This window comes from Manis javanica, chromosome 12, assembly GCF_040802235.1.
Source record: "Manis javanica isolate MJ-LG chromosome 12, MJ_LKY, whole genome shotgun sequence".
In the NCBI taxonomy this organism is placed as follows: Eukaryota; Metazoa; Chordata; class Mammalia; order Pholidota; family Manidae; genus Manis; species Manis javanica.
The window spans coordinates 84,775,084-85,347,709 of record NC_133167.1 but is presented as its reverse complement, the minus strand read 5'-3'; the positions used below and the strand labels follow the sequence as shown (position 1 = coordinate 85,347,709).

The window sequence follows — 572,626 nt, the reverse complement described above, 5'->3', positions numbered from 1 at the left end:
CACCGGGCCCCGGGCGGCTTGCTTCCTCTGTGGCAGAGAGGGGCATTTTCAGTGAGAATGCCCTAGGGTTGGGCGCCCCAAACCGCCAACGCCCTGCCCGCTCTGCCAAGGGGACCACTGGGAGCTGGACTGCCCTCAGAGGCATGGGCAACTGGGATCGGATTTGCAACAAGGTGGTCGGGACTGAAGGGGCCCGGGGCTGCCCACGCCGGCTCCTGTCACCGTCATAGCCCCACAGGAGCCCCGGGTGAGTCTCTCCATAGGAGGCCACACCATCGATTTCCTGCTCGATTCAGGAGCCGCCTATTCGGTCCTCCTCCATAATCCTGGCCCTCCCTCCTCCCAGTCAGCTACTGTCAGAGGCAGATCTGGGAAGCCCAGGACCAAATATCTTACTCAGCCTCTAAGTTGTGCGTGGGACTCGGTGCTGTTCTCCCATGCCTTCCTAGTGGTCCCAGAAAGTCCGACGCCACTTCTAGGCCGTGATATACTTTCTAAAATACAAGCCTCTGTACATATGAACAAAGAGAGAAGTGATGTCTCCTCTTAGTGGAAGTGGACATTAATTCTGAGGTCTGGGCAACTAATGGAATCATTGAAAGAGCAAAATCAGCCCAGCCAGTACAAGTTCATCTTAAAGACCCTAATCACTTTCCTCATAAGAGGCAGTATCCCTTAAAACCAGAAGTTTGTGAAGGTTTAAGGCTAGTTATTAATAACCTAGAGACTCAAAGCCTCTTGACAGCCTGTAACAGTCCTTGCAACACTCCCATATTAGGAATACAAAAGCCAGACAGAAGCTGGCACCTTGTACAAGATCTACGAGCCCTTAATGAGGCAGTTGTGCCCCTACATCCTGTAGTACCTGATCCCTAGACCCTGTTACCCAGGATTCATGAGGGAGCAGCAGGGTTCACTGTGCTAGACCTGAAGGATGCTCTCTTTTGTATCCCGCTTGCACCTGAATCCCAGTTTCTCTTTGCTTTTGAAGATCCTGTAAATCCCTCAGTTCAATTAACCTGGACAGTTTTGCCCCAAGGATTCAGAGGTGGCCCACATCTATTTGGGCAGGTCTTAGCCAAGGACCTGGCCTCCTTTGAATCAAGGGAGGCAGAAGAAATCATCCCATATATGGATGATATACTTCTCTGCACCACCACAGAGACAGGGTGTCAGGAAAGTACTGAGATTACTGAGCTTTCTAGCTGATTGTTGCTATAAGGTCTTTCGTCAAAAGCACAGATCTGTCAGCAGCAGGTGAAATATCTAGACCTTAACCTCTCCCAGGGAACCAGAGCCCTGGGGGAAGAGAGAATTCAGCCCATTCTCTGCCACCCATTGCCCTCTACTATCAGGCACCTGAGGGGATTCTTAGGCATCACTGGATATTGCAGAATTTGGGTCCCCAGAAATGAAAAATTAGCCAGACCCCTCTACCAACTCCTTAAAGAAGCCCAAAGGGAAGACACCATAAAACTCCAGTGGGACCCTAACGCTGTTAAAGCTTATGACACTTTAAAGAAAGCCCTGCTCCAGGCCCCCACCTTCAGCCTGTCCACTGGAAACTGGGTTAACCTATTCGTTACTGAGCAATCAGGAGTGGCGCTGGGAGTACTGACTCAACCTTGGGGAGAAATGCAGCAGCCCGTAGCCTACCTAAGCAAGGAACTAGACCCCATGGCTAAGGGCTGGCCACACTGTCTGAGGTCTGTGGCAGCCGTAGCCCTGCCAGTACCTGAAGCCACAAAACTGACCCTGGGAGGAGACTTAATAGTGCATGCACCCCATAATGTCACCAGCTTCCTGAACACCCGGGGGTCCTGTGGCCGTCACACAGCAGGCTACTAAAATATCAGTCACTCCTTGAGGGCGCTGGAACCCAGCTGTGTACATGCTCCACCCTAAACCCAGCCACCTTCCTACCTGAGTCCATGAGCAAAGGACCTGAGCACAACTGCCAGCAGGTCCTTGCCCTAAACTATTCTGCCAGAGAAGATCTAAAAGACACCCCCTTAGAGAACCCAGAGCTTGTCCTCTTACTAATATTTGGTCACATTTACTTAACCTAATAACACGATTGGTTCTATCTCGCCTAGAAACCATAAAACTGCAAATGGTAATGGAAATGGAACCCATGATATTAGTGCCCAGCATCCAGGGTCTCTCGACCCACCACTGATGGAGACCTAGCTGCACCCCTTACTGCACCCCCTCTCAGCATGAATCAGCCAGATTGGTAGTTGCCCCCTTTCCCTAGCAGCAGCTAGGGCCTCCATCTTAGAGGGGGAATGAGACAGGGACCATAGATTTAGGCGAGTAGGGTGAGGGCCTCCAGAAAAAGCAAAACAATACAATTACAGTCAGAACAATGTAACAATGTGCAAAGAAGTCCCTATCGAAACTCTGTGTTAAGCATTACGCAAAGTCAGAGTCACATTTACAGCAGGGCCTTGAACATTATCTGTGCCTGTCCCATAATAACCCCTGTCCACTCCCCACTACCTCCATGCAGGCACACGTGCCTGCCAGCGCACGTGCACGGAGGGAGGGGAGGCAGCTGACATCCAGCCTTCCCAGCACAGCCTGTGCTTCCCCTTCCCATGTCTCCCAGAGGAAAAGGGCCCCAGGCTGGCTGGAGACTAGAGGCCAAGCTCTCTCCCTTCCCTGCTTCTTCCCTGGGACTCTGTGAAGGCCAGGAACAAGGCCTGCAGACACCTGCTCCCCTAGTAGCTCCCCAGTTGGCCACCCAGCAGAGGAGCAAGACCCCTTCTTGTGTTGCCTGGAGCCGGACGCTGGGATGAGGCTGAGAAGGGACATGCACATGGTGCCTACCTCGGGGAGAAACAGTCTCACAGAAGAGACAGCAAACACACACACTGTTCCCCACATCAGGACCAAAGATGTGCTGTCTGTTGGTACTGACAGCAAGGGTGTGAATCAGAGGGGTCAGGAATGGCCAAGGAATGGCCAAGGAAAGCTTCACGGTGGAGGAGGCCTAGGTAGGCCTCGAGGAAGCCGGGCCTCCAGGGGAGAGGAGCCCAGGAAGAAAGACTCTCTGGGTTGCTAGCCCTTCTCACTGCTTCACCAGGGATTGAAACATGGGATGTGTGCTCTGTTCTGCATGGGCTCCATGCACCTGGCCTGGCTCTGAGTGGGGCCTGTCCCTTTGGTCCATTGTGGAGTAAGGGAGACAGCAAGAGAGGCGGGGACCTGCTACTGCTCCCCACTTTTCAGGCCTTCCTTTGCCTCCAGGCAGTGGTGACAGGTCTCACACAGGAGGCAGGCCCCCGCCCAGGGGCAATCTAGTGTGATTCTCTTGGCCCCTGGTGTTCTTGCTAGGTGAATCTGACTTAAAAACAACTCAGGGTCAACCTTACAGGGAAAAGATTTCATCAGAGGCTAGTACACAGGCTGGGAGATCTCCCACTGGACCTAGGCGACAGCATGTGGGAAGTGCAGAGGGGTCTCTGTGTCGCTGCTCTACCCTCTGCTTTGTGAGCCACAGGACTGGCTGTGGGTGTCATCCCCATTCCAGCACACACCCCTACGAAAGGAACTGACTTTGAACAGGGCTTTGATAAAGGTTGTTTACATACATGGATGAGTAAATTGAACAGTGTATAGACCAAGTGCCTGGGGGCTGCAGGAAGAACCTTGTAAAGGTGGACTCAAGGTCAGAAGACTTGTGCTCCCAGCCCTGCCAATGTCCAGCTGTTTGGCCTTGAACAAGGCATTTCCACCCTCTGGACTTGGGCCCCTTACCCAGGCCTCTACCAGTCTTGACCCCCTAGGCTCTGTTAGCAGACCCCTGCCATGCTCTCCGAGGGCTGTGTCTGTTGAAGTGCAGTATATACCTCACAGAATCCCTGCATGAATATCCCCTGGGAGTTTTTTTAATGCAGGTTTCAGAGCCTTAGTTCTAGACCTGCTAAATCTAGAGCTTGAGGATGAAGGCTAACGATCTGCATTTTAACTAGTACCCCACATGATGTTTGCAAACAGCTGTCAACGGGACATGCTTTCTCCTATGCTGCCTTGGCCTCCTTTCTCCCCACCACCCACCCAAGTCTGCCAGTAACCTAACTCCTTTCTATGCAACCCACCCCCAACCACGACACTCCCCACAAGGGCCAACACCACAGTGTTAGGCAATCCTTCTACCCTTGACCCTTTCCTTTGCATGGTAAGTGATGGCTTTTTTTTTTATCTCCTGATGATGAAGTACAGCCTTCAGCCAGGGGCATTTAAGACGCAGAACACACGTCCTAGCTGCAGCTGTGCGGCCGAGGCAGACCTTGACAGGCTCTAGAAGGAAGAAGCCACCCAAGGGAAAAGCAGAATCCAGCCCCAGCCCCACTTGCACCTCTGCCACCGGAACAATGCTCTTAGCAACATTTAAACTGTGTGCCGGGAGCTCCTACAGATATGTGCGCAACATGAAGGGTGAGTTCATGGAGAGGGCCCCTCAGGCAGTGTGGTTTATTGGGGAAAGTGCTGGCTGGGGGGCAGACCATGCAGGTTCTGATCCAGGCATGCCCCCCACTAGGTGAGCCTGCGCAAGTTTCTTGCCTTGGGAGCTCAATTCCCCCCCTCCACTACCATGAGTCAGGCTGGATCCTAAGTGGCCTGTGTCTCTGTCCCAGGTTCTGTGATTCCTTGTCTCCCCCTGAGGGCTCCCATCTTTCCTTGACCTTTTCCCAAAGATGCCAGGGAAGTCCTAGCTACTGCGGCAGAGATAGGAGTAAGTCTTGACTCTAATAAGCAGTGTTGGCAAGCCTGAGACATGGGCAGGGCAGAAAGGAGAGGAGCAAGACACCAGGAGAGTGAGCTAGAGAAAGTGTGTGTGTGTGTGTGTGTGTGTGTGTGTGTGTGTGTGTGTGTGTGTGTGTGTGTGTGTGTGTGTGTGTGTCTTGTTATTGTGCAATCACAAATGGGTCCTGAAAGCCACTTTTTTGTAGAAAGTTAGGTCCTGGGGTCACATAAGTCGATCCCTTGCTGTTGTTGAAGGGCACACAAACCAATCTAAACTAGTCCTTTCCAATTACCTTGGGTTGAATGAGCTACCATTTAGACAGAAGCCAAGCTTGGAAGCCCTGTACCCGGGCCTGGGGCTGTTCTCACTAGGTGAGCAGCTAGCCGGCTCTGCCCCCAGGGGCACCCTCCTGAGCAGTTTCTCATGCAAAGGACCCTAGTTGCCAGCACTACACAGACCTCAGGGGACTGGTGTCTAATTCTCTTTCTGTAGAAGGGTTTTTCTGGCTGGTTAAACAAATCTCTCCCTTCAAGAAGTAAATGTCCTTCTTGGCCTGCAGGCTGGACCCTGATGGCTTTGGTCTTGGCCTTTCAGAGGAAAGATCAGATCTAGAGGTCAAAGGACCAGGTGTGGCCAGCCCAGGTGGAAGGCAGACGTCGGGGCCCTGGAGGCAGCCTGGTGCGCTGTCACCAGCACTGGACTGGGAGCTGACCTGGCTCTACTTTGGGTCACAACTAAGAATCTGTGCTCCTGAGCAAATCACTTCCCTCTCCAAGCCAGTTTCCCCATCTGTGACAAGATGAAGAGCTGGAGTGGCCCCTAAGGGGGTTCCTGCCCCTAAGCAGCATTCCCTCCCTTCCTGCAGGGCTGAGGCAGCAAGCTGTGCTGGCCATAGGCCAGGAGCTGAACCGGAGGGCACTGGGGGGCCCGGCCCCAGGGATGTGGATGAACCAGGTTCAGCGGCGCAGCTCTCTGCTCGGTAAGTGCTCGGGCTCCCTAGGCAGCAGGCTCTGGGGGTCGCTCTGGTTCCCTCCCCAACCGCAGCCCCTCCCCTGGCTTTGAGAGGATGGGAATGGAGTTCCTTGAGGCCAGATCGCCACCCCACCATCACTTGCAGCTGCTATTTGTCTAACTTGGCCTGCAGGCTGGACCCTGATGGCTTTGGTCTTGGCCTTTCAGAGGAAAGATCAGATCTAGAGGTCAAAGGGATGGAAGCTGGTGGGACCAGAAGGGAAGCTGGGTTTCTCCTTGACTGTATATCCAGGTTCTCAGCTCGAAGACACTTTCTACAGTGACCAGGAGCTGGCCTATATCCAGCAGGGAGAGGGGGCCATGCAGAAAGCCCTGGGCATCCTCAGCAACCAGGAGGGCTGGAAGAAGGAGAGCCAGCAGGTAAGGGCGGACGTGGAAGCAGCACGGCTCATTTTCCACTGCTGTCCTCCAGGCCAGCTGGGGCTGCTGCTTTTCTGAGTTCCTGCCTCATGCAGCAGTCACTGGGCAGCAAATAGTTTTAACTTGAAACTTCTTTGTCAAGAATATATCCTCGGATACTCGATTCCCATCAAAGCCATCCCAGAGACTCGCGCTTGAGAAACAGTGTCCTTGCAGTGGGGCCTGTGTGCATTAGGGGTCCTGCCCTGGTCAGAAGGTCCAGTGCTGAGGTGCAGTTCATGCTGCTCAGCCCACCTAGGGCTCAGCTTGCAGGGGTGGGTCACCCGGGCTCACCTGAACAGGGCTGCACCCAAGGCCTTCTGGGGTTCTCTGCTCCTGAATGCTGCCTCTTCACTGGGAGCCGGTAACAAGGCACATGATCAAGCTCAGCAGCTCTGTTGACACTTTGGGGGCTTTATCTGCACAAGCTTACATGCTGTCCATTGACCAAAGTTCAGGTAAAACCTCTCCTCCAAATTCTGAGTTAACAGACTTCTAGTTTGGAAGTCAAGGAATCTGGGAGTGCCAGCAATACTCTTAGGCTAAGGGTCTCTGGGCGAATCACTGAAACCTCTGGTCCTACATCCTTCTGGTTGGAATAAAAAAGTCTTTTAAGATCCCATCTAACATTCTCTGTATGTCATCAGCTGGTTATAGACCAGAATTTCTCCACTCCTAGGTTTGTCTCTCAGATTCTTTGAGCTTTCTGAACTTTAGGGCCTTTTCAGCTGTACCTACCCACACCCATCAACATTAGCCACCGTGAAAAAGGGTCTAGGAGGCAGGCGGGTCACCTCCCAAGTCTCCAGCAGATGCAGGAGGCATGTGGCAGAAAAGATCACCTACTCACAGAAATGGTTCCAGGCCTCCTCACTCAGCTTAGTGCTTCTTCCTGCCTGGCCTGGCGCCATCTATGCCCCAGGCTAGGAATGCTTTTCTCTAACCTTTATCCTGGGCTCTCTTTTCTCCCTGACAGGCAAATGGGGACAAAGTGCTGAGTAAAGTGGTTCCAGACGTGGGCAAGGTGTTCCGCTTGGAGGTGGTGGTGGACCAGCCCATGGAGAGGCTTTATGAAGAGCTGGTGGAGCGCATGGAGGCAATGGGAGAGTGGAACCCGAACGTCAAGGATATCAAGGTGAGGAGTCCAGGGCTGGGTGGCAGGGACCCGTGAGAGCCCAGTCTGAAAGGTGGGCAAACGGAGGGTCTGCAAGTTGTTGAGTGGTGCTTCAGCCCAGCACTGTCTGGACAGTGATTCTGGTTCCTGTGGCCTGACAGGTTCTGCAGAGGATCGGAAAAGATACAGTCATCACCCATGAACTGGCTTCGGAATCAGCAGGAAACCTGGTGGGGCCCCGTGACTTCGTGAGCGTGCGTTGTGCCAAGCGCCGAGGCTCCACCTGTGTGCTGGCTGGCATAGCCACACACTTTGGGGAGATGCCTGAGCAGAAAGGTGTCATCAGGTAATAATGACAGCGGGCTCAAAAGCTCCCTTTCCTAACATGGGCCTGTGGACATGCACGTGCCAAGTGTGCGATCAACTCCTGGCTCCAAGAAACAAATCCTTGGTCCCTACCCTTAGCTTCCTTTTCCAAAGAAGATTCTTATTTATTTTCCATAGCAGCAGAGGGGAAAAAAATTGGTCCTACTTATAACCAGTTTGTCCTGACCCTCCCACAAAGTTTCAGAACCTTAGTTATTTTCTAAAATAAAGGTAGGGCTGAGGTTTAGCTGGTCTGCTCAGGTACAACTGTTGATTAAAATCCATGCCACTTAGAACACAGCTGCTACCTGAGTTTCCCAGGGCCCCAGCCACCCACCTGGACCCTCTCCCTGACCTCCCTGTCAACCAACTAAAAGGCACCACAGGCCTCCAGGTTCCAGATCCAGCTCCAACCAGCATTTGTTCTAATGAGCTGATAACCATGCCAACTCTTCTTAAATATCACTCTTGGCAAAGGATACCTCTCTGATGAAGTCTGGAAAAGACAAGATACTCAAGACTGTGGCTAGTGTACTAGTTAGCATAAAAGAGACCGTGCATTATCTCCCTGACTTGACATCTCTTCGTTTGCCAGAGCCGAGCACGGGCCCACCTGCATGGTGCTCCGTCCCCAGGCTGGAAGTCCCTCCCAGACCAAACTCACTTGGCTGCTCAGCATTGACCTCAAGGTGAGAGGCACCAGAGGGGGCTCAGTGGGTAAGCAGTGGTGAGAAAAGGAGGCTCTTCCCCTCCCACGTTATCCCTTATGAAACAGGAAAAACCCTCTTCCATTTTGAAAAGAATCATGGTTGGAGAGAATTGAGTGATGGTCTACTTGCTAATTCATCATCTCAAATGCCTGCAATCATTCTTACCTCTCTCTCCTATCAAATTGTAACTCTATAGCTATCATTTTAGAAAGGACACTTAAGCCCAAAAAGGTATGATAAAGAGCTCAGGGCCACACAGCTGGGAAGACAGGGCTGAAATTTGCTTTGACCGAAAACCCTGTGCTTCTGACAGTTAAGACAGCAGGGATGCAGTTCTCCAGCCCTTGACCCTGATCAACTGCAAGGTTGCACCTATGCACTGGGTTGGAACACCAAGCCCTGGAACTGTTATGTTTGGGATAGGGTACAGAGGTATCCAGGTGAAAACACCACCCACAAGATGGCCAAATTCTTGTGTCTTCTATGCTAGGGATGGCTGCCAAAGACTCTCATCAATCAGGTCCTGTCACAGACTCAGGTGGACTTTGCCAACCATCTGAGGAAGCGCCTGGAGTGCAGCCCCGCCCCTGACCAGGTGCTGCAGACCAGCCTGCTGTTCTCGACTGTTCCTGGCTGCACTGGCTTGCATGCTCACCAGGAAAGTCCCTGCTAGAAGCCTGCACATCTGTTTGATCCTCGTCTGGGAGCTGTAGGATGGAGGTGGGAGTGTATTTAGAGTATAATCCTAGGACTCAGATCGGAAAAGTTTTAGGACCAAGAAAAAGGGACAAGGCTCTCAAAGAGAACGGTCTTCTAATGTCACCCACTGATGAACTGTGTGAGGAAGGTTAAGGGTTCCAAAATATTTGTAAAACTTCTTCTGGGCCACTACATGTCTAAGTAAAAACATCTGTAGAATGCTACTAGATGGTAAAGGGTATAGGAGGTGGTAAATACAAGGACTGGGACTGGGCTCAAGAGCTCCAATCCCTGCAGGCAGAGTGCACAGCAGGGCTAACAGAGGGCTCCACACCCTCCTGCCCCTCCACCCAAGCAGGGAGAGCTGCACCAGAGAACAAGCAGCTCCCTGCAGCAGGCGCCTTCCAGAGATCTAGCCAAGTTTTCCTGATGAAAAAATACAACAGCAATTATTAGATTGGCTCCCCAAATTATAACTAGTCCAGGAACACGAGTCAGAATAAAGAACTGTAACTGACACAAAAACTTCACTCTGTACCTGTTTTAAAATTCAACTCTTAAAAAATCTACCCTAGTAAGCTGCAACTTCATAGTAAAGGGGTTCTCTGGACAAAGATTTTAATTCAACTAAATCCCCTACCTCGTTAAAAGGAAAAACTACTGGGAACTTAATATCATCCTATTTAGATTCTGTTACCAGAATCTTGCATAAAACTTTAATTTCCACAATAAGCACAAGCCTAAAGCAGTTCTTAAACGAACTTACAACTGGTAGCTGATTAATGGGCGCTGGAAGATAAACGTTATGACTGAAGATTTTTGCCTCATTAAAAGAATAGTACCAAACGTGAGCAAATGAACTGTATTACTAAGATAAATTAAACAAAACCAAATGTTATTTCTTTTCCCTTTGGTGACTGTGCGGATGTACAAAGGAAACTCAGGGCTGCCGATTTCTCTAATGGGCCCACGGTTTACTCTTTTGAGAGGAAATGGCTAAAAGAAGGGGTAATATAGTGACAGCAAATTCCAGTATTAAACTGGGATGGGATTACTTTGCTAAAATGCGTGAGGAAGATGAAAAAACAACCATTGCCACTTGAAGCTTTTCCATTCTAGTTCTAATAGCACTGATGGTTTCCACCATTTGGAAATAGAGCTCTAGCTTATTTATTAAACAAATCAGCAGTAGCAGGAATGCTGGTATTTATTGAGGTATTGGAATTTTACAACTGATAGCAGTATTTATTATTATTTATTCTGATTGTTTCTTAGTATACTTTTGGCATAGATGGAATTGCTGTTTATCTATCCAGGAGCTTCAGAGAAGAGATAGTTCTGGAAGTATTTCTAGAGCAGAATTATCCTCTACCCGCAGCTAAGAGAAAATGGTTACTTGTTCAAAGATGTGTAAAGCAATACATGGCTCTGGCTTCAGAAGAGAACAGGCTGACAGTAAAGAAATAAAACCAAACCATGGTTCTGAGTTCAATTATAACTTGCCTTCTTCATACTATGCAACTGCGTCTTCGAGGGGCCTGGGGAGATATTTTCCCACTTGTTTAACTTTACATTGGAATAAAATAAGTTGTCAGCGATGATCTGCTTACAGAAATCATTATATATAGGACTATATGAAGAGTGGGTGTTCTTTGAGCCCTTCAGATGAACCTTATCCACACACACACACACTGCATATGAAGTACAGAGATGAAATAATTTTTGTAATCTGATTCATGAAAGTCAAACTGCAAAAACCTAATTTTACCACGTAAATGGGGAGTGGGTGCACAACTTATATATGTGGTAATTTATACTGCCAAGAATTCACCTCGTTTCCTCTAAATTATACCACACTCATTTTCTTAAGAGTTCTTCACATTCTGATGCTCCAGCAGCTTCGTAACCAAGTCTGTGCTTTAAGACAGCCACGACTAAGTAGGTGTCCAGGGATGAAGGCTGAGACTTCAGCCTATGATCACAGACTGCTAGGTTTCCTGTTAAGAGATGTGGGAGGGCCAAAACAGGTCTGGGAGATTCATTAGACAAATATATTAGTCAGAGGTACTGTATTAAGATACCAAGTCACTCGAAATTTGGAAAATATCTTAAACAGGCATAATATATAGTGATTCTTGGTAATATACCACCTACCTTATGGTGAACCACTCTACCTATTATCTTAGGTAGAAATTTATATGCAGGGAAGTCTTTGGGGGAATCCTGGGAGGGCCGCACTGCCGCTGTTGTATAGTAAGAAAGCAGGCAAGCCACAAAGGCAACACAAGGGAAGGCTCATTCTTACACTCCAGTTTTTGGTATTCTGAAAATTGCCCTAATAATCAGCTATTCCAAAGGAAACTAAGCGGCGTGGCGAGGAACCACCTGCATGTGTCAACACCCATGTTCAGAGGAAAGAGCTGGAGGGAGACCATTAGCCTTTTCAAACTCTTGAATTTGAGAATCCTGCTTTCACAGGCTAATGGGGGTGGCTAAGCTGCTAGAGAGGCTTTTCTTCCAGGGCTGGCTCCCCTTCCTCAGACTGCCCGTTTCTGACACTGCTGCCAAGAGGAACCCAACCTGAAAGGACAGTAAAATGCCACACACATGTGAAGACAAGTTTTATTTGGGAAGTTTTATTTGAAGTTTCTAACTGTTAAAGCTGCAAGCAAGTTCCTTCCACAGTGACAGTTCTAGAGACCTAGTATAGCTTTGGAGATCCCAGTGTTCAAAAGTATATTTCAAAATGATCAACAGAAACAAACCCACAGCAAAAGGAAAAGGCTTTTCGACTGGTTCGGAATGTACAGCCATTGATTTCAGCTGTTCTCAGCAACAGGTCCAGCACTTCCTCGGGTACGAGGTGGTAAAGGAATCAATGCCCACAGAAGGAAATAAGTTAGCTACCTGGACAAGATTATTCACTCCTTAAAAAATACAGTAAGGTACAAGTCCAGGTGGTGGGGTATGTGCTACAGCACCAGTTTCACAGGGAGCTTATGGGATCAGAGGGTCAGCAGTTGCTGGCATGTGGCACACAATAAAAGCAGTCACCAGAAGTGGGGAGAGTGTGGAATGGCAGGGAGTCTCTCCCAGTGGCCCCCAGCCCTTTAACTTGCTAACAGCAGAGGCTGTGTTCTGCAGCATCTTCCAGAGAACATCTGCAACACTTAAAAATCAAAGACAAGCCCCTCCGCATTACTCCCCAGCAAATCCATGTCTGCGAAGAAAGAGGAACCGGTCAGGGTTCCCACGGGGGACTCCGCCTCCCATCCACTTCTGTTTCCACATGATACAAGACATCAGCCAGAGTGTGTTCTACCACAGCGCCCCAGCCCATGTCACTCATCTGTGGGACAAACAGAAGCAGACAAAGCAGGTGGTTAGAATCTAAACTACATGGAGAAATAACAGAGATACCGAGGATGCATGTGGACACTTGTAATGCTACTCACAGGGTGGTAAGTGAGATCCTTTGGAGGACACTTGAAGCATGGTCCAAAGTTAATGGAAACCTGGGACAAATTCAATTCAAGCAGACATGAAAAAACTGAAGAAAACAGTAAAAAAGTTTAATGTGACACGGGAAACTTTCCTCTTTAAATGTAGCTATGATATTCATGGTATAGCTGGAAGAGATGACAGGTATTAAACCGCTCAACATGGTCAGTACCCTGATGTCCATCAAAAATTAGGCAAATAAAATATTCTTGTGTTGATTTCTGTTTATAACCTAAGCATTTTCTTATTTACTTCAAAGGTGGCTACTGACAGACCAAAAACACATGGAAACTTCCAGGAATCACCTTTCCAAATCACTTTTAATTTCCCCAGCCCCCACCAACTAACAGGGTCTAATGATAGTGCTCTTCATAGTGGATCATGTAAAAATAAAATCACTGTAAGCTACAGATTTAATGATGGCAGGTTATCACGACATGTAACACCAAGCATGTACCTGGATTTAAGCATGTGCATACTCTACACCGTTTCCACTGAACAGTATCAGTACACTCAGGAAAAGTACAGGGCTAACTGCATGATGTTTATCCACCCAAGCAAATAGTTCCTAACACACCCAGCTGTGAGAGAACAAGGAGCAACAGCAGGAACATATTTCTAACTCTTGGGCTATTCAGACCTCTTTCCAGAACTCAACCAGTCAATGGCTCTTCCACCACAACCACTCACAGGATGGACGGGAGATACATACCGTGCAGCTCTTGTACAGTGAGATGGCTGGAAAGTAAACGCCCTCAAAAATATCTTTGTAAGCCACACCTTGATTGACACCGTTTTTATAAAATATTATCTAAAACAAAAACCATGGTTTTACTTCAGAATGTAACAACAGAACACACAGACTAAAAGGAACTTGCCCGGAGAGCCCTTTAAGAGCTGCCACGGTACTGGTGATCATGTAGCCCGAGAACGCATGTAGCCCGTGTAGTAACAGTTTCTTACACTTATGTAATACTGTAGATTTTTCAGAGCACATTTACATGCACTGTTCTGGCCAGTCTTCAGGTTTATTTGCTTTCTGAATCCCTATGCCACCTATACCAAACAGCTCTGCTTTCTATTATTCATTATATATGTGTATTCAAACAAACTAATTTGGTTTTCCACTGATTCCTTGAACTATATACTCTTTCAAGCTTATTTATGTCCCTTTCTCTTGCATCAGGTTCACTTCTGCATTTCTATTTTGAAAATCTTAGCCTCTTCTGTCAAAGTCTCTGAATCTTCATTTTGTCATTTCTCTCTCAAAACTGTCCTGAATATTCTCTTCACCACTATATATGGACTTCAGAAAATGCTCCTCGTTCTGAAGTAACTTTCTCTGCCTCTTCCCAGCATGAGTTGCCATTGCCCTAGCTGTATCATACTTACCTCTAATAATTGTTTCCTTATTTTTTTCCTAAAAACTGGAACCCTAGTTTATTTCTCCCACATTTGTTTCTATTACTGTCCCAAGTGGCTACAGAATTTTTGTGGAATGATGTTTCCAGCTCAGAACTTTCTTCTGTTCCTCCCTCTTCTACTTTTGGCCTTTGTGGCTGGTCCACCTGGACCAGCCGTCCTTGGGCTATGACCTTGGGCACACGTTCCCAGCAAGCCCAGAAGAGGGAATAGGGAAAGTTCCAGAGGACACTGAACGAGCGATGGCAGCTCTTCTGCCTCCAGGTCACAGAGCAAGGCCCCTTCCTCTCCTGCTCCAGAGTCCCTCTGCCTGTGCTCGGTGCCTCCTCTGATCAAGAATGATTCTCTCTCTTGCTTCCTCCATTGTTTATGGACTTCCAAACTAGGCCAATGATTTTTACCATTTTCTCCATGCAGTGTAGCCCAGAAGCACAGAGCAAGCACAGACCCAGCAGGGGCGACAGGGGACCTGCCCTGCTACTGGCTAGCTGTCTTAGCCAAGAATCCCTTCATTCATCTTTGGGCCTCATTTTCTTCACTTTTATAAGTAGGGAGTTGGGCCCAATCTTCAAGGTCTTCCACTTCTGATGTTTTTGTTACCATGACTCACCTCACTATGCGGAGTCTGCTTTAGGCTTTTCTCTGCTTTATCGACAAAATCTTTTTCCTCAAAATATAAATAACTCTTGAACTTTATCAAAGCCTTGAAAACAAAGAGAGAAAGCAAGAAAAATAAGCATCAGCCACATCACTAAAAAAAAAAAAATTTTTTTTAAAGCCAGATTCACATACACAGAACTAAGCCCAGGTGTTGTACAACATAGATTAAAAATACCTGCGGGATCGCTAAGATCTGTGAGGAAACAATATACACATAAATATATACACACATACACATACACACACACACACACACACACACACTCACCACAGCAAAATACCCATAAACATGACTAAAATGAATTCAGACTCCTCTCAACCCCAGCCCACCAATAACCTCAGTGAAAGAAATGAAACATGTACTGAACCAAAACCCCCCTGTTCTATAAAAACATGTTGAGGGACACTTCTTCCTCCTCATCCCATCTCTCCTACAGGGGGTCTCTGGGTCACCGTTTCTTGCTGGGTACCAATAGTCTAACTATACATTCCCAGATAAATATGACATTAATTTTTAAAAATTTGAATTCAAAAAAAATTTTTTAATCAAAAAATGCACAAGAACATAAAATGAAGAGAATCACTTCCCCTGCAGTAAAGGGTCTACAGACATGCAACAGCAGGGATGGGCCTCAGGGGGGCTGTGCCAAAGGATGAAAGACACCAAAGCGACACACTGCATGGTCCCATTTACAGATGTTCTAGAACAAGCAAAACTAATGGAATAGTGGAATAGAATTTCAATGGAGAGAAACAATCCGAGAGTGTTTGCCTCCATGGAGGTAAAGGTTTGGACTATCTGGGAGGAGAATGAGGGAACTTCCTGGGGTGACAGGGCTACATCTTATAAGGGCTTGGGTCAAACTCAAAGCTCAGTGAATGGGCACTTAACATTGGTACGTTTCATTTTATGTAAATTTTATATTAAAAGAAAAAGCTAAACAAAGATTGAATTCTAGCTAGTGGTTAAGTATCCTAAAATAGTGCAAGGGAGTATACTGATGGCTGCAGTATTCTCTGAGGTACATTAAAAAAAAGACGATGGAGGACTGGTGGGTGGAGGAACAAACAGATAACATGCAAACTGTAGCATCTGGTGATAGGCCTTCAGACACTGACTTTTAAATTCTTTCAACTTTGTTATAGCTGATAGATTTCATGATGAAATGTTAGAAAAAAATGAGAATGGTGGATCAGCATCACAGGAGAACACACAGGCCACAGCTACAAGAAGTGGCTACGACAGTCTCCAAATCCAGGAACCTTCCGGGAGGACAAACTCACCTTATCTTTGTAAGTGTCAGGCAGTGACTTGGCTGTCTCTGTGTCTTCAGGGAGACTGATATAAAATCCCAGGACATCTCCCTGTCCATAGCCAGAAGAGTAGTGTTTGCCAATGGACTGGTGGAACTTGGTTCCCTTTTTGCTCCGCCAAGAATAGCTAAATTTATCATAACCTAAGGGAGCTTGAAGGTTACCTGTCTCAATAAAATGATATAGAAAGGGCCATTACGATTGGCACACATAATGTAGGGGGGAGCACATGGAAGGCAGTATAGCACAGAGAAGACAAGCAGTGACTCTATAGCACCTTAACTACGCTGATGGACAGTGACTGCAATGGGGTATGTGGGGGGGACTGGATAATGGGGGGAGTCTAGTAACCACAACGTTGCTCATGTAAGTGTGTATTAATGATACCAGAAAAAAAAAAGATATAGAGGAAGTCAGAGGACTGCAAGTCAACTCTACTGTTTGCTAAAGGAAAATATTTTACTCCTTCCTATTTTTTTAAATCAATTCTGTAAAATTGCTAACAAACTATTACTCACAAGCAAAGAATTAAAAAATATACCTAGAAACTGAAACCCACCAAAACCCTCAGGAACTGAATTGTATGGCCACCATCTGACAAGCCCAGAGTTGTGAATCTGAGCCAGATGGTCTGTTTCTGTCTACCTGCTGCCACGCCCACACCAGGGCCCAGCTTACCTAATGGCTGGGACCAACCCAGCCTGGCAGCGGTGTCTGGCGGCATCTCATCCACCGTGATTTCAAAGTACCAGGCTCCTTTCCGTACCCCATGGGAAGCCCGAACCATAGAGTAGCCTTTCTCTCCAACCACAGTGAGCCGGTCATCAGATATCTTTAACTGGGGAGCTAGGGTGAGGGAGGCGAACGAACATGAGTCTCTCACTCTCCAGTAAAACCAACTACAAAAAGTAGAACTATCAGGTCAGGTATCTGAAATTTTAGCTCAGGAGTTTAACAATCTCAACATAAGATACAGATGAAGAAAGAGAGAAACAGGAAGAAAGTTGTTAGGTGATCTAGTTTTTATTAAATGTGACTATATTTAAGAGAGGAGGTTAAAATGAATTATACTGTCCATTTCCTAAAATATAACAAACGAATTGTAATGTGCTTGGACCCTGATTTGAATAAACCACCCTCTGAAAGACAACTTTTTATTTTGAAATAATTATAGGCTTTCAAAAATAGTACAGTCCTCCTGTACCCTTCACTAAGAGTCCCCAGACGTTAGCACCTGGACAGCCGTACGGCATCAGCACAGCACTCTTCGCTGCACATTAAGCCTACTGTCCAAACGATGCCCTTGCTCCCGCTCCAGGACTGGGTCCGAGGCCCCACATGTCATTTAGGTGTGTATCATGACTCCTTAGTCTTTTCTGATCTGGGGAAGGGCTTCCAGTTATTCTTGACCTTGACATTTTGAAGAGTGACAGTCATGTTCATCTGCAGAGTGTCCCTCAGTTAGGTGTGTCTGGTGTTTGCTCCTGCTCAAGTCCGGGTCATGCTTTTGACAGGAGCACCACGGACACAAACTGCCTCTCATGCCTCACACCGTGAAGCGCTTGAAGCCAAACTGGTGATGTCAGACTCTGAGTGCTTGGTTCAGGAAGGCGGTGCCTGCAAGCTTTCGCCACTATAAAATTACCATATTCCTTTGTAATTGATAAGTATGTTGTGAGCAGATAAGGGATATCTGAGATAATTAAGGATATCTGACTATGGACAGAATTCAGATGACAGGAAGAAATTATCTATTTTGTTAAGTGTGATAATAGCATTATGATTATAAAAGAAAATATCCATACTTTATAGATAGATGCTTATCTTTTAGGGTTTTTAAGGGTGAGATTTACTTCTTAAAAATTCAGAAAAAAAGAGAAACAAAGAAATAAAGGAACAGGTAAAGTAAAGGTAGCAAAATCTTGACAACGGTTACATCTGGGTGAAAAGTGCACAGAAGGAAGTTCATCACGTGCATCGCTCTACCTCTGCATGTGGTTTGGATCTTGCTCTACTACAAGGCCATCGTGTAAGAAAAGGGGACAGTCTAAACCAGGTGGAGGGTCTACGGTGACTTGGAAGTGAAGAAAAAAATTAACAAAAGGTGGGAGAGTATTTCCAGGCTGTGTAGGTTGATTTTATCATTGTAGAAACATCTCAAATCCAATTAAGACTTAACTGAAGAAAAAGCATTTGAAACACTGTTGGTAATACTTTGTAAGTTACCTAAATTCTACTGGAAGAAGCACAAAATTTAGATTAATTAGCTTTTATAAAGGCCTTTACATTTTACAAATTATTTCACAGGCAGACACTACCTCCGCAGTGTAGACGGAGAAGCAGGTGTGTGGCTGCTCAGGATCACCCCGCAGGTCAGAGGCAGAGCCCTGAAGCCCCAGCCCCTGCACCTTCCCTCCCAATCTGTATCGCAATGGCTCTTGTCAGGCAGATGCGACGATGACCTCCTGAAGTCAGACGCATAGCCTTTAACAGAGCTTCTTGGTATCTGGCAAATTCTACCTTTTCAAATACAAATGCTTCTGCCTTTACTCCCTCCTGAGCAACTCAGCCCCAAAGCCTTAGGTGGGGCTGAGCAAGGCCGAGCAAGTGCCCACAACAGAATAGACATTAGAGTTTACCTCCTCACAAAGCACTAATTACAAAGAGAAAAAGAGTAACTTTACAGTGGATAAACCTGGCAGATACCACCTTAACCAAATATGAAGAACACAGCCTGTGTGTGATATTCCTGTCAAAGATGTGTAACTTGAATCAAAGCATGAGGAACTAAACAAACCCAAACTGAGGGATATTCTATAAAGCAACTGCCCTCTAATTTTCAGAAGCCTCAGGGTCGTCTAGGGAAGGCAGGGAAACTGTTCCATACTGAAGATTTAAGAGATATGACAATGAAATGCAGCAAATGATTCTCAATTGGAATCCTCTGCTATAATTGATGTTACTGCTTCTATAGAAGAAACTTGAATAGGCTCTGAGGATCACACACAGGAATCAGATATTAATTTCCTGATTTTGATGGCATACTGGTTCTGTAAGAACGTCCATTAACCAACCAACCTCTTTGAATCTCTTCCTTTCAGGAGGTGGAGCCTAACAGCCTCTTTTGAGTTGGGCTGAACTTAATGACTCATTTCTAACAAAGTTGAAGTGACTGTCCAACTTCAAAAATAGATCATAAAAAAAAGGGGCAAAAATAGATCATAAAAAAAAGGGGCATTACGATTAGCACACATAATGTAGTGGGGGGGCACAGGGAAGGCAGTATAGCGTGAGAAGAGAAGTAGTGATTCTATAGCATCTTACTACGCTGGTGGTCAGTGACTGTAATGGGGTATGTGGTGGTGACTTCATAATGGGGGGGAGTCTAGTAACCATAATGTTGCTCATGTAAGTGTAAATTAATGATACCCAAAAAAAAGGTCATAAAAGGTACTCAAACTTTTTATTGTCCTCTCTTGGTCACCTGCTCTGGGCAGTTGGTTTCCATGGGTAAGGAGCAAATAAGGAGTCTGTGGAGGCCCACAAGACGAGGCCGCAGTATCCTGTCAAAGCCCCATGCATGGGCCATCCTGGGAATGGATCCTCCAGCCCTGTCAAGTCTTCAGAGACCGTAGCCCCAGCTAAGAGCTTGACTGCAGCCTCCTAAGTTTTCCTGAGCTGCTCAGAAAATGTTGGCAATAATAAATGTTTGTAGTTTTAGACCCCGAAGTTTTACAGTAATTTGTTAAGCAGCACTAGATAACAAAAGAACTGTCCTTGTCTGTGAGAAATATGCACTGAAGATCTCAAAGGTAAGAGGGCATCACGACAACTTACTCTCAAATAGCTCAGAACCGTTTTGTACTGTTCCTACAACTTTTTTTAAGTCTGAGATTATTTCAAAATAAAAAGTTCAGTGAAAGATACAATACAGATTTATCGTTAACTTTTATAAGGCTCAGCTTAACATGAACAGCAGGCAGCCACTGCTATCCTGTGCATTAAGTCCTAACAAATTACTGTTAAGGGCCAGTGTTCTCACTTTGTTTCTCCGCCCAGAAGTACAGCTAATTAGGTTTAGAGAAACAAGGTCAAGTCTCACTTCTTAAACCCTGAAGTCATTTATTTGGCCCTTTCCTCCTATGAAGTATGCTTGCCACGAATGGGAGTCAAATAAATCCACATATAATGGATATTCCACCACAGGACTACCTTACAAATGACTAGCATCAATACAAGTCTTTCAATTTTTAGTATTAAATCAAGAAATAATGGGTTCCAAATGTAATACATACATGGACCTATTTAGATCCAATCTAAAGAAAACTGAAAGAGGCATATTTTAAGCAACCATGGAAATATAATATGCACTGGGTATCATAATTAAGGAATTATTACTTAAATTAGCTATGATAATAGCATAGTGGTTATGTTTTTAAAATTCCTTGTTGGAGATAAATACTCAGGTATTTATGGGTGGAAGACTATGCTATTTGGAATTTGCATTAATACTCTGGATAAACAAAAAAAAAACCCCCATGAGCTATTCTTGTTTTAAAGTAGTTAATAATCAAATCACTTTCACATTCTAAAGGATAATGAATGCTCTTCTTCTGAATAAATTATGTCATTAAAAGAATGACTACACAGTAAAAGCTTTGCATGACAAACAAAAGGTCGTAAGGTGAACATACCAACGACAAACTGGGAGAAGATGTTCATCAGACATACACCACAGACAAAGGGCTAGGACCCTGGCATGTAAAGAGACAAAGGACCAAAGTCCCAATAGAAAAATGGAAATAAGAAACACACACATAATTCACAAGATAATGACTCTTAAACATGGAAAACATTCAAACTCAAACACAAATTTTAAAAAACCAACACTGAGATACCATTTCTTACCTATCAGACTACCCACAATTAAAGTACAGGAATCTGTTTGAGGCTCTGGGGAAACAAACACTCTCCACACTGCTGGTGGGAATGCAAATTGGAACAACCTTCTGAAGGGAAATCTGGCAAAATCTACGTATACACTTATCTTTTGGTCCAGTAATTCTACTTTTAGAATTCTACCTTGAAAATAGAACTACCAACAATATAAAAATACACATGCCTATGGTTGTTCACTGCCTCTTGTGACTGAAAAATACTTGGAACAGTATCTAAATGCCCAACATAGAATGGCTGGTTTGTACATCCACATAGTGGAGTATCCTGAAGCTAAAGAAAGAAAAGTAAGTGAGGACAATCTCTCCGAACCGGTGTGGAGTAACTGCATGGAGCAAAATGCAGGAGTGTCAACAGTATGCTGCTCTTTGTGCATGAAAAAAGGAGGTGAAAGGAAAAACACAGTATCTGCTCATTTGCGTAGAAGAAATACAGCAACTAAAGAGACTGGTGACCTACAAGGTGAGCGGGAAAACGGTGGGAAAAAAGCAGGAATGAGGAGGGGCAGCAGGGATGAGGAGGGGGTGCCACTGAGTAAACCTTCTTGTATAACTCCAACTCTTGGAGCCACCCTGCACACACTCCCCCGCTCCCACAACCAAAATATGGGAGGACCCAAAAAGGGGTCCACAAACACTGACAAATGAAGCAAACTGTGTAACAAATGAAATGCAGTCACACTGAAGGAGGTGGAGAAAGAAAAGAACTACTCTAACAGCATCCTGACGGGACATTGCTGGGCCAGAGACACAGCTGTCCCTAAGTGCTGTAATCTAGTTGGTTGAGTGTTTCTCAGAGGGGTTAGCAATTTTCAAACTACTTTACATGTGCATTGGAAATGAACAAGTAAGTAAACATACCACAGAGGGTCAGGCTTCTCACTGGTGACGTTACACACAAAGGTAGAAGTCTGGAACAACTCTGTGGAGTCTGACTGGCATCACAGGTGTTGGTGTAAACTCAGGATAGCTGTGCATAGACGGGTCAGTCAGTGCACAGACATCTCCTACCTCTGTCCACTGAAGGCGTCTAGAAGTGACACCCACCAACAGTGAGTCTCCCTGACACTTAGATCTTGATTTCTTACACTATTCCAATCAAACAAACTAGGGCTTCTTGGAGAAGTAGCTGATACTTGACCTGGGCAGTGGAAAGCACAAGGTAAGCCAGAACATCTTATGATGCCAGAGTGTAAGGAAGTACTTTAAAGAAAGGATAGGCTTATCAAAAGAACGTAGGAACCAACCTAAAGCAGCTCCTGATGGGCAAAGCTGGGATAATTTGGGCAACAGAGGTATACCCCAAAGAATAAGATAAATGAGGACAAGTTGATATAAATAATAAACTGAGAAGGGAAGGAAGAAACAGAAAGTTATCAGGCAAATACCAACAATAAATGTTGCAGATAAAATCCACAGATGGATGCCAAAACTAGTGGGTAAAACTTTACAGAGAAATAGCCTTGAAGTATCTTTCCTCAAGATATTTAGCTATAAAAGGAAAGAGTAGAAAAAGCCAGCAGAAACCACCTTAACTATATGCTCATAACCAATAAGATATACTGACATCACAAAACCATGAGATGACACGAGGACTCATTTCTGAGGTGTCGTTCCAAAAAATTCATTACCTCAGACTGACCATGAGAAAAAGTCAGACAAATAGTCAAAAAACTGATTAACAGACCTGAAAAGTGTTAATGAAAGATAAGCAATGTGTGAGGAAAGGCTAAGGAATGTGAAAAACTAGGGAGAAATGACTAAATCCACTGGGAGAGCCTTGGAAAGAGTATCGGTGTAAAAACTGGGGAAATCCAAATGTCTTTAGTTTCATTAATAGCATTTACCAATGTCAATTTCCTGGTTTTGATAATTATATGCTGGTTGTGTAAGATGTCACCATTAGAAGCTTGATGAAGGATATATGGAACTACTGTTTTTGTAACTTTCAGTTTAAAATCAGTTCACAATACAAAGATTTAATGAAAGAAAACATCTAGAGCTTATAGAAAGAGACAAAGAAGGAAATTATTTCTTACACATTCTGAGTGAGTCTCATTAGAGACAGGGACGGGGGAGTGGCAGTGTAGTTCTAGGCTGGGCAAAGCTGATGGCAGTGGTGCGAAGTAACACTGGGTCCAATGCAAACACTGACAGCTAACATACCTCGGTCATGCAGGGCTAACAGAACCCGCTCATATAAGCAGGCTCTGTAGAGGTCCCCAGGAATAGGTTTTCCTGCCCAACAGTCAAGTTCCAGCTTCTCAGGGTCAGGGGCGTGGGGATCAGGCTCAGCCAGAATGTACCGGTAACCATCTTTGTTAAATGGGTGTTCCAAAGGGTAGCCATGAGGCGGGAGGCGCTGGGCAGAAAACAAGGGGTCACTGCAAAAAGGAAAATACAAAATCAGGAAACTAAAATCCCCTCTAGCTCCACTGCCTTCAATTCTGTAAGAAAGGACTAATTTATTAGACTTCAGGTAGAACACATGCAACTTCACAAATGCTTTTCATTTATTCAAATAGATAATCCTGTCCTCTGCAGGCAAAAGTGAGAAATTAAAATGACTCACTTTATTTACAAAGTTTTGGTTAAACAACCTTAGTCTATAGGGATAGCTATAGAACTAAGCCAGTATATTACAGGGGAGGCAGGAAGGAGAGGGATAGGGGTAACCTCCTTTAGTGTATTATTATTGCAAACAAATGAACAGAAACTCACAGATAGGAGCGTGGATTCCACTCCAGTGATGAGAAGAGGCAGGAGAAGGGAGAGGCACAAAGTTTACCTGAAAGAGCCGCTGTTCGGCACTGGCTTCACGCCCTCTTCCCCACTGTCCTCTTCCCCACTGGCTTCACACCCTCTTCCCCACCATCGTGAACTTCACTCCCCAGGTAAATCACCATAAGGGTCCTGCCCCAGGGCTCTTTAACGCAGTAACAAGTTTGTAAAATAGGGTAATTAGCTTGGGGTTATTTTACTCTTCAAAGTTCTCAAGATCTGAGAAAATGGACAGGCCTTTTAACCTCAGACACCTAACCTACTTAAGAGTGTGGCCCTTTTCCCTCGGACAGACTTGGCCAGCACCAGAGAACACCCTAACAGTACAGTGGTGGGTGGGGTGGGTGCTGTGCCCACCTCCGGGCCTTCTTGGTGGTCCCTGTGGTCCCTCCATCCTGCTGTTTGCGCTTGGCTCCTCTTCCTTTTCCACTGCTTCCTGCTGCAATTCCCCCTTTGGAGAGACGATAGATCACTTACAATGAGCTGTGACGGAAGCGCCTAGTGGATTACTGAAATTCCGTGGGGACTTAACACTCCCAAACTGCATTTGTGTAACACCACACATAGGGGCATATTGGATTTCAGCCTGGTTCTGAATGAGCACGCTGAGTGTCTCACGGCCCAGAACACTGGGTTCTGGTGGGAAGTTCAAATGAACCTATCAATGGTGGGACCTGTGTTACATTTTCGACCTTCCTTTCTTAATGACCCACAACCACCAGTACACTTTCTGAGGATGTGACACAAATGCAGATTCCAAACACCCACAGCTAAAAACAACTGCACAGATAAAAGTTTTTTCCCACCCAAATCAACACAAACACTCATAAAGGGAAAGTATCTTGACTGCAAAAGTATATGTTCACTTGCTTGAACTACACATGGTCTAGTCCATAAATATAATAAACACACAGTATCTGCTAAAGCATTTAACTTGAATACCCAACAAGACAAAAGTACATCAGACATAAAAAACAAAAACAAATACTAGAAAGGTGTTTCTCTCCAGTGCTGCTAAGCATCCACTGTGCTCTTGCATGACACAAGTCATAAAGGAGGCTTTACGTTTAGTAGGCGATTCTTGCAATTATTAAGATTGTGCCAATGCATACAATTCAGGTTAGACTAACTTGGTTTGTGGAATTAAGAGCAAATATCAATAGACAATTTACGTATTTTATTTTAAAACCTTTAGCTACATACTAAGGCCACAAGGAATACAACTTAGTGAGATGGGTTCTTTGGAATTTTTCTCCAGTTCTGTCATTCCTCTCAGTTTTCCAGCTTCAGAAACTGTCCCTGAACTGCAGGAAAACACCTTTATGTAAACAACTGCATAGAGTACTGTATTTAGTTTAGGGCAAGCTTAGAAATCATCAGCAGTTCTGCTGCAATAAAAAGGATCAAGACGTTGAGGCCAAGTCATATTCTGCATATACAGGACCAGCTTTTTGCAGAACTTCCTTTTAGGAACATACCAGGTGGTATTCCTATTTGTTATAAAAGGTTTAATGTTAATCTGTTGCAACATCAATCTCTCTAGTTTGAGTTACCTTAATCAAAAAAAATTAAGTGTTTACTGTCATTTGCATTTTGATTATTTTAAGTTTTAGATCCATCTTGAGCAAAACAAGTCATACTAAGAGAACTGCTGACCATGTTAGGCAGAATATGACAACGTACAAGCTTTTAATTACTAATGTTAAACTGGAACTACTGTTGCATATTAAGTGCAACTGCCACCATTTTCACAATGCTTTAAAATTTTAATTTAGTGCTAGCTTCTACCACAACTCAGCAAAAAGCATTTTCCAAGCCACAAGATACTTAAGTCTGAGAGGCTGAAAGAAGACAGAGGAGGAATTCACCTCCAAAAGAGGCTCCACCTGTAAGAACAGAAGTGGCACCATGTATTTGTTAAATTTTAACAATTAAAAAAGGAAAAAAATGGTGTAAAAAGATAAACAACACACTTAGCTATTTCCAACCCATCTTAGAATATTAGTAACAGTGATAATGACTACATAATCAAGATGCTACCACTCCAAAAGACAAGTTAATTATGCCATTTGTCAGATGAACAGCTATTTCCCTCCCAGAAGCCTCAACTATTAGATTGCCATTAGAAATAAAGGCATGTCCATATTAGAAGGGTTACCTATAGAAAAACATGCTACAGCAGGTGATCAATACAGAAATGCTGTCATGTGAACAAGCTGAAGTTTCAGGGCAGGAAAAATTAGAAGACAGGCATAAGTTTGTTAAAATAGGAGCTAAAGTAAGGAAAAAGAATGGAGAGCAACTGACTCTAAATTCTTAGTGATGAGGACATGGATGGGGAGTCTAATATAAACATAGTAAATCTGACCTTAAAATTGTATCTTGTTTTATGTTAAATGTTTCACTTAAGACTGAACTGTGGTGTAAAGCCACAAAAAGTTCTCCCCTATTACCATCTGTTCAATCCTTGGCTAGCTCCTAAAAATTGGATTTTGGACTTTAAAGCATGTTATCTTAGTATAGCCAATTAAGAGTCAACCCAAAGAATACCCCATTCTAGGCACCTCTGGAGTCAACAGCTTACAAACAGTTCATCAATGAGACATTTAAACAGTTACCATTCAGATTCCCACCGGTGGACACAGCACTGCTTTGTTTTTGGTTGTCATAAGCAGGACCAATGTTACTAAGATCCTAGGAGGAAAATATGCAATTATAAAAAGAGGCTATTATACAATCAAATCAAACTGGCAAAGTTCAAAGGAAACAGGAGAATCTCTAACAGCATGGGAATTGAAACTGACAATCCTAACAATTCTGAAACTTGCAGGGCTCCCAAACGTGGGTGCTCCAGGGATCAGCATGTAACGTGTGAGGCCCAGCAAGTATAAGGATCACAGTGTTCTGAGAATGCCCACAGGGGCAGTGGAGGGGGCAACTGGAGGGCTGAAGCCTTGTTTAGCAGCTCCCTGGGGGCATTCAGGCCCAGTGTAGTCAGATCTTCTCATTTTACAGAAAAAGACAGAAATCTGAATTTCTATGTGAAACACTGAATTTTCATGCTGTCAAATTAAACATTTTTAAGGCATAGCTGAAAGATCTGACTTCCTGGGAGGTCTTAAAGTGTGACCCCTGGCCCTGAACGGGGTGGAAATTTTCTCTTTACTCATGTTATCCTGAACATACAACACAGATTCTTCTTCACAGTAATAAACGTTTTTAAGAGCAAAATCTGAAATGGAAAGAAATTAGAAATAATTTGGAATGGCTATGTTACAAGCAAGGTAACTAAAATTAAAGAAGATAAAAATGGTTATGTGTGAAGTCAACATTTTGGGGAAGGGGGAGAACTGAAACGCTAGTCTCTTGGTTTAAGGTGAGTCTCCTTTCCACATGGAGCCATAGCCGTTTATCTGGAGCCCACAACATTAGAGGCACATCATGGCAGTGTTACATGCAGCAAATATATACATGTAAGCACACCTTGATTCTCTATCCCCAAGTAGCTTAAAATCAAAAGGGAAGTTTAAAGCATAATGATGTACCTGATCCAAAAGTCCAAATTTGGGGTAATCTTCCTCTGGATCCTTACTCCCGGGATCAGGGTGTTCCTTCACTAAGAATACATCTCTTTCTTTACTCTAAAAGGAAAGAGTATTTTAGTACTACTGGAAATTTTACATGTGAAACAAGTATTGAATGAATGATCAATCCCAACTCCAATTCTTAGGTGTAATCTCCAAACATGATAATATTGTTTTTCTGATTAGAAAATTATACACGCTTATCAGAAAATCGAAGAGAAACCTAAAAAGAGAATGTCAAAGTCCTTCATAATCCTCACATATTCTTCCACCTCAGACATGCATGTTGATAGTCTGCTGTTGACTTCTCCCCAGCTACTCTCTTTATTTCTAAAGATCATGTTTAGAACAGTTTGTTTATTACATCAAAGAAAAAAATCATCTCCAATTTCTATAAAATTATAATGGTAGATATGCAGTGGACAAGGTTTCAGTGTCATATATGAACTACGAGGGGTGATGTTCGATTCAACACATGTGCAACTTAACTGATTTTGTGTTGAAGACTATCGAAATTTACAACTAGCTATATCTCACTCACCAAGACTTATTTTCCCCCACTGGTTTATTTATTTAAGTTGAGGTACACACAATAAAATGCACCAATCTTAATGCACAGCCCAATGACTTCTCACATGTATATACCCTCATGGAACCAACAAGCTCATCAAGATAATCAAACATTCTAAATGTTTTCCCCCTTCACCTATTTTTCCCATCCTTCCACTTCCCTCCCCTATAAGCAACCACCAGTTTGTTCTCTGTGGTTATCAGTCTATTTGTTTTGTTTGTTCATTTGTTTTGTTTTTTGGATTCCACATATAAATGAAATCTTGAGGTATTTTTCTGTCTTATTTCACTTAGTATGATACTGTCTAGGTCCATCCATGTTGTCACAAAATGGCAAGATTTCATTCATTTATTTTATGGCTGGGTAATATTCCATTGTGCGTGTGTATATATAATACACACATATATATACACACACACACAGCACATCATCTTCATCCATTCATCTGTATCGATGGACACCTAGGTTGTTTCTGTATTTTGGCTACTGTAAATAATGCTGCAATAAACACAGAAGTGCACTTACCTTTTTGAATTAGTGATTTTGTTTTCTTTGGGCAACTTCCCAGAAGTGGAATTACTGGGTTGTATGGCATTCCTATTTTGGTTTTTGAGAATCCTCCACACTGTTTCCCACAGTGGATGCACCAGTTTACATCCCCACCGACAGTGCACAAGAGCTCCCTTTTCCCCACGTCCTCATCCACACTTGCTATTTCTTGTCTTGGTGACATCAGCCACTCTGAGGTGAGGTGGTATCTCATCATGGTTCTGATTTACATTTCCTTAATGATTAGGGACGTTGAGCATCTCATCATGTGCTTGTTGGCCATCTTTATTATGTCTTCTTTGGAAAAATGTCTGTTCAGGTCCTCTGCCCATTTTTTAATTGGGTTATTTGTTTTTTTGGTGTTGAGTTGTGTGAGTTCTTTACACATTTCCACTCTCCAAGATTTAGTTCTAAGTTGTTCTCATTTTCTTAGTCATCACATTATTTCCGTGAGACTAAAAAGAATTCAATTCTTATGAAGAACACTCGTTTTCTAAATGCTGAGTCTAATCAACTTTAGTCTACTTACCATTGTTTTAACAATGTTATTTGGCCAAGTCATTTTCCCAGGTCTCTGTCTGGTCGTCATGCACTCCCAGTATTTATCAATAAATGGTATAATATCCTAATTATTAAAACAAAATATATTAAGACTTACGGTTGCTTCACAAAAAAGAAAATCGTATCATTTTCAAAGATGTCAAAACAAAGAGAAAAATCCATGTTCAGTCTTTCAATGATTGAACAATACATAATTGCATGCAAACTACACATAGGTTGTAGAGAAATTCAAACGAGTATCTACCATCTTAGCCACAAAGTGCTTACAATCCAGTTGGAGGGAAAAGAGTTACCCCATTCTCTTGGTTGCCATGTGGAAGATGATTCCCAAGTTCTTCTTTTCTGAGCTCCTGTGTCTACCTGCTTGAGATATCTGCATCTGGACATTCCACAGGCACCTCAACTTCTTGTGACTAAAACTGAAAACTCTGTACTTTACCTCACAGATCTGCTCTTAATACTTAGAATCACTTACCACCCAGAATTACAAGTCAAACACCACGGATGGTGTCCATCCTTCTTGTACAACCTTCAACCTTCACATCTGAACAGTCATCATATGAACTTTAAAATTTCAGGAATGTCTCACCAATCAGGCCTCCTTTCCATCCCCACTGATTGATTGTGATCCTCACCAGTTATTGCCTGCATGACTAAAACAAAGTCTGAGCTTGATCTTCTGGCATCAACTCCCCCATTCTAGACCATTCTTCCACAGTCCACTAGAATCAGAGTCCACCACTAACATCTTCCACCAGTTAGTTCCATGAAAACCATGTCTTTACTAAAAGGAACCAGGGCTGAAGCCTGAAATGTGTTGTTCCAGAAAATAAGAAGAGTTCAAAAACGGACAGGAACAAGCCAACACGTCTGAGGGGTCGGCCTGCACTACCCTGGACAAATCTTGAGTATCAGAAATCCAAAAATCAGAAATCCAATAGTGGACTATAAAAATCCACAAACCAACAGTGATACTTAAAAAATAAAAAAAGGAAGGATGAGGGGGAAGGGAAAACTCATCTTTACAAAAGAGTTGCAATCAATAAATGTATTGTTTCACAATGACCACATGGTTAAGTGATCAGGAGAGGATAATCAATGGTTGCTAACATCACTGCTTGGAAGGGTGAGGAGAATGATACATTCACATGTTCTCTATGTATCACACCACGGATTACTTAATAATTACAAAGAAAACATCTCTTTACAATGGGGAGATCTGATAGATACTCAAGTAAATCTTCTTTACCCAAGTAGTCAAATTTAGCATTATTACTAATAAAACCAATGTCTTATGCCTCCTAATTTGATACAAGGTAAAACACACATTACTTACATAATACTCTTGCCAAACACATTTAACCTGAATCTAATCATGAGGAAACCATCAGATAAATGCAAATTGAGGGACATCATCACAAACAACTAGGCTCCTCAAGATTTTAAGGGTCATAGTAGACCAAAAAAACAAAATACAATAAAGGAATTATTTTAGAGACAAAAGAGACACTACAATTAAATGTAATATGTGATCCTTGACTGGATCCTGGATGGAGGAAAACTATGAAGGATGTTAAGATGATAATACTATTTAGAATATAATATATACTGTATATAAAAAAATATACTATATATATTACAAAGTTATATTGTATCAACATTAAATTTTTTAGTCTTATCACTGTACTGTGGTTATGAGAATTCTGGGTAAAGTAAATGGCCTGCATTTAGTCTCATATAGCTTAGAAGAATACAGATCTGGGGAGATAAAGCAAAGGCAGCAAAATATTAACAAATGGCAAATTTAGGTAAAGAATACATGGATGTTCATGTACTATTTGAATTTTTCTGTATGACTGAAAAATACAGAATAATTTTGGGAAAAAACTGAGAAAAAAGCAAATCTGATCATATCACATCTCTACTTAAAGTACTTTTACTACAAGAAAAAAAAAAGTGTGTGATAGGGACCCTCTGCTGACTCCTCCAACGTAAAGGATCAAGCCCTAACTTCATTTGGTAGAAAAGGTCCTCTCCAGTCTGATCCCAACTACACTGGTCTAACTATACACCTTATACCAGTATCCTCCAAACTGTACATGGTTAATAATTAAAAGGCTATAAAATCAATTTTATAGGTCAAAATCAGCACGGATTACAATAGAAAATATCAGAATGCAAAGGGAAAAGAACAGAGGGTAAGCAGTATTTGGCGAAACTTTTATTTTAAATGTTAGTGGGTAGGTATGATGTAAATTCCATCATTTAAAAATTTACTTAATTTTCATATTTCTTACCACAAACCGCAGTAGGAATGACTCGTGGATGGGTTAATCATCTAATTTTGAGCCCTGGCTCTATTCATGTGATTTTTCGGTTTATAATAAAGGTTAGTTTTTTAAAAATAAAAGGCAAGTATAAACTGATTCCCTTTCCCCCTGACAAAATCTCTGACAGGCCATATATAAAACAGCTCAGCTAGGCTGAGAAGGCTCCCCTCGGGATCTGCTGATTAACTGTGGGATAGACAGTTTTGCTTCCAGAAAGCCAATCAAAACTAAGGATTCATCCTACTGAGAGCGAAGTCAAGTGACATAATGTGCACACTCTAGGAAGTAAATCACATGAAATAAGAACAAGGTATCCAATGAATCTCTATAGCCATAAAAATTGGGGGTGAAGTACTTATTGTTAAAGAGTGCATTTGTAAGTTTCACCTGATTTTTTTGTAATTACATAATCATTGTAATTGCATCAATTCCATCTCTACCTTATCTTTGGAGAACATGGTTTTCGGATGTTCATCCTGTGTTCGGGACTGCCATGTTAGGTTGGCCAGCGCACTAAGGCACATTTCTTTTAGGTCTACCAAAAAAAAACAAAAGGGAAGAAAAAGTCACCTCTAGTACTATATCACTATTACCAAAAGAATTAACAGATGCATCAGCAAAAGTAGAGCCACCGTTTGATCTGAAATAGACAACTGCAATTATTCAGAGCAAAACCCCAACACGACTTCTACCAGCTCCCAGGCAAAGGCTCTGACTCCACTGTGCCCAAATCCCTTTCGTTCTCCAGCTAATGGAGGGCATCACTTTGCTGTACTCCAGAGTTTGTTCTTACTTGCTTGCTTCCGGAGGAAATAGGTATTCCCACTATGATGGCACACATTACAGTGAAAGCTGTAGTTGGTCATGAAAGGTAGACAGGATCTGCAGAACAGCCAAAGTGTACAAATTAGTGAATGTCTGAACACTTACTTCTTTAAAGTAAATCACCAGGGATCCTTTCCCCGTGGTTAAAGTTAGATAATAATATCAATATCCTCTTAAAAAGGTCACCAAAACCAAAATAGGGCTTGTATTTTCACAACCACCTGGATTTTCTGCCACAAAATTTAGTAAGACATTATCCACCATAGTAGTAATTCAGTACCTGGAAGGTTCTCACTGCACCTTGTGCCAGTTAGTTTATTACAGGTTTTTCACACCCTAAAAAGAGTACGCCAGTCCAGTTGTGGAAGAAAAGCAGTCTCTTTAAATATATTTATATTTAAAAGTCTGTATTTAAATTATATTTAACTTAAATATTTGTATTTAAATTATACTTAATTTAAATATTTGTATACTATTTGTATTTAAAGTGCCAAAAACATTGCTGCAAAGTGCAGAGGGAAGCTATGAAGAGTAACTTAAAATGTAAATTACTATTCAAGAAGACAACACAGAAGTCACAAAAATTACCTGCCTCATTACCAAATGAATCCTACAGATGGTAATTACTCTCTAAGAGTTCAAAGGACCCAAGTAGTGACTTCAGATTTAAAAGCCCGGGAAGGTTTTTTGAGGACAGAAGTTATGACCAGGATTTGGGAAGATGAGTTGGTTTTCTTTTCTACAGGTGAACTCTGTGTGAAGATGAGAAAGTACAAACTGGGGGCAGACGGGCAAACTGGAGTAAACAAAGTGGGATTCGTCAGCAACAGAGTAAAAAACTAAGGCTTGAAAGGTGGTAAGTAGAAGGCCTTACATGCCAGGTTACATTGGATTTTGCGGGGGCCAGGGGAACTCCTTGAACTGGAGGAACATGGCTACAATGTTTCAAGGCCTTAGCCTTGAAGAGGAGAAAGTAACAGAAAAACAAAAGACTGATTTAAGCTGGAAGAGAAAAAAATAAAAATAAAGGCAGGTTTATCTTGGATTCTGCTGAAACCAGCTTAATGTCTCCTCAAAGAGAAGGTTCCCAAGTGTGTGTCTATTGCCAGCACTCAAGGAATTGGAAAACATTCTTAGGCATGTTAACATTGAGTTCCCTTGCTTTTATCTTTCTCTAGAAGCTTTTCTGTTAAAACAGCCCATTGTGACAAACTCACTATCTAAGGCAAAGCCTCCTATCAGAGACAGGTAAGTATACAGTTATCATTTAATTAAAATACAATTAGGAGTTAGAGAGCAGCCTTTTCATACCGTGGTAGCTCACTTCAATCATCTCAGCCATAAAAGAAACTGTCCCAGCTAGCTGGGCTTTAGGTGATAACATCTCAAATTCAGGTACAAACTGGTCTCTACCAGAACTCTGAACTGTGCTTTGATTGTTCCCTGCATTGCTCCAAGTTCTCCAGTATATTTCCCTTCCTAGGCCCTGTCTATTCTAGCAAATTCTCCTTGGCCAAAACGGCCCAACTTTAGGTCTTTTATAAGTAACCAGCTTTGCTTAGCTTGTATACTTTCTGTACAGATCTTTCTACCAAGAACAATTCTTTCTTACTGAAACCTTCAGTAAATTTGTTTAAAAAAACACTAACATTCTATCCTTTGGTCACCATTCACATGTTAATTAGAACACTTTAACTTTTTAACTAGAAAGCATACCACTAATTATAAAGGAATGCAGCCTTATGGCAGGTTTATCTACATTTATCTGTATAATATGGACCGTAAAGAAGACCACAGGGAGACAGAAGTATAATATTTCCATAGACAGTCTGTAATGCTCACTTATTAGATGTTGACCGAACTTAAGACTAAGGAGTTAAAAAGCTTTCATTCTCAACCATGATTTTAATTCATTGGAAGAGGCAAAAGATTGGAAATAGGTTTTGCTGAGGTAAGAACTCAGGATACCTTAATGGAGTGAGTTAGAAGCCAAAAGGAAAAAAAAAAAAAAGTTCTGGCATAAAGAGGCACTAAGCACCTCAAATTTTGAAAGACAGGCTTTGTCCCCATATCCACGAACCCATTCCCCAAAATCCACAACACCCAACAAGGTTAAACGATCTTGTCTCAATTTGTTTATACAATGCTTTGTAATTGCAGGCTTTTCTCTCCCAACCAGTTGCAAGTTCAAAAGCTGCGAAAATACCTGTTCTTTTACCTATTAGGGTTGTGCCCTCCATAGGCAAAAAACATGCTCAGAGTATTAAAACAGTTCCTGATTCAAATCCTGCTACTCACTGCACAGAGGTTAGGAGACACAGGATATACCGTGCACTGTATTTGCCAACAAACTATTCAACTGTTGAACACAGTGAGATCTACTTTTCGAGGACTACAAAGACACTCACGAAGTGTCTATGCCGAAGGTGTCTGCCGTGAACCATTTTGTGCATATCCCGCACTGCAGCTCTACCTCTCCCAGCTGTCGGCCATTCTCTTCATCCACGGAGCCCGCCTGAGTGTCCATCACCTCTGAGGTATCCCCAGTACCTTCCTGTCCAGAGTAATTACAGAATCACGTTAGTTGACCTGCCTGTATTTCCGACTCACTTAAACACTTAAAAAAATTTCTACTTTTCCTTGTAAGCATTCCCCCCAAATTACTTACTAGTGTATCTTTCCCGTTAGAGGATTCAGTCTCCAAAGCCCCACTTACGTCAACGGAATTTGCATCCCTGTAAGATAGAAAGCACTCCAGTAAGAATTTTCAAGAGGAAACAGACATCAAAACGCCTATTCCCAAAGACGATAGTCAAAGCACAGCTGAACTTCACAGTTTCAGTTTTTCTCTGCTAAGCCTGTTCTCAGCCTGGATGCCGACGGTTGGGAATTACTTTGTCCAGACAGACGCAGGCCCACAGGGCACCGGGAAGCCAGTCGGCGCTGAACGATAAGGCTGCGCGGGCTGGAACTGGTCCTGGGGGAGGTTCGCTGGGACGAGCTCCCCCACTGTTTTCGGCGGAACCGTTACTTCCCCCGGTCTGCTGTGCGGAATAGTGTCTTTCTTCTCTGGGGTAGCTGAGGGTTTCCCGGGAGAAGAATGCGCAGCCAGCGCCCCCCCCCCCCCCCCCCCGGGACGGGGCAAGGAGCCTCGGCTCTCGCAGACTTTCTCACCCAAGGTGCGCAAAGGGGCGTGGCTTCAGAGACACTTAAGAGGGACGGGCCCGGCGGCGGGCGGGACTACAGCCCAAAGCGGGCAGGGCCAGCGGTTGGCTGCAGGGCCCAGGCTCGGGATGGGCGGCAGCTCCCGGGAGCCGTGCGGTCCCAGGAAGGGCGGGTGTCCCTCTTCGCGCGCTCCTTCAGGTGCCAGGACGACTCACCCCCCTTCGGCCTCTCCGGGACCGGGCTCTGCTGCTGGAGCAACAGACGTCCCCTCTCCGGCCGGAGCGGCCGCTACCGCTACCACCGGTTTCGTCTCCCCTTCTTCCGCTGCTATTGCATTTGCGGCAGCCGCGGGGCCAGGTCCCGCATCCACTGCTGGGCCAGGGCCGGTTCCCGCCGCCGCCATCACTGCAGCCTCTCAGACTTCTCGCGAGAATACTATCTCTGCCCCGCGTGATTTGCTGACAAGCTCTGATCTTCAAATAGTAAAGGGAATTAGTGGGCCCCCCGCCTGCCCGGGGACCGCGCACACCGGGTCCGCTTTAAGGACAGGCGGGCGGACAGAAGTGGGCGGGGCCTTGGGTCCGTATTGCCGCAGGCAGATCCTGGTGAGGGCTGAGGAGGAGCGATTACCACTTGGATTTCCTCTGGGATTCTCTTATTTTCAAGGTGTCAGTTGCGCGTTTTTGTAGCTAAAATTGGAAATTCCCGTACAGAGGAGGCGCCTCGAGCCTTTGAACACTGTGGTTGGTATTGCAAACGTCCCTCACCTTTAAGTGTGGGAAACGTCTTCCAGAAGGAGGAGCACTAAGTGTTCCGCCCACCTTCCAGTTTGAGCACATTTCCAAGTAACCTGTAGAGGTGGGAGCCTGGACTGAATTCAGAGCCGCAGCTGCGCAGTGAGGGCCGGGGTGGGGACAGGGATGGAATAGACAGGCGCAAGAGGTAGGAAGCAATGTGTCTACTAGAAGCTGTATTTTTTTTAATGGATGATGACAGGTATCAAGTTACCACAGTGAAAATATATTTTAGGTTTACTTAGCAATGATAATTTTACGGTCTACCTGAAATTCTCTGCAGCTAATTAAACTTGCCACTATAAACTCATGCAAACAAAACTTTGAAGATCTCTAATTTAGAACGTCTTTCAAATGTTTACACCACAACTCACATAAGAAGTACATTTTGCAATGTGACCCAGTATACCCATTAAAATAAAAGATTCATGAAACAACCTGCATATTGTATTTTATCTTTTGTGACAACCTCAGCAGTTTGAAAAGCACTGATAGCATTGTTTTCAAAAGGCAGTGGTCTGGAGATTGAACACTGGCAGAGCCCTGCTTTTTAAGTGAAAGTCATGAGTGATTTCAGTACAGTGGTGGAGGCAGAATCCACATTACAGTGGATTGAGAAGTGAGTGGAGGGGTGGAAGTAGAAATAGCTGTGCAGACAAATCTTTCCAGTTTTTTTCCTGAGGCATTTTATATCGATAAAGAAAAAACCTGAGTCACTATGGCAAAAGGTTGACATTTGTTAAATCTTCTGTTATGTGATTCTCTGCACTGTTTCAGTGTGTATGAAGTAGTCCCTAAACAAATGTTTGGCTCTGAAGGAGAGGACAACTGGATGATAACTGGGAGGGAATACAGGATTAGGAATAAGCTGATGAAATAGTTGTATTCGTCAGTAGGGAGTGAAGTTGAAAATATAGAAAGATGGTGGTTAATGGAGCAGTTTTTTAAAGACAGTGGGTTGAGGGGCTGAGTCACCTGGCAGAAGTGGGGAAGTTAGACTTGATGACAAGGAGGGAATCCATTCATCTCCTGAGACTGGAGGAAAAAGGATGGAATAAGGGTAAGGATGTCATTTGTCATTATTAATGGAGGCAGGAGCCCAAGGAAAAACACTGGTGGCTGGCAGTGAAGGCCTTGCCGAACATCTGTTGTGGCTCCAGTTTGTATCCTCCACCTTGTCTTCCAACAGTGCCAGTCCACATAAGTGTAACAGGGAGGATGAAGAGAAACAGTCATCTGAGTTTTCAGTTTTGCCAGGTAGGTAAAAGGAAGAGTTAGGATAAAAGGCAGTCAGAGCATAATAGTAAGAGATGATGACCCACCTTGGCACCCAAGAAAGCAGAGGGACAGGAAAAACTGGAGGAATTTAGCATCCAGAAGTCCAGATGAGAAGGCTGGAATGGTAAGAGGTTGAACTAAGAGAAGAAAATATGTGAGTTTCAAGATTTTAGGAGAATGCCACAGCCAGCTCACCTGTAGGGAAAAAATTCCACAGCTATGGTGGAGCCAGCCCTAATATCTGGGATTGGAAAGTAAAGCATCCATTAAACTGGACACCTTCTCAAGATAAGGTTAATTAAAATCACTAGCAGAGCACCAGGTTGTAAGTTTAGTAGAAACATATTTAGAAGCTCTGTCCACAGCAGAGGACTCACTCAGTTTGCTAGGAAGCTGACTGGATATAACTGTCAGCTGGAGGATAAATTATTTGCCTCATCCAGTTAAAAATGTGGAGCCCATTTTCCTCTCATCCTCAAACAGTATTCAGAATGCTCACAATTGTTATTCCTTTTTTTTTAACCATTCACTGATTTATTCTTAACCAGTTTATCATGTTACTTCCATTTCAAAAGTGTGCATAACTATTTGACATTGATGTAAAACTTTCATATTTAACATATAAGCTTGAATAACATGTATTACAAGTAGTTTACTTATATATGGTTCATTTGTAATGCCAACACAATGAAAAGGTGAAAACAAAATTCAACAAAACAATCTTTAAGAAATACAGGAAGACATCTGAGAAGCTGTTCTGGTAGATACTGTTCCTCACCCAAATGGCAAAAGCAAAGATCACTTTAGTTTTCTTATTAAAGTAGCTCAAATGATTTTTGTGGAATCCAAAATATTTCCTTGATGATATTACTATCTCTTACTTTTATTAAATTAATCCTTTATTTTCTGATTGCTTTTATTCCTACCAATATATGCAACAAATACTTTACTATGCAGTAAATACATATAAAAATATTTGCCTAAGCAATCTGAGTTTGAATCCTGTGTATTGGCAAAATTTGAAAATTTATTGAGTCACTAATTAAATGGTTACTTAAAGTTTTTTGTTTTCATTCAGTATCTAAACACCTTTCTTATGGGGGGGAGGTGTCTTAAAAGAAAACCTGACAAAGTGGTTGAAAAATGCATTGTGGCATATTTTTACCAGCTAACCTATCAGGAGGTAGCCTGTTCAATAGGATGTCTTCCAGAATCCTGGCTCCTTCCATCTTCCCACCCCCACTAGCTCAGATTTCAGGCATGAAGCAAGAATGAGGGTGAAAGCTTTCTCCTCTCAGTTTTCTCTTTTCTCCCCCTTTTTAAAAAAAGATGACATACATCTCACTGATCACCAGAGTCATCTCTCATCTGGCCACCCTGGCTGAGAGGCTGAACCAGTGAGTAATTTAGCATTCTAGTCTCTTTAGGAGAAGGCAGCAAGGCAGAAGGGGTTGTAAATGGCTTATGAGTAGCAAGTCTGCAATATCTGCAGCCATGTGTTTACCTGTAAGGCCAAGTTCAAAGTACTGTGAATAAATTGATACTGAGGTAGAGCAGGGACATGGGACAGACATCATGATGAATTGTATTTTCTATATCGGTAGGTCCTCATTTTGTGTACACATATATGTATCCATTTTGGAATTAGGGTCCCTCATTTCTCCCTTTCCAGTCCCATCCTCCTCACTACCACTCCCAAAGGCTACATGTGAACTAAGTGGGATGAAGTTATTTTAACTATTGTTTCTAGAAAGTCATCACAGATTCCCATGGAATTTCCCTGTTAGGTCTTGGTTAGTAAATTAGATATCCTGGCTGTATCTGTTGAATCTCATTGACAAATAGGGACAGCTCATCACTTTTGGGTGGAAAATTACTTGTAGAAGCTGGAGAAACAGTTAAAGGTGCAAAAATAGGCTATTTTAGTTTTTCTTAATGACCGATTCACCTGAATGGAATGAATAGCCTGAAAGCACAATGACTGACATAAATAGATTGGCACTCTGGATTTAGGTGTAACTGCTTTGGCTGGCAAAGCTAAATTTCAAAACTCAAATATTTCTCTTAAAATGCAGGTTCATTGTAATTTCTCAAGGCTGACAACTGTTTTGCCAAGTGAACAGCTGAAGCTCTTTTCTGTTTCTGTCCTTCTGGAGAACAATATTTCAGAGTGGTATTCATTTGGGCCTTGTTGAGTCAGAGCAGTTTGAATGAACTGTTGATATATTGGTTATCTGAGGAGCTCTGGAATTATACCACCGTTGGGAGTTCAGTTCAAAACTCATCTCAGTGGTATTCTAAGGGTCAACCAATTTGGCTTCCATCACTCAAGTTCTTCTACAGTGCTCTGGCACATTATGACTGTTAACTACTTTTTATTTAAATCTATGGCCTTTTAGACAAAATGCTAGTGATCTATCCTTAGAAATAAGAAATTGCAATTCAGTCACTCAATTTTTGACTCTAACAAACCATATGGATTATAGAATTCCTCTAACAAGTAGATTTTAGCAATAAACAGAACAAATCACCTAGCTCACTTAAAATTCAATATTCCCTGCTTGCTTTCTTTTTTTCCCCCTAAAGACAAAGTAGGAGGTTGGCTTTATCTACCAACTGCTCAAAAATACAGGCTGCAGAGAAGAGGGATTTATATTACCAAACTTGTAATCTGTGGAACTCTTTTTCTTTACTGGCTACCCTGGCACAATTTGGGTGGGAGAAGAAACTCTGATAACCTCAAGGGTAGTACTCACCCCTCACCTCCTCCCATCCCATTGCACCCCATCCTGCCAGTTAGAAGCAGAAGTCCTTTTAAGAGGTTTTGAGGAAGACATTCTGCCCTGGTTTATTCTGTTCCAGTGGGTTAGCTGAACACACCCTCGACTTGGGACACACAGGCAAAGTTCAAACCAAGTCTATACTGTCAGGCCACTTGTCTCTCTTTTCTGAAAGACTCCTGACTGTGAAGTCTCTGATTAAACATTGTAGATGCGGTAAGTGTTCCCAGGCAAGGTGGTCAAAGTGTGGGAGACTGACTGACCTTTGACTCTGGCAATCTCGTGAACTGTATACAGGGCCAGGCCTGGGTGGGAACATTGGATAAGCCTTTTGGGAACCCCGTGAGGGAGGAAGTAGGGAGCACTAGTTTCCACGAGGATTCTCTCCAAAGGGATCTCTTTCAGAGCTTCTCAGAGCTCCTCAGCAGAAACATAAGTCAGGACTCCTGCGAAGCCCACAAACAAGTTGGGAAAATACTTCAGAAAGGGCTCGATGGTTGCATAACTGCCAATGAAACAATGCCAATGGATCTTGTAGTCAGGGGGCACATACTTTTTCAGGAAGTACAGCACATCTTTGTCAGCTTCTCGGCAGTAAATCAACAAGGGCTTCTTTAGACATACAGCCCCCTGCAGCTGTCTCGCAAATACCCTGTGCTGCTGTGGGGCAGATGTGGTGCACCTGTGAGAATAATCCAAGCTCATTTTTCAAAACGCTACAGCCTTGGGGTGACGTAAGGTTTCCAAAATATGTCTTTCTAGGATGTGGTTGTAGTGACGTGCAGAATTGGGGCAGCAGCCAAAGGTCCCCCAAACCATATCTTCTTTCAAGAGCTCTTCCCATAGGCCACTGCTTAGCAAGTGAGGATCACAGAAAATAGAGATGCAGCCCTGAAATTCTTCAGGGAAGGAGCTGCTATAAATTTCTCTGAACTTGCTAAAGGATCCTTTGAAGACAACTTGGAATAGAGCATGTCCAAGTGACAGTGGCTGTCAATGAAACCCTCCTGGGAGCTTTGTGCCCGGGGAACCTGTGGCAGGGAAAGCGATGCATGTTGTCTCCAAGGATATGATGGTATCTCTTGGAACGGCATTCTCTTCTCCTCCATCTCTGGTCCCAAACTTCTGAAGTAAAGTGAACAAGAACTCTTGGATTGGCCTTCCTGTGGTGTCTCCAGAGGTCTGGGCCAGCTGTGGGAGTACAGGGTAGAATCGGAGCTATGATAACTTAGGCAGCTCTGGTCACTATTCCTAGCCAGGAATGCGTTGCTGCCCATGGAGGGACAGAGAGAAGGCATGGGATCGCTGGTCCAGGAGCAGGCATAGCCATGCCAAAGACCACTGTAAAACTGAGACTGGTAGGTGACCTGGGTAGTGGTGAAAGATGGAGGCTCTGAAACTGACAAGAGACTCTGTGAGACTGGCTTTGCCTGAGAGAATCTGACTGTGGCACTCTCATCCACAGCAGACCAGCCCCTTCCTGAACAGGGGTACTCAGTCACCAGGTTCCTTTCTTTACGCTTTTGAATTTCCGCAGGAGAGTCATGTTCCTCTAAAAATTTTTGGACTGGAGAGGGTTCAAAAAAGACATCTCTTTGATTACTTTGTGGCTGTTCACAATGAAGTCCCATCACTTCTTGGTGACCAAGCTTCCTGAGCTCTACCACTAGCTTTTCTGTCTCTGCTCCGACAATTGTTATTCCTGAATGGTGGATTTATAAAGATTGCTTCTTACTCTTCTCTATATTTTCCAAACGTTTGACAGTGCTCATGTGTTGTTCAAGTCAGAAGTAAATAAAGGCTTAAAAAAAAGGGTTCTTTGTCTCCCTGCTCACTTTTCTCCACCATGTCTCAGATTTGTCCCTTCTCAGTTCTGCCTCCCACCAGCCTACACTGGTCTATTTGTAGTTTTATCGCTTCACGGGGATTCCTGCAATGGAATCTTCCTGTTTCCAGGCTTTCTGCTCCAGTCCATGCTGGCCAGTCCTTCAGTACCTTTGCATCACGTCATCTTTCCTTAAGAAGCTGCTCACTGCCTCTTAAGAGGAACTCAGACCCAGCTCAGTGCTCAAGGGAGCCCGGCCAATGGCCTTTCAGCCCTGTTGGAACCCGCCCTCCTCAGCAACCCGCCCCGTCCTCAGCTCTCTAAGGCTGGGTCCTGCTGCCCTGCCTGGCTCTGCATTGTTGCATCCAGACCGCCCCTGCTTCTCCTGGCATCCACGTGTATTATTACATCAAGACCCACATCAAAGTTACTTCCTCTGCAAACCTTGCTTCAGGCAGTTTTTATGTGAGTGTGTATGATCCAGCAATCCTGTTATAAACTAGAACATTCCGTTGTGGACCACGGGCCCCATAGTTCTTGGCTCACCCGGGTGAAGTCAGATGCAGGAATCATTTCACTCATGACCATGATGTCTTGTTCATGACAGACTTCTCTGACATGTTCGAAAGCAGTCAGCACCCACCTCCACACTAAGTGCGTTTGTGCCTCCTTTTCTTTGCTCTGGCTGTTCCTTTTGGCTTTCATGGCAAATGTTTAAAAACCAAATTTCAGAACAGTGTCATGACCATTGTTTCACCCCAGAGGATTTAAATATTTTGGCTGAAGTTAATATATTTAAGAAGCAATTATTTTAACTGATGGATCTTCCAGACTTGAGGATGAAAAAGGAATGTAAAAAAGAAAAAACCAAGCCAGTATTATGTTGTGACCCTACTTTTGTGTATTTGTTAGTATACACAAAGAAAAAATGTGGAGTCCCTGAAAACTAGACTTTTATCGGCAGTTTTCTCTGAGGGAATGGAGGTGATGACAGACTTCCTCCTTTTTCCATAATATACTTCTGTAGTAATTTAGGTTTTGCAATGACTTGGGTTTATAATCAGAAAAAGTGGGCATATTTTTTAAAGCTTTATACATAAATGGATGAAAACACACAAGGTAATTTCCCTAGGATAGGCGTTGAAGTGAACTAATCTACTTCTTTACATCTTTTGAGCAGAAAAAAAGATGTTTCAGATGCTTAAGGAGCTGAACATTTTCATTTAAAAAGAAAACAGAGACATGGATGGGTGGCTAACATGAGCTGGGTTCTAATTGTTGCTTGATCTCACTCCAGAAACTTCCCCAAAGCTGTGTCCATTTTGTCTCTCTGCCAGCAGCCACACTTACTCCTTGAATGAATATTTCCTTGCTGTTCCTTTAGGGATGAAGATTTCCAGAAAGCTCTACAACCTAAAAATCCACTTTCAGACTGTCTTCCTCCCAGGAGCCTGATTTAGCAAAATAGCAGTATAGAGCAGGACTTCAAAGATGCCCAACATCTGGGGGTGACATGGGAGATTTTTGCATTGCTAACAAGCTTCCAGGTGATGGTAAGGATGTTAGTCTGAGGATCACACTTTGAGTAGCAGGGAATAGACTATTTCTTTTTTAAAAAATTATTATTATTTTTATTTTGGTACCATTAATCTACAATTATATAAGGAACATTATGTTTACTAGATGCCCCCCATCACCAAGTCCCCCCTACATACCCCATTACAGTCTCTGTCCATCAGCGTAGTAAGATGCTATAGAGTCACTACTTGTCTTCTCTGTGTTGCACAGCCCTCCCCCTGACCCCCCCACATTATACATGCTAATCATAATGCCCCCTTTCTTTCCCCCCCTTATCCCTCCCTTCCCATCCATCCTCCCCAGTCCCTTTCCCTTTGGTAACTGTTGGTCCGTTCTTGGATTCTGTGTGTCTGCTGCTGTTTTTCTCCTTCAGTTTTTTCTTTGTTCTTATAATCCACAGATGAGTGAAATCATTTGGTACTTGTCTTTCTCAACCTGGCTTATTTCACTAAGCATAATACCCTCTAGCTCCATCCATGTTGCTGCAAATGGTAGGATTTGTTTTCTTCTTATGGCTGAGTAATATTCCATTGTGTATATGGGAATAGACTATTTCTAACTTTATCCTCCCCACTAGTTTCTCTTACCAGGTCCCTTTCCACAGGTCTTTGTGTAGAGCGTGCAATAACTAACACTGCTCAGCTATCAGCTAACATTGCAGAATAATTCTGAACATTATTGTATTTCCCCTATTCCCTTTTCTCTAGCCTTATCACACTCTTTCCTCTCCCTTCCTACAACCCTGGATACACATTAAAACCACCTGGGGATCTTTGCCAAAAAACAAAAAACAATGCCCCTTGCCCAATACAATCAGATTCTGTACAGAACGGATCCAGGTATTGATCTCTTAAAAAAAGTTTCCCATGTGGTTCTAATGTGCACCCAGGGCTGCACTGGGCTTCATTGACTGAAGGAGAGATAGGGCAGGGTGAAAAAGGTATCTATGTATCTTAGAGGAACAGAAAGGACACTAAACACAACTATAATATTTGAGACAAATGCTTTGACCACCCCTGCCCCCCACATACACTCACAAAGAGATTATCCAGGAGATGAGAAAGGGTTGGGCCAGGACTGTGTAGTAAGTCCAGATAGACTGGGACTTAGCCTTGCAGAGATTTTGGTACCCTGGTGTGACACAGGTGAGGTAGGATGACCCCCGTGTCCTTTAGCCTGGCCCGGAAGGAGCAGAGAGGGTTGCCAGAACTGAAGGGCCAAGGCTTCAACCACCCAAGTGGGCCCACAACTGAATACCAGATGGAGTAGGGCAGGTTCAGAGATGCCTAAGCGGATAGACAGCATCAAGGACCCACTGCCCCCACCCTGACATCTGAATCCCTGTTCCCAAAGAGTTAAACACCCTCCCAGGAAGAGAGAGGAGCCTCAAATTAAGCTTATGGATAAACAAGCCTCCATTAGAACAAAATTCAAGAGAACTTCATGTTGGAATTCAAGAAGAAATGTAGTGATATAAAGAAAAATTATGTTGGATCATAAAAAAAAATCATATGCCTTGCCAACTTGAGTTGTGAACTGAGATTCGCATGCATTACATGGGCAAAAAATGTTAGCCTTGCAGAAATACTGTGTTTGTACTTTAAATGGAGGATGCTTGACTACCAGAAGGCCTTCAGTACCCAAGGGGGACAATGCCTATGGAAACAAAGGTGTCCCCTCACTGTGCCAGCCTTTGCAAAGGTTTCTGGGCCTTTTCCTAAAATAGGAGCCGTGAGTCAGATGCCCAGGACTCTACATTCCTGGGGCTTCCCTGCTCCCCCATGCTGACACCCTGGTGTCGACATCTATGAAGAAAAAAAAAAAGGACTTTGTGTTTGTTACAACTGCCAAAAAGATAAAGACAATTACTGTGGTGGTTCATCTCAAAGGGGCATCATTTAGTCTCTGCCTGAGCTCTTGGTCCTTAATCTCTAGCCTTATAAACAAGCCTTCCTGGTCACCCCCCCATCGAAAGAGTTACTTCCATGGGAAGTGCTGGCCCGGATGTGGTTGTCCCAGTGGAACTGCAGATAGGGAGGCATAGTGAGGAGCTCAGGGCATAAGGAAGCTGTGCCATACAAGAAACCCAAATATCTGGGCAAGGTCAAGAGGACAGCAGTTACCGGAGAAGATGTGGAAGTGGGGGAAATCAGGGTGGGCACGCCTCATTCCCGGGCAGATGGGCTCCTGGGAGAGACAGTGTTAGGACCTCCTTTCTTTCCCTTCCTTGACAAAAGGAAGGATCTGACTGAACCACAAATGTGAATGTAGTTACTCACTCAGGGATTTCAGTTTCCATGCGGCAGGCCCAAGGGCCAGAGCGCTCTGCTACCCACCCCACACTGGATGCAAACACCCACTGGGTCATGCACACTCTGGGTATATGAGGGTCATACAGAGCGCAGGCCAGCTGTCTGGCAGGTCAGGGTCCACGGCTCTCCCCTGGGACGATGACATAGAGCTGATGAGGGCACGGCCTCAACCCTGCAGGAACCTGAAGGAAGCTGTCGCATCGGGGTGAGGAAGAAAGAACTGGAGAATCTAGGAGGGAGAGGACACAATGGTTGAAGGTTCTGGCTAGAGGTGCTACAACAAGACCATCCCGTCAACAGAGGGACTTTCCACCCATGATCGCGCTACATTTCCAATTACATCTTGATTACAGCAAAGATTGGTGGTGCCATCTCGTTCCTCTGTGGTTTGAGATGTCCCAGACTCAGGGCTGCAGAGGTGGAGGTAATGAACCACAGGGTACAAGCACAGTCTTTTTTGCCTTTGGGCAGTCAGGCAGCCCTTTGCACTCCAAAAGGCTGATCTAGTTAAGATTTCATCTATGGAGGAAAGTAGACTGGAAGTCATGCTACTTTTCTCCCTGGATCAGACCAGCACCACCAGCAATTTGTAGGTGAATCGAGGAGGAGTGTGGCAAAGTTCACCAGGCTCAGCGTATCTGGGTGTAAATGCTGCTCGGTAAGGCACGGGAGCTTCCTAGGACTCTGTAAATGTCCGTCATCTGCCTGAGGCTCAGCTCAGGAGCTAGGAAGCACAGCTATGGATGGGCTTCTTGGTGGTTCTGCTTCTTAGTGGTTCTTGGAGGGCTCAGAAGCTGAATCTGTCCCAGGCGTTGGGGGATTGACTACCTAAGTGACAACTACATTTATACTCATGATTCCAAAGCAAATCTGAACCTGTCCTGTAGAGGTCCAGGAAGGAGTTCAGAGTCCTGTCTTCCTGGGAGGCAGGCTTGCCTCTCCCAAAGGTGGAGTGACTAGGAAAAGGTTTAAATGATGGAAGCTGGAGTTCAGAAGCCATGCAAGAGTACGCTTTGTTCTAGGTGGATAGAGCCACCTGCCTACTGCTGGCACGTGGCGTGGTGACTTGAGGGTGAGGCAGCGTATTGCCTCGTGCACGTCTGTTTAGCTGGAGGGAGAAGGCGGGGTCGGGTGTCGGAGCCAGCCGGTCCCAGCCAGGCTGTGTTTCTGAGATTTAGGCTCCCCGCCTTGTTTAACGAACTTTTCCAGTAGGGGGCAGCACTACCCCCCGACTATTGTAACTGGAAATTCAAAAGCCTTTATTCCCCGAGGGAACAAGTGAGGGCTCAAAGGTTTTCCGTCAAACACCGGCTTCCAGTGCTGTGTTCTCTGTGAACAGTTGGGCCGAGGAAGAATTCGCCTCCACTTTGGCCACGGGACCGCCTCTCAACCACGGTCCCTGTAGAATACATTCAAGTCATACTCTTTGGAATGTGTACACTCAAGAAAATCTCATCTGTAGGAACTGCACTTTCCCCCAATTAATCTGTAGGTCTCTAGCCTTCTTGTGCTCATATAACCTGTTGTTGGGGAGGACGGAGGCTTTGTTCTATGAGGTGCCTACTGCCTGTCCCTGGGAGGAGAGGGGTGGCTCTTCCATGCATAATTAATTGTCCCACAGCCAGGGGCATTTGTCCTCTGCATGGCAGTGGGGCAGGGAGGGTTGGCCACACTAAACTGTAAACCTTAACTTTGAGGCCAGGTCTGTGATTTCAGCAATGAAAACTGAAGGCACAAAACAAGAACTGCATGTGGCCTCAACCTCTGGAGGTATGTCACACCCCCTAGGTCAGCTCTTGCAAGGCAGGGCTTTGTTTTGCCCACTGCTCTATCTCCAGTGCCCCAAACAGTGCCTGCACAGAGGCACACCACAGGCGCTCAACAAAGAGTCCTGCATGAATGAGAAAACACTACTCATCTTCTCTCACTCCTTTGTGCTCACCCTGGCCTCCCCTCCACCCCCCACCCTCCGTTCACCAAACGTCTGAATGACTTGCTGGCTCCAGGTCCCTTCACCTGATTCACCTTAACATCAGTCTGTCCTTGCCTCATTCTGGGTACCTCCAAACAACATCCCGGTTGCCTACAGTTCAGGATCTAAACCAACGTGGTGTAGAGCAGGGGCTTTTAGCTAGAAACCTAACCCTAACACGCACCCACCCTGATGTATGTAAAATGGCAATAAAAACACTTACCTTATAAACTATTGGGACCATAAGACTGTAGTAAAGCTCCAGACATACAGAAGGGATTCAATCAATGTTTTTCCCCCCAGTAATCTAATCCTGTGCTATCTAAATTCACCCTGTGCTACCCACCCCACACACTGCAGCCTCACATTATATCCACACACACACCACATTCGGTCCAGACCCCATGCCGCCGCGCCTGAGGCTTCCCCTATACCCACATGTCTGCACGCTTCAGGGGCTCCTATCCTCCTGCCAGTTCTCCCTGGACTATCTTTTTTCTCAGGTGTCTGTCTTAAAATTCCCTTGCATTGCCTCAGGATCTAGCATCCTGTTCAGGCTTAGCAAGGGCTTGTTAAATCAGAAGGGACTTGGAGTTCACTGGAAAAGTCCCCTTTCTGGCTCTATGGATGAATCCCGCCCTTCCTGAAGTACTGGTTTTCAGACCCTGGGCCTTTGCTTGGCTCATTTCACCAGTGAATGTCACACCACAGGCTGCCAGTCGAAAGATGGCCTCCACGGGCCCTCAGTCTGGCTACCTGGGAGTTGGAGGGATGCCTGCAGCTGTGCCAACAGTGGCGTGGTGATTGGAAAATCACTGGCAGTTCAGGTCCCTACATGCTGACTGTGCTGTGAATCTTCTCTAAGGTTCTGTTTTTGGCCATCTCACTGTTTACTGTGGAGCTCCTAAACCAGCATTCCTTTCTGACCTCTTTTCTGGGTCACCCAGACCAGAAACCTCCTTTCCCAGTCTAGACTATTCCCAAGTCCCCTGCCCAGGTTCGGCCCCTTCATCCGCATATGGAAAACCTGACAGCTCTGCCATTCCTCCAGCCAAACTGCTCTCCCGCCTCATCCCTCAGGCCATGTATGGCCCAGGGCCTTCCCTAAGTCACAGTCCCACTGGTCCTATCAAGTCCCTCCTCCTCTGGGCAGGCGTCTCACATCCCCTGGACTCCTGGCCATGCATGCAGCCTCCACACATCAATCATCTAACTATCGCTTTAGGACATTTCTGAGTGTCCTATTCACAGTACCTCTCATCTCCAGGCCATAGCTTAAAACACTTCCATTTCCTGGTTCACAGCAGTGTGGCACCTGTCCTGGGGCCAGCACCAGATCCTCTAGCTGCAAAAAGAGCACCAGAGGGTGGGCAGGCCAAACTGTGGTTTCCTAGAGCAGCTCTTGAGAAGCCTGAAGACTCAGTGCACTGGGATTTTTAGACCGGACCATGGGGCCTCTTCTCCCTGAGATTTTAGTTTCCTTGGGGACAAGGACTGTCATAGATCTTTGCCATTCCACAGCTCCCAGCCGGGACGATGCTCACAAAATCCTGGAGTTTTCTGGGGGTGCTTTTGTTCAGACAGAAAGGCGCATAGGTCGTGAACAGTTTTCTCACTGTCAGTGAAGCCTCCACGTTGTTTGCCCTGCCCCTCAGACCCTGAGACGGAAAACCGAGAAAAGGAGTGGATCCAATCATGTGGATTGGTAAGCAAGACCTCTAGCTGAACGTCGGGAGAGAATATGAGGTTTTACCAGAAGCCGAGGGACTGGGAAAGCCGATCAACCTCTAATTTGATCCTAGTTGGAGCATGAGTTGTTGTTCTAGTGGTGACCCCTCCAAAGTCAACAGGCCACCACAGCTGGGCCCTTCCACACATCGTCACTGGGCTTCAGTCATTGGCAGGGGAGGGGACTCCAACTCAGCTGTAGAAAAGGCCAAGAAGGGGACTTGGCCACTAAGGCCTGCCGCTGCCCGCACAGCAGATTGCCAAGTGCTGAGTCCGGAGCTTGTAAGGGGCAGGCCAGCCACCGACTTTGGGCAAAGGCCATCCATCCCCCCACATACTCTGTGATGAGAAACACCTATTGCCTCTCAGTAATGACCTCTGCCTGGTATGCAAGGCCCTGGAAAATCTGGGCCTTTTAAGAAGTCATTTCTACCCACACAAATTACCTGCTCTGGCCAAAGCAGGAGGCTGTCCGTGTCCTGGTTCCCCAAGACCACCTGAACTGGGCCACACTGGGCCCTGACTCTCTGCAGCCCACACAGGACCCAGCTGCACTGTCACACCTAGGAAGCCTCCACATGCATGGACCACTCGCTGCCTTTTCTTACGGCAAATCTTGCGTTTCAGTGAAATCCTCAAGGCAGAGGCTGTCTCGTGTTTGTGTCCCCCATGACAGCTCACACAAGACACAAGGGATCATGGGAGAAACGCCGGGCACACGGATCAGACAGACAACAGCCAGGGCTCAGGTTCTTCCCTCTGACTCTTGCAAGGGACGGTGACCAGGCCACTTCCCAGGCTCAGGGGAACAAAGCCCAGAAGAGAGGTAAACACCCACTCATGAAAGACAGAGGATGTAGAGCACGCAGCTGGGAGCCCGCCTCGCCTGTCCCCTGTAGCATGCGGATTACCTGCTCTGGGCCCCTCTTACAGCTGTACAATGAGGTAACACTTGCACTACTTACCACCTAGGTTCAGTTTGAGAATCAAATGAGATCATGTACAAGAAAGTGCTTATAAGCACCGTACAAATGGTAGCTGGTGTTAGTTATCCATATGGAGTTGGAAAGAGCTTGGACAGAGGCCAACTCTTGGCCCTAGGGCGAAGGTGGCTTTTATTTCCTCTGTTAGGGAGGGAGGGGGAGGGCAGCTTTCCCACCACACCGGCCTAAGGAAGGGGTGGGTGCATCCCCAGAGGATGGGGCTGGAAGAGCTGGATGATCACTGGCGGGCTCCTCCATATCCCCTCTCTGGCCCTGGGCTGTGCAGTGCGCTCCGAGTCATCCCCTTGGGGTGGCAGCTTCTGCATGAATGGAGGCACGTGGAGGTATCTGCTGGTGTTCACGAACAGGAAGGGGAAGCAGGTGCCCTGAGTGAGGGAGCAGAGGGCCAGGGCGGCGACCCCACACCCAAAGCCTGCCCAGGACAGTAACTTTCGTAAGGCCTGGCTGGTGTGACTCTTCTCCTGAGAAGGGCCAGAGGGGCCCAAAAGGCATTTCCCGATTCAGTGGCTGGTCCTTTAAATGTCCATCTCAAACTGGGACTCTTCACCTGGGGAGAGAAAGGACAGAGGGCCAGGTGAACAATGGGCAAACGGTAGGGTGGATACTATAGAGGCCAGGGAGACACAGTGTTTTTTCACTGTTGTTCCTACAAGAAGAGCAAGGGCCAAGGAGAAGGGGGGAGGGCAGGGCTGCATCAGGATTCCCAGACTCAGGCCCGAAGCTTCCCTGCCCAGCTGTGCTCTTCCCCAACCCCAAAGGAAGGGCAGAGCCCTTGTCTTCCTGCAGAGAGGTGACAGTCCACACTTCAGTGTAATTTTTATTATTTTTAGTAAGAGGCAATAGTTACTTGGATTTGATATCAATACAACCTCATAGAAAAAAATATTCCTTAAAGGTAAGATTTTGTGAGCATGTGTCCCAACTTTTGATTTAACAAATGGTAGCATCACCTACAAGTCATGCACCCAACTGCCCAAGAGACAGCCTGACCCTGTGGGAATTCAGCCACTCACTGCCCTCGCCAAACTCTTTCCAATAAAATTACCAAGTACTTCATGCTGCCACAGATGTTTTTTCTTTTTAATGGAACTGCCTCATTCACAATCTCCTGGGGAAGGCTGCTCCAAGGGTCTATACAGCAAGATGCCTGTTCTGGTCCCCACAGGGAAATAACGGGCCTCTTTTGGTTCCAGATGCACAAACATGTGGGCCCAAGGCCAAGAGCCTTGGCTTCTCATGTCCATTTAAGCAAAATGAAAAATTATGTCCATTCCTCACCACCACCTGTGCGGAACTGCTAGGCCATTATTGTGGCTTAAGAGTTGTTTGCCTGGGGTAGCTCCGGGGCAACCCCGTATTTGTTATGAGTGAGAGCAGCTCAGAACCTGGGAGGGAAGAAGGTATGTAAGCAAGGGCGAGGGACGGCCTGTGGATAGTGGTGACGCAACAACATAACTGCCTCCACGCTCGACTTCCAGGCCTTGATTTTAGGCAGAAAGTGGTTGTGGGAGTCACCGTGCAGCTGATCTTGTGACTATCCACCCTTAAATAAACAGCAGGTAACCAAGCTGCCTGGTGCGGTCTTTCATATATGGCTCTCTGTATGCCTGAATCCACCTCCCACCTGCCCTCCTGCTGCTCTCTACTTTGGGAAGGCAAGGCAACTGGCTGTGGGGTTCCCAGGCCAATTATGAATCACATCCTGTAGGCTCTGAGTAAATGGAATCTGCTGCTGTCAGCAGAGCAGCCAGCCTGAGGTCCCAGCTGCTTCCTGTCTGGGCTTGGTGCAAGCCTTCAGGGTGAAGGGTCAGCGGGTTCCAGCGTGACTCAGGTTGTTGTCAAATGATTCCACTGCACGCCCCTGCAGGGAGCGAGCAACAAGGCTCTGGCAAGCCAGCCACAGCGCCACAAAGAGCACATTCACACATACCTCTGCTGGGGTGGCTCTCGAGTTACACAGGGGCGAAGGCGGGGGGGAACACACCAGAAGGGACCTAGCCACCCCATGTCAAACCTACAGAAACAACAGATTGCATTGTTCCTACTTGTCTTCATCAAGATTCCACTAATGGACCGACACCCTGACAGAAACATCCTGGATGCCTTTCTGATCCTGTGGAGAAGTAATTTCCTAGAGGGCAAGGACACCATGTCTTTGATAAATCATCTTCCCCGCATGAACAGCATGGGTGTCTTCCAGGTGTTGCAGATACTAGTAATGCTCCAGGGGCGATTATATAAGGGGCACGCTTTAGGTAGGTTGCTGTGTGGAGCCCCCTTCACTGCAAACAAGTGTGGCAGGTGCAAATGGCCTCTCCTGGGGTTCTGGGACCCCCTTCATGGGGAAAATTGGTACCAATGAAAGTTCTGCCACGCCCCCATCCCTACCCCGCCCTCTGGACTCTGAGCTGCTCCACAGAGGGTGGGGCAGTCACCATCACGGCCCTCCCTGGGATCTCCCAGTGGACAGGACCCAAGGGAGAGCCCAGCCAGGCCCCGCCACTCACCCCCCGCCGGCTTATCTTCTGGGCTGCTGTGCTGGTGGTTCTGGCTGGCTTCCGTGGGGGGCTCATCAGTGGCAGGGCTGGTGACCCCGGGAATGGTGGGCAGGTCCCGCGGGGGTGTTTTGGTCACAGGTGAGTTCCGACACTCCATCAGGAATTTCCGGTCGTAGATGATCCTGGTACCTGGAAGGAGGCAGAACATTGGTAAAGCCATCCCGAACCGCCTGCCTGTTCACTGTCTGCTTCTCTGTGGTGTGGCTGAGGCAAAAGCAGCAGGTTTTCCTGCAAAAGTGGGATCAAGGAGGAGTGAGGCATATTCAGGTGCCTGGCTGCAGCCGAGGACTCTGCTGCCTCCGAAGTACCCGGCCTCCCGTCACATGGGGCACTTGGGCGATGGGGCCTGCAGGCCACCAGACGGCAGTCTTCCCTCAGAGCTCTGTGCACACTCCGCCCTCTCCTCAAAGCCACCAGCTCATTACTGATCAGTGCTCAGCATGACTGGTAGTACCTGGCAGTGAAGGAAGTGCATTTTTATTCATTTTCCAACCCCGTCCTTACAGTGCCCTCTGGGATATCCAGAATCCTTAATTCCATTTTGCAAAGGAGCAAACAGAAAATTGATGGCTCCAAACCAGTAAAAATGGGAACTCTGTGGAGAGGAGGAATGCACGGCTCTGCTCACAAAAGGCACTCCTGCTACAAGCCCACCACCCCTGTGACACCCGCTCCGCCCAGGCACTGCTTGCTTGTCAGCTCGGATGTGTCACTGCACTTAGAGTTTGCACACAGTCTGCCTTCCATTATTTTTGATTCCCTCTCCTTTCTCAAGTGTCGCCCTAAGGTCTTAAGGAAACATTCACTGACCTGAACCCATCCTGTGAGGGCAGCTGCCTGAGTGATACCTCAAAAATGAGTGTTTTCTGCAGTGCAGGACCCAGGGGCTCGTGAGAGACGCAGCTGATTATCAAATGACAGTGGACATCAGAAGTCATCCGTATTCAGTCCTTGTTTAACCCCAATCGCCATTAAAGCCCAGGATGGTACTATTAATAACCTTTAACACATCACTAACATTTCCAGATTGCTCCCTTGTCAATAAAAGGCAGGCCTCAGGCGCAAAGCCTCCAACAGGCAGTGGATTGAAAACCGTCTGCTTGTCATTGTACTTCTTTTTATAGTTACCTTCTATTTATGGAAAATGAATCTGGTTTTCCATCTATAGTCATGATATCAAGTTTCTTTTAATATGGAATAGGATATAACTTAATATGCTAATATGTTACATATTAAATGCATATAAAATACAATAGTAAAAACTAAATTAAAAAGGTAAGGTGATACAAAGAGAAATATTAAATATATATATACACAAGTAAAAACTGCAGGTGGAACATAAATGACCCTGGCTTACAAACCATGATTTAAAGAGCTTCAGGAATGCCCTTCAGGATCAATAACCCTAAACTAGCTCCCTCTTTTCAGGGCTATGATGAGCACCTGCTGCTTCATTTCTCCACATGAGGCCCTGGGGTCCCCTGCTGAGGAGGCCCTGGGCACTGAAGAGCACAGGATGGGGAGACACCCAAAGCGGAACCTGGTGACTTGTGCAAGTCGGTTGCCTGACCCTGGCCCCACCCCAGCGGCACCCCCACCCCTGGTCCTGTTCTCGTCTGTGGCAGTGGTGCTGGGATGGATGGCCTGCTCATCAGCACCGGGTGGGCTAAGGCCCCCCAAGCTCCCGTGTCTTCAGGGAAGGGTGTAAAGCAAAGAAAGCAGAACTGGGGCTACTACCAGCTGTGTGACCACCTGCACACCGCCCTGTTTTCCTCCCCAGCTCAGGCCCTGGTTTCCTCCTCTGTGACATGAAGGGAGGCGTGCCTTCCACAGCTGAGCCCCACTGAGCCAGGTGGGTGACAAGTGGATATCAACAGTGCTATCTTCTTAGAGGGATGTCCGGTCTGCAGAGACGGGGCCAACTTTTTCTGTTTCTCAAGGCTCGGCAGGAGATCCCCCCTCCTCACCTCTCTCCAACTTTTTAATTTTGTTGATTTACCTGCCACAGAGTAGGGAACTGACCCTATCAGAGTGGAGCTGAAGGGTGTGAGATTCAAGAATCTCAAAAAAGAACTGGGGGATCAGCGGCCTCTGGAGAGCCTCTTTAAGGTCACTAGCCCCCAGGGATGTTTTTTTTTTTAATCATGGCAAAATAAAAATAACATAAAATTTCCCATCTGAAGGGTTTCTGAGTGTACAGTTCAGCAGGGTTCAGTACATTCACAGTGTTGGGCAACCAGTTTCCAGAGGTCTTCATCCTGCAAAATTGAAAGTTATATGTGATCAATAACTCCCCATCTCTCCTCCTCAGCCCGGGGCACCCACCATTCTACTTCCTGACTCTAAAAACCAGACTGCTCTATGTACCTCACATAAGTGGCATCACACAGGGTCGGTCTTCCTGTGATGCCGTATTTCAGTGTGCACAATGTCCACAAGGTTCATTTACATGGTACCACGTATGAGAATTTCCTTACTTTTTAAGGATGAATAATATCGTGTGGACAGACCACATATAATACAATAACACTGTATGGACAGGCCACATTTAATTCATCCATAGACATCTGGATTGCTCCCACCTGTCGGCTATTGAATTGTGACTAACGCTATGAACATGGGTGAGCAACTACCTTCCTGAGACCTGGTTTTCAATTCTTTGTGGTATATACCCAGAAGGGCCCCAGGCAATTTAAAAATCATTAATTATTACACTTAAAAGAGAAAAATGGCCTTTGTGCCCATTGTCCTAAAGCTAGGGCCTGAATTGAAAAATAAAAATCCTCATATGAGCTAATAAAATCTGTATTTTAAATGCCCACAAATGCATCACCAGACAGCCTCCATCAGGGTATTTCAACGAGGAAGGGAGGCTATGAGGTTATCACGGGCGTCTGAATGTCAGTTGACAAGACCCCAAGGAGGGGAGGGGGCCTCAAAGCTGCCCCTGATGCATCTGGGGCCAGTGAGGACTAGGAGATGGCCATCAATGTGGTGGAAATGTTTCCCATGGAAGCTGCTGTGGGTTTTAATCCCTTCTCCCATCCTTCATGGGCTCCTCCGCAACACAGGCTGCATGAATAGGGGCCTTCTGGCAACTCCCTAGGCTTCTTGCAGATATGACAAACTTAACACACATGCAGTCCCAGACTGGCCCAAACAGGAGCTCTTGGCTGAAAACGCAGCTCTCCTGGAGTTAGGGACCTGGCCTGCACGCAGGGACAGGCAGCGGAAGTCAAAGGGGTGCCAAGATCCCTGCGAGGTGCTGAGCAGCAGCAGCTGGACGGTGCTGGTCAGGTGTGGTCTTCTGGGGCTTGTGGGTTGATACCAGGGGGCCTCCACACCCTTTAGCAGAGGGCTTGCTTCCTTTCTCTGGTGTTAGGGAAAAAGACCCACCTTCCCTAGGTTTCTACAAACCAGAGCATGTAGAGCTTTTGAGGATCTAGGTGGCTTCAAGAGGGCAGAGCCAAGATATTTTTTCCTGCTGCTTCCCTCAAAAGTCATGCAAAACACCAAGAACAGGAAATAGAAGCACATGTGCCAACCTGGACATAAGTGGGGTTCTAACTGTTCCCCCAGATTGCAATATGTGAAGACAGAGAGTGAACAGAGGGATGGTCCTAACAAAGAGGGCGTGGAAGGCACCAAAATGCAGGGAGGTGGGGGCGAGCATTACTACAGGAAGCAAGTGAGACTGCCACAGGGAACCCCAGGAAGGTTCAAGAATTGGAGGCATCACAGGAAATGGGGATAGGGGCTCCCAGCAGAGAGAGGTGCCATCATCACTCGCCCCAGGTGGCAGACAGATGGAAGTTAAAGTTGACCTCCTGAATGGTGGGCCCCAAACCCTCTTCTCCTCCTGCTTCTGAATAAAGGCCTACAGAAATTGATTGGGGGGATCCCTAAAAAAAACCCCCCAACTAGCCACCAGATTGAGTCCGCCAGTCTCTGGACATCACAAGGGGCTTCCAGTCAGTTTATGAGTACCTCCCTCTTAAGTAAAAACAGCTAAATCACACATTTATAGAAAAGCTGACAACATGTAAGGACAGATACACATGAACCACGAAGAGAAAAAGATAAAGGGAGCAGAAGACTTTAAAGAACAGAAAGACAAAAAGATAACAGTGATCCAGTATCAGATGATAGGAAGCCAAGAAAGGAGAAACAGGTCAAAGGAATTTATTTAAATAGAAAAAAAAATAAACAAAATGAGTCTTGAAATGCCCCCTTCGAGGATCCAGTACAATGAACTAGAAACACCAACTGAACATTCCTTGTGAAATTTCATAATACTGAGGACAACGAGAAAATCTTAAGAGCTTCTGGAAAGGAGGAAAACCACAGGTGCATGCAGGGACTGGGAATAAGAATGGTATAAAATTTTTCAATGGCAACATTGGAAGTTTGAAGACAGTGGCTCATCACCTTTGCAATCGTGAGGGAAAATCTGTTTCAACCTAGTTTTATACCCAACTAAATACCATGATACATTGTATGAGGAAATTAAGCCAAAGTAGAACAGAGACATTTTCAGGAAGCTACAGGATGTACTCTGTCAAAATTAGAGAGAGATGAGGGGCTTCAGGGAATCCCAGGTCAGCAGCTGTGCGGTAAGTGCCCAGCAGTCAAACTGTGTTAGCTTGGAAAAAGACAAAGTGGCCTGATAAAGCCAGAATGCTGACTGACTTTGTGTGTGAAACCCTATTTTCTTAGTGTCTCAGACATGCTGGAAAGCGTGCTTGAATGAAACAAATTCATTACCAAAATGGAAATGCTATTATTGCCAACTACTTGGCTCATCAAGTCACAGTAATAAAAATAATGAATACGGGCTTTTAAAATTTGAGGTATAATTATATTGGAGAATAGGAGGGAGAGGAGGTATAGGCACTAATAAATCCTCATCTATCAAAAAAGCCAAGTCAATGAAGTCAAGAAAAATTTAGAAATATGGAGACAAATCCTCAAAGGAAGAGCTGAAGAAGTTAGTTGCCTCAGAAGGGTCAGACCGAGTGGGAGAGGCAAAGAGTACCTGTGTCGTTAAAACCCTTTTAGTACTTCTGAGTTTTAACTATTCACACATACATGTAATAACTTTAAAATACTTTTATTTTGGGTTAAATAAATGCAATGCCAGGCAGTTGCTATTTGGAATAAGTGTACATTGTCCATGATACATTGTATGAGGAAGTCACAGAACTGTATGTATTTTGTGTTTGGTTACCTCTAGGGGTGAGGACCGAGGCAAAGAAAACATCTTTTACACTGAAAATGTTTTGTTTTTTAATACAAAACTCTGCTAAGGATATAGGGCATTGCCAAATAAGGATATAGGGTCAGCATTTCCTTTTCTAGTAAGATGCCTTGGCTGGACCTGGGTTGACTCCCCGCACCCCCAAAGCCCAGGGGACGTGGAGCAGTGAGCAGGCCCCTCCAGCGCGTCTCTGGGCTACTGTGTACTAGCCCTGTCCACACTGGACTCCACCTCCCATCAACTGGCTCAAGGATAGGGTCTGCTATAGTCCAGGGGCAAGTGGTAACCCTCGCCTACACATTAATCAATCTTTGCTCAATCCTATGCTCCCAAAACAGGTGTGCCTGGTCGTAAGTGTTCACTCACTGAACCTCTGTACCAGCACCATGCTAGATGCTAGGACATAAGGAACAGTTACATACAGGAACAGCTCCCTGCTCCCCGACACTCACACTTCAGTCAGAGGAGAAAGACCTGTAACAAACGATTACAGCCACGTGTGCGAAACCTAAAAACTGAGGCAGATGTAGGGGCCACAGAGGGATGTGGGAGAAATCTGTGTGTGCAGTGGGGACAGAGACATCACACCCTCCATCAGCCCTGTCTTCTGGCTTCCAGGCAGCCTGAGTCTAAACCCTGAACCAGAGAAGCACCCTGTCTCCCAGGTCCTGTGCCACCCAGGCAGGGGTACATGAGGGAGGGGGACTGAGGGTGACCAGACAGGGGAAACTGGAGCCCTCCAGTAGGGCAATCCAGATCCTTGTCTCCCAGTAGGGCAAGGAGACAGATGGGGATCTCCACACTTCAAACCACTTGTATAACTGGGATCCTGTTGCATGCTGGGATTTAAGGGTTTGGTCCTGTAGAGAACGGAGGCTTCTTTCTGAAAGCCTTTCTAAATGCACCACCATATAAACACATGTGGGGGAAATGCAAGTTCAGTGGGCTGCAGGAGAACTGCAGAGAGAGGGTGGGAGCAACAGGCCCGGAGGAACACCTGCTGCTCTTCCTACAGTCAACTGGTTAGAGACCCAAAGACTCAGGGCAACCTATTACTCGATCTCTGTGCTCAATTTCTTCTTCTCTAGAATAGGGATGATGTCAATGATGACGGTATGAACCACATAGGGTTGGTGTGGATTAGAACAGCAACGGACACTAAGTAAGCATTGTACAGACAAATCTCAGCTATTGGGAGCAGTACGGCTTTGGATGACATTATTTCACCATTTGTTTGGTACCACACACAGGGGGACAAACTGTATGGTCAAAGCTGGGACAAATCGGAGGGGAGATGTAAGCAATTCTGAAAAGAGACTTGGGCATGGGGGAAGGTAAGGGCACCCCCCTACCCCACCCTCCCCCATTCCGGTTCCAGAAACAGGCTTCAAGAACCATTGTGAGCTTTGGCATGTTCAGTAACCAGGGTCATTTGAAACTTTAAACTGCAGAAGTGCACTGAATCAAGAACGGAATTTCTTCTCAGGGTCCGCTGTGTGATGACAACAGTCTGTTGCAGGTATAAAGCCTAGGATCTGGCTTCCTCACTTGTCAACAAGGGTGGTGTGTGCAGCTCATTCAAACTATTTTTAAAGCATCAGCCACACACCAGGCTTATTGGTAATCTCTAGGGTCTGTTCCAGCTCAAATACGCTACCATTTATTTTTAGGATCTCCCTGTTGGCAGGTGCTTAACATAGTACAAACAGCATGGGGCTTGGAGGCAGTTCTGGGCTCAAACCTGGGCACACTGTATACCAGCCCCTTGACTCCACAGTACAGCCTCCTTCCTCAGCTCTTAGAGGAGGTTATGCACAAAATCTGCACTCACGGGAACAGCGTAAAGATGAACTCCCCACCTGTCATCACTGTCTGCTGTGGGCCAGACACTGAGCCTGCTGCCCAGTGTGCTGGGTCTCAGTACCCTCCACAGTCCCCCAAGAGGAAAATACTTTATCCTCACCTTACAGACAGGAACTGAGGCCCAGAAAGGCTGTCCCCTCACAGCCCTGCAGAGTCAGCCCTACCCTGTCCTGCCTCCAATCCTAAACACCAACCTCTGTTTAAAATTAGCAAGGAAAAAAAAAAAAGAAAGAAATTAGTAAGGCAGATGGGGCTACTGCACCTCAGCCAGCAAGGCCAGCTAGAAGAATCCCAGGGGCTTCAGGCTTTTACCTATTCTCCTGAGTGTCTGGCCAAGACACAATGTTCCCTGGGAGAGGCCTGCCTTGGTTTCTTTTCCATTTCCCCACAGAACCCACATGCAGGTTCAAAAAGCTGCTGGACGGGCCTTCTGTAAACTGAGCCGCACTCACCCCTCACTTCTTTCCCCTGGGCCTCCCCTGGCAGAAGCCCGCTTCCCTGAGCGTGAGACCTGAGGCCCAGCAAGAGGACAAGAACAGAATTCCTAGAACGGCTGCTCCCATTCCAGGGAAAGAGAGAGCATTTCACAATGGGTAATGGGGGAGGGGGGCTGGACTTGGGCTTAGATGCAAGCCAGCGGCCTGTGCACAAAATACTCTGGGTTATTTTAAATCCAGCTCTCACCAGCAGCTCTGTATTGACCTGGGGGGCAGACCCACAGGGCCTGGCAGGGGTCTCTCAGGCCACCCACACACCAGGCAGGCACTGCTGGGATCTGATGGCTTTTCTTGACAGGCAGTCTGTCCAGCAGCCAGAGCCAAGTTCTCATGGAGGAAATCTTGGGGAGAGAAACAGAGTGTGCTCGGTTAGAGACTTTTCTTCTCCTCTGGCCCCCTTCGGCTCTGCAAAGAGAACCGATATCTGGATATTTCTCAGCAACCAGGAATCTCAGGAAGCTCTTGGAATATCAAACGGGAGTGATCAGCAAGTGGCAGAGGGTCCATCTGGATAGTCTCTCCCTTCAAGGCCCTGATATGTGGGGGAACAGGCCAGTGTATTTCAAAATTAAGCAGGAGGGCCAAGGCTTTCACAGAGACATTTGGTTGGGAAGTGGGGGGCCTGTCTTTTCTGTGAACTCTATTCCCCCAAATGTGTGTTGAAGGCCCAACTCCCTGTACCTCAATGTAACCATATTTGGCAATAAGGTCTCTCTCAAGAGGCCATGAAGTCAGAAGGAGGCTGTTGGGGTGGGACCTGCTCTCATACGCTGGTGTCCTTCTAAGACAGGATACAACAGATAGCAGCAGAGGCAGCAAGAGGGTGGCCGTGTGCAAACCACGGAGACGGGCCTCAGATGGGGCCTCAACCCTGCTCACTCCCATGATCTTGGATTTTCAGCTTCCAGAAATGAGAGAAAATAAGTTTCTCTTGTTGAAGCTACCCAAAGTCTGGGGTGGTTTTTTATGCTAAACCTAGCAAATTAGTATAGGCCCACTTTTATTCTTGAGAGCATCAGAGAGAAATCCATTTACACACACACACTCTAAGGCAAGAGCACACTGTATGCGTCACCAGGAAGCCAAAGGGAGTTCTGGGTCTGCCTGTACCCCCTGGTATTCTCCCTCCTACCCACTTTTGCACCACTGGGCTCAGAAAACGTGACTGCATCCACTGCCAGCACTCCAGAAAATCGGGGGTGTTCAAACGGGAGTGCTGGGCAGAGCAGGGCAAGGGTGCACTCCTCGGAAAGGTGTTCCCAAAGCTCAGCTGCTTGAAGCAGAATGAGGAGATGGGTTGGATGGCATTCAGCAAAGGGAGGCACGTCACAAGCAGAATGTGTGGCCCAGTGGCCTGGCAACATGGCCATGTGCATGGCTTGCTCTGTGGAGCTGGACCTAAGGCCTCAAAATGGGGCATGGGATCTATGATTCAGTGGTTTCAGTAAGGTGTCCTCTGATCTTAAACCAACAGTCCGGTCACAGGCTTATGATTCCAGTCTGCTTTTACCCCTGGTCTTGGCTCTGCTGGCCACACAGCCGGGTGGGCAGTTACACTCCCCCAAAGGACCGTCCTTTGAGGCTTGGCCCTTGTGGAGGATTGTCCGAAAACATGGCCCCATAATTCCTCCTGTCCCTGTTCCCACACGCAGCTTCTCCCTTTCAAAGGCAGTTATGTCCTCTCTCTTTGAATCTAGCTAGCCTCCATAGATTGTTTTGACCACAGAATACTGCATAAGTGACCCTATGTGTCTTCTGGGCCAAGCCCTTCAGAGGCCTTGAATACTGCCTAAAAATAACTCAGGTTAGACTCTTGAACGGCATGAGACCAAGAGGGCAGAAAGAGTCCCCAGCCTTCCAGGTGCCCCCAGCAATACCCCAGACATGGGGGTAAAGTTGTCTTGGACCTTCTAGCCCAGGGCAATCCAGCTGCCAACTGCATGCAGCCAGATGAGTGAGCTCAGTACCAGATCATCAAAGAATGTCCAACAGGTCCAAAGAATGGAGAAAAATAACAGATGATTGTGGTTGCAGTCAGCAAGTTTTGTGCTACCTTGTCACACAGCAATAGCTAACCAATACAGCCATTCTCATCAAGCCAAGTATTTCTGAGCAGCTGGTAAGCTCTGATACACGGTCTCACACCTGAGCTCTCTCAGTGAACTTTCACAGGCAAAGACATTGGATTACAAGGCACTTTCTGCTGCCCATGCTCCTGAGCATGCAAACACCATGGGCAGATGTCACCTACTCCTGACTCGGTAGTGGTGCTGGTACAAAAGTCAATGAGGAGCAGCAATCCCACTGTCTGAGACCCCAGTCCCAATACAAATTTGTTCTGTATAAAAAAGCCACTTCCTTCTACTTTCTGCTCAATAATAATTGGGAAAGTCAGTAATGCTATTATCTGTAATCCTGGGATAAGTAGGAAAGTTCAGAGAAAGTTAATTCCTGCCCATGGGACTTTCCAAGGTAAACAATTATACCCTGTAACTGAAAGGACAGAAAATAAAATTTAACATTATCATTAAGCCAACTCAGACCCAGGCCTGGTGGTGAAGAAACTAGGTTACCCTGAGAATGCTGCCATTTCTAAATTCTTTTCAACTCCTCACCTTTGAACACAGAACAGGCATTCAATGGTGGCAATACAAAGATGAGCAACCCAGCTCTGAGAGAAGGTCCTGCCTAACCCAGGGGCAAATATGTCAACAAATACACGTGACTCATTTGCTATGAATCATAACGGAGGAAGAACACTAGCTGGGACCTGGCAAGCCCAGCAAGTAACACGTGTTTCATTTGTTTGAAAATGCAAAATCCAAGTGTACCACTGAACATTTTCTGTTAAAACTGGCCCCTTGGGAAGCAACCCTTTTTTCAATACTGCTCTTTCTGGAATGACATCAAATAAAACCCCATACAAGAAAACACTTCACTACATGATACCAACAGATAAATATGGTGCTACCTTGCCTGTCCTCTCACCAAATTTGGTAATGAAGGACTTTTTGCTCTTTCAGGAGAATAAAAAAATCAAATGTCTCTTTCTAATAAGGCCTTGCCACCTTTGAGGATATTGAGATAAAGAAAAAAAAAAGCAAGCCCCTGAAGGCAATTAAAATCTAACAGCTACTCCTGCGTTATTAGAATGCAGGCCTTACCAGGCTGACTACTCGGAGCAGGCAATGCCCACCTGAGTATCCTGCGAGTCTAGTGGATACGGGATGGGAGGGGGCTGGCTGTCCAACCGCTTCATTCTACAGATATGACTTTGATGTTTACAATTCGATTTCTAGTATGTCTTCATGGTTTGTGAGCATTAGAGAAGAGTTTGGGGTGCTCTATACCTGGGCCCCCACCCCTCAAAGTCTTTAATGAGGAACAGTGTGGAATTTTCTAAGTGCTTTAAAAGGAAGATGAGATCAGTGTGAAAAGAGGACTAATTATATTCCCTTCATTGCCTTAATGTCCAAGTTCTGGGTGCTTTTCCTCTATTAACATTTTTATTTTCCCCCCACCTTTATAAGTTATTTTGGCCTGCCTTTAATCATGAGACTGCTGGTCTTATCATAGTCGCTATAGACACAACTCCATGAGGCGTAGCCTCCCTGCCCCACGTGACCCGGGTCTTGAGGCCCTGCTGTGCTCTGGCTTCAGGGCCCAGCTCACCTCCCCCCTCTTCCCAGCATTGTCTGTTCTACAGCCCAAGACTTGGGAGTTGCTCCAAGGTAAGCTTCCTGGGCACAGACTTTGTTTGTCTAACTAAACAAAGTACCACGAACACCTGTAGCCCTACCTGCCTACCTCTGTTTAACCTTATCCAGGTACAGGGCTTAGGCAGGACTTACCATCCACACGACCCCGGTAGGTGCTGGGGTCAAACATCCACCATGCAACAGGGAATGTGGAGGTTGATGGGGCCAGCGGCCAGGGCAGAGAAATGTTTCTGACTCATTCAGGGGTTCTTCTTATTTATGGTGTCCCTGGGGACTCTACAGACTCAACTGTTCCTACACAACACTCCCTCCAGCAAGTTTCTCTAAGGTTCTCCAGACGTCTAAGATCAGGTCGGGGCTCAGCCTACAGAGGGTTAATGGCTTTGATGAGTAAACTGGAATCGTAGGAATGGAGATGGCTCAAATCAACTGCTGCTCCTTTTCCTCCAGGGACAAACACTGCAGGGCCATTCCCAGCAAGAGTGACCACTGGACACACTCCACTAGCTTTGACACCTCCTGCCAATAAACAAGCACAGGTCTCCCCTTCCAACACTGTCCAGACCCTGGTTTAAAGGCTGATGCAAAACTACCCTCAAGAGTTTACCTGGATAGAAACATCACTTTTGCTGGTCCCCAGAGGTCTGAAAAGGGAAGGGACGTCACATTCCACTAATTCCTGAGTACTCAGAGTGTGGCACTTAGACCAGTTGCTGGGAGCTAGTTAGAAATGCAGACTCAGTCTCTACCCAGAACCTAGAGAACTGGAACTTGCATTTAAATGAGGTGCCCGGTAATCTGCAGGCACACTGCAGGTGGACGAACCGCAGTCTAGACTGGAGCAAAAGGGGTGCACAGGATGACCTTTTCTCATGTCAAGCTTCTTTGCCCTGGCAGAGGAGGGCTCAGGAGGAAGACTCCAGGCCTTGGCTAACTGAGGCAGGCCGGACTGGCTGACTTTGGCAGAAGCCAGCCAGGATTCTCTGGGTTAGGATTGGGAGCTGTGCCCGCCCCCCAGGACACCCCAGACAAGGGCTGGCTTTAGGTTCCTGGAGCTGCTCAGTCAGTTCCTCCCAGCTGGCCTGAGAAACCAAGGTACACTCTGACGCAGAGGCCTGTTCCCCTCTCTCAGAACTTAAAGAACTGCAAAGAGAGGGAGACGCTGTGGTCTGGGAAAAAAACACACTTTCCAGTCCAAAGCGAGAAGTGGGTAAGAGTTCCCTATAAACACTGCCCCTGGCTGCCGATTCCAATCTGATGGGTCCCCAGGGATCTAGCAACAGAGGGCACCAGAAAGGGCCTTCAGGCCTGCCTCAGTGCCCACCCTGAACACATCAGGCAGAGATTCACACCCTCACCTGAAGGAACCCTAACATTGTCAGGGAAGGTCGTAGTAGACACATCATGACACAGAGAAAGCAAAAGGCCAGCAGGGAAAGAGAATTTGAGTCAAGGGTGGTAGGAAGAGTCGCTGGGAATTTTTCCTTGGATTATTTTAAGAGATCATTTCTCCCCTCAACGCTTGGCTGCTATTTCTTGTTCAATCTGGGAAAACGGTGTGTCACTGGACAATAGATACGTGTTTTTAAGTTTGGGAACTCAGCCATTTTCTGTAGAATGAGGTGGCACGGCTGGACAAGAACATCTAAGATTCCCTAACAGTGCTAACGTTGTACGTTTTGGATGAGACCGCCCAAGACCTCAGATCTGGCTGTCCACGCTGGCGGTGGGTCAGCAGCCTGAGAAAACAAGCATGTGGCCCCTCATGCTCGCAGGAGAGGCAGCGGCCCCGCCCGCCCCCGCTCTGCGCCGTTGAGCGCCAGGATCTGCGGCCAGGCCTTTGGGAAGTTTGAGAAGGAGCCGTGGAGGAAGGTGGAGGGGAGGGAAGAAGGGCAGAATGGGTGAGGGCAGCGCGAGGAAGGGAGGGAAGTGGTGAGCCACGAGGATTTCATCATGCAAACGCGCTGGCAGGTTTCATCAGCCCCTGTGCGCTGGGGCTCCCGGGCTGGGGCGGAATGCCTGACTCCCGAGAGCTGCCCAAGGCTGGCCCCGACCCGTGCCGGCGCAGCTTCCTCTTCTCATCCACTTTCAGGGAGGTCACAGGGTCCCCGCTGTCCCGGGAAAGAAGAACGTGTTTTTCTGCACAGCCCTGACGCGCGGGCCCAGGTCCCTCTGCCGAGATCCTACACGCGCAGAAGGGCAATCCGCTCAGGTGCTGAAGCAGGCGAGCACCCCCAGCCCGGAACCTTTGTCAGAGGGTGCTGGCCCAACGCAAAACTGAAGGTGCCTCGGGAAAGAAAACGGCCTCTGCGAGAGTAATTTACCCAAGAGAGAACGCCCATCCTTTCCCCTAAGATCCCCAGGCCAGGCGCCCCCTTGATCGGTGGGCGACCCCAACCCCACCCTATTCCAACTAGAACTGCCCCCGACACCCATAAGGGCAGCACACTCAGCGTCCGTATCCGTTGCGTGGGGGCACTCAGCAGTACCTCTCCCAGAAGAGAGGGGCCAGTTTGCAGCCCGGGCCCTGGAGGACGCACCCAGAGGGCAGGCAATGGGAAGCGGCCACACACTCCCTCTCTGTGGCCACCTTCGTGGCCCGCTGCCTCCCAGATGACCCTTATCCGTCCTTCCCAGCCACCGCAGCCTGAGCCGGGTCGCCCCGTCCCACTGGCGGTTTCCGATCCCCCGTCCCGCAATCTGCCAGGCGGTGCCCCCGCACCTAACGCGCCCGGAGTCCGCACGCGGCCCGCCCGAGCCCGCGCCTACCTCCCGGCGTGGTGCTGAAGAGCGTGCCGCCGGGGGTGGTGCTGTAGTCCCCGGGAGGCAGCTGCACGCCGTCGCCGAGGACCACCCGGCGAGTGGCGGGGATGGCCCGGCTTGGGGTCTGGCTGCAGCTACTGCCCTCGGACATGGTCTCCCGCGCAGCGCCCGCGGCCGGAGCGTGGCCCTCCCGCCCCTCCAGCCCCGCGGCGGCCCGCCCCGCCCAAGACCGCCCCTTCCGCCTCTGGGGCTCCACGGCCCCTGGGATTTGTAGTTCCCGCCGCGCACACCCCGCCTGCCCCGCGCGTATACCCGCACGGGCGTTCCTCGGCCACAGGATCGGAGGTGTCAGCACCGCAGCGCCGGAGCCAGCGGCGACCCTTTCTCCTGCCGCTCGCGCCGGGTCCTCCGGGCCCCTCCTGCAGGATGGGGTGGGGGCGGGCGGCTGCCAGGGCAGCGCCCCGCTGGGGGATCCTAGCGGGCCCGGCTCAGTCTGGAAAGGCCTGGTTTCTACATGAGATCATCAGACCGGACGGTCCCCTCAACCCTGCCTGCCCCGTGCCTTAGCTCCTCAGATGAGAGAGTGGGGCTTGGTCGGTCATTCACTCCACGGTCATTGAGCTTCCACAATGGTGAAGAATGCAGGTCCCGTGGCTCTGAGAGGGCGTTGGGAGCCCACTGAGCAAACCAGCCCTCTGGGCCAGCAGGGCTAAACCTCGAGCCTAGGTGGGGTTGGAGAGGGACTCTGGGAAGGATCTACTTAGAACCGTTACCCCTTGAAACTATGGAATCATCACATTTTAGCTCTGGCCGGGTACATTATAGTTCATCCAAGAAAATATTCACCTCCATCTTATTTAAAACAAAAACAAACAGGCTCAGAGACATGCTGGGGTTTGCCAAGAATCACACAGCTCTGAAACACCTGGGGCAAGGCTAGAAGCTAGTCTCAGCTCCCTTACAGGCCAGCCCTTTTCTCACCACACCAGACGAAGTGGCCTGCTGCCTCCCTGGGAGGAACTGTTTTCAAAGAGGGGTCACTCTGTTGCCTAATAAGGATGTGCATGCTCGGTTAGAGCTGAGATTCTAGGGAAGAGGCCTGCTTAGAGAGCTGAACACTCACTGGCCTCTGCATGCATGGTGGAGAGCCGCTTCCATCCCATCTTGTTCTAACTGACCATAGGCAGGGAGGGACAAAGGACAGATTTTACCATATTTAGTCAGTGGAATATCTCTAGGTCACCAACAAGGAACACAGGCCTGCTCCTTCCTGTCTGAAATGCTTTGTGAGGTTAACAAAGAACATCAGTAGAAATTAAGAACAGTCCCAAGCAGGCACTAGCCCTCCTGGCACTGCTGGGCTGCACCAGAGTGGGAAGGTGTACAGAGAGCAGGTCCCCAGGAGCGGCTGGTCGGAAAGAAAGTAGCCACAGCCATAGGAGGAGAGACATCCTGGCTGATCACCGAGTCACCCATGGCAGAGGCTGACTTCTGAAGCCCCTCAGGCTGGGCGGAGGGAGGAGGCAGTGGGAGAGACTGACCTGGTGTTCGTTTTAATCCTGATGTCATTTGATGCTGGACGCGGTCCTCCTTTGCCATTGGGAGTTGATTAGCTAGCACGTCCTGTCACCATGGATACTAAGGGAGTCTGGGCTCCTCTTCAGTATTTCCTGCCCAGATGGACACTTAGCCTTTCTCCAGGGAGCACTGACTTCCACCCCAACCAGACTCACAGTATCCCTGCGTGCACCCCCTGCACATAGGTCTGGCTTCCTGGTAGGACATGCTTTGTGAGGTTAATTAAAGCAAAGCCCTGAGCAGGCCTGGAGGGACCTGGTGGGTTTGGGGAGAGACTCCCTGGTCCCTATCCATCCTGATCCTGGTTAGTGGGTTTGTTGCCTTTCACCCTCTCTCTCCTCTTTTGTCTTTTTGGATAGTCCTGCTTGCAAACCCAAGCTGCTGGCCAATGAATACTCCGTGCCTTCAGGCTTCTGCCCTTTGAGGCCCTTCATGCTCTTCAGTGACAACCTGACTCACAGCTCTGCGTTGCCTCCAGTAAACTCAATGGCAGGGCTATTTCTCACAGTAAGAGCTGTTTCTTTTCAGCGAGTCTGTTATCCTCTAAGTCAGTGGAGAATCTGCCTGTTTTCTTTAACGTTTTTTTTTAACCTTTTGATCCCCTTCCCCATTTCTACCCGCTCCACACACCCCTCTGGCAACCATCAACCTGTTCTCTGTATCTGTGAGCTTTTTTTCTTTTTTAACATGTCATTTTTAAATGGTTGGCTCTCAATTTGAAGCAGGAAGTATAAGACCCTTATCTATAAGGAAGCACAGGAGTCATTAAAGGCCACCAGGGTCATAAACAACAGGACCCATGAGCTAACACGAAGGTGGTTCCCAATGGTGAATTTAATGTTTAATATGGTTTCTGGGCTCAAGAGTTTACAAAACATTTTAGTGGCTCAAAGCAGGTCTGCAATCTTTACCAGGAGGACCTCAAGAGCAGGTTCTTAAGCTTAAATCCTCATGCATGACTTCCTACTGTGGGAACAACGGAATGCTGTAGAGCAGTGATCAGCCCGGCTGCCCTCCTGCAGACCGCCCCTGGTGTGTCCACCTGAGATGTGCAGCTCAGAAAGAGGTTTTGTGTGTTGGCCAGGAGACTAGAAAAGGAAGGAAAGCGTTTGGTGGCAACTGAAAAACAGTGGCATTGCAGTCACCAGGGCCCAGCAGAAGATCAGCTACTTGGACCTAACCAGCCTTCAGGGATCAATCAGTCAAGGCCACTCAAACTGGGTAATTTGAGGAGCATTTAATAAAGGGATGCTTCACAAGGGCATGAGCAGGAAGTAGGGAAAGTGGAAAAACAGAGGAGAGAGTGCCTGCTGTGTGGAGAGGCCACACAGGAGCGGTCCCCTTCATGAGACACCTGGCTGGGCACAAGGAGGGAGTGAGGAAATAGAATCTGGCCTCCAGCCCTTGGCTTTCCGGCCTGGCTCCCTGATGGCCTAATCCAGCTGGAAGACAAAGGACAAGGGAGCCCATTGATGCTGCCCTATAGGCTGACCTCCTGGGACAAGGAGCAGGGTGGGAAAGGGGAAAGAGGGGATCTAAAGGGGTAACAGAAGATTCCAGCACAGTGGGGTAGAGGAAGAATCAGGAGACATGTGGAGCAGTCCAGAGCAAATCCTGGTCCTGAGCAGATGTGTGTGCAGGAAGTGTGTTGAGCCTGACAACATATTCTTCTTGCTTTGGGGTGACCGCAGAGACCTGTGTCCACTTATATACAAGGTGAGATGTCAAGGTCTTCAGCCCCCCAAATGTTCATCCCCACCCCTAAAATCTCCACACATAGGCTGATGCTGGAAATTCTCCCACTTTAGCTTTTTTCTTTGCTCTGAAGTTTCTGTTAACTAAACTGTCCTTGGCATCTGTGACACATCAAGTAAAGAAGAAAGGAAAGGAACATTTTCTGAGCTCCTGTTGACACTGGCAAAAATCAGTAGATCACACCACAGCCTTCTAAGACAAGTATCAGCATCACATTTCATCCAGGAGGAAAGCGAGGTCGGGGGCCAGGTGGCTCATGCTCACAGCCCACGTTTAAGTATTTTTATAACCTGCTTAGTCCAAAGCTCAAACTCTTAACCACCACTCCAGTGATTCCCAAACTTCAGAGCACTTCAAATCATCTGACAAGCTCGTGAAATAAGGCGGCATCTTTATCTGAGAATAGATTTCAATGTGAAGAGGGGAAAGCCACCCCCAAGAAAGGGGAAGGAGACAGGGGAGGCAAGGATGGTGTCTTAGCTGAGGCTGCTGTAACAGAATACTACAGACGGGGCAGCTTAAACAACGGACATCGGTTTCTCACAGTCCTGGAGGCTGGAAGTCCAAGATCAAGGTGTGGGCAGACTGGGTTCCGGTGAGGGCCTGCTCCGCGGCTGGGAGAGGCCAGCCTCCTCGCTGTGTGCTCGCATGGTGGAGAGAGAGTAGCTCTGGTCTCCACTCTCCCTCTCATAAGGGCACCAATCCCTGTATGCAGGCTCACTCTCATGACCTCACCTAGCCATGACTCCCTCCTAAAAGCCCCACCTCCAAACACCACATATAAATTTGGGGGCAGACACAGCTATTCAGACCTTCACATCAGGAAACTTGAGTATTTTGCCTCGGGTGGGCGCACCTGCACCTCTGCGTGGTGACAGTGTACTCCCTCAGGCCCCAGGAAGGGCTGTCCCTGTCCCTTCCCCTGACTCCCATGGGACCCCAATATTCAGTTTCCAACACTGAGTCACAGGATTTCACAGCACTGCTCTCAGGTGTGACAGATTTGACCTCGAATCTGATGGTACAGTGTTACCTCCATGGGTTTTGTAGATGAAACGTCCTGGGTTGAAAATCCACTTATAATTCACCTTTGCCAATCGCTCTGACATTCAATTTTCTCTGCTGTCAGAGGGGGTAACCCCATCTGCAGTGCTTGGGACCATGGTGGGCCTCCAGTGGATATAAAGAGCTGTCTACAAGCCCACCTCCTGATCCCCAGGCCTGGGCTTCTGCCTGTGACTTTCCATTTCCTTTAGTTGAGGTAAAAATGTGATATTTATTAAGTCCCTGCGTGTTAGAGGGGGTTGGTAGCTCGCACGGCTCATAGAGAGTAGCTTCTACACATGACAGAACACGCGGCCAAATATAAAAGAAAGACGCGAAGATTTGATAGTAAGGGAGTGGCCGGGTTTTACTTTTCTGAAGTCACCCTAGAGCGTGGGAAGTGCTAGGGGAACCTGCAGATTCTCCCACGCGGGTGAGGTTAATCCGATGGATCCCCAGCCCGTTTGCTGCTAGGCTGGAGCGCCCTCTGGTGGTCCTTCCTCGGAGCGCCTAGGTTTTGTTCTGGAAATTTTTCTTCATTTTTTTAAGACCGTTGGTCACTGTCTGTACTTCGTTTACTCAACAAAGTTTTACTGAGAATGTTCCTTGCCAGGGGACATTCTGGGCACTGGGGATATAGCAGTGAGCAAAACAAAGCAAATTCCTGACAAGTTCTTTCTCTAAACTATCTCGATAGTAATTAATAACTTCCATTTGAATCCCTGAAGCCTATTTTTTGCTCCTTCTGTATTGCTGAAAATGAATTTTTAAAAACCAGTATGCACAGAGTCCAAATAAAATGGAACCAGAGCACTGTGAAAAACTGGTGCAAATTTGAGAGCTTTGTAGCTCAATTTTAAAGTGACTTGCCATTGTATCTTATTATTATAGATTATAGATTCGTTATAGATTACACTTCTGATTTTCATATGCTTTTCAGTTTTGTTTATGAGTGCATTTACAGAGTTTCTTTAGTTTTGCACTGTCTATTGTGGTAGCTACTATTCGCATGTGACTATTTAAATTTAAATTTATTAAAATTAGATAAGATAAAAACATTTAGTTGTTTAGTTGCATTACTTGCGTGTCCAATGCTACATACCCACGTAGGAGTTGAGGCTATCTCATTGGACAGTGCAGATATATAATACTTTCATCATAGAAGGCCCTACTAGGCAACACTGTGACAGGGATACAGCTGTGGGAGTGTCACATTATGTCAATGTGGAGGTGTAACCCACTCACTCCTTTCTTCTACCTTCTTACCTGCAGTTTGGAGAATTGGCCTCTGGCAGGTACCATAGGGAAAACAGAGGGTGTGCAAACCAGAAGACCAAACTTCCTGCTGTTTGCCGACCCTGTTGAGAGAGGTGTCCACCTTCTCTGTTCCCCTTTGGCACAGTCTCTTATCCCAGTGCACATCTGACCGGCAGAGGGAGCAGGCTCCCAGGCTGATCAACCTGTGGCTGCTTTGTCCTTGGGAGATTTTAATAGCCAAAGCTGTGCCTCTCTGACCCTTTGGTCCTGGGTTGCCAACTCCGTTCTTGACCTCTGCTTTTCTGGTTCTAACTTTGAGCTAGAAGGCACTTGGGGAATCTTTTCATACATGAGGAAGTACTTGATCTCCTCCTCCTATGAGAAAGCATGTGGACAGTGAATGTGAGGGTATCTGAAAAATTGAAAGTCTCCACTTCCTGAGCCACAACCATTTACTTAGCGGCCAAGAAAACTGAGTTGAGCATTCTGAACCGCAGGCTCTTCCCATTTCTGCTGCTAACTAGCTCTGTGACTTTGGGCAGGTCATTTCTTACTCCCAACCCTCTGTTTATTTCTTTATATGTGGCGAAGGATGTGGGACTTGATGATTGCCAAGGTCTTCTGCGATTCTAGATTCTGTAACTTGGCTAAAGCCTCTGTGGCTTTGTTGGACATGTAAGTCAGGTTGAAGATAAACAGATTCCCTCCCCAAAGAGAAATCTCCAGGCTCAGATGGATTCACTGGAGAATTCTTTCCAATACCTAAAGAAGAATAAACACCAATTTTACAAAATCTATTCCAGAAAATGGAGGAGGAAGGAACACTTCCCAGCTTATTTTATCTGGCCAGTATTATCAGGATACCCAAACCAGACAAATACAGCACTCTAAAAAAGGAAAAAAAAAAAAAAGAAAACTATAAACCAGTATCACTCATGAATTTAGACCAATATCTCTATCAAAATCGAAAAGATATTAGCATTATAAAACAATTACAACAAATATAAAAAGAATACTTACATGACCAAGTAGTATTATTCCAGATATATGGTCTGGTTCAATATTCAAAACCCCACCATCTCAAGTGGACCATAAAGTTTAGATTTTAAACAATGTCCACCATACTAACAGGCTAATGAAGAAAAATCATATAATCTTATCAACTAGTATAGAAAAAGCATTTGATACAATCCAACACATATTCACAATAAAAATTCTCAACATACTAGGAATGGAGGGGGATTTCCTCAGTGTGATAAGAACATTTACAAATAGACTACAGCTACCAACATAGTGAGTGAAAATCTAAATGCTTTCCCCCTAAGATGGGAACAAGTCTGCTCTCACACTCTTATTCAACATAGTACTGGCAGTTCTAGCCACAGCAATAAGGTAAGAAAAAGAAGTAAAAGGCATGTGGGGAGGAAAGAAAGAATGAAACTGTCCCTTTTTGTAAATAACATGATTGTCTGTAAGAAAAATCCCAAAGAATCTACAAAAAACCCCTATAACTGCTGTGTGAGGTCTGCAAGGTAACAGGATGAGATCAACATACAAAAATCGATGCATTTCTATATACTAACAACAGAGAGGTGGAATCTGTGATTTAAAACACTATACCATTTATAACTGTCCCAAAGAAAATGAAATAAAGTTGACTTTTGAACAACTTGGTGTTAGGGGCGTCAACCTCCCTGCATAGTCGAAAATGTACATATAAATTTTGACTCCCCAAAAAGTTAACTAGTAATAGCCTACTGCTGATCAGAAGCCTTACCAATAACATAAACAGTCAATTCACACATATATACTTTGGTATAAACCTAAAACAAGCACAGGATCTGTGTGGTGAAAATTACAAAATGCTAATGAATTAAATCAAAGAAGACCTAAATAAATAGATTATACTGTGGTCATGGACTGGAAGACTGAATGTAGTAAAGATGTCAGTTCTTCCCACATTCATTTATAGGTTTAATGTAATTCCTATCAAATCCCAGCAAGGTATTTTGTAGACACAGATAAACTTATTCTGATACTAAGACAGAAAAGCACACACCCTAGAATAACTAAAACGATTTTGAAAAAAAAAAATAAAGAAGAAACCAGGAAGGATTATCCCCTATAAAACAGATAACTGTAGGAGACCAGGATGAAAGAAAAGGAGGGTCTAAGCCTGGCCAGCCCTTCCCTGAGAGAGTAGAGATGGAAGTTCTGGAGGCTTCCCTTCATCTGCTAGCTGTGCATGGATGATCACGGGGGCAACCGGAAGGCCACAGGGATAGAGGAAGTCCTACTTCCCACACAAGACTCCCATCCTCTTTGAGCTCCTCCATAAATGACAGGGACCTCAGAGAGGAGAACATGGTGTTTGGGAGGTAGAATCTGAGATGCTGGGTTCTTGGGGGTGTCTAATGTTCTACCTTTTTCCCACCGTGCTCCCATAATTTGAATGCAGACTAGTGTCTTCTTGCTCCTGGTTAGTAGTGTGCTAGGCCCAGTCCTGAGCACAACATGTATTCTGCCTCCTGTGAACTCTCATCTTAGTAGGAGAAAGGAGAGGTGCTGCATCTGCTTCAAATTTAGGGTAAGAGGCAGGATTGAAATTGGGGCTACCTAGAACAAGTCACCCACAAGCGTGAAATTAGGAATCTCAGTGCTTGCTAATTTCTAGATACTCTGTTTGGCTCTTTTCTAAATCTGTCTGTCCTTTTTTTTTAAAAAAAGGAAGGCTTTTTTTTTTCATTACAGGCTCTATTCTGTTCTCTTTTCAATAACTTTAAATGTGCTTGTTGCACAGTGCACATTTATTTTATTCCATCATTTCAGATTATTCCATCATTTCTAGTTTGTGATATGCGTATTCTTCTGTTTCCTGTGTCTGCTTAGCCTTCTTCAGGTGGTTCATTTCTTCTTGTGGTTTCTAAGTTTTTATCTCCTCATTTTCAGTGAGAATGTTCTGGAAGTAGAGTATTATGCATTTCCTTTTGCCAGGGCCCTGAGGTTGAGCAGATCCTGGATGAACTCTTACGTTAGTTCCTAAGTCTGGAATTCTCATATCGTGAGACTTGAACTGGTCTTCTAGAAAGAGTTTTTTGTGTCTTTGTTTTTTTTCCCACCTCGATCCCTGAGACCTAGCAATCTCGCTTTCTGCTTCTTTGGACTGGTGGGAGGAGTGTTTTGCGCTCCTTTGGGCAGCTTTGCACAAGGGTTTCAGTTCTTCCCAGCCCCAGACCTTCCCTGACTGCCACGTCAGGAGCGTGTGCTGTCCCATAGCTGTGAGTTCCCTCTAGGTTCTGGAATGTGGGGATTTTTCTTCACATTTTTGACCCTGGTTATGTATATACAGTGTGTGTGTGTGTGTGTGTGTGTGTGTGTGTGTGTGTGTGTGTGTTATGGTTTATCCAGCACGTTTGCGTGTTTGTAGGATCAGAAGAACTGTTTCCACTAGCCTAGTCCTAACTGTTGAAGGAACTTTCCCTCCTCTGAGGAATTTATTTAAGAAAATAACTTTCAGGATATCCACAATATGTCTTGGGGTAAATATAAAACCATCCCAGGAGTCTTAATAAGCATGATCTTGTACTTACTGGAGTAGAGTTTTTAAACATGCATTGTTATGAAAAGAACTGTTTTGATTGACTAGAATATCCTGTTGCACCAATATGATGACTAACTGTGATCAGTCTTCCCGCCCCTCAAATGGATATTTCTTGTTGCCAAGGGGTATCTTCAGTTTGAATATTTCTCACTTGTGTTCCTTCTCCAGGTAAAATCCTTTCTTTCTCCAAGGATGTAATTCTACACTTTGAATCATAAATTTCATATGTACACATCTTTGCTCCCTCATCCACAAAAAACGGTTTAAAATTCAAAACTCACCTCCCCCCAAATCCCTCCCCCGATTAGCTCCTATACTTAATTCACCCCTGCATATACCCTGTTTAAGTCATGTCGAATTATTTTGACTTCGTTGGCAGGAGAGTTAGTGAGTGTACCTATTTTTCAGACGAGTATTCAAGAATCTACAATAACTTGGGAGTTGGTGAGGGCATTATTGAATCTTTTATTTTTTTTGCTTATCTCACCAGGTCCAGGAAGGTGTTCTGTACCCAGTAGGCATTCAGTTATTTTACAGAGAACATTCTTCTCATGGCCTCCTGGTACCCACCAGGCATCTCGCCTCCAGAAGGTATCAGCAACCCAGGGTCCCAGCTTGAAACCTCAGACACTTCATCTCTTCCCAGCACCAGCTGCTAAGCCCATTACCCAGGGCAGGAGGAGCCTCCTGATGGCGGTGACTTCAGGGCAGCCCTCCGTTCTCCAGCCAAGCTCTGCTTTGGAGCCAGTGAGGGGACCAGGCCCCCTTCCTGCTGGCATTTCCTCTACTAGTATTCAGTGGCTCGTTAAAGGGTGGAGGGCTTGGGTGGGGGCCAGGACAAATGGGAGCAGTGACTGGGGTGAAAGGCAGGCACCAGTGACCCTTTGGTCTCCAGGCTGGAAGCATTTGTGGGGAGGCAGCATTTTATTTCTATCTTGAGGCAGTGGAAGAGGTCGTGGCAGGATTGCATTGTAGGGACTTCCTTCCTGCAGCCTTTAGAGAGAACTCCAGACACTAGACGTGACTAAAATGACAATCCCCTAGCCTATGGGATGCGGGGTGCCCCATTCTGAAGGCCCCAGATGGTGTCTGAGTGCTCCTGCCCCCTGCAAGCCCTGGACTCCTCCCTCCCACCACACTGCCCTGGAGCGCCTTTCTGGTGACTGGGGATGCTGCCTTTGGTCTCAGATGGCATCATGACACTGGGATCACTTTCCAGTCTGGGTCAAATGTGAGTCCAGGATGAATCAAGCAAAGAAGGCCAAGTAAGAAATGAGCCCTTAAATGTGCCTGGCCGGTCAGGTGGATATGGTGGCTGCCCCCAGGACCGAGTGGGCCCCTCAGCGCAGGGCTTCTCTCTGCCCTGTTTTCCACAGCTCTCACTCCCCATTGCCCTGTGAGGCCCCTGGTCTGTGCTCTGTGGTGCCACCACACACACACCCCTACACAAGTTGGGAGCCTAGCCAGAGGTGCCATTGATGACTTCCGGTCAATGACCGAGCAGCTGCTGGCATTGAAAGCCACTGTCCCTCTGCCCTCTGACCTGCCAGCCTTCTCCCAGCCCTCACAGAGCTCCAGAATGGGACGGGGCCAGCTCACACCTCAATCCGCCACTCCCTTTCCACTCCCAGGACTCCTTCATGCTCGGGACGCTGAGGGAACAGACAGAAGGGATGGTGCCTGGAGAAGCCCTGCCCGGTAGGAAAGAGGTTAAACATTGATGTCTGTTGGCATGAAATCTGGGGACAGGCAGCAGGGCTGTTAAGGGGAAAAATTCTATTTCTTGCCCTCTTTTTAAAGAATGTCCTTAGGACACTGGGGAAAATAGGGGGGAAGGGTGCAGATAAGAAAGACAGGTTTTGAAAGCAAGCCCCAAACCAGCCATTATCCATGTACCTTGCTACATTCCTAAGGTTGGACTTCTAGTCTGTTGCTAATAGCACACAACAGGCGCAGGGCGTCACTGGCTGCCTCAAAGACTGTGGATAGGCCGTTCAGACCTGGGCATCCTGGAGGTCCTGGATGCCAAAGCTCTAGAGAACTTAGGCAAACGTTTTTACATAGATACACACACATGCACAGAGAGAGGATCCATACACAATTTTTTTTTTTGAGACAACATTAAAAAACATTTTTGATGTTTGGATTGTAAGCTCCTGGAGGGGTAGAAAGCACATCTTAACTGTTTTACTTTCCTAAGCCTATAGCAAAGCATCTGGCATTTAGAAGGCTTTGAAAACACTGAACTGAAGCTACCCTGAGCTTTCTACCTGTGGAAGCCCACCCCACAAGTATCCATGGAAGTGGGTGTAGGTCACCAGGAGCAGAGGACAGCTTTTGAAGTGAAAAAGAGTAAACTACCCAGACTGGCACAGTCTGTCCTGTGGGAGAAGAGGAGAGGAGCTACGGGGGCGTGCTTTTTCTGTTTCTGCAGACAGCCTGCCTGGGTCTGGCCAGCATGCAGGAGCCGGGCGCCTCTCCTTGCCCCACCCTGACATTCCTATGTAAAATGTTTGGGTTGTAAATAGAAATATTTTATTTCTAGCTCAGTTGTAACAATATACTGCCTGGGAGTTTTGTTTTCACTCTTTATTATGGAACATTTTAAACACACACAAGAGCAGAGAGAATACTATTTCCCCTGCCCGGTGCTCACCATCCAGCTTCCAGAACTGCCAACACATGGCCAGTCTTGCTTTGTCTATACACCCACTGGATCGTTTTGAAGTGAATGCCAGTAATCCTATCATTTCATCTGTAATTTTACCATCCATATTGCTAAGAGACAAGGGCCTTTTATTAAAACACCATAGTCACAATAACATCATCACACCTTAAAAAGTCAACAGTAACTCAGCATCAAATATCCTGCTAGTGTTCAAATTTCTTAAGTTGTCTCATATTTTTTTATTCAGATTTTATGATTCTTTAAATTGTGTTCAAACACATACAATATAAAATTTGCCATTTAACCACTTTTGAATGTTTGACTCGGGAACATGAAGTACATTTACATTGTTGTATAATTATTACCATCTATTTCAAAAATTTTTCATCACTCCAAGAAGAAATTCTGCACCCATTAAGCCCTAACTCTCCCTTTCCACTCCTCTCAGCCCTTGGTACTTTCTAATCTATTTTCTGTTTCTCTGAATTGACCTATTCTAGATATTTCATGTAAGTGGAATCATACCATATTTGTTCGTTAGTGTCTGGCTTATTTTGCTGAGCGTGATGTTTTCAGGTCTCATCCATGTTTTAGCATGCATCAGAACTTCATTCCTTTTAAAAACTGACAATATTCTACAGTATGTGTATACCATATTTTGTTTATCTATTCATTTGTTGATGAACACCTGAGTTGTTTATACATTTTGGCTACTGTCAGTAATGCAGCAATGGACATTGGTGTACAAGTAGCTATTGCAGTCCCTGTTTTCAATTCTCTGGGATGCCTGCCTGGAGTACAATTGCTAGTAATTCTATGTTTAACTTTCTGAGGAATGGCTAAACTATTTTTCACAGTGGCCCTACCATTTTACATTCCCAGAAGGGTTCTGATTTCTCTGTATTCTCTCCAACCCTTGTTTTTTCCATTTAAAAAAATTATAGCTTTCTGGTAGATGTGAAGTCATATCTCATTTAGATTTGTATTTCCCTTATGACTTATGATGTTGAGCATCTTTTCATGTGCTTATTGGCTGTTCATGTATCTTCTCTGAAGAAATATTTATTCAAGTCCTTTGCCCATTATTAGATGGGGCTGGGGGCCTTTCCCTCGTTCAGTTGCAGGAGTTCTTTACATAGTCCGGATATTAAACCCTTATTATATATATGCTTTACGAATATTTTCTTTCACACTGAGGCCTGTCATTTCACTCTCTTGATAGTGTTCTTTGATGCACAGAAGATTTTAGTTTGAAGGAATCCAATTTTTGATGCCAGGACTTTCGGTGTCATATTTAAGAAACTGTTGCCAAATCTAAGCTTTAAATAAAGATATACCCCTGTGTTTTCCTTTAAGAGTTTTGTCATTTTCACTTCTTGAATTTAGGTCTTTAGCTCATTTTTAATTTTTGTGTACAGTGTGTCAACAGCTTGGAAATAGCAGGAGTAAAACCAGGGGTCACTGGAGTCGTAATTAGTAGAAGTTTATGGTGCGCACAACAGCAAGACATTTTGTGATCCAGGAGCACCAGGAGCACCGGGGACACGCAAACCCAGCCCAGGATGTGGCTTAGAGGTGCATTGGATGAAAGCAGCTTCTACATAGAGGGGTCGCCAACCTGATCCACACATTGAAAAACTGTTCTTTGTACAGCGAGGGGGCAGTGACTGTTCTTCACAGTGATTGGTTATAATGTCAGAATTTTTTTTTTTTAGTAATAGGACATTGGTAAGTGGTTATACATCATATCAGTTTTGGGGGACAGTTTAAAGTTTGCTCATGATTTTTTCAGAGACATAAGCAATAAATAACCCAGGTCAAGTCTTAGTAAAATAAGCTAAATTAAGTCACTTGTCTTGCAAGATAAGCTAAGTTAAGCTTTGCTTCTATGACTAAACTGGTTTAGTCTACTTAGGGAATTTTCAAGTCTGGTCTCTGTGTTTGATTTTTAACAAGGTGTACAGTAAAGCTCCAACTTCATGCTTTTGCATGCAGCTAGCTATCCAGGTTTCGTAGCACCAAGTGTTGAAGGGACGGTTCTTCCCCTATTGAATGGTTGTCCTCCTTTTTGATAACCAACTGACCATGTGAAGGTTTATTTCTGTGCTCTCAATTTTATTCCATTGGTGTTTATATCTATCGTTATCCCAGTGCCACATTGTTTTGATTACTGTTGCTTTGTAGTAAGTTTTGAAATTGTGAAGTATGAGTCCCCCAACTCTGTTCTTTTTCAAGATTGTTTTGATTGTTTTGGCTATTTGCAGTCCCTTGAGATTTCATATGAATTTTAAAAAGGGTTTTCCCATCCCTGAAAAAAAAATCAATGGGATTTTTTTTTTCTTTTTTTCGCCATTGGGATTTTGATACGGATTGCATTGAATCTGTGTATTTGGGTGGTATTGTCATCTTAACAATATTAAGTCTTCCAATCTGGCATATGGGATATTTTTCCATTTATTCAGGGCTCTCCTACTTTCTTTCAGGAAGGTCTTAGAGTTTCCAGTGTACAAGTCTTTTGCCTCCTTGGTTAAGTTTATTCCTAAATATTTTATTCTTTGGGATATTACTGTAATTGGAATTATTTCTAATTTTCTTTTTGGATTGTTCAGTGGTAGTGTATAGAAATACAACTGATGTTTGTGTGTTGACTTGGCATCTGACTACTTTGCTGAATGTGTTTATTAGCTCTATTAATTTTTTTGTGGATCCTTTAGGGTTTTCTACATATACAATCATGCTGTCTGTGAATAGAGGCAGTTTTACCTTTGCACTTCGGATGCTTTTTATTTCTTTTCTTGCTGAATTGCTCTGGCTAAGACTTCTAGCAATATGTTGAATAGAAGTGGCAAAAGTGGGTATCCTTGCCTTGTTTCTGATTTTAGGAGAAAAGCTTTCAGTTTTTCACCATAGAGTATGATGTTTTTCATATATGGCCTTTGTCATGTTGAGGAAATTCCCTACTATTTCTAGTTTATTATGAAAAGATGTTGGATTTTGTCAACATCAACCTTTTTCTGCAAGGTTGAATCCATCATGTAGTTTTTTTCTCCTTCATTCTAGTAATGTCATATATTACATTAATTTCATCTGGGATAAATCTTACTGGCCATGATGTATAATCCTTTTAATATGCTGCCACATTCAGTTTGTTTGTATTTTGTTGAGGATTTTTGCATCTATATTCCAAAGGGACATTGGTTTGTAGTTTTCTTTTCTTGTAATATCTTTGTCTCATAGGGTAAGGTAGGAAGTGTTCCTTCATCTAAGGTTTTTTGGAAGAGTTTGAGAAGAATTGGAATTGATTCTTCTTTAGATGTTTGATAGAATTCACCAGTGAAGCCATGTGGAGTTTCCCTTTGTTGGGAGATTTTGGTTACTGATTCAATCTTCTTATGTGTTATAGTCTATTCAGATTTTCTGTTTTTTCTTGAGGGAGCTTGGGAAGAAATTTGTGCTTCTAGGAATTTGCCTCTATCATCTAGACTGCCCATTTTATTGGTCTGCAGTTTTTCATATTATAATTCTTTTTGTTTCTATAAAGTTGGTAGTAATGTATGTCTTTCATTTCTGATTTAGGTAATGTGAGTCTTCTCTTTTTCTTAGACAAGCTACCATGCATTGGGAGGCATGGACAATCTCACTTTGTCTCTTTTGGTGATACTGAAATTGACCAGTGGGGCTTGAATGTCATCAACATGATTCATTCATTATAAAACTGTCTTTCTGCTTTTTCACCGAATGGTTTTAGTGATGCTTGATGATCATTGCCTTTATCCAGTATTTCCTAGAGGGATGCTGAAGTTTTAAAGAACACATTTAAATGAGCTGAATATGCCAAGACAGAATAAAAGACCTATTTTCAACATCTAGCCTTCTGGTTCTGAAGTTCAGTGTGGTAGAAAGGAAACACATCCAAGAGTCTTGAGCCTGGGGACCAGCCACATGCTGTACAGTTTTAGATCAGTCACTTGCCTTTTTTAAGCTTCAATCTGCAAAAACAGGGCACTTAACCCACGGCCTGTCAAAGCATAGTTCTGACTCTCCAGAGATAGAGATCTATTATTATTATATATATAAATTTTTTGAAGTATCATTTTTAAAAATTTTGGTATCATTAATCTACAATTACATGAAGAACATTATGTTTACTAGGCTCCCCCTTCACCAAGTCCCCCCCACATACCCCTTCACAGTCACTGTCCATCTGCATAGTAAGATGCTGTAAAATCACTACTTGTCTTCTCTGTGTTGCACAGCCCTCCCCGTGCCCCCCCCCACATTATACATGCTAATCATAATGTCCCCTTTCTTTTTCCCTGCCCTTATCCCTCCTTCCCACCCATCCTCCCCAGGTCCTTTCCCTTTGGTAACTATTAGTCCATTCTTGGGTTCTGTGCTTCTGCTGCTGTTTTGTTCCTTCAGTTTTCCTTTGTTCTTATACTCCACAGATGAGTGAAATCATTTGGTACTTGTCTTTCTCAGCCTGGCTTATTTCACTGAGCATAATACCCTCTAGCTCCATCCATGTTGTTGCAAATGGTAGGATTTGTTTTCTTCTTATGGCTGAGAAATATTCCATTGTGTATATGTACCACATCTTCTTTATCCATTCACAGAGATCTATTATTTTAATTGTATGTGCAAGCACTGGTCAGCCTGGCTTTCAGAATACTCAGTCCTTAGTTTCTTCCCATTGCTTTGTCAAGAATATTACTTGTTTCAAAGTTTCATGCAGGAATCCTGGTCCAATGCACTGCGACTTCAGTGGTTATGCTTATCACCTGGAACTTCACCCAGACAGGCTGCTCAAAGGGACCATCCCTCCCCTTTATGAAAGGGCTCATTCCCTGTATACACAGGTCAAAACGCATTGAACCAATAGTAAGATTTTGCTTTTTATGGTATATACTTCAATTAAAAAACAAACAAAAATACGAAGTGTTCATTCACCCAAACACTGCCCATACTTGGGCTGTGTAGAAAGAAGTTTCTCCCATTCTCCCCAAGAGCATCTACTGCTTCACATGCTCTTCCTTTGGGGCAAACTTTTTCTCAGGAAAGGATCTTGGAAAGTCATTCACTCTAAGGTATAACTGACCAAGAGACATTTCCTTTCAGGGGTTCTTTTATTAAAGCATATATTTATAAAGATGGAATTTTAAGGAGCATTTTTTTTTCTTAGAGGAATGCATCTTTCTATCTTCCTTCCATCACACATGATACCATCCTGAAAACAGCAGATCTGACAATAATTCTTTTGCTTGTCTGGGAATTGTTTAATCCCTCCTTCAGATTTAAATGATAATTGTGCTGGATACAGTATTCTTGGTTCAAGGCCCTTCTGTTTCATTGCATTAAATATATCATGCCGTTCTCTTCTGGCCTGTAGGGTTTCTGTCGAGAAGTCTGATGATAGCCTGATGGGTTTTCCTTTGTAGGTGACCTATTTTCTCTCTCTGGCTGCCTTTAGTAGTCTGTCCTTGTCTTTTATCTTTGCCATTTTAATTATATGTCTTGGTGTTGCCCTCCTTGGGTTCCTTGTGTTGGGAGATCTGTGGGCTTCCATGGTCTGAGAGACTATTTCCTGAAGATAGTTCTAATGACATTTTCTGATCCATTGTTCCTCCTGGTGCGCCACGGCCTCTTGAAAGCTGAGCCAGGGAAAGACCCCCTTGGGAACGGCTCCATAGGGGGGTCCTCACAGTCATCTTAGGCTGGTGAATCAGCAAGGAAGCTGCCCTTGGACAAGGGGATAGTGGATAAGCATCCTTTGGGCAAGTCATTTGGGGAAAGAGAGTGTTCAAGGAAGACTGTGGTGGAATATCTGGCCTTGGGAATGTGAAATCTTTGCAGTAGGAAGGTATTTCCTTGTGTCGAGTTAAAAATGAGAGGTGGGAACCAAAATGCAATGAGCCTCAAGTCTGTACATTTGACTGAGACTAGGAAAAATGGGAGTTGGAATGGATGAAAGCAGGGCACCTGGGATGGAGGCTGAAAATGGTGAGTAAAGGCCACAGGGCCCCTTTTCCAAGGTGCCTGCCAGGTGGAACAAAGACAGACAATTCAGCTGAAAGAGGCCATCCCAGTCCAGGACCTCTACACTCTGGTTCATGCCAGCCTGGCCATTAATGATGCCACTTTCCCTTTCTATGCCTTTCCAAGTCCTCATCACTTAACACTCAACTCCGATTCCTGTCTTGGTGAAGTTTTTTTCTGATCACCCTCATCTGGAAATGATTTCTTTGTTCCCCCAAATCCGGCTGTCACTGATGCTCCCTTCCCTCCTTGTGCCCCTGTCATTTGGCAGTTCTTTTCGCCTGGGTAAGTCTTGCCTTTTACAGTGGAATCAGCTTTAAAGGGGCTGTCATGTCTGATAGCTCTCGGCATCTCCCAGCACCTAGCCTGGTGCCCAGCAGCCACCCTCTTCCAAAAAAGGGACTGGCCAGAGGAGTTTCCCTGGGATGCAGGAGAAGGAAACGCGGAGAGCTGACTAGCCAGTGATTTGTTCCCTCTGAGCGAGCAGGGCTGGTGCTGGGTTTAATTTAGGCTGAGCTGCCTCTCATGTTTTAGAAGGACTTTCCCACGGCAGATGTGGGACCTGCGGTTCTGTGCCATTAGCACCACTGCGAGAGATGAGTGGCCAGCGATGCAGCCAAGTGTGCTGGCCTCTGACCTGGTTCCGCTGCTGTGCTGGGCTTGGAGATTTTTGCAGCCATGCGGTTTGGCCTTTCATTCCCAGCTCAACAGATGGGAGTGTGCCCATGTGGAGAACAAAGTCTGGGGACTTTGATGTGGGGGCATGGGCTTGCATCTCTGAGTGGGTGGACTCTGGTTGGGTGCACGTGGCTGGGCATATGAATGGGATGGCTCTCTTGAGTGAGGGAGGGCGTACATCTGAGTTTCTGAGTTTCTGTTGATCATGCATACACATCCCTGAGGGTGGGGTGTACTGACCTGCATGTGTGTGTTACTCTTGTGCTCACCTGTGCATGTGCCTCTATGTGAGAGCTCCCCATCTGGAGCTCTGCCAGGCTGGGTGTGTGCCTGCCTCAGTGTGTCTCAGCTTCGAGGATGACTATCCAGAGTGAAGGTAAGCAACTCACCAACAGGTTCCCCAAAACAGTGGTTCCTTCTTGACCCCAGACCCTCACCTTGGTCTCACGTGAAACAGATTCCAATGGCTCATCCGCTCCTCCTTCTCCTTCTGAGAAGGGGTAAGGGAACAGAGGAGGCCCACACTGCCCACAGCGAGGACTCATTTCTTCTTGGTACTCTGTGGTCCCGACAGAGCGCTGTGAGCCACAGGAGCCCTGGGCCTTCATTTGGAAGATTTTAATGCTGAAAAGGGAAGACCCTTCTTAGAAATCCAGGGCTGTCCTCCACTGTTCCCACTTCCCAGGAGAAAGCTGACATTCCCAGCACTGTTTACATTCTTTTCCTCTTTGTCCTCTATTCCCCACCCTTTCCAGGACCTTCTGGATTTGGGCTTGCAGATAAACTGTGCCCCTACAGACAAAGCCATCCTTCCTGCCCAGCCCCACCCTGACTTGCCACTGCTCAGAACTCCACCCTTCCTTCACCCATTCTCTTCTATACCCTCCTTTGCTCCTGGATAACCTTTTCATCTCCTTCAGAGGGTGGGAGGGCAATCCAAATTCCAGGAAGCAGAGGTCAATGTCAGTGACTTGCTTCCAGTCTCCAGCACCTCCTGCAGCCCCACGGCTCTCCCCTGCACCCCCAAACCCCTCTCTCCAAGTATGGTAGAACAAGCTACCACCCAGGCTGGAGACCCAGGACAAGGGGCCTCTCTTCCCAGCCTCATCATCCCATTTCCTGTGTGACCCTGAGCAGCCTCCTCATTAGATCCTGACAGCATGATCTGTAAGAGGCATGGTTACCCCAGCCTCCTCCTGCTGCCAATATTCTTGCACAGCGTTCCTGAAGCCACATCTTTCCAGGAGCCCAGGACTGCTCGGGACAAACTCAGGCAAGAGAGAGGCAGGATGTGTGACCTGGGATTGAGGACAGAGGGTTAAATTTTGACGATCTTATAGTGGTGGGAAAGGACCTGTCTGCTCATGGGGGGCTGGGTAAAAGGTACAGCAGGCTCTCCTCAAAGATGTCGCCTTGGTGTCCCCAGGAGATGCTCTTCTTTGTTTGCTTGCTTTCCTTCATCATGGGATAAAGCTGCCTACCACAGGACGGCTGGACAGCTTTGGGGGAAAAAACTAAAACTAACTCCCTCTATGGAGCTGGGAGCCCCCTAGCCAGGAGGCAGGGGCCAGGTCCTGGTCACCTCTCCATCAGCATGCAGAACGTGGGGACAGACACAGGGGAAAGTGTGCCCTGCAGTGACTGGGCGGCTGGACCCCCAGGCCGCTGACCCCCACTAGCAAGGTCCCTTGTGATGACCTGGGCTGAATGGCTGGCCTGAGGGTGTCTCCTCGTCCTCCTCCTGTTTCCAGTTTATTACCAAGGGAAGGCAGTCGCCTCCTGACTAGAAGCAAAATGCTTTGCCTCCTCTTGGAATTAAAACGAAAAGCATTTTCTTTTTAATAATCATAAAAAGTGGCATTTTCCCCATCCATGACTTCTTCAAAAACAGGAAACACTTCTCCTCTCCCCTTGCTGCAGCCTCTCTGCTGGCATCTGGACCTCAGCAACCCCGAGATGGGCTTCTTTCCTGAAGTGCTGTGGCTGTCCAGAAGGGCTTTGGGGGCTTGGCTGCCTCCCTCTTTCCAGCCAGGAAAGCCCCTCTTTCCATCTTGACTGGAGAGGATCTAATCATACCTGGCACTGGTTTCTCTGTTGGAGGAGAAACCACCCTTCTCGTTTTGCTCTTTTTTCTCAAGCGCCAGCTACCCTTTCCTTGACACCTGCTCGCCCCCGGGACGGCGGGGTTGAGGTGAGGCCAGGGGCAGGAGTATGTTCAGCGTGAACCAGGAAGCACCCAGGCTCATCTGGGATTTGCCTCCTGGGGGAGAGGGGAGAAGAGACCACAGATCCGAGGGGCGTGGTGGATCTGCCCTCCGCCCTACTGCCTCCTTCTCCTTGGCAGAGAAAGAGGCTCCAGAGAAATCCATCAAAGCAGTACCCAGGGGTGACTTGGAGGGTGATGAGAGAAACTTATCTGTGGGTGGGTGGGTGGCTGGGCACCCTCTCCTGCTGTCTCCCTCCCCCACTGGTTTGATCTCTCCCTTTCCTCCCTGGGAGAAAATGCCTTACTGAACACCAAGAAACATTTCCTGGTCCCTTCTTCCACTGATGACAGAACTAAGAGAAAAGTCACTGCTAGAAAAACCCTTCTCTGCCCCTATAAGGCTCTTGTCCCAGGCTAGCCCTTAAGCACCAGAGAACCTTTTCTTTTCCAAGAATGGAGACCCTTTCTCTGCCTCCCCTTCAAGCTCCTTTCCTTGGGAAACATCAGATGTGTGCACAGTTGGCCATCTCATGTTAGAGAAGACAAGGAAAGTCTTCTGTTGGGGGCTTCTTTCCAGTTCTGGGGGGGTGCTGGTGGTACATTTTGGGGAATCCATAGAGGGCAGACTGGAAGGTGGTACCTGCTGGGAGTGAGAGGACGTGCCTCGGGAAAGGAGCCAGCTCCTTGGGCACCCACATGCCTGTTAGGAAGGAACCTTTACTGTGTGATCATGGCCAAACCTCAGTTACCCCTGCGAGTATCAGCTTTTTAGTTCTGTAAAATGGTGACATTGCATTTGATTTTTAAGACTCCTTCAAGTTCTTATTCCACACCACCACTATCCTGTCCCCCTGGACTGATTGTGAGAAAAGGAGAATCAGCCTATATCAAACCCACTATGCAGAAGACACACACACACACAGTATTTAAAAGATGGAACGGATGGTCACAGAATGCTGTGGAGAAGAAAGAGGGGGAGAAAACTTCCACCTAGCTTTTTTATTTTTTTATTTTTATTTATTTATTTTTTTGAGAGGGCATCTCTCATATTTATTGATCAAATGGTTGTTAACAATAAAATTCTGTATAGAGGGGTCAATGCTCAATGCACAATCATTAATCCATCTCAAGCCTAATTCTCGTCAGTCTCCAATCTTCTGAAGCATAATGAACAAGTTCTTACATGGTGAACGAATTCTTACAGAGTGAATAAGTTCTTACATGGTGATCAGTACACGGGCATTCATCACAGAAACCTTCGGTTTTGATCACGTACTATGAATTATAAACAATCAGGTCAAATATGAATATTCGTTTGATTTTTATACTTGATTTATATGTGGATCCCACATTTCTCCCTTTATTATTATTATTATTATTTTTAATAAAATGCTGAAGTGGTAGGTAGATGCAAGATAAAGGTAGAAAACATAGTTTAGTGTTGTACTAGCTTTTTTATTTGTTTTCATTTTTTAGCTCCCTTCCAAGAACTTTAAGGCAAAGGGGAGGATTTTGAATCCTAGAACATAACCCCTCTAACACATGTGGTCGTGAATGCTGTACAAGGCTCAGTCACCTGAACTCCCCCGGGGCTCATCCCACCCTGTCACATAAGCACACACACAGACATGCACATACAGGCACCCCATTGCAATGTGCATAGGATCAACCACAAGCCCTGGTCAGCACAGGAGGGCATGTCCTCGCCTGCTCTTAGAACTTCTGCCCGTCTCACAGCTGCTGCCTCTTCTGGTTCCACGGACCGCATATCCTAGGTGCCAGACCATCACACACCTGCTGCCTGACACAACAGGGTAACTTGCATTGTGAGAGCTCTCAACAAATAAATAGCAGCCTGGGGGCCTGAAAGGCTATTGGAGACCCACTTTCACTGTGTGCTTCCAAGGCCACAGAACAAAGGGCATCCACGGCCCAGGGCCAGGGTAAAGCCATCTCTGGACAACATGTGCTTCTGTCCAGAGTTGGATGACCTCCACAGACCAGGCAGCACTAAAGCCCCTGGGGCCAGTCCTTAGGACAACTTCCAGAGCAGAAGGGCACTTGCCTCCCGTTCCCAGACGGCCATCCAAAGTGATGGCTACGGTGTGCCTGGGTGCACTGCCTGGAGAGAGTGACCTGGCAATATCTTTTACATTTGCAGGTGTGTATATCCTATGATACATAGTGATTCTATCTGTAGAAATGTATTCTAACAAATGTACTTACACACATGTGAAATGACATGTGGACAAGTTATTCACTGCAATGTCATCGACCAGTAAAGACTGAAAGTAAATTCAATGTCCACTAGTAGCTGATGGTTTTCATAGATTATGGTATATCCATACAATGGAATACTCAAAGTGGGAAGCTTTTGTATATTAGTATGGAAGGATCACAGATGTATATTAAATTAAAATAAGCAAGGTGCCCAAGGGTGGGTGTATTTTACTATGTGTGCAGAAAAGAAAGGACAAAAGCATATGCATTTGTATTGACTTGTTTATATAGAAAACATTACTGGAAAGATAAACAAGAGCTTAATGGGGGTTACTTGTTAGGAAAACCAGGATAAAGGCAACTTTCCCTTACAAGCATTTTGTATATTTTGATGTTTGAATATGTGAATGTATTACCTATTCAAAAGATTAAATTGAGAAACACAAAAGCAGGAAGAAAAAGAATAACCCCACAGACCAGAGTGGCAAAGAGAGAGCCCTTCTTCCCCTTCAGTCAGCCGCCAGGCAGGGGAGGCTGGACCGGGGGAGGGGGAGAGGGGGTGCTGGAGCAGGGGAAAGCGGGCCAGGCAGCAAGCCAGGTGCTCAAAAGGCCTCATGCCAGGACTGGGACGCCTTGGCTCACAGGCTCCTTTGGCTGTTGACACGACCATTCCCCAAACTCAGGCACACTCATGTGGTTTGGGGAATCTTGTCTTTGAGAAAATGTAAACATTTTCACACACTTCCTCAGAATGACAAGATCGCCCCCTAACGCAACGACATCCTTTGAAGTTGCTTGACTTCCTGGCACCCTTTTCCCTTCCCCCACCAACTCTGATGTCCTGGAAAAAAACTGCCAAATGACATGTATTCATTTAGAGACTACTCTTTGAGAATCTTAGGACACCCCCCTGAGATAACTGGCTACAATCTGAGGGTGTTGCAAAACCCGGTTTGGGAGCGACACAGACACGGCTGGAGGCCAAGTGGGGCTTGCACCACTCTGGCATGGCTGGGGCCAGGGGCCAGGGGCTGGGCCTCTCTGCCTCTACCCACCAGGCATTTCTGCACGTCCAAAGGCCTGCTTGGTGTACATGCGCCTGGAAGACATTTGCTGGGAGCCACTGACACCCAGCTTGTGGGGAAGCTTCTGGGTCCCTGGCAGATGAAGCTGGTTCTTTTTCCTCAAGGATAATTTTAGGTCCTTATTTGCCCTCCTGTCTTTGTAACTCCCAACCCCTGGCTCAGCCTCCCACAGGGATTGCTTAGACCAGAGACTATACAGTGCTCTTTTGAAATACAGAGTTGTTCAAAAGTGACATGCTAGGGCATGGCCCTGCAGGCATTTTCCATGTTCATTTTTTCCCCTTTGTCCCATTGTTTCAGAGGAGGAAGCGAGACAGCTCAAGGATCCGGTTCTGATAGGTTTTAATAAAGCTATCATATCTTCCTGCCTGTCCATGTGAACCCAAGGACTTCTTTTCCAGGCTCACCCCCCTACACCTGACTTGATTGAGAGAACCTAGTGTAGAGACTGGGACAGCAGCATGGGCCTTAAGGCTGGGGGAGCAAAGGGAAGGTGGGAGGCTCTGGACCACATGGGGGCTTTTAAGATGCATTCAAATACTAGATGTATCTTTCCACACACTTGAACAGGAAACATGTGAATGCTTCACCTCAGTATCTTCTAATTCTTAAAAGCTCATGAATTAAATCTTCAAAGTGGTAGAGTGAACACTTTACCATCAGGAGGAGCTGACAGAAGACCTGTGGATAGTTGGTGATGGTGGACAAGCCTCAGCCTCAGTGCCATTCACTAATTTTTAACATGTCTTTACCACAGAAGAGCTTTAGAGAAGGGGACCATCTAGGAACTTGCTGGGTGGAAAGGAAGGGACAAAGTGGGATGGGGAAGATGGAGAAATGGACCCCCCTCAGCACCCCAGCTGCATGAAGCCATCGAGATTCAAATGAGCAGGCAATGATTAAAACTCCTGGAAAATGGCAGGTTTCCCCAGTATCTGGAAGGAAAAAAAAAAAAGCAGAGAACTTGAGGGGCAGGAGGGTAAGTTGAATGGAAGGAGGGAAAGGAGACAAATGTTTTGGAATGAGGTCTGGGAGAAGAGAGAAGATGCTGCCAGCCCTCTATTACTTACCGCTCTTAGAGGAGGGTGCACCGGTAGGCGAGGGGCCACCGCGGGGGGGCTCTGCTCGCCTGGGGGCTGGGAGTTAGTTGCCTCCTCCCCTGGCACGCCCAGGCGGGTAGCGGTCTCCATTGCCCGCCCTCCAGCGTTGCACCTGTGTGCTGAGAGAGCCGGGCTGCCCACGACAGGAACGGGCACCTCGCGGAGAGAAAGCAGGGGGTCCGTACTTCAGATCTGGCGAAAGGAGAAGCGGGCACCCCTCTCGCTTCCCTCCCACCTCTGCAATTCCCATCCCGACGCCGAGCGCGGAGACTATCGGCCTCTGCCCCTTTAAGGGCCGCCACTCCTTCCCCCCAGCGTTGGCACTAAGGGGGTGGAGGAGGCTGAGCGGTCTGCCTGGTCAATGAGGGAAGATGGCCCCGGCCCGGGGCATCGCTCCCACGCCCCGCCGTCCCCTCCCCCGAGCCGGGTGAGCTGGGAGCCCCCTTCCTTTTCCTTGGTGCCCCACGCGCGACGCAGGAATGGCTCCGTGGCCTCTCGGGAACAGCTCTCTAGCCTCGTGGCCAGACGCCTCCACCCTGGCGCCCGACACCGCCAACACGAGCGGGCTGCCGGGGGTGCCGTGGGCGGCCGCACTGGCGGGGGCGCTGTTGGCGCTGGCGGTGCTGGCCACCGTGGGAGGCAACCTGCTGGTCATCGTGGCCATCGCCCGGACGCCGAGACTCCAGACCATAACCAACGTGTTCGTGACTTCTCTGGCCACAGCCGACCTGGTGGTGGGGCTCTTGGTAGTGCCGCTGGGGGCCACCTTGGCGCTGAGTGGCCACTGGCCTCTGGGCGCCACTGGTTGCGAGCTGTGGACCTCGGTGGACGTGCTCTGCGTGACGGCCAGCATCGAAACCCTGTGCGCCCTGGCCGTGGACCGCTACGTGGCGGTGACCACGCCGCTGCGCTATGGCACACTGGTCACCAAGCGCCGCGCCCGGGCGGCCGTGGTCCTGGTGTGGGTCGTGTCCGCTGCGGTGTCGTTTGCGCCCATCATGAGCAAATGGTGGCGCGTGGGGGCCGACGCCGAAGCGCAGCGGTGCCTCTCCAACCCACGCTGCTGTGTCTTCGCCTCCAATCTGACCTACGCGCTGCTCTCCTCCACCATCTCCTTCTACCTTCCTCTTTTGGTGATGCTCTTCGTCTACGCGCGCGTTTTCGTGGTGGCTACGCGCCAGCTGCGCCTGCTGCGCCGCGAGCTGGGCCGCTTCCCGCCCGAGGAGCCTCCGCCGGCTGCGTCCTGCCCTCGGTCCCCCGCCGGGGTCGGGCCATGCGCTTCGCCCGCGGGGCTGCCCTGCTACGGTCGGAGGCCGGCGCGCCTTCTGCCACACCGGGAGCACCGGGCGCTGCGCACCCTGGGACTCATCGTGGGCACCTTCACTCTCTGCTGGCTGCCCTTCTTTGTGACCAACGTGGTGCGCGCCCTCGGGGGCCCCTCCCTGGTTCCAGGCCCGGCTTTCCTTGCCCTTAACTGGTTAGGCTATGCCAACTCCGCCTTCAACCCGCTCATCTACTGCCGCAGTCCTGACTTTCGCAGCGCCTTCCGCCGTCTGCTGCGTCGCGGCCGGACGGAGGAGCACCGCGCCGCCGCCTCCCTCCCGGGCGCCTGGCCGGGCCCCCCTGCTGCCTTGACCAGCCCGGCGCAGGCCAGGCAGTGCCCGCCGCTCGAGGGGTAGGTAACGCAGAACGCAGGTGAAAGGGCTGGCGGCTCGGAATCAGGGAGCAATCGGTATCTCCTTGGTCAGTTTCTTAAGTCTGGGGTTCGGTAGGAGAAGGTGGGGCCGGGGAGGGTCTCTGCATTGAGAGAAGGGGGAGCAAGGCGTTGGGAACCCAGGTGGAACACAGGGCCTTTCTCCTCCGTACCCGGCCTGCCCTGCCCTCCGGTGGGAGCGCGAGGGCTGCGTGTTGTTTTGACCCCAGGGAAGTGCCGCCCTGCCCCGAGGCCTCCGCGCAGCTCTAGATTTGGTTTTCTGGCTCAGTTCTTGGCGCCATACTTCTCGCCACCACCGGGCTGACTTTGACTTGTACAGAAGACTAGAGGCTCTCCCAAGCCCTCCGCCTCCCTGCTGGTCTCTGAAAGGTTTGATCTTGCCTGTGAAGGTGAGCCCCCACTCAGGTATGAAGGACGCACGGAGTGAGGAGCCGGTGAGTGGGCGTTCTTTCCCTGGTAGGAGCAGGGCCGGGTGGAGGTGGAGGTGCGGCTGGGTTTCGGTGGCTGGGTGGAGTGGGGATGCTTTTGTGTAAGCACAGTGTGTTTTCCAGGTCCACCACCTCCATCCACCCTTCCCTCCAGAGCCCGGGTCCCCACCCTCTGCGCCTCACCCCAAGATATGTTTATTTTTTATTTTTTATTAAAGTATCATTGGTATACACTCTATTTATGAAGGTCTCACATGAAAAACACTGTGGTTACTATATTCACCCATATTATCGAGTCCCCCCACACCTCATTGCCAGTCACTGTCCATCAGCGTAGTAAGATGCCACAGAGTCACTACTTGTCTTCTCTGTGCTACACTGTCTTCCCTGTGACACCCCCACACCATGTGTACCAAACTTAATGCCCCTCAATCCCCTTCTCCTTCCCTCCCACACACCCTTTCCTACCCCTTCCCTTTGGTAACCACTAGTCTCTCACCCCAAGATGTGCTATCTCCATTTTCCAGGGCTTCCTGGAGACTTTCTTAGGCCTTGAAGGACAAGAAACAAGAACTATGTTGATCCAGAACCTTTGGAAACCTCTGGTCTGTGTTTAGAACGAGCCCTGTGGAGTTTCCCAGCTGGACTCTGCCCTTCAGAACCTGAGGACTGGGCCATGGGTTGGAGAGGGGGAATCCGTACCAAATGGGGTTTCACCATCCTCTCTGTACCTTTCTGAGAGTTTTTTAGACCACTACCTCAACAGCGGAAGTGTCTGGCTGCCTGTGTTCAGCTGCCCTTGGAGCAGCAGGGGTGGCTTTGCTTTGTGGGGTCACTGATCACCTTGTCACTTGTGTGCTGTGTGCTTAGCACAAAGAGAGCCCCCACTTGGCCTATTCCCCCTGCCACCCAGACCTGGTGAGCCATTCAGTGTCCTCTAGGCTTGATGACTCAGGCTGAGAGCGGAAAGCTAGGAAAGGTCAAGTTTTGGGTTCTTGACCCTTGCACCTTCCCTCGGGTTCTCTAAGCACCAGCCTCCTTCACTTTGGAGACCGGGCAGCTCTGATCTACCTCACAGCAGTGTCACAGGGGCTTCTTCAGGGTTCTGTGGGCCTCCGGGGCTCATAGGAGGGTGAGCCATTAGAACAGATCTTTACTTTTCCATTTAAAATCAAATTAATAAATATGGCAACAGAGTTCATCTGTTGTTCTCTTTTCTCTCCATTTGTTTTCCTTGTATAATCCGTTTACTCCCTTTCTTAGAACTGGCTTTTGACAGAGGCAATAAATTAAGACAAATCCTCATGAAACAAAACATGGAAAATCTGTTTGGTTAAAGAGCAGCGAGCTCAAGCCCTTGACCCTTTTGCAAGTGAAGAGCAGACCCGTGGCCCCCACAGAACTTGAGCAGAGTGTTCATGGGAGGGCGGGGCTTGCTGTGCCCAGAATCAGGGCAGCTGGAGAATGTGGGTCAGCCCCCACGCTGGAAGCCAGTGGTGGATTCCTAAGCTCCCATGGCCATTGGGACTTGTATTGAGCAAACATCTTCGGTTATAAATATATCCTGAGGTTTCCCATCTTCTCCATAACCCCTACCTTCCCACACCCTTTCCTGAGCTGCAAAGTCTCTATGATCCTCTTGAAGTTAAAACTGGAGTCCTAAATCTGAGCCAGTTGATAATTTTTTTCCCTTAAGCCAATGTTTATGAACCTTATCAGGCAGTTTCCTACCGCAAGGAGATTTCTGTGGAAATCACTGGGCCATTTTGTGAGTTCTTATTTAAGCCCTATGAGCAGAGACCATTGTCTGGGCTGATTTTCAGGATGGCCAGTAAATCACCAAAGGTTGAATGTGCCATATGACAATGGTATTCCGTGTATTCATTGGCTAGGTCCAGGGGCTCCAGAGTTCTAAAATTTCCATCTGCCCTGAGCATAAGCTTAGTGGATTTCCACATGTGGGTGTTCACAGTGAAGGGGACCTGGCCTGTTTTCCTCCAGTTCTCCCTGCTCCCTTTTCTCTAGGAGCCCAGGTTGTATTTCTTAGCCTGTTTGCATACCAAAGATGACTTTCTCCCTTTCAAGCCAGAGCATGAGATATCTAGTGTCTGAGGTGTGGGAGGTTTCTTGGCAAGAATTCAACTTTTGAGTACCCAGTGGGGAAGTCTTGCTATAGCCTGGTGATATGTAAAAGGACCTCCTCTCCCCACCTCTGGCTATTTTCCAGCATCACTGAAGGAAGTTGCCCAGTCAGTCCTAGGCAGGAGAAAAGGATGATTGTGGAGACAGTGGGGCTCTGGTTTGTAGAATTGTCCTTGAACGTTATCCAGGAGCTCATATTGCTTGAGTCCTGCTTGACATGTACCCTGTGCCAGCTGTCAGATGCCTTGGGAGTGTTTAGACTTGTGCTGGCAATAGACTCCATCTGCAAATTGTCACCAGTGCATCTGACAGATGGAGAGCCAGTCATCCTGGTCCTTTTCCAGTGGCTTGTGGCCAGGTGTCAGGCTGAGGGAGATGGGCATCTTGGATGCTGAGCAGGCTGCTTTCTCTAGCACGAGGCCCGAGCACTTCAACTGGGAAGACAAACAGCCACTGTGAACCTAGATAAGTGAAGACGAACAGACCAGCGGGAACAAGAGTGTGTGGAAACCCCAGCCTGGCCTGTTAGCAGGACTGCGCGTGGGCAGAAAGGACTGCGAGGAGGGGACTGAGTTGGAGGAGAGCTGCAAGTGGATCTTCTAGAGCTGACCTCCCCTCCGCGTCAGGTGGTACAGCTAAGGAGCAGGCAGAATTAGGCTAAGGAGAAGGTGGATAATAGACTGTCCCAGCACTCTCCATGGCAGATTCTTCTGGGGGACGGTGGTAAGTGTGGTCCTCACGGGCAACCACAGGGCTGTATTTCCACACTGGCTTCATTCCTGCATCATTATGGAGGAGGAGCAACTTCTCCCCTCTTGCCCTGGGGACTCTAATGGAGGCCATGGAAATAATGTCCTTTATGTCTTCCTCCTTAAAACCAAACATCCGGGCTCCCTCTCAGACCTCTCGATGGAGTATGTCTGTGTGTCTGTCCAGAGGAGCAGCACAGGAGCTTGCCATGGGGAACGTGACTAACGCTTCCCCACTGTCGTACAAAACACCCTGCATGTATATAGTCTGCCTTAGGCCAATAGAGGCACAATAGGTGACTCAGTTTACTTAGCAGCAGAAGGCCATCTAAGTTTTCATAGCTCTCCCTGTGAGGTTAAGGATAGTCAAAGTGCATCCCTCAGTTTCCTCACCTACGGAGTAAACGGAGAATAAACCTTTCTCTCCTCTCTCCCTTCAGAAGGGGAAAGAGAGTGGCTGCGATGGCGGGCGCTCTTAAAGCTCTGCAAGTCCCGCGCAGAGCTTCGCAGCTTCAGCACTTGCTTCGCAGGATATTTAAATGGTGCTGGGCGCCCCCTGGTGGTCCTGTAGGGCACAACAGGTGCGGGCTTTGCAGTGGGCTGTTGGGCAGGCTTGCCCCCGAGGGCCGCAGCTTTCCCAGTGCCCTGGACTGTCAGAGCCGGGAGAGACCATAGAAATGATTTACAACAATCCTTTGACTAAATGGATGAAGAAACTGACTTCTGGAGAGGTGGATTGTGAGTAGCCGAGATTTCTTTCGTTAGTGAAAAGCAACGCTGATCGTGTAGAGAGCAGAAGTTGGAGCTGGAAAAACAAGCAAGAAAAGGAGGAAGGAAGGAAATGGCCATTTATTGGGCACCAATAAATAAGAGGTGCTCCGCAAACGTTAGGTTGTAGTGACAACGAATGCAGAGTAGAGCCTCACAAAGATGGAAGAGCTTGCTTACGCTGACTCCAACTGGGTCTCCCAGACTCTGAAGCTGGTTTTCTTTTCTCTCTGCCCAGTGCTAATAAGCAGTTACGTGATACTGAGCAGATGCCTGAGCATCTCCTATGTTTTGTCCGTCTGTCAATCAAATGCAGACTCTATTATTGCTCTACTCAGCTCATGCAGGCTGGTTTTGAAAACCAAATGGAGACTGTAAGAAACATCGGTTTGGAAATTCAAGGGCTCCTTCAGTGTCATGGTGGCAAGAGAGGATGGAGCTCAGACTAGTCCCAGGTCTCCTGCTTTTGCCCCTGGTGTGCTTCTAGAGACAGCCTGGGCCTGGGACCCGACTTTGGTCCCAGCGGACATGTGCCTAGTCTTCGGCAGGTTCATCCCCACCTCAGACGGACTCCCTGCTGTCACATCCACGTCACTGTACGTTCCCCCCCTCTGGCTCTTTTCATGTTCAGACTCTGGTCTGGTCTGGGCCTGGCATTTTGGTCCTGCTTGGCTCCCCCAACCATTGCCCATGCAGCATTTATGATGAGCTCAATGTTGGGAACAGACGGACGGTTTAGAACAGAGGGCACATCTAGATGGCAGGGCTTCCTGGTGCATGATAGCAGGGGTGCATTAGGAAGGGCCCCAGAGAACCAGAAAAGGGAGATGGTGTTTTAGTTGGCTGGAGCTTCTGTAACAAATGACCATAAAGAGAAACGTGTTACCTTACACATCTAGAGGCTAGAAGTAAAAAATTAAGGTGTTGGCAGGATCATGCTCTCTCTGAAGGCTCCAGGGGAGGAATCCCCTGTTGCCTCTTGTGGTTTCTGGTGGTTGGCACATTCCTTAGCTTGGAGCCGCATCCACCCGTGTCTGCCTCCTGCTCCCCCTGGCCGCCTTCCCGTCTGTGTCTGCATCCACATTTCCCTCTTTTTATAAGGGCCCCAGTTATTGGATTAGGGTTCAACCTAATTAAGCGCAACTTCATTTTAACTCAATTACATCCCATAGACCCTACTTCAAATAAGGTCACATTCTCAGGTTCTGGAGGTTAGGACTTTTGTGTATCCTTTACAGAGACATGACTCACCCCACAACAGCAGGTATGATGGAGAAGGAGGGATGCTATTATTCCAAGCCTTTCCATGCTCCTGTGCTCCTGCTGTTTTGCATTTTCAAGGCTCACTATCATCCTGTAGCTGGTCAGAATGGTGGTAGAGTTGCTGGCTATTCATGGATTTCCATTTCTGGACCTTTTCTCCCATCTCCCTGAGCCCCAGATTTGAGAGCCCACTGATCAAGTCAAGCCTGGCTTGGCTGTCTCCTCAGGGCATAAGTTGCTATCCATCCTGCATTCTCCCTTTCTTCCTTTAGTAACAGAACCCTAGTTTTAGCTGAGCACCTACCCTCACTAAAGACAGATGGCAGTCTCATCTGAGGCTAGGTGTGACTACATGGCCAAGTTCTAGCCAGTTGCAGTGTGCAGCTTCCAGGTCTGCCACTAAGAGGTAAAGGCATATCCTCCCCATCTACTTCTCCCCTTCCCACCAGCTGGAATGCAGGTGTGATGGAAAGAACTGAAGCAGCTGTCATGAGTGGGCAACCATGTATTGCAGATGGCAGGAAAACCAGACAGGAGAAGCCGGGGTGTCCAACACTGTGAAGGCATCATTCAGCCCTGAACTACTTATGTTTAAGATTCTTAAATGAAGAAAAATAAACTCCTATCTTGTTTAAGCCACAGTTATTTTAGCCTCCCTCCCACCCAAAAAGAAAACAGCAGCTGAATCAAACAAATTTGTCAGTGAAAGTATAGTAGGGGACATGGGACAAACATCATGATTAACTTTTCCTGCCTATGATAAGAAATGCTGAAATATAAATAGTATAGCAAAAACAAAAGGGACTCCATGTTAAAGCTAAGAGTCCATTTTAAAAACCAGGGAGTTAGAAGGTAAGATTCCTACCACATTCTTCGGTAGTCAGCCGACATCTTATCTTAAGGCAGGGCAAGCATTCTTAACTGGTATGTCCCCACTGCTTGAGGGTAAACACTCTCTTGGAGAAGAACAAGATCAATAAACTCCTCTGTGCTAAGTTTATCTTACAGAATTATCAGGGGACTGACTGTAGATGGTGCCATCATGCCTCTCACCAGAGAGACAGCACAAGACCACATATCAAGCCTAAGCACCCTTCCCACCCCGCTGCCTTTTGCCCCATTCTTGAAAGCCTTAAAAGACAGAATACAAAGCCCTGAAGGGTGCCTCCTTTCTGAGGCTGCCAGCACTCCCCTTCCTTTGAGTGTGTACCTTTTAAATAAAGCCTTCTCACTGTCCAACTTAGTACATTCTGTCTCTGCGCTCTTCCAATAGAAGCGTCCTTGTCACTTTGCTATTTTATTCTATTTTCCAGACTTAAACACAAGTCTTCACTCTCTCTGTCCTACTTCAGACAAGTAGAGAGGAACTACTGAGAGCTCTGTCTGATTTAAGTTGGCAAGTTGCTGTTGCCAGAGTAACCTGAGCAGGACTGCAGTTGCATAATCATGCTCTTTAGTAGCCTGCCTGAAAATCTCCTTTCCTTGCCTTTGGGAAGTTCTCAGAATATAATCTCACTGCCTCCAGTGCTCTGCAGCTCCCCCAAATTCTGGGGTGGTAGGGCCTTAGTTCTCACACTGTGCAAATCCAAGCAGACCCTAGATGCCAGGTGACTCTGGCCTTAGGAGTTGGCAAGAGATCTGCCCTATGCTGAGCAAGAGTTCAATGAACTTCCCTTCCTTCCCTCCATTCTTCCTCGCTCTCTGTGGCTGCACAGCTGCCATTTGCTGCTACAACTGCCTTAATGAGTTCCTTCCTTACCTACACTCCTCTGACTCCAAGAATTCTCATTCAGAGTCAAGACCCCTACCCTACTCTGGTAGGCAGAATTCTGAGAATCCCCTTGAATGTAGGTGGCACCTCTAATTTGCTTCTAACAATAGAATATGGCAAAGGAGATGGGATGTTACTCCTGAGATTTTATTATGTTATATGGCAGAGGTGAAGGATTTCAAGGATGCGATTAAGATCCCTAATCAGTTGATTTGCGTTAGTAAAAAGACAAATGGTCCTGGGTGGGCCTGACCTAATCAGACAAGCCCTTTAAGAAGGTCAGAGGTCAGAGACAGAAGAGGTCAGAGAGAGACTCCTGCTCTTCTTGAGGAAGTTGGCCACCATGAGGTCTACAACTGCAAGGAAATGGGTTCTGCCGACAACCACTGGAGTTGGAGAGGACCCTGAGCCTCAGGCGAGACTGTGACCCTGGCCGACCTCTTCATCGCAGCCTGGTGAGACCCCCGGCAGAGGACCCAGTTAGCCCACATCCAGACTCCTGATGCATGGAAACTGTGAGGTAATAAAATGTGTTGCTTAAAGCTGCTAAGTTTGTGGTAATGTTACACAATAGAAATGAATACAGTCCCACCACACAATTCTGCCTGAGGCTGCTCTAAAAGTCCTTCCCTGGTGGTGTTTTCAAAGGTTTCCCATCAGAAACCAAAATAAGATGGGACCCCGAGCTCAGGAAGAGCCCACGTCTGCTATGATCCACTCTTCTCTCTGAAGGACCAATGGAAACTCTTGCTTGGGTGTGCCACAGTCTCTCAATCTCCTAAACGCCTGAGGGAATGACCAGTCATTCCATGATTTCTACATAGACCTTTTAAGACAGTTAGCTGCTAAAGGTTCAGAACCCATTTAACAAGTTTTCGTTTCTGGGATGCAAATGAGGAGCCACCCTTTGTAACACAAAAACCCAGCACATGTAGTTCCCCAAATCCCTGTAGCAAGAAACACGATGAAACATGACTGCATCAGCTGTTGGTATTCCCAGAAGGGAGAAGGGATGGGTTGCTTCCTCCCGGAGAAGAGAGAGATGGGAGCGGGAGAGCTTGGCATCAGCTCAGCGCCACCCTCAGTGTCTCTGCTTTTCCTCCTTGTCACTAGATTGCGTGTGTGAGCCCTTCCCCTAAGGCCTCCCCTCGGTCCAGGTCTGAATGTAATCGATGTTGGAATACTCTCCTAGAATCACAGAAAGGAGCTGGGGAGTGAGGGAGGCTGCTGCTTTCCATGGAGAAATTCCTTCCATTTTGGGGGAAAGAGAAACATGTGGGGCTGATGGCAGACTTTACTGCTCCAGCAACCTCAAGACCCAGAGCCTAACTGTATGATGGCTTCGTCTCATTTTCTGAGCCAAGAACTAGTTTGTTTGGGTTTTTTTTGCTAGCATTACTCTACAGTTATATGAAGAACATTATGTTTACTAGACTTCCCATCACCCAGTCCCCCTGACATCCCCATTGCAGTCTCTGTCCATCAGCATAGTAAGATGCTGTAGAATCACTACTTGTCTTCTCTGTGTTGTACAGCCCTCCCCATGCCCCCCCCCACATTATACATGCTAATCATAATGCCCCCTTTCTTTTTTCCCCCCAAGAACTAGTTGTAAGAGCAAACAAGTTCTCTCCCCTTACCCACCCTCTTGCCTGTCCCCTTGGTGGGGTTGCTGGCCAGCTGGTATTGACCTGGGTGGTCTGGTACCGGACTTCTGACCCTGTAGAATTAAAAATGTTTAACTTTGCCTTTACTCTCCTCTAACACTTCTCAAAAGTTGTTGTAATGAAAACTAGGTTTTAAAAAAAATAATGAGGTAGCCTGTTGTACAAAAATGAGTGGAAATTGTTATTGATAAGTAAGATACTGTTTAAATCAAGCAGATATTTTTCAGAACCTCCCCTGCCTGCTATATCTGCCCCCAAGCTTGGTCTGGTGCCCTGTATTTGTACGAGGGACATCTGGGAAGTCCACCGTTGCCATTATTCAGGCTTTCTTCACGTCTTAACCCAATTAACTGAAATAGTCTTTGCTTGGCCTTCCTGCTTCCTTCTGGCTCCCCTCCAAGTCATCCCCCACAAGCCCCCAGAGGGAATTTACTAAAATATAAATCTGACCATGTCATTCCCTTCTTAAAATCTTCCAGTGCTTTCCTAAAGCATTTGGAGTAAGAGTCAGACCCGGTCACAGAAAGGTCTGGCATCGGATGGGTAGTGCATCCCTTCCTGATTTCCCTCCTCTCTCTTCCCCCATACACTCTTATTTCGACCATACTTAAAGCCACTAAAGAACACATTTTTTCCCTTTTTCTCTATACTGTCACTCAGACTGTACCCTCTGTCATCCATCCAAACAGATTGTGCCCTGTATTCATCCACCCACCCATCCATCCCAGTTTTTATCCAGTGAATGGCCTCTAGATACATTACAAGGTAAAACTGACAGTTGGCAATGGCTTGGATATAGGGTGTGAGAGAAAAAGGGAGAAGTCAGGGATTAGACCAAGATTTTTGGCCTGAGCACCTGTGTAACTCCAGGGGGACAATAAGTTCCCAGCTTGGGGCCAGTTACCTTTGAAGCTGAAATCAGTCAAAGGGAGAAATAAAGTGGGAGAAACCCATTTATTGTTTACAAGCAGTCATTCACTTCTGCTTGCCTGGGTCTCTCACAACCCAGCTGTAAAAAGGGACCCCCCAAACCTCTCTGGTACAGATACACTCTCTCTCTCCCCACCCTTGTAATCACCTATTGATATGGAGATAGGCCAGGTGAGGGATTCTGGAAATATTGCAATTTTACCCACAACCTGGCAGAATGGACTAAAATAGTGGGTAGTGGGAGGGGGCATGTGGAACCCTCAGTTCATTTACGGACATAGTAAACTTGAAAAGTCTATTAATCATTTATTGGCATATCAAATAGATATTTGGATTTCCAGGCCTGTAGGTAAGAGAGATGTCGTTGCTGAATATATAAATTTGATGGATGGGAATGTAAGCTCATGGGAGTGGTTGGACTCAACTGCATGGTGGCTACAGACAGAGGAAATAAGAGTGTATCAAGTCTACATGGTGTACACCTTAAATTTACGCTATGTAATAGGTCAATTGCATCTCAGTAAAGCTGGAAAAAATAAAATCACTGCAGAAATGAAAATTAAAAATGAATTCAGCAAACAAGTCCTGGCGATTCTAACATGTGGAGGTCAGAGACAACCAGCAAAGCCACAGGGAAGCAGGTTTGAGATGAAGACAGATACAAAAGGGAAGAATGTGGTCTAAGGAGGAAGTGGTCAGTTGTGTCACGTGCTGTTGAAACATCAGTAAGCGGGAGACTGGGAATACACCACTGTATTGGACGGGGCCAGGGTCTGTCATTTGCAACCTTGATAAGAGTAGCTTTGATGGTGAGGAGGTGAATAAATCTTGATCAGAGCCCGGGCACGACGGAACTTGGGAGGTGAAGAGGTGGAGGCAAAAATGTAAAACGTCTTCTCCATAAATTCAGGGGGTAGAGTTGACCGAAGAGGTGGAAGCGAGGCTGCGTGCATTGACCCCGAAAGGACTGCAGGGGGAGATACAGGAGCGGAGGTGGTGGGCGGGCCCTGGCTTGTCGGCTGACTCTCGTCCACTCCCAGCCAGCTCTGCTTCCAGACTGTTGGGCCGCGGACTGTCGGAGCGTGTGGACCCACCACCAGACCCCTGGTGCAGACCCACAGACACGGTCATTGCACAAAAGCCGTATCGTCCAGGAGACCTCTCCACACAGTCCCCTTTAATGGCCCCATTTCTGCAGCTGGATGTGTCCAGCTTCTCAGATTTCCCTGCCAGCTCCGACCGTCCATCCACTGCGCTCCTGCAGCCCGGTGGATGAGCTCTCTCTGTTTTCCCAGCTCTCGCCTCCGGACCTTCCCTTCCCCAGGCGCTCCTCCAATTGTGTGAGGTCTGATTCCTAGAAAACCCGTTATCACTCACGGCAGTTGTCTACTTGGCTGAACTCTGACGGCCACATCAGAGTGGATGGGGTTTGTTACCAGGAGCAGCAAAAGGGGTTCTGGGTGGACTTAATGAAAACTCCCTGCTGTCCGCCTTTTGGCTGCTCATCAGCCCCTGTTCTTTTCCACAAACACGTAATTCCAAGGATGGTCCCACCGAATATAATGCAATTTTCCCACCGGCAAGTGAAAACTCACTTTTTCCTTCCCAAAGGGAAAAATCCAAAATCACATCCAGCACCAGCCCAGAGTCCGGGATCTCTGGGTGAGGTGCATTTTCTTCACCTGAAACGGTTCCTCGCGGCACTGCAGCTTATGGACTAAAAATGACTTTGACTACTCCCCAGTACACCATCGTGTTCAACGCTGGGAGGAAAATTGCCATAAAGGCCCCATTTAGAAGAGTGGGGAAGGGAACAACAAGCAGCAGTCGCTGGTGCAGGGTGCAGACCGCATCAGTGTCTCTCTGATTCATGCTCCTGACGACAGAATGAGCTCTTTGGACCAGCTAGTAAAGCTGCCCTTCCCCAACCTCCCTTTAGGAAACCCCTTTACCCTTTGTCCTCCTTGGCTGAGTCTGAGAGGGGCTGAGGGAGGGGCCCCTGTGCCCCAGCAGCCACCTTTGGTGAGTATTATTTGTTACCAGTGCCCAGACATTGTTTGCAGACTGGCAATTTTTGGGGAAAACGCTTTAAAGCCCTAGTTTGTTCAAATGTCGGTTTTATTTCAGAAGCCCTCCTGAGAACTCTGTACTATCACTCTATGTTCAAAACTTTTTGTGTTGGGACTTTAGTTTGGAGTTTCTCTTTGTAACAGCCAGAGGGACATGCCATTTCCATAAAAACCTCCCATAGTTCTGTAACGTTTGTTATCTCCATTTAAAAATGCATACACGGAGGTGGAGAGATTTTAAATGACTTACCTAAGGCCATACAGGTACTAAGGGAAAGAGCTGAGATGGAAAGCCAGGTCGGCCTGGCACCAAACACCCTCTGTTCACTACACCCTGAGGCTCTCGGCAGGGGTGGTGTCTCATGTCTGAGAGCTGTGGCCGAAAAGGGAGGCAGGTAAGAGGGAACCATTTCCAGGGGCCTCTGAGAGTCCCACGCATGTGCAGGTTGCTTCGGTAGATGGGAGTTTGTGACATTTGAGGTTTCAGGAAATGTACCCTGGGCATCCGCACTGATGTTGCCAGTATCTGGGGCAGGAGAAATGCTGAACGCAAGTGGCACCCTGAAAAACATATGTCATTGCAAGGCTAGGACTGGACAACCGTGAGAGTATTACCCCCGAAGTCACACGAACACGCCCTGGGAATCTCCAGGAACAACTGGGAAGTCTAACTCAGGCTAGTGGTCCTGCACTCTGTAAGAAAAGACAGGTTATCCTAGTTAATATAACCCTGTTTGTATCTGGGTTAGTGAGGGATGGGAATCTGGGGCCACAAACACTCCATCCCCAATCATTGGCTGACAGCCCCCAGGCAGAGCCTCCCGTACAGGCCAAGTCCTATTCCTCCCCACCTGCTGTCACTCTACATAGGCTGGGGTAGTCCAGAGAAAAGCCTGCCATGCTTCCCTCTGCTGTGGAGACAGCCCAGGGGCCCCTGGGTGTTTGACAGGGTTGGAAGTACAAGGCCAACATACACAAAAGCAGCCATTAAAAATGGTAGTTCTAGACTTGTTCGTTGTGTTTCAGAAGATTGGAGACTGATGAGAATTAGGCTTGGGGTGGATTAATGATTGTGCATTGAGTCCCCTGTACAGAATTTTATTGTTGTTAACTGTTAACAACCATTTGATCAATAAATATGAGAGATGCCCTCTCAAAAAAAAAAAAAGGTAGTTCTAGGACTTTGGATGAACGATGCAGTGAACACTTGCTGACTGTCTCCCCAGCATCCCCTCACCCCTCTCCTCTTTCTAAGAACACTTGTCTTGACTGAAACCAGCATGGCCGTGCATTTAAGAAAAAGTTTATTCAGCATCTGCCCCAGAGCAGCCCACCAGCATGCTCTGATAAACTGCTTCAAAGCCCCTTGATTTGGGAACAGCTTAAATCCTTTTTTACAACCGGGCGTGGGTGAGGGGAGGAGGCCATGTCAATCATACAGCAGACACTATCTCGAAGCCAGATGTTTGAGAGGAAGCATCGATTGGGATTGCTAATTATTTTCCTAAAGGATCCTACTAGGGGCAAGAATCAGACTGGGCTATCTTCCTTTGGGAATTCCAGGCTGGTTTTTTTCTGGTCCCCGGTGAAGGGTGAAGGACTGTGGGTCTGCTGACACAGGCATGAAAGGCTGCAGGGCATCTTCACAGCAGAGCGCGCTTGGAGCCTCTGCAGCTTGCGCTGTATATTTGGCCTGCAGGACCGCAGTGAGAGAACCACAAAATATTTTATTTCACACCTGGAATAGCTTTTAGGGAAACTTTCTTTCCATTCTTAACTGTGCAGTGTGGGAGGCACTGACAACCCGCTCAGCTTGGGTGGTTGGTTTAAATGCACCAGTGTATCCCCTCCTGGGTCAGGGATGGGCCTGTGACTCATTGCAGCCAAGAGAAAGGAGAAAGGAGGCTGGGGGCTTCAGGAAAGGAAGCCTCCTCATTCTTGCAGGGAGCTAAGAGAAGAGACCTCACTGCCTCTTCCTCTGGATAGTAAGGATACAATGTCTGGAAAACATAAACACTGCTTTTGAACAGGAAATCTATGCGTGTGAATTAACATTTCCAAGGCACAAAGTGGTAGAGATTGAAAAGCAGGTCAGCCAGCCTTCTTCCCTGTCTTTATCCACCAGCCACCCGGCTCCACTGTCCGGAGGCCATCACAGTTCCCTGTATCCTTTCAGAGATGTTCTATGCATATACCTGCAAATGTATCTTTTATTTTTCCTGAGATGGCCCTCAGTTTGATCTCTATTCTGTACTTCCCTTGTTTTTTCTTAAAGATGTACCTCGCAGATTTTTCCACATCTGTACACACAGGGGCTGCCTTTAACAGTCGCATAGAATGCTATGATATGGATGTCCCATTATTCATTTAAACATTCCTTCAGTAAACGGCATTTTGTTTATTTGCAAATAGAGCCACAGGGTGAATTCCTCAAATACATATGGTCTTGCACATAGGCCTTTGCTCCCATGCCCAGAGTCAGCTGGGGAACAAAGTTGATGCATCCAGAAGAGCAGGGCCAAAGACACACAGAGAATCAAGCTGGAAGCCAGGCGACATGCTGATGCTCTGGACTGAATCACGACTGAAGTCTTATGTACCCTGCCCTGCCCCATGATAGAGCCAATAAATCATTTTTCATGCTTAAGTCTAGTCTGGTTTGGGTTTTGTGTTCCTTGCAGCATAAAATGTTCTCATGTGCACACATGTGAAAATTCCCACAACGGAAATGAGAAGTGAAAAAAATGTGATAAAGATTGCATGTAAAACTGGATATCAATTATCTTAAAGTATAAACACAGAGGAGAAACTGGAAGGAGGCCCACCAAAGCATCAGCTATGGTTTTGGCCTGATTGTAGGACACCTGAGCTCTTTGTTTTTTGACCTGTTCAAATTTTCTGTGATAACAGGGATAACTTTCCTAATCATTTGCATAATCGTGGATGCTCATTTGCATAATCATTGGTCAAGGCAGGCTCCCTGGAAGCGTAGCCTGGGACAGGGATATGGGCATGGGAGACATGATTTTAGCAGGAGTGCCCATTAGGAGAGGGTGAAGAGGGAGCAGCTATTCAGGGTCTGGCTCCTTCCACCCTTGACCTCTGCCTCTCTGCCACCATTAAAGCAGTCAGCAAATGTCAGAGTGCTGGCCTTAGGTAACTGAGAGAAATAGGGCTGGATTACTGAGTTGCAAATGACACAGCTTCCAAACATAAGGCTCTTTATTAAAATAACTATGGAAGGAAACAGTGCTTTCTTTCTATTTCTTTACAAATCTGGAGCCCTTAGCAAAATGAACGAAGCTTTGCAAGTGGATCCCTTCCCTCGAGTTACTGCTGGGTGTGAGGTTTCTGCTTCTGCTGGAGAAGCCCTCACCCAGCCCACTGGCTGCCTCTCTTGCTCTGTCTCCTCAGGGGCTGACTTGTTATTTTGGACTGGGGGACTTGGGGCCAGAGAAGAGAAGGCAGTGAGAAGTGCCTGGGGATTCCAGGTCCCCCCTACTCCCTGCTCCCCTCCACCCACTTGGGCTTCTCCCCAAGTGCCTCAGAATATTCCCAAAGCCCTTGAGGCTCGCTGCCCTGGAGACTGGGAGCTGGGGTTCTGTTGCTCTGGTAACCAGCTGTGCAGCGCCTCTGCACTGCAGCTGCCAGGGTTCTGGGGAGAGGTGGCCTGCGTGGCCCAGGCATGGAGGACCTGGCTTCCCGGCAAAAGCAGGGAAGACCCCAGGAAGCAGTCTTGGCGATGCCCACCCTTTCAGGGTTTAGGGATGTGCCCCCAGCCCAGAAGCTAGAAGGCAGCCTGTTAAAGACCTACAAGCAAGACGATTACCCCAACAAGGCATTCCTGGCCTACAGAGGTAGCTGCCTAATAGTTGGGGAATGTAAGACTAGTACATCCTAACTGCCTTGAAGAGGGCGGTACCCACCACCCCGGAGGAATCGGGAGATCACCCAGCCTCCGCAGGTGGAGAGGCCTGCTCCCGTTCACAGAGCTGTCCCCAAAGAGGCCAAAGTGCCCTGGTCACGTTGGGTCCCCTGCCCTGCTCTGCGGGCTTCCTGGCATTTGGTAAGAGCTCTGTGCTCTCCCCCAGCTCTATGCTCCAGGACCTGCATGGACCCTGACCTTTCTTCAGCTTCTTTCCTCTCCCCTCTCTCTCTCTCGGACCAAGAATGTTTCCTGAGGTGGACTCTCCTGATAGGCGGCCAGCCCTTGACACTGCGAGAGTTGGTGTCCCTTTGCTTAGTCACATGTGTCTGTAACTCCCACATTGTATATCATTTTTGCCCTTTCAAATGGCATAGGTTTCAGTTGCCTTTGGAAAAGACAAAAATTACACACATTCGCTAACAGCACATTCTTTTTGTCAAGGGGCTGGGGTAAGGGAAATTGTCTTCTCTTAGGCAATTTTCCAAAGCCCTGAGAAAGCCAGGGCAGAGCAGCTGTCTGCGGGCGGTCTGCAGAGCGCAGACCTGGAGGCCCCGGCTATCCGGAACGCCCCCTGTGGTTTCCCACACAGTCTGCATGACCCATGAAGGCCAGCCCTGGGTTTCCTCTGTGGTCCCCAAGATCCGACTGCAGATGGCACAGGATCCCTCCCTCAACCATGAGTACCAGCCGGTGATGGGCATGAAATCATTCATCGAGGCCTCGTTGCAACTCCTCTTTGGAAAGTACAACGAAGTTATTGTGGAGAACAGGGTAAGAAGGTGGGTCCTCTCCTTACTCCCCAGACATGCGGAGGGGAGATGGAGGGCTGTGTAATCCTAAAGCAGAAAGGGACCTTGGTGAGCCCCCTGCATTGACAAAGGACACAGCTGAGACTCAGAGAGTCCAAAGTCTTAGCCCCCAGACGGCAGAGCCAGGATCAGAACCCTAAGCCACGCTCTCTGCCCCAGCTCACACTGCCGATGTGCGAGCTCTTCCAGAAAAGAATGACGGGACTCTCAGGTGGTACTAGGGTCACCTTTACTCTATTAAAGTGTTATTTCTGCTTATTATTTGGCTGGCAGGCAGGGGGCGTGCACACAGTTGGTGACAGTGGTGCCTTCCAGCTTGGGGCCCAGTTCCTCAAAACTTGGCATCGAGATTCCCAAATAGTTTACATCATTTCTTCTAAAAAAGGTGGGTGTTCTGCAAGGGGAGTGTGATGGAAGATCTCTGTCCCCCGTCCCTGATTCCCACCCCATGTACGATCTTCGTGGTCTTGCATCTCACTGTCAGTCATGAGATAAATGGTGGAGGCACCTTTTTTTGTCCGTTTGCTTGTCCTTTTCCTGTTATCGTCCTACCTCCAGGCAGCGACCCTCAGCCCCGTTCTCTGTATGTCTGCCTCCATCTCTCCATTTCCTGTGTACCAGCTGGTCGGGGGCTGTGTTTCCACAGAGCTGCATGGACTCATCTTCCAGGACATGGGCTTTACAGTTTACGAATACTCCTTCTGGGACCCCCAGCAGCTGTGCATGGACCCCAGTATGCTCCTTGATGTGGTGGAGGTAGAGAGACCCTCTCTGACACTCTCCTCATACCCAACTGATCGTTCTATGGTCCTTTCCCTCCCGTCCACCCTGTGAGACATGCAAGGCCATTTTTAGGCTTGGAGTTGCCAAGCCTGTGAGTAGGAACCAACACGGGATCATGTCCCCTGAGAATGTTCTAGTGTCACAGCACTTGGTGGGGGACATGCCTGATAGGACAGTCTCTACCTGCAGGAGGCCCCCCATGGCTGTATCTTTGTGATTGGGAACATTAGCAGCTGCAAGATGACACCGAGTCAGTGGGCAAAGTTTATGGCCTCCATGAAGGTGAGCCTGACATCCTGCCTGACCTTCCTCTCTCTTGCCTTCCACCACCTCCTCACCTGTCACCATTTTCATCCTTCTTTTTTCCAACAGAGGAAGCAGATATTCCCATTTTTTGACATTCCCTGTCAAGGTTTAACCACCGGTGACCTGGAAGAAGATACTAGGTTCTTGCAATACTTTGTGTCCCAAGGCTTTGAGTTCTTCTGCAGCCAGTCTCTGTCCAGGAATTTTGGCATTTATGGTATGGTATGGGCAGAAGGGGAAGGGAGGGCCTGGTGCCTAAGGGTGCCACTCTCATGGCACAGTGTGGAAGCCAAGGCTTCCAGAAAGAGCACCACGCAGGCAGAAGGGAAGAGCACTGAGATAGAAGTCAGGTTCTGTGTTCTGTCTCAGCTCAGCCACTAAAACTGACTGTGGTTGAATCATTTATCCCCCTTAGGCCTCTTGTTTGCTCCACTATAGGATGAAAGGGTAGGAGTTTCAAGTCCCTGCCACCTTTAAGAGTCTTACTTCTGGCTACTTTTTCTGGAAGAAGAGTTTCTGGCAACTTCCTGGGGCCTGGATACCAGCTTGGCTGGGCTGGGCTGAGGCCGGGTAGTTCAAGCCTCTCTTCCACAAGGCTGGAGGCAGAGTCGTAGGGGAGGCCCTGGGAATGGAAGTGAGATGGAGAGTGAGGCTGTTGGTCCTGATGCTACAGATGAAGAAGTTGGGATCCTTGCCGTGGTGGCGCTCAACAACCAGCTCCTGCTATGCGTCCTCTCGCAGCTGATGAACTTGGCCCAGGCCCTGTGGCTAAACCCTCCTACCACTGGTGCTCGCATTATCACCTCCATCCTCTGTAACCCTGCTCTGCAGGAAGAATGGTAAGGGTGAAGGGCAGGGGCAGGAAGGGATGCTGAGCCTCCAGACACCTACAGAGTTGCTGATGCACGGGAAGCTGCTAGGTGCTTCTCCTCGTGGATAGCTGCCTCTTTATTACAAACATTCATCAATATTTCCTGAGGCCCCACTGTGTACCAATAGCAGGAGCTATGCCCAGGGCTGCCCTATCTTGGGGGAATGGGTAACAGAACGTTTTCTTTGGACACAGGCTTTTGAATTATTTGAACTCTTCCAGGTTGCAGGAGGAGGTTAGGAAGCATCAAGGCCTTGCTACTCTGGCAAAATCTGCTAAGAGTCTGCTTGGTTTTCATAAATGAGTAGGGATTGAACCCCGCCTCCCATCCATAACTATCCCAGATCCCCAGCTCCATGACCTCTGGACCTCTGGTTGGGGGCTTTTGAAGGGAAAAAAAGTGGAATGTCAATGAGGAGGTTGATCTGTGAGCAGGAGACCTAATGTTCTAATTTCTTACTGTCTTTTCTTTGGCAGGAAGCAGAGTCTGATAGGGATTGTGGGGAACATCATGCTCATCAAGGAAAAGGTGAAGGGGAAGCTCCGGCTCCTGGGCATCCCCGGCTCCTGGGATCACATCACTGAGCAGAACGGGATCCATAGCTATCTTGGACTTGACTGTAAGTGTCTGGAAGGGGTAGCTCCCTTCTTTCAAGTCTTGGGCTTATATTTAAACATTAAACTTCACTGACCGGGTCACCAGTCCCTAGCTTCACTCCAGATTTTGATTATTTCCTGAGGAAAGTGCAGCTGCTTTAACGACCCTTCTGAATCCCCAGAAATGCTGCCACTCCTTGTCCCCCATGATTCACCCTGGGCTGGGGATGGTTAGAGGTGGTTGTCTCAGGATCTGAAATAGTGATTATCACCAGCCCAACAGGTGGAGTACCTGGTCAAGAAAAAGCACATCTACATCCCCAAGAATGGTCAGGTCAACGTCACCTGTATCAATGCCTCCAACATAGATTACATAACTCAGAGCATCAGTGAAGCTGTCCTCGTCACGAAGGGCTCAGGGAAATGTCTCCAGAATGTAACTGATTCTTGATTGGAATGAAAGCTTTAGTTGCAAAATCCTGTGCCGATTATTCATGGCTACAATTCATTTATCTGCAAAGTGCTCTCTCTCTCTCCATCTATTTATGAAGCATTGGTCTGGTCTCAGCCAAAAGCGAAACAAAAGGCCCAGAGGAGAAGGGAATGTCTACCTTCACTGGCCATCTCATATGTATTGAGCATCTACTATGTTAAGGTCCTACTATGTTATGTCCTGGTCTCTTCGTCCTTCTGGGCTACTGTAACAAAATGCCATAGACTGAGTGGCTTTTAAACAACAGGAATGTCTTCCTTGTAGTTCTGAAGGGTGGGAAGTCCAAGATCAAGGTGTCAACAGACTCCATGTCTGATGGAGGCCCTCCTCCTGGTTCATAAACAGCACCTTCTAGTTGTAACCTCTCATGGTGGAAGGAGTGAGGAATCTCTCTGGGGCTTCTTTTATAAGGGAACTAAAATTCCATTCATGAGGGCTCCACCTTTATGACCTTAGCATGTCCAAACACCATCACATGGGAGATTAGGTTTCAACATATGCATTTTGAGGGGACACATGCATTCAGCCCATCACATCTGGGCATCAAAGAGAATGCAAAAAACAGGTACAACCTAGTCCTTGTTCTCCAGAAGCTTCCAGGCTAGTTGGGAGATGAGCCTTGCTCACATGACACAGTGAAGTAACATTTCAAGGCTGAGTATAGTAAGTCACAATAGATTATGTAGATAGTAAATATGTCAGGAATTTAGAAAAGAAATACCTTAACATGGGCAAATAAATCATATGGAAAGGTGCTCAACATCAATAGTCAATAAGGAAATACAAATGAGAAGGCTGACCATACTAAGTGTTGGCGAGGATGTGGAGCAACTGAAACTCTCACACTGCTAGTGGAAATGTATGATATAATCACTTTGGAAAACATTTTTGCAATTTTTTGAAGAGTTAAACATATACTTTTTATATGATCCAGCTATTTCACTAAAGGCATTTAGTGAAATAGATAAAAGGGAAATATATGTCCATATAGAATCATACGCAAATGTTCATAGCAGTTTTATTTGTAATAACCAGTAATCACAAACAACCCAAAAGTCCATCAACAGGTGAATGGATTTAAATAGATTAACAAATAGTGGTATATCTATGCAGTGGAGCAGTACTCAGCCATAAAAATGAATGAACTCTGGATATATACAATGTGAATGAACCTCAAGATAATTGTGCTGAGTAAAAGAAACTGGACAAAAAAGAGAGCATGCTTATGATTCCATTGGTATAACATTCTAGAAAATGCAAACTAATCTGTGGCAACAAAAAGATAGGTGGTTGCCTGAGAGGGAGGGATTACCAGTAGACATAAGGAAACTTCTGGAAGGGGTGGGTGTGGTCCCTATCTTGACCCTAGTAATGATATACAGGTGCATACATATGTCAAATTGTGCACTTTAAGTATGTGCAGGTTATTGTGTCAAACTAGACCTGACTTTTTAAAAAAGGGTAGGAGTGATAAAAAGTGAAAAAGTTATGGGGGCTAGTATTATAGGTCTTGAAATCAGAGAAGTACAGAAGGTGACAGTCCGCAGGCATATAGTGTGAAATCAGTATTTCAGCAAAGGTGTGTTTTCTGGAAATGCTAATGACTCAGGTATGACCATGTGAGCGGGTGGCCAGGTGGATGGAGTGGATGAAGAGATTATTGGTGTAAAGGAAGGACAATTGGCTCATAAAAAAAAAATTGAAGTATAGTTGATGTATAATATTATATTGGTTTCCAGTTTTACAACATAGTGATTTGTATTGGCTTACCTCTTAAGCAGAGATTCTCCTTTATGTACACTCTCTGAAAGAGGGATGTATTTCCTTGCCACCTGCCTCAGTAGGTTATGCTTAGATCCAGCAATTCCATTTCCCAGGGTTTATCCTAAGGGAATAAACAAGGGCGCAAGAATGTGTGTGCAAGTATGTTTATTATCAAACGTTTATATTATTAAAAAACTGGACTCTGAATGTTAACAAGAGAGAATTAGCTAAATAAATTAGACTATATCTATCCTTCTGAATACATATCACTTTAATGACCTATAAAGTGAAGCAGAAACATATAGTGGGGTTGAGTATGTGGACCGTTCCTCCTTTTACTTGTGTGACCTTTGGCAAGCCACTTAACTTTTCTAGTATTTAACTTCCTCATCTTTTAAATGGGAATATCAATCAGGTGCTATCTCATCGAGATACTGAGGATTAAATGAGTGACTATATCTAAAACACTTTAGAACAGGACCTGGTACATAGTAAGGACCCTAGTAAGAGTTAGCTATTGTACTCATGATGCCGTAAGTGAAAAATAAATGACAAAACTGTACCATAGGACTCCTTTTTGTAAGCAAATTATATTAAAAATTAATATATGTTTATATTTAGAAAAGTCTGGAAGGATATGCTTCCAAGGCATCTCTGGGTGATGGGATTATGAATAATATTCATTTTTTATTGTAACATCTATTTAGATTTTATTACTTTCATATAAGAAAGCTACTTTTATTTGAAAAATATGTTATCAGGTGATTCTTAGTGACTGGATTTGCATAGCTTTTGGAGAAATAAACCATAAAGAAAAAAAGTAAACTAATTTTAACTTTTAATAGTTTCATTAACAAAGATTATATGGTATTATCTAATGAAAAATTGTAAACATGTTAAAGAGTCTAAGAACAAGAGTAGTTAAGTGATCGTTTCAATTTAGTGGACTATTATGCATCCATTAAAATGATAGTTATTAAAGCCAGGTAGATAAAAGCGATAAAAGAAGACAAAATTTCAGGCAATAAGCCAGAGGTAATTGAAAGATTGCACGTAGTGACTTGTTAGGAATAGAGGCAGGCAATTTTCCCATTTGTATTTCTTCAACCTGGGGTGGAGTTATCAGCGTGGGAACGCATTATCAGATTTTGTTCTTGGGGCCTGTCTTCCTTTGCAATCCAGCCTAAGTCACTGTAAACATAGGTCTTAAACAGTAAATTTTCAGCAAATACATCTGGCTTTTCCAAGGAGTCCAGACGGTAACAATGGCCATTACTATCATAGCTAATGGTTGTTGAATGCTGAACTGAATCTGCCCTGTTCTACGCACTTAACTTGCACCAGCTCATTTAATTCTAGTAACAATTCAAAAAGGTACGTTATTATTTTCCTCGTTTGCAGTCACGCGAGGTCAGCAAACTGCCCAACCCAGGTCACACAGCTGGTAAGAGTCCGTGGGCTTGGTTTGACCGAGCTACGGGTGCTGCCGTCCCCCTCCAGGCCGCTCCGTTACCCCATCATTCCCGTCACCCCAGGGCTCTTGCATCTAACTCCAAGGAGCAGATAAACCCTCAGAGCAGGGCCCGGAGGGAGGCTGCTGGGGCCGAGCGGAGCCTCCCAGGTGAACACGCCGGGAGCTGACTGGACCGCCCGCGCCCTGCGCAGAAGGGGCTGCGAAACTGCGTCCCCTCGGCGCAGACACTGCCCTCCGTGAGGGAGGAGCACCCGCCCACAGCGGAACTGCCACGGGCAAGGAGAAAGGGAACCGACAGGAGGGAAAGCCGAGTGGAAGGACGGGCAGGGTCACCAGCCGCTCAAGGGAACGGCCGGGTTCCGCCGCCCGGGTTCGGCGCGGCTTTGGCACCGACGCTGCGGCCGCGCGCTTTCGGGCGGCGGTCGGGCTCCTCTCCGCCACCTGCGGACTGCCCAGCGCACCCGGCGGGCCCGGGTGCCTGCAGGTACCTGGAGAGGGGCGTGGGGCGGAGGCACCGAGGAGGAAGCGTTGCAGAGTGCCCTGACCTGAGACCTGCCGCCCCCTGCCGTCAAGGATCTCGTCTCCCAGTGAATCCTCCTCTGAAGGTGCCTGGCAACCCCGAAGTTCTCCCCGCGGGGCCACGCCGGAATTCCAGAGGTTCCAGCGGATCCCAGAACCTTGCGCCCCCGTGTCTGCTCATGGGTGCGGGCGCCCGTGCCGGCAGCTTGTGGGTGAGCGCGCTGAGCTTTATCCAGCGTTTCTGGGCTGCCTTGTTTCTTATTCCATCGGCTCTGCGTCCAAGCAAGACCTAGTAAAAGAAAAAAGGCGTGTAGGGGGCGAGTAGGCTGGTCGGCCAGTGGGGGCGGACGCTGCCCGAGGAAGCCCCGGGACCGGAGCGCTTCTTCCAGTCTGGGAAACAGCTCTCCGCGAGCAGAGGCGGCTCGGCCCCAAATCCGGGGTGTGTGCGCGCCCCCAGAAGGCCTCTGCTTTTGTTCCCGGTTTCCACCCTGTCCTGGCTCTGGGGTCTTCCTAGGCAGCCCTATCTGTGTGCTTGCCTACTCCTCTCATGGACCTGTAACGGGCACTTCACCCTACTCTACGATGTGAGGTTTAAGCACCATTCTCTCACTTGTTCCCCATACTCCAGCCACACCAGTTTTCTTCCAGTTTCTCAAATATGAACGGTCTTCCTGTCTCAGGACGTTTGCACACACTATCTGTTCCGACAGTAACACTTTCCTTTTTGCAAGATCAGCTTCTTTCCTATAGGGTGGATTCAGCTCTCGACTTAAATGTCTCCCCTCAGAAAGGCTTTTATTTAACTCTCCTACAAGGTAAGGCCTCCCCCGACCAAAAGTGTTTTTTCTTTCTTGCCACATTTTGTATTCATTTTATTTTATTCTCTGACAAGTTAATGCAGCACTGGGCAGGGAAAATATTTGCCTTGTCAAGCCTGTAACTGGCACATAGCAGGTCCTCAAATTTTTGTAATAGTAGTTTCATTAATTAATTAACTTCTTGCACCATAGAACGTGAGAGCCAGAAAAGCCTGCTGCGATAGGGCATCCTACACAGTTCTGCAGAAATCGGGGCTATTTGCTGCTCTTCCGATCTGTTGGTGCAGAGGACTGGCACCTCAGTGGTTCCATTGACTGAATCCTCCCTAAGAGTCCTAAGTCACCTCCCTGTGTGGAGCCACATTCCTGGGCCCTCACATAATCTGGCACCCAGGAGCTCAAGAAATATGGCATATGTCCCACCAGGAGCCTTGGCTCTTCGTTCTCACCTTGAGGCAAACTCACCCCATCACCGTCTATCTTCAGAACTGATTGCATACTACAAAGCTGAAGCTGTCATAGGGACCCAGAGAGTGAATTTACCCCATGGGGCAAACAGCAAAATCCCCCATCAGACCTCCCTGTTCCCCCAAAGTCCTTGGCTGGCAAAAACCTGCCTCATTTTCCTCCCCCATTTACAACCCCTCAAGTCTCTTAACGACCTGCAGCAGTTCAGTTCACACTCCAAGACTATACCCTCCACACAGCACACACCTGTCTTCAGAAGGCAGTTTAGAAAGCGCCTCTTGTAGCTGGCACTCGTCCCCTGGAGACATACATTCCCCCACTCCCCTAACCCCCACATACCTGAACCACTTATTTAAGATTTCCTCAATGCAGTGGATTTACCTGAGGGGACTCACTCATGGTGTCAATGAAAACAATGTACGGCAATCAAGAACTTGAGTCACGAGAGAGGGGAATGGTGTTGAAAATATGGCTGGTGTTGCGATGGAGAGTTCTGGAGAGCTGCTGACTGGGCTTACCACTGCTGAACATTTGGAAGTGTAACTTTTATGTAATGCGTGTCTTCATTAAAAATTAATTTTTATAATTCAACAATTAAAACTGTTTAATAAAATAATTAAACTTTAATTCTTTAAAATTAATTAAAGAATAAAATTAATACAAAATAAAGCAAAAAAAGTTCCTGGGCAGCATGTCCTCCATGAAATCTTTTTTAGAGGTCTACCCTACATGGTCCTGTGCAGTCAACCACCCCTTCCTGGTGGGCAGTGCAGAAGATCAACAACAGGATTTGGGCCTAGGACCTATTTTATCAGGGGCAAGTTAGTGTTGGAGGGATCATTGCTGTGGTGCTAATGGGAATTAGCACAAAGCTGTGGGAAGTTGGTGGGTCTCGATGGAGGCGGGTGGGAGGGGAGTAGGCAGGGACTATGGAGAAGAAGACATAAAGCTGACCTTTGGGGATATCCTGCCCTCGGTCTGCCTTACATGGGTGTCTCTGTACAGGCAGAGTGGGAGGGAAGCTTGTTGCCCCTAAATGTCTCAATTTGCAAGGCTCTCACGCACACATTGGCTCTCCACAGTTTCCTGACTTTTGAGACAGTAGGTGGTGCTGTTGAGCAAACTTGGGAGCGAAGAAAGCACCCTAAACTTTGAACTTGAAAAGTCTGGCACCTGGACCCTGGTAACTCTCTCTTCCATCCACCAGAGCAGAGGGGGCTGGGGCAGAGGGGAATGAATTCCTCTCTGAGCTCTTTTGAGCTCCTCAGCAACCCCAGGGAGGAGGGAGGGCTGGGCTCTCTTCTCATGTGCATTTGTCACACGTTTTGGTATCCCAAATGTCTTTGCATTGTGGCTCAGGTGCAGTCCCGGGTGGTGGCCACCTGCAGCTTGTCTGGGAGAGGTGTGAAATTCGGAGGCATCCCTACACACCCCTTCATCAGCCAGGCTGACTCACCTTCTGCCCAGCATAGCCCAGCTTCCATTGCTCTGCCTGCTTCTGCTCCTTGGATCCCCCTTTCCTTAGAAAGCTTGGACTGCTCTGAGGAGTCTGGGACTCCACAGTAAAACAGATCTGTTTGTTAAAGAATATGTTAAGTTAACAATTATGTTGTGATGTTTCAATTATGTTTCAATATTCACTAATGTTGTGATCTACTTCTTGAGTCAGTAAATGTGCTCTTACAACCCAAAGGCTCACCTTAGTAGATGGGACCAAATAGATCATGGTACCTCAATACAATAATAAGCAGTCATGTAATAGAGATTAAGCTTAAAAGAAAAAATAACTGACCTAAGAAGATATTCAAGAAATATGGTTGAATTAGAATAACAAGCTGCAGAAATAGTGGGTGAATGGCTGTGTCCATGTGTGAACGTATATGTCAGAGGTGGGGAAAAAACTGGGGAAGCATATGCTTCCATATCACATTTCTGTATGAGCATATTTTGCCTTTGTAATTGCATCATCTAAGAAAATACACTTCCACAAACATCAATCAGTGTGGATGGCCAAACTGTATTACACTAGGCAGAAAGACCATACTGTGACTAATCCCTGACTGCTTGCTGGACTTGGAGATTGTCTTTAATTTATGCAGCAATTGCACTACAACAAATTACACACTACTACACTCCCACGGGAGCAGCTAAAGGGAAAAAAGACCCACAATACCAAACTCTCACAACCCCAGTTGGGAGTGTAAATATGTACAAATACTTTATTGAATGGTAATGTCTACTAAAGCTGCATTAATACACACCACCCAATGACCTAGCTAATTCTACCTCAAGATATTTAACCTGTAAAAATACACCCAATATGTGCACCAAAAGATGTACAAAATGTTCAACAACTCAAATGTCCCTTGATGGCAGATCCTGGATAAATAAATCGTGGTGAATTCATAAAAATAAATAAATAAATAAAGAATATGTTAAGAAAATTACTGTTTAACTAATTGGGTTTTAAAATGCAATCTTATTTTCAAGATGGAATCCTTCCTGTTTTTACTATGTTGTTTTGGGCCGAGGGAAATGATTTTGAACTCAGAATTCCAGGCCCAGCCAACCTATTCTGTGAAGGAAGAATAAATTACAACTTCAGAAATACAAGGATTCAGAAAGGTTACCACATTCAAGCTTTTCTAAAAGAATTACTTTGAGATGTGGTCCTCTGAAGTAATGAGCGGAAAACAGGATAAAAAACAGTGGTGAACCAAGAAATTAATAAGACAAGTTTTTTGTTTATAATGTGGTTGTGGATAAAATGCATTGTCAATAAATTATTCTGAAGAAAGAGACACATCACATAAAAAGTTAGTCATTTGGAACTGAAATTCTGGGTGATTTAGACTAAACATAAAAGGTGAGAGAGGAGGAGTGATTATTTCATTCAGAGAGTGGCTGCTGCAGGCATTAATACTTAACACAGATAAAAAAACATTAACTGTGTTTATTAATCAATTAATATGGATGGATGCATAACTTTCAAACCATTATAAGAAAAGAAGAACAGACAAACTCAGTCAAGGCTGAAATGAGGAAAAAGAGAAAGAACAAGAAAACATACAGAAAACACAAAATAAAATGGCATGAATAAGACTAAACAGTGTATGTGAAAAGGTTAAACCTTTATGTTGAGATTTTTAAAAGTCCAGCTACAAACTGTTTATAACACACATACCTCAAAATAATACAGAGAGAGATGTATTTATACCGGGGCACGAGAATGATTGCTTCACACTGAAACCTAGGATTTGCAGCAGCAATTCAGGAGGCAGAAAGCATCTGAAGGGGCTCCTGGTGAGTCTTAGAGGGTGTGGTGGGGGTGGGGGATGAAATGCATCCAGAAGGAATTGGACAGATGATTCTGGTGGTAAGAGAATGCTAATTTATTGGCAAAAACCAAAAACCCCTTTATGATGTTATGGATAATCCACGAAGAGGTTACCACATTGGGGCGAGACCAGATCATTTGTAAGGAATGTTGTGTTTGGGGTGATGCTCGTTACCAAGCATCATGGAACCTTCGTGAGTTCAGGTGTGTTGTCCCAGGTGCTGTTTTTCCTCCATGGCTGGTGAGATTTGTTCGTTCACATCCCCATGCAAGCAGAACACCCAGCACCAGTTTGCAACTCAGGATAAACCACACCAAGGACACTGGGAGAGGCAGGAGACCCCAGTCGGCCCAGACGAACAGCTTGGCTCAGAGACCTCCTTGGATTCCTGGCAGGCCTCCTTAGGTGGCCTCAGTCCGGCTTCCTGGGAGCCTCAGTCCGCCCACCGGCAACCGTCCTAGCGCGTCCTGGCCGTGACCTCAGGCCTGGACATATGACTCCTTCCGGAGCATTGTGGGAAGCCAGGGCGCAGCCTGCGAAGAGTCTGTTTACTTAAACCCTACTCACTCTAATGGTAAAACCACAACTATCAGGGCTCAGTTTCCCCGAGGATGACACAGGCCCTCCACCTGAGCACGTGCATGTGGGTGTTAGTATATACAGGCCAGCCGCTGCCAACTCTACGGGGGAGTTTCTCGTTATGGTACATTGCTCAGGACCCTCATTCCTAGTGGTGACTATGCAGCCACATCTTCAAAGCAGGAGTGAAAATCAGAACGTAGCCTGTGACCGACACTATCAGAAAGAGCCACAGGAAGATGTGGTCGAGAACTTGAGCTACAAATTTCCAGTCTTGCACTACCTGCAAAAGAGAAAAAGATGCCTTCCGTTCAAGATGCTGGGCTAGTCTTCTGAATCCTTTTCAAGTGATTTAAAAACAGTAATATTCAGATTCATAACCCTTCAGTTTTCAAAACGCACCTAACACATCGCGCACAATACAGGCTCCCATTCTTCCCTGTGACACTTCCCAGAAATGGCCTGGGAAGCCTGTTGTCAATGCTGAAGACGTGCGACAGAAACAACAGAATGGGAAAAGCCAGATCTGTACACAAATAAAAAATCAGTGTCTCTTACTGCTTCCTGATTGCATGTGAAATGAATCACAAGGTTATAAGTTAAGAATTCTCATGGCCAGAGGTCACAGCCTTCTTCCCACCCCACCCGCGGGGCTAGCTGCTGCAGCTCCAGATGATGGACACCGCGAGGGGGAGAAAGGACCACGGACAGGAGCTCCTAGCGAGAGAGGGGACCTAGTCCCCTCTTCCCTTTGGTGGAAGGGACCTGGGCCCAAATGCGCAGCAAGCCTGAGAGAGCAAGGTCAGAGCAGGAGTGACCAGCCGAGGGCTGAGAGGCCAGCAGCCAGTTCTCTTCCAAGGGAAAATAAACGTCCCATTTCTACTCTACGGCGATTTTGTGAAGATGGACTAGAACAGGACGCCTGCCATTCTAGAGGGGACACAGGTGCTTGTGTGTAAAACCTGAATGATATATTCTGTGCACAAAGAGGTTTGGAAATCAGGCCTTGGGAAAGAAACACAAAGAAGAGAGATTAAAATGTTTAAAATGTCAACCTCAAATGGCAGACTTATAGTGATTTTAATCTCGTTTACACATTCTGTTTTTCGAGTTCTCTACACTGATAATGTGTTCCTTTGATAATTTTTTTAAAAGCTATTTTAAATCCTTGTATTAGAGTTTTTAAAAGAAGTAAAGAAACAAAAAATAAAACCCTTAGGAAAAGCTGAAATGTTTGTTTGTAGCAGAAATCATGTTTAAAAAAATTTTTTTAAAATTTTTTACAGTGGATGGAAAACATGACAAATTATATGAGAGAGGACATGGTGGACAGTGTGTACATCAGATGTATAAGGCTATTTCTAAAAAACACTCTCTCAGGAATGTGTTTATGGGTCAGGCTCTTGACTCTCATTTTTGCTGATTTTAGAGTAAAATGATTGAACCCTATAAATTGGTCTAAAAGTTGTTTTAAGCAAGAGACCGGTTTTTATACTGAGTATTTATATGTCAAATAATATTTTCATTCCATTGCAGAAGGACCAATGGACTTAGAGAAACTTAGAGGGACTTAGAGGAACTACAGAGGTGAAGAGAAAGATTAAAATGAGTATCTATTGACTGTTCACATAATCAGGGGCTGGGGCTGCAGGTGCTGGGCACATGGGGCGCTTTACACTTAGTGTCATTTATTCTTCACGATAACTCATCAAGGTGGGTTTCAGAAAACTTAAGGTCAGGTTGAATACCTTGTCTCAAGTCACATAGGAAATGAGTAGGATCTGAGTCCAAGACTGTTTTGAGTCGGAAATCCACACTCTTGCCACACTTAAAAAAAAATCTGTAAGCTAAATAGTTACATTCTCTTCCCTCCCCCAAATACCTGCTGTAATACTGTATTTTTATATTAATTTTCAAAATCTGATTCTTTCTGTTCTTCTATTTCCAAGTACTGTGGATAGAAATATCCAGCATCCCAAGAAAAATGAAAAAGAAATTAGCAGAGACCAGGATAATCAACTTAAAATGTAGCATTGAATTATTTTCAATAGAATTAAGTCCAGTTTTAAGGCATAGTGCTTAGTCTGTCCTTGCTTCATTGCTGCTCATTCTGTTTTTGTGAATCTCTTCCCCAAAATCCATACCCAGATGGCCCCTAATAAACCCTGATTTAATGGGCCAGTGTGAGGGAGGGCCTGGTAGAGAAGAGGGTCAGGTGACAGCAGTTATGTGGCTGGGGTTGGAGGGCTGAGGAACTTGACTTGGGAGATACAGATTTAATCCAATTTTTAAACATCTTGATAATATCTCGTGAATTCCCCACTGTGTGCCATTAGCCACTTTCAAACCCCCAGAGGTGCTCATAAAGGTAACAACTATAATCAAACAGCCCAGACCTAGAAGGCAGAACTCCATCCCTCCCCATGTCCCCTGTCTCAGGGGACCCCTCTCACCATATGGCTGTCTCCCTGCTGGACCACACACTCTGAGGAGCGGGCTGGGCTCTATAATCCCTGTCTCCAGTCTCTGTCACAGGAAACACTTAAAAATGCCACTTGAGAGAAAGGAGGAAGAAGACAATCAGGCACAATCAGCTTTCTTTTCCATCTGAGTAGTGTTTGGGGCCTGCTGTGAATTTACAACCATCTCAGGAATAAATTAGCCACCAATCCAGGGGTGCAGAAACTATCCCCTTTATTATCAATAAATCAAATAGAACGGAGCTTGCCATTCCATGCTGGCAGGAAATTCAGTCTCAGCCATTGCAGGAGCCCCATCCCCTTGCCTAGGAAGTGGGAAGGCTTTTGCAGCCTCTGAATACCAGGCAGGCCCCGTAGCCTCCAGCCCATCTTGATCACAGTGAATAGTTGGTGACCAGCCTCGTGCCCCTTGGAACTGGCAGTTTTGCTATCCTCTGCCTGGTCACATGCCCAAGAGTCTGTCAGGACTAGACGTCTTGGGGGCAGGACACCCCTCCTTAAGCCTCCACTCAGCCACTGCCCCCTGATGACGGCCACCTTAGGAGCCACCGCTGCTGGAGGCCCAGCCAGCCCCAGGGAGGTTCTCCCCTATCTCCCCTTAGAGATACCTTTCTCCGTGAAAAGGCACTCACGGCGTCTCCATCCGGCTCTAGAGGCTCTTGGGTGAGTTCAGATTTTCAGTGAAAACACACACACAACAAACAAGAAGAGAGGTTGTCCTTGAAGCCCCTTCTGTCTTTGGGCCTTATAAACATAAGAAGCCTAGCTCCTTTCTTGGAAAATACGGGAAAAAGCCATACAGAGAACAAAAACACAAATCCTCACCCCAAAAAATCATCCTTTTTGGAGCCCATGTGCGCTGGTCCCCTCACCTATTCTATGACCAACTGGCAACTCGCCAAGCAGCTGCCTGGAGTGTGGCATGTCTGCCAGAACAGAAATAACCAGAAGTGTGCATCCTAGGACCCTGAGCCAAACCTCTGCCCCGAGTGAAGAGTGAGCACACTCGTTCTGACGGCCCTGGGAGGCGGGCGGGACAGCTTCCACGCAAGATGTGCTCAGGATGGTGAAGCAACAGCTGACGAGGCAGATGCACTTCAAGCTGAGGAGTTTAAAAGTTATGATTAGTATCCTTTAAATTGAGAAAGTGACTTGACATTATAAAATAAATTAGTCATGAGGATGGAGGTGAGGAGGAAATACTCAGAAAGTTCTCAAGTCCCTCTCCCTCTTGGCAGGTTTGTGGGAAGCCAAGGAAGCCAAGGAAACAGGGTTTCTACTGAGGCTTCAGAAGTGTAGAGGATTCACAAGGGGCTTGGGTGCTTAGGATTGAAACAATGTAACAATGTATCCTCCCCCCCACCCCATCCGGACTCAGTGGTAGGGAACAGCTTGTTAATCATAGCATGGAACTTTATAATATGGTATCCAGTAACATTTACAAAAATAGATTAAAATAGAAGTAGCATCCTGAATTCACCTATAGTGACCTAATACTCCTACTGCAGTGGTTTCCTGCGTGCTGACTCCCCGCTAGCTTTGTGGTAAATGTATAAAAGGTGTGGCCCTGCTGTATTTGGGGCTCACACCTTTGGAGATCACTCTCCTCTGAGCCCGCAGGTGTGAAATAAACCTGCCCCCTCCAAGACCTCTGAGTGCCTCTTGGTTCTTCTGTCAGCAATGCAGTCCAGGTTTTCTGGTTTTCCGTAACACTTGCACAGTGAGTTTTATGTTACCATTCACTTTGGCGTCATAGGGTGCCCTCTGGTATAAGGGACCTTCCCCTGCTCATTCCCGTGTTTTTGCCGGGTGGTTGTGTGAGAAACACACTCACTGGTCCAAATTCAATAAGTGGACACGGAGACAAAGACAACAGCAGAGCGAGGCTTTAATGACCGTCTTGCAAGATCAGGAGTCCGGTAGGCAGGCACACCTGGGGAGTTTGGCGCTAGTAATTTATCTCCTAGTGCGCGAGTCCCTCCCCTGGTTCCTCATTGGCTGAGTACTACAGGGATCACATTCTTTTCTGCCGTAGCCTAAGCCAGTTATATCTTTCCATTTGTCTTAATCTTATTGGTAGGTTTAAAAAACTCAAATCAAACAGGTATAGCCAGGCCCTTACCAATTCCCTCACCCCAACCCCCACTCTCAGCCTGAGCATCTTCCACCATGTGGCCCTTTGTTAATACTTTACTGTTAAAATGTTTAAACATCCTGGTGGGAATAAATCACATCTAGATTTTATGCTCTTTCCTAACAGTCGTCAGCTGGGATGAGCTTTGCGTGTTTGGGAGCATCTGAGCCTTACAGTGCTTCTCCCCAGAGTAACTAGGTGAGGATGCCTGAGCATCTGGGGTCCCTGTGACTGGAGAGCTCCATACCCCACCCTAGCCTCTTGCATTCCTTTGCCTGGAGGAGTAAGCGAGGCTGCCAGGATTTTGGAACCTGAGCTGGGGCAGGGAAGGGAGGGTTTCTGTTTACAATCTTCAGTTAGGGCTCTTCTTTTTCAAAACCGAACATTTTCACCTGACATGAACCTTATGATTGAGGTTATTTGGGCTCAATATTAACATTGAAGTCTGCACATTTATTTTTCACACACCAGGCAGCCATCACCCTGAACTGGTAAGGATCTCAGTGGGCTCCATCCTCCCAGTGTATTTGTAGAAAATCTTTGCTATCAAGGATAATGACCCTGGTTGGGGTACGGGTGGGACACAACAGTCCCCATATTCACTTCTCAGAACTCCAATTCCAGGCACAGGGCCCTGAACCCTCCTAGGGGAAAATTGCATGGAGAATTAGTGGCTGGACTTCCCAGGGCATGTGCACTGCAGGGGGTTACACATCGTCCAGGCTTTGCCCCATGCTGCCCATGGGGAGAAGAGACAGGGCTCCCCCTCCATGGCGGACCAGGAGGAGCCAGACTTACAGCAGGCCCCCACTCCTCTGTCAAACACAAGGCAGGGCAAGAGCGGGGTCCCTGGGAACACAGCCGTAAGAGGAGGGCCTGGGTCCTGCTCCCGACGCCAGGACTCCGATGTGAGGCTTTCACACTGAGCGCCGGCCTCCACCACCATGGCCCCCTTCAGTCTGAGCTCCGGGGCTGCAGTAGGATGTGTGCTGGGAGCCCCTGCCCCACACTGTGCCTTAGCCATGAGGATAACTTGCGTGGCCTCACCCCTACTTCTGTACAGGGAGAGAGAGACAGGACCCCCAGGACAGCACCTGTCCTAAGTCCTGCCTGAGGCCAGCATGGAGGGAGCTGAGCAAGAGAGACAAGGCTCCAGGCTGTGACTTCCCGCTCAGTCAGGGTCTCGTGCAGGGGCAACCAGAACGCCTCACCACAGACGGGGATGCAGAGGCTCAGACTTGGTCCCTTCTGATGAGCCTCTGCCCACAGCGGCTGCCAGGGAAGCTCACGTGGGTGGTAGGTGTCCTTTACTCAGTTTTGTTTTTAGGTTTCTCCACTTTCTTAGTGCTTAAAACTCAATGGGTTTTAACTGAAATTCCCAGGGAGATCTTAAGGAAATTAATTTTACCGGGGAATGTCCTGCATCGCCAAAGAGGATGGGAACAAAAAACTCACTGTGTAAGGACCGAAAGGAAGAGAAAACGCGAAGGGGTCATAGGGGGACATGAAATAAATGACCTATTCCTGTCTTCCAAGTGGTAACAGATGATATAGTTATTCATTAAGATCTATGCTTCAGAAAATCTAAACAGACCAATTACCAGCAACAAAATTGAATCGGTAATCAAAAAACTATCCAAGAACAAAACCCCTGGGTCAGATGGATTTACGTTGGAATTTTATCAAATATACAGAGAAGACATAACACCCATTCTCCTTAACGTTTTCCAAAAAATAGAAGAGGAGGGAATACTCCCAAACTCATTCTATGAAGCCAACATCACCCTAATACCAAAACCAGGCAAAGACCCCACCAAAAAAGAAAACTACAGACCAATATCCCTGATGAACGTAGATGCAAAAATACTCAACAAAATATTAGCAAAGTGAATTCAAAAATACATCAAGAGGATCATACACTATGACCAAGTGGGATTCATCCCAGGGATGCAAGGATGGTACAACATTTGAAAATCCATCAACATCATCCACCACATCAACAAAAAGAAGGACAAAAACCACATGATCATCTCCATAGATGCTGAAAAAGCATTCAACAAAATTCAACATCCATTCATGATAAAAACTCTCAACAAAATGGGCATAGAGGGCAAGTACCTCAACATAATAAAGGCCATATATGAAGGAATCCAGATTGGTAAAGAAGAAGTCAAACTGTCACTATTTGCAGATGACATGATATTGTACATAAAAAACCCTAAAGACTCCACTGCAAAACTACTAGAACTAATATCGGAATTCAGCAAAGTTGCAGGATACAAAATTAACACACAGAAATCTGTAGCTTTCCTATACACTAACAATGAACTAATAGAAAGAGAAATCAGGAAAACAATTCCATTCACAATAGCATCAAAAAGAATAAAATACCTAGGAATAAACCTAACCAAGGAAGTGAAAGACCTATACCCTGAAAACTACAAGACACTCTTAAGAGAAATTAAAGAAGTCACTAACAAATGGAAACTCATCCCATGCTCCTGGCTGGGAAGAATTAATATCGTCAAAATGGCCATCCTGCCCAAAGCAATATACAGATTTGATGCAATCCCTATCAAATTACCAAGAGCAGTCTTCAATGAACTGGAACAAATAGTTCAAAAATTCATATGGAACCGTCAAAGACCCCGAATAGCCAATGCAATCCTGAGAAGGAAGAATAAAGTGGGGGGGATCTCAGTCCCCAACTTCAAGCTCTCCTACAAAGCCACAGTAATCAAGACAATTTGGTACTGGCACAAAAACAGAGCCACAGACCAGTGGAACAGAATAGAGACTCCAGACATTAACCCAAACATATATGGCCAATTAATATATGATAAAGGAGCCATGGACATACAATGAGGAAATGACAGTCCCTTCAACAGATGGTGCTGGCAATACTGGAGAGCTACATGTAAGAGAATGGAACTGGATCACTGTCTAACCCCATACACAAAAGTAAACTCCAAATGGATCAAAGACCTGAATGTAAGTCATGAAACCATAAAACTCTTAGAAAAAAACATAGGCAAAAATCTCACGGACATAAACATGAGTGACTTCTTCATGTACATATCTCCCCAGGCAAAGGAAACAAAGGCAAAAATGAACAACTGGGACTATATCAAGCTAAAAATCTTCTGTACAACAAAGGATACCATCAATAGAACAAAAAGGTACCCTACAGTATGGGAGAGCATATTCATAAATGACAGATCCGATAAAGGATTGACATCCAAAATGTATAAAGAGCTCACACGCCTCAACAAACACAAAGCAAATAATCTAATTAAAAAATGGGCAGAGGAGCTGAATAGACAGTTCTCTAAAGAAGAAATCCAGATGGCCAACAGGCACATGAAAAGATGCTCCACATCGCTAATCATCAGAGAAATGCAAATTAAAACTACAATGAGATATCACCTTACACCAGTAAGGATCACCATCATCGAAAAGACAAACAACAACAAATGTTGGCGAGGTTGTGGAGAAAGGGGAACCCTCCTAGACTGCTGGTGGGAATGTAAAGTAGTTCAACCATTGTGGAAAGCAGTATGGAGGTTCCTCAGAATGCTCAAAATAGAAATACCATTTGACCCAGGAATTCCACTTCCAGGAATTTACCCTAAGAATGCAGTAGCCAAGTTTGAAAAAGACAGATGCACCCCTATGTTTATCGAAGCACTATTTACAATAGCCAAGAAATGGAAGCAACCTAAGTGTCCATCAGTAGATGAATGGATAAATAAGATGTGGTACATATACACAATGGAATATTACGCAGCCATAAGAAAAAAACAGACTCTACCATTCGCAAAAACATGGATGGAGCTAGAGGGTATTATGCTCAGTGAAATAAGCCAAGCAGAAAAGGACAAGTACCAAATGATTTCACTCAAATGTGGAGTATAAGAACAAAGGAAAACTGAAGGAACAAAACAGCAGCAGAATCACAGAGCCCAAGAATGGACTAATAGTTACCAAAGGGAAAGGGACTGGGGACTATGGGTGGGAAGGAAAGGATAAGGGCGGGGAAAAAGAAAGAGGGCATTACAATTAGCATGTATAGTGCGTGGGGGACACGGGGAGGGCTGCGCAACACAGAGAAGACAAGTAGTGATTTTACAGCATCTTACTACGCAGATGGATAGTGACTGTGAAGGGATATGTGGGGGGGTCTTGGTGAAGGGGGAACCTAGTAAACATAATGTTCTTTCTGTAATTGTAGATTAATGATACCAAAATAAAAAAAATAATAATTGAGGGAACTCTTCTTTGCTTATATACAGTGTTTCTCAAAATTCAGTGAAGTATGTCACTTGAATCAAGGTCATTGTATTATTTGCTTTTATTGGACACATGCAAATATAGAAGATAACTTAAGACCTGTTAACCCTGAGGTGCATAATCACCACATCATTGATGTAAACATAAATCACTTAAAATACATCAAAGTAGGAATTTTAGGATAAGTTTTTGGGGAAAAATCATAGGTGTCTATATTTGGCTATATTCACTACCTATATGAAAAAAGCAACTGTCTATTCATATTCATAAATATGTAATCCAGCAGTATTTTAAATTCCAATTCTTACCTTTGAATGGAGCTTACACATTGCTCACTGACTAATTTAACTTACAAAAATTGTAGGCAAGTAGTCCACTTAAAGAGCATTTTACCCCAAAATTTAGTAAGTTTTCCAATTTTGTAAATGATGAACTGCACAGTATTGGACAGTATTTCCTTCGAAGCCTCATCTTTATTAGATGTACAGAGATTCACCAGGCTGAGAAGTTAGGAGATAAGGTTCTTGGGTATAGTGACCTGGATGCAAATCCTGACATGACTCAGTCAAGTTATTTAAGCTATGTAACCCTCAGAGCATCCATCTTTAAAATGGGATAATAACAGTACTCACCTCCTTGTGTGCTGTAGTCACTAAATAATGGGAGAGGCCCCTTATCCACACACCTTCTGACAGACTCAGACTCTGAGAACCCCGTGGATGATTGAAACCACAGATAGGACCAAACTCCTTATTTACACTATGCTTCTTCCCATATACACACAACCATGATAAAGTTTTATTTATAAATTAGGCACAGTATGAGGTTAACAATTAACTAATAGTAAAGCTGAACAATTTCAACAGCATATTGTAATAAAAGTTATGTGAATATGATCTTTCTCAAAATATCTTGTTGTACTATCCTCACCCTTCTTGTGAGGATGTGAGATAAGATGCCTACATGATGAGATGAAGTGAGGTGAATGACACTGGCATCACTGGAGAACATTAAGCTATTACTGACCTCATGGTATGTCAGAAAGTGGGCCGTCTGCTTCTGGACCACAGCTGGACACAGGTAACTGAAAGCACAGGAGGCAAAACTCTGGACAAGCAGGGACTACTGAGTCCATGTGAAGGGCTGAACAGTTTAAAGACTATAACTGTTCATCTACATTTAGAAAAAATTTTTTAACATGAGCCAACCATGTTTATTAGTGGTCCCCAAATAACACTTGGAAGATGTTCAACTGATCATTGTTGAATTGAATCAAAACTCAGAAGGGAAACTGGTTAGAGTCAACAACATAGCATGAGTTGTACTGAGTCTCTCCCCGACACATTCAAATACTGGTTGCATAGGACTCACCCTGAAAGCTTAAAAAAATTTAAGATTCTGGTACCCTGAAAATTCTGAGTCTGTCAGAAGGTCTGGTATTAAGCCACAAATATCAGTTTTAAGAGCTCCCACAGGGATTCTGATGGACAGCCAGGTTTGGGAACATGACCTCAAATGCACTTTCAATTCAGAAATAAAGTTCCCCAGTACTCCCATTGGCAGGATGAGCCCCTGGTGGATAGAAGCTGGGTCCCAACAGCTCCTTGGTTAAAAAATGTCCATATCTTGGTATCTGCAGTCACATTTCAACTCTCTAAGGGTTTGGTAAGTGTGAGGAAGTCCCAGAATGGCAGGAGAGATGCTACAGGGAAGGAGAATGGACCCTGAGCATCTTTCAGGAATCAGCTCCTGCAACCCGGGCATCAACAGCCCCTCCCAAGCAGAGCTGGAACGGGTAGCATGCAGTTTAAAGAAAACAAACCCTCTCCCATCCTCATTGGATTTCTGTTCTTTTGTATCTCTCTGTGTGTCTAGTACAAAGGTAGTCAGTAAATACTCACGGATTAACTATTATAAGCTTACAAAGAATCCGCTTCCCATTGTATCAGCCTTCAATCCATACCACCCATGGGATGTGAATTACCCTGTGAAGTTGATTCGATTAATATGCCTCCTCATTGAATCCTATGAAAACTGCCTGCATGTTATGTTCTCCCCACTTCATGTCTCCTCTTTTGCCAGCCGTGCGTCTTAGTCGCCTCTCACCTGTCCCACTCTCCTTTCCTGCTCTCTAAAGCCTTCAGGTGTGTGGTGTTGGTCACGTGCTGTGGGATATAAATAACTGAGAAATATTCGTGTCTGTGGTGGCAGAGAAGTTGCAGCCACTTCTTTTCCTGGAAACCTGCCTCTGGTGTGACAGTATACTACAGCAGTTTGAAACATTTTCACAAAACATTTTCGAGTGAAGCAGGGAGAGGAGATGGGGAAGCTAAGAGACCGCCATCTTATAACTTGCCTAATGAGATGAAGAGGACAATATGGTATTTGTCAAGGTAAGGAACTGGTCTCGTTTCCCTTTCCTTGCCCTTGATAACATATACATGCTTCAAATGGAAGTTTTGGAATGACTCTCCATTGCTCTAAGGTTAAAGTCTGAACTTAGCATGGCGTGTAAGGTCCCACATGGCCCAGCCCATGCGGACTCTCTAGCTCCAGTCTTACCTCTACCACTCCCTCCCAGGTGTCCTGTATTCCAGCCATTATTGTTCCAGCCTGTATTCCAGCATAAGTGTTGGCTTATGCTGCACCATCTGCCTGAAGCAGGTCCATCTCTTCGTTGGCCACATCCTTTAGATGCCTGCCTAAATGCCATCGGCTCCAGGAAGTCTCCCCAGGCCTTTGGGTTGGCTTTGCCTTCCATGTTACCCCATCCTTGCATGTCCTATATGTCCTAGTCATTGAGGGGTCGCGGGTGGAGCCAAGAGGGGCCGACCGGGTGGAAGCCCGCGCCGCCCCGGCCGCGCGCGGTCGGGCGAGGCGGAGCGGCGGGCTCCCCGGCTCCCCGAGCGCTCGACCCCGCGCCTCAGGAGTAAGTAAAGTGCCGCCGCCGCCTGCACGTGGGTCCGCCGACGGCAGTCACAGTGCCGCACGGTCGAGGGCCTCAGAGACGACAGGACACCCGGAAAGCAGAAGCACTGCCGAGGCGGTGAGCCGGTCTGTGAAGATCAAAAACACGGCCCTGCGGGGCCTCCGCCGCGGCCCCACCCAGCCGCGCTCCTATTGGCTGACTGCCTGGCGGCACCGCGGGATCATTGGCCGCAGAGGCCGTCAGTCAGAGACGAAAGCAACCACTGGGCGCTCGGGGACAGAAGTCCGGCGGCTGCGCAGTAGCTGCAGGCGGCGCCGCCGCCACATTCAAGATTAACAGCGTCGCGAGCGCCCGCGGGAGAGGGACCCCCGTGGTACCTTCCGTGCTTCGGTCCGCTGGTCGTGTCCGCAGGAGCGGTGCGGCGCCTCCGGCCCTCCGTCCCGTCTGCGCAGCGGAACCGGCGGAGACCAGATGTTGATGGACCCGCGAAGTTATGGGTCCTCGCCGTGCTCGGCTGCGCCTTCCTACAGGTGCGCGAGCGCTGGCGGCACCGACATCGGCCCCCAACCTCAGATCGCCTCATCGCGCCCAGTGGGCTCCCCGCGCAGCAGTCGCCCCTTCTCGGCTCTCCCGCGGCGGGCGGAGGGCGGCAGTCAACATGGCCGAGGCGTTTCTGGTGGTGGAGATGAACCTGGACTCTCGGGCCAGGTGGTGGAGATCGCCGCTTGGGCCAGTCGAGCTCTGCCACCTCCAGCCGGCGCCGTCGGGCGGCGCGACCGGGAACCCCGACGCCGCCGCGGGCCTGCCTTCGGCCTCGGCGGCCGCTGAGGGCAGCCGCGCAACGCGTGGGGCAACCTGTCCCACGCTGACCGCATCACCAAGGCCGTCGAGAGCTCGGCCGGGTAGCGGCTCCCGCTGTCGCAGATCGGTGGAGGGTCCAGAGCGGGACCCACTTCAGGGATGAGGTCGACAGCGACCGCCCTGCGGGCTGGAATGGAAGGTAGGTGACCGCGGGGTGCGGGAGGACCCGGGCGGTGCGCGGGCACCCCCTGCCTCCACCTGAAGTCGCGGTGGAGCTGGTGAGGGGGCGGCCGTGCAGGTGGCTCGGCGGGCAGTGCGTGGCCCGTGGGGCCGGGAAGCGGTCGACGCGGGGGGAGGGGCTCGCCGGAGCCGCATCTCCTCTGTCCGGGACCGGGTGGTGAGCGCGGCTGCTCTCGGCCCCGCGGCGCGCGTCCTCCCGGCCTGGGTCCGCGCCGCCGACCTGCTACCGCCGCTTGGGCCGGGGCCGCCGGCTGAGGGGCCGGGCCGAGTCGCGCAGACGGGGAGGCCGGCGGGCGTTTTGCGTTGTGTTGATTTATCCGGCGGGAGCCTCGAGGGCGAGGGCCGGGAGGGCTGAAGTTCAAGGGTGACCTGCGGCGGGGCGGCGGGGAAGAGGCCGCCCCGAGGAAGCGCCTTTAAAATTAAAAAATGTTTCATGGGGTATCTCTCGTGTTTTTTACTTGGGAATGAAGTTTCTTTACTTGGGTCTTGGAACTGACAGTGCATTTTCTTGTATTTAAAAGTTTGTATCTTTCTGTCATTTCGGTTTGTAATCTGCAGCTGAGTAATTTATAACTAGCCAGAGATTCTGAGACAGGGACCGTGGGTGTAGTCAGAGTAGCGTGAGGGCCTCTGGAAAAAGACCCCTACCAAAACTCCCTATTAAACAATTAAGCAAAATCAGAGTCACGTTAATTCTCCAAAGTAAAATATCAAACTAGGAGTATAAGCATTCTTCAGTGAAGATTAGTTAAAACTAAGAAGCCAGGAGTAACCTGGCCTGGAATGTTTGAACATCCCCCAGATAAGAAAATACCTCAGGATGGCCCACATCTTCATTGTGTCAATTAAATGAGGCTATTGTAAAATTTACTTTAGCCTGCTCAAAGGCCCAGTTTATCTTTAACTTTGCCCAGATGCTGCTTTTCCTCCTCCAGCCCCTAATGAAGTAATACGTAACCTGGGCGATTAATCTGGCAAGCAAAGCCAGTCACAGGCAACACAGTGAAAGGCAGGAAGGATCCCATCTTAAAGATAAGATTGCATTTTTTTTTTAGCAGATAACTATAATTTAATTTCAATTACAATGAATTTTACAAACAATTAATTACAAATACAGATTAATTTCAGCACCTAGCAAGTGCCTTGAACGAAGTAATTTCTCAAATATTTGTTGAATAAATGACTGCTTCTATTCTTAAAATTGGAAGTTATTTAGCTAGACATCTTACCAAAATAAGGTATTATGCATGTTCGGAGGTTTTCATGTTAACATTTCTGTTCCTTTCTTCCTCTCCCCAAAATTCTACACTGGTAATCTTTTAGAGCAGCAATTTAGTGGTTTTTATGATAGGTTTTAAATGATGGCTTTGCTTACAGAAGCCTTCACACTTCTTCAGAAAAGTGTTCTTGGTGTTGTCATTCATTCATTCATTTACTTATTTATTTTTAAGGTTGCATTTTAACACCCAGGAAGTTAAGAAGTAAGATGATGATGATGATGATGATGATTATTATTAAGGTTTTATTGATATACACCCCTATGAAGGTTTCACATGAAAAAGAATGTGGTTAATACATTCACCCATGCTATCGAGCCCCCCCATACCCCTTTGCAGTCACTGTCCATCAGTGAAGTAAGATGCCACAGATTCACTATTTGCCAAGAAGTAAGATTATTTATTTACTTATTTTATTAAGGTATTATTGATATACACTCCTATGAAGGTTTCACAGAAAAAACAATGTGGTTACTACATGCACCCTTGTTATGGTGTCTCCCCCATACCCCATTGCAGTCACTGCCCATCAGTGTAGTAAGATGCCAGAGTCACTATTTGCCTTCTCGTGCTGCACTTTCTGTCCCCCGGCACACCATGTGTGCCAATCATAATTCCCCTGAATCTCCTTCTCCCTCTCTCCCCACCGGCCCTCCTTCATCCCTCCCCTTTGGTAACCACCAGTCCGTTTTTGAAGTCTGTGAGTCTGTTGCTGTTTTGTTCCTTCAGTTTTCCTTCGTTGTTATACTCCGCAAATGAGTGAAATCATTTGGTACTTGTCTTTCTTCACCTGGCTTATTTCACTGAGCATAACATCCTCCAGTTCCATCCATGTTGTTGCAAATGGTAGAATTTGTTTCTTTCTTATGGCTGAGTTGTATTCGATTGTGTATATGTACCACATCTTCTTTAGCCATTCATCTACTGATGGACACTTAAGTTGCTTCCATATCCTAGCTGTGGTAAATAGTGCTGCAATAAACATAGGGATGGGTATGTCTTTTTGAGTCCGAGAAATTACGTTCTTGGGGTAAATTCCTAGGAGTGGAATACCCGGGTCAAATGGTATTTCTATTTTTAGTTTTTTGAGGAACCTCCATATTGCTTTCCACAATGGTCGAATTAACTTACATGCCAGCCAGCAGTGTAGGAGGGTTCCCTTTTCTCCACATCCTCATGAACATTCGTTGTTCCTAGTCTTTTCGATAGTGGCCATCCTAACTGATGTGAGGTGATATCTCATTGTGGTTTTTATTTGCATTTCCCTGATAATTAGTGATGTGGAGTATGTTTTCATGTGCCTGTTGGTCATCTGAATTACTTCTTTGGAAAATTATCTGTTCATATCCTCTGCCCATTTTTTCAATTGGGTTATTTGCTTTTTGGGTGTTGAGGCGTGTGAGTTCTTTATATATTTTGGATGTTTACCCCTTGTTGGATGTGTCGTTTACAAATATATACTCCAATACTGTAGGACGCCTTTTTGTTCTGTTGATGGTGTCCTTTGATGTTCAGAAGCTTTTAAGTTTTATGTAGTCCCATCGGTTCATTTTTGCTTTTGTTTCCCTTGCTCGAGGAGATGCATTCAGAAAAAAGTTCCTCATGCTGATATTCAGGGGATTTTTGCCTATGTTCTCTTCTAAGAGTTCTGTAGTTTCATGACTTACATTCAGGTCTTTGATACATTTCGAGTTTACTTTTGTGTATGGGGATAGACAATAATTCAGTTTCATTCTCTTGCACGTAGCTATCCAATATGCGGACACCAGCTGTTGAAGAGGCTGTCATTTCCCCATTGTATGTCCATGGCTCCTTTATCATATATTAATTTAATTGATCATATATATACTTGGATGTATATCTGGGCTCTCCAGTCTGTTCCATTGGCTGCAGCTACGTACGGGTCCCTGAGCCTGCAGCAGCAGCCTGGGAAGCTGCCCAAGTCTGCTGATGGAAGAGGTGCAAGAGCACCTGCCCCAGACGAGGCTCAGGATGAGCAGCGGGAGGAAGAGGAGCAGGAAGCAGACTAGGGTCCTGGGGCGCCGGGTGCCTCCTGTCCAAAGGGGAAGCTCTCCTCCGCACACAGCCAGGGTACCAGCTGGGTTGTGGGCCGATGACAGCAGCTACAGGGCTACACAGGTGAACAGAAGAGGCAGGTTATTCCAGGTTCCCCCCGTTATCCTGCTTCCACCCTGTCCTCACTACCCTCTGTGCTCCTGGCCCTGTGCAGAGGGTCCTGTCAATCACTGTCACCCATAGGGTCCCTGTCACGGGGAGGCTCATGAGCATCACCCACTTGCAGAGGAGGAAACTGGGTCTCAGAGAGGGAGGGGAATCACCCTTGAGCCTGACAGGACTGTTCGGCAGTGGAGCAGAATCCCAGCCCAACCTGTCTTTAGTACAACCCCCCACACCCAGCATGGCCCAAAGCTTCCCTGAGGCTGGGGAGCAGCCCACCCCTTGCGAATGGCCCCAGGCCAGAAACTTACCTGACTCTGGCCACTAAGTTTAAATGTTGCGGGACCTGAAGAACAAGAGTCCCTTTCTGCCGGCCCTCTGGCCTGGGGGCTCCAGCTGGCAGGACAGGGTGTATCTGCAGGACAGAGGGGCACCTGTGAGTCCCTGGAGCCACATGTCAGGGGCCCTTCTCCCAGAGCCTGCCAGCAGGTGGAACCCACACATGACTCCTGCCCAGCCTTGCCTCTTCCGCTCATCCAGGGGCTCCACGGCCTGGAAGAAGGACCTGAAGTGCTCCTCGGGTTGCAGGTGATATGTCATGGCCGCATACTTGTGTATGAGCATCTCACGTACGATGGAACTTTCCTGCGGCAGAGGAAGGACAGGATGCACACAAGGAGGGGTGTGAGGAGCGGAGCAGTGGGATGGTCCTTACCTTTGCTCACGTGGGAACCTGCCTTCCCTCCAATGCTATCCAGCCCTGCCTGTTCCCACTGTTGGGTCTCTAGCTGCTCCTCCAGGAAGGCCATCTTGATGCCACCCCCATCCCCCACCCGACAAAGACTTGAGTGTCCTCAGCCCTCGGTGTGTTCTCAAGACATGTCATACCCAGGGGTTGGGCCGGACAGGGTCCTGCCCAGGGTCTCTGCTTCCCCCCTCACTTTCTGTGGCCGGGTGTTACAGTAGCTCAACTCTGTCTCATCTTGTCACCCTGGAAGGCACCAAGGCAGCCAAAGTGCATCAGAAACAGCCCCCTGCACCCAGAACGAGGCCCAAGCCTCCCCACCCTTTCTCAAGTTGAAGGACCACTGGGGCCCTCCAAGCGGCAGGCCTGCCAGAAACAGCACCCAGACTTAGGCCAGGATCTGTGGTACCGAGGAGGAGGGACTGGACTGGGGAGCTGAGGCCAAGCTTCCCATGCAACTCTCTCTGATGACTCTCTGATGACATGGAGACTGAGGCCTCAGGCAGGAAGGCACAGGCAGCCCCTTCCTGTGCTTCCTGCCTTGAAGGAGCACCATCCCTCCCCCTGGGCAGTGCCTGAGGGAGAGGCCATCCTGCTCAGAGGGTGCAGCCTGTAGCCCTCAGCCCCACCTGCCCTGGGGCCAGGACTGGGGCTTAAGAGGGGGGTCCTTCTGGCTGCCCTCTCCAAGGAGCCCAGCCCCTGGGGTGGAGGGGAGACTCCCAAGCGGCGGGTGGCCTGGTGCTGAGAGCTCCTGCTCACTAGGGTCTCTCTCCTCTTCAAAGCTCACCATCCTGCACACCCTGTGCCCCTCTGGGCTCACTCACATCATTATGTTCCAGGGGTTTGTCTAGGACCAGGAGGCCAGCCATGAACAATCCGAAGAAGGGGACCATGCTGTGCCACTGGGGTGGGGAGGTGTCCCGTCTACCTCAGGGGCACCCATAGAGCCTCTCCTGAACCCCTCACTCGCAGCCCCTAGATCCCCTTGGACCACCCTGTGCTTCCTCCCACGACCTCCCTTCGCCCTGCTCTCCCCTCCTGTCCCTCCCAGGGCTGGCTTTTGGCCAATCCCAAGACCTGTGGTCCCTGCACCCGTCCTCCAACTTCTCTCTGTACCCAGCTGCTCTCTCCCTCCTGGTCACCCCAGTGCTGGTGGCACCAGCAGCAAGTGCAGGGTCGCCCCCACCGCCATGACCCCGGTCAGGCCACTCACCTCCTGCCTATCCTCGGATCCCCAGAGGAAACAATGCTGTTGCATCACCATGGAGGTCGCCCCCTGCAAGGTCCAGGACACTCAGGTGCTCATGCTCGCCTCCCGCATGGCCTCCCACAAACCAGAGCTTGGTGGATGCCTCGCCCAAGTGCCCTGGTGCTATGCTGTCCCCTCCTCCAGCAGGCTCTCAGCTGAGGGCAATCGCAGCTCCAGCACCCACTCATACTCATAGGTGTCCTTGGGCTGTGGCCGGCTGCCCTGTGAGGCTTCCTCACCTGCAGAGTTTCAGGGGAGTTCCCTCTGCCTCCCGGGGTGCCTTGAACACTGTCACCTGGCTATCACCACGGCTCCCCTCACACGACCAGGTGGGATGGGCACAAAGCTGAAGGCCATCTTGTGCTCCCTGGACCCTGCTCACCTGGAAGGCCCGCACCCCAGGGTGACAACCCTCCATGTCCAGATGAGGAGCCTGAGGCCTCAGAGGGGCAGTGACGGGCTCAGGGGACCCTGGGGAGGGGCCGAACTTGCTCAGCCATAGGCCCCACCCCTGCTGCCAACCCAACACCAGCCCCAGCCCTGAGCAGGGGCCTGTCCTCTGGGTCCTCCTTGGATGTCAGATCCCCAGTCAAGTGGAGGCATGGAAGGAGACAGACAGGACACCTTGGGGGCTAGTGGGAGCCTACTCCCATCAGCTGCCCCCTTTCACCATGCACACCTCGAGTCAGCATCGAAGGCTGGGCCACAGCATGGCAGACCTCTAGCCTCCATTTACCTTGAGGAGCCACTTCTGGTTAAGCCACTTCTCTTTGATAAGTCTTTTGTGCATCCTGGAGCTCTTCCTAAGGGGAGGAGAGAGGAGGGAGACATGTGGCCAACAGGTGGAGAGTTTGGGGGCATCAGACCGCCTTTCCACTAGCCTGCATGAGGCTTTCCACCATGGCCCTGAGGCCTGAGGAGGGGGCTGCATCTTTGCACCTGGGGCCTCTATTCCCACTGCTGGGGGCGGATGTGCTTTGGGACAGGTGGCTGTCCATGGGGCAGAGACCTCCTGCTGCAGAACACATGCTGAACATCTCCCATTGGCTTCAACCCACACCTGACGAAGAAACCCGATTCCTGAGGGGGAACCACTGGCCTAACCCACGGGGGCTCTGAGAGCCCGCCATTCTGTAAGCCCCTGTCCCCAGGGTCTGCTGCCTCCCAGGAGCCCCGGCCGACTGAGGGGACACTGCCAGACCTAGGGGTGGTGTCTCCGGTCCACTCAGGTGACCTGGTCCCAGTGACAGGACTACCTACCAGGAAACAGGTCCCCAGGTGCATTGCAGACGACTGATGGCAGGGCTCTGCAGGGCCAAGAGAATGGCGTGGAGGTGTGCAAAATTCTTGAGGTCTAGACACTCCTGGGAAGGAAGACAGAACTGAGACTGTGGCCTGCTTCTGTGCTTCTGTCCCCCTATGAACTCCTGTCCTTAAGGAGACAAACACCCAGGGAGCCCAGCACACCCAGGACCTGTTGAGCAGCCCTCCTGGGTGGAGGACTGTATCTCAACCTAAGGAAGGGGCCACTGATGGGATGGCTGTCCCACCCCCGGGGCCTGCGAGTCCAGGTCAGCATACCCCTGGCAGGAGGGGCCCAGGGACTGGGCAGGGTCAGACTGCAGGACTCCATCCTGAGAGTTGGCCAAGGAGGGGAGAAGGTCCCAAGATGGCAGGATGGACCCTGGGGGCTGTTCCATGACACACCTTTGCCATCTGGATCCAGAACTCCACCACTCGGGCCCTGTCCCGCGCCGTCATGCCTGGGGCCCCGAGGCAGGAGGAGATGACCAGGTTGCCTGCGTCATGAAACTGTGTGATGATCTTATCGACGGTGGGGGCCAGGGGCTGAAAGTCTGTGTTGGATGATTGACTCCCGCAGCAGGTCATGCAGTTGGCCACTGCCACCTTGGTGAACAGTTCCTGGGGATGGCAAGGGGGTGTCATTTAGCTGTGTCCACGGTGCCTCTGGGCCCAGGCAGTTACCAGTCAGAGCTGGAGCCCAGGCCACTGAGGATGTGGTGTGAGCCTTATGGCAGCCCAGGCTTCGGACCCCATCCACTGAGGCACCCAGGAATGGATGCACTGGATCCCACAGTGGTGGGGAACAGAGGGGCTCACTCAGAACGGGCATCCTCACTCACCTCCTCCCTGCAGCACAAGGCAGCTCATGCCTGCACGTCCTGGGACATCTGCCTCCCATTCTGTCACCCTGTGGATCCCGCTACCCACTCAGGTGCAGTTATCCCCAAAACAACTCCAACCAGGCCTTTGTTGTTGTCTGTGTCTCCCATGCAGTCAGGTACATGGCAGGGGCCTCTGAAGTGCGGAGGCTGTGGAGGCCTGCCAGGCCAATGGCCTGAGGACCTAAGGCCCTGGCAGCACCTCTCTGAGCACCCCTCTACTACACTGCCCCTCCCACCCCAGCCAGGCCCTGCCCACCTTCCCTCTGCTATTTCTCATTGGTCTGCAAGGATCCCTAAGTGCCAGCCCTACTGTCCGTGTGGTCAGTGAAGGCTTGGGGGTGAGGAGAGTTTCTCAGGGCACATGGTGGGAAGGTGGCATGTGGGCCCAGATCACAGGAGTGCACATCAGGACAGCAGGTCTGGGGCAGCCCATGGCACAGGGAAGGCTCACCCCAACTTCCATCCCGCTCCACTCACCGCATACATCAGGGTCAGCTGCTCGGCCACCAGGCGGGGCAGGAATGCCAGGATGGTGGACTCTGGAGCTGGCTCTGGCTCTGCCAGGCCCAGTGCCATTCTGGCAGGGGCCCTGGTCCCTGTGCCCGAGGGCTCATGGGGCTCAAGCTCAGGGCTCGGCAGTGGGGCTGAGGGCACTGCTGGGACATCCTCCGGCTTTGCGGGGGCTGACGCAGGTGACACTGGACGTAGCTCCAGCACAGGGGTCTCAGGGAGCTCCTGAACTGGCTCTAGCCATGAAGCCGGCCCTCCCTGTGTCTCTGGAGCCAGCTGCGTCTGCCGTGGTTCTGGAGCAAGCAGGACACAGAGAAAGAGTCACACTGGGTCTGTCTGATTCCCCACACCTTACAATGACAGAGAAGCCCTCATTGCCTTGAAGGCAACCCCGGTCCGGGAAGCCCACCCTAGGCGGTTCCCTGGCTGCAGCCCCTCACCTTCCAGCGCTGCCACAGTGGGCCTCAAGGGCTCCTCCTGGGCCAAGTGGTGGAGGACTTGGCCCTCTGGGATGGATGAAAGCTAGCTGCCATGGAGGACTCTGGTCACATCATCGGGCTCCCAGGCATGGCGCCTAGCCCGGCCTATCCAGGGGCTGGGGGAAGGCCTGGGGGTGGAAGAGTGAGAAGCCTGGTCTTCCCAGCCCCAGTGCCCTCCTAGCCCACCCTTGTGTGGGCCTGGCCACTCTGCATTCTCCTCCCTGTCCAGGCAACTGCTCCTCCCCCTTCCTGACCCTGTGTGTCCTGGGACCCCATCCTTTCCCATCCTCCCAAATAGGAAGTCCCCAGTCATCAGCCACCTGTGGGAATCCAAAGATTGGTCACCTGCTGGGTTCTGAAGGCTCATGGGGCTCCACCTTGGGGCCCAAGACCACTCCTGGGATGTCCCAGATGCTCGCCGCACAGGGGCTGGTGGGCTCTGGACCTGGTGCTACCTCTGCCAGGCCTGGTGCCATTCCGGCAGGTCCTCCAGGCCCCAGGGCTGAGGCCACTGGTGGGACATCCTCTGGCTCTGCAGGGGCTGAGGCAGGTGACACCGGCCGTAGCTCCAGCACAGGGGTCTGTCGTGCTGTCCTCATTCTCCATTTCTTCTTCACACCTGTCCAGGGAGCCCTCTGTCTGTGGACCTTATTCCCACATAGAGTTGTCTCCTCTTCATGCTGAAGGGGGCAGGGGGCATATCGTCAGCGGGAAACCCAGGAACCACCAGGACGAGGGAGGTTTGCAACTCACCCGAGAGTCCCGAGCCCTCTGGGGTGTTGTCAAGGAGAGGGAAGTGGTGCCCCCAGGGAATGAGATTCCAGGCCCTCTGGAGTGGGACTGTCGACCACTCTCCTGAGGAAGCCCTTGGAGGGCCCTGGCAGCTTGCCAGGTTTGGAACGGGGTCCTGGGTGTAGACAGCCTGCCCCAGGCCTGGAGAGATGGAGTAGGTGAATCCATCCACCAGCTCCTCCACGCTCCCCAGGGTGGAGCTCCGAAAAGCTAGTGCCTAGTAGCTTGGGAGGTGCCACCCGGGGCTGCCTGGACCTCCCCTCGGGGAAATGTGGGCCTCAAACCCTGCCCCTGACATCAGGCACACAGGGCCATCTGCATACGACTGGTCACTGAGGGAAGGAGAGGACACCACCTGGGCTCAGGACTAACACATTGGTGGAAGTACCTGGTCCCAACACTCACCTCCATGTCCTGAATGATGAGACCAGAGGTGTGACACTGACTGCCCCACCAGGGGGCCACCACCTCACAACATGCTGCCACCCAGGAATGGCCCCCCTCCTCCCCAGCCTCTAGTCCTGCCCATACCCCACACCCACTGCACACACACACACAGAAGGGGCCAGGGAGAAGGTCATCCCGGGATGGGTCACACCTGGGGCCTGGACCTGGAGTGTCCTGCTCTGGGCTGCCCTGTGTTACCTCAGGGTTCCTTGGACAACATGGACAGAGGCGTTGGAGGTGGTCTCTGAGCCAACGCCCACAGCAAGCAGGGAGATTGTCCCTCTTTGCTTCCCTGACTTCCATGCCTTCAGAAGGCTCCACACTAGACCGCATGTTGCTGTGTCGAGCATCTCTGGTCAAGTGAGCAGGACAGGGGTCTGAACCAGGAGCTGGCTTTCTGGTCACAATTCAGGTTCTGTGCATGTCATCAGTGACATCATTTCTGAAGGTTCCATTTCCTGGGCCCCTCCCTGCATTCAGACACATCCACATGCCCCTCTGGGCTGCTGACTGCCCATCCACCTGGTCCCCTTGCCATGCATGACTATCCAAATCTCCATCAGAGCCCTTCCCTTGCTGTTTGGGTCTCTGGGTCCCAGCTCTGAGGAGACAACAGCTGACCTCAGACCTCTTTTTCTCACCAGTTCCCTGTCCTGCTGAACCCACAGTGCTTCCCAGGAGCTGCCCAAGATCCCAGCCTACACAGGCAGGGCCATGCCAGACATTTCTCCCTAAGGACATCCTCAGGGATATATGGATGACAACTCCAACTCCTGGGGGCTGGTGTCACTTGTGTCTGATGCACAGGCTTAGAGATGGAACAGTGCCAACCAGGCTTGACATGCAGTTTGGAATACCACGCAAGTCAGGTCCAGGTTCGGGCCATGTGATCTTGAGCAAGTCATCCCACCTCTAGGCCATTTTCAGGTGTGCACCTTGAAGGGGTGGCAATGACAGGACACCCAGGTGTTGTTATCTACTTCCAAGGCATCCACCTTCCAGAGGTCTCCGTTCTCTGAGGACCATATGCCAGGGCCTCCTGTTGACGTATGTGGTGGGCAGCCTCGTATGCTGAACCCAGTAATCCCTCCTAGGAAGCACATATCCTGTCACCACTATGTGGTGTGAACAGCACAGCGAAGGGGATGTGCTGTCACAGCCACATTGCATGACAACCAGTCACTTCCCCACTTTTCATGCTTTCTGTACAAAAGGGTCCTGACACTGCCCAGGGCAGTGAGCTTGGTAGCCCATATCAGTGTGTATGTGTCACGGCTTCTACGCACATATTCTGTTTTTCAGACATAAGGGAGTGGGGTTTGGATGCAGCAAGAAAATGGATACGTTCATCCATTTTGTTCATGGTGTGACATATTTACAGAACGAATGTCATGGTTAAGATCACAGAATAAGGAGCTACTTGCTCATTTTCAACATCCAGCTTTAACCACTTAGTAGGAATTTGACTGCGGGTGAGTCACCGTCCTTGTTAGCATGGACCTCAGTTTCTCCACCTGTCCCTTGGCCATCATCGTAGGATCTTGATTTATGTGTTGTCACAGAGAGCATTAAGGGAGTTACCCTGGGAAGAAGGCTTGGCAGGCCTGGCACATCACAAGTACTTCATCTAGTTAGTATAAATCTATTGCTACATTCCTCTAACCTGTGTGTAAGTCCAGAGGGCACAGAGCTAAGGGGTCAATGCAGAATTTCCAGAACCTTCCACCTAGCCATAGTCCATTTACAGATCAATGGTTGTAACCAGTGCAGGGCCTTGCAACCTCCAGGACAAGGGGTGGAGAGGAAATGCCCATTCTCTCCTCCCCTCCATTCCTGGTATGCAATTGGTCTGGCATCTGGCAAAGTTCCTGCTAGAAAGGGTGGGTTGGGGAAGGAGAGCATCAGCTGTGGCTGGAGGAGTCAGATGGTGCTGAGCCTGGCTAGCGACCGTAAGAAATAAAAGCCTTTCTCCCTACCTGCCCTTTGCCTTGACTGATTTCGGTTTTGTATTCTCATAGGGTGACTTTCCCTGGCCTGGGAACATCTATCCCTCCAAGGCTGTATCTGGCATAGTTGGCAGGATCTGGTGAACCTGAAATCAGTCCTCATGGTTCCTTGTTGGTGCGGACTGTTTAGATGGTGTGGAGATACTTAGTCCCCTAGAGGTGGTGGGGATAACATCTGGTGACCCCCGTAGTCGTGACAGGGATTCCCAGGGGATTCCCCTGTGCATGGCGAGGCTTCACCTGGAGATCCCACAGTGGGGTTGGTGTCTGGTAAAGTGCCTCCTGGAGGAGTGGGCCTCTCCCCAGAATCTGGGAAAAATGGGGACCCTGGAGGCAGTGGGTCTGCCCTGTGTAAAATCAGGGACTCAGGAACTGAGTGGCCATGAGGTGGCAGGAAAAGTGGGGTGGTTGTTTCTTGCAGCATTAGAAAGCGTTACTAATGAGAGAAATGCCCTCCAGTGGCAAGTGTCCAGGAAGATGAGTTGTGGGGTGGTCTGAGAAGGGAAAGAAAACAGGTCATACTGCTGAGAGACACACTGGTGGCACAGGGTGGGACAGCACAGAAACAGGAGATAAGAGAACCAGTGGGGGTGGTGAAGGAAGGGGTAGTGCCTTCAGCCCTGGAGACAGCAGAGGAGACAGCAGTGTAGGAGGAGCTGGGGACAATGACGCGGTGGGACCCAGGACAGGGCTCTTGCTGAGGCTGCCTCCTGAGGCACCAACCCTCCCATATTGAAGGCCTGTCCAGTTTGTTAGGCAAATAAAGATGCAACAGCTGCGGGTTCATAAAGATGCAACAGCTGCGGGTTCCTCGCTGAGTGGAGCAGACCCTACCCAACTGTTGAGCATTCCACGCTCCGCGATTATACCCTGGCCGAGCTGGAGCCCCTGTGTACATGGCCTTTGCATCTTTGGGGTTTAGGAGTAGAGGGCATTGTTCCGTCTGGGTCAGAAATGAGTAAAGTGGCTTCCCTCATGACTCACCCATCTCTCTGGCAGAGGATACAAAATGCCAGTGAGCACCAGGGAATGATGTACTTTTGGATTGCCTGACTGCAGCCCTAAGGGCAGTTTGGCCTAATCAGGGTGAGTTGCCATATTTCCCTGCTAGTTGGAAAACATGTGCAGCACTCCAGCAGGTGCTGGGGAGCTGGGCATGAGAAGTATCAGCTGTAATGTGGACCGACAGGGCCCCTGTGAAGAGTTGTTCACCACGGGGATGAGGACTCTGGTGCTCTGTACAGCTCCTCCATCCTTCTCTGGGTCCCTAGTGACTATTCTTGCTCCTCCACGTAGGAAAACCCGTAAGTGAGGTCACTCCTGCTGCTCAGATCTGGGGGAGGCTGAAATCAGAAGAGCTCAGATAAATATGGTCTGTGGCTGAAAGAAGAGCTTTACAGGGCCCTGTGAAAGTCTCGAGGACCCAGATTATGAGTTGATTTGATAAAGGCGGGGGCAGTGAAAGAAATCTCCATGGAGACCCTAGTAGAGAATCTTCCTAGAACTGTGGCACCAATTAAAGCCAGAGCAGCAGTCCAAGCCGCTGACGTACAAGACACAGAAGCCAGAGGCAAAGCCCCTCCTCTGGCCCATGTGCCTGCAGGACTTCCAGGGTTCCTGACCCCACAGGAGGGTGATTGGGGATTGTGGTTTGACTGTGGGGGGGGTTTGTCAAGGCCTCCACCTTGTGGGCGTGGTGAGGACTGGAGGCCACATGACATGTACAATTAGCAATTCACTGGTCCCCAGTGAATGTCCAATGTGTTCTGGCACTGGTGGAGTCCGGAGCTGAATGTTCTCTGATTAATGGCAACCATGAGTGGTTTCCTGGGACCCCCACTGTGATAGATGCTACGGGGGTAAGACAGAGTGAAGAAAGCTCAAAATACATTGGGAATGGGGCATTTACCCCCAAAGCAGTACACAGTGTATATTTCTCCAATCCCTGAATATATTTTGGGGTTGGATACCCTGCAGGGCCTGTGGTTACATACCACTGTATGTGAGTTCAGACTGAGGATATGTAGGTAAAGGCAGCTGAGAGGGGCTTGCTAAGCACCCGCGACCATAGCTCTGTCTGTACCTCGGCAAGTGACAAATACTAAGCAGTATGTATTGCCAGGGGGCCCAAAGAAATTGGAGAAACTCTACAGGAGCTGGAGGAGGTGGGCATCCTAAAGTGCGCTCATAGTCCTTTTACTTCCCCAGTGTGACACATCATGTTGAGGGCCTTGCTAATGCTTTCTTCTCTATTGACATAACACAGGAGAGCCAGGAACAGTTTCCCGTCACGTGGGAAGGCTGGCAGAGGATGTTCGCTGTCTGTCTGCAGGGACACTGCTGCAGTTCCAACATATGTCACGGACTTGTAACCCAGGACTTGGCAGCATGGGAGAAACTGCCGGCAGTGCAGCCGTCATCATTATATTGATGACATTATATCACATCTGATTCTCATCCAGATCTACAAGGTGCAGCACCTAGAGTGCTGCAGCATCTACAGGAGAAAGGATGACAGGAGGGACAGAAGTTGGGGCCAGCTATCACTTTCTGCCTGGCCTCCTGGTTGGCTGCTGGTGGTAGAGGGATCTGTGATGTAAGTCCCGGGAGAGGAAATCCCAGGGCAAAATACCTTTAACAATGGAAATAAGTCAAAGGAAGAAATAAAGTTTAAAATTCATTTATTGCTTACAAACTGCAGTCTGTGGCCTTCTCTCTTTCCTTCTCCAACAGAGGCAAAACCAGCCCTCCCCGTCTCCTCTCAGGTTCAGAAAAGCCCTCCATTGCGCAGGTAATTACCCATTGGTATGGAGGTGAACTTCTCTCCACCCCTGAGAAATGATACAAATGCACTAAAGCCATACCTCTTTCCACCTCTGAACACCTATTGATATGCAGATGTGCTAAAGCCAGGCGAGATTATGATAATATAATTTTATCTACTCGTGAGCACTGGTAGAAGATTCTGTAAAGGTCCAGGTAGAGATGGCCTGTGAGCAGATGAAAATGTAGAGCCAAAGGAGGGCTGTCTGGAAATAAGTGGAAGAATCTAAGAAGGGAGAGACTTGGTTGGAAAAAGACCACACCAGGCAGTAGTCATACTGATATTTTGAGGCCTTAAGGGGAGGCCAGAAGAGGAGACCAGAGCTGCCCATTCTGGCCCCAGAGGGGAATTAGAGGCAAGGGGAGCTGTGGAGCTGGATTTCAGTCAACCTGAGTACCTTTTCCTACAGCTGGAACTGGGGGGAAAATGGAAAGGCCAGGGACAAGGGGCGTGCCCCATGGCGTCAGGGAGGGGAGTTCCCTTCCAGGCAAAACCCAACCCTCACTGCCCCAGCAAAGCTGCTTTCCTTTCCTGCCCCAACCCTCCCTTTACCAGAACCCCCACCCTCCAGGCAGCTGGCTAAGCAACCCATTAAGGACAGCTTCCTAACTCATAAATGAAGCCTTCTGTTCCATGGGTTCTTGTTCATGGAGTCAAAGAATGAACTTGGCAAACACTCAGAGTAGGAGAGCAAGGGAGAGGCTTTTATTTAGAGAGGAAGCGTGAGGACTGAGCTCCTGGCTCAGGCTGGGAGGGGACAAGAGAGTCCAGGGTGGTAAGTTTTGTAGGGAATTTATAGGCGGTTGAGAGACAAAGGGCTAGGGATGCAGACCTGCTAAGTGGTCCCAAAATGTTTATCTTTGAGGAGACATTTAGTTTTTATCAGTCTTCTGCAAAATTAGCTTAACACAGGAAATTTACTGCTCTGATTCTCTCAGGATAGCAGCTTCTTGGTCTTGCAGCATATCATCCAAGACTGCCTGCTCTACTTTCAAGGTGGGCTGAGTTACTGTCTGTTAGTTAACGAGTATGTCAAGAAACTTCCTTTTAACATCTTGGGTTTTAAAATGCAATCTTATCTTTAAGATGGAATCCTTCTTGTTTTAACTACATGAATGACTGGGCTTGTTTGCTGAAATCAGTTGCCCAGGTTGCAAATTATTTCATTAGGGCTGGAGGAGGAAAAGCAGCATCTGAGTAAACTTAAAAACATAAGTTGGGTCTTTCAGCAGGCTCAAGTAAATCTTACCGTAGTATGACATAACTGACACAATGAGGACTTGGGCTATACTGAGGTATTTTCTTATCTGGGGGATATTCAAACATTCTAGGCCAAGTTACTCCTGGCTTTTTAGTTTTAACTCATTTCACTGAAGAATGCCTATATTCTGTGAGATATTTTTACCTTAAAGAATTAATGTGACTGATTTTGCTTAATGTTTCACATGGAGTTTAGTAGGGGCTTCTTTGCACATTGTTACATTGTTCTGACTGTGATTAATGTGCTTTGTTTTTTTACCAGAGGCCCTCACCCTACTCTATCTAAAGCCAGGCCCTGTCTCACTTTCCACCCCAAGTATTTGCAGAGATGACCCTCCCTCCGTACCCCCCCCCTCCCCGTGACACGTGCACAGGGAAAATTTCCACTTTGCTCTGCATCCCACTCCCCACCCACCAGGTATGCTCTGGGGCATAATTTAGTAGGAAGAGGCCCTGGGCCACAGAAGCAAGCAGCTGTCACCCAGCACCCAGCACCCAGCAGGGCAAGTGCATGGGTTGGCCTCAAAAACGACATGGGGACTGTGCCAGTTGAATTGTTGAAGAAAATCCCTCTATATTTCCACCTCACACGGATCACTTACATTCCACCGGACTCCAGTGGAGACAGGGACCAGAGTAGGGTGAGGGCCTCCAGAAAAAAATAAAGCACGGTAATCACAGAAAAATGTAACAATATTCAATGAAACCCCTACCAAAACAATTTGCAACCTGCGCAATTTAGCAAGCAAGCCCAGTAATAAACAAGTAGTAAAAACAGGAAGGATTCCACCTTACAGATAAGATTGCATTTAAAACGAATTTAAAATTAGTAAAAAAAGGAAGTTTCTTAACATACTCTTTAACAAACGATAACTCAGCCCACCTTGGGAGCAAAGCAGGCAGTTTTGATTGATAGGCACCCACACCAGGTAATCTGCTCTCCTGGGAGGAAATCAGAGCAGTAAATGTCTTGTAAATAACGGGAAGACTGTTAGGAAACTTAATGTCTCTTCAACGATAAACATTTTGGGTCCACTTAGCAGGTCCTTTGTCTCCCAACTGCCTATAAATTCCCTGGACAAGCACCACCCTGGACTCTCTTGGCCCCTTCTGGTGTGAGCTGGGAGCTCTGCCTCCCGCTTAATCTCTACATCAACGCCTCTCCGTGGTTCTCCTACTGTGTTTTCGAAGCTCACTCTGACTCTGGAACAAGAAGCCCGGCATCACAGTCACCCGTGTGTGCTTGCTTCCTATATCCAGAGGCGCACTGGTCTAGTGAACAGGAAGGGGGAGAGTCAAGGAGGCCATGTGACCTGCCCGGGACGAGGGGAGGTTTTGGGACGCTGTGTCCTGTGTGCGTCACCCCCATCCTGCGTCACTAGAGCTTCAGGGTCACGGAGGGCGGCCAGACATCACGACCCCATCAAGAGGCGTCCCAGGCGTCCCTTGTAAGTGTCAGGGTCAGGAGCGGGCGTTTAGGTGTTAAGGCCCAGCCTCTGCCTCGCACTCCCCCGGACAGGCGACTCCAGAGAGGACACACTTCCCTAAGGCTGTGCCCCGGGAGCAGTCGCAGGGGACCCCTCCCAGGAGGGAGCCACAGAAGCTGTGCTCCTGGCGTAAGGCGGGGATGGAGGACGCACTGGGTGGAGTCTCACAGTAACTTGCAGGTCCGCCCCCCCGCGAGCTGGTATGGTCTCTCAGAGAGAGGGCGGGGCGGGAAGGCGAAGGCCCCGCCCGCTGAGCCTCCCGCAGGGCGGTGCCGAGGCCAAGGCACGGGTAGGAGCACGTCCCGGCTGTCGCACGGCCCCGGTCCCCGCCTCTCCCACAGCGCGCGCCGCCGGCCCACCGGCGGGACCCGGCGGCGTTCACAGCGGGGGTTACGGCGGAAGCTCCCGCTAGGCCGCGCGCCCCGTGACCACTCCGGACTCCGCCGGTAAAGCATTTTCCAGTCAGATAGGTCTAGGAGTAGAGATGCTGATTTTTTTACTTCAGAGTTCATGATGGTAGTCAGCGGTGGATAACTGTGAGAAAATAGCCTAGTTAGTTTTAAAATTTAAATATGTTTGAGGGGTTTTTGTGATAGAAATTGTCAGACTGGTTACACAATTACAGTGCTAGAGTAAAGCCTGAAAGTGTAATAGTCAAGGCAGTAAACTTTAGGTAGTAGTACAGTTATTTGAGAAATAGTTATTGGGGGAATATTGTTAGACAATAAGAATCTGGCAAAAATACATCCTAGTATTAGGCGTTTAATTGAGTTTGTTAGTGTTGAGTTGTTTTTGTTAATACTATTTTTGGAGCAGAATCCTGTAAGGAAGCGCATTCCTGTAAGGAAGCGCATTCCTGTTAGGGCTGCGCTTCCAGTGATGAGGGCGGAGGTGGGGAGGGGAAGAGCATGGAATAAGCCTCCAATTTTTCGGATGTCTTGTGCATCATTCAGACTGAATAGTTGACCGCGAGCACAGGAACAATACGGAACTAAATAAGGCATGGGTGCAGATATGTAGAAAGGCTCAATGTGGCTGGTTAATGCCAATGGTAACTATTGCTAGGTCGAGTTTGCTTGAAGTTGATAGAGCTATAATTTTTTGATGTCGTCTTGGGTAAAGGGCGCAAATAGCTGTAAAAGGAGTTGTCGTGGCTCCTAAACATAAAGTTATTGTTTGAATTATTTTACTGTTTTCTATTAGAGGGTAAAATCGGATTAAAAGAAATACCCCTGCAACAACTATTGTACTAGAGTGAAGCAGTGCTGATACTGGGGTTGGCCCTTCTATAGCAGAAGGAAGTCAGGAAATGTAGGCCAAATTGTGCAGATTTTCTGGCTGCAGCTAGTAATAGTCCTATTAGAGGAATGTTTGTTTGTGTTTTCAGAATTAAGAATAAAATTAGTTGAAATTCTCATGAGTTTAGGTTGGAAAGAAATCATGCTGATGCCGGGTTCTTGTTCACGAAGCCAAAGAATGAGCTTCACACTCAGGGTAGGAGAGCAAGGTATAGGCTTTTATTTAGAGATAAAGTGAGAGAATAGAGCTCCTGGCTCATGCCAGGGAGGGAACAAGACAGCCCGTAGTGGTGCGTTGTCTAGGGAGTTTTATAGGCAGTTGAGGATTTTTCGAGAACATAAGAAAAACTTAGGGGTGTGGACTTGTTAAGTGGTCCCTGAATATTTAGAATTAACTTAACTGAAGCAACTTCCTGTGATGATTTTTCCCTGAGATACCAGCGACTTGGTCTGGAGCATATGAAATAAGGCCACCTGCTCAGCCCCCAAGGTGGGCTGAGGTATTGTTTGCTAAAGAGTAAGTTAAGAATATTTAATGTCTTAATTTCTTGGGTATTAAAATGCAGTCTTATCTTTAAGGTGGAATCCTTCTTGCCTTTTACTGAGTTGTTTATGCCTGCGCTTCCTTGGTAAATTAGTTGCCCAGTTTGCAAAATCACTTCATCAGATCTGGAGGAAAGACAGCACGTAGGCCTAGGCCTTTTAGTATGCTAAAGTGAATCTTACGCATGATTATAAATGGTTAGCCATAATAAAACATTGCTACTCTTCTTTATCTGGGGAACATTAACTGATCTCACTGAAGAATGATCCTAAAGTTTAATGTTTAACATAGAGTTTTAGTAGGGGGGTGTCCTTTGCATGTAGTTACATTGCTCTGACTGCAGATATCCCGCCCTGCCTCCTCCGCAGGCCCTCACTGAAAGGAAAGGAGCGACACATAGCAGCAATTCACCGGAGAGTTCCGCTTTATTAGGGAAAGGTGCTGGGTTATATAGGAGGGGGCATGAATTGATTGAGGTGTCACTTCTACGGGGCTGGTGGCTGTTGGCTAGGTGCTGGGATTGGGAGGGGGGCGAGAGGTGATTGGGCTTCAGGTGGCGCCGGCGGGAACTGAGGACCCCGAAGAGAAGCCGGAAGTTTGCCATCTTACTGGTGGGGACCCTTCATTCCCCCCTTTCTCCTCTATGGGTTTGTGGACGTTGCTTTCTCTCTGGCTGCTTCCTGCTGAACAGGGGCGGAGAAGGGAGTGAGGGCTTGAGGATTGGGAGGAAAGGGTTGATAGGACTCCCCACAGTAAGGACGAGTAGATGTGGACTTCTTCAGGTTGGAAATCAATGAAGGTTCCCTGTAACCATAGGTTGGCCAAGAGGATATGGGTGTTAGGAGCCAGGCGTCTGCGGCTATTGTTTCCAGGAACAGTTTCCAGTGGAGAGAGGGGTCCATCTCAGCGTGTGGTGAGGAGGTCACGTGAGGGTGAGGGATCTTCTGTGGCCAGAAGCTGGTAGTTCCTGAGTAAAAGCTGGTTGAAAGCTTGATTAGAGATTTTTCCGACTTGGGATTTGATGAACTTTATTATACAGGGTAAGAAGAGACAGGCGAGAAGAATGATTATTATGGGGCCTGCAATGGGCCAGAGCCAGGTGAGGAGGGGGTTTGTTAGTATTGACGAGAATGGGTTGGAATTGGAAGCAGAGTGGAGACTGGAGGCAAGGTCGGTGAGTTTGGTAATGTCAGTTTCTACAATGCCAGATTCGTTCATGTAATAGCAGCACTCTTCCCAGAGGAAGACGCAGGTGCCGCCCTTCTCGGCTGTAAGCAGATCTAGGGCCCGCCGGTTTTGAAGGGTGACTTTAGCTAGCGAAGTGACCTGTCTTTGGAGAGAGGCTAGAGAATCGGCAGTGGATGTCAGGGCTCCCTCAAGTTTGGCGTTGAGATCTCTAACTGCCTATAGAGAGTGACCCAAGGCTCCTCCCGAAAACCCTGCCCCAATGGCTGAGGTGATCAAAGAGCTACTGACCATGATGGGAAGGAAAGCAGCTCTTTTTGTGCGTGAGGGCAAGGGAGGTTGGAGCTCAAGGAATTCTGCCATGCTGTAAAGTGTTAACTGTGGGATTAGGGTGACGAGAATGCAGGGTGTATCGGAGTTGAGAGGCAGTGAGTTGAAAAGACTGCCATTACACTAAAAGAAGTGTCCCGGTTGCATAAAAGTCTTAGAGCCGGAGGTAGGGGTGTAGATAGAGAGGCAGTGAAGTGCGCTGGAAGGGGGTGGAGTTGGGCCTACACAGTGGTGGATGGTGAGATTATCTGCGTATTCTGGTTCCCATAGGGGTATGTCTGCCAGGGGGCAGAGGGGTTGTCTTTCTGCATGGAAGGAGTAGTTGGAAATATTAAGGGGCACGGCGGCCAGCAGTGGGCGCTGTAGTGATGCGCACAAGAAACAATTGGCGGTGTTGAGGGTGTGGTTGAGAAAGATGGTGGTGTCCTGAATGAGCTGTAATGAAGAGTAGGAGAAATGGGAAGAGGGGTGGGGATAAGAAGATGAAGAGGCGCCGTCAAGAGTTTGGATAATGACTTTTTCGGAATGTCTGCTATCTGATGCAACTTGAGAGATCTGGGAATGAGAGAGAACATACTTTCGAGAGATATGAAGGGTACCGTGGGGGGTCGAGGACCCCTCGTAGTAAACTGAGGCTGTGACTCTGGCAGCCCATCGAGAGTCCCAGGGATCTGGGATTGATAAGGAGAATGAGCCGTTGGGATATTTCATGAAACGGTTGGAGGAGTAATACTGTGGGTACTGGAAGTTACCTATGTAGTGAATGGTGCAAGACTAGTAGGGACATCTCCCGTAGGTGTCTGGCCATCGCCTGCAATAGGCTTGTTTTTGGTCATAGAGGAAGCAGAGGTAGGGAGAATAAGGGTAGCTGCTAGTGAACACTTCAGTGGAGGGAGGAAAGTGGAGGTATAAAGGCTCAGAGCAGCTTTTCAGAGGGCAGTCTGGTGTGGCAATGAGGGCAGTAACTTTTGTTTGATGCTGTGTGTAAGTCTGTCTGACTTTGAATCGCCATACAAAGGAGGCTGGGGTGGCGGGGAAGGTAATAGGAATGAGGGAAAAAAGCGAGACAGCAGTAAAGGAGGAAAAAGTCATGATTCGGGTATGGATGGCAAAGGGGGTGAACGGGATTTTGGAGGACAGAGGACAGTAAGGTCAGGAGTCTGGAGGGAGGGAGAGTCTGTAAACTTTTGTAGGTTAAGAGATCTTTTAGGTGATGTGGGGACAGAATGGTAAGGGGCGCCCTGAATGTCAGTTTATGAGCTTCTTTCTGCAAGAGCTGTCTAGCGGCTAATGCTCGTAGGCAGGGGGCCCATCCCTGAACTGTGGGGTCTAATTGCTTGGAGAGATAAGCTACTGGGGCAAAGGATGGGCCATAATATTGGCTTAGGACTCTTAGAGCTTGATTGGACCTCTCATGAATGTATAATGAGAAGGGCTTCAACAAATCAGGAAGATGGAGAGCTGGGGCTTCTACAAGGGCTTGACAGAGCTTAATGAAGGAGTGTTGGGGTGAGGAGGATAATGGTTTTTTAGGGGGGGCTCTTGCTGAGGTCGTATAGGGGTTTTGCCAACAGGGAGCAGGGAGAAGTTACGGATTTACGGTCTAAAATATCTAGCCAGGCTTAGAAAGGAAAGGATTTCTGTCTTGGTTTTGGGAATGGGCAGGTCAGAGAGGAGCCATTTTCTGTCTAAGGTAATGGACTTTCTTTGTTGAGATAGAAGGAATCTGAGGTAAGTGACAGGAGGGGAAGAGATTTGAGCTTTGACGGGGGATACTCGGTAACTTCTGGACGCTAGAAGGTTTAGGGAGGCAGTGTCAAGTTGAGACTGTTCTCACGAGAGACTGCAGAGTAGAAGATTGTCCATGTATTATAATAAGGTGGACTTGGAGTGATCATGATGAAACTGTTTGAGGTCTTGAGCTAGGACCTGTCTAAAAATATGGGGACTATCTCGGAAGCTTTGTGGCAAAACTGTCCAGGTGAGTTGTTCAGAATGTCTTGTGTATGGGTCCGTCCAGGTGAAGATGAAAAAATCTTGGGAGCAGGGGTCTAGAGGGATAGAAAAATGGGTCCTTGAGATCTAGGACTGAGAAATGGGATGCTGAGACTGTATGGATTTGGAACTAAGGGATGGATAGGGACAATGGCTATGTTGATGAGGCGAAGGTCTTGGACAAGGCGGCAAGATCCGTTGGTTTTTTTAACAGCTAATATGGGGGTATTAAATGGGGAGTGAGTGGGTCTGCTTGAATGATGGGTTGGAGGCCTATGAGGGCTGAAGTGGTTAGGGGGTATTGGGCCTGACAGATATACTGAGAGGGGTCACATAATTTGATAGAGGCAGGGGGACATAGGGCCACGGAGGGGCTTGTAATGTCCCAAACTTTGGGATTTACAGAGTGTATGAGGGCAGAACCGGAGCTTTCATTGGGTAGAGGGGGGTCGTCGGCTATGAGGGCCATCAGAAAGGGAGTACTGGGGGCTGTGGGAGTGGATATAGTTATGGAAACGTGGAGGAGGGAAAGGATGTCTCGTCCTAGTAAAGGGATGGGACACTGGGGCATAACCAGGAAGGAGTGGGAGAAAGGTATGGGATAGTCTTGGATTGTGCATAAAAGGGTGGGTGGGGGGTTTAATGGGAAAATCTGTTTACCTCCTACTCTGACTATAGGAGTAATGGCTGGCGTGGTAGGGCCCCGGTATTCTCACAAGACTGAGAAGGTGGCTCCTGTATCTAGGAGGAAGGAGATGGGGTGACCGTCTACTGTTAAAGTAACCCTGGGCTCCTGTTTGGTGATGGAAATGGTCGGGCGAGAAGCCCCCGGGCCCCATCAATCTTCTTCTGCCAGCCCCACTACGGCGGGCTTAGGATGGGGGTTGTTCGTCCAGCCTCCCCTTCGGGTGGTTGGTCAATCAGACCCCCAGTGGCCCTTTTTGTGGCATCTGGGGCATGGGGTGGTAGGAGATCTGGGGGAGGGGCACGCCCTTGACCAATGTCGCTCTTTTCTGCACTTGAAACAAGCTCTTGGGGGGGCTTGTTTGTAGAGGGGCGCCCAGGTTGTGGTTTTATCAGCTGGGCCAACATCTGGAAATTGACCTGATCAGCCTTTTGTTTACGGCATTCTTTCTCCTCCTCCCGCTTATGGAAGACTTTAAAGGCCACTGTTAGGATCTCAGTCTGTGGGGTAGCGGGGCCCTGTTCTAACTTTTTGAGTTTAGCTTTAATGTCGGGGTAGCCTTGAGCTAGGAAGTATGTCATAAGGACATGTCTTCCTTCAGGTGTTTCTGGGTCCAGGCTGGTATACTGTAATAGGGCTTGAGTGAGTCAGAGGGGATTTCATCTTTCTTTTGAATTATGTCTTGGAGCTTTTGAAAATTGACTACTTTACAAGCTGCCCTTTTTCAGACCTGCTATTAAGCAGGAGGCAAAAATATCTCGAGAGCGGAGACTCATGGTGGTGTTATAATTTCAGTGTGGGTCTTGTTCGGGGACAGCAGTGGGGCCAGGGGAATAGGTGGGGTCAGTCCTGTGGGTTTCAGTAGCCTGCATTTGAGCGAAGTCCTAAACTCGTCTACGCTCTTCAGGGAGGAGAGTATTGGCCAGGAGCATGAAAATGTCATGATGTGTGAGGCTGTAAGACTGGAGGGTCCATTGAAACTCCCTGATGTATGTCATGGGATCAGTGGAAAAGGAACTTAGGCATTTCTCTAGTTAGGCTAAATCTCTTAAGGAGAAAGGGACGTGAACGCGCACGATGCCTTCGGATCCTGCTACTTCCCAGAAGGGGGCGATAATTTTGGGAGGCTCTCGGGACTGAGTCTGAGGGGGACTGAAGGGTTCTGGCTCAGTCTGTGGGGGAGTGACGCGGTCTAGCCGTGCCTAGTCGAGCAGGTCCTGAAGTGCAGAAGGGGGGCAAAGAAAATAAAGAAAGATAGAATCGGACCCACATGTCGCCAGCTAGCAGCCCAGCTGCTTGCCTCTGCTGCTTTAGTTGGGCTTGAACTCATGACTCTGAGGTTAAGAGTCCCATGCTCTACTGAGCTACAGCAGGGCTCCAGTTAATTGCTTTTGGAATGCATTGTTTTCTATTCCTGCCACATCCGCAAGTGGGGGAAGGGCATAGCTAGAAGCAGGGGCGGTGTTTCTACACATCTTCAAGGTCTCCCTATTTTCAGAGTGAGGAGTCTTGGCAAGATATGTTTTTGTGGACAGATAACTTCTAAGGACTGCACCGGTTGTTCTCTAGCTTGTGCTTTCCCATGCTGCATTCAGACATGGGGGGAGGTGCTTTCCCATTCTCTCTACAAACATGTGAGAAGACAAAGGCGGTCCCTAACAGGGGAGAAACAGGTGATGAGGGCAAAGACGGAGGAGGCCCCTGGGACCTAGTTAAAGGGGGGCTGAAAGGCTCAGGCTTAATCTGCAGGGAATGAAGGTGGAGGAGGTGAGATGGGGGAGATGGTTGGGGAGGAAGGGAGAAGGGCTGTTGTAGGAGAAGAAGGGGAAGGGAGTGAACGGGAGGCTTCTGCGGGGGCGGTGCCTTGCAGGCTAGGAGAACTTGGGAGGGGGCGGGGAGAGGAGGAGGCGGAAAGCTTCGATATAGGGAATCTCCTTCCATTTTTTCAGGCGCTGGCAGTAGTTAAAAAGATCGCGAGTGATGTTAGGATCAAGAGTTCCCCCTGCGGGCCATTGCTTGTTATTGTCTAGGGGGGTATGTCGGCCAATCTTGGGAGCAATATTTACGGAGAAGTTTTGGTTTTATATCAGGCGTCAGGGAGAGGGTAGCCAGATGCTTAAGCAGGCATTCAAGAGGTGAACTTTCAGGGAGGGATGAGGAGGCTCCCATGGCTAAAGGACAGAGAAGGAGACAAACGAGAAGACGGATGGAGATCCTCGGACTGGAAGCAGACCACAAGGAGACAAAGGGCGTCCCCGATGATCCTTGGTGGTCTGCGGAAACTCGTATACGAGTCGGAATTTCTTGGAAAGTGTGGGTCGTCACCCAGACTTCCCTAAGAAGGCAGAGTGCCGGAGTCTCGAGGTACCTAGCGCTAGGCGTTTTCGGCGGACGGAACAGAAGGAGGAGGGGGGGAAAAGGGAGCGTTCTCATCCACAAAGAAGTCACCTCGTTTATGGCTGTTGGAGGGGGGTGCCTGAGAGTCAGCTGTAGCCGTGAAGGCCTGAGGCAGGGATTTATGACTGTCAGAGGAGGGGCCTGAGCGTCCGCCGCAGCCGTGAAGGCCTGAGGCGGGGAGAGTTCCCTCCTCATCCCCGAGCGTCAGGGCCTTGCCGGACGATCACGGTCAATGGCACTGCGATAGCTCGGGGAAAAGTGGCCCACTCCGGGGGGAAAACTTACCTAAAGGCCAGAGAGGAGTGGTGAGTGTGATGAGCCAGCGCCGGAAAAAGAGGACGAGGGCAAGCTGCTGCTGGTGTCGGGGGAAGACGGGGCCCAGTTGGGGTGTCCTGTCTCCCGGGTTTCGGCACCAATGAAAGGAAAGGAGCGACACATAGCAGCAATTCACCGGAGAGTTCCGCTTTATTAGGGAAAGGTGCTGGGTTATATAGGAGGGGGCATGAATTGATTGAGGTGTCACTTCTACGGGGCTGGTGGCTGTTGGCTAGGTGCTGGGATTGGGAGGGGGGTGAGAGGTGATTGGGCTTCAGGTGGCGCCGGCGGGAACTGAGGACCCCGAAGAGAAGCCGGAAGTTTGCCATCTTACTGGTGGGGACCCTTCACTCACCCTACTCTGACTACATCCACGGTCCCTGTCTCAATGCTATAGATACAAGAAATCCAATGTCTCCAATACAATTGTGTAAGACTGCCTTTGTGGCAGCAGTATTTGCATCTGTCCACCCATATCACCAGCCAATGAGTAGGAAGGATATGATTCCAACTCCTTCTAAACCAATAAAAAGTTGAAATAGATTATTATGATTAAGAAACTTAATAGAGATTTAAAGAATCTGTTAATATAAGGGTCTGACTGTACCATCAGGAGATTTCTTTGAGGGATCATGTGACAAATAGTGCTACTGGGATAAGTGTTATAGAAAAATAATTAATTTAAAGCTTATTGATATTTTTATGTTTGAATTGTTATCCACTGTAGGTAAAATTGAAACATTTCCAGAATATCTCGCTTGGCTTTAGTACATCTGCATATCAACAGGCTTTCAGAGGTGGAAAGAAGTCTGGCTTTAGTGCCTTTGCAGCTTTTTTCTGGGGTGGAGAAGGCCATTTCCATATCAATGGGTAATTACCTGGGCAACGGAGGGTTTATCTGTACCTGAGAGGTGAAGGGGAGGTTTGCGGCTGCTTGAGCCAGGGAGAGAGATGGGCTGGATTGCAGTTTGTGAACAATAAATGGGTTTTAAACTTTATTTCTCCCTTTGACTGATTTCGGTTTTTAGAGGTATTTTGCCCTGGGATTTCTTTTCCCCAGACTGACACCCAGTGTCAGTTAGAAATAACTGTTTCTTTGTTTGAATGAATGAATGCTATTGTAGGGATTAAGCTAATAGCAAATGCAAATGCAACTGTACTTTTTACATATGAAGGGTAGTTTTTGTTTACGTACATATTGGTAGGACTCTTTAAGATTGGTACAACTAATTAATATTTTTAGTGTTATAAGTGTGAGAAACACACTCACTGGTCCAAATTCAGTAAGTGGACACGGAGACAAAGAGAACAGCAGAGCCAGGCTTCAATGACGGCCTTGCAAGATGGGGTGTCTGGTGAGCAGGCACACCTGGGGAGTTTGGTGGCAGTAATTTATCTCCTAGTGTGCAAGTCCCTCCCCTGGTTCCTCATTGGCTGAGTACTACAGGGATCACATTCTTTCCTGATGTTGTCTAAGCCAGCTATATCTTTCCCTTACATTTGTCTTAATTTTATTGGTAAGTTGAAAAAACTCAAAGAGGTAGAACCAGGCCCTTAGCAGTTCCCCCCACCCCACCCCCACCCCCATTCTCAGCCTGTGCATCTTCCACCATGTGGCTCTTTGTTAATACCTTACTGTTAAAATGTTTAAACATCCTGGTGGGAATAAATCACATTGAGGTTTTATACTCTTTCCTAACATAAGTGAAGAGCATACTAGGATATTAATTAGTTTTATTTGGAGTTGCACCAATTTATTTTTTCCTAAGACCAATAGATACCATCCTTTTAAAAGTTTGAAAAAGCCATATATTTACATATGGGAGCATGAATTAGCAGTTCTTGCATGCTTTATAGGTAAATAAGTCAGGATCTTCTATTATCAGATTCACAATCTGATGTTTTTGTTAAACTATATTTCCAGTAAAGTAAGCCTAGGATAATTTTGGGGTTAATAGTATTATGAGGGGCAGTATGTGTAGGGCTATTAAGAGTATTCTCTCGTGTAAAGGAGGGGTTAATGTTAATGTGATGTGTATATTTACTTCGTTGAGTAAATATTAATATATATAAAGAGTAGATGGCCATGATGATAATATTTGTTCCTATTAGAATAAAGATAGTGTTAGGTAGTGAAAATGTTGCTATTACTACAAATTGTTCTCCAGTTAATTGTAGGCAGCAGAGCTAAGTTGGTTACACTCGATAGAAGGCATCAAGCAGCTATCAGTGGTAGGAGTGTCTGTAATCCTCGTGCTGGTATATTAGTTTGACTGTGAATTCATTCATAGTTTGTGTTGGCCAAGCAAAATAATATAGATGACATGTGCAATTATGAGGGCTGTGGCCCCTGTGTAGCTTCATGGTGTTTGGATTAAAATTGCTGTGATTACAAGTGCTATGTAACTTACAGATGAGTAGGCAATTAGTGATTTTAGATCAGTTTGGCAGAAACAGATACAATTTGTTATAATCATTCCTCATAGAGAGAATATTAGAAATGGTTAGACTATGAAAGTTGTTATTGTCTCATGTATAATAGTAATGTGTAATATTCTGTATCCCCTAAGCTTCAGTAGGACTGCTGCAAGTAGTATGGATCCCACAATGGGGGCTTCAACATGGGCTTTGGGCAATCAAACGTATAGGCCATATAATGGTATTTTTTTTTTTTTTGAGAGGGCATCTCTCATATTTATTGATCAAATGGTTGTTAACAACAATAAAATTCTGTATAGGGGAGTCAATGCTCAATGCACAATCATTAATCCACCCCCAGCCTAAGTCAGTCTCCAATCTTCTGAAGCATAACGAACAAGTTCTTACATGGTGAACAAATTCTTACATAGTGAATAAGTTCTTACATGGTGAACAGTACAAGGGCAGTCATCACAAAAACTTTTGGTTTTGATCATGCATTATGAACTATAAACAATCAGGTCAAATATGAATATTTGTTTGATTTTTATACTTGATTTATATGTAAATCCCACATATCTCCCTTTATTATTATTATTATTATTATTATTATTATTATTATTATTATTATTATTATTTTTAAATAAAATGCTGAAGTGGTAGGTAGATGCAAGATAAAGGTAGAAAATGTAGTTTAGTGTTGTAAGAGAGCAAATGTAGATGATCAGGTGTGTGCCTGTAGACTATGTGATAATCCAAGCTAGACAAGGGCAACAAAACATCCATGGATGCAGAAGATTTCTCTCAAAAAGGGGGGTGAGGTTCTAAGCCTCACCTCTGTTGATCCCCAATTTCTCACCTGATGGCCCCCCTGCGACTGTGCCTGTCTTAGGTTGTTCCTCCCTTGAGGAATTTTATCCGTCTGTGGCTAACCAGTCATCTTCCGGGGCCATACAGGGAAATGTAAAGTTGGTAAGAGAGAGAAGCAATATCGTTTGAAAAGGTTAGCTTTTTACTTCTTTGCAGATTTATGCCCTGTGGGTTTTATGCCCAGCATTTGTCTTGAGGTATCTTTACCACTTGGAAGAACTGATACTTGGTTATTTCGATATGAGGCACAAATTCTATTTAAGGGTTGTAATTAGGAAGGAAGAAGAAAAGCTATAGAAGTAGCATATGGAAGAAAACATGGGAAGATTTATTATTTCTTTGACATATTTTCTTGTAGAGTAACTTAAGCATTTATAGGTTTTAAACTACTAATTAAATTGTGCACACACAATAACATAATAGGAATACAGTTACATAACCAAAGCAGATCTATAATTACCAGCCATCTCCAGTGAAGCCAAGAAAACCAGTTAGGCACCCTAGGCATTTGTGAAAATTTGTCTATGATATAATGGATATTGTCCAACTGTACTTGAACAGTCTGAGAGAAATCAGACAAATTAAAACAACCCATTCCTGGGAACTATTCACATCCCATATGTTCTTTTAACAGTAGATAGTCTGTAGTTGTAAGATTTTGGAGCGCTACAACTTGCACTTCTCCTAATTCTTGGTTGAGTTCCAACAGTATAGATTCAGTCAAATTTGTTGTTTTATTGTATGCACAGGCCAGCTTAGATATCTCCTTCTTTGTTCCAATGGCAAGTCCAGGAACCGGTGGGATGAATGCAGCTAAAATGGCAGCATCGCCTGGATCTTTGTTGAGGTTTTTTGATAATCATCTTCTGGTATGTCTCTTCCAGAGAGTGCTGATGTTGGAAGTTCTTCTTCATATCGTATCTTAGTTCATTTTCTGGGTAGCCAAATTAGGCTTTTATCCTCTGTATAAACACAAACAGACCCTTTGCCCACACTTTGATATGCCCTTTATACCATTGCGTAGAACTCATTGGAGGTCACCACACAGGAATTGCTTTTTTTTTTTTTTTAAGAGAAAGGAATATTATCAGAAAAGTGTACATCCATAGCCGATCATCTGACACCCTTTAAGTGATCAAAATTAAGGATATTTAAAGCATGCATTAATCATTGATTTACAGTTAGTTTTATCCTATCAGGGAGTAATCCCCCTTCTCTTTCTTTCTTTTTTTTTTTTTTTTTTTTGTTTAATCTACACTTACATGAAGAATATTATGTTTACTAGGCTCTCCCCTATACCAGGTCCCCCCTATAAAACCCTTTACAGTCACTGTCCATCAGCATAGCAAAATGTTGTAGAATCACTACTTGTCTTCTCTATCTTGTATAGCCCTCCCCTTTCTCCCCCCCATGCATGCTAATCTTACTACCCCTCTTCTTCTCCCCCCGCTTATCCCTCCCTACCCACCCATCCTCCCCAGTCCCTTTCCCTTTGGTACCTGTTAGTCCGTTCTTGGGTTCTGTGATTCCGCTGCTGTTTTGTTCCTTCAGTTTTTCCTTTGTTCTTATACTCCACAGATGAGTGAAATCATTTGGTATTTCTCTTTCTCCGCTTGGCTTATTTCACTGAGCATAATACCCTCCAGGGCCATCCATGTTGCTGCAAATGGTAGGATTTGCCCTCTTCTTAGGGCTGAGTAGTATTCCATTGTTTATATGTACCACATCTTCTTTATCCATTCATCTACCGATGGACATTTAGGTTGCTTCCAATTCTTGGCTATTGTAAATAGTGCTGCGATAAACATAGGGGTGCATCTGTCTTTCTCAAACTTGATTGCTGCATTCTTAGGGTAAATTCCTAGGAGTGGAATTCCTGGGTCAAATGGTAAGTCTGTTTTGAGCATTTTGATGAACCTCCATACTGCTTTCCACAATGGTTGAACTAATTTACATTCCCACCAGCAGTGTAGGACGGTTCCCCTTTCTCCGCAACCTCGCCAATATTTGTTGTTGTTTGTCTTTTGGATGGCAGCCATCCTTACTGGTGTGAGGTGATACCTCATTGTAGTTTTAATTTGCATTTCTCTGATAATTAGTGATGTGGAGCATCTTTTCATGTGTCTGTTGGCCATCTGTATTTCTTTTTTGGAGAACTGTCTGTTCAGTTCCTCTGCCCATTTTTTAATTGGATTATTTGATTTTTGTTTGTTGAGGCATGTGAGCTCTTTATATATTCTGGACGTCAAGCCTTTCTCAGATCTGTCATTTACAAATATATTCTCCCGTACTGTAGGGTTCCTTTTTGTTCTATTGATGGTGTCTTTTGCTGTACAGAAGCTTTTCAGCTTAATATAGTCCCACTTGTTCATTTTTGCTGTTGTTTTCCTTACCCGGGGAGATATGTTCAAGAAGAAGTCACTCATGTTTATGTCTAAGAGGTTTTTGCCTATGTTTTTTTCCATGAGTTTAATGGTTTCATGACTTACATTCAGGTCTTTGATCCATTTTGAATTTACTTTTGTATATGGGGTTAGACAATGGTCCAGTTTCATTCTCCTACATGTAGCTGTCCAGTTTTGCCAGCACCATCTGTTGAAGAGACTGTCATTTCGGCATTGTATGTCCATGGTTCCTTTATCAAATATTAATTGACCGTATATGTTTGGGTTCATGTCTGGAGTCTCTAGTCTGTTCCAATGGTGTGTGGCTCTGTTCTTGTGCCAGTACCAAATTGTCTTGATTACTATGGCTTTATAGTAGAGCTTGAAGTTGGGAAGCGAGATCCCCCCTACTTTATTCTTCTTTCTCAGGATTGCTTTGGCTATTCGGTGTCTTTGGTGTTTCCATATGAATTTTTGAATTATTTGTTCCAGTTCATTGAAGAATGTTGCTGGTAATTTGATAGGGATTGCATCAAATCTGTATGTTGCTTTGGGCAGGATGGCCATTTTGACTATATTGATTCTTCCTAGCCACGAGCATGGGATGAGTTTCCATTTGTTAGTGTCTTCTTTAATTTCTCTTAAGAGTGACTTGTAGTTTTCAGAGTATAGGTCATTCACTTCTGTGGTTAGATTTATTCCTAGGTATTTTATTCTTTTTGATACAATTGTGAATGGAATTGTTTTCCTGATTTCTCTTTCTATTAGTACATTGTTAGTGTATAGGAAAGCCACAGATTTCTATGTGTTAATTTTGTATACTGCAACTTTGCTGAATTCCGATATTAGTTCTAGTAGTTTTGCAGTGGAGTCTGTAGGGTTTTTTATGTACAGTATCATGTCATCTGCAAATAGTGACAGTTTGACTTCTTCCTTACCAATCTGGATTCCTTGTATTTCTTTGTTTTGTCTAATTGCCATGGCTAGGACCTCCAGTACCACGTTGAATAACAGTGGGGAGAGTGGGCATCCCTGTCTGGTTCCCGATCTCAGAGGAAAAGCTTTCAGCCTCTTGCTGTTCAGTATGATGTTAGCTGTGGGTTGATCATATATGGCCTTTATTTTGTTGAGGTCTTGCCCTCTATGCCCATTTTGTTGAGAGTTTTTATCATGAATGGATGTTGAATTTTGTTGAATGCTTTTTCAGCATCTATGGAGATGATCATGTGGTTTTTGTTCTTCTTTTTGTTGATGTGGTGGACAATGTTGATGGATTTTCGAATGTTGTACCATCTTTGCATCCCTGGGATGAATCCCACTTGGTCATGGTGTATGGTCCTCTTGATGTATTTTTGAACTCGGTTTGCTAATATTTTGTTGAGTATTTTTGCATCTACGTTCATCAGGGATATTGGTCTGTAGTTTTCTTTTTTGGTGGGGTCTTTGTCTGGTTTTGGTGTTAGGGTGATGTTGGCTTCATAGAATGAGTTTGGAAGTATTACCTCCTATTCTATTTTTTGGAAAACGTTAAGGAGCATGGGTGTTATATCTTCTCTGTATGTCTGATAAAATTCTGAGGTAAATCCATATGGCCCGGGGGTTTTGTTCTTGGATAGTTTTTTGATTACCCATTAAATTTCGTTGCTGGTAATTGGTCTGTTTAGATTTTCTGTTTCTTTCTGGGTCAGTCTTGGAAGGTTGTATTTTTCTAGGAAGTTGTCCATTTCTCCTAGGTTTTCCAGCTTGTTAGCATATAGGTTTTCATAGTATTCTCTAGTAATTCTTTGTATTTCTGTGGGGTCCGTCATGATTTTTCCTTTTTTCTGATTCTGTTGATGTGTGTTGACTCTCTTTTGCTCTTAATAAATCTGGCTAGAGGCTTATCTATTTTGTTTATTTTCTCGAAGAACCAGCTCTTGGTTTCATTGTTTTTTGCTATTGTTTTATTCTTCTCAATTTTATTTATTTCTTCTCTGATCTTCATTATGTCCCTCCGTCTGCTGACCTTAGGTCTCATTTGTTCTTCTTTATCCTATTTTGATAATTGTGACATTAGACTATTCATTTGGGATTGTTCTTCCTTCTTTAAATATGCCTGGATTGCTATATACTTTCCTCTTAAGACTGCTTTTGTTGGGGCTTTGTGTTGTTGTCATTTGTTTCCGTATATTGCTGGATCTCCATTTTAATTTGGTCATTGATCCATTGATTATTTAGGAGCATGTTGTTAAGCCTCCATGTGTTTGTGAGCCTTTTTGCTTTCGTTGTACAATTTATTTATAGTTTTATACCTTTGTGGTCTGATAAGTTGGCTGGTAGAATTTCAGTCTTTTGGAATTTACTGAGGTTCTTTTTGTGGCCTAGCATGTGGTCTATTCTGGAGAATGTTCCATGTGCACTTGAGAAGAATGTGTATCCTGTTGCTTTTGGATGTAGATTTCTATAGATGTCTATTAGGCCTGTCTGTTCTAGTGTGTTGTTCAGTGGCTCTGTGTCCTTCCTTATTTTCTGTCTGGTGCATCTGTCCTTTGGAGTGAGTGGTGTGTTAAAGTCTCCCAAAATGAATGCATTGCATTCTATATCCTCCTTTAATTCTGTTAGTATTTGTTTCACATATGTTGATGCTCCTGTATTGGGTGCATATATGTTTATAATGGTTATATCCTCTTGTTGGACGAGCTCTTTATCATTATGTAATGTCCTTCTTTATCTCTTGCTATTTTCTTTATTTTGAATTCTATTTTGTCTGATACTGGTATTGCAACACCTGCTTTTTTCTCTCTGTTGTTTGCATTAAATATCTTTCTCCAACCCTTGACTTTTAATCTGTGCATGTCTTTGGGTTTGAGATGAGTCTCTTGTAAACAGCATTTAGATGGGTCTTGGTTTTTTATCCATTCTATTACTCTGTGTCTTTTGATTGGTGCATTTAGTCCATTTACATTTAGGGTGATTATTGAAAGATATGCACTTATACCCATTGCAGGCTTTAGATTTGTGGTTACCAAAGGTTCAAGTTTAGCTTGTTTACTACCTTACTGCCTGATGTCACTCCCTTATTGAGCTGTTATAAACATAGGCTGATGATTATTTCTTCCCCTTCTTTTTCCTCCTCCTCCATTCTTTATATGTTGGGTATTTTTTTTCTGTGCTGTTTTAGGAGTGCTCCCATGTAGTGCAGTTCCTCTAAGATACCCTGTAGAGGTGTTTTGTGGGAGGCAAATTCCCTCAACTTTTGCTTGTCTGGGAATTGTTTAATCCCTTCTTCATATTTAAATGATAATCGTGCTGGATACAGTATCCTTGGTTCAAGGCCCTTCTGCTTCATTGCATTAAATATATCATGCCATTCTCTTCTGACCTGTAACGTTTCTGTTGAGAAGTCTGATGATAGCCTGATAGGTTTTCCTTTGTAGGTGACCTTTTTTCTCTCTGTGGCTGCCTTTAATACTCTGCCCTTGTCCTTGATCTTTGCCATTTTAATTATTATGTGTCTTGGAGTTGCTCCTCTTTGGATCCCATGTCTCGGGTGTTCTGTGTGCCTCCGTAGTCTGAGCAACTATTTCCTCCCCCAGTTTGGGGAAGTTCTCAGCAATTATTTCTTCAAAGACACTTTCTATCTCTTTTTCTCTCTCTTCTTCCTCTGGTACCCCTATAATGCAGAAATTGTTCCTTTTGGTTTGGTCACACAGTTTTCTTAATATTGTTTCATTCCTGGAGATCCTTTTTTCTCTCTCTGCATCAGCTTCTATGCATTCCTGTTCTCTGGTTTCTATTCCATCAATGGCCTCTTGCATCTTACCCATTTTGCTTATGATTCCTTCCAGAGTTTGTTTCACTTCTGTAATTTCCCTCTGGACGTCTGTAATCTCCTTCCAGACGTCTGTAATCTCCCTCCGGTCTTCATCCCTTAGCTCTTGCATATTTCTGTGCAGCTCTGTCAGCATGTTTATGATTTTTAGTTTGAATTCTTTTTCAGGGAGACTGGTTAGGTGTGCCTCTGCAGATCCTTCTCAGGTGTAACTATCTTGGACTGGACCAGATTTTTTTGCCTTTTCATGGTGATAGCGGTGGCTGTAGGCAGGTTGCGTGTGTTTCAGCTGGGAGAAGAAAGTCTTTTCATGCTTGCTGGATGCCTTGCCCTTTTCCGCTGCCTGTGACGGTTACCTGCACTGCTGGAGCAGCCACCGCGTTAGTCCCCTAAGCTGCTGTGGGCAGGGTGTCCGTCAGAGCAGCATGGAGCCCTGCAGGGAGTGGCAGGTATGCCAGGTGCGCTCCTCCGTGCTAGTGGCGACCCTGCCGGGCAGCTGTGTAATAGCAGCATCCTTTGGTTCTGGCCCAGGCGGCTGTGCGTTGGGCTGGGATTCTGGTTGGCTGCTGGGCGCGTGCCTGCTCCCTCTGGCTCCCCTGCAGGTGCACGCGGGGCTCTTCTGCGCAGGCTTCTACCAGTCTCTGGCTTCACTGCCGCCAGTGCGCGTGAGCCACTCCTGGGCTGTTCAGTTGTGCCGCTGTGGGCTAGCACAAGCCTCTCCTGCAGCACACGGATCTCCTCTTGGTTACTTCTGGCGCTGCTGTCCCTGGCGTGCCCTACCACTCTCCTGCTAGTGGGCCCGTGTGTCGGGGTCCGCGCCAGTTGGAGAAATGACTGGCAGGCTGCTTAATGCCGTGAGGGGCTTCAGAGCTGCACTGCCTCCGTTTAGGTCACCTATGTTTTCCCGGTATTCCCAGCTGCCGGGACAACTTGTCCAACTATGGGGTCCCTGTCTCTTTATGACTTGCAGAAAGCACTCACTTTTCTTTTGTCTCAGGGGTGCTGGTTGTGGGGACCTGCCCACAGGTTTTGCTTTTCCGTTTCTCTAATATCCAGCACCCCATGCACCTTGTGTCTGTGTTCCGGGTGCAGATTTCTAGAGCTGGTTGTTTAGCAGTCCTGGGCTTTCACTCCCTCCCCGCCGACTCCTTTCTTCCCACCGGGTTTTGGGATGGGGGAGCGTTCGGGTCCCACCTGGCTGCGGCTTGTATCTTATCCCCTTCTTGTGATGCTGAGTTCTTGCAGATGTAGATGTATCCTGGCTATTGTACTGTATCCACTGGTGTCTCTCTTAGGAATAGTTGTATTTATTATATTTTCATAAATATATATGTTTTGGGGAGATTTCCTCTCAACTTCTCATGCCGCCATCTTCCCATGATCCGTGTTTCTAGTTTTTATTACTTTTTCTTTTGGCTCATAGATTATTCATTGTGTCTATTAGTGTTTATATATGTGCCACTTTTCTAGTTATTATTTTTAATAGTTTTTTATCACAGGATATTCTCTGATTTCAATCCTTTAAAAGCTGTTGAGATTTATTTTGTAATGTAATGTATACTTGATTTTTGTAAATGTTCTATATGTACTAGAAAATATAATGTATTCTGCCATTACTTACCACAATGCTCTTTTTAAATCATATGCAATTCTTCCATATCCAAAATGATTTCTCTATTATTCTGTTATTTTAGCAATATGTATGTGTTGAAATCTTCCATGATGACTTTCACATTGACTAGTTTCCTTGTTTTTGTGTAACTATTTTCTAGTAATTAGTTTGAGTTTATCTGATGTATGTATAGTTACACTAACTTTCTTTTTGTAGTATTTGTAAACTATTTTTCCTCTCATCTCCTTTCAACTTTTTTTGTCCAGTGTGAATTTTTTTTGAGTGTGAAATTTTTTCCTTTAATGTACTGCAAATGATCATTTTTACTTTTCAGTTATTCCTTTCATATTTTAAAAGGAATCATTGGCTACATACCATCATGAGTCGAAACTGCTATTTTCCTCTAATGGTTTCTTTCATTTTCACTTCCATATCAGCTCTAGGATTTGCCCAGAATTGAAATTCATGTATTTTGTGAGCACAGGGGTCAGGATTCAGGAATTTTGTCATATTAATATCCAAAGGATCCAGCATAGGCTATTGAAAAGAAAATCCTTTTCTCACTGCATGACAGTGTAATCTTTGTTATAAATCAAAATGACTGTTTATGAGACAGTCTCTTTCTGGACTTTTCTTTCTTTAGTGTTAGTTTATGTGTTTATTCTTGAGCCCTGTTTATCTATACAATTACCACACATTTTAATTACTAAGACTTTACAAAAGGTATTTAAAACCAGCCCCATTCAACAGTTTTAAGATGTCCTTGTTTTTCTTGATCTTTTGATTTTTCTATATAGTTTTGGAAATAATTTTTTTTCTTTTTACCTTGTATCTTATACTCTTTTTTCTTTCATACTCTCCATTTTAATTAACCTGTTATTTTGCATTATACCATTTTCCCCTCAATTGTTTGTTATACATCCTCTTATTCTTTTAGTAGTCTCTAGATTTACATATTGATCCCTGAGTTATAGAAGCTGATTTACATTTACATTTTTAACAGTTACCCTATATTCTGATCATTTACTTGAATTCCACTTACCTTTTACTTTTTCATTATTTTTTCCATAAAGTATAATCCTGCATACTTTAAACCACAAATGAGGTATAATTATTACTTTTTGTAGTCTCTATATCGCTTCATATTAAACTAAAATTTTATCCATTCTGGCACTTTTCATTTCTTCTCACATTTCTGTTCCTAGCTACAGCTAACATCTGTCTGTCTCAGGATTTTTCTGTATTTTGATTGCAGCAAGGCTGTTTTTAATTATACTTTTTTATGTTCATTGTTAAATCTTTACCTAACTATTCTTAAAAACTATTCTTAAAAACATTTTTGTTGGAATAAGCCCTAGGATGACTCTTTAAAAATGTCAGCCCTATGAAATGATCATTCCTTTGTCTTCTGGCCTTTTTTGTTTATGTTGACAAAGTAGCTGTCAGTTTTATTGCTGTTTCTTTGACAGTAACACCCTCTTTTCTTTTTCCTCTTGATACTTTGCAGGTTTTATTTTGGTTTTCATCAGTTCTTTAAAAACATTTTGATGTGATTTTTCTTTGCTTTTATCATACTTGAATTGCATAGAACTTATTAATTTTGTATCATCAATACTGACAAAAGAATGCCCTTATTTTCAGAGATTTGAAGCTTAGTTCCTTGGCCACTCTGTACAACTTCAAAATTTGGCAATGAATTGGATGAGCCTACATTGTTCAATATTTTCATTATGGGCCTTCAGGGCCGCCTGAATTCCTGCTTGTTTCCAGGCTTCCTATAGTGGCTTTCTCTTTGGGCTGAATATGGATATTTGGCTTCTTTATTGCCAAGAAATAGATCCTGTGTTATCACCAGCTACATCTTCTGACAGGACTTTCAACTCAGAATCTGCACACTCCTTGGAGCCCCACCCCACTGTGGGTCATTTTCTTGTTTGTAAGTACAAGAATGAGCCTTTGGTCCTGCTTGTCTGAGATTTTGCTCTTTGAACATTTTTCTTCAACAAATCCAGATTGCTCCAGTCGCCACAAATCTTGGTGTCATACTTCCTGGGAACATGAAAATGAGATGTCTGCATTTACCCCTTCTCTTTATAGACACTTTTAAGCATATTCTTTATATATTTACAAACAATATAGTTTAATGTGAGATCTCCATCTAATTTGTTGACTTCATGTTATATTAGTTCAATATTTATTAACCATTTGCTATTTCCCAGATTTTCTTCTAAGGGCTTTGAGATGCACTGCTAAACAAAATGGATACAAATCTGAGTTTATATTGTTATCAGTTGAAACTATAACAATGTAATGAGTAAGTGAACCAAGAAGGTGATAAATGCCTAAACAAAAATATGGAGCAAAGTCAGAAGTATTGTTTGGAAATACTATGCTTTGATAATTTGCAGAGTTGTGATTTTTTATAACCTTATCAAGATAAGTGTCCCTGAGTAGTTGATATATGAGCAAAGATTTGAAGTAGATGACCTAATGAGCCATGGTGGAGAGCTTCTCAGGAAGGGGCAATACTAGTAGAGATGCTCTGAGGCAAAAGCTTATGCATTGTTTAAAAAACAGGTAGGAGGACAGTATGACAGTAAAGTGAGAAGAGGGCTGGAGGCTATAGATTTAGAACAAAATCTATGCATTCAAGGAATCTCTGTCTCTGTCCCCCCTCTTCACTCCTGCTGCCTACCTCCCTATCTATAATAAATACAATAAAATAAAAACCTTTTCAAAATAAAAGCTTACAGAGCAAATTTCCCATTAAAATACCTTTTATCTTTATTTTAGAGCATTTATACTGTATAATTTAAGAGTTTATGATTATAATGGCACAGAGAGTATGGCGCCTTTAAACCACAGGTTCAGGTATGATTCCTATTGTCTGTTTTACCTTTGTTATGTGAATTTCTGTGATCACCTTACTTGCGGGGCCCACAGGTTGCTGGAATACAAAGGATTAGTCACATTTTGTTTTCGCATGAATTTAACCATTTATTTCTGATGATGTGTCTTGAGTTAGCTCTATTACACAGATGATTAACAAAACCAAAAATAATTGTGATGTCTTTAAGCTGTTATCTCATGACGATACAGATATGTGCTGATATGCCGGTTGCAGTATAGTGTTGACTATGTCATTAAATACTTAACATGAAAGAAAATATGTTGAATCAGGAAAGCTAAATCTGAGAAGAAAAAGAGACTCCAAAGGCTTGTCTGAAGTATGTTTGGGGACCAAGTAAATACACATGGAATCTCATTCACATTTAGGAATATATTAAATTTTCATTAATTTGAATTACTTGGAGCTTTGTCTAGTAATATCTGTAATTCATTGTAAAATTAATAGAAGTGTGCATAGAAAAGCAGGGATTGTTCCTGCCTGAAATGTTCTTTTACTTTTTACCTTTTCTCTGCCCTACCAATTCCTGTTGTTTTTTCCATTTGCATTCCTGACTTCTATGTAGTGAATCAACCAGTACTTTGAAATTAAAGCATTTTTATAAAGACAGCTTTTGACAAAAGAAATAATATAGTGAGGTGCTTTAAATTTTGCCCAATAAAATAGGCAAATATATGCCATCTATGGAGTACTCTATACAAATTTATAAATAACACATACTGTCAGTGTTATGTATGTATATACAGATATATACACATATATTCATACAATATATAATATGTTTATAATATATGCACACACAAATGTGTGTGTGTGTGTGTGGTATGTCTGTGTTTGAAAGAGAGAGAGAGAGAAAGAGGTGGAATTAGATGCAGAGAAACAAAGAAATACACAAGGCCACAATATCCCAAACCTGAATTTTATATTATTCTGTCATACCAAACACCTAATTTTTCAGTCTGTCTCCTGGAAGTAACCATAAGAAATAAGTGTGTAATTAAAGAAGCAAAGCAAAGAATGTTTTATTAATAACCTGAATGTAAAAAGTTGTTAAACAGCCTCAAAAGTAATGAATCTATGGTGTTATGTAGATAACTTACATTAGCCAAAGCTGCAATCCTATCTCCAGTGTAGGAAAAATCAGGAAATTTTGTTAAATTAGGTTATTAGCAGATAAACCTGTTTTTCATGAAGTTAACAAACAATTATCATCCCTAAAAGACATACCTTGGTAAATAAACACTTGTCTACAGAAGAATAAATCAGCCAGCTAGACTCAGGAAGAATTTGTTCTCAGTATCCAGAGCTTACAGTGGAAGGCATTTGTCATTATCTTGGAGTTTAGGATTTCTTCAGGACAAACTCATCATGATTAAAAGGTAAAATTGGCAGGAGGGCATAACAATTGAAAGAGTGTATGCACATGGAAACAGACCTCAATACAGGAGACAGAAACTGACAAAAATGAAAGGAGAGATAAATTATTATTATACTTGAAGATTTAGCCATTCTTCTCTCAATAATCGATAGTAAGTACAAAGAAACTCAGCAAACATGTTGTTGACTTGAGCAATCAAAGAGATGAAACAAGGGGAGCAGTATCACATACTTTGAGGATAAATAGAACAGTGAACAAGATAATAATAAAAGAAAACAAAAAGCAAGAAATGACAGTGATAAAAATAAGAAAAAAACACTAGAGGAAGAAATTGTATAAATAATAGTAAACTTTTTGATTCCCCCATGAAATTTTTTATCCTGTGCTGACTAAAACTACTGATTTCCACCTTTTCCAATGGAAAGGTTGGCCATATGAGATTACCATAGCTTACTAACTGTTCCAAAGAATTAGAAATATTATCAATCTGGCTAATACCAACCACATGTGGAAGGAAGTGTACAAAATCTGTTGGAAAGGTAGAACTATTTTACCTTGATCTTATGAAATGTGATTCATACAGATGAAACTACATGGTCCCACAGTCAGAAAATATAAAATATCCATTATAGTGATATGTCCATAAAGTGTTTTTTTAAAAAGTAAGGTAAGACACTGAACATAAAGAAACCCCACAGTAATTTGAACAGGAAAAGTTTAGTGTAAAGATTAACTATCACAGGGAATAGAATAAAAAATAAGAAGGAAAGAGAACTGTAAAGAACATAGGATTCCCAGATGCAGGAAGCAGCCAGCCACCCTAGGACTGGAATGAAGAATATAGTCTCCTTACCCCAGAGTTGAGGTCCAAACCCTGTTAAAAGGAGCACAGCCATGTCTCTGAATAGCTGGAAGTCACTGTGGTCTGGCACCAACAGATTTTGATGTAAAATTTCTCTCTGAAACTTCCTGGAAATCTGCCCTTTAGGATAGCCAGGAAAGCTATTAAGGAGGTGTCTCACTGAAGCCACTCCTACAAAAATGGAGAGGGACCTGCATTATGGGAGGCAACCTCTGGTTGATGGGTGCTGGTGACCTCCAGGCACGGAAGGAAGGATCCCTGCGCCAGGGCATCTCCAAGCCCTGGGGGTCCTGGGGCTGCAGGACCCATCACGCTAGCACGCTGGACCCGGGAAGCAGCGCTCTCTTCTCATGCTCCCCAGCAGCCTTTACTGGCAAACCTTCAGTGCCACCTGGCAAAGGAAAAAATAATTAAAGCGCTGAGATTCATTTGCACAGAGCAAGCAAAAGGTTAATTTGAAGCTGAGTGGCAAAGCATCAATAATTAACCATCTACAACTCTGACTACTGAGCTTCTGTGCACACTCTTTTATAAACATTTGAGCTCTGGTAAAATAACAAAATCACCCGACATTTCTATTTAACAAGATGCAGCTACCATTTTCCCAAGTGAAGAAATTTTCACCCTTCCCCCCAAATGAGGAGACAATCACAAACGCTGTTGTGACCAGTCACAAACTCAGTCACAGTCCTACTGAATACTATGTTAATGAGAGATTAAATTAAATTGTCACGTTAACCTCCAACAATTTGTAAAAATAAACTAATAATTGAAGGAAGGAAGGAAGGAAGAAGAAAATGGTTAGCATATGCAAATAAACACACATGTCAAGCGAAAAGAAGATACACAAAGCTACTCTTGTCTTCCTTTCTGCAGTAATTCATGACTGCCATTTTATGACTTCTTTTTCCCACACTTACTCCCCGTTTCTGTTTTTCTCAACCAAAACCACAGCTTGTTAAGGGTATTTAGCAGAATTTTTGCAATAGTTTTTTAGCATATTTTACGTGCTCCTCTCTGTTACTGCCATTACACATATATTGGTGATCTTAATGGTGTCCTGCCCTTCCCTGAGTTGCTATTCATTTTTCTTCATTCTGTTTTCTCTCTATTCTTTGGACTGTATAACTGCCACCTGTCTATCCTCAAGTTTGTCAACTCCTTCCAGCAGTTCAAACCTACTCTAGTGATTTTTCATTTTAGTTGTGGTAGTTTTTAATTCCAGGACTTCTTTTAAAAATAATTTCTTCCTGTATTGGTATTCTCTTTTTGATGTGACATTGACATTACACCTTTATTTTTTAATTAATTCCTTCACTAATTCTTTTAATGTAATCATAGTGGCCACTTTGGAGCCCTTTGTTGGGTTGGAGCCCTTGGTTGATGGGTGCTGTAATTTGAATCCAGTATCTAGTCACTCTCGCTGGGGATTTCTGTTGCCTGCTTTTTTAAATGTAAAAGACAATGTATGTAGTGTTTTTCCTGCTTTTTTTTTGGTGCATGTTTTATAATTTTTTGTCAACATGGGACAGTGTAGATAACACATGATAGCCACTACGAGTGCTGCCCCTCCCCTCCTATGGCTTGTAATTGCCATTTGCTTGTTTGTTTAGTTACTGGGTGGATTATTTTAGTGGAGGATACCCTCATACACACATACACACACACACACACACATGCACATACACACTCTTAAACTTCCGATATTACTTCTCAGAGGTAAAGCCAAGGGTAGGTCACAGTCACTCTGGTACAACTTATCTGGAGGGCTCTCTTTGCCTCTTCCGCTGTTAAACTCCACTAATTTGTTAGCTGATTGTTCCATTGTGTCCAGCAGTGCAGCAGAGTACAAATTGTTCTGCATTCTAATACAATCACATGTGGACTCCTTTGAAGGAATGGTTCCCTAAGCCAGGGTTTGATATTTGTTGTACCTCAGGAGGGTATTCCCAGCCAGCCACTTCCCCAGCTCTTTCCTACAAACCATCCGGGCTAAAGTGGAGCCTGTACCTTCACTGAATACATGAATCTCCTACCAGTTGCTCTCAACACAACCTCCACCAATTTTTAATGTGTTCTTAGCTTTGAACTTCTCTACACTCTGCTGTAAATGAATTCAGTTACTCTGGGAGATTAGGTGCCATCTATTTTATGCCCTGCTTCTCTCAACAGGCAAAATCTCTTTGATCAGGGTTCTGGGCATGTATAGTACTGTGGATTGAATATTTGTGTCCCTCCAAAATCCATATGTTAAAGCTCTAATCCCCAGGGTGATGGCATCTGGAGGTTAAGTCCTTTGGGAGGGTAGTAGATCATGAGGGTGGAACCCCCATGTTAGCATTAGTGCCCTTATAATAAGACATCTGAGAGAGATGATCTCTTCCTCTGCCATGTGAGGCATGGGGCAACTGTCTGCAAACCAGAAAGAAGTTTCTCACCAGACGTCAAATCAGTCAGCGCCTTGATGTACTTCCAAGTCCTTACAACGGTGAGAAATAAATGCTGTTTAAGCCATCCAGGCTATAATTTGTTTTAGCAGCCCACATTAAGACAAGGCAGTAGGGGAATGGTGGGATACCTCTTCTTGAGGGATACCCTCACCTTAATAGCTGAGCACGCTGTAGGAAGGGGAGTAGTGGCTTGACAACTCAGCTTCCCTCTCCTGTCATGGAATCACTCTCTGACTTATGGACTGCGGGCAAGGGTGATCCGAGTCACAGGATGATCCACGGCGCCATGTCTGAGTCAGAGCCCCTGTTCTGTGACTGGTGCCTGGGCAGAAGGGACCCCCTAAATTGTGATTGCTCTGGTCTGGAACTGAGGCCAGCAGTCGGCATCTGGAGACAGAATAGACATGCTTGCACTGTGCTCTTTCCAGAGGAGCTCTTGGCTGCACCAGGCGGGAATGGGGTCCCTGGCTCACTGAACTTGGAGGGGCGAAGGAGGGGGTGGTCTTGGCTCAAATGCCATACACTGTCATTTTTCTTACTGAACCTTTCATACGTTTTCTTGAATAGCTTTTTATTCATTTTCTTATATGTCCTTATGACCATTTCCAGAGGTTTAGGTGGTTCTTTATAACTTGTATCATTTTCAGTAGGGAGCAGGTCTGTAGAGCAGCTCATGCTGTCAGAAGCCAATTATCCCCAGCTTCATTTATGAAGAACAATTTTATTTAATATCTAACTCTGGATGCCAGGGCTGCCTTCTCTCTCAGCATTTCATTTCATTCCATTGTGTCCTGGCATGTCTGCTTGCTCACTCTCAATCTCTCTTTCTGTGTATAATAATGTGTATATATGTATATATTTATAAATGATACAAGTATATGAAGTATCGTTATTTGTATCATGATTCCTCTGAATGTTATATATTATTTCTCTAGTTTATTTCAAGATATTCTCTTCATTTTTGGTTTTCAGCAGTTTATTATGATGTGATGAGTTCCTCAGCTCTTGAAGAACTCATAATAAACAAACAAACCAACAAACAAATGAGAATAAGCAGAGGCTATTTATTTGGAGCATGCCACAGCAAGGGAGTCGGCCACCATCACTCACATTTTGACAAATATTCAAAGGCAGGAAGAGCAGCGGGGAAGGTTTATGTAGTAGCAAAAGGGAAAGCTTTGGGAAATGCCCTGACTGGAAGTTGTTGGCATGGGTGCTAACTAGAAGTGACGCATTTGAAGTGATTGTTCAGGAATGCCTATTTGACTTTGTCTGGTTGGTCCTAAATTGGAAGCAGGGACAAAAATTAAGCAAGCTGTAGGCTTTTCATCCAGTGCTGATTGGGCTCATTGCCTTGGAGGTTACTGTTTAGCCTCCTGGATTGTTGCTGGAGATGCCAATGCGACTTCTGACAAAGTCTGGCTTGTGGCTTCCTGGCCTGTTCATTGTAAGTCACAGGGCTGGTTTCCTGGGGAGGTTGCTGCAGGTTGTAGGCTGGACTTCTGTTCTTATATATGGTCTGGTCACTGTCCATTGCGTTCAGTGTCTCAATCTATACATTGTGGTTTCTCACTGAATTTAGGGAAATTTTGGCCATTATTTGTGTGTGTGTGTGTGGTTTTATTTCCATAATCGAAAGGGCTAATTTATTTTTATTGAAGTATAGTTGATGTGCAATCTTCTATTGGTTTCAAGCATACAACACAATGGTTCATCAGTTACCCACATTATTAAATCCTTAACCCCCACTAGTGGTTACTATCTGTGAACAATAGGAAGATGTTACAGAATCATTGGCTATATTCTCTGTGCTGCACTACCATCCCCATGACCAACTTACATTATGACTGAGAATTTTTCTGCCCCTTTATCCCCCTCCCCCGTTCCCCCACCCTAACCCCTCCCCCATGGTAACCACCAGGCACTTCTCTGTGTCTGTCATATTCTACTGCTATTTTGTTCATTTTGTTTTATTTTTAGATTCTGCAGGTAAGTGAAGTCATTTGGTGTTTGTCTTTCTCTGCCTGGCTTATTTCACTCAGCATAATACCCTCTTGAACCATCCATGTTGTTGCAAATGGCAGGGTTTCTTTCTTTGTTATGACTGAATAATATTCCATTGTGTATTAGAACACAATACACATCTTTTTTTATCCACTTGTCTATTGATGGACACTTGGATTGCTTCCATATCTGTAAATTGGTGCAGCCACTGTGGAAAGCAGTATGGAGCTTCCTCAAAAACCTAAAAATAGAAATACTGTGCAATCCAGTAATTCCACTTCTAGGAATTTACCTGAAGAAAAAAATCCCTGACTCAAAAAGGTATATGCACTCCTTTGTTTACTGCTGCATTATTTACAGTAGCCACAATTTGGCCATAATTTTTTCAAATATTTTTATACCAAATTTTTCTCTCCATTTTTCTGGGACTTCAACTAAACCTATGTTTGATACATTGTCTCAGAGTTTGCTGCAGCTATGTTCAATTTTTAAGACTTCTTTTCTCTCTGCTTTCTTTCAGATTTGACCATTTCTGTAGGTCTATATTTTAGTGTTGCATTTTATTTCACCTTTTTTGTTTTTGCCATCTCCACTGTGCAGTAAAACCTATCCAGTGTTATTTCATTTTAAATATATATTTTTTTATTCTAGAATTTAGAGTTGACATTTTTATAACCTTTATTTCTCTGGTGAATTTCTTTTTTTTTTTGGTATCATTAATATAAAATTACATCAGCAACACTGTGATTACTAGATTCCCCCCATTATCAAGTCCCCCCCACATACCTCATTGCAGTCATTGTCCATCAGCGTAGTAAGATGCTGTAGAATCACTACTTGTCTTCTCTGTGCTTTCCTGCCTTCCCCGTGCCCCCACCCTCTACATTATGTGTGCTAATTGTAATGCTCCTTTTTTCCCTTGTTTCCCTTATTATGCCCAAATTTTCTTTTATACTCTTTTTCAGATTTTAAATAACTGTTTTGAAACCTTTTTCTTTTTTTTAAACGAGTTCTAAAATCCCAGATTATTTCAGGATGAATTCTCTTTCTTATTTTTCTTTTGATTATGGCTCACATGTTCCTCTGACTCATAAGTCTAATATGATTAAATCATATACTGGCCATATTCAATGTCACACTGCATAGTGTGTGACTTTTTTTCTCTAAAGACTTTTCGTTCTTGTTCTAGCAGACAATTAACGTGGTGGAACATTTCCAAACTCTACTCTCTTATGTTTGGAGAGAGCCAAAATCTTCCCTTAGTTCAGTTTCTGCTAAGCTAATTGAGATCTCTTCTACACTTCTCAGCTCAGATGCAAGTAAAGAAATCACAGCTTGTGTAATAACAGGGCCTCCACTCTTTGCCTCCTCCTTTTGTGCCTCAATTTCTAGGTACTTTTGAGACCTTGGTCAGTAAGATTGGTTTTTTTATTGGAACATTAGTTAGTTATGCTGCCCTGCCTTGGAGAGTGCCTTCCAGGGAAAACCAATATAAATGCAAATTTCAGTAAATGGCAGTTTTCTTCTTTCTGTGTTGGTTCCCTTCTGTGTTTTCTTGCCTGCCTTTTGCAGTTGTAGTGTAGAAATTATTTTTCCAGAGTTTATATTTGTTACTGGTGAGAGGGTTAATACAATGCAGCCTACTCTGCCATTACACCCCAGTTAATTTTGAAGAAGAAACTTTCCCTTTAGATGCATTTTGCTTTTTTTTTTTTACCTTTACCTTGCAAAATGAAGTCAAGAGAGCATGAAAAATGTTTCATCTCATCCTAATGAGAATGTCATGTTTATTTTATAATAGGAAAAAAATATGAAAATGTGCGTACTCTTTTTGAGCCAGTGGGGACATTTTTGGATAACTGAGCCAAATGCTCATCTAACAATCTTATACATTAATATTGCAAACAATAAGCATTTGACACATGCACACAAATAAAAATAAATACTTGAAATATTTGGAAGGGTTACCTTTAACATGAATTATTCTAATAGAGATATATGTGTTTGTCTTTATTTTTCAGCGTTTTTGCCACTACCAAGGGTATATTGAAGGTTATCCAAAGTCTGTGGTGACCATTAGCACATGTGCTGGACTCAGGTTGTAATATATAATATATATAAAATATAATTTTATGATTAAAAAATGGATATTTTTAGAAATAGTCAAATTTTAGGAGTTATATTCAAGGGTTCTAAAGTGTAGCGTGACTTCTTATGGAAAACTTATTGAAAAAGCATAGTATGGAAATTTTTGTAATGTCTCCTACACTTATACTGCATTAAGATTTTTGATGTATTTGGAGACCATGAAATGCTAAATGCTAGGCAAATGTCAAAGCATTGGGCCACATTCTGTGCCACTCAATAAGTTTGTGGATACTCAGTAACTTTTTCCTACCTTACCACCTAAGACTAAGACTGAGAATTATCTACATACTACTTTAAAAACTATTTAAGTGGCATCTTGTTGACTTTTAAAAAATCTATTTTATTTATTCACTTCCTTTTTGGAATTTGTAGGGGTTTAATACAGTTTGAAAATACAAGTTATAGAATTGAGCCCTTGGAGCCTTCAACTGGTTTTGAACATGTAATTTATCAAGTTAAACATAAGAGTGCAGGCATTTCTTTATATACGGAGAAGGATGCGGAGTCAAGAGAAGTGCCCTATATACAAAGCATAAAGTTAAGTGTTTAATTGATTAAAATTATATGGTTATTGCTATGCAGCAATATAAACAATGTATTTTTTTCTGATAAACAGATTATTTACATTAATATATATTATGGCTATTTAGCTACAGGTACTGGAAAGAAACTTCATAACTTACACTCTAAGGCTTAAAACTAGTCATTCAATTTTTCAGAATTCCAAGCTGGCATTTTCCAGTGTTAGTGGCATTTTTTGTGATCTAGACCTTTAGTGTCTGCAGGTGCATTCCTTTCTGCATATCCTTATGTCAGAATTTTTAATAATATATTGAGGATACATATCTAGGGTCCTGAGGAGAATTGCCAGTGTCACTTAAGGCAACTGCCTCAGGGGAGGCCAATACATTTTCCTCAATAAATGTAGGGATGGAGAGGCTGCTTCTACTTGCAAAGAAGACTCTTTGGAATTTAGGGATTCAATAATCCAGCTTCACCAATCTTCCCATATGTTCCCGTTCTAATTTTCAGGATTGCCAATTAATGTCCTCACTTGAACAGTAGACACTATGCAAAATTGAAATTTAGTTTGTGTTGTAATTTATCCACTCACAAGAATGAGATTTTGGTTTTCAGCAATCACACATATCTGTAGGTATAGTAGTTAAGGGTCTTTTTCAGGGCAAACATTTCTCCAGAGAAAGATATCTAACAGGATGTATGTGTACATATGTGTACACACACACACAAGCACACTGACAGAGAAACAGAGAGAGAGATAATCTTTAGGGTAGGCTGTCAGCTGGAGACTCAGGGAAGAGTTGCCTTCTAGACCAAAGGCAGTTTGCTTGCAGGATTCCTTCTTGCTCAAGAGGTAGTCTTTGTTCTAGTAAGACCTTCAACTAATTAGATGAGGTATGCCCATTATGAAGGATAATCTGCTTTACTCAAAGTCCACCAATTTAAATGTTTATCTTACCCAAAATCACCTTCACAGAAACATTCAGAATAATGCTTGACCCCAAATCTGGGCATGGTGGCCCAGTCACGTTAACAGATAAAATGAGCCATCATAACAGGGTTATAAAATTTATTCCCATGTTTCTTCTAGAAGTTTATTGTTTAATTTCTTACACTTTAAAATATGATCCATTTAAGTAAACTTTTATATGGAGTGAGGTAGTTATCAAAATTCATTTTTCATATGGGTATAATTTTCCCAATACCATTTGCTGAAAAGAGTATTCTTTAGTTCACTGAATTTTCATGGCCCTTTTTTTCAAAGATGAGTTGACCACAAATGTTTGGGATTATATTCCATTGCACTTGCAATTATAGTCCATTGATCTTTATGTCTAGTCTCATGCCAGAACCACACTTTTTTTCATTACTGTAATTTTGAAGTAAGTTTTGGAATTAATATGGGTACATCCTTCAATAATGTCTTGTTTTGAGGTTTTTTTTTTGGCTATTCTTGGTACTTTGCATTTTTAAATGGACTTTAAAATTATTTTCAGTTCCCTTTAAAAGTCAGCTAGGATTGCACTGATGCTGTAGATTAACCAGGGAAACATTGCTGTTGAAAAATATTAACTTTTCCTATCCATGAACATTGAATAGCTTTCATTTTAGGTTTTCTTTAATTTTTTTTTGCAATGTTTTGTATAGTTGTCTCTAAGGCATTGACACAAGTTCCTTTGTTAAATTTATTTCTATGAGTTTTATTATTTAAATGCTATTATGCATTTAATTTTTATTTCAAATTTGGGTTTTTCATTATTACTGTTTCGAAATTGTCAGTTTTTGTATGCTGATTTTGTACTTTGCAAACTTGGTGAAATTATTTACTAGATTTTTTATTGGCCCCTATTATTTTCTGTGTACAGGATCATGCCATCCTGACTAAAGATTATTTATGTTATAGCTTTTCAATTAAGATATCTTTATTTTTTAGAGCCTAACTGCCCTGGTTAACACTTCTAGGAAAATATTGAATAGGCAAGAAGAGATGTCCTCATCTTGTTCCATTCTTATGGGGAAAGGATTCAGCTCATCACCATTAAGTACAGTATTAATGGTGAAATAAAAGTTTAAACTCTGTGCAATTTCCAGCCACTTTACTTTCTGATAATACTCTTCTGCTTCTCATTCTACCTCACTTTTTCTGTCTTTTCCTTGTACATTCACATTCTAAGTATTATTTTCTATGTTATACCCCGTATTTTTTTTATCTCATGTTTTTCTTCTATCTACTTTTGTTTTAAATTTTTATTTATTAGTATAGAATGGGCTATGCATTTTTCTCCATGCAAGTTTATTGTTCAGTAAATGAATGAATGAATTATTATTAACTAAATATTACCAATCTCAAATTCAGAGATGAAAATGAACATGGATTACTTCAGAGAATGTTAGGCAATTAGCTCTTATGTTGGTTAAAACAAAGAAATAGTTTTGAATCCCTCAATCCATTAATATATTGTTTCTCTCAATTAATTTAAATGTTTGTTTTTATCCTCCAATAAAGTAGTATATTTTCATTATTTAGGGACTTTAATGAAATGCTGGAGTTTTATAAGTGAAACTATCATGAAACATTTGGTGCTTAATTTTGAATGGAAATGATAAGCCAGTTAGACCATTGAGAGATTTCATTTGCATTTTTTAAAAACAAAGCCTTTAATCTGCAAGTCTTGGACCAAGAAGGGAATTTGTAAGTGGGGTAAAAAAAATAGATGATCAATCAGCCCTAAATTTGATCAATTAGCCATACATGATCAGTTACCCCTAAGTCAGCCCCAAAAGTCTCACTGACCTTTCTCAACGTTTCTTTTTCCTTTAAATCACTAGACTATCACTTTTCTGGTTTCTACTAAATCTCAGATTTGTTCTTCTCTTTGTAAGTCTCCTTTTTATATGTTAAGGAAAATGGTTTAACTAAAATTCAATACTTTTGAACTTTCAAGGGGTTAAATGGCAGCACAAAAAAAGAAAAAGATGCAGATTCTTCAGATGAAATCCCACCCCTCTAACCACAGAGATGTGTCCTTACTTTTTCATGTTTGTAGATAAAACCATACCACATAGTAATATATAATAGAATCATTAAGCTAATAGAAATACACATATTTTGTGGTGGGGAGTCAATGGAAGGCTTTCTTTAGAGGAGAAAAAGAGTAACCCAGTACCAATAGTAATATGGAGAATGGAAGATAGAAGTTATTTTCTGAGTAAATTGAATGGTTGATCAGATGCAAATGATGGGAAAGACAATATTGTGTGATATATAGTCTTGCTTATACTAACTGGTTCAGTTTTTATATTTAAAATTGGATTTTTCAATACTAAATTCATGCAGTAGTGATGTACACTAAAATATTTAAGTAATTCTTCAATTTTGATGTCAAGTTTGTGGATTTTTTTCAGCAAGTATATTCTGACTTATTTGTGTTATATCAATTTATACTAGCAATGAACTGTTATGAAAATGTTGGATTACATTTTTAACACAGAACAATAGTTGATAATTTTACTTAATCTCTGCTTTGCTATATCTTAAATTACTGGTGTCAGTAGTAGTTTGGAAATCAAATCTCTATAAGTTTATTCTTAATTTTATATAAATAATGTAAATGAAAACAATTGCTACCTTTAAAATTGTTTCTTAGGATACTATTTTTATTCATCCTTCACATCGCCCTTGTGCTTGGCAATGACTAATCTTTTGACTTAGTTTTGCCTTTGTCAGAATGTCATGCAGTTGAAATATACAATATGTAGCCATTACAGATTGGCTTCTTTATCTTAGTAATATGCATTTACCTTTCCCCCACACCTTAATAGCTCATTGCATTTTAGCACTGAAAAAAAATTCCATCGTCTGGATACTTTATTTATCCATTCACCTACTGAAGGACATCTTGGTTGCTTCCACATTTTGACAGTCATGAATCAAGCTGCTATCAACATCCCTGCACAGGTTTTTTTGTGGACATAAGTTTCAGCTCCTTCGGGTAGCTACCGAGGAACATGATTGCTTGATCATATGTCAAGAGTATGTTTCATTTTGTAAGAAACTGCCAGGCTCTCTTAGAAAGTGGCTATACCATTTCACATTCATCACTTTAAATTTGTCATCCCTGCAATTGTCTTCTGGCCTCTGATGTATCTGTTGAGAAACTGGCTGGTCATCTCACTCCTGTTATGTGATTAGTTACTTCTTCTTGGATGCTTTCAATATTCTCTGTCTTTAGCCTTGATAATGTGATTTGGCGTAGGTCTCTGGGTTTATCATCCTCAGTGTTTCATGAGCTCCCAGGATTTGCAAATTCATGTGTTTCATCAAATAAAGGAAGTTTTTGGCCATTGTTTCTTCAAGTAATCTTTTCTCTTCTGGGACTCCCACAATTTATATATTGTTCTGCATAACGGTATCCCACAAGCCATTCTTGCTTGCTTCTCCTTCTCAGATGTAGTAATTTTGATGATCTTATCTTCATGTTTGCTGATTCTTCTGCCTCTTCAAATCTGCTGTTGGACCCTTCTTACGAATTTTCAATTCAGTTCATGCATTTTTGAGCTCCAGAATTTCTTTTTGATGCCCTTTTATAATTTCTATATCTTTGTTGGTATTCTAATTTTTTTCATATGTCATTTTCCTGAATTCCTTTAGTTCTTTGTTTTCCTTTAGCTCTTTGGGCATATTTTAAGCAGTTGTTTACAGACTTTGCCTGGTACGTCTGTACTTCCTCAGGGATGGTTTCTACAATTAACATTGTTCCTTTGGACCATGCTTTCTTTTGTTCTTTGTTTGCTTATGATCTAGAATGTCTGTGTCCCCCAAAATTCATCCTGAAACCTAATACAATGTGATGGTATTTCGAGGTGGGGCTTTTTGCGGTGGCTTCGGTCATGAAGGTAGAGCCTTCATGAAGGGATTAGGGTCTTTATAAGAGGTCCCAGAGAGTTCCCTCACCAGTCCTACCTTGCAAAGACACAGCCTGCAGATGGCAAGATAGTCATTATGAAACAGGAGAGGGTTCCAATTGACACTGAGTCTGCTGCAGACTTGATCTTAGACTTCCCAGCCTCCAGAACTGTGAGAAATTAGCTTGCTGTTTAAGCACCCAGGCCATGGCATTTTGTTATAGCAGTCCAGAATGACTAAGACACCTGTGGGTTTTGCTGAAAATGTAGCTTTTGAAAAAATACCGACCTCTCACACTTTTTGCAGATTGGCTCTATGCCAGGGCAGTCTTCCCTGACTAGCTGTGCTTGCTCTCAGTGCAGCGGTCAGCTGAGGTGAAAGATTAGGATGTCCTCAGGTCTTTCTGAGCATATGTCTTGCCTGGGCCTGTGTGTGGCTTTCTTAATTTTGGCATATAAACAGCTGATTTTGAGTGTCTCAGTTCCCCAAAGAGCCTCACCCCAGCTTCTCCTCAGGGCCTTAATGGCCTGTTGTATATTTCCACCTATGATCTCTTGTTCTTGGCATCTCCAAGTGCAGCATTCTCTTGAAGCTTCCACAAGCAGCAGCAACCCCTTTTTGCTGCCTGAAATCCGAGTTAAGTGAGATAGAAACCAGCCTTTCAGGCAGTCTCCAGACCGGTTAGAACATTGCAAAGAAGGTCTTCTCTGCTCTGTGCTGCTTTGAGGGAGGAAATGGGACTGGGCTGCCTCCTCCTCCGGATTAAACCATAATATACTGGAGAGGGAGTAGGGAAAGGGGGAGTAAAAACACCATATTTCGGCAATTTTCCTGACTTTTTCTTGATTACATTTGCTAGGTTGCTGCAGACCTTGGACTGTTTTTTCAGACTCCCTGTAAGGTTATTTCAGCCCATTTCTGGTTGTCTTTTGATCAAGTTTCAACAGAGGAGTGAAGTCTTAGCATTCTCTAGTCCTCTAGTTTGCAGGTGTCATTACTCCAGAAGGACATTTTTAAATACTTGTGGTCATATTTTTATGAAGGCTACTTTAAAATCCTTGCCAGATAATTCTGACAGATGACATACCTTGGTGTTGACAGGTATTGATTTTTCTCATTTGGGTTGTGATTTCCTGGTTTTGGTATGACAGATGATTTTGACTTTCATTTTCATATACGTGTTAGGATCAACTTGTCAATTCCTACAACAACATAAAAAGGACAGCTGGAATTTTGATAGGAATTATATTGTATCTATAGATCAATTTGGAAATTATTGCCATTTTACAATATTATGTCTTCCAGTCCACGAGCACAGGATGCCTGTTTGTCTTCTTTATCTTCTTTCAATAATGTCTTGTAGTTTTCAGTGTTTTGTACTTCTTTGTTCAATTTATTTCTTGACATTTTATCATTTTTTGATGCTATTGTAAGTGGACTTGTTATGCTTGGACTTAATGTTTGGATTGTTTATTGCTGATTTATGGAAATACAATTGGTTTTTGTATAGTGATCCTGTATTTTGTAACTTTGCTGAATTCTCTTATTAATGTTAATAAATTTTAGGGGACTTATTAGGATATTTCTATATACAAATCCTTTTGTCTGTCGATAGAGAGTTTAAATTCTCCTTCCTATTGTGCCTTTTCCTTGACTAAATGCCTTGGCTAGCACCTCCAGTGAATGGTGGAATAGAAGCAGTGAGTACAGGTATCCCTACCTTATTTGTGAGCTAATAACATTCATTTTTTTCAACATTAAGTATGATACTCTCAGTGGGTTTTTAAAATACATGTCCTTTATCTGGTTGAGTGAGTTCTCTTCTATCCCTGGTTTATTTAGTGCTTTTCTCATGATGGGTATATTTAGTCAAATGTTTCTTCTGTGTCTATTGCAAAGATCATGTGGACTTTGTGCTTTATGCTGCAATATGTTGAATTACATTGATTAGTTTCCAGATAGTAAACCAATATCGCATTCCTGGTATAAATCCCACTTGGTTGTGATGCATAATCCTTTTTATAGGTTGCATAATTTCGTTTGTTAGTATTTTGCTTAGAATTTTTACATTATTATTAAAAGTCGTGTACTTAAGTCTCCAAATGTTGTTGACATTTTTTTCTCCCTTCAATTCTGTATTTTGTATTTTGTGTAATTTTCAGGTCCTGTTCTTAGATGCATATTTATAATTTTATATCTTTCTGATAGACATCACAGCTCCCTTATCACTGTTGTTTGCATGGTATATCCTTTCAGTACTTTTACTTTCAAGCTGTACGAATTTTTGAAAATACAGTCTGTTTTCTGTAAACAGTATACATTTAATTATTTTTTTTCCATAATCATATCTGATAGTCTCTGATGTTTGCTTGGATTATCTAATCCACTCATTTTGTGTGTAAGTATGTGGGAAATTCTTCAAATCAACTGAATACTAAATCATTCTTTTAAGGACTGCATAGCATTTCATGGGCCATAATTTATTCATTTATTTCCTTATTGATAGACATTCACTTTGTTCCAGTTTTCTGTTTTTTGTTTTGCTTTGCCAGTATGAAAAATGCTACATGAATTATCCTTATATTTCAGTCTTTATGTTTTGGGAATTTAATCTCTGTAAGAATAGTCACGAGGAGTAGGGCTGATGGGTCCAAGGATATATGTTGTTTTATTTTAACAAATGCTCTCCATTGCTTTATAAAAGGCTATAACTTTTCACATCTCCAAGTTAAAACTGAAAATACTATTTTCTCTCATACCTGCTAACCACTGGTTTTATATTTCCCTTTAATTATTGCCAGTCAGTGGGTATAAAATTAAATCTCACTGTGATTTTAATTTCTGTTTTCTTAACTTAGAGTTAATTTAAACACCATTTAATGTTGACTGGACACTGGTATTAGCTTTTCTCTAAATTTACAGCTTATCCGTTTTCCTTATTTTTGTAATGTTTGTTTGCCTTGTTATTAACTTATAAGAAATCTGTAGATATTAAAAATATTCATGCTTTGATTATTATCTGAAATAAAATATCAACATATTACCTTTGGTAGTTGACTGTGGATTTTTTTGGAATACACAAAACTTTAATTTTTGTATATTCAGATACGCCTTCACATTTTTGCGTTGTCTTTAGGTTTGTAGTTTTAATTACGAGGGTATTTATTTATTTATTTTGTTATCATTAATCTACAATTACATGAAGAACATTATGTTTACTAGGCTCTCCCCTACCCCAAGTCCCCCCCACAAACCCCATTACAGTCACTGCCCATCAGCATAGTAAGATGTTGTAGAATCACTACTTGTCTTCTCTATGTTGCACAGCCCTCCCCTTTCCCTCACCCCCTACATTATACATGCTAATCGTAAGGCCCCCTTTCTTCTTCCCCGCCCTTATCCCTCCCTACCCTCCCATTCTCCCCAGTCTCTTTCCCTTTGTTAACTGTTAGTCCCTTCTTGGGTTCTGTGAGTCTGCTGCTGTTTTGTTCCATCAGAAAGATATCTAGAAAATCTCCAGTCACTTGAAAATTAAGTAACTTAATAACACATGAGTTATTTACAATAGCCAAGAAATGGAAGCAACCTAAGTGTCCATCAGTAGATGGATGGATAAAAAGATGTGGTGCATAGGCACGCACCTGATCATCTACATTTGCCCTCTTACAGCACTAAACTATGTTTTCTACCTTTATCTTGCATCTACCTACCACTTCAGCATTTTATTAAAAATAATAATAATAAAGGGAGAAATGTGGGATCAACATATAAATCAAGTATAAAAATCAAACGAATATTCATATTTGACCTGATTGTTTATAGTTCATAATGCGTGATCAAAACCGAAAGTTTCTGTGATGAATGCCCTTGTACTGTTCACCATGTAAGAATTTATTCACTATGTAAGAATTCGTTCACCATGTAAGAACTTGTTCGTTATGCTTCAGAAGATTGGAGACTGACGAGAATTAGGCTTGAGATGGATTAATGATTGTACATTGAGCATTGACCCCCCTATACTGAATTTTATTGTTGTTAACAACCATTTGATCAATAAATATGAGAGATGCCCTCTCAAAAAAAAAAAAAAAAAGATGTGGTGCATATACACAATGGAAAAAACAGCCATAAGAAAAAAACAGATCCTACCATTCGCAACAACATGGATGGAGCTAGAGGGTATTATGCTCAGTGAAATAAGCCAGGCGGAGAAAGACAAGTACCAAATGATTTCACTCATCTGTGGAGTTTAAGAACAAAGCAAAAACTGAATCACATTGTTGCTTACGTGATTGTGTATTAATAACACCAAAATAAAATAAATAAAATTAACACGTGGGTCATCGTGAAAAATTAGAAAGTACATTGAACAAAAAGACAGCCCTCGCGGCCAATGAGGATGCAGCGTCCCGCGCAGACCCGTCCCCGTATTGCAGCCGTGGCTGCAAATGAGCTTGTGGCGTCCCGTTCAGGTCCTCCCGACTGACGGCATTCTTGGCCAATGAGGGAGCCGCTCCGCGGAGCAGGCAGCCATTGGGCGCGCGCGAAGAAAACGTAACTCTGGCGGCTGCGTAGTAGCTGCAGGCGCCGCAGCCGCCATATTGAGGAGTTAGTAGCGTCGCGAGCGCCGCCAGGAGGAGTTGCTCCTGCTGCTCAGTCCGGCTCAGTCCGTTCTCCGGACAGCCATCCGTGTCCGGGCGCCTCCGGCCTGCCGTCCCGTCCGCGCAGCGAGCCCGGCGGAGCCCAGATGGTGGACCCGCGCTGTGCTCGACTGCGCCTTCCTTCCGGCGCATAGACGCCGGCCTCACCTACCTCGTCCCCCGGCCTCGGATCGCCTCCTCGCGCCGGCTGAGGTCCCGGCCCCGCACTCGCCCCTTCGCGGCTCTCCCGCAGCAGGCTGAGGCGGCGATCGGCCCGGACTTGGAGCCGCCCCCCCCGGCCTGACCTGCGCTCATCCAGCTCTGCCCCCTCCAGCCTAGCGCCGTCGGACCTGCGGCGGAGAGTCCAGAGCGGGCCCCCGCTTCAGGGGTGACAGCGACAGCGACGGCTCTGCGGGCCTGAAGGTACGTGGCCGCGGAGCCCGGAGGGGGCGCGGGACCCCTGCCTCCGCCTGCGGGCGCGGCGGACCGGTGAGAGGGCGGCCGTGCGAGGGGCTCGGCGGGCCGCGCGTGGCCCGAGGGGCCGGCCGATGCGGGTGGGGGGCTCGCGGGGCCCGGCCTGGGGCTGCGCCGCCGATCTGCCACCGCCGTGTGCGCAATTTTCGGGCTACGGCCTCTGGGGCGAGGGCCGGGCGAGCCGAGGGTCGGGTGGGATCCGCGGCGGGGCGGCGGGGCGGCGGGGGAGAGGCCACCGGAGGCAGCGCCTCCAGGATTAACAACTGTTTCCCGAGGCTCCTGTCGTCCTTGTCATTGGGGATTACCTATTCCGTTTCCTTGCTGGTCATTGGTCTGTTAAGATTTTCTGTTTCTTCCTGGGTCACCCTGGAAGGTTGCATTTTCCTAGAAAGTTGACCATTTCTTCTACGTTGTCCTGTTTGTTACTATGTAATTTTTCATAGTATTCTCTAATCTTCATATTTTAGTGGTGTCTGTAGTGATTTTTCCTTTCTCATTTCTGATTTTGTTTATGTGTGTAGACTCTTTTTTTCTTTATAAGTCTGGCTAGGGGTTTATCTATTTTGTTTATTTTCTCGAAGAACCAGCTCCTGCTTTCATTGGTTCTGTTGTTTTATTCTTCTCAATTTTATTTATTTCTGCTCTAATCTTTATTATGTCATTCCTTCTAGTGACTTTGGGCCTCAGTTCTTCTTTTTGTAGTTTAGTTAATTGTGAGTTTAGACTGTTCATACGGGATTGTTCTTTCCTGAGGTAGGTCTGTTTTGCAATATACTTCGCTCTTAGCACCGCATTCGCTGCGTCCCACAGATTTTGTCGTGATTTGTTTCCATATATTGCCCGATCTCTTTTTATTTGGTCATTGATCGATTGGTTATTTAGGGGCATGTTGTTAAGCCTCCATGTGATTGTAGGCTTTTTCGTCATCTTTGTTTAATTTATTTCTAGTTTCATACCCTTGTTATCTGAGATGTTGGTTGGTATAATTTCAATCTTTCTGAGTTTACTGAGGCTCTTTTTGTGCCCTAATATATGATCTATTTCTGAAAATGTTCCATGTGCACTTGAGAAGAATGTGTATCCTGCTGCTTTTGGGGGCAGAGTTCTGTAGATGTCTGTAAGGTCCATCTGTTCTAATGTGTTGTTCAATGCCTCTGTCTCCTTAACTTATTTTCTCTCTGGTTCATCTGTTCTTTGGAGTGAGTGGAGTGTTGAAGTCTCCTAAACGAATGCATTGCATTCTATTTCCCCTTTTAATTCTGTTAGTATTTGTTTCACATATGCAGGTGCTCCTGTGTTGGGGGAATAGATATTTATAATGGTTATATCCCGTTGTTGGATTGAACCTTTTATCATTCTGTAATGTCCTTCTTTATTATCTCTTATGATTTTATTTGTTTTAAAGTCTATTTTGTCCAATACAAGTACTGCAACACCTGCTTTTTTCTCCCTATTAGTTGCGTGAAGTATCTTTTTCCATCCCTTCACTTTTAGTCTGTGTATGTCTTTGGGTTTGAACTGAGTCTCTTGTAGGCAGCATATAGATGGATCTTGTTTTTTTATCCATTCAGTGACTCCATGTCTTTTGATTGGTGCATTCAGACCATTTACATTTAGGGTGATTAATAATAGGTATGTACTTATTGCCATTGCAGGCTTTAGATTCGTGGTTACCAAAGGTTAAAGGGTCCCTTCCTTACTATCTAAGAAGCTAACTTAACTCACTTAAGTATGCTATTACAAACACAATCTAAAGGTTGTTGGTTTTTTTTCCTCCTCATTATTTATATATTAGGTAATTCTGTACTCTTTCTCTATCCATTGTTGTTACCTCTGGTAATAGCTATTTTAACCTTAGGAACACTTCCATCTATAGCAATCCCTGCAAAATGCACTGTAGAGATGGTTGGTGAGAGCTAAATTCTCTCAGCTTTTGCTTATCTTGAAATTGTGTAATTCCTCCTTCAAATTTAAATGATAATCTTTAAAAACAAATTATTATTTTATTTTTTGTATGATTAATCTACAATTACATGAGCAACATTGTGTTTACTAGACTCCCCCCATCACCAAGACCTCCCGACATACCTCAATACAGTCAGTGTCCATCAGCGTAGTAAGATGCTATCAAATCACTACTTCTCTGTGTTGTACAGCCCTTCCCATATCCCCCCTATATTATGTCTGCTAATAGTAATGCCCCCTTTTTCCCCCTTATCCCTCCCTTCCCACCCATTCTCTCCAGTCCCTTTCCCTTTGGTAACTGTTAGTCCATTCTTGGCTTCTGTGACTGTGCTGCTGTTTTGTTCCTTCAGTTTTTGCTTTGTTCTTAAACTCCACAGATGAGTGAAATCATTTAGTACTCGTCTTTCTCCCCCTGGCTTATTTCACTGAGCATAATACCCTCTAGCTCCATCCATGTTGTTGCAAATGGTAGGATTTGTTTTCTTCTTATGGCTGAATAGTATTCCACTGTGTATATGTACCACATCTTCTTTTTCCATTCATCTGCTGATGGACACTTAGGTTGCTTCCACTTCTTGGCTATTGTAAATAGTGCTGCAATAAACATAGGGGGGCATCTGTCTTTTTCAAACTGGGCTGCTGTATTCTTAGGGTAAATTCCTAGAAGTGGAATGAATTGCTGGGTCAAATGGTATTTCTATTTTGAGCATTTTGCTTTCCACAATGGTTGAACTAATTTACATTCCCACCAGCAGTATATGAGGGTTCCCCTTTCTCCACAACCTCGCCAACATGTGTTGTTGTCTTTTGGATGGTGGCAGTCCTTACTTAGGTGATATCTCATTTTGATTTTAATTTGCATTTCTCTGATGACTAGCAATGTGGAGCATCTTTTCATGTGTCTGTTGGCCATCTGAATTTCTTCTTTGGAGAATTGTCTGTTCAGCTCCTCTTCCCATTTTTTAATTGGATTACATGCTTTTTGTTTGCTAAGGTGTGTGAGCTCTTTATATATTTTGGATGTCAACCCTTTATTGGATCTATCATTTATGAATATATTCTCACATACTGTAGGCTGCCTTTTTGTTCTTTTGGTAGTGTCCTTTGTTGCACAGAAGCTTTTCAGCTTGATATAGTCCCACTTGTTCATTTTAGGTTTTGTTTCCCTTGCCTGGGAAGATAGGTTCATAAAGAAGTCAGTCATATTTATGTCCAAGAGATTTTTGCCTATGTTTTTTTCTAAGAGTTTTATGGTTTCATGACTTATATTCAGGTGTTTGATCCATTTCAAATTTACTTTTGTGTATGGGGTTAGACAGTGATCCAGTTTCATTCTCTTACCTGTAGCTCTTCAGTTTTGCCAATACCAGCTGCTGAAGAGGCTGTCATTTCCCCATTGTATGTCCATGGCTCCTTTATTGTATATTAATTGACCACGTATGTTTGGGTTAATACCTGGACTCTATTTAGTGTTCCACTGTTCTGTGGGTCTGTTCTTGTGCCAGTACCAAATTGTCTTGATTACTGTGGCTTTGTAGGAGAGCTTGAAGTTGGGGAGCGAGATCCCCCTGCTTTGTTCTTCCTTCTCAGGATTGCTTTGGCTTTTCGGGGTCTTTTGTGGTTCCATATGAATTTTAAAACTATTTGTTCCTGTTCGTTGAAGAATGCTGTTGGTATTTTGATAGGGATTGCATAGAATCTGTAGATTGCTTTAGGCAGGATGGCCATTTTGACATTATTAATTCTTTCTAGCCAAGAGCATGGGATGATTTTCCATTTGTTAGTGTCCTCTTTAATTTCTCTTAAGAGTGTCTTGTAGTTTTCAGGGTATAGTAGGTCTTTCACTTCCTTGGTTAGGTTTATTCCTAGATATTTTATTCTTGTTGATGCAATTGTGAATGGAATTGTTTTCCTGATTTCTCTTTCTGCTAGGTCATCGTTAGTGTCTAGGAAAGCAACAGATTTCTGTGTATTAATTTTGTATCCTGCAACTTTGCTGAATTCAGATATTAGTTGTAGTAGTTTTGGAGTGGAGTCTTTAGGGTTTTTTATGTACAATATCATGTCATCTGCAGATAGTGACAGTTTGACTTGTTCTTTACCAATCTAGATGCCTTGTATTTCTTTGTTTTGTCTGATTGCCGTGGCTAGGACCTCCAGTACTATGTTGAATAGTAGGGAGAGTGGGTGCCAGGAGCCATGCTACTCAAGCTGTGTAGCGAAGCTCAGGCTGGAAGAAGACCCCCATAAGGCAGGGGCCTTCGCAGCTGGCTCCCTCTATTACCCACCTTGATTTTGTTATTCTCCATTATACTACTGGCTTTGTTTTTGCTTGCATTGTTGCCAAAGACTAAGCTAACCTTTGCTTAGCAGCACAGAAAAGATGAGAACATAAACTTCCCAGAAGCTTTTCAGGACAGTGCTCCTGAAGAATAGAACATGCAGGGCCAAATGGTGATCTTAGCATAAAGTACTGAAACCTGCTGTTAGTTAGTCAAACATTGACCACCCCATTTCCACTGAGAACGCCCCCCTTGTTTACAATGCTAATGAAACTAGTGATGGAAAGTTTTATAGAAATAAGAGTCATTAGAAAATATTGAATAGAATAACCCTGTTGACACTTAATTAATCATCTCATGTTTTCTTCCCTCTACTACTTCTATAGTTTGTTTTTCTTCTTTCCTAATTACGGCCCTTTACTAGAATTTGTGCCTCATATGTGAAATTACCAAGTACCATTATTTTCCAGGAAGTAAAGATACCTCAAAAGAAGTGCTGGGCATAGAAGCCACAGAGCATAAATCTGCAAAGAAGTAAAAAACTAACATTTTCAAAGAACATTACTTCTCTCTCACTTGCCAGCTTTACATGTCCCTGTATGGCCCCGTAAGATGGCTGGTTAGCCAGAGATGGGTAAGATTCCTCAAGGGAGGAACAACCTAAGACAGGCACAGTTGTAGGGGGGCTATCAGGTGAAAAAAGGGGGCCAGCAGAGGTGAGGCTTAGAACCTCACCCCCCCAGTTTTGAGAGAAATCTTCTACACCTGTGGATGTTATGTTGCCCTTGTTCAGCTTGGATTAAGACCTGGTCTGTAAGCACAAACCTGATCATCTACACCTGCCTTCTTACAGTTCTAAATCATGCTTTCTATCTATATCTTGCATTTACTACTACATTAACATTTTATTAGATTCACATATAAAGTATAAAAATCAAATGAATAATCATACATATTTGACGTGATTGTTTATAGTTTAAGGTTTGTAGTTAAAACAGAAACAGCTTCTATGATATGAATGCCCTTGCATTGTTCACCATGTAAGAACTTGTTTAGTCCCTGCAGTAGTGGAGTCATGGAGACCTGTGTAGCATATGTTAGGGAGATTTTGGTATCCACACAGAAGAAAGAGAAATGTAGATAAGAAGAAATTTAGTTTGCTGCCTACTGTGCCCTATAAAGGAGTATAAGCGGAAGATATGAGTTTATGATTTTAGATTGATTATAAATTTATTAAAGCCTCTAAGAATATTTTTGTGGGAAAGAATCCTAGCTAACTGTGGCACTAAGTGACCTGTATTTCACCCTGAGCTGATAGTCTCCATAGTCTCTGCTACATACTGCATGCTCCTATGGTCACATGCACTACTTAGAAACTGTGTTGCATAGAAACATAAAACACATTAGAGTACATGTTGATAAGAAAAATTTCGGTCAAGGGACAGAACAACAATCACCTGTCTAACGCTTGACCAACCATGAATAGAGTAGAAAGGAAAAGAAAGAAAAAAGCTTGCCTATACTTACTAACCAACTGCCTATACTAATGAATCATCAGAACAATAAAAAATAATCATATTCTTGTGCAAAATGGTATAAATAAAGCTGCCATCGATGCTTTGTCGAGAGACAACCTCCATCTGACTCCGTGTCCTGTCTCTCCATACGCTGACTCCGTCCTGCACCTTTGGGCATCCCACCCCTAGGCTGGAGCTGGACTCCTGCAAGTGGGTATCCCTGTCTTCTTCCCGATCTTGGAGGAAAAGCTTTCAGCTTCTTGCTGTTAAGTGTGATGTTGACTGTGGGCTTGTCATATATGACCTTCATTGTGTTGAGGTACTTGCCCTCTATACCCATTTTGTTGAGAGTTTTTATGATGAATGGATGTTGAATTTTGTCAAATGTTTTTTCAGCATCTGTGGACATGATCATGTGGTTTTTGTCCTCCTTTTTTGTTGATGTGGTGGATGATGTTGATGGATTCTCTAATACTGTACCATCCTTGCTTCCCTGGAATTAAATCCTACTTGTTCATGATGGATGATCTTTTTGATGTATTTTTGAATTTGGGGTACTAATATTTTGTTAAGTATTTCTTTTTCTTTTTTTTTTTTTTCTCAGAACCACGTTTATTTTTTGTCTTTTCAATATACAAAGTGTTTTTCCCACTGTACCTGCAGCACACACATACATATATATGCATAAAGATAGATTTTTCCTTTAGAGAACACACAAAATACAGAAAATTGCCATTGCAAATCTGAACTGTTAGCATCTGGAGCATTTAAATGTGTGTTCACCTGCTTTTTTTTTCACAAGGTCCCCTGATCAAATGAACTGGCCAATTGGAGTTTGTCTCCTCTTCTCTCTGGTCCATTGATTTCAGCCTGGAATACTGATTCTAGACTTCTAGGTGGTTCACAAACAGCTCTGGTTAAATTAACTTGAGGATAGTGTTTGAAAATGCAGAATTACTCAGACTTTTTCATGCCTGTTATTAAGCATTCTTTCCAGAAGATTACAGTGAGCTTCCCTACTGGTGTCTCTCAGTAACAAGAAGCGTATTGTGTGAGCTGACTGGAAAAATAAAGAGAAGAAGAAAAATTCTTTATAGCACATTGCCTTTGCAAAAGTAACATCTCCAGGGTATTGAATAGAGTCTGGTCTTCACCAGCCACTCTAAGGTTGGTCCTATAATCTCCATCAGAAATTTACCTTCATGAGTTCATGTTTGATAGGAAGAATTTATAATAGATACATGCTAATACTTACTGTGTATTTGCTGTGCAATGGGAATTGTGCTAATCATGTTAAATTGTATACTATGAGGTTAGCTCTGTTATCCTTCCCTATTTTAGAAGTGAAGAAACTAAGGCTATTCAACAGTTAATCTATGGCCTTATAACAATAAGTGGAGCACTATGTTAAATTTAGCTCTGTCTTACCACAAAGGGAGTGGTCTGAACTCTGATGCTCTTCTTTTATTTCTTTGTTTGTTTATTTTATTTTGTTATCATTAATCTACAGTTACATGAAGAACATTATGTTTACTAGGCTCCCCCCTTCACCAGCTCCCCCCTGCAAACCCCATTACAGTCACTGTCCATCAGTGTAGTAAGATGTTGTGGAATCACTACTTGTCTTCTCTATGTTACACAGCCCTTCCCATGCCCCCCCACCACATTATACATGCTAATCATAATGCCCCCTTTCTTTTTCCCCCTTATCCTTCCCTTCCCACCCATCCTCCCCAGTCCCTTTTCCTTTGGTAACTGTTAGTCCATTCTTGGGTTCTGTGATTCTGCTTCTGTTTTTTTCCTTCGGTTTTTCTTTGTTCTTGTACTCCACATATGAGTGAAATCATTTGGTACTTGTCTTTCTCCGCTGGCTTATTTCGCTGAGCATAATACCCTCTAGCTCCATCCATGTTGTTGCAAATGGTAGGATTTGTTTTCTTCTTATGGCTGAGTAATACTCCATTGTGTATATGTACCACATCTTCTTTATCCATTCATCTACTGATGGACACTTAGGTTGCTTCCATTTCTTGGCTATTGGAAATAGTGCTGCGATAAACATAGGGGTGCGTCTTTCTTTTTCAAACTGGGCTGCTGCATTTTTTAGGGTAAATTCCTAGAAGTGGATTGTTGAGTATTGCATGTATGTTTGTCAGCGATATTGGTCTTTAATTTTCTTTTCTTGTGGTGTCTTTGCCTGGTTTTAGTATTAAGATGATGCTGGCCTCGTAGAATGAGTTTGGAAGTATTCCTTCTTCTACTTTTTGAAAAAGTTTAAGGAGGATGACTATTAGATCTTCACTACATGTTTGATTAAAGTCAGCAGTGAAGCCATCTGGTTCAGGTAGTTTTTTTGATTACCAGTTCAATTTTGTTGCTGGTCATTGGTCTGTTCAGATTCTCTGTTCTTTCTCGGTTAGCCTTGGAGGGTTGCATTTTTCTAGAAAGTTGTCCAGTTTGTTAGCATATAATTTTTCATAGTATTCTCTAATAAGTGTTTGTATTTCTGTGGTTTCTGTAGGGATTTTTCCTTTCTCATTTCTGATTCTGTTTATGTGTGCAGGCTCTGTTTTTTTCTTTATTAGTCTGGCTAGGGGTTTATCTATTTTGTTTCTTTTCTCAAAGAATCAGTTCCTGCTTTCATTGATTCTTTGTATGGCTTTTTCTTCTCGATTTTCTTTATTTCTGCTCTAATCTTTATTGTGTTCCTCCTGTTGACTTTTGGCCTCATTTGTTCTTCTTTTTCTAGTTGTGATAATTATGAGTTTAGACTGTTCATATGGGATTGTTCTTTCCTGAGGTAGGCCTGTATTGCAATGTACTTCTGCTTAGCACCGCCTTGTCTGTGTCCCACAGATTTTGCGTTGTTGAATTATTGTTGTCATTTTTCTCCATATATTGCTTGATTTCTGTTTTTATTTGGTCATTGATGTGTTGGTTATTTCGCAGCATGTTGTTAAGCCTCCATGTGATGGTAGGCTTCTTCGTTTTATTTGCATAATTTATTTCTAGATTCATACCCTTGTGGTGTGAGAAGCTGCATCATTTCTGAGGGCTCATCCGGGATAACTTTGGAGGTGACTATCAGCATCCAAGCCTGCCTTTTCTTTCACTGTCCTTATAGAAGGAAGCCGTCTGTGGCACACAAGATCAGGTGCTCGTCAGCCACTTAAATGGGACTAGCCCGGCTGCTGACCTCATAGTCTCGAGTGACAAGTTCCCCTCCTGTCTCTCTCAGTGGATCCCCCGTCTCCCTTGGGAGCCGGGAAAGTCACCTGAGTGGAGGCCAGGATTCCCCTTCAGAGGCATCTCCTTGGATGCGAGGGACTGAGGAAGGCCGTGGGCAACTGCGAGAGTCTAGGCTGAGGCTACACTTCAGTGGCACCTCAAAGGCCCACGTGTCTGGAATCAGACCCCGACAGCCCGACTGGGTGTCCATGAGGAGTGTCTCTGTGTCTCTCTTTCACTCCCAGCCTGGTTCTTCAGGCCACCCTGGCCTCTGAGTGAGGTAGGGGGCGTCCCTAACTATCTTCTGACTTCATCAACGTCACAGAACCCAATGCTCACCACCGCAAGGTAGGAGATCTATGCTTCACGTTTATTCCTGACGTAATGCTGTACTTTTAAAAAAATTTTGATATCATTTATGTACAATTGCTTGAATAACATATGGTTACTAGACTCCCCATATTATCAAGTCCCCTCCATATACCCCATTTCAGCCACTGTCCGTCACCATACTAAGATGGTATAGAATCACTATTTCTCTTCTCTGTGTTGTACCGCCTTTCCTGGGCCGCCACTCAAATTATTTGTGCTAATCGTAATGCCCCTTTTCCCCCTTATCCCTTCCTTCCCACCCATCCTTGCCAGTCCCTTTTCCTTTGGTAACCGTTAGGTCATTCTTGGGTTCTGTGAGTCTGCTGTTGTTTTGTTCCCTCAGTTTTTTATTTGTTCTTATACTCCACAGATGAGTGAAATCATTTGATACTTGTCTTTCTCCACCTGGCTATTATTTCACTGAGCATAATACCCTGTAGCTCCAACCATGTTGTTGCAAACAGTAGGGTCTGTTTTCTACTTATGGCTGTAAAATATTCTATTGTGTGTATGTACCACATCTTCCTTATCCATTCATCTACTGATGGACACTTTGTTTGCTTCCATTAATTGGCTGTTGTAAATAGTGCTGTGATAAACATAGGGATACATATGTCTTTTTCAAACTGGGCTCCTGCATTCTTAGGGTAAATTCCGGGTGGAATTCCTGGGTCAAATGGTATTTCTATTTTTGTTTTTTGAGGAACCTTCCTAGTGCTTTCCACAATGGTTGAAACAATTTACATTCCTACCAGGAATGTAGGAGGGTTCCCCTTTCTCCACATCCTCATCAATATTTGTTGTTGTTTGTCTTTTGTATGGTGGCCATTCTAACTGGTGTAAGGTGATACCTCAATGTGGTTTTAATTGACAAAATTGCACTTCAAATTTCTTAAGCAAAAGAGACCACCTGCATGCATCTTAATAAACCTAGCAGTGTTTCCTTACATAATTGCCATAGAGCACTGTTTCCTCAGTACCAGATGAGGCAGCTGGTTTGCTCATCTTTGAACACCAAAATCACCCTTAGCTGGAGATGCCCAAAGAATGAAGAAACTAGACTAATGACATAACCGCAGAATTACATTTCCCGTTTCATAGATGCTCACTGCAGAACATATACTTGTCAGGAAACAACGCTTCATGAATATTGTCACATTTCTGTGTGGTCAGGACTTTCTGTGCAAACAACTTTGGTATCTGGGTTAAATATTACCCAAAAGACAGAGCCCACCAGACAGTTATAAAGTTTCCTCTCTCCCCAGAGCCATATGTTTACACTCCAGGGTATTTAAGAAATAGAGCTCTTTCCTTCTTTTCCAGAGAGGATCTGTTTATATTCCAGAGCAAACATCTCTATTTGCATCTGCAGAAAGGCAGATGGACCAAAGTGCCAGCTATCAATGCAAGCTGCAAGTTTCATGATTTCAGTATGAATTCCTTCCTTGTGGTGCAAACTGCACTGTACACATAGGGTATTTTTGGTTCTCACTGCATCACCTTATGGAGAACTGAGATACAGGGGACCAACACAACTCACTGTCTGAGTAAGTAAAAGGTATGATTTCAGATCCAAAAAACAAAAGAAAGAAAAGCTAGGACAGCCACTGACCATTCAGGGAGGTCTCTCCCCTACTCGAATATAGTTTCTGGGAATGAAATGTGCTTGTCCTAGAGACAGACCACCAGGGGTTCTAATCTAAACTCCTTCACCAGTTCCTGGAACCCACACAGGACTCCTGCCGGGCCTCACCTCTCCTCCTCATCCAGAGGCTCCACGGCCTGGAAAAACAACATGAAGTGCTTGTCGGGCTCCAGGTCATACAGCGCAGCCAAGTGCTTTTGCATCCGGACCTTGTGTAGGATGGAAGCAACTATCGTGCACTGTCATCTCCAAGATTCAACTGTTTTCTGAGTAGGTCAAATGAATGACTTGAATAAGGGTATGTGGAAATCACAATCCCTACATCTTTCAAATTCTTGGTGGTGACACCAGTCTGTAATTTCTTCTGGAATGCATTACTGCTTTCAATATATACTGTAGAGGGAGGGAGTCCTAGAGGCTTGTACTTGACCTGCCACATAGCATGAATGTGAACAGTCCCCTGTGGCTAGCAAGGAGGAAGGCGGGGAGCTCTGTGTCCCTGACAACTCAGCCCTGTGGGCTCTGACACTGAAGGAGCGGCACTTCCGGGCTCTTGGTCCGGGTGGGGGGTGCGGCTCCTGATACCAAGACCCGGTCCTCGTCCCTGAGGGTAAATCACAAAACGCAATGACAAGGTTTTGAGGAAAGGAAAGAATAGTTTATTGACTTGCTAAGCAAATGAGGGACTGGCAGCCTCCTGCCTTAAAAACCTGCCATCCTCCTGACACACAAGCGGTTAGGACTTTTAGAGGGGATATCGTGGGAGAGAGGCTGGGGTGCAGACACATGAAGTAGCAGCTTGCAGGGGTCCAAGCAGACATTCCTGCACTCATTCACTAGCTCTTTGTTTTTCATTTCTGCTCCTCCTCAGTCCCTGGGGACTGGATGCTTGAGGTTGAACAAAATCAGCTTTCAGCTTTATCTCTGACCCTCAGACTCGGAAAATCTGGAGAATAATTAGAAACTGCCCCCTCACCCCCAGCCCTGTTAGTGGTTACGAAGTTTCTGAAGCTACTTGAGTTCACTTTCCAGAGAATGTTAGTGTTCAGTTTTGAACAAAGATTTCATTTCTTACTGTTACATTCCCTTAACAGCAGTCCTAAAACAGATCATGAAATGCCTTGAAGGAGAGTTTCTGACTTTATTTCCTGAAGATAGCCACAAGTTGAAAAAAACAGCTGTAAGCATATTTGGAATATCAGTGCTGGCTGCCAAGACAGAAACTGCTGTCTGCAGTTCAGATTTCCAGTGGATTTGTCTTATGTGTTCAAATTCTGCAAATGTTGCCGTTAGAATCAGCAGGGGACTGTCTCCTTGCAACTGCCTGGAGCTGACAGCCTTGCGTTTAACAGTAGCATGCAGAATTTTTTCAAGAGCCCCTCCCCTACTTCTAGCATATGAACAAGTTGGGGAAATGAGACCAGGGGACCCAAAGATGCCTTTATGTCCAGACCTACTGCCCCGCTCCCTCCACAGAGGCCTCAGGAGCTGAGGGGGCAATGCTTGCCAGCCCAGGGCCTCCACTCTGCATTCCAGGCTGTTCCCCTGCTGCTGTTCCCCACACTTGTTACTGCTTTCAGAAATCTGCAAAGAAAAACACAAAGGCAACTTGGGCCTTACTGAGGTTTCGGTTTAGTGAACAGGTGAGGCTACAGATCCTAGGAGTCAGCCTTTCCTGGCCCTGGCCCTGCCAGTCCTTCAGTTCATTCTGTGTTGTGAGTACCAGAGCTGGCCCTTCCTGCTGAGAACCTTTTAGCCGATGCCGTTGCCCAGTGCCTATTGCCCTATGCAGCCGGCCGGGTACGCAGCTGGCTGTGTATGGATCCCACTATGCTGCCTGCTCTCCACACAATACCCTGGGACTCTGATACCACCTTCATGACTCCTCTCCCTGTCCCGCATGCCCTCTAGCTTAATTGAGGTACAGCTGACATGGAAACAATGGCACACACTCCAAGGGAAGGATTGATGATGTGATTATAACGTCCTCAACCATCACTGCAGTCAAGATGAGGAATGCCCATCACCCCAACAGTGTCCTTATGCCCTTTTGTAATTCCTCCTTCCCTGCCATCAGCAATCACAGCCCCATTCCCCGGCTATGCCTGGTCTCCTTCAGATCCCTATAGATGACTGTATTTTCTAGAGTTTTCTGTGCACTCATTTTATCTGGCTCCTTTTACTCAGCATCATCATTTTGAGATGCATGCCTGCCTTGACATGGATGAACAAGTCATACCTTTTTATTGCTGAAGAGTGTTCTTTCTCCTGGGGTACTAGACCATGGTTGGTTTATCCATTCCCCTAAGGACGAACTACAAATAAAGCTCTTATGCATTTGTGTGTGTTGTTGCATAAACATGTTTTTATTCCTCTTGGATAGCTGTGCTAGGTGTACGTAACTTTTAAACACATAGCCAAGCAGTTTTTTACCAACCCCATAAGAATACTCCAGTTGTTCCACGTGTTTGTCAACATGTTTACATTCAGGTCTTTAATTTTAGCCATTCTCATGTGAAGTATCTCATTATGTTTTCCACCTACATTTGTCCTTCCACTTCCATTTCCCACATGACTCATGTTCAGAAAAAGAAAAGTCAAGCCACACATGGAGTGGGAACAGATACTTGGAAATTATACCCTCAGCAAAGGACATGTGTTTACCATGTATAAAGACCTCCTACAGCCCGATGGCCAAAAGACAGGTAACCGTTCCTTGCTCCCCAGGAAACAGCAGAAAAGGCAAGTGATGTGTCCCAGGCATCCCGCCAAGTAGGTGAGGGTGATGGCCCCCATCACTATCCATTGCCAGTCTGACCCCATTGCTGCCCGGCCCTGGCCATCCTTCCCTGGGCCCCCCGTGTGATCCCAGCCCTGACCCCACATGGTGCCTCCAGCCTGCAGCACAAAGTGGTGGTGTCTTATTTTGATGTAAATCTTTGTGTGGCCTCGCCGCTTTCAGAGTAGGGGCCAAAGCTGCCTCCCCCTGAAAAACCGTGTGGTTTAACCCAGTCACTCTCCTCCTGGCCCCAACGGAGGAGACTCCAGGAGCTCAGCCCTTTTAGGTTCTGGGTGTGCATGCTTTGGGCCTGGTGCCCATGACAGCATATACAATGTGGTGGGTTTTGCTAAACTGGGTAAGTCAAACTGTTAGCTCTCCTGACTAAACTAGGACAGGCCAGTGGGGGCAGTTCAAGAGACTCAGGCAAGTTCCACATTAAGGACTATTAGCTACCCCTCATCGTGGCAGCCTGCTATACCCCTACACCACCCCCAGTCTGGAAGGGCCTGGGTCTCTGACACCCAGTGCCCAAAGAAATAACTCCAGGGGGCTGTCACCTGGGAAGATGCCCAAGGTGGCTCTGTGATGGGGTGAGGACCCAGGCTGGTGAGCCCACTGCCTCCACGTGTTGACTGACAGCCTGAGCCCAGAGGACCTATCCTTTCTGGGGCGCCACATGGGAAATTCCTGGGGAACAGCCACACACAACTTCCCAGAGCTGAACCTGGGCCAGCTGAGCGTAGAGGGCGGTCACTTTTCACCAGTGCTGAGCACACCCGGACAGGTGGAGGCAGAGCGTCTGACCATCCACTTCACTGTACACTCTGGACTGTCTTCCCAGGCTCAGCATCCTCCTGGTGACCCAGGTGTGCCTGCTTCCGGGAGCTCTTTCCTTATGCACTGGAGGGCAGGACCAGACCAAGGGGTGGGGGTGAGGCTCCAAGCGCCATGGTTTCTGTGTTGGGAAGGGGACAGAGGCTGGGCCAGGGCCTCCTGTCCTCCTGTGTCCAGCTGCCCCTCTGGCCAACAGGCCTCCCCTGAAGTGAGGGGCTGGGGCTGTGTCCATATACTTGGTACCCAGAGGAGCTCTGCACTGGAGTGGAGAATGGGATACCTGCTCCTGACATCCTTGCCCCTGGAGCAGCAGCTGGGGGCTTCCAAGCTGCTGGTAGCCTCGGCTACGTGGCTTCTCTGCAGATCCTGATGAGGGGCAGGCCCCAGAGCCCCTCTGCCTGGGCCCAGAGCAGTGCACCAGGTGCCAGAGGTCCCTGCCACCTCCCCAGCACAAGTTGGGTGAGGCAGGTGCGCTGCAGCCCACAGTCAGGGTGGCCAGGCAGCCGTGTGAGCCTGGTTTCCCAGCAGCATCCGTTCAGAGCCTGGCATGCTTGATGCACCTGCACACACCTGCCCCAGTGACCACCCAGCAGGCCCAGGGCTGCTGCTTTGTTTCTGGGCCCAGATGCTCTTCTGTCTCAGGTTCAGGCTGGTAGGCCATGCTGGATGACAGGTGTGACCTGCGCCACTGCCCTGGCAGAGGCCCGTCTGCCCTCCTTCTGCCCAAACCTACCTCCCTATTTGCCTGGGGAGCCTGAGGTCATCCCTGGGACCACCATGCAGGCAGATGGCTCTGAGGGTGCTGTGGGTAGGGCGAGGGGAAGGAGGGTGGCCTGGGTGTCCCAATTTTACCTCCTGTCACCTAGTCACCTGAGGGTCAGGAGGGCCCATGTCCACTTCCCCAGTCCCAGTCTGGGGCTCCACCTACAGCATAAGGCCTGGAGACTGTCTCCAGCCTAGAGTCCCCCAAGGGGGTGTTTGTGCTGATCCCGGAACTCCACTCCAGGCCAGCCCTCCCTTCCTGGGGTGGTGAACACATCCTGAGAGCCCTGTGGGAGCGTTATGGGGAGAATCAGAGCCACGTGCCTCCACTCAGCTTCCCCAGCCTTTTGTCACAGATGTCAGGCCACTCAGCCAGGAGCCATGAGCGGGACACCAGGGGCCTCACACCAGCCTGACGTGGGGCTGGACGGCTGAGGGGCACCATGGAGGAGGAGGACTGGGGGATCTAGGAGCTTTGGTGGGTGGTCTGAGGTGTGAAGTGTGGAGAAATAGGGCTCAGAGAAAGCCCCCCAATGGAAGGAGTGCACCTCTTGGATGTGTTTTGAGAGACCAAGTTCAGCGTTTTTTGAAAAGGAATTTTCTGGAATGTGTGTGGCAGCTGTGTTGCATTAAATGGGACAGTGCTAGACTGGTGCCTTGCAGCCCTGGGATCTGCTTGGGTTACATGTGCCGTGGTATTCCAGACGTGAAGAGACACCCCGGGGCTTCTGATCAATAGATTTTGGTGTCTGATCATAATCTATAGGTGACAGGAAGAAAGGTCCAGTTTCTGTTTGAGCAGCCCTCCCCAGTGTTGCCAAGGTGTGTCAGCCTGGTGCTTAGAGCACCCTGCTCTTCCTGAGCACCTTATGGAGGGAGGACAGAGGATGGAGAACCACCTGCATAGGTCAGGACCCCCCTGCGTCAGAGAGTTTGAGGGCTGGTGGGTTGGGAGGCACATGATGTCTGCATGTGCGGCAAAGCTCTGAGACGAAAGAGCATGTGCTGGCAATCCATTCACTTACTGCATCCCACCTGCACAGGGATGAGACCAATCCCCAGGAACCACAGACCTCAGGGGCAACATCCAGATCACACTGCCCTCAAGGAGTCTATTTCTTTTTTTTTTTATTAAGGTATTATTGATATATACTCTTATGAAGGTTTCACATGAGAAAACAATGTGGTTACTATATTCACCCCTGTTATCTTGCCCCCCCATACCCTATTGCAGTCACTGTCCATCAGTGTAGTAATATGCCACAGAGTCACTATTTGCCTTCTCTGTGCTATACTGTCTTCCCCATAATCCCCCCACACCATGTGGGCCAGTCTTAATACTACCCCTGAATCCCCTTCTCCCACCCTCCCCTTTGGTCACTGCTAGTCCCCTCTTGGAGCCTGTGAGTCTCTTGCTGTTTTGGTCCTTCAGTTTTCCTTTATTGTTATACTCCACAAATGAGGGAAATCATTTGGTACTTGTCTTTCTTTGCCTGGCTTATTTCACTGAGCATAATAATATCCTTGATCTCCATCCACGTGGTTGCAAATGGTAGAATTTCTTTCTTATGGGTGAATAGTATTCCATTGTGTTTATATACTACATCATCTTTATGCATTCATCTACTGAGGACACTTAGGTTGCTTCCATATCTTAGCTATTGTAAATAGTGCTGCAATAAACATAGGGGTGCATATATGTTCTTGAATCTGAGAAATTATATTTGGGTAAATTCCTAGAAGTGGAATTCCAGGTCAAATGGTATTTCTATTTTTAATTTTTTGTGGAGCCTCCATATTGCCTTCCACAATGGTTCAATTACCTTACATTCCCATCAGAAGTGTAGGACGGCTCCCCTTTCTCTGTATCCTTGCCAGCATTTGTTGTTCTTAGTCTTTTCGATGCTGGCCATCCTAACTGGTGTGAGGTAGTATCTCATTGTGGTTTTTATTTGCATTTCCCTAATCATCAGTGATGTGGAGTATGTTTTCATGTGCCTGTTGACCATATGAATTTCATCTTTGGAGAATTATCTGTTCACATCCCCTGCCCATTTTTAAATTGGGTTATTTGCTTTTTGGATGTTGAGTTGTGTGAGTTCTTTATATATTTTGGATGTTAACCCCTTGTTGGATATGTCATTTATAAATATATTCTCCCATATTGTAGGATGCCTTTTTGTTTGTTGATGGTGTCCTTTGCTGTACAGAAGCTTTTAAGTTTGATATAGTCCCATGTGCTCATTTTTGCTTTTGTTTCCCTTGCTCGAGGAAATGCATTCAGAAAAGAATTGCTCATGTTAATATTCAGGAGATTTTTTCCTGTTATCTTTTAAGAGTTTTGTGGTTTCATGACTTATATTCAGGTCTTTGATCCATTTCGAGTTTACTTTTGTGTATGGGGATAGACAATAATCCAGTTTCATTCTCTTGCATGTAGCTGTTCATTTTTGCCAACGCCAGTTGTTGAAGAGGCTGTCATTTCCCCATTGTCTGTCCATGGCTCCTTTATCGTATATTAATTGAGCATATATGCTTGGGTTTATATCTGAACTCTCTCATCTGTTCGATTGGTCTATGGGTCTCTTCTTGTGCCAGTACTAAATTATCTTGATTACTGTGGCTTTGTTATAGAGCTTGAAGTTGGGATCCAAGTCCTCCTGGCTTTATTCTTCCTTGTCAGGATTGCTTTGGCTATTTGGGGTCTTCTGTGGGTCCATATGAATTTTAGAATTATTTTCTTTAGTTCCTTGAAGAATGCTGTTGGTATTTTGATAGGGATTTCATTGAATCTGTTGATTGCTTTAGGCAGGATGGCCATTTTGACAATATTAATTCTTCCTATCCATGAGCTTGGGATGTATTTCCATTTGTTAGTGTCCTCTTTAATTTTTTTTAGGAGTGTCTTGTAATTTTCAGTGTATAGGTCTTTCACTTCCTTCATTAGGTTTATTCCTAGATATTTTATTCTTTTTGATGCAATTGTGAATGGAATTGGTTTTCTGATGTCTGTTTCTGTTCGTTCATCAATAGTGTATAGGAGTGCAACAGTTTTCTGTGTATTAATTTTGTATCCTGCAACTTTGCTGAATTCAGATATTAGATCTAATAGTTTTGGATTTGATTCTTTAGTTTTTTATGTACAATATCATGTCATCTGCAAAGAGTGACACTTTAACTTCTTCTTTACCAGTCTTGATGCCTTTTATTTCCCTGTGTTGTCTGATAGCAGTGGCGAGGACTCCAGAACTATGTTGAATAAAAGTGGAGAGAGTGGGCATCCCTGTCTTGTTCCTGATCTTAAAGGAAAGGCTTTCAGCTTCTTGCTGTTAAGTATGATGTTGGCTGTGTGTTTGTCATATATGGCCTTGATTATGTTGAGGTACTTGCCCTGTATACCCATTTTCTTGAGAGTTTTTATTATGAATGGATGTTGAATTTTGTTGAATGCTTGTTCAGTGTCTACGGAGATGATCATGTAGTTTTTGTCTTTTGTTGATGTGGTGGATGCTGTTGATGGATTTTCGAATGTTGTACCATCCTTGCATCCCTGAGATGAATCCCACTTCATCATGATGTATGATCCTCTTGATGTATTTTTGATTTCGGTTTGCTAATATTTTGTTGAGTATTTTTGCATCTATGTTCATCAGGGATGTTGGCCTGTAATTTTCCTTTTTGTGTGGTGTCTTTGCCTGGTTTTTGGTATTAGAGTGATGCTGGCCTCATAGAATGAGTTTGAAAGTATTCCTTCCTCTTCTACTTTTTTGGAAAAGTTTAAGGAGGATGGGTATTAGATCTTCACTAAATGTTTGATAAAAATCAGCAGTGAAGCCATATGTTCCAGGTGTTTTGTTCTTAGGTAGTTTTTTGATTACCAGTTCAATTTTGTTGCTGGTAATTTGTTCAGATCTTCTGTTTCTTTCTGGCTTAGGCTTGGAAGGTTGTATTTTTCTATAAAGTTGTCCATTTCTTCTGAGTTATCCAGTTTGTTACCATATAATTTTTTGTAGTATTCTATAATAATTATTTGTTCCTCTGTGGTGTCTGTAGTGATTTTTCCTTTCTCATTTTTTATTCTGTTTGTGTAAACTCTTTTTCTTGATATGTCTGACGTGAGGTTTATCTATTTCGTTTATTTTCTCGAGGAACCACCTCCTGCTTTCATTGATTTTGTCTGTTGTTTTATTCGTCTTGATTTTATTTTTGCTCCAATCTTTATTATGTCCCTCCTTCTACTGACTTTAGGCCTCATTTGTTCTTGTTTTTCTAGTTTCATTTATTGTGAGTTTTGACTGTTCATATGGGATTGTTCTTCATCCCTGAAGTGGGCCTGCAGTGCAGTATACTTCCCTGTTATCACTGTGTTCACTGCATCCCACAGATATTGTGGTGTTGAATGATTGTTGTCATTTGTCTCCAAATATTGATTGATCTCTGTTTTTATTTGCTCATTGATCCATTGGTTATTTAGAAACATGTTTTTAACTCTCCATGTGTCTGCAGGCCTTTCGTTTTCTTTGCGTATTGTATTTCTAGTTTCATACCCTTGTGGTCTGAGAAGCTGGTTGGTGCAATTTCAATCTTTTTGAATTTACTGAGGATCTTTTTGTGGCCTAGTATATGATCCATTCTTGAAAATGTTCCATGTGTACTTGAGAACAATGTGTATCCTGCTGCTTTTGGGTGTAGAGTTCTGTAGATGTCTGTTAGGTCCATCTGTTGTAATGTGTTGTTCAGTGCCTCTGTCTCCTTACTTATTTTCTGTGTGGTTGATCTGTCCTTTGGAGTGAGTGGAGTGTTGAAGTCTCCTAGAATGAATGCATTGCATTCTATTTCCCCTTTTAATTCTGTTAGTATTTGTTTCACATATGTAGGTGCTCCTGTGGTGGGTCCATAGATATTTATAATGGTTATATCCTCTTTTTGGATTGACCCCTTTATCATTGTGTAATGTCCTTCTTTGTCTCTTGTGATTTTCCTTGTTTTAAAATCTATTTTGTCTGATACAAGTACTGCAACACCTACTTTTTTCTCTCTTTTAGTTGCTTGAAATATCTTTTTCCATCCCTTCACTTTTAGTCTGTGTATGTCTTTGGATTTGAAGTGAGTCTCTTGTAGGGAGCTTATAGTTGGGTCTTGTTTTTTTTTATCCATTCAGTGACTCCATGAGGCTCACAGGTGTAAGCCTCTATGCTTTGTGTTTGTAGTTGCTGTAGGCGGGGCTTCCCTCTGGCTGGCCTGAAGCCAGGGCAGGGGCAGCCAGTTTTTGAGCCAGGTGCAGCCTATCAGCGGCCTAGCTGGGAGGAAGACACAGAAGGCTGCATGTCACAGTGGGGGGCCTTGGAGCTGCGTGGCCAGCCAGGGGGATGTAGCACCTGAAGATGAGTTAAGTTCCCAACCTGTTGGACAGGGCTTTTAGGAAGTCTTTCTGACTGCTGCCCAGGTCAGCTGGATATGAGTCCCTGTTTTCCAGATGTAGCTGGAATCTCCATCTCTCCATGTATTCTGCCTGTCTTAGCTTTCCAACCCCACTAATCGCCTGAGCACTGTGCAATGTAGGTTGTGCTCCCTGAACAGATCTCCAGGGCAAGGTGTTCATCAGTCCCAGGCCTCCACTCCCTCCCTGGTCTGTGTCTCTTCCTCCCGCCGATGGGCTGGGGTCGGGGAAGGGCTTGGGTCCCGCTGCATCACAGCTTTGGTACCTTACACTTTCCATGAGGTCTGCTCTTTTTCTCCAGATGTATGCAGTCTGGTGCAGCCATCTTTCTTATTACTCTTTCAGGATGAGTTGTATTAATTATATTTTTGTATTATATGTGGTTTTAGGAGGAGGTCTGTGTCTCACCTCTTCACACAGCCATCTTTAATCCCTAGGAAGGGTACTTCTCAGGGATGAGGGGAGGAAGTTGCACAGGGTCTCCCCTGGGAGTATGCCCTGGGAATCTGCGGTGGCTGGCCACCCCTGGATCCTCAGATGCCTCCGCTGGGCACCCAGGGGGTGGTGGTTCCATGCAGCACTGCACCATGTCCGTGTCCATCCCGGGAAAGGCCAGGCCTAGGGAGGATGTCCCCACCTCTTCCTGGAATCCTGTGGCTACAACTCGGTGGTTGATGGTACCCAGGCAGCAGCAGGTGGTGTCGACAACCCGGGAGGCCACATGCAGGAATGGTGACACCCTCTACGTGGTGGGGCAGCTTGCCTTTGCCCAGTGGACCACGATCAGAAGGGATGACTCAGCACAAAGGTGGCTACATTGGCCACAGCTACCTGAGGGTCCTTGAGGATGCAGCGGCAGCCTGGGGAGCTGCCCAAGTTGGCCAGTGGAGGAGGTGCCAGAGCATGTGCCCCAGCAGAGGCTCAGGATGAGCAGCAGGAGGAAGAGGAGCAGGAAACAGACTAGGGTCCTGGGGTGCCAGGTGCCGCCTTCTTGAAAGGAATGCTCTCCTGTGCACGCAGCCAGGGTAGCACAGGCTGCGGGCCTGATGTCAGCAGCTGCAGGGCCACGCAGGTGAACAGAAGAGTGAGGTTATCCTGGGCTCTGCCCATTACCCTGCTTCCTCCCTGTCTTCAGTGCCCTCTTGCTCCGGGCCCTGTGCAGAGGGTACTGCCAATCACCAGCACCCGTGGGGTCCCTGTCACGGGGAGGTTCCATGAGCACCACCTACTCAGAGGAGGCAACTGGGCCCCAGAGAGGGAGGGGAAGGACTGGTCGGCAGTGGAGCTGGAATCCCAGCCCCACCTGTCTGTCGGATGCCCCCACAGTCAACATGGCCCAAAGCTTCCCTGAGGCTGGGGAGCAGCCCACCCCTTGCGAATGGCTCCAGGCCAGAAACTTACCTGACTCTGGCCACTAAGTTTAAATGTTGCGGGACCTGAAGAACAAGAGTCCCTTTCTGCTGGCCCTCTGGCCTGGGGGCTCCAGCTGGCAGGACAGGGTGTATCTGCAGGACAGAGGGGGCACCTGTGAGCCCCTGGAGCCACATGTCAGGGGGCCCTTCTCCCGCAGCCCGCCCGCAGCTGGAGCCTATAGCTGACTCCTGCCCGGCCTCACCTCCTCCGTTCATCCAGGGGCTCCATGGCCCGGAAAAAAGACCTGAAGCGCTTCTCGGGCTTCAGGTCATACAGCGAGGCCGCGTACTTGTGTATGAGGATCTCACGTATGATGGAAGCTTCCTGGGGCAGAGGAAGGACAGGATGCAGACAAGGAGGGGCGTGAGAAGTGGGGCAGTGGGATGGTCCCGGATCTTTGCTCACGTGGGAACCCACCTTCCCTCCAATGCTATCCAGCCCTGCCTGTTCCCACTGTTGGGTCTCTAGCTGCTCCTCCAGTAAGGCCATCTTGATGCCACTCCCATCCCCCACCCAACAAAGCCTTGAGTGTCCTCAGCTCGGCTGTGTTAACTTTCTCAAGACATGTTAGAGCCAGGGGTTGGGCCAGACAGAGTCCTGCCCAGGGGCTCTGCACCACCCCTCACTTTCTGTGGCGGGGTGCTACAGTAGCTCAACTCTGCCTCTCTCATCCCATCAGCCTGGAAGGCAGCAAGGTAGTCCAAGTGCATCAGAAACAGCCCCCTGCACCCTGAACAAGGCCCAACCTCCCACCCTTTCTCAAGTTGGAGGTCCACTGGGGCCCTCCAAGGGGCAGGCCTGCCAGAAACAGCACCCAGTCCTAGGCCAGGATCTGGGATACCGAGGAGGAGGGACTAGACTGGGAGCTGAGGCCAAGCATCCCACTCAACTCTCTCTGATGACACAGGGAGACTGAGGCCTCAGGCAGGAAGGCATGGCCAGCACCCCCATGTGCTTCCTGCCTTGAAGGAGCAACATCCCTCCCCCTGGGCAGGGCCTGAGGGAGAGGCCAGTCCTTCTCAGAGGCTGCCCCTGTAGCCCTCAGCCCCACCTGCCCTGGGGCCAGGACCGGGGCTTAGGGAGATCCTTCTGGCTGCCCTCTCGAAACAGCCCAGCTCCTGGGGTGGAAGGGAGACTCCCAGGAGGCCGGCTCGCTAGGATCTCCTCTTCAGAGCTCACCATCCTGCCCCCCACCCTGTGCCCCTCTGGCCTCACTCACATGCTCAGTACGTTCCGGGTGTTTGTCTAGGACCAGCAGGTCAGCCAGGAACAATCTGAATAACGGGACCATGCCCTGTACCACCGGGATGGAGAGGTGATGAGTCCCCGCCTATCTCTGGGGTAGGCGCCCACAGAGCCTCCCTGAACCCCTAACTCACAGTCCTTAGCTCTGCTTGGACCACCCTGTGCTGCCTCCCACCCCTCCCTTTACCCTGCTCTCCCCTCCTGTCCCTCCCAGGGCTGGCTTTGGCCAGTCCCAAGACCTGTGGTCCCTGCACCTGTCCTCTAACTTCTCCCTGTACCCAGCTGCTCTCTCCCTCCTGGTCACCCCAGTCCTGGCAGTTCACGGCTGGTGGCACCAGGAGCAAGTGCAGGGTCGCCCCACCACCCACAACCCCGGCCAGGTCATTCTTACCTGCTCCTGCCTATGTCGGAGTCCCCAGGGGTCCCTCAGCCATTGCCTCAACACCAAGGTCGCCTCCTGCAAGGTCCAGGACACTCAGGTGTGCTCATGCTCGCCTCCCACATGGCCTCCCACAACCAGACCTTGGTTGGTAGATGCCTCGCCCGAGTCCCCTGGTACTATGCTGTCCCCACCTCCAGCAGGCTCTCAGCTGAGGGCGATCACAGCTCCAGCACACACTCACACTTATGGGTGTCCTTGGGCCACTGCCAGCCGCCCTGAGAGGCTTCCTCACCTGCAGAGTGTCAGGGGAGTTCCCTCTGCCTCCCAGGGTGCCCTGAGCACTCACTGTCACCTGGCTATCACCACGGCTCCCCTCACATGACCAGGTGGGATGGGCACAAAGCTGAAGGCCATCTTGTGCTCCCTGGACCTTGCTCACCTGGGAGGCCTGCACCCCAGGGTAACAACCCTCCATGTCCAGATGAGAGGCCTGAGGCCTCAGAGGGGCAGTGACGGGCTCAGGGGGCCCTAGGGAGGGGCCGACCTTGCTCAGCCATAGGCCCCACCCCTGCTGCCAGCCCAGCGCCAGCCCCAGCCCCAGCCCTGACCAGGGTCTGTCCTCTGCTTCTTCACTGGATGTCAGGCCCCCAGTCATATGGAGCCAGGGAGGGAGACAAACAGGACACTTAGGGGGCCAGGGGGAGCGTACTTTTCCCATCAGCTGCCCCCTCTCACCACGCACACCTCGAGTCAGCCCAAGTCTGGACCACAGCGCAGCAGAGGATTTGTCCCAAGGACCCCTTCCTTCTAGACCTCTAGCCTCCATTTACCTTGAGGAGCCACTTCCGGTTAAGCCACATCTCCTCCTCTGTAATAAGACTCTTATGCATCCTGGAGGTCTTCCTGAGGGGAGGAGAGAGGAGGGAGACATGTGGACAACAGGAGGAGAGTTTGGGGGCATCGGACCCCTTTTCCTGGAGAACCCAGAAGATCCACTAGCCTGCATGAGGCTTTCCACCATGGCCCTGAGTCCTGGGAAGGGGGCTGCATGTTTCTACCTGGGGCCTCTATTCCCAATTCTCCTGGGGGTGGATCTGCTTTGGGACAGGTGGCTGTCCATGGGGCAGAGACCTCCTGCTGCAGAACACATGCTGAACATCTCCCATTGGCTTCAACCCACACCTGACGAAGAAACCCGATTCCTGAGGGGGAACCGCTGGCCTAACCCATGGGGGCTCTGAGAGCCCGCCATTCTGTAAGCCCCTGTCCCCAGGGTCTGCTGCCTCCCAGGAGCCCCAGCCGACTGAGGGGACACTGCCAGACCTAGTGATGGTGTGTCTGGTCCACTCAGGTCCCCTGGTCCCAGGGACAGGACTACCTACCGGGAAACATGTCCCCAGGTGCATTTCAGTCGACCCACGGCAGGGTTGTGCAGGGCCAAGAGAATGGTGTGGAGGGACGCAAAATTTTTGAGGGCCTGGCACTCCTGGGAGAGAAGACAGAGCTGAGAGCGTGGCCTGCTTTTTTGCTTCTGTCCCCCCATGAACTCCTGTCCTTAAGGAAACAGACACCCAGGGAGCCCAGCACACCTGGTACCTGGTGAGGAGCCCTCCTGGGTGGAGGACTGTAGCTCAACCCAAGGAAGGGGCCAGGGATGACTGTCCCACCCACGGGGCCTGCGAGTCCAGGTTGGCATGTCCCTGGCAGGAGGGGCCCAGGGACCGGGCAGGGTCAGTCCGCAGGCATACATCCTGAGAGTTGGCCAAGGGGAGGAGAAGGTCCCAAGATGCCAGGATGGACCCCAGGGGATGTCCCATGACATACCATGGCCACATGGATCCAGAACTCCACCACTCGGGCCCTGTCCCGGGCCGTCATGCTCGGGGCCCCGAGGCAGGAGGAGATGACCAAGTTAGCCACGTCATCAGATTGTGTGCTGATCTTCTGTATGGTGGGGGGTAGGTACTGAAGGTGTCCGATATGTAACTGGCACCAGGAGTAGGTCTTGCAGATGTCAGCCGCCACCTTGGTGAACAGCTCCTAGGGATGGCAATGGGGGTCACATTCAGCTGTGCCCATGGTGCCCCTGGGCCCAGGCAGTCACCAGTCAGAGCTGGAGCCCAGGCCGCTGAGGATGTGCTGTGAGCCTTGCGGCAGTCCAGGCTTCAGACCCCATCCACTCAGGCACCCAGGACCGGATGCACAGGACCCTGCAGTCTTGGGGAACAGAGGGGCTTTGCTCACAGGCATCCTCACTCACTTACTCCCTGCAGCACAGGGCAGCTCACTCCTGCCCATCCTAGGGCATCTGCCTCCCATTCTGTCACCCTGTGGACCCCGCTCCCCATGCAGATGTAGTTTCCCCCAGAACAACTCCAACCAGGCCTTTGTTGGTGTCTGTGTCTCCCATGCAGTCAGGTCCATGGCAGCGTCCTCTGAAGTGTGGAGGCTGTGGATCCTGCCAGGCCAACAGCCCGAGGACCTAAGGCCCTGGCAGCACTTCCCTGAGCACCCCTCCACTACCCTGCCCTTCCCACCCCAGCCAGGCCCTGCCCACCTTCCCTCCGCTATTCCTCATTGGTCTGCAAGGATCTCTAAGTGCAAGCCCTGCTGTCCCTGTGGTCAGTGAAGGCTTGGGGGTGAGGAGAGTTTCTCAGGCACATGGTGGGAAACTGGGATGTAGGCCCAGATCAAAGGAGTGCACATCAGGGGACAGCAGGTCTGGGGCAGCCCATGGCACAGGGAAGGCCCACCCCAACTTCGGTCCTGCTCTGCTCACCGCATACATCAGGGTCAGCTGCTCGGCCACCAGGCGGGGGGGGAATGCCAGGATGGTGGGCTTCTCCTCCCCTGGCACGACATAGGTGCTCACAGCACAGGGGCTGATGGGCTCTGGAGCTGGCTCTGTCTCTGACAGGCCCGGTGCCATTCGAGCAGGTGCTCCGGGTCCCAGGGCTGAGGCCACTGCTGGGACATCCTCCAGCTCTGCAGGGGCTGAAGCAGGTGACACTGGCCGTAGCTTCAGCACAGGAGTCTCAGGGAGCTCCTGAACTGGCTGTAGCCTTGAAGCCGGCCCTCCCTGTGTCTCTGGAGCCAGCTGCATCTGCTGTGGTTCTGGAGCAGGGAGGACACAGAGAAAGGGTCACCCCGGTGCTGATACCCCGCACCTTACCATGACAGAAAAGCCCTCACTGCCTTGAAGGCAACCCCGGTCTGGGAAGCCCACCCTAGATGTTCCCCTGGCTGCAGTCCCTCACCTTCCAGCTCTGCCACAGTGGGCCCCAGGGGCTCCTGCTGGACCAAGTGATGGAGGACTTGGCCTTCTGGGATGGATGAAAGCTGGCTGCCATGGAGGACGCTGGGCACATGCTCGGGCTCCCAGGCATGGCGCCTAGCCTGGCCTATCCTGGGGCTGGGGGAAGGCCTGGGGGTGGAAAAGTGAGAAGCCTGGTCTTTCCAGCCACACTGCCCTCCCGGCCCACCCTTGTGTGGGCCTGGCCACTCTGCATTCCCCTGCCTGTCCAGGCATCTGCCCCTCCCCCTTCCTGACCCTGTGTGTCTGTCCTGGGACCCCATCCTTTCCCATCCTCCCAAGTAGGAAGTCCTCAGTCATTAGCCCGCCTGTGGAAATCCAAAGATCGGTGACCTGCTGGGTTCTGCTGTGCTCCCCCTGCCCCAAGCCCCAAACTCCTCGTCTCCCCATTCTGTGCAGATGGGCAGTGATGTCTCTGGACCCAGTGAATGGTCACATTTTCAGATCCTCCTCTGGCCCCTTGTGATGACCTCTGTTACATGAGGAGGCCGTGAGGGCATCACCCGTGATGCTCCCTGGCTGTGACCTGCAGTTGACGCCTGAAGTGACTGCCTGACTCCACCTGGGACAGGGTCCCAGTATTGTGTCTGCTTCCTTCACTCAGTTATGCCAAGTGTCCCCAAAGGGCCTGTGCAAAGCAAGTGCTTCATACCTATTGTTGCTGAAGGAAGTCCTACCAGAACCCTCCCAGGTACCCATCTGCTGCCCAATGAGGTCACTCATGTGGCCGCGGTGAAGACAGGGACCTGGCCCAGCCACAGGGAATTGCAAGCCTCCGTTCCAAAGGCTGCTTTCCGTGTGCTTTTCCAAATTGAGGCCCCTGACAGGTGAGGTCAAAGGCTTTTCATCGGGTACAGAGAAGTAATAGCCGCAAAGTGGCCCAGCTTGGCCAGCAGTCCTTTCTGCACCGCCAGGTAGGTTCCCCATGGGTACCCTAACAGGCTGATCACCAGCCACCCTGCCTGTCAGAGGAGCACCCTGAAGCTCAGACACATGTGGGAACACCCAAGAGACACAGCGGACTGTGGGCAGAGGCCCGACTGGGCCGAGGAGGGGGTGGATGATCACCTGGTGGCCTGCTGGCCTGTGGTGGACTGGTCAGTGTCTTCGGGAGGGAGTGAGGACTCAGGAGTGCTCCAGCTGATGTTTCTGCCTGGCTCCACTCGTGTCGTCCTCATTCTCCATTTCTTCCTCACACCTGTCCAGGGAGCCCTCCGCCTGTGGACCTTATTCCCACGGAGAGTTGACTCCTCTTCATGCTGAAGGGGGCAGGGGGCATATCGTCAGCGGGAAACCCGGGAACCACCAGGACGAGGGAGGTTTGCAACTCACCTGAGAATCCCCAGCCCTGTGGGGTGCGATCAAGGAGAGGGAAGGGGTGCCCCCAGGGAATGAGATTCCAGGCCCTCTGGAGTGGGACTGTCGACCACTCTCGTGGGGAAGCCCTGGGAGGGCCCTGGCAGCTTGCCAGGTTTGGAATGGTGTCCTGGGTGTAGACAGCCTGCCCCAGGCCTGGAGAGATGGAGTAGGTGAATCCATCCACCAGCTCCTCCACGCTCCCCAGGGTGGAGCTCCGAAAAGCTAGTGCCTAGTAGCTTGGGAGGTGCCACCCGGGGCTGCCTGGACCTCCCCTCGGGGAAATGTGGGCCTCAAACCCTGCCCCTGACATCAGGCACACAGGGCCATCTGCCTACGACTGGTCACTGAGGGAAGGAGAGGACACCACCTGGGCTCAGGACTAACACATTGGTGGAAGTACCTGGTCCCAACACTCACCTCCATGTCCTGAATGATGAGACCAGAGGTGTGACACTGACTGCCCCACCAGGGGGCCACCACCTCACAACATGCTGCCACCCAGGAATGGCCCCCCTCCTCCCCAGCCGCTAGTCCTGCCCATACCCCACACCCACCGCACACACACGCACACACACAGAAGGGGCCAGGGAGAAGGTCATCCCGGGATGGGTCACACCTGGGGCCTGGACCTGGAGTGTCCTGCTCTGGGCTGCCCTGTGTTACCTCAGGGTTCCTTGGACAACATGGACAGAGGCGTTGGAGGTGGTCTCTGAGCCAACGCCCACAGCGAGCAGGAAGACTGTTCCTCTTTGCTTCCCTGACTTCCATGCCTTCAGAAGGCTCCACACTAGACCGCATGTTGCTCTGTAGAGCGTCTCTGGTCAAGTGAGCAGGACTGGGGTCTGTGACCAGGAACTGGGCACTGGGTCACAATTCAGGTTCTGTGCATGTCATCAGTGACATCATTTCTGAAGGTTCCATTTCCTGGGCCCCTCCCTGCATTCAGACACATCCACATGCCCCTCTGGGCTGCTGACTGCCCATCCTCCTGGACCCCTTGCCATGCATGACTACCCAAATGTCCACCAGAGTCTTCCCCTCGTTCTTTGGGTCCCAGGTTCCCAGCTCTGAGGAGATAAGAGCTGAGTTCAGACCTCTTTTGCTCACCAGTTTCCTGTCCTGCTGAAGCCGCACTGCCTCCCAGGAGCTGCCCAAGATCCCAGCCCGCACATGGAGGGTCATGCCAGACATTCCTCCCTAGAGACATCTTCAGGGATATATGGATGACAACTCCAACTCCTGGGGACTGGTATCATGTGACTGATGCACAGACTCGGAAATGGAAAAATGCCAACAAGCCTTGGCATGGAGTGTGGACCATCTCGCAAGTCAGGCCCGGGTTCAGGCCATGTGATCTTGGGCAAGTCACCTCCCCTCTAGGCCATTTTCAGATGTGCACCTTGAAGGGTTGGCAATGAGAGGAGATGAAGGTGTTGTCATTGACTCCCAAGGCATCCACCTTCCAGAGGTCTCCGTTATCTGAGGACCATACCCCAGTGCCTTCTGTTGGCATATGTGGTGGGCAGCCTGTATGGTGAACCCAGTAATCCCTCCTCCTAGAAAGCACATACCCTGTGACCACTGCATGGCATGAACAGCACAGCCAAGGGGATGTGCTGTCACAGCCACATTTAACGACAACCAGCCTGTCACTTCCCTACTTTTGTGCTCTCCGTCCAAAAGGGTCCTGATGCGGCTCAGGGCAGTGATCTTGGGAGTCTGTATCAGCGTGTATGTGTCACGGCTTATATGCACGTATTCTGTTTCAGACACTAGGATTTGGGTCCACTGAGAAAATGGATACACTGATCCATTTTCATGGTGTGGCATATTTAGGGAACAAACGTTATGGTTAAGATCGCAGAATAGGGACGGAGCCACTAGCTCATGTTCAACATCCAGCTTTAACCACGTAGTAGGCATTTGACTGTGGGTGAGTCACTGACCTTGTTAGCATGGACCTCAGTTTCTCCACCCGTCCCTTGGCCATCATCATAGGATCTTGATTGCATGAGGTCACAGAGAGCATTGAATGAGTTACCCTGGGAAGAAGGCTTGAAAGGCCTGGCACATCACAAGTGCTTCATCTAGTTAGTATAAATCTATTGGTACATTCCTCTAACCTGTGTGTAAGCTCCAGAGGGCACAGAGCTAAGGGGTCAGTGCAGAATTTCCAGAACCTCCCACTTAGCCTTAGTCCTATTAGTAAAATTGGTGTCTCACCCCCACACTCTTCGATCTAAGATGGCTACCGTTAAGTTTTGGTTTCCCAGAATTAAGTTCAGCTTCCCACTCATGACAGCTGAACACCTGTGATGCAGACCAATAAAGTCCCACCAGCTAACCCTAATGACTCCATAGCCAATTAGCTGGTGCCAGTGCCTTAATAGGGTATATAAGCCAAAGCTCCCCAGCCCGCGCTACTGCTCTCACTCACGGGCAGGCACCTCTCCGCCGCTAAATCTCTTGGTTGGATATCTGCGTCTCGGTGTGGTTGTCTTTCCCTTAAGGAATCTGGCAGTCCTTTTAAGTTCATTTACAGATCAATGGTTGTAACCAATGCAGGGCCTTGCAACCTCCAGGACAAGGGGTGGAGAGGAAATGGCCATTCTCTCCTCCCCTCCATTCCTGGTGTGTAACTGGTCTGGCATCTGGAAAAGTTTCTGCTAGAAGGGGTGGGTAGGGGAAGGAGAGCATCAGCCGTGGCTGGAGAAGTTGGATGGTGCTGAGCCTGGCTAGCGACTAAGTGATAAGAGGCTTTCTCCCTACCTGCCCTTTGCCTTGACTGTTTTCGATTTTGCAGTCTCATAGGGTGACTTGCCCTGGCCTGGGAACATCTCTCCCTCCAAGGCTATATCCGTCATCGTTGGCAGGATCTGGTGAACCTGAAATCGGTCCTCATGGTTCCCTGTGTGTGTGGACTGCTCCTACAGATGGTGTAGAGATACTTAGTCCCCTAGAGGTGGTGGGGATACATCTGGGGATCCCTCTAGGGGTGGCAGGGATTCCCCAGGGGATTCCCGTGTGGATGGTGAGGCTTCACCTGGAGATCCCACAGTGGGGATGGTGTCTGTGGCAAAGTGCCTCCTGGAGGAGTGGGCCTCTCCCGAGAATCTGGGAAAAATGGGGACACTGGAGGCAGTGGAGTCAGCCCCGTGTAAAATCAGGGACTCGGGAACTGAGTGGCCATGACGTGGCAGGAAAAGTGGAGTGGTTGTTTCTCACAGCATTAGAAAGGGTTACTAATGAGAGAAATGCCCTCCAGTGGCAAGCGTCCAGGAAGATGAGTTGTGGGGTGGTCTGAGAAGGGAAAGAAAACAGATCACACTGTTGAGAGACACAGTGGTGGCACAGGATGGGACAGCACAAAAACAGGAGATAGAGAGCCCATGGGGGTGGTGAAGGAAGCCGTGGTGCCTTCAGCCCTGGAGACAGCAGAGGAGATGGCAGGGTAGGAGGAGCCGGGGACAATGACGGGGTTTGACCAAGGACAGGGCTCTTGCTGAGGCTGCTGCCTGAGGCACCAACCCTCCCATAGTGAAGGCCTGTCCAGTTTGTTAGGCAAATAAAGATGCAACAGCTGCGGGTTCCTCGCTGAGTGGAGCAGACCCTACCCAACTGTCGAGCACTCCACGCTCCGCGACTATACCCTGGCCGAGCTGGAGCTTCTGTGTACATGGCCTTTGCATCTTTGAGGTTTAGGAGTAGAGGGCATTGTTCCGTCTGGGTCAGAAATGAGTAAAAGTGGCTTCCCTCATGACTCACCCATCTCTCTGGCAGAGGATACAAAATGCCAGTGAGCACCAGGGAATGATGTACTTTTGGATTGCCTGACTGCAGCCCTAAGGGCAGTTTGGCCTAATCAGGGTGAGTTGCCATATTTCCCTGCTAGTTGGAAAACGTGTGCAGCACTCCAGCAGGTGCTGGGGAGCTGGGCATGAGAAGTATCAGCTGTAATGTGGACCGACAGGGCCCCTGTGAAGAGTTGTTCACCACGGGGATGAGGACTCTGGTGCTCTGTACAGCTCCTCCATCCTTCTCTGGGTCCCTAGTGACTATTCTTGCTCCTCCACGTAGGAAAACCTGTAAGTGAGGTCACTCCTGCTGCTCAGATCTGGGGGAGGCTGAAATCAGAAGAGCTCAGATAAATATGGTCTGCGGCTAAAAGAAGAGCTTTACAGGGCCCTGTGAAAGTCTCGAGGACCCAGATTATGAGTTGATTGATAAAGGCGGGGGCAGTGAAAGAAATCTCCATGGAGACCCTAGTAGAGAATCTTCCTAGAACTGTGGCACCAATTAAAGCCAGAGCAGCAGTCCAAGCTGCTGACGTACAAGACACAGAAGCCAGAGGCAAAGCCCTTCCTCTGGCCCATGTGCCTGCAGGACTTCCAGGGCCCCTGACCCCACAGGAGGGTGATTGGGGAGAGTCACCGCCCCCACCTTGGGGACATGGTGAGGACTGGAGGTCACATGTAACAATTAGCAATTCACTGGTCCCCAGTGACTGTGCAGAATGTACCAGTTCTGGCACTGGTGGAGTCCGGAGCTGAATGTTCTCTGATATATGGTAACGGTGACTGGTTTCCTGGGACCCCCACTGTGATAGATGCTATTGGGGTAAGGCAGTTAGAGTGAAGAAAGCGCAAAATACATTGGGGATGGGGCATTTACCCCCAAGGCAGTACACTGTGTATATTTCTCCAATCCCTGAATATATTTTGGGGTTGGATACCCTGCAGTGGTTACTGACCACTGCAGGTGAGTTCAGACTGAGGATATGTGTGGTAAAGGCAGCTCGGAGGGGACTTGCTAAGCACTTGCCCATAGCTCTGTCTGTACCTCGGCAAGTGACAAATACTAAGCAGTATGTATTGCCAGGGGGCACAAAGAAAATGGAGAAACCCTACAGGAGCTGGAGAATGTGGGCATCCTAAAGTGTGCTCATAGGCCTTTTACCTCCCCGGTGTGACACATCATGTTGAGGACCTTGCTAATGCTTTCTTCTCTATTGACATAACACAGGAGAGCCAGTTAGTTTGCCTTCATGTGGGAAGGCTGGCAGAGGATGTTCACTGTCTATCTGCAGGGATACCTCCGCAGTCCCACCATCTGTCACGGACTTGTAGCCCAGGACTTGGCAGCATGGGAGAAACTCCCGACAGTGCAGCTGTATCATTATATTGATGACATTATGCTCACATCTGATTCTCTTCCAGATCTACAAGGTGCAGCACCCGGAGTGCTGCAGCACCTACAGGAGAAAGGATGACAGGAGGGACAGAAGTTGGGGCCAGCTATCCCATTCTCCCTGGCCTCCTGGTTGGCTGCTGGTGGCAGAGGGATCTGTGATGTAGGTCCAGGGAGAGGAAATCCCAGGGAAAAATACCTTTAACAAAGGAAATCAGTCAAAGGAAGAAATAAAGTTTAAAATTCATTTATTGCTTACAAACTGCAGTCTGTGGGCTTCTCTCTTTCCTGCTCCAGCAGAAGCAAAACCAGCCCTCCCCATCTCCTCTCAGGTACAGCCGATAAGCCCTCCACTGTCCAGGTGATTACCCATTGGTATGGAGATGAACTTCTGTCCACCCCTGAGGAATGATACAAATGCACTGAAGCCATACTTCTTCTTTCCACCTCTGATCGCCTATTGATATGGAGATGTACTAAAGCCAGGTGAGATTCTAGAAGTATTACAGTTTTACCCACTCATGAGCACTGGTGGAAGATTCTGTAAAGGTCCAGACAGAGATGGCCTGTGAGCAGATGAAAATGTAGAGCCAAAGGAGGGCTGTCTGGAAATAAGTGGAAGACTCTAAATAGGGAGGGACTTGGTTGGAAAAAGACTACACCAGGCAGTAGTCATAGAGATATTCTGAGGCCTTAAGGGGAGGCCAGAAGAGGAGACCAGAGCTGCCTATTCTGGCCCCAGAGGGGAATTGGGGCTAAGTGGCAGCTGTGGAGCTGGATTTCAGTCAACCTGAGTACCTTTTCCTACAGCTGGAACTGGGGGGGAAATGGAAAGGTCTGGGACAAGGGGCATGCCCCATGCGTCAGGGAGGGGTGTTCCCTTCCATGGAAAACACACCCCCCATGGCCCCAGCAAAGCTGCTTTCCTTTCCTGCCCCAACCCTCCCTTTACCAGAACTCCCACCTTCCAGGCAGCTGGCTAAGCAACCCATTAAGGCCAGCTTCCTAACTCATAAATGAAGCCTTCTGTTCCATGGGTTCTTGTTCACGGAGTCAAAGGATGAACTTGGCAAACACTCAGAGTAGGAGAGCAACGGAGAGGCTTTTATTTAGAGATGAAGCATGAGGACAGAGCTCCTGGCTCCCGCTGGGAGGGAACAAGAGAGTCCAGGGTGGTGCGTTTTGTAGGGGATTTATAGGCGATTGAGAGACAAAGGGCCAGGGATGCAGACCTGCTACGTGATCCCAAAATGTTTATCTTTGAGAGACATTAAGTTTCTTATGGTCTTCTGCAAAGTTAGCTTAACACAAGAAATGTACTGCTCTGCTTCTCAGGATAGCAGCTTCTTGGTCTCAGAGCGTATCATCCAGGACTGCCTGCTCTACTTTCAAGGTGGGCTGAGTTATTGTCTGTCTGTTAACGAGTATGTTAAGAAACTTTTTAACATCTTGGGTTTTAAAATGCAATCTTATCTTTAAGATGGAATCCTTCTTGGTTTGTTTTTTTATTTATTTTATTTATTTATTTTATTTTGGTATCATTAATCTACAATTACAGAAAGAATATTATGTTTACCAGGTTCCCCCCTTCACCGAGTCCCCTCCACATACCCCTTCACAGTCACTGTCCATCTGTGTAGTAAGATGCTGTAAAATCACTACTTGTCTTCTCTGTGTTGCGCGGCCCTCCCTGTGCCCCCACGCACTATACATGCTAATCGTAATGCCCTCTTAATTTTTCCCCGCCCTTATCCTTCCCTTCCCACCCATGGTCCCCAGTCCCTTTCCCTTTGGTAACTATTAGTCCATTCTTGGGCTCTGTGAATCTGCTGCTGTTTTGTTCCGTCAGTTTTCCTTTGTTCTTATACTCCACATATGAGTGAAATCATTTGATACTTGTCCTTTTCTGCTTGGCTTATTTCACTGAGTATAATACCCTCTAGCTCCATCCATGTTGTTGTGAATGGTAGGATCTGTTTTTTTCTTATGGCTGCGTAATATTCCATTGTGTGTACGTACCACATCTTCTTTATCCATTCATCTACTGATGGACATTTAGCTTGCTTCCGTATCTTGGCTATTGTAAATAGTGCAGCGATAAACATTGGGGTGCATCTGTCTTTTTCAAACTGGAGTGCTGCATTCTTAGGGTAAATTCCTAGAAGTGGAATTCCTGGGTCAAATGGTATTTCTATTTTGAGCATTCTAAGAAATCTCCGTACTGCTTTCCACAATGGTTGAACTATACATTTTCACCAGCAGTGTAGGAGAGTTCCCCTTTCTCCACAACCTCACCAACATTTGTTGTTGTTCGTCTTTTCGATGATGGCGATCCTTACTGGTGTGAGGTGATATCTCATTGTGGTTTTAATTTGCATTTCTCTGATGATTAGTGATGTGGAGCATCTTTTCATGTGCCTGTTGGCCATCTGGATTTCTTCTTTAGAGAACTGTCTATTCAGCTCCTCTGCCCATTTTTTAATTGGATTATTTGCTTTTTGTTTGTTGAGTCGTGTGAGCTCTTTATATATTTTGGATGTCAATCCTTTAACAGATCTGTCATTTATGAATATGTTCTCCCATACTGTAGGATAACTTTTTGTTCTGTTGATGGTGTCCTTTGCTGTACAGAAGCTTTTTAGCTTGATATATCTCACTTCTTCATTTTTGCCTTTGTTTCCCTTGCCCGGGAAGATATGTTCATGAAGAAGTCACTCATGTTTATGTCCATGAGATTTTTGCCTATGTTTTTTTCCATGAGTTTTATGGTTTCATGACTTACATATAGGTCTTTGATCCATTTGGAGTTTACTTTTGTGTATGGGGTTAGACAGTGATCCAATTTCATTCTCTTACATGTAGCTGTGCAGTTTTGCCAGCACCGTCTGTTGAGGAGACTGTCATTTCCCCATTGTATGTCCATGGCTCCTTTATCGTATATTAATTGGCCATATATGTTTAGGTTAATGTCTGGAGTCTGTACTCTGTTCCACTGTTCTATGGCTCTGTTCTTGTGCCAGTACCAAATTGCCTGGATTACTGTGGCTTTGTAGTAGAGCTTGAAGTTGGGGAGCGAGATCCCCCCCCACCCCACTTTATTCTTCCTTCTAAGAATTGTGTTGGCTATTTGGGGTCTTTGACCGGTCCATATGAATTTTTGAAGTATTTGTTCCAGTTCATTGAAGAATGCTGTTGAATCCTTCTTGTTTTTGACTACATAAATGACTGTGCTTGTTTGCTGAAATCAATTGTCCAGGTTGCAAATTATTTTATTAGTGCTGGAGGAGGAAAATCAGCTTCGGTGTAAAGTTAAAAACATAAGCTGGGTCTTTCAAAGTTCTCAAGTAAATCTTACCATAGTATGACTTAATTGACACAATGAAGACTTGGGCTATGCTGAGGTATTTTCTTATCCTGGGGATATTCATACATTCCAGGCCAAGTTACTCCTGGCTTTTTAGTTCTAACTCATTTTCACTAAAGAATGACTATAATTCTCAGTTTGATATTTTTACCTTAGATAATTAATGTGACCCTGACTTTGCTTTATGTTTAATATGGAGTTTCATAGGGTTTTCTTTGCACATTGTTACATTGTTCTGACTGTGATTAACCTGCTTTTTTTCCAGAGGCCCTCACCCTACTGTGTCTAAAGCCACAGCCCCTGTCTCACTTCCAACCCAAGTATTTGCAGAGATGAGGAAGAATTTGTTCATTTGAACAAATCCCCTGGGTGACAGGTACACAGGGAAAATTTCCACTTTGCTCTGCACCCCACTCCCCATGCACCGGGCATGCTCTGGGGTGTAATTTAGTAGGAAGAGGCCCTGGCCCACAGAAGCAAGCAGCTGTCACCCAGCTCCCAGCAGGGCAAGTGCACGGGTTGGCTTCAAAAAGGATATGGGGACTGTGCCAGTTGAATTGTTGAAGAAAATCCCTCTAGATTTCCACTTCACACGGATCACTCACATTCTACCAGACGCCAGTTGAGACAGGGACCAGAGTAGGGTGAGGGCCTCCAGAAAAACATAAAAGCAAGATAATCACAGAAAAATGTTAACAATGTGCAGTGAAACCCCTACCAAAACAAATAATTTGCAACCTGGGCTATTTAGCAAGCAAGCCCAGTAATAAACAAGTAGTAAAAACAGGAAGGGTTCCATCTTCCACATAAGATTGCATTTAAAAGTAATTTAAAATTAGTAATAAAGTCTCTTCACATACTCTTTAACAAACAATAAATCTGCCCACCTTGGGAGCAAAGCAGGTAGTTTTGATTGATAGTCTCCCACACCAGGAATCTGTTCTCCTGGGAGGAAATCAGAGCCTTAAATGTCTTGTAAATAACGGGAAGACTGTTAAGAAATGTAATGTCTCTTAGACAAACAACATTTTGGGTCCACTTAGCAGGTGTGCATCCCTAGCCCTTTGTCTCTCAACCGCCTATAAATTCCCTGGACAAGCACCACCGTGAACTCTCTTGTCCCCTCCTGGTGTGAGCCGGGAGCTCTGCCTCCCGCTTTATCCCTAAATCAACGCCTCTCCCTGGTTCTCCTACTGTGTTTTCGAAGCTCACTCTGACTCCGGAACAAGAAGCCTGGCATCACAGGCACCCGTGTGTGCTTGCTTCCTGTATCCGGAGGCGCACAGAGCTAGAGAGCCAGGAAGGGGCTGATTCCAGGATTCCACGTGACCAGGCGGGGACCGAGGGCAGGTTTGGGGGCGCTGTGTGTCCTGTGTGCGTCACCCTTCCCCATCCTGCGCCCCCAGAGCTACAGGGTCACGGAGGGCGGCCAGATATCAAGACCCCATCAAGAGGCGTCCCAGGCGGCCCCTCTAAGTGTCAGGGTCAGGAGCGGGCGCTTAGGGGCCAAGGCCCAATCTCTGCCTCGCACTCCCCCGGACAGGTGCTTCCAGAGAGGACATACTCCCCTAAGGCTGTGCCCCCGGGGCAGATGCGGGGACCCCGGGTGCGTCCCAGGAGGGAGCCATAGAGGATGCGCGCCTGGCGTAAGGCGGGGATGGAGGACGGACGGGGTGGAGTCTCACAGTAACTTGCAGGTCCGGCTCCGGGCGAGCTGGTATGGTCTCTCAGAGAGAGAGCGGGGCGTGGCCGAGGCCGAGGCGCGGCTAGGAGCAGGTCACGGATGTCGCCCGGCTCCGGTCCCCGCCCCTCCCGCAGCGCGCGCCGCCGGCCCACCCGCGGGACCCGGCGGAGCCCACAGCGTGGGTTATGGCGGGAGCTCCCGCTAGGGCCGCGCGCCCTGTGACCACTCCGGACTCCGCTGGTAAAGCATTTTCCAGTCAGATAGGTCTAGGAGTAGAGATGCTGATTTTTTACTTGTTGAGAGTTCATGATGGTCATCAGCGGTGGATAATTGTGGGAAAATAGCCTAGTAAGTTTTAAAATTTAAATATGTTTGAGGGGTTTTTGTGATACAAATTTTCATGTATTTTCAATACACATGACTATGTATTACAGGTGCATATGTATGTTTCAGGTAGGAAGCTGACAGGTGAGTTGAGGGCCCTACAGCCACTGAAAATAAAGCAGCAGAGTGGTGGCAGGAGGTGTGGCAGAGAGGTGGGGACAGGCACACGAGGAGCACACCCAGTGTCTGGGTCTGTTTTCCTGTTTTGTTTTTCACTGTCTTTATTTATCGGTAAAAAAATAAACAAACATTAATTCCTTCAGGCCCCCTCCTGAGCTTACGATAAGAAAAAAAATCAGAAATTAACAATTATTTTAAAGTTGCTTAGGAAAAAAAATACACATATATGTATTATATACACATATAAAATCTAAGTTTGCCAACAACTTTCCTGGAAAATCTCACAACACAAATAAAAAAAACAACAATAGCTTAAAAAATTGCTAGTATTTATTGTGTGCTTACTGTATGGAGTTCCTTGCATGTGTATTAACCCACTTAACCCACAGCAAGACAGACATTATCCCCATTTCGAGAGGAGGAATCACGGCTTAGACAAGGTCTGAGACTTCACCGAAGGCCTGTAGCTGCCAGCTGGATCCTGTGGCCTGTTTGACCGCAAGTCCGTCTCATTCCTGAGCCCGTGTTCCTCCCCGCCTCTCTCCTGACTCATGGACGATGTTAACCTTTTTCTCTGGGAATTCTTTGAGGACAGATTTTAAAAATCTTGAGATCCCCAAACTGGAGATTCCACGTTTTATGATGTTCTGGAATTCAAGAATATTTGTGACGTATGGCACGGTATGATGCTGCGCCAGCTGCTTATCTGTCTGAATTTTATTAATTGTGGACATTTGCCTAGCAGGGGAACTAGAGCATAAACTGCCTTAAAGGAGAAGTAATTACTTAGAAGTAAGATTGGAGCTTCCTCTAAAATAATCACAGAATAACATGTGGGAATACATTGTGGTTATTCGGGCATGCAGTGTGGTACAAAATGAAATTATAAATTATTATGGCATGCAGTGAAGAGCCAGAACAAAATTGCGAGTTTTAGGGAGAAAAAAATAAAAAGAAGGAAAAAGGCAGTCGTATTTCTTCTTTACCCCACCGCACCCCATTCCCTAGCCAGTCAGCATTCATGACGACCTTTCTAACACCCTGAAGGTCTTTTTCCAACATTGTCAATTCACGGACCCCCATCACCGTGGCATGGTGACCCCTTAGAATTCCCCGTTGCTTGGCACTCAGAAATAATGCCCTGCTCTTCACCTTCCCCCACTGCAAGCCTGCCTATGTCTTTAATGCCTGTCTGTGACCTCTGGTTTTCCGTCCTTGTGGTCCCTAAGCTCTCTGTTCTTGCACTAGACACCACTCCTCTTAGCTGCCATTCTCTGGTCACTCGTGTACCCAGTTCGGTAAGCAGATGCTTTATGCCCTTCCTTGGCCCACCACTCTGATTGCCCTTCATCTTTGAGCTGATACTACTTTTTGGGTGATTTTCGTTTGTTGCTTGGTCCCCTGGCCTGAGATACTAAGATTTGCCAAAGGAATAATACCACCATGCTGATCAGACACATGGCATATTTATGCTGCCCAGCTTAGCTGGACAGTATGTGTTTTTTCCTGTTGCCTAAGAATTCCCTAGAAATCCGCCATAGCACCTATGTCTTAGTTACTGCACTGACATCTGTTTGATGAACTTGTCTTTTAGTCTAGTAGGAATATCAAGGCTGTGTGGTGTAAGGTCCGTCGGCTTTTCTTATGTCTTCACCTCAAATCTACCTACTCTGCTTCCCAGATTGGACATGTGTGGTATTGATTATAGGCCTAATCCCTCCATCACATGAAGGGCATCTGAGGACAAGAAAAACCAAATCCAGCCGTGCTGTGATCTGTATTTCTTTTAAAGCTCCACTTCTAGGGATGTGTCTCAATCGGTGCCTTGGGTTTAAGGCACCCTCTTTGGAGAGTGGATTCCTTTATCTTAATTTTGACCATTTGGGTGTGCAGTGGGGGGAGGGCAGGTAGCAGTGATGTTCTAAGCACCATACAGTCCAGCTGAACCCCAGATAATCCCTGCCTTCTCCCACCTCAGGCTTTTTTTTGCCCTTTGCTTGAATTCTTTCCTCTACCCTATCTAGTGACTTACTTACGTCTCCCTGCTCTTGAAAGGCCTCCACAAGCCCCACCCTCCCCAGCAGTCTTCCTCAGTTGCCCTTTATCTCTGAAGGGTCATATAACACTGTGGTCCAGCTGACTCATCTGAGTTCAAATCCCAGTTCCTCTGAGACCTCGTCCTGTGACGTTGAGCAGGTTATATAGTCTCTGCAAGTCTCGGTTTTCTCATCTATAAATGGGCTTAGTTACCTGCACCTGCCTCATAGGATTGTTCTGAGAAAAAATAACCTATAAAGTGTTTAGAAATAGTACTAGGCACATACTTAAGGCTTAAAAACATTAGTTATGTTGATGTCACCACCTCTCTTTAAGACCTTGTATAGCTGCAAGACAGGATAAAATGTGGTGGGGTAACTTGTGATACATCTTCTGTACCCGGCTCAGTGCTGTGCCCTAAGGATAGAGGCGTGTCTATCCTGCCTGGGCGCATGGCCTTCTCAGTGTCACAGGATAGCATTTCTTTGTTAATTCATTCAGCAAGTATTCCTCAGAGGCCACTGTGTTTTAGATGTTCTGATACAAAATTAAAAGACACATTCTCTTGTCTCTAAGAGCTCCTAGTTCAGTGGGAGATAAATATGATAACCAGGAAGGGTGACGTGCCATCGGTGCCGTTACTGGATGAGAGGGTGGCGGTCAGCGCCCCTGGGGGTGGGGGGCCGGGAAAAGCTTCATGAAGGAGCAACCCTTGAGCAGCATTCTGAAAGATGAGTCCTTTCATCAGGCCCTTGGGAGGGAGGGTTCAGGAGAACGTGGGAGAGGAGAGCAGGGACAGAGGCAGGGGGCAACAAATGAGTCGTATGTTTGGGGAAATTGCAAGGAATTCCGCAGGGCCAGAACACAGGTTCAGGATGGGTTGTGACAGGAGAATGCTTGAGAAGTCAGCTGTAGAAGATACAGAACCCCAGGCTAAGGAGTTTAGACTTTATACAAGAAGGAAATGATATGGTCTGTTTTTATTTTGGTTTATTTACTCTGTACAGATACATGCTGTACAGATGTACTGGATAAATATGGGAGTGTAGGCAGGAGTCTGGCTGAGGGAATCCAGCCGGGTCCTGGGGAAGAGCGTGAGGAGAGGAGCAGTGGGGATGAATTCTAACCGTGTTCCCAGGGTCTAATCTGAGCACACAATGCCTGACGGGAGTTGGGAGCTGAAGACGGGGACTGTGGTGTGCTTGGAAATGTCTAATGGCCAGCGGTGGGGCAGGCGGGAAGGGGGAGAGGAAGCCGTCATTTGCTGTCTCTGCCGATTTCTGTGGTGCGAGTTCTCCCATCAGGGCTGATTTGGGGCTACCAGTGCGACAGTACTGAAGCTGGAATAGACACCGACAGTCTCACACCCGCGAGCCAGAGCATCAGGCCACACCCCACTGGGCAGGGCGGGGTCCGGGTGCCTTCTGGGCTCTGCTTGAGGAAGCTGGTGGAAAGTGATGCCATGAACTCCAGGGAGAGGAGGATAATTGGGAAGGGATGGGGAGACAGAGATAATGTGTCTAGATTACTGTATTCTAAGCTTGAGGTTGCTGGAGAAGATTTCTAGTAAGCAGTGGATGATTAGGTCTGGAGCCCCAGAGGGAGGCCCGGGCTGCGCAGATAAACTTGGGGGGCATCAGCCTGGAGATGAGTTACAACCACAAGATTGTCAGGAAGAAGTTTAGTGCAAGAAGAGAGAGAGAGACAAGGTGGCCAGGACTGACAGCTGAGGGCCGGGAACGGCCCGGGTCAGCCCGGACAGGGGCAGCCGTCACCGAGGGCCAGAAGCAAGCGGGGTGGGGGCTTCTTCGAAGCGGATGACGAGGGCACTGGAGGGAGGCGTGCAGTTGTCACCGGGGGCTGTGGGCAGAGGCTGGCTGCCCTCGGCAGCGAAGTGGGCAGATGCCCCTTTCAGGCCCAGGGCGGCGTTTGCTCCAGCATCTCTCAGGCGGCTCGGCCTCTGCGCCCCTTCCGCGGGTCCCCACAGCCTCCCCTGCAGCCGGCTGCCCTGCTTCCTCTGCCTCTGGCCCCGGACAAGCCTGAAGGAGGCCGGAATGGCCCAAGTTGTCGCGAGAGCCCCCCGTGAGCCTGTCAGACCACTGGTGCTGGTGGGAGGGGTGCATCCCGCCCTGCCAAGCGGCACCCTCAGGGCCGGATTCTGGGGCATGGGCCTCCGGCGGGGTGATGGGAAGGCAGACAGGCCACCAGGCCTATTCGGAAGTGGCTTGAGTCAAGCGCTGGTGAGACCAAGTGTAAATGCCCGGCCCAGGTGGCGTGGGGCAAAGACCTGACACCAAGATGTAGCCGTGGCAGGGACATGACTGGAATAAGGACAGGACACAAGCAAGCAGGGAGCTGAGGCAATCGCCTTACATAGCCTTGAGCACCTAGAACTGGCATTTAGTGGGTACGGTGGGCTGGCCCAGAGGAACAGAAGGGGGACATCCAGAAAAAGATCTTGTTGTTTTCTAGAAGAGCCCGAAGATGTTGTGTTTCTCACATCCAGCGTGGAGGGCCAGGTGGAGGGTTGGGCTGGTAGCCCCGCATGGCCCCCAGCGCCTATAGGACGAGGCGCCTGACCACCCCACAGAGCACATGACAGCCCTGTCGTGTCAGGCTTGGCCAGCGTGGCACTAAGGGGCACGTCCAGCTGCAGGAGGAGGCCGTCGCCCAAGAACTGTGTCTGATGACACCATGCTGCAGGCGCTGCTCTGAAGGCACTCACTGGGGTCCCAAGAAAGGGACTGGCCCGGGCTGTGGAGCTGTGCAGCCTGGCAGGGCCTGAATCCCAGGCCATGCCCCAGGCACACCTGCTGTGAGCTGCTCTGTATTCTGCATGAGCAATTGCACTTAAAGTGGGGTGGAGATGCAGCCAGAGGAAGCGGCTGGCTTCTCATGGTGCACCCAGCCAGTTGGCAGGTTCTTCACTGCGGCTGAAGCCTGCCTGCCATCTGCATACTCCCCAGCTGCCTCAGGAGTCAGGGTGCCATCTCCGTGCTTGAGGCCTGGGCACCAGGCTTACAGCAGCCTCAGGTCACCCTCGGCCTGAGCCAGTCAGCCAGACAAGTGTCTTCATTCCCCACCTGGGCTTCTGCACCATCCCAGTAGGATCAGAAACACTCAGGCTATGACCTCATCCTTACCAGCCATGGCTACCGAAACAGTGTGTGTCCACACGTTCCTCAGCTTCATGGATTCAGAAGCCTGATCTCAACCCCATTTGTTTTCTGATTTTGAAGAATGAGTTTCAGAGCCATCCGCATGCACATTGATCTTCTCCATTGTCCACCATCGATGGGCCAGTGACCCCACAGCGTGTTCATCTGGAACCTTTTAAATCATAATAAGAGATCTCTATAGTAGATAATACACCTGTATGTGTAGATATTATGGGTAATGTATTTATGTATATTTTGAGAATTCTGGCGCCAGGCTGCACACACACACACACACACACACACATATATACATATACACATACCCTGCCTTACGACAACAGGCCACTTAGAAGTATGTATAAAATGTAACCATATAAGCAGATACTCTAAAATTCTAATTCTGAATTCTAAAATTAGAATCAGGTATGCAATAAAAAACGAGCCAGACAAGGCAAATGCATGATTATGTCTTGAATTTCACACTCATGTACATGTGGCACAAATCTGGCCCTAGACTAACCAACAGCAACAGCTGTCTTGGATAAGGCAGCCTGGCCAGTGTTCATTGGACAGGACATGAAGTAATCACTCGGAGCAGATCACAATGATTCCTGGTGCTGCCCAGAGAGAGAGCCTGCTGTGGTCTTACCGAAGACCCTGCGGTTGTAAAGACTGGCGGGTTTGCAGAGAAAACACTGCTTCTGTTTATGTTCCCTTCTGTCTGACCAGCCGCATCCCATCAAACTGTCTTTCAAGTAAAAGAAAGTGGGTCAGGAACACCTCTCTCTCTACTGTGGCTTAATTCAGTGGTAATTCGGGGGGCAGTGGTTCCCAAACCTTGCTGTGCATTTCAGCCACTGGGTGCTTTAAGAAATTCTGATGCCAGGCTGCACTCCATTAATCAGAATATTTGGGGATGGGATCCACAGCATTGAGATGAAAAAAATAGTAACATGCAGCAAAGTTTGGGAGCCTCTACCTGGAGCACCTGTGGTCGGCGGTGCTGTTGAACCTGTGCACACCAGTGTATCCAGACTGGCGGTTAAAATATGGAACTCCTTCCCAAAGGCTTGCTAGGTAGCTTCTGCCTCAACCCATGACTGTCTTGCAGCTGCTTGGGCCCCCTTCCTGGAGCTGCCTGACATCCCTGTAATCTAACAGCGACGGGGGGAACACTCAGAGAAGCAGTGTTTCAGCAAGACCCACTCCAGGGCCCCTTCAGCACCTGCTCTGGCTGATGGTGCCCTTTGCTGTGCGCATTGTTGATTATTTTGCACAGCATCTCTGCCTTTGTTAATGGATGAACTACAGATTTACCAGGGAGTCCTCCATCATTTTTTTCCCCTGGTTTTGGTCTCTGTTGAACAACTAAGTTCAAAATTCTATGCTATCAACTAAAAAGAAAATCTATATGCCTTAACTGGCTGGGGTGAGCTTGACATCCTTTGTGGAGACTCCACATCCAGTAGGGAAACATGTGCACGGTGGGAGATGTGTGCACAGCAGGAGACGTGTCACCAGCTCCACTTAGATGAGCCCAGGGAGCGTCCCCAGGCAGAACTCTGGATGAGAGGCCTGCCTACCAATCGCATGTCTATGGAATTTACATGTAAACTCAGTGCGCTTGTCCTTAACCAAGAACATTCTCTGCCATGGAAATTATGGGTGTGCCCTGCTGTCTTCCTGAACCTACTGGCACCACCACACCCTGGCAGGCAGCTGACCCTCTAGCGCTTGTGAGCCCCCCAGGAGTTGTTCTGGAAAACCTGAACACCCTTACACATGCTGTTTATAGCTAGGGCCTGTGTGCTCCAACCAGGAGGACCTGCAACTGGGGTTCCCCAAGGTAGCGAGGCCCCCAGGAGCTTGATTTTGTGAACCCAGCAATACCTTTGATGTGAGCCAGCGTCCCCTCTCCCTGGTGCTAGGAGGCCCTCTGGGCCTGTCCCTCAACTGCCCACAGACCTAAGCACATCGTCAAATAGGAACCAGACTTCCACTCCCGTCACTCCCAGCCCCTCACTGCAGAGCCATCCAGAGCACACTGAGGCCTTCCTGCAGGCGAGCCACGGGGGAGCAGGCTCTTCCTGCAGATGGGATCCGAGGAGGGTCCGCGTTGGCTCTAGCCCGTTACCTGGAGCAGATGCCCAGGAACAGTGGCAGCCAAGCTCACCTCTGAGTCCGCCTCTGGTTGCCCTGCTGCGTGTTGGCTGGGCCTGCCTGTCAGCTGTCAGGGGTCGCGGCCACCACATCTGAGCCTGTGAGGGACCTGCTACTGCGCCGTGCACTTAATGCAGATAATCACAACCCAGCTTCCTCTGACGGAGGGGCTAACATTACCCACAGTTCACAGGTGAGAAAACTGGGGCTCAGAGAGGTGGAATGACTGGTCCAAGCAGCAGAGCTGAGATGCACACTCAGATGTGTCTGGCTTCGGAGGGCCTGTGCTGCCTCTTCTGCGGTCCCTTACCTGCTGCTGGTCAGCCTTGTCCTCCTCTTCACGAACTCCAAATGCATTCGCCCCTTCCCTATGCTCGCTGCCTCCCTCTGACCTGGTGTAGCTGTGGCCAGGCCATGCCAGCTCGGTCCTCCCTGCTGGAGGGCAGAGACACCCATGCCAGGCAGCCCCCGCTGATGGAAGCACTTAACCTCAGGCCTCCAGGCTTTGTACAGCATTGTACATGTTTTCGTGCGGTTCAGTCAAATGTGCATTCTTGGCTGCTAAAGACTAGGTAGTTGAGGAATTTACCCATCCAAGGATGTAAACCATTATTCATGTTTTAGTACTCAAATGTTTTAAAAGAGGAAAAAAAGATACATTTGTTGACATAGATCAGCCCTGGAAGATTGCTGTCAAGAAGTTTTCATTATTGATATGTTTGCTTGTGTTTTCTTTTCTCCTCTTTTTCCTGTAGAAATGAAACCAGAGGTAAGGTCAAACTTGGTGAGCAGGGCCCTCAGATCCTGGGTGTCCAGAGAATCTATATTCAGATGAGGGAAGAGAAACGCATCAACCTGACTATTGGAGGCAGGGCGTATTTGCTGTCCAACACGTCTGTGATTATTAAATGCCCAGTGCAATGATTCCAGAAATCTCTGATCCAGTGGGACAAGGACGGCCACTGCCTGTGGAACTCCAGATGACTCGGCATCACCGAGTTACGCGTGCTGAAGATCCACAGCCTCGCCGTCCCTGACATCAGCGTTTACCGGTGCATTGCGGGCTCGGCACGAGATATGGTGGTTCTCAAGCTCATTGGCACCAACAACCAGCTCATTGCACCCCCAGCCCTCAGGGAGCTTGGGAGGGAGTATCCCGGGCTGGGCTACGAAGAAGTCAATGGTTTGGAAGCCACGTGGCATAAGATGAGGCAAATGTGGAGTAACAAAAACGAGCTTTACCTGGGCCACGGCCAGATCAACAAGCAGCCTTTCTTGAGTGCTCTGTTGGGCCACTGCAGCGATTCTGCAGGAAACACCGACTCCTGGGAGTCTTGGAAAAAGCAGCTTGGAGCAGCCGTTAAGCAGGGAGCATGCAGCATGGATGCTGCCCAGTTCGACAAGCTGATAAGAAACATGAGCCAGCTCCTGGACGCTGGAGAGGTCAGTAATGACTTGGCCTCGCAGCTGATCTACCAGCTGGTGGCCGACTTAGGGTGCAGCCAGACCCCACGCAGTGGAGGGGTACCCACGGGGAAGTGCCCCCCGCAGCCCAGCTGAGGGGGGAGACAGGAAGTGTGTCCCAGAGCTCCAGTGGGAGGCACTCCAGCAAGCTGACCTTCGAGCCACAAGGGCCGGCTCTCATGCGGCAGTCAGCCCTCCTTGGTCTCATTTAATAGAACGGTCACTTCAAGGATTGGCGGGATGGTGTACATTACAGAAAGGACGGAGGTCATCAATATACTGTGTGAGCTTGTTACCCCCGGGCGGGCCACGTATACATGGACCAAGGACGGAGAACCCATACAACCCTCAGAAAAGTGAGTGAAGTAAGAATTTTTGGGCTACCTTCTAGATGGTTCACTTTGTGATACTTTCTTAATGATGTTTGCAGCTTCCTTGAAAATATTTTCAAATTCTTTCTTCTAAGAACGTGTTTCCAACAGGATTATTTGGGAGAGAAACTCCAAAATGTTAGGATGTGCTTATCATATATGCACTGGAATTTGTGAAGTTAAACCACACTGTCCTAGTCACACTCTTCTAGGTATGACACAAGACTGGGTATGGGAAGCCTGAGTTTAAGCATGTGTAGACACTCTGCAGAGCATTCAGACAAAATCCGTACAAGGCCATTAGGAAGTAACACACCTGCAGTGATCCTATATCAGGTAGGAACTGCAAATTGGAATTCACAGCCCTTCCAGGTCTGGGACACAAGCCCCCTCATTTGAGCTCCCATCAGCTCCGTGAGTTGGGCAGGGCAGGGGTTAATTGTTTTCTGATGAGGTCATTGAGAAACAGAATCACATGACTAAATTCATGGCCAGTCAGACCCAGGCACCATATCTCTTGAACACCCCCAGCAATGTTTGAATATTACACAAGGCCTGAGTAGAAAGATCTGGCATCTGAAGGAGTTTTCTATATTGTGCAATTTTTTTTTTCATAAAATCCAAAAATAAGGTGATAAGGCTCTAAGTTTTTTGAGATGTTTGAAACACAGTATTAAGTCATTCATTTTATTGTGTTCTCTGTATCGGTGAAAGAATATCACATATCATTCATTTTACATAAAATAATGGAGGATAACAGAAATATGAATTCACATTTGCATTCTCTATTGCCTCTAAATCTTGCTGTTGTGCACATAGGACTGGAGATGTTTTGCTTTCTTTTAATTTGCATTTAAGCAGAAGCTGTACCTTCTCTGCCTCTAGGGACTGTTAAGAGACACAAACAGAACCGCAGATGTGAAATTGTTTGCAAACCATCAGGTACTTTAGAAATGCAAGTTTTATTTTTGTCACGCTTTTTGTACGACATTGAGCCCAACATGTGAAACATCAGAAGAAATCTAGGTAAAAGAAATCTAGGTAAAATTCAATTTTTTATAGTAAATTATTAGGCTATGTCTTAGAATAAAAATGTAAGACGAATCTCATTTAAAAATTTTTTGCCCTGGAATTTTGAACACAATATGTAATGAAGTTTTAGAAGTGGAATAAACCTTCCAGATCAACTAGCTTAGCAATTCTCAAATCTTTGGATCTTAGTACCTGTTTAAAGTTAAAAAGGGATTGAGAAGCCCAAAGAGCTTTTGTTAATGTGAGTTACATCTATTGATGCTTATCATACTGGTAGTTAAAACCAAGAAACATTTAAAATATCTGTTTATTAAACTATCTGGAAATAACAGTAAGTAGCTCATTACATGTTCACATAAATTACACAGTTTCTGAAAAGTGATATTTTTAAAGATTTACTGATAACAATGGCATTGTTTTACATCTTTGTAAATCTCTTTAATGCCTGACTTAATAAAATACAGCTGGGTTCCCATAAATGCTTCTACACTCCTCTTCCATGTATGTTGTTTCAGTTGAGATTCTAGAGAAAATTTGGCTTCATACAGATACGTTAGTTGGAAGAAGGAATATTTTAATAGCCCCTTCAGATAATTGGCTATTCTTTATAACTACACTAAAACTGGACAAATGGTAGTATCTTATGGGTTTATTGGAAAGTTCAATCTGAGACCATGTAATTTTTACACTCTGAAATCTATTGTTGTATCTTGAACTTTCAGTGGATCTTTTACCTATATAAATTTTATGACATTGTGCATTGGGCATTTGGAAAATATTGGCTGAGTTATATAGCTCTTCCAAATATTGACACATTTGATTATTCAATGTAAAAAGTATTCTTTAACATCTACCCATCTCATCTCATCAGAGAAGCCTCTGAGTTTTGGGAAGTTACCAGATCACACTGGAGGATATAAATTTCCCAAAATTTGATTTTTACTTGAAAGCTTGAATTTTATCACAGTCAACAAGTACTGTCAGATGTTTTCCTTGAATTGTCCAGCTCATTTTCATTCATCTAAAAAAAAACATCTGGCTTATATACCCAAGTCCTAGTAATCATAGTTTATCTGTCATTCTTTCAAGTCGAAAAAAAGCAACTAGTTCAGCTACCAGTTCACACTGTCACACGGACATACTTAGGCTTGCAGAAGGGCTGTGTGTGTTCACACAGAATCTTAGAAACATCTGCGCTCGAGGGCTCAGATCTGGTAAAATTAATCAGATTTACTGCCTCATTAAGAACATCCTTAGGGAAAACTGGTGTGTTTGTTTTTACTGTGAGCGTGTGGTGGTCAGGAATACAGGGACTTCTGGGGCCCCCAGGACCCACTGCTTTGGTTCCTTCTGTCATGCCAGCAGTTTCTACCTCTGCTACTCTTAGTATTGGTGAAAATGTCAGCACCACAAAAATGGCAAATGATGCCTTAGTATTGTTAGGAAAATAGCCTTGGCCTCATGGCCCCCCGTGGTCCATGCCCCACCCTAGGAGGGCTGCTCAACAATTTCACTTTATAAATTGTGAGGAAACAGAGGCTGAGAAAGGTAAGTGATCAGCTGGCCTATGGCCATAGTAGAACAGGGATGAGCTAGGGCATGGTCACTTTAGGTAAATGTTTGTTGAAGTCAGTTGATTTTAAAAAGTTTGACTTGATCAAATGGAATTAACACTAGTGTCCGAAGCTGAGACTCCTGGAGGTTTTATATAAAGAAGTTTTGACGTGGTACCACCTACTCAGATGTGGTTTCTGCCATACTTTAAGAATCAGCCACTTGATATCGGAAGCAATTCCACAGGGCCATTAAAACTTCTTGTTTTAATTTTTAAGAGGGGAAAAAAAAAGATCCATTTTCATTTCCATTTTTTTCAAGCTTACCTAAGTTGTTCAACTTATGCTTAATATCTTTTATGTAACAAAGGTCCTCACTTCTAGATATATTTTTCTGAAATAAGTAAGTGTATTTATTTTTCTGAATCTCACAAAGCTTTCCAACTGAAGTAATTCAGAAATGGAATTATGTTTCGAGAGCTTGTATCCAATAAGAGGAAACCGTATAGACAAGCATGTTTTGATGCCAGCTGAGTAAGAAATCTCAGGAAGGGAAGGTGGGTGGGCCCCGGGGCTGGTGCTGATGGAATGATCAGCTCTGTTGTTACTTCAAGATTAAGGTTGTGCAGCAGAGGCCAAGGTCAGATCCCTGTAAGAACTCCCCACACTGGTTTTCCAGCCCAGGGACCCATCCAGGCTACATACCTGCATGGTTTCCCCTGGCAACGAGGGTTGCTGTACTCACCTATTCCTAACCTCAGTGATTTCTCACTGGACTGTAAAATTGAAGCCTACAAAATAAAGGCATTTTCTGAGAATTGCCAAATGATACAACATATATACGAAATGATTTGAGAAAACATTTTAGTGTATTGTTTTTTTCTAGTTACTAGCTACACTTTTGTTCTTAATCAGCTATTCCTTTATAGGGATTTGACAGTGAAAGTCCAGTCCTACCAGCAGCTCCTCTGCCATACTCCTGGTTTTGTGCTGGGCAATTCAGCTGTTAGGATTTCTGCCCACTTCTGTAGATTCCATGTGTGAGTGGCAGGGGGGCTCGCATCCTTCTAGTACAGTCCTTCTATGCCCTTACTCTGTGCCATTCTGAGCATACATATAGTCATCAAAAGTTTTTGAGAATTTGCTGTATAAAAGTCACTGTACTAAATAAGCCCAGAAAACACACAGCTGTGAGTAAGATTTGGTCCCTGCCCTTGAAACGATCACAATCTAGTGGGAAGAAAGATTTCACCAAATAAGTACATGAACCGGAGCAGCAGGAGCCCAGAGGGGCAGAAGATAACTCGGAGTGTTGGGGAAAGGTTTACAGGAGAAAGTACATTTGATCGAGGAGTCAGGGAGTCCATTGGAGTTTGCCCGAAGGGCAACATATGCAAAAGCCCAGGGTGATGAGTGAGCGTGGAACGTTCTGGAACCCTTGAGAGGTCCATTATGGCTGGACCCTAGGATGAGCAACATGCAGTGACAAGAAATGTAGAGGTGGCCTAGCTCAATGGGCTCATGTTGTCCATGAAGAAACATAGTATTTTGTGGTCAGAACAGTCTGTATTGCTAAGATCAGTAAAGTGGGAGGGGGCGGGGAAAAAGTACTACATGGATCATTGATCCAGACTATTAAGAAGCAATTTCAAATCATTTAAAAAAAAACATTTAAATTGAAATAAAAGCAGACCATGCCCTCCTTTCCATCCCCTGAATAATCACTCCCCCGTCAGGATTCACCTGACCAACTCTTGAGTCTCAGGTGGCATCTGCATGCAGGTGCTTATGAGCCTCAGCAACTGGGAAACGAGGAGCCTGCAGAGGTCAGCCCTGCCTGTCAACCACATGGTCCAATCCAGTGCGATGCTGCTGTAGCGTTCTTACCTCCGCTGACTTCTTCCTACAGGAACAGTGCGACAGTGAGTGTGTAACTGTCACCCAGCAGCATTAACTCAAGACCCACTCCCAGTGTGAAAATCCGAATTAAATATCCACACCTTGTCAGGAAGGATTTGGGCAGAAAATGAGGGTTTAACATTCAGCAAACTAAGGTTTGCTAGTTTATCTCTTTTAAAACGTGGTGTGTGGAGCACTGAGTCCATCCAGAAATCTGTTGTTATGCCAAGTGTGATAGGAAGACTGGGTCTCCAAGCACCGTCCAGCCCTGCCACCTCCGTGAGTTTAACACAAGGAGAAAGACTTTCCCACTCTCTAGCTGGTATAGTTTCCTGCCAGTAGGCAGGAGACCCTACAGGATGATCCTCTGGGATCCTTACCAGCCCGAAGTCTGTAACCTGGCAGTCTTTTTTCTTGTGACCTGGTGTCGTCCTTGGGCAGTTAAACGTGCTCCATGAATGCATCCTCTTTCTAACTGACCTGCAGAGTGGTTTTGGATGGAACCGGAAACTTACAGATAAGGAGCCCTACGAGGAAAGGTCAAGGAAGATACAGGTGCTCTGTAGTTAGTCATCTTGGTTCAGACGCAGGAAGTTCTTCGGTGCTGTATGCAGGTAATGCCCACTGTTGAAACTTGGAATGCCTGGTTTGGGGGGGGGTTCGTTTTTAATATTAAACTCTAGAACAGCGGTTCTCAAACTTCAGCGTGTACCAGAACCACCTGGGGGGGTTGTTAAAACAGATCTCTTAACCCCATTCCTGGAGATTTGGAACCAGTAGATTTGGGATGCAGTCTGAGAATTTGCATTTCTTAACACGTTCTCAGGTCATGCGGACTCTGCCGTCCGGAGGACCGTACTTTGGAAGCGGCTGCGCAGGAGCTCGCTTTCTGAGAACTGGGCATTAATGAGACAGCGTGAAATCAGCAGCACTGATCATGTGGCTTTGCCCCTTTAAGTGCCATGAGCCACTGAGAGAGAATAATTACTCTTGCGGGGTCGCTGTATCCGCCCCTAGACATGCCCACCACTCCTTACAAACACTTTGAGGAGGTCAGAACTGTCAGAGTAATCTTCCCAGGAGGCAGGCAATGTCCTTTCAATATTAAAATGTGCTTTAATTACGAAGGAACATTTTAGGTGATATGGTTGTAAGCAGTGACTCCCTGTGGCAAACTCATATTCTGGGATTAAAAATAAAACAAGAGAGTGTACCTCCAAATCTCTTTGGTTTCTGGGGTCTGACGTTCAAATGGACTAACTGAGGAGAGGGGCAATATCAGGGGTTAGAATCCGGGATTCAGACAACTAAGCATTGAGCTTTGTAGCAAGTACTCTTGTCCAGAAACTGAGGAGGTGGACCCGTTGGTTTTAAAAGTTCCCTGAGTCTGTTGGCTGGAGTCTGAGTCCCTCCCCGGACTGCATTCCCGACGAAGGGCCTTGATTTCCTGGGCCTTAATCCTCCTGGGTTGTTCTTTCCTGTGCATATCAGCCCCTTTCCAGAAAACATCTGTTCCAAGGCTCTGAAACTGTGGAAGGAATGGCCATCCCCCTTGCAGCTCCGAGGCTCCCCTCCAGTCCATCCCAGAACAATCCAGCTTCCTAAGGGAGCTGGTGCAACGTCCTCGGGGCCCAGGGGACATGCTGAGACAGGCACAGCCCTCATCCCGCCCAAGGTCTCCTATCTTTTCAGCTCTCAGGATAGCTGTCCACTGTCCCCAGACCTCCAGGAGAGGATGGGACATTCGGTTACCCAAGCAGGATCGTTCCAAAGTTCTCTTCCCCAGAGTACATGGTTTCCAAACAGCTGGCTAAGATGTTATGCTTTCATGCACTACGCATGGGCCATGAGACACATTCAGCAAATGCGGCCCCCCACTCCAGCAGCTCCAGTGCCTACGGTGGAGTAGGGGGTTCAGCTACAGCGATAAGTCCGCCTCGAGGGAAGCTCTGGTAACACCCTCTCTGGGATGCTGCCTCGCTGGCCCCACATGCTACAGAGAGAACCCTGGGCAGCCAGCACCTCTTTCCCTCTCAAAGCCCACCACCTGAATGCTGCAGGTGTCTGCCGCCAGCCTGTGAGCTGCTTGCCGGCAAGAAGAGCTGTTTTCTGACTCTTAATTCCTGGTGTTCAGCTCAGGCACAGAGTGCATTTCTGAAATATCCTCCTGGTCTGTATATGGTCGTTGCAATGCACGCTTGTAGCCATTTTTTTGCCTGCACCCACCCATTGCCTGTCTGTCCGTCTGTCCCCTGAGCACCCTGAGGCTGTGTATGTGCAGGTGCCCAGGGAGCCAGGACTCTGTCTCTGTCCCCGAAGCCCACCAGAGGCAGCACTGTTTACCAAAGAGCAAAAACCGAGCCTAACCTCGTTTCCCTCTCCCTTTGACTTAAGAGGCACCTGTCATCTTGTCTGTTGAAAGAAATATCACCAGACTAGAGCCTGGCCATCTGTCCGTCATGGTTGGAGGCCTCGTGGAGGCAGCTCTGGGGGCAACTATGGCGATCTGGTGTCCTGTGAGAGGTGAGTGTGCGCGTCTCCTGGCTGGCCCACTGTTGCCAGGGGGACACCCGCTGGCATTTTGGCATCCAAGCCTCTAAGCGTCAGCCTGGGAGGCTCCAAGCTCTTGTTCTCCCGCACAGTGACAGAGAAGCCATCCCTCAAGGGTGAGTACTCAGTAAGGAGCTCAGAGACCAGTGTGGAAGCAGAGTGCCGCTTTGCTCAAGGCCCCTGAAGGCTGGGGACTGCTTTGCACGCTGGCACTGGCAGGACCAAGACGAGGGTCCCTGTGGCAGGTCTGCCCACGAGGCCAACTTCCAGCCAAGAACATGGAGTCCGAGCGAGGGCATTTGTAGGAAGCTGTTAGAGGATCTCCAGCGAGAAGGGGTCTGTGCTGGGCCCAGCCAGGGTGGGCAGGGGCTGGCCCGCACCCCCTCCGTGCCGTGGCTGGGTGGGCAGCACGTCTGTGCCCAGTGGCCTTTTCTGCTTGTTTATAAGGGCAGATAAATCTCTGTTCTAACCAATTCATTCTATCTTAGGAGAAATAATACTTTTAGTCTGACTTTGCCCTAACCCCACAACCATTCTTCCTCTGGAAACCACAGATTCTTAATCTTACCGTGGCCACATGCATCTCCAAACCGATAAAACATGCTTCACACATGTCCGTTTTCCAGCCAGGAGGCTGTGTGAATGGCTTGGTTGGTTTTTCAAGTTGATGGTGGGCTCCTCAGAACTAAGGTCTGTTATTTTAAGGTGACTTTGCGTGGGCCTGTGACTTACGTGCATTGATTTAACTCTCAGGCCAGCTGTGTCTTCCCGGTTTGCAGGTTCTAACGAGGTCCCCATAGTTGCAGCCACTTATGATGAATCCAGCTAAGGCTGTGATCCAAATAGCCCAGGGTGACTGGGGGAGGCCTGGCTGCAGTTCTCGGTGACACCGTGAGGGTGCACGGAAGGAAGGGGCCCTAGGACACCCCACCCGGGTCCCAGCTTCCCGGCCCGTGCAATGGCTGGTCCCCTGCCATGTTGCCAGGGCTGCACCTTTGCCTCCACAAACTGGAAATCTGCTAACCCCCAAGGTATTATTTTTCACCCCTTGGAAGTCCCTGCACATCTGGCCTACACAGGCTTAAAAAATCCATCCAGCTTCCCAACTGACTCCACCCACAAATACGTGAGTTTTCTGGCAAATGCGTAGACCGTTACGGATCAGGCCAGCATTGTCTGGCCACGGCAAGGAGGAGAGCAGAGTGGAACTTGGCAGTTGCCAAGCCACAAATGTCTAGAGTTTCTACAGCCTCACACCTGCAGAAGATTCTGCAAAATAGATCTGACTTCTATTAAGAGAAACCTCAACTTTTAACATTATTTCTAAATTTCTTACTTCCACAGTCGTTTAATTTCAGGCTTTCTGGGAGATGAACTCTTGAGAGGATTGCAGTGTGTAATTTGCTGTCCTAAGGCAGGGGCTGGATTCACTGGACACTCTTCTCAAGTGAAGCATCTAGGAAAGACCATTAAGCTCATCTCAGTTTTATTCCCGCGGGGGGCCCTTCTCTGACCACCCCGGGTTCCAGCAGTCCCTGCTGGCCTTGCCATTGCAGCCTTGGGGCCTGGGCGAAGCTCAGGGCTGGGCGGGCTCCTCTCCCTCCTCCCTCCCTCTGCTTCCAGCTCTTATTGGAACTGTCCCCTTGGTCTTGCCTTACCTGGCAGTCATGCCCGGGGGACTAGACCCCGGGAACTAATCAGGAGTCCTTTTCTCTTCAAAATAAACCTGTCTCATTTTGAGTCCTGTGCCATTTTAAATAAACCTGTAGTGAACTTCCTGTTTCTTATGGGCAGAAGCCATAGCTAACTTAGCCTATTATGGAGAGCCGACTTTTTAAAGACAGCTGGGGAAAAAGAGGGTTTTACAGACAGTTCGGTCACTAGCTCGTATATGACCGCAGGTGAGACATGCGTCTTCTGACCCTCTTCTCTGAAAGAGGAAATATACCCTATTAATGGAAGAAGGGACTTTGGTTACGATTGAATCCAACCCCTTATGTTACAGATGAGGGCATTATAATATTTACTTGAATGCTGCTGTACAAAATCACATTTGCATGTTGCAAATCGCTATTATTTCTGTAAATGGATGGCATGTATACATTTTTCTTTATTTTTCAGTTGCCCGTAAAAATGCCTTCCACTAATTATCATGAGCTCATCTAGTCATACCTTTTAGACCGATTCAGTTTTTGTCACAGCTAAATATGTTTTTCATTAATTCAGTTATTTAATTAAGTTCTTTAATTCAGTTATTGATAATGATTGATTCTAGTCACTGTTTAATGATATTTCTAATAACTGTATCAAATCTGTATTTCTAAAGGTTAAAAGTTCTAAGTTGCAAGAGTTGTCTTGCTCTTTTTTAATAAGAAAGTTTTTTCTAAAAATGGGAAGAAATTTAAACTGCACCTCTCTGCCACCTTCTGGTAGGAAAGGAAAACTCACCAGAGGAAAATGACCCATAAATACCAATAACTGTTTTGATTTTTTTTTCCTTCTGTTAATGCTTAGTTAGATAGAATCATTTATCGATGATTTTCTGTTATGTGTATATTCTGTGTTCCTTGTTTTCTTATTCCTTAAGCTCATAAGGAGGGCAGCCGATCTGAGTCTCTTCTCTGAAGTGTTCTGGGTGGGTGCTGAGCTCCTCTTGGTCTCTGAGAAGCTCTCTCGGCCCACAGACGGGGATGGGGTTGAGCCAGGAAGATGGTGATTCCCAAATGGATGGTGCTGGCAACACCTGCAGTGCCCCAGTCCCAGGAGTGGAAAGTCTCTTAAGCACAAAATGAGCTGGGCAGCTGCTCCTGAGAGCAGTGAAACTGCCAGGAGGAGCTGGGCGGCTGGAAAATTTAAACTAAGCTCGGAGCAAGCCTTGCAGTGCTAGTTATAGGACACAGGTGTCTGCCTGCTTGAGAGGAGAAGCTCTGCGGTGCCGACTGCACCTGCCTTCCCACCGGGTGGCTGGCGCATAGGGATATACAGACAAGCGGTGAGCAGAGAGGCAAATAAACACATAAAATGTTAAGATGCTAGCACACTGAATTCCGAATGTATAAGACTAAGGAGGGTTTTTCCCAAGAATACAAAGATCTTTTTTAACATTTAAAAACATCTGCTTTAAATACATTGTCGCAGGTTGGGTCCCCTGAAAGCCGATGCTGAGGTGAGCCGGGCATGCAGGGTATGTATTAGTTGTTAATCCTACGGAAGGGAGAAGGCAAAGCAGGATTAGGCAGAGGGCCCGGGAGAGTGGTGATTAGGCGCATGGAGCCTTGCCTGGCCCAGGGGAGCTTTGAAGCCTATGTGGCTCCTCAGGGCTGCCCAGCTGTGACCCACAGCGTCCAGGCCTTCATACTCCCGCCTCCGTCAGTCACCTACTTTAATGGTGAGACTGAAGCCTTCCCATTAAATTCCAAAAAAAGATAAGGCACCCTTTATCACTGCATCTGTTCAACACTGTTTTAAAGGCACCAGCCAATACAATATGATACAATTATTTTTAAAGGAAAATGAAGTATAGTAAGTTCTTATTTACAGACAATATAATTTAATTATCTGTATTGAAAATCCAATATATAGATGTTTTTTTCAGGCCTGTAAAGTCAGTGTAATTCCAATTAAAAAAAAAAAGCCCTACAGGATAGCTAGAACTTAACAAACTCATCGTATAATTAAGAGAAAGCCCTTTCCCCCAAGAGAACCAGCTCTATAGAAAAATGCGTTTTCCCACAAGATGTTGTGTATAATTTTCAAAATACTTAAAAAGAAAGCCAGAGGATAATCGGCTTACTACTGTTTTATGAACTGAACATTTTGGTGCCTTCGACCATATTCTAACTTAAAGGTAGTTTATTTTCCTCAATCTGTGGTGGTTGAAATGTATCCTCTCTTCTGTATATATTTATCCCTTTAAACCATATATAATCCTTGAAATATCTCAAATGATGTTTAAAGTATATTTAAAACTTCTTCCACTCAACAAAGGCTACTCCCCCCATCGTTTTTACCTCTTCTGCCTATGATACAGCAATCTTCCCACCATCCTCCTCTCTTAACCCTGTGTTCAGCCAATCAATCAATCAATCATGAATGGTTGGAAATTCCATCCATCTTCCCATCCATTCAGCAAGCAGACACTAAGCATCTACTAAACCCGATCTTGGTCCTTAGTGTACAGAGATGAATAAGATCTGGTTTCTGCAGCTATACAGACAAGGAAATTCTAATATACTAATACAAATATGTAAGTGTTTATGACATACATCAGATACAGATGGAGCAGTTAATACTTTTAAAGGATTAGAGAGGTTTACAGAAGAAATGACATTAGAGCCAGTCCACTTGGAATCGGAAGGAAGGCTGTCTGCAGCTAAAGAAACTGCATATATGCAAAAGCAGAGAGGCTGAGAGCTCCTGGCCTCTTCGCAGAACCACGGGCAGATCTGTGTGGCCTAAAGTAGGGTGGAGAGAAAGTGGGAAGAGGTGGGTCTGGAAGTCTTAAGTCAGAGCCAGATTTAATGTCGTCCTAACACCCTAGGCCTTCACTTTATTGGCAGTGGGAAGACAAGAAAAGTTTTAAGTAGAGTGATGCTGTGAGCCAATTAGTGTTCTAGAAAGAGCACTCTGCCTACAGTTTGGATGGAAAGCTAGAGGGCAGAGAAGCCGCAGACAGCCATGAATTGAACTTGGTGAAATTGTGTCCGTGGTCATTGATCAGCTTTTTGCGCCAGACACTCAAGATACTGATTAAGATTCCATGCCTCCGATCCCTCCAAGCGAGAGGAGGCTTGATTGGCATTGAGCAAGGGATGGATGTGTCATTAACTGAGGATCTGGAACATAGTTGTCCCCAGGCTAGGGCTCTGGGTGCTTGCGCATAGAGGCTGAATCAAACATGGAAAGCCGCCGCCTTGCAAAGAGCTAAGGAGCGTATGCTGACAGGCAGCGCCTAGGTCAGGAACGTCCTGGAAAGCTGACCAGACTCCTCATCAAAAATAACAATAGCCTGAGTACCTAATCGGTGTCAGTTTGAACAGCCTGTGACACAGATGTTATTTATATTTGTTTCAGTAATGAGCAAGTGGGCTCAGATACGTGCAGTTACTTGTCTGGGCCTGTGTGTCTCGTGAGTATGTGAGTTAAGATTTAGTCCCAGATCTGTGTGACTCCAAAGCACATGGATGGAGAAGGAGAATCCTGGGACCCACGAGTTCTAGCCAGAGAGGAGAGTGTCGAAGCAGAGGTGGGAGGCAGGACTGAGGAGCTGCTGTGGTCTGGGGACAAGGTGACAGAGGCTCAGGTACAGATAACAAAACCACCCATGCTGAGAGATCCAGGACCCAAGTGGAGGCCCCGGGGAGGCTGGCCTCTCACCAGCCTGCAGGATGCCAGCCAATGCTGGGCCAAAGGTGCGCCTGCATGTGCCCTTTCAGCCCCCAGCCCCCATGTGAGACTTGCAGCGGTCAGAAAGGAACTGGTCCCTCGTGCACCATCTGCTAGTGGCTGCCCACCCCCTCACCTCTTTGTATTCATAGGTGCACTGTTGACTTAGAGGATTAAAAAGGCTCCTTTGTAAAAAACTGTCTGTTCCTTGAAGATCGGGAAGCACTATTCTGAATGCTTCTTGAGAGATGATTTTCTTCTCACCTTTTCTCCATTTCCAGTTCCCATTTGGAGAAAGTGTGAGTCTCCACATACATGTAAACTGCCGCCTCCACCACAGAGCAGTCCTCAAACAGCAGTGCACGTGGGGACAGCGCGCAGGACCTGAGCAGAATTGCAGCATCTCTGTGTCTCCTTGTCTTTTCATTCCTTTATTCCCCCTCGTTACATATCTGATGACCCAAAACCCATGTGTTCATCTCCATGACCCACACATAGTATACAAAGTAATTTTACTGCCATGGATAGCGCTGGTTCAGGCTTGGGCAGCAGCCCGCCCCATCCCGGCCTGCCCCAGCAGCGTCCGGCTTCATCTGTCTGCAGTATGGCCTGAGAATCAGGGTTTTTTAAGGCCCCCAAGATGATTCGCAGGTGCAGCCGAGGTTAAGAACTGTGGCTCAGTCAGCAAATGGGGCCGGAGAGTCTCCTAGGGCTCATCTTCAGTGTTACTGCAGAAGGAGAGGCTTCCTTGGGAAACAGTGGATTACCCAGGTGGGAACCAGAGCCAAACGGGGTGGGGGACCAGGCCCTGCTCTGGGCTCAACTTGAAGGGGGAAGCAGGCATGTCAAGAGCCAATACCCAGTGTTCTCAAGGCCACAGAGGGGAATCGGTTCCAGAGTCTGACAGGGTCAGGGAAGGCAGCGCTGAAGCTGGATCTTGAATAAGTAGAATTCTTCCCAGTGGTCAAGGAGAAGAGTAAACAGTCCCCGTGGAGAGAACAGCGCACAGAAAGTCTTAGTGTTGCACACAGCAAGGTGTGTTTGGAGCACAGGGGTTCCCGGGGCTGGAGGAAGAGGGTTGTTAGCAGTGGTCCCCATACATTGCAAGGGCTTTTGTGTTTTTTTTCCTCCCAGAAGAGTAAAAGCTATGGAGTTAGGAAAATTGAACCTTGCTCACCACCATCCCAAGGAGAAAGGAACCCCTTAATAGAGGAATCAAGCACAGCTCAGAAAAACGAGAGTTGGTGCCTTGAGGGAGGAAGAAGGGAGTCTCGGGGAGTCGGCCAGCCTGAGATGCTGCCCGAGGAGCCCCCCTGACAGCCCACCTGTGGTTCTGCAGGGGCCGGTGGTGATGGCAACGGGCAGCCTTCCAAATAAGCGATACTTTTAATGCAGCCTTTAGGGACGTGTCACAGCTGTTCGTTCACCCACACCGGACGGCACATCGGTAGATCGCCTAAGTTGCTGTTCATTAGGGGGGGTCCTGGACAGCTGGGCTGCCCCTGTGTGTGCTGTTGCTCAGGGATTCTCTGTGCCAGAGGCCGCGACTCACGCATGTGATGCCCCAGTGTGTGTCCCTGTCCTCGGCTGGCACTGGCTTTGCCTCTGAGTTGTCTTCTTCAAGGAAGCACTGGAGGGTTTTGGTTTGCAGTCAGTACACGGGATGACTCTCCGGGGCTCTTTTCAGCTTAAAAATGAGACCCTGAGGGGCAATATCCAGCCATGAACTATAGTGTTCATGAGATAAGACTGGTGGAGTTCAAGGGAACTGCCCAGTCCCAAGCAGAGCAGGAGCCCAGGGTGCCTGAGAGGCTGGGGTCACCGCCCCAGGAAGGCAGCTTGCTGACCCCTTTCCTCCATGTCTGAAGAAGCATATTTTAAAAGCCTCCAGGGAAGGACCCTTGGTCACAAAATGGCCATAGATTCTGTGACCCACACTGTTTCTACATCATCCGATCAAATTGCCTGGGGACTGATGACGCCGATCACTTCATGTCATTTTACTAGAGAAGAGAAAGAACAGCAGCAGGTATGAATGGTGAGAATCACAGCTTTACTGTGGGGGAAGTCTGGGTGTGGCCTCAGTGGCGGGCAGTCCTTTTACCCAAAGTCCTTTATCCATAGATCATGGATTTGCCCAGATGACGAAAGAGAAGCATTCCTTACCAACTGGCCGTATTGTGGACTGACCGCAGCCGGGGAGCATGGGAATTCTCCCTGACACGGGCTGTGAACCCGTGGCCGCTTCATTCATTAGTGACTGCCTTTGTTCTCACCTACACTGCACTCAGTTCACCTCTTATAAACTGACATCATTTCTTCACATTCACAGGAAGTAACTAAGGGCAGCATAAACTTTCAGTTGTTGCATGTGAAAAAATACTGAGTATCCTATGAGTGTTGAGTAGCTGCAGGAAATAAAAACAAAACTTACAGGTATAATGTAGGAGATACATTGATATAAAAATCTAGCATCTTCAAGCCATCTGAATAGGCCAAAGATTTTATAATGTGGAATATTCCATAGGCCTTTCAAAGATGAGGAAAATTTATTTATTAAACAGTGACTATTTTAAAGACACCCCGGAAGGGCAAACGTTCTGCAACACATGTTTCCTGGCCCCTCCAGGTCTCAACTATTTTCCACAACATTTGCTTTCCAAAAACAATTTGAGCATTGTGGAAACAGAATGTTGAATATTTCAGAACTGTAAGACTGGGAGGAAATAGCCTGTCTTTGAGGTTAGATATTAAGTTTAAACTAGTTCTGACATTTTATAGCTGTATCAACAGAGCAAACATGTGGTTTTGAGAGACCATGGGGAGCCACGGTACAAAGATCCCCAGGGAATTCCTTTGGCCCCTTCAGCGCTTTGGAAGTACTCACACGTGACATGTGCTGGGTGCTGAGCTGTGCCTGTGCTCAGCACTGAAGACCCCTGCCTCTCCTTTTATATTGAAAAACTTAAGCAGTTCTGTTTCATTATCTGACCGCTATTCTGTACGTAAACTCTCACTATCAGTGTGAACTCAGTGTCCCACCCTTTTGCTGTTCTGGGTTGAGGTGTAAGTGTAATCGTCTCTGACCCCTGTCAGTTGTAGAGTTTGGAAATTCAAGAGCCTTCTGAACTGACTTCTGACAGTTCCGGGGACTGGCACTGGCCTGGGCGCCTCTGCCTGGGCTTCTTCTTGTACTGACCTGCCACCGTCTCTCTTCTGCCCTCTTGTCAGTCAGGACGCAAACCTGTTTCTTGACTGGTTCCTAGCCATAGCTAGACATTCATTAGTACCAAGCATCTGGCAAATATTTAAGGAAGGCCAGAGATTTGGGGATCGTGGCTGGGGCATCCCATCACCCCGCTCTTCTGCCTCCTCTCCCTCTCCCTCCTCCCAGCCTCCATGCATTGCAGTAGGATCTTCAGTTTCTTCTCTCCCTGTCAGCAGCTCTTGCCAAGCAATGCATGCAGGCAAACTTCTAGATGCTCTGATGGGAAAGCACCTGCCATCTTCAGAGGCGGCTGGAGTTACACAGAGTAAAGTGATTTCTCCGACCTGTATTTTGGTCCGTTCAGTTTCTTTCCACAAGCCCACTGTGTGTAGGCATTACCCTGGGCCTCCTGAGACAGATCTGCATGTCTCAGCCCTGAGGAAGCTCGCTGGCTGATTTGCACCTGAGGCCTCGTGCATGGTCAGAGGCCCTCAGAGTGAGTCTTACTCAATGGCTGGAAAAAGAAGCCAGCTCCTGAGAGGTGCTTTATCTTCCCTCACTCTTCTGAGAGCTGCAGGTGGGAGGGGCGGCTGATCAGCCACATTCCCAGGGGGCTGTGGTCCCGGCGCCTGGAGAGAGCTGGCCCAGCCACTGAATGCCTGACTCCTGAAGACCTCCAGGTGGAGGTGGCTGGTGGAGGGTGATCTGAGCAGTGTCTGCATTATCCCTGCACTAAGTGGTCTGAGCAAAGGCATGAGGGACCCAAGGTTACCAGGAAGTAACAGAGTAACTGGTGACCAGGTGGGCTCAACAACGAATCACATTGGGGAGTTTCCCTTCTGCACAACTTTCTGCCGAGCAGTGAGTTCTAGATTCCTGAGCGGTGCTCACCACCATCTCCACCAGCCCAGCTCTGCCTTTCAGCGCTACTGAGGTGGGGAGTGCCTTCAGGGAGCTCCTGATACAACTCTGCTTGTGGAATTCCCTGCGGCTTAGACTTCTGGTTGGCTGGGCTGCAGAGGGACTTTGGAGAACTGGCACGGGTGCCGGGCAGCCAGCAGAGCCAGGCCATTCTGGGAGAGCAATGCAGGAGTTGAGACCGGCCCACTCGCTGCCCTAAGATGACACCCTTCCCCTTAGGGCCTTGCTTCAGTGCATCGCCACACCTCAGCAAGCCAGGGCCATGAATGAATACACGTCCTGAGACCTTGACACAGGTGACAGGTACCATGACAGGCAAGACCCACGAAGTCAGACCCTCCCCAGAGCTGTCTTAGGAAGCTTGGGAGGTTCCCCAATACCACTGGGACTGGGAGACTTAAACAACAGGCGTTTACTCCTTGTCATTGTGGCAGCTGGGAAGCCCAAGGTCAAGGTGCCTACAGGCCAGGTGTCTGGTAAGAGCCTCTTCCTGGCTTATGGTGGCCGTGAGGGAGAGAAAGCATGCCCTGGTCTCCACCTCTTCTTACAAGGACACTAACCCCATCCTGCAGGCCCCACCCCCGTGACCTCTTCTAACCCCAGTCAGCTCACAAAGGCCCCATCTCCAAATGCCATCACACTGGGGGGTATGGCTTCAACATGTAAACTGGCTTGGAGGAGGGGAGGACATGAACATTCTGTCCATAACAAGAGCCATGAACACTTTCAATCCAACAACCCCTCACTGCCCAACTGGTACAAGGACCTCCCAGAGAGATACAACACTGAGCTGGCGTGATGTCGTAAGTGCGGTGTGTTGGTGTGAATGAAGCATTATGGGAATGGGGGGTTCTGTGAGGGCTTCCCCTGAGGTGCCGCCAGGGCCCAATGGGAAGTGGGAACATTCCAGACAGAGCAGAAAGCTCTAGGATGCTGAACTGACTGCAGCATGAGGCCTGTGGCGGGAGGGTCGGAGGTGAGGTAGGGGTGCCGCTAGAGCTGCGTGGTGTGGACGTGGTAGTGCCAGAGCTGCGGGCTCCTGGAGGGACTGGCGCTTCAGTCCCTCTGACTTTGCCTGGAGGATTGCTTGGAAATAGGGAAACCAGCTAAGAGGCTGTTTTGATAAGGAAGGGAAGAATGTGGCCCTAAGCTGCAGCCGTGACCATGAAGACAGGGTACAGGCGACCAGTCCAAGAGACTTCTAAGTCAGAAATGATTATTTTAAAAACTCGGTGGTGAACTGAATGTTAAGAACAAAAAGGCGAGAACCAGGAGTGGCTGTGAGGCTCCAGGGTGGGGTGACTGGGCAAGTGGGCACTGTGATGAGTGGAGGAGCTCACAGGGTGGTAAGAGGAGGGATGGAACTGGCCTCTGGACGGCCTCGGTCAGGGGGAACCTGGGGGAGGTGCTGCTTGGAGAGGGGCCGGGTCGGCGAGGCGGAGCTCAGCGCGGGGACTGCCTCTGCCCCCCTGAGACGTGGTCGCAGGGCCAGTGTGGGGACTGGGCAGGAGGAACCTGGTCCTGCTCACTTCCCTGCACACCTCCTGTTTCTGGCATTTCCCTTTGGAGCACAATTATGTCCGTTTGTTCCAAGAAGATGCTGGTGTGGCCACTTGGCCATCTCAGTTGTTTTCATACCTAAGTTTCTAGTCCAGACTCCCATGGTTACAAGGGTCAGAGAACCACCTCGAACTTGCTTAAGAAAAATGGAGAAATTACTGGCTCATGAAGCTGAAAAGTCCAGGCTGCGGCTATCTTCGGACACATCTGGGTCCAGGAACAGAAGTGATTTCGTTGAGAATATCTCTCTGGCTCTCAGCCCTTTTTTCCTGTATTTTTGAGGTGGCTGTGGGGGAGCAGGGGCAGATCTCCCAGGGCCAGATAAGCCTCCATGAGCACTTTGGTTTTTATTCTGAGTAGGATGGAAGTCGTGGGGGAATTCTGAGCAAGGCACGCTGTGATCTGACTTACATTTGAGCAGAAACACTCCGGCCAGGTGCTGAACATGGGCAGCAGCAGGTCAAAGAGGGTCAGGCAGGCAGGGGTGGAAGCAGGGAGACCAATCAGGAAGACTGCACATTCCAGGGGAGCAAAGCCGTCCTTCAACACCTGCCTTTGCCTCCACACCCGTCCTGCAACCACCTCGTTGCTCATTCCCAGTCACAGCTAAGCACCTCCCCACGGTTCATATTGTCTCCAACCTCATCTCCCTTGTTCTCTCTTGAACTCGCTCCAGCCAAGCTCTGTGCACATCAGTCCACCTTCACTGCCGTCGTCAAGGACACCAGCAGGCCCACTGTGAGGTCTGTGTGTCCCCACATCCAGTGGCCAGTTCCCAGACCTTTTACTCGGCCATTTGCCAATGACTGCGCTTGGCAGTCGCTTACTCCCCCTTCTTGAATGTTCCTCTCGCCTCTGGGAAACCACTCTCTGCTCTACTCCCTCCCGATCACTGGTGCCTTTCTGCCTCCCCTGCTGGTTTCACCTCCTTCCTCTGATCTCTAGGATGGCGTGCCCAGGGCCAGTCCGCAGACATCAGTGTGCTCACTCCCTCACGCTCAAGGAGCCAGATGCCATCTGTATGCTGACAACTCCTAAACGTATCTGTCCAGCCCAGAACTTTCCTGTCAGTGAACAGATCCGGGTACCTGCTCAGCATGTCCCAGTGAATATCAGGTGTTTCAAAGCAAACATATCAAAACTGAGCTCCTGAGGTTGGCTCCCAAATGTGCTTCTCTCCTAGTTTCTTATCTCAGAGAATTAGTGACGCCATTATTTCAGTTGCCTGTGCTAAAACCCTTGGTACCATTTCTGACCTGCTGTTCTCTCACCCCTCTATCCGGCAACAGCCCATTCCCAGATCTTCAAAATTTATCCACTTTCAACATATATCCAGAATCTGACCATTTCTCACCACTTTCATTGCTACCATCCTGGTCCAAGCCATCGCGATCTCTGGACTGGGTTGTTGTGACAGCCTCCTCACTCGTCTCCCCACCTCTGCCCTTGCCCCCCCGTGACCCGTTCTCAGCACAGCAGCCCTTTAAAAGCGTGAGTCAGATCATGTCACTCCCTAAAGCTCTGCAGTGAAAGCCAAGCCTCCCAGGGACCTGTAAGACTCCCCAGGATCTGAGCCCCCGCAGCTGCCAGCTCTCTGACCTTCAGCCACGCCCTCACTGCTCACATCTCTGCAGCCACAGTGTTCTTTTTTATCCCTCTAAAACTATTCAAAATACTGAAGTTCAGTAAGATAGCCATTTACAAGATAAATATGTAACTGTTCATAGCTTTCCTAATTTTCCACAATAAGCAACCATAAAAAATATTTTTAAAGAGAGCCTACTTACATATATGGCAATAAAAGCTAGAAGATGCCTTTGAATAAATTTATCAAGAAATATACAAGGCCTGCCTCCATTGTGGCTAAGAGATCAGTTTTGGAGTAAACTGCATGGGTGTGAATCTCAGTTCCAATGTTTACTAGCTGGTGACCTTAGGGAAGTTTAACCTCTCTGTGTGTATATATTTGTAGAGGAAACTACTGAAAAAGTATAGCACATGTTATTAGCCCTTCTCTGGGTATTTAAGTTGCAGCCTACTTTGACGGGGCCAGCTTCCTAAATTGTAAGATGGAGCTGACAACACCTGCTCCTCAGAGTGTGAGAATAACTGAGAAAATGTCACATGTTCATGGAGCACGTATTCTGCCCACTGGAAAGTGCATAGCAAGAGTCGTTATAGTGGTGACATCTTTTTGTCAGCAAGTCTTCCCATGTCTGCCACATTCTCTCATCTCAGCCAGAGCACTGTAGGAGGAAAGCGCATCCTCAAAACCAGGTACCTGGCTTTATCTCGGACGTCACCGGAAGCTGCGCCAGCTCTTAAGAATCAAATGAGGTTCCTCTGAGTTTCACATTCCGCAGCCCAGCAAAGTGCTGACTTCTCAGGATTTGGGGGAAGAAATTCTTTCAATTCCTCAGGTTCCCTCTGTGTCTAGAGATGTCACTTACAACTCTGCACCTCACTATGTTGACCCATATTTGAAACTTAACACTTCTATTTGTTGCCTGAAATAATCCTCTTTTGCAAAAGCATTAATGAACAAAATCTATTTCCCTGAAGATGTTATATTCCTCCTAAAGCAAGAACATTTTGTTGCATAGGCAGAGTGAGCAACTTCATTATCTATCTTAGATATTTTTGTTTTCTAAAGACTTCTTTGTGACAATGCAATGCTGAGGATGTCTTTCGCTATCTTCTCCACAGTCACGCAGCTGCACCAGCACCTCTTTCCAGCCACTCCCACAAGACCCCCACCCATCTTCAGATTTCTCTCCCTTCCCAACACAAAGCAACGCCACGCCCTTTGGCTCCAATGAGGTGTGCATGAGGCCAAAGCCTTCTGCTTTAACCCGATCCTGCACCTGCCCTGGAGGAGGTGTGGAGATAGAAACAGCCTGTCACATGTGCCTAAAGCTATTTACTGACTTGTGGTCAAAACGCTAAGTGGTCTTTGTCATGTAGTTCTGTGGCCCTGTTCTTAAAGGAATTTGCCTTTGTCATGTTTGTTTTTATTCCAAAGGTGTCGGTCAGCCTAATGTATCTTGGTGGAAGAGAGGAGGATCTCTGGGTGACAATGTTTCCTTGCTTTTCAATGGATCCCTGTTGCAGAACGTTTCCCTCAGAAGTGAAGGAACCTACGTCTGCAGAGCCAGCAATGCACTTGGAAAGCCAGTGGCTGCGTCAACGCTCCGCTTTCTGGGTGAGCGTCAGTCTTGTGGTCAAAGCGCTAAGTGGTCTTTGTCATGTAGTTCTATGGCCCTGTTCCCTTCCCGTGCACAAGGGGGTGCCCAGTTTGTTGATTCTAGAGTCAGGGAGTAAACAAGAGGAACATTAAATGGTTCTAACTACTGCTGCTATGCCCACTTTCAAACAAGCGCTCAGTCTAACACTCTGTCTTACCACTTCTTCTCTCAGAAGGTCGTGACATCCTTACCACCAAAGAACCTGCCCTGGGGTATATACGCTTTTCTGTCCGGAATCAAGACCCTTCATTTTCTGCCTCTGCATGGGCTTAACTCCCGACCTGACCGCCGTCAATAAGCAGGCTCTGAGTTCTGTTCAGTCAGTGTGGTTTCATGCCCTTATAATTCAACACGTGTGCGTGTGCCAGTGCCTCCCATCCCCTCCGGCCACCTGGACTCCTGTGTGGATCTTTCTCTGGTTCTCTCTGGCCTCCCTTTTCTCTTTCCCCACTGCTCGGTACCTGGATAAGTCCGGACACACCTTGCTCTCTGATTCTTTTCTTTTTTGTTCATAGTCCCTCAGCTGAACTGTGGGTCCCTTACTGGTAGAGACCGTGTCTGATGTGTCTTTTTCAGACCTGAAGACATAATATGAAGCACACAGTAGGTGCTCAATAAATATTCATCAATTGAGTCTTAAGATGCCTCAGTATTCTAATTTGGAGAAGGTCGTCTCCATGTGTCCCTGGCTCGGGCGACAGGCCAGCCCCCACTGTCTGCTGGGCTCTCTGGGGCTCACTGAACTCTTGTTGCCAAGATGGGCTTTAAGTTCTCTGGCTTTTAGGACTCCATAAATAATACTTCCCTTCCCCACCAGAGCTTCAAACCAGTTGAGAGTTAATCACAGAAGTCGCCAGATGGACCTTAAAGATCTTTTATTATTCCTCTTTGTTTCTCAAGCATCTCGCACAGGTGTGTTAAATAAGTGTTTCATAGGTGAATTAAATGAGCCATTGGCAAAACTGGTATGAGCTTATTGAACCCACTGACCCACAGGGATGATGGAAAAGAACTTTCTCCGTCACTTTTCTTGCTGGTGGTTCAAGGAGCCCAGAGATGTGAATGGATGGGAAGGAACAGCGTAGGGGCCTGGAATAGTCATCATGCGTGAAGCACGTTGGTGGTCATTAGCCTCTTTGGTATTTACAATAGCGCGGTGTTGTGGGTGGTAGTTTTTAATCCCGTTCCACAAATGAGGAAACCTGAGGCTCTTAGAAATTTGTTCTAGAGGCCAAACATGTGGTTTCTTTCAGTGTTCTGCATACTGCCCTTCGTGGGCTCTCAGTGTTCATCAGCGAGACACCAGTGACCCCCCTGGGACCCTTCCCAAGTAGCCTCTGTGGTCTTCTAGGATCTTGGGTCTATGGAACTATGGCAGATTTTCATCAGATGGCTCGGCCAACGTGCCTCATTCCTGAGCACCTTCCTCATACTCTCTGGCGAGTGCCAGCCTTTGCCCCGCGTCCCCAGGCCACGCAGGAGAGAGCACGGCTGTCCCAGTTCTGTCTGCACACCTCCTCTCAGAAGTCCCTCCAGCCCAGCAGCCCATGCCCTTGGTGGCTTGAGTGAGGAATCTAGAGTGTTGCACATCCACAGCGCCCAGCAGTCTTCCACCATCCTCCTGCTGTTCTGCATGAGCTTCCCGAAAACCTGCAGTCCTCACCACGGGGGCCCCCTTACACGGCCCATTCTCCTGCTCCATAGGGGCGGAGCTCTGCCGGACCCAGATGCTTCTTCTGGCCCCTTGTGGAATTGTGGTGAATATACGTTTTCCATCTTGTTAGTTAGGCTGTGAAGTCTGAAACCTTGTAGACATGCCCTGTGTTAGCACAGTTAATAACCAGAACAAAAACCCTATAGTGTTTTTGTTCCACCCCCGAGCCCACACAGAGCTCTCAGATCTGGGTGAGCCTGGGCACCCCGGGCACTCTGTTGGAAAGGTTTCTGTCCTAGTAGCTGTAGTCTTTTAAGAACACGCAAACTGGGGCAGAAATTAAGTAATTTCTAATTGGTAAACAAATGTTCTTTTTTCTTCCCCCTCAGGACAAAGATGGCCAGACAGTAAACTTGTATTTTCCAAGGACCATAAAAATCATACTCTGCAGGCATCCAGCCCTGGAAATGGTAGCAGCGATGCAATACGAAAACCCCTATCTCCAGGTCTGGGATTTTGTCTGTTGGGGGATTTGATGTTTGTAAGACATGTGCAAGGAGAAGTATTTACCTAAAAGACCCTCCATGTGTTGTACTTTGCAATAATTAAAATTCTTCCTAAGCCTTGGGCCAATGCTCTCCCATGCCCCTCAGCCTTCTGTGGTTCAATTTGTTCCTTCCATATTGAAATGTGTTTTAAACATTTTTACTCATGAGGAAGCCCGTGGAGCTCATACCCAAATATGCACCATCATTTGTGATGATACAGGTATTGATCTTCCCGTTTTGAGACCATTGCCAACTTGGTCATATCAATAGAGGAAGGATCTTCTGAGAATTCTGGAAACAATTCTTTCATTTTTTTCCTCCAACATAGTAACTTTGTTATATATCAGCACTTGATCAAGAAAACCTAATTTACATTTTTCAGGCTTGCAATACTGTTCGGGGGGCCAAGGGAAAGAAGTGGAGTTAAGAAAATCAGAAATGCTAGATTCACAAGAAACCAGTACTGATGGCCTCAGCTCCTTATAGCTCAAAAATGGGTAAATCATAGGACACACGGAAGCTACCAGTAGACCTCATGAGTTATTATGAATCTACTATACAGAAACAGTGGTGACTACGTCATTTCAAAATCTGAACAAGTGCTTCTCATTTGCAGAATATGTCCTACAGAATAAATCTCTGCCAATAGGAATTATAGGAACATAGTTCCTAGACTTCCACCTCCTGAGATGCAGGGGGAGCATAGAGGGGAATACAGTGTTGAGCCACCAGTCAACAATCCATGTAATTTATGACATCATTATCCAGGCATATTTGGAGGATATTTGGAGGATATACTTCTCTTTCAGGCATTATTATACTCACTATTACCCATTCATTCAACATTTGTCTAAGCCTGTTTGGGCTGCTATAGACTGGGTGGCTTAACATCCAGAGACATTTATTTCTCATAGATCTAGAAGCTGAGAAGCCCAAGGTCAAGGCACCAGGTATCTGTTGAGTGCATGCTGCCCAGTTCATAGACAGCCAACTCTTGGCTGTGTCCTCAGCTGGCAGAAGGCGTGAAGAGCTCCTGGGGGGTCTCTTTTATAAGGACACTAATCCCATTCACGGGGGCTCCACCCTCATGACCTAATCACCTGTCAAAGGCCCCACCTCTTGAGCTCATCACATTGGATGTTGGGCCTGACATATGAATCTTGGAGGGACACAGCATCTCTAGCAGCATTCAGCAAGTATGTGCCCAGTACTCGCTCTTGCCAGGACCGGGGATGCAGACGTGACCAACCCCGAGAGAAGCTCAGCCTACAGAGGGAGGCAGTCGTGTAAACAGGTGCTGGAAGCAGGACAGGTACTGTGATAGGATGATGGCAGCATCAAGGAAGAGGCCCTGACTGTATGGAGAGGTCAACCAGGTTTTCATATAGGTCACGATGTTTGTTCCAGGAAGGTGAAGAACATTCCAGGCAGAGGAACCAGGATGTGCAAAGGCAGAGAGAAGTTCCCTATGCCATGGACTGTGAAGATCAAAGGAACTCCTCCAAATCGATGAATAAAAATGTTGGATCATGAGACTGAAACTGATGGTTAAAGCTGAAGCTTTGAAATATTTAAAAATTGTGTTTATCAGCACTACCTGCATTGTTCTATCACCTCCTATACACATGCGCACATGCGTGCACACACGTGTGTACACACTGTGAAATATAGCCCTTCAGTGGATCCTTACCTTAGCATTTCAAAGAGACTCATTTATTAATTTAACAAATCCTTGTTGAGTCCTTAAGATAGAACATGCCTAGTAGTGAACAGGACGGAAGAGATCCCCACCCTCATGGACTTAGCATTCCGGCAGGAGAGATGGACAGTGAACATGTAGGCAAATAAATATATAAGATATTTCCCCATGAGAAGTGCAATGACAGAAACAAAACAGGGTGGTGACATGGTGACTGGGCCAGGCCACTTCAGGAAAGGTGGTCGGGACTGACGTGAGGAGGCCGTGTGAGCTTAGGCCCAAAGGGTGGGCTTGAAGCATCTGTGCAGAGACGTGAGCAGGGGACATTTTGGCAGAGGGAAAAGTAAGCTTACAGATCATACAGAGGGATCAAGCTTAATATGGTGGAGGAAAGAAGATTTAGGTGATGGGGGCCTGCAGAGGAGGAGGAAAGGGGGGTGGGATGAAGATGGAGAGTTGCTGAGGGTCCAGGTAAAGATTGGAGTTTATTCCTAAAACGTGGGAAACCATTGAAGAGTCTTATATGGGAATGAGTAGCTAGCACTACTTTTCAAATGCATGTGTCAAAAATTGCCAAGCATAGAACAAAAACATATCAAATTGGACCTCATCAAAATCTTTAAAATACGCTCATCAAAGACACCACTGAGTATACAAGTAGATAAGCCACAGACAGGAAAAAGATTGGCGAAATATATGCCTGATGAAGAACTTGTATCTAGAATATATGAAGAACCTCCTTAGGTTAGCAATGAACTCTCCCCTCCCTACCAAAGACTGCAGGCATAAGGGCCTGAACAGACAGTTCACAAAAGAAGGCATACAGATGGCATCAGGGAAATGAAGGTCAAAACCACAGTGAAATAGGATTTCACAACTACCAGACCAGTGAAAACAAGAAGACCGACAATACCAAATTCTGGCAAGGATGCAAAGTGACTGAAACCCTCATACATTGCTGATAAGCTTGTAAAAGGATACAGCCACTTTGGAAAAAGATATGGCCCTTTCTACTAAAGTTCAGCATAACTTACCATTGGCCCAGCCACTCCACTCAGCTATTGATTCAAGAAAAATGAAAACATGTTGACAAAAAAAATTGTGTAGGAATGTTCATAGCAGCCTTTACTTCATCAAGGCCCCTGAGAGGAGAATGGACAAATAAACTGGTATATTCATACAGTGGAGTATTACATAGCAATAAAGAAAATGAACTGTTATGCACAAAAAGAGGGATGAATCTCAAAATCATACGTATCATATGTCTTACAAAGTCCAAGAACAGGTACCACTAATGGATGCTGATAGAAATGAGCAGGTAGTTGCCTGGGAGGGGAGGGGAATTGATTCAGAGAGGAATTGGGAAGCTTTTCCAGGTAAGGAAATGTTACTATACCTTGCTTCGGATCATGGTTACATTAATAATTCATAAAAGTGCACACCTGATACCTGAACATTTTATGGTATATGAATTATACTTCAATTAAAAAACCCATTCTTTTTAAGAAGTGCATGTGCATCCTGCCTTGAGCTGTCAAGGCATCTTGGTGAAATACAGCTTTGTAGAAAGAGCCAGATTTGGAGTCAGGCATACTTGGGATCCCGTCCAGCGGTCATATGAGTGACCTTGCGAAAGTCACTGAGAATGTCCAGTTTCCACTTCTGCAAATAAAAATAATCTAATTCACAAGATGGCCATAGGATTAAATGAAAATCTGCTGTGAAAAGTGTCGAACTCAGTACCTGTCACCTGGGAGGTTCTCAATAAACAGCTATTTTAAAAAATGATTTTAAATAAACTGTAATCCTGGGGGACCCAACCCAAACTCTCTGTGGCTCTGCTTTGCGGATGATGCCATGTGCAACTGAAGGCAATAATTCTAGAGCCAGGAGGAAAAACCGTAAAACCGTAAGTTAAAGAAATCACTGTACTACGTGAGAGAGCCTGTGGACGCAGATGGTAGCTGCAAATTACCTGCGATTATTACAGGAAAATCTGGCACCTTTTGTGATCATACTCAAATCTGTCATCATCCTGTTCTACCTCATCTTTTTCCAAATGTCAGAAGGGAAGGAAAGGCCATTTGGAATGGGGACTAAAATAAAACTATAATTACAGGAGGTGGTCAGCATCAACTTTTCTAAAGGAAACGCCCATTTTTACCTGTCCAGATGTCTCCATCACAGATTATTTATGCAGTTTGAGGACTAATCTGAAGTTTAGACTAAGAATGGAAAAGTAAGAATGGAATTGAAATGCACCTTTACCCTTACTGCGTGGTCTCCCATCCTTGCTGAATCATCTCCATTTCTCTGCCGGCTCCACCTCTGAGAAACAGAGCCCGTAGGGCTTCATCTGGAGAGGCCACCCTGCTGCCCCCTCGGCTCGGCTTGAAGAGGGCTGAGCAGGCAGCACCTCCTTCTGTTTGGGGCTTTGTCCGGCACGTCTCCTTGGCCTACGGTAGACCCTCTCCCAGGCTGTGGGCCAAGAGCCCTGTTCTGGCTGCCCTTCCCATTGGCTGTTACAATAAGTTAGGTGAGGAGAAATGGGGGTTCAAGGGCGCCCTTGCAGGGGGTGCTGGCTTTCTCTGTGTGCTACTCAAAGAGGCAGACAGGCAGCTCCCTAGAAAACATCTCACGGTGGTCTGTGACCATGCCGTCCCCAGCCCGTCATCCTCCCCCATGCGGGGCCGACCTGACCATCCTGACCGTCCCTTCCCTTCCCTAGAGCCCTTCTGGGAGGTTGGAAACTGGACACATTGCTCTGCCTCCTGCGGCCCCTTGGGAGTGCACGTTCGGAGGCCCCAGTGTGTGCTGGCCAATGGGCGGGAAGTGAGCGAGGCCCACTGTGGCCACGTCCAGGTGCCACCGGCCGGGGTCCAGCCCTGTATCATCCGGGACTGTCCTGTGAGGTACATGACGTCTCTCCTCTTATCTCAGTACCGAGTTGTTGCTTGCTTTGAGAGGCGCAGTAATTTGGACTTAAGAACTCAGCCACTGAGGTTTACTCAGCAGGATCTGTGTAGCAGGCATCCTGTTCACGCCTCCCTGTCCCCTGGCAGGTAGGTGCTGGTCATTTCCTGCTTTACAATGGGAACGCTCCCTGAGGCCACATGGTTACAGAGGCCAGGATTGAAACTGTGCTGGTCTGATGCAAGCCCTGCCTGTGCTCACTGCCGGTACTTGCTTCCTGCATTCGCAGTGGTTTGTTCCTGAGGAATCCAGGGAAGTTGACCTCAGGGTTTGCCTAGGAGGTAAAGCGGTGGCCAGAACTGCCAGAGGCACTTCCTAGATTCTACCCCTGGCAGTAAAACCATGGATAGCTTTTCTATGAATAGAGGATACAAATCAATAATTTAAGAAAACATCCCATGCCAGGCTCATGATCTCCAGCAGACCTGCTCAGTCCCCAGGGTCCAGATCTCAACGACTGGATCCGAGACCCCTTCTTCTCTCATTTCCATCTGTTCCCATCAATTTCCACTGTTGCCCCTGGAGTCCAAGCCACCATCATTTCTTACATGGACTATTCTGGGGCCACCTCATTCTTGTCCCCATCCCTAGGGTGCCTGCCACCAAATGAGCAGATCATCTTTCACAACACAAAGTCCTCATGAAGCTCCTTTGTTTAAAACCCTTCAGTGACTGGCTGCTCTTAGGACAAAGGCCAAAATGCTTAGCACTCAACAGAAGCTCAGTAAATATTTGCTGCCTGACTGAATAAATGGGTCAAAGACTGGAAGTCCTTCCATGCTTGAGCTTCCAGTCACCATTCTGTCTGTCTCCCCCAGCCTGGTTATCTGATCTCCATCCACAGTGGTCTTTTTTTGTTCCTAGATATGCCATTCTCTCTCCTGACTCAGAGCCTTTTCACATGCTGTTCCCTCTACCTATAACACTGTTCCCTCTCTTTTCCCTTAGTTATTTCTATTCATCTATTTTCAAGGAGACCTTTCCTGACCTTAGGCCTCCAAACTAAACCCAGCCCTGTGCTATGTGTTTTTCATATTTCCTTACCATTCTTCAGAGCTCTTAGCACAATCTGTCTTGCCCCCCCACGAGACTGTCAACTTTATGAGATTAAGTCCATGACTATTTTGCTTCACATTTTATTTCCAGCACTTGCACAATGTCTGCCCCATTCTGCAGTCTCTAAAAATATTGTGAAATGTAGGAGTTAATGATTGAATAGCACAGTCCCTTGTAGATAACTGACCAGATGGAACCAAAATCCACAGTGGGAAAAAACCCAACAAATCATAGTAGCATTTATTGGGCACAAACCTAGGAGGCAGATACTATTATTAAGCCTATTTTACTGAGGATAAAATGGAGGTGTGCTTAATGTCACTGCCTTCATGCAGATTCCCACACTGGGTGCAACCCTTGTGCCTTAGAGGCATGCGAGAGGCAGGTCACACTGTAAAACAAAACAGATTCCTTGGCACATGACCTTAGAAGAACTATGGAGAGTGCAGGCACCCTGGCTGGATTCCCACACTGAGTGCAACCCTTGTGCCTTAGAGGCACGCGAGAGGCAGGTCACACTGTAAAACAAAACAGATGCCTTGGCACATGACCTTAGAAGAACTATGGAGAGTGCAGGCACCCTGGCTGGCATCTTCATACCCATCATATTCCTCAAAGGAGGACCTCCTGCTAAGAGTCATTCGTCACTCAGGGGGCAGCAAGTGAATGCTGCAGGAACTAGCGGGAAACTGATCCTAGAAAGCTGCTTTGTCTCAGTGCTTGATCCTCACCAAGTGGAAAGGATCTGCACAGGGAAATTTCTCAACAGCCTTATTTATTAAATATTCTCAAGCCTTTTGCACACTCCTAGCATGAGCAGAGCCAGGTCTCTGTTAACACACTAAAAATAAGACCTAATGGTACATTGATTTTGAAATGATGATGATAGAAGTGATTTTGTGAGATGTCATGAGAAGCTACTGTCGGCAGTACAATCTGGGGATTGCTAATGCTCCTGTATTTTGTGGCCTTCATTCATAATGGAAGGAAATAGTAAATTTCAGTTGGAGCCTAGTGTCAATGAAAAGCATAATTCTTTTGGCAGCCACGTCCATAGCCCCCTGGAGAATGGTCCTCAGTTTGGGGACCCCCCACCCCCACCACTCTGCAGAATCCCAGCAGCCACTCGAGCATCTTCAGGACAGACTCAGTATGGCAGAGGTTTCCAGTTCCAGGCGTCTCCTGTCATTATCAAAATGTGAACCTCAGGGTCAGGTGAATCTGGAATCCAGTCCTGGCTCTGCTGGCGTATTATTAGACGACCATATCCTAGTTATCTAACCCCCCTGGGTGCTGGCTTCTTCCTCATAAGAGTGGGAATAACATGAGAATCACGTAAGATATGTGTACACCTCAGGCTCGCTGCTCCCACAGGGCGACCAGGACAAGGATCCTGAGACCCTCACTCATCAGGGGGCATGTAAGAGGAGACCTGGAGGGAGCGAGGGAGGGAGGCCCCATGTGGCTGTCAGGGGACAGGTTCCGAAGTGGAGGAAGTGCAAATGCAAATGCCCAGACCAGGTGGGAGCATCCCGCACACCACAGGGGCACAAAGGGGGCCTGTGACGCTGTGGCAGCTGAGAGGACCCCGCTGTGGGGTCAGAGCAGTGAAGGTGACCTGGGTCAGGTCGTGCAGGGCTCATGGATAGGCGCATGACTGGCTTGAACTCTGACAAGAGGGAAGCTGTTGGGGTCCTGGCTGGGTCCCCGGGTGCTGTGTGGACAGCAGACTGGAGGCCAGGGCAGGAGCAGAGGGTGGCTCAGAGCAGCCAGTCATCCTTCCAGGGGTGGGGGGGCTGTGACCAGCCCTAATGGGGGAGGCAGATAAGGGGTGAGATGAGGACAGCTTCTGACCTGGGAACAGAGGCTTTCTGTTGAGGGGGTGAGGAGGTGGGAAGGGGGGAGAAGCAGGAAGGATGCTCCAGGGTGAACACCTGTCAGGGGGAGCTGCTGTCCTGGGAGGGCACCCGTGGGCAGCAGGTTTGGGGGACCCGCCTTGGTTTGGGCAGGTGGGACGTCCAGGGGGAGACGCCATGGAGGAGCCCGTGCAGGACGGAGTCTGTCTCTCCTCCAAGGCTTGGAAAGTGAGAGTGACTGTGGGCTCAGGACGGTGCACAGGAGATTTACAGCCAGGGGCCTGGAGGTCAGCAGGGGATGCACTGCTGAGGAAGGAAAGTGGTCCAAGAATGACGTCCTGGGTCGGTACCAATGCTGAGAGGTGGTGGGTATAGAGGGAAAGTGGGGTCCGTGTTAAAGGGTGTGACCCACACATCCATGAGGGTGTGAGCTACTTAGGGGATGGGCTTTAAAGACTTGCTGAGTCTGATCCTGAAGAATGAGGTACATTTCCCTGTATTTGATTCCGTATTGATGCAAGAACAGTAAGAGAGTAAGAAGAAGGACCACTAGATGGTAGTGGGGAGAAGCACACCTTACTTGACCTCCCCCCGCCCCCCACCAGCCATGGAAATGACCGTCCAGGCGGCCACGGCTGGTTGTGTTCTAGGCGGAATGCTGGGCGTCCCCGGCTCTGTGGTGCTTGGTGGATCCACGGCGATGGGGCAGAGCCCGTGGTGGTCAGGACATGGGGGGTTGCCAGGCCCCAGGAGCTCGGACTGGGGCTGATCCTGGGGAAGCTGCGTGAGGTGGTAGGGTCTCTGCTGCCTGGGGACCCAAGTCCAGGCCTCCCTGTGCACGGCCCCCAATGGGAGCTGCTGGGGCGCCCACCTGTCATCGGCCAGTGGTGGTGATGCAGGGGTTCTTGCTCACGAAGCCGAAGAATGAGCTTCACAAACACTCAAGGTAGGAGAGCAAGGTACAGACTTTTATTTGGAGATAAAGTGAGAGAACAAAGCTCCTGGCCTTTGCCTGTAGTTGCATTGCTCTGACTGCAAATATCCCACCCTGCCCCCTCTGGAGGGTCTCACCCTACTCTGACTACATCTACGGCCCCTGCCTCAGTGGGTCTCTTGTTTCTATTCCGATTTGTCCTGTCTGTTTGAAGTCGCCTCTGTGTGAGACAGGAGGAGCAGCTGGCAGGCGCCCTGGCCACAGGGACTGAGGAGAAATGCCGGCTCATTGACAAGCTGAGGGCCGCTGAAGAGGCATCCGCAGCAAGTGCCAGGCTGGAGACGGAGACTTTAAATGTCCCCGAGCTTGCAGACCTTCACAGGAGGGTGACGGAGGCCAATTTGGTGCTCTTGGAGGAACTGACTTCCCTGGCTCAGTAGCTGCGGGAAGAGAGAGCCACACGCTCCAGCCTAGATGAGGGGATGGTGCAGAATCAGAAACTGCAGGTCTACCTAGTGGGGCTCCTGAGACATCACAAGGAGCTTTCCCAAACCTGTCAGGGGGCCAAGAGCCACACCCTGGGGAGGTCCCTCCCCCAGGAGCAGGCCTGGGTCTTCAGTCCCTTCTGTCCCCTGCCCTGCACTCAGGCCTGCCAGCTGCCCTGCTGTCATCCCACCTCCACCCCCACTGGGGCACTGAGGCCGTGGGTGCAGAGGACCCTCCAGGGGCTGGACCCCCTCCTCACATCCTGCACACGCTCCTCCCTGGTCCGTTGCTCCAAATCAAAGCAGAGTGGACTCCCTGGGACACGCCAAGGAACACAGGGCTTTCTTTTTATTCCCAGGAAATGTGGATTCTGTCTCCTTAGCAGTTAAGGAAATGCCGTGTTGAAGTGGCTAATCTTTTCAAAGTGAATACCCATCACATTACATTTCTTAAGAGAATGTTTTATGAATACCATTTATATCAGTCTTATAGTTAAAAGTTTTACCATTTACTCCCTACATCCCTGTTTTATTGTTAACTTGAAAATATATGCAGTTTAGTAATAAAGACTTTTATGAGTCAATAGCAATGTGCTTCTCTCTAGAATTACATTTCCAACTGTCTGGACTCATACATAAAACAACTTGTTTTGCCTAACTCTGAGTTTATTAAACAATAAGTGAGCTAATAGATCTCTGTGGAGCTTAGTTAAAATGTGTATGTTGGGATGATTTTATATTATTTCATATGATATTGCAATGTAACAATGGGTAAATATTAAAAGAATATTGATAAATTACATGGAAATGGTGTCCCTGAACACTAGGAATGCTGGTCCCAAAGAAAGCTGCCTGGACCCTTTGGGACGCTCCACCTGCCCACTAACACTCCTCAGTGGAAAGCAGGGAGACATCTCCAAGGCCACCTTGCCCACAGAGGAACCAGCCGCTGCAGAGTAGCAGCTCAGTCAGAGGATGTTCCCCTGCTTATCCCCCAGGGAGCACACTGGGAGTGATCACGGTGGGAGGGACCCACCAGGTGGCACCGGGAGCCACTACGGGGAGGCACACAGGAGCAACGACAGTCTCAGGAGGTCAGTGATTTCCCCCAAAGCTGGTAATGGCAAGTGCGCGTGGGCTGGAGGCAGAAATAAAGACTGCCAGTAAAGTCCAAGCTTTGATGCTGACATTTAGGAGGAAAAGGGATATTATGTAAGAAAATTTAATAGAAGACCTGCAGGGGCGATGGTTCTGCACGAGCACAAACCTGGGAGAGGAAGGTGGACGTGGGAGCAGAGGGCTCTGTCGGCTGGGGTGTCAGGGGAGGTCACTGAGTGGGGACACCTGAGCAGTGAGGACACCCGGGGGAGGCTTTGCAGCTTGAGAGCACAGGACACAGATCACCCATGACCTGGGCTGGTGCCTGCTGGGTGTGAGGGCCAGCCAGCGGCCAGAGAGGCCAGGACGCTGGGAGCAGTGGCCAGAAGGGCTGGGTGCCGGTGCCAGGGGCTTCGTGATGCAGGGGCGGTGACCAGGGTGAGGAGCTCAGCTTTCGCATGGCAGAACCTGGGCTGCCAGTGAGGGAAAACATAAAGCAGGGGAGCAGGTAGGGACTGAGCTGGTGAGTCCAGGGTGATGAAGTGACAGATGCAGCGGGAGGAGCAGGGCCAGAAGGGATAGAGAAATGGGGTCGGACCCAGACCAGACCCTCAGCCTCAGACTGGGGGAGCCCTGCTGCCGTGGGGGCTAGGGATGAGGGGAGAGGGGAGGCGGGCCCCCCATGGGTGGCCTGTGTGATATGCTGCTGGCGATGAGCCTCCCCTGAAGTGGGTAGAGGGAGGCATCTGGGTGGGACATTGGGATGGGTGTGCCTGAGTGTTAGGACTCAGGCCCCTGGATGTCGGAGTGGAAATGCCAAGTGCTCAGGGCAGAGGAGGGTGTGGGGCTCAGCGCAGCCCTCACTGCTGCAGATGTCACAGTGATGTGACCTCATGGGGCCTGCAGCCCATGGATTTATGATCAGGACCCCGAGCAGACAGCCCTGTCCCTGTCCCTCGTGACTGTGTTAGGGAGAGTCCGGTTCGGTGACACAGGGAAGTCAGAGGACGGAGTGAGGAAGGAATTTATTAAAGTGGGAGTGTTAGAGAATGACAGAATAGAATAATAAAGGAAGTTCATTGAACAGCTACTCAGCATGGAGCATGACCCCTGCTAACTCCGTAAGCCAGGGTCATCACCTGGCATCCAGCATCTGCTCAGATCTGCATGGCATGGGAACTGAGTCCCTACCACCCCAGCCTTTGGGGGAGCCGCAGAGCACTGGATGGAGGGAGATCATGTTCTGCAAGCTTCCTATAAGTAAAGAAGGGAGACTTTCAGGCAGGTTACAAAATATTAGCAAACCGAATTCAAAAATACATCAAGAGGATCATACACCACGACCAAGTGGGATTCATCCCAGGGATGCAAGGCTGGTACAATATTTGAAAATCCATCAACATCATCCACCACGTCAACAAACATAAGGACAAAAACCACATGATCATCTCCATAGACGCTGAAAAAGCATTTGACAAAATTCAACATCCATTCATGATAAAAACTCTCAACAAAATGGGCATAGAGGGCAAGTACCTCAACATAATAAAGGCCATATATGACAAACCCACAGCTAACATCATACTGAACAGCGAGAGGCTGAAAGGTTTTCCTCTGAGATCGGGAACAAGATAGGGATGCCCACTCTCCCCACTGTTATTCAACGTGGTACTGGAGGTCCTAGCCACGGCAATCAGACAAAACAAGGAAATACAAGGAATCCAAATTGGTAAAGAAGAAGTCAAACTGTCACTATTTGCAGATGACATGATATTGTACATAAAAAACCCTAAAGACTCCACTGCAAAACTACTAGAGCTAATATTGGAATTCAGCAAAGTTGCAGGATACAAAATTAACACAGAAATCTGTGGCTTTCCTATACACTAACAATAAACTAATAGAAAGAGAAATCAGGAAGACAATTCCATTTACAATAGCATTAAAAATAATAAAACACCTAGGAATAAACCTAACCAAGGAAGTGAAAGACCTATACCCTGAAAACTATAAGATACTCTTAAGAGAAATTAAAGAGGACACTAACAAATGGAAACTCATCCCATGCTCCTGGCTAGGAAGAATTAATATCGTGCAAATTGCCATCCTGCCCAAAGCAATATAACAGATTCGATGCAATCCCTATCAAAATACCAACAGCATTCTTCAATGAACTGGAACAAATAGTTCAAAAATTCAAATGGAAACACCAAAGACCCCGAATAGCTAAAGCAATCCTGACAAGGAAGAATAAAGTGGGGGGGATCTCACTCCCCAACTTCAAGCTCTACTACAAAGCCACAGTAATCAAGACAATTTGGTACTGGCACAAGAACAGAGCCACAGACCAGTGGAACAGAATAGAGACTCCAGACATTAACCCAAACATATATGGTCAATTAACATATGATAAAGGAGCCATGGACATACAATGGGGAAATGACAGCCTCTTCAACAGTTGATGTTGACAAAACTGGACAGCTACATGTAAGAGAATGAAACTGGATCATTGTCTAACTCCATACACAAAAGTAAATTCAAAATGGATCAAAGACTTGAATGTAAGTCATGAAACCATAAACCTCTTAGAAAAAAACAGGCAAAAATCTCTTGGACATAAACATGAGTGACTTCTTCATGAACATATCTCCCTGGGCAAGGGAAACAAAAGCAAAAATGAACAAGTGGGACTATATCAAGCTGAAAAGCTTCTGTACAGCAAAGGACACCATCAACAGAACGAAGAGGCATCCTACAGTATGGGAGAATATATTCATAAATGACAGATCCAATAAGGGGCTGATATACAAGATATATAAAGAGGTCACACACCTCAACAAACAAAAAGCAAATAACCAATTTAAAAATGGGCAGAGGAGCTGAACAGTTCTCCAAAGTAGAAATTCAGATGGCCAACAGACACTTGAAAAGATGCTCCACATCACTAGTCGTCAGAGAAATGCAAATTAAAACCACAATGAGATATCACCTCACACCAGTAAGGATCACCACCATCCAAAAGACAAACAACAACAAATGTTGGCAAGGATGTGGAGAAAGGGGAACCCTCCTACACTGCTGGTGGGAATATAAATTAGTTCAACCATTGTGGAAAACAGTATGGAGGTTCCTCAAAAAGCTCAAAATAGAAATACCATTTGACACAGGAATTCCACTTCTAGGAATATACCCTAAGAATGCAGTAGCCCAGTTTGAAAAAGACAGATGCACCCCTATGTTTATCGAAGCACTATTTACAATAGCCAAGAAATGGAAGCAACCTAAGTGTCCATCAGTAGATGAATGGATAAAGAAGATGTGGTACATATATACAATGGAATATTATTCAGCCATAAGAAGAAAACAAGTCCTACCATTTGCAACAACATGAATGGAACTATGCTCAGTGAAATAAGCCAGGTGGAGAAAGACAAGTATCAAATAATTTCACTCATCTGTGGAGCATAAGAATAAAGGAAAAACTGAAGGAACAAAACAGCAGCAGAATCATAGAACCCAAGAATGGACTAACAGTTACCAAAAGGAAAGGGACTCGGGAGGATGGGTGGGAAGGCATAAGCAGGGGAAGAAGAAAGGGGGCCTTACGATTAGCATGTATAATGTGCAGGGAGGAATAGGGAGGGATGTACAACACAGAGAAGACAAGTAGTGATTCTATAGCATCTTACTACGCTGATGGACAGTGACTGTAATGGGGTCTGTGGAGGGGACTTGGTGAAGGGGGGAGTCTAGTGAACATGATGTTCCTCATGTAATTGTACATTAATGATGCCAAAATAAAAAAATAAAAATAAAAGTAAAGAATAGATGTGACAGGTGGGAATCAAGTGGAAGTTTCATGTGCCATACAGTCTTACCACAGCAGGCATGATAGAGAGGCACAGTGGCTTGTTAAATTCTGGACTAAAGTCAGATACCAATGGTCTGCGGGGATGTTCAGTCCACTTATGGACTGTGGTTTGGAGTTTGAATGAGAGACCCCAAAAAGGAGCCCTGATCCCCATAGACATGTTAACACATATGGCTGCCTCCCCTATACAACTGCAAGTACAAACCAAGGAAGAATCATTGAATCCGAGGTTTGGCCCCCAGAATAACATCTTGCTGCCAGCACCAACTGCACTGAACCCCGGGAACTCCATTGAATGGACGTGGCCTTGGACCTTTCGACACATGTACCAACGATGGCTGGCTCTCCTGGCACCTTGGGGACAAGGCCTGGAAGCTGGCCTCCTGTGTATTCCTGGAATAACAGCAGAGTGGCCACCAAAAGTCACAGTAGTATATCCTGAATGGCCAGAAGGTAAGAGCATCTTACCGGGGAGTTTTATTTTATCATTATGGCCAGTGCATGCACCTCCAGTAGCACTATATATAGACCCTTCAGTAACCCCCACAGGGAAACGAGTAAAAGTACAGTATACTAGACCTGGAAGGGACCCCCTTCCTGCTACAGTCCTATCACAGGCCCACTCTCTTGCATGCATCTACCTGATGGACAAGATTTCCCTATGTTGGTGTCATTAAAACATATGTCTTATCACCCCTGAAGTCTTTGAGGATTGGAAATTTCCTCTGGCTTGAGGATTATTATAATTTTTGTTACCTGTATCAAAATCTTGCTGTATCTTAATTTTTATGATCTCTTAAGTTGCTGTTATCCTCTGTTGCTATTGTGGAATCTGGTTACAGTGCTCCAGCTTTCTCATGCAGGGACCATTGTGGAAGACTGAAAGAGTGTAGATTGTAAGGCAAGAATCCTGGAGGGGTGGAGTGTGGGAAAGTTGGGGTTCCCACAGCTAGGACCCTCACTGAACTTAAACCACCTGATGATGTAACCAGCCTGTTGCTAGGCTACCGCTTCCACACCTTTAGGCTATGAGCTATTATTGTGCTATATAGAGAGCTCAGCCCAGTGCTCTGGGGAGAGGCAGAGATGCTAGTGCTTGACCTACTGCCAGGAGAACAAGTGGAGTAATAAACCCTTTCATCCCAAAGAATGTTTTGCTGTCAATTTCTTTTGTCACATTGAATTTACAGTGAACTTGCCCTGGGCTGAAACCCACTGGCAAGACACTTAGTTAATTCACAAATGTCCATATTTTAAACTGCCAGTAAAAAGCCCTTGTCTTTCTAGGAATGTTTCATCTCAAACTAAAGTTATCCCGCCTGTGCTGGGGCTGCATGAGGCTGAGCAGAGCGGTGTTTGCTCCACTTCTGGGATGTGGCTGAGCTATATAGTTGATCAGTTTTATGAAAGTGCGTTCAGCAAATGCTAATGAAGTTGCTATAATGAGCCATGTACTCTTTGAGCTGTAGGGATTCAGCAATGAGCAAAACAGGGTCCCTTCCCTCTTGGCCTTAAAGTAATCCTGAACGATGGTGCTCTTTGCCGGAAAAGAATCAGAAATTCCCTGAATGTTCTGAGGACCTTAAAAAGTAATTTAGGAGAAAGAACCTTTTTTATTTTATTTTTCATGTGTTGTAGTGACATGCTTTTCCATACTACACCCAGCTGGACATTAGCAAATCTGAAGAGAAGAAGACAATCTCAGAAAGATACTTTTTTTATATTTAGCATTTATTTATGCTACAGATCATTAGGTGTAATCCTCATACACTACTTCCCCTGACATTTTTCACAAAAGGAGCCCCTTTGGCAAAATGCATGGTGCCTGGAGGTATGTCTCTGGCCTGGAATCTCCTGCCCTGCACTGGGTCAGCCCTCGGGCGGGCCAGGCCGGCACCTCTGTATGCAAAGTTCTTCCCTGCCTGTCTTCTGCTGGGCAAGTTACACCTTCCTGGCCATTTGCAGAGTCACCCCTTTAGTGCATGCTTTTTCTTCCATCTGTGGCCTATCCTTTAAGACTGAGGATGTTACAGCCATGCGAAGACCAACCCCTCCTTGAAATTCCTGCTCAGACATGCATATTTCATGATTCGCTCTCCAGGAATCCGTCTCTGAGGTGGAGCTCACCTCCCCTCTGTCCCACGGCTCACTGTTTAGTACTTCCCATAGGCTGTCTTGAATTAGGGCTCTTTGTGTATATGTCTGCTTCTTCTCCTAAAGCATGAGATTCTGGTGGACTACAGCTGTATTTTAATCATTTTTGTATTTCCTAGAGTGCCTAGCACAGTGAGTTACACAGAGTAGTCACTTAATAAATGCTCACTGAGTTGAAAAGTATAAAATAATGTACTGTCAGTGTGATCCTTTATCACTGACTTGAAAAGATGGAGAAGGGAAAATACTGGGTCAAGTTGAAGCATACTTATTTGTGCAATATACTGTATTAGACATGAAGATTGTTCAGTATATTTGTTCCAAGTTTCTTATGGAATATTCCTTCAGTCCACAGGTATACTGTATATTGGAATGCTGGAGTGAATTACACCCTGTCTACATACAGCGTGTGGAATTTACAGAATTGCCTGGGCTTTGCAGGACCACCAAAATGACAGGAGTAAAACCCATCACACTTTTTTTTCGAAAGCCGCGGGAGAGGAATGACATACCAAAAGGTAATCATACAGTAGCAGCAGCCACCAGCCTCCCTAGGTCATGTCAAAGTGCCTGACTAGTTAGAGCCATGTTCAGGGCAGCTCCCGCCTTTTTCTCAAACTCTCTATTCCCTCTGCTGTCTCAGGAAGCTTGCTACTCATTAAAAGGGATGGGAAACTTAGCCACACCATTACATTCACTTAAGGCAGAGTTTAGCTGGCCAGTTCTCATTACCATCAGCAACAGCTGCCACTTAGGATTTTGAGCCCTTCCTGGCCTCCTGGTTTGGGTTGGGATTTTTATTTGCCCTATTTTGAAATTTATATGTCTTTAGAATGGCTAAAATCCACAAGAATAAACTAAGTAATGGATTCCATTTTTGACAGCTACAAGAAGCCGGATGAGAAAGTAACATACTTCTGGCAGCGTGTTATCAATGGGGAGGCAACAGTGCATTCCCTCTTTCCAGCCCAGTGGAACGGTGAGCTGGAACCGACACTGACAGATGACACGGCCCTTCCACAGTGATGCCTGTGTGAGCTGACAGCTCCACTGGCAGTCAGTCAAGTTCATGCTTTGCAGTGGAATTTTAACAGGCTTGATTTGCAGAATATGCTCTGCCTACTTCTCAGCTTGTAGGAGCAATGAATAAAAATTTCAAAGCATTCACATTAAATAGTAGATTCTAGGGTCTGTTACCCAACCTTCATTTCCCCTCAAAGTTAAGAGTAATAACAGTAAATAAAATTTTGAAGAAAAAAAAACTAGGGTATCTAGGAAAGGAACGATTCTTCCCTTAAAATGAGATTTTCTATAAATCAAAGCAGGTCACATATTAGTCAAAATCTCTCAAGAAGACAATACGCCAAATTTCTGAAGGTAAGTGTGGTTTAATCCTAAAAATAAATGTATTCATGTGTGTCTTCGTGTGTGTGTGTGTGTGTATGTATGTACCGAATTCACAGTAGAGGGACTGACTGATTTAATATGCGTTTAAAACTTACTGAATGTACTGAAAAACTGCTTCCCAGTATTATAAAGTGTTTTCTTTAAGAGAATGAGTCTTGCTCATTGACTTCAAAGTTTTAGGTCATGCTTTATATTTTACATTTTTACAGCGTGTTCTCTTTGAACAAGACATTTGTGAAGCTGATTTTCCTGTGTGACTTTTGTAAAGTTATTGTTCTCTGTTTCAATTCCTTCATCAGTAAGACGTAGCTAATCACCTTGTCACCATCAACGGTATCTCACAGGCTCAAAGCAAGAAATAAGGGTATCAGGCGTTCCACGTTGGTGACTGGACAGCCAAATTAGACTGGCAGAGGTGCTGTGAATTTCTCTGTTTAATGCCCCAAGCCTGCACAGTTTCCCTCCAGTTTATGTAGCCTCTGCTCTCTGCCTGGCACTGTGTCTCTTTACACATTCGTGTTGCTTGCATGGGCTCTGAAAGCAATTGAGTCTGTGACTGTGGCTTCATCAACCACTGTATTCTAACTCCTTCACATAGAAACATAGAAACACTCTAACACTCTTGGTTTCAAAACTCCCTATAAATGGAAGAAATAGATAGGATTTAATGGTGGAGCCAGGCAAATGCAAATGAAATAAACATACAATTACAAAAACCAACTAAAAAACAAGGGCAATACTGGCATCTAATACAAACTCTCTTCCAAGGCTGATCACTAGCATGGGACTGCAGTCCCTGGAACACTCCTGACCAGTTCTGCCCTCCCAAAGCCAGCACCCCTCCCCCAATAAACAAACCTGTAGTAAGGAACTGAGACTAGCAATCTTTCCTCAGGCCAGGGTAAATGACTCATTTGTAACTCGGGTTATCTCGTCAGTTATGCTCACAGACTCAACCTTCACATATGCACAATTATAGGTGATTAAAGGAAGTGATAGGAAAGGCATATGTAAGAAAGACAAATTTCTGAAATGTCTTGAAAAAGGTTCATGGATTGGCAGGGGAAACCAAGAGTCATTTTAAGCAGAGAGAATAGTTTTTGAAAAGGATCGGAGATGAGAAGGACTAAGTTATCGCTGCTAGGATGGAGCCCATGTGGTTTGTAGTGAGGGAAAGATAAGGTTGGATTCCCTGGATTAACTACAAATACCAAGTACTACAGCATGCCAGTTTGTAAGGAAACACATTTCCTAGACTGCATACAAAAGCCAAGTAAAATACAATGATCTTCCATTTGTTTTATGGTAATTGGACGTTTATTTCATAAAGTAAGTACTGCTGTTATATCATGACCCATGATAAAAAGGGAAACTTGCCAGTTTACATTTTACCCATCATGACCTTGAATATTAAAATAGAGTAGGGGTCTTTTCCTCCAAATCAAATGACTCACAAAGCAAGTCACTAAGAGGAGAGGGTGTGAAGCCAGGATGGAAGCGTCCCCCTTCCGCCCACCCCCTGGCTTCCATCTCCCCAGAGAATGATGGTGGTGGCCAGCATAGCACAACTTGGACGTGAGCCAGGCAAGATTTAACGATGGTCAGCTGGGATTCATCTGTTATGGAACCAGACACTTTATTTACTATTTATTAAGTAGATGCTATTCATATAGTGTTGGGATACTTTATAGGATGAGAAGTCTTGAGCTAATTTCATGTTTGTATATCCTGTTTCCCTAATAATGAATATTTTTCCATAGCCTTTAATGCAGCTAGAAAGCAAGCTTAATTCAATCACTCACAAATACCTCCTTAGGGAACCAACACGAGAATATAAAATCCAGAAGAATAAGTTTTTGAATTACTTTCCTTTTTTTGAGGATGGAAGGGACCATCTTTGTGTATGGATATCAGGATTTTATTCCTGCTAATGATAATTTATGTTCATTTAGGCTGAGAGTTGCACCTCACATTACAAATTGTGTTTGGTGGTTTATTATTATTTATTTATTTATCTATCTATTTACTATTTTGGTATCATTAATCTATAATTACATGAGGAACATTATGTTTACTAGACTCCCCCTGAAGGGCCCCCACCAGTAAGATGGCAAACTTCCGGCTTCTCTTGTGGGGGGGGGGTCCTCAGTTCCCGCCGGCGCCACCTGAAGCCCAATCACCTCTCGCTCCCCTCCCAATCCCAGCACCTAGCCAACAGCCACCAGCCCCGTAGAAGTGACACCTCAATCAATTCATGCCCCTTCCTATATAACCCAGCACCTTTCCCTAATAAAGCGGAACTCTCCGGTGAATTGCTGCTGTGTGTCGCTCCTTTCCTTTCATTGGTGCCGAAACCCGGGAGACGGGACACCCCAACTGGGCCCCGTCTTCCCCCCGACACTAGCAGCAGCTTGCCCTCGTCCTCTTTTTCCGGCGCTGGCTCATCACACTCACCACTCCTCTCTGGCCTTTAGGTAAGTTTTCCCCCCCGGAGTGGGCCACTCTTCCCCGAGCTATCGCAGTGCCATTGACCGTGATCGTCCGGCAAGGCCCTGACGCTCGGGGATGAGGAGGGAACTCTCCTCGCCTCAGGCCTTCACGGCTCTGGCGGACCCTCAGGCCCCCCTTCCAACAGCCATAAATCCTCGCCTCAAGCCTTTACGGCTGTGGCGGACGCTCAGGCCCCTCCTCCGACAGTCATAAACGCATTCACCATCCCTTCCATCAGTGCTGAAACTTTTTAAGCAAAATTTCCCCAGGGTGGGCCACTCTTCGAGCTATCACAGTGCCATTGACCGTCATCGTCTGGCAAGGCCCTGACGCTCAGGGATGAGGAGGGAACTCTCCCCGCCTCAGGCCTTCATGGCTGCGGCGGACCCTCAGGCCCCTCCTTCGACAGCCATAAATCCCTGCCTCAGGCCTTCACGGCTGCGGCAGACTCTCAGGCCCCCCCTCCAACAGCCCTAAACGAGGTGACTCCTTTGCAGATGAGAACGCTCCCTTTCCCTGCCCCCTCCTCCTTCTGTTCCGTCCGCCGAAATCTGTCTGTCGAAAACGCCTAGCGCTAGGTACCTCGTGACTCCGGCACTCTGCCTTCTTAGGGAAGTCTGGGTGACGACCCGCACTTCCCAAGAAATTCTGACTGGTATACGAGTTTCCGCAGACCACCAAGGATCATCGGGGACGCCCTTTGTCTCCTTGCGGTCTGCTTCCAGTCCGAGGATCTCTGTTTGTCTTCCCCTGTTTGTCTCCTTCTCTGTCCTTTAGCCATGGGAGCCTCCTCATCCCTCCCTGAAAGTTCACCTCTTGAATGCCTGCTTAAGCATCTGGCTACCCTCTCCCTGATGCCTGATATAAAACCAAAACTTCTCCGTAAATATTGCTCCCAAGATTGGCCGACATACCCCCTAGACAATAACAAGCAATGGCCCGCAGGGGGAACTCTTGATCCTAACATCACTCGCGATCTCTTTAACTACTGCCAGCGCCTGAAAAAATGGAAGGAGATTCCCTGTATGGAAGCTTTCCGCCTCCTCCTCCCCCAGCCCCCTCCCAAGTTCTCCTAGCCTGCAAGCCTGCCCCCACAGAAGCCTCCCGTTCACTCCCTTCCCCTTCTTCTCCTACAACAGCCCTTCTCCCTTCTCCACCATCTCCTCCCCCATCTCACCTCCTCCACCTTTGTCCCCTGCAGATTCTTTTCAGCCCCACCTTTAACTAGGTCCCAAGGGCCTTCTCCGTCTTTGCCCTCATCACCTGTTTCTCCCCTGTTAGGGACCGCCTTTGTCTTCTCACATGTTTGTAGAGGGAATGGGAAAGCACCTTCCCCCATGTCAGAACGCAGCATGGGAAAGCACAAGCTAAACAAAAACCAGTGCAGTCCTTAGAAGTTATCTGTCCACAAAAACATATCTTGCCAAGACTCCTCACTCTGAAAATAGGGAGACCTTGAAGATGTGTAGAAACACCGCCCCTGCTTCTAAATATGCCCTTCCCCCACTTGCGGATGTGGCAGGAATGGAGAACAAAGAACATTCTGTTTATGCATTCCATAAGCAATTAACTGGAGCCCTCCTGTAGCTCAGTTAGTAGAGCATGGGACTCTTAATCTCAGAGTCATGAGTTCAAGCCCAACTAGAGCGGCAGAAGTAAGCAGCTGGGCTGCTAGCTGGCGACACGTGGGTCTGATTCTATCTTTCTTTATTTTCTTTGCCCCCCTTCTGCACTTCAGGACCTGCTCGACTAGGCACGGCTAGACCGCGTCACTCCCCCACAGACTGAGCCAGAACCCTTCAGTCCCCCTCACACTCGGTCCCGAGGGCCTCCCAAAATTATCGCCCCCCTCTGGGAAGTAGCAAGGTCCGAAGGCATTGTGCGTGTTCACATCCCTTTCTCCTTAGGAGATTTAGTCCAACTAGAGAAACGCCTAGGTTCCTTTTCCACTGATCCCACGACATACATCAGGGAGTTTCAATGGACCCTCCAGTCTTACAGCCTCATGCATCATGACATTTTCATGCTCCTGGCCAATACTCTCTTCCCTGAAGAGCGTAGACGAGCTTGGGACTTCGCCCAAACGCATGCTACCGAAACCCACAGGACTGACCCCACCTGTCCCCCTGGCCCCACTGCTGTCCCCGAACAAGACCCACACTGAAATTATAACACCGCCGTGGGTCTCCACTCTCGAGATATTTTTGCCTCCTGCTTAATAGCAGGTCTAAAAAAGGCAGCTCGTAAAGTAGTCAATTTTCAAAAGCTCCAAGACATAATTCAAAAGAGAGATGAAACCCCCTCCGAGTTCTTAGAAAGACTCACTCAAGCCCTATTACAGTATACCAGCCTGGACCCAGAAACACCTGAAAGAAGACAGGTCCTTATGACATACTTCCTAGCTCAAAGCTACCCCGACATTAAAGCTAAACTCAAAAAGTTAGAACAGGACCCCGCTACCCCACAGACTGAGATCCTAACAGTGGCCTTTAAAGCCTTCCATAACTGGGAGGAGGAGAAAGAACGCCGTAAACAAAAAGCTGATCAGGCCAATTTCCAGATGCTGGCCCAGCTGATAAAACCACAACCTGGGCGCCCCTCTACAGACAAGCCCCCCCCAGGAGCTTGTTTCAAGTGCAGAAAAGAGGGACATTGGTCAAGGGCGTGCCCCTCCCCCAGATCTCCTACCACCCCATGCCCCAGATGCCACAAAAAGGGCCACTGGGGGTCTGATTGCCCAACCACCCGAAGGGGAGGCTGGATGAACAACCCCCATCCTAAGCCCGCCATAGTGGGGCTGGCAGAAGAAGATTGATGGGGCCCAGGTGCTTCTCGCCCGACCATTTCCATCACCAAACAGGAGCCCAGGGTTACTTTAACAGTAGACGGTCGCCCCATCTCCTTCCTCCTAGATACAGGAGCCACCTTCTCAGTCTTGCGAGAATACCGGGGCCCTACCATGCCAGCCATTACTCCTATAGTCGGGGTAGGAGGTAAACAGATTTTCCCATTAAACCCCCCCCCCCCCTTTATGCACAATCCTAGACAGTCCCATACCTTTCTCCCACTCCTTCCTAGTTATGCCCCAGTGTCCCATCCCTTTACTAGGACGGGACATCCTTTCCCTCCTCCACGTTTCCATAACTATATCCACTCCCACAGCCCCCAGTACTCCCTTTCTGATGGCTCATAGCCGACAACCCCCCTCTATCCAATGAAAACTCCGGTTCCGCCCTTATACACCCTGTAAATCCCAAAGTTTGGGACATTACAAGCCCCTCCGTGGCCCTATGTCCCCCTGCCTCTCAAATTACGTGACCCCTCAGTATATCTGTCAGGTCCAATACCCCCTAACCACTTCAGCCCTCATAGGCCTCCAACCCATCATTCAAGATCTCTTAAATACATAAATTACCTCAGACCCACTCACTCCCCATTTAATACCCCCATATTAGCTGTTAAAAAAAACAACGGATCTTTCCGCCTTGTCCAAGACCTTCGCCTCATCAACATAGCCGTTGTCCCTATCCATCCCTTAGATCCAAATCCATACACCCTTTTATCGCAGATCCCTGCCTCAGCATCCCACTTCTCAGTCCTAGATCTCAAGGACCCATTTTTCTATCCCTCTAGACCCCTGCACCTGGACGGACCCATACACAAGACATTCTGAACAATTCACTTGGACAGTTTTGCCACAAAGCTTCCGAGATAGTCCCCATATTTTTAGACAGGTCCTAGCTCAAGACCTCAAACAGTTTCATCATGATCACTCCAAGTCCACCTTACAATACATGGACAATCTTCTACTCTGCAGTCCCTCGTGGGAACAGTCTCAACTTGACACTGCCTCCTACTTAACCTTCTACCTTCCAGAAGTTACCGAGTATCCCCCGTCAAAGCTCAAATATCTTCCCCTTCTGTCACTTACCTTGGATTCCTTCTGTCTCAACAAAGAAAGTCCATTACCTTAGACAGAAAATGGCTCCTCTCTGACCTGCCCATTCCCAAAACCAAGACAGAAATCCTTTCCTTTCTAGGCCTGGCTAGATATTTTAGAGTGTAGATCCCTAACTTCTCCCTATTGGCAAGACCCCTATACGACCTCAGCAAGGGCCCCCCTAAAAAACCATTATCCTCCTCACCCTGACACTCCTTCATTAAGCTCTGTCAAGCCCTTGTAGAAGCCCCAGCTCTCCATCTTCCTGATTTGTTGAAGCCCTTCTCATTATACATTCATGAGAGGTCCAATCAAGCTCTAAGAGTCCTAAGCCAATATTATGGCCCATCCTTTGCCCCAGTAGCTTATCTCTCCAAGCAATTAGACCCCACAGTTCAGGGATAGGCCCCCTGCCTACGAGCATTAGCCGCTAGACAGCTCTTGCAGAAAGAAGCTCATAAACTGACATTCAGGGGGCCCCTTACCATTCTGTCCCCATATCACCTAAAAGATCTCTTAACCTACAAAAGTTTACAGACTCTCCCTCCCTCCAGACTCCTGACCTTACTGTCCTCTGTCCTCCAAAATCCCGTTCACCCCCTTTGCCATCCATACCCGAATCATGACTTTTTCCTCCTTTACTGCTGTCTCGCTTTTTTCCCTCATTCCTATTACCTTCCCCGCCACCCCAGCCTCCTTTGTATGGCGATTCAAAGTCAGACAGACTTACACACAGCATCAAACAAAAGTTACTGCCCTCATTGCCACACCAGACTGCCCTCTGAAAAGCTGCTCTGAGCCTTTATACCTCCACTTTCCTCCCTCCACTGAAGTGTTCACTAGCAGCTACCCTTATTCTCCCTACCTCTGCTTCCTCTATGACCAAAAACAAGCCTATTGCAGGCGATGGCCAGACACCTACGGGAGATGTCCCGACTAGTCTTGCGCCATTCACTACACGGGTAACTTTCAGTACCCACAGTATTACTCCTCCAACCGTTTCATGAAATATCCCAACAGCTCATTCTCCTTATCAATCCCAGATCCCTGGGACTCTCGATGGGCTGCCAGAGTCACAGCCTCAGTTTACTACGGGGGGTCCTCGACCCCCCACGGTACCCTTCATATCTCTCGAAAGTATGTTCCCTCTCATTCCCAGATCTCTCAAGTTGCATCAGATAGCAGACATTCCGAAAAAGTCATTATCCAAACTCTTGATGGCGCCTCTTCATCTTCTTATCCCCACCCCTCTCCCCATTTCTCCTACTCTTCATTACAGCTCATTCAGGACACCACCATCTTTCTCAACCACACCCTCAACACCGCCAATTGTTTCTTGTGCGCAACACTACAGCGCCCACTGCTGGCCGCCGTGCCCCTTAATATTTCCAACTACTCCTTCCATGCAGAAAGACAACCCCTCTGCCCCCTGGCAGACATACCCCTATGGGAACCAGAATACGCAGATAATCTCACCATCCACCACTGTGTATGCCCAACTCCACCCCCATCCAGCGCACTTCACTGCCTCTCTATCTACACCCCTACCTCCGGCTCTAAGACTTTTATGCAACCGGGACACTTCTTTTAGTGTAATGGCAGTCTTTTCAACTCACTGCCTCTCAACTCCGATACACCCTGCATTCTCGTCACCCTAATCCCACAGTTAACACTTTACAGCATGGCAGAATTCCTTGAGCTCCAACCTCCCTTGCCCTCACGCACAAAAAGAGCTGCTTTCCTTCCCATCATGGTCAGTAGCTCTTTGATCACCTCAGCCATTGGGGCAGGGTTTTCGGGAGAAGCCTTGGGTCACTCTCTATGGGCAGTTAGAGATCTCAACGCCAAACTTGAGGGAGCCCTGACATCCACTGCCAATTCCTTAGCCTAGCCTCTCTCCAAAGACAAGTCACTTCGCTAGCTAAAGTCACCCTTCAAAACCGGCAGGCCCTAGATCTGCTTACAGCCGAGAAGGGCGGCACCTGCGTCTTCCTCCGGGAAGAGTGCTGCTATTACATCAACGAATCCGGCATTGTAGAAACTGACATTACCAAACTCACTGACCTTGCCTCCAGCCTCCACTCTGCTTCCAATTCCAACCCATTCTCTTCAATACTAACAAACCCCCTCCTCACCTAGCTCTGGCCCATTGCAGGCCCCATAATAATCATTCTTCTCGCCTGTCTCTTCTTACCCTGTATAATAAAGTTCATCAAATCCCAAGTCGGAAAAATCTCTAATCAAGCTTTCAATCAGCTTTTACTCAGGAACTACCAGCTTCTGGCCACAGAAGATCCCTCACCCTCACGTGACCTCCTCACCACACACTGAGATGGACCCCTCTCTCCACTGGAAACTGTTCCTGGAAACAATGGCCGCAGACACCTGGCTCCTGACACCCACATCCTCTTAGCACCATTAGAATCAACAGGTCCTCGACCTATGGTTACAGGGAACCTTCATTGATTTCCAAACCTGAAGAAGTCCACATCTACTCATCCTTACTGTGGGGAGTCCTATCAACCCTTTCCCAATCCTCAAACCCTCACTCCCTTCTACGCCCCTGTTCAGCAGGAAGCAGCCAGAGAGAAAGCAACGTCCACAACTCCATAGAGGAGAAAGGGGGGAATGAAGGGCCCCCACCAGTAAGATGGCAAACTTCCGGCTTCTCTTCAGGGTCCTCAGTTCCCGCCGGCGCCACCTGAAGCCCAATCACCTCTCGCTCGCCTCCCAATCCCAGCACCTAGCCAACAGCCACCAGCCCCGTAGAAGTGACACCTCAATCAATTCATGCCCCTTCCTATATAACCCAGCACCTTTCCCTAATAAAGCGGAACTCTCCGGTGAATTGCTGCTGTGTGTCGCCTCTTTCCTTTCACCCCCCTTCACCAAGTCCCCCCCATATACCCCATTACAGTCACTGTCCATCAGCATAGTAAGATGCTGTAGAATCCCTACTCACCTTCTCTGTGTTGTACAGCCCTCCCCATGCCCCCCAACATTATACATGCTAATCATAAGGCCCCCTTTCTTCTTCACCCCCCTTATCCCTCCCTTCCCACACATCCTCCCCAGTCCCTTTCCCTTTGGTAACTGTTAGTCCATTCTTGGGTTCTATGATTCTGCTGCTGTTCTGTTCCTTCAGTTTTTCCTTTGTTCTTATACTCCACATATGAGTGAAATCATTTGGTACTTGTCTTTCTCTGGCTTATTTCACTGAGCATAATACCCTCTAGCTCCATTCATGTTGTTGCAAATGGTAGGATTTGTTTTCTTTTTATGGTTGGATAATATTCCATTGTGTATATGTACCACATCTTCTTTATCCATTCATCTACTGATGGACACTTAGGTTGCTTCCATTTCTTGGCTATTGTAAATAGTGCTTCAATAAACATAGGGGTGCCTCTGTCTTTTTCAAACTGGGCTACTGCATTCTTAGGGTAAATTCCTGGAAGTGGAATTCCTGGGTCAAATGTTATTTCTATTTTGAGCTTTTTGAGGAACCTCCGTACTACTTTCCACAATGGTTGAACTAATTTATATTCCCACCAGCAGTGTAGAAGGGTTCCCCTTTCTCCACAACCTCACCAACATTTGTTTTTGTTTGTCTTTTGGATGGTGGCCATCCTTACTGGTATGAGGTGATATCTCATTGTGGTTTTAATTTGCATTTCTCTGATGAGTAGTGATGTGGAGCATCTTTTCATGTGTCTGTTGTCCATCTGAATTTCTTCTTTGGAGAACTGTCTGTTCAGCTCCTCTGCCCAATTTTTAATTGGATTATTTGCTTTTTGTTTGTTGAGGTGCATTGTTTGGTGGTTTTTTTCCTATTCCAATTTATCTGTGCCTCCAACTACAGACTGAAATCTGCTCAGGCATTCTCTTACATGGAATGCCTGACAAATACCATTTGCAATAAAAATAGAAGTCCTACAGGCCAATCCTTCTCAAACTTTAATACACAGCGGCATACTATTCAGTAATGAGAAAGGAAGATATCCTTCCATTTGTGACAACATGGTTGGACTGTGAGCATATTATACTAATTGAGATTAGTTGGACAGAGAAAGACAATTAGTATATGATATCACTTACGTGTGTAATTTTAAAAAATCAAACCTTTATAAAGAGGGTAAAAATGTAGTTATCAGGGGATGAGATAGGGGGACAGATGAGGGTGATGGTGTTTAAGGGTAGAAATTTGTCATGAATAGTAAATAAGTAAATAAAAGATCTAATGCACAGTGTAATATATATAGACAACAATATTGTACTATAATTAAGTAATGTGATAAATACCACTGCACTGGCAATCATATTGCAATATATGATTTACACAATGTTACATATCAAACTTATTCAATTAAAAAAAAGCTTTCATGTGCACATGAATCTCCTGGGAACCATGTTAAAATACAGATTCTGAATATGGGTAGAGCCAGAACTCTGAACTTATAACAAGCTCCCAGGTCATCTGGATTCTCCTGAACCCTGAAGTACACTTTGAGTAGAAAACTTGAGGCCATTTCACTTGCAGAATATAGTATCTGAACTATGAAGACTTACCATGAACAGGTCCTATTATTACACAGCAATATAACTTTAACTGGAGACTGGAACAAAGCAAATGGATAGGATCTAGTTAAACACTGAGTTGGCTCCTTTGGACTGGTTTAGATTTCCTTGGGAATAGGGGAGGTAATCCGTATTCTGTTTTCATTTTACTGGAAGGCAGGTGCAAGAGAAAAATCTATGTGGTGATGGCCCAGTGGGTAGCCCCTTAGTCTCAGAGACTATGGCTGGCCCATCCTGCAAGGGATTCAAGAAAGCCAGCAGCCAATGTCAGAAGAGATTTGGGGACAGAGTTCTGGTATGTGCCAACACTACATGAGCTTAACCAGTTCAACTTTCTATATGTCAAAGTTCCCGATCAGTAATGCCACGTTTCCAGCTGCTGTTCTGCTCTGGCCTGTTTTCACTAAGTGCAAGCGCAGCATGGAAACGAGGGCATAAGGAAGACATCAGATTTGTTATTCCCAGCACCAGCTCCAAGCCCAGACAGCTCCAAAGTCTGAGCAAGGACTTGCTGTGACTTTGTGACCAAAGACTTCATGTTCTCATACCATTAGTGGGCTCTGGCACTTTCTCAAATCTGGGTTATTGACCAACCACCAGTAATTGCTGATTTATGGACAAAGTTTTCTCAGCCTGTTGTCTTCAGGATTCCAATATACCTTCATCTTCTGGAAATGTGTGGAATCAGTCAATTCACATTCTCTGCATTCTCTGTGAGTTCTGCTGTCAATGTATCTAAATAGAGGATGCCTTGCTCTTCCACCTGTTGCTGTTCAGATGACCTTGTAGTAGTTCACTTGCCTCAAGTTATCTCTTTTAAATCACATCCACAGTTCTGTGTGTTCAGGGAGTGCAACTAATAGAATATAGTACGTGGGAAATACATTTTATTATTCTAGTTTTCAACAGCTTTTTAGCACTTAAGCAGGATAAGGCTCTAACTAGAAGTGTTTCTAAGGAGCAGTGGACCAGAGGACAAATGGGTTTCACTTCAAGTGCCGTAGAAGGATGAAGGTACATGTGCCTCTTATTCCCCAACCCAGATGTAGTGTCAACCCTGATGTCTAGTTCATGGTTTTGTTTTCTTCTCTCTTTTCCTAACTGTTTTCTTCATTTTCCCCCTTTTCCATCATCTGGCACCCTCCAGGTAGATACAAGGGCCAACTAGGCCTCAAAAACACATCTGAGGAAGAAAATCGGGTCATATCAAGAGCCTAGGACAACTCTACCAATTTCAATTCCCCTTCAAACTTCCTTTACCCCTTATTCCATCACTGATCAGCACTGGGGCTCCCCAGAACCATGCCCATGGCAATCTTTCCCCTCTAGGTTTTCCCAAGGAGCCCGTATTACCAACTGTGCCTGATTCCATTGTCACATATGATCATTTTACAGCTGCCCTTGAACCATACATACTACAGAACATTTATGACGGAGTCACAGCTCGCAGTAGTTGAACGCAGATGTGTCTCCTGTTTCCATTTATATCTTTTTCAAGAATCAAGATCTCAAAACTCCTGTCATCTCTTTCCACACTTCCTCACTCATTGCATATGGCATTGGGAGGGAGGCAGAGGTTGGTGACAGCACCATCTGAGACCTTACAATATCTTGGAAGTATCCAAGTATAGAAATATATTTTGTCCTGTTTATTTCTGGACTCAGGAGAGTGCCAACTGCAGCCCAGACACCTTGAACTGATTTAGATTTTTCTCTGGCAGTATGACTTTGGCTGAGTTACTTCACCTTTTTGACATTTTATCAAGATGGATAATGGCATCTGCTCTCAAAGGTTAATCAAAGAAAATATGCAAAAAAAACCCAACTTTGCTCTCTCCACAGGAAAGGTTCCCGTCTATATAAACACAAGAAATTATTAAGATACTGATACTTAACAAGGAGCTTCCCACATCATTGATGCCGGGGTTCTTGTTTGCAGAGCCGAAGAATGAGCTTCACAGTCAAGGTAGGAGAGCAAGGTACAGGCTTTTATTTAGAGATAAAGTGAAAGGACAGACTTCCTGGCTCACGCCAGGAGGGGACAAGAGAGTCTGTAGTGGTGCGTTGTCTAGGGGGTTTTATAGGCAGTTGAGGATTTTTCGAGAACATGAAAAAACTTAGGGGTGGGGACTTGTTAAGTGGTCCCTGAATATTGAAAATTAACTTAACGTAAGGAATTTCCTGCCTTGATTTCTCTCTGGGACACCGGCGCCTTGGTCCGGGAGCACATCAAAAGGCTTCCTGCCCAGCCCCCAAGCTGGGCTGAGGTATTGTCTATTTGCTAAAGAATCCTGCCTCTCGAACTTCCTGGGTGTTAAAATGCAGTCTTATCTTTAGGATGGAATTCTTCCTGCCTTTTACCCTGCCTTCTGCAGCTGGGTCTACAGGCTAAGTCAGTTGCTCAGTTTGCCATATCACCTCGTCAGATCTGAAGGAGGAAAGACAGCACATAGGCCTGGGCCTTTCAGTATGTTAAAGTGAATCTCACACATGGTTACAAATGATTAGCATAGTAAAACATGTGCTACTCTTTATCTGGAAAACATTAACTGATCTCACTGAAGAATGATTCTAGAGCTCAATGTTTAACATAGAGTATTAGTAGGGGAGTTTCCTTGCATGTAGTTACATTGCTCTGACTGCAAATATCCTGCCCTGCCCCCTCCGGAGGCCTTCACTCTATTCTGACTACATCTATGGTCCCTGTCTCATCATGACATATATTACTGGTTTCCAACAGGTTTGTTTTACGTGCCTTGCTATCTTTTTCCTGTCCCAAACCAGAATGGTTAGCAAACACACCATCTTCTACGAGAATTCTTACTTTATATGGACAGGTACTAAAAAATAGATCATCTTAAAAAGCACAATCAAATAATTGAGGGAACTCTTCTGTGCTCATATAGGGTGAGCACATGGTTTCTCATAATTCAGTAAAGTATGTCACTTGCATCAAGGTCATTGTATTATTTGCTTTTATTGGACATATGCAAATTTAGAAGATAACTTAAGACCTGTTAACCCTGAGATGCATAATCACCACATCATTGATATAAACATAAATCACTTAAAATACATCAAAGTAGGAATTTTAGGATAAGTATTGGGGGAAAAATCATAGGTGTCTATATTTGGCTATATTCATAGCTATCTATACGAAAAAAGCAACTGTCTGCTCATATTCATAAATATGTAATCCAGCAGTATTTTAAGTTCCAATTCTTACCTTTGAATGGAGCTTACACATTGCTCACTGACTAATTTAACTTACAAAAATTGTAGGTAAGTAGTCCACTTAAAGAGCATTTTACCCCAAAATTTAGTAAGTTTTCCAATTTTGTAAATGATGCACCACACAGTATTGGACAGTATTTCCTTCGAAGCCTCATCTTTATTAGATGTACAGAGATTCAGCAGGCTGAGAAGTTAGGAGATAAGGTTCTTGGGTATAGGGACCTGGATGCAAATCCTGACATGACTCAGTCAAGTTATTTAAGCTATGTAACCCTCAGAGCATCCATCTTTAAAATGGGATAATAACAGTACTCACCTCCTTGTGTGCTGTAGTCACTAAATAATGGGAGAGGCCCCTTATCCACAGACCTTCTGACATACTCAGACTCTGAGAACCCCGTGGATGCTTGAAACTACAGATAGGACCAAACTCCTTATTTACACTATGCTTCTTCCCATATACACACAACCATGATAAAGTTTTATTTATAAATTAGGCACAGTATGAGGTTAACAACAATTAACTAATAGTAAAGCTGAACAATTTCAACAGCATATTGTAATAAAAGTTATGTGAATATGATCTTTCTCAAAATATCTTGTTGTACTATCCTCACCCTTCTTGTGAGGATGTGAGATAAGATGCCTACGTGATGAGATGAAGTGAGGTGAATGACACTGGCATCACTGGAGAACATTAAGCTATTACTGACCTCATGGTATGTCAGAAAGTGGGCCGTCTGCTTCTGGACCACAGCTGGACGCAGGTAACTGAAAGCACAGGAGGCAAAACTCTGGACAAGCAGGGACTACTGAGTCCATGTGAAGGGCTGAACAGTTTAAAGACTATAACTGTTCATCTACATTTAGAAAAAATTTTTTAACATGAGCCAACCATGTTTATTAGTGGTCCCCAAATAACACTTGGAAGATGTTCAACTGATCATTGTTGAATTGAATCAAAACTCAGAAGGGTTGCAAATACTGGTTGCATAGGACTCACCCTGAAAGCTTAAAAAAATTTAAGATTCTGGTACCCTGAAAATTCTGAGTCTGTCAGAAGGTCTGGTATTAAGCCACAAATATCAGTTTTAAGAGCTCCCACAGGGATTCCGATGGACAGCCAGGTTTGGGAACATGACCTCAAATGCACTTTCAATTCAGAAATAAAGTTCCCCAGTACTCCCATTGGCAGGATGAGCCCCTGGTGGATAGAAGCTGGGTCCCAACAGCTCCTTGGTTAAAAAATGTCCATATCTTGGTATCTGCAGTCACATTTCAACTCTCTAAGGGTTTGGTAAGTGTGAGGAAGTCCCAGAATGGCAGGAGAGATGCTACTGGGAAGGAGAACGGACTCTGAGCATCTTTCAGGAATCAGCTCCTGCAACCCAGGCATCAGCAGCCCCTCCCAAGCAGAGCTGGAACGGGTAGCATGAAGTTAAAAGAAAACAAACCCTCTCCCATCCTCATTGGATTTGTTCTTTTGTATCTCTCTGCGCCTCTAGTACAAAGGTAGTCAGTAAATACTCACGGATTAACTGTTGTAAGCTTACAAAGAATCCGCTTCCCATTGTATCAGCCCTCTATCCATACCACCCATGGGATGTGAATTACCCTGTGAAGTTGATTCGATTAATATGCCTCCTCATTGAATCCTATGAAAACTGCCTGCATGTTATGTTCTCCCCACTTCATGTCTCCTCTTTTGCCAGCCGTGCGTCTTAGTCGCCTCTCACCTGTCCCACTCTCCTTTCCTGCTCTCTAAAGCCTTCAGGTGTGTGGTGTTGGTCACGTGCTGTGGGATATAAATAACTGAGAAATATTCGTGTCTGTGGTGGCAGAGAAGTTGCAGCCACTTCTTTTCCTGGAAACCTGCCTCTGGTGTGACAGTATACTACAGCAGTTTGAAACATTTTCACAAAACATTTTCGAGTGAAGCAGGGAGAGGAGATGGGGAAGCTAAGAGACCGCCATCTTATAACTTGCCTAAATATTTGTCATCATGTCACCAGGACTTCCACACGAGCCAGTAATTCATTTCAACCCAGATCTGTAGTCTGTGAGGTATTCTATTTTTTTTTAATTTTGATATTGTTAATGTAGTTACTTGAACATTATGGTTACTAGACTCCCTCTATTATCAAGTCTCCCCCACATACCCCATTACAGTCACTGTCCATCAGTGTAGTAAGATGCTATAGAATCATTACTTGTCTTGTTGGTATATACTGCCTTCCCCATGTCCCCACCTCTACATTATGTGTGCTAATCGTAATGCCCCGTTTTCCCCCTTATACCTCCCTTCCCACCCATCCTCCCCAGGCCCTTTCCCTTTGGTAACTGTTAGTCCATTCTTGGGTTCTGGGAGTCTGCTGCTGTTTCGTTCCTTCAGTTTTTGCTTTGTTGTTATACTCCACAGATGAGTGAAATCATTTGAGTTATTCTTTTTTTTTTTTTTTTTGTGACTCCTTTATTCTTTCCAATTTCTCGCTTTTGGAACTAGAATGTGTGTCTTTGGAATTTTAGATATCTCTCTCACCATTGCATGTTTGGAAGCAGATAACTTGTTTTCTAGTTGCACAGGTCCGCATATGGAGAATAAGTTTGCCCTGGGATGGACTGTACTCACACTATCACTTACACCTGCTTCAGATGACTTACATGATGAGATTTGAAAATTATGATATTTATGTGAGATTTTGGGCTTAAAGATGAGGTTGTAAGGGGTTGAGATGACATTGGGAAATGTTGGATGGGGTAAATGTATTTTGTATGTGGGATAAATGTGGATTTGGGGGACCCAGAGGGTAGACTGTAGTGGCTTGAATGGTGGCCCCCTAAAAAGATAAATCTCCATCCTAAACTCTGGAATCTGTTGTGTTAACCCTGTCAGTACTTGGAATCCAGACTTTTGGCCTCAATAACTGTCCAGAAATAAATTTCTATTATTTTAAGCCACTGAATTTGTGCTAATATTATTATTATGTAACACGTTCCTTACCTCACTAATATGTATTTGAGGACATACCATATTACTCCCTTTGTCTGATCTTTTCCTCCAATAAAATGAATGTCTATTTTGTTCTCAAACCATTTTGTCAATACTTCTGTAATAATCCTGATTGCAAGGTATCATATCTGCTAATCTGCTAAAATGTGAGCTCTAGAGGACAAGAGTATTTCTAACTCTTTTTATTTTGCCAAGACACAGTGCACAAAAGTTAGGTGCTCAGTAAGTATTAGGAATAAGTATTAGTTTAGTAGATGTGATCAGTATTTCTTATTTATACTTGTTTTCCCCAAGGCTCAGTACACAGAAGTGGGTGATCAATAATGTCGGTTAATTGGGAGACCTTCTGTAAGGCGTGTATACTTCAAAGCACCATCAGAATTACCTCCAAAATACATCTGACTTGTGGTAACTGGTCTCTGAATAAACCAGACAGAATGCTCAGTGTTATTTCATACACCTGCATGTTCTGTTGTAAACAAGCATAAATTAGTATCTCCCCTACCTAATGAAATTTATAATTTAGTACTATTTGCTATGGGTGATTACAGGCTGATGAGGGAAAATATTTAAACCATGTACATTGTAACATATACATCTTATAAACTCCATTTGTTCCACTGATGCTGCTCTTGGTGAAAATATTTTTTGAACCCCACTTGTAATTACTGTCATGTTCTTTAATACATATAAAAACACCCTCTTCAGAGATAACTGTTTCTCCATGGTAGAATTTTGGGGTTGGGGAGGGCCATTGTTACTTGAAGCTAAATATTCTATGTAGGACAAGTGAACAAATTGAAAATGCCTGGGGTTTTTTCCCCCCCTTTAAAGAATTTTGACCAAAGATAATCTCTTTAGATGGTAAGGAGCTGATATAGATGGGTGCTCAAGGAAATTTCCTCCTCTAAGATTAATGATGATTCCTGGTAAATTGCTCCTGAAAGTAATTCCAGAAGATCCAAAAATGCTTGGAGCAGTGGTATAGCACAAATGCTTGGAGCAGAGGGAATAAGTGCAAGTGATTATTTTTTAAGGTGGTCACTCTGAAGGATTGTACTTGTATGTATAAATTATGGCATGTAGATGAAGGCTTATTGTGGTTGCACAGTATATGAGAATGTCATAGTTTGGTCAGGTCACTTAGGTATTAAGTGTTGCTCCCTGCTTAAGGTTTTATACCATCCCTTGAGTTATTCTTTTTGGGGAAAAAAGTTGCTCTGTGCTTCTAAACTTCTGTTCCTTTATCCAAGGGAAAATATCTATCATTTCCTTATTTGGGGTTTTCTTTAAGGAACAGTAACAGAGCTGTGAATGCTCACAGATCAGGTGGTGTGTGTGTTCACCTGCCATTATATTCACCATACTTAGCACGAGGACTGACAATAATAGGTGCTTAGAAATTTTTTTTACCAGTGAAGATACACTTAGAAAAGAGTGGTGGAGGACTAAAGGACAGAGAGAGACTTTGGAAGGTGATTCTGGGTGAGAGAACTGCAAAACATGAGAAATTCTTTTCTGCCAGTGCTCATAGAGAGAGAGAAAAGAGAGCGTAATGAGATGAAGAGGACAATATGGTATTTGTCAAGGTAAGGAACTGGTCTCGTTTCCCTTTCCTTGCCCTTGATAACATATACATGCTTCAAATGGAAGTTTTGGAATGACTCTCCATTGCTCTAAGTCTGAACTTAGCATGGCGTGTAAGGTCCCACATGGCCCAGCCCATGCCGACTATCTAGCTCCAGTCTTACCTCTCGCTACCACTCCCTCCCAGGTGTCCTGTATTCCAGCCATTATTGTTCCAGCCTGTATTCCAGCATAAGTGTTGGCTTATGCTGCACCATCTGCCTGAAGCAGGTCCATCTCTTCGTTGGCCAATTCCCTTTCATCCTTTAGATGCCTGCCTAAATGCCATCGGCTCCAGGAAGTCTCCGCAGGCCTTTGGGTTGGCTTTGCCTTCCATGTTACCCCATCCTTGCATGTCCTATATGTCCTAGTCATTGAGGGGTCGCGGGTGGAGCCAAGAGGGGGCGACCGGGTAGAACACCGCGCCGCCCCGGCCGCGCGCGGTCGGAGGAGGCGGAGCGGCGGGCTCCCCGGCTCCCCGAGCGTTCGGCCCCGCGCCTCAGGAGTAAGTAAAGTGCCGCCGCCGCCTGCACGTGGGTCCGCCGCCGGCAGTCACAGTGCCGCACGGTCGAGAGCCTCAGAGACGACAGGACACCCGGAAAGCAGAAGCACTGCCGAGGCGGCGAGTCGGTCTGTGAAGATCAAAAACACGGCCCTGCGCGGCCTCCGCTGCGGCCCCAACCAGCCGCGCTCCCATTGGCTGAATGCCTGGCGGCACCGCGGGATCATTGGCCGCAGGGGCCGTCAGTCAGAGACGGGCCGTCGCAGCGGCGAAAGCAACCATTGGGCGCTCAGGGAGAACGCAGAAGTCCGGCGGCTGCGCAGTAGCTGCAGGCGGCCCCGCCGCCACATTCAAGGTTTAGCAGCGTCGGGAGGTACCGCGGGAGAGCGACCCCGCGCGGTACCCTTCGTGCTTCGGTCCTCCGGTCGTGTCCGGAGGAGCGGCCCGGCGCCTCCTGCCCGCCGTCCCGTCTGCGCAGTGGAACCGGCGGAGACCAGATGTTGATGGACCTGCGAAGTTCTGGGTCCTCGCCGTGCTCGGCTGTGCCTTCCTCCAGGTGCCTGAGCGCTGGCGGCACCGACATCGGTCCCCAGCCTCAGATCGCCTCATCGCGCCCGGTGGGCCCCCGGCGTAGCAGTCGCCCCTTCTCGGCTCTCCCGCGGCGGGCGGAGGGCGGCAGTCAACATGGCTTAAGCGCTTCTGGTGGTGGAGATGGACCCGGACTCTCGGGCCAGGTGGTGGAGATCGCCGCTCGGGCCAGTCGAGCTTTGCCACCTCCAGCCGGTGCCGTCGGGCGGCGCGACCGGGAACCCCGACGCCGCCGCGGGCCTGCCTTCAGCCTTGGCGGCCGCTCAGGGCAACCACGCAACGCGTGGGGCAACCTGTCCCACGCCGACCGCATCACCAACGCCGTCGAGAGCTCGACCGGGAAGCGGCTCCCGCTGCCGCAGATCGGTGGAGGGTCCAGAGCGGGACCCACTTCAGGGATGAGGTCGACAGCGACCGCCCTGCGGGCTGGAATGGAAGGTAGGTGACCGCGGGGTGCGGGCGGACCCGGGCGGTGCGCGGGCACCCCCTGCCTCCACCTGAGGTCGCGGTGGAGCTGGTGAGGGGGCGGCCGTGCAGGTGGCTCGGCGGGCAGTGCGTGGCCCGTGGGGCCGGGAAGCGGTCGACGCGGGGGGAGGGGCTCGCCGGAGCCGCATCTCCTCTGTCCGGGACCGGGTGGTGAGCGCGGCTGCTCTCGGCCCCGCGGCGCGCGTCCTCCCGGCCTGGGTCCGCGCCGCCGACCTGCTACCGCCGCTTGGGCCGGGGCCGCCGGCTGAGGGGCCGGGCCGAGTCGCGCAGACGGGGAGGCCGGCGGGCGTTTTGCGTTGTGTTGATTTATCCGGCGGGAGCCTCGAGGGCGAGGGCCGGGAGGGCTGAAGTTCAAGGGTGACCTGCGGCGGGGCGGCGGGCCGCCCCGAGGAAGCGCCTTTAAAATTAAAAAATGTTTCATGAGGTATCTCTCGTGTTTTTTACTTGGGAATGAAGTTTCTTTACTTGGGTCTTGGAACTGACAGTGCATTTTCTTGTATTTAAAAGTTTGTATCTTTCTGTCATTTCGGTTTGTAATTTGCAGCTGAGTAATTTATAACTAGCCAGAGATTCTGAGACAGGGACCGTGGGTGTAGTCAGAGTAGCGTGAGGGCCTCTGGAAAAAGACCCCTACCAAAACTCCCTATTAAACAATTAAGCAAAATCAGAGTCACGTTAATTCTCCAAAGTAAAATATCAAACTAGGAGTATAAGCATTCTTCAGTGAAGATTAGTTGAAACTAAGAAGCCAGGAGCAACCTGGCCTGGAATGTTTGAACATCCCCCAGATAAGAAAATACCTCAGCATGGCCCACATCTTCATTGTGTCAATTAAATGAGGCTATTGTAAAATTTACTTTAGCCTGCTCAAAGGCCCAGTTTATCTTTAACTTTGCCCAGATGCTGCTTTTCCTCCTCCAGCCCCTAATGAAGTAATACGTAACCTGGGCGATTAATCTGGCAAGTAAAGCCAGTCACAGGCAACACAGTGAAAGGCAGGAAGGATCCCATCTTAAAGATAAGATTGCATTTTTTTTTTAGCAGATAACTATAATTTAATTTCAATTACAATGAATTTTACAAACAATTAATTACAAATACAGATTAATTTCAGCACCTAGCAAGTGCCTTGAACGAAGTAATTTCTCAAATATTTGTTGAATAAATGACTGCTTCTATTCTTAAAATTGGAAGTTACTTAGCTAGACATCTTACCAAAATAAGGTATTATGCATGTTCGGAGGTTTTCATGTTAACATTTCTGTTCCTTTCTTCCTCTCCCCAAAATTCTACACTGGTAATCTTTTAGAGCAGCAATTTAGTGGTTTTTATGATAGGTTTTAAATGATGGCTTTGCTTACAGAAGCCTTCACACTTCTTCAGAAAAGTGTTCTTGGTGTTGTCATTCATTCCTTCATTTACTTATTTTTAAGGTTGCATTTTAACACCCAGGAAGTTAAGAAGTAAGATGATGATGATGATGATGATGATTATTATTAAGGTTTTATTGATATACACCCCTATGAAGGTTTCACATGAAAAAGAATGTGGTTAATACATTCACCCATGCTATCGAGCTCCCCCATACCCCTTTGCAGTCACTGTCCATCAGTGAAGTAAGATGCCACAGATTCACTATTTGCCAAGAAGTAAGATTATTTATTTACTTATTTTATTAAGGTATTATTGATATACACTCCTATGAAGGTTTCACAGAAAAAACAATGTGGTTACTACATGCACCCTTGTTATGGTGTCTCCCCCATACCCCATTGCAGTCACTGCCCATCAGTGTAGTAAGATGCCAGAGTCACTATTTGCCTTCTCGTGCTGCACTTTCTGTCCCCCGGCACACCATGTGTGCCAATCATAATTCCCCTGAATCTCCTTCTCCCTCTCTCCCCACCGGCCCTCCTTCATCCCTCCCCTTTGGTAACCACCAGTCCGTTTTTGAAGTCTGTGAGTCTGTTGCTGTTTTGTTCCTTCAGTTTTCCTTCGTTGTTATACTCCGCAAATGAGTGAAATCATTTGGTACTTGTCTTTCTTCACCTGGCTTATTTCACTGAGCATAACATCCTCCAGTTCCATCCATGTTGTTGCAAATGGTAGAATTTGTTTCTTTCTTATGGCTGAGTTGTATTCGATTGTGTATATGTACCACATCTTCTTTAGCCATTCATCTACTGATGGACACTTAAGTTGCTTCCATATCCTAGCTGTGGTAAATAGTGCTGCAATAAACATAGGGATGGGTATGTCTTTTTGAGTCTGAGAAATTACGTTCTTGGGGTAAATTCCTAGGAGTGGAATACCCGGGTCAAATGGTATTTCTATTTTTAGTTTTTTGAGGAACCTCCATATTGCTTTCCACAATGGTCGAATTAACTTACATGCCAGCCAGCAGTGTAGGGGGGTTCCCTTTTCTCCACATCCTCATGAACATTCGTTGTTCCTAGTCTTTTCGATAGTGGCCATCCTAACTGATGTGAGGTGATATCTCATTGTGGTTTTTATTTGCATTTCCCTGATAATTAGTGATGTGGAGTATGTTTTCATGTGCCTGTTGGTCATCTGAATTACTTCTTTGGAAAATTATCTGTTCATATCCTCTGCCCATTTTTTCAATTGGGTTATTTGCTTTTTGGGTGTTGAGGCGTGTGAGTTCTTTATATATTTTGGATGTTTACCCCTTGTTGGATGTGTCGTTTACAAATATATACTCCAATACTGTAGGACGCCTTTTTGTTCTGTTGATGGTGTCCTTTGATGTTCAGAAGCTTTTAAGTTTTATGTAGTCCCATCGGTTCATTTTTGCTTTTGTTTCCCTTGCTCGAGGAGATGCATTCAGAAAAAAGTTCCTCATGCTGATATTCAGGGGATTTTTGCCTATGTTCTCTTCTAAGAGTTCTATAGTTTCATGACTTACATTCAGGTCTTTGATACATTTCGAGTTTACTTTTGTGTGTGGGGATAGACAATAATTCAGTTTCGTTCTCTTGTACGTAGCTGTCCAATATGCGGACACCAGCTGTTGAAGAGGCTGTCATTTCCCCATTGTATGTCCGTGGCTCCTTTATCATATATTAATTTAATTGATCATATATATACTTGGATGTATATCTGGGCTCTCCAGTCTGTTCCATTGGCTGCAGCTACGTACGGGTCCCTGAGCCTGCAGCAGCAGCCTGGGAAGCTGCCCAAGTCTGCTGATGGAAGAGGTGCAAGAGCACCTGCCCCAGCAGAGGCTCAGGATGAGCAGAGGGAGGAAGAGGAGCAGGAAGCAGACTAGGATCCTGGGGTGCCGGGTGCCTCCAGTCCAAAGGCGAAGCTCTCCTCCGCACACAGCCAGGGTACCAGCTGGGTCGTGGGCCGATGACAGCAGCTACAGGGCTACACAGGTGAACAGAAGAGGCAGGTTATTCCAGGTTCCCCCCGTTATCCTGCTTCCACCCTGTCCTCACTACCCTCTGTGCTCCTGGCCCTGTGCAGAGGGTCCTGTCAATCACTGTCACCCATAGGGTCCCTGTCACGGGGAGGCTCATGAGCATCACCTACTCACAGAGGAGGAAACTGGGTCCCAGAGAGGGAGGGGAATCACCCTTGAGCCTGACAGGACTGTGGCAGTGGAGTAGAATCCCAGCCCAACCTGTCTTTAGTACAACCCCCCACACCCAACATGGCCCAAAGCTTCCCTGAGGCTGGGGAGCAGCCCACCCCTTGCCAATGGCCCCAGACCAGAAGCGTACCTGGCTCTGGCCACTAAGTTTAAATGTTGCGGGAACTGAAGAACAAGAGTCCCTTTCTGCCGGCCCTCTGGCCTGGGGGCTCCAGCTGGCAAGACAGGGTGTATCTGCAGGACAGAGGGGCACCTTTGAGTCCCTGGAGCCACATGTCAGGGGCCCTTCTCCCAGAGCCTGCCAGCAGGTGGAACCCACACATGACTCCTGCCCAGCCTTGCCTCTTCTGCTCATCCGGGGACTCCACGGCCTGGAAGAAGGACCTGAAGTGCTCCTCGGGTTGCAGGTGATATGTCATGGCCGCGTACTTGTGTATGAGCATCTCACGTACGATGGAACTTTCCTGCGGCAGAGGAAGGACAGGATGCACACAAGGAGGGGCGTGAGGAGCGGAGCAGTGGGATGGTCCCTTATCTTTGCTCACGTGGGAACCTGCCTTCCCTCCAATGCTATCCAGCCCTGCCTGTTCCCACTGTTGGATCTCTAGCTGCTCCTCCAGGGAGGCCATCTTGATGCCACCCCCATCCCCCACCCGACAAAGCCTTGAGTGTCCTCAGCCCTCGGTGTGTTCTCAAGACATGTCATACCCAGGGGTTGGGCCGGACAGGGTCCTGCCCAGGGTCTCTGCATCCCCCCTCACTTTCTGTGGCCAAGTTCACATGGCCTGAATCTGGGCCTGACTTGCATGGGCTGGGCGAAGGCCTGGGGGTGGAAGAGTGTGAAGCCTGGTCTTCCCAGCCACACTGCCGTCCCAGCCCACCCTTGTGTGGGCCTGGCCACTCTGCATTCCCCTCCCTGTCCAGGCAACTGCTCCTCCCCCTTCCTGACCCTGTGTGTCCTGGGACCCCATCCTTTCCCATCCTCCCAAATAGGAAGTCCCCAGTCATCAGCCATCTGTGGGAATCCAAAGATTGGTCACCTGCTGGGTTCTGAAGGCTCATGGGGCTCCACCTTGGGGCCCAAGACCACTCCCGGGATGTCCCAGATGCTTGCCCCACAGGGGCTGGTGGGCTCTGGACCTGGCGCTGGCTCTGCCATGCCCGGTGCCATTCCGGCAGGTCCTCCAGGCCCCAGGGCTGAGGCCACTGGTGGGACATCCTCTGGCTCTGCAGGGGTTGAAGCAGGTGACACCGGCCATAGGTCCAGCACAGGGGTCTCTCGTGCTGTCCTCATTCTCCATTTCTTCCTCACACCTGTCCAGGTAGCCCTCCGCCTGTGGACCTCATTTCCACGGAGAGTTGACTCCTCTTCATGCTGAAGGGGGCAGGGGGCATATGGTGAGCAGGAAACCCAGGAACCACCAGGACGAGGGAGGTTTGCAACTCACCCGAGAGTCCCGAGCCCTCTGGGGTGCGATCAAGGAGAGGGAAGTGGTGCCCCCAGGGAATGAGATTCCAGGCCCTCTGGAGTGGGACTGTCGACCACTCTCGTGAGGAAGCCCCTGGAGGGCCCTGGCAGCTTGCCAGGTTTGGAATGGTGTCCTGGGTGTAGACAGCCTGCCCTGGGTCTATGGAAATGGAGTAGGTGAATCCATCCACCAGCTCCTTCATGCTCCCAATGGTGGAGCTCCGAAGAGCTAGTGCCTAGTAGCTTGGAAGGCACCACCCGGGGCTGTATGGACCTCCCTTCGGGGAAATGTAGGCCTCAGACCCTGCCCCTGACATTAGGCGCACAGGGCCATCTGCATATGACTGGTCACTGAGGGAAGGAGAGGACACTCCCTGGGCCCAGTACTAACACGTTGGTGGAAGTACCTGGTCCCAACACTCACCTCCATGTCCTGAATGATGAGACCAGAGGTGTGACACTGACTGCCCCACCAGGGGGCCACCACCTCACAACATGCTGCCACCCAGGAATGGCCTCCCTCCTCCCCAGCCTCTAGTCCTGCCCATACCCCACACCCACCTCACGCACACAGAAGGGGCCAGGGAGAAGGTCATCCCGGGATGGGTCACACCTGGGCCCTGGACCTGGACCTGGTACCTCGGGGTTCCATGGACAACACAGATAGAGGAGTTGGAGGTGGTCTCTGAGCCAACGCCCACAGCGAGCAGGAAGACCGCCCCTGTTTGCTTCACTGACTTCCATGCCTTCAGAAGGCTCCGCACAACAAGACCGTATGTTGCTCTGTCGAGTGTCTCTGGCCAAGTGAGCAGGACTGGGGTCTGTGACCAGGAACTGGGCACGAGGTCACTATTCAGGTTCTACTGGGTGTGTCATCAGTGACATCACTTCCTGAAGGTCCCATTTCCTGGGCCTCTCCCTGCATTCAGACTCGTCCACATGCCCCTCTGGGCTGCTGACTGCCCATTCACCTGGTCCCCTTGCCATGCATGACTACACAAATCTCCACCAGAGCCCTCCCCTCGCTCTTTGGGTCCCAGGGTCCCAGCTCTCAGGAGACGAGCTTAGCTGAGAGACGAGCTTAGCTGAGACCTCTTTTTCTCACCAGTTCCCTGTCCTGCTGAACCCACAGTGCCTCCCAGGAGCTGCCCAACATCCCAACCTGCACAGGCAGGGTCATGCCAGACATTCTTCCCTAGGGACATCCTCAGGGATATATGGAGGACACCTCCAACTCCTGGGGGCTGGTGTCACGTGTGTCTGATGCACAGACTCAGAGATGGACGAATGCCAACCAGGCTTGGCATGGAGTGTGGAACACCACGCAAGTCAGGCCCAGATTCAGGCCATGTGAACTTGGGCAAGTCACCTCCCCTCTAGGCCATTTTCATGTGTGTACCTCGAAGGGGTGGCAATGAGAGGAGATGAAGGTGTTCTCATCTATTTCCAAGGCATCCACCTTCCAGAGGTCTCTGTTATCTGAGGACCATACCCCAGTGCCTCCTGTTGGCATATGTGGTGGGCAGCCTGTGAGGTGAACCCAGTAATCCCTCCTCCTAGAAAGCACATACCCTGTGACCTCTGTGGCGTGAACAGCACAGCCAAGGGGATGTGCTGTCCCAGCCACATTTCATGACAACCAGTCAGTCACTTCCCCACTTTTCATGCTCTCCGTCCAAAAGGGTCCTGATGCAGCCCAGGGCAGTGAACTTGGGAGCCCGTATCATCGTGTATGTGTTACGGCTTCTACGCATGTATTCTGTTTCAGACATAAGGGAGTGAGGTTTGGATACACTGAGAAAATGGATACGTTCATCCGTTTTGTTCATGGTTTGGCTAATTTAGGGAACAAATGTTATTATGGTTAAGATCGCAGAATAGGGACGGAGCTACTAGCTCATGTTCAGCATCCAGCTTTAACCACTTAATAGGCATTTGACTGTGGGTGAGTCACCGACCTTGTTAGCATGGACCTCAGTTTCTCCACCCGTCCCTTGGCCATCATCATCATAGGATCTTGATTACATGAGGTCACAGAGAGCATTGAAGGAGTTACCCTGGGAAGAAGGCTTGGAAGTCCTGGCACATCACAAGTGCTTCATCTAGTTAGTATAAATCTATTGTTACATTCCTCTACCCTGTGTGTAAGCTCCAGAGGGCACAGAGCTAAGGGGTCAATGCAGAATTTCCAGAACCTCCCACCTAGCCTTAGTCCTGTTAGTAAAATTGGTACCAACTCTGATCTAAAATGGCTACCGTTGAGTTTCAGTTTCCCATAATTAAGTTCAGTTTCCCACTCATGACAACTGAACACCTGTGATGCAGACCAATAAAGTCCCACCAGCTAACCCTAATGACTCCATAGCCAATTAGCTGGTGCCAGTGCCGTAATAGGGTATAAGCCAAAGCTCCCCAGCCCACGCTGCTGCTCTCTCTCTCTCTCTCGCGGGCAGCCACCTCACTGCCGCTAAATGAATCTCTTGGTTGGATATCTGCATCTCGGTGTGGTTGTCTTTCCCTTAAGGAATCCAGCAGTCCTTTTAAGTCCATTTACAGGTCAATGGTTGTAACCAATGCAGGGCCTTGCAACCTCCAGGACAAGGGGTGGAGAGGAAATGGCCATTCTCTCCTCCCCTCCATTCCTGGTATGTAATTGGTCTGGCATCTGGCAAAGTTCCTGCTAGAAGGGGTGGGTAGGGGAAGGAGAGCATCAGCTGTGGCTGGAGGAGTTGGATGGTGCTGAGCCTGGCTAGTGACTGTAAGAGATAAAAGCCTTTCTCCTACCAGCCCTTTCCCTTGACTGATTTCGGTTTTGCAGACTTGCCCTGGCCTGGGAACATCACTTCCTCCAAGGCTATATCCATCATAGTTGGCAGGATCTGGTGAACCTGATATCGGTCCTCATGGTTCCCTGTTGGTGTGGACTGCTCCTACAGATAGTGTGGAAATACTTAGTCCTCTAGAGGTGGTGGGGATGCTTCTGGGGTCCCCTCTAGGGGTGGCAGGGATGCACCAGGGGACTCACCTGTGGATGGTGAGGCTTCACCTGGAGATCCCACAGTGGGGATGGTGTCTGTGGCAAAGTGTCTCCTGGAGGAGTGGGCCTCTCCCCAGAATCTGGGAAAAATGAGGGTGCTGGAGGCAGTGGAGTAAGCCCCATGTAAAATCAGGGACTCGGAACTGAGTGGCCATGAGGTGGCAGGAAAAGTGGGGTGGTTGTTTCTTGCAGCATTAGAAAGGGTTACTAATGAGAGAAATGCCCTCCAGTGGCAAGCGTCCAGGAAGATGAGTTGTGGGGTGGTGTGAGAAGGGAAAGAAAACAGGTCCCACTGCTGAGAGACACAGTGGTGGCACAGGAGGGGACAGCACAGAAACAGGAGATAGCCCGTGGGGGTGGTGAAGGAAGGGGTGGTGCCTTCAGCCCTGGAGACAGCAGAGGAGACAGCAGGGTAGGAGGAGCCGGGGACAATGACGGGGTGGGACCAAGGACAGGGTTGTTGCTGAGGCTGCCGCCTGAGGCACCAACCCTCCCATATTGAAGGCCTGCCCACTTTGTTAGGCAAATAAAGATGCAACAACCGCGGGTTCCTCACTAAGTGGAGCAGACCCCACCCCACCGTGGAGCACTCTATGCTCCGCACCTATACACAGGCCGAGCTGGAGCCTCTGTGTACATGGCCTTTCCATCTTTGGGGTTTAGGAGGAGAGGGCATTGTTCCGTCTGCGTCAGAAATGAGTAAAGTGGCTTCCCTGACATCTCACCCATCTCTCTGGCAGAGGATGCAAAATGCCCGTGAGCACCAGGGAATGATGTACTTTTGGACTGCCTGACTGCAGCCCTAAGGGCAGTTTGGCCTAATCAGGGTGAGTTGCCTTATTTCCCTGCTAATTGGAAAACATGTGCAGCACTGCAGCAGGTGCTGGGGAGCTGGGCATGGAAAGTGTCAGCTGTTATGTGGACCGACAGGGCCCGTGTGAGGAGTTTTCACCACGGGGATGAGGGATCTAGTGCTCCCTACAGCTCCTCCATCCTTCTCTGGGTCCCTAGTGACTGTTCCTGCTCCTCCAGGTAGGAAAACCCATAAGTGAGGTCACTTCTGCTGCTCAGATCTGGGGGAGGCTGAAATCAGAAGATCTCAGAAGGTAATATGGTCTGCGGCTGAAAGAAGAGGTTTACAGGGCCCTGTGAAGGTCTCGAGGACCCAGATTATGAGTTGATTTGATAAAGGAGGGGGCAGTGAAAGAAATACTCCATGGAGAGCCTAGTAGAATCTTCCTAGAAAACATGGGTGAATTCCTCTGCAACTTATGCAACAAGGAAATTTTCCTAAGGCTTAAAATGCAGAAGTAATGAGAGGAAAGATGAATAAACCTGCTTACATTAAAAAGTGTGCATGGCAAAAACACCATAAGCAAAGTATAACAAACTGGGGGAAAAATTATAGACAAAGGGTTATTCTCCCTATACACAAATAGCTTCCTAACTGAAGAAGGAAAAAGCCACAAATCTACAGAAACATGGACTAGAGAAATGAGCAGGCAAGGCACAGAAAATGAAACCCAAATGGTCCTTGAAACATTTGAAGAGCCCCAACCTTGTCTTTCACAAGAAAAGTGCAAACTACAACTCACTGAGGTGGCCTTTCTCTTGTAGCACATTGACAAATGCCAAAACGTTCCACAACATATTCTGTGGGGAAATTCATTGCTGGTGGGAATGCAAAATGGCAGAATTCCTATGGCAGGGAGTTTGGTGATCTGGCACATGCAAATTGCATATGCATTTATTCACTGACTCAGATTTCCCACTTTTAGGTATCTACCCAGAGATAACATGGCAAAAATAGGAAAAGATGTGCATACACACAATGCTATTACTGCAGCACTAAGAGCTCAACAAGATTGAACTGCCCATCAGTATAGGTCTGGTTGAATTAATTACATTTACAAAATGGAGAGGTATTCAACTTTTTAAAAGGAAGAAGAAATATTTCTATATCCTACTACTACTAGATTGTTATTTCTGGATTATACTGATAAGTGGAAAATGCAAGTGGAGAAATGTTAACATACCATCTGTGTGATAAAGGTGATTTATGTGAATATATACACACACACATTTTTCATCTCTTAATTTTTAATAATTTTATTGAGGGACATACAATGTACAAATCTTAGTGTAGCTTGAATTTTAATACATATATATTTTTCTATGTATATGTATATTTTTCTATAAATACACATAAATTTATATGTTTTTAAATGGAATGACAAACCATAGGAAGGAAGGAAAGGTTACTGATAGGGAACAGAAGAACGAGGTTGAGAGAATAGACATAGAAGCTAATCTTCTCTGACTACTTTGATAGATTTGATTTTGAAATCAGGTAAATAGTTTATATACTTATAAACAAATTAAATTTAAAAAGGAAAAAAGAAATCCGTAAAAATTGATTCAATGAACAAATGGGTCTAATTTTATATTAAGTTGGTGGTACAATGCACTGAACTGAGCTACTTTAAGGGACTTTAATTCACAATAATTTGATCATGTGTCCATAGTAATAGATCCTAAGGACAAAGGGAAGTTCCAAAAAGAAGAAAAAAATCTGTTTTCAGTCATCCTATTGTTGATGATAGTGTTGGTATTATTATTTTGAGATAGTTACGCATGTATTGTAAGGTGAAGCAAACCAGTAATTACAGTGGTGTCACTAAGAAACTGGACTTGAGCATGGGAAAAAGGAGATACAGATACGTGACTGTAAAACAATTCTAGGTAAAAAACTAGCCATTCTGAATTTAATTTGGATGTGTACATCTGAATTATGTATTTTATCTTTTTAAAATCTATTTCTCAATTTTATCCTCTGGAAAGACCAACAGTGATCATCCCACTAAGAGTGGGCACTCCTGGCATCCAGAGTGTGGCATTTAAATACCAGTTCCTACTAAAAGAAACTAGAATTCATTTGTCTGGCCTTTCCTAATCAAATTGTACCTCATCATAAGCAAATAGTCAATGAGCGGAAATTTCTCTTCGTAGAAGTAGTCTAGCTAATAAATGAAGAATGATAGGATGTCATAATTTTGCAGCACCTAATTAATGGCTCTAGGCAGTGATCACCAACAGCTTCTAACACCACCAAAAAAGTGTGCCTCTTTGCCAAAAAGTCCAACAAGCATTAGATTTAACCAGCAACTTATAGGAAACACAGAGAACAGAGGAGCATGTTAAATCACCCCTTCGGGGTATGATCAGCAAAAGCAGAAACTTCAGGTTTCTGTAAACAAATAAATCACAAGGGGAATAAAGCTGATGAGAGAGAACCCAGAGGTTTTTAAAAAGAGATCTAAGAGCCAATTGCAATGTATGGTTCTTAACTGGATCATGATTCAAAAGAACTATAAGATGGTCAAAAACAATCAGGAAAATCTGAATACTGGTTTGGATATTTAATAACTTTAGGGGGTGGTAGTAGGTGGGGTATAGATGAAAACGATTGATCATAGGTTGATAACTGTTGAAACTGGGAGATGAGTACATGAAGAATCATACTCTTCTGTCTACTTTCACTTATGTACAGAATTTTCCATAATACACGATTGTTTTTGAAGGCCTACACTGGATATCAAAAGCTGAATATTATCTTCCTCCTCTTTGCATTCCTCTTACAGCAATCCTGACCCTCCGAGGGGCAAATGAGTGGTCAGAAACCACACACAGGGGATTGTAATAGAGACAGCAACGGGCATATTTCCAAAAATACGATCTCCATTTCAGAAGATTTAATTCTGATGGAAGATGATAAGTTCTTTTTTACATGTGTTGAATTTGAGAGTCCCAGTTCTAGCAGGGGTTGAAAATGCAAGGCTTTGGACTGGAGGAAGGGCAGAAACTTCTGGAATCAGTTGACATCGCCAGCAGAAAAGAAAATGAGAAGAGAAAGACTAGGACTTGGGATAGAGCGTTTTCCTTCCTCCTTTCATTCCATTCATTCATAAATGGGGGCAAAAAGATGAAAGGCGGTGCTTACTGAAGAAGAAAGGCACTTAAAGGTATGAAAGCATTAAGTTCTGAAATCAAGGTATGCAAGAGGCACAGTGGATGCACAGAAGACCTTTCAAGCTTGCTGAAGAAATCAAAAGAAATGCTCATGTTTAGGGGGCCAGGGAAAAAAGGGGTCATGTCTCAGTCCTGGCTTATGAAACTACTGGGGTACTTTTGTGGAGATGTTTCTCTTCCTGTTAAAAGGAAAGTCCTTTTCTGCCTACTTCCTACCTTGCTGCTTTCTGCTTTTAAATGCTGTGTAAGCCTGTGATATTTTGACGAACTGCAGCCATCTTGGGACTAGTGGCGCACAAGCCTCAGGGTAAAAAAGATAACTGAGAGTGTTTGATGGTGCCTGGGCTCTTGATGACATTGCAGAAGTACTAACCAAGTCCTGAACACTTTTTACAGTGAAGCCACTGTTAAGCTGAACACTCTATTACTTGCAGTGACATGAACCCCCCAATGGATGTAGTCTTTTCTCTACCAAACCATGAATTACTTGGAGAAGCAATGTAGCCTAATAGTTCCAGAAGACTTGCGGTGATGTTTATGAGACTGGTAATGGTACCAAATGAAAGACTGGTGTAGGCAGAAGCCAGACTCTATAGGAACGAGGGTCATAGATGTTAGCTTCTAAGACACCCCCAACCCCCTGAAGATGAGTATAAGGGGGGGTCTCAACTTGAGACTGAGCTCTGTTTCCAGGGCTCGAAAAACCACTCATCCTTTCTAAGCTATAGTTCCCCAATTTTCAAAATTACTTAGAAATTAATAGTTATCTCAGAGGGCTGCTGTCAGTCAAACCTGATCATTTGTGTTGAGCACAACACTCAAAAGAATGTTAACTACTAAAATTTATGTATTCAACAGAATTACTGAACAGCTCCTGATACCAGGCTCTGAGCTGGGTGTGTGGATACACACTGGCAAGTAAAACCAGCACAGCTTACTTGTCTTCACAACCCTTTTATTAATGCCACGAAGGACTAGTGAATGCAGTGGGTGGAAGTTCCCATCTGAGAAACCCCAGAAAGTGCTGATCACTTACAGGTTTGGTAAAACACACCCATAGTGTAAAGCCAGAATGCATTAAGAAACATAAGTACCAGGTGATAGAGCAATGTGGTCAACTCTACAAAATATAATCAGAATGTTCCTCCATGAATGCCGAGTCCCCCCAGAATTCCTGCCTTGCCAGAACCCCGGAACGTGGCCTTATTTGGAAACGGAGTCTTGGCGGATGCACTTAGTGAAGTTACGGTGAGGTCATACTGGATTGCAGCGGACCCTGAATCCAGTATTTGTGTCTTTATAAGAAGAGGAAAGGGCAGACAGAGAGACAGAAGAGAAACAGGCAGAGACAGGAAGCCATGTAAGGGTGGAGGCTGATTTGGAGTGTCTCAGCTCCAAGCCAAGGAACCCCTGGAATGACCAGCAACTGGAAGAGGCAGGTGGGCCTCGCTCCCTCAGATGGAGCCCAGCCCTGCCGACGCCTGGACGTCTGACCGCTAGTCTCCAGAACTGTGAGAGGACAAATTGCTGTTGTTTAAAGCCAAACAACAGAAGAAGTATTAATTTCAAAGTAATTTAGAAAGTTCAGGAACTGTAGCTGAGAAAGGATGAGTGGTTTATCGAGCCCTGGAAACAGAGCTTGGTCTCAAGTTCAGACCCCCTTTTATACTCGTCTTTGTTTGGGATCCTTTGTTATGGTAGCTGCAGGAAACTACTGTATGGGGCAAGGTGACTGTTCAGTGTCATGGCCTGTGGTTCCTGTTCTGGAAGCCCAGCTAGTCAGCTTCCTCATGAGGTTCTCTCCTCCGAAGCCACCCTCCTGTCGGCTGATTGTGGCACCTTCTCCCTGCACAGAGCTGGGACCTCACCTGCCTTTCCGAGGACTTCAGATTTATCATTCCTATTGCTCCATATTTCTTACAGAGTTCCTCAAATCAGTGTGCTTTCAGTACATCTCCAGTCATGCATTCCCAGAACTACTGGAGTTTCTCAGATGGCAGTTCTCCCCAATTGCTTTTAGATTCTTTTTATTCCACTCAGAATTCTGGTGGTGTCCTGCCTATATCATCTGGTACTGGTCACATGTGCTGTAAGCATACAAGAGCTGTCCTTCAGAAGAGGCAGGGTTCCAGGGAGTGGCTGGGTGGTGGGCAGAATAAGTCAGCTGGAGAATAAGGAGTTTGCCATCCATCATTTTTGCTTTTATTAGCTAAACAATGGCCAAGAGACTTAGCCAAACTCTTTTGCAGGAAGACAGTAACTGTCAGTTTCAGTTCTTCCACTTCTGATTTTTGGGTTTAAAAATAGTGTCCCCAGAATGTTGGGACCAAGTAGCAATGAACTTGTCAGAATGATTCTGAGTTTCCAGAAGTTTCTCCTTCCTTTTTGTCCATGAGCTTGCAAAAAGGCCCATTTATGAGAATGTGACCTTTTATTTGTGAAATTGAAACAAGTGATAAACATGAGCATAGCATACTTGTAAAAAGCAGGACAGACAACAGCCAGCTGGAGGACACACGACACCTCCCTGGGCTGCCTCCCGCCCCTGTTGGGGCGCACACTGGCCACCAACATGGCCTTAGCAAGACACATGTATCCTGACCCATAGGATGTGCTCGAAACAAACTTGGTTTCCTCTCCCATTGTCCTGTTAAAGTATTCAGTCAAGGCGGTTGTTCCTCGGCCTTGGGTGGAAAATTGGGCAGACCCTTGCCTTCCCTGCTCACTCTTAGATGAAAGGCAGTCTGTGGTCACTATAGGTTCTCAGAAATGAGAATGCCAAGCCTAACGTGAATCAAATGCCTTCACTCAAAGTCAAGATTCCCTCTTTCACACCTATGCCCACGCTAAAGAAGGCAGGTAGCCTGCTTTTATGGGGTGTGTCTGGCCTGTGATTTTCGTTATGGGTCTCCATCAGGGAAGAGAAGGGTGACAGAGGACAGGTTGCTTGCTGGTGATGGAGGCTGGGAGGCTAAGGGAGGGGACAGAGCCACTGGCAGCGGTGCTCCATACGGCCTCGGGAAGGAAGCCCTGTGTCCTGCAGCCTGTAGTTAGGGCCGAATCACAGTGACCGTGCTGTCCCGCTTGGCCCCAAAGCAGAGCAGATGGTGGCAGACAAGAGCAGCAGGGAGAGACCATGTCTTCGAGCTGCCACAGGGCCCTCCCTCCGGGGGCCGCAACAGGATGAAGAGATGAGGCACTCATGTCGGGTGCAAATCCAAGGGGACCCCAAACATACAGCAGTCAAGATAAATCATCTTTTTAAAAATTTTATTTTGGTATCATTAATGTACAATTATGTTTACTAGGCTCTCCTCCTCACCATGTCCCCCCCCCCGCATACCCCTTCACAGTCAGTGTCCATCAGCAAAGTAAGATGATGCTTAAAATCACTACTTGTCTTCTCTGTGTTGCACAGCCCTCCCCGTGCCTGCCCCACACTATACATGCTAGTAATGCCACCTTTCTTTTTCCCTGCCCTTATCCCTCCCTTCCCACCCATGGTCCCCAGTCCCTTTCCCTTTGGTAACTGTTAGTCCATTCTTGGGTTCTGTGATTCTGCTGCTGTTTTGTTCCTTCAGTTTTCCTTTGTTCTTATACTTCACATGTGAGTGAAATCATTTGGTACTTGTCTTTCTCTGCCTGGCTTATTTCTCTGACCATAATACCCTCTAGCTCCATCCATGTTGTTACAAATGGTAGGATCTGTTTTTTTCTTATGGCTGAGTAATATTGCATTGTGTATATGTACCACATCTTCTTTATCCATTCATCTACTGATGGACATTTAGGTTGCTTCCATATCTTGGCTATTGTAAATAGTGCAGCAATAAACATAGGGGTGCATCTGTCTTTCAAACTGGAGTGCTGCATTCTTAGGATAAATTCCTAGAAGTGGAATTCCTGGGTCAAATGACATTTCTATTTTGAGCATTTTGAGGAACCTCCATACTGCTTTCCACAATGGTTGAACTAATTTACATTCCGACCAGCAGTGTAGGAGGGTTCCCCTTTCTCCACAGCCTCGCCAACATTTGTTGTTGTTTGTCTTTTCGATGATGGCAATCCTTACTGGTGTGAGTTGATATCTCATTGTGGTTTTAATTTGCATTTCTCTGATGATAAGCGATGTGGAGCATTTTTTCATGTGTCTGTTGGCCATCTGAATTTCTTCTTTAGAGAACTGTCTATTCAGCTCCTCTGCCAATTGTCTAATTGGATTATTTGCTTTTTGTTGAGGTGTGTGAGCTCTTATTATATTTTGGATGTCAACCCTTTTTCGGATCTGTCATTTATGAGTATATTCTCCCATACTGTAGGATACCTTTTTGTTCTATTGATGGTGTCCTTTGCTGTACAGAAGCTTTTCAGCTTGATACAGTCCCACATGTTCATTTTTGCTTTTGTTTCCCTTGCCTGGGGAGATATGTCCATGAAGAAGTCACTCATGTTTATGTCCATGAGATTTTTGCCTATGTTTTTTTCTAAGAGTTTTATGGTTTCATGACTTACATTCAGGTCTTTGATCCATTTTGGATTTACTTTTGTGTATGGGGTTAGACAGTGATCCAGTTTCATTCTCTTACATGTAGCTGTCCAGTTTTGCTAGCACCATGTGTTGAAGAGACTGTCATTTCCCCATTGTATGTCCATAGCTTCTTTGTCGTATATTAATTGGCCATATATGTTTGGGTTAAAATCTATACTCTCTATTCTGTTCCACTGGTCTGTGGCTCTGTTATTGTGTCAGTACCAAATTGTCTTGATTACTGTGGCTTTGTAGTAGAGCTTGAAGTTGGGGAGCAAGATCCCCCCCACTTTATTCTTCCTTCTCAGGATTGCTTTGGCTATTTGGGGTCTTTGGTGTTTCCATATGAATTTTTGACCTATTTGTTCCAGTTCATTGAAGAATGCTGTTGGTAATTTGATAGGGATTACATCAAATCTGTATATTGCTTTCTGCAGGATGGCAATTTGCATGATATTAATTCTTCCTAGCCAGGAGCATGGGATGAGTTTCATTTGTTAGTGTCCTCTTTAATTTCTCCTAAGAGTGTCTTATAGTTTTCAGGGTATAGGTCTTTCACTTCCTTGGTTAGGTTTATTCCTAGGTATTTTATTCTTTTTAATGCAATTGTGAATGGAATTGTTTTCCTGATTTCTCTTTCTATTAGTTCATTGTTAGTGTATAGGAAAGCCACAGATTTCTGTGTGTTAATTTGGTATCCTACAACTTTGCTGAAATCCGATATTAGTTCTAGTAGTTTTGGAGTGGATTCTTTAGGGTTTTTTTATGTACAATATCATATCATCTGCAAATAGTGACAGTTTGACTTCTACTTTACCAGTCTGGATTCCTTGTATTTCTTTGTTTTGTCTAATTGCCATGGCTAGGACCTCCAGCACAGTGTTGTATAACAGTGGGGAGAGTGGGCATCCCTGTCTTGTTCCTGATCTCAGAGGAAAAGTTTTCAGCCTCTCGCTCTTCAGTATGATGTTAGCTGTGGGTTTATCATATATGGCCTTTATTATGTTGTGGTACCTGCCCTCTATGCCCATTTTGTTGAGAGTTTTTATCATGAATGGATATTGAATTTTGTTGAATGCTTTTTCAGCATCTATGGAGATGATCATGTGGTTTTTGTCCTTGTTTTTGTTGATGTGGTGGATGATGTTGATGGATTTTCAAATGTTGTACCATCCTTGCATCCTTGGGATGAATCCCAGTTGGTCATGGTGTATGATCATTTTGATGTATTTTTGAATTCAGTTTGCTAATATCTTGTTGAGTATTTTTGCATCTATGTTCGTCAGGGATATTTTTCTGTAGTTTTATTTTTGGTGGGGTCTTTGCCTGGTTTTGGTATTAGGGTGATGTTGGCTTCATAGAATGAGTTTGGGAGTATTCCCTCCTCTTCTGTTTTTTGGAATACTTTAAGGAGAATGGGTATTATGTCTTCTCTGTATGTCTGATAAAATTCTGAGGTAAATCCATCTGCCCCGGGGGTTTTGTTCTTGGGTAGTTTTTTGATTACTGCTTCAATTTCGTTGCAGGTAATTGCTCTGTTTAGATTTTCTGTTTCTTTCTGGGTCAGTCTTGGAAGGTTGTATTTTTCTAGGAAATTGTCCATTTCTCCTATGTTTTCCAGCTTGTTAGCATATAGGTTTTCCTAGTATTCTTGAATAATTCTTTGTATTTTTGTGGCATCCGTAGTGATTTTTCCTTTCTCATTTCTGACTCTGTTGATGTGTGTTGACTCTCTTCTTCTCTTAATATGTGTGGCTAGAGGCTTATCTGTTTTGTTTATTTTCTCAAAGAACCAGCTCTTGGTTTCGATGATTTTTTCTATTGTTTTATTGTTCTCAATTTTATTTATTTATTCTCTGATATTTGTTATGTCCCTCCTTCTGCTGACCTTAGGCCTCATTTGTTCTTTTTCCAATTTTGATAATTGTGACATTAGACTATTCATTTGGGATTGTTCTTCCTTCTTTCAATATGCCTGGATTGCTATATACTTTCCTCTTAAGACTGCTTTTTTGTATCTCACAGAAGCTGTGGCTTTGTGTTGTTGTCATTTGTTTCCATATATTGCTGGATCTCCATTTTAATTTGGTCCTTGATCCATTGATTATTTAGAAGCATGTTGTTAAGGCTCCATGTGTTTGTGAGCCTTTTTGCTTTCTTTGTACAATTTATTTCTAGTTTTATACCTTTGTGGTCTGAGAAGTTGGTTGGTAGGATTTCTTTCTTTTGGAATTTACTGAGTCTCTTTTTGTGGCCTAGTATGTGGTCTATTCTGGAGAATGTTCCATTTGCAGTTGAGAAGAATGTGTATCCTGTTGCTTTTGGATGTAGAGTTCTACAGATTTCTCTTAGGTCCATCTGTTCTAGTGTGTTGTTCAGTGCCTGCATGTCCTTACTTATTTTCTGTCTGGTGGATCTGTCCTTTGGGGTGAGTGGTGTGTTAACGTCTCCCCAAATGAATGCATTGCATTCTGTTTCCTCCTTTAATTCTGTTAGTATTTGTTTCACATATATTGGTGCTCCTGTATTGGGTGCATATGTTTATAGTGGTTATATCCTCTTGTTGGACTGACCCCTTTATCATTATGTAATGTCCTTCTTTATCTCATCTCTTGTTACTTTCTTTGTTTTGAAGTCTATTTTGTCTGATACTAGTGTTGCAACACCTGCTTTTTTCTCCCTGTTGTTTGCATAAAATATCTTTTTCCATCCCTTGACTTTGAATCTGTGCATGTCTTTGGGTTTTAGGTGAGTAAGCCTGTAAGCAGCATACAGATGGGTTGTGCTTTTTTATCCATTCTATTACTCTGTGTCTTTTGATTGGTGCATTCAGTCCATTTACATTTAGGGTAATTATTGAAAGATACGTACTTATTGCCATTGCAGGCTTTACATTTGTGGTTACCAAATGTTCAAGGGTAGCTTATTTACTATCTAACTGTCTAACTTAACTCACTTATTAAGCTATTATAAACATAGTCTGATGATTATTTCTCTCTCTTCTTATTCCTCCTCCTCCATTCTTCATATGTTGGGTGTTTTGTTCTGTGCTCTTTTTATGAGTGCTCCCATCTAGAGCAGTCCCTCTAAGATACCCTGTAGAGGTGGTTTGTGGGAGACAAATTCCCTCAACTTTTGCTTGTCTGGGAATTGTTTAATCCCTCCTTCATATTTAAATGATAATCATGCTGGATACAGTATCCTTGGTTCAAGGCCCTTCTGTTTCATTGCATTAAATATACCATGCCATTCTCTTCTGGCCTGTAACGTTTCTGTTGAGAAGTCTGATGATAGTCTGATGGGTTTTCCTTTGTAGGTGACCTTTTTTCTCTCTCTGGCTGCCTTTAATACTCTGTCCTTGTCCTTGAGCTTTGCCATTTTAATTATTATGTGTCTTGGTGTTGTCCTCTTTGGGTCCCTTCTGTTGGGAGTTCTGTGTGCCTCTGTAGTCTGAGCAACTATTTCCTCCCCCAGTTTAGGGAAGTTCTCAGCAATTATTTCTTCAAAGACACTTTCTACCCCTTTTTCTCTCTCTTCTTCTGGTACCCCTATAATGCAGATATTGTTCCTTTTGGATTGGTCACAGTTCTCTCAATATTGTTTCATTCTTGGAGATCCTTTTATCTCTCTCTGTGTCAGCTTCAATGCGTTCCTGTTCTCTGGTTCCTGTTCCATCAATGGCCTCTTGCATCTTATCCATTCTGCTTATAAATCCTTCCAGAGATTGTTTCATTTCTGTAATCTCCATCCGGATGTCATCCCTTAGCTCTTGTATATTTCTCTGCAGCTTTGTCAGCATGTTTATGATTTTTATTTTGAATTCTTTTTCAGGGAGACTGGTTAGGTCTGTCTCTGCAGATCCTCTCTCAGGGGTTGTCTGAACTATCTTGGAGTGGACTAAATTTTTTTGCCTTTTCATGGTGATAGTGTTGGCTGTAGGCATGTTGCAGGTTTGTCAGCTTGGAGAAGAAAGTCCGTTCCTGCTTGCTGGATGCCTTGCCCTTCTCCACTGCCTGTGTCTGTTACCTGCACTCCTGGATCAGCCACTGGGTTAATACCCGAAGTTGCTGTGGGCAGGGTCTCCATCAGCAGTGCAGAGCCCTGTGGGGAGTGGCAGGCATGCCAGGTGCACTCCTCCACGATAGCGGTGCCCCTGGCGTGCAGCTGTGTCCCAGCAGCGACCTTTGTGTCTGGCCTGGCCAACTGTGTGTTGTGCTGGGATTCTGGTCGGCTGCTGGGGGCGTGGCTGCTCCCTCTGGTACCGCTGCAGGTGTGCGCGTGCCTCTCCCATGCCCCTCTGGCTCTTCTGCCGCTGGTATGCGCGGGCCACTCCCAGGCCGCTTGGTCGCTGCTGCTGCGGGCTCACACGGTCCTCTCCCAGGCTCCTCTTGTGCCACTGCCACCGGTGCACGCGGGCCGGTCCTGGGCTGCTCGGTCACCGCCGCAGTGGGATCGCATGAGCCACTCCCGGTCCCCTCTGGCGCCGCTGGTGCACATGGGCTGCTCCCGATCCCCTATAGTGCCGCCGCCCCTGACGCTCACTTCCAGTCTCCCACTACTGGGCCGTTGTGTTGGGGTCAACACCAGTTGGAGGAATGACTGGCAGGCTGCTTAGTGAGGGGCTTCAGAGCTGTGCTGCCGCCCAGGGGTTTAGGGCACCTAATGTTCCCCGGGATTCCCAGATGCTGGCTTAGTGTGCCAGGACGACTTCGTCCAGCTGTGGGGGGGGGGGACGACTTGTAAAAAGCACTCGCTTTTCTTTTGTCTCAGGAGTGCCGGTTGCGGGGACCTGTCTGCAGGTTTTGCTTTTCTGTTTCTCTAATATCCAGCACTCCGTGCACCTTGTGTCTGTGCTCCAGGTGCAGCTTTCTAGAGCTGGTTGTTTAGCAGTCCTGGGCTTTCACTCCTTCCCCGTTCTGACTCCTTTCTTCCTGCCGGGTTCTGAGATGGGGGAGCGTTCGGGTCCCACCTGGCTGCAGCTTGTATCTTACCCCCTTCATGTATGTTGAGTTCTCGCAGATGTGGATGTATCCTGGCTGTTGTACTGTATCCACTCGTGTCTCTTTTAGGAATAGTTGTATTTATTGTATTTTCATAAATATGTATGTTTTTGGGAGGAGATTTCCACTGAACTACTCATGCCGCCATCTTCCCGTGATCAAGATGAATCATCTTTTAACACAGTATTTTAAAATCTCAAAATGAATGGAAAAAAAATCCAAGATGAACAGAATGTCACTGATTTTCCCCTTTTCCTGACGCTCCAGTGTGGTTCACCAAGCTCTTACTGCCCCTGTTTTTTTAGTTTTTTTCATTCATTTATTTATTTACTTTTACTTTTTATTTTAGTGTCATTATGCAATTACATGAGCAACACCGTGGGTACTACATTCCCCCCATTATCAAGTCCCCCCACATACCCCATGGCAGTCACTGTCCATCAGTGTGGTAAGGTGCTGTAGAATCGCTTCTTGTCTTCTCTGTGCTGTACTACCTTCCCCATGCCCACCCCAGTACATTATGTGTGTTAATCGTAATGCCCATTTTTTCCCCTTATCCCTCCCTTCCCACCCATCCTCCCCAGTCCCATTACCTTTGGCAACTGTTAGTCCATTCTTGGGTTCTGTGAGTCTGCTGCTGCTTTGTTCCTTCAGTTTTTCCTTTGTTCTTAAACTCCACACATGAGTGAAATCATTTTGTGCTTGTCTTTCTTCACCTGGCTAATTTCACTGAGCATAATACCCTCCAGCTCCATCCATGTTGTTGCAAATGGTAGGATCTGTTTTCTTCTTATGGCTGAATAATATTCCTTTGGTATATATACCACATCTTCCTTATCCATTCATCTACTGATGGACACTTAGGTTGCTTCCATTTCTTGGCTATTGTAAATAGCACTGCAGTAAACATAGGGGTGCATGTGTCTTTTTGAGACTGGAAAACTGTCTTTTTAGGGTAAATCCCTAGGAGTGGAATTCCTGGGTCAAATGGTATTTCTATTTTACATTTTTTGAGTAACCTCCATACTTCTTTCCACAATGGTTGAACTAGTTTACATTCCCACCAGCAGTGTAGGAGGGTTCCCCTTTCTCCGCATCCTCGCCAGCATTTGTTGTTCCTGTTCTTTTCTATGTTGGCCATCCTAACTGGCATGAGGTGATATCTCATTGTGGTTTTAATTTGCATTTCCCTGGTAATTAGTGATGTGGAACATCTTTTCATGTGCTTGTTGGCCATCTGAATTTCTTTGGAGAATTGTCTGTTCATATGCTCTGCCCATTTTTTAATAGGATTATTTGCTCTTTGGGCATTGAGGCGTATGAGTTCTTTATTTATTCTGGATGTTAACCCCTTGTCAGATATATGTCATTTACAAAAATATTCCCCCATACCATAGGATGCCTTTCTGTTCTGTTGATAGTGTCCTTTGCTGTACAGAAGCTTTTTAGCATAATGTAGTCCCATTTGTTCATTTTTTATTGTTTCCCTTGCCTGAGGAGATGTGTTCAGGAAAATGTTGCTCATGTTTATATTCAAGAGACTTTTGCGTATCTTTTCTTCTAAGAGTTTTATGGTTTCATGACTTACATTCAGGTCTTTGATCCATTTTGAGTTTACTTTTGTGTATGGGGCTAGACAATAATACAATTTCATTCTCTTACATATAGCCGGCAAGTTTTGCCATCACCAGCTGTTGAAGAGGCTGTCATTTCCCCATTGTATATCCATGGCTTCTTTATTGTATATTAATTGACCATATATGCTTGGATTTATACCTGGACTCCCTAGTCTGTTCCATTGATCTATGGGTCTGTTCTTGTGCCAGTACCAAATTATCTTGATTGCTATGGCTTTGTATTAGAGCTTGAAGTCAGGGAGCATAATTCCCCCTGCTTTATTCTTCCTTCTCAGGATTGCTTTGGCTATTCGGGGTCTTTTGTGGTTCCATATGAATTTTAGAACTATTTGCTCTAGTTCATTGAAGAATGCTGTTCGTATTTTGATAAGGATTGCATTGAATCTGTAGATTGCTTTAGGCAGGATGGCCATTTTGACAATACTAATTCTTCCTATCCATGAGCATGGGATGTGTATCCATTTATTGGTATCTTCTTTAATTTCTCTCATGAGTGTCTTGTAGTTTTCAGAGTATAGGTCTTTCACTTCCTTGGTTAGGTTTATTCCTAGGTATTTTATTCTTTTTGATGCAATTGTGAATGGAATTGTTTTCCTGATTTCTCTCTCTGCTAGTTCAGCGTTAGTGTATAGGAATGCAACAGATTTCTGTGTATTAATTTTGTATCCTGCAACTTTGCTGAATTCAGACATTAGTTCTAGTAGTTTTGGAGTGGAGTCTTCAGGGTTTTTTATGTACAATATCATGTCGTCTGCAACCAGGGACAGTTTGACTTCTTCCTTACCAATCTGGATGCCTTTTATTTCTTTGTGTCACCTGAGTGCCAAGGCTAAGACCTCCAGAACCATGTTGAATAAAAGTGGGGAGAGTTGGCATCCTTGTCTTATTCCCAATCCTAAAGGAAAAGCTTTTAGCTTCTCACTGTTAAGTATAATGCTGTCTGTGGGTTCGTCATATATGGCCTTTATTATGTTGAGGTAATTGCCCTGTATACCCATATTTTGCTTATCACAGATGGCTTTCCATTAATTCCGAACTCTAGAATTATTGCATTAAAATATTATTCATCCTCAACTGCATTCAGCAATACCCATAAACTCACACACAAACATGTGTTTAAAAATAATGCCCACGTGTGATCTAGTTAGCAGTAATGCTCTGATGACAGCGCCTTGGTTTAGATGTTAGTTATAGTTGTAAGATGTCAACACAGTGGAATACAATGGGACAACTTCCCGTGAGTCCATGATTTATTTAGAAGTTCAAATTTTTGAAAATCAAGTACTGTATTGAGTGTTGAGCCCATGATAATGCCTCACTTGCCTCCCCTTGTCCTGTTCGTGCTTGTTCTTCCAGGACTGTTGTTCTCCAAATGATGGGGAATATCAGCAAGGATCCCATCTCCCTCCGTGAACTTGCAGATACTCAGCTTTCCTTTTGGGCTGGCCATTGAGACTGGCCCACAAACATACCTGCCCCCCACACCATGCCCTTGCTAATTCTGTCCTCAAACCAAACTCTTCATCTCCTCTACTGGCCCCTTGTCTCTCAGTAAACATCCTGTGGGCAGTGCTCGATCATGAGCAACAGTGGGATAAGCTTTTCTTTCTTGTTTTTTGACTAGCCCATTTCAATTTTGTAAAGGTTGCTCATGGGATAAACGAATAACTTCATATCCCATTTTCAATTTTGATTATAAGTCAGGGTCTAGCATTCTAACAGGTACCTAGGAGATTTCAGTGAGCAAGTCCGAGTAGAGAACCACCACCCTGAGCCAGTTCCTGACTTTGTGAGTGTTATAATCTTCTAGATCAGCACCACAGGGAACTTGTTTGAAAGGCCAATTCTCAGGCTCCACCACAGACCTATCAATCAGAAACCCTGGCGTGTCATCAGTCTGTGTTTGACAAGCCCTGCAGATGATTCTGATATACACTGGGGTTTGAGAGCCAGTGATCTTTAAAAAATACAGGATGCTGGGACCCAGCCAGAGGTTCTGACTTCATGGGTCTGAGTTAGACCCTGGTACAGTGAGAAGGTCTTCAGATAACTCCAATGATTATGTGATGGCCAGCTGCTGCTCTCTCCTGATCTAGGTTGGATCACCTGCATCTGTGTTCCTGGCTGTGCAGAAAATGTAGTTTCTGACTAGGATTCCCACCTGTCTTTAATAGTGCCCATTGTGTATATAATAAGAGCCTGTTTGCGCATGCATAGGATGTTTGCTGGGGACAGAGCAGACTGGTCAGCCACAGGAGTCCTGGCCCAAGGGAGGGGTGCAGAGGAAACACCATTCTGTCCTCTCCTCCATTCCTGGTATGTAATTGGTTGGGTGTCCACATGAGGACTCGCCCACAGAGTTCCTCCCAGCTTTGGGGTTGGGGAGTGGAGCACGGCCAGGGAGAGCTGGGAGTGAGGGGAGACTGAGACCTACTGCTGTGAGAATAAGCCCCCTTTTAAGGCCCCAACTCCTTGCCCCTGCCTTCCTTTGGTCTTAGCAAATTCATAGGGAACTTGCCCTGGGCAGGAAACCCTCTTCTTCCAGAGCAACACTGGTCTCCTGCATAGTTTTTCTTTACAGGTTTCAGGGAAACCAAGGATCTTCCTCCAACAATAGTCTAATGAGTTAAGAGAAAATGAAATGTTTTCATGACAGTGCCATTGCTCTAAGGAGGCTCCTTTGATTTTTATGAATTTTATTTTGCGTATTCCTTTTCTTTCTCCTCTGGACTCCTACAGAGTGACTAAACCTCACAAATCTAATACACCAATTCACATTGACATAATTCATATCTCCTGGGGTTATCATTTATTTTCCTGATAAAATGCTTAAATGATTTTCTCATTAAATTTAGGGAAAGCCAGTCACCCTCTCAAGGGCCACTCCCCCATCTAGTGACATTGAATCAAACGTTCCAACCTTTCTGAATCTGGCCTAATGCAGATTATCTTAACATTTTCTCATCCAATAACATAACTCTACCAAATGTGAATCCTTGCTACAAGACAGCTTCCCTCTAACAGCAAGATTATAATACAATTTTTACTTGTGCTTATTACTTAAGAGTCTGAAAGGTTTTTTAATACAAACTATATAAACATTAGATAGTCACTAAACACAATTTCATGTATTACGAACAATATAGAAATATAAATAATATTGATATTCTTCCACTTCCCAAAGGTAATCAGCTCTAGAGTGGTGTGTGCCCTTTGGCTGATTTCTATACATTCATTCATGAATATCCAGTGTTTATTGATCACCTATGTATGCTGTGTCAAGCTGAGTGCTGGGGACACAATTGTGAATGAGACCAAGGCTGTTCTTAACCTCATGGATCTTATATAAATACAAACACAAACTCTCATACATAATTAGTTGAGTTATTAATAAAGAAACAAACGGCTCAGCTTTCTGTTCCTGTTGTGGATTCACCACGGAAGAGCAAATTAGCCTTCTTTGCCTGCTCCTGTCAGAGGGAGGGACGGCGGAGATGTAGTGTTCTCTCCCTGCACCTTCGCATTCCACTTCCCCACCCAACCATTGCCAGCTCTTGTGTTTCAGACCCATTACAGGGATGAGGGTGGATTGTCCTGTAGAAGGATGCAAGGCCTAGTGGCGATCAGAGCAGCCTGACTGGGGAAAGGAGAGGAAGTGGAGAAGGGAGATTCCTCAGCTCTGAGAGAGAAGGGGGTTGGGGGCTGCAGAGGTAACAGGGACCAAGTCCTCCTGCGCACACCGCTCCACGGGGGCCTGATCCAAGGCGGCCTCGTGTGTCTCCATTTGGGGACCTGCCACAAGGTCCCACTGCCCCAGCTGGGAATCAAAGGCACTAGCCTCTGAAATGGACCCTAGAGGCTGGGCACTGGATACCAGGCTGGGACCAGGGTGGCCTCAAGGACAGACCTACTTCCTTAAATCCTCTGGACTGATAACCCACCAGGCTTGTGCATGGCCTTGAGCCAATAAGAACTACTGCTGCCATGCATCCCCCTGGTCAGGGAACACTGCAGGCTGCATGTGATTTGATTTTGGAAATAATACCTCACACTTTCTGGATACAAGTGGTGTGAAGCAAACTTACACCCATCACACACACCATACACACACATACACACTCACTTATGCTTATAAAATTGTTCAGTTTCATTTCTTAACTCCTAATTAAAGAGATTAAAACTGGCCTGGAAGCCTTTTCCCGCCAATGACAGGGTGTGTTACAGATCTAGCTGGAACTATGCAGCCTCAGTTGGAGTGTTTTGAATGTTGAAGTGGTGTGCTCAAAAATGAACAGATCTTATGCCCTTTATAAAGCCTGGACTTCAGGCTCATTTTTTATTTATGGCTGTATGAGGCAGCTAGGTGTGGTCAAAGGGCTTCCTGAAGATATAAATTTCCATAGTGCAAAGGGACTCCCAGGGTCCCTGTGGGGGTCACACTAATGGGGTTTAAGCCTCTCTTCCTCCGTTAAAGCAGTTCTGCTTTAAAAAAACACAAAATGACACAAAACCAACCAATGTTATTGGGGAATAATTTACACACCAAACCCGCACCCATTTGAAGCATGAAGTTCAGTGAGCTCTGGCCAGTATAGACATCATCCCACAACTGACACATGGAACCACCTCCACAGCCTCTGAGACAGGCCGGGGCTCCCTCAGCCATGTGGCAGTCAGCGCTGGCCCCGCTCTAGGCACCACTGACCTGCTGCCTGTCACCTTCGACTGGTTTTGCTGTTTCTCAACTTCCATGTACTTGGCATCCTACAGTATATATTCTTTTGTGTTTGGTTTCTTTCACTCAGCCTAATTATTTTGAGGTTCATCCATGATCTGTGTGTATCAGTTACTTCATTTCTTTGTATTGCTGAGTTCCATTCCACTGTCTGGGTGCAGCACCATATGCTTATTTATTCACCCATCCATGGTTGTTTGGGGTGTTGCCAGTTTTTGTCAAATAGGAATAAAGCAAGGTGGCTCTGCACTCATGTTTCCCATACTTAAGTTTGTGTATCATTTCAGAGAAAAGGGCATTTGGCTTCTAAAAAAAAGAAAGAAAAAGGAAGGAAGGAACCCACTGGAGAAATAGAAAAAGCTTAGTCTTTGGAGTTACAACTGGGCTTGGAGGCTGTCTCTGCTTCCAGTTACATCAGCCTGAGCAACAACTGCATTTTTTAATATGTTGATTCTCTTGTTTGTAAGATGAGCACACTATACCACACAGGGTGATCGAGACGACCAAATTCAATGAGATCTCACGTGCAAAGTGCACAGCTGTTGTCCCAGAGTGTTATCTCTCTCCCGTCTTCCTGCCCAGGAGAGCAAAGGGCCAGCTGGAAAGCTCTCTGGCCTGTTTAGCTCAGCAGATCAGATGTACTTGAGTTCTTTCTAGTCAGTGTCCCTCTGAGGCTGTCTGTGAGTTTAGATGATTTAGCCCAAGTGCGTATTGTCTGGTTCAAGCCATATTCCATGGACTTACGGTAATTTCTAATCATGCTCTAAGTAACTCTTTTTGAATTGGTGAACTACTTAAAGCCCTGAAGTATTCCGGGTTATCGTTAGCTTTGCAGGGATGTTGGAGAAAATGAAGAGAATTTGAATCTGCTGCTGGATTAGTAATGGAAAGTTCCTATTCGCTGACTGTTGGAAATTTCTGGAGCTCTTGCCACTAGACCATCACCCTACGTTTCGTTGAATTTGATGGGACGTGGGAAAGGCTTTGCAGATCACAGAAAAAATTCCCTCCGCCTTCTCTCCCGCTTCACTCACTTGTTCCCAGGCCCAGGAACAGGCAGCGGACCTCTGCAGTCTCCAGCTGCTTAGCCTTCTACTTCGGCCCTGCCACTCTAAGATTATTTTTCCATTCGTCTAGCAAACGCTTTTGAAGCGTATTTGTTGAATTCTGAGAACACGAACTCTCCATCCCTTCATTAAAGAGCTCACAGGTGAGTGTCGGAGACATGAAGGGGTGGTTCTGACACACGAAACGACAGAGGCACGTGGTGTGTGTGGAGGGCGAGCAGAGTAGCCACACCCAGCCCCACGAGGCCAGGCCGAGACCACTCCAGGAAGAGCAGGCCCCCGAAGCACATCTAGGGGGCAAGTGAGCAGTTAGCCAGACAGGACGCAGCAAGCTGGATGAGAGCAGTTCGGGTATAAGGAGAAGCAGGATAAAGGCATGTGGCCCGGAAACGATGTGGCGAGAGGCAGACACCAGCACCCGGCCTTCTAGGGTGGGAGTTGACTCAAGGAGAGAAAAAACCAGACTGAAGGGCCTTGCTGCTGTCCTGAAGAACCTGACTGTATTCCTGGGGACCATGGGGAGCCACTGAAAGCTAAAGCCGAGGAGGCAGGAGCAGCTAGTGGGGTGCAGCAGTGTGGGAAGGCGTGGAACAGCTCGTCATGGGTCGGGGAGGGGAGAGTCAAGAAATACGAGGATGTCAGGAAGCATTAAGAACGACCTCAGGTGTCTATCAGAGCCTCTGAGGAGACAGCAAACCAGGGGAAGGGGCAGGTGTGGGGCTGAGGAGCTGCCGAGCCCCGGGACAGCCTGGGTGCTGGGGGTCTCTGGCGTGGCTCTCCACATGGGCTGGGGGCAGATGCAGGCTGAAGGTCTGGGTTAGGAAGGGTGCACTGGGAGGTGATAGCTGGTGGAGGCACCCAGAGTTGGGTGAAGCCCCCTGGGGGATGTGGGCATGAGGAGTGAGCACTGTGGGCAGCACTTGGCAGAGAACAGCAAATCTAAGAGAAATTCCCTCTCTCCAGAAACCACCTTCTCAGCCAGTCCAGCCGGACCACTGAAAGTTATTTCAAGGCTTCCCACCCGCGGCCAGACCAGCCCACGTTGGTGCGCCTCGTGCCCCCAAAGGAGGTGAAATATGAACAGTGAGTGGAATTGCCCAAACAGCTTACACGCTTGTTTCCCAACTGCCCAGTTTACAGGCTTGCATTTCCCACCACCAGACTCTCCCCAAGGCCCCAGAATGCTAGCTGGCACCTCGGCCCAGGATCCACGATCCTTCTAATGAACTGCGAACCTAACATTTGTGGAAGACATTGTGCAACTCTGAAGGTTTGTGGTCAAATGGGGTTCATCCACAACTTAATCGTTAAGTGTCGGCTCTTAAGAACTAGATTATAGCTTCCAGAAGTTGTTGATTGGTTTTTAAAACACAAAGGACAGTTGGCTGGCCATGTATTTGCAGTTCTGTGTACTTGGAGTAGGGGGAATGAGGTTTTCTTTGAACAGCCCTCTGCATATAATTTCCTCTGATGAATAACTAACTATAGTGTCTGTGTTTCACAGTAAACATGACGTTTCCCCCTGACTTTTTCCCATGAACTTGACCCTCTTACTACACTAGAGACAATACCACTTGCTGAAACACTTTACAAATTCTTCTCTACTCCATAGACATTTCAGCCCTTTTAGCAATAATCACCTCTTCCAGTCATTCGGCTGTTGAACCCTGGGATCAGATACCTGTCCCATTGGAAACATGATGGTTTAAATGATGAGCATTTTCTAAAACAGTTTGCATTTCATCTCATACTTCTATTTTCAAAGTGCTTTTATGGATAGTAATTTTTCCATATTTCCTAAGCTTTGTATTATCTCTTTTGAATGATGGAAAATTAAACTTAGGGCTGGAGGCAGGGCTTAGAGCCGAGAAGGTGCCTTTGGGTGGGTGTAGGAATGGGGTAGCCCAAGGCCATGTCCCCTGTTCTGCCCAGTCTCAGGGTTACTGCCTGGAAGGTGTTAGCAGTCGCTGGAGTCCAAGAATAAAGAGAATTTTTTTTTCTGTTTAAGAATGAAATGCTTCATAGCAAGTGAAATCTCTGCTCCTTCTTCATGATGCTGGACTCTTGATTCTGCCTGGGATGTATGTGGGGATACACACTGGCGTCTTCTTAAAGGCCAGCTTAGTAATGCCCTGGAACAGGTCAGTTGTGAAGTCCTCACTGATTTCTTCCAGCAGACTATAACCCTGGGAGAACTGTAGGACTGTAGAATCTAAACCCTGCAATTCATAGTCAGTATGGTGAAGGGTCTGGGTGAGAAGGCTGAGGCTCTAATCTTGATTCTCCACTAATTAATAGGCCAGTAATATCCCCATAGCTCATTTCTGTTCTCTGGGCCTTACTTTTCCAATCTATAAAATAGAGGGTTGAAGTAGATTCGTGTTCTCACACTGGTGGGGTATGGACACATTCTTGGGAGCTGTCAGCTCTCCATGGGTTCTTTTTTCCCCCAAAAAAAATCCAATCTACAAAAAAGCCTCAAGAATAAGACAAGGACATACATACACCCTCCACTTAGACTCACTCATCACCAGCCTTTTCCCTTCTAAAAGTTTTTCATTTTCATGAGAACTCATTAAGCTTTTGTCTGAATCTGGCAGTTGTCCCCTGATAGTCAAGGGCTACCAACCACCACAGAGCCTGGGTATTTGTTTGGGATCAGCAACACTGCTTTAATTTTTTCATGGGCTACCGAGGAAAGAACTCAGGAGGTCTCAACACTAATCATAACAAGTGAAGGCCAAATAATATAGCATGGGCCCCCATCAGTGAAGGTTGTCCAGTCATTTTGTCAAACACAAAAAAGCTCTGCTCCATAGAAGTCACTATCATTCATATTTCCAGCAGCAATTTCGTTTGAGCAAACCAACATCATTTGACAAATTAATCTTATTAAGTTAAATTTTATTGGTTCGGTAGTAATGTTTTTATTGAATTTGTAAGTCTGTTTTATTATAGCTGTTCAAGAGCCATTAGCATAAATAATTTACATATATAATGTTGCTGCAGACTTGAGTAGCACTACCATCGAAATACATTGAGGGACGTGCAAGAATATTTGCTGGGGAGCACATAAAATAATTCTGTTTGTAAACAATGAGCTCGAACATTCAACTTCAGATGCACCTCCCGGGGTGTCTCGGGGAGAGGAGCGCAAAGGAGAATGAAGCAGTTGGCACACATGGGTTTGTGGATCCCATTTTGGTGCATTGGATTCTGTGAAAGATTTTGTTTAGAAAGCAGGATCTAGATTATTTCTAAGACTCCTTTCAGCTTTAGCAATGAAAACCCATGGGAGCTTGGGAGTCTGTCCCACACCCACCCCCTGCTGTCTCACTGCCTTTAGTGTGTGTTCTGTGAGTACGTGTGCAGAACCAACAGGAGACATATGCACTACATATGTGAGAGAAAGAGATTTATTTTGAGGAATTGGCTCATACAGTTGAGGAGGTACAAGTCCAAAATTTGCAGGGTAGGTGGGCAGGCTGGAAACCCAGGAAAGAAACCCATAGGCCATCTGCAGGCAGGTCTCCTTCCTGCTCAGGGGAGGTCGGTCTTCATTCTATTAAGGCCTTTGGATGAGACCCACCCAAATTGTGGAGGGTAATCTGTTTTATTCAAAGTCCACTGATTTAAATGTTAATCTCATTTAAAAAAATCATAAAAACACCCAGATGTTTCACTGAATACTGAACACTGCAGCCTTGCCAAGCTCTGACACACAAAATTAACCATCACAACATGTTATCAGCTGGTTTCACCTAGAAAGACATTGTAGTGGAGCAAATAATTTGTTCTCAACAAGGTCAAGATCCTCCTGAGTTCTTAGACCAGGGAGAAAGTTTATTAAGGAAGGAAAAGCTGTGCCCACTTAGAGCCTGCCTCCAGGATGGTGGGGGCTGGCTTTGTTTATTTATTATGGCATCCCAGTGTCTATCCCAGTGCCTGGTGTATAAAGTCTGTGCTCAATCTGTACCTGCGGACTGGTGGAATGAGAAGGCATACCAGACCTTCTGTAGCATGTAGCACAGCTGGGAGAAATAAACTATCAAAGAAGCATTCTGTACATCAGGAAGGCAGGACCAATTCCCTGGTTTTATCCATCGTTAGAAACTGGATTTTGACAGGGGAAGTCAAACCTTCAGCAACTGCTGGCCAGATTCTTTCATTTGACACTGTTATAAAGTAACACAAGTGTTTGCCAAGAGTGAACTTCCACTCTGAGACTGATCTACAGGGATTTTCCTGTGCTCAGCTGGTATAGTCCTACATACAAGATGAAAAGACTGTACTGTGGAGCTTTGCTGTAACCCCCAGGCTCCTCACTGGGCAAATGACGAGAGTGTTAATCATTAAGCAAAGGGCCCTGGTTTTGATTTGATCTGACCCTCAGCTACTTGCATTGTCCATCTGCAGCTAAAATATCCTGCCTGCCTCCTTGACGGCCTGTGACAGTGGCTCCTTCCTCTGCTGGCGACCGTTGCTGTGCTTCCTCCCTAGTGGGTGTGTGGCACCAGAGGGCTAGTACCTCCCCCTTTTGGATGACAGCTTTCTGATTGAAGTGCAAGCTGAAAACGGTGTCTCCCCTTTGTGCCACTTGCCTACTTCCTTTTGACCTGGTCAGTTTCAATGCACTATAGTTTCATTCTTTGCTATCATGTTATAGGTTTGTATTCTTCCCAAATGACTGTCCTCACAGTGGGTATCTGCACAGGGCCCACATGCAAATGGATCCCCACAGAGCACCTAGTTCACAGTGCCTAGTATAGAGAATTTCTCAGCCCATGCTTTATATTTTTTTCCCATTAGGAAAGAAAAAGATGCTCATTAGAAGAAATATGAGAAATATGTAAGGGATCGCTACTAATTTCAGCACTGTTAACGTTTGAAGTACTGTTACTTTAAAGATTCAGAAAGATGTAGAGTAATTAACCCCAGCCCCAAGAATCACATTAACATTCTGTCATAAAAGGTTTGCAGAGACCTTTCATTTTATAAAAAGAATAGAACGTAGCAAATCAAGTTGAGGTGGCCATTTTTCCTTCTGGGTCCTGTTCCCTGTCCTGGCCAGAGGAAACCGCTGTTGGGGTTTGAGGGGTAAGAAGAGGATGGAAGCAGTGAAGAAGGCTCAGGAGCCCTAGACAGATGGGGCCAATGGGAGGGCCAGGTGCCTGCAGCCCCAGCACCCTCTCCAAAGGGGCCAAGGGGCCTTGTCACGGGTCCCAGGGTGCCTGCGTTCAGGACAGAGTGTGCGGACCCGACAGACCTCATGATCATCTCGCATTTAACATTGCTTATATTCATCTCCCAGGCTTGGGATAAAAGCCATTTGGGAAACAAAAGAGAGATTTAGGCCAGACCGGACTACCAGCGATCTCTGAGCTGGCCTGGTGCCTGGGACAAGTGTAGCTCCCCCTGTGGCCCTGGGCCAGCACTCTGCGGGCAGTTTCCATGGGCAAGAATAGGTCCACATCAGAACTGCAGGGCACAGACCCAATCCTAACAGAAAGTGACCCTCCGAACCCCCGGTGAAGCTCTGAACACTCGCAGCCCCTCCTCAGCGTGGCCCTCCTCCGCCCTCTGCTTACCCCCTCTCTCTGCTGACGGGCGAGAGGCCCCCCTGGCATCTGGCCTTCCTCCCTAGTGAGCATCAACGGGGGTGGGGGGCGGCGTGGTCCCTGGAAAGCTGGCAGCATGCCGTCCTGACCCAAGAAAATAACTGAGGCCCTGCGAGGCCACCAGCTCTTCTCCCCGGCCGCCCCCTTGGCCCCGATCTGCGGCTGTGCCCACGGAGTGGGGCGCCATGGGCACTGGGGCACTCCTGCATGACGTCCTGGCCGAGGACACCAAATGCTTGGTGTTTGACAAAATCAAGCTCCTTTTACTTTAGCTGGTGGCTGCTATGTTATTATCTCACAGGGAGGGTGTCAAAAGGCCACATTTCTGACTATGGAATTATCCTCTAGTTTAAATGTGAGCCCATGTGGTGAAAAAGACACCTAAGTTATCAGACTCTCAAAGCTTAAGAAAACGTATTTTATTCCTGATCATGTGACCCACCCAGGAGCATGAGATGAATAAAATTCACAAGGTCTGTGGTGGTGCCACCAAATTCCTTTACGTTTGGGTCTTTTCAATGAAAACTGACATCTCAAATGTGTTACTATTGAAATGCAGTGGATGTACTCTTTGTCATGGATGGGGCACTAAAGGCTGCTGGTATGACAGTAAGTTTTATATTAATGTTTGGGTAGTTCTTCACCATCTTGAAATCAAGTATAGGTCATCTCACTGGCTTGTTCAGTCTTCGGCTCTTGTACGTCTGTCTGTGCAGAAGTGGGCTCTGCGGCAGCTCCTGTTTAATCTCCAGCTTTGCTGAGCTGCTCCTGAGCCTCAATTATTTTCTAAAAGGAAAGAAAGTTTTCTTCACAGCTCTGATCCTGGCTTCCAGGGGCAGGAGATTGCACCACGTGAAACTGCCATTTGTAAGCCGGAAATGTCGGGTTACTGGTAATAATTGCAATTGGTCCAACCCAATATGTTGGTCTAAACGAAGTTAGCAAAGATGCCATTCACTGCATGTTCACTTTGTCTGAACCTCCTCTTGTGGACCGTGAGAAGGTGGAAGCCACTCAAAACTCTTTAAATGCAGCAGTGCCTTTACTCCTGACCATGACATCATGGACTGTGTCCCCCAGTTTAAAAATGGGAAACCAAAGCCCCGTGAGATTGAATACCTCGCCCTGATCTCACCAGCTAGGTGACTGAGCCCAGTTTGGGGCCTGGGAAGCCTGGGTCTGAAGCCTGCATTTCTCACTCTGCTACACTGTCTTCCCACCCAAAGAAACCAAAGAATGGAAAATTAATTTGTGTGTATGTCCAAATGGGTTTGGATATTTTGAGCTAAAAGTAAAGGTAAGCCCTCACTAAAATGGCTTAAGCCTTAGGAGATATATTAGCTACCCAATAAGAAATCTAGAGATTGGGCAGTGGTGGGTTACTTTTATAAAACACTGTCACTAAGAGCTTTTTATTTCTGTCATCCTCAAATGTTGGCTTGTTCAGTATCCTGGTTCTCATGCACCCCAAAAGGCTGCAGTGACTCCAGGCTTCACATGCCAGCAATACTCAGATAGAAAGAGTCAACCCTGGCATATGACCCATTTTAAGATTGAGGAAAACCTTCCCAGGTTCCTCAACAGACTTCTCACACCTCATGGGTCAGAAACGGGTTTAAGCATGGTCTCACAACCAGTGGCTGGGCCAAAGGACTGGGTTAGACAAAACCAAGATTCTCCCTTGGGAAGCTGGAGAAGGCCTTAGACTATGCTGAAGATCAAGGCCTCTTAGAGGAGGGGGAACAAGCTGGGGGTCCCCTAGCAGGAAAGGGGCCAAGGAACAACTGCCACACATAAGTTCAGCATGGGCTGTAAAAGATGGAGCCCCAAGTTTGGAATTGGCCAGAGTGAGAACTAGTGTGAATAAGTGAGGAAAGCTTCTGGATTTCAAACAGCCTCCAGTATTCATGACTTGATTTTTTGTGGTCGGTAAGAATGTTGTAAGTGGTGTGCAAAGGAATAGGTTAGCACAGTTCTCAAGTGTCTGATACGTATTTATTCATTTTTAAATAACAACAATAAGCCCTTACCTGGAACACAAATGATATTTGTTAAATTATATTTTAAACTGTATTTTCCAAAGGAAAAGAAAATTTAGTTAGCAGAGTAGCCTTGTTTTATATTTTTATGGATCTCTTTGATTTTTGAGTTAATTTAAAAAATAGCTCTCATATCTGCCTCTGCATTCAATTTGTTGTGATGTGTTATTGTGGTTGAAGAAAATGAAGAAATCCAGTCTTACACTAATTGATAATTGGGAAAAGTGATAGTATTCTATTAATGTTTGGGTAGCTTTTTCAGATAATTGTGAATATTATTTGATATTACACCAAAACTTGGCAAGAGATAGTTTTTAATGGTTAGTTGCAATATGGAACCAGAAGCCATGATGAACTTTTTGTACTTTGTGACATTAAAATCCATTGGTCTGTTTGACACTTTGAATATTTTTTCCAGGAATGTTTCTACGCATCACACATTTTTCTTTTGGGAAATAGTAGTTTATTGAGTTATGCAGATTTTATGAATGTTGACATACTTCATGAAATATAAAAGAATTTGTTAATATCACCACCAATCCTATAAGGAAAATATTGAGAGGCTGTCAAACTCATGCTGGTGAATTCAAGTTTCACAGAACTCTAATTTTCCCCCAAAAGTTTCAATTTTATCTATGACAAGAAAAATGATCAGTTATTTTCCTTGAAATAAAAGTTTTACTTTGTTCATTTTTAAAATGGTGTCTTACAAATACCCAAGTTTGGATAATCATAATTTGTCAGTCTGCTGTTCTTTCGAGGGAAAATGGTATTCCATGACAAAAGTAGCTTGTATAGTTCACAAGTAAAACTGTTGCACGGTGCTTTTCTTTGAGATAAACTATCAGACTTCAGCAAGCAGTTCAAATGCTTCCCATGTCATGCACAACGAGTAAAAAGATGTGGTCAAGGAGTTGAATTTCAGTGAAGCTAACTTCCACAGCTTCATCAAGGACAGTCCTAAGTGAAGCTGGTTTTTGTTTTGTTTTTTAGCTGCCCAGTGAAGGATACAAAGACTGCTAGTATAATTCAATGCCACTGCCCTGATTCACACTCAGGTGCCAGCAGTTTTACTCACCTTGGGTTTTGTGTTATCTGTGCAAATGTCGACAGACTTATTCCAGGATAAACATGAGACTCAAAAGAGTTATTCAACACTTTGCATTTCTTGCCAAGCAACAAGTTTGTTGACAAAAAAGTTATTCAACAATTTGTGTTTGTTGCCATGTGTTCCTATAAGAGATCTTGGATGTTTGTTAGTTGGGTCTGATAATGGATGAATGCATGCAAAACAGCAAGCCTGGCCTCATCTGTAGATTTGTCCCATTGGTAAAGCAAGTAAAATTTCTGCAGATGAGATGTTAATTCAGTGATCATTGGTAATTAAAATCTTTAATGCAACAAGTCACTGTGTTGTTGGGAAGTGGCACTACCATGATTTCCTTTACTGACCTTTCCTCCAGCAGGCATTCAGCAATGTCAACTGCAAAGGCGTTGTAAGTCTCTCAACCGTTAGGTGCACTTCTCCAGCCACTGTAATAAGATAACTTACTCTGTAAGGTAATTTGGATTTTTCCTCTTTCTACTATGAAAAATTGTAACAAATAGTTCTTATCTTTTAAAGATCTAAATTTAGGTTCTTAAGAGCTAAATTACATCTACGTTTAAAATATTTACTTTATTTTTCTTTAAACACTGAGTTATAACCAAATGACACTACAACTTAGCACCAATAATGCTTTCTTTTTAAAATTAGTATACTTGTATTTTTGAGCAGTTTTAAGTTCACAGCAACATTGAACAGGAAGTGCAGAGTTCCCCCATATTCCTTGCACCATACCAGACAAGCTCCCCCTGCTATCTATATCCTGCACCACAGTGGTGTGGTACACTTGTTACACTGATAAACCTACCCTGATACATTTTTAACACCCAAAGTCCATTGTTTACATTTGGGTTCACTCTTGGTATATTTTTATTAAAATGACACGTATCTACCATTGTAGTATCATACAGAATAGTTTTCACTGCCCTACAAATACTCTGTGCTCTGCCTATTCATCCCTCTGTACCCCATGCCCCCACTCCACACCTGGCAACCATTAATATTTTACTGTCTCCATAGCTTTGCCTTTTCCAGAATGTCATGTAGTTTGAATCATGCAGCATGTAGCCGTTTCAGATTGGGCTTCTTTCACTTAGATGTGATTTAAGGTTAACTCATGTCTTTTCAAGGCTTGACAGCTCATTTCTTTTTAGCACTGAATAGTATTCCATTGTTGGGATGTATCACAATTTATTCATTCACCTCCTGAAGGACATACTGGTTTCTTTCAAGTTTGGGCAATTATGAATAAAGCTGCTGTAGATATCTGTATGCAGGTTTTTGTGTGGACATGCATTTTCAGTTCATTCAGATAAATACCAAGGGGTGCCACTGTTGAATTATGTCATTGGAGTATATTTAGTTTTGTAAAACTGCCCAGCTGTCTTCCAAAGTAACTATACCATTTTGCATCCCCACCAGCAATGAATGAGAATTCCTGTTGTTCCACATCCCTGACAGCATTTAGTGTTTTTAGTCTTTTTTATTTTGGCCATTCTAATAGATAATGTGGTAATATCTCACTTTTTTAAAATTTGCATTTCTCTGATGACACATGATGTGGAGCATCTTTTCATATGCTTATTTGTCATCCATCTTCTTTGATGAGGTGTCTGTTCAGGCCTTTTGCCCATTTTTTAATCAGGTTGTTCATTTTCTTTAGTTTTAAGAGGTCTCTGTACATTTTGGATAACATTCCATTGTCAGATGTTTCCTTTGCAAATACTTTCTCTCAGTTTAGGGCTGTGTTCTCATTCTCTTAACACTGTCTCTCACAGAAGTTCTTAGCTTTAATCAAATCCAGCTTATCAATTATTTCTTTCATGAGTTGTGCGTTTGGTGTTGTATCTAAAAAGTCATCATCATACCCAGTGTCATCTAGGTTTTCTCCTATGTTATCTGCTAGGAGTTTTGTAGTTTTGTAATACAGATTGAGGTCTGTGATCCATTTTGATTTTTGGGAAGGCTGTGTCTAGATTCATTTCTTTGCCTGTGGATGTTCAGATGTTCCGGCACCATTTGTAGAAGAGACTATTTTTGCTCCACTGTATTGCCTTTGCTCCTTGTCAAAGATCTGTTGACTCTATTTGTGTGAGCCTATTTATGGGCCCTTTATTCTGTACCATTGATGTATTTGTTTATTCTTTCACCAATTTTTACTATTTTGATTACTGTAGCTTTAAGTCTTGAACCCAGGTAATGCCAATCATCCAGCTTTGTTCTTCAATATTGAGTTGCTTTTCTGGGCCTTTTGCCTCACATATAAACTTAAGAATTAGCTTTTTGATATCCACAAAATAACTTGCTGGGATTTTGACTGGGGTTGCATTGAATCTATACATTGAGTTGGGAGGAACTGACATCATGACAATATTGAGTTTTTGTATCAAAGACAGAGAATATCTCTATTTTTTAAAGTTTACCTTTGATATCTTTCATCAAAGTTTTACAGTTTTCCTCACAGGCATCTTTGTTAGATTTATACATACTTCATTTTGAGGGTGCTAATGTAAATGTTTTTTCTTTATTTCAAACTCCACTTGTTCATTACTGGTATATAAGAAAACAATTGACTTTTGTACATTAATCTTGTATCCTGCAACTTTGCCACAATCACTTATTAGTACCAGGAGTTTTTTTGGCTGATGCCTTCACATTCTCTCCATAGATGATCGTGTCATCTACAAACAAAGAAAGTTTTATTTCTTCATTCCCAATATGTATAACTTTTCTTTCCTTTCTTGTCTTATCACATTGGCTAGGACTCCCAGAATGATGTTGAATAGCAGTGGTGAAAGGGGACGTCTTTGCTGTGCTCCTGATCTTAGTGGGAGTTCCTCACCATTAAGTATGAGTTTCTCACCAAATATGATGTTAGCTGTAGGTTGTTTTTTTTTTTTTTTAGGAGAGCAAATGAGAGACTTACTTAGAGAGAAAGTGAGAGGACAGAGCTCCTGGCTCAGGCCAGAAGGGGACAAGGGAGCCCTAGGGTGGTGTGTTGTCTAGGGGTTTTATAGGCAGTTGAGAGACAAAGGGCTAGGGATGTACACCTGCTAAGTGGTCCCAAAATGTTTACCTTTGAAGAAACACCAAGTTTCTTATTAGTCTTCCTGGTTACAAGAATTTTACTGCTCTAATTTCCTCCCAGGATAGCAGCTTCCTGGTCTGGGAGCATATCACTCAAGGCTGCCTGCCCTTCTCCCAAGGTGGGCTGAGTTATTGTCCATTATGTTAAGGAAGTTACTTTTTAGCAAGTTGGATTTTAAAATGCAATCTAATTTTCAAGAAGGCATCCTGCCTGTTTTTACTATGTTGTTTTGGGCTTGCTTGGTACATTGGCCAGGTTGCAAATCATTTGTTTAGGGCTGGAGGAAGGAAGGCAGCACCTGGGTAAGGTCAGAAAAATAAGCTGGGCCCCCCAGCAGGCCAGAGCAAATCCCACAGTGGATTATCTTGCTTTGTTTTCTCCGGAGGCCCTCACCCTACACTGTCTAAACCCATGGTCCCTGTCTCTTTACCCTCTCTCCAGATGGAGACCCTAGCTGCTGCTAGGGAAAGGGGGCGATGACTGCTCTGGCTGCTACAGGCTGAGAGGGGGCGCAGTAAAGGGTGCAGTTAGGTCTCCATCACTGTTCAGCCAAGAGGGCCTTGGAAGATGGGCACTTCTATCTGGGGTTCCATTTCCATCACCATTTGCAGTTTCATGGCTTCAAAAGGATTTAGAAAACCAGCTCCATGTTGTAGTACTCCATAGGACTTCTGGGCGTGTGCTTTCAGAGGTCCTGGAGTGAATCAGAGACATTTTGTGAATAATTTGGAATGTACACACAATACACAACTTTAATTACAGCACAGGTCCCACCTGTACTGCTGTTAAGATGTCTAGTGCCATTCTGTTTTATATAACTGCTTGGCGCATTAGTTTTACTTTAGTATTAAGGCCTTTTGAGTAAAATTGGTTAAGTATTTGATATGCCAAATTACATACATCTTTTAAACCAAGAGATGGTACAAAAATGGAGGCTAGGTGATCATTCCAATGAAAAACACTCCTAGTCCATGGATGCTGGAGGCTTAGGAAGTTTGCAGGGTGTGGGGTGTTCTTAACACCCCTGCAGCCAAAGAGAAAGAAGTTCAGTTACTACACTTAGTTCACTCCTTAACAATCATGCTAGATTACTTACAAAACCTTCACTAAATATAACAAAGTCAAGCTTCTCTTTAAGCATTCTTCTCTTTTCAAAGATATAAGCCAGGCTGTATTGCAAGAGATAAATTTCTGTCTCAGGGAGTCTAGTTTAAAAACCTCCCAATTTTTTAGGATAATGATGAACCCAGTAAGTAGACTAGATTTCCAATAGAAGGATTTAGAAAACCAGTTTTATGTTATAGTAGATCTTGGGACTTTTGACTATTTTCCTTCCTTGTGGCAAAATTAATTTAGCTTCATAACCTTATTATATTGTATACTTCCCTTGGAGGGCCAAGCCTCTCCATCAGAGAGTTTGTATTGAGGCCAGGGTTGCATGCAGAAGAAGGTAAGACACTTCCTTTTCAGGGTTTGGGGATCAAATTGCCCCCAATTCTTCAGAATGCATGCCAGAGGCATGTCTGGCTTTAAACTTGAAGAGGACCCTCCCATCTCTGAAGTTATCCCAGACAAGCCCCCAAAAATGATGCTGGAGTTCTTGTTCACGGAGTCGAAGAATGAACTTCACAAACACTTAAGGTACGAGAGCAAGTGAGAGACTTTTATTTAGAGAGAAAGTGAGAGGACAGAGCTCCTGGCTCAGGCCAGGAGGGGACAAGGGAGCCCCCAGCTGTAGGTTTTTTTGAACATATTCTTTATCAAGTTGGGGGAGTTTCCCTGTATTCTTAGTTTACTGAGAGTTTTCTTATCATAAATGGGTATAGGACTTTATTAAATGCTTTTTCTGCACCTTTTGAGCCTCAGATGCCTGGGATAAATTCTACTTAGTCATGGTGTATAATTTTCATACATTTTTGGATTTGATTTGCTAATATTTTGATGAGTATTTTTGCATCTATATTCATGAGATATTTGGTCTGTAGTTTTCTTTCTGTAGGGTATTTATCTGGTTTTGATATTAGGGTAATTCTGACCTTATAGAATGAGTTAGGAAGTATTCCCTCTGCTTCTATCTTCTGAAGGAGATTTTAGAGAAATGGGGTAATTTCTTCCTTAAATGTTTTTTAGAATTTGCAATGAAGCCATCAGGACTGGTGCTTTCTGTTTTGGAAGGTTGTTAATGATCTATTAGATTTATTTAATAGATATAGGCTTATTCAGATAGTCTGTTTCTTGTGTTAATTTTGGCAGATTGTTGTCTTTCAGAGAATTCATTCATTTCATCTAGGTTATCAAATTTGGGGGCAGAGTTGTTCATAATATTCTTTTGTTAGCCTTTTAATATCCATGAGATCATTAATAATGCCTCTTCTTTCATTTCAGATAATACTAATTTTTATTACCCATTCATTCTTGCGTGGATTCATTTCTTTTTTGTTTCTTAGCCTGAATAGAAGCTTATCAACTTTATCGATCTTTTCATAGAACCAACTTCAAATTCAAATGATTTTCTCTGTTGATTTCTTGTTTTCAATTTCATTGATTTCTGCTTTAATTTTTATTATTTCTTTTCTTTGGCTGTTTATGTTTGTCAGCTCTGCCCTGCCTCTGACCCGCAGATTTGGAGGGAACGCGACAGAATGCTGAAGATCTGAAAGTCCAGCCAGGGGACTCAAGGCTTCACAGCACAAGAGTAATGCCGAAAAGGCACTCCTCAGATTTATTGAGCAAATGAACTTAAACATCCAAAGTATTCTGAGTAGGGGGTTCAACACAGGATCAACACAATCATTATCTGACCTTGAGTCTAGCCCAAGGGCGTGATGCTCCTCAAGGACACCGACACCATGTGAGGGCCATCACAAGTTGTAGGAACTGTTTTGGCTCTAATCATTCTGGTGTAGGAAAAATAATCAAGTCATATGTATTTGCACATTTGATTTCTATTCTACTTGATTTATGTATTAATTCCACAAAAAAATTAAAAATTTTTTCTTAATATTATATAAAGTACATCATGCTGTTTACTGAGATTTACTTTTCCACTTCGGATAAAATCTTACGACAAAAATTCATCCATACATTTATTTGTTTTGACTGCTGTAAGTTATCAGTTGACTCATCCATTCTTCCATTGACGGGCAGCTTTTGGATTGTTTCTAGGTTTTTGCTGAATGGTGCTGTGGTGAACCTCATGCGTTCCTCTTTTATATATAATTTTTTTCTGTGTCCACCTAAAACAATCATTTCTGGGTCATAGAATAAGTTTTTCTTTACCGTTAGAAGGTAATATCAAAACATTTTAATATTTTAAATCTTACCAGCAACACTTAAAAGATTTTGTGAATCCACACTTTATCCAAAATTTGGTATTATGAGTCTTTTAAATTTTTGCCAGTGATATGCCTACATCATTGTGGTGTTGATTTGCATTTTCCTGATCACCAATAATGTCAAACATCTCTTTGTATTTATTGGCCATATGTAATTTCCTCATCTGTGAAATACTTCTTGGTATCTTCTGCCTAATTTTCATTGAGTTGTTTGTGGTTTTCTTATTGAGTTTTAGAGTTCACTATATATTCTTAGTAATATTTGTCATTTATGTTTGGCATGAAATTGAGATATTGTAAATATCTCCTCAATATTCTAATTTACCTTTTTACTTGTTTTTGATTAGTACAAGTTCTTAATCTTAATAAGCCCTGCACATTTAAGTTTTCTCTGAAATTAACAATGGTCTTTTTGTACATCTGCTTACTTCTTTACGTACTTGTTGCTAATATAATCTAAATCCTTCTTAAAGTGTACAAATTTCCTCAAGATATTCAAATTAGGTATTCTGTCAATTTCACCTTTCTGAAAAAATCCTTCCTGGAACTTTGTGACCTGTTCTATCCTGGACATGTTGCCTTTTAGGCACTGCGGCCACCTTCAGATCTCCAATAAACCCATTCCTGGAGACTCCTTCTCTCTGTTTCTTGGATCCTAGGGCTTACTCTTTCTTATTTCACTTTGTTGTTTGGTGGAGCACTCTGTACCTTCCTGAGAAAGAGTGTAAGAGATATTTTAGAGATCTGCATTTTGCTCTCATACTTTCTGACATGAGTGGAATTGCAATTGGACATTATTTCCTTTCAGAAGTTTGATGACATTGTTTCATTGTCTTACAGCTTCAACTGTTATGTTTTGAGAAGTTTGGTGTTATTCTGATTCTTGGTTCTGGTATGAAACCCTTTTTCCCCATCCCTCTGGAGATTGTAGGGTCTTCTTTTTCCCTAGTGCTTTGAAATGCCATGATAGGATATGATGTGGGTCTGTTTTGGACCACTGTACCAGGCCAGCATGCTTTCAGTTCCAAGAAATTTTCTGTAATTTCTTCCCTTCCATTTTTTCTGTTTTCTCTTTCTGGAACCCTTATTATTTAGGTATTGAATCTTCTAGTGCAATGTGAGAAAAATGGAACCAGCATTGCTAGCTTTGAAGATGGAGGAGCCACCAGCCAAAGAATGAAGGTGACTTCTGGAACCTGGAAAAGGTACAGAAAGGGATTCTGTTCTAGAAGATGCTCCTGGAGTCTCAGGAGAAACGCAGCCCTGCTGACTCCTTCATTTGACCCAGTCAGACCCATTTTGGATGGATCTCATGACTGGAAGAGAATAAATAAGTGCTGTGTCAAGCCACTAAGTTGGTGGCTGTTTGTCACCGCTGGGTTGGCCTTGCCTCCCTGGGGAAGCCCTGCTCTGCTGATTGGAAATTAGGGAGCCAGCAGGAAGGTCCTGTGCAGAAACCCCACTTGGTTGGGAATTTAGGCACAAGTACACCCAAGAGCCAGAAAATCCTAAGTTTTATAAATGGGGTATTTGAAGCCTCCCTCCTCAAAATAAATGGTAATCTATTACTACTTCTACTTTTTAAAGACAGATTATTTGGTTAAGAGTGAAACTACATAGGTCAGAGCTCTATTTCAAGCCAACTTTTTTTACTTTCATTTGAATATGGGACCTGGACTGTTTACAGATCATAATATAGCCACTTGAATTTTCCAAAGTGTCTGTAGAATTTTCTCACGTAGAGTACTATTAAACAGTGACAGTGTATCATTAAGCTTAATTATGAACTTCTCAAAGGAGGCATTTTTTCCAAAAAGAAAGTCATGCAGTGTGGGAGGAACTAGCCACGACCCCTGTACCCTTGAACAGGAAAATAGGCCTGTTGACTTGCCTCCCTCTGCCTGTCTTCACCTTTTTTTTATCCTAGCTGCATCTGCTTGTTAGTGGTTAGATTTATAATTTCCATTTCCTTTTTTCACTCTTGCTAACCTGAGAACCAACAAAGGCAGCTACCCTGAAGGTTTGAGATAAACGTTTATTCTTTTTCAGATTAGTATCTGGTCTTTGGACAGGATGAAAATGATGTGACATTTTCAGTGATATTGTGCTAATATGTAGGGCTGACATACAGTGCTAATGGTCAGAGGTTTTTTATTAACACACTTGTTTTTTATTAGTGTGCTGAAAATAGGGAACGCATATACAGGTACAACATTGTTTTCAGTTCTTTAGGCTGATACCAAAAGTCCTCCCAAATATAAGAACTTGAAAATAAGGGAAATAAGAATTGACCTTCAATTTTGACAGTGATCTGTTGGGTCTTTGGTCCAGAGTCCAGAATGCTGCATCTTTTTAAAGAGATGAAGAGTTCCCTGGGCTTCAGTGGAAAGGTAGCCTAAGTGAGTTAGAATGTGTGAGCAGAGGAGGCATGCTCCAAGGTGGAGACACTGAAAAGGGAAGATCTTGGGACACGGATGTTGGAATTGTTGGTCCACACTTTGTCCCTAGAGCAGAGATAGTGGCAGGGAGTGACAGCCAGGGAGATCCAAATAGTATAGCTGTTCTGGAAAGAGTTGCTGGCTCCATCCTCATTCTGGTTTCCCCAGCAACATTCTGATAATTGCTTGGGATCCCATATCACAGATCTTGCTATTTGAAAGAATATGCTGGTCCCTGTGGTGTGATTTCCCATTGCAGAAGGACTGGTGCTCTAGGCCCAGCACTCTGGGTTTGGTTAATCTGAGCCTCTGGGTGATGACTGTGCACTTGCTTGTTACACTGGGTTTCTGGTGTGCAAGGCCAGTGCGCCACCATGACTCTGGGCCACAGTGAGTCCTGGGGCTGTGAGGCCTCCTAAGGGGCGGCTGGCCAGACCGCATCTGGTGGCCACCCGTGCCCGATTGCACATCTCCCCAGTAACCGCCCATGGGCACCAGTGTAGGGAAATGGTGTACAGGTGGTGTTGGGAGTTTCGTGGCTACACATTTCTATCTTGGCTCTGCCACTCAGTAGCTTGACTTTAGCACATTCTACTACAGCAACATTTTAGTTTTAAATCTTGGCTACACCAGAGAATGTGTTTTTATAGCCATTCATTTTTCTTTTGAAATTAATATGCTAAAGGATACAGTTAATGATCCATAAAAATATTGACTTTATGTAAAAGAAACGGCCAAAGCCAATTAGCGTGTATTAATTTGCATATGTGGTTCAGCTCATTATACACAAATGTGTTTTTAATATAGTGCATGGTATTTTCCTGTGACGTGATATGCACAGAAGACATGGCTTTCAGATTTAACCTTTTAGATGACTGACAGGATTCTGTTCACTTGTTGCAGCTTATGTGTTTTAGTTAAAATATTTTTTTTTTTTTTTTTGAGAGGGCATCTCTCATATTTATTGATCAAATGGTTGTTAACAACAATAAAATTCAGTATAGGGGGGTCAATGCTCAATGTACAATCATTAATCCATCTCAAGCCTAATTCTCGTCAGTCTCCAATCTTCTGAAGCATAACGAACAAGTTCTTACATGGTGAACGAATTCTTACAGAGTGAATAAATTCTTACATGGTGAACAGTACAAGGGCATTCATCACAGAAACTTTCGGTTTTGATCATGCAATATGACCTATAAACCATCAGGTCAAATATGAATATTCATTTGATTTTTGTACTTGATTTATATGTTGATCCCACATTTCTCCTATTATTATTATTATTTTTATTTTTAATAAAATGCTGAAGTGGTAGGTAGATGCAAGATAAAGGTAGAAAACATAGTTTAGTGCTGTAAGAAGGCAAATGTAGATGATCAGATGATCAGGTGTGTGCCTATGGACTAAGTATTAATCCAGGCTAGACAAGGGCAGCAAGACATCCACGGATGCAGAAGATTTCTCTCAAAGCAGGGGGGGTGAGGTTCTGAGCCTCACCTCTGTTGATCCCCAAATTCTCACCTGATGGCCCCCCTGCGACTGTGCCTGTCTTAGGTTGTTCCTCCCTTGAGGAATCTTACCCGTCTCTGGCTAACCAGTCATCTTCCGGGGCCATACAGGGAAATGTAAAGTTGGTAAGTGAGAGAGAAGCCATATTGTTTGCAAAGGTTAGCTTTTTACTTCTTTGCAGATTTATGCCCTGTGGCTTCTATGCCCAGCACTTGTCTCGAGGTATCTTTACCACCTGGAGGAATTATGATACTCGGTAAATTCGATATGAGGCACGAATTCTATTTAAGGTTTGTAATTAGGAAGGAAGAAGAAAAGCTATAGATGTAGCATATGAAGGAAACTTGGGAGGATTGATTATTTCTTTGACATATCTTCTTGTATAGTACCTTAAGTATGTATAGGTTTTAAACTACTAACTAATTTGCACACACATATTAACATAATAGGAATACGGTGACATAAACAAAGCAAATCTATAATTACCAGCCATCTCCAGTGAAGCCAAGAAAACCATTTAGGCACCCTAGGCATTTGTGAAAATTTATCTATGATATGATGGATATTTTCCAACTGTACTTGAACCATCAGACAAATTAAAGCAGCCCATTTCTGGGATCTGTTCACATCCCATACGTTCTTTTAACCATAGATAGTCTATAGTCATGAGATTTTGGGGTGCTACAACTTGCACCCCTCCCAACTCCTGGTTGAGTTCCAACAGTACAGATCCAGTCAAATTCGTTGTCTCACTGTATGCACATGCCAGCCTAGACATCTCCCTCCTCCTTCTCATGGCAAGTCCAGGAGATGGTGGGCTGGATGCAGCCACAACCGCAGCATCGTCCGGATCCCTGTGGAGGCTTTTTGATGATCATCCCCCGGCACGAGTCCTCCAGAGAGTGCTGATGCCGGAAGCTCCTCCTCATATCGTATCTTAGTTCATTTTCTGGGTATCCAAGCTAGGCCTTGATCTTCTGCGTAGAAACAAACAGACCCTTTGCCCACACTTTGACATGCCCTCTATACCACTGTGCAGAACTCATTGGAGGTCAGCACACAGTAACTGCTTTTTTTTTTTTTTTTTTTAATTAAGAGAAAGGAATATTATCAGAAAAGAGTACCTCCATAGCTGATCATCTGACACCCTTTAAGTGATCAACATTAAGGATATTTAAAGCATGCGTTGATCTTTGATTTACCAATAGTTTTATCCTGTTAAGGAGTAATCCCCCTTTTCTTTCTTTCTTTCTTTTTTTTTTTTTTTTTTAAATTTTTAATCTACACTTACCTGAAGAATACTATGTTTACTATGCTCTCCCCTATATCAGGTCCCCCCTAACAACCACATTACGGTTACTGTCCATCAGCTTAGCAAAATGTGGTAGAGTCACTACTTGTCCTCTCTGTTTTGTGCAGCCCACCCTCCCCTTTCTCCCTCCCCCCCATGCATGCTAATCTTAATACCCCCCTCCTTCTTCCCCCCCCTTATCCCTCCCTGCCCACCCATCCTCCCCAGTTCCTTTCCCTTTGGTACCTGTTAGTCCATTTTTGGGTTCTGTAATTCTGCTGCTGTTTTGTTCCTTCAGTTTTTCCTTTGTTCCTATACTCCTCAGATGAGTGAAATCATTTGGTATTTCTCTTTCTCCGCTTGGCTTATTTCACTGAGCATAATACTCTCCAGCTCCATCCATGTTGCTGCAAATGGTTGGATTTTTCCACTTCTTATGGCTGAGTAGTATTCCATTGTGTATATGTACCACATCTTCTTTATCCATTCATCTACAGATGGACATTTAGGTTGCTTCCAATTCTTGGCTATTGTAAATAGTGCTGCGATAAACATAGGGGTGCATCTGTCTTTCTCAAACTTGATTGCTGCGTTCTTAGGGTAAATTCCTAGGAGTGGAATTCCTGGGTCAAATGGTAGGTCTGTTTTGAGCATTTTGATGCACCTCCATACTGCTTTCCACAATGGTTGAACTAATTTACATTCCCACCAGCAGTGTAGGAGGGTTCCCCTTTCTCCACAGCCTCGCCAACATTTGTTGTTGTTTGTCTTTTGGATGGCAGCTATCCTTACTGGTGTGAGGTGATACCTCATTGTAGTTTTAATTTGCATTTCTCTGATAATTAGCGATGTGGAGCATCTTTTCATGTGTCTCTTGGCCATCTGTATTTCTTTATTGGAGAACTGTCTGTTCAGTTCCTCTGCCCATTTTTTAATTGGGTTATTTGTTTTTTGTTTGTTAAGGCGTGTGAGCTCTTTATATATTCTGGACGTCAAGCCTTTATCAGATCTGTCATTTTCAAATATATTCTCCCATACTGTAGGGTTCCTTTTTGTTCTATTGATGGTGTCTTTCGCTGTACAGAAGCTTTTCAGCTTAATGTAGTCCCACTTGCTCATTTTTGCTGTTGTTTTCCTTGCCCGGGGAGATATGTTCAAGAAGAGATCACTCATGTTTATGTCTAAGAGGTTTTTGCCTATGTTTTTTTCCAAGAGTTTAATGGTTTCGTGACTTACATTCAGGTCTTTGATCCATTTTGAGTTTACCTTTGTATATGGGGTTAGACAATGGTCCAGTTTCATTCTCCTACATGTAGCTGTCCAGTTTTGCCAGCACCATCTGTTGAAGAGACTGTCATTTTGCCATTGTATGTCCATGGCTCCTTTATCAAATATTAATTGACCATATATGTTTGGGTTAATTTCTGGGGTCTCTAATCTGTTCCACTGGTCTGTGGCTCTGTTCTTGTGCCAGTACCAAATTGTCTTGATTACTATGGCTTTGTAGTAGAGCTTGAAGTTGGGGAGTGAGATCCCCCCTACTTTATTCTTCTTTTTCAGGATTGCTTTGGCTATTCGGGGTCTTTGGTGTTTCCATATGAATTTTTGAATTATTTGTTCCAATTCATTGAAGAATGTTGCTGGTAATTTGAGAGGGATTGCATCAAATTTGTATATTGCTTTTGGCAGGATGGCCATTTTGACGATATTAATTCTTCCTAGCCATGAGCATGGGATGAGTTTCCATTTATTAGTGTCCCCTTTAATTTCTCTTAAGAGTGACTTGTAGTTTTCAGAGTATAAGTCTTTCACTTCCTTGGTTAGGTTTATTCCTAGGTATTTTATTCTTTTTGATGCAATGGTGAATGGAATTGTTTTCCTGATTTCTCTTTCTATTGATTCGTTGTTAGTGTATAGGAAAGCTACAGATTTCTGTGTGTTGATTTTGTATCCTGCAACTTTGCTGTATTCCGATATCAGTTCTAGTAGTTTTGGAGTGGAGTCTTTAGGGTTTTTTATGTACAGTATCATATCATCTGCAAATAGTGACAGTTTAACTTCTTCTTTACCAATCTGGATTCCTTGTATTTCTTTGTTTTGTCTGATTGCCGTGGCTAGGACCTCCAGTACTATGTTAAATAACAGTGGGGAGAGTGGGCATCCCTGTCTGGTTCCCGATCTCAGTGGAAATGCTTTCAGCTTCTCGCTGTTCAGTATAATGCTGGCTGTGGGTTTATCATATATGGCCTTTATTATGTTGAGGTACTTGCCCTCTATTCCCATTTTGCTGAGAGTTTTTATCATGAATGGATGTTGAATTTTGTCAAATGCTTTTTCAGCATCTATGGAGATGATCATGTGGTTTTTGTCTTTCTTTTTGTTGATGTGGTGGATGATGTTGATGGATTTTCGAATGTTGTACCATCCTTGCATCCCTGGGATGAACCCCACTTGGTCATGGTGTATGATCCTTTTGATATACTGTTGAATTCTGTTTGCTAATATTTTATTGAGTATTTTTGCATCTACGTTCATCAGGGATATTGGTCTGTAATTTTCTTTTTTGGTGGGGTCTTTGCCTGGTTTTGGTATTAGGGTGATGTTGGCTTCATAGAATGAGTTTGGGAGTATTCCCTCTTCTTCTATTTTGTGGAACACTTTAAGGAGAATGGGTATTATGTCTTCTCTGTGTGTCTGATAAAATTCCGAGGTAAATCCGTCCGGCCCCGGGGTTTTGTTCTTGGGTAGTTTTTTGATTACTGTTTCAATTTCTTTGCTTGTAATTGGTTTGTTTAACTTTTGTGTTTCTTCCTTGGTCAGTCTTGGGAGGTTGTATTTTTCTAGGAAGTTGTCCATTTCTTCTAGGTTTTCCAGCTTGTTGGCATATAGGTTTTCATAGTAGTCTTTAATAATTCTTTGTATTTCTGTGGAGTCTGTCGTGATTTTTCCATTCTCATTTCTGATTATGTTGATTTGTGTTGACTCTCTTTTTCTCTTAATAAGTTGGGCTAGAGGCTTATCTATTTTGTTTATTTTCTCAAAGAACCAGCTCTTGGTTTCGTTGATTTTTGCTATTGTTTTATTCTTCTCAATTTTGTTTATTTCTTCTCTGATCTTTATTATGTCCCTCCTTCTGCTGACTTTAGGCCTCATTTGTTCTTCTTTTTCCAGTTTTAATAATTGTGATGTTAGACTATTCATTTGGGATTGTTCTTCCTTCTTCAAGTGTGCCTGGATTGCTATATACTTTCCTCTTAAGACTGCTTTCGCTGCATCCCACAGAAGTTGGGGCTTAGTGTTGTTGTTGTCATTTGTTTCTATATATTCCTTGATCTCTATTTTGATTTGTTCATTGATCCATTGATTATTTAGTAGCATGTTGTTAAGCCTCCATGTGTTTGTGAGCCTTTTTGTTTTCTTTGTAGAATTTATTTCTACTTTCATACCTTTGTGGTCTGAAAAATTGGTTGGTAGAATTTCAATATTGTGGAATTTACTGAGGCTCTTTTTGTGAGCTAGTATGTGGTCTATTCTGGAGAATGTTCCATGTGCACTTGAGAAGAATGTATATCCTGTTGCTTTTGGATGTAAAGTTCTATAGATGTCTATTAGGTCCATCTGTTCTAGTGTGTTGTTCAGTGCCTGTGTGTCTTTACTTATTTTCTGCCCGGTGGATCTATCCTTTGGGGTGAGTGGTGTGTTGAAGTCTCCTACAATGAATGCATTGCAGTCTATTTCCCTCTTTAGTTCTGTTAGTATTTGCTTCACATATGCTGGTGCTCCTGTATTGGGTGCATATATATTTAGAATGGTTATATCCTCTTGTTGGACTAAGCCCTTTATCATTATGTAGTGGCCTTCTTTATCTCTTGTTACTTTCTTTGTTTTGAAGTCTATTTTGTCTGATATTAGTACTGCAACCCCTGCTTTCTTCTCACTGTTGTTTGCCTGAAATATGTTTTTCCATCCCTTGACTTTTAGTCTATGCTTATCTTTGGATTTAAGGTGAGTTTCTTGTAAGCAGCATATAGATGGGTCTTGCTTTTTTATCCATTCTATTACTCTATGTCTTTTGATTGGTGCATTAAGTCCATTTACATTTAGGGTGACTATTGAAAGATATGTACTTATTGCCATTGCAGGCTTTAGATTCGTGGTTACCAAAGGTTCAAGGTTAGCTTCTTTAGTATCTTACTGCCTAACTTAGCTCGCTTATTGAGCTGTTATATACACTGTCTGGAGAGTCTTTTCTTCTCTCCCTTCTTACTCCTCCTCCTCCATTCTTCATATGTTGTGTGTTTTGTTCTGTGCTCTTTTTAGGGGTGCTCCCATCTAGAGCAGTCCCTGTAGGATGCCCTGTAGAGGTGGTTTGTGGGAAGCAAATTCCCTCAGCTTTTGCTTGTCTGGGAATTGTTTGATCCCACCATCATATTTAAATGATAGTCGTGCTGGATACAGTATCCTTGGTTCAAGGCCCTTCTGTTTCATTGCATTAAGTATATCATGCCATTCTCTTCTGGCCTGTAGGGTTTCTGTTGAGAAGTCTGATGTTAGCCTGATTGGTTTTCCTTTATAGGTGACCTTTTTCTCTCTAGCTGCCTTTAAAACTCTTTCCTTGTCCTTGATCCTCGCCATTTTAATTATTATGTGTCTTGGTGTTGTCCTCCTTGGATCCTTTCTGTTGGGGGTTCTGTATAATTCCATGGTCTGTTCGATTATTTCCTCCCCCAGTTTGGGGAAGTTTTCAGCAATTATTTCTTCAAAGACACTTTCTATCCCTTTTCCTCTTTCTTCCTCTTCTGGTATCCCTATAATACGAATGTTTTTCCTTTTGTATTGGTCACATATTTCTCTTAGTGTTGTTTCATTCCTGGAGATCCTTTTATCTCTCTCTATGTCAGCTTCTATACGTTCCTGTTCTCTGGCTTCTATTCCTTCAATGGCCTCTTGCATCTTATCCATTCTGCTTATAAATCCTTCCAGGGATTGTTTCACTTCTGTGATCTCTTTCCTGACATCTGTGATCTCCTTCCGGACTTCATCCCACTGCTCTTGCATTTTTCTCTGCATCTCATCCCACTGCTCTTGCATTTTTCTCTGCATCTCATCCCATTGCTCTTGCATTTTTCTCTGCATCTCTGTCAGCATGTTCATGATTTTTATTTTGAATTCTTTTTCAGGAAGACTAGTTAGGTCTGTCTCCTTCTCAGGTGTTGTCTCTGTGATCTTTGTCTGCCTGTAGTTTTGCCTTTTCATGGTGATAGAGATAGTTTGCAGAGCTGGTACAAGTGACCGCTGGAAGAGCTTCCCTTCTTGTTGGTTTGTAGCCTTTTCCTGGGAGAATAGCGACCTCTAGTGGCTTGTGCTGGGCAGCTGCACGCAGACAGGGCTTCTGCTTCCTGCCCAGTTGCTTTGGGGTTTATCTCCGCTGTTGCTGTGGGCTTGGCCTGGCTGGGGCTGTTCCTCCAAAATGGTGGAGCCCCGTTGGAGGGGGAGCAGCCAGGAGACTATTTATCTCCGTAAGGGGCCTCTGTGCTCCCTGCTGCCCAGGGGGTTAGAGTGCCCAGAGATCCCCAGATTCCCTGCTTCTGGTCTAAGTGACCTGTCCTGCCCCTTTAAGATTTCCAAAAAGCACTCTCCAAACCAAAACAACAGCAGCAACAATGAGAGAGGGAACAGAAAGAAAGAGAAAAAAAAAAGGAAAAAAAGGGAAAAAAGAAGCGATTTTTTTTTTTTTTTTTTTTTTGTCCTCAGGTGCCGGTCCCAGGCACCCGCTCACTGGTCCTGCTGCCCTGTCTCCCTAGCACCAGGGTCCCTGTCCTTTCAAGGCTTCCAAAAAGCACCCACCCACCGGTCCCACAGGGAAGGAACGCTCAATATTCTTTGTCCTCAGGCACTGGTCCCACGCACCCGCTCACCAGTCCCGCCGCCCTGCCTCCCTAGCACCGGGGTCCCTGTCCCTTCAAGGCTTCCAAAAAGCACTCGGCAAAAAGAGAGAAAAAAAGGGGGAAAAACGCGCGATTTCTTCCGTCCTCAGGTGCTGGTCTCAGGCACCCATCCACCGGTCCCACAGGGAAAAATGCGGGATATTCTTTGTCCTCAGGTGCCGGTCCCAGGCACCCGCTCACCAGTCCCGCCGCCCTGCCTCCCTAGCACCGGGGTCCCTGTCCCTTTTAGGCTTCCAAAAAGCACTCGCAGAAAAGAGAAAAAAAAAAGGGGAAAAACGCGCGATTTCCTCTGTTCTCAAGTGCCGGTCTCAGGCACCCGCCCACCGGTCCCGCAGGGAAAAACGGGGGATATTCTTTGTCCTCAGGCGCCGGTCCCAGCCACCCGCTCACCAGTCCCGCCACCGTGCCTCCCTAGCACTGGGGTCCCCGTCCCTTCAAGGCTTCCAAAAAGCGCTCGCCAAAAAGAGAAAAAAAAAAAAAAAAGGGGAAAAACGCGCGACCTCCTCCGTCCTCAGGCACCGGTCTCAGGCACCCGCCCCCAGGTCTCGCAGGGAGAAACGCGGGATATTCTTTGTCCTCCGGCGCCGTTCCCAGGCACCTCCTCACCGGTCCCGCCACCCTGCCTCCCCAGCAACGGGGGCCCGTCCCTCTAAGGCTTCCAAAAAGCGCTCGCCAAAAAAAAAAAAAAAAAAAAACCGCTCCGGTTTCTCTCCACCCGCCGGGAGCCGGGGGGAGGGGCGCTCGGGTCCCGCCGGGCTGGGGCTTGTATCTTACCCCCTTCACAAGGCGCTCGGTTCTTGCAGGTGTGGATGTGGTCTGGATGTTGTCCTGTGTCCTGTGGTCTCTATTTTAGGAAGATTTTTCTTTGTTATATTTTCATAGCTCTATGTGTTTTTGGGAGGAGATTTCCACTGCTCTACTCACGCCGCCATCTTGGCTCCGCCCCTAGTTAAAATATTTTTGTAGTTGTGGATTTCACAGTGAAAACAGTGTTCTTCACACTTTTGGGTTCCGAATCTTTTTGCGCAGGCAGAGTGTGGTCTGCATAAGCAGAGGACTCAAGGGCTTGGCTGGGAGGTCGCAGGGTGTTGTTTACAAGGAGGACTGGGGGCCTCCGGGGAAAGGGTGCAGACCTGAAGGGCATCAGCTGTGTAGAGTAAGATGGGGTTTTTGCCCAGCACGGTGCCCTCTGCCTGGCCTCGTGGCCTTGTGCCCAAGCCCCAGCAGGCAGGGATGCTTTTCAAAGCAGTGTGGCATGTTGAAAGCACAGGGCAGTGCTGCTCATGGCCTGGGTGGGGTAGGAGGCTGGTTCCATGTGGGCGAGTCAGGGACTCAGACTGGAAGAAGGGGCAGCAGGCCGGCAAGCTCGGGTGGAGGGTGCACCCAGGTAGCCCGTGGTGGAGGTGGCTGGTGACAGAGGGCTCACCTAGTGATTCTGCAGGGAAGACATGGTGGATGTCTCCACGCAGCTCCTGGGTAGCCTGACCTAAAAACCTAGTGAGGAACACTTCAGGGTGGCTGAGTTCCAGCAGGGAGGGAGAGGGCTGGGCTGCACAGTTGGGTTGCTGTTTCCTGAGACTCCATGTACTACCCCAGCCTCCTGTTATCCGGAAGCCTGCTACCCTGGGTCTGTTTTCTTGGCTGTCCTGGCCATGCAGCACCCCAGGACCTGAGGTCAGATGTCCCCAAGGCTTCTGCATGGGCCTGTTGTCACAGCCTCGGCAGGCCACCTTCAGAGCAGGTGTTCAGCTCCGGCTCCTCATCAAGGCTCCTGCTGTGATTGTTTAAAACAAGCGGCCCAAACCCTCGTCCGGGGAGCTGCACTGCCAGGGCATTAATGGGCATGAGCCAGCAGTGCCAGGACATCTAGTGAGGGACGGGGGAGGTGTCTTCCATTTGGGCCCTGAGAATGCCCACTTAGGACTCTCTGAGAAAAACGTGGCTGGGTGAGAAGGAGAAGCTGCGTGGAGAGCGCAGAGTGATGTGCTCCCGTGCCCGCGCCTGGCTAGCCACTCCTGAGCCCTGGCTGTGGATGGGGCGCCCCCACTCAGAATTACCCACTAAGACACTCAAAAGGATACAATTCCACCAGTAGAAATTTATTCCCTTGGATTGACTAGTGTCTTTCCAGGTGAGGTAAATGTGATATTTTAGTGTGAAGTGGCCCAATTTAAATGCTTTTAGCTAGAAGCCCTTTCTCCCTCTTCTGGGTTCTCTTTAGCACCCGGGCTATGGCCCAAGTGCTTGTTACATTCCACCCAGTACTATGAACATTCGTCTGAGTCTCTGGTCTCTCCTGACAGATTGGAACCACCTGGGGGCTGGGAACAGGTCTGATCTGTCTCTCTCCTCTCCCTGCACCACAGTTCAGCTGCATGTGACAGAAAACCTTAAGCTCTGGCCTGCAGTGCAGGGGGTTGTTTTCCTCCTACAACGGGAAGGGCAGAGGCTGTGGTCTAGGGCTGGTGTGGCAGCTCCTCCATGTCAGTGTCCCAGGATACTGTGGGTTTCTGCTCTTCTGTCATTGTCAGGCTTTCCAAATGGCTTTTGTACCTCTGTCCTTACTACGCCACATGAGGCAGAAATGGGGGAGGAACCAGAAGCTGCTGTGGGCAGGGCAAGGAGCTCCCCTAATCTCCCTACAGAACAGACGCTTTGCTCTGAGGGAGGGGCAACAGGCACCATCACTTTCAGGGCACTGTGAAATCTCTCTGTAGTTGGAGAAGAAAACAGGAAAGCAGATCTCAGCCCTGGAGGAAGGGCATGATTACAAGCTAGAGTCAGGACTGTGGCTGCAGGGGAGGGCGGGATCAGTGAAGGATGGGTGGGATCGCAGAGTGGCCCATGCCCCCGAGATCCAGGGATGCAGTACCTGTCAGGCTGGGGCTTAACCGGAACAGGAGAGGACACCCTCCCCACTCCACCACCAGGCTAACGAGTGATTTGCAGGAGGCAGACCTCTGAGGCATGATGCAAAGGAAAGGTGTAGGGCAGAGGGTAAAGCAGTCATCAGGAAACAGACTCCAGCATTCCACGCTCGCATGGACATGAGATATCGCTGGCCTGTGGGACCCTGAGGATAACCATAGTGTCAGCCCAGCTCCCAATTAGATTGACTCAAACCCTCACACAGAAGGAAAGGCAGTAAAAATGTTTACTTCAGTCTCCACTCTGTGACATAAGGCGTCCAACTATCAATAAAAAATTACTAGGCATATGAAAAAGTGAGAAAAAAAAAGACCCCAGGAGACAAAGCTCCTGATTCAAATATGTCACAGGTGTTGGAACTATCTGATAAGGAGTTTAATTGAACTAACAAGGATGATTAAAGAGGCTAAATGTTGGTAGGAAAGATGGACAATGTGAAAAGGTCAGATGGGTCAATAGAGTTACCCACACTGAAAAAATGAAGACAAAGGGAAAGTAAAATCAGTAAGAACACAACAAAACAAATAAGACCACCACCGAAGAGTGGTGGGATAATGTCAGTCTAACATATACGATATGGGACTACCAGGAGATGTGAAAGAAAGAGAATGGGGAAGAAAAAAGATATTTGAAGAACTAATGGCTGAGAAATTCCCCAAATTACCGACACTTAGATCATGGACTTAAGAACTCAGACAATACCAGGCAGGATAAATGCAAGAAAACAAAATACATGATATTCAAACTGCTGTGAATAAAAGAATAAGAGACAATCGTTTTTTAGTCAGAGAAAAAAGGACACATTACAGAGCAACAAAATAGGAATTATAGCCGACCCCTTTTCTGAAACCATGCAATTTGGAATACAATGGAGTGGCATTTTTAAAGGGCTAAAAGCAAAGCGCTGTCAACCCAGAATTCTATGCCTCATGCGAGTCTGTTTCAAAAATGGAAAGAAAGATTTTCCCAGACAAACAAAAACTGGAAATTCATTGCCAGATTACACACTCTAAAGAAAATATTCAAGAGAGGTTTTAAGTAGAAGGATTATGATACCAGATACAATATTGGATCTACCTGAAGGAGTGAAGAGCCTTAGAAATGGAACAAATGAGGATATCAGTTTTTCCTGTTTTTAATGCTCTACAGAGAACACTGTCCAGAGCAGAAGTAGTTGCTTTTTGTATATTTTATATACTTATAAAAATATATTGTATATTTCTAACCTACCTTTAAAAATGTATGTCAACAATTGCACAAGTAACGGGAGTGAGGAATTCGGAATACGCCATGGCAAGGCACTCACACTACCTGAGGAGCTGTGTGGTAGCATCCAGAAGTGAGCTCTGCTTAGTTGAAGATGCATATTGTAAATCCGAGGGCAAATACTTGGCATAGTTGCTTTAAAGAAGTCTACACAGAGCACAGCAGTAACACCTGGATTGTCTTGGGCATATGAAGGAGACAGATAAGTTGCAGTCTTTGGGGTAAGTGGAGATAAACGGGAGCAGATCCATCGGAAGCCAGGACAAGAGAGCGTTTCAAGTGGGGAGGAAGTGGATGTCAGCGTCAAAACAGGGTGGAGTTTGCAGAGAATGAGAAGGAAAGTGCCCTTCAGGCCCAGTGACCAGGAGCCTGAGCGGCACCCTTCCAGGACAGCTGCCCTGGGGGAGTTCGGAGAGGACACTTTAACACAGGGTTGAGCGGTGAACAGACTCCACCATAGGCTGCTTTCCAAAGGAGAAGATGGGCAGCCTGCAGGTGGCGAGTCTGAGGGAGGCAGTGGTATCGCTGGAAGTATCCGTGGCGGGCCCAGCGACAGCAGAAGCGTCAAGTCACTGGAATAAGGTCTTGAGATGTGTGGGGAATAATTGGATCAAGTTTATCGGTGGAGAGCTAGCCTTTGGAAGGAGAAACAGCTCCCCTGTACAAAGAGGCTGAAAGGAGGGGAGGAGAAGCTAGAGAGCCCTTGGACACGGAGGGAGGACCCGAGGTCAGGGCGCTCTGAGCAGAGGGAAGCAGGGTGCGGGGCTCCTGCACATGGGAGGGTTTTTAGGGTGTATCTTGTGGTTTCCTTTCACCGCATCTTGCTTGTGCTCCGTCTTCCCGTCCCTACTATTTGGTTTCCTAAGGCTGCCCTAACCAAGTACCTCACACTGGATGGCTTAGAAAAACAAATTTATTGTCTCAGGTCTGGAGGCCAGAAGTCTGAAATCACGGTGTGGGCCGGGCCATGTGCCCTCTGAAGGCTGTTGTGGAGAGTGCGCCCTTGCCTGGGCCAGCCTCTCCAGGCGGCCAGCACCCCAGGTGCCCTGGCTTGCGACTGCACCCCTCCGCCTCCGACTGTTGTCACGTGGCCCTCTCCCTGCATGTCTCTGTCTTCCTACAAGGGCACCAGTGATACTGAACTAAGGGCCCAGCCTGCTTCAGTATGACCTCACCTTACCTGGGTACATCTATGACAACACTATTTCTAGATCAAGTCCCATTGTGCGATACTGGGGGTTAGGGCCTCCTCATGTCCTCTTGGGGAGATACAATTCAATCCATATGCCTACTAAGCCTCTCTCCCCTTTACAAATTTTCTTCTAGAGAAGTCTAACTCAGCAGCTGAAGCCGCTGAAATGCCTCCTCCCTGAAGCCCTTTCTTGGACTTCTCTCCCTGCTGCTCTGCCTTCCCTGCTCCCCAGATAAAGTCTGTCTCCTATGTGGCTCATCATCCCTGGCTTATCTTCCCTGACAGCAGAATGTCCACCTGCTCTGTGCACTGTTCACATAGCAGAGGCACTTCCATGTGAAACAGCTCAGGAGCTCACAAGTTAGCACAAACCGTTGCTCAGGAAAATTTGGGAATTCAGGAGAAAGTGGTTATCAGAGTAGAAGGAGACAGTCAGGAGGGCTTTCCTGAAAGAGATGGGAGGAAAAGAGAACATTCTAAGCTGTTTGTTGAAAAGTGTTTTTTGATTTGGAGGGTGAGGTCATGGCCACACTTCCTCGCGATGATGTTTTGCGTGTTCCGCCTGGTTCCCCAGTAGCCAGACAGCACTCAGTCAGGGTTATGGGGCTCACTGTTCACAATGACAGCCGGGGTGCACTGTCTGCAAAACCCACCTTTCCTGAAGTCCTAGTAACTCATTCTCCATGCTTTGCTGGGGACATAAAGCCGCACTTGGAGGGGGCTGGCTTTCACAACGAGGACATACACCTTAAGACATACACACGGAGGTAAAGATGTGGGTGTGTATCTGAGGAAAACGAAAACTAGCCCACATACATTAGGATCAAAATGAGCTGAAATTTGGCTGCAGATGAATTTCAGACCGTTATTACTTAAATAATCAATGTGGACTGCCCATGAATCAACATGTGGGCCCTGTATAAGATAATGTTTTTTATTTTTCTCACCACTTTATGAAACACCATGTATGCTTACTTTATCTCGAATGTACTTCAGAAGAAGAATCCTATTTTCTAATCTTCAGTGCATACAGTGGCAGGAACATGAAAATAGCGAGAATTTTGGATGATAAAAACAGGTCTTCACTGTTTTTTACTTCTTGGCTGTAAGAACCTGAACGATTTCTTGGGCTTTCTGAGCCTCACTGTACTCACCTCTAAGCTGTGATGGGACGGGGCTGTGTCCTGCCTATTACAGACACCCAAGGTCCTGCTGTTATTTCAGCCAGCCTGTATCGCCTTCTCCAAAGCGTGAGGGGTACTGTTTCCCTCGCTACAGGAGAGGGTCTCACAATCCCTTTGGGGTCGGCTGAAGGAGTCCAGTTTTATGGTTTGGCTCTTTTTGGCTGTGCACATCCTTATGTCCTAAATTGCAGTTCACTTACTTGTCACCTGGTCACACACTGAGGGTATTAGATGGAAGTCCATGTCCCCTCCCCACCTCTGCCACCCGTCAGGTCCCGTCATCTGTCCGTCTTTCTCATCCCAGTGTGTGTGGTGCTGTCAGCTACCCTGTATCTTAAGGCCAGGCCTCATCCCTCCTCAGAAAGTCCGTCTCCTGGTCAGTAGACCAGCACAGGCTCAGATGCGACGGTGACGCCTGAGTCCACTTCCACGTCTTCTCCGCACTTCCACTGCTGCCTCTAAATGTGACCCCATTATCTCCAGACTGGGTGAGGGCACCTCTCCTCTCTCATCCTACACCCACTTCCCTACAGTGCATGACACACAGCCAAAGAGATGATCTTTCCAAACAGGACCCAGACCCCTTCCTGAGTCCCTCAGGGCTCTGCAGGCTGAAGCCCCTCACCAGCTCCTGCTAACCAACTTCCCTCTAACCTTGGTCCTGTCCCTTGTGCATCCTGTCCTGGCGTTCTTGCTGTTCCCTCTGCTCAGAACCTCTGATCTTCCCAGGCTTAGTGCTCACCTCAAACTCTGTGTACAGCTGAAGAACCCGCTCCATCACCTTTATCATTTCATCCTGTCCTACATTCCCCACTGAGCGTTTTGCAACCTGATGCTCTCTTCCGATTTGTTTGCTTACTGTCTACCCCTGGAGTAGAGCATGAGCTCTGCAACAGAGGGAGTTGCTTTGTCTCATTTGCCATTTTATCCCCAAAATGCCCAGAACAGGACTGGCGCCCAATAAACACTGAGCAAGTAGTTGTTGGGTGAACAGGAGATTGCGCCCCAGCTGATAGTAAGTATCACTGCTGTTATCAGCATGCTCATATGTCAGAGGACCCGCAGGAGCCACGTGTGGCTGGGCAGGCTGCTGGGGAGACCCTGGCAGGCAGGGGCTGGCATCTGATCCACCAGTGACCCCCTGTGACCTTGAGCAAGTTACTTACATTTCAGTTTCTCATGCTGAGGTCTAGTGGACTGTATCTGATGTTTCCGTGTGTCCTCTCTGCCCCGACCCTTCATGACTCTACTAGCCAGGCGCAAAGTGAGCTAAAGGATGAAGCAAGTTAAAAGTCATAGTTTATGACCTTCTTCTCATAATAAGGAACTGGAGAGGTTGGTAAACAGGTAAAACAAAAAAGGACTTTTCCGAGACTCATAGGTCCATGACATATGATGATTATTTACCTAGTAGGTAACACTTTCTTGACACCTCCGTACAACTGATCTTCTCTGCAGACCATAGTCTCCATATGGTAGCACTGATTGCGTAGAGAGGCAGGTAATTTCCCTAAGGTCAAAACAAATCAAGAGTAGATTGAGTAACCATTTCCCACTGAAATCAAGAGTAGATTGAGTAACCATTTCCCACTGTAGGGCCTCCTCTGTGTGCATGACCTATGCATGCATCTCTTATGGGATTTACTCTGTGAACATATTTGGTAGGTCGTGTGTACGTGTGGAATTGTGACGGTACCAGCTGCAGACAAGGCCCACCAGGCCACACAGACACACAGACTGGGCTGTGAGAATGACACGTGCTTGTTGTCAGGGGTCAGGGCTCCCGCGGAGTCCTCATCGCAGCCACACAGAAGGGAAGGCAGCAGAGCCAGCAAAGAGACGGGGTGTGGCGTCGCTTGCCTGGGCTCAAGCTCCTGGTCACTGTGTGTCAGCCATGTGGCCTGACACACAGCGCTTAGCACCTCCCCACATCACCACAAATGAGAAAAAAGATAATTCCATGCTAACTAATGGCACCCCCATCATTGGGAAGGCTAAATGGTAGGAAAGTATCAAGTTCTTTTGAAATAACAGAAATTTTTCAACCATAATTTTCACTGTCCTCCCACTTTTGCAGAGAGGCAGGCGCATATTATGTCATTTTTATTCCACTGGAATGTCTTCTGCATGCGCGTGTAGGATGTGATGAGAAATCCCCAGCCATGTGCTGTGTGTTGTAGAGACTATGAAGCCATAATCTCAATATGGCGCAGTGGAAACTTTTAGGCCTGAATCAAAAAGCAAAAACAAAACAAAAACTGAATTCCTCCAGTCTGCCACTCATTTGCAGAACGGCCACCGTCAGGACGTAGAACCTAAGTCTAAGTCCCTTAGTCACATTCTCTCATCTGCAAAAGAGGTCACCTTTTAACCGAACTTGCAGTCTTATTCAGGAATTAGAAATGTGTAGGTAAGGGGACCATCCGTAGTAGGCACTACAGTCAAGGGGCTTGTAACCTGGTAGACACTGTGGACACATTTGCAGGCGTGAAGTGCTCTGGAAAGCTTACTTCTGCTCAGGAGACTTCCAGAGATCATCTGCGTGCATTCTCACTGTGACAGCCAGGGGCTGGGAGGGAGGTAGTGGTGCACCCCCAGGGGTGGAGGGGACTCCATGGAGGAATGAACCGGGTGGGGTCACAGCTTATTTCAGATGAGGACACGGGAGGGAGAAGGTCAGGAAGGAGGGAGGGCCTTTCTTCCAGCTGCTCTGCAGCTTCTCAGACCAGCTCATGACTTTCCCCAAAGGGAGAAGACTGCTGGAGCTCAGACGTCATGGGAGGTTCACAGTGGCTGTGGTGTGACCGTGAGTCAGGGAAGACGAGTTAGTGTCAGAAGGAAGCGAGAGCGTGGGTCATGGAGGCAGGGCGGAAAGCAAAAACGTGGTTGGTTTTGAGGAACAGAGCAGGCTTTAAAACAGTGTTTTCCAATGGAAATAAAGCGTGAGCTACATGGGCAATTTAAAAGCTTCTGGTAGCTACAATATAAGCATACAAAGAAACAGGTGAAATTTATTATTTTTTATTTGTGCCAATATATTCAAGATAATATCCTTTCAATGTGTAGTTAGTAAAAAAATATCAATGATCTATTTTACACTACTTTTTCATACCACATCTTCGAAATCTGCTGTGTATTTTGCATTTACAAAACATTTAATTCACACCAACTGCCTTTCAAGGGCTGCCCCCTGGCAGGTGGCTCCCATATCAGGTGGTGCTGTCCTGAAGGGTCTTCATGTTGGATAAGGGCTAAGATGCAAGACTCGTAGGAGAAGCATTGGAGTTAAGAAGTTAGAGAAGAGTTGATTCTAGTAAAAAATCACTATGGTTTTGCACTAAATATGCTGGTTTTATGGGCAGTCAGATCAACAGACTGTATGAGAGCCTGAAGTCAGGGGTCAGAAGTGATAGGGTAATGGGCAGCCAAATTAGAGGCATCAGCAGAGGCCAGCGCAGCCAGCCAAGGCGCAGTAGAGGTGGGTGCTGAAGGGCAGGCTAGGGAAGAAAGCTGTGTGCCCTGAGACTGGGTCCAGGGCGCTGTGATAAGATGGGCACTGTGGGCAAACCGCCAAGTCATGGCTCACCAGGTGCCAAGAGCAGAGGTTCGGAGCTACAGGTGTGGAAGTGATGCAGGACCGTTTACAGTCAGGAAAACCGAGCTCTCACTCTGGAAGGGTGTGGTAAGCACAGGGGGATTCCTGCCCCTACAGCCTGATGCGAAGACCTGTAAAGACCTACATGTACAGGAGAACTAACATGACTGCCACTGATTATTATGAAGTTCATTGTTATAAAATAGCCCCCACAATGATGACAATAGCTGCTATCAGATGTGTATGTACATGTGTGTATGCACACATCCATGTGTACATAGGTATGTGCATGCACGCATCCATGTGCCTGCAGGTATGTCGGTGCATGCATCAATGTATATGCATATTTGTGCACATGTGGTTATATTCTTCCCCAAACCGTGAATAAAACATTATTACTCAGTTGTACAAAGGAGGAAATGGAGACTCAGGGTGAAGTGACTTGTTCTAGGTCTTATGGGGGGTCTGAATCCAAGTAGGTCTGACTCTGAAGCCCATGCTCATAGAGATGTATGTCAAGAACGGCCAAAGGAAAAGCAGGAAGCAGAACTGAGATCCTGAGTCCAGGTGCCATGTTCTGCAGATGGTTCTACCCAATGAGGAATATGTTCACTGAGGGGAGCATGGTTATGTATGATATACGCAGCTGGTTACAGTATGTCCCATGCATGTAAAAAACCCCAGTTTATATCTGCACATATCAAGTGAGAACTGCACAGCCCTGCCGTATCTGTGGGTGATGCAGGAGCCCAGTCACACCTACTACAACTCACTTCCATTTCATGCACAAGGAGCAACAATCCTAGCCTTCGTCCGCCAGGTCGCCAGCTACCCCAGTGCCAGGCGTACACATGCTCCTGAACTGAGTCAAGCCAAGATTGGATTTTGTGTGCTGAACCAGTGTTATACAGATAGAGGCAGAAGCCACCCCACGATCTATCTGGGCAGTGATTTCACATCATGTCCCTCAGAATAGGAAACAGATTCTCTCTGTAAACATGTCACTTACAGGAAAATAAGCCAGGTAAGGAGAAAATCAGTTGCTGACATTTAACAATCCACCTGTATATTTAGCAGTGTTTGTGGATTGAGTTTAGAAAGGATAAGAGGTCAGAATATTGGAGTAGTTGCAGAAACTACCTTGGAAGGATAAAGAAGGGAGAGAGGGAAGGAGAGAAAGAAAAACAACCTTTTCTGGAATTTTCACTGAATTACGGCCCTGTGTTTTGTCTCATTTTGTATCTGGGGTCCTGTTGAGCAGATTCTCAGCATGGCGGTAACCTTCCCTAGGTCCTATAGTTATGATGCTGAAAAACGAAGACCGTGGAAACGCACAGGACTCTTCACAACACCCCATCCCACAGTGAGCGTCTCAGGGGAGGACAAGGGGTGACGGCGCTGGGGTCTCAGGTGGGCACTTTTTGGGCAGCTGAGAGGCACTGAGGACATGCCTTTACTCAGTGGTTAACTTAAAATTCCTTTTCTGGGAGAGACTTTTCCAACTCTTGATTTTCTAGAACAACACTGTTTTTACTCTTTTCTGAATACTTCCAGAGCCTGGCTTGGAGCCTGATTCAAAATAGGTGCTCAAAAAACCTGTCTTGTATGTAAACCATCATGTAAGAGTATGTTGTTTTTAAAAAGTGCTGTGAAAAATAACTGGTGTTGCTGTGTCACCCAGGATAGGCTAGATTATGCTGCAGTAACAATAATGCGATAAAACCCAGAACATCTCAAGGGCTTAAACAGCCAGGTTTCATTTTCCAAGTACACCAGATACTCATAGGGACTGGCTGGGGCCTCTGCCCTGTCTTCTCCCTCCAGGATCCAGAGTGATGGAGCAGCTCCCCTTCAAGTGTCGCTGGTGCCCCTGGAAGAGGGAAAGGGGGCCCTGCAGGGCTGCATCCCACTGCTGCCTGGAGTGACTCATGCCACTTCTGCTTACAGACCATTGCCCAGAATGAAATATGTAGCAGAGGCAAAGCAATTCTTCCTCTAAACTTCTGAGTTCTTGGCTGAGGCACCTGTACTAAAAGTCAGATTAACAAGAGAAAAACAAGCAAATATTTATTAACATGTATCTGTATATATATGGGAGATACCATGGAGGAATGAGTAATTCAAAACAGGAAGACAAGAAGAGAAAAAAAACTCATACCTCAATTAGAATTGAAATAAAAGGGTATGTTTGCAACCTTGCTTTCCCTTATCCACTGTAAGGTATATCATTTTTTTAATATGAGGCACACACAAAATGTGTGTATCAACCTCTAAAATACTCCAAGCCATTTTTGAGCCTGCAGGTCTGTAGTTTCCTCCTGTAAGCATACGTACATAGCCTGAGTTTTAATGTTAGCTAAAATCAAATATTTGATTCATATCAAAATTAGTTTTACTGTTTAGTTAATGTAGTTTCTGTGTTGGTTCATACTAACGTCAACATAAATCGGAGAGCTAATATTTGGGAAGTACTATTTTATTCCAATTTTAAAAATTAATTTTGTAATTAGTCACAAAGCCCTAACATCTACATGGATAAAACTGTTTCCCTATATGTGGTATTGGTGTGTAATTTTCAAATATTATATATTTTTGATTCTGACAAACGGTACTTCTACAGATGTTTGCCTCTGAAATATTGTCCATATGTGTGCGTATTTGTGTGTATGTGTAAAGCAGTGCACTGCGGGGTGGTGCTGACATGGTACCTCTTACCCTCATGCTCTGGACGCCAGCCTCCTCAGCCTCAGGCGGACAGCTGGCAAAGAGCTGCTGCGACAAGACAACGGGCCGCCATGAGCCAAGGGCATTCCGTGTGTGGGGTCCTGCTGCCCCACGCAGCTTCTGCTGCTCCACATTTTATGTTGGGGGGATTTGGTCTGACCCTTCAGGACTTTGAGAGGTTGTCCAGGGCATGGTGGGTGAGCTCCAGCAAAGAGCTAAAGGGAAATTATTACACTGGCTGTTCAGATTTACGTTTTATGGCAGCCAGAGGTGTTTTCTGAAAAAGATGTGGGAAACATTTAAAATAACTGGGTGTTGGCAGCCGCGCTCAGAAAATAGCGCCCAATGCAGGGCAGCCGTAAGGCCCCGAACTTCCTAATGACAAATCATCCCACACCACTAAACTACATGCTAATTGCGCCTTGGCATAAGGACCAATGAGACCCACCAAATTGTTATGCTAATAAGGCATATGGAGCCGCACCAACCAGGTCAGAGCATGAGAACTATATAAGCAAGCCTCTCCTTCCCCTCTAGGTCCTGCCCAACTCATTTGTTTCACAAAGAGCTGAAGAATAAAGCTTTCTGCAGAAGAATCCTGCTGTTGTTGCGTGCTGTTCTTGCCGGCGAGGACGGGGCACGCGACAAGTGGTGCCGAAACCCGGGAACCAGAACATCACTGGCACAGGGAGGACCCTTCAGACATCTGGAGAGGATTCAGAACTGCAGGTCAGAAGAAAACCCGGAGGGGTAAGTTCCGAGAGGCCCCTGCTTTTTAGGATAATGGTTGGTGGTTCTCTGTAAATAAGGAGGCACCATGGGGAATGCACCATCATTAGTCACGGCGCTGCAGACAGCTCTCAAAGAGCAAAACTTGAAGGTCTCCAGCAAAGTCTTAGGATCTTTTGTGAAGGAGATAGACCGTGTGGCCCCCTGGTTCATATGTTCAGGGTCCCTCTCAATCCCGAGCTGGGACAAACTGGGGAAAGATCTTGATAGAGAGGAGGAGGAGGGTAGCCTGAGGGGAGGCACCAGGCCCCTCTGGAAACTGATTAGAGCTTGTCTGCAAGATGAGAGATGTGAAAGGGTAATAAAAGAAGGTCAGAGAGCATTGACAGATATCCAAGAGAGCATGTCAGAAACGGAACGGGAAACAGAGAGCGCGCGCGGCTGAAAAAAGGCCACAAAAACGAAAGTAAAGAAACCCCAGAGTGAGGGAGAAAGCCCGCCTAGGGCAAAAGCGAAAGAGCCCCGAGAAGCGAGTGACGATCGCCTCGGAGAAAATAGTAAATACCCCTGGAAAGAGTTGAGGGACCTCCAACTCTCCAATAGGGAATCTGAGGAGGAATTAACGTCCGCAGAGGAAGGGGAAGAAAATAAAACCGCAGAGTGCAGAAGTAAGGGAACCAGCAAAGTTGAAAAGCGGACCAAGGAAAAAATGAAAGCAGGGTGTCCCCCGACGCCCATTGCCCCGCCACCTTACGTGAGTGGCGCACTCTCCTTTTGCCACCCAGATACTCTTCAGGCAATTAGACAAATGTTTCCTGTATTTGAGGATAACGGTGTACGCTCTCACCAACCCCTGAGTCATAAACAAGTTAAAGACTTAGCGGAATCCGTCCGAGCGTATGGGGTCAGTGCCAACTATACCATAGCACAAGTTGAGAGATTAACAGAGACAGCCATGACACCCGCAGACTGGCAATATGTAACTAAGGCATGCCTTTCTAGTATGGGGCAATACATAGAATGGAAGGCATTGTGGCATGATATCAGTATGACCCAGGCACGCGCAAACGCGGCCGAAGGACAGCCTGCGTGGTCATATGATATGCTGACGGGCCAAGGACAGTGGGTAGCCAACCAGACCGCCTTCCCTTACAGGTATACACACAAATAAACACGTGCGCCGCCAAGGCATGGAAAGCCCTCACCAACAAAGGAGAAGTATCAGGCAATTTGACAAAAATTATTCAGGGGCCGAGCGAGCCATTTTCTCACTTTGTCACTCGTATGATGGAGGCCGCAGGCAGAATATTTGGAGATCAGGAACAAGCAATGCCCCTAGTGGAGCAATTAGTATTTGAACAATGTACCAAGGAATGCAGACAGGCGATAACACCCTGGAAACAAAAAGGGATACACGCCTGGTTGAAAGCCTGTAGAGAAATAGGAGGGCCACTCACCAATGCGGGCCTAGCCGCGGCCATATTACAGAGCCACAAACAAGCCAGGATCACTAACAGAAGTATCAAATGCTTTCAATGCGGGAAATTAGGACATATAAAGAGAGAGTGTAGGAGCCCAGCTTCAGAACAAACAACCCAAAAGACCCCTGGGTTGTGCCCTAAGTGTAAGAAAGGCAGGCATTGGGCCAATGAGTGCCGGTCTATTAAAGATATAGAAGGGAAACCCTTAGAACTGCCAAAAAACGCCCAGAGGGGCCCCCGTCACCAGGGCCCGCAAATATATGGGGCAACCAGCACGCAAGTGTCATTCGGGAACAACCAGGTCCCCCAAGGAGAGCCACTTCAGGTTCCGCGGGATTGGACATCCGTGCCACCACCAGAATAGTGTTGACTCCACAGATGGGAGTTCAGCCTATCCCTTCAGACTTTAAAGGCCCCCTACCACCAAATACCATTGGGTTGCTCTTAGGGCGCTCTTCTGCTGCCTTGAAAGGCCTGACAGTCCATCCCGGAGTTATAGATCAAGATTATGAAGGACAGGTAAAAATCATGTGTTCGGCTCCCAGAGGAATCTACCCTATATCTCCGGGAGACCGCATAGCCCAGCTCTTAGTTTTACCTAGTCTCCACGCCAATTATCCTGCTACCAACACGGAGAGGGGAGAAAGGGGCTTCAGCTCCTCTGACTGGGATTCAGCCTTCATAGTATTAGATTTAGCAGACAGACCAAAATTAACTCTTCAAATAGAGGGAAAGAGCTTTGAGGGAATCCTAGACACTGGAGCAGATAAAAGTATTATCTCTGCAACCTGGTGGCCCTCCAAGTTGCCTGTGACCCAATCCTCACATTCATTACAAGGTTTAGGATATGAGTCAAGCCCTTCAATTAGTGCCAAACCATTGAAATGGCGAGCCCCTGAAGGACAAGAGGGTACAGTCACCCCTTATGTACTCCCTCTACCGGTCAATTTATGGGGGAGGGATGTCATGAGAGACTTAGGCCTCAAACTCATTAATGAATACTCCACCCCCGCCCAAGGCATGATGATGGACATGGGATACATCCCTGGCAAGGGGCTGGGGAAACACCAACAGGGACGCATAGAGCCCATCCTGCCCAAAGTAAAGAATGACCGTCACGGCCTGGGTTTTTCATAGGGGCCATTGAAGATGCCATGCCCATACCTTAGCTCACAGAGGAGGCCGTATGGGTTCCTCAGTGGCCCCTATCCTCTGAAAAATTAGAAGCAGCTCATTGCTTAGTGCAAGAGCAGCTCCAAGTGGGACACCTAGAACCCTCTGTGTCCCCATGGAACACACCCATATTTGTAATCAGGAAAAAGTCAGGATCATGGAGGTTGCTTCATGATCTGAGAGCAGTAAATGCTCAAATGAGAATGCTTGGACCCGTACAACGGGGACTGCCACTCCTCTCTGCCTTACCCAAAGAATGGAGAGTGCTCATAATAGATATTAAAGATTGTTTCTTTTCTATACCTCTAAGCTCCAAGGACAGGGAAAGATTTGCTTTTACTTTGCCAGCTATTAACCATGAACAACCCAATGCCAGATTTCAGTGGAAGGTCCTCCCTCAAGGAATGGCAAATAGCCCCACCATATGTCAACTGTACATTCAGCGAGCGCTAGACCCAATTCGTAAGACCTATCCCACGCTAAAGATCATCCATTACATGGATGACATCCTTCTTTGCTCCCCACAACCAGCGGAAATAGAAGAAGCATATATAGATCTCACTAGATCCCTAGAAAATTGGAGACTGAATATAGCAAGCGAGAAGGTCCAAAAATCTAGTGTTAGCAAATTCCTAGGAGCAACCATTTACACAGATGTAATTTGCCCCCAAAAGCTTGAGATAAGACATAATCAATTGCAAAATTTGAATGACTTCCAAAAACTCCTAGGGGATATTAATTGGTTGCGCCCATACTTAAAGATACCCACCACTGAGTTGACACCACTGTTTAAAATCCTAGAAGGAGACCCACAACTAACGTCACCACGCTCCCTCACACCTGAGACATTACAAGCCATTCGCAAAGTAGAACAGGCTTTGATGACAGCACAATTAAATAGAGTGCAATCGAATGAACCCTTTGAGTTGTGTGTGCTTCCCACCCCGGAGCTGCCAACAGCAGTCTTATGGCAGCACGGCCCACTGATCTGGATTCATCCCCAAGCCTCTCAGGCTAGGACAATAGAGTACTATCCGGCAGCCGTGGCCAAACTTGCTTTGAGAGGAGTAAAAACCTCCATGACACATTTCGGAGAGGCTCCAGCTAAAATTATAACCCCTTACAGCGTAGAACAGATACAAGTATTATGTGCTATGAACGATGATTGGGCCATACTTGCTTACAGTTTCTCAGGAACCTTTGATAATCATTTCCCTAAACATCCCCTCATCAACTTCGCCAAAAATCATCTCCTAGTATTCCCTCGGGTCACTAGCCTAACCCCGCTGCCTCATGGAAAAACAGTTTACACGGACGGGTCTAAGACAGGCACAGGTGCCTATGTCCATGATGGCAAAGTTGTGACAAAAGGCTACACGCCTGACACTCCACAAATAGTGGAATGTCGCATAGTCTTAGAGGTCCTACAAATCTTTCCTGAACCTTTAAATATTGTGTCTGACTCCTGTTATGTAGTTAATGCAGTCAAATCTCTAGAAGTGGCCGGGCTAATCAAAGCGTCCAGCCCAGTAGCCACTTTGTTCAAACAGATACAATCAGCACTACTTCATAGACAATCTCCTTTGTATATAACTCATATCAGAGCACATTCAGGCCTTCCCGGGCCTATGACTCAAGGCAACCACTTGGCAGACCTCGCAACCAGAAGCATAGCTTTTCCCCTGCTAGACCCTATCACCACAGCTTCAAAATTCCATACACAATTTCATGTCACTGCCGAAACACTGCGCAAGCGGTTTAGCATAACCAGGGCCGAAGCTAGGAACATTGTCCTTAGCTGCCAACATTGCTGCAGCTTCCTTCCCGCACCTCATGTTGGGATCAACCCCAGAGGTATTAGGCCTTTACAAGTTTGGCAAATGGATGTGACGCATATTTCGTCTTTTGGGAAACTGAAATATGTACATGTATCCGTGGATACTTGTTCAGGAGTCATCTTTGCCTCCCCATTGTCAGGAGAGAAAGCTTCCCATGTCATCCAGCACTGCCTTGAGGCTTGGAGCGCATGGGGGTTACCACAGATTCTGAAAACAGACAATGGCCCAGCCTATACCTCTACAAAATTTGCTCAATTTTGTCATCACATGGGGATAAAACATATCACTGGCCTTCCCTACAACCCACAGGGTCAAGGGATTGTGGAACGCGCGAACCGCACGCTCAAATCCTATTTACTTAAACAAAAAAGGGGAATTGAGGATATACCCCCCACACCAAAAACTGCCACAGCCCTAGTACTTTTCACTATAAATTTTTTGAGTCTGGATGCTCAAGGCCATACAGCAGCGGATCGCCATAATCAGTGGCCAAAAGACCCACAAGAACTAGTAAAATGGAAGGACGTGTTATCTAACCAATGGAAGGGCCCGGATCCAATCATAATCAGATCCAGGGGAGCTGTGTGTGTTTTCCCCCAGGGTGAAGAAAATCCCTTCTGGATCCCGGAGCGCCTAACGAGGAAAGTCCTAAACAAAGGAGATGACTTCGCTGTACCTCCTGACCCTGCTCCTGACACTGGAGACCCCGACTCAGGGAGTATTGAGATGGGGAATCCTGTCTGCCTTTCCTAAGCCTATGCCTGTCCGTTTCAATGCAGCCGTTTTTCCGCGCTTTTTCACTACCAATGCTAGTATGAACTTGCCCTACTTAGTTAAAGACACCCTAGTAGCTCCCCTGGGAGAAAACTGATCCTTCGTAACTAATGGGTCATTATGCTTCACCACTCAGAATCTAGCTGGCTGTATCTCCCTGAAACGGAGGAAATACGGATGGTTCAGTGACATAATTCTAGAGGCCAGTAGTCTCCCCGTTATGTCAGCTAAATTTGAAGGGCCTAATAAGGAAGGGAGCCCGCCCTATAAGAACATGACTATCCACCAGATGGTTCTCTGGATCAATGGCACATTTGTACACTCTCCCAGGAACAATTCCACCGACAGGCCTCGTCAACCCAAATATGCCTCCCATTGTGTGGGCGACTATGAGGGAGAGCTGTGGCCCTGGACTGACTGTCAGTCAACTGTAGTAACGTGGGCAACTGAGAGGCAGGAGTTTACCATCTCCCCAGATTTGGAGGGACGGCCAGCCAATGAGGCTTGGTGGCCAGTAAAGGTGCTCAAAGGCGAGTTTCGTCAGCAGCTGAGCATGAACCCCTTCCATAAATGGATGCTGTGTGGAGTCAATGGCTCGTGTACCGACCTCTCCCCCATTTCCGCCCTCCAGGGTGGGGGAATCGGTGTAAAAAATATCACCTTTTGGTGCGAGAACAACCACACGCGCGCACACTGGAACATGACCATGACCCATAACAACGAGAACTACACGTGTTCAGCAAAATCAGGTCCAGAGTCACCTAATTCCCTTTTTCCACCTTCTCCAGTATGCGTATACCCCCCATTTCTGTTTATCTTATCCAATAGTAGCTTTGACTCCTGCTCCAATGAAACCTGCTTTCTGTCTCAGTGTTGGGATGCGCGTAACTTTACCAATGCTTTGGTAGTCCGCATCCCCCGTTGGGTCCCTGTTCCCGTAGACGCCCCTAACACCATGACTCTGTTTCGAGAAAGGCACGATTTCGGCGTTACAGCCGCCATAGTGCTCCTGATCTCCGCGACCGCGGTCGCAGCCACCGCCGCTGGTATAGCTTTAGACACCTCCATCAAATCGGCTACAGAGCTCAATAACCTTGCAGCCTCAGTAGCTTCTGCCCTGGACCAACAGTCCACACTTGATGGCAAACTGAAAGGAGGAATAATGATCCTCAATCAGCGCATAGACCTTGTAGAGGAACAAATGGAGGTGCTTTGGCAGATGGCCCAATTGGGATGTGAGCGGAAATATCGTGCTCTCTGCATCACTAGCATTCAATATGAAAATTTTACACGGGCAGCTAATCTGTCACGAGACCTGTCCCAGTATCTTTCAGGAAACTGGTCCCAAGACTTCGATGGGACACTAGAAGAGCTGCGGCAAGAAATTATCCACATCAACTCCACCCGTCTAGATATCTCCGTAGCGGAAGGACTCTCTTCCTGGTTCCTCAGAGCTCTCTCCCACGTCAAGGAGTGGGCGGGCATGGCTGGGATGGGCGTGTTCCTGCTTGGAGGTCTCATGCTCTTACTCTGGTTGTTATGCAGACTCCGCAACCAACATAAGCAGGACAAGGTGATCCTTGCTCAAGCCCTAATGGCGATAGACGTTGGCGCCTCTCCCCAAGTGTGGCTCAACATGCTTAAGAAGGAAGCTCGGCTTTAGCTTGAGGTAGCTCTTGCACCCTGAGCCCATGTGGCACTGCACCAGGCCCGAGTACCTCAATGCTTAATCACAGCTTTCTTTAAGAAGCTCATGGTGCAAGAGGGTTGAGAAAAAAGGTCCAAACCCTTTGTACCAAGCGGTCCCAACGCCAGCCAGAGGATGCGAGGCAAAGCACTGCAAGAGGTCTTGGACCCCTCTGAGAGGCATGCCTGACTGCATAGGGGTAGATGCCCAGAACCCCTCTCCAAAAAGGGGGCATCAGGAAGTATGATGGAGGTCAGGCCTCTGTCTCCGCCTCTGCTGGCAAGTTCCGCCTTGAGCTTCTGTTAGACAAAAAAGGGGGAGATGTTGGCAGCCGCGCTCAGAAAATAGCGCCCAATGCAGGGCAGCTGGAAGGCCCCGAACTTCCTAATGACAAATCATCCCACACCACTAAACTACATGCTAATTGCGCCTTGGCATAAGGACCAATGAGACCCACCAAATGGTTATGCTAATAAGGCATATGGAGCCGCACCAACCAGGTCAGAGCATGAGAACTATATAAGCAAGCCTCTCCTTCCCCTCTAGGTCCTGCCCAACTCATTTGTTTCACAAAGAGCTGAAGAATAAAGCTTTCTGCAGAAGAATCCTGCTGTTGTTGCGTGCTGTTCTTGCCGGCGAGGACGGGGCACGCGACAACTGGGTGGCTACAGATTGGAGAAATCCTATGATATTATGAAGGACTTTAAACATCCTGGCAGCTGGAGATTAATCAGTGACGGAAGAGCAGGAGAAAGCTGGCCTGGGGCGGCCGTGCTGCAGGCCATTCAAATGCACATCTGTGGGTCTGCTAAGAACGTTCTAGGGCTGACTGATGGGGGCTGGAAAGGCAATCCTACCTTTGTTCGACGAAGCCTGAGGACACAGGCTCTGTGCTCCTGCAGGGCCCTAAGCAGAGGTGTGCTCTGGGTGCCGGAGCTGGGCGTCCTTGGGGACCCAGGCCTCTGGAGTCTTGGTGGTGCCAGGATTGTCACAGCTTCACTATGAGGGTATCTTTGTCACTGAGCAGCAGGGTGATCACATCCAAAAGCCTGCTCATCATGCCTGCTGCCTCAGCCCTGCTCATCACACCTGCTCCCTCGCCCCTGCTCCCTTGCACCTGCTGCCTCAGCCCTGCTCATCACACCTGCTCCATGGTGCTCTTTTGGTCGAGACAGTATGAAATTATGAGTCTAATTAAGAGGACAGAGCTATTCCGCTCCATTAACATTAACAGTGTGTGGAAAGCACTCCCCATGGCTTCATTTTTTAAGCAGCAGCTGTTTCCAAGTCTATTCTCTCTCTCCTATTTTTTCTCCCTGGACCTCTTGATGAAAAGTTAATGGAAGCAATGGCACCTACGTGGATGAAAGAGAAAAGGTGTAATTGTTCCATCTTGTCTCTCTCATTTCCCACTGCTGAGGGCAACGTCCCTTAGGCAGGATTGAAGGCCGTCCTTGGAGAGGAGGCCAAGGACCTGAGCTGTCAAGGAGGCTCTGCTGCAGTTGCACATGACAGGACTTGTTCATCAAACCATAAGATGTGATCTCTTCTTTCATCCTGGAATTGAAAGGTCATTTTGGTAGACAGGGGATTTATAAAGGTTAGAAGTGACTGATGGGGAGGGCGCCGGAGTTCCCTGGCCCTGTGACACTGCCCACATCAGGCCCACTGGCCCTGCTTCAGCTGTTACCCAACATCAGGACCTCCAAGCCAAAGGAGAAGGCATGCATAGGTCGTGTTCACCCGGAAAATGCCCTGGCCTGGGAGCCCCCACAGTGAGCAGGCCTCCACTGTGCCGGGGCCTCCCTGTGGGCTGTGGGGGACGCCCCTGAAGGAGGCCCAGGGTCTGAAGAAGCTTCAGCAGCCAACGGAAGGCCCAGAGGCATGTATTCAGCATGGCATGTGTTCCAAAGGCATCAAGAGGAAAGAGCAATGTGAGCATATGTTGAATCATTACCAGGCAGAAAGAAATTGCCCGGCAAATGGGAGCATGTAGAATGAGGCCTTCAGAAATACTTTTTTACCAAGCCTTAGCAAGTTCCACATTATAGTCCCTCCGTGGGTCCTTTATTTCTTTCTTTATTTCTCCTTATTTGTTGTCCCTGTAGATTATTTATTAAATAATCATTTAACATCTCATATTATATTCCCCCCACCCCCTGTGGGCCCATCAGATACTGTATGCTGGGGTTCAGGGATTCCCAAGGCAGGGAATCAAGAAGTTTTTAGGTGGCATATAGGTGGACTTACAAAAAATAGAAGGCTTATTTTTATTTTAGTATTTAAATTTAAATTAATTGTTAATGAAAAGGTAATAATTAAATTGATTTGTTTTCATATTTTAATATATGTTGGAAAAAATACAATCAGTGCTTCAAACACATGATTCCAAATCTCTTGTTACTAAGAATTGTTGAAAAAAGATATTGGTAAATTTGAGGTCAGTTAAATTTGTTTTAAAAAGATGTGACGTAGCAGTACAGCAAGCATGGCGAGAAACTCAGAGCTGGTCGTGCAGTGCCGGAAGGTGGGGGGCGCCCAGCCTGCCCAGCTCTGTGGGCCTCAGGCCTTGGCACCGGCTCGCCTGCCCGACCTCCCCAGGGCCTCCCTTGGGCAGTGCCACTGGTAAGCTTTTCCATCTTTCCCTCCCAGGTCACCTCCCCTGGGAAGCCGTCCCTAACTCAGGCAGGTAGAGTGAGTGCCCACTCGGTAGCCCTTCTGGCTCCTGCTTCCGCTCTGTTAAGCATCCGCTTTCGTTGTGACCGGTTGCACACCTAGAGCTGGTAGGCAAGGGTGTCGTTCTTACATGCTCAGCACCTGGACCGCGTTTGGTAGCAAAGTCATCAGTGCTGCACACGCCATTTCTCCAGCACTTCTATTAGGAAAGCCACCAACAAGCCCAACCACCGGCAAACCCCGTGGTGATACCAGGAGACCATCTCTGGATGCAGCAGGGTTGCTCAGGGGTGCTTCCTCTTTGCCTGGCGTGAGGACCCTCCTCTCTCCAGGAGGCACCTCCTGCCCACAGTACTTCCACTGTCTTCTTCGCTGGGTCCTCCTTCCCACCTCACCCCGAAAATGGGGTGTCATCCTGGGGCTCCGTCCCTGGCCCTTGTTGGTCTATGCACCTACCTCTCTGCAATTCAATCACATGCTGGGGTTCTCCAATTTAGATCTTCAGCCAGGATTTCTTTTCTGAACATACGATTCACATGTCCACCTGCCTACTGACCTTTCGATGGCCAAAAACAACTTCCTGACCTCCCTCCAGCCTTGCTCCTCCAGCATTGTCTCACAGCTTTGTAAGTGGAGACTCACCCCATCAGATGCTCAGCCCAAGATCCCTTGGAGTTACCCTCAATTCTTTTTCCAGTGCCTTCTCATTATGCTCTTAATCATGCTAGTTAAGATCAAATCTATCCAGAATGTAACCCACAGGCGCACCATCTCTCGTTCGGGTTACCATGATTGCTTTCTGAAGGGGCTTTCTTTCTTCTTTCCATCACACCCTTTAGTTTGTTGCCAGCATAGGAGCCTGGTTCCTTCCTTCCTGACCACAGGCATCTAGCGTCTCCTCCCCACAACCAGAGAGACTAGGGCTTCTCAGCTCTGGATCCTCTGGACCACCTCGTCTCTCCGCATCTCGCCCATGCTTGCTGTCTTCTCTTTGAGTATGGCCATCCTAGCAGGTGTGAGGTGATAGTTCATAATGGTTTTGATTTGAGTTCTTTAATAATGAATGATGCCCACCGTCTTCTCACGTGCCCGCTGATCATTTGTATGTCTTCTCTGGAGAAATGTATGGGATCCTCTCTAATTGGCTTGTTTGTCTTTTTGTTGTTTATATAGTGTTCCTTACGTACCCTGGGTCCTAGACTCCTGTGAGACATATGATTGCCAATATTTTCACCCATTTTCTAGGTTGTATTTTCAGTATCGAAAGTGCCCTTCAATGTAAGTTTTTAATGAAGTTCAGGTGACCTGTTTGCTTTTGGTATCAAGTCTAAAAGCCACCTTAGAGCATTTGTACTTGTTTATCTGCCACTTTCAAAGCTCTTTTCCAATTTGCCACGTGCCTTTTCCCTTTACCTCTTTAAGAACTTCACATAAATTTAACCTTAGCATGGCCTTAGCCATTCGCCCTGTTTAAAATTGCAACCCTTCCTGGCCCGAGCACTCCCTGCCCCTCTCTCCTGTTTGGGTTTCCTTCATCAGTTATTTTCATGTGATACCACTTACTTCCGTGTGCATGTTTCCAGACTTCAGCTAGAGTCAGCAGGGGCTGGTTGAGCTACAGCGCTCATCACGTTCCCCAAGCTAGAGGCAGTACACCTGCCTGGCAGGGAGATCGCCTGTCACCGGGAGCCTTTGTGTGAGCCATTCCATGTCCCCTCCCGTACCCATCCTTGCCTGCAAGGGCTACTTTCTTGTTCGAGCAATTATCCTCATAATCATCAGGATCAAGCAATATTTAGAAAGGCTCCACCTCCTCATGGTGCCAAGCTAAGTCTAGCTACAGAAGCATACAACTAGGATTTTCCAGGACAATCTTGATTTAAAAATAAGTATTAGACAACGTAACCCAATTTTTGCCCCAATAATCATGGGCATCAGAGATAGCAATTCTGCATCCCTGCTGATGAGCTGAGCTTGTGACCTTGCATCGGGACCACAGTCTCCTCATCTGAAGGGGGAGGAAAGGATTGTGAGGATTAAGGAGAATCATTCCTGAGAGGCCACTCACCCTGTGAAGCGTGCGCTGGCAAGCTGGGCAGAGGATGTTTTAGTAGCTATTGTAAGGGGTAATGAGCTTTTTAGGAATAATCTCTGCACTGTGTTAGCTGAAGAACTGGAGTGCTCATCCCTTAAACCCTCCATCATCTTTAAAGAGTTCAGCATGTGCTCAGACTTTTTAGTGGATTTAATTCAGTGACTGCAGCAGTGCCGATGATCCCAACGATGATTAAAATGAGAGTTAGTGAATTAAGAATCCACAATTCCTGAAAGGGTAGCAGTAACACAATGTCATAAATAATGTCAAGGTATGTGTGAGCTACTTTTTTTTTTTTGCCTCTCAGCCTGATTTTCTAAACATTTTAGCTAACTTTTGTTTCCTTGCATCCTCAAGTATAGGGTGCATGTTTACATCCCCAGGAGGCTGTTTGCTGGGACCTGCTTGTATGCAAAATAAAGTATCTACCAGGATAATAAAAACAGCATCCGTCTGTTGAATACTAGTCTGTGCTGGGACACCAGGCTAATTTCCTTGAGTATTAGATGGTTTAATCATCCAACGGACCATTTCTCCGATTTTGGAGGGAAGAGCCTGAGGTCTCAAGAGAACAAGGAATTGCTACAGTCACACAAGAAATGTGGAGATTTCAATTCAGATTTGTTTTTCAATATTTTAAAGCCCTAAAATATGTTCACATTGGAGAGGTGCTGACTTTTTTTTACCACTTTATTAAAATACATTTAACATGCCATAAAATTTGCCCAAAGTCTGTATTTTGTGGTGTTTGGTATATCCACAGAGTTGCACATATCACCACAGTCTAATTTTAGAACACTTTTACCATGTCCACAATAATACCCCCTACATATTTACAGTTATCCCTGCTCCCCACCTGCCTGGTCTGCCGCAGCACCCCACCTCCAGGCAAATATGTGTACTTCCTGTACATATGTTTTCTGATTCTAGACACTCCACATAAATGTAATCATATAGTATGTAGTTTTTAGTAACTGGACATTTTTTGCTTAGCATAATGTTTTAAAGTTCATTCTTTTCTCTTGCCAATTTATATTAATTGCTAATTAATATATGCATATACCACATTGTTTATCCATTCATCAGTTCATGAACATTTAAAGTTGTTCCCACATTTTTGGTTATTTTGAATAATGCTTTTATAAACATTAGTGTCCATTTTTTTCAGGGGATCGTTTTCCTTTCTCTTCAATATATACCTGGGATGGAATAAATGTGTCATATGGAAGCTCTGTGCTTAGAACTCTGTGGGACTGCCAAACTATTTCCCAAGTTCTCTCTCCATTTTCCATTCCCATCAGCCATGTGTGAGGGTTCCGATTTCAACCCATCCTTGTCACTTTTTATTACTGTCCTTCTCAGATCAGCTGTATGAGTGGGTGTGAAGTGGTGTTTCATGGCACCTCTGACTGTCATTTTCCTAAGAAGCACTAATATTCTTGGCCACCTTTTCATGTGCTTACTGGGAACATCTGTCTTTTTCAGAGAAATATCTCTTTAAATCATTTATCCATTTTTAAGTTAGATTCTTTGTCTATGTGTTGACTTTAAGAGATTTTTATATATTTTGGATAATAATGTCTTATCAGATATATACTTGAAAGTATTCTCTCCCATTCTGTGGGTTGTCTTTTCACATCTTGAATGTGTCCTTTGAGGCTGTTATTTTTTTTAATGACAATTATTTTGTATATTGATTTTGTATCCTGCCACATTCCTGACCTTGTTAACCAATTTTGTAACATTTTATTGGGTTCCTTAGGATTTTCTATACTTGTGATTATGCCATCTGCTGACAGTCAGAGTTTTTATTTTTCCTGTCTAATATGAGTGACTTCATTTCTTCTGCCTGCCTATTTCCCTGACTGGAATCTCCAGTGTGATATTGACAAGAAGAATAAGTGGACATCCTTGACTTGTTTCTGATCTTAGGAGGAAAGTATTCAGTCTTTCTGCATTGTATATAATGGTAGCTGAAGGTGTTTTGTAGGTATTCTTTATTAAATTCTGAAAGTGTCCTTCTAGTCCTAGTGTTTTGTTTGTTTTTAATCATTGAAAGGTGTTGGATTTTACAATCTACTTTATATGAGTTTATTGAGATCCTTTTTGAAATGATCATTTTATGTCATATTTTACTAATACCATGTATTATTACATTTATTGATTTTCATATATTGCACCCACCTATTTGCCATATATAATCCTTTTTATATGTTGAATTTGGTTTCCTAATCCTTTGTTGAATATTTTTGCATCAATATTTATCAGCATATTGGCCTACAGAGTAATTAGATTTTCCAATTAGAAAAGAAAAATAAAAACTCCCACTATTTTCAGACAGCATGATCTTGAATTTAGCAAGTCCTAAGGAAGCCAATCATCTTTTCTCTCTTCAGTTTATTTTCTTGTGATATCTTTGTTTCATGTCAGCATCAGGGTAAGGCTGGCCTTGTAGAATAGACTGGGAAATGCCCCTTCATCTATTTTTTGGAAAATTTTGGGAAAGATTGCTAGTTCTTTAAACATTTGGTAGAATTCATCAGTAGAGCCCTCTGGACCTGAGATTATATATGTATGTATGTTTTTGTGGGTTGGGGGAGGGGAGGGGAACTGCTTTTTGATTAGTAATTCATTTACTTACAAATCTCAAATTTCATATTTTTTTCAAGTCAATTTCAGTAGCTTGTTTATCTCTAGGGATTTTTCCATTTCATCTAGGATATCTTATCTGTTTCTCTACAATTGTTTATTACCATTATTATTATCTATATATTTCTGTAAGGTCAGTAGTGATACATTTTCTTCCATTACAAATTGTAGTCATTTTAGTCTTTTTCTGTGCTCAATATAGCTAAATTTTTGTCAAATTTGTTAATCTTTTCAAAGAATATCTTGATTTCATGGAATTTTTTTCTATCATTTGCTGTTACCTGTTTGGCAAATTTAGCTCTAGTCCCGTTTTCATTCTATTTCTACTTGATTTTTGTTTGGTTCATTCTTTTCCTAGTATTTTAAGGTGGAAGATAAGATTGTTCATTTGCGATTTTTCTTTCTCTCTCTGTCTCTTTTAATATAGACATTTATAGCTGTAGGTTCCCCTGAGTGCTCCAGCTGCCTCCCGTAAGTTTTGTTGCTTTTTTGAGCTTTTGTTTTTGTTTGTCTTAAAGTTTTTCTTATTTCCTTTGTGATTTCTTTCTTGACTTACTGGTTATTTAAGAGTGCATGCAATGTCTCTTTGTGACTTTCCCAAGTGTTATTATTATTGATTTTTAATAGAAATTAAACATCTTTGGATCACATTCTTTGTATGATACCACTAACTTTCGATGTACAGAGTCTTGTTTATTTCTTAACATATGATCTATCCTGGGGACTAGCCCTCTGTAATTGAGAGATTTTGTGCCCTGACATGACCGTTGAGTGTTCGTTCATATGGGGTCTTTTAGGTCTGGCAATGTGTATTTCTGCTTTCTTGTTGATCTTCCACCTGATTCTATCCATTATTAACCCTGGGATATTGAATTCTCTGACCATTATTATTAAGTTGTGTATCTCTTCAGCTTTTTCTGTTTTTGCATAGTTCATGATTTTGGCACTCTGTTATTAGTTGTATATAGGTTTATAACGATTGTGTCTTTCTGATGATTTGATACTCTTATTGTTGTAAAATGTCCTTTTTTATCTCTTTACTAGAGATCAATTTCTTAAAATTTGTTTTCTCCGATTTTAGTGTAGCTATTTCTCTTTTAATTATGCTTACGTGGTCTCTTTTCTCACCCATTTGTTTTCAACATATTTGTGTCTCTGAATATGACACATAACTATTACTGACAGCATTTACTTAAATCATGTTTTTTATGTGCATTCTCACTCTTTTGTGTTTATCTCTGCCTATTTAATCCATTTATGCATAATGTGATTACTTATGATAGGATATATATCTGCCATTTTTCTATTTCTTTCTAAATATTTTATGACTTTTCTCCCCCTATTTTTGATTCTTATCTTTTTTTTTAATGGGATTTTCTACTTAATCTTCTAAAATTCCTTTGCTATTTCTCTTACTGTATTTTTATGTCATTTTCTTACTGGTTATGTTAACTTAAAACACTCTGCATTGATTAATACTAACTTGATTTCAATATTACACAAAAACTTTTCTACAGTATACTTGTACCCCCTCTTCCCTCCTCTGTACTGTTGTGACACTGATGAAATCTTTACATGTTATAAACCCATCCTTAATGTTTTACATTCATTGCTTTATTGGGATATCTTAATTCTTTAGATGTGGATTCCTTTATTTCTTTGAACATATTTATAAAAGCTGAGTTAGAGTCCTTGTCTAATTAGTCCAATATTTGGAATTCCTCAACGACAGTCATTATTTCCTGCCTTTTTTATAAGTATATAGGCCATAATTTCCTATTTATATCATGTGCTTTCTTAAGTGTATTTTATGCCTAAGGTGCCTAACTAGTTTTCTTGGTTTCACTGGAGATGGCTGGTAATTATAGGTATGCTTTGGTTATGTAACTGTACTCCTATTATGTTAATGTGTGTGTGCAATTTAATTAGTAGTTTAAAACCTATACATGCTGGTTACTCTACAAGAAGATATGTCAAAGAAATAATCAATCTTCCCATGTTTTCATCCGCCTGCAACTTCTATAGCTTTTCTTTTTCCTTTCTAATTACAACCCCTAAATAGAATTCGTACCTCATATCAAATTTACCGGGTATCACAATTCTTCCAAGTGGTAAAGATACCTCAAGACAAATGCTGGGCATAGAAGCCACAGGGCATAAATATGCAAAGAAGTAAAAAGCTAACCTTTTCAAACAATATGGCTTCTCTCTCACTTACCAACTTTACATTTCCCTGTATGGCCCCGGAAGATGACTGGTTAGCCAGAGACGGGTAAGATTCCTCAAGGGAGGAACAACCTAAGACAGGCACAGTCGCAGGGGGGCCATCAGGTGAGAAATTGGGGATCAACAGAGGTGAGGCTTAGAACCTCCCCCCCGCATTCTGAGAGAAATCTGCTGCATCCGTGGATGTTTTATTGCCCTTGTCTAGCTTGGATTAACACATAGTCTACAGGCACACACCTGATCATCTACATTTGCTCTCTTACAACACTAAACTATGTTTTCTACCTTTATCTTGCATCTACCTACCACTTCAGCATTTTATTAAAAATAATAATAAAGAGAGTAATGTGGTATCCACATATAAATCAAGTATAAAAATCAAACGAATATTCATATTTGAACTGACTGCTTATAGTTCATAATGCATGATCAAAACCAAAAGCCTCTGTGATGACTGCCCTTGTAATGGTCACCATGTAACTTATTCACTGTGTAAGAATTTGTTCACCATGTAAGAACTTGTTTGTTATGCTTCAGAAGATTGGAGACTGATGAAAATTAGGCCTGGGGTGGATTAATGATTATACATTGAACATTGAGTCCTCCTATACAGAATTTTATTGTTGTTAACAACCATTTGATCAATAAATAGGAGAGATGCCCTCACAAAAAAAAAAAAAAAGTACACACTTCCAATTGTAAAATAAATAAGTAACCAGGATGTAATGTATAGCATAAGGAATATACTCAAAATATTGTAATAACTTGGTATGGTGATAGCTGGTACCTAGAATTATCATGTATATAAATGTTCAATCACTTGTGTTGTACACCTGAAACTAATGTAATACTGTGTCAACTACCCTTCAATACAAAATAATTATCTAAAAAAAAAAAATTGTGTATTTTAGATACTATAATGTAGCAACCCTGACATCCAAATGTCCCCTTCCAGATTGTTTTGTTGTTATTTTGTTGTTTTATTATTATCACTGATGGGTGTACTAATTCCCTGGACTAATTTTGCCAAGTCTCTACTACTTTCACTATTGGTGGGTGGTCATGAGATATCTGCTCAGTTAGCATTGTTTATAGCAAATGATATGACAGCTTCCTGTAAATCCCCCAAGCCAATGAGTCTTCCAGGCTCTGCTGAGGGGCTCTGTGTGTGGAGTGGACATTATTCAGTGTAGGCACTTTATAGCTCTTCCTTAACCTTTACATCCTGCTTCTGAAAATCCTTAAAGTCAGCCAGATGTGAGAAATTTGGGTCTTGTGTCATTTCTGAGCAGGGCACAGCCCTGTTCATGTGCATAGCCTTCTAGAGTTCCAGAAATTTGTTGACCCTTTCCTCAGCCCTCTGTAAACATCTCATTCCCCAGTTTTTCCCATGACCCACCTTTAGTCACCCTCTTGGTAGTTCTACCCATCACCACTGCTTCTGGCAGCTGTAATAGTGAACAATTGTGAGTGATTGTTTTCAACAAGCACCCTGGGACATGGTGGTTCACACAGAGTGAACGCTGAGTCAGGTCATGTGGAGACAGAACCTGAGGATGGGTCACTTCAGGAAGCTTTCAGAAACATCAAATAGTGACAATTCTCTGGGGTGGAGCTTTTGAGGATGAGCAAAGTCATGCCACCCCCTTGAATGGCTGTTGGTTACTGCAGTTGTGACACTGTTAGCTTTCAATGCCACTGCAGTGCTGGGGAGTAGGGGATGGAACTAGGGCAAGCTAAAAACACCGTCAAGCTTGCTCTTTACCATAATTCAGCTATATTTCTCAAATGAATGCTCCTCATAGTATTGTAAGCCTTTGGTTAGTTTCCAGAGTTTGAGGAAGTTGATTTTTGAAGATGTCCTTATGGCTCTTAGAAGTCCGTGCTGCACTGTTCTGAAAGCATTTCCCACCTGTGCTGCTAGTGGGAGATCTGATGCTCAGCCTTGTGAGCTGTCATCTCTGTGATGGGGGCCGAATGGTCCAGCAAGCACTCCCAATGTGAGGGTAGGGAAGTAAAAATTACAGCAAAACTAACCCTCCGCTAAGCAAAGGAGAGGCTATAAAGGGAATGTGCCAGATTTTGTCAGGCGTCTTCATCTGAGTGCACTTGGGCTGATACTGTGTCTCTTGGCCCTTCCCTGCTCGCACTCACCTTTACTCCAGCTCTGACCACCCTTAACTTGATTAACTGTACCTTAACTGTTGTTTTTCTCATCCTTTGCACCCTCACAGATAAAGACCATGTCTGACTGTCTTTTTGCATCCCCTTGCTAAGATCAGTGCTTGGTATACAGTAGGCATTTGGTAAATGTTTATGAAATAAAGTAAACTACATACACCTTTCATTTCAGAATCACAAACCTATGACAGGCAGGGCATATTAAAATGTCTGCTGAAAACCCATTTCAAGCAAGAAAGCAAAGAAGGGTGAATTGTCTGCAATACCACATCCTCCTGATTAGAGGGATGGATGACCAGAGGCAAAAGTCACCCAACAGGCAGGCACTGGCCAGGCATTCAGGACGCAGCACCTTCTGGTTAGGAGGCACCTCTGTGAGGTACCAGGAAGACAAACCTGGTAAGAGACAGGTCTCCTCAGGGGCCTGAGCTGAGCTAGGAACTGGCCCTACCTGTGGAGTCCACACTGGGAAAAGCAGTGTCTAAAGCTCAGGAATCTTACCTTTCTCAACAGAAACAACTTGCCACACTACCTCAGTGTCCCATGGCTATTGAAAATCATCACTACCACCATTATACCTCATTCCTTCTGATTCTAAAGCACTTTATGGTTTACAAAACAATAGTCTTTTATTGTTTCTCTTGAGTTCAAAACATGCTTCATGATTTTGCTAATTCCTTTGAGTTCATAGCTGTTCACATTCTCAAGTGGTTCGATATTGGTCCACATCTGCAGCTGGTCCTGCCTGTCTCCATCCTCTCTTTAGTCCATGGACACAGTAGTTCCTATAATCTTCAACTTTGAAATTTTGAAGGAATCTAAATTTGATCCAATCCTCAGATAGGCATCCAGAAGAAAAAAAAATATGTGTGTGTGTGTGTGTATATATATATATAAAACTTCTAGTCAGATTCCCTCCAGAATTTTTGTCAAATTTCTCATTTGTATGAGGGTCAGCCTAGCTCCTCTTTGTCCTTCAAGATCTGCTGGCATGTTACGTCCTCTGGGAAGTTTTTTGGACTCCATAGGCTGGGTGAGGTTCTTCTCCCCCAGCTTCTACAGCATCGGTAATTTTCTCTACAGGAACACTGACATCACCCTCTGCCATCATTCTCCCTAACACTGTTGTCCCCTTCGCCTGGCTGCTCTGAGTCAGCAACAAGGGTCGCAGCCCAGGAGCGCTAAGGTGACCTTCTCCTCCCAGCAGTCCTCCTGAGCCTCACGGAAGCCCGACACAGTGGGCTCCTGGAACGGACATTTTAGAGAATAAGTCGTAACGTTAGCAGATTCCCTTGCCCTCCAGGGTCCACTCGTGCTAGCCTTTTGTTGTCTGTCTTGTTTGTCTTGGTGCTGCTTCTATAAGTTCGGGGCCCTTCCTGTATGACCTTCTCTGTATGCAGTGTGCTCCCTGTAGTATGAGCCCCTGAGCTCTCTGATGTGTGTCTATTTGTTTTAAAGTTCTTGTTTGTATTTTTAAACATGGATAGTCAGCAGTCAGTCAGTGACCCATCAGGGGATGTCCTTAAACACCTTGCTTTGGAGCTCCTGCTCTTCACCGAGGGCAGCTGTGTGAAAAGGCACACCTGTGGACTTCAGGTGTGTTACAAGGCCCCCAAGGCCCTCACTTCCTGCTCCTGCAGGGTCTCAGGGTCAGCCTGAGGTAAGTGGGCGGTGTCTTCTCACCCCCAGGTCTTTTCTGGGACGTGCATACAAGAGCAGCCTTTGAGTTCACAAGGGACATGTGCTAGCTTTTCAGTCTCTGTGGTCTGGTTTTCCAAGATTCCCTATTAAATTCCATACTATGCTCTCAGCCCAACAGAAATCATGGCATCACGCAGCTAAGATGTTGCCATCATTTTGTTGTTGTTTTCGGTGGACGTCTTAGAGTCAACCCCTGGCCTCTCCACCCAGCTAGCTCAGAGCTCAGTACTCACCTCACTGTGAAAGCAGAGATTTCCTGGGAAGTGCAAATCTGGGCAAAATATTGACTGTTGCCCTACGCTGCTGCTCTTAAGGGAGCCCTGAGTCTCCCCACCATCTGCATGGTGCAAGGTCTAGGCTGCTGAGCCACTGAGCTGGGGAGGGAGAGAAAATGGGAACATCACCCACCCACTGTCTTCCTGAGGTTCAGTAGCTTCAGTTGGATTATAATTTCCAGTTGGTTCTGTGGCTTGTGTGAATGACTAGAGTTCCGAAACAGTCGGTTTTAGTAGTGTTGCCTGCATTTTTTCTAGAGGGAGGAAGAGTTCACCAAGGTCCTCACTCTGCCATTTCAGAAGAGATGTTGATTTTGGAAGCTTGAACTTTCGTGAGAGGGTAGGGCTGGTTTTGGAATGAATTGTGCCTTGTTATCAGCTACAGAAAAGGATGTTGGCTAATTAGCAGTGTAAAAATGGATGCAAGCCACTTAGGCATTTGATGAGACAAACTGCCTCTATCATTCCGTAAATATTTACTTCCAGGCAAACAACTACAGTGATCATCATAAATGGCTTCATCTATTTAAAACGATTTTACAGGTTTTTATTGTGGCAGTTGGTGGTAGTGGTAGAGCGGGTAGGTGAATGAGTGTATATCTGGGGTATTTGTTTCAGCTTGACAACACTGTACTGGGTGAAGTCAAGTATTTTAAGGAACTGAAAGTAATGATCTGGGTGTTTCTTCCAGTTAGTCTGGATTTGTACAGAGTCTCTGTAAACACAGGGTGGCTGAGGTATGAATATCAGCTATTGGGGGACTGGTGTGTCCCACTCTTTCCCAAGCACTGTGTAGGTGGGCACTTCAGACTGCTCAGTTAGCCCACTGTGGGTCATTAAAACAATGAAGTCTGTGGAGCATCTTCCAACCATTTCACTTATGTTTTCCTGTTCCGTTAATCACCAGAAGGAAGGAGCATTTGTGGGGCTGCTCATCTTAAGCTCTGCTTCCCACTGAATTCTGGGCATACTAGGCTATATGTGTATTGCTTTTTTTCCCTACCATTTTTGTGATAGAAAAAGAAAAACAAAATGGTCCTGTAGTCAGTCCTCCAAAATATTAGTCAGTTAACATGTACTGACTGACAGATCACCTTACTCTGTGGAGGGAGTCATCCTTTTATGTATGTGATGCCACTGGGGAGGGAACGGGTTGTGAAATGCCACCTTGGGCAATTCATCTCTCTCTGCACAAAGCCCAAGGCTCTTTCCAGCCAGACTGTACTGAAGAATGTCATGTTTCCAAAGTATAAGGTTTATCTTCCGTGAAACAGACCATTTGCAAAATTAATAGGTAAATTAGCAAAGTGTAACAGCCCATTAGACCCTCTGTAAGAGTTTAGAATCTTGGCTGGGAAAGGAAGCAAAAGCTAAGTGTGTCAACACAAGCTCTGTGAGATGGCAGGAACTGCCTGTGTGTGGTGAGAGTTGTGGCCACTCAACTCAGATGCAGCCTACAAGCTGTTGTTAACACGTGGCCACCTCAGCACTTCACACCCACCCAGCAGGGCACACACCTGGCTGCAGACTGAAGCTCCTGATCTGTGCTATAGGTGCCCAGAGAACAGAGCCTGTTTCCACCAGCCGTTCTTCATTTATGCAGAGTAGCTATTGAATACGTGTGGGGCTGAAATTTTAATACCCCTTTTTCTATATACCAAGGCCTGGGCATGGTCACTTTGTCCACATGGAGAACTAACTTCCTTATGTATAGACTGAAAATGCCAGCCTTCCTACCAGAAGGACTGTCGGCCACCCTGGCTGGAAGCTTGGACCTGGCAGCCACATAGACTGGCTGCTGTTCAACCTCAGGAGGTTTTCTTTCTCTTTTTTATGCCTTCATCATGGGTAAAGAGAGGATAATATCACCTTGTGGACTTAGTTTTAGTTATAGTGATTAAGTGAATCTGCACCAATTATAATTGCAGACAGCTCTTCTTGAACTCTGAGTATATGCCCGGCAGTGTGCTAAGACATTTGCATGTATTACGACATTTAATTCTCACAACAAGCCTGTAAGGTGGGAAATGTTATCATGTACATCTTCCATTTGCAGAAACTGAGGTCTGTGAGGTCAAACAGCTTGCCCAAGGTCACTTAGGTAAGAGGTGAAGACGGGCCTCAGGGTCTACGCTATCTGCCCCAGGGCCAGGATCACATTGACAAGGTCTCACCAGGCATTCTGCATTTGTTCGGGGCAGGTTCCGTCCTATGTTCCTATTACCACTTCCACCTCTCCTATCTGCCACTGGGATTAAAACTCTATTTGAGTATCTTTCTAGCTAACCTCTGAGGTACACAATCTTCAAATTGGTTAATAAAGCCTCCTGATCTTCAAAATGTAAAGACTCAAGCACTGAGGTGCACCTGGATGAAAATCCCCTCAGATGCTTCTTTTAATTCCAACTGCCAAAGTGTAAGAGGTTCATTTCCCTTTTGCCTCTCCTATAAATTAAAGAAGATACATTATTTCTGTTTTCCTGTCTCCATTCTCATCTGCTTCACTATTTTGGAGGCTGTGTAGAATAAATACTGTAAAATGGCTCATTTCTGCTTACACTTTATTTCTTAGTACACACATAGATCATTTCAATCACCTATAGAAATATTTGTGTCAAAGGCTAAGGCAGCTGATAAAAATTTTCTCCTTGTAGGTTATGAGTCTGAGTAGCTCAGCATCTTAGCGTTGAAAGAAAAATACTTACATATGGTGTTTTTGATGATTTGAAGTAGTGAAAATATTTTTACTGCTAGCAAAAGCAGTTTTATAGTGCTCAATCCTGAGTCACTGAAATCTGGATTTTTAGTAGAGCAAATTGCTCTGCTTACAACTGAAGTTTTTTCAGAGAAGTGCAATCTATTATCTAGGCGGTTTCCATTGGCAAGTTTGTCCATCTGGTCAATGCCTTTAAAGAGCCCAGTGGCTCTCATCACCTAGAATAAATGTTGCGTGTGTGTGTGTGTGTGTGTGTGTGGACTGAGTGTACTTGTGAGAAGGAGAATTGCATAAAACAAATACTGAACTGCTAAGTAATATATGGTCCAGAAGTCTCATTTCTGTCTCCTCTAAGTTCTCATGTTTGTTATTGTTTCCTTGTACTGGTTTGTACTTTTTATTCAATAATCAGCTTTTCATGGACTTAAGTCATCTCCATGATTACATTATGAAGATTCAATGATTGTTTTTGGAGCAATATGATGGAACGGGGCACTGGGTCTGGGATTTAAACCTTTGTCTGTCTCCCTCCAAGTCAGACTGCCCTGCAGAGAAATGGGCTCATGTTCTCCTGCTGTGGAACAGACAGTGGTGTCTGGGATGGGTGGCTATGGAGGGTGGGTGGATTCAGTGCATTCTGTTAATTTATTAAAGGCTTAATGTGTCTAGACATTTAGCTCAGTGCTGGAAGTCTGGGAGAGGTACACAGATACTAGTTATTTAGGACCCAATTCCTTTGCTTAGAAAGACTAACATATATTCTGGTGGAATGGGGTGGAGAAGAAAGCATGAACCCGGGAACAATTTGAAGGATAATGTGACACTTGTGGGAATAGCAGAAGGCTGGAGCAAAGTAGTACTGTGGAAATTTAAGGAACTATGCACTGAAAGGGCAGGACACCTTGCAGATGACTGTGAATTAGTGGACATACTGAATGTTCTCCAAAGAGGGCCCACCTGCAGAAGGAGAGGACTTGGGACTAATGAGGGGAAAGACACAGAGACAAAGAGAGAGAAAATGAATGACAGAGAGAGAGAATACCCAGCTTTCCCGGCACTCCAGACAAGCTCAGCCTTCCCCAAATGCCAGGATGACAGTCCCACGGCAAAGCCAGCCACCTCTTCCCACACTTCAGTCACAGGAGTGATATCACCCTGGACATTCCACCTTCAGCTGCCGTCTCATCACAGACAGAGAAACTCCCAGGGAGCAAGGAAAACAATCGTCCAGCTGAGACCTAGGCAACCCACAGAACTGTGAGAAATACTGAAATATTTCTTTAGAGACACGCAATCTGAGGGGCAGAATGAATAAGCGATATAGCTGAGCTCTGAAGCTCGGATCATTTGTATGCACAGGTAAGAATCACAGGCACCATAAGTTATGATAAATAATTCGATACTTACTGAGTTCTTTTTCATTCTCTATTGAGTTATTTAAGAGTCTAAATACATTCTCTAAGTCAGCACTGTCCAATAGAACTCTTCGCGATGGTGGAATGTTCTAGAGCTCTACTCTCCAAAGTGGGGGACCCTTGCCACAGGTGACAATAGAGCCCTTGAACTGTAGAAATTGTGCATGAGGAATTGAATTTTCAACTAATTTAAATGGAAGTATAAGTACCTACATGCAACGGCTGTACTGGGCAGTACAGCTCAGAAGCTTTGGAGGCGGTCCGTGTGAGTGACAGACAATGCCCTCCCCGGCTTCTGTGACCCAGAGGTCAAAGTGATGGGATAGAAATTAACTGAGTTCATGGCTGTGTTCCTTCTAGGCTCGGCAGGTGGCCAGCTGGATCAGGAGGGCTGAGGGGCAAGCAGGGAGGAGTGGCTCCTTGGTACCAGAAGACTGTAGTGGTGCATCTCCGACTGTGTACATAGATGGGGGTGCTCACTAACAAGGCCCCGCCTTCGCTGTGTGACAGGCCCACGCACCACGCGGTAAGACCACCCTGGCTGGTCTGGGCACAGGGGCAATCCATGGACTTAGTTCATCCTTTAATGGTCATTCAATTTACCAAGATGTCTGTGGGTGGTGTTCAAAGCTAGGCTTTCTTAAATAGTTATGAAGCCTTTCATTAGATATGTTTAACATGCTTCAGAACCCTTTAAATATTATCTTTTATAAAATAACTGAAATGAACATTCCCTGGGCTCATGGCATTCCTTTTCAAGCAGAATTACATTTTTCTTAAGTTCGTCCCTTGAGTGCTTAGAGAATATTGATGTGAGACGTGGTTGATAATCAGAGGAAGCAATTTCTATATTCAGAAAGGATGGTATTTCCTGTACATGAAACTACAGAGAAACCTGTAACTGGCAGACAGGAAGATCTGATTGAATTTAAGAAGTCTGTCATGAAAACCTGCAGTTTTTCTTTAGAGCTTATATTCTCTTCTGCAAACCTATTCCTGATTTTAGTGAATGAGAGAATCATGCATAGTTCCTAGTAGCCACATACATGCAATTAAAGTATTAGGAAATAAGATATTCCCTTAGTAAGTTAATTTTGCCTGTTTTCTTGTACTGATTTAGACATTTACTTATCAAAATATTTATTCAAAAATTGAGGAAATTGATCAAGCTCATTTTACTGGCACCAATTCTGAATTAATGGGACCCACATATGTGAAACTGCTGTATTTATGAAAAATGCTCTGGGTTCCCAGATCACAGGCTCTGCAGACCTTAGTTCTGTATGTAATGGAGGTAACGCCTCTATCTGTAAGATACTCGTGCCGGGACCTGTGTATGCATCTCAACGCCGAACCTCATTCTGTAAGGACGTTTTGCTAAAATGCGATTATGATCTAGCCTTTTGGTAGTGAGATTTTTGGAGCTGGTGGTTTATTTTTTTTAAGCAAGCAGAGTCCTGAGAGCACTGGGCGGGGATGGTGTCTGGAATGGTCGATGCAACCATGTGATGTGGTCTGGTTTCTGTTTCAGAACCCTCAGCAGAGGGTGGCTGAGGGGAGAGGCTGAGCGGGGGGCCATCAGGAGCAGGTCTGTGGTCTGCGTCAGAGATGTGGTCTGAGCCAGCGGCCAGCGGAGACAGAGGGGGCAGATTTCAGGAAAACAGTCAGCAGCTTTGATGACGACGTAAAGAGAATGCAGAGAAGTGAGGCATATAGGGTGGTCTGCAGCTCCAGGATGACTTCTGTGTTTTGGCTTTTGGAAGAAGTAATGATAATGCAGTTAATAGAGAAGGGAGGAGGACTCCGTGATGTGATGGGAAATACACGGAGCTCCTTTGGGAACGTGCAGTCATCTAGCAAGTATTACATTGCCGGGGGAATTTAAAAAGCAAAGGTGTGCAGTGGAGAATCAGATGGGCTTGTTCAGCAAAAATGTATTGCCAAGCTGATGAAAAGTCATTACCTTAAATAATGGTGCACATCAGAGAGTTAATTATTACAGGGTTCGAACCCATTTAAAATGTATTATGAATAATTCACAGGTAAATGTCAGCTGTGAAAATGTTAAAAAATAAAAAGAGGGGCAAACACTGAATTCAGTGGCATTTTGATAATAGGAAGCTAATTATATGTGGATAATACCCATACTTAGGATGTAAGGATGGCTCATCAGGTCTTCCTAAATGAGCACACCCAACCCTGCCCCTAGGGGTCCTGCTCCTGGGAGCTCTAACATCGCTGCCCCTGCTGTCAGCATGTCCACTTTGCAGCCCACAGTGCCCAGCTCCACACCACACTCATCAGGCATCCTCTCACTGCCCAGCTTTGTGTGAACTCCCGGATATAGCAGAGAGTAACACAAGAGGGTGACCCCTCAAAGCTTTCCACCTACCCAAGGAGATAAATTAGCAAACAGACAATTTCAAACAAAATAATCTTTGTTGTGCTGAAGGCAGTCTTAGAGGTCTGGCCCTGGGAACAGATCCTAGAGGAAGATTAGACCTCAGTCTTGGAGAATGAGTGGGAATTTGCCGAGTTAAATGAGCACAGGGGACACGTGTCTGGGGAGTAATGCTGGGCCCTCAGCCAAGGCTCTGCAGTACAAAAGAGCATTGTGCACATCTGCATGTGTGTGTGTGTGCGTGTGTGCATCTGTATGTGTGCTTGGGCGTGTGTGCACATGCAAGTGCGTTTATGTGCACAGGCATGTGTGTGCATGTGTGTGTATTCCTATGTGCATGTGTGCATGCGTATGTGTGCCTGGGCGTGTGTGTATGTTTGTGTGTGACTACCAGGAAAGTACTGGCACCGGAGGTGGCTGAATATCTGTAGAGAATAGGTCAAAACATTTCAGTCTCAATTTGTGATCTCTATGGTGTTTGTATTCTTAGTTCAGTTGTTTTGCTCTAGGAGAGAGAGTGCTTAGGAGAGACATCTGTATGAAGTAAATTCGCATTATTACTACTTCTTTTCTCTTCCATTTTGCCTGCTTGTGTCCCTTTAGGACAATAATCTTCCCTTGTTGGGGAGAGAAGGCAGCCGGTGAGAGGCTGAGGGGGCTTCCGGCCTCCGCTCTCGCCCGCCCTCCCTTCACTGCTGGGAAAATGTCCTGTGCATCCCTGATGTAGCTAGAGAAGAAACAAAAGATGCATTTAAAACATGTAAAGCCTTGTAGTCAGCACAGATGTGAATACTTGCTTGGAGTTCATACACACTGTGGTCTGTATCTCTATCTGTGGACTAGTGTCAGCTCACGGCCCAGGACTGAGTGTGAAGTGACGTAGTTCTTGAAGGCCAGGCTCACTGTGGATGCACCCGGGATTAGCCTCTCCTTGGCCCTCTTCCCACGAGACAGTCTGCTCCGCGCCCTTTGTCTGCCCCTGCCTGCGCTGTTCCTCGGGCACTGCTCCTCCTCTGAGTGGGTCCCCTGAGCAGCATGCATCCCCCTCACTCAGCAGCACAGACACACCACAGGCACTGAGATGTGTTTTCTCCCAGTGGGCATCAACTCCTGCCTGCAGTACAGTTGCCCCTTCCCTCTCCATTCACCCATTTGCTTTATGCGGTCTCTCAGAATCCTCATGATCCTGGAGTCCTGTGTCATGTCACCTCTGCCTGCAGGGTGAACCCCTTTCCCACCCCTTGTCTGTGGTTCCCTGAGCGGCCTCCTCACATCCCCACACTGTGCCTTCTGTCTGGAGTACCCAGCTCTGCTCCTTCACAGCTATAGCCTTCGTCATTAGGACTTTGTTCTAACAGGGCCTCTTCCGCAAAACCGTTCTTAACATCTCTAGGCGAAGTCCCTCAGTGTGTCCCGCAGTTCTCTGCTGTATCTGCTACCTGGCGTTCTGGTGCAGACTGACAGTTCCGTCATGGAGGGATGAACCCCCTGCCATACCCCCAGTGACCCCACTTCTCTTCAGCCAGTTTGGGAACTTCCTGAGTTGGAGTCTCTGCATGCACACCAGTATCTTATGACAGATTATGCGATAAAGTGTGATGTGCTGGGGTGGCTTGTGTATAAAGTGTGCATTCTGTGAGCTTGGACAAGAGCCTCGGGACTTGTGTCCCTCATTATAACATCATACAGTTATTTTCACAGCGCAGAAAATCCCCTGCGCACCCCCTCTTCATGCCTCTCCTGTCCCCAGACCCCAGCAGCCACTGGTCTCTTTGGTCTCCATACATTTTTCATCTCCAGAATGTCACATGTTGAAACCATGCAGCATTTTCAAACTGGCTGCTTTCCTTTAATAACATGCATGTAAGGTTCCTACATTTCTGAATCATGGCCTGAAAACTCATTTCTTTTTGACACCAAATTAATATTCTGTTGTCTGCATGAACCAGTTGACTTACTCATCTGCTGAAGGGCATCTTGGTTCTTTCTGACTGTTGGCAGTTATGGGTGCCCGCATGGTTTATGGGCTCTAGTGTTTAGAACAGTTTTAGATTTTCAGAAAGATTGGGAAGATAGGAACAGAGAGTTTCTACATAACCTGTCCCCGTTTCCCCTGTTTTGAGCGTCTTCCATTAGGATGAGGTATTTGTTTTCCTTAATGAGCCCATATTGGTACATTAGGCCCCAAAGTCCATGTGTGTTCAGATTTCCTCAGTGTCTGCCTCACGTCTCTCTGGGCCTCAGGGTCCCACCCGGGTCACCCCCCTGGCAGGTCCTTGTCGTGTCCCCTTCAGCTCCTCTTGCCGCCTGGTTTTGATGACCTTGATGGTTTGGAGGGGTCCTGCTCAGGGGGCTTGAATCCAGTGTTATCTCTCCATTTATTGAATACTGGTTTTTTTTTAAATGGCAACTTCCACATGGCTTATCTTATCTTAAGTGAGCAAAGTTAATGAACAATTTGATGGATAGATTGGAAAGTCTCCCTTAATTAAAACAGAAAGAAAAACGAAAAGGAAAGAAGTGCCTGCCTTTCCAGAAGCTGCCACGAGGCCGGCACACCCCCTGCCCCCGCAGGGGCCCCCGTGGAGGCACGCTCTGAGGCAGGTGCCTTCCCAGCAGATGGCGCATCAGCCTCTCCAGGTCAGCATCCGAGCACCACTGTGGTTTCTCCCGTCTCCCACCTGTATGCCAGATACTGCTCTACGCTCTCCAGTTAGTACACCAGCATTGTTTGAAGGGTCCAATCTTTCACGTTCTTGCCAGCATTTGTCTTTTTTATTACAATCATCCTGGTGGCTGTGAACTGCCATCTCATTGTTTGGATTAACATTTTCCTAATGACCAGCAATATTTAGTATCTTTTCATGGCAAAAGATTTGCCAGTTTTTAATTGGGTTATTTTTCTCTGTATTGTTGAATTATAAGAATTCTTTATATATTCTGGATACTAGACCTTTGTAGATGTATGATTTGAAAATATTTTCTCCCATTCTATGGGTTGTCTTTTCATGTTCTTGTATGATTAATTCAAGGGGAGCTTCTGATCCTAATTTTTCCAACAATTATTGTACACTTGTCAAATACATAAAAAATTTAAAAATCATATAGCAAACAACTCATATTACATCCTCGATTCTGCAGTGGATCTGTGTTCCTTTTACTCTATCACAGTCTGTAATCCCTGGAGTCACTTCCACTTCTCCGGCCCTTCTGGACATTCCTGACGCAGCCCTTCTCCTCCTCCCGACTTCAACACTTTCTCAATACCCACCAAGACCTTTTTCATTCAACATTAGGGGAAAAGGAACAACAATAATAACAAAACCTTATTGTTCTACTCAAAATGAGGACATTAACTTTCAAGATCTGAATGTAAGGGGTCCAATTAGGTATAATAAGAAAGATGTTTGGCACAAGCATGTTTGTCCTTCAAAGCAGGTGGGGCTCTGAACCACGATGCCCGTCTGGGGGCCTATTTGCAGGGACTTCTCAGGTGAAACAAGACTTAATCCCGCCCTCCACTGTGTGTGTCCTCCGACAGCTAAGACAGCCGCTTAGGGACGTGAACTTGTGTCTGGGGTCTGTATGCGCAGGAAGCTGTCTCCTCCAGAGCCCCACTTTATGTCCCTGAATTTAACAGTGTCAGTTCATGGATGTTGAGTTTACCTGCTTTATTTACTCTTAAGAGAAAGTTCAGCAGAATTTCAGAAGGGACTGGGGAATTCAGTGTCAGGCAGCGTCTGCCCTATATCAATTTCTCACAGCACTGGGGAAAAAGAATTGAAATGAAGTTTCACATTACGTAAAGGCAGCCATTAAGGAGGGGCACCTGAATTTGAGATGACTGGCAATGGAAGGGGGCACAGCGTTAGAGCTGGGGCACAGTTAAGGGACGAGTTTGCCCCTTTCCCCATTCTCTCTTCCTGATTTTGTCATCTACTTCAGAGACTGTCACAAAGCACTATTTTAAGGCCAATCTGAATTTTGGAACATTACCATCCAATGTGTTTATTTGTACATATGAACATAAACAGATGTTTATGTTATAATGTTAAATGTGCCAGATGCTCTATGTAAGAATAAGTATCCATGCATTTTATTTAAAAGTAAAGCAAAGCTTCTAAAATTCTTTCTCTCAAATATCTGTATAAGTAACAGTTTCCTTCCTTTCTTCCTTTCTCTTTTCTTTCGAAAAAAAAAATCAAGTTTTCTTGGAAAAATATTTTTTTATTTATTTCTGGATGTATCATAGAAGATCAGTGCCCAGGGGCGTCAGACAAGCCAGTGAATGCCATTCTCTTTATGTTCACGGGAAAAAGTCGAGTTAAAGAATTTGACCCAGATTTAGGTTTGAGTTTTTAAACTTCCTTCCACATCTGGGAAAGGTTAGTCACATCTCTGCAGGCAGATGTCCATAAATTTTGATAGTTGTCACCATTTGAATAGCCTTGCCTATCAATATGTTTTTGTTTTCTGGTTGTAGTATAAGAATAAGAATTACCCTTATTAAATTGCTTTAGTTGTATTCCTTATTGAGATAAAGATATGGCGGATTTCAGCCTCTACCCTGAGAAATGCACTGGAGATAATTTGATTCCCAGGGACAGGACTGATGATTCCAGCCCAGCAGTTTCAAGTGCAGGCACTTCCCCACCAGGCCTTCTGAAGAGCTTCTCCAGCCAGAGAAGCAGAAGATATACACTGAGAAATCATTAATGCCCAAAGTGAAGGGTTCTTAATTTTTTCCTGAATTCCTCAAAGCATTAAACAAAACAAGATTGTTCAGACATGAAGTGTGAAACTAGTTATATCATTATTCTATAGATGTGCCAGGAGGTATTTTTCTTAAGCCTGTCCACTGGAAAGATAAATGGAATATTACACAGTCTTTGCATGTAATTATATAGAATGCGTGCGTGTGTGTTTGTGTTTTTACTTTATGGGGAATTAATTTTAAAGGATCATTAATTAATAGGGCACAGTAACTCTTGTATGTCTAATGATTTTGCATTCATACCATTTAAAATGTTTATATATAAACAGAAAAAAATAATCAGGAAAATATCATAATGTTTACAGGTGTCTTCTGGTCACAGTATTCTTTTCAGTGACCTACAATCATGGCCGCCTCCCTCCGCACACCCACCCCAGCTCCTCCGGCTCCTTCCCCACTCCCCCTTGCCCCCCAGTTCAACTGGTGTGTTTGTTCTTCCAGCTTCCCACTTAACCCTCTCTATTCCAGCTGGTCCCACTGCCTGAAACCCCGTCCTCACATGCAGCTGTCTCATGCATTCCCTCCCCTCTTCCAAGTTTGACTCAAATACCACTTTGCTATGGAGTGAATACTTAAGTGCCCCAATTCATGTGGAGCCTGTATCCCTAGTGGGATGGTATCCGGAGGTGGGGTCTTTAGAGGTAATCAGATCACTAGGTGGGGCTCTCAGTGAATGGGATCAGTGCCTTTAGAGACACTCAAGAGATGACCTGTTTTTGCAGTGTGGGAACACAGCCAGACACAGGCTCTGCCAGCTTCTTGATCTTGGACTTCCAAGCCTCCAGAATTGAGATATAAAGGAGATACAGACATTTGTTGTTTAAGCCCCGCCTCCCCCCCCCTGCCATGGTGCTTCGTGCGGTGGCCTGCACGGGCTGAAGCACATTTCATCTGGGAGATCCTTCTGTGTAGTAGTACGTGCTGCTTCCTCTCTGCATAATCTGTCCTATTTAGTGTTTTCAACTTCTGTTTCTTTTTCTTCAGTGCTTCCTGCTTGATTGTATACAATGTCATGTTATGTAATACGTAATACGTAATACATGTGGTTATACATTACACACACGTACACACCATGTGCTCTACAGAGTGTTGTGTGCACATTTGTGTGTGGCAATTCCCATTTCCGGAACGTACTAGGGCAGGTTATGTTTGCTCCATTTGAATCTAGTGTGGCCCTTGGGGCAGCCTTGGGCAGGCGGGAGGCCTTCTGTGAGGGACTGCTGAGTGAGTGGTGCTGGCGTTATGGGTGACTTGTCAGAAGAATAGAGCAATACAACTGGATAACAGTTCTTGGAGAATGCTGGAGGCTGTAGTAAAATGGGTAGTGTAAATATCAAGGCCGACTTTCACAATGTTCGGCTTCCTAATTAGTAACACAGCTCTGAGTAAAACATGCTTTGCTACTCTGTCCCCTCTCAGGATCCTTGTCAGCCTGGGAATGCTGTGCACTCTCCATACGGCCATCCCTCCAGGCCACTGGTTTCCCAGGCATGGGGAAAATCTAAGACCTCACCCTGCCCAGGTCTGCTCTCTCCTGCCTGCACAGGTGCTGGGCCCAGGGGACCCTACACAGCCTGTAGGTTTGGCCTGGAAACTTGAGAATCATGAAGTGCTGGCTCTGATTCTAGGCTTCTGTGCCCCATCATGTGAGATTTTCTCTGGGAGCTGCCCCCTTTCCAGATGAGAGAAATCATGTGACTGGGGTTTTCATGTGATTTGAGTAGATGCCTGTTAGTTAGATAGAAGGAAGAAGTGGAGTGTAAAGTACTGTGTGGTTTCGGCCCTTTAGTTCCTCTCAGCCACAGCTAAAGCCCAGGGCTGATGACTAACTTCTGGATAGTTTTATTTTAGGAGAATTCACGCCGGTATGTAAATATGATAAGTATTTTCTCCCAAAACATAGTTTGTTAGTCCACTGCTTATTTTTCATGACTTCTCTGGCTCTTAAAGTATCCTGGAGGGAAGAAGGGACCTACAGCTGTCCAGTGACCCTGAGGAGGGAGCACAGCAGCATCTGCCCAGGGCTGGCCCGCAGGTGACCTGGTGGTGGGCTGAGGGCAGAGGCTGGGGGAAGGGCTTTGAACCACCCAAGAATCTCCATCAAAATTTGAAACTTAAGTTTTATTTTTGATATGGACGAATGGCATTTTCTCAATCGAGTGGGGATAAAAGTACCCGGAGAACGAATGGCTATTTGTTGAGCTGCGTCACACATCACATCACATCACCTAAATAAGTCCAAGGTGCAGAGAATGTCAACACAGTGTGAGAACAATGTCTCTAACTCCCTCCATGTACCCCGGCACTGTGATCTCCCGCTATTTACAGAGACTGGTGATGCAGACAGAATACTCACACTTAGACAGCGGCCCGGAGCTGCGGGCGGCTGCAGGGATGGGGAAGCCGTGGAGGGGTGGGCACTGGTGTCCAGGGTCACGGTATTTCAGTTGTTATTATTTTTAAATCATCCAAGTATTTACAGCTACGCTTATAATGTGTTTTTTTTTGGTTAATGGTTACTGAGCTGGAAAACCAGCCGGACTTTTTCTTTCCCATTTATTCCTGCATAATCTAGACTTCCACTCAGTCGTCCCTAAAGGAACTGTGTATGGAGGCGACAGCTGGTAAGAGATCCCAGGGTGCAAAGTGAAGGCGCTCAGGCACCGGCAGAGGCAGGCCGCCCTCCCTGTCTCTGCAGCTGAGGAGGACACAGAGCTGCCGGGCCCAGCCGGGCTCAGCTCTGAGCAGGGAGGGAGGACGCCAGACAGAAATGTCCCGGGCTCCCTCCCTCTCGGCTTCCTGCCTGCCCATCCCCGGCCAGGAGACGTGGGGACCTGGCCGGCTGGGGCACCAAGAAGAGCAGAGAGAACGCAGGCCCCGGGAGAGGGGCGTGACCTGCCAGGCTCTTCGTGTCTTTACTGGAACCGCGGCTGCAGAAAGCTTCCTGGGGTCCCCTGCGGGAGGATGCGGCAGCCAGTTTCCTGGTTCCTGGCCTGTTCTGTTCCCGGGGTCAGCGCGTCCCCACACCGTCGCTTAGGGGTCCTTAGCCATCGGAGTTAATTGCTGGATTCTCTAAACCAGGACTGCCCGGTAGTTGACAAGCGGGGTGAGTCAGCAATCACCCCTGCGCAGCATCTCTTTAACGTGGTCGTACCTGACTGCGGAGAAGCTTCGGAAATGTGTTCTTTCTGCTCTGCCTCCTGGGCAGAGCCCAGCTCCGGGCATCCTCCTGACACTGAAGTGCAGCAATGACCTGCTCACTGTGTCCTATGCCCGGTTCAACGAGTGTGGAGAAGGGTGTCTTCTTGGCAGCGCTGTGGGGGTGGGGGTGGGGGCAGCATCTAGCATCCTTTTCATTTGATATTTTTCCACCCAGGAAGAGTAGCAAGTTTTCCAGGGAAATCCATACTTTAATCATTCACACTGAGATGTAAACAGAGAGAACAGTTTAAGGAAAGACTTCCAACTCCACAAGGGTGTATGTGTGTGTGTGTGTGTGTGTGTTCATTTTAACAGTGATTACAGATAAAAGTGTCTACAGAGGCCAAACAGCTAACACACTTGGAAACATTATTTCTACAAGATATAATGTCTATTGCACATGACTCATTTTGTTTGAGCAATAAATATTTAGGAAAAGTTCTTTTTCAAAGATCTCAAATTCCAATTTCTATAAAGTTAAAAACATGACTTGCATACACTTATAGAAAGGGAACATGTTGAAGATTCATATAAATTGTTAATGTGAGAGACCAGTGGGGTGATAAAGTCAATTCAAAGACCACTTGAGGAACACAAATTTACATAGTCAGGAAAATATGTGACAATAAATTTGCTAGAGACAAAACTGGCTAATGTCTCATAGGGCAGTAAAACCAAACCTTTGGAGTAGGAAATTATTTTTATCTCTACTGCACAAAAATATGCAAGTTAACATGTATTGTGGCACTAATCAGTACTAGAGAGAAAGGCAAACAAAGATAAATCCCTTAAAGAAATCAATAATCCCCTAGGTAATTAAGTAATCATTCAGAGAACTAAGTGTTGGGTAGGCCTGTCACTCAGTGTTTCAATGGGACCTTGAAAGGTTATCAGCCATCCTTTCTCTTATTTCCAAGTTTCAAGTAAGTTTTCTTAACAAAAGAATATATTGTCTTCTTATGCCACACAACCAACCTAGTTTGCTTTGGTTTTGAAATTTGTTAGATGTTAAAGTAAAATATATAGTTACTTTCCTTTGAATTCTTCTATAAAATTACAAAAAAAAAAAAAAGACGAGTGGATGCAGGTCCTTTCTTTGCATCCACAGTGAGTGAATGGGTGGTAGGTGCTGCTTGATGCTTGGTGTGCAAGATGACGCATGTGCCGGAGGCGGTGGAAGCAGAATCAGCAGCCCAGCACCCCCCTCAGTGGACAGCCTGGTGGGTGGGCATGGGGCCCGGTCTGCCAGCATCTGATTGTCCAGGCAGGCCCAGCAACCCTGACTTGTTATATTAAATCTCCTCTTTACAAATGTTGGCAAATTTATTTGGAAAGGTAAACAGTGTGTGGGTCAACAATGGTAGGACCTCTGCTGAGGTAGCCTCCATGGTGCAACCTCTTCCTTATGTTCAATAGAACAAGCTCTGGGGGGGAATTTGAGTTTATTAGGTGCCTGTACATGACCCAGGGTACCAAATCTGTGGATTTGCCCTACAAGAATGTGGGTGTTTCAGCCTGGAATGCTGAAGTATGCTCAATTCAACAAGAGAATTTAAGGTCCAGCATCCATCCATCCAACCATCCACCCATCCACCCATCCACCCGGCAGCAGATGTCTGCTGTGTGTAGATGAAATGCCAAGTGCCCTGCTGAATATGGAGATGGTATGGTCCCATCTCTCTTTGAACCTCTGCACAGACGTCCCCGTCTCCAGCTTTCGAGCCCCACTGCCTCCTCAATCCGCTGCAGAACAGCTTCTCCCTTTATGGCTGTCCTGAGACTCTTCTGTGCAGGGAGATCTGGGACCGTGGCATCGTGAGCTCACAGGCCCGCCTTAGTCCTTCTCCAGCCTCAGTTTTCTGTGCCAAGAGCCTGTTCTGATTTTCTTGAAAATCTTCCTTTTGGTATCAGCAAAGTGCATGCACCCTGCTGCTTCTCTTCCTCCTGCTATCACACACTTGTCACCTAGATGTCACCCTTCTGTCCCTTCCCAAGTCCTGTGGACTTGTCATCCCTTCATATTGCAATTTCCATTTCTCCATCGGATTTATCACCGAGGGGGCGATGGATCCTGCTTCCCTTTATCTTTGCCCCCAAACATCCAAATGGCGTCCCTTCTAGTCTATAGCCATAGTATTCTCAAAACCACCTCCTTTCTCCTATTTTATGTGCTTTATTCAGGCTCTTCTTACCTTGTATTAATTGTAGCAGTCAAGATGCTGTGGCCACAAGTAACAGAAAACTCAGTGCAAAATGGTTTATACAATAAAGAGATGTATTATCTCATTTACAAAAAGTTTTACATTTGGGCAGTTCTAGGATTGATTGAATTCAGCATCTCATCACAGACAAGTTTCTTTCAGTTTTCTGATGTCTTGCACAAGCCTCACCCTCACAGTCCCCAGGTACGTGTGGAAGGTCCAACACCTCAACAGGAAATGTCCCAACAGCTCTTCCATTTGCAGAAGGCAACCATCCTCAGAACTCATTTTCAGCCCCTTAGTGGCCAGAATTGTATATGTCCCTATTCAAACCATTACTGAAAAAGATCGAGTTGCACTAATCAGTTCAGGCCACTTACAATTTCCTTTCCTTCTGGGACCCACCTTCTTTGAGTCCACATAGGGTCAGTCCACAAGCCAAAGAACAGCCACGGAAGGATGACGGCAGCTGAAGCGGGGCACTCAGAGGCTGTTCTGAGCTTCTGATTCTATTTCCCATTGAATCCTCACCACAACCATATTTGATAGATGGTGTTATCATCATTCTTCAGAAGTGAAAACAAGCTGCAGGGTTTGAGCAAGTTTCCATAGCTACCGGGGTTTGTACCCAAGCTCCCTGATCCGGAGCCTTGCTCCTTACCCACTTACATTCTCTGAGAAACAGGTTTTGTGAGCACAGGAGAAATGCCTGTGGGAGGGACTCTGCAGTCAGCCTCAAGGGCATCCTATGATGTCTCTGTTTCCAGTCTTGTTCCTGGTCTCGCCTCCTCTCAAACCAGCTTCCGTTCTGCTACCAGAGGGCCCCTTCTAAAACACAGATCCGGTCTGCTGACTTCTGCAGTAAACTGATCTTCCAACACCTCATATTGCCTTAGGAGAAGTCAGGGCACGTGGACAGTCACTGTCTGACTCCCCATCCCTCCGCCTTAGTTCAGAAAAGCACCCCTCCTTGTGTCTGTGCTGAAATGTTGAGGAGTTAACTGCAGTTTCCAGGCCACACCATGATCTCTCGCCTCCCCTCGATTTGGCATATATTATTTCTCTCCCTCTTGTTGGCTGGGAAGTCCTTGGATTTTTCCAAGATTAATATGTCAGGTCCTCCAGGTTTTCTTCCCTTGCATCATGTCCAGCCTGAACTTGCCAAGCCCACTGTGGCTTCCACAGCCTCCCATGTGTTATGACGTAGTTCAATTGTGTCTTGAATCGTCCATCTCTCCCAGGGCAGTGGAGCTCCTGAAGGGTATTCACCCTGCCTTATTCATCTCGTATCCACAGAGCATCTTGGTATGGAGTAAACATCTAATGCATTTCCACTAAATAAACATGCAGAGCTACCCTCTAGGAACTCAGAATTAATAAAACAAGGCAGAAATTTGAATTAGGTATTTATATAGTTGGGGAATGGTAGAGTAAGCCATTTGTTCAAAAACAGAACCCCATCGCAGCGGAATACAATCGCTTAATTTATCTTGTAATAATCCACATCCATTGCTTCGATGAGCTGTGGCGCACAGTTGGTAAAATATCAGGACTCCACGTGAAGTGGAAGAAGGGATGAACTGGACAGATGCATTCACCATTTTATTGGATGAGCCTCAATCAGGCACAGATCATGGGTAGACACTCGAGACATGGGAGTTACAAAACAAAACAACTACTAATCATGCCCACTGTCCTGCGATTCACTCTGTCTCAGGGCCAGAGAAAAAAGCAGGTGGGCAGCAGGGTGTGAGCCATTCGTGGTCACCACTAACAGAGGGTGGGGCCGGCATTCCTAGGTGTGACCGCAGGGCCTGTTGTTGACCCCTCTGGGGCCAGAGGGCGAGGGCCACGTGACATGTTCGTCCTTGGCACTGGGCATCTCCTTCAACTCTTTATTTCAGGCTAACCCCGCCATGGGCAACAAGGATTGGTTTCAAGTGGAACACAGCAATCTTTAGGAAAATACAGTCTAAAGAAAGCTCAAACTGCCAGAGAGAAAGCCAGAACTTCATCTCTGAGTGTTGTGAGCTCTACGTGAGGCCAAGTTTCAGACATGGTGTTATTTCCAAGACAAGGATAATATCTTCAAGCCGGTATTCAGGACTATTACTGGGTATTTATAAAGAGCTTCTGTTTCTCCAAAGTAAGCCCAGAAGTTATCCATTCAGGGAATTTTGAATACACTACTGCTTGTGAGTTTAAGAAATACACATATATAATAATATGTGCCATTTGTGCATTATATTTATGCAGTATACTATGTATTGTATAATAATTTAATACATGGTTATATTTATATGGGGCCACCCAAATGTTAAATATTTAGATATATTTTACTAGAACCATATATAGATAGTTTTTAATTCTTTAAATACAACTATTAATCCAGAATCTAGAAACAATCTGGAGAAACCTCTGATTTGTGACGATTTGCAAAGGCATGTTCTTGATTTGTAGAAAGTGTTCCATTGACCTTGTAGGCATAATCCAGCTCATTCTGTTTGTGAACTTTGAAGAAAAATTATAAAATACAATTTCACAGAGATGAAGAAAGATAAGACTCCTAGATGCAAAATAAAACAAGGTAGTAGGAAACTAGTAAGAGGCAAAAATATTCAGCTTATTGCTCCAGAAATGCACGGTGGGTTCCATATTTGGCCAAATACACAGGACAGCTGAGCTTATTGGACACTTCACAGAGGAGGGAGCTGTCTGAGCTCCGAGCCCTGGGCCTCAGTTTGAGTACCTGCTGTGCTTTCAGGCACTGGGCCACAGAGACGCGAGGGAGACATTAGAAATGGCCCTCAATATTTAGATCTTCTTGGAAAACACATTTGACTGCTGAAATAAAAAGTCAAAACAGCAACGTCTTGAGCATGAGATGCATTTATGTCTCTCCAGTGATCCCGGGGTGTTTCAGTTCAGACTCCTTTCTCATTGCTGTGCCGTCCCCGAGAAGCTGAACTTCTCTGCATGAACCTGGGTCCCTCACCACCGTGTCTGCACAGAGGCTTCAGGGTGGAGGAAGCAAGGGGTGGCCCCGCCCTTTAAAGGATGCACCCCATTTCTACGCACATTCTGACAGCTAGAGCTTAGTCACAGGGCTTTGTAGAGCTGTAAAGAAACATTAGACAGACAATATCTGGGTGACTGTTCTTTCCTAAAAATGCCATTTTTATTGGAAAGGAAGAATATATATGGGGGGACAGTTAGCCAGTCTCTGTCACCTTGTCTGATAGGGGAAGATGGACATGCACATAAATAAGCAGATTCAAAAAATGACTTCCAAGTCCTCTTCTCAAAATACAGATTTTATGAGCTTAATTCTATCAAAGGTGATCTCTCATTTAAATATATAAGAACCTATCAGGAATACAAGTTTATGACTCATCTAAAACCAATCCTATGAGATCAAAAGTCCTGTGATCAGTCTCAGGCTCAGGTATGCTTTGATTTAACTCCTGTGATTTCTTAGCTTTTTAAAGATTGCGCTGGGAAAAAAAGCTGTACTCTTCCATTTATTCTCTTCTTTTTTCTCTTCCCAATGGGCAGTTCTTCATTTTTAAATCACCTTCCCATTACTGCTGAGCCCCTTTCATAACCGCCACAAGGAAAATGATCAAAATAATGTGGAAAATGAAAGTAGCTCTAAATATTTAAACAAACCCCAGTACATACACTTCTTGCTCATAGTAATGACCCTGAATCTTTTGGGCCACATTCTACTTAAGAAAGCTTCACACAGTTTAAAAGTTGCTATAAAAATATTACTATGATGATTATTTCTTGAAATTGCATGATAAAATATCTACCTCTATCATTTGGGAAATTTACTTATGGAATACCTGAAAACTCTAGGCTATTTTCTTATCAATGTGTGTTAGTTCTTAATTACATTAGACTATAAACCACTTAAGAGAAGTGATAACTCATATTCGCTCTATTCCTTCCATACTTAAACAGCAGTTGAGTACCTGCTGTGTAAAGACCCACGTTAGATCTCGGGGATGCCAAGGGGAAGAGAAAATACAAACATATACACATTTTTTTAGAATAAGCAACTACAAGATGAAGAGTAAATAGGTACTGATGAGCTGATAGATTTTTCTGGGGTGGTAACTAGTTAGGATGAGAGGAAGTGAAATTAGGCTGTTGGTCTCTGCAATTTCCAGCAACATGTGGATAAATGTTCCTCTCCTGGGAAATCATCCCCTGTAAAATAGAGCCACTCTGGCAAAGCTTCTGTGGTATGCAGTAGGCGCTCCTTTGTCTAATCTCTCCCTGTTACTCATAACCAACCCCTGCCTAAATGCCCTGGTGTTCATCTCTTCTACAGTTCTAAATCTCTCGACGACCGTCCCCCACACTTTATTTTCATTTGGCCAAGCTCCCGCTATATAATTATTTTAATCAAAGAGCACCATCTCCTTTAACCAGGATAGTGAGCGATGCCATCTCCAGAGGACGGTGGAAAATTAAAATGGTTGGAATCCAGTTTGATTTGCTGTAGGACTGCGGTTCACAGGGGCAGGGGGGTGGGGGGTAGGCTGTGAACCGAGCTTGCCATCATGGAGCTCAGAGGCTGCACACTGCCCGATTGGCATCATTTCTACCCTAGGAGAGGGTTTCATTTCCGAAAGGAATTATGGAATTTGAATCATTCAGACATTTAGGGGAATCTGAGTAGTGTGGAATGTCAATGTTAGTGTGTACATAGTGGGACTGGAGGCACTCAATGGACATAGAATGACACGTCTCAGTTGTCTCCAGAAATATTGCCTCCAAAGACAATAACAGAGGTGATTGTGAACAAAAGCATTTACTTGACAGTGTCCCACAAACTGTGGTGTGGAATCATTTGGGGAGCTTGCTAAAATACTGATTTCTAGGCTGTATCCCAGATTCTGATTCAGTCATTGTGACATAAGGCCCTGGAATCTGCAGTTCACATCACTGGACGACACCTATACATAATGTTGCTGTAGTTCGCACGTAGACGCAACCTCTGCAGAATATTGGGGAATCTGGTACGACAACGTAGGCCGTGCTGGTTTAAGTGGATTGTGAAACTTAAGGGAGAATGAGGACGGGGTTTCCACAGGTCACCCTTACCTTCAACACAGGTGGCCACCTTGTTCCTCTTGACACTCACGTTTGCTTGGCCAATGGATACAAATGCAAACATGTTAACACAAGGTTTGACGGTAAATAAGGATGGATCGTCCTGTGGTAGAAGTTAGCTCCTCCCTGTAGCATGGGTGCCCGAGGTCCCAAATCACTTGCCGAGTCCTGGAAACAGTGCTGCAGTTTGTGTCTCAGCTTATCCACATGGCGTGATGATGCCACTAATCACGTGGTGTTATTACAGTCTCTCCACACCGTTTTTTCATATTTTGTACCAAACAAGTTAGAAGATGAGCAGATGTAAAGCAGACAGCTGTTTAGTTTCACCTCAATGTGCACACTTCCAACTCTGCCTCATTCTGACCAGATGAGATGTGGAATATAAAAACTTTAAAAATTAGACAAATGTAAAGATACAGAGATAAAATACTGTTTATTAAGCTTCCCCTCTGTGACTAAGGAAACTATCCTATCTGGGTTTGGTATTGGGGAAAGATGACTTTTTCTACTTTCACTTCATAAGCTCACCATTCCACCTAGAAAAAAAGAATAAAAATCAATCCAGCAAACTCCCCGTTTTTCAGTAGAAGTTACTGTCAGTGAGTTTCCCTGACCCCTTTTCTCCCTGTTTATTTTTCTGTGGCATTTTCCAGCCGGCTGTGTCACCGTGTGTCAGTGTATAAATCATGGAAGGGAAAAAAAGGAAACAGCCCAAGCTGTCCATTTATTGGAAAACAAACAAAAAACCTACTATTGCATTTAATATGCTACTGTTTCCTTTGGGACCAAACATACACATTTGCTAGGCCCTGGGGACATTAAGGGAGTGACATGAGGTCAGTGGCTTAAAGGAAGGACAGGGACTTACTAAAGGTCAAGCCGGTGGCTTCATGGAGCACAGGGTGCTGACTGTCTCTCAGCAAGAGACCAGAGGGCCTGTCCTGGGTACGAGGACCGGTAGACTCTGGCCTGGCCAGATTCTTCTCTTCTTAGTTTGGGTCAATTGCTTAACCTCCCTGAACCTCAGTCTCGCCAGCTATAAAGTAATGAAACACCCTTTATAGGACATGAAAAGGGTTAAAAAGAATGATGTATCAAAACACCTCCTACAGTTGCTAGCAAATGATATATGTCTAAGTGGTGTTTAAGTCCTCGTTGTCCCCTGTGATGTGCACACACCATAGGGGATGCAAAGATTTTTAACACTATGCTTAACAGAAAGGAATGTTGAACAAATAAATTAATCAAAATCTCTGTCTCTGAGTGCATAGCATCTATAAAGAAATGTAACACACACCTAAAGAGTGGCCTGACTGGGCAGTAAGCCTAGCGTGGGCCTGGAAGTGGAGGGGATACCTTTGTTCTGCTTCCTGACTCATCAAAAGGGATTTTCAAATTGCATGTCCTTTTAATTTTCTTTCCAAATTGCAATTTTACAATAGAAATTTGGGGAAATTCTTGCATATAGTGATTTTCTGTGTCTGCATAGTGTTTTATCATGTGATTATACCAGTTCGTTTAATCATCCCTCTAGTGAAGGAACTTCAATTACATCTCATTTTTTTAGTCTGAATAATAATACCATGATGGATATTTCTATCAAGAAATTGTTGAAAAGATCCTTAGAAGCAGATTTGTAAGACTTTTAAAACTATTGCCAATGAAGTTTGTTTCATTTGGCATTTCTATCGAGTATTTAGGTGAATACATGGCTAAGATTTAGGGGTTGGTCTTCAAAGCGAAGGTCCAGTGGTGAGGATTCTGGTGCAGGGCTGCTGGTCATTTTCTTTGCCTGAAACAGATGATTTGGGGGGTGGGAGGAAGTGCTGGGGAAAGAAGACAGAGTGGATCCTCAGTCCAGGGAGACTGTCAGGGATTGCCAAAGCAGCCATGGGGAGGATGTGGGAGGGAGGCTTTCAAGACTGAAGGCCAGTTCTGAATTACCTGCGGACTGTGTTGTGTCTGCCCTTCCATGATCCCAGGACGTCTGGTTGTGTTGATGCCCCTTAGCGCCATGCCATCCTTAGGACTGAGCTTCTCTCCTTCAGCTGTGAGGAGGGCTTTGAGCTGCTTGGATGTCTTATGTTGACTAATATATTGTTTTCAGAGTGTGTATCTGAAGCATTTTGGCTGCTAAATACTGTCCCTAAAGCTGTTGACAAACCTAGTGGTTTCCTCCTTTGAATATTTCCTGAAAACATGTGTCCCCGTTTCCCCGGCAGAAGCTGGAGTCACATCTGCTTGTTGCTCCCAGTTCCCATTCAGCTATCCTGAATTTAAAGGCTGCAACTGATGAATCAGAAATGACTCAGCAGCCGGTGGTGTTTCGGGAAACAACTATTCTTTTTCAATCAGCAATTTTCAAATGACACACAAAATGAATATTTAAAATGTATTTTAAATTTTCAGGTAACTCTACTACTCTTAGAGCTGTTTTTAGTAGAAACCAGATCATAGGACATGGAGAGAGAATCGGTAGAGCCAATAATTTCATTTCCCCTGGACAAGGCTTGCTACGTCCTTAAAAATACAGAATACAACAAAATTCAGAAATTAAAATGTCAACTTTAAGTCAATTTGCTATAGAAGATACATTTGTGGGGATTTCCCCCCCCCCAAAAACGATGAATTATATCAATTTTTGTGCCTACACCCCTTTGGCTATGAAAATAAGATACTTAATTTCTTTGAAGGCTAATGAGTAATCTACATTTTACCAGATCATATTGAGAGTAGAATTACTGAACCCTTACGTATTTTTCTTTTTTGATATACTCTAAGTTGGCAAAATGTTTTCTTTACTACCAACCTAAATAGTGACGTGGCACATCCTGTGGTGTAAGAATAGAAATAGGTTAGCATAAGCATAGCCATCTTAAAGGCCTAGAAGCCATTTTCTGAGTATGTGACTTAGAAAGAAAAACTGGAACTGAGTAAGGCCTTGAAAAACAAGTTAATCATGAGCACCGGGTGGTGGGCAGCTGTGACCCTTGGTCAGCTAACCTTGGTCAGTAAATCTTACATACCAAGCTTATCGTGCAGAACCTCCCTAACCATTGAGGAGTAGTCTTACCCTGCCCTTGCTTAACCCCAGGATATATGTCTTGCAAGAATAATGTATAGTTATAGAAAATTGCTATGAGTTAAGTGCTTTGAAATTGCTATATAAACCCTTGGCTCTGAGTGCTCGGGGTCCTTGTTGAGACCCGCTGCTTCGGGCTGACTTGGACCCCAACTAGTTGGCTGAATAAAGACTTTGCTTGAATTTACATCTCTATGCCTGTGTAGTTTGTTCTCTGGGGAAGCCTCGGAAGCCTGGACCCTAACAGTGGGACATTTGCCTGCTCCTGTCCCCATCCTTTCCCGGCACTAACCTCCCGACCAGGGTGTGCAGATGGCCCATCCAGATCCGGTCAGGCAGAGGGAAGAGCATGCGCCCCACACCCGCCTCTGCCCCCACCAGCTCCCTGCCCCACTGGGGTCCACACCTCAGTACTCAGGATTGCCAGGCGCATTTCCACTTAGCTTGCCTGTAAGATTCCAGCAAAGGGTGCTGGGAACACACAGGCAGACCGAACAAAAGCAAAAGCACAGAGGACATCACAGTTACTAGCTCTTAAAAACAAACTGGCTGACCACATTCGTCTCCCCTTTGCTGTCCGTGATACTGCTGTTTCCATTAGTAATTAGGGGCCATTGGTATTTTCCTTCAGTGTATTAGGGGCTTTAAAATCCAAAAACTCAAAACCTGGGGGGATTTCTCAATGGCCCTGATTTTGTGTTCTGTGGCTGCTACAGCAAAGTATCACAGATGGGGTGGCCTAAAATCAGAAATTACCCTCTCACAGTTCTCAAGACCACAAGGCCAAGATGAAGGTGGGGGCAGGGTGGGGTTCCCACAGAGGCCTCCCCTCTTGGCTTGAAGATGCGCCCCTCAGGGCCCTCACGCGGCCTTTGCACTCTGCATGCACATCCCTGGTGTGTCTTCAGTGGGAGGAGCCTTATGAAGGCACCAGTCCCATTGGCCTAGGCACCCCCAAACAGCCTCATTTTAACTTAATCGCTTCTTTAAAGACCTTATCTCCGTATATGAATATGCCCTGAGGTGCTCAGAGTTGTCACTTCAACATATGAATTTGGGGAAGGGGACTCAGTGCAGCCCGTAACACGTACAGAGAGTCAGAAATAATTACACGTATCGTCAGTCAGTTAAACGTTTTCTGAGTTCCTGTCTTGCTCACCTCATTTGGACAGTGATTTGGACAGTGATGTGTGGGGATGTGAAGGGTGGTGACTGAATGGAGAGTCCAGCCCTCCCGCCACGCCAGCCCAGCTGGAACACATAGGTGGATTGTGGCTCTGTTGTGTCCTCTGTTTTCTAAACTTTGGGACCTGATTCACAGGCACATTGCATATCACAGGCCCTTGTCAAAGGACATATCCTCACCCTGTCCTCCCGCCAAGCCCTTACTCACAGCCCAGCTCAGCAAAGTGGTGCTGGGGGAGGGGGCTCACGGGAAGGCCATGCAGCCAGCTGCCCTGTGGTGTCATTCTCTAGAACTACCTGTGAAGGCTACTTCTCCTCTGTGGCCCATTGTCTTAGCAACATGAGCCCCTCAGCTTTTCCCAAAGGGTCTCCCAGAAATACCTCCATATAAAGTCTTCCAAGAAATTCCTCCATGTGGAGTTCAAAGTCTCTCCTGTACAGTGGGGATGCTATTGAGGACATTTTCCAGTAGATTCCTTGTGTGTCTTTCAGAGGATCTCATAAGAGAACTCACGTTCCAGGTTCAGTGTTCAAAAACATTTTTATCTCCCTTGAGGACTGTTGAGAATCCTTCTTTCTTGTGAGAGAAAAAAATATAAAAATTATGGCATTTTATTTTACTCTTTTACTGCCAAAATCTAATTTGAAAAGTAATTATTTCCATAATTTTGTTTTCTGTTATTAGGACAATCCTAATCTATACTTTATCATGAATATTTGACCATGTTCTTTTTGAAAACCATCTGAAATCAAAGAAATGAATAGATGCAAATAACCTTTCTCTTTCTCTCCAGGAACTTGAAGTATGTTTAGAATATAGAAATTTATTACATACACATTTTTTCCCACTAAAGTGCTATATACCTGGCCGATCTCTATGCTGACTTGATCAAAGGAAGCTCCACGGAAGGAGCAGAGTTCTAGCAAAATGTGAGGCATGGATATCTTGGGCTAGAAACTCTAAGATGATTCTAAGTCCTTCTGAATCTTCTGGGAAACTGGTCTTTTCTGGAACCCTGGTAAGCTAGACAAGAAGAGTTGAATGTTTTTTGTGATTTGCATGTTAAACTAAGCTAAATGATATTTATAATCCAATTTGTAAAATAAGCTGTTTTCCGTTACCCTGTGTCAAATCCCAAATAGAAGGGTGTTCTTGGGCTCTGGGACAGGCCCCTCACGTCGTTGGCATACGGCAGGGGAGCACTGCAGCCCTCCAGGTAGTAGTCAGCAGGGGGAGCCCACTCCGGGGGCTGGGGGCACAGCGCTGCCGAGACATCGCCTGCGAGTCACCCAGTGACGGGTGTCCTCTTACTGCAGGAACAAGCCCACCTCGAGTTAAAAGAAGTGGAGTGTCAGAGAATTTTCAGGCCCTCTTTTGAAGTCACCACATGTATCCCCATTTCTTATTTGAGAACCCTGATCTTCAAATATTTTAATAAAATACTTGTGTTAAATGTCTAATTTAAACTGAACAGTGGTTATTGTTCATAAGAAAACTATTATAATTCTGATTGTTACCTATTATAGACATTACTCTTTATCCTTGTGCAACATTCAAAATACAAATCCTGAGATGAAAATGAGCATTAATGTAGATGGAATGAGTCATGGGCAGCTTGATGTGACACATACTTGGAACCAACTTTCTTTTTTCATTTTTAATATCTCTGAAATTGGAATGAGTGTTACAATCAGTGGTGTGTTTTAGTGGAGCTGAGGGCAGTTTTCTTTCTTGGTGGTACATAAAATAGTGGCATATCTTCTGATCTATGGCAGCTAACATTTGATGAAAACACAATAGTCGTTATTCACAAATCCAGAACAACCAGAGACCCTTAGGGTGCAATAATACCCTCTATTTTGAGAGATTTTCCACATCACAGAAATGAGTCCTATATCTTAGATCTTGCTTGACTTGCAGTATCCTAGAAACCAGTTAACTCTCACAAGTTTTTTTTTTTGAGAGGGCATCTCTCATATTTATTGATCAAATGGTTGTTAACAACAATAAAATTCTGTATAGGGGACTCAATGCACAATCATTAATTAACCCCAAGCCTACTAATTCTCAACAGTCTCCAATCTTCTGAAGCATAACGAACAAGTTCTTACATGGTGAACAAGTTCTTACATAGTGAATAAGTACTTACATGGTGAACAGTACAAGGGCAGTCATAACAGAAACTTTCGGTTTTGATCACGCATTATGAACTATAAACAATCAGATCAAATATGAATATTCGTTTGATTTTTATACTTGATTTATATGTGAATCCCACATTTCTCCCTTATTATTATTATTATTATTTTTAATAAAATGCTGAAGTGGTAGGTAGATGCAAGATAAAGGTAGAAAACATAGTTTAGTGCTGTAAGAGAGCAAATGTAGATGATCAGGTGTGTGCCAATAGACTTAGTGTTAATCCAAGCTAGACAAGGGCAACAAAACATCTATGGATGCAGAAGATTTCTCTCAAAACAGGGGGGTGGGGGACGAGGTTCTAAGCCTCACCTCTGTTGATCCCCAATTTCTCACCTGATGGCCCCCCTGTGACTGTGCCTGTCTTAGGTTGTTCCTCCCTTGAGGAATCTTACCCGTCTCTGGCTAACCAGTCATCTTCCGGGGCCATACAGGGAAATGTAAAGTTGGTAAGTGACAGAGAAGCGATATTGTTTGAAAAGGTTAGCTTTTTACTTCTTTGCAGATTTATGCTCTGTGGCTTCTATGCCCAGCATTTGTCTTAAAGTATCTTTACCACTTGGAAGAATTATGATACTCAGTAATTTTGATATGAGACACGAATCCTACTTAAGGGTTGTAATTAGGAAGGAAGAAGAAAAGCTATAGAAGTAGCAGATGGAAGAAAACATGGGAAGATTGATTATTTCTTTGACATATCTTCTTGTAGAGTAACATAAGCATGTATAGGTTTTAAACTACTAATTAAATTGTCCACACACATTAACATAATAGGAATACAGCTACATAACCAAAGCCAGACCTACAATTACCATCTCCAGTGAAACCAAGGAAACCAGTTAGGCACCCTAGGTATTTGAACTCTCACAAGTTTTTAATTTTTATTTTTTGCTTTGATTATGTACTCATTTCTCTAATTTGATTCTAGGCTTCTAAGAGCAGTGAGCCATGCATTAGCTGTCCCTATCATCTGAAAGACCCTTTAATTGACTTGTTCCTGTTGACTGAGACCCTACAAGCCAGCCTCTGTTCATGGTGTGTCCTGGTGGGAGAGGACGAGTAGGTCTGCCAGCCTGAAGCTGAGTCCTAGATGGGAGGTATCAGGTTATCTTCCAATCACTCAGCTTTTCCTTGTCACAGCAACAAAGTGACTTCTCAGAGGGCAGAGCGCTGCATCCCGTTATCTGATAAAACATACCTGGCTGTGAACAACAGAGCTACAGATTTCCTGGTAATGATCCTGTCTCCGATCTTAGGTAAAATACTCTATCTTTTGAGGAATTGTATTGGAATTATCATTAAGGGCACTGCTATACCTTACAAGTGGAATAGTACTCTGAGTTGTGCACTAGACAGTGTGTGAGCATGTACATATATATTTACAAACAAATATATGTATTTATTCAATTCTTATTTAAAGAGTTATTGAATATCTAGTATGTGCACCGGACATCCGTGTGTACGCAGACATATACATCTACAAATACATATATTCAATTGTTACTTGAAGGATGACCAGGTAATCCTATATTTAAATAAGTGGCATATCTTTAAGTAATCCTTTACTGAGTAATCTGATCTAAGCTTGGCTCATAATGATGGGTAACCACCCCTGAATTTAGGGATGTTTCTGCCAACCTCGTGTGACCTGTTTCTTGCTCTCCTCCTTTCAGGGTGTGGAAACATAGCAACCAGTACATCGTGAGCCCCTAGTAAACACTAGCCAATGTTTTTGTTTTATTATTTATGAAAATTACCTTGGATTGACACACATAGCTAATCAGGTTTTCAAACTGGTCATTTTATCTAGTTTTTAAAAATATACAGTCTTCTTTTAAATACCATATTTCTCTCATAAACCAAAATTACCGCTTTCATATATTTTTCAGATTGTAGAGTATCTTTCAGAATAATTAAATGACCTTTGTGGGCTATCATGGAACAGCAAATCCTTGAAGGCAGGAAACTCATAGCCTTGTTTTATTTTTTGTTATATAACCTGCAAATAACCAAAAAACAGGAGAGTGGTTAATAAATGTTATTCAGATTTGAGGATGTGAAATAGGAGATGCAGGCATGAAATCCTATTTTTATAGCTGTCATTATGCTGATGATCCTCTGGCCACTTGTCTCTGGTCTTCGTAATTGCAAAGTTCTTCATATTTTATTCATCAGAAGAGCTGCTCGGTGTCCATTTCGTCTTCTGCTGCCTTGCATGGTCCCAGCACTTCCTAACGGGTGTGATCTGTGGGCTCCATCACCTTTCTGCCTGTGCCTGGTTTGGCCTCTAACGAATGTGAGACTTACAGACGTAAGTTACGTTCCAAGGGCAGAAATAGATGAACAGGGGTTCTGTTTCTTCATTAGAACTGTGCAAAGTAGACTCACTCTGCGTGCTTCATGCTCTTTCCCGCATTCGCTCACCTGTAAAAATATGAAGGAAAACTTGATTCATGGGCTCTTTTTTTCCTTTCCTTTCTTTTCTTTTTTTCCAACTGTAACCAGGTAATGTCTATTAACCATCAGTGAACATGGTTGACAGAATTATGGTCATTTCTTCTTGTATCTGAAATTGTGTTTATACTCTTAAAAAAAAGAAATTAAGAGTTAGTGTTGGGGACAGATCTAAACAAAGGGGTGGAGGAGAGAAGAAGGGACAGGAGAAGTAAAAACAATGTTGGGAAGAGAGGCATGGACGTTAGGGAAAGGAAGGGAGAGAGGGAAAGAGGGAGGGAGGGAGATGGACAGAAAGAGAACAGAGAGAAGGGCAAGAAGACGGGACACTCAGGCACCAAAGGGCCTTCTTATTTCTGACCTTCTGCAGTTTGCACTTATCTGTTTGCAGTAATCTGTCATTAGCTGGTCGAATGAGGAAATACTGAGCACCTCAGGCAAACATTCTCCCCTTCTGTTACATGTTTTCAACACCAAGATTCCCACAAAATATGTGATCGTCAGGGGGAATTTACAATGTGGTTGAAAGACTTGTGCTGTAAATAAACCCTTGTGAGGGTGTTGTCCTGATAAATGGGAACCATGACTGGGGGGGGGGGGATTTATTATCACGACTGATCACAATGGCATTTTGATCAGCAATGCAACATTTACTCCTTTCTCACTTTATTTAACACACAATTTATTGAATGATTGAATGCCTTTTTAATAAATGTTCAGCAGCTATTGGGGAATATGCATGTATGAATACTTTGTGTATATATGTTTGTATACACATACATATAGAATAACAATAATTCCTTCAGGCTTTGTGAAGTATTGGGAAATACTGCTGGATCAGGCATGCCCACCAAGCAATTCAGCAAAGGATGTTGAGCTGAGGAGTCTTGACTTTCTGGGCATTTATGTAAAAGTATAGATGAGAAAGCATCGAGGAAGGACAATGGAAAACACACAAGTGCTAGGCCCCCTGAAGGGCTGTGCGTGGGACCAGTCCTGGCCCTGAGGGCTCAGGGGGTGGGCGAGCGGTGGGCAGTGAGCAGACAAGTGGAGAACTGGAACGGATTGGAGGAGCAGCTTCACTGTCTTCTGATCAGCAAGTGAAAAGGGGACGTGGGGGCCATTTGACACAGGAACTGGGAAGTGCGACTTTTTTTTGAATCAGAGTAGAAAAATGTTCAGAGAACTTGAGCTGGACCTTCCTAATCTTTCCGAGGCATGGCAGAGTTTACTGGAGAAATGAACGGCAGTGGGATGAGGATGGACAGCTGTGCGGGAGACCTGTCTGGGGAGCCTTCTAGGGCACCACATGAAGGCCGGCACCCTCAGAGGCACGCCCGCTGGATTTACATTGGAACAGGCAGAAGGGACGAAATTGGTATAAACTCAGTGACCTTTTCCTCAGTTACAACTTAAACTTAATTTTTCCTAGGTATTTTACTCTTCTCCTCCTTTCATTGTATCTTTGTTTAGCTGGAACTGATATAACCTATTGCATGTGTTTTGATAATGGGATTAAAACTAAAACTGTATAGATCATTTGTATTTAGCAATATGTAGTGTCATTAAGTCAGAATTCTTCAAAAACAGAAGGTGTTGTTTCAACATTTTGAGTAAGGTTCACACCTTCTAACCAATGAGTCCAAAATTTTAGTGTGTGACATTCCAGCATCATTTGGTAAGGATGGTAAGGTGAGAATCTTCAGCTCCACTACCTGTCTGGGGATAGGCTCTGTGAACCCGTGTTCTTACAAGCGCACCAGATCATTCCTGTTAGTGTCAGAAATGACATTTCCAGAAATACTGATCTAAGATCTCGAGAGGGGAATTGCAGTTGGTTTCTTGTTATATGATTAGACCTCCCTTAGGTAGCTGCTGAGCAGAGTTATAGAGTTCAGGCAAATTAGCCGTCTTAGATGGGTAAGATTCCTCAAGGGAGGAACAACCTAAGACAGGCACAGTCGCAGGGGGGCCATCAGGTGAGAAATTGGGGATCAACAGAGGTGAGGCTTAGAACCTCTCCCCCCCTGTTCTGAGAGAAATCTGCTGCATCCGTGGATGTTTTATTGCCCTTGTCTAGCTTGGATTAACACATAATCTACAGGCACACACCTGATGATCTACATCTGCTCTCTTACAACACTAAACTATGTTTTCTACCTTTATCTTGCATCTACCTACCACTTCAGCATTTTATTAAAAATAATAATAATAAAGAGAGAAATGTGGGATCCACATATATATCAAGTATAAAAATCAAACGAATATTCATATTTGAACTGATTGTTTATAGTTCATAATGCATGATCAAAACCGAAAGTTTCTGCAATGACTGCCCTTGTACTGTTCACCATGTAACTTATTCACTATGTAAGAATTTGTTCTCCATGTAAGAACTTGTTCATTATGCTCCAGAAGATTGGAGACTGATGAAAATTAGGCTTGGGGTGGATTAATGATTATACATTGAGCATTGAGACCCCTATACAGAATTTTATTGTTGTTAACAACCATTTGATCAATAAATAGGAGAGATGCCCTCACAAAAAAAAAAAAAGTACACACTTCCAATTGTAAAATAAATAAGTAACTGGGATGTAATGTATAGCATAAGGAATATAGTCAAAATATTGTAACAACTTGGTATGGTGATAGCTGGTACCTAGAATTATTATGTATATAAATGTTGAATCACTGTGTTGTACACCTGAAACTAATGTAATACTGTGTGTCAACTACCCTTCAATAAAAAATAATTATCTAAAAAAATAATAATAATAATAAAAAAAATTAGCCGTCTTAGAAACAATGGTAAATACTAAAACATTTATTTTTGAAGGCAATTTTGTTTGTCCGACTGATGGTTAGAAAAATCAATACATATACCAGTATAGTAGGAGAGACGCTACAGTTTAGAATATCCTCAAGAAGGTTGGGGGAATACTTAAAAAAGGCCATCAGTTATTCTAACTTGTTTTAAAGATAATGATTCACTTTTTTTTCTCTTCTATTACACTGTAAAGTTCCTAACAGCAGCATTCATATTTGTTTTGCATTTTTATATTCTAACCAGACAAGCATCTTGTCCACTAGAGATGTTTTGTGTCATTTTATTATATAAGAAATGAACTGGTGTGTGGACACCTACATGTGTCATTACATGTTCCAAGCCACATTTAGGGTAAGCACACTTATCCAGAGGTTTGCCGTGTCATCTCTGGGCCCATCACTAAAATACAAAACATACTTGGTATCTTCAGTGATGGCATAAAATGCCAAAGAGGAATATGCCTATATAAAGACTGAAGGCCTCATAATTGTATGTATTCTATAAGAAGTTTTTTTTTTTAATGTCATCTGTGGGAATGCTGTACTGATTTTTTTGCTTGGTATTTAGTCATTTGCTTATTTATGCATGAAATGTGTATTAGGTTCCTAACACAAACCAGGCACTTTTGAAAAAGACTTTCTCTCCAGAGACAATAAATCCCATTTCTCCAGAGGCCGGAGTGCACAGCCAGGTGGTGGATTCTCTTCCTGATGACGTCATCCATCCTGAATTCAGGCAAACCTGTCACCTTTTTGGTCCTTGGTTTCCTCAGTTCTCAGCCAGGACTCCCCAGGGGAGGAAGCACAGGCAGGACCCTGAGAGGCCCGCCCAGCAGCGATGCTCCTGCTTGCGCCTCTGCCCGTGGGCGTCTGTGACCTCGCTCCTTCCTCCCTTCCTCCTTGCTCACTGAGACTCAAACCGTTAAAACCACTTGCATCCTTTGTGCTAACTGGCTGACATGCAGGGACAGACCCAAGGCTCAGTGGTTCCGGACACTGCTGGGTCCAAAACAAGGCAAAGGCTTGGGCTGCCAGCGGGACTCCTAGGGGCTTAGGACTGCGAGTAAGAATTGGTGGTGCTCCTAAAGGCAGCGTTTGACCCAGAAGTGTAAACAAATGGGTTGTTCAGAACTCGTACCATTAAAACCGACACTATTAGTAAGATCACAGCCCAGTTCAGCTCGTACACAGAAGGAATCCATGATGGCCTCTGGCTTTACTATTCGGTCTGGATTCTAGGTTGGGTGGGGGAGCTGGGCAGTGCTGGGGGCATGGGGGGAGGTGGAGAGATTTCTTTCCATTTTTTGGACCCAAAACCAACATTAGCAAGCATATTAGAATCCACACTATTTTGCCCTTGTGTTGCCTGGACACACACCCTGGGAAAGTTCAGCTAAGCCCACCCCAGGCTCGAGAGTGCCTCTTGCTCTGCAGAAACCCACCCACCCTCAAGGCCCCTTGAGGAGAGCTTTTCTGGGCCAGGATTTAGAAAGAAAGGAATTCATTTGAACGAGTGTGCAGTGACTCATAGCTGTTAGAAACTAGGGAAAACGGATTTATACCATATAGAATTATTCTTTAAAAAAGAAGACACTGGTTATCAGACAAATCTGACTGGAATTCTAGCTTAGAAGCTAATAAAGAGGCTTGAAACATGTTTGGCAGAGTGAAGAGTAGTTTGATGGGGCGGGTGTGCCCCTGGCCCAGCTCCCCTAAGATTCTTGTTTTTTGTAGTATCTGCCCCATGTTTTACTCATGACCTGCAGACCTGAAAGCTCCGTACTGTCATTTCTCACCCTTCCTGCCTCAGTGACTCCGATAAGGACAGCAGCAGTGAGAGCAATTCAGAGGAAGTTGTTGCTATTTGTGTTCACATGAATAATTTGTAAATGATATGTTTGTAAATCAGGAGTTGCATGCAAAATTAAATCTTGTCTAGGCAAAATTCCAACCTGATGGCATAGTGAGACAGCTCTTATTCTCCTTATAAAAAATGGCCTCTAATAAATACTTATTTCATTTTTCAAATAAACACATATTAAATGCCTGTTGTGTGCTAAACAAGGACAGGACAGCAATTTCCAAAGGGAAACTGGGACTAAGTCCATTCAGCCTGATGAGAGAGAGCATCTCCATGTCTGCCTACTCCTGTTGTATTGGGGATATTATCACCCCCTGACTAATAATCTTCATCTACTGAAATATTCCCAACAATATAAGAAATCTACAACAAAATTGACTAAACTTTGCAGAGAAAGAAATTGACAAGGCCAAGCCTTGAAGAGTCGGGATTATGTGACCAGAAGTCAGAGGCTGGACACCAGATCTGTGTGGTCAGATACTGTGTTCAAGAGGATTTCTTTGGCCCTTAATTTTGCCTCCAAATATTTGAATTTTAGATGTGTGTCTTAATTAGTCAATTCAGAAGATATGGTAGCCCTGGGGCTAGTCTTTGTCATGGCAGAAACAAATGGGAGGCAGGTCAGGCTGCCCTCCTCTCTGAACCAAGTCCTTCCCCGTGCCTTAGGGTCCGGCCGTCCTCCTAGTCTACCAGGAGCTGGGGCTACGGTCGGGCTAACGCTGGCCCTCATACTGTTGCATTTTCATTGGTAGTTTTAAAGGGAAACTAACTTTTGTATGCACATATTAACTTGTTTTGGTCCAAAATCTGTCCCAATTTACCCAACTGTCTTTGTGTAGTTTGGTAAGCATTTAAGTCTGTGAGCTTGTCTCTCAATATGGTGACTGATCAATATCCTACTATATAAATACTTTTCATTCAAGTGTTGTTTATATGTTCATGTGTGTATATATATATCTACCCATATATATGTCTGTTTAGATATGTAAATATGTACATATACAAATACGTATACCTGCATATATAGATATATATGCACAGAGAGACAGAAAGAAAGCAAGGACAGTCAAGAAGAAAGGAAATAGGGAAGGAAGGGAGGGAGGGAGGGAGGGTGGCAGGATATATCTTTATCTTTAACCTATGTCTACATGTATATCTATAGCTAATCTATATGTACACCTATATGTATATCTATGTATATGCACATCTGTAGTCTATATAATCTATATCTACATGTATATCTCTAGCTAATCTATATCCATATGTATATCTATAGCTATATGTATGTGCACATCTACGTATCTATCTATGTCTATATGTATATGCACATCTATGATCTATATCCATCTATGTCTAATCTATATCCATATCTATCTGAGCATTATTCACAGTCTTTGCTTCTTGGCTTGTGCACACCCTGTGTGCTGTTCCCAGTGTGCCCTACTCTGACCTGTGCAACACCCTGTCTTGCAGATGGAGTGCCGTTCAGCTGGTGGGTCGGGTGGTCTGGTGAGAGGCACCCTTCCTGGACAGGTGCCCCCGCTGGAGCTCAGCAGTGTGGATGCGGCCTGGACCAGAGTTGCCTGGACGTGGGACACTTGTGCAGCTGTGGCTCTGATAAGGATGGATGGTAATGGGGGTCAGGATCTTCCTGCAGGCATGCAGGACACACATTAATGGGTGCATACTTTTCCCTCCAGGGAAAAGGCAGGGGGAAATTCACCGTGAACTAGGGCTCCCTAATGACTGTGATTGTTTGTAACTGAAAATTGCCAGTGTCAGGGCTTTAGGGCCATTACTGAGGTTTGTGGCAACACATGCCACATCATCAAGTCCCTATATTCTCAGCATTCTGTTAAAAAAGACTGAATTATTATATGGAGCTTTGTGATTTAGAGAGTATTTCTGAAATGTGTGGGATACAGGTTTCAGGAGAGAGGGGAGGTAGGAACATGCATTTACACAGACTGTTTTCATTCCCCATTTCCCAGGAATGTTTTGTCACCACCTCCCCTGTTACTTCCAACAAAAGTACAGAAAAGGGAATTTGTATTTACCAAGGATGCATTTAATCCTCATGACAAGCGGTAATTCCTTATAGTTTTCTCATTTTTTGCATCTTAAGTTTGAGGAACGTGTATCACAGAGATGTTAAATAATTTTCCCAAGGTGCCACACATCTATTAAGCAGCCAGTCCAGCATTTGAGCTTCAGTATAGCTGGACCGGAGTCCATCTTACTCCACCACACCAAATTACTTGTGTAAGATACAGTTGTGTTTGTAGGTCCTGTGCCCCTAACATCTACTTTTCCTTTGTCCTCAGCTGACTTACTTCCATCTCACTGTATTGATTATGAAAATATGCACAGAACATCTCCGCCTCCACTTCTCTTTTAACTAAACTGAAGGCATTCTTGGGTTGGCTTTGTAATCATTCCTGCGTCATCAAATTCTGCTCCGTTGTGATTAACAATTCCTATCTCCTACTGCACTCAATCCAGTTGAAATTTATTTTAAGTAATTTTCCTTCACTGTTCGGATTGATAACAGCATATACTCCTCTCCCAAATGAAATTTAAGGTTGAGTTAAAAGCTCAGGTCAGCGGGGAACCATCTGGCTCCATCAGGTTCTATCAGAATGCACAGGGCCAGTTACCACGAAGCAGGATGCCTCACCCCCAAACCTCACGGTGATCAGAGTGGGCAAAGGGGACTGGTGGCAGAGGGACCTTCCCACTCCTTAGGCTGGCAGGGACCTCGGTCTGAGCATCACGGACACCTGGACACAGGACACCTGCTTCAGATGGAGCCTGTATCTTCCTCAAAACACTGTATCCCTCAAGACCTACTCCTTGTAAAATAGGGACTCAGTCTTACTTAGCTGAGTGGATAAATTTAGAACTTTGAGGAGAATGGGTGATCATGCACAGCAGCTTCACAATCTGGGAGATGTGTGTGCAACGTAAATGGTTTTGTGCCCTGGAAAACATTCAGAATCCTCTGTAACCAGTGGCTGAGAGTCACTCTTTTCCCTTATTTTAAATTCTTTAATTGCTCTTCACTATCCATAGCATTAACCTTCATGGATTTATAGGCTTGTATAGAAACACCTTAATGTAGTTGTGTGTGAGCAGAGGAACTGAGGTGGCAAGGAGAATATACAGCCTGAGTGGACAGGGGAGGTTTCTCCCGATTACCTGCCATGCTCGTTCCCTTTCTGACTGAATGAATTATTGATGCTTGCTCACTGTTTTCATTCTCCCTCCCATACTAACCACGGCCTCAGTGTCTCCCCTTCCCAGGGAACAAGGGGCCAGGGCCGGGACTTCAGCCGCACACGAGGGGGTGTGGTGGGGGGCACTGCACCCGTTAGAGGTGGAGAATCAGACCATCGTGTCCGAACTTCTACACGCTCCCCTCCAGGACCTCCCCCCACCCCGTCTTCTCCTCCTCTCCGATTCCGGCGTCTCCTTCCTCTGACATGCCCACTGGCTCACTGACCTTTGAACCCCCATATGCTGACGTGGCTTCATCAGCTGGGCTGCGCTCAGGAGCTCCCCAAACTGCCCTTTCCCTCGGCCAGTGTCGTCACCCCTCCATCAGCACAGGGACTCCGCGCCTCACAGCCCTGTTCCTCTGGAGCCAGGAAAAGTCCGTGAGCTGCTGCTCCCTGGGCAGGCCGCCTCCGTTAGGGCACCTGTGCGGCACCTGCCTTTAGTTTTAGATACAAAGTTTTGTTCAGCCAACCTACCAAGGTTCAAAATAAACAATCTGAGCCTCCCTTTGTAAGGATACCGACCTCACCCAGGGCAAAATGCAGGTGCGATCGGGCTGTTCCTTCTGCCATGCTCATGAGGGAACAGGGGCTGAGATTCTGGTTTAATTCTTATGGATTTCAGCATTGTCTCAGGATGTGACATAGACGGTCATGAATGACTCTGGGAAAAGTGTCACAGAGGCCACTGTAGGTGCTAGTCCTCCAGCCTTCACTCATTGATCCTGTGCCTGTGAGGGCCCGCTCTGTGCCAGTCAGGGTGTCTGCTGCACAGAGCCTAGGGCACAAATCCTGCCCTTGAGGAACACACAGAGTGGACAGGAAGCTTATCAGCATGATTAATCTGGCAATTGAAATAAGCACAGATGTGCCCAGACCTGGGGTGGATATGAGCTGGTGTAGTTAGATTTCACGGAAAGTGGTAGGTCGACTTGGAAGGACCAGAAGATGTAGCTAGCGGCTGAGCAGTGCAGGTAGGGGGCCACCACGTGCTGGGACGGGGACAGGTGGCATATCACAGAAACCACTCCTTCCCCTAAACACAAGTATGTCGGTGTGGTTCTTGCAGTGTTTGTGTGGGGAACCTACGGGGATGAGGTGGGACGAGGGCCCGGTCAGATCCAGATGACGATGCTCCTCGGACATGAGAGGACCGGTCAGCTCTGTCTGTGGCGAGTATTGGGGACACAGAACATAGTCTCAGACGTGAGACTGGCAGAGCCTTGTGGAAATGCATTCGGTGTATCTGTTCAACTCTGTGATTTTCAGCTGAAGGGAGAAGTTCAAAAGCTGCCGCAGGTAGAATATAGTTGCTGACGCTTCTCAGTATTCTTCCACCCGTGTTCTCGGCTCACGTGCGGTCAAGCTGGCTTCCCACATATTCCCAGCGTTTCAGGCAATTAACACTGGTGTTCTGGACTCCTAAGAAACTGCAAATATGCATTTACCTTGTAAAATTCCCTCGTTTCTGCTCTTGGTAAAGTCAATCATAAAACGGGTTTGGGCCAGCATAGCATGTAGCAGACAGCAGTTTAATATATAATTAAATACATTTAATAATATATGTATATTATATATATATTATACCTCCTAGATCATATTGTCACTTAAACATTCCCTGCCATTTACTGAAGTGTTCTTAGTCTTTCTTATACTGTATCTCATGTCTTCAAACCAACAACCCTCGAGGTTGGTCTTATTTCCTTTCCCAAGAAGAGGAAACTGAGGCTCTTAGATAGTAAGTGGCTTGAAGTCACACGACTTCAGTGGCAGATGCAGATCCTAGCAGAGGGCAAGGTGGCTCTCGCTGGGGGCATCGGAGGGGCTGCTCGGGCGGGGATGCGATCAGGGCATCCTGGGAGGCGGCCAGATCCCTGCTCTCGGGGGCTCCCAACTCACACCCCGGCCGCACGCACCTCCTGTCGCCGCGTCAGGCTGCTAGAGAGGCTCGGCCGGCTTCCAGCCTCCTGGTCACTGGTTATAGTTTATTCTGTTCTGACAAACCTGTACCTGAGGGCTTTGCTACCATACATCAGAGAGACCAAGAGACTGAGGAAAAGGAGCCGCAGGTGTGGTCAGAGTCCCGCGGCTCAGCGGGTGGAGGTAGGTGGAGGGATTAAAGAAGTAGATTGTGCGCACCAAAGACCCTTCCGAGGGTGCAGGGAAGCCTCAGCCCGACATGCGGCCCAGGTGTGCTGCAGACTGACTTCTCCTGGGGTTTCCATCCCAGCCAAAGAAATAAACAGGAAGAAAAAGAAAAAGAAAAAGAAATGAGAAACTTGTAATGAATAACAGTTCTGCAGTTAGCGATTGTTGGCAAAGGAACTTGTCTTGAAGGAATGATTCAACCTAAGGGAGCCCCTCAGCTGGCTGTTTCCACCATCCTGCCCCAGACCCACAGACTCCTGAGAGTCAGATAGAAAGCTGGTGGCAGCTCCAGCCTGGAGACAGCACAGGGCAGTGCGGGGCTGTGTGGCCAGTGCCAGCCATCCAGACATAGGGATGCAAGTGGGATGCAGGGACGGTGGAGGCGGCAGTTTGGAGGAGGCAGGGGGGTGGTCCAAAAGGTGCATCTTGGTGGTGACCCATCTGAAGGAGTTTTCTTATCCATGTAACTGGGTAGAAAATAAAGTAAAGTTCTCTTACTTAACAGTAGAACTTTTATTTATTCATAAGGAATGTAGACATTTGTACTTGATTTTTAGTAACTCTGTTCTTTGCCACCCACCATTAAGACTCTCTTGTGTAAAGAGATACGGCACAAAATAGGATGAGAAACTGGAATAGGTTTCAATTCTGGTCATTTGATCAACCAAAAAGGAAACCTATCATTCTTTTTCTTAAGGAGTAGTATATTTTTAGAGGATTTCTTTTTATTATTATATGGAATCCTGGAGCTTCAAACCACTCTTTAGCTCTTGATTGGACTTCTGTGCCACAGAGAAACTATTTAATAGCACTGAATCCATGAATGAACAATGGGCGAACTACTTCTGTTGCACATATTTTTACCTCTCCATCTTTTGGTGGGTCAGGTCTTGATCATTCTAGGATTAGCTGTGTGCACTTGGTTGTTAGCTGTTACCCATCTTTTATGATCTCATACAAAATGTTTACCCTAAATTTAAGCTGGACTTCTGTTGTAGATTGATTGCTCCCAGCCATCTGTGAGGAGTGAGAAATGCTGACTCCACTCCAAGGGTTACCTTTTCTCTTTGGTAAATACATGTCTAGTTCCAGGCCCTTGGCCTACACAAGGCCCTCCACCTCTTTCTGTGAGATTTGAGGCAGTTGCCTTTAGGAGGAGGATGGTGGATACACCCAAGGGTTTAGGGCTTTGCTCTTTCTAAACATAGGCTGTTCTTTGATCTTGCAGGTCTCCTTCCCTCAAAGCCTCTCCTTCTGAGATTCCCAGACGTGGTGCAGAGAGGATGCCTCTTCTTGGTAGTGTCTCAGGATGGGGCTGGGGTCTGGGATCCCAAGAGAAAGGCAAGGACCACTTCAGGGCACCAGGGCTCTATCTCTTATCGCAAATAATACAGAGCAGCCTGCACTGGTTTAACTCTATTATTCATGAATCTGTTGATGAGCTATTTCATGCTTACTGAGTTCTGGAAGTGCCTTTGCTCCAAGTCAGAAGTTATGAAGGATTTACTGGGCTTTGACTCCTCCAGCCCCCGAATCCCCACAGGCACCAGCAGTACAAGCAGAATGAGCACCTCGTGTCAGAGAGAAGGATGCTTGGCACATGGTGGGTCCTCGGGCATTATCTGCTGAGTGACTGAATGGCAGCATAAGCAGAGGGGACATTCCTGCCTGCCCATGCTCTCTGCCCGGCCATGGCCATATATGCCCAACACTTGCCAGCTGTAGTCTGCTCTTTTCTTCACAGACTCTTCACTTAAAGTGTATAGCCTGGGGCAACTTGCTCCTGACTTGTACACTAACGACCCCATAGCTGGGTTCCACATTGTTTTCAGGTAGAATGTTTTGAGGTACATCTGGCTGGAGAGAACAGAAAGCATCACCGCTCAAGAAAAGAAGGAACAATACAAAAATGGGCAAAAGAACTTGTGGCCAGAGGTTGAGAATTCAAGTCCACCACCTCACATCTTTATCATACAGAATTTCAGATGCAGTGAAACAGCTGACAGTTTGCCAGGGGTGCCAGTAAGGAGTGTTTTTTGTTTGTTATTCTGTGATGCCACCATTCTAGCATAGATTGGGACAATGCCTGCAATAAGCAGTTTGTTCCAGAAAACAAAATATGACTATGAAATACTCCTCTTGTGCTTATAGGAAACAATTGAAGATTAGACTGAGCCTCCCATCAGTTAGCTGTCAAGCTGTACAAATACACTACCTCTAAATTGTCTGTGGAATCACATCACATGGGTATTTGCAGAACTGTAAGTATCAGAAATAGATCAACTCAAAGTCAATATCAAGATCAAGAGTTTGCATTTAGATACTATATTTTATACAATGTTTTGATTTGGACTTTTAATGAACCCTGAGATAATATAATTCCACTTAAAAATGCCATGCCTTTGGCTTCTGTTTTAATCTGCCCCATTTATCTCTAAGTGCCCAGCATTACTCACCTAGCAGTAATGTTTGCTCAGATCCAAAGTAGATGAACCTCTGACCTCTTTGTCCACTCTGGAAGTTTGCTTACAGTTTTCAGCCTGGCCAACTAAATTTTGGTGTCTATATTGAATGATGTATAAGGGTAATACTTTTCCTGATTTTTTTTAATTTTAGGGTTTTTTTATTACAAAATTAGTATATTCTATTATATTCTTATTGGAATATAAATTTCCAATATTGGAAATAAAAATTTCCAATATTTCAGAAGTATTTAAACAAAAAAGTAGAAATTCCTCCTTCACCACTACTTTGTGACACCTTAACCTAGAAAGAGTAGTTGGCATGTAGGCTGTTTCCACATACAAATATCTTCCTATGCATATTCCATATTTGCTGATATGGAGCCTTTTACACTTTTTACCAAATGCAAGATCATATTAAACATATTATTCTGCAACTTGCCTTTTCCACGTAAATGGTGTTTTGGAGAGCTTTTACTTGGCATCATCAAATAAGCATGAAAATGAGTCCATCCTGCCCACTGTAGTGTCTGCAGAGCATTCCCTAGTGTGGTTATAACTTATTCTGCCAGTCCTGTATGGCATTCTACTTGTGGATGAATTTTCACGATTAGAGAAAATATTGCAATGAACACTTGAGTCTTGCTTTATATTTTATTCAACTTTGAAAATTGTTATTTATATTGTATACCTTCCTAGTATAGAACTGTAAAATCATCCATCTTTCTGTTTTGATAGTAGGGGCCACATTGCTGAAGGGACTTGGACATGACATAGCTCCCAGCGGAACCAGTTCTGGACTGGCTTTCCTGACTCTGTGGTGTGAAACGGTCCCCTCCTGAGGGGGGGCCTTGCTGAAAGGACATGCAGGGCACACTAGAGTCAGAACTCGGCCACCAGGGACACATCAGTGACGCCTCTTCTCCTTTTGCTCCGAACTTGCCGGGGCCCTCGGCCAGATGAGGACAGTGCCGACAAGCCCCTGGGAATGGTGCTCCTCCTCGGCCATTCCCACCGCGCCTCATGCTCCCGAGGGCCGTCAGCACTCTGGCTAAGTGTACACACAAGCCCCTGTGTCTCTGTGCTGTGTTTCAAAGTGTACAGACTTGGTCATTAAGACAAAAGAGATGGAGGAAGAGGAGGAGAAGAAATGGTTCTGTCTCTCTGACAAGTAGATCTTGTAGGATTTTAGTGAAAATAGCGTATGCATGTGTAACCAAACACAACTCTGGCTACTTCTGAGGCAGCACCCACATTTTCTGGATGTGAAATGCAGTTTACCCCCAAGTAATATTTAGTTATGTAATGGGATGATCAAATCCTGGACTTGTCACTTATGAAGCATTCAGCCTCTCTGGGTTCAAGTTTCTATTTTACTACAAAAAGGATATCCATCTCTGGGGAGTACGGGCTGAGTTAGCAGTAACTTGTGCAGCTCGCAGATGTGTCATGCATTTAGATCCCAGAATTTGCTAGTCATCATTTTTATTATCATTTTCTCTATTTTTATAGCATCCTAAATAAACTGCAAGAGGCAACATCGCCTTACAAAAGGTAATTTAAGAAAAGTACACACGTACATATATGTATATATAACCAAATAAATAAGGTAATTAGCACACCAGAGCAATCTATCATTCAGCCATCAAACTCTAGATGAAATAAGAAAAGAACCATGACAGCACCTCTCCCCCAAATGGGGCCCCCCTCTGACAGCTTCCCAGTAAAATCTAGATGTAATGGGTGGGCCTGCCCACAATAGAAGTAAACTGAGTGACTGTTGGTAAACGTGTAAGGGAAGAGTTTGTGGGTGCCCAGTCCTGTGCCCTCTGCCTTCAGCAAGACCCTGGCATGTTCTCAAGGTGCGAAGTCTGTGAAGTGTTTGCACTCGAGGAGGCGCATTCAAACAAAGGGAAGTGGAACAAGTTAACATGTGGGGAGTCAAACCTACAGCTGAAGACTCCCAGCCTGTCAGGAGGTGCCTCTGTTACATGGCACATTTTCTTATAGCTAAACCCCACTGCCACCACCCTGCCTCCAAACGACTGAGCCATCAGTGCCCTGAAGAGTCGGAGTCGTGCCTGTCACTCACAGACTGAGTTAAATACAGTCTTATTCTTAATGTGACCTTAAGAACGAACATGCATATGCAAAGTCCCCCTGATGCCTCGGCCACCTGTGTGGGCTGCACGGCCTTCACCTGCATTATGCTGGCTTGTGGGGTGCTGTTCCCATTGCACTTTTTAAAAGAAATTCAAATCCATTGCCAAAATTTAAAAGTGGAGAATTTTGCATTAATATTCCATCTGGCCTACTGGTCTCACATTCATAAACAGCACAATTATCTATTGCTAAAGGGTATCACTTCCTCCTTCAGGCAGAATACCTCCTCGCTACCCCTCTCCCCTGTCTCCTCTTTCAGTCGCCCTCTTTCCCCCGGCACTAAAGGCTGTGTGTCAGGTTCCATTTATCACCTAACAGACCTGGCTTTTCTCATTTTTATTAGTTGCCTGGTTCCTGTATGCATTTCAGTCTGTATCTGTTTCTATTGTATTAAATAACTTTGAAGAGCAGATTTTTTTCTCTTTTTTTTTTTGTTTCAGATAAAAAATACTTTTGGCAATGTCCCTTGCATTATCAAACTAAATATGAAGGCTTTTTTCTCATTATTTGGAAAAGATTTTAGTTCCTAGAGTGCTGTTTGTATATTCCAACTTTGACACAAGGGCATCAAACTGATAGACAAGATGCCAGAGTGTGTAAGGGGAGCAGGACTCAGCACTGATGGACACACCTCAGAATCCACTAGTTTCACCTTGGAAGTGAAAAATGGAGAGAAATAAAATCCTATAGCAATACAGAATTTCTTGAAGACAGAATATTGGTTTGGTCTTTATTCTACTTTGGCAACTCAGAATTTGCTTTGAAATCTCTGAGAAGATATTGGAAAGTGAAGACTCAAATTTTGTTCTGTGTCTATGTGACACTCATAGTTGTACTTTAAAATAGAAACAAAAGTCTTATTTCAGATACTTTAAAGGACCTCTTAATTCAAGCACTCAAATTATAGATGATAGTACATTTATTTACATTTTTGGTTAATAGACCTATAGGGGTATATGTGCAGGTGAATATTTGATCTATTTATAACCAAGATGATTGCTAAGTTTTTTTCCCCAAATCTCATGAGCTGGATGCCAAATCTTAACATTTAAATTCCCACCATGCTCCTTGTAGTATGTGATCTGTAATACAGAGCCATAGCTGGGCACCTGGAAAAATGGGACAACTTGCCTGACCCTGCACAGTGGGTCCGGGGCACAGATGAGAACTAAGAGGAACGTTCCCGCTACCATCTCCAAACAGTTACCGCAGTTCAGACGCCAGGCTAGGTGGCTGTGTCCTCTAATTTAATCCTCTCTCTAACTCTGTCCTATAGACAATATCCCCACTCTCAAACAGGGAACACTGGGGAATCTCAGAAATAAAGTAATTTGCCCAAGCCAGGAGCTGGGGACCAACAATCCAGAAAAATTTCTGTGCTTCTATAATTGTCCTTAAAACACTTCATCACACTACGTGGTTCTTGCCATTAATAATTTGGGATAGTATTTTCCTTACCTCTAAATGCAGGTTTGTAAACAATCTGTAAATGATAATGAAATATAGTGTCGATTTTGAGTGTTTTTGAGCATTTTATTGACATCTTGGTGACTGTAGAGAGTCAATAACAATCTGCTCTTTTTTGCTCTTGTCATAAAATCATTACCTCGTGCACTGTGCCCTGTGCAGGGGGCATGGAGGTGGTCTCCCAGGTCCCCTGTACAGTCAGGGTACCCTGTCCTGTGCCTCACTGAGGCTCTGGGGGCTGGAGGACATGCATGTGGTTCTCAGACCACCTCATCTAGTTCAGCTAAGCTCAGATGAACATGTGTTCCCGGAACTCGTGTTAATTCAGGCATAGAAGAGATACCGAGTATGTGACTAGGTGTTACCTGGAATCTCTGAGCCTTGGGTTCCTCATTTTTGAATGGAAGTAAAGGCACCCACTGCATAGGGGTGTTGTGTGGGAAAAAATATATACTTATCGTCAGTGTATTTCTGTCTCAAAATAGTTATTCCTTCAACCCCAGTTTCTTACCTATCTTCTGTTCCTCAATTAAACAGTGTACCATGACCCCCAAAACACAAGTTAGAGGGAAAGAGCAATAGCTTGACCTTGTTCATTTTTAACTTTCTTGCCAAAGGATGACTCACCAGTTCCTTATTTGCATGACTAACACAAACAGAGCTTGAGTTCTTAACTGCCAAGATCTCTAGAACAGAACAAAAGGAGAGACTACCAACCCTTAACTCTAAAGATTTGCTCTTTCCTAGAGTTAAAAGGTGATAAGAAACACCCTAGGCTGATGAAAGCCTGTTGGCAGGGGCCCGAAACAAGCCCTTGGAGGGATTTCGAGTGGGATTTCATGAAGCCACTTTCAAGGCAGTTATAGAGATCGCTGGTCTCTGTGGAAAGGCAGGCGTTGGATACTGGCCGCCAGCCCTGCCCAGGCCGGGTGGGGGGTCGCTCCTAGCTTCCCCAGGAAGCCCAAGCTCTGAATGTCCACATCTTCGGACAGACTTGGGAATGCTGCAGAATCTCCGTGACTTTGGAAGCCGGCTGTGGGTCTTCTAATAGGCATCCCAGCCTTCCACACACACTCCTGAGATGAGAGGCCCTCTGTCACTGCCTCTCTGATGCAATACACCTCAATTGCTTTTGAAAAGATGAGTCTTGGTAAGGAATCCTTACATTATTCACCTGTTCTCTTTTTTCTGAACTTTGTTTTGCAGGACAAATGATACTGGCTTGCTTTCCTTCAGAGACCACTTGCCCGTCACTCAGATAGTTATCATGGGTACCAACAGATCAAACTCAGAAGCTGCTTGGAGAATCGGTCCCTTGCGTTGCTATGGTGACCGTGAGTACTAAAGTGAAAGAAGCTTTCTGTCTGCACTGCATAAGCACAAGCGGTTTTTATCACCCCATCCCTTTTTCCCTGCAGAGTCCTCTAGTCTTGAAATCTACCTGCATGCCCAGTGTCTTGCTGCGCCCCATTGTGCCACAGTGAACCGTGCTGAATGACGTTTTCATTCGCAAGACACTTCTGGAAAGCAGTATCATTTTCTACAGAAGCCTCTTACCTCCACTTCCCTACCTTCCATGCGGAAATGAGTGTTGATATTTCCTTCTTTTTTAAAACCACAGCTTTATCTGGAGTTTTCCTAGAAAACCTCGGCATTAAAGACTTCATCCGACTTGAAATAAGCTGTAAGTGCCCTCATTTATGAATTTTATGTAACTGGCCAACAGTGCATATAACTTCTCTCTGCCATCAACAACTAATGCCTGTTTGAGCTGGCAAATGAATCTCCCTGGAATCTGTGGAATTAGAATGGTAATTTCTGGCTCTGCTAATGCTTTCTGTGTTGTTATTTCCCATCAGTATGTAGTTAGCCATTCTGATTTCAAACAAGTGTATTGCCAAATTCCTGTAGACACTTATTCAGCCTCCTTTATCTGAGCCGTCGGTATTTTCTATCTGTGACTTTGAGCATCCACATCACAGAACTTTTCCATTGCTGTTCCCATGGATTCTATTCTGTGATGCATTCAATTCATATTTTGGGTCGACTTCTTTATGGAATTTGCTTTGAAAGTCATTTCCTGACTTATTTCTCACTACCAGGGCCATGTAACTACCCAGTCAGAATCCCCATTGTTTGTCCCCAACTTCACCGGAACGGTGTTGCCTCTAATGAATTTGATGCCAGGACGTGAATCATTTTTAATATCCTATCTATCTATGCAAGTTATACTAAGGAATAATCATCAAGTTAAATGAAAAAATAATAGAAATACACGTGGTGAAACGTTCTATTATTGAACTTTTATATGTAATCATGTCAATAAAAAAATGTTAGTACAGGAAAACAAAGACAGTATAATAAAATACTTTTTAATTACATTAACTGATTTTTTTACAGAGGGAGAAACATTACCTACATATTGATTTGTTCAAGTAACAGTTACAGCATTTTAATTTCTGTTCCTTAGTCTTCACTTCTGCAATTTGTGAATGATTTTATCAAAATTGACTTTCCTCTCATGTTCATGTTCAAAGAGAGTATAATCAGGTTTGTCAATGTGTTCTTATTAGGATATTATTATTAAGTTTAAATCAGTTTGTTAATTTTAAATTTAAAATAACTTTTCACTTTATGCACCAGGTATATAAATTTTAGGAAAAATTTTAAACATGATGATTTTGGTAGAGATTCATAGAAATTCCATTTTACAATAAATTACAGAAATTGCAACACTTCCCATGAATATTTTTCAGTATTAATCTGGCTACTTTCAAATGTCCCTGCAATAAAAAACAAACAAAACCAAATATTTTCAGTGGAAAATTCATCATAAATTATTATTCTTTTAGCTAAAACTTCATGAACTTCCTAAGGGTGTAGAAGCACTTGAGCTCTCTTTGGGAGCAATTTGTGTCCACAGCCCCTGTGGTACTATATATCCATCCATTTCAACAGTAGATTAAACAATCATAGCACAGTAAATTGTAACAATGAAAAATCAGACTTGAGTTTTTACTCTTTAAAACAAACATATGAGCTGCATATTCTGGTGTATATGGAGTTCTCTGTATTAAGTTCCCTCTTCAATAGAATATATATTAAGTGACAAGCAATAAAATGTACTATTTGTAGCTTATAAATACATTATTAAAATTAATACCAACATCAGCATTTGTTAGAATTAGACCAACAAAGGTTTTTGTGATGGAGGAATGTTTTATTACTGACATTGTTTAGAATTACTGGTACATGGTCATAATAACAAACAGATCTACTCTGTGTTGCCTTTTTTCCAATTCTCTGCATACACTGTACCCCTTATTTCTTACACACAGCGTGGATGCCCCCAGCATCTTGCCCTCATTATATCCATGACCATAAAGGTTCCTGCTCACCGTTAGGGATTTAATTTATCTGTGTCTGAATGTTTACTATAGTTTGGCTAAGGCAATTGGCCATATTACAATAATGATGTGACTGCGTGAAATACCCTTGAAGCATAAGTAATGTCTTAGCAGGAGAAACTCAGAAATTTGAGAACTCCATAAAAAGACCAAAGTGCTGGCTGGGGGAGATGGCTGAGGTGTTTGTACCAGTCTCTTGCTAATCACCAAGGGGCTAAGTGTTTCTTTTGCTGCTACAGCACAATACATACAAGGAAGGAGGTCTCTTTAATTGGGAGTTTTAACCTCCTTTTCCTCCAACCATTTAGAGAATTAATGGGAGGAAGTTCTTGTGGCTTTCGTGTGGAGTAAGATCCCTCATACCTAACTTGGCAGGGCTCTGAAAATGTGGTGCTGAGTACCAACCATTTCCTAACACGGATATAACAAACTCAATGTAAATTTAATAAAAATCAAGCCCCAAGGCCTTTTGATTCATTACAGCAGATGCAAATATCATGGCATATTATCACAGGTAATGAGTGATGATTTAGTGTTAATTACATTTCAATGTCCAATTTGTTTGTACTTTCTGGTACAACATTTTGTCCTTTCGGTTGTACAAAAACGTTTGAAATGCAGGTGGTATTGAATGTGATGAAAATTTAAAGTCTATTGATAAAATTACACTTTTTCACCAGATCAGAAAACATATGCTTTCAAAATAGGAAGATTTTATGTAAAAATTTTTTAAATATAAAGGCTCATATTTTCTGAAGTATTTTATTTTGTTATTATTATTTAAAAGAAAAAAAAAACTTAGAGGGGAGTTCGCATTTCATATTAACTGCTACACTTATCCTATTCCTTTCCTGCAGATGGAATTTTTACCCTGAAGGGTTCATAGTGAGATACCTGTACAAATTAGCTACTTAGAAAGGAAATGGCCTTTAAACAGATGTAACTTAGGCTAGGTTTTTCTCCCATCCCCAAGAAATGTTCCTCTATAACTTTCTGAGCAGAATCTTCCAAAATTGATATATCCAAATTGTTGGACAGGGAAAAGGAATTTTCACAAAATTTTCAAACTAGTTTCTTCTGGGTCATTTCCAACTAAGACATTTCAATTTTCTAGCCTTGAGATGAGCCTACATTCTATGAAAAGCAAGATATTTCACTAGGTCCTCAAGTCATAGCAGATGTGTTTCAAATGAGACTGAGAAATAAAAGTCATTTTGACAATTATTTCACAATGGCTGTGACATAGAAGTAGATATTTAGGAGTGGACGACAGGGAGCAGAAGGAAATGGCTGTTGAGAGTCAGGATGGCCTTGGAAAGAGCCTATTATTTACAACCCACTGTGGATTCAAATTTCTGTCCCTCAAATTCTAATTGTTAGCAAATTCTTCATCCCTTCAGTGCTTATTTGTGCAGAATGGCCAGTCAGATGTATTTGGCTGCAATTAAAAGAAAACTTTCAGATTGATAGACTGAAGGATGGGAATTCACTCATTCTACAGAATGTGACTAAATCCAAAATTGGTGCAACACTTGATTTCTGGTTGGATTCAGCAGTTTAATGTTTCTACTTTATTTCTCTCCTTGCTCTGACTCCTAGATATCTACTTTGGTCTAACACTAGCTCTCCCTCAAAACAGAGCTGTGTTTCAGCTGATAAAAAAATCATCTCTTTGGCAGCTGTCCCAGCAATAGACCAATACCTCTGGCCATGAAAGTAAAGGTTACGGTTTTTCTCTGCTAGGTTCCATGCTTATGCCTGGTCAGGGAGAGGGGCAGCTTTCCTTAAAGCCTGCAGGAGGGGAAAATAATCTTCCATCCAAATTCTTGGCTGATATACTGTAATAAAAATACAGGTTAACAAGAGTCAAAGAAACAGAAGTTTATTAACACATAGAACTCGCGTATACATGGGAGATACCCAGATAAAAATGACTAACTCAAAGAGATGGCCTGGAACTCCAGCTTACATAGCATCTTCAACAGAGAATAATACATTTATGGAGAAAAGTAATAGGAAAAAGGAAAGCAGTTTTGGGTTTCCAGTGTCAGAGATAAAGGCTAGTCACTGAGATTCTGTATGTCGATTCCTCTGTGCCGTCTTCAGGCCGACACCGTCGAAGCTGTCTTCAGGTGATTAACTTCTGCCTTCTTCACAGGGAGCGGGAGAGGGACATCTCTGGAAGTGTATGTCCTGCTGTTAGACAAATAAGGGGAGGGGAGGGCAGGGGACTTTCCTTGTCTCTGCATCTTCTCAATTGCCTTCAGTCAAAATTATCCTTATGCTAAAGTGACATATATTGGGGTAGCATATTCTGCTAGCCATATATATATATATATGGATGTATGTATAATGAATGTATATGAGATAGAGATTAAGAACAGAATTCTCATTTTCAGTGGTAATTATATCAAGAATATTACCAAATGCAATGTTAATGTGCAGTATAATCCTCAGGTCCTCATAGAATAGTAGACATAATACTAATAATAACATTTATACTAAATTATTGAGTGTTTACTCTGATTAGACACTGTACTAAATGCTTTACATTCATAATTTCATTTCATTTTCAAACAATCCTATCTACAATCATCAAGATATTATACTCTAGTTTTCATTGTCAACTCATAGTCCAATATGCAGATGACAGCATGAGCCCAGGGAGGGAAAGCAATACACCCAGAGTCACACAGCTAGTAACACTGAGGATGCAGAACTCGAACTGCCTCTCTGTTCCTTAGAGTAACCCCCACCTGCTTTGCAAAACTACCTTAAGAACCAAGAAAGTTAGAACTTAAAATAGAATTATTTCCCTCCATGTTTCAAGGTATAGAACATTCAGGAAGTCCTTGAGATTTTTAAGCAGAAGTATGTGTGCTTTTCATCTAGAGATAGGAATCACAGCTGCCATCAGACCCTTGAAGAGTCCATGTATCCAAAAAAGCTTAATGATATTTCACTTAGTTCTTACTTATCATTTGACTGACAAATACATGGGAAGTCAGAGAGGTTAAGTGACTGCAGTAAGGCCTTGCAACTTTCTTATTCCATAAATGGTCTCTGAGCTGTCTCACATGCTGAATATGGGGTAGGAGTTAGGGACGGAGAGATGGAGTCAAATTTCAAGGAAGGAAGAACATTATTTGGAGCCTGTCCTTAGAAGGCTTCTTCACATCTTCCAGAAATAGGTGGAAGATGCTATGCTGTGGTCATGGCAATTTCCTCTACCTAACACATCCCTTCTTTGTCAGTCTTCTCAAAAGTGCACCATGAGCCCATTTTCTCCTCCATCTCTGCATTCTTGGTGCCTGTCACAGGGCCTGGCTCATCAAAAGCCCACTGAAAGGCTAAGGTGCCCTCAGCTGTGTCTTGAGTCCTGAAGGAGTAAAGAATGAGAGAAGATCTTTTCCAGACAGTTGGGGGAAGGAAAGGCCAGAGGGTAGATTTACAAAAGAGCTGATTCTGCCACAGCACAGAGTTCAGCTTCCCCATCCAGGGCTGTTGGGTTGTGTCCATCCCGCTAGCAAATGGGAGCTAGCTTATATTTGTCCCATCCATAAAGTCACTAGTCAAGCTGGACATAATATCCATTTCCTTAACATTTTTTTTTCGCTCAGTTCTTTCTAATCACCTGAAATTATATATTCTAGGTTTAACTGCCCAGAGAGATTACACGTATTTTGGGGATGAAGGTTCTGTCACAAAAAAAGTGGATTTAATGGTGAGCTCCAGAGACACAGCACCTGGGCTGTAGCAACTTAGCAGCTGTCTGTGACTCACTTCCTCTGTGAAATATTACCTGTCTCAGAAGATTATAGTAAGACTTAAGTGACTTGAATAATGAAACATTCTTAGCAGAGTGCTAGCTTGTTTTACGCACTCAATAAACATTAGTTTATCTTTGCATTTCGCTGATTCTACCCCAGGCTTAGGAAGAATGGGCTGAGCAAAGTAGGTCTTTAATAGTGACTTGAATAAAGTTAAATAGTAATAATTTTAAAATATTTTCCAAGAAACCTGTATCTTGGTATAAAACTAAAAATAATTCACAAAAAATTGCAAAATTGCATTTGGTATGTGCAGTGTAACATTTTAATGAATGAACCTTTGATCTGATGAGTGCTTCCTGTGTGCAAGGCCTGGTGCTAGGTTCTGGGTGTCCAGTAGATGAGGTGTCCTCTAGAGTTTACAGACTAGCTGGGCAGACAGACCACAAACAGATCATTACACAACAAGGGGATAATGTTTGAGCAGCGATGAGCACAGACAGGCGACCTAGCATGGAGGTGGGGGTAGCAGGGGGGCCGTGGGCACAGTGGGGCAGAAAGCCCTCCACAAAGACGTGCTGTCTGCAGAGAACGTGACATCTACAAGACCAGCCTTGCAGAGAGGCTTTTGGCAAAACCTTTAGCTTCCCTCCCCTCCATTTCTCACCGACCTTTGCCTGTGTTCAACAGAGAGAAGTAAATTTAGGTTCCAGTCATCCTCACGAAAGTGTTTATTTGATCTCAAGATGTGCAGGGCTGCAAGACGGCATCAGTGACCCGGATAAGAAACAGGAAGTGGCTCAAAGAGCCAACTTCACTCTTATTTAATCTTTTAATTGCTGAGCTCGATTCATTCTTTAAATTCTGTTTCCTTTAGTGAGTGGGTTTATGATCCAAGGCCAATGTACCTGGGCTGGTGAACCGTGCCACCACGGGGACAGTAACACCCACTGCCACTCATTGAGAACATCCTGTGCGCCAGGCACAGTTCCAAGAACTTCCTCAGGATTAAGTCATAAACAACCTGACAGATAGGCACTGTTTTATTTCCATTTCACAGATGAGACAACTGAGAGGTGCCAAGATAGAAAACTTGCCTTAGGTCATAGTGACCCCAGAGTCTATGCTCTCACACCCCATTTTTATTTAGGGCCTCTGCCTGATCATCTCTCCTGTGTGTCGGGCCTCGGGTTTGCTGGAATGTAAGACAATTCAAGCTCTCAGTTACTTGAAATTTCACATCTGAACATCTGAGGGCCTCCTTATACTGAGGATGGCTTTGTGTTAGGGTTTATTTAGGCTGAGTTGGGAGGGGGTATTCAGGGTTCTGTTTGGCCTCTGGTGTCACTGATAATGGCAGGCGACAACTTTGTCAGGGAGATGCATCCTGACTGGGGCTGAGGGGCGGGGCTGCCACAAGAGCTGAGAGGGAAGGGACAGCCCAGCGTGCGAAGGTCCACATCCTGAAAGGGGGCTGCCATCTCCTCAGACCCAGTTTCAAGTTCACCTCTTACATCCTTCAGGTTTGGAAGACTCTTAGCTAATAATGGTAAATACAGGAAGATATACTAAATAGAGAAAAATGGTGAAAAATTCTACTTTTCAAGTTGTATTCTACTTACTATGTGGAACACGGGCGAATTGTGGATACATCTCTCAATTTTCGTTTTCTCACCCACAAAATGAGAATAAACATGAGGCCTTTCTCCCACGGTCATTCTGAGGAGTAAACTGAGAGAATCTATGTCGGTGCTCAGTACAGTGATCAGCAGAGTTCATAGCACCTACGTGCTGCCACTTGTCTCAGTCTTAATGGCCACATCACCACCACCACCTTCACCATCAACACCACTATCACCACCACCACCTTCACCAAAACCTTCACCATCAACACCACCGTCTTCACCACTATCACCACCTTCACCAAAACCTTCACCCCCACCACCACTATCACCACCACCACCTTTACTACCACATTCACCACCACCACCACCTTTACCTACACCACCACCTTCACTACCACCTACACCACCACTGTCATCACCACCACCACCTTCACCACCACCACCACCACCTTCACCACCACCACCTTCATCACCACCTTCATTTCAGCACCACCACCACCTTCAACAACACCACCTTCAACACCACCTTCAACAACAACACCTACACCACCACCACCATCATCACCACCACCATTATCCCCACTACCACCATCATCTCCACCATAGGTATTCTTACCCCTGACTGGCTGACCCTGGGTTGTAGGATATGCAGATCCCTTAACAGCAGAAAGAGTCATAGCAGTAGCCCAGCATCAGGGTGGGGTGGGGCCTGTGTGAGGCCCAGGTACTGCCCTTGTGCTTACATTTCCTCACAAAGCACTTCAACCTTCTGCGTCTCCTTAAGTAAAATAGAATACCAAGGTCACTGAAGTAGCATGAAGGCTTGAGTCACATGTTAGTGGAACATCACAGAAGAGAACACTGGGCTTGCACAGCATGAGTCTTCTCCCTGCAGGAGCTGAGCTGCCTAGCTAACCCAGTATCTACGTACTTTGAGGAGGGCACATTTGAAGCTAGAATAACCCCCAAAACCCAGAACCTTGGCCCTGATGCATGTTGACCAGATGGTCATCAGTGACCCTGGTTCCCATCCTATTTCCTGTATTCTACAATGGTACCAGCTGGGCCAAGGAAAGAGCTTAAGGCTTGGCATTTGGGAGTTATTACTACTGATGGTGATTTCAGCCGCAGGCCTCTGAGCACAGTGGCTGACTCACAGTGGTGTGCACCTGTCGTCAGGACACGCTTGTGCCCTAAATGCACTGACAACGCCTTTATCTCTACCATCTCCCTTCCTGGTTTCAGCTCCTTCTGAGATCATGTTTGCCATCGATGTGGGGACTGGCCCTATAGAGCTCATAGCCCAGTCTCCTGCTCTTCTGAATGACAACCAGTGGCACTACGTCCGGGCCGAGAGGAACCTCAAGGAGACCTCACTGCAGGTGGACAGCCTCCCGAGGGTCTCCAGGGAGATTTCAGATGAAAGCCATTTCCAGTTGCAGCTGAACAGCCAATTGTTTGTAGGTAGGGGATGTCTGAAGGCATCCTTTGTGCTAAAAATCCCGAGACCACTGGGTGACCAGGCTCAAAGAAAATTGGTTCTATTTTAGGTCTGGGAAATGATTCAAATGTGTCATAAAGCATTTATGATTATAAATTTAAGTTTATAATTTCTTCCTGAATTCATTAGCAATAACAATACAAGATTATGCCACTCTTTAGCAAATTCTGAGATGGTCTCAGACCCTTCCTGTATCTTTTTTCCTTGTACATATTAACTTTAGATGTCCAGAGACCCCTATTATTTGTCATTCTTATAAATGAAAATCTACTCTTAGAAAATGGGTACATCAGCTATTTATACCTTAGCAGGTATCAGCTCTAAGTCACGGGGCCACCCTCCTGACCCCTGCCGCTGATAATCACCACTAACAATGGAATGAAATAGAGCAGGTCAAAGGCATTTCAGCCATAAGTGAAATGGTGGGGAAATAGCCTATTACTTCTTAAACCAGGGGCTTCTGTGATACTCCCTGAAATCATCAGATAGGTGGTGCCTGTACTGCACCTAAAGCAGCCCAGGACCCTGAGCAGACAGCACTCCCCTGCTCATTCCCTCCTTGAGACTCAGAAGCAGGCTGTAGACGAGCGGGTTATCAGAAGTGGTTGCCGCTGTTGGTAGTGGGCGTGGGATGGCTCAGCCATCACCACTGAGCCATTTGTCGGTTCATTCATTCATTCATTCATTCATCCATTCCACCTCTTGTCACTGAGCACCTGAACACAGGGTGGGCCCCTTGTTGGACAGGGGATATTGAAAGATGAATTGTGCAGTGACACTACTTTTCAAAGAACTCACAGTTTTGTGAGTGTGTGTGTGTCCATGTGTGTGTCTGTGTGTGAGACAGACAGACAGAGAGGGAAAGAGAGAATTCAGCCACATTAGTCCAGGTGAGAAACGTCAGCCTCATAGTCATAATTCAGAAAGGTTTTTTTTAAAGTAAGCTGGGCAGGGCTTGAAAAGAGTTGAAGTACAAAACAGATCTGTGAATATTAGGACTGTTGTAATATCAGAGCCAAGAGGCAGCTCTTATGTAAAACTTGAAGTTCTGGTGCTTGAACAGTGATAAAGTAAGTTCCAAAATTTGCCATTTGACCCAGATTTAATTTCCTTTCCTTATTTATTTTCACAACACTCACACTCCATAGCTTTACTGGATTAGTGACATGCCATCAGCAGTCAGTGGGTGCTTCGTACCTGTGTCCTTTAAATTTGAGTTTGTGCAACTTCTGACTCAGAAAAGTACCCACTGGAACCATGCCAGCTAAAGGGAAGAAGTCACAGAATATGTCATATTCCCTCTTTTCAACAGAAATCATATTTCTGTCTTCATCTGTTTTTCTACATATCTAGCAGAAGCTAAGATATAAATGATCAAAAGCATTTTTATGATTACGAGGCATTTACTTAACAACTTACACAAGTGATATGATTTACTCTTAAAGTATTTTTTAAAATTTATATTGCTGTTTTAATTCTATTTAAACATCACATTTTATTTATCTGACGAAGTTTGCTAGGCATCAAGATTTAATGTCTTTTTTGATGGAATCAATTCAAGTAGTTTGCAATTTTCATAAATTGTAATCAGCCAAAGTTTAAATCTTCAGGCAGCATTTATGAATCTTTCTAGCTGAAAGGTGGGTATAAAAATGGAATGTTTTTTATCCTTTCATGCAAATTTCATGTAGCTATGAAGTTATCATATAGGCTGAATATGTGGTAAACTCTGTGCAAGTCAAGAGGGAAAGAGACAGCTGTATTTCAGGGCAGGTTTTTTCTCCAGACATTTTGGGATACTGATCACAAATGCAGCGAGCTGTGAGAGCGCATCAGGGGGCCTGGAGGAGGGGCTCACACCAGCTTCTCCTGTAGCTCCCGCTGTAGGTTCCATCTCAGCTGTTACTCGCTTGATTGACTTTGTGTTTATGTACGTGAAGAAGAAAAAAGAATTGCTATTGCAGGTAATTTTTGCCTGTTGGTTTGAATTTTGTTGTTCAGTGTTCAAAGATATGCCCATTTAGAAATGTCATGCAGCCAAAAAAGCTGAACTGCCAGTATTTCCACTTTGCATAATCTAATGCCCCTCCCCCAAATAAAAAACAAAATACACACACACAAAAAAAAACTCAAGAAACTCTATTTGGCTGTAGCAGCTAAAATGAAATTTTGCATTCCCTGTCATTCAGAAATGTAGAGACACTGGGTATTTATATTTGGTGGTCAGAAAAAGATATCATTGGTATGGACTTCTTTCCTGGGATAGACTGAATGTGGCAGCTGTTACATATTAATTTGCATATGTCCATCTAGACACCTTTGGCCACTGAAAGATCTGTCAATCAAAGCAGCGTCATTCAGCCTTGTGACCACTGGCCTGGCTTCTGGGCCCTTGAGTGCTTCCTGGGTGTCAGGAATGGGTGGGATTTTATAGGAGAGGATGTGCCTCTCAGCACTGCCCCTGTCCTGTCACTGGGATGTGACAAGTTGAAGTGTTTATACATGAGTCAGTGCATGCTGGATTCCCAGAATCAGGACTGCACCTTCAGGCCTCCATCCCAGGCGGGTAAGGGACATGTGCAGCCGTCCATCTCACTGGCCACTTTTCCTTAACAGAGTACGAGAAACTTCGTAACACAGAGCTTCTGAAATGCATGCTGCAAGCTTCACGTTGTCTCCTCTCTGAAATTCTTAGTTTGGCCCCAGCACTTTGCTGTTCACTACGAATGTGCCAGTCCATAGGAGAATGAGCAAGAGAAATCCAAGAACCAGCACCCATTGCCAGAAGTGAAACGAAGGGACCTGGGTGTGCGTGTCCAGGTTAACTGCCAAGAAGCCATGGGTCCTTGCCAGGAAAACTGCTAACCTAAGTGACCTCATGGTCTTTATCTGCAGAGTAAAAATGAAGAGTAGTAACTGATCGTGCCTGACTTGAGGATCTCCTGTCTCCAGGTGTATATTAGGAATGACAATCACCCTTATCTACATGCCCATGTGAATGTAACAGCAAGGAATATGTCTCATTCCCCCCAAATCTGACATCACGTCTTTACAAATGTGCTGCGATTACAGAGTGCACATTTTGTAAAGAGGTGGGACCGTGAGTCTCATTTTTGTGTTACTGTACTTCCTTTTCTTTTGTTTTGTTTTGATTTCTGAAGTCCCATAATAGTTAAATAAGACTAATTGCCCTGATTAGTTTGAGAAACTGGGGAGAGACCTCACAATGCTAGAAGGCAAGTTCCATGGGGCTTTGATTTATGCCTCGTACCAAGTACCCAGAGCAGCACCTGGTAGTCACTCAATAGCTGCTCTGCAATGAAGAAAACAGTGCAGACCACCTGGTTCCTCGTGGATTGCTCTTCCACAGCACCAATGCTCCACAAAATCTAACTGTTACAGCTTAAAAGTATTTTGAAAGAACATTGGTTCTGTTTGATTTTGAGAGAAGTAAATGATTAAATGATCCCTTTTGCAAAATGGTATCTCTTCTTGAGCAGGTTGAGAATTGAATATATTTACCCAATCTCAATAGTCCGTTTAGTGTTTTCTGCCTCCTAATATTCCAGAAACTTTCTTTTGAAGTCTTTATAGGCTACTTCTTCTGTTTTAGCTGAAGCTCAGTGCACCATATACCCGGTCCACATCGAATTGATAATGAGCAACTGAAGGAAAATGCAGTTTTCTTGTTGTTATTTATTTATTGCTTGCCTTGGCAAAACCTACCATGAATCATACTGTCTTTTTTTAAAGGAAGATGCCATATGGCACCGAATTTTCCTGCAGCCCAGGGGCATAGACCACTCAGATCCTCAGCATTAGAGGCAGCCATTCTGACTCCTCTGGCACTGCCAGTCACCTGAATTTATAACTCAGGAAAGAAATAAAAAACTAGGACAGAACTGTTTATGTACAGCTGGAGTGACAATTATAAAAAGAAATACAAGCCAGATATTTTTGAAAAATAAAACAGTGCTCTGTGGGTGCTGAAGGATCCAGTCTGAGGAGTGGGAAGTTGCACCTTTTCCAAAGGCAAGAGGCCCTCGCGCCCATGTGGCCAGGACAAGCGGGATCAAACTCCAGGCTGGAAAGCAGAGCACCCAAGGGGCAGGGCGATGCCGGGAGCTTACCTGAAGCCCGCCGCACCTGTTTCCATTTCCCCAGGGATTCAGGGCAGAGTCACCAGGGGTATTCAGGGAGGAGGTGAGAAAGCTCTTGAGCAGAGGGACGGGGGAGAAGGGATATGATGAAAATTCTCGGCCAAGTGTGACTGGCAGATTGGCACTCTGCTCTCATTTTGTCACCACGTTCCTCTGATCCAGGGGACAGGGATTTGGCTGCAGAGCCTCTTGAGGAGGGAAGAGGGGTTGTAGAAGAGGAGAGAAGTGCTATGTTAATTCAGCTCCCTGCTTCTTAGTCCACATCTGAGGCTAAAGGATCAGGGGCTGCCTTGGTGTATGGAGGCTTGGGAACCTGTGACAGATGGTGGGATTGCTGACCAGGGTCCCTCTCCAGACAGACTTGTCGCCCTGCCACTGGGAGTCTGTAGGAGGCTCTCTGCCCCCCTGGACAGAGCAGTGCCTCACAGCCAGACCCTCCCCAGGGGTCGCATGCAGTGCCAGCAGAACCCAGGGCATGCGGGCCGGCATTTGGGCCCAGCTCAGGTAGTGGTCCTGGCTCCCGTACTCCCATGGGCTGCACAGCCGTGGTCTAGCCTGCGCCCAGCCCACCCTCCTCTCTCGCCCTCTTCCCTCCTCCCATCTCGGGGTGCATTCCCAAGGCTCCCCTCCAAACCTCCTGCCCTTTAACTCCATCCCGTAGCCTGCTTTCTGGGGAACACAACCTGAGGCCAAATCAGGTGGGTTGTTTTACAACATACACACGTGCACACGCACACACACTTTTTGAAATCAAAGTAACTTTCTTAAATGAAATTTCTTCTTCCTCCCTCCTGAGGAGTAGCCGTAGAAGAATGCCTCCTCTTCTCCCACCTTCTCCTCCAGGACTCTCTGTAAAGTCAGTGGGTTCCTTGGAGTTGGGTCTGCCCTGTTCGGCTCAGCCCCTTCCGGGGGTCCTCCCCCACTAACTAGGATGGGAACCCCAGCCTGGCAGACCATGTTCCTTGAGGATACAGCCTTTTGCTCGTTCAGATGAGCTGTGTTTCCACAGGGGCGTTTGTTCCCCAGCCCAACCCTCCGCCCTTGTGAGGAGGCCCATCGTGCTGAATGGTAACCCCCTGATCATGCCTCTCGGCCCTCCACTGGTTTCCTAGTGGGCACACATAGCCTCGAATATCTTTAGTCCAGATGCCCGTTGTAGGTTCTCTGGTGTATTTAGTGTTCAATAAATGTCCAGTCAGTTAATGAAAGTGATAAAATGCAGAGCTCCAAACACTGGCCCTTCCCTTACCAGATAATTCATAGTCCAAGTCATGTCCTTTACCTTTTCTGGGCCTCAGATTTTCCGTCTGCCCTTGGGCTTCATACTCAGTGCCTCCCAAATCAGTTGAAAGTTGACTATGGCAGAGGACGTTTCTCCTCCCAACTGGAAATTCCTAGGGGTTATTAGAGTGGAGTTGCAAGCAAAAGATCCTTTCAAATGGGAGATTGTGTTTCTGGCTTGGTGGGATAACGAGGCACTCCCTCCCCTAGAAATTTGTGATATTTGACATTCACAAACACAGTCACCTGCTGCAATAGCTCTCAGGGGAGGCATCCGGCCCCACCCTGGACGCTGTCCTTTTGCACAAGTCAGAGAAGCGGCCCCCCACGGCGGCACATCGGATGCCGGAGGTGCCGCGGACGCATCTCCAGAGGCAGAGGTTCCCCCACCACAGTTCCGGGCGGCGCACGGCACCCCGGGCTTGCTAACGAGCTGTCCCTGCGGACTCAGCGCCCGCCCCACTCAGCCCCCGGCTCCGGCTCAGGACGGTGGGCTTCCTTTACGCGGGATGGAGGAGGAGGCCTGGCAGTGATGGCCTTGCCCAGGCAGGAGAGGGCCCTCCCCGGGGAGGGGGTCCCACGGCCGCCAGCGCCAGGGTGCGCACGGATGCTGGCCGCCCCAGTCCCCGCCGCGTGGTGCCCCCCTGCGCGCCCAGTGCTCTCCCCTCCTGGCCCTCCCTCTGCCTGCGGCTGGGACGAAGCCGTGGCAAAGGCCAATAGGTCTCCCAGCCTTCCTGACTGAAGTGCTGTTCTCGGGTAAGACGCCGCCTTCATTCCGCCTGACGTCCCCTTCTTCCTCGGCCGGAGTCTCCCTAAGGCCGGGAGTGGGCCCCTCACAGCCCAGCCTGCACCATTTTGCTGGACTGGCAACTGCACGCGGGCTGGGGCGGCTCAGGGGGAGGCCGGTGCCCGCTGGCCAGGCCGGCGCAGGCCCGGGAGGGCTCGCCACGCAGGCCTGGGTAGGAAGCGGCTCCGGGAGTCAGGTGCGGACGGGGACCGAGGACCCCATGCGTGCGAGCATCCGTTCCTTCTCACAGCCCCTCGGTAGGCTGGAGTCCCCGGCCTCCGAGCTCCCCTCCCCTCCAGAGCCGCTGCCTTCGTGTTCCCTCTGGATCCATCATTTTTTGTGCCTTGTGTGCTCACTCTCATTTTTCACCTCCTTCCTTTTCTGCAATGTCACGTCGCTTCCTTCCTCTTCGTCCTGAAGGCCCTTTAAGCTCCGTGGGCACCTGGCGTTCCCAGCAGGAAAATGTAGAGGATAATGTGTCCAGCTTGCTGCAGCTTAATGTTTACAAAGGACTAAACACTTCTATTTTTACTGTTATTATTATTATTATTGTCTCTGTAATGGTGCATATGGAATCAAGAACTTTCCATCACAGTTTTATACTTTCTAATAATAAGAAACACTGTTTTAATTGATACAGTCTATATATTCAAATATAATCTTCAAAAAGGCAAGATCATGAGTCTCAGGCAAACAGAAAATGAACATGTGTTAAAGATTTTATATAACTTGTTAATTAATGAGGGCGTCTGTAAGATGTTACAACCAGGCCAGAGAGCATCTGAAAAACTAGGTGTGTAGAGGCAACTTAACAACAATGAAAATGTAAGGATTCAGTTGTCAGGTTAAACACAAAACTGCTGTTCAACAGGCCATCTTTAGAGTTATAAATTGTTTTCATCTTTAATGGAAAAATTATCCTTCTATTTTCCTGCTTTGTTTCCAAGTTGTAGGTAATTTTTCTGACAAGAGTTGCTTCTCACATTTGACTATGTGTCCCTAGTCACACTGCAGCCATCAGTTGCAGGAAGAAAGCTCAGAATAAGAACAGCCGCCTAGTGGCTGTGGCATAAATGCATCCCGACGTCGTGAGGGCACTAATAGACTGGACTGTGAGATCTGGCCAGCCCTGACCTACCACGGATGTTTCCTTTTAGTGAACTGTAGGCGCTTCTTACAGTTCAGGGTCTCCTGCGTTCATCCGTAAAATCACTCTGGGTCATGTCGACTGTTAAGGAAAATTCTTTAAAGCTTATAATTAGAGGCTTTTACTTTATCTGGTTGTTTCTTTGAATGAGTCTGTGGGTTAGCTGCTGGGCAATACCTTTGCTCAGCAGGGCCACCCTGAGGAAAACTAATCAGAGTGTCTGTCAGGATCCCAGTGCCCAGGAGACGCTGGCACCCCTCCCACTGGGCAGCAAGCTGGCAAGGCAGCCAGCCTGGAAGGTGCCAGGTCTTCTCCTGATGCCAGAAAGGACCTGCGGCTCAGCTGTATTTCTCACCCAGTTGCTCTGGCAGGCGCCACAGTCTCTCCTCCTTCACAGGAGTTTGTCTTTTGCCCTTTAAGGCTGTTTGGTCATCACGCAGTTTTGTCCCATCCCCTGGACCTTCGGCGGGAGGGAGCGCCCGGGAAGCACCGTGCATGGAAGGTGGCTTCTACGCAGGAAGCTCCTGACTCACGTTGACTATCGCAGTCATCACTTTGCCTCTTAAACATCCCATGAGTGTCATCTGTGTTGTCAGACATTGTGTGTTCGTTGATTCATGAGTAAGAAATCACTCTGTATGGCAACACTCACCAGATGCGTACTTTGTCCTTAAGGAAATCACATTTTGAACCGAAGTTTCCACTAGAATTTCCTTCTGGTTAAAGACTCTTCCGGTCAGAGAGGCCAGGCAAAAACAGAAGGTAACGGATGGTGAGGGTGTGTGTCTTTATCCCTCATATACATGCCAAGCCTGCTGCCACTTCAGATTTGGAAATCTAGGTGGTAAATATGCCTGTACTTCAGCTGGCTGAAGACTTCAGACAAAGTAGTTCATGTAGAAAGCAGTTACTGACTGTTAAATGAGGAGCAATAGGCAAGCAACAGAAAGAAAGAAAAAAAGAGGAAGGGAGGGAGGGAGGGAGGAGAGAAGGGGAGGGAAGGGAAGGAAAAGGAAGACAAGGGAGGGGAGGGGAGGGAAGAAAGGAAGTCACACTGCTCGTTTCTGTGCAACAGTGGCCTGAGGTGGCACATTCAGTGTTTTCCAGGGAAAGGGCCCTCCACGTAAAAGTTTGGCTTGCGTGTGGCCAGGAAGGCAGGCAGGCCCACAGGAGAGAAATACGGGCTCTTGCACATGCGCTCAAGAAGGGCCCAAGGAACTGAGATGTTCTCTGGAAGCAATGAGCGTGTGTCGAGCTGACACGTGGAGGTTTTCTATGAGGGGCACAGAATGATGATAGTGATGTTTTTAAGAGTTGATTCATACTCAGTCCAAGGAAACATCATCATCATAAACATGCTGGATGCCAAGGGCCAGCTGAAGAGCTTCATGCAGAGTTGCTTCTGGCTGGGCGAGCCGACTAGTGGTGTGAGTTGTCAGGAAGAGTGATGGGGAGCTGAGAGGATAAACGCACACGTGCACGTTGCCTGGAGGGAGAAACCATCTGAAACCAGAGGAAGGAGGCGGAACATCCCTGCCGATGGTGCTGTGTCGTCAGATCGTTTGTTTTAGGATTTTAGGGCTCCGAAGGTGTGCACGCTTGAAGGCCAAGAGATCCAGCCTGACTCCTCGCTGTGTCTGATTCTCAGCTTTGGAGAAGCAATCTTTCTGACGCTGCTTCCTCATTGTGCAACATGAGTAATATGAACGACACCTTCTTTCCCGCTGAGTATTCAATGCAGAATTAGCAAGTTTCGGCATACCAATATATTTTTTTAGAATTAGCGGTACAGTTCTGATTTTCAAGCGGCTTGCAGATTAAGTAGGAGCCTCAAAAAACACGACTTCCAGTTGCTCTAAGAATAATGTTACATTTCTGTTGTTGCTTTTCCAGCCTTACAGTGAACTCTGGACGAGATGCAGACAAGTAAGGAGAAAAGCCATTCTTTTAGAGCAGCAGTTGCAAAGTCACAGGAAGGCCATGTCCACTGGTTAAGTGGTCCTGCTGGGGTTGTGGCCAAGCACAGCGCACACCTGTCACCCCAGCTGACCCTGGTGCAGCTGAGGCTGAGCTCTGCCATGCAGGACAGCGGCGTGAGCAGTGGAGGGCTGGGGGAAGACAACACCCCACCTAAGTGGGGCACAGGAAGAGCCCAAAGCCAAAGCTGACCTGGGGCCTGGTGGGGCCATTAGTTCAGGGTGCCTGGGGCACTGAGGTCAGAGCAGAGAGTGTGGGAGGAGGCCAGATCTGTCACGCTCCGTCAGCTCTGCTGAGAGAGCTGAGCTCACTGCTCCAGACAAGGACTAGTCACTCCAGGACATTAAACAGGAAGGACAGAATCAAATGTTCACACTCAGTTGGTTTTCTGATTGCAAAGTGGCACATGACGAGAAGTCAGGGTAGAAGATGGTTTACAGGGTTGCTGAGGGCTCCAAGGAGGCCTGAGGGGGTTGCACTTTGACCTCACCTCTGGGTGTGGGGAGGAAGCAGAGACACCCCAGAAAGCAAATGCCCAGGCTGGGCAGGCCAGGGAGAGGGGCTGTGAGCCAGGGGGAGGGAAGGCTGTGGCTGCCCTGCTCTGCAGAATTCAAGTTTCAGACAAAGAGTCATGCCTCCAACTACAAGTAGTAGGTAGCGTCAGGAAGTAGAGACCAGGTGTGAGTGTGGGCGCCAGGGGCACCTTTTCAGATTATTCTAGCCTCAGTCACATGCTACCTCTCCATAAAGGAAAAGGAGCTGGACCTCTAATTTCTCCTTTGTAAAGAATAAAAAACAGCCTGGTGAAAACTGAAATATAATTCATTGTGCAGTTTAGTTCATAGTTCGTTGTGTCACGGTGTTTTGTCAGCGTTGGGATTGAAAGGCTCCCCTAGTTTTGGGTCATTCTCACTGTACTTTAAATGTCTCAGACCTCAAGGGGTACATTGCTGCCAGAGAAAATGCCCCTGCCACCTTCTGCTCCTTTTCTAAACGTGTTGACTGTCACCTGTGAGAAAATGTGCAGCAGAGTTTGCATTTTCCACATCTGCTGGAAGAAAAATGCCACTAACAAGATATATGAAGAGTTATTCAAATCTACCACAGGGAAAGACTGAAAAATAAGGGAAAAAATATTTGAAAAAACATTTGACTCCATAAATCCTCCCCTCTTTATTCTACACAGTCTCTGGAAAAGAAATAATGAACCTTACTTTATGATCTGCTTGTATTTGTAGTTGATTTATCTTGTGGTTAAAAGGAGATATACTCACCAAAACTGAGACAGACAGGAGGATATAATTTGGGTTTGACCTCCTGGCCTGATTGGGTATCACTTATCAGAACAGAAAATTCAGTGGTGTTTTAGCATTACTTTAGAATAAGGGATTCGATTAATTCTTTAGGAATGTCCTTTCTCATTTTTTTGGTGCAGACAGTAACTGTTATACATATATGTACAGGTCCAATGACCTGGTATGATTCAGGGAAGATGGAATACCTCCTGACCCCCTAATATCCACCCTATACCCTCACCATCCCCATTTCCAATTATTTCCTTGTCTATGTTGCTAGGGTGACTGATGCCGGAAATCTTTTGGTTGCCTATTTTTATCTTTAACTTAGATTTAGTTTCCTGTTTAACATGGAGACTCCTGGTCTCATATAAATCCTTCGGGATTCTCATCTGTTCCCACCTTGCTAGGACTGTATTTTTATCTGGTAGTTTTCTAGACCAGGATTTAATAAAGTTTCAGGCTGATGAGCTAGAAATGACTGAGGCTAAGAATGGCCTGAGGAAGGAGATGACAAATGACAAGAGGGTCCTGCTCCAGACATCTTCCTGCACATCTCCTCTCCAGGGGTGCCCTTTGCAGCCTTCAGGACCACAGTGTGTCCCTCAGTTCTTCAGGAATGTGGACCTGAGCCAACACCGTTGGATTTGGAATAGAACTTAAAGGCAGGCTGGACCTGTCTTCTCTGGATCACTCAGCATTCCCAGAACCCAGTAAATATCTGCAGATGGGATTCGGCTTAATTTCTTGGCTGTCATTTCTCAGCACACATCATTTTACCAAAAGGCTAACCTGGTGGGGTCCTGGCTTTCTAACAGTTATGGCTTTGAGCCTCCTCTGTTCTTGAATAATTTGCTATGGGCTTTGTGAATCTCTCTGGAAACTTCAAGGTGTGCCCTGGGCAGAAAGTTGGGTTACAGTCCTATTCTGTGCTCCAGAAGGAGAACCTTCCCTTCTAAATAAACATCTGGAGCAATTAATCTGCACAGCTACATTGACAACCTCTGGTCCCAGCCGTTGGGAGGGCGCAGGAGAAGGGACGTGTCGAGCGATGGTTGAGCATGCACTGTAGTCATGGTCTAACCAAATCTGTAGCATAAACACAAAAAATAGACTCATTCTTATTTTACATCTCGAGTAGCTGAGGCTTGGGGATGTGGTGGCCAATGTGGCTAATCAGCCAGTGACATAGAGCTTGACTCCCTGCTCTCTGGCTGTGAGGTCCGCCCTCTGCACAGCACACCGCTCTGTGTTCCATGAGCTTTACAAAACTTATCGCAGTTTCCTAACTTGGTGCCCCGAATAGCTTGCTTCTGACTTTGCCATGAGGGACAATCTGCATGTGTGTTCCACTACCAAAAAGTCTGTGACAGACTGTGCAAGAGCATATTTTATCTCATTTGCAACGAACATGGCCATCTGAAGTTTCATTCTTAACCATGTAAAGTTCAGGATTCTGCATGAACTAGATAGTCTTTTACTATTTTTTCAGTAGCAGGATGAAGAGGGGGTTTCCCAGCCTAGAAAGACATACTCTTTCCAGGCCCCCTGAATTCCTAATTCTTACTGGGAACTTTAATAGAGAAGTTCAATACAGCATGACAACAGGACACTAATTAGCTGTTAACAATGTCAATGTTGAACTAACGGCATCGAACCCTGTGAGACCTGATGTGTATTCCTTGTATTTTTCAGGGGGAACATCATGAAGACAGAAAGGCTTCCTAGGAGGCATACACTCCCTGCACTTGAATGGGCAGAAACTGGACCTGGAGGAGGAGAGGGCAAAGGTCACACCCAGCGTGCGGCCAGGATGCCCAGGCCACTGCAGCAGTTATGGCCACACCTGCCACAACGGGGCAAGTGCGTGGAGAAGCTCAGTGGGTACTTCTGCGGTTGCACCAACTCGTCCTATGAAGGGCCCTTCTACAACACAGGTACAATAGGCGCTATGGTTTCCACACGTGCTGTCGTGTGGCACCTGCAAGCCACGGTCAGGCTGTGCCCTTAGTCCCATGATGCATCACCTCCCTCAGTCTCCTGGGTGAGACGGGCAGAGCTCCCGGCCAGGATGACAGACACTCATCACAGTTGTTGGGCATGGCACTGCCGCTGAGCTGGATGGAGGGTAACAGGATGCCATCCTAGTGCCAGAAGCCAGCTGCCCACTGGGAGAGTGGACTCATTTCTGTCAGCCAGGCAGTGAGGGTTGATCTTATATTTCCAGTTCCATGACTCAGTCCACAAGAGCAATCACAGAGCCAAGACTACAGCCCTGGAGGGGCCTTAGAGATACATAAGCCACCTTAAATCCTTTTTGGTAGGGAGTATGTAGTTAAGTTAGTGACACATATCAAGCATCTAGTAAAATCGGTTCTGCAGGTGACACAGGTGGGGTTGGAAGATTTAAAAGCCCTGCTCAGCGATTCACTTCAGGTCATGGGGGGCTGGAAAGGGATAGAACAAAGAGCCAAAATTCCTGCCCCAGTGTCTTTCCACAGCCCTCCTGACCGTATGACTTTGTTGCCTTGACCAAAGCTGATCCTGAGGGTATCTGCCTTGGGCCAGGAGTGATAGTCATGGTGTGAATTCTCTAGATAATTTCATGATGACTCTGTAAACTATAAAATTTCATCATTCAGTATAAATACTTAGTGTTTCTCAAATAAAAGGGCAAAGATGAGGTCCAGTATCAACCTTTGCAGAATTTTTTTTTTTGCATCTCTCATATTTATTGATCAAATGGTTGTTGACAACAATAAAATTCTGTATTGGGGAGTCAATGCTCAATGCACAATCATTAATCAACCCCCAGCCTAGTTCTCGTCAGTCTCCAATCTTCTAAAGCATAATGAACAAGTTCTTACATGGTGAACAAATTCTTACATAATGAATAAGTTCTTACATGGTGAACAGTACAAGGGCATTCATCACAGAAACTTTGGTTTTGATCACGCATTATGAACTATAAACAATCAGGTCAAATATGAATATTCGTTTGATTTTTATACTTGATTTATATGTAAATCCCACATTTCTCCCTTTATTATTATTATTACTATTATTATTATTATTTTAATAAAATGCTGAAGTGGTAGGTAGATGCAAGATAAAGGTAGAAAACATAGTTTACTGTTGTAAGAGAGCAAATGTAGATGATCAGGTGTGTGCCTGTAGACTATGTGTTAATCCAAGCTAGACAAGGGCAATAAAACATCCACGGATGCAGAAGATTTCTCTCAAAACAGGAGTGGTGAGGTTCTAAGCCTCACCTCTGTTGATCCCCAATTTCTCACCTGACCTTTGCAGAATTTTTAAGTTTACTTTGTTGATTAAAAAAAAATGTTTGTTGACCAAAGAATGTAAACGGTATTTCAAAAGCAGCATTAAACTATCAAAATGTTTTTATCACTTTGGAACACCATTTACATACAAACAATGATGGCAGTTATACATAACTCTTCTCAGTCCACTAAAACACATTACCTAACACCTCTCCTAGATGCTTTGTTTAGTCCATGTTACCATTGGAACTTTAAAGCACTGGGGAAAAAAGAGCCCCCCAAAAAATGTTCGCCTTGAAGGGCACGTAATCGAAGCTCTTTGTTCATTCATGCTGGTCTCCCCAGTTAGACTGAATCACTTGCTGCTTATTGTGGAGAAGCATTGTGCTTCTTGGAAGGAAGCTGCACAAATTCTAGGGCCAGTTGTATGTTGGTCCCCATGTGGAAGCTCAAAATAAAGTCGCGCCACCCCAGTAGGCTCTCACAATGAGCTAAGACCAGCAAAGCACGACTTGATTTTCACATGGGGAGGTCTGAATAACTTGCCCTGAAAACATTAAATGCCGCCCTTAGTCTGGTCCCACAACCCAGGAGGGGCAAATGCAGAAATAAACCCAACCAGGCCCCTCACTGAAGGACGCTAGCATTGTTTTGCAGGATGTATACCCAGCTCTTCTGTTTGGGAAGAACAAAAACAAAAAAAGAACATTGGACCTCTGCATTTCTCCAGGGACATGATTCAGACATCTCATAGATCATGTTGTTGTAAGTTTAGCCTAATTTTTCCCTGGCTCCTTTCTCCGCACCAACCCCTATGAATTATCTTCTGTCCCTGCCGCCATGTCGTCTGATTGCTGTGTTGAAGTATCCTCTGTGCCCTCTCCCCACTTTTTATTTTGATCCATATGTGACACAGACAAATATGTGCTTAGCCTTTTCAGCTTGCTTCATGATTCAGTTTCCAAACTTCTCCCTCTTCCTCCGACCCCTAGGACATCATTCTCTTTGTATTCAGCAGCTACAGAGAGTCTAAGATGAACCTGTTAACCAGGTCTCTGGCCATGCCAGCTGCTGCTGGGAAACATACTTTGGGAGCACAGTGGGAGACCTTAGCCACAGGCCGGCCCTGGACAGGCATGCTCTCTGGTGGGGGGCAATCTTCCCTGTTAACTTGCTATGGCATGAGTGCTTGAGGGTGTGCAGGTACCGGAAACATCTGGAGTGGGATTAGGGACATACGCCCGTTACCAGTGCCTGGGCCAGAACCACGGCCCAGCGAGGTGATCCACATTCTTTTGATTATGGTACAAAGGAATAATGATCACAAAATTAGCTAGTAATTGTTGACTGCATCAAATAACCCCTACCCCCAGCATAGTAGGGAAAATATTAATATCTGCATTTAACATGTGAAAACACTGACATTCACAGAGGCTTAGGGACTTGCTAATAAATGTCAGGCTTGGAGATCCATCCAGCAACTGTCTGGTTCCTTTTTCCCCTTAGGACCCTAATTCCAGTCTGTATAGGAATATAGTGATAGGATTCAAATAGGTATTTTTTGTTGTTTTGTGTTTCCTCTTTGTTTATTGAAATGTAATTTATATACCATAAAATCCACCCTGTTAAAATGTACAGGTCAGTGGTTTTTAGCATATAAATATAGATGCACAACCATCACCACTAATTTCAGAGTATTTTCCTCATACCCAAAAGAAATCTCATGCCCATCAACAGCGGCTCCCCATTCGCCCCTCTCCCCCAGTCCCTGGAAACCACCAATCTACTTCCTCTCACTGTGGGTTTGCCCCTGAGGACATGTCATATGCATCAAGTCATATACTATGTGGTCTTTTGTGTCTGGTTTCTTTCACTTTGCATAAAGTTTTCAAGGTAGCATTTTTCATAATTTATTCCTTTGTATTTCTGAAGATTATTCCATTGTGTGGATGCCATATATTTTGTTTGTTCATTCATCTGTTGATGGACACTGGGATCAATCCTCTGGTTTTTATGAATAATTCCAACACTCTTGTGCGTGTTTTTGTGAGTACCTGTGTCTTCTGTTCCCCTGGGTGTACTCCTGGGAGCCGGACTGCCGGGTTGAGCGGTACCTGTGTGTTTACTTTTGGAGGAAACTAGCAAATTGCTTTCCAAGTGGCTGCTCCATTTTACATCCTAGCCAGCAAAGCAGGAGGATTCCAGCTTCCCCACATGGCCACCGGTACTTGTTCTCTGTCTCCCCGACCCATCTTCCCGTGGGTGTGCACTCTGGGCTTCTACTTCCCTGATGACTAAGGGCCTTGCACGTATTTTCATGTACCTGTTGGCAGTTCATATGCCTTCTTTGGTGAAATGCCTATCTCAATATTTACCCATTTTTTTGGTTGAGTTATTTTTTTTCTTTTTGTTGTTCCATTGTAGGAATTCTTTGCATATTCTGAATATAATTCCCATATTAGATATATGCTTTGTAAATATTTTCTGTCCTTTTCACTTTCTTGTAGTATCTTTTGAAACACTAAAGTGTTCACTTTTGGTGATGTCTTATCTCCTACTGATTCCTTTCTGTCCTGCTTTTGGTGTTAGGTCTAAGAAATCCTTGCCTAGCCAAAGGTCATGAATATTTATTGCCAATGTTCTCTTCTAAGAGTTTTGTAGTTTTAGCCCTTACATTTAGTTTTAAGCCATTTTGAGGTAATTGTTGTGTATGGTATGAGGTAGGGGACCAGCTTCATTCTTGTGCAGGTGGACATCCACTACCCCAACACCATTTGTCTTTAGCCCACCTCCACCTTCACCATTATACAAAGAATCTGGGTAGGACTGTCATGGTGTTAGCATTTAAATTACTTTTTAATTAAACGTTAGATAATCAATTTGGAATTATATTTGGAAATACAATTGGAAGTCTAGAAAAGTAAAAACCCAATCCAATTACTGAATGACAAGCATTAAAAAGAAAATCTGATTTCCTTCTTCCTCTTTTCTTTCCATTTAGTAGAGTTGAGGTAATTCTGTTGGCTACATCTCATAACCTGAATTGTCTTTATTTCAATGCATAGACATTCCTATTTAACTCACCAGTTGTAATGTTTGCAATATATTCCATCTGGTGGAGTTGCCTACTATTTAACCCATTCTATCACCAGAACACTTCAGCTTGGTAGGGTGGTGGGACTCGGCCTGAGTTCAGACCCTGGCTCACCCATAGTCTCTAGCGTGTGACACTGATTATGTAACTAAGCCTCATGATTCCTTCATTTTCTTGTCTATAAAACTTGAATTCAGGAGTATTTCACAAAAGGATTATGGTGGGCATCCAGTGAGCACTTCACAAAGACCTTGGGAGAATGTCTGCCAAGGATTAGGGACATACGCCCGTTACCATGATTGCTCTAATTATTCCTTTGGAATTTTAGATTGGCCCAAATTTTGCATCCAAGTAATGTGGTGATAGACACATGCATTGTTTATTTCCTTAGCAATGAAATATCTGTGAAAAAGATATATTGTATATTTAAGTACTCTTTGCCAATTGCCAAATCCTGTCAAAAACTCTGTAATATTTTCTTCCTGCCAACTAACACACACACACACACACACACACACACACACACACACACACACACACACACACATATGTGTGTGTGTATGTATTTCACTTTTTACTACAGAAAATTCAATCATGTGCTGTGGGAGACAGAAGGACCTCAGAAGCCCATGGATCTACTGTTTAGCTTCAAAAATTATCAGCTTATGGCACTCACGATACATTGACAGTAACCCTCTCCTCTCCTTTATTACTTTGAAGTAAATTTGAAATATCACAACATTTTACCTATAAATATTTCAATATATATTGGTAAAAGATAGAGTCACTAAAAACACATACCCCAGGAATAACACTCTAAGAAGATTTTAATAACCATTCTTAAACTATTATAAAATGTCCACTCAGCATTCAAATTTCCAATTGTTCCATTTAGTTTTGATGGATGTTTTTCTGAATTAATAACATCCTGTCTGATTATAGGCAGCCAGTATCCTCATCACCCATGCCTGTCTAAACCCTTACTCTAATTCTAAATATAATTATACTGTTACTATTAAGACCAGCTCTGTTTACTGCGTCCCTCCTACATCCCATGATTTGACATAACTTCTTCCAGTCGTCCTACCCACCACAAGACCGACTTCATTTCTGCCTTCCCTTGAATGGCCTGCGGCTTGGTGGCATGTGCGAGGAGGCTGGAGGCTGAGACATGCACCCCTGCAGTGTCACCGTGTTTCTTAGCAACGCCTCCTCCTTCCTGCTGGTGGGAGGCCCAGCCAAGCCCTCCACCGGGTGTTCTCTGGCTCCTTGGGCACCTGGAAACATGGCTGCCCAGTGGCTCACACATCACACCCTGGGGCTCTTCCACTGGGTTGTTAGAATTATTTTTGATGTGTGTCCTGTCTCCTCAGACTATACCCAGCCAGCCCCTCTGCCAGGCAGGCCCTCAGGGGACGCCGCTGGTACTGGTCCCAGCCCTGCAGTAGCTTCATGGTTCTGCAAGATCACCTCCATGCGAAGGGTTTTCTCCCATTTAGCCCAGTGGTTTTGGATGTTCTGAAAAAATCAGTCAGGGACCTTAAATATCATCAGTGAGCTTAACCTCTTAAATTATAAAATATAAGAAATTGAGAGAATAAACAAATGCAGGTGTTTTGCTGAACTGAGCTTCTTGAAATTTACAACATCCAAGCATTAAAAATAATTAGAACTGGGACTAAGGGAGGAGGGAAGACAGGAATTCTGTTGGACATTTCTAGTTTAAAAATTCCTTTCATTTTAATTTCCTGTCCAAAGTATAAAGAAGAAAATATAATATATATGCCCATATCTAATGTGCTATTCATAATAGAATGCTCTGAACTGTAGTTACATTTGAACACACACCAACCTCAAATAAAAGCCATTATTCTGTTAACTGGGAGATAGTGTGGCTCAAAATGCGGACCAGAAGGTGGCAAGGAAATTCACATGTAGAAAGTGCTTGAATCAAACTGACGATCACCGGGAATCCTCGGTCAGGAGTCTCTGCATATCTCTGTAATCAGGAGCTCTGATGTTGGAACCTGAATGATAAATGTAGAACACTTTCTCTGAAATGTTAGTAGAAAGCAGCTGGTATTCCCAAACTGCTGAGCAATATGCATGAATATGCAATGTTAAGTTTTTTGGCATTGGTACAGGCTGTTACCGAATTTTCACAAAAGTGGAACCAATTCGCAATGGAATTAGGGAGCTAAAGCCACATTTGGTTATGTCCTGGGGGCCACCAACTCAATAGAGGATTTCCTAGGGAATTGGGAACATTCCATATATCCTTCGGGACAAAGAGGAACTGGCAGAGCGGCCTCATGATTACTGCCCGGTCTTTATGTCAGAGGTTCTCAGTATGTTGCTGACAGAAGCAGCTTTCCCCCTACTCTGATACTGTACAGAGATAAAGGTGAAAGTGAGCCTTGAGCGAAAGAGAACAGCTTAGTATTTGGACAGATGTGCATCATTAAACAGATATATTTTGTGAAGAAAATTGGGATGGGTTCAGGGCAAATTCTCCAATCTGGAAAGTGCGTGATTTCAAACTTGCGACTAACCCTCGTAAGTGCCGCGTGCACATCTTCTCATCTGTCCACAGGGAAGCACTACCGAGGCGAGTGTCTTCTCTCCATCTGTCAGATGAGGAAACGGTCCCCACAGGCCCTGTCACTTGCCTGGGACCACACAGACAGGGAGAGATCGAGTGAGGCTTCCGAGCTAGTGCCTCTGATTAAGTGGCATGGAATTAAAATGATGACAGCTGGAGTGAAGACATTACCCAGGTGGGCTGGGTGAGGCGTATGCTCCTGATGATCGAACAGCACCAGCTCGCAGGTGCCACCTGTCTTCCTGGGGGCAGCAGAACCCTATCTGTTGTTGCCCTAACAGCATTATTACTCTCCATAGGAAGGCCAATTTGCCCGTCTTGGCTTTTTTTTTTTTTTCTTGGAAAAGAGTATCAATTCCTAGACCTCTAAAAACTTGAGTACCAAAATGTTTCCTAATGTTTCCACAGATTCTCTCTTCTGTTTCCACGAGTCCTCACATTTTGCCTAACACCACAGGGAAGTGCTTCTGGCCCCAAGGGTCCTGTGCTCAGGAGTTTAGGGACCACTCACAGTTCTAACGCACCAGGCAAACACAGAGCTGTTAGGACTGCAGTTTGGAAAGTAAAAGGCTCTAGTAAAATTCTCTGTACTATCCTGGAGGCAGGGACATTTTCTCTTTGCATCTCAAGAAATCAGCCTGTCCCATGGTGGTTATTCTGCAAATGTATATTAAACTGGATGTGAACTTCTAGATACAAATCTGAGCTCTTTTACCAGCTGTGCAAGGTACTTAACCTCTGCAAGCCCCATGCTTTGTCATTTGAAAATAATAATATCTTCTGCTTCAAAATGATCATGGGAGGCATGTGATTCCTGCAGTTTCATAGTGGGGGAAGCCTATAATTCAGGTGCAAACTCTCATACAGAGCTCCATGGGTCGCCAACAATACACAGTTACAGCTCTCCTGAATGACCCACTGAAGGTTTCAGGGTGCACTTCCCCCTCTTGTGTTTTGCAGAGGTTTCTGCTGCATTTGAGGCTGGCACTTCAGTTACTTACATGTTTCAAGAACCATACCCGGTGACCAAGAATGCAAGCCTCCCATCCTCAGTGATGTATGCAGATGCAGCTCTATCCAAGGAAAACATTGCAGTTAGCTTTGTGACAGCCCAGGCGCCCAGCCTCCTGCTTTACATCAGTTCTTCTCAGGATGCCCTGGCCGTCCTGCTCTGCGACAATGGTGAATGCCGACAGCAAGAAGCCCAGGCATTTCAGGTGGGCTGGGGAACAGTGCGAGCGCCCTGGAGCCCCACGTGACTGCCACCTAGATTGGGTCCCACTGGGCAGCTTCTCTCACATGTCCAGCCAAACCCTAGGTCGTATTTACGTTGGGAGTTGGGATCGATGTTCAGAGCCAGTGTCAAGTCATGGCCAGTCTCAGACGTATGCACTTATATTTGTCTCACTGTGTAATGTAACTGTTTGCTATTTATTTGGTGCTGGAATCCACAAGTGTAAGGGAGACGATCGTCAGCCACCTGGATTTCAGAAGGACACTCGTCCCATGTATCGTGTCACCTTGCTGCAGTCTCTTTCCCGAGGGCTGTTGAACCAACCCGCCTAAACCCAGGCTTCTTTAGCAGAAGCTGAGTGCCTGGGCCTTAGATAGGTGTGTGAGTCATAACCTTGTAGAATATGGGGCTTGCTTCTGCAAGTCAGATTTTGAAAGGACTGTGCAAAAATGGACCATGGGGAGGTTAAGAGTGATACAGGGTGTCCAGGACACCGAGAATGGGGAGGGCTCCTCATTAGACAGCTGTTGGGAGGAGCTGGTGCTTCTTCCCTCACTGCAATGGTAGGCTGTTGGTGCAGTCATGGCCACGAGCTCTGAAACGGAAACCCAGGGGATGGAACAACGTCTGACAGGCGGAGAGGGCACAGTCTGGTCCCAAGGACCCTTGCCTGTGATCAAGGATATGTGATTTCCTGATAGGATGGGGTGAGTCTGGGCTTTGGAAGCATCCAGCGCAGGCTGGACTGTGGGGGTGCCCGGGAGAAAGGGGCCCAGACGCCCACACACACTGTGCCACCCCTGGGCCTCAGGCAGACTTCACCGCTGCCCCTGCCTACCTGTCCTCGAGGTCGTTCTTCCTGGCTTCATCTTGCTTTCTGACGGCTTACAGCACTGAAATTAAAGAATGATGGGAAGGCCTAAATCAAGCATCAAAAGTAGTGGGCCTGGGAGTGGAGTCACAGGGAATCGTCAGAGTACAATAATAATAGTGCAGTAACAATAGTGATGTCCTGCTGGGCAAAGAGAGAGCCTGGGATGATGACTGGTCACTCCCAGACGCTCTGGTGGTGAAGAGCCTGCAAGAGAGAAAGGCTGCATTTATGGGTCATCAGACTTCATATTTATCGGCAGATATCTGTATGATTGGCACCATTATAGTGCCCTGTCAGTCCCTGAGCTCTGCCCTTGTACTGCCTCTGTGAGGCTGGTAAGGCCGCCTGAGGGCTCTGAGGCACTAACAAACTCACCGACATGGTCCAGCGGCCAGTTCATGACCCGGCTGGGGCTGGACACTCAGCCCAGCAATCTTCCCCTGCAGGGGTGCGGTCCGACTCTGATCAGGTGGACCACGGAGGTGAGAGTGATTCCTGACAGCCCCTTGTGGGCATGGCCCCTGCCAGGCTGTACCTGCAGATGCGGTCAGCACGCGGGAGTGGCTTCGTCAGACTGTGTGTATGTAATTACTCCATATGCTGTTATTATGTATAATTATATTAATATATCTATATATTAATGTATCTCTCTAGATAGATATATTACTCTGTGCTGGGCACTGTTCTAATTAATGTACACAGCACTTAATCCTCACAACAGTCCTGTGTCATCGGTGATATTAATATATACCCAGTACCTTATAGTTGTAGGAATTAAGACGTTAAATATGGAAGTTAAATAACTTGCTTAAAATCCCACAGCAAGTAAGGCAAAGAGCTGGAATCCAGTCCTCCCCCACAGAGGCTGGTGGCTTATTCTGTATTCTTGCCTAATTAAGAGTGGCCCTGACTTCTGCCCTCCCCCCAGTTTTTATGCACTGCCCACTTGGCGACCCTGCAGGCACCTGCACCTGAAACTCCAGCCCAGTGTAGGAGATTCTTGTGCCTTGTTAGCTCATCTGTGTGAAGCTTGGATCTCAAGGCAGGTGCAAAAGGGCAGGCCTTGCAGCTGCTCTAACTCTTGGGAACCAGGTGTCCAAGCCATGGTGAGGAAGGAGGGACCCTCCCTCCCCCCAAGTGGCCCCAGGGGATCAGCACCTCACCCCTGGCTCTGGGGACCTCTCATCGCAGTAGGCAGGGCTGGTGACCCAAGGTCTGGGGCCCTGGGCATTGCCTGCCACCTCCTGAGACCACAGAGACACAACTAAGCGGCCTGCCATTGAGTCATTCTCTCGCTGACTCGCTGCATGTTTACTGAACCCACTTCACAGTACCCAGAACTGTGGGGACAACAAAGAAAAGTAGGATGCATGAAAAGAAAAAGACTCAGAAAATGCCCTCTCCATTTTTGAAAAACAATCTAGACACATTAGGACATCAGGTTGCCCAGATTTCTCAAGCAGTCTAACCAGCCATTAGACTTTGCCTAACTTTAAGGACTCAGTCTCCTAGGAACTCAGGAGTCATAACAATAGAGGAAAATAGCTTGAGTGACAGTCCTTGCACTGGAGGTCATCAAGTAGTAATTAAGTGATGATTTTCAGAGAAGTTGTAACTAAGAATTCGAGAAGTGGACAGTGGAGAAAAATAAGGTCGGAGTTTCTTCCCAGGCTATGGAATTCGTGATTCTCTAGCCCTTTCCTGGCAGTGTCCTCTGCTGGGGCTCTACTTACACACATGGAGATGCTTCCCTGGGGAATTAGGAACTGCTGTCTCCTTAGGTTGTTGCCAGCAGGTTTGTGGCAGAAGGCCACTGGCCCGCCTGTGGTGAGTAGCACGGGGACACTGCATCACCAGGAGGTAGGAGTGTTGTTAGTGTGACTTTGATACATTTACCACTGAAATGAAACATATGCCACTGAAAATACTAATGTGAGTTTAGAAGACTTAGACATTGAGAACAAAATTCAGTGAGCAAAGATGGTAAAGGTCTAACCAAGGAGAGTTTATCTGGAAGGATTTTATAAGATTGGTTCACCTCCCTGAAATGGAGTTAGGAATCTTCTGTTCATACAGGTTTCTTAACTTTTCTTTGATTTACAACATCTTTAGGGATCTGGAAATGTGATGAGAGGGTCACTTTTCGAAAGAACCCTTTTGGTTGTCCCCAGGAGAAGAAAAATGCCCCAGCCAGCCACGTCACACAGCTCGGCTCCAGGCTCTGCCCTCTGGGTTCAGACGCCTCGGGGAGGACCCGGCAGGGTGAACGCTATGAACACTGAACGAAACTCTTGGCTTGAAAATGGGTCTGATATGGGTGTCCAGGCCAGGGGAGAAGAGCAATGTGATTCCAAGTCATGCCTCTAAATCTCTCCCTGGCAGGGCTTTGATTTGCCAGGTCTGCTATTCTTTGCCCTTCATTATTTTTCATGAAATTTCTCCAATTGGAGACTTACTCAGGTTAAGCTGCTCCTGTCTTTTCAATGCTTTCAAAGGAAAAATGATCCCTTTTCCTAAAGGAAGAAAAGAGATTTAATTTCTGGGATGGAAGATGAGAGGCAGGAAGGCATTTGGGGTCAGAGAGTCCTTGGGTAAGAGAAGGCCTGCATCTCCATGGCCTGGGGTGGTGTCTCAGAAGGGGGCTGGAGGGGCAGGGGCATCTGGGGAAGCTGCTGAGAGCACCCCAAAGAAACACCTGACTTGCCCAGCACTGTTAGGGGGTGGCTCTGCCTTCTCCACAGGACAGTGAGGTCTCAACAATCTTGCCCTTTGCCACGTACTCAGAGCATCCACCCTGCGTCAGGAATACTTCCTGTCTGAGAGACAGAGATAGACAGGATCCTGCCCTGCCCCAAGGATGTGGTCTGGGGATAGACACAAGGTCATAAGTAGATCCACAGCAGGTCATAGACACTAGGATAGGGTCTGTTCTAGGCGGAGAGAGGCAAAGAAACAAATAGTAACCAGTTCCTTCTAGGAAGGAGGGCGCAGAAGGCTTCACAGAGCTGGTGACCCTGGAGTCAGGCCACGAAAGATGTCAGTATTCTCCAGGCAGACATTTTTTTTTTTAAATAAAATGTCTTTTAATTCCTCCAGGTGGTAAAGATACCTCGAGACAAGTGCTGGGCATAGAAGCCACAGGGCATAAATCTGCAAAGAAGTAAAAAGCTAACCTTTTCAAACAATATGGCTTCTCTCTCACTTACCAACTTTACATTTCCCTGTATGGCCCCGGAAGATGACTGGTTAGCCAGAGACGGGTAAGATTCCTCAAGGGAGGAACAACCTAAGACAGGCACAGTCGCAGGGGGGCCATCAGGTGAGAAACTGGGGATTAACAGAGGTGAGGCTCAGAACCTCATCCCCCCTGCTTTGAGAGAAATCTTCTGCATCCGTGGATATTTTATTGCCCTTGTCTAGCTTGGATTAACACATAGTCTACAGGCACACACCTGATCATCTACAATTGCTCTCTTATAACACTAAACTATGTTTTCTACCTTTATCTTGCATCTACCTACCACTTCAGCATTTTATTAAAAATAATAATAATAATAATAATAAAGGGAGAAATGTGGTATCCACATATAAATCAAGTATAAAAATCAAATGAATATTCATATTTGAGCTGATTGTTTATAGGTCATAATGCGTGATCAAAACCGAAAGTTTCTGTGATGACTGCCCTTGCACTGTTCACCATGTAAGAATTTATTCACTATGTAAGAATTTGTTCACCATGTAAGAACTTGTTCGTTATGCTTCAGAAGATTGGAGACTGACGAGAATTAGGCTTGAGATGGATTAATGATTGTACATTGAGCATTGACCCCCCTATACTGAATTTTATTGTTGTTAACAACCATTTGATCATAAATATGAGAGATGCCCTCTCAAAAAAAATAAAAATAAAAATAAAATAAATAAATAAAATGTCTTTGATTGGTCCTCATTTTCTCCATTTTATTCCCATTGCATATGAAATACATATTTTCCTCAATGAATTTCCTTGTCTAGTCTTTCATCATCTGCCTTTCTTGTTTCCTTGACGGTAGACGTAGAAGAGTCAAATTCAGACACGTACTGACTCTGCAGCCATCAGTCTATGCCAGAGTCATTTGGGCCCAGAGTCAGCACAGGGTTTACAGGTCACCTTCCACAGCGGCTGCTCAGCTGCCCTCCAGCACCAAACAGTTTGTCCCATTTGCTTCAGAATTTCCTTTAATTGGTCTTTTCTTAAACATACGCATTCATAAGATGCACTGCGATTGCACACACCTTGGAGGGGGTATGGATGAGCTCAGACACTACATTCCCAGCTGGCCCGACTCCAGGGAGAAAGCATGAAGTAGGAAACCAGAAGGGGAGCGTCTTCAGCAGGCAGACCTTGTGCTAGCCAGGCTGAGGAGCCCTCAGACACGGGCCACCTCCACTGCTTCCTCACAGACGACCCTCACACTTTAACTCTGTCCCCTGACATCCCCTCTCTAACCCCACCATATGCTGGGGTTCCTCAGAGCAGCAGGAACCCTGCTAAACAGCCAGAGAGAAGCCAGGGAAATGTGCCATGTCCCCTGCCTTCCGCACCCTGACCCCTTCAGTCTCCAGTCTTGTGTCAGGCAAGATTTTGGTGCTTTGGAATGACTGACCTCTGTGGGAGACCCCAGGCCCTGCTGGGTGCTGCCCACCATCCCACAGTCATGTGGTGGTGACCCACCGTGGCCTCAAGGGGGAGCCAGGAGGACTCCCTCCTGCCTCCTCCCTCTGGGATAGGACTATGAGATGGGTGGGAATAAATGGCATCTCCGGTGTCACACAGTCAGTCCACTGCGGGGCTGGGGCGGGGGTGGGGGGCTGGGAGGAAAGGGGGAGGCGTGATGAGTGACACGGGTTCTGGGCCACCTCTCCGGTTTCTCTTTGTCGTGCATTCCTTGTTTCATGGTGTGCCCAAGGGTCCAAGATTGCTGTGGGCTGGGCTGTGTCCCCTCACATCCCGATGTTGAAGGCCTGACTGAGTGAGGCTGTGTTTAGACCAGGAAGGTAATCCAAGCTAAGTGAGGTCACAGCGGGGGAGCCCTGCTCTGACAGAGTCCTTGCTAAAGGGGACTCTGAGCGTGCTCTGTCCCCCCGGGTCTGGCTGGCCCCCTGATCTCACTGGCGTCCAGAGCACTGGGAACGTCTGCCGTTTGGGTTGCCCAATCCATAGTATTTTGTTCCAGCGGCTCAGTCAGCTGACACAAAGATCCAATGAGATAATGCAAGTAGACCAGCTTCGCAGACTGTTAACATACTAAACAGTGCGTGTTATTGACAATAACATGAATTATCTGCATGCTTGGGTTATCAGAACACAAATGTGAAGATGAGGGTTCAGGTTAATGGGATTAAAATGAATACAAAGGGTATGACAACTGCCCATTGCTATAGGCAGAGTCCCTGCGGGTTGGACATGACCTCAGGAAGGAGGAAGATGAGGCACAGGCGGCCCGCTGGATATGCCAAAGCATGAAAACAAGACTTTAAGAATGCTGTTCTCAAACCTGCTGTACAGCAGGCCTTTGGGGAGCTAGAGTGATGTCCCTGAAAGGTAGACACACAGGAATATGAAACCAACTGATGAGCCGACTCTGCAGGACTAATGCTGAGCTCTGCTCCCTGCCAGGCCCAGCCAGAGCGGGGCCGACACCGCTGCATCCTGCACGCTAGGGCTGTGGAGCTGGCATGTGCCCCCACCAGGGAGACCAAGGATGGGTGCCAAGGACACCAGAATGGGGGACTGGCAGCTCCTGAGTCGGCTAAGCCCCTGGGCAAGGAGCAGTCATCAAAGGCTGGTGTGGAAATGAGACCAGAAGATAAGAGACCACAATGAACTCTACAAACAGCTATGTCATACCTGCTGAGTCGTCTGCCGAGGCTGCCATAACAAACTACCACAGCCTCAGTGGTTTGGTCTGCAGAAACATATTTTCTCATGGATGTGGAGGCTGGAGGTCGGTGGTCAGTGTGGAGCAGGGCTGGTGGCAGCAGAGGCACTCGCCTTGGGTTGCAGCTGGCCCCTTCCCACTGCACGCTCACGTGGCCCTTCCATGCTGCCTGTGCGGACAGGGAAAGCACTCTCTCCTCTTGTCTTCTCTGCAAAGGCCATGCATCCTATCAGCTCAGAGCTTCACCCTTCATGCTTATTTAACCATAGCCACTTCCTTAGAGGCTCTGTGTCCACGTGGAGCCACAGTGGGGGCCCAGGCATCAACATAAGGCTTTGAGGGGGACAGAAACATACTCGTCATGGTGCCTGCCATGTGGCAGGTGCTGGGCTACACTCACAACTGGAGAATGGAAGTTAGGTAGGAGCATCTTACGGCTATGTTTCCTATGCATTTTCCCTCTGAAATGTCAGCATGTAGCAGAGTTCCCAGAGCACGGTGGGCCCTGGTGCTCTTGGACTGTAGGAGGAGGTCTGCACCCAGCAAGTGTGGGATCAGCCCACGCTGTCCATGGGAAGACTCCCTAGAATTAGTGGGGTCTGCTGGGAGAGACGGCAGCCCCTCTCAGCACATCGCAAAGGGCTTCCCAGTGAAAGTGGGCAGGCAGGTAAGTTCCTCTGCCGAGTATGAATGGTCTTAACTCTTATTCCCGAGGACCATCATATTATCACGGTTAAGGCGCATGTAGGAGGCAGTGTGCTTTGGAAAGAGGGACTCTATGGAGCTGGCATTCTTCAGTTTTATTTTCTGAGGGCCTTTGAGGTTATCTCGCTTCGTACTTCTCCAGTTTAAACAACTCTTCAGAAATTTTCCAAGAATTGAGCAGCTGCTTGTGTTCTCAAAGGGGCTGCTTGCGTGCAACGGTAGCATGACAATCGGTTACCACCCACTCGTGTGTCTGTAAACACAGGAGAAGCATGCATGTGCCTGTGTTTCTACCTCTGTAAATCTGGCATAATCACAATGGTTGAGGGTCTCACAGGAGTGCTGAGGATTAATGAGATCCTATTTGAAGTAACTTGATGAAAGATGTGGGTAAATACAAAAAAAAAAAAAAGGTTATTACAAAACAGAGCAAAGAGCTGGCTGGGTACCGAGCTGCCTTGATTTCTTTTTTTAAGCCAGGGGTGGAGAAAATGGGGTCTGAATGTAGTTTTTGGCCTAGAACTCTAATTAGAGGCTTAAGGATTAAGAAAGTAGTTGAAGTCTGTGTGAAGAAAGCTTTTCTCAGAGAAAAGACATGGTTTTATTCTTCTTAGACCACTTGATCTTATAAATACTCAGAGCTTGAGATGTGGTGCCAAGTCAGCAGAGCCCCGGCTCAGGGTCTGTTCTGCTCTCCATGTAGTTAATCACCTTTTGTGCGACAAGGAGGCCTTTGTTATTGTGGGTTCTCCTCATTCACAGTTACTGAAGGTGTGTTTCCACTTTAATAAGTAGTCTGACCTCTCAGTGCTTAGACATGAGGGCTGAAAACTGAACCTCCTCAATTCTAAAGCTGCAGTAGGGAGAGGGTGAAGGGCTTGCAGCCTTACTCCAACCTGAGTCCAGTTCAGATTCCTGCCCCCGCCCGCAGGAGACCCTCCTCGGTCTCCCAGTGGGCTGGTGGAGGCTGACTCCTGGAGGTGCTTCCCACGTGCCGAGGTGCAGGTGAGCGCTTTGTGCATTTGCTCATTCAGTGCTCGCACGCACGGTGGCTGTGGGGATAGAATGGGCAGATCAGGAGACAGGCTGGCCGGCAAGTCCACGAACACATAGCAAGGAACCGTGTGGCCACGGTCAACACCCACGACTCACTCTGTCACTCGCAGGCTGTCTGGCTTCCGTGTCCAGCCTCTCGTGTCATTCATACTACCTGGTAAGCGCCTGTCATTTCCCTCCATTCGCTTCTGTGGAGGGTGTGCGCTCTGCCATGGCCTGTAGTTCCCAGCAGTACCTTTCTGCAGAACTGCCTAATGGTGGGCTGTGCGGAATGATGGGGTGCTGAGGGCACCAGAAGGCATTGCCAAGGAGAGGGGCTGCCAGCTATCTCCTTCTATTTGGCCAGTTGTATGTTGGTGCCCAGAGAAGCCCAGAAACTGCCTAGCGGGAAAACCCTGTTGCTGCCAGTGTCTGCAGTGCAAGTCGCAGGGTACAGCGAGAGCCCCCAGCTCAGAGGCCGGCCAGCGTCAACTGAAATTTCAGAGTGAAATAAATAGCACTGGGGAAGGGCTACTTTCCCAAACAAGTAATTTTAATGTTATTAATAGGGCTCGAAGAATGTTTCAGGGGTTCAGAAAAATCACATGTAGTAAATGCATGTTCTTATTTAAACATGGAGGATGGATGCACAAGGCTGTTGTCACTGTTTTTAAACTCCTCACAAGGACATAAAGAAACCAGGGAAAGGAGAGTAGAAACTCAGAGACAAAGAGGAGGGCACCGAGCATGGGTCAGGTGAGTATCCACACGTTTGAAGTCTGGTCGCAGGTGAGGAGTGGAACTGGCCCTGCTCAGGGCTCTGCGCCGCGTGCCGAGGGGCAGGCATCCGGGAGGGGCTCAGCCTGGGCGCTCTGTGCACTGTGGAGTCTGGATGCAGCAGGAGGCAGAGGCACAGGTGGTGACATTCTTACAGGAAGCCATTTTCTGTCGGCTGCACCCAGACCCATCCTCCCCTCTCCAGGCAGATAAGCCAGTTCCTTTCCGCCCCAGCCCAGAAGAGCAGAGCATGAAGAGATGGAGCCAGCTTCCGAGGCTGAGGGCAGGTGGAGCTATGCGGCTGTGGACAGGAAAGGGGCGACATCTGCCCACCCACTGGCCTGTGGTGTCCCAGCCTGTTTTCCTGCCTTCCTTCAAGAGCTTGTACAGGGAGCCTTGCCATTCCTCATGCAGGAGACAAGAGGGTTTTCCCATAGAAGAACTGAATAACCCCACAAAAACTATACCTAATAACTAGAATTTTAGAGGTGCCCCACTGAAAAAAATTGTTTTACCCCTATGATCAGCAGTACGTCCCTCCTGTTGACAAACTCAGCCTACACATGGGATCTCAGTCCAGTCTGTAGGGTCTTGGTGGTGTGAACAGGGAACCAGGCCCACCAGATAGTCCCCAAAACCTCCAGGATGAAAGGCAAGGATCGAAGCAAATGAGCAAATCAAGTGGATAGAACTCATAATGTAGGAGGCAGAAGAAGCACTGCAACTATAAACTTCAGAGAGGTAGGAAAATATATCAATGCATGGAACAAAGACATGGTTCTTCACTGAACTACCAGACAATAATAAAGAACTCTTGGAAATGCAGAAGAGGAAATTACTGAAAATCTACAAAGTTGAAAGACAAAATGTGAGAAATCTAGAAAGATGAACAAAAATACAGAAAACTGGACAAAGAAGAGAAAATCAGAGGGTTGAAACATGACATACAACATGGAGCAGGATTTACAGAAGAAGAAAACAGATGGGAGAGGATATGATCAAAGATATAATGGAAAATTCTTCATAGAATAAAAGAAGTATGACATAAGAGTGTATGTCCCTACCCAGCGCAGTGAGCAGAAAAAGACTCATTCAGCAACAAAGGCAAAATCCTGACTCTGCTACAGATCGGGCCAGGACGCAGGCTAGCATAGAACTTACCAGAAGCACTGGAAATCCTGACTCTGCTACCGATGGGGCCAGGACGTGGGCTAGCAGAGAACTTATCAGAAGCGCTGGAAGTTTGAAGATAATGGGAGCATCTTGACAATTCCAAGGGAAAGTGGTTCTCAAATTAGAGTTCTGTGCTTAGCCAAATTATTGGTCAGGTGTGATGGAAGAACAAAAGCAGTGTCCTACATAAGGGGCAGAGGTATCTCAGGTCATCATTTAAGGTCCTAAACACCTTTATTAGGATGCTGCTTGGTATGCATGCATTATTGACTTAATGGTGTATTTAAAAATATCCTAAAAGTTAGCACCTTAAAAGAACATTCTCACCTACACAATTCTGTGAGAGTTCAGGATTCTGGGGTGGGTTTGCACGCATGATTTCAGGCTCTTGGAGAAGGTCACACTCTCAGCCTGGGCTGCAGTCACCTGAAGGGACTCTATCACCTGCTTCAAGCTCCATGCAGCTGTTGACAGGAACTTCCAGCCTTTTATCCTTTGACGTCCAATAGGGCTGCACAGACAGCATGTCAGTTGTCTTTCCCCAGAGACAGGGTGAGAAAGGCAGGGAGGAAGGACAAGAAAGGGACGGAGGGAGAGAGATACACAAAAATAGAGAGTGCCCAAGACAGAAATCAGAATCTTTTAGAACCTAAACTCAGCAGGGACACCTGGTGCAATGTTTGGTGGGAGGAAATTAAACAGTGTTATGCATAGAAGGCAGGGGGCTTCCTAGAGCCCCCCTGCCACAGTGTGCATCACCCAAAGACATGTATAAAAAGGAAAGACAGAGTATCCAGGACACTGTTTCCCACTGCAGATCAGGTCACATAACCACAGGATAACGGCGATGCAGAAGTCCCCAGGAGCAGCCAGTCTAGTCCGGTGGCCCTCAGCTGGCAGCATGGTCCCCCACCCTACCGCAGGGGACAGTTGGCAACCTCTGGAGACATTTTTTGTTATCAAGATAAAAAGTGCTACTTTTAAGTAGTGGATAGAAGCTAGGGATGCTGCTAAACATCCCAGGGACCCCGGGCCGCTCCCCCTGCCCACACACAGACACACAGAATAATCTGGCCCAGAATGTCAGTCGGGTTGAGGTTGAGAAAACCTGGCTTAGGAGGCAGCACACTGACAAGGGGTAGATGCCTGAAAAGGGGGGTGTTTACAAGGGACACGGCAATATAGTCTTGGGAAACCATCCTCACCAGGACTGCCCTGCACTCATGTCAGAGGCACAGGGCGGGTGGCCATGTGTGATGGGGTCCCAGGAAGGTAATCCTTCACCTGTCACTGTGGGGAGGCAAAGCAGAATACCTACACTTGATAAATTAGGAAACAGCAACATATTTAATAAAGCTGAAGGGAAATGACAGAAAGACTAAAAGGACTCGCTAGATGTAATGCACGTGAGGAGGAGGGTCCTGGCGGGGAGGCTCCCAGTGGGGGGGAGTTGCTTTCTCCTGTTAAGTTTTTCTATAGTATTTGACTTTCAAAATGTATTGTTTTTAAAAAAAATAATTAAGCACATGAAATAAGTCCACTGTTTGAATACACAGTAGAAAATGTATGATTCTTTTAGAAAACTCACTCCTCCCCCACCAGTGAGCTCACACAAGCAGGTGAAGGATGTTCGCCGAAGCACATTAGGGGATCGTGTCAAGTCGCACACCTCCCCAGTGTCCGTGTCCTTGGGCAGTGTATCGAGTCCCTCCATGAATGAATGGAGAAATGAGTGGATGAAACAGTTTAGTTGGGAATATTCAATATAACAAACAGATATTCTACTCCCTCAGCACTTTGGCGCACTTAATTCAAACAGTCCGTGTGGAGTCCGCCCGGACACGGCACCGCTGGCAGGTCTGCCCGGCCTGGGCCCCGTGGCCTGTCACACTGCTGGCTGCTGCCACTCAGCCCTCCATCAGGCACTGCATCCTCAGCCTGCTGGCTTTCTCAGGGCACTTCTGGCTCTTCCGGGGGAAAGATACACCCGCCCTAAGGTGCATCACCCATTCCCATGACTGCACTTGGTGACTAGGTAGACCTGTGCTGCCTTAAGGAACGTGTCCTATGTGAGGGGACAGCTTCACTTCACTCCACATCTCAGACTGGCCTCAAGCTTCATACACACACACACACACACACACACTCACATCTCACATACATACACACTCACACACATGCTCTCACACACTCACATACACACAAATCACACACACAGTCACACACATACACCATGCTCACACACTCTCACAGTCACACACTCACATACACACACATACACGTCACACACACACACACACTCACTCACACAAACACACACACATACACACTCTCACAGTCACCCACACATACACACTGACACACACTGTCTCACACACATTCACTCACACACATACACACTCACTCTCACACATATACACTCACACTCACACATACATACACACTCACACACACACACACACACTCAGAGCCAGATCCTCCCTTGCTTGGGTCCTCCTCACCCAGAGCAGGACTCTGTGCCCACCCAGATGCCCACATCAGAAGCATGTGTCAGTGCATCTCCCTGACCTTCCAGGGTCCATCTGTCCCCTGATTTCATCAGGCCTCCTTCCCCTGCATCGCATCCTCTCCCTCCATCTCTGCTGTCTGTCCAAATGTTTATGCGCTCAGGGCAGTTCTTTGTCCTGGACATCTGACTCTCAGCAGATTAGTTCAATGGCGCCCAATATTCTCCTGACCTCCCGGCCTGTGCCCTTTAACTCATTCTCCCTTCTGACCAGGGCCATCTTTATAGAATTCAAATGCATTCAAATACATTCTTTAATACATTCCTGTATTTGAATTTTCCAATAGCTCCCATGGCTCTTGGGCTAATTTCCAAATTCTCTTCAATCCTGGTTGCTTGCTTCCCTGTGAAGCTTCAGTGCTTATTCACACACCCACTGTCCCTCATCATGTTCAGACTGTTGAACACGTCACTTATCTCTGGCGCTCTGTGCGTTTTGTTACCCTGGCTTGAAACATTCTTTCCCTTCCTACCATCACTTCTTCCCCTCCCAGTGGGTGCCTGCGGCAGCCTATGCAGAAGTGGTCCCAGTCTGTGCCGGCCTGGTGGGCGCTGTGACGCTGATTTGGAGACTCAGCACTGGTCTAGCGCCATCTGGGGGCCCAGTGTCTACGCATGATAAATACTCCACCATTATAGACAACATTTTCTAGTGAAATTGCTTAGAAGCTTTTAACAGCAACAGGACATTTTTTTTTTAAGCAAAAGAACGTTTTTAGAAGCATATTCTAGTGGTTCATCCTTAAAAGAGTTAGTTCACTGTCATATCTTTGTGTTGCACTAAGGCACAGCTAAGAATCAGGGAGAAGAAATTAAAGTGGATAACAACTTAACAGCATGGAAGCTAACATGAGAAACTTTAAGAAGTAGCATATAATAAAAATGGATTGCTCTTATCCTCTTATCTCTAATGTTGATAGGCATTTTACCCTCAAATTTTTTTTAGAGTCTGAGGAAAAATATCTTCAAAGACAGGCAATCTGAAACTGATAAATCACTGCATTTAAAAAACTGAAGGAAAAAAATGTTACCAAGTCATCAGCTCCATAAAGGAAACCTGCTGGGTGTCAGCTGTTTGCGTTGCTATCCTGAGACGGGGCCTCTAAAAAGACAAATGAGAGTAAAGATGAAAGCCCAGCAATGGGAATCAGAGAAACAGCGCACGCAAATCCCCTGGCAAGGTCCCGCCCTCCAGCTCCCTGTAGCAATCGCTGAGTAAGCCTGGGCGACCTGTACCATAGGCCCCGATGTTCGTCAGGCTGTTCGATAAATTGGCAATGAAGGGCCAAAATCCATGCAAGGTGGGAGATAAATTAGCACCCTGCCAAAGGTACTGAAGAAAAATGCACTAGTTTCATAGTGGAAATATTTTTTGATATAGTAATAATCCCCCATAATCTCTCTGCAGCTCTAAATAACAGCCGGTCTTCGTGCCAGCAGTTTAATTTTCTTGGCTGCCCTTGTCAAGGGCATCTGGAATACCATTTTGTGCTCAAAGCTATAGCCTCTGTCATGCTGACGCTGGACAAAGGCAATAAATCAAGGACAGAGTGAAAAGGAATAGAAATGGGCTCTCGGGAACTCACCTCCCTGAGGGAGCAAGCTTCCTCCCAGTGCCAGTGGGCGGGTGGCCGCAGCCGTGTCTGCCTGGGAGGTGACGGCGCGGGGATGGCACTGACTCGGGTCTGCACCGCACCCTGCTCGGCACAGCTCCAAGGTGTGTCCATGGGAAACACATGACGCAAATGGCATTGTGAAGATATACAACCCCAGTTTTCTTTTCTTTTTTTCCTTTTCTCCCCTAAGATGGTTCTTCCCAGGAAACTGTCCTGAAATGTCCAACCTCAGCTTCTTCCCCTTGTTCCCCAGTCAACCGATGACTTTTTAAAGGTTTATGCATTTAAAATGATTAAAACTTGCCTAACAAACTTCATCATCTCTGTTTGCCAAAGTGGTTGTTGCTGAAAATGGATCACGGAGGCAGTGGGATGGGGAGTGTGCAGGGAGTTTATTCAGCCTTCAGCAAAATGAGGAACACAAATCCCTGTTCCTGGGAAGCCAGAGAGCTGGTCCCTGCCCTGGCGGCCCTCTGCCGAGGGACTCCTTCCCACCGACTCCGTGGGCTGAAGGAGCGCACGCTCTCACCACACGGTTTCCGGGGTCCAGGAGTCCAAGCACTCGCTCAGCGTCTACACCTTCTGCTCAAGGTGTCCAGAGGGCAGTGGTCTTCTCAGGGCCCCACTGGGGAAGGATCAGCTTCTGAGCTGCCTCGGCTTGGTGGCTGAACTTAGTGCCTCCTGGTTTTAGAACTGAGGTCTGGGTTCTTGCTGGCAGTCCACCAAGTACTGCTGTCAGCCCCTGACAGCGGCCCATCCTTCCTGGCCACATGGGACCCTCCACAGGCCGCACAGCTTACTCCTTCAGACGAGCAGGAGAGCACCCACAGGTGTCTGCTGGATCAATCCGAACCTGCAGTTACAGGAGTGCCAGCCCATCACCTTCACCACGTTCTGTTTGTTAGAAATGAGTGGCAGGTGTCCCTGCCCTCCAGGATGGGGGCTGTGTATACAGGGCATGAACTTGAAGCCCAGCCTAGAGGCTCCTGCTGCATTTCTGGTGGTTCTTGGTCATGAGAAACTTGGCCCTCGTACACATCCACTCAGTGCACAAGAACAAGTGGTTCACATACACATAAAACAAAGGGAAACATCCCACAAACTTGAGACCAGACATAGAAAGTGTATTCTCCATAATTTCAATTTTTATAAATTTCAAAAACATGCAAAATGGAGCAATGCTATTAGAAATCTTAACAGTGATTACCATAAATAGGGGGTCACTAGATATGGGGGAGTGACATTACAGAGACGTGAGGGAGCCCCTGAAATACCATCTCCTAAGCTAGGTATATTCCATTTGTGAAGATGTGTGGAGCATGATGCCGTATGAAACACGGCTAAGTGTCTACACACAGCACAGTTATATGTTATACTTCAAAACAAGCTAAAACAGAACCAAACAGAAGTCCTTGGTGACCTTGGTCTACTCACTTAATGTCTGTGGGCCTCAGTTTTCTGATCCTGACTGTGAGGTTGGCCTTGATGATTTTTAAGGCCTTCTGAGTAGTGTAGTTACAGTTGTATGAAAGATTGAGGGGCTATAAACTCACTGGATGATTGTGAAGTGCACAGAATTCCTATTGTCTCAAATACGGTTCTTTTACTGCAGGAAAACACCATTCAGTGTACACATACTTCCACTTACAAAGTATTGGCCTTGGAACGAAAACTAATCCCAACGATTTTGTGTTTTCCTTAAAGTCTCTCTTTTAGCTCAGGAAATACCTGTGGCCCTTCGATTGGGCACTTTCTTCAGAGCTGGCATAGTTAGCTATAGTGGGTGTAGGCAGCATGGCGAGGGTGGGGCATGGACCACGGGAGGTCCCTCTTGTGGGGACAGGCATAATGGGGGTGCCTTGTAGGGAACTTAAAAGAATAATGCAGCTGCGTGGAAACCCATCTGTTTGCACTGGCACACTGCCCCTGCCATGCCAGGGGATGCCACTGATCCCACATGACTCTCACCTCCAGGGACCACCCCTCCCCACCCCCAGCTGGGTGGGCTACTGCCAGGAATCAACGCTAAGTGCTGTGCTGCAGGAATAGCTGAGGCACGACTCTCTGTGATGAAAACTGGGGCCAAACAGCTGAGCAGATGCTATGCACCCAGTCAGAACTGATCTACTCCAAAGCCCCTTTGCAAAGGGGGGTCTGGATTTTCAAACAGGGCAGGACGCTCACTGTGTGGCATCCCCATTTGTCCCTGGGCTTCCTCCTCCAAACCCCACTGACCAGCCATGACCTCTGAGGTGTTAGGTGCCTGGCTCCCCAAGATGCGTAAATTAAAATTAACGTGAACTCATGTAGTGCATTTTCACTTTGACCATTCCCTCATAATTCCCTATCTGTGGCTGCAGAAGAGATTCGGAGTCAAACACTGCTGACCACTTGCACCCCTCCTGGCTCATCCATGCTCTCCACACCTCCCGTCTGCTCAGCCACCGTGGCCACCTTACTGTCCTTCCTCCCGGCTCTTCCCTGCGGCAGCCCGTCCTCCACACCGTGCCCAAAGAGGCCTCCCCCACACCGGGAGGCTGGGCCCGCTCAGCAGAGCTGTGGTTCTCTGGTTACGCCGAAGGGACCCAGGCTCCTCCCTGGAGGCTGCAGGTCATTCACCCTCTGGCCCCGGCTCCATCCTTGACTCCTCACCTTGTCTCCCAGGCCTGCCCACCTGCTCTTCAGGGTCCCTGGAGGGTGCCCATAGGCTGAAGCCTCAGGCTTCACGTTAACCTTCGCTCAGCCTGCAGCCCTCTCTCACCGGATGCCAAGTGGCTGTTCACTGAGGCCGCATGCAGATGCTGCCTTCTCTTGAGAGTCCTCCCCTGACCCTGGGAACGAGGGGTGCACATACCTGGCTCTACCCCAGACCCACTGCCTCCTGACTTCTGCGGACAGGGCTGCGGGTCCTGCGTTCTAACCTGTGACCCAGGGATGGTGGAATGTGCTGAACTTTGAGTACTCAAGGTTTGGGGCTCCAGGACCCTGTGGCCACGCAGAAGGGGTCCAGGGCTCATTCGCCCGGCTCCTGCTCCTCCAAGTGTCGTCCGCAGACAAGCGGTGTCTGTGCAGGGGCCTTGTGAGAGACGAGGGCTCGCAGGCCCCCTCCAGACCTACTGATTCCTTCTGACGTTCTGGGTTTTCTTCTCCTTGGGGAAGACCTGGCTTCTGTCTTATCACCCAGTCATCCAGTCTGTGACAGGTGACTGTCCACCTGACTTTCAGTTATGCCTTTACCCTCATGATCACTGGTTCTACGCTCTGTAGCCTCAGGGTGAGCCCTGACTCATCTCCCTGGCTGATCTGGTTCTCAGAACCTTAGCCTAAGTACAGCTTCCAGGCCTGTCCCTGCTAGGGTGCTGTGGGGCTGGGAGAGGGGATCTTGCTATGAGAGCCTCTGAGACTCCTGATTTGTATTTTTCTAGTGAAGTCCTTCGCCTTTCGTTTTTGCCTTGTCCTACTTAACTCTTCTCCTCATCCTTTGAGAGCAGCGTTATGAGCAATTCAACTGATCTATTAAGCAAGCAATTATGTTATTGTGTATTTAGACACAAATAATCTCAACAAGGAACATGACTGACTTTGCATGAATTGTTCATGAATGTTCATGTAACATTATGTGATTTGCAGCCCCTTTCCGGCTAGATGCATTATTGCCATTTTGAAACATATGTATTTGTGTTTCCAGAAGTTATTTAGTTTTTGCTTTAGACAAGGCTGCTGACAATGAAATCACAGGAACAACACAGATCAACAACTCGAACGATTTCTAGGCTGAGTCATTTCACTCCATATATGTGATATTTATACAGCCAATGTAAATGTGTTTACTCACTTCTAGAGATTTGCTAAAAGTATTAGCTTGTATGGGCAACTTGTGGGATATTCTGTTAGATTGTGCTTGTTTACCCTGCTGAGAAATTTTAAATTAAAACTAGGTCTCTGGCAGAAATTGAGCTAGGTGTATTTTAGGTGAGAACTTGAGGTAATCTTGAGTAATAGGTTGAAATTCACTGAGCCCAAACTGTACCTGTGTGCCCAACACGGTGCTGAAATGTGTGGGTACAGGGCAGGTGGGCATGGAGCACTCTTTCTGTCCTTGAGGAGCCCATGGTCTTGCAGAATGAAAATAACTCAGAGAAAGAAAATGCAATCATTTATTATAGTTACTGCCCTAATTAGTGCAATCAATACTTTATCACCAGTACAGGGAAACTTCTGACAGTAGGAAGGGGTGTTAATTATAACCTCACCACTGTAACTGTGTCATTCAGGGCTGTCCTGGCATGCCAGTCACATGGCCACCTAGACACAATGGGCAGGCTCTGTGGGGTAAGCTTGGAAACACCCATTCTTGGAGGACGATTGGGGGCCCAGGGCCTGGGACAGCAGATGAGGCGCTAAAGGAGCCAGCTCTCATCAGGGCCACACGGGTCTCTGGAGGCCTCTGGCTGCCTGCTTAGGAGCTGCTGTGCTGGGTGTGGGCACCCCTTTCTAAAGCAGTTCCATTATCAGATGCTCAGTGTCCCAGACCCACCAGCAGCCCCTGCAGCTCCCATCACCACTGCACCCACTCCACCTTGACAAAGGCCTTCACCACGCTAACATGTCCTGTTGATGAAATGCAGGAATTGCCAAATAAGAGTCACAAGGGTCTGGGTTGTAACTCTGAATTCACTGCAAACTAGTCCTGCTTTTTGCAAGTCAGTGAACCTCCCCATGTCCACAAGCGTCCTCGCTCGCATTGCTCTTTGCTGCCCCCATCAGAGAAGAGAAGCAAGTGGATAGAAATGGGGGCTTAGGGACGAATCCCAGCTCTGCCACTTACTGGGTGACCTTGGGTAAATCCCTGGACACGTCTGAAGCCGGACCCCCATTGTCCAGCAGAGCCGAAGAGGACGCTGTGGAGACAGGGGTGATGAGTGCAGCTTGCCCCACGCCCAGCACAGTGGCTCCCGCACGGGGAGGGCCCAGTGACACGGTGACCAGCTGCCCTCGTTACCACCGAGGCTGCTGACTGTGCCGGGCTGGCAATGGGCCACAGGGCCAGTGTGCCTGCACACAGGCGATGGTGGTGCCCTTTCTCAGACTATCTGGGGGTGGTCATTCCTTTTCCTCCATCTTTGTGTGTCACTTTCAGTTTTCTTGCTAAAATGCCAGAAACAGTCTTCTGCTTATCCCTGCTGTGTTCCCAAATGGCAGGTGGCCTGCTTGCTGGACTGAAAGGAAAAGCACAAGGCTGTGATGGCAAGTCTGCCAGGCTGTTTCGTCCATCGTGCCTCATGCATCACCAGCGTATGCAGCAGGGTGCCCGAGGCAGGGCACTTGGGAGTACTGGGGCCTGAGAGGATGGGTGCGTGTCCGTGACTTGAAACAGAGTACAGGCATGGCGACTCTCCTGGCAGCCCCATCAATTAGTGGCTGTCCTGGGAACAGCTGGGAGATGCTTGGCCCTGGCTTGAGAGAGGAAGTGATGAGTGGTGCCTGCCTGGGATGGAGTGTGGAGGGCACAGCCGTGCCTACGGGCGAGCCAGACCTCATCCACAAAGGAACCGCCCACCTGCAGGCTGTCATGCAAGCAGCAGAGCTGGTGCTTCCTTATTAATGTCTCCGCTTTCCGGGAGTTCTTGTATTCCTGGACTTAACAACACACTTTTACAAGATCTCAGAGATGAAACAAAGGTTAACTTCAATTCATGGTGTAATGCTCCTTAGCACCCACCCCTTTTCTTCTTAGAAATAATAGGCTTCTACTTATGCAGACATTATAGTCACTCATATATTCTTAACCATTGTACAAACCAGAGAGGGGCCAGCAAAGAAGATAAATGAAGATATTAATTATTTAAACCACTGATATTTAGAGCTCTTCATAAAAATGCCATGTTCTGCTAATAAGATCTACCTAGTACTCACTTTCACACAGAGCATAGGATATGTTTCTCTTCTTAACCAGAGTTAGGGTAGTAAATGTATACTCTTAAAATCATTGGAAAACAGTAATTTATTTGCCTCCAATAGGAGTTACTTCCTATATTTTTCTAGCCTCCACCAAATACTTGCCTTTGTCCACATTGCACATGCTTCCATGTCATTGTTGATGTGAAATCCATTTAAGCCAACTCTTCTCAGGAAGGACCCCAGAGGTAAGAAGGCGAACCTGTGAGAAGCCGCCACAGCTGTTTGATGCGGACACTAGAAGAGCCGCTTACCCTGTGGTAGAGCAGACAGAGTAAGGACATCAGAGGACCAGAGGCGGAGGGTTCCAGGGTGAAGCAAATCTGTCATAAAGGCTCTTCCTTGCTCTAATGCCAGCCTCTTCCAAACAGGACAGCCTGAGAGATGGAAACGCTTGGCGGAGTTAGGTTCCAGAGTGGCTGCTGGGCAGAGGTCTCCTGTTGTTCTGGAACCTGGGGCGGAGGAGGAGAGGAGCTGTGTTTTCTGCAGAGGACCTGCTGTGCTACCTGTGCTGGGTGCTTCTGGAGTGGGGCCCGGATGGCGATCCATGAGCGATGTGTGGGAGATTTCTCGGTGGACAGGATGCCTAGCTTTCATTAGAACCTCTAAAGTATCTTTAAATGTAGAAACGTAAGAAGGCTCATGAATCTTTCCAAATCACATAGGCTTATTTAATAAAAGACAGTGAATTAAGGGATTTAAATCTCTATTTTGGGTGTACTTGTCTTTTAGTATACTTTGCTATTTTTACATAACCAAAATACTTGCATAATTATGTTAATTTAGCCAACATGTTATTTGCAAATGATAGTTTAAAAAATCTGAATCATTTGGGTTTTGGGACACTTTACCCAGAGGTTATGACTGTATTAAATATTAACTGAAAGAGGTACCTTCATTCAGAAAACTTGATGACCATTTTCCTACCCTGTTCAGAACATTTCCAAAGTATTTGATAGTGTTTTATCTCATCTCCTGAGTTAATAGTCAAGCTAAATATCTTGTGTTAGTTGGCTGGCTATTTCTCAGGGTCATTTCGGGCCCGTTAGGTGTTCAGATTTCTTGATGGAGGAGGCTTAGACTTGGGAGCTGGGGAGGCTGAGGAAACCAAGAAATGTGTGTGGTGGGAGGTGACAAGAGAAGTTGGGGGGATTAGCTGGTGAGCAGAGCTCCAGGTCTGAATCCCAGCCTCTCCCCAGACCCTGGCCCTTCCTTCATGAATGCAGCCAGGTCTCCTGATTCTCTCCTCCCCTGTTTTGCTCCAGGGTTAAATTAACCCCATAGGTTCTCAAAGTGTGTGCTCTGCACCAGCCCAGGTCAGCATCACTTGGGAATTTGCTAGAAATTCAAATTCGGATGCCCCCCGGGGCATACTGGAGACTTTGGGGTGGCGTCCCGCCTAGTAATCCCCTTTAACAAGCCTCCTGGTGATTTCGATATGGGCTCCAGTTTGTACACCCTACCTTAACTGGAAAATGTTTAACAGCCCCTTGTGATAGGATTCACCTGGGCAGGTGGTTAAATGCGTACCTTCCCAGGTCTCTTCCTGAAGACTTGGATTAAGTGGATCTGGAATGAAGCTCTGGAAATATTCCTGTTAATGAGAATCTAAGGGTTTTTTTTTTATCATCAGGAAGCTGTGACACCATCAGACACGGTTCCCTGCATGTCCACAGCTCTGAGTCCGGGCAGGTCCGGGGCGGCTGACGTCCCTGGTCCAGTCATCTCGGAGCAGGCCCATGGGGCACCTCAGCATCTCTCCCAGACCTGGCCCGTCGGCCCGGGAAAGTCACCCACAGTGACCAGGCTGCCCCTCATGCTTCTGGGATAGGCTGGAGCCCCTGGATGGCAGCGCCTCAGTCCTGGGTCTCCCGCAGACGGAGCGGTATCTGAAGACAAAGGGAGGAAGCCCACTTACATCCAGATTTGATTTGCAAATAAAACCGCCACTATTTCAGTATCTGCTTTGTTTAATACACTTTGGTTCTTTATTGCGATTATCCCCTGCGTGTAATGCACCCCTTTGCAAGTGGTCGGGCTGGTGAACACTGACGTGCCTTGTACGCCGTCACCCAGCATCCTCCAGGCGGCCAAACGGTGTGGCCTGTCTCCTGCCTTCCCTGTCGCCGGTCCCAGGTGAAGGGTCTCCCTGCGCAGGTGGCCTCTCGCTGCTGCCTCTAACTGCACTGCTCTGGGTGAGCCATGCCCTGTGTGTTGGGAACGGACGTGTAGAGCAAAATAGTTTCCTCCCCTTATGTCTGATGATGCTCTCCTCATCTCATTTAAAGAAATACTGTGATGAGAAAGGAGGAACACACAGGGCACCTAAAACCGTGCCTGCCGCAGCGCAGGTGGCACAGATACAGGCTCTTCTTAGCCGTGTTTCTGTAGCTGGGGCTGAGAAGGGGCTTCTCTGTACTGAATGTTTGCTTAACAGATGTTCACCAAAGACCCAGTATGTGCCTCGCCCAGAGACTCAGGGATAAAGGAGGATGGGAAGGGAGGCAGCCTGGGCTGCACTCCTGCCTGCAGCCACTCACCCTCCCCAGGCCCACCCTGGTGACAAGTAGAGAGGCCTTGGGGTCTGACTCAGGCAGACTGCAGAATCATTAAGGACTGCTCTGACCTGCCACTAAAGGCATATGTTGGAAGCCCACAGGCTCAGGGTTTGAACTGGGCCGCATGTCATAGACTCTGCACCACTTCTGTCGAAAAGGGGTGAAGCACATCTCAGGAAAGAACGTGGGTTCTGTTCCCATCCATCACACCTGGTCTTGGAGCTGGAAGCTGAGAAGAACTAACTGGAAAGTAACATCTCTAACTTAATATATTGCTGTGTCTGCACGTGGCTGCCCACTGACAGGCCTCGTAGTCCCCACCACCTCCTGCCCATGGCTTAGTTCTCCTTTTCCAGCCTCCACTTCCCTCCGAAATTCCAACCCCCACATATCTTGCTGTTTGTTTACTATCTTGAACTGGCATCCCACATAAATTTTCATAGTTAAAACCTTTTTTCCTGCATTCTAAAATTTCTTTTATCTTTCTATGTTGCCTGCCTTTTTAAAAGCTAATTAATTCCTTCCTTTATCCATTAGATGATATCTATTAACTACCACATGCCAGATGCCTTTGTTATACATGGGACCTGAGCTTCCTGTCAGCGAGGTTTCCACTTAACCTCTTTTGTCTGAACTAGCAGGTATTGTCAGCTATGACAGGCTGTGTGCGGAGTTCTGAAGGTCCTTGGTAAATGCTGGGGAAACACAAATGCAATTACCTTCTATTTTTCTTTCAAGAAAAGCACCGTTGTCTCTTTTTCAACTTTTCTGTAGTTGAACAAATATATTTGACATAGTGAACAAGGAACATTAGTTTTCTTGCTCTGCACAGGTTTTCTGAAGCCCATTATTCTTCCATTTGGCAGTTCAGTAGGCTGTACGTAGAACACGCAGGGGAGAACTGCAAGGACACCAACCTGTTCTGGCTCGAGTCTGGGGCGCTGGGGGTGGCCTGTGGGGATGTGGGAGCTGACAGGTTGAGAGGGATGAGAGAAGGTAGGTTAGTGGTTGGACTCATTGTGTGGACAGGAAGGGGGTCCTTCACAGAGAGGTGACACTGTTGGGCTTGGTGAGGGGAGGCGGCTGCACTGATGACGTGGGATGAGGGGACAATGTTAGTGGAAAGGACAGTCAGGCCTGGAGAATTTGGGGGGCTCTCCTTGAATCAGGTGGCCCCTTTCCACCATCACCTGCCCCCTGGAGCCTGGTATGTGTCCTCTGAGTCAAGATGTTTGCTCCGGTTGTTGATGGTTCACTCCACCCTCACGGGGAGGCGCCCGGGAGAGCAGCCGCCTTGCTGGGCCCCTCGCTGGGGACAGAAGGGGCTGGTAGGTGCTGGGTAAGCGCTCGCTGCCGGAGGGCGCCCCTCACACCACTGTACGCCGCACTGCTGGCTTCAAATCCAGCCTCTCTCGTCTGTAGAAGAAGGGGAACTCTCCCGCTTTTTCTCTAAGGACTGTTACTAACGTTTGCTCCGTTTTTCCCATCTCAGCAGAGAGCAAGGTCTCCTGCCATTTCTCTTACGTGCATATGTAAGGCCTCCATCTTCTCTGAGCAGTTACGCAGAGTGATCAGGCCTGGCACCCTGTGGATGGGAGCGCACAGGTGTGCAAGTGGGGAGCGTGGTGTGTCAGTGTGTTGCCGGGGGAGGTGCTCTTTTTTGTCATTCCCAGTGTGCTGTGCCCTGTGATAAGGACTGAGAAGGATGGGAGGCAGTGCGCTGCACTGCTTTGTCTCCTCTCTGTCCATCTCTGATCAGCAGGTAGACCCCCAGGTTCTTATCTACCTGACGTCTGTGGTGGTGTGCGACGAGTGTAGCATAGGCATTGGGTTCAAACCTCTTGTTATGACTGAGACTTTAGGCAGATTTCCTGAGCTTCATTTTTTTCTCATTTATTACAGGAAATAATAACTACTCCACATTGTTGTCATGTCACAGCCTCTGGCCCAGGGAAGTGTCTGGTTCCTCTGAGGGGTGGGGGAAAGAATCTTAGTCTTGGGGCCCACCTAGGCCACCGCCAGTGCCACCTTACTCCGTCAACAGGGGAATGTCATCCATAAATACAAAGGAACTTCCACTGGGTTGGTCAAACTAGTCAGCCAGTAAACCTCTCTCCCATCCTCTCCTCCAGGTGCATCTTTCAGACACAAACCATCTCCATTTCCAAGACCCACTCTGGTGTAACAAAGAGTACGGGATTCAGAAGGGACTGCATCCTGGACAGGTGGGACTCTGCCAGCAGGCCATGGAGGAGCCCCACCCCTCAGGGCAGACCTCTTTCTGATGAGCTGTGTGCTATTAAACGGGGTCCCGTGGCCGTGGCTTGATGAGTTCGCATTGTGAACAGTGCCTGAACTTGTTCTTGAGCTAGTCACACTATTTGTTAATGATTTTAGAAACGGTTCAGGAAATCATCTCTAATTGACCATCATTTGTATTTTCATTTGTGCCGGTGCCTGAAGCCGGCACTAACTACTCTGTAATCCCAGGACTTGGCAGGCTGCAGGGGGCGACTTTAGGGAAACACAAAGGCCCAGGCTTGTGGGGACCGTTCTGGCCATGCTTGCCTTTCACATCTTTCAGCTTTTTAAAAGATCGTCACCCTATGCTCAACAGATATTTTTTTAAAAATCTATGTCTTCACCTCTTCTGTTAGGTGGCGCACACAGCAGTAGATGCTGAAAACTTACAGATGGGGTTAAACGTGGGGTGGCTCAGTGCCTTGTATGCAGATGTGGGTCTAACCACCTGCATGATCTCATCTGTGGATCAGAGATGGACAGAGAAGAGACAAAAGCAGCCGCCGAGTCCTGTGTGCTGTGGGTCTAAGCACCTGCCCCTGTGCGTAGAATGACACCATGAGAAAAGGTGTCAGAGCTGTAATCCGAGCAGGACTCCTGAAATTATCTTTGTAAATAGCATTTAGGAAAAACAATGAAAGGAAAATCATGGTCCCACAGGGAGTGGCATCCTTAGGGCACATGCTTTGGTTCCCTTACCCACACTTGTATGAAATATTGCCCTCTGTTTATTTTCCAGGCACCTAGTACCTTCCACCCAACCACAGACACGGACTCCATCCTCTTTGGCAAAGCCTCCCTGCCTCTGACACACCATCTCCTCTAATAAAACCTCTTCTTCCTCTTGTCCATGTGGCTAATTTTGTGTTCTTCACGACTTTTGTTCAGGGTTTATCGCCCCTGCAAAGTCTTCCCTGGACCTGATAATCCAGTTTCCTTACCTGGGTGCGTCCTCTTCCGTATTTCTCAGTATTGGGATGGTCTTACTGTTCTGGGCCACTCGGCTAGGCTGAGTATGTTTCTCTTCTCCACCCGGTGTCCACAGTCCCGTTCCAGGCACATCTTGGGTGGGCCGCCCTCCATCCGCATGTGGATCGTATTGTCGGAGGGGCGGCTCTGGCTGAGCCCTACCTGGGCACCTCAGGGAGGTGGGGAAGTGAACTGGGCTCTTTATTAGAGAAGCACTGGCTCTCAGCGGCACTTGGCCAACCAGGGACACGTAGCAAACCGAGGCCCAGGATTTCTGTGCCTTTGCACTGCTTTACTCTCAGTATCTGTGGTCATCAAAACTCAAAAAAAACGTTCAAATACATACAACTAACATTAGCTCCAAATATTTGAAAGTTGTGTCATGATCAAAAAGATACATATTCAAAAGCAGTCAGATCATAAAAAGTAAGTATAAAATTTACAAAGCCCACTTTAGAAAGACTGATTACTACATTGAGTTCTAGTGACTATTGCTTCAAACCCCATAAATTATACGCACAAGAGATGAGAATTTTTAAATGTGAGTGAACTCTAGTGGGATTTCAGAAGAAAGGGAAATCAGTCTTTAGTAGTTCATTTTAACACCTCAGCACATGAAACCCCAGCCAGGCTCCCCACAGCTTTTGTGGACAGCCTTGTAGACGTGCCGCAAAGCCCAAAACAGAAGACCAGCCTGAGCCATGGGCATCTGTTTGGTTGCATTCATACATATCAACTGAAAATCTTTAAAAATTTAAAGTTCCTAATTCCCTAAGTCAAGGTATTTTTCTCTTGTTGGAAAAAAGGCTGCCATTCCCTATGGCAGATCGTAAGGAAACAATGCAATCTGGGAATCTGGACAGAGTACCGTGGAATGGGGTCCCTTAATCTCCATTTACCCCCAGTGATGGGACTCTTTCTCTATGCAAATGACCTTTGAGTTAAAGGTAAGACAGGTTGTAGAATATTTTGTGCAAACAGAAACAGAAGCACTGGAATAGAAGATCATTGCTGCCTATTAAGGTAGGCAGAGAGGGCTGAATGAAGTAGCCCAGAACCCAGCACCAAATAGGCAGGAGGATTTAGTACGCTTATTACAACCTCTGAGAGTTTTCTAGATTGTTTTGGAATAAGAAATGAATTGAGCCCTAGAAAACCACCATAGCTGAGTGAATCTGGGGATGCTCAGTGCACTGCGGTTATTGATGCAGGAGAAATTCTCAAATCGCTCAGGATATTCTCTTTAGGACAGTGGATTCTTTTTGGTTCTGATCTGCCCTCACCTTGCCCAAGATTGAAACTCAGGAGGACAACTTTAATGTTTAACTTTATCATGAAAATTGGCTGTATCTTCCACGGAGTTTGCAGTTATTTTAAGTGTAAACTGTCTCTTTATGTCCCAGAGAGCTTAAAATATATAGTATTATTTTAAAATTTGGTGCTATCTCATTAAATTCAGCATTCAGTTGTTCAGGCAAGGACGTGAGGGCACATTGTGGGCAAATGAATTTAGCCTCAGAATCATTACAAATTGGAGTTTAGTGTTTTCTCTGTGAAGTCTGGCTACATGGAATTATCATGCATACATATGCCTTATCTTTGTATGGTTGGTGCTAAGGAGGAGATGCTATTCTTTAGGGAATTGCAGGTCACAGATAAGAGAGAAGATCTGTGGGAAAAGACAGACATGTAACCAGATTTGTCCAACAGATCTGACAAACTTTAATTTCTTCATATGTAAAATTAGCATCAAATAGCAATGTGTCTGTCATAAATTTTTAAGGTCTAAAGACAAAATGTGAGAAAAACACTTAAGATAGTCCCTAGAACAAAATGGGCAACTGATATTTTAATGATACTGATTATAACAATAACAGTGTTAACATTTATAACTGTAACAATGATAATTATTAAAATTATCATCAACCCTTAAATAATTGCTTGTATTATATATGTCTAAGCATGGGTAAGATAAGAGAAATATTTTTCATATATCACTGAAACTATCTATTCATCCATTGATTCTGTAGAAAAATTAGAAACACTTATTGACCCCATCCTATATACTACACATTTTTCTTGATGCTGGGAGTCCCCAGGAGAAGATAAAGGTAAAAGTTTGTTTTCATGGAGCTTACAATTAAATGGGGGATGAAAATCACTGAACACATTTAAAAACATAAAAATTAAAAAATGACCACATTGGTGATAAGTACTATAAAAACTAGTTATTTGGAAGACCAGACCTTTCCAACAATGTCTGACTAAAATATACATAAAGAAGTGTTTTTACACAGTATCACACCATGGGTTTGTATGACTAAAACAGTATTTTCCCCAAGTATGGTAGAGCATATTCATGTTTTCCTTTCCAGTCTCTTACATTTTATTAAATCTCTGCCCTTATGAAGCTTACCTTCTAGTGAAGGGTGATGGGCAATAAATAATAAGCATAATAATAAGGAAAATTTTACAAGAGTATGAGTTCCTTTGGGAAAAAGAGCAGGGTGAAGGCTTAGGAGTGTGTATGAATACAGTGGGGATCTTGCAGTTTTTAACATGATCATCAGAGAACTCTTTTAAAAAGTAAGATTTGAGCAAAGAATTGAAGGAGTTGGAAGGGGGATACATTCCAGGCAGAGAAAACAGGAAATGCAAAATCCTGCAGTAGATATGTGCTTATTGTTTGAGAACTGGTGAGGGAAGCCTTGTGGCTGAAGCCCAAGACAAGGGGGGAATGTAGTAGGTAATGAGGTGACAGGTAATGAGAGCCTTAGGACCCTAAAATCACAACAAAGATAGTGCCATCTGCTCTGGGTAGGATGGGGAGCCCCTGATGGGCTTTGAGCAGAGAAGTGAGTGATCAGATTACTTTAAGAGGATTTCTCTAGATGCCCTGGTGAGAATAGCCTATAAAGGACTAAGGGTAGAAGAAAGATGGTTAGGAATCTATTGAAATAATCTGTATGAGAAATGTGGGTGTTTGGATGATGGCTGTAATAGTGGAAATGGTGGGAAGTGAAAGAAATGTTTGGACTCACGATGTATTTTGAAGGGGAGGTGGTTGAAAGTATGTCCTTCCTATTGTACACAGGGTATGAGAAAAAGAGAGCCATCAGGGACGATTCCAAGATTTTTTTTACTGAGCACTTGCTGGTATAGGATTTTCCAACACTTGAGATGGGAAAAGTTATGAAAGGAACAGGTTTATAAGAGATCACGAGTTCAGTCTTGGACATATCAACTTTGAGGTTATCAGGGCAGCCAGGTAGAGGTGTTGGGAAGGACATTGTACAGAAGAGTCTGAAATGGTGGTAAGAGAAACCTGGAGATACAAATTTGGAAACTTCTCTGCACTTAGATAGTATACTGGGTTCAAAATGTGCATCCACTCAGAACCTCAGAATATGGTCTTTTTGTAAATAAGGTCATAACAGATATAATTAGTTAAGATGAAGTCATACTAAACCCAGTGAATGGAGTCCTTGTAAGAAGAGGGAGATAGTGATACAGAGACTCGGAGTCACACAGACACACAGAAGGCAGAAGGCCACGTGACCTTGTGGGGCAAAGGTTGGGGTGATAAGGCTACAAGCCACAGGGCACCAAGGATAGGCAGGAGCTCCCAGACACTGAAGAGACCAGGGAAGGTTCCCCTAGAGTCACAAATGGGCATGTGGACCAGCTCACACCTTGGTTTCAGACCCTGAGCCTCCAGCCCGCGTCATAGCAGCCCCAAGAGACCCCTTGGGCAGGGGGCCACAGCGCCGATGAGCCCATCAGGGCAGCAGGTGTGGACAGGGAATCCCCAGGCTGAGCCCCAGGCTTCAACATTAGGAGGAGAGGAAAAGTGGGGCAGACAGCGAAGCGGGGAAACTAGAAGAGAGAGGTTCTGGAAGCTAAGCAAAAACTTTCATAGAGAGCAGAGAGTGACTTGTGGAATAGTGACACGTGAGATGCTCACTGAGTAGAAAAACCAGACATAGCAGGATGACCTTGTGGACAGGCACTTGGTGGGGACCCGGGGCTGGGATCTTACTGGCGGGCATTTAGGAGAAAATGGGAATAGGCCCCTGGAAGGAAACACAGGTGATGCCTGGGGGTTAGCGTGGGGCCGGTGGGAGCAGATAGGGCCGTTGCGAGGGCTAAGAAAGCCGAGGCACTTCCCTTTATCATTCCTTTAAAACAGGAAAAGTGTCAATGAGAATAATGCAGATGAGGGATGAAGTAACCCACCATGAGGAAGGGGGTGTTGTCTGAGGGGTGTCTGCCAAGAGGCAGGAAGGGTGGGAAGGATGCAAGAATGACGTCAGGTGAGAACAGGGAACCCCATCTGAGTTAGTGGAAAGGAAGAAGGAACATCTGGGCTCAGAAATTAACAGTCCAGTAAATATGGTGGCAGGCGTTTGAAGCTCTTTTCTGATTGCTTTAGTTTTCTTACGGAGGCAGACGGCAAGGTCATCAGCAGAGAGTGGGGAGGGAGGCACCGTTGGAGGCCTGGGCAGAGAAGAGGAGACGGTAAGTGGAGGTCTGCACCAGTGGGTGGATGGGCGTAGGAAATGCACTGAGGCGGAGCAGACGGAACAAAGGCCCGCCTGAAGTTGATGGTGATGAACTCGGAGAGGCTTGCTAGCAGTCTGCACAGCTTGCATTTTTCTTCTGCCAGTGAACCGGTGCAGAGGGCAGGAAGTGTGGACTAGATCTGAGCGCTCGCGGTTCTGCCAAGCAAATCCCTTCACTCAGTGAAGGGAGAATGGGTCACGGGAAGTAGGACTATACAGGTGAGTCCACAGGCACAGGGCGGGCAGCCTGAGCTGTCAGATTGGGAGGACCGAGGGCATAAGGGGGTTGAGGAACATTGCTTGGCGAGATTGATTCTTACACTAAGGACTGTGGGAGTCTGGACATTAGAAGAAGAGGACCAGAGAGGGAGGAGGATGCAGTCAGAAAAGGTGGTGCTTGTAACTGGAATTACGGAGGAGCTACATTGATTTGTAGTAACAAATACTGACTTCCAGCAGTGACTCCCCAACACACCAACAAGCCATTGTTTCCTGGAGGAACCGAGGCAGGTGTGCACGCATGGGAGGCGTCAGTGCATGGATCACATCTGATCCAGAGGCTTCTGGCACATTCCAGGGGAGAGAGAACCTGGGGCAGGGTTCGCGGGCAGCAGTGAACTCGGCTTCTCAGGTACCACAGCAGCTGGAGCCCAGAAAGTGAGGCAAATGTGCAGTGAAAGGAGATCGAGGAGGTGCAGGGGAAGATGGTACCGAACCTCACCAGCCATGGAAGAGAATTTGGGTTTTATTCCAAGTGCACCAGGAAGCGGTTAAATCAGTTCACTCTGTGGCATCGGATTGTAAAGGCTTATTCTGACTGCTGGAGGGAGAACGGATGGGTGCGGGGCAGAGGGTAGGACCTGGAGGCCAGGTCAGATGTGCTGTCGTGTCCCCAGGGGATGGTGGTGATTGGCTGGCTGAGCTGGGAAGATAGGCAGCAAGGCAGGACTTTGGAGCCCAGGGTCTGGTGACTTGGATATGCAGCCTGTGTGCAGGGGTCCTGGTGCAGGAAATGGACAAAACCGGGACGATGCCTGCAGTTTGACCTGCACAACCAGTGGAGCTGGAATAGCAGCTAGTTGGTGGGGACAGTCAGTTAGTGGCAACTGAAGGGTGCGTGGGGGGCGGCCTGTGTGGGGACGGATGTGGACGGGTACTGTGTGGGCCAGGGTTCCATGGGTAGAAGAGATCCTTTTTCGACATAGGATGATTAAGCAAGCAGCTGCCAAACCCTGTCACCCAGAATGTGGGTTGGTGAGCTGGTGCCTTCCCTGCCTTCCCTTGCCTCTGAGTGATGGGAGCCCTCCACGGCTCCGTTTGCTCTGACATGCACTCTGGGTACCCAGAGTCATTTTCTTAAAATACGACTGTGTGCGGCAAAGCCCAGTCACGCATCTCTTTAAAAATCCTTATGAGATCCCTTTTGTTTTTACCTGTGGAGTTTTTTTTACCTCTCTGGAGTTCTATGTCCTCTTCTGAGGATCTAACGGAAGATATTTCATTCCCAGGTTAAATCCCTACACAGGTCAGGCATATGGTAGTAGGCCAGTATAACATCGCTTCATCCCTTTGACTAGATCATAAAGTCTTTGAAGACAGAACTTCAGGATTAGAACTGTTTTTTTTTTTTTGTATCTGACACACCATAGGCATTGAGTAATTATTAGCTCATAATTTTGGTGAGGTGGTGATAACATTCTCTGTGGATATTATATTCCATAAATGTCCCTGGAGCCTGAAGATAGCAGCCCTGTGCTATTGTTTGCAGACACAGAATGAATAAGCTGCTGTTCCTCCCAGGGGAGTCAGAATTCAAGAAAGACAAAGATAATGATAAATAGACCTGGTCACCAGGAGTGAGCATGGTGACTATACAGTAAGAGGAAAGATCATGTCAGCCTAAGGGGCAAGTGGGGACACTGTTCTCACCAGGTGGGTCTAGATGAATGAGGAGAGGCTTGCAAGGCAGGTACAGAGGCAGGGGGTTGTTTCCTGCTCAGGAAAGAAAACACACAGAGGCAAGGAGGAGCATTATTTGGGGGGATTCTGAGTGTTCAGATATCATTAACATATGAACAATATGTATGTGATAAAGCTGGAAAGGTGAGACAAGGGCTTCCTGGGTCAGGCAGAGAAGCGGGAATGCATGGAGAGTCACGGACCTGGGGAGTGCTCGAGTGCCGGAGTCACGTGGCCAGATACTCCAGGGCCACGTGGAAGGCGGGCAGAGCAGCATGGCTGGAAGGTGGGGGCACGAGAAATGAGACAAAACAAAACGATGTTCTTGAACAACCTCAGTGCAAGAAGTCACTGAACTGGATATTATTGGAGCATTTCAATTCTGAGTGTCTAGTCCATACTTCCCTCATTCTCATGAGTAGGGGACTGTCAGGCAGGAGAACAGTAAAATGTCTTGCTAAATGATATTTGGTTATCATCTGTTGAGTTCAGAGCAGCCTGAGCACAGGACCAACAGATGCACCCGGGGAGACGGCCTTGCAGAGACAGAGAAGGGCTTGCGGGGCGCCAGGACGCAGCCACCAGCAGCTGAGAGGAGGCCAGGAAGGATCCTAGCCTCGAGCCTCTGAGAGAACACTTTGGGTTTCTAGCCTTCAGAACTATTGTCCAGAATAACACATTTCTGTTAAGGAAGTAGGAAGGAAAGAAAAGAGAGAGAGAGATGGAGGGAGGTGGGCAGGGAAGGCAAGGAAGGAGGAAGCAAGTGCCATATCTCCAAAGGAGAGCTTGGCTTCTCTTAAGCCCAAAGAAGATTCGTTCCCTGAACAGTCACATCTACATAGGCGTCCAGAGAGTCTAGGACTGATCACTGAAAGCCAAATGCAGGGGCAAGCTTGTCAGATGTAATCTCCGGGCACTTGGCGTGTGGGGTCCCCAGGACGGCAGGAGGACACTGCTGCATGGGCTGAGGGCCACCGTCCAGAAGATGTGACCCAACCCTGGAGGCTGAGCTGTCACTTTGCAGGGGCAAGGGTTCCCACTATGCTCCTGGGAGTCCAAGGGTTCTGCTGGCCAGTGTGAGGCTGTGGGGAGAAGGGGGGTGGGGCAGAGTCCAGAGAGAGCCTCCCTCTCCTACATCACTTCAAGCAGCTCCACGTTTCCCTCTCCTCTAAAATAGCCTTTGCTGTAGGTATCATTTGGACAGGGCAGTCTAATTGAAAACCACTGGACCAGGCGTATAAGGCAAACCGAAATGGAAAAGAGATGATCCCTGAACACTAACAAGAAGCAGAAGGTTCAAGGCAGTGGGTGGAAACCCAGACCTGAATGCATCCTCTGGGACATCCCTGACATGAGCCCGGCAGTGAGAACCTAAGGGTGGGTAAGGTATTTCCAGATCCTCAAGCAGTTTACAGATGTGTGAGACAGTCAGCAAGCAGGCAACACAACCCTATCTGCGCTGGGATAGAGGTGGGCCCAGGGCAGCAGGAGGAGAGGGCACCTTAGAGAAGCCACGGAGGGCTGCCTAGAGCGGGTGGCTGAGTTCTGGAGGGGGAGGAGTAGGCTCACTGAGAAAGGCTGGAGAACTTTCTGGGCTGAGATGATCGCCTGGGGTCCCTGTGACCCACAGGGAAACCGTCCTCCCTGGAGCAAGCTGGACTGCTTCTGTGGAGGCGGGACCTGTACTTCCATGGCTCTGGAAGAAGTGGTTGAGGTCTTTTAGGCATAAAGTGGGATGTTGAGGAAGCTTCTGGAAACTTTCACAGACAGAGTCCCTTTTGAGATTATATCTAAGAGGGATGGTCATGAGGCCAGTGTCAGTAAAGGTGTGTAAAGTAGAAATGATTTCTGAAATGGACAAATACATACAGAATATGTACACAGAATATGCACGTGTGTCGGAATTACCCCAACAGTGAGCAGACAGCAAGGCTGTCAGCCCCTCAAGGAAGGGGTGCTCACCACTGTGTGGTTACCACACACTGACTTGGTTGTTGGGTTGAACCAAATGTTACACGGAGGGTGGAAGAGGGTGCCACACTGGGCCCCCCAGGGCACGGGATGGGCCTTTCCCACGCACGGCCAGTGGGGCTCCTGGCCACATCCACACTTCTGCAGTGCCGCCCTGCCCAGCCCTTCAGTACCAGCCCTGCTAGGCTGGAGAGCTGGTAGGAAGTGTTAAGTGACAAAATAAACATTTGGGAATCTGTAATGGTCATACCCAAAGGAAGAATGAGTCAGGACAACCAGGGTCCACTGTAGGAAGTTCCTTCTGTTTCCTGACTGTTGAATAATGGCCTTACAGTCCACTCACAGTCCGACTGTTTTCTCCTCCCAAACTGTGTTCTCCTGTTCTGCCTTAAGATTACATTATGATCTTATTTCACATTCCATATTCTGAAATTCCACGAAGGCAGTTAGGAAGAAAGGCAGATACGGGAAGCAGTAGGGAACAAAGTGAGAATGGCCAAGTATTTAACTCTATATTGGTAAAGTTTTCAGAATCCAATTACAAAATTGACTTGTAGTGGTTTTATTTTCCAGGCTGGTATCTCAGTTCTGCTAACACACGTACACATGCACACATGCATGTATGTATGCACATATACATGTGCATGCACACACACTTATTTCACAACTATTCAGGGTTTTCTGCAGAGAACCAGATGCTACAATAACAGCGTATCTGTTAAACTTTTACGTGATGGAAGGGTCGAGACAGACTTAGGTTCCTAGAACACAATGACAATCAAAAGACAACCTTATCATATTTTTGCATTTTATGGTTCCTATTTTTAATTCTAATTTCTGATATTTTTGTTTCAAGGAAGCTTACAAGTTTGTTATCAGCTAAACAAGGAAGAAACCCAGGTGCTCACCATCAACGCCGAGAACTTTGCCAACAGAAGGATGCACCACTTGAAGATTATCCAAGAGGGAAGAGAGCTTAGCATTCATGTACTCTACTTCCCTTCTTCTCCATCAGCCAAATGTGCCCTGGTGCACAACAAAACATTCTTGGGCTTCTACCCAAAGCCAAGTGTGGTGCTGAGATCAGGGGATAGACATGAACTAAACTTGGCTGCAGCCTTTGGGTGCTAGACAAGGTGAACTGAAGGGTGCTCCCCTCTACCCTCCAGCTTCACCATCTCCTGGGACCTTCTGAGAAACGAAGATTCCCACATCTGACCTACCGAGTCAGTAGTTCTTTTTGTGGGGAGTTAGCAGGTGATCCTGATGCCTGCTCAGGTTTGATAACTCCTGGGCTTGTGTATGACAAGGGAGACACACAGCTGGGGAGGAAATCATGAGAGGCTGGCCAGGGCTCGGGAGAAAATGTGCCCAGGTAGTGCAGGGGCACAGGTGGAGGGGACGCTGATCTCACCGGGGCATCTGTGCTTGATTCCCAGACGAAGTTGGGAGTCACCTGAGTGTGGAAGGGGAGGATGAGCTGGCTCAGTGGGGAAGAGAGGGAAGTGTGCGGGTGGCGGGTCCATGTGGCGTCAGCACAGCCGTGGAGGAGCACGGCAGGTGCCCCGTGGGATTCCAGTGGTCCTGGAACAAAGGGCAGGCAGCAGGCACGGGCACATCTCGGAAGGGAACTGGCAGAGGTCGGCTCATCCTCTTACAGCATGACCCTGATCTAGTCAGCCCTTATGGGGCAGGCACTCAGTAAATATTTATCAACTAAACGAATGACTTCCATAGGCTTACTGTACCCTGTGGAGAAGGTAAACCAGCTCTGTGGCGAGTGAAGGGAAACCTTTGGCTTTTGGGCAGGGCAGAAGCGTGGGCAGATCTTCATTTTTCAGGGGTGCTCTGTGATCACTGCCCGGAGATGCACACCTGGGGGGTGAGATGTAAGACAGGGACCACTCGGGAAGAGCTGAGGAAGCTTGCTGGCGCCGTGGGGCAGCCGTGGCGGGGGCTTTGAGAAATGGTTCAGAAGTAACATCAATAGCCGTGGGTGAACTTTTGGATGTGGGCTGTGGGCAAGTGAAGATTGATTTCTAGTTTTTTTTTTAAATGGGTGGAATTCAGAAATAATTCTCAGCTATATGGGACAAATAACAATTTCTGAGTGATTATAATTTAATGGCCTTACCTCTGAAATTTACTCTTGAAATAAGAGGAAAATCTTTGGAGCAAGTGTGGGCTGGGCCGGAGTGGAGGGTGGGAGGGATGGGAGGACGGCTTCCCGTCTGCACAGGCTCTGCTAATGGCCCATCTGGACGCACTCAGGTGAGCGTCTGCACATGGCCCCTCCTTTCTCTCCCACGGTGTTCCTTCCTTCCCCATCTAAAGTGTTCCCAACAGTCAGTTCATGGCACTGGTGAGCATGTATTGCCAGAGCACCGCAGCATGCAGGCACACTTTTTATTTATTAACTTTAAATCAGTTTATGGGGACAGCCACACAGCACGGTTGCTTCCCTGACACGCCCATCCCCTCACCCTATCTAGAGCTTTCCTCCCTCCCCACCCCCAGCTTGGGACAAGCCATTCAGTCCAAACAGGAAAGGTTTGGCTACAGCTCCATCCGCAGCCCCCCTGGCCCCCGGGAGCAGGGTCTCAGGTGTTACTCAGGACCAGGGAGAGAAAGCGGTGGGCAGTGACCACTGTACTCAGCCAGTAGGGGCTCTGGGACCTAAGAACAGATCCCTCCCACCCACAGCTTGAATTATTTTCTCTGCTTCTCTTTCCTTTGTGGCTCTAGGAAGGAGACCCTGGGGGACTGACCTGTCGCCAGGGGCAAAGACTCCAGGTGATGATTTGAGAATTGAAACTTGGTATGTGCTTTTTAAGGCCCAGGTGTCTCCAGAAATGTCCAGGTGGTGGGGGGTGAACTTCAGTGTCCTGTGTCAAATGCATTGATGACATTAAACCGATTTAGCCAGTTTACCAAAATGCCAGCATAACAACAAACTATAAAGAAGGAGGTTCTGCACATTTTTGAAATTAACTTAATTATGTCCTTGGAGATGGCTTTGGGTGTGAATCTTGTGCCAAGTCACTCACATTTCTGAGCTTCAGTCTACTTGGTAAATACCAAATGCAGCTGAGCCCAGACAGTTCTTGCAAAGATCACAGGAAGAAACACAGCTGAAGGAACACTCATGAAGCCTGGCATCTAGGGCTCTCTCAAAAGAGCTGTGTTCTGTTTTCTTCTTTTCCATCTCATTTAATGACTTGGGAAGACAAGTGGGAATCGTAGATTCTGAGGTCAGCAAGTATCACTAGGCCAGATTATGAACTTTACACATCCGCGAGGTTTAAAGGACTATGATGCTTCACCCGGAACACCTCACTCACTGTAATTGAAAACAAAAACAATACTAAACCACAAAAATAACTTAAGGAAGTCTAGTAACCAAATGAATCTCTCACTGAATACTTGATTGTGTAGCCCATATCGTAAATACAGAAGTCCTAAAAGTAAATATTTATGCTACCCCCATGTTCTTTCTCTTTTGTTCTACGCCTTTGCTAGGATGTCCACATTGGCAAGCCAGCCCCTGAACCAGTAGTGGTGCCCCTCTGTCAGGCCAGAGCCCAGGCCCCAGCCACCTGTAGCCCTCTAAGAGCACATCTCCTCTGAGCCTTAAACAGACTGGACGGCGACCCAAGGCCCAAAACCCTATGTTACACCTGCAGGTGTGGGACCCTTCAGGGCAGCCGAGGCACCCTGGGGATGCGAAGGCCCATGCCTTCACAGCCACAGATAGGAAGGGACTCTGTGCAAGACGTGCACCCATTCACTCGGCAAACCCACAAGAGGAGTTACTTTGCCAGTTTCTATAGTAAGCCCTACAGAAAACATATTCATAAGATGTCCATGTTCTCAGAAAGACAATAGTTTTGTGGCAGGGGGAGAGAAAAGCAAGTCATCATTTTGAGGCATTTTAAATGCAACTTTAGAGGTAGGAAAAGAGGCATGAGGAGAGCAGCGGAGAGGGCCCGCTGACCTGCCCGAGCCGTCGGGGGGCATCATGGAGGGGGCCGTCCTGGAGGGGGTGGGCTCCGGGGCCATGGGATAGGGCCTGGCACTCCGTAGACACTCAAACAATTGTTGAGAGAGTTTTGTAGACATTCAAATGAAAGCGTAAGTGATTTATTTATTCATAAATGAAATAGTCATAAAGTGTATGATTATTATTCACCAGTCATGGCCAGGGACTTGTCCCCCAGCGGAAGCCCCTCCAGGCTGGGGTTTCCGGACGAGGGTCAGTCTGTGGAGGTGCAGAGGGAGGCGTGGAGAACCCGTGTCTCCCAGGGCCTGGGCTGGGCACACAGCTGAAGGGGTCTTGGCCTCCTGTCCTTCCAGGTGAAACTGTGATAACGAGGATCCTTTTCAAGGATAGCCTCACATGAATATGCAGAGCAGAGCCTGGAAGAAACTGGTTTGACTGGATTGAAGAATGTGGGCAGGGAGGGAGGACTGGGCCTTGAAGTGAAGAGGAGGGGCAAGAGAGGGCACAGGCACTAGCAGTGGGAGGGAGAAGGGTGCTTCCTGGAGGAAGGGCGTGGAAAGGAATCCTGGGGAGCCCCGGGGGTGGCTTTTACTCCCACTGCGAGGCAGGGTGCCAGCAGCTTGGGTGGATGGCAGCTGTGAGGTAGCTGGTCCTCCGGAGGCTCAGACCAAAATATTCGCTCCGGAATGGCCTCCCGGGGCCAAGCCTGAGTGAGACCCGGTCAGGGTGGGCACTGCTGTGGCAGAGGGGCCAGTGATGGCTCTGCGGATGCCTGGAAGGAGGGGAAGATGGGAGCCAGCGTCTGTTTCCCATTTAATGTTCATCCTCTGGGGCACTTCCAGAGAGGGCTTCATTTGTTTTTTTGTTCCCAGCAAAGAATTTGGTGAGAAGATGTCAGTGGGGAGATAAATACGGTCGAAAGTGGTACAGAATTTCCTAGGGAGAAGACTTGTGTGAAGCCTTTATTTCACCAAGAGGAAAGAAAAGGGTTTTCAATGTACATTGTGGGAAAATTAGCAACACGTCTCTCATCTCCCTGGAGAGAGTATCGCAGAAAGGGGCCCGCTTGTGTGCGCTTCGCAGCTGTTTCCAGGTGGGGGGCTTTGGGGGCTCTGCAGGCTCCATTGATGCGCTGTATTTTCTGTTTTCCTGCAGGTGGACCAGCAGCTCCAACTCAGTTACAACTTCTCCCCGGAGGTCAACTTCAGGGCTGTCAGGTAGCTCACCTTGGGCAGAGTCACAGGTGTGTCCCTCTAGTCCGTTCCTTTCCCGTGGGCAATGTTAGAATAAAGGACATTTCTGGAGCCACTTGCTCCCGTCACATCCAAGGTCTAGAACCAAGAGTTCTGGTGCAGGAGACGCTGAGACGCATGCCTGGCAGGGTCGAGAAACAGCATTTACATCTACATTACAGAAGCTTGAGTCACGTACATTAACCAAGAAATGAAGAGAATAAGTTTTAACATATTTTCTAATTAATTTCAAAGGTTTCCTTAATTTTTTTTCTTAAATTTACTTACTTTTTACTTAAAGACATTAGGATTTGAAAAACCCAATTATTGGATTGCTCAAATCCTTAATGCTTTCATTCATTCATCAACAATTGAAAAAGGATCAACTTTGGATTTTCCCCTTCTCTACTGGTGATTTTCTTTTTTTCTAGCTGCAAGTTCAATGAATTTTCATTTTATATATGATGAAGGTATTTATCAGGTGCAGGCTAGGTTGAAATACTTGTATCTTCTCAATGAATTGGAAGTTTTTAAAAAATTTTTTTATACCAAAGTGATATTCTAACTTTTTAATATCTGTGCTCTAATCTATTCTGCCTGTTATTAACACAGCTAATTGAGTTTTGCCTTAGTTATTATTTACCAGGTCTGCCTTTTCCCATTATTTTTTCTTTCAATTTTTCTTTCTCTTTAAGCCTTATATCTGATCTTGTGAAAAGCATGCTGCTGAATCTTGCACAGATTATCTGATCCGGCCATCTCTGTTTTACGAATTGGCAACTGTGAACCCCCTTACATTGTTGGGTTACTTGGACAGCTGGGTTGGTTTCTGCCTCCTTATTTACTATTCAGTGTTGCCTATGATTCTGTTTTGCCCTTCCCTGAGCTCTCAATCCCAGTACATGCAGGAAACAGCAACTGGAGGCGTTTTAAGCAGGAATGGATTTCACATGGGGAAGTGAGTTGCTCACAGAAGTGTGCCAACACTTGTGGTGTGAATTGTTAGTGTTTCCGATGACTCCCCAGGTGTCAGTGCTGATGATTCAGAAGCCACCGTCAAGGTCTGCACCTATGTTAGGCTGGGGTCAGAGGGCCCAGGGCCCCAGGACTGCATGGTGACTCGGAAGCAGGGGAATCTGAAACACGGCTAGAGGGCACTTCCTGTTGCCAGGCTGCAGGCTCACTAGAGCCTTCCACATTCGGGAACAGTTTCTAATTCCCAGAGCCCAGTGTGCGCCCAGAAACCTAACTGCAGTCAGGTTGGGACGTCTAGTTTAGTGGCGAGAGCCAACCAACAGCCACCACCTTCTAGATGGGCTTTTATGTTTCTTATTCCATCCCGCCTGCCACTAATAACCACTCTGTGTAGAGCTTCTATTTTCAGTTGACTGACAGAGTCACTAATTCACATGTGCCTCATTCCTATACCTTCTACCAGGTGTGATGTCCTTCTAGAGATGAGTCCTTTTGCATTTCTTCTGTGTAAGGGGCCCTTTATCTGAAATAGGTCTTTATTTCCTCTTTATTCTTGGGAGATAATTTTGCTAGATGTACAAAAGCCAATGTGAAGGTGATCTTGCCTCAGATCCTGAAAGAATCCTTCAGGCGGGTGATGGAGTCAGGTCACCCTGGCTCATAAGGGCCTACGGTGCACACCTCTGCCCAGGCCTGCATTCAGCGACGCTGTGGCCGTGTGAAATCGGCCAAGCTCAGAGCTTTCATGGAAGCCAGAAGTTCTAGGGCTGCCCTGCTGCTGGTGAGCCAGGCAAACCCTCCTGGGCCCGCCTGCATGCCCCCCTCTGTCTGCTGCTGTTGAGCTGGTCGTCAGTCTGTCCTGCCTTCAAATGTGTTCTGACCACCCCCCACCCCTCCAGCCACCAGCTGCTTTTATGGTTATCTCTTTGATTCCAGTGTTTCACAGTTTTATTTGGTTTGTGTCTGGTTGTTGATTTCTTTTTAAGTATCTTATTGGATATGTTTCTGTCTCCTGTATCTATTTATTAGTTCCTATGTGTCTTTATATCGAGTTTATATGTTTCCATTAGTTCTCAAAAATGAAAGAAATTGAAGGTAACACAAATAAATGGAAAGGTATCCTATGTTTGTCGATTGGAAGAAATAAGAGTTACAATTTTACATACCACCGAAAGCAATCTAGATTCAATGTGATCCCTATCAAGACTGCAGTGGCACCTTCTACAGAAGTAGAAAAAACACTCCTAAAATATATATGGAAGCAAAGAAAACTGCAAATAGCCAAAGCATTCCTGAGAAGAAAGAATAAAGCAGAAGGCATCACACTTCCTAAGTTCAAAATGTATTAGAGGCATAGTAATTAAAACAGAATGGTACTGGCATATACATAGACCAACGGAACAGAATCAAGAGCCAAGACATAAACCCATGCATATATAGTCAATTAATATTTGACAAGGGAGCCAAGAATACTGAATAGAAAAAAGACAGTCTCTTCAGTAACTGGATACTCACATGTGAAAGAATGAAACTAGACCCTATCTTATACCACTCCCGAAAGTTAACGTGAAATGGATTAAAGACTTAAATGTAAGACAAGAAACCATAAAACTCCTAGAAGAAAACAGGAAAAAAGCTCTTGACTTAGGTTTTGGCAATTATTTTTTGGTTGTGACACCAAAATCACAAACAACAATATCAAAAATAGACAAGTGCAACTACAAACTAAAAAGCTTCTTCCCAGCAAAAGAATCACTAAACAAAATAAAAAGACAACCTAAGGAATGGGAAAAAATATTTGCAAATCATATAGCTGATAGGGGGCTTATACCCAAAACATATAAAGAACTCATACAACTCAAAAGCAAAACCATCATCATCATCATCAAATTAAAAAACAGGTGAAGGACCTGAATAGATATTTTTCCAAAAGGGTATACAAATGGCCAACAGGTACATGAAAAGGCGTTCGACATCACTAATCATTAGGAAAATGCAAATTCAAAACCACAAGGAGTTATCACTCACCACAAGGAGATACTCTGATGCTAGCCTGTTAGAACAGCTATCATCAAAAGGACAAGAAATGCTGGCAAGGATGTGGAGAGAAGGGACCCCTGGCGCACTGCTGGTAGGATTATAAATCGGTTACAGCCACTATGGAAAAGAGTATGGAGCTTCTTCAAAACATTTAGAGAAGAACTGGTTTTGATCTGCAATTCAATATGATCCAGCTATTCTACTTCTGGGAATATATCCTAGGGAAACAAATACACTATGTTGAAGGGATATCTGTGCCCCCATGTTCATAGCAGCATTATCTACAACTGCCAAGATGTGGAAGCAACCTAAGTGTCTGCTGACAAGGGAACAGATACAGATGTGGTATGTACATGTGTGTAACACACACACACACACATACACACAATGGATTATTATTCAGCCATAAATAAAGAGGAAATCTTGTCATTTGAAGGACATTATGCTAAGTGAAATAAGTCAGATAAAGAAAAATACTATGTGATTTCACTTACGTGTAAAATTTAAAACAAAACAAAAAACCGAGAAGAGATACCAAATTTATGGTTACCAGAGGCAGGGGATAGGGAAATTGGATGAAGGTGGTCAAAAGGTACAAACTTCCAGTAATAAGTACTAGGGACATAACGTACATGATAGTTACAGTTCACACTGCTTTGTGTGGTGGATATGAGAGTTCTTAAGAGTAAATTCTAAGAGTAAGTTCTTAAGAGTAAATCCTCATCACAAAGAAAAAAATATATATTTTTGATGTGTATGAGATAATGGATATTAACTTACTGTAGGATTCAGTTCATGATATATATGTCAAGTTGTTATGCTGCACACTTTAAATTTATACAGTGCTATATGTCAAATATATCTCCATAAAACTGGAAGTTAAAAAAAAATTCTGGAGATATGTATAGACCATAAAAAGTAGACATACCTGGAAGTGAGGTAGCTCCAGATCTTTTTTTATAGGAAAGCTAGTTTTGTGCTTTAAGACACTAAAGCTCCTTCTTACTAGCAAAACTCTGATATAAAGCAAAACACATTGTGTTTCCTCTGTCCTCAATTACTGTGGGGAGCCTCAGTTTTACATCTTCTCATGCCATGTTTTGGAGCACAGATGTAAGAAAGAGGCAAGCAATGACACTATAATTAATATAAATGAATGAAAAGTAAGTAAAAAGGATACATAACCAAAACAGCAAAAACGCTCCTTGTCATGTGCACAAAGTACTTGCTGCTTTGGGTTACTGTCACACCTTTTTGAAAACACCAAACCTTGTTTCTGTAATCTACTACAATTCCGATTTACCACATGAGGACTATAAGGATCAATAGTCCTGAAACCCAAAGAAACCCCCCCACACCAACAAGCACAGACAAGGAAAATGGGTAGTCTGCTATAAAAGGCTAGAAGGACCACAGAGATTTCCTTCCTGCAAGTCACCATGACTCTTAAAACCCACATATTTAATAATGGCTGTCATTATATGACAGCTCATGATGGGAAACAGGAGTCTCCACCAGCAAAAGCTCAGGGTCAGGCCCTGGGAGGGCTGGGGGATGGATGAGCTGATGTTCAGGCAGGCAAGAACACTCCACCCATGCTTGCTGGAGATGGCATGCAACAGTAACTCGCAAAAATCCAAGAGGCTAAATATAGATACATCCTTCGGAAAAGATAATATTAATAAGAACCGCATGTAGTGTTATCTTAAACGCCTCAATTGCTAACAGGAGGTGCATCCATGTTCCAATTGTGAAATCACATGCTCAGCAACATGGCCCAGATCAGTCTTCAGCAACATCCCAAACATACACCTTGTGGGATTAAGGACTGGAGCTGCCGACCTCCACGGTCCAGAACGGAAGGAAGCAGACAAACTGAATTCACTATTGTCTAAGAGCTCCTTCTACAATGACTTTTATTATAAATGTGTTCTTTCAGAATAAACAAATACTGCATCCAAGACTATCTGAAAACTTGCTCTAAAGTAATAAAAGAGGAAAAATGGAACCAGGAACCACTTAGAAGTAGAGACAAACAGCAAAGACACCTGCATGCCATGCTAAGAGCCTTTCCTCCAGGCCAAAGTAACAGAAAGTTAACAGAGAATATTTATGTATCTCATTGGCCTATTGAGCTAAAATAAGCTTTGAGTTTGGTAATCTGCATGTGTTCTGTCAACTGAGCTGCCCCTCTCCTCAGTCCTGAGAAGCTGACTGGGAAGACAGTCAGTCTTCAGAGCCCAGCATCAATGAGAAAGATCTTGACTTTGTTATTTGTGATTCTTTGCTCACGGACAACTACTCCCTATTTGCCAGGAGCAATGTCAGAGTAGTCCTTCAGCACGCCAGCCACGTGTTCATTATGGGTCTTAAACCGTCGCTTTTTCTGTGAAGTAGGCTTTTTCCTTCTCTGAATAGGAGGCTACAGGAAAAGGTAAAAACAGAAACAACAACTTCTCAGACAGGTAATGCAGTGAGGATTTACTAAAGACACCCAGAAACCTGCAGCAAGAGACACAGGGGTTTGGGCCCTTTTTCTGCTTTGTAGCCCAGCCTCACACACCAGGACCCACTGCACACTCCCCGGACACGAAGGACCCAGTGCTTTCTGTTATGATGAAGTCATACCCCCACACCCAGAATAAATGGGCTGGCACAAAAACTACCACAACTATTCTAGGCACTAAGTGGATAAAAAGAGAGGCAGAAAAGCTCTTTGTTTTTCATCTCTATTATCAAGTCTAAGAATATATCCACCATTACCAATAAAAAAAGATCTGAAATAAATACGGCAAAATATAGAGAGAAGGCAAAACTGGGAAACACATGGGCACGTGAAGATTTATTAAATATTACTCTCTGTTCTTTTCTGTATACTACAAGTATTAATACCACATAATTTAAAAAATCAACAGACTAAGCAATAATAGGAAGCCATGAAGTGCTCATGAAGTGCTGTAATTATACTACTTCATGAAGATAACTGCAAGCAATCTCCCCTTTTAAGGAGTCCTAAAAGCGCACTGAATAAAACATTTACACACACGCAATCGTAAAGAAAGCAAGCTACAAAACTTGACGGTGGACAAGGGGAAGGCGGGAGAGAGGAAGGACAGCCTCAGTCTGGGGTGTGGTAAATGGTTCCTCATCCTGGCTTTGTCCTTGGACTACACAGATAGTTGATTAGCTGATACAAGGCAATTCACAAGCCTTCATTCAATTACAAATCCCTCCTCTGAGCTCGCTCTGAGCTATAGACAATAATATCTGGGTCCCAAGAAATCTCAAAATCAACAAGGACAATTCACTGTCATCAGGCCTAAGGCAGAGCCAGGCACCAAGACCACAGGGCTCCTGGAGGAAGAAGGGGGAACAATTAGGGCCCCACAGGCCAAGATGGAGGAGGCTCCTATTAGAAGCAGAGAGGGCACATGGGGCCACCAGGAGAAATTCCATATGGCTGGAGCTTCAGAGAAGGCACTGCCAGCACAGAGGCTGGAAAGCTCTCCCCTGCCTGGGAGCAGCGCCTGAGGGCAAAGAGAGCCTCTGGCCCTCAGCAGAGGAGACAATACCTGGCTTGCACCTAACCCAGATCACTGGATCAGGACACTGAGAAAACACTGGAAAAACTGACACCTGCTATCCAATGCACAGAACAGAAAGCAGGCGAACAGTTCAAAGAACAGAGGGTTACAGGTTTTTTTCTAGAGATTACATACCACTTTCTTTGGTCCAGATTCCTGCATGGAAGAAATACCCTGTCGCTTCAGATATTCTTCAATTATCTCCTCATCCATTGAATCCACGACGACACTCCTCCACAGTTTCTGAAACTCTGTGCCAACAAGATAGTAGTTATTCTACCAGATAGGTTTACAAACTGTAGCATCTCAGTGATGGAAATCCAGGCTTCAGTCTCATCTCTGGTCTAAATGAGCACATCTGAGATTTCATTATACAAACAAAGGGAGCCAAAGACAGGAACGGTCAAATCCTGGGCAGTGAGTAACAGAAGGGCCTGGGGATGCAGAGTGCATCGCTGAGGACCAGACCTGTGCTCCAGTTCCAGAGTACAGTAAGGGAAGAGGGTTGTGACTGGGCCTCCCTGGTTTTCTGGGGGGAAGAAAGACAGCTGACACTCCTTTTATTCCCAAAAGTTCTCTCCACTGAAATAATCCAAAATTCCTATTCCTTCCTTGAACTTGGAATATTCTATCAGTAAAATGAAACAGGTAGGGAGATGGGGAACCAAAGTTTTATTATGGGAGTAAGAAGCTGTAACAGTTTATGTGCCAAAGAGACTTTTGAAATCAAATAACCTGGAGATAGGTGACTAAGGACATAAAAGCTAGGGAGAGAATACTGAGAAACAGTCTCACACCTCCTAGAACACAAAGGAGAAGGGCCTTTTCATCCAGTCTACATCTTGTCCTCAGAGATCCGTGGCCCCTCTGCCATATCACTATTTTTGCAATCAAGAGAGATCACAATTGGGATATGTCCAAAATGACCTTGTTTGCATCTTAAATTCTGTCCCTTAAAGACAGGTTCAAATAACCTGGTTTCACTTCACTATCAACATCTACTTTTCAACATAAGAACACTTCTTGTGATAGCAAATGGTTAGACATATGCACCCTGGAACACACAAGGGAAAACTCCCTGAGCGCTCTGAAGCTGTTTGTCTAGGCCTCCTGTTCACAATAAGCCTCACCAACGTGAGCATGCACAGGATCTCCAGACGCCCAGTCGGCGCAGAGCTGGCACTGCCCCCTCCTTCCAGACCAGGCCACTGTCACGTGAGTTGTCAGCAACAGTCCATTCACAAGCTATACATGAAGTAAAAGGTTATACTGTCCCGTTCCCTCTTTTCTTCCTTCTGACTTATTTCAATACATACTGCAAAAAGCAGCTGATGTCCAGTTGGGAGTTGAGACTCTCGTGATAATTAGGAAATCTGTTTTCTGCCACACACTGAAAAGCTTTCTGTTGATGGTGAGCAAATGCAAAAGATGACAATCTTCTATTAAGAATTCAACCTGGGCACAAAGTTATTCAAAACCAAAACATTTCGAAATAAAAGTTTTTGAATTTCCATAGATATATTACGAGCTCTTTCTCCTATATGCTCAGTGAACTTTCATTTGTATACATTTAAACAAATTACCTAACAGATGACGACTGTTTGTGTGGATGTTTCGGCCTCCTGGGTGGCTATAAGCACCCTGAGGACAAGGAATTCCATTTCCTCAGGCTGCCCACTCTGTCACCACAGAACCTAGGCACCCCTCAGCAATCTGGGTAACTGGATGTATGACATACCATTGTCAACTACTCTCTAGGCACCCCAGAGTATCTGTTCTCTTTTTATGTGTTTTTTTAAAAATACAGTTGATACACAATATATTAACTTCCAGCATATAACACTGTGATTCAATAATTGTTTACATTATGAAATGCTCACCACAGTGAGGGTACTTATCATCTATCATACAATTTTTAACTGTTACTTTAAAATAATTTTAATTAACAGAAAAGTTGTGAAATCACACACCTTACCCAGCTCCCCCATTGTTAAAACTTTATATAATATGAGTGAAATTATTAAAACTAATTAACATTGACACAAGCCTATTAACTGACCTACAGACCTCACTTGAATTTCACTGGTTTCGCCACCAACGTCCTCCTCCTGGCCCAGGACCCCACACTGTATTTGGTCATCGTGTCTCCGTGGTCCCCACCAACCTCTAAATGCACTCAGTCTTTGGTCTCTCATGACCATGACACTTCCAAAGAGTTTTGGTCAGTTATTTTACAGAATGGCCCTCTGTTTGGGGTTGTTTGATATTTCCTCATGATTAAATTGCAGTTGGGAATTTGGGGCAAGAGCATCACAGGAAATCTGTGTCTGTCCCTAACATGACACAGAAATGATGTCATGTCTTCTCAGTGCATAGGCTCAAGGGTACATGATGCTCCTATGTCTTATTACTGGGGCTGTTCACATTGATCATTGGCTAAGCTGCCATCTGCTGGAGCTCTCTACCATGAAGCTATTGTTTTTTTCCTTTGTAATTAATAAGTATTTTATTGGGTGACCTGAGACTAAGCAAACACCTTGCTTCTCATGCTGTCGCTTACTGACTTAGCATCCACTGACAGCTCTTACCTGTAACAATTATTACTTGTGCATCTGCCTAATGGCAAATTCTTTTCCATCATTCCTTCCATAAGTGTAAATTAGAATTCTACTATAAGAGCTGTTCTTTCCCTAATCTATTTATTCCATTTTTTAGTTATAATTTCATATGGACTCATGGATGCTGATTTTTTTTCACAGATTATAATCCATTACTACCATTATTTTGTCTTTCAAACATCCTGACTTGGGTCACTGAGAGCCCCTACAGACTGTTCCTGTGTCTTTCTGACTTGTTTCCCTTTTCATTGTTTGTTTCTTGATTTTGTTTTGAGCAGTCTCTTCTTTCCTGGCACCAAAAGATGTTCCAGGCTCATCATGTTATTTCCTCAAATCTGGAATCAACCATTTTGTCAAGGATTCTCAAGTCCTACTAAAGGAGAAGGGTATTTAGAAGCCAAGATCTGGGCATTCTGTTTTCTTTCTTTAAAAACAGCAAAAAAAGATTAGGAGATATCAAATATGAAGGCAGATGATTCATTTTAGCAGAAGATCACCAAGCATCCTGGAAGTCAGGCATGCTCTAAACTGTAAGGGTAAATAAAACAGGAACTGGTTTAGAAATCTACTGTCTTTTAACAGAAAAGAAGAAAACAAACTAGAATTTATAAACTCAGATATGACTCTTTCAATTGAAGAGACCCCTGTACCACTTGAGCTAAGAATGAAAACTGTGTAACAGAAACTGTGGAACTGTATGCCAGGGAAGGAAAACCAGTAAGGAGACTCACTAATGAGGTTTTGCTTAACTTCCCAAATAAGTCATTTAACTTTTTGGGCATGACCAGACCTTCGCTGTGAAATTAAAAATTAGCAGAACAAAGTTAAGTACAGACAATGTTAAGCCAGACAACCTGGGTGTGAGCCCAGTCACCCCAGTTACGATGTAACATGGGGCAAGTTACTCAGCCTTTCTGCCTCAGCTTCCTGACCTATAAAATGGGGATAATAATAATACCTGTCTTGGGGTTGTCGGGGTTAAAAGAGTTAACACACATAAAGCACTGAGAATAACGCCAGCCAGGAAAAAAGCACTATTTATATCTGTTAGAGTTATAGCCATCGCCCAGCATCTATCATCTCTTATTTCTAGGTGCTAATAATGCCTTTAATAAAGGTAGTATAATACACTTAAGAAAAGGATTGGCTGATATAGTCATTTCATTCATGTAATGTAGAAAAACTGAAATTCTAAAAATTTCTTTAAAAACAGAAAGTGTATATATAGTAAGTGCAACATGAAAGTCTGCAAAAAAATACACACCAATACATATTCCCAGAGAGAAAGGAACAGGTTTGCCTGAAAAATTTTCATTTTTATTCTACAATACACAATTCTAAACACAATCACAGAGGCAGTAATACCTACTAGAATAAAGACAGCAATAGCCAGGAAAGCTAATATGTTTATTAACATACTACCAAAAAAACTATATAGCAATATAAATTTTCTTGGCATAACAGAATTAAACGAATTGAATTGAAAACAAAATTCAACTATTTCCTTTTACTAAAAGAAACGTCACTTGGGCTGTTCTCAGAGGGAAATCCCAGAATAAACACTCTTCAATATCTTTGTTTTTTTTCAATAAAACATTTCTACTTTTATCCCTACTTTTCCTTAGCTCAACGTTCTTGCAGTATTTAAGTATTACATCTACTGTGTAAATGCATTACAGGTGCATAAATACTTAAGATGAACACTGGAGGGCAGGGCCTATTTTTAGAGGCAGGATCTTACAGGGTCCCCAATTTAACTGCTTTTTAATGTATGCTAGGATGGAAAAATCAGTTGACAGAGGTATAAAGACAGATAACCTGTTTTTCTTTAATTTTATAAAGTCATTGCAAGAAAATACAAATTAAAATCAAGATGATCCTTATTTTCTATGAGACTGGAAAAGTCAACTAAAAACATCCAGTACTGGTGAAGATAAAGAAATGGACCTTCTCATGTACTGCTGTGAGGAGGTAAACTGGTTCCCCAAACTGCTGCAAACTTTACAGTGGGCATTACACAAGGGGTTGAAAATTGTTTAACTATGGCCTATCTTCTGACCCAGCAATTCTACTTAGAGAACACTACAGTGAGGACATAATCAGGCAAGTCCATATATATTTATACACAATATAATAGCATATAGCACTCAGTCAATAACCAGCTAGCTGAGTAAATGTGAATAGGTAGCCAGATAAGAAAGATTAAATTAAAACACTTAGTATTTTACTACTACTTTATATTTTTCAATGCTACTAATAATAGCTATCATTACTGTTATAATTACTCTTACTATGTACGAGGCTGTGTTTCAAGCTCTGAGCACTTTTATTTATATTAACTCATAAACCTCATAAAGAAAATGAGGCACAGATACCATTATTCCTATATATAGCAAAGGAATCTCGGAGAGGGGTTAAGCATCTTGCCTAAACTAGTAAGGAACGGAGAGAAGATATAAACCTATCGCCTGCCCACGCACACCATCCTCTTGACCAGTGCATTTATACTGCCTCTAAATGAGTAAGATCCTGATCTAAGGAAATAAATGTCTTTGTGAAATAAGACACATGCCTCAGTCTAACTACTCTTCGCTTACCTATTTGATTTTTTAAATGACTATAAAATTAACTCTCCTTATATGAGCTATATGTCAGTTTAGGGCATTCGCTTCTATGACAGAGGGAACGAAGGGTGACTTCACTGACTGAAAGCTTCATCACTCAAGATTTCCTCTCTGGCTAACACTGCCACCTAGTGAGCTAAAACAAAAATCTTCAAAACAGTTGAGAGCAATTTGAGGAGCAAGATGCGGAAAAAAAAAACAGACAGGAAGACAAATGTTAAGATGTGCATCACTTTTCAACGGGTCGTCTCTGGAAACACAGTTTACATCACTAACAAAATTTCATTTTTTTAAATTAGTGCTTTATGTCATATTGACAGTTCCAACTGAAAGAACAGTGTCACACCCCTGAGGTCCCTGTGGGTGACTGTCCCCACCACATGTCCCTACAGTACTGTTTGAACACAATGACAGGTGACACGCTGTACCTCATACGTCACCACGTCAGTCCCCCTCAGCCTGCAAGATCAAGGGCAGAAACCTTCCTCACTGTGCTGTCCTGTTATCACTGAATGTGCTGAATGAAAGGACACACGGAAAGAAGCTTGAAGACCACACACTTTTTTTCTGTTTTACAAGCATAAGCTGTACCTTTAATATAACACCAACATGAACAAATCTGCTTCCCTGGGAATGCTTGGTAATGTCTGGATACATTTTTGGTTGTCACCCTGGTGGGGGAAGATACACTGCTGGCATCTAAAGAAGCCAGGGATGCTGCTAACCATCTACAACACACAGTGACAATCCCGACACCAAAAAAAAATTGTCCAACTCTAAATGTCAATGCTCCCAAGGCTGAAAACCCCTTCTTCCTCCAGCCATTTTTCCTAGAAAGTACACAGATGAATGAAAAATGCCTGTTTATGATAATAAACTGAGCCTAGAACTCAACTGTTTCATATATTTAGCAAAGTATTTTTTACAATCTGGTTTACAATACACTTGAGTTTCTAGGAACACACAATGCATAATGTATATAAAACGGAGTAGGATCACCCTTTAAATTAGTAGTTCATGCAATACTGATAATTTCAACTCTAAGAACAGTGTCTTACCCCTGAGATTCCTGTGGGGTAAAACTGTACTTTACGTTTCTCAGAACTTTACCAAGGCCTCTTCACCACTTATGGAAAACAACAACTCTAGCATACAGCTGCCAGTGCATCACAGCTGATAGATACATCACGTTCCTGGTAACTGCATGTAAATACCTCTTTTATTTACAGTATAAATGTGTCTGAACAAGTATAAACATTAAAATACATTTTTTAAATATAAATTAATTTCCTTTTATTCCTCCTTTATATTATAGTTAGGATGTTATACTGATTTTTTAAGAGATTATGTATAAAGGTAGGTGTATTATCTACAAAGATGTTACAAAATATTTCTTATTAAAAGGGTCCACTGAATCTAATTAAAAGAGTAAATCTATAGAAAACATCAAACTCTTCCCCAGGCCTTTGCCTTTGCAATTCTCTGCCGCCTCAGCTCTCGCCATGGCCTCACACACAGGGCGGCTCTCCTGGCCCTCTGCAAGGCTGCCTCCGTCTCAGCCCCCATCTTCCTCCACAGAGTTCTTCTCTCAACTCCACTCCTCCAATTGCCTTACTACTATACTCCATACCTCACGTCTTTCTTTCCTAGCATTTGATACAATCTGTAATCACTTTTATTTTGTATATTGACTATTTTGTCCTTTAGAAAGTCAGCATCATGAAAGCAGAGACTACTCTACCAGGGAGGCAGAAACTCTCTTGCTACTATATCCATTACATATAGCAAAATGATTGGGGCATGTAACAGGTGATCAATAAATATTTGTCAAATAAATGATTCAAGAATAACAGTAATAGACTGGAACAAAAATCTGAGAAAGTATCGACTAAGAAGTAAAAAAGAAGATGAAGTTGATAAATTGATACCTATGAGTTCAAGCAAATTCCCCAAAGATATAAGGACAACAACTTTTTGTATATAGGAGAACCTCTCCCCCCAAAAAACTACACAATTTCCCAATTATGGGGAGAATATTTAATAAAGTAAATACAAAATGATACTCAGCACTGGTTTAAAAGTTAAAACCAATCATATGCCACCTACAAAGGAAATACATAAAACAAAAGATGACAGTTATAAAGCAAAAGAATGGGCAAAAATGTATCAGTCAGATAAAATTAAAAAGGAAAGGGGTTAAGATGCTAATATGAGATAAAGCTAGACTTCAAGTAAAAAGCACATTAACTATAACCAAGAGGGGTAACTTTATAATGATTACGGGTACAGTCTTTAAACTATTACTATTAAGATATAAACTATTACTATAAACCACAAACTCTGCAGGAAAATATATAAAGCAGTATCTACAGGAAGTAGTAACAAAACTAACAAAAGTATGGAAAAGCAATAGGAGATTTTAATATTTGCTCAGTCACTGCTCATAAGAAGTCAAAACTAGTATGTAAAGGGTGATTTGATCAATTTTCTTTTAAAACAAAACACAACAAAAGTAAAATAAACCAATAGCATAACAAAAAAATAAGGGATAAATCCCAGATATAAAAAGTTAGCAACAATAAGGGAGGATAATGGAGAAAAACTTAAACGAGTTCTAGGGTAGGGCCATATTCTGCAAAATTATATACTAATAAATTTGACAGTTAAAAAAAATGACGGTTTTGTGAAAACACACATTAGTAAAACTGACTCACAAGATAGAAAACTTAAGGGACATAACCAAAGGAGACATTAAGAGTATTGTCAAAAGCAATACACATACAGGTACATGCTTTCAAATCTTCAAGAAATCTAATAGTCTCATGAAAAAGGACAGAAAAAGGAGGGAAAGGGGGGGGGGCAGGTAGGGAAGGAAGGAAGGAAAACTGTAATTACCTTTTTATGAATCTACCGATACCAATCAATGAGAACACACACACAAAAAAAGGCAACTGAGCATACAAAAGCAAAAATCCTTAAATACATTAGCAAAAAGAACCCAGAAGTACATAAAACCAAAGAAGGGTTATTCAAGTAATTCTAGGAGTGTAAGGATGGTTTGATATTAGGAAATCTAGTAATCTATTTCATCACATATTAAATAAATCAGCAACAACAAATATCTTGAAAGATGCAAAAATAATTTATCAATTTATCTTCCCAGTATCTCCCTGATTTACATGGGTGCTTCATTAACATAAAAGAAATCCAATGTGTAGTATGTGTAAGGATTTTTCCTACAGCACTTAAAACCCCATTCATCAGGTACATCTCTGAAATGGAGTATTAACTAGAAACGTAGCATTATAGAATCTACAGAACTTAATTCTAGAGTGTGAGATTTTACTAGCAAGCATATATGGTCACTTTCATAATCTAGGGGAGAAAAGTGAAAAATACTCATTTTGTCCTTACCCAAGTAATATGCAGATGGGAAGAGCATAAGTCAACAAAGGGCATATAAATGACAAGTGAAAATGGGATATTTTCATTTTAATATATGTACAAGATACGCAAACAGGAAAAGGCTGAGTGGTTAAAACAATAGTATCCACGTAAAGAACACAAAAGGGACAGAAAATAACAATGGCATAGTATAAAGATTAATGTGAGGATTAATGTTAAATGGAAATTCTAACTCCAAAAATTTCTCCAGTGAAATACTATCAAGAAATCGTAGGATCACAGGAAGATGGCGGCATGAGTAGTTCAGAGGAAATCTCCCCAAAACATATATATTTATGAAAATACAATAAATACAACTATTCCTAAAAGAGACACCAGTGGATGCAGTACAACAGCCAGGATACATCTACGTCTGTGAGAACTCAGCATCACACGAAGGGGGTAAGATACAAGCCGCGGCCAAGTGGGACCTGAATGCTCCCCCACCCCAAAACCCGGCGGAAAGAAAGGAGTCAGAACGGGGAGGGAGTGAAAGCCCAGGACTGCTAAACAACCAGCTCTAGAAATCCGCACCCAGAACGCAGACACAAGGTGCACGGGGTGCTGGATATTAGAGAAACGGAAAAGCAAAACCTGTGGGCAGGCCCCCGCAACCGGCACCCCTGAGACAAAAGAAAAGCGAGTGCTTTCTGCAAGTCTTAAAGAGACAGGGACTCCATGACTGGACGAAGTTGTCCCAGCAGCTGGGAATACCGGGGAAACTTAGGCGCCCTAAACAGAGGCAGTGCAGCTCTGAAGCCCCTCACAGGACTAGGCAGCCTGCCAGTCATTCCTCCAACTGGCACGGACCCCAACACACGGGCCCAGTAGCAGGAGAGTGGGAGCGCGCACCGGGGGCAGAAGTGCTAGAAAGAACTGAGAGCAGATCCGTGTGCCACAGGGCTAGCCCGCAGCAGCGCAACCGAACAGCCCGGGCACGGATTGTGCGCACCAGTGGCAGTGAAGCCAGAGCCCGGTAGAAGCCTGTGCAGAAAAGCCCCATGTGCACCAGCAGCGGAGCCAGAGGGAGCAGGCGCACTCCCAGGAGCTGACCAGAACCCCAGCCCAACGCACAGCCGCCCGGGCCAGACCCAAAGGCCACTGCTGTCACACAGCTGCCTGGCAGGGTCGCCGCTAGCACAGAGGAGTGCACCTGGCGTGCCTGCCACTCCCCGCAGGGCTCAGCGTTGTTCTGACAGACACCCCGCCCACACAGCAGCTTAGAAGAATAACCCGGTGGCTGCTCCAGGAGTGCAGGTAGCCGTCACAGGCAGTGGAGAAGGGCAAGGCATCCAGCAAGAAGGAAAGGACTTTCTTCTCCCAGCTGACACACCTGCAACCTGCCTACAGCCACTGCAATCACCATGAAAAGGCAAAAAAATCTGGTCCAGACCAAGATAGTTACACCTGAGAAAAGATCTGCAGAGGCAGACCTAACCAGTCTCCCTGAAAAAGAATTCAAAATAAAAATCATAAACATGCTGACAGAGATGCAGAGAAATATGCAAGAGCTAAGGGATGAAGTCCAGAGGGAGATCACAGATGTCAGGAAGGAGATTACAGAAGTGAAACAAAGTCTGGAAGGATTTATAAGCAGAATGGATAAGATGCAAAAGGCCACTGATGGAATAGAAACCAGAGAACAGGAACGCATAGAAGCTGAAGCAGAGAGAGATAAAAGGATCTCCAGGAATGAAACAGTATAAAGAGAACTGTGTGACCAATCCAAAAGGAACAATATCCGCATTATAGGGGTACCAGAGGAAGAAGAGAGAGAAAGGGATAGAAAGTGTCTTTGAAGAAATAATTACTGAGAACGTCCTCAAACTGGGGGAGGAAATAGTTGCTCAGACTACAGAGATACACAGAATGAGATGGGATCCAAAGAGGTCAACACCAAGACACATAATAATTAAAATGGCAAAGATCAAGGACAGGGACAGATATTAAAGGCAGCCAGAGGGAGTAAAAAAGGTCACCTACAAAGGAAAACCAATCAGGCTATCATCAGACTTCTCAACAGAAACCTTACAGGCCAGAAGAGAATGCTATGATATATTTAATGCAATGAAACAGAAGGGCCTTGAATCAAGGATACTGTATCCAGCATGGTTATCATTTAAATATGAAGGACGGATTAAACAATTCCCAGACAAGCAAAAGTTGATGGAATTTGCCTCCCACAAACCACCTCTACAGGGTATCTTAGAGGGACTGCTCTAGATGGGAGCACTCCTAAAAAGAGCACAGAACAAAACACCCAACATATGAAGAATGGAGGAGGAGGAAAAAGAAGGGAAAGAAATCATCATCAGACTGTGTTTATAACAGCTCAATAAGCTGTGAGGTCAGACAGGAAGGTAGTAAACAAGCTAATCTTGAACCTTTGGTGACCATAAATCTAAAACCTGCAATGGCAATAAGTACATATCTTTCAATAATCACCCTAAATGTAAATGGACTGAGTGCACCAATTAAAAGACACAGAGTAATAGAATGGATAAAAAAGCAAGACCCATGTATATGCTGCTTACAAGAGACTCACCTCAAACCCAAAGACATGCACAGATTAAAAGTCAAGGGTTGGGAAAAGATATTTCATGCAAACAACAGGGAGAAAAAAGCAGGTGTTGCAATACTAGTATCGGACAAAATAGACCTCAAAATAAAGAAAGTAACAAGAGATAAAAAAGGACATTACATAATGATAAAGGGCTCAGTCCAACAAGAGGATATAATCATTATAAACATATATGCACCCAATACAGGAGCACCAACATATGTGAAACAAATACTAACAGAATTAAAGGAGGACATAGAATGCAATGCATTCATTTTGGGAGACTTTAACACACCACTCACCCCAAAGGTCAGATCCACCAGACAGAAAGTAAGTAAGGACACAGAGGCACTGAACAACACGCTAGAACAGATGGACCTAATAGACATCTATAGAACTCTACATCCAAAAGCAACAGGATACACATTCTTCTCAACTGCACATGGAACATTCTCCAGAATAGACCACATACTAGGCCATAAAAAGAGCCTCAGTAAATTCCAAAAGAAAGAAATTCTACCAACCAACTTCTCAGACCACAAAGGTATAAAACTAGAAATAAATTGTACAAAGAAAGCAAAAAGGCTCACAAACACATGGAGGCTTAACAACATGCTCTTAAATAATCAATGGATCAATGACCAAATTAAAATGGAGATCCAGCAATATATGGAAACAAATGACAACAATAACACAAAGCCCCAACTTCTGTGGGACGCAGCAAAAGCAGTTTTAAGAGGACAGTATATAGCAATCCAGGCATATTTAAAGAAGGAAGAACAATCCCAAATGAATAGTCTAACATCACAATTATCGAAACTGGAAAAAAGAAGAGCAAATGAGGCCTAAAGTCAGCAGAAGGAGGGACATAATAAAGATCAGAGAAGAAATAAATAAAATTGAGAAGAATAAAACAATTGAAAAAAATCAATGAAACCAAGAGCTGGTTCTTTGAGAAAACAAACAAAATATATAAGCCTCTAGCCAAACTTATTAAGAGAAAAAGAGAATCAACACACCAACAGAATCAGAAACAAGGAAGGAAAAATCACGATGGACCCAACAAAAATACAAAGAATTATTAGAGAATACTGTGAAAACCAATATGCTAACAAGCTGGAAAACCTAGAAGAAATGCACAACTTCCTAGAAAAATACAACCTTCTAAGACTGACCAAGGAAGAAACACAAAACCTAAAGAAACCAACTACCAGCAAAGAAATTGAAGCGGTAATCAAAAAACTACCCAGGAACAAAACCCCAGGGCCAGATGGATTTACCTCAGAATTTTATCAGACATACAGAGAAGACATAACACGCATTTCTCCTTAAAGTTTTCCAAAAAATAGAAGAGGAGGGAATACTCCCAAACTCATTCAATGAAGCCAACATCACCCTAATACCAAAACCAGGCAAAGACCCCACCAAAAAAGAAAATTACAGACCAATATCCCTGATGAACATAGATGCAAAAATACTCTACAAAATATTAGCAAACCGAATTCAAAAATACAACAAAACGATCTTACACAATGACCAAGTGGGACTCATCCCAGAGATGCAAGGATGGTACAACATTCGAAAATCCATCAACATCATCCACCACATCAACAAAAAGAAGGACAAAAACCACATGATCATCTCCATAGATGCTGAAAAAGCATTCGACAAAATTCAACATCCATTCATGATAAAAACTCTCAGCAAAATGGGTATACAGGGAAAGTACCTCAACATAATAAAGACCATATATGATAAGCCCACAGCCAACACCATACTGAACAGTGAGAAGCTGAAGGCATTTCCTCTGAGATCAGGAACAAGACAGGGATGCCCACTCTCCCCACTGTTATTCAACATAGTACTGGAGGTCCTAGCCACGGCAATTAGACAAAACAAAGAAATACAACCAATCCAAATTGGTAAAGAAGAAGTTAAACTGTCACTATTTGCAGATGACATGGTACTGTACATAAAAAACCCTAAAGACTCCACTCCAAAACTACTAGAACTGATATTGGAATTCAGCAAAGTTGCAGGATACAAAATTAACACACAGAAATCTGTGGCTTTCCTATACACTAACAATGAAGCAATAGAAAGAGAAATCAGGAAAACAATTCCATTCACAATAGCATCAAAAAGAATAAAATACTTAGGAATAAACCTTACCAAGGAAGTGAAAGACCTATACCCTGAAAACTGTAAGACACTCTTAAGAGAAATTAAAGAGGACACTAACAAATGGAAACTCATCCCATGCTCCTGGCTAGGAAGAATGAATATCATCAAAATGGCCTTCCTGCCCAAAGCAATATACAGATTTGATGCAATCCCTATCAAATTACCAACAACATTCTTCAACAAACTGGAACAAATAGTTTAGAAATTCATATGGAAACACAAAAGACCACGAATAGCCAAAGCAATCTTGAGAAGGAAGAATAACGTTGGCGGGATCTCGCTCCCCAACTTCAAGCTCTACTACAAAGCCACAGTAATCAAGACAATTTGGTACTGGCACAAGAACAGAGCCACAGACCAGTGGAACAGAATAGAGACCCCAGATATTAACCCAAGCATTTATGGTCAATTAATATATGATAAAGGAGCCATGCACATACAATGGTGAAATGACAGTCTCTTCAACAGATGGTGCTGGCAAAACTGGACAGCTACATGTAAGAGAATGAAACTGGATCACTGTCTAACCCCATACACAAAAGTAAATTCGAAATGGATCAAAGACCTGAATGTAAGTCATGAAGCCATAAAACTCCTAGAAAAAAACACAGGCAAAAATCTCTCAGACATAAACATGAGTGACTTCGTCATGAACATATCTCCCCTGGCAAGGGAAACAAAAACAAAAATGAACAAGTGGGACTATATCAAGCTGAAAAGCTTCTGTACAGCAAAGGACACCATCAATAGAACAAAAAGGTACCCTACAATATGGGAGAATATATTCATAAATGACAGATCCGATAAAGGGTTGACATTCAAAATATATAAAGAGCTCATGCACCTCAACAAAAAAGCAAATAATCCAATTAAAAAATGGGCAGAGGAGCCGAACAGACAGTTCTCCAAAGAAGAAATTCAGATGGCCAACAGACACATGAAAAGATGCTCCATATCGCTACTCATCAGAGAAATCCAAATTAAAACCACAATGAGATACCACCTCACAGCAATAAGGATGGCCACCATCCAAAAGACAAACAACAACAAATGTTGGCAAGGCTGTGGAGAAAGGGGAACCCTCCTACACTGCTGGTGGGAATGTAAATTAGTTCAACCATTGTGGAAAGCAGTATGGAGGTTCCTCAAAAAGCTCAATAAAGACATACCATTTGACCCAGGAATTCCACTTCCAGGAATTTACCCTAAGAATGCAGCACTCCAGTTTGAAAAAGACAGATGCACCCCTATGTTTATCACAGCACTATTTACAATAGCCAAGAAATGGAAGCAACATAAGTGTCCATCAGTAGATGAATGGATAAAGAAGATGTGGTACATATACACAATGGAATATTATTCAGCCATAAGAAGAAAACAAATCCTACCATTTGCAACAACATGGATGGAGCTAGAGGGTATTATGCTCAGTGAAATAAGCCAGGCAGAGAAAGACAAGTATCAAATGATTTCACTCATATGTGGAGCATAAAATTAAAGAAAAACTGAAGGAACAAAACAGCAGCAGATTCACAGAACCCAAGAATGGAATAACAGTTACCAAAGGGAAAGGGACTGGGGAGGATGGGTGGGAAGGGAGGTATAAGGACGGTGAAAAAGAAAGGGGGTATTACAATTAGCATGTGGCAGGGGGGGCATGGGGAGGGTTGTGCAACACAGTGAAGACAAGTAGTGATTCTATAGCATCTTACTATGCTGATGGACAGTGACTGTAATGGGCTGAGGGGGTTACTTGGTGAATGGGGGAGCCTAGTAAACATAATGTTCTTCATGTAATTGTAGATTAATGGTAACAAAATTTTTTAAATGAAAAAATATAAATAAATAAAAATAAAAATAAATGGCTCATACATTTTAGACAATAAAAAAAACTGAATCTTTTCCAAGTATAAGTAATTTGCTTCAGCAATTCTCAATACTCATTCCTTGAGCATTTGTTAGTGTGAAGGAAAAGCACATTTTAAGAGCTGAAGCAGTATCACTTAAGGGAGCGGGTTCTTCTAAATAAAACAAATATTTTCCAAGACTACCAAATTTTCAAGTTATGCTCCAAAAAACCCACAAAAACTGCATATAGACTATTTTAGACTGAGTGTGAATTCTTCAAAGTGGCAGTTAAAACCTATTTTGTCAAATCATATCATGAAAATTTTATTGATTAGTCAATTCTCACTGCATCTTTTAAATAATTTCCTATTTCTACCTATCAGAAAATAAGTCATAGCTAATTGTAAGACCAATTCATTTTTTAGCAATAGCATCATTTCATTAATTACTCCAAAATAAAATTTAGTTCTGAGTTATTCCCTTTTATTTATAACTAAAAGCTGAAAATCAGACATCAAAAAGATACAAACACATACACTGAGAAAAGGAGTAACACACCTTTCAGCACATCCCTTGCTTATATGTAAATATCTAACACAATATAACATGATAAGCCATGTATTTTTTAATTATAAAAATGTATATATTAATAAATTTGATCCATGTAATTTGAATTTCAACTACCTTAGTAGTTTCTTTTAGTATGCATTCTAATTTATTTCTCAGTGGAATTTCTAGTACTTAAAATATGTATTAACGTATTTATTTGAACTTAAAAAACAAATTTGATATATAAACTTGATAAAACAAGCTGGTCAATCTGACAGTGGAAACTAGCTTTGTTAACAAGAAGATACATTCTATAAATTAAATAAGGTAATACTTCATCCTGAAGGTTTTGATAAAAAATATGGTAATACACATGAGATAACAACATTTTATGAAAGAAATTATACTGGCAAACGTATACTGAAATTAGTAGTATTTTTACTTTCCCAACCACCCTTGAGAATATCATCAGATTAAAGAAAGTGCCTATAAGGGGAGGAAGGGGGAGCTGACAAATTTGACATTTGCTACATGTTGGTAAAGCCCGTTTGATGGACTTTTTAGAAACTAGGAAAGTAAATGGTTAAGGACCAGGTAACAAATTCTATGGCAAGTTATGTGGTTCCCATTATTTTGCTTCAACAGAAATGAAGACAGATGTAATTGAATTGTCAAATGATAAATGCTGGATGATAAATCCCTAAGTGATTTCTGGCATGTAACTTGGAAGGTTTCGCTATCACAAAATATCCATTATAATACACTTTATTTATACAAACATTTATTTCTCAGCACTTAAACCCACAAGATCTAAAAATAAGACTAGAAATTGGTGCCAAATCCTGTTTCATTCTATCAATAAATAATATATACCTCCAGATACAGGAACCAGTGGAGAAAGGGAGGAGACAGCTGCATACATTTCATTAAAAAACAGATTTCTGCTGAATCACTGTTACATACAAAGTAAATTTTAACCAAAATTGTAACAGGTAAGTTGCGCTAATCAACTCTGTGCCAATCAACTGTGTGTTAATAATTGCAAAAACACAAACAGAAAATGTTTTTATTATGTGAGTCTTACAGTCACAAGAAAAAATTTCTAATTTCGTAGCAAAGTTTGGTAGATGATCCGTAAGATTTCCAAGCATAAAAATATATATTATGATAAAATTCAGTAGGAGGGCCCAGACTCCCATATCCTCGCACCTAGGCCACCCACCCCATTAGCCCAGCAGTGCCACATCGCTGCAGGGCAGGCAGAGGACAGCCCCACCCACAACTGTACCAGCAGAAGCACCACTGCTCTGCTCACAAAGGGCCAGCCAGGCAACCTGCCATGAGTGGTGGTGGGCTGAGAGAGACCACTGCTGGCAGACAGGCAGAAAGGCGGCCATGCCCACAGCCCACCAACAGCAACTGTGGGGCAACAAAGGAGAACCAGGCAGTAGAGAGTAAGGAGTCTTGAGCTTCTGGGCACCACAGGATGCCTTGTTCAGAAAGCCATTACTCTCTAGACCAGGAGGGATAGCAGATACATCTAATACAAAGGAAGAAACACAGAAATCCTGACAAAATAAGAAGGCAGAGGAATATGTTCCAAACAACACTATAGGGTAAGACACGAGAAAGAGGGCTAAATGAAACAAGAGATTACCAATCTTCTTGATAAAGATTTCAAAGTAACAGTTGTAAATATGCTCACTGGTCTGCAGAAAAGTATTCTAGATTCAGGGAGGACATCAACATAGAGAAGAGCTGAAAAAGACCACTCAGAGCTGAAGAACACAGAACTGAAATGAAATATGCAATGGAGGGAATGAGTAACAGATTGCTGCAAGTAGAGGAGACAATGATTAAGATGGAAATTAGAGACCAGAAACACAACAAAGCTGAAGAGTAGAGAGAAAAAAGGATCTCTAGGAATGAAAGAATGGTAAGATTGCTGTGTGGTCAATCCAAATGAAACAATATTCACATAATATGGGTACCAGAAGGAGAAGAGAGACAAAGGGATAGAAAGTCTCTTTGAGGAAGTAACTGTTTAAACTTCCCCAGTATGGGGAAGGAATGCTAAGAGCCCCTGACAGAAGGAATCACAGGAAGACAACAAGCCATATAGTAATTAAAGTGACAAAGATTAATGACAAAAAAGAGGGTACAGAAAGCAGCCAGAGAGAGAAAAATGATTACTTATAAGGGAAACACCATCAGACTATCAGTTGACTTCTCAGCAGAAACTTTATAGGCCAGAATGGAGTGGCATGAAATATTTAATGTATTGAAAAGGACCTTCAACCAAGAATCTTCTACCAAGCAAAATTATCTTTCAAATTTGAAGGAGAAATCAAACATTTCCCAGATGAACAAAAACTGAAGGAATTTATGACCACTAAAACTGCATTACAGGACATGTTAAAGGGACTTCTGCAAATGGAAATGTTCTTAAGCTTAAATAGACTTCAGCAGTGAAAATAAACCCACAGTAAAGGTAGTAGATCAATTCCTTACCAAGCAAGTACAAAATTAAAACAAAACAGAACTAGTAAAACCAACCATACCTAAAACCAGTCAAGGGATACACAAAAAGTGCAGATCGTGACATCAAAAACAAAGTGTGGAGGAGGAAGAATAAAAAAAAGTACTTTTACATTCTATCTGGAAGAGAGCAATCATCAGCTTAACATAGACTGTTACATAGTTTTGAAGCTATCCAAGAACCTTATGGTAACCACAAAACTAAAGCCTGTAATAAATACACAAAAAATTAAGAAAGAGAAATCCAATAACAACACTAAAGAAAACCATCAAATAACAAGAGAAGAGTATAAGATAGGAAGAAAGGAATGGAGAGGAACTACAAAAACAATCAGAATATAATAAAATGGCAGTAAGTGCATATCTATCAATAATTACCTTAAAAGTAAATGGACAGAATGCACCAACCAAAAGACAAGAGTTACAGAATGGACAAAAAAACAAGACCCATCTGTAAGGTTGGAGGCACTGGAGGGAGGGGTGAGCACGTTGGACACTGATGACATGACAAAGTCCCTGGCTGCTGCCCCCTCCCAATCTGAAAAAGGTGCCTTAGGCTAGCCAATCCTCACACAGCTGTAAATCTATGCTCTGCCTCCCCCTATCTTCTTTAAAAACTCCCCACCTGTCTGGTTGCATGCGACTTCTCCAGCCTGTTTCAGACTGGTGAATCACGCCCGGGACTGTGCTCAAATAAACTGCCTAGCCCTTTGTGGCCTCTCCTCGCCTGCTTATTTTGGTTAGAATTTATCTTACACCATCAATATGCTGCCTACAAAAGACTCTCTTCAAACCCAAAGACAATCACAGAATAAAAGTGAAGGGATGGAAAAAGATACTTCATGCAAATTAGGGAGAAAAAAGGCAGGAGTACCAGTACTTATATTAGACAAAATTGATTTTAAAACAAAGAAAGTAAAAAGAGACACAGAAGGACATAATGATAAAGGGGTCAGTCCAACAAGAGGATATAACCATTATAAATATCTATGCACACCACATCAGAGCACCTACATATGCAGAATACAGAATTAAAGGGGAAAATAGATTATAACATATTCATTTGAGGAGACTTTAACACACCATTCACATCAATAGATCAAACAGACAGAAAGGCACTGAACAGCATACTACATCAAAGGGACTTAACAGACATCTACAGAACATTCCATCCAAAAGCAGCAGGATACACGTTTTTCTCAAATGCAAATGGAACATTCTCCAGAATAGATCATATACTAGGCCACAAAAAGAACTAAAATAAATTTGACATGACTGAAATTGTATGAAACTGGAAATAAATTACATTAAGAAAACAAAAAGCCTACCAAGATATGGACGCTAAACAACATGCTTCTAAATAATCAGTGGATCAGTGAAAAAATTAAAACAGAAATCAAGCAATACATGGAGACAAATGAAAACAAAATTCAACATTTCAAAGTTTGTGGGGTACCATAAAAGTGATTCTGAAACTATATAGCCTTATAGGCCTACCTCAATCAAAGAACAATCCCAAATAAACAGTCTAAACTCACAATTAAATAAACTAGGAAAAGATGAACAAATGAAACCCAAAGTTAGTCGAAGGAGGGAATAATAAAGATCAGAGCAGAAATAAATAAAATAGAGAAGAATTACACAACAGAAAAAAAAAAATCCCCAAAACCAAGAGCTGGTTCTGAGAAAATAAACAAAATAGACAAACCCCTAGCCAGACTTACCAAGAAAAAAAGGAGAATGTGCACACATAAAATCACAAACAAGGAAGGATAATCAAAATGGACAGCACAGAAATACAGAGATCAGAGAATACTATGAAAAATTATATGCCAATAAACTGGACAACCCAGAAGAAATGAAAAACTTCCTAGAAAAATACAACCTTCCACTACTGACACAGGAAGAAACAGAAAATCTGAACAGACCAATTAGCAGCAACGAAATTGAACTGGTAATCAAAAATCTCCCAACAAATAAAAGTCTATGACCAGATGACATCATAGCTGAATTCTAACCAAATATTTAAATGGCTAAAAACAATCCTTCTTAAAGTACTACAAAAGGAAGAAGAGGAGGGAATACTTCCAAGCTCATTCTATGGGGCCAGCATCATTCTAATACCAAAACCAGGCAAAGATACCCCAAAAATGAAAATTACAGACCAATATTCCTGATGAACATAGATGCAAAAATCCTCAACAAAACATCAGCAAACCAAGTTTAAAACTACATCAAAAAGACCATACATCACAACAAAACGGGATTTATTCTAGGGATGCAAGGATGGTACAATATTCATAAATCAATCAAACCTTTTGTTAAATGTTAACAAAAAGAATAAAAACCACATGATCACCTCAACAGATGCTGAAAAAGCATTTGACAAAATTGAACATCCATTCATGATAAAAACTCTCAGTAAAATGGGTATAGAGGGTACATACCTCAACATAAGAAAGGCCACATACAACAAACCCACACCTAACACCACACTGAATGGCAAAAAGCTGAAAGCTTTTCCTCTAAGCAGGAACAAGGCAAGGATGCCCACTCCCATCACTTTTATTCAACACAGAAGTGGAGGCCCTACCCATGGCAATCAGACAAAATAGAGATAAAAGGCATCCAAATTGGTAATGAAGAAGTTTAAGGGTCAGTATTTACAGATGACACACTATATATATATATGGAAAACCCTAAAGACACCACCAAAAAATCTACTGGAATACTGGATTAAGCAAAGTTGCAGAATACAAAAATAATACAGAGAAATTTCTTACATTCCTATACTAACAACAAATTAGCAGAAAAAGAAATCAGGGAAACAACTCCATTCACAATTACAGCAAAAAGAATAAAATACCTAGGAATAAAGCTAACCAAGGAAGTGAAAGACCTGTACTCTAAAAACTGTATGATACTCATGACAGAAATTAAAGATGACACATATAAAAATGAAAAGGTATCACTTGCTCATGGATAGGACTAATTAATATTGTCCTGCCTAAAGTGACTTACAGATTCAATGCAATCCCTATCAAAATTCCAACAGCAGTTTTCACTGAGCTAGAGCAAATAATCCTAAAGTTCATATGACATGACAAAACACCCTGAATAGCCAAAGCCATCATGAAAAAGAAGAACAAAGCTGGGGGGATTACGCTCCCTGACTTGAAGGTCTACTACAAAGCCACAGTAATCAAGACAATTTGGTACTGGCACAAGAACAGACCCACAGATCAATGGAACAGCATAGAGAGCCCAGATATAAACCCACACATATACAGCCAATTAATATACAATAAAGAAACCATACAAGGGAGAAAAGACAGCCTCTTCAAAAACTGGTGCTGGAAAAACTGGACAGTACATGCAAGAGAATGGAACTGGATTATTGTCTAACCCCATGCACAAAAGTAAACTCGAAATGGATCAAAGAACTAAATGTAAAACATAAAACCATAGAACTCTTAGAAGAAAACATAGGTAAAAATCTCTTGAGCATAAGCATGAGTAATTTTTCCTAGATACATCTCCTCAGGCAAGGTAAATAAAATAAAAAATGAGAAAGTGGGACTACATCAAACTAAAAAGATTCTGTACAGCAAAGGACACCATCAGCAGAACAAAAAGGCATTCTATAGTATGGGAGAATATATTCGTAAATAATTTATCTAATAAGGGGTTAACATTCAAAATACATAAAGAACTCATAAGCCTCAACAACAAAAAACAAATAACTTGATTAAAAAATGGACAGAGGATGTGAACAGACATTTCTCCAAAGAGAAACAGATGGCCAAGAAACATATGACAAGACGTTCCACATCCCTAATCATCAGGGAAATGCAAATCAAAACCACAATGAGGTATTATTGCCTCATACCAGTTAGAATGCATACTATCTGAAAGAAATAAGAGTTGACAAGAATGAGGACAAAAGGGAACCCTCCCACACTTTTGGTGAGAATGTAAATTGGTGTAACCACTGTAGAAGGCTGTACGGAGTTTCCTCAAAAAAACTAAAAATAGAAATTCCATATTACCCAGTAATGCCACTTTTAGGAATTTTCCCAAAGAAAACAATCCCTGATTCAAAAAGACACATGCACCCATATGTTCACTGCCACATTATTACAATAGCCAAGATATGGAAGCAACCAAAGTGTCCATCAACAGATGAATGGATAAAGAAGACTCACAGGCACTGAACAGTGACTGGCAGTTACCATGGGGGAGGGGTTTGGGGTGGGTCAGGGATGAAGAATGTGAGGGGGATAAAAGGACACAAAAAATCTCAATCATAATGTAACCTGGTCATGGGGACAGTAGCACAGCATGGAGAATACAGCAAATAATTCTGTAATATCTTCCTAATTGGGGTGAGGATTTAATAATATGGGTAACTGTTGAACCACTATGCTGTATACTTGAAACAACAGAAGATTGTATATCAATGATTCTTCAATTTAAAAAAATTCAGTGGGAGTAACAGAATGGGCATACAAATTCAAAGGGAGAATAATTAAAATTTCCAACTACTGAACTTTGCTTTTTTGTATTTTAAATTAATAATAGCGCTTAGAGTTCATTAGAAAAATTTAAAAGTAATGTATTTTACTGAATTACAGTATGCCAGAGAGTCCATCCTTGGTCACTAATTTAAACTTTTACTGAAAATTGTATTGTCAATTTAAATATGTGCAGAGGTACACTATTTTTTAAAATTGCTTCAGACGACACAAGTAAAACTTTTAAGATCACTCTTCTAGATAAACAAAGGGTCATCTAGATGAGTGAAGACTGTATTATCTAAGCAGCAAAAAACATGACATTTAAATGTCAGTCCCCCTCAACAGACAGACAGCCACAACGGCATACTGTGTACCTACTGCCTGGGCACAATTTTACAGTGAAATGGTGGGTTTTAATTGTGTACCTGAATTAATGTAAATTACATAGGTTTAGGTGACTCTCTGGATGCTAATTTGATAGACTGTACAGGGCTTGATTTACAGTTTCACTGAGGTATAACAGGCATATAATAAATTGCAGATAATTTGATGAATTTTAATATGTACACACAAATTTACTTCTGTAAATCCCAATCCCTTCTTCTGCCAAAAAGTTAGAGTTTTATTGTTTGAGAAAAGTACTCACCTTCATGTAATTCACAATCTTAGCAAGAACACCAAACTTATATCCAGAGCTTCCTGACAGGGCTTTCAAGTTAAATGATCCATTGCTATGATCTGGAAACAAGTTTCAAAAAACAATTATATTTTGATATCAGATTGATTATGACTTTTAAGCAGCTAAGATTATTTTAACTCTGGTGAAATATCTATTCTCAGTTTTCTATCTATCCTATAAAAGTCTGAATTCTATCCTGAAAAATTTTGGCAAAAAACTCCAAACCTTTGATTGTATAATACGCTATCAATTTTCTCACTGAGGATAGGAACAAAGTATAAACAGTTCAAAAGCATTAAAACACCTAAGTACCTTTATCTACTCTTCCCTTAAATCTGATGAGATTTCCTGCATAATTAGAAGCATGGCTTTTTAAACAAAAGGACAAACAAATTTCAATCTAATCCACAGAGCCTTTCTAACATTTAAAATGAGAAGTAGTTTCCTTTCTCGCTCCCTCCACCGCCACCTAAGGCAGGAAGATGGTGGGCGCAAAGACAAAACAAAACAAAAATCGCTGCAGTCGATCAATTCCAGGCTCCAGCTCATTATGGAAAGTGCAAAGTACGTGTTGGTATACATGCAGATTCTGAAAATGACCAGACAAGGCAAAGCGAAATTGTTCATCCTCACCAACAGCTGCCCAGTCATGAGTACAATGCCATGTGGGCCAAAACTGGTGTCCATCACTACAGTGGCCATAATGTTGAACTGGCACAGCATGTGGAAAATACCAGAGTATGCACACGGGCTATCGCTGACCCAGTTGATTCTGGTATCATTAGAAGCATGCCAGAACAGACTGGTGAAAAGTAAATCATCAAAATTTTTCTTTAATAAAACTGCCAGAAGTTGTTTAAAAAAGAAAAAGAGAGAGAGAAGTAGACTACTTCTAGGAGATTAACAAGTTATCAACTACTACATCAATTTCTGCTTATCAATTTAAATATATGGAAATTAATTAGTGGGAATAAATAAAAAGGATACCGTAAGTATTTTAAAGTAAACTTTAGAGATAAATTAGGGGAAAGAATTAGAGCCACTGCCACTGCATAAACATGGATGCTATCATGAAACATGGAACAATCTGTGTAGAAGATTATTTCAGAACTTCTATCATTTTGTTGCTAAATCCTAATGCTACCATTGAATCACAAATGCATTCAATTAGTCATAAGCAGGAACAGTTAAAAAATTCATCACAAATACTAGAAAAACATTCAGAAGTACACATTCTACCAGAAACACATCCAATCAGATATTATATAAAGTTCCCATGTGGCTGGTCCCCAAGGAATAGGTTAATAAAAGGAGTCAATCTCTGACACCAACTAGAAATAATAAACAAAATAATGTATTAGAACAATGCAAGTCAAATATAACAACTGTCACAGATCCAAAAGAAGAGCTTCTAGATGGTGATACAATACTCCTTCGAGATTAGTGAAAAGGCTTTAATGAGTATGTTTTGAGATTAAAATGAGACTTCATAAGCAGTTTTCCTTTAAAAATAACTTTGTTAGAGCAAAACAGGAGCAGCAAACAGCAGTAGACTCAAAGACATCAGGAATGAACTAGTGGTTACCAAGGGGAAAGATGGGGTGGGGGAAGGGGATAAAGCGGCACAGTAATGCACAATCACAATATGTTAGTCATGGGGATGGCAGTACAGCAGAGAGAATATAGTCAATGATTTTGTAACATCTTAATAAGTTAAGAGACAGTAACCACACTAGAGGGGTGAGGATTTAATAATACAGGTTAACTGTCGAATCACTATGTTGTATATTTGAAACCAACATAAGATTGTATATCAACGACACTTTTAATTAAATTAATAACTCACAATTTTGACAAAAACTTAATGGCACATTAAATTCTAGTATGTTTCCAAAATAACAATAAGAATGAATACCTTAAAGGTGAAGGGACTAGTGGTTACCAAAGGGAAAGGGTTGGAGAGTGTGGCTGGGGAGGGAGGGAGAGGAGATTAAGGGGCACTATAATTAGCAGCCACTATATAGGGGAAGGCAGTATAGCACTGAGAAGACAATGACTCTATAGCATCTTACTATGCCAAAGGATAGTGATTGCAATGGGGTGGTTTGGGGGCAGGAGGGACTTGATAGTATGGGTGAATGCTGAAACCATCATGGGTGAATGTTGCTCATGTGAAACCTTTGTAAGATTGTATATTGATGATACCTTAATTAAAAAAAAAATACCTTACAGATGTGCTTTCATATCATTTCAATTATGAAATACTACCTTCATGGCCCATTTATCCAAGATGCTCAGGACACTCACAACAATAGTAACACTTACTCAACATTTAATATTTGGCAAGCGCCATGCTAAATGATTTTCCCATTTAGTCCCTCCCAAACACCCTATTTAGGAAGAGGTATTGCTGTCCTCTTTTACATATAAGAAAACTGAAGGTGGTTAAGTGCCAGAGTATAGATTCAAATCCAGTTACAAACCTTGTGACACTACCTTGTAATGATTCTTGTAAAAGAATAATTAACTCTACAGCATCATATTAGTCTGAAGGATAGTGACTGCAATGGGGTGGGGGGGACTTGATAATATGGGTGAATGTTGAAATCACAATGTTGCTCATGTGAAACCTTCATAAGATTCTATGTCAATGATACCTTAATTAAAAGAAAATAATTAACTAGCATTTAACACAGATTTTTCCATCAGAAACTGGCTTTGTCAGAGTAAAGAAATTCATACATGCACATTTAATGTTCTGTTTAACTCTAGTAGAATACTGAATTTACCCCATGCTACTATAAAAAGAATTAACTGGGCAAACTGTGAAAAACAAATGACAGTATGTTAAGGATAAACACTACACAATGGGTCAACCATGTACCACAGAGTTCTGTTTACCATGGGTCCTCCAGCATTTTACTCAATGCTAAGCATACTAAACACTCAATAAATACTAGCCAAATAAATGAGTAAAGGTAATAACAATATTTCCATGTACCCCTTTTACAGCCCCTGAAACAGATATGTTGATTTATCTATAATTTCAGAAAGTCTGCATAGCAAGGTTTTACCCAGTCTGCTGTTACAGTAACCATTCTGTAATTTAAAACCTTGATTCTGCTACGCTTGGACCATAAATCTAAACACACCATAAATAAAAACACTCGATCTCCAAAAATCTAGCTGGAGATTCTCTTAACCATTTAAATTTCAGACTGTTTTTTAATGTAGGTAGTATGCCTACCAAATCTAACCTTCTCCCAACTAGTAGAGCTGAAACCTTTATTTCTTTTCCCTCAGAATTTCTCCTAAATCAAGCCACCAGATAGAAATAATCACTTTCAGAGGGCAAGATTTATATAAAACACAAGTACTGAAAGAAAAGAACATTTATGAGATTTTTTTATGCACACTTCCTGGAGGAAATAGAAGCTGATAAACCTAGACTGTTTGTTTCCTAGGTTACTATCGCTCCCGACATTATCTTCTAACCCTGGTACTGAAATATTCACTGAAGCATCTGAAATTTTATGAACACTAAGGAATCCCCAATTTGTTACTAACAAATTCTTATGCAGGAATTTAGCTTAAGGACAAAAAAAATGAGGCAAGCAAAGGGGGAACAGCTGATACCCCAGACAGCCCTATTCAAGTTTATGAATGATTTACTCTTAAGGGTGGCAGGACTTACTGCAAATGAACGTAGAGGAAAGTGTCAGCTGCATTGTGGTTCAACCAATAGACGCACAGCTCCATCTTGGCTGTTCACTAGACTGCATTACAAACAGATGATACCACCGCTTCAACAGCATCCTTCCAGACAAGAGGTAGGTTTATATGATCCTTTTCATTTAGTAATATATATCCTTATGATGCAATATAAAAATATTTTACTGTAAAAAACAAGCAGAAAGCTTTGTTCCTACTAAAGAACCAAAATAGCAATGTACTCATTTCATAGCTTGGTAGGGTTTCATTATGAAAATATGAAGACTGCCTTGTGCCATTTAATAAGCACTCTTACCACCTGTGCCTTAATGGAAAATTCATGACATTTTCTATGAACCTGATCTATACCCAGACCTTAGAGTAAACCACAAGTATTTGTTAAGTGGTTACCTGCTAATTTCATTTTCTCTGAGCTATTTCATTTCAGCAGTTTGGTCTGTCTTAACAAAGGGTTTTTCTTAAAGAAAAGTCTAGACTAAAAGCAAGTCCTGGACTAAAGCTTTCTGAGTATATGTGCAAATTATACTGGTTGGTAAAAAAGCGCTTACAAAAAAGTTTGTTACATTTTAACAAATATGAGAAAACAGATCAAAATCGTTTAGTTAACTTTGGGTGTAGACACAGAGAATGTCAAGTAATTATCACAATTGTGATTTTTTAATATAAAAAATAAAAAACCTAAAGGTATCACTATGTAGGCTGCATTTCCTGTAACCAAAGAGATCATTTATAGAGCTTTAGATCATTTCTAACATTTTAATTAAAATAATCCATTGTTGTGAAATTTTAAAGTCTATATTACTGTAATATACAAGTTATGCTATTATTAAATGAAAACCTTAATAACCTTTTTTATATGCCACAAAAATATATATTGATCACACTATTTCAATGTTAGTTATTCTTAAACTGATCCTCAAAATAAATACATAGTATGTTTTTCTGAAGAACTACATTTTAAAAGAAAAATATGTCCTAAGACAAATTGGTTAAGAGAGGAGGGCACGATACCTGTTAAGATAGTTAAGATTATTTTCATGAAAGTAACCTTTCATGTCTACTAAAAATTACTATTAACTGCAGACCAATTTCTAATTTTATAACATTCAAGCATTAAAATATTACTTAGTAGATGCTAGAGTTCCAGCATATTACCTATAAATGATGACCTAAAGATCCAACTTTTGCCCTTTTCTTCACTGATAAATCCATTTAAATTTTAAATGATTTTTTTTCATAATTTTTATTCCTTCCATTTCTTAGCCAACATTCAGACAACATGAGCAAAGTATCCCTTATAGAGCCCAAAGGTTGCTGTGACATGATACAGGTCTCCCCACATTCAGCACAAGACGATTAATTACCTAGAAATATTCCTGCTTACTCTGCAAAGAATGAGACCGCCAAAAAAGTCTGAAATAGAACAGTTAATTTGTAAATCAAATTTCAGGTAAATTGTAAGCAGAAGCCCCTACTACCCACATTAATTTAACACTACAATCATTAGCCTACATTTTACTAGTAATATAACTACACTTAGCACAGATGGAGGCTCACGACTGCTTTACCGAACTGACTGGAGGCATGGCTTATCTCAGAAAATCCCAGGGCTAAGCCAGTTGTTCTATATTTAAAGGCCATTTTGATGAAATGACCGTATTTCAAAGTGATATGCTTAAAGGCACTAGAGAATTCAATTCGAGGGCTTTTACCATAAATAGAACAATAGCTTAATTTTATTCCGACCTGGTGATTCAAGGTTCCAGAACAGTTCCAAGTCCTAGCCCCATAAATATTTCACTAGGGCCTTTTAAAATGAGAGGGAGAAAAAAAAATAGGTGAAGAGAATAGATCAAAAATAACTTAAACTAAAAATAAATACAGTATTTACTTTAATACTTGCCATTCTTGTAATAAATTTTAAGGTGTTGGGAATCTAAAAAAAACACACAGACTATCCTACCTTTTTATCATTTTCTCTTATTTTTTCATAAACATGTTTATAACATTATTTAATATAAATTTACATTTTGATTTAAAAAACAATCTCAGAATATGAGAAAATCCTAAAGGCAAGTATCTTGCTGCATATCTGTCTTATCCATCAAAAGATTTAGATTTTACCCTAAATTTAAAAACACAAAAAATTGCTACAGCTCTACTGTACTTTGAAAGAACCACATTAAATATAAGGTGGAAAATGACTCCATGTTAGAGGGTTAACTTTTCCAGATACGCCCAGAAGCTAACTAAAGAGTGAATGTTTAAAGCTGCTCATTAGTTATCAATACACTTCTAGGAGGCAAACTGTTATCATTTGCCACATAAACTTGACCTGTACATACTTTTCTTAAGCTGCTTAGATGTTTCTAGCAACACTTCTTACAAAGCCCTTGCAGGTGGCACACACTGCTATCCATCGTCATTATGGCAAGCATAATTATTATACACATATTTGTGTGTGGATAAGGTACACAGTCTCACCAAAATGACAAGTGTTTACTAAGCCCAGTCGTCATTGTTTTAGAAGTGATCCAGAAGACTCAACAGATGTATTCAATAGATGTGCAGACTTTTAAAAGACAAAGAATACTCTTGAAATATGTTAGTTTGGGTTTTGAGTAATATATTCAAATCATTCAAAACCTAACAGAGTATAACAAGGTACACCTTAAGAAACCTCACACACATTCCTGAGCCCCTACTCTCCAAGCAACCCCACAAGTTATTGTTATTACCTGAATTCCCCCTTCTGAGATTTTTGTGCAGATATAAGAAAGTAAAAATATGTTATTTCCCCCTTTCCTATACAGACTATCCTGCACCTTGCTTCTTTCACTTAAGGACATATCATAAAAACCCTCCATATCACATTGTAGTTACCTCATTTGTGTATGATATTCAATTGCGTGGATACGCTACATTAATTTTAACAAAACAGCTCCTTGATAGGTACAACTTCAAATACTTGTTCCCCCCTCTCCTCTCTCTTTCTTTCTTTCTTTTTTTTTAGGGGCAAGGAGGCCTGAAAAATATTAAAGTTGTCCACTTGTATCTCAAAAATAAATAGAATATAAAGTTCCTTAAGCCAACTTTCTAATCATTCTAAAATCTCATTTGAAATAGTAATTACCTTCATTAAGTCTTCATAACTTCTCCCCAGTTCAATTAGTCAATACAAATTTTAAAAGGCCTAGTGATAATAAGTTAAAATACAAAGTAGTAACTTCAGTATAGTTTCAACTATGTATGAGTTAAAAGACTGATACAGCAATTTCTAGGAGGAAAAAAATTAAGTTTGATATGTTAGGGAGATAGGGTTAATGGATGAAGTTTTTCATTTTTATTTAAAATTGCTATAACAATCAACAGTGAAATATTGCTGAAATCAATAGTGAAAAAACATTTTTAACATTAATAAGGCAGATTAAACCAATTTAAGGGGCGCAATGTGAAAATTGCTTCACTGTACTGTCTCCTCTCTCCCTATATTGTTCTCCCTGTAGTCACTTCTAATACCAGATTTAGAAGAGAAAACTTCAAAAGCAATCCCAGAGTTTAAGAAGGAATCAGTCGTAAAGGCCTTAGCAGAAAGTGCTGGAGAGGTCCTAGGTTAGCCCAGGTAAAATTATTAGACCTTCAAGCAATTCTTCCTGCTCTTTTCCAAGTCAGGAAATGGAACTGTCCCCTATTTCCCCAAGGCCCTACGCTTCTTCTCTCTCTCTTCTGTTAGTTCTGCTTTCCAAAAAGGACCCGACATTCATTCACACTGAGGTAAAAATAATTTAACAATGTGCTGACCAACCCCTCCCACCCCCGATTTTTCTGCATTGTAATAATGCTAAAAATCTTAAAGGAGTTCCAAAGCTGAACATATTTAGGCATTTGTGTCTGTGCGCGCGTGCGCGCACACACACACACACACACACACACACACACCCCACACACACTATTTGGAAGGCTGGGTCAAAAAGGACTTGCCTTTGCCTCCATATGGGTCAGTTTCTATGGGGCACTTGACTACTTATGCGCATGGTGATTAGAATCAGAGGTGGCAACAATGCAGAGGTTGGGAGGTCTCCTATCAAGACAGCCACGATATCCACATTACACAACTGGGCACTACTGACACTATGTTCTACATAAATGGCACCCAAAACAATACAAATGGTACTCCCTGGAGCTGTGCAACATAGCAGCCCAGCTTTCTGTAAGAATGCGCTAACAAGGAGAAATAGGAACCCTCATACACTGTTGGTGGGAATGTAAATTGGTATAACCGTTGTGGAAAGCAGTATGGAGGTTCCTCAAAAACTAAAAATAGAAATACCATTTGACTCAGTAATTCTACTCCTAGGAATTTATTTACCGAAAGAAAATAAAATCCCTGATTTGAAAAGATAAATGCACCCCTATGTTTACCGCCGCACTGTTTGCAATAGCCAAGATATGGAAATAACCTGTGTCCATCAATAGATGAATAGATAAAGATGTGGTATATATACACAATGGAATATTATTCAGCCATAAAAAGAAAAGAAATCCTCTCATTTGCCACAACATGGATGGATCTAGAGGGCATTATGCTCAGTGAAAAATGCCAGATGGAAAAAGACAAATACCAAATGATTTCACTCATTTGTGAAGTATAACAACAAAGCAAAACAGAAGGAACAAAATAGCAGTAGACTCACAGACACCAATAAGGCACTAGTAGTTATCAAAGGGAAAGGGTTGGGGAAGGTGGGTGGGAGGGAGAAGGAGACTAAGGGTCACTGTAATTCACAATCACAATATAGGTAGGTCATGGGGGGCAGCAGAGCATGGAGAACACAATTAATGACTCTATAACATCTTATTACGTTGACAGACAGTGAGTGACCACAATGGAGGGGGTGAGGACTTGATAATATGGTGACTGTTGAACCACTGTGTTGTATATTTGAAACCATCATAAAATTGTATATCAATGATACTTTAATTTTTTTTAAAGTCCTCACCTTTTAAAATATATATACTATTTCTAGATGAAGTAATTTGCTGTATGGGATTAGTTTGAAAATAACCTATGGGGTGGAAGCAAGTGGGTAGAGGTATAAACTGGCCATGAGGTGATCAATGAAGCTGTATTATGAGCATATGGGAGTTCATTATACTTACATTTCTGCACTACCTTTAAGTTTTCTTTAAATGAAACTCACACAACTTATCTCCAGCACTTAGAAAAGTATGTGGTACACAGTAGGTAATCAATAAACATTTGTTTACAAGATTGAATGTCTATTTTATAATTACACAGGAAAGAAAAACCATGAAAAGTTCTTTCTTCATACAACTGACAATAGTCACTGAATTAAGGAAACAGAATTATGCTTTTTATTCATCTTCCAAAACTTTCTTAGTATATGAATATCTTACTTTTTAAAAATAAGCTTAAAAATTCTATCAATTGATAGATGAAGAAGAAATGGCCCATATATAAAACAATATTTATTATTCAACCATTAAAAAAAAAATGAACTCTTGCCATTTACAACAACATGAATGGACCTAGAGGGTAGTGTGCTAAGTGAAATGTCAAAAATAAGACAAATACCATATGATTTCACTTATATGTGGAACCTGAAAAACAAAACAAATGAAAAAAACAGAAACAGACTCAGAAACAGAATAAACTGGTGGTTTCCAGCGGGGGCAGGATGGGGCATGGGCGAAATAAGGGGCTCAAGAGGTACAAACTTCCAGTTATAAAATAAGTTAGGCATAGGGATGTAAAGTACAGCACAAGGAATATATAATAATAATACTGAAATAACTGTACTGTACTAGTTGGTAACTACACTTAATCATGGTGAGCATACAGTAATATACATAATTGTCACTATATTGCCAAAACTGAAACCAACTTTAGGCAACTTTAACCTACATTTTTATTAGCCTTGTCATTACTTGGCTTTTCTTTGTCTACTGTTTTTCAGAAACAGTATTTCCTGATTCACGTTACCTGTCCTCGAAGTTTAAAGGAGTAAAAACAGGAGGCAGAAATACACTGAACCAACAAGGTGAGAAGGGTCCACAATGGTAATGAGAAAAGCTTTTCCAAGGGCAGTCTGAAGAACATGGGCTTAACTATGATTCTTTTTGTAGGTAACAGCTCACTGACCACACTGTTGTAGTCACATTTTAAACCAAATGACCTGCTTTTTTCCCATTTTAGCAGTTAATTTCTGTATATGAATCTTAAACATATTTGTCTAACAAATTATATAAAAAATATATACATATATAGTACAGCTTACAGAGTATATTAGCACAGAGAAAAAATTCAAAATTACATTCAAGCATTAATTCTAGCAGAGAAAAAGGAAGATTCACATTGCCTATACAAACTTACTAAAAACCTTAGTACTGTGATTTGAATTGAGAAATCTGTAGAGCTTGGGTACATATACTCATTTTCTACTTTGCATAGATTCAGAAGAGCAATACAAGAAGTGGAATCTCAAAGAATGGCCTCCCTGAACTCTAGCCTCTGGAATGAAACTACCACATCTGTTTATCAGTATCTTGGTTTTCAAGTCCAAAAAATTTACCCTTTCCATGATAACTGGAACACTGCCTGCTTTGTCATTCTGCTTTTATTTATATTTACAGTGATCTCTTTAGTAGTGCTGGCTTTTCTTTATGAAGTGCTTGACTGCTGCTGCTGTGTAAAAAATAAAACTGTGAAAGACCTGCAAAGCGAGCCTAACCCTCTTAGAAGTATGATGGACAACATTAGGAAACATGAAATTGAAGTGGTCTAGTGCTCTACTAAGGTGAAGAAAAACTTTGACAACAGACTTCAACTACTAAAAAAAAAAAATTCTGAGGCCAGTTGTTATTGCAAAAATGACTCGACTTTGATTAAAAGATTTCTACTAGAAGAGTAAAACAAGTTCAGTATGCACTTTTTGTGTGTGTGTCATTAAATGTACAGTGAAACTTCACAAATGCGAATAATCTATTTAAAATGACACTTCAAAAAGTGGTTGAAAGAGAGGAGGAGCCAAGATGGCGGCGTGAGTAGAGCAGCGGAAATCTCCTCCCAAAACCACATATATTTTTGAAAATACAAGAAAGACAACTCCTCCTAAGAGAGACCAGAAGACACAGGACAACAGCCAGACTACATCCACACCTGCGAGAACCCAGCGCCTCGCGAAGGGGCTCCTCTTCTTCCTTCCTAATTACAACCCTTTAGTAGAATTCATGCCTCATATCGAAAATTACCAAGTATCATAATTCTTCATAGAAACCACAGGGCATAAATATGCAAAGAAGTAAAAAGCTAACCTTTTCAAACAATATTGCTTCTCTCTCACTTACCAGCTTTACATTTCCCTGTATGGCCCCAGAAGACGGCTGGTTAGCCAGAGACGGGTAAGATTCCTCAAGGGAGGAACAACCTAAGACAGGCACAGTCGCAGGGGGGCCATCAGGTGAGAAATTGGGGATCGACAGAGGTGAGGCTTAGACCCTCACCCCTCCTGTTTTGAGAGAAATCTTCTGCATCCGTGTATGCTTTGTTGCCCTTGTCTAGCTTGGATTAATACTGAGTCTATAGGCACACACCTGATCATCTACATTTGCCCTCTTATAGCACTAAATTATGTTTTCTACCTTTATCTTGCCTCTACCTACCACTTCAGCATTTCATTAAAAATAAAAAAGGGGGAAATGTGGGATTCACATATAAATCAAGTATAAAAATCAAATGAATAATCATATCTGACTTGATTGTTTATAGTTCATGATGCATGATCAAAACCGAAAGTTTCTGTGATATGACTGCCCTTGCACTGTTCACCATGTAAGAACTTGTTTGTTATGTTTCCGAAGATTGGAGACTGTTGAGAATTAGGCTTGGGGTTGATTAATGATTGTGCATTGAGTCCCCTACACAGAATTTTATTGCTGTTAACAATCATTTGATCAATAAATATGAGAGATGCCCCCTCAAAAAAAAAAAAAAATTTCACTTACAAATAGAATGAGGATTCAGAAAATGGAATTTCAATGTCAGTTCTTCCCACAATGCAACTCACTCTAACTATAATAAACATAAATAAAAATTTTTTAAAAAGTGGTTGAAAGAGTCCTAGAATTCAATATTAAACAGCAAAAGGTAAATGGAAAAACATAAGCAAGGCTAATGATGATAAAATAACTTATATCTATACAACCCATGTGGGCTAAAACAGGTACTACTATCCTCCATGTGTCTTCGTAATAAAAAGACAATTTAAAATCTAAATCCAAAGTTAAATACTTCCATACGTAAAGTCTTCATATATAAAGTCCCTACTTACTAAAAAGCAGTAATTTTCTAGTTCATTAGAAACAACTTCTACATCTTTTTACTTAAGTTTTATGTAGGATTAGTGTTTAAAAAGTCTCAAAATATTCAGGAAAGTCAGCAGTACACTTGCATAAAATTTAATTGCTGTTTGGCAAGAAACATGGTCTAAGATGGCTCAGCCTATTTTCAAACTGAAACATCCTAGTATACCCGCTAAGCGGCATTTCTCGAGCTGGTTCTTTCACTTTGCTTCTCATGTTTTCATTCAAGGGCTAAGATGCTCAATGCAGGAAAGACTGCAAAAAAAAGCCAAAAGATAGCACCCACTCAACCCCTGTTAAGAAATATGAAAGTTTCATTTCTTAACATTCTAAGGGCTGTACTGATTCATATTTTATAACCCTAATACTACTACTTCACTAGTGCCCATGAGCAAACCAAAGCATGTTCTTAACCACTATACAGTAACTGCTCTTAGACCAGAAATGCCACGTGGGAAATTACTTCAAAAGAAAAAAGCTCAAGATACAAAGATATTTCCAATAGCATTATTCCAAATAATAAAAAATTGGAAATAACAGCCTTTAACTAAATGTGGCACATCAACTTAATAGATTGTTAAGCTACTGAAAAATTAGGACAAAACAGAAAATACTTGATATGTGAAGAACAAATCTGTCATTTTCAATTTAGAGAACCCTAACTGCCAGTGTGAAATCACATTCCCACAAAAGATTTTATTAATTTTTTCTAACATTAGAAACAAACATAAACAATGGATATAACAAACACAACTTTCAAAGGATCTGTGAAAAACCTAGGTATACAAAATATTTTAGTAACCAGGAGCTTTCTGAGCACTGTTAAAACTACATTTTTATGAACAGTAAACTGGGGTCCATGCTATATAGATGGGAAGCATACAGGACCTTACTAACTACAGTTTCTGATAAGGTACACTATCAACTTTTCTCTACCTGACTGTGTAATTTATTTAACCATTCAACAAATATATATCCAGGGCTTCTGTGTGTGATTAGGTAACAATGGCAAACAAGTAATCATAAAATTACACTGGCACACAGTAACTTTGTCAGAAATTGTGAGTGCATAGGAATCCAAAAGCTAGGCATAAATTGAAACTGGAAAGCAGGACTATGACATGTAAGCTGAAACCTTAAAGAGGAATAGGAATTAGCCAAAGCAAAGAGGGAAGAAGGTAAGAAAAAATGTTCCAGGAAGACAAAATAATATGAGCAAAGGTCAAGAGGCAAAAATAAAGCATGTTAGAGGAGCCACAAGTCAGTATCACTAGGACAGAGTATAGAACAGTGAGATTGGGGCATAAAAACTAAGTGGAGACTAGATCAGACAGGGCATGTACGCAGGAAAAGATAGCCTTTGTCTAAAAAGCAATGGTCAGCTGCAAACAGTTACATCATCAGATTATGCTTAGAAAAATCACTGACTGCTGTGCAGAGGATGGACAGGACAGTAGAGAAGCTTAACCAGCGTGGCAAGCATCTAATCAGGCAATACAGCAACTCAAGGCCCATTGATAAAAATGTAGTACATACACATTGTGGAATATTACTCAGCCATAAAAAAGGAAATCTTGCCATTTGCAACAACATGAATGGGCCTAGAGGGTATCATGCTAAGTGAAATAAGCCAGGCAGAGAAAGACAAATACCATATTATTTCACTTACATGTGGAATCTAAAAAACAAAAAAGAAACAGACCCATAAGTATTGACAACAGACTGTTGGTCATCATAGGGAGGCAGTGTGAGGGGAGAAGTGAGGGGTGAAATAGGTGAAGAGGATTAAAGCAGTACAAACTGCAAATCATAAATTAGTCATAGGAATGGAAATACAACAGAGAGAATATAACCAATAATAATATTGCAATATCTTGGCATGGTAACAGGGGTAAATACACTTACTGTGGCAAGCATCCAATAATGTATATAATTATCACGTTACTATGTTGTACATTTGAAACCAATATAACATATCTACTTTATTCCAATAGAAAAATAATAATAGTCAGGCAATGAAATGATGGTGACCCAAACTAGGGTGGTACAGTAGTCTTTACTGTTAATACCCAATATTTCCAGCTCTCCTCTCTCTGAGCACACTGAACCCCTTATGGCTGGGTAAAGCCCTGTGGCTAGCTCTGGCCAATGAGTCGTAAGACAGTGATATGTGTCAAATCCAGGCCAGAGCAATTAACTGCCAGGCAAGATCTCCAGAGTCCTTTTTACCTCTGGCACTGAAACCAACATTTGAAGTATCAGCTACTCTATCAGCCTGGGTCTTGAGGGACTTTAATGAACTAAGATCCCTGTTAACACAAGATAAACACGTAATATGAAGAAGACACAAACCTTTATTGTTTTAAGCCACTGAGATTTTTGTAGCAAGGATATCTTAAACAAATCAAAGAGTCTAGGTTCTAAGATTAGGTCTGAGCTAATGTTTAAAAGTTTTTAAAACTTTGTTTACTGTGAATGAATTCAATGTAAAATTCATTGGAATGAGAGAAAATCAAACCTAACATATATGTTAATAAGAATAATAGGCCTACTCTGATAAAAGCCTTAGCTCTGATTTAACATCAGTTATTAAAACATCTCAAAGAACATCCAAGTTCACATCAATACAATTACTGCTACATTTTGATTTCTGCTACAAATGACTTCTGTTGTGAATTAAGTTCACTGACGTTGTTGTTTAAAAAATAATAGTCTACTGTAGCACCTTACTACACTGATAGACAGTGACTGCAGTGGGAGGATGAAGACTTGATAATACAGGTGAACGATGAAACCACAATGTTGTTGTGAAACCTTCGTAAGATTGTATATCAAGGATACTTTAATAATAATAATAATAATAATAATAAAATAATAATAATAATAATAATAATAAGTAATAGTCGAAGAGTAAACTAAACCCAAATAAGGAGAAGGAAAGAAAAAGTGAAGTGGAAATAAGTGAAATTAAAAGAAAAAGAAAGAAAAAAAGAAAAAATTCAATGAAATCAAAAGTTCATTTTTTGAAGAGGAACAAAACTGACAAAATCTAGACTGACCAAGAAAAAAAAAAGAAAACACAAATTACTAAAATCAGAAATTAAAGAAGGGAGGGGTATCTTCACTGACTACTTACAGAATCAAAAGGATTGCAAGAGAATACTTTGAAAAACTTTAACAACATAAATAATGAATGGATAAAATCCTAAAAAGTAACAAAACACCAAAAGTAACTCAAGAAGAAATAAATCTGGATAGATCTATAGGAAGTTTCTACAAACAGCTTCCCAAATGACTTATGGCTTCACTAGCTAATTGGATCACACATTTAAAGGGAAAATTATATCAAACCTTCACAAACTCTTCCAGATAATAGAGGGAAAAGAACACTTCATAAATCATTTGAGGCCAGAAAAACCCTAACAGGCCTTATAAGAAAACTAGAGACCATGTCCCTGTGAACAGACACAAAAATCCTGCACAAAATATCAGCAAACTGAATTCTACAACAAATAAAAAGAATTATACACCATGACAAGTAGGATTCATTCCAAGAATGCAAGGTTAGCTTAATACATAAAAATCAATTAATGTAATGTACCATATTAATAAATAATATGATGATTTCAATAAATGCAGAAAAGACATTTGAACATCAAATACCCAATTATGATTAAAAACTCTCAACAAACTAGAAATAGAGGGAAACTTCTTCAAGCTGATGAAGAGCATTACAAAATCCCTGTAACTATCATCAAGCATGATAGTGAAAGACTGAATGCTTTCCCCCTAAGATCATGAAGATGTCCACTGTCACTTTTATTCAGTATCATACCAACCAGTCCAAACAGGCAAGAAAAGAAATAACATGCATACATATTGGAAAGGGTAAATAAAAACTGTTCTTATTCATAGATGACATGCTCTTCTATATAAAAAGCCCTAAGAAATCTACACAAAAGACTAGAAATCTTTTTTCTAAGTTCAGCAAGGTTGAAGAATACTAGAAGTGTACAAAGATTACGGTATTTCCAGTTTTATTTCTAGTTCTGTTATTACATCCTTCTTTTGCTAAAAGAAATCAGAGAAACAAGAGTATTTGCAACCCAGACTGTTAAACATAGAATCTATTTAATTTAAACATAAGAACCTAATAAACAGGTCTTAAGGTTGCCTAAATGTAACTGCAAATTCCTCTCCTGTATTTTTCTGCATTAAAAAACCTTGCCATCAAAAAAAAAAAAGCAAAAACTATTTCTGTATACTAGCAATGAATAATCCAAAAATCAAGTTAAGAAAACAATTTCACTCACAATAATACAAAAACAATAAAATACTCAGGAATAAATTTAACAAAATTAGTATAAGATTTATACATTAAAAACTATAAAATCTTGTTGAAAGAAATTAAAAACCTAAATAAATGGAAAGATATCCATGTTCATTGATTAGAAGACTTATTACTGTTAAGATACCAATAGTCCCCAAATTGATTTATAGATCAATGCAATCCCTATCAAGATAGAAATTGGCTTTTTTACAGATATGAACTGACAAGCTAATCCTATAATTTATATGGAAATATAAAAGTCCAGGGAAGACCAAAACTACCCTGTAAAAGAACAAAATTGAAGGACTTACACCCCCAATTTCAAAACTTAACTACACTGCTACAGCAATCAAGGAAGTGTGGTACTAACATATAAGGGCAGACACGAGTCAATGGAGTGAAATGGAGATTCCAGAAATAAACTCATTTATATTCAACAGATAGTTGATAAGGATGTCAATGCAAGTCAGTGGGAACAAAAAAGTCGTTTAAAGAAACAACACAGAAACAATTGAACAACCACATGCAAAAAAGTGAATTTAGACTCTTATTTTAGGACATAAGACCCTTATATTACACACACACAAAAATCAACTCAAATGTATCACTGACCTAAATGTAACAGCTAAAGCGTTAACTCTTAGAAGAAAACATAGGACTCAGTTTTCATAGCCTTGGCTTAAGCAAAAATTTCTTAGTTATAACACCAAGAATAAAGTAGTACTGGATCAAAAAATTATATCCCGAATGTATAAAGAACTCTTTCAATCAATAGGAAGACAACCCAATTTTCTTTTAAATTGTTTACAAAATCTGAATAGACATTTTACCAAAGATGACACATGAATAGTCATAAGTAAATGACACTCAACTTAGGGAACTGCATATTAAAACCACAATGATACCACTTCACATCCATTAGAATGGCGATAATCAAAAACACAAGGAAATGGGTAGAGGATCTAAACAGACACTTCTCCAAAGAAGAAATACAAATGGCCAATCTAATCACCCCCATATATGGTCGTTAGTGTGTGGCTCCTTTTAACATGACCCAGAATTCCCACTCCTAGGTCTCTACCCAAGAGGAAAAAAAAAAAAACAGAAACATGTCTCCACAAAGACTTGTATGCAAATGTTCACAGCAACACCAATCATAATAGCCAAAAAGTGGAAATAATCCAAATGTCCACTAACTGGTAAATGGATAGACAAATTGCAGTATACAATGGAATAGTCTTCAGCAACATAATAGAATGAAGTACTCATACACGCTACAGCATGGACAAATCTCAGATTATCAGCAAACGAAATTCCAAACAGAAAGGAGTTTACATGACCAAGTAGCGTTTGTTCCAAGAATGCAAGGTTGGTTTAGTATGTGACAACCAATTAACATAACCATATTAGTGGAATAAAGAACAAGAACATGATCATCTATCTCAATAGATACTAAGTTAAAAGAAGCCACAGACTAACGACCATATATTGTACAAGTCCATTTATATAAGCTGTCTACAAAAGGCAAATATACAGACAGAAAAAGTAATCATTAGTTATTAGGGGCTAGAGTGGGAACAAGGAATGACTACAAATAGACACAAGGGCTCTTTTTGGGGTGATAGAAATGTGCTAAAATTAGATTGTAGTAAAAGCCACACAACTCTGTAAATATACTAAAAATCTATAAACTGTATACTTAAAACAAGTGAACCGCATGGTCTATAAATTAAACCCCAATTTTAGTTATTTTTTAAAAGACCTTATGGCCTAAATTCTAACATGACACAAGACTATTAAAATCTTAGAAGCAAAAAATTATCTTATCATTCCATCACTTATACTCAACAAAGTGCTTAACAATCAATATGAATACTGAAATGAAAAATGAACTTGCCAAGAGTAAATGGTTTCCTGAAAAATAAAAACTAAATGGTCCTAAACATTCAATTTTACTAACCAGAAATTTGTTTAGAGCCTGATGATCCTCCATGTTCTAGCTTGGCTTTCTTCTTTTTTGATGATGATGAAGAGGACTCAGAAGACAGTAAACGTTTTTCTACTACAGGAGTGGAAAGAGCTCGTTTTTTGAACAGCTCCCATTCTCTCAACAGGCTTGGATCCATAATGCTGCAAAAATACAAATAAGTATCTTTAATACAGATCCCAGTCACTCAAACCTATATGCCAGGTCCACAGGTCTCAAAAGTTACTTCCCAAACCACAATGAAATACATCACCTCACACCAGTTAGAATGTCCACTATCCAACAGACAAGAAATAACAAGTGTTGACAAGGATGTGGAGAAAAGGGGAACCCTCCTACACTGCTGGTAACAATGTACATTGGTGCAACCACTGTGGAAAGCAGTATGTTCGCCAAGAAAGGAAAAATCAAAGTACCATATGACTCAGTCATTCCACTTCTAGGAATTTACCTGAAGAAAACAAAATCCCTGATTCAAAAAGATATATGCACCCCTATGTTTACTGCCACATTGTTTACAATGGCCAAGATATGGAAGCAACCTAGGTGTCCATCAATAGAAGAATGGATAAAGAAGATGCAGTAACATATATACAATGGAGTAATATTCAGCCAAAAAGAAGAAATCCTGCCATTTGTGACAACATGGATGGATGGACCTAGAGGGTATTACGCTCAGTGAAGTAAGCCAGGCAGAGAAAGACAATTATCAAATTGATCTCACAGATCTGTGCAGTATAAAAACAAAGCAAAACAGAAGGAACAAAACAGCAGCAGACTCTTAGATACTGAGAAGTGACTGGTGGTGACCATGGGAATAAAAGGGAACAGAAATTCTCAATCACAAAATAAGTTGGTCATGGGGATGGTAGTACAGCACAGAGAATATAGCCAATGATTGTGTAACATCTTCCTATGCTGAGAAATAGTAACCGCTTAGTGGAGGGTGAGGATTTAATGAGTAACTGGTAAACCACTGTGTTGTATACTTGAAACCAATATACGATTGTGTATCAATGAAACAGCAATAAAAAATAATAAATTTTTAAACAGTTATTTCCCAAATAAAACTGCCTTTTATTATAACTCTCAAGCACTTATATTTATTCATTTACTCATTCACTCAAAGAAATCTTTCATTAGTGCCTATTATGTGCCAAGCATTATGCTAGGCACTGGTAAGAGAAACAGAATTCTCTAAAGCTCTACAACTGTGCTGTCCAACATAGTAGCCACTAGCTCCATGGGCTCCTGGCCACAAGATGTACTTCAAGTGTAAAATACACACCAGATTTAAAAGACTTAGTACAAAGAAAAGAACGTTTAAAATTACTAATGAGATATTTTACAGTGATTACATGTTGATATGGTAATATTTTAGACACACTAGGTTAAATAATTTTCCCCCAAATTTTTTACTCTTTAAAAACATATGCCTACTAGACAGTTTTAAATAATGTGGCTCATACATCCAGCTCACATTGTTTTTCTATTGGACAACACTGCTCTAGAAACTACATGAAGACACAAGGCATACATTAGGAAACTGGTGAACTCTATCAAGTGATGAAGAGGATGGATTTTAATGTTAGAAATATCTACTGAAAACTCCTGATTTGGAGGGAGGTGGGACTAGACATCTTCAGCTATAAGCCACTTCAGTACAACCAGGGAAGCCACAGGTCCTTCAACAAGTATTTTTAAATGTTCCTCTCTTGTCTGCAACTCTCCTTAGATCCCTGTGGAGAGTCTCGGAAGCACACAAAACCACTATGTAAATGACTTTTGTACTTGTTAAAAGGCTAGCATTCCTAAGTTGGGAAGGAATGTCCCAGAAAAAAAAGATTCTACCTTATACTTTATACTTTGAAAGCGTTCAAGCAAAGGTGGCTTAATAATTATTTGTTAAATGAGCTGTGAACAGAAAAACATCTTTAAATCAATCTTGCCTCATTGTTACTGGCTTCACAAGCCTTTATTAAATGACTTCTCTTTGTGAGGCACCATATTCCAAGCTTTGAAAGGTTCTGGAAGATAACTCCTTACCTTCAAGCAGCTTACATTTGAGATCATGAAAGGACTGAGTGCCTCACTTGAAAAGCAATGAATAAATAAAATGTGAGGTAGTGCGAAAGTGAAACATCATTATTGGTAAGAAATAATCGGAGTTAACCTCAGTGAAGGAAGGAAGGAAGGGTTACTGGCACTAAACCTCTGATCAAAGCCCTGAATTCTCCCCTCAGTTCCAATCCCTAACAGCCACATGACCCAAGGCAATTCACTAGGCCTTCTAAACCCAATTCTAACAGGAGTAAAATGAGGATACTACTACTGTTGACTACATCTAGCCCAACTGTAAAAATAAAATGAGAAAATGTTTGTGGAAATAATTTTTTAAAGAGTGAAGCTACACAAATATACATTATTTCGGTATTACTATTTTAAGTTGGATCTGAAAAGCAGTAACAGAATGATTGTACAGGGGTGAGGAAAGTAGGCCACAGCCTTTGGGGAGGGAAAGAACTGAAGAACAAGTGATAAGGTGGGGGTGACAAGTCCAAAACAGGAAATATTTGTGTCTGTTTATTTCACCTTGTAAAGACAGGCTACTAATCCAGGCTTTTCATAGTGATTTTAAACACAGATTTAAATAAAAGCCTTACAGTTTACAAAAACCTAAATGCGAACAGCTTTTGATCCTCACAACACTACGAGATAACAGGCATTCGTTTTATTTCTATTTTAATATGTGATGTCTGAAATGAAGAGGTATGGTTAAGGCCACACAACTAGAAGGGAGTGGGCAAAGACCCCAATATCCTGAGTTCCAAATCAAGGGCTCCTTACTCCAGACAGTTGCTGGTAAAACAAAGGCCACCTTTGTGGTGTGGTAAGGTTCAATCGCACCTAGAACAAAAGGCTTAAAATTTGTCTTTCACTATTACCCCCTCCGCCTAACTTCTCATCCTTTTTCTCAGAAGACTCAGTATTTGTGGAATCCAACATGTCCTGACCTGTAGTAGACAGGACACATCACTATTTCCGTTTTACATTTAAAAACCATCACCACTAAGTGAGCTCACGTGTTCCTTCACAAATGGCCGCTGGGAAGCCAAAAATTAAATCAAAGTATTCTGGCTCCGAAGCGCACGCTCCTGTCACTAGACAGCCTTTGTACTTTTCCCCTTTTCTGCTTCCTTCCCTCAGCCTCAGAAGGTGCCAGTAGCACCTAAGAACACTGCTGTGAACGGCCGGCAAGCTGGGAAACGGGACCGCTTACCTCTTAAACGACAGAAAAGTAGAGGTGGACAAAAGCACCGAAGCACTTTGTCCTGGAAAAAATGTCTTTTGACTTTGCACAAAACAACTGTCACACCCAAAGTTTAGGAATCACTAAAACTAGGTATCCAAAAGGCAGCTTAAAAAAGCAGTCCGTCAATGAGCATCTAAATCACAGCCTTTAGCTGGCGGGACGCCGTGGAGGGCTCCAGACTCCACACGTTTCGCTCGTTCACTGCTAATGGAAACTCGGGGGCTGGCGGAGAGGCGCGAGCAGCTCTCCGACTGCGACTTTCCTCCCTTTCCAGCCCTAAAGTTTGCTCAATGAACCTCCCGCCTCAAAGACAATGCTCCCGAAAAGTTGGTCCTGCGTCTAAATGCGTTTTGCGTACCGAACGGCAGCCCCAGCCTCCCGCCGCGTGGGAGACATGCGCCCCCCACGAGGAGGTCCAGAGCAACAACAGGCCGGGACCCGCGCCCCCAACCGGCGGCCGCAGCCCTCACCTGCGCGAGAAGGGCCGCCCCACGCGGTCAGCGCCCCCACCTGCACGCACGCACGCCCAGAGCTGCCCGGCCAGGTCGGGGTCTCGGCACGGGCGGCCGCAGGGACGCGGGCGAAGCGGCGACTTGGTGCTGAGCTCCGCCCGCCACGTCCTGATAAGGCTACTAAAAGCCCGGTCCCGGCAGCCACCGCGCGAGAACGCGCGTGCAGCATCACGTGCCGCACCTGGGGCCGGGGGCGGGGAGAATCGGCCTTCCAGGGCGTCCCGATCTCCATGACAACGAGAGGAAGACCTGGGGCGGGTCGAGAACTAGACTGCGGTGGGAAGCGAGCAGCCGCCGCTAAAACGGAAGAACTATTTTCCTTTGCATTAATTTAAAGCTACCACGTCCTCCTCCAGTGTGCTCTGGAATCTGTTTAACCTAAGGGACGACGCGATTTTTAAAGCTGAGCGTCTGCCAGGTGTTTTGTAACTTCAAATGCCAGACGCCAGCACCTAAACTTCAAAGAATATAGTTCCAGCTCCTTAATTTACTAGTGAGAAAAAGAGGGGCGCAGCGAAGCTAACTTGCTCCAGCATAGCAAGCAAAGGCAAATCCTAACGTGAAACCCAGGTTCTGAACTCCTGACACCAGTGCTCTTTCCAGGGCACCTGTGAACTCTTAGAAAAGGATGTCAGAGTCAGAAGCAACCTGAAGGGGTAGAAATACAGCGACGATAAATAACCGGCCTTGCCCTAGACCTGCGGCCTTCCTTTCCTCATTCATAACCTTAGAGCAGCAGCATGGCCAGTGAGTGCTCAATTATTCTGTTAGCTGTCTAACTATTCAGTACTGGATACTCTTCAAGTTACTTAAGCTGTGCCTCGATTTTCTCATCTGGAAATGAGAATAATTATACTACCACCATGGGTTACTAGCATTGGACTGTTGTGAAGATTGAGATAACACATCATGGGTTTCAGCCCGGGACAAGTTCACTATGGATTCAGAGACCAAAGAAATGACAGTAGAATGCTCGTGCGGTGAAAGGGTTTATACCCAACTTTATTTCCACGGTGACAGGTCAATCACTAGAATCCCATCCATTCAGGGCGAGTCTGCATGCAGCAAGCCAGTCTGCCCCCCTCAGCTCTCAGTCTCTGTCCTAGGTGCTGCCACCACTCCAGTCTTACTTATCTCTGCTGACCTGCAGCCTTGCAGCCGCGCCACGTGCTGCTCAGAGCACTGGGCGGAGCTCTTCATATAGAGTCAATAACAAGGTATTGCCCACAGGTATGTAGTGAGCTAGCCAACCAGGGCCAGGTGAGATACTCACACACATAAATTTTTATTCATAACCTTTAAATAAAGCCAAAAGATGATTGTCTTTTTAAAATTAGTTTCATTCTAGAGGATTTTGTAATAAACCCACTTGATGATCAACTGACACTCTCAGGAAAGGTAACTTCATTTGAATAACAATTTATGAGCACCCAGAGGATTTATAACCCAGTGAAGTCAGAGATTAATTGGTAAAAACTGATGAGGTGCACTGAGAAGCAAAAGAAGGCATTCTGTACAAAAATAATCCAAAAGGTTAAAATGGCATGGTCCTACAAAAGATGAGCCAGTTTTGAGTCAACTTTTATTTCATCATTCCTTTCCCCAAAGATTGTGTAAGTTCCACTTCCTCATATGCTTGTGTAATCAGTTCTCATTCTGCCAGCTCCCTTATTAATGAATGAAAGACTTACTATACAAATGGGCAATGTCTATACCATGTAACGGTCAGGATCTGCTCAAACACTGCATATTTCCCTATTTCAGACACCCTCTCCCAAACATACACATCCATGAAGACCAACCAGAAGAAACCAAATATACTCCCCAAACCAAATACATGCATGCCCCCACTTCTAGTTAACTCAATTTCCAGCTTCCCTTGCCAAAAAACCTTTAATCAGAACATACCAGAAGCATGCCTTGTTTTGTTTTCACCATAAAGCTTCCCCTCTCCCGGATCGCCTATGAGTCTCTGCCAAACCAAATGATGGAAGCTGTGTCTGCGTTGCTGTAACAAGCTCCGTAATCTCTTTCCTCTTTTGAGCGGTCATTTATTTTCACTTGTGTTAAATAAAATTTTGACACCTGATCATTATCCAGTCACTTAACTATTATGAGTTTAACAATTAGGGAATCGTGCTTTTACAGAACTAGATCTACCACATGGAAAGCACTCAAGGAACTCTTAAATGATAAAGTGATACCCACAGAAATTCTGAAGAGCTTATTTAAGCAAAGACTGATTCAAATCAAGCAGCCTGAAACAAAATGCTTAGGAGCAGTCCACTGGGAGGAGTAAGGGGTAAAAAAGGCTTGTATAGAGAAGACTTAAGAAGCAAATCAAAGTAAGTATTTGATTGGCTGTAGCTTAAGCACTTGCCTTATGTGGGAAAGCCTAGTTGGTTGTGATTATAGTCCTTCAATTTCCTTTTCTCTGATTTAAGTGCATGGACTCTGGCTTAGGTTTACTTAGGCCATCAAGGCATTAGAGCTACCGCAGTCTAGTGGCCTCCTTTAAAGTAAAAGTAGTTTAATTACTTTAACAAAAATGCTCACAATTCTTCCTTTATTTCAGGGCCTTGTCTCATTTCAGCAAGTTGGAACAGACAGAAGACAGAGTTAAGCCTTCTAATTAAGCCAATATTAGAATGTTATTTATAATCTAAACACTTAAATCTCAATTGCCCCATCTATACCCAACATTAGTTGTTAATATCATCATTGCCCAACTTGAAACCCTCCCAGAGATGCCCCTGCAAACTATTAAAATATATACTTGATGAATATTGTCAACCAGAGGCATCACTCCAGTTTCTACCTACCTGCCTGTTGCCTGTGACTTGGGCATAACACGAAGAGCAATGACTGCATTCATTCAATGCGGTTTTGGGTGATATCCTGTACTCTGAAAGTACTCCCCAAGCAAAGAAATGGACACCCTATAGGGCCCACAATTAGGCCATTTTTGTGTCAGAAGCACTTACCCATGGAAACCACACTACAAATGAACTAAAAAAGGCTTCTGCTTGTCTGCTGGTAGTATTGACAAGAATGGTGGACTTAACTGCTTCCAAACCTCAGCCCAAATTAGCTTAATTTCAGAGAATTTAAGATTTGGGGTTAAACATGCAAAGTTTTACTCTGCCTTCTCATCCTTTTAACACAATATAGACACCCTCTGGGATGCCCCTGAGGCAGCCCTACATAGTGCTTAGGGAAGGCATAGGAAAAACATCCCCCCTCAGAGGTCAGAGACATGGATGGCTATTTACAAGGACATGGCTATTTGTGCAATATACACGAAGTCTTCACCCTGACGCTTAAATAACTTCTTAAAATAATTAAAACCAGCAAATATTGGCAGCCTCAGTATTTCCAGGTCAGAGGGTGTGGCCAGTGTCAAATTATATTAGGAATGATCCAAGCCACTAGTGCAATAGCAATTTACTTCTTTGGTTTTTTAATTTTTTAAATGTTTTGATGTTTTTGTTTTTGCAATAGCAATTTATGTCTCATCTCATGAGTGCTTATAATAGCCTGCATACTCTAGTAGAAAGTGTGGTGGCTTTTTCAAGGAAATATGATGTGTATATGTCAGTAAACATTCTTCTGTCCTGACCTATCCAAACCCTCCCACCACACAAAAAGAAATTCAATATAAGTCATGGGGTTCCAATATAATGGGTTGATATTTTTCTCATAAAATATATATGTAACATAAAAATTGCCATTTCAACCACTTTAAAGTACACAACTTGACAGCATTAATTGCCTTCATATAACTATGCAACCACCAACATTAGTTCCGAAACTTTTCATCGCTCCAAAAGAAACTGTACCCATTAAGCAGTAACTCCCTATTCTTGGCTCCCCTGCAACCCTGGCAACTTCTAATCTACTTTATATCTCTATGAATTTGTCCTCATTTATTTAAGGAGAATAATACAATATTTGTCTTTATGAGTCATGACTTATTTCACTTGACATGTTTTCAAGGTTCATCCATGTTGTAGCATGTATCAGAACTTCATTCTTTTTTATGTAGTAGCTCAATTTTATTTTTTTACATTATAAATTGTTTGGGAGAGGAAAATTTAAGGTAAGGCAAATAAATTTACTTCATTCTGCTATCAAATACTAACTACCTTTCTACTCCCTTCACCGGTTAATCCATTTGAACTAACTAGATACCTAAATTCTCAAAATAGCCCAAAGCAAATTAGTCCACATGCACACAAATCAGGAGCTAAAGTACTGCTCATCATCAGTCCTGGTTTTCTCTAGCAGTGACAACCTCTGCTGTCTCCAAGCCTTTTTCCCCTGCCTTCTGACGTAGTATGCCCAACCCTGAAAGTATCTTCCCAGGACTCTGCTTCCTTCTCAAGCATTCATCCCGTAAGGGAGAAATCTGTCTACCCATCTTAAATTCATAGGGTGGTGCGCTATCATTAGATTAACAAAAAACGGATTAACAAGAGAAAAACAGGATTTTATTAGCATGTGCATTATACCCAGGTATAGGAGTACCAGGAGACCAGCAACTCAAAGGGATGGTTAGAACCTGAGCTTACTTACTTTCTTAACGAAAGAACAAGAACATTTTAGAGAAGTGACAACACCTTGAGTGAAAAGGACTTGGAGTTTCTAGGGTGGTAAATTGTGAGAAGGCAAAAATATGGGGAAACTAAAAGAAGATAAGGGCTGGTTGGTAAAGTTTGCTCTGTGGATTCTTCTCATGCCACCTCTTGGATGGTAAGGATCTAAAGCTGTCTCTGGTGATTAACGTTTGCTCTTCCTGGTACAGAGGAGCCACCTTTACAAATTTACATTCTACTTTTAGGCAAATATGGGGAGACTTGAAGCTTTTCTATTTTGCTTCTTCTCAATCTCCTTTAGTCCAAAATTATCCTTGTGCCAAAGTGGCATATTCTGTAGTGGCATCTCCTGCTACCCTATAATCCTTTGTCTTGAAAGCTTCCTCCAAAAAGCAAACATTTGCTAGTGCGCCTACTTAGTAACTTTCAGTCTGCAGGGGGTTAAAATACTGGTCTTTAGAGCCAGTTACAACTGGCCTGAATCTCTGCTCCACCACTAACTAGTTGTTACGACTTTGAAACATTTATTTCTCATAGTTCTGGACGCTGGGAAGTGCAACATCAATGGTCCACAGATTTGGCACCTGGTGAGAGCCTGCCTCCCAGTTTGCAGACTGCCACCTTCGGGTGTGTCCACACATGGCAGAGGGCACAGACAGGGAGTCGGGGGAGAAGGGAGACCAGCCCTTCCCTGCTTGTCAGGAAGCACTCCTCCTATCATGGGGCTCCACTCTCTTGACCTCATTACCTTCCAAGCAGCTCACCTCCTCATACCACCCCAGTGGGGGTTAGGCTTCAACATATGAATTTGAGGGGGACACAAACATGCAGCCCATAACAAATATTAAATGAGATACTAAATGTAAAGTACTCAGCACAGTGTGTGAACTATAGCAAGTCGTCAGTCAATTACAGCTATAATTATTATTAAAACCCAACTCTCCGGTTAAACTCGTTTCAAAGGTCACCAATGATTTCCCAATTGCCAAATCAATGGCCTCAGTGGTAGAATGTATAATTGTTCATAATTATTCACCTCCTTTTGCTGAAGGAAGATTATACTGCCTACCTTACTGAGCTGAGGAGTGGCACGTGACTTGCTTTGACCAATGGAACAGAATGACATGCGTTGTGACATCCCAGGAGAAGGTTTAACTGAAGAGGTAGCTTGTGATTCACTGTTTTACCTAACCCTCTGCCACAGTCCTGATAGGGGCACTTTGTCAACCTGATCTGGGAGTGAAGATGACACAGGGCAGAGCTGTGCACCATGCACAACAGACATGAGAGATAAACCTGATGGATGAAAGCCACTGAGGTCATCCCCAACCTGATGAAGGATGTGTACACTGCAACTTTTTAGCTCTTGCCCCTATAAAAGCAAGTACCGACCATGGAGTTGGAAAGTCTGAGATCAAGGAGCCTGCAGATGCGGTAACTGGCTAGAGCCTGCTTCCTGGCGTGCAGATGGCTGACTTCATCAAGGCTCTTCTGCGTGGTCAACTGGGCTCCCATCACAGTATCCATGGTCTCTATTTTCAACACCATTCTTTCCTCAACTAGGGCCTCTCAGCACCAGAGTCAGCTGTCCTAATAAGCCCTTGCTTGGCAGGGTTCTCATTGGTCTTTTAGACAAGGATGGATACAGACAGTGAACCCATCAGATCTCCCAGTGCCAGTCTTTACCTTCTGCTTCTTTATGGTAGGATGGGTCCCTGGACTTATTCTTTGAAAGCACTTCTCTTTCTGTGAAGAAGTATCTAATCTCTTTTAAGTATTTTAACTTTACTTCTGAACTCTTGATTAACCACTCCTACCTCTGCCTTTGGGAAGGAGCCTCCTATCTACTACCAGTGTGCTAAGCCCCGCCCAAAGGTCCCAGCCCTATTCCTTAGAGCCCCATTTCCTCTAGTCCCTTCCTGCCCTGAATCACCTGAGATTCAGGCTAGTCTCTCCTATAAACCCATCCACAAAGCTGGGTGTTGAACCATCACCCTCTCCAGGTATCTTTCTTAAGCAGAAATCACACGTCATACCTCTAGCATGAAATCATACTTTATACCTCTATCATAAAGTCCTATCTCCTGTGTCCTCCTGCCTACATCGTGACCTGACCTGCTTTTCAATGTCATCTCCAACCCCTTTCGTACAGGGCTCCAATCATCACGCCTATCCCCCCACATCACGTCTTCCCCACTCAACAAATGCTGTGATCTAGGCTCTGCTCTGGTGCTGTGCAGATGCACAGATGAACTACACAAAGTCCCTGTCCCAGTGGACCTATTTTAGT

General features: G+C 45.2%; 9 protein-coding genes, 3 long non-coding RNA genes and 1 pseudogene across 37 annotated transcripts; 8 read left to right on the top strand and 5 right to left on the bottom strand.

Moving 5' to 3' along the window:
- Positions 1-4,248: 4,248 nt before the first annotated feature.
- STAR (steroidogenic acute regulatory protein) lies at positions 4,249-10,565 on the top strand. Its single transcript, XM_017679553.3, has 7 exons — positions 4,249-4,443; positions 5,619-5,732; positions 6,018-6,145; positions 7,161-7,319; positions 7,460-7,644; positions 8,260-8,353; positions 8,865-10,565. The coding sequence occupies exons 1-7, from the start codon at positions 4,380-4,382 to the stop codon at positions 9,045-9,047; spliced, it is 927 nt and encodes a 308-aa protein (XP_017535042.1). The 5' UTR covers positions 4,249-4,379; the 3' UTR covers positions 9,048-10,565.
- A 1,118-nt stretch (positions 10,566-11,683) lies between these two features.
- On the bottom strand, positions 11,684-35,759 carry ASH2L (ASH2 like, histone lysine methyltransferase complex subunit). 4 transcript variants are annotated; one of them, XM_017679555.3, is made up of 17 exons: positions 35,507-35,750; positions 34,795-34,861; positions 34,535-34,680; positions 32,095-32,183; positions 31,742-31,836; positions 28,940-29,035; positions 27,252-27,347; positions 26,325-26,400; positions 25,575-25,592; positions 24,064-24,157; positions 23,092-23,309; positions 16,649-16,816; positions 15,941-16,134; positions 14,607-14,699; positions 13,287-13,385; positions 12,529-12,588; positions 11,684-12,422 (listed from the first exon to the last, which is right to left on the bottom strand). In XM_017679555.3, exons 1-17 carry the CDS (start codon positions 35,692-35,694, stop codon positions 12,315-12,317), a joined length of 1,905 nt encoding a protein of 634 aa, XP_017535044.3. In that variant the 5' UTR covers positions 35,695-35,750; the 3' UTR covers positions 11,684-12,314. The 4 variants fall into 4 exon arrangements, 3 of the variants coding, with proteins under 3 accessions (XP_017535044.3, XP_017535046.3, XP_017535045.3); XM_017679557.3 differs by lacking the exon at positions 35,507-35,750 and adding an exon at positions 35,021-35,230; XR_012123958.1 differs by having other exon boundaries at positions 12,407-12,422; positions 12,529-12,623; positions 35,507-35,759.
- A 14,888-nt stretch (positions 35,760-50,647) lies between these two features.
- Positions 50,648-67,431, bottom strand: EIF4EBP1 (eukaryotic translation initiation factor 4E binding protein 1). The gene is made up of 3 exons (XM_017679558.3): positions 67,226-67,431; positions 53,070-53,249; positions 50,648-51,109 (listed from the first exon to the last, which is right to left on the bottom strand). The coding sequence occupies exons 1-3, from the start codon at positions 67,368-67,370 to the stop codon at positions 51,078-51,080; spliced, it is 357 nt and encodes a 118-aa protein (XP_017535047.1). The 5' UTR covers positions 67,371-67,431; the 3' UTR covers positions 50,648-51,077.
- On the bottom strand, positions 53,256-67,219 carry LOC140845188 (uncharacterized). The gene is made up of 3 exons (XR_012123959.1): positions 60,925-67,219; positions 60,341-60,436; positions 53,256-55,378 (listed from the first exon to the last, which is right to left on the bottom strand). It is a non-coding gene; the product is annotated as an uncharacterized lncRNA (long non-coding RNA).
- A 25,492-nt stretch (positions 67,432-92,923) lies between the features above and the next one.
- ADRB3 (adrenoceptor beta 3) lies at positions 92,924-95,813 on the top strand. Of its 3 annotated transcripts, none has more exons than XM_017679561.3 (3): positions 92,924-94,122; positions 94,430-94,595; positions 95,117-95,813. In XM_017679561.3, the coding sequence occupies exons 1-3, from the start codon at positions 92,927-92,929 to the stop codon at positions 95,204-95,206; spliced, it is 1,452 nt and encodes a 483-aa protein (XP_017535050.3). In that variant the 5' UTR covers positions 92,924-92,926; the 3' UTR covers positions 95,207-95,813. The 3 variants fall into 3 exon arrangements, with proteins under 3 accessions (XP_017535050.3, XP_017535049.3, XP_017535053.3); XM_017679560.3 differs by having other exon boundaries at positions 94,713-95,813; XM_017679564.3 differs by lacking the exon at positions 95,117-95,813 and having other exon boundaries at positions 94,371-94,566.
- An 11,375-nt stretch (positions 95,814-107,188) lies between these two features.
- On the bottom strand, positions 107,189-117,568 carry LOC140844801 (uncharacterized). Its single transcript, XR_012123296.1, has 3 exons — positions 117,462-117,568; positions 115,506-115,620; positions 107,189-107,641 (listed from the first exon to the last, which is right to left on the bottom strand). It is a non-coding gene; the product is annotated as an uncharacterized lncRNA (long non-coding RNA).
- GOT1L1 (glutamic-oxaloacetic transaminase 1 like 1) lies at positions 109,636-113,693 on the top strand. The gene is made up of 9 exons (XM_017679554.3): positions 109,636-109,805; positions 110,466-110,647; positions 110,959-111,070; positions 111,332-111,441; positions 111,658-111,750; positions 111,841-111,991; positions 112,448-112,613; positions 113,123-113,265; positions 113,518-113,693. Exons 1-9 carry the CDS (start codon positions 109,691-109,693, stop codon positions 113,691-113,693), a joined length of 1,248 nt encoding a protein of 415 aa, XP_017535043.3. The 5' UTR covers positions 109,636-109,690.
- Positions 117,569-134,011: 16,443 nt separating the features above from the next.
- On the top strand, positions 134,012-150,118 carry LOC140845187 (uncharacterized). Its single transcript, XR_012123957.1, has 2 exons — positions 134,012-135,528; positions 149,705-150,118. It is a non-coding gene; the product is annotated as an uncharacterized lncRNA (long non-coding RNA).
- Positions 150,119-194,145: 44,027 nt separating this feature from the next.
- Positions 194,146-303,586, top strand: LOC118971547 (ADAMTS-like protein 3). Of its 18 annotated transcripts, XM_073218956.1 has the most exons (13): positions 194,367-195,094; positions 224,795-225,044; positions 228,901-229,034; positions 229,204-229,357; positions 242,534-243,221; positions 250,494-250,620; positions 264,744-264,923; positions 267,010-267,126; positions 281,383-281,593; positions 283,643-283,812; positions 284,179-284,671; positions 297,552-297,675; positions 300,215-303,586. In XM_073218956.1, the coding sequence occupies exons 5-9, from the start codon at positions 242,856-242,858 to the stop codon at positions 281,385-281,387; spliced, it is 795 nt and encodes a 264-aa protein (XP_073075057.1). In that variant the 5' UTR covers positions 194,367-195,094; positions 224,795-225,044; positions 228,901-229,034; positions 229,204-229,357; positions 242,534-242,855; the 3' UTR covers positions 281,388-281,593; positions 283,643-283,812; positions 284,179-284,671; positions 297,552-297,675; positions 300,215-303,586. The 18 variants fall into 18 exon arrangements, 6 of the variants coding, with proteins under 6 accessions (XP_073075056.1, XP_073075055.1, XP_073075052.1 ...); XM_073218954.1 differs by lacking the exon at positions 250,494-250,620 and having other exon boundaries at positions 194,336-195,094; positions 284,179-284,273; XR_012123947.1 differs by lacking the exons at positions 281,383-281,593; positions 283,643-283,812; positions 284,179-284,671; positions 297,552-297,675; positions 300,215-303,586 and adding exons at positions 248,584-248,711; positions 256,314-258,070; positions 258,157-260,964 and having other exon boundaries at positions 194,146-195,094; positions 242,534-243,598; positions 250,492-250,620; positions 267,010-272,604.
- A 253-nt stretch (positions 303,587-303,839) lies between these two features.
- Positions 303,840-495,733, top strand: LOC118968766 (contactin-associated protein-like 3). Of its 3 annotated transcripts, XM_073218949.1 has the most exons (9): positions 303,840-305,107; positions 431,940-432,096; positions 439,864-439,905; positions 443,188-443,315; positions 443,603-443,665; positions 452,029-452,243; positions 464,627-464,868; positions 472,872-473,128; positions 495,407-495,733. In XM_073218949.1, exons 1-7 carry the CDS (start codon positions 304,579-304,581, stop codon positions 464,657-464,659), a joined length of 1,167 nt encoding a protein of 388 aa, XP_073075050.1. In that variant the 5' UTR covers positions 303,840-304,578; the 3' UTR covers positions 464,660-464,868; positions 472,872-473,128; positions 495,407-495,733. The 3 variants fall into 3 exon arrangements, 2 of the variants coding, with proteins under 2 accessions (XP_073075050.1, XP_073075051.1); XM_073218950.1 differs by lacking the exons at positions 452,029-452,243; positions 464,627-464,868; positions 472,872-473,128; positions 495,407-495,733 and having other exon boundaries at positions 443,400-443,662; XR_012123942.1 differs by lacking the exons at positions 303,840-305,107; positions 431,940-432,096; positions 452,029-452,243; positions 495,407-495,733 and adding an exon at positions 438,165-439,408 and having other exon boundaries at positions 443,188-443,665; positions 472,872-477,911.
- A 22,388-nt stretch (positions 495,734-518,121) lies between these two features.
- On the bottom strand, positions 518,122-571,863 carry LOC140845312 (uncharacterized). Its single transcript, XM_073219291.1, has 5 exons — positions 571,729-571,863; positions 565,700-566,007; positions 561,890-562,059; positions 520,060-520,175; positions 518,122-518,762 (listed from the first exon to the last, which is right to left on the bottom strand). The coding sequence occupies exons 1-5, from the start codon at positions 571,861-571,863 to the stop codon at positions 518,646-518,648; spliced, it is 846 nt and encodes a 281-aa protein (XP_073075392.1). The 3' UTR covers positions 518,122-518,645.
- LOC140845185 (large ribosomal subunit protein eL30 pseudogene) lies at positions 543,551-547,173 on the top strand (annotated as a pseudogene).
- LOC108386877 (small integral membrane protein 18) lies at positions 547,186-558,439 on the top strand. 2 transcript variants are annotated; one of them, XM_073218948.1, is made up of 3 exons: positions 547,186-547,315; positions 553,196-553,279; positions 553,690-558,439. In XM_073218948.1, the coding sequence occupies exon 3, from the start codon at positions 553,727-553,729 to the stop codon at positions 554,021-554,023; it is 297 nt and encodes a 98-aa protein (XP_073075049.1). In that variant the 5' UTR covers positions 547,186-547,315; positions 553,196-553,279; positions 553,690-553,726; the 3' UTR covers positions 554,024-558,439. The 2 variants fall into 2 exon arrangements, with proteins under 2 accessions (XP_073075049.1, XP_036853592.2); XM_036997697.2 differs by having other exon boundaries at positions 553,196-558,439.
- Positions 571,864-572,626: the final 763 nt, after the last annotated feature.

Bases quoted from the DNA above. Each gene is read 5' to 3' on its own strand.
- STAR (XM_017679553.3), top strand. From the start codon at position 4,380: ATGCTCTTAGCAACATTTAAACTGTGTGCCGGGAGCTCCTACAGATAT. The intron at 6,146-7,160 runs GTAAGGGCGGAC...TCTCCCTGACAG, and splicing joins GGAAGAAGGAGAGCCAGCAG to GCAAATGGGGACAAAGTGCT. The intron at 7,320-7,459 runs GTGAGGAGTCCA...GTGGCCTGACAG, and splicing joins CGAACGTCAAGGATATCAAG to GTTCTGCAGAGGATCGGAAA.
- ASH2L (XM_017679555.3), bottom strand. From the start codon at position 35,694: ATGGCGGCGGCGGGAACCGGCCCTGGCCCAGCAGTGGATGCGGGACCT. The intron at 32,184-34,534 runs GTGAGTGTCTTT...GCTGTTCTGCAG, and splicing joins ACCTTCGGCATAGACACTTC to ATCCTGTCTACCTTTCATGA. The intron at 14,700-15,940 runs GTGAGTTTGTCC...TTTGTTTTCAAG, and splicing joins CTGACACTTACAAAGATAAG to GCTTTGATAAAGTTCAAGAG.
- EIF4EBP1 (XM_017679558.3), bottom strand. From the start codon at position 67,370: ATGTCCGAGGGCAGTAGCTGCAGCCAGACCCCAAGCCGGGCCATCCCC. The intron at 53,250-67,225 runs GTAGGCGCGGGC...GCCTCCTTCCAG, and splicing joins CTTCAGCACCACGCCGGGAG to GTACCAGGATCATCTACGAC. The intron at 51,110-53,069 runs GTGAGTGGCGGG...TTCTCTCCCCAG, and splicing joins AGAAGATAAGCCGGCGGGGG to GTGAAGAGTCCCAGTTTGAG.
- ADRB3 (XM_017679560.3), top strand. From the start codon at position 92,927: ATGGCTCCGTGGCCTCTCGGGAACAGCTCTCTAGCCTCGTGGCCAGAC. The intron at 94,123-94,429 runs GTAGGTAACGCA...TTTCTGGCTCAG, and splicing joins CAGTGCCCGCCGCTCGAGGG to TTCTTGGCGCCATACTTCTC. The intron at 94,596-94,712 runs GTGAGTGGGCGT...TGTGTTTTCCAG, and splicing joins ACGCACGGAGTGAGGAGCCG to GTCCACCACCTCCATCCACC.
- GOT1L1 (XM_017679554.3), top strand. From the start codon at position 109,691: ATGCCCACCCTTTCAGGGTTTAGGGATGTGCCCCCAGCCCAGAAGCTA. The intron at 111,992-112,447 runs GTATGGTATGGG...CTGATGCTACAG, and splicing joins CAGGAATTTTGGCATTTATG to ATGAAGAAGTTGGGATCCTT. The intron at 113,266-113,517 runs GTAAGTGTCTGG...GATTATCACCAG, and splicing joins TAGCTATCTTGGACTTGACT to CCCAACAGGTGGAGTACCTG.
- LOC118971547 (XM_073218955.1), top strand. From the start codon at position 242,856: ATGGTGGTTCTCAAGCTCATTGGCACCAACAACCAGCTCATTGCACCC. The intron at 264,924-267,009 runs GTGAGCGTCAGT...CTTCCCCCTCAG, and splicing joins GTCAACGCTCCGCTTTCTGG to GACAAAGATGGCCAGACAGT. The intron at 267,127-281,382 runs GTCTGGGATTTT...TTTGGCCCCCAG, and splicing joins ACGAAAACCCCTATCTCCAG to AATAACATCTTGCTGCCAGC.
- LOC118968766 (XM_073218949.1), top strand. From the start codon at position 304,579: ATGTTGATGGACCTGCGAAGTTCTGGGTCCTCGCCGTGCTCGGCTGTG. The intron at 443,316-443,602 runs GTGAGTACTAAA...TTAAAACCACAG, and splicing joins CTTGCGTTGCTATGGTGACC to CTTTATCTGGAGTTTTCCTA. The intron at 452,244-464,626 runs GTAGGTAGGGGA...TGTATTTTTCAG, and splicing joins AGCTGAACAGCCAATTGTTT to GGGGAACATCATGAAGACAG.
- LOC108386877 (XM_073218948.1), top strand. From the start codon at position 553,727: ATGGCCTCCCTGAACTCTAGCCTCTGGAATGAAACTACCACATCTGTT.
- LOC140845312 (XM_073219291.1), bottom strand. From the start codon at position 571,863: ATGGATACTGTGATGGGAGCCCAGTTGACCACGCAGAAGAGCCTTGAT. The intron at 562,060-565,699 runs GTGAGGGCTGCG...GTATTTTTGCAG, and splicing joins GGGCGGCCCTTCTCGCGCAG to CATTATGGATCCAAGCCTGT. The intron at 520,176-561,889 runs GTTAGTAAAATT...TTGTTGGCACAG, and splicing joins AGGCTCTAAACAAATTTCTG to AGTTTCAGAAACTGTGGAGG.